The following is a 576,716-nucleotide window of genomic DNA, read 5'->3' as shown; positions in this document are numbered from 1 at the left end:
CATCATATGAGGTTCAACCATGTGGTTCAACCTTACAAGCAGACCAGAAGTTACTTATTAATCCTCCATATGAAGATGGCTTCTTTCCAATTTTTGACTGTAAACATTCCATCCATGTCTTTTGTTGAACATATGCACACATCTCTGCACTTATATACCTAGCAGTGGAACTGCTGGCGCATAGGGTATACAAATACCCTGTTTAAGTAGATGTTTCCAAGCAATTCTCCAGTGTGTTCCTGCTAATTTACATTCCCACCAGCCATACATGAGAGTTCCAGTTGCTCCACATCTCCATCAATGCTTAGTTTTGTTTTGTTTTTTTTCATCTTTTTTATTTTGGTATTCTGGTTTTGTGAATGCATTCCACATTTTACTTTAATTATGAATTTTTTGATAAATCATAAAGGATTCATATCATGTGTTTATTGAATATTTGAATTTCTTCTTATATAAAATGTGTACTTGTCTATTCTCTAGTTTTCTATTTATGTATCTTCCTTATTAATTTGCAGATATACTTTATATATTTTGAATATAAACCGTTTATTTTACCTCTTCACTTACTTATAGATGTCTTTTGGTACACAAACATTCTTAATTCTAATGTACTCAATTTTTATACTTTTATCATTTATACTTAGCAAAATGTATTTATCAAGAAATTTTTCCTTGCCCAAAGAACATGAAGATACTTTGTTATATTGCCTTCTAGAAGCCTTTATTTTTAACCATTCATATAGACCTGCAGTCCACCTGGAATTTATTTTCATGTAATGTAAGAAGAGAGTTTCTTTATTTTCCATGTGGATATAAAATTGAATCTAGTTTTTTGTTTTTTGTTTTTTAAAAGAAAAACATGTTTTTCTCCACCGTTCTTTAGGCTCACTTCTGTTATAAACAAAAAAAAGCATCTGCAAAACAAAACACACACACACATTCTTATGTGTGTGCATTTTGTCTTTTCTGCTATACTTTCAGGAATGCAACACTGCTGAAACTACTGCAACTGTATGTTGTAAATCTGCATGTTTATGGAGCAAGTCCTCCTGATGTGCTGGCTCTTTTTAATATTCTCTTGACAGCTCTAGGCCTTGTGTATTTCTATTCAAATTATAAAATCATTTTGTCAGTTTATACCCCAAAAAGACCTACTGAGATATTGAATCTGCATATCAACGTGTGGATAACTTCAAAATATTCCAATATTTCAATCTTTTAAAAATCCAATTCACAAATATAGACCATCCCTATTTTGTTTAGTATGCATTAGTTAATAGCAATCACATTTTATAGTTTTCTGTGTAGAGACATTTATATCACCGATTAGATTTTTTTCCTGGGAAAGTGGTATGTTTACGGTGTTATGTAGGTTATCTACATTTTAATTTGTCTTTTTGTAGTTGATTTTCTTATATTGACTTCTATCCAGTGATGTGAAGCAAATATTCCTAAATTCACTTATTAATTCTCATAATTTACCTGAAGATTCCTCTAGATTTTCTATGTCCATAATTGTGTTATCTCAGAATAAGAATTGCTTTGTTTCTTCCTTTTCAATCCATGCACCTATCGTTTCTTTTACTTGCCTTACTACAGTTGTTAGGGGCCCCAGTAAAATGTTGAGAAGTTCAGTGCTAGAAGGCAGTCTTGTCTCCCTCCCAGTACCCAAGGGAAAGTTTTGAACATTTCACCAGTAACTATGATGGTTGCTGTAAAATTTTTGTAAGCTTCTTTTATCAAATAAAGTTTCATTTTTTTCTCTAGTTTCTAAGATTTTTATCATAAACAATTATTGAATTTTATGAAAATTGTTTCTCCATTGATAAAAATGATAATACATAATTCCTCCTTTATTACGTTAATATGGTGAATCACTGATTTTCTAATATAGAATTGTCTTTTATTGTAATGAATCAAATGGGTATGGCATATTAACTACATCCGTAGTTATCAATGTTTTCTTTATGAAAATCTCCTCAAATTACCTAATTTGAATCTACAATCCATTTCCAAGTATTCAACAAGACTGCAGCTTTTTTCATCTTTTTACTTGCAATCTGAGAAGAAAGCAGCATATAGTTAGGTTTCATCTAAGCATAGATAGGCATTTTAAAGATTTAGAGTCTTTATAATTAGTGTGTTTACTGATATGGTTGATTTTACATCTGCCATCTTACTATTTGCTTTATATTACTATTTCCACCCGCTCTGTCTTACTTTCAGTTTCTCTTCTTGCCTTATTTTGAATTGATGAAGTGGTTTTTATCCCATTTTCACCTCTACTATTTTTGTAATTAGATATTCTTTTCTATCTTTTTAGTGGTTACCCTAGAGATTGTAGCAGGTATTCTTGACTTGGTAAAAGTCTCATAGTAATTTGTACCTCACCACTTGCCAGATAGTGCAAGAGACCTTCGCACAATTTAAGGAGATTTATCATCTCCTGACATCCTTTTTTTCCATAGGTTTTTTGGGGAACAGACGGTGTTTGATTACATGAGTAAGTTTTTTAGTGGTGATCTGTGAGATTTTGGTGCTCCCATCACCCAAGCAGTATACACTGTACCCAATTTGTAGCCTTTTATCCCTCACCACACCCCCCAGTCACCCCTTCCCTCAAGTCCCCAAAGTCCACTATATCATTTCTATGCCTTTTCATCCTCATATCTTAGCTCCCATTTATGTGTGACCATGGAATACTATTCAGCCATAAAAATGAACACATTCACAGCAACCTCTCCTGACTTCTATGTCATTGTTGAAGAGAAATTTACTTCCTGTCTGTAACTTTTTAACTTTAAAAATAATTTCAAACATACATACTAAAAAGTTGCATACTAGTACAGAGAAATATTGTATTCCTTTTACTTTAAACATTTTTGCCACATTAGTTTTGTCATTCGTTTCATTGTCTTTGTAGATATTTTTTCATGAGCAATTTAAAAGTACTTGCATTCATTATGCCCCTCAACTCAATACCTCAGTATATATTTTTAATGAGGATGTTTTCTTACACAGCTAAAATAAAGTTTACAAATTCAGGAAATTTATCACAGATATGCAATTTTAAATAATCTACATTTAATATTTTAATATTGTCAATTATCCTTTATAGCATATTTTCCCCCACCACAGGATTCAGTCTGCAATGCCATACCCCATTTATCTTTTGTCTTTGGCCTTCTTTAATCTAGAATAGTTTCTTGTCATAAGATTGACAATTTGAACAATACAGATAAGATATATCATATCTTCTCAGGATATCCTGATCCAAAGATGCATGATATCCATCTGCCCTTGGCCAATTTTGAGCAATTTATAGTGAGAACTCTGACTCCCAAAAATATTAACACTTGTAATCGTTTGCTCTAATCTACGTTAAAATAGTTTCAGAATTGCTATAAACACGTCATGCAAAACATAAACCTACTACTGAGAGTGCAAGATTTGATTAAAGGTTTTATTCTGAAGAATACAGTCTTGTAATCAAACTACCATCTTCAAGTTATTTGCAATTGATGTTTCCCCTTTACTGAGATTATGAAGTAGAGTTGCATTCATTTATTTCTATTTGCATTCATTTTTATTTTTTCTTAAAATTGTCAATTTAATGTACTTTTGGAATATATAGAATATTAACATATTTCCCAAACTTAAAACTCTATGACATACCTAGAAAATTAAGTCTACTCTGGCCCTGCAACACCATTGATCCCACATCTTTTAATGATCAATTTTCTTGTTTTCCGGTTTATCCTTCCAGTGTTTTGTTAAAATTGGAAGATATCATATATTTTATAATTTCCGTCTCTTTCTTTACAAAGGTAGCATACTATATATACTCTTTGACACTTTGCCTATTTTAATTAACAGTATCTCTCAGAAAACACTATGAAGTCATTCATAGAGATTATTCTTATTCTCTTATCCAGCCACGTATTTTTCTTTTTGTGTAAGTGCCATTTTTTAGCTACTCTTCTATATTTGGACATTTAGGTAATTTCCAGTATTTTGCAATACAAGCCATGCTTTTAATAATCTGTGCATACGTACTTTTGTATTGTTAAAGGTATGTTTTTAGGGTGTATTTCTAGAAATCGGATTGCTGGATCAAAGGATAAATACGTATTTTTTCTTTTTTAGATATTGCCAAATCCCCCTCCATAAGCATTGTTCACTTAGCTTTTCCACCAGTAAAGTATAAGAGTACCCACTTCACTAGAGACTTGCTAACAATTTATTGTCAAGCTTTTGAAATCTTGCCTATCTGTGCAGTTGTGCATTGGTATTGTTATAATGTACATTTCTCTTAATATGCATGAAGTTTGAGCATCTTTTCATGTTTTAAAAAATCTAATTTTACATCAACTGTATGTATATATATTTATATATATATACACACACACATACAAGACTATATATATATAACTGTATATAAATAAATAAATATATATATATATATACACACACACACATACAAGACTATCCAGGCCCGATGTTTTTATGCAAAATATTCCTTGATAATTTTCTCCAGTTTACTGTGGAGATAGGCCTGTTTAAACATTCCATTATTGTTGGAATTGATTTTGGTAAACTCTGTTTTCCAAAAAATGATCAATTTCACCAAAATTTCCAATTGTACTTGCATAGATGCAAGCAAAGTAGTCTCTTGTGATGTGATATATATATATATATATCTTGCCCATTTTATAGGACTTTCAGATTTTTTTCACAATTTTAAAATGTCCTTTATACATCAGGGATATTAGTTTCCTTATCTGTGATATATATTATAAAGATTGATTCAAGAGTATTCTTGATATCATTTGCCATGAACACATTTTTCTTTGTAAGAAGTCAAATTAATTAAACCCTCACTGTTTTGTTGCCTGTGGGTTAAGTTATTGCTAGAAAGTCTTTCCTTATACTGAGGTTTTGAAGTTTTTCACACATTATTTTCTTTTATTGTATCTTTTCACTCATATTATTATCTCTGAACCTTTTGGAGTTTATCTCATATGTATAGAATGAAGAATGGATATAATTTTATCTGTTTCCTAATGACTGTCCTACTGGCCCAGCACCATTAATTAAGTGGTTCAATTTTGTCCAGTAATTTGACATGCCACCATTTTCACATTCTGAATGTCCATGTGTAATTGGACCAGTGGCTACAGTTTTCAGTCTTACCCACCAGTCTGCCACTCTGCGTGCACCAGTGTCACGACATTTTCATTCTGTGGCTTTGTAGTAATGTTTGATGAAGTAATAATCCCTTATAATTCTTCTCTTTCAGTACTTGCCTAGTTATTCAAGTGTATTTATTTTTCAATACAGATGTTAGTATCAACTTGCCTAAGTCCAGGGACAAAAGCTTATTGGTATTTTTGTTGGGATTACATTAAACTTATGAAGAAACAGGGACTGTCATTTTTATGATATTTCCACATCACAAAAAAATACAAGGATGTCTGTTTTTCAAATCTGTTTTCTATTTATCAAGAGCGTTTCCCATTTTTCTTCATAGGGATTTTGAGCATTTCTGGTTTCTACAAGTTTGGTTGCGTTCCCCTGAAAGACTATCCAGGCCTGATGTTTTTAGGCAAAATATTCCTTGATAATTTTCTCTGGCTTACTGTGGAGATGGGCCTGTTTAAACATTCCATTACTGTTGGAACTGATTTTGGTAAACTCTGTTTTCCAAAAAATGATCAATTTCACCAAAATTTCCAATCGTACTTGCATAGATGCAAGCAAAGGAGTCTCTTGTGATTCTTACATTTATTCTAGGCATTCTTTCTCTCCCACTCTCCCTCTGGCACTTCCCCTCTCCTATTTATCTTTCCTGTCTCTCTCTCCCTTCATTGTGTGAGTCCCATTACAAGTATGTTAGAACTTTTTCACATAACCAGTATGTCTCCCATGTTCTTTACTCTACTTTTTAATCCTTTTTTGCTTGAACTGTATCTAACTTATTGCTAAGCTCATCCTTTGAGTTAGTTTTTCTTCTGGATTTGTTAAATAACAGAATGTCCCCTTGGGACTTTCTTCAAATATTCTGTACTCAGTTTTGTTTTTTATTTTGTTGAGCATATTAGCATAATCATTTTTAGTCAAAATATTATGATAACATTCCATAAGTTCCCTGTATGAATTTTGCTCTTTTCTGTGATGTCTTTTTTTCTTTTAAATCTCATAGTTTTCTGCCTGCATATACCTGGTTTTTTATGATTGAGTGACTATCATTGTATATGAAAGACTGTACAATAATCTCCTTTCTCAGATATTATTTTCCTCCACTTCTGGCAGGCGGCCAGCACGCTAGCAACCTGCATACACCTTTATTTCAATCACGGATTGAGATGATTCAAAGATGAGTTTCAGTCCCAGGGATAACTGGCCCATTCTGAGTTTGCCCTCACCCCTAAGGCCCAGACTTTCAGAGCTCACTCCAAGCTTGGGGTTGGAGGAGTGCCCAGCCATGGTCAGGCTCTTCACCACCTCCACCCTCCAGCCCTTCTAGAATTGACAGAAACTGAAGAGGAAAAACATCCCTAACTCCAGCTCACCTTCCTTGTCTACTTCTTCCCTGGGTGCTGGTTTCTATTCTCCACTGATTTATTAGTCCTCCCCTTTCATAAAGTGTTTTTTTGTTTGGTTGGTTGGTTTGGTTGGTTTGTTTTGTTTTTTTTTGTTGTTTTTTGTTTTTTGTTTTTTTGAGATGGAGTCTTGCCCTGTCACCCAGGCTGGAGTGCAATGGCATGATCTCGGCTCACTGCAACCTCCACCTCCCGGGTTCAAATGATTCTCCTGCTTCAGCCTCTGAGTAGCTGGGATTACAGGTGCCTGCCAACACGCCCAGCTAATTTTTGTACTTATAGTAGAGACGGGGTTTCACCATGTTGGCCAGGCTGGTCTCAAACTCATGATCTCATGATCCGCCTGCCTTGGCTTCCCAAAGTTCTGGGATTACAGGCATGAGCCACCAAGCCCGGCCAAGTGTTTCTTGTATTTTGCCCAGGAGGACCCATCTGAATTACTTAGTTTCCCAATATTGCAAATAGAAATAAATTTACATTTTGAATCAAACTTGCATATGCTTTGCAGTAACATGGGATTTTAAAAATTCAAAACACTGAGCTTCAGAGCAACATAATGCTTGAGGCCCAGACCTTAAGGGTAAAAACCCAAAATGGCACATTGTGTCTGCTCACCTCTCAGTGGGGATACTACTGTAGAAAAGTGTCAGAACCACTGATGTCTCCAGAGGCTGAGGATCACCAGCTGACTCTAGGACTTTTGTCTGAAGTGAGAAGTAGGAGCTTCTGTTGCAGAGACGGCAAAAGCATCATCTTGATCCGTCTATGAGGAATGATCTAGGGCTGGCAAGACCAGGGCACCTGTCTAGGAGTCTAGAGGAGACAACTGGCTGGCCCCTGGACATAGGGTTTCTGGGAGATAATTCTGGAAGCTCAGGTGAACACCGTCTCCAAAAGAGTTCAGTTTAGGAAATGTTGAGTCTGCACACATAGGAAGTGCATGGTTGAGAGATCAACTCCTATGACAACAAAACTGTGAGAATGAGTTTGGAGAAGGAAACAAGGCTTCCCTGCCTTGGGACTCCCTGTAAGCTCCCTTCAGGTAAAGCTATGGACCTGACACATTCTAACTTGTGTTACTTTATTTAGGCCAACTGCAAATGTGAGCTGTAGCCCTGGAGAAAGGACACAGACATGAAGAATCAGGGCATGGCAGGTGTGGGCTGGCTCACCCCACACACCTGCCACGGGGCTGCATCACCCTGTTCAGCTCCCCAGCATCATCCTGTCCTGATTCAACACACTTTTCCACTTCTCAGCTCATTAACTAACCATACTATGAGCTCAAGAGAATGGAGCTCATCGCAATGCCAAGCAGTGGCACAGTTTTATAGGGTGCGCATGAAAAACACCTCATCAGATCTCAGTATCTTCTGCTGCAAACTGGGGATACCTAGAACCCTCCCTCACTTGTCTCACAGAGCTGGTGGGGACTAGGGTGATGGAGCAGAGAAGTGATTGATACTTGGGTCAGGACTAAAGAAGTTACCTAATATTACCGATGACATGAAACCATTCATGATTGAGCTACTGCTCATAAATATTATAAGTAACCTCTTGGTCCACCTAATTTTGTAACAATAAATGCCTTATTACAGCCATTCTTTTCTGGAAATTATCTATTTGAGGTTCAGAAAATATGTATTCAATTTAAAGGAGCCAAATTTTATTATATTCCCAAGTCTGCTCTCTAAGTTTCTATTAAATGATTTTTAAGAATGATAAAGAGAGAACAATTGTCATATGATTGGCTCATACACAACTTTGGCCTTGGAAAATCCCTAAAAGTCCCTAAAATAAGCAAACTGCAGTTTTTAACCCAAAAACCAAAGGAACAAAACAATTGTAGTGTTTATACACATTGTGACCCCACTAGCCAATTAAACTCCTGATCGCCAGCAAATCTATTTATTTTTCTTTTTGTATTTGAGTAGAATGTAAACTGTGAAATGGCTTTGCTTTTTCATCTGCATGAAAAAAATGATATGTCCCTTGAAGCACATGGCATGTGGTGGTTCACCCTCAATCCATCCTGGCCACCTACGTCAATCTAAATCACCCACCCCACGTTAAGTGAGGGATTGGGATCACCTCCCCAGCTCCTGCCCACATTCTAGGGGAATTCAGTATCAGTGCAGGTGACACAGCCAAGATCCCCAGGACATGTCCCTGGATTGTCCCACCTACAATGATCTTCATTCCCCTCCATTAAGACTTTAGAAACTCCCATGCCTCAGGGCAGAAATTACAATTTGAAGTATCCACAGCCCAAACAGACTGATTAGTCCCTCCCATTGGGTGAGGAGCGCACTGCAGTTTGAACATAGCCCAGGAGGCAGAAATTGTGCTCTCCGGGGAGGGGAGAGTTGTGAGCAAGGACCCTTCTGCCAACTGTTGCCCCACGTGAAGGAGCCCACCAGGACTGATCTTCTGGCTTACTAAAAAAGAGATATCCAGACTTTTTTGTACACAAAATCTGTTTATTCAAGGTTGGTTCCATTAAAAGGCAAAACAACCTAGACAGTAGCAAAAGTGTGCTGTGGTCCCAACTAAATAAATAGGCCCTGATTCTCAACTTCCAATCTCTGCTTTCAGCCTCTTCTCATGTCAGGGCTGCCCCATTCATGAAATTCAGAACTCTGCCATCCTTCTTGGGTGGCCACTGCCTGTCCTTCTTGCCCAGTTGCTCTGTTCATTCTTGAGCCTCAACCAGACAGAGGCTTTGGCTCTGCCTCCTTCCCAGTCTCTCTGCCACCTGTCTCCACCTGGGCCACCCAGGCCTTACACCTGGAGGCATCACTTCAGTATCGCCTGTCTCCCAGATCTGTCCTAACCTGTGTACCTGTCCACTGACAACTGCCTTCCAGGAATCTTACCCTGCTGTGCTCCTTGGATGGAGCTCTCTCAAGGACAGATATGTATGCCTCAGTGTCTGCCAGGCCCAGGCTCAGGACTTGTAGAAGGAATGTACTGTGTTCTGGATGTCTGTGTCCCCCCAGAATTCATATATTAACATCCTTACTCCCCAGGTGATGGCATTAGAAGGTGGGGCCTCTGGGGGTGATTAAGTCGTGAGGATAGAGCCTCATGAATGGGTCAACATCCTTAAAAAAGAGACCCCAGAGAGCTTCCTCACCCCTTCCACCATGTGACAACACAGCGAGAAGGCACTGTCTATGAACCAGGAGTCCTTGCCAGATGCTAAATCTGCTAGTGTCTTGATCTTGAACTTCCCAGTCTTCAGAACTGTAAGAAATACACATTTCTGTTGTTTATAAACCACCCCATTTATAGTAATTTGTTTTAGCAGCCCAAATGGACTAAAAGCACGAAGGAAGATATTTTCCAATTATTCTAAAAAATAAGATTTAAGATCAGACCAACCACCCACTAACCTGTTAACCAATGACAAGTTACTTAATCTCTAAACCTCAGTTTTCTCATCTATAAATGGAAGCAATATGAGATAGCCCAGAGTTGCTATGAAGAGCAAATTATCTATGGCAGGCCCTAGGCACAGCACATAAAGCATAGAAGCATCCAGCCACTTTTTACTATTATTACTATTGTTGTTATGTTAAATTTAATCAGTGAGGGACATCTTCCTTTCCCACCCTGTGATTTCACATTGGCAACCTTTGGTCTGCTATAATCTCTTCTCTCAGTAATGGGCTGTGGATGTGCAATACCAGCAGGAAGCAGCTTCCCTAGGGCTCTACTACAAGGTGGGCACCAGGGGCACAGCTGGGTTGTAGCACTCTTCCTCCCTCAGGTTTTCAGGCTAGTGGGGACCAGCTATCTCACACACAGCCTGTCAGAAAGATACACAAAGTGGCCTGCTGGCCCATTCTCTTGCTTGTCCTGCAAACAAGAGGCTGGGGAACCACTGAAAGAAGACTGGGATTGATTCTCTTGGCCCACATCCTAAAATGAGAAGTCATCACTGCATGGACATCAAAGCACACAGGGGCCAGTTGCTTCTCAACTACATGATTCTCTATGTCCCTCCATGTTTGAAAGAGGTGCAGGAGTGAATCCAAGGATGGATGTCCAGGGTCTTTATGAGAGAGGGGAGGGGGTGTGAATGCAAAGATGGGTAAGGCCTGAACCCACCTTGGGCTCTGGGAGCACAGAGTCCCAGGAGCAGGCAGGATGGAAAGAAAGCATCGCGCCTCTAGAGCCAGACTGCCTGGGTTTGTTTTATTTTTCCCAGTCCAACTGAGATGCAATTGACAGAAGGAAACAGTATATATTGAAGGCATATATGTGATGATTTGATATACATACACACTGTGAATTGATCACTACAGTCAAGCTACTTAACATATCCATAACCTCACACAGTTGCCTTTTGTGTGTGGGGGGGGGGTGGTTGGTGGGAACACTTAAGATCTACTCTCTTAGCAAATTTCAAGCATACAATACATTATTATTAACCATAGTCACCATGCTGTACATTAGATCCCCAGCACTTATTCATCTTATAACTGCAACTTAATACCGTTTGACCAACATCTCCCCAGCCCCAGCCCCAACCCCAGCCCCTGGCAACTACCATTCTACTCTCTGTGTCTGTGAGTTCCATTTACTTCCATTTCAAATATAAGTGAGATCATTGACTGCTTGGGTTTAAATTCTGGCTCTGACCCTTCCATATATGTGACCCTTGGCAAGTGCATACCTAGCTGTCAATTACTCCTCTGTCAAGTGGTGATAATGTGGATAGCACTGCCTGAAAATATTGTTGCAAGAATTAGGTAAAATGATACGAACAACATGCTTAGCACTGCGCCTGGTACATAGCAAGTTCTGGATCAATGTTCTCTATTTTTATTAGTAAAGATATACATGAATGCAGAATTAGAGCACAAATGATAATGACCACGGGGCTGCACCAAACATTGTATTAATAGAATAAAAGGGGAACATCACACTATGGGGACTGTTGTGGGGTGGGGGGAGGGGGGAGGGATAGCATTGGGAGATATACCTAGTGCTGGATGACGAGTTGGTGGGTGCAGCGCACCAGCATGGCACATGTATACATATGTAACTTACCTGCACATTGCGCACATGTACCATAAAACCTAAAGTATAATAATAATAATAATAATAAAAGAAAGAAAAAAAAAAAAAGAATAAAAACGGAGCAAGTGCAATGAGGATGAGATGATTCAGTTGGAGATGCAGATGGTGGTGCATAAGAATGAGAATTTGCCAAGTGGCAAATAACAGAGACTGTTCCAGGGGGAGCAGGGAGCACGCACAAAGTACAGAAATATGAACGGTTGTTCTTCTCCACCTCACTCTGAGTTTTAACAAAGGAAACAATCCCCTGACAGCTCGGCAGATGGAAAGCAGCAACTATCAGCCAAGATTAGCCAGGAGTTGGTTACAAGGCCTCTATAAGACTTTAAGAGAGGGATCCAAGCCTTGGCATTTGTGCAGTTGAGCTGTTTAAAAAATAGCTACTTTCATAATACGGCATGTGGTGAGGTCACTTCCATTTTTCACTAGCTGAGTTAATGTTCTTTGCTGGATGTTAGGCCTGATTTTCCCCCAAGCCCTGCAGAAAGGAAGGCTGAGTACACACTCAACCGACACTCAAGGGGCCACTGTCTGGCTATGAAAGCAGTCTGAGGCATAGCAGTCTCTCCTAGAATCATTGTGTGTTGGCTCTGTCCTGGTGTGCCCCCGACTGATCAGGGTACCTTCAGCTTCCTTGAAAACACCAGGACACAGACCAAAGCTTTAAGAAAACATATGACTTTTTAATTATCTTGCTTTTATTCTTACCTGCATTTAAACTCCAGGTGCCCTAATCTTATTTTTGTCTTTTTTCTTTCCCCATTATTATGATTCCATAACCCATACTTATTAAACCAACTTATCCATCTCACATCAGACTAGATGTTTTTCCTTTCCCAGAAGTTTTGCAGTGAGTTACTGGAAAGCACACCTTTGTCAGGTGACATGGAAGGTATGGGTGGGTGTAACCACAGACTCACACACGAGTGCCTGCCATGGGGGACGTCAGGCCCAGATGCTCTTCTCCCTGGGAGTCCTGGGCCCACAGGAGTTGAGAAATTCTTCTCTCCAGGGGTGAGACTGCAACATATCAAGGTTCAGTCCATTCCCAGGCAAGGGATGAGGAGCAGCAAATTTAGGGGTCTTTGGCAATGTCCTCTGTTTTCCTAATTCCGAGGATAGAGCCATTTCAGCCAACCAGTCAGGCCAGATGGGCAGAAGTTCCCAGCGGCTGCATCGTAACTGCTGAACCCAAAGCTGCTCCCTTGTGACGAGCCTGCTCCCCTGTTCAGGCCACCTGCAGGTGTCTCTGACCTCTGTTGGGACTCAGGCAGGGTGGGGCAGCCCTAAGCAAAAGGTTTGAATTCAGAGTCCGCTAATTCTTGGCTGTGATCCCTAGAGAAAGTTCATCACTGTGCTGTCAGTTTCTTCACTTGAAAGTGGAAATTTTCTGCATCACAGGATTTCTGTAAAATGCATGTGAAAATACACACCGAGTAGGTAGCACATTTTTATGATTTACAAATTTTACCCAACTACCATATTCAATTAAACTGTGATTCCAGTGGGTGTCTTAGTCAGCTCAGGTTGCTATAACAAAACACCACAGACTGGGTAACTTCAATGACAGAAATTTATTCCTTACAGTTTGGGAGGCTGGAAGTTCAAGATCAAGGTATTGGATAACTCGGTTCCCAGTGAGGGCTCCCTGCCCAGTTTACAGAAGGCCGCCTTTTCACTGAACGCTCACACCGTGGAGAGAGAGACCATGTCTCTTGTGTCTCTTTTTATAAGGGCACTAATCTCATTCATGAGGACTCCACCTTCAGGAAATAATTACTTCCTAAAAGCCTCACCTCCTGATATCATCATATTGGTGGGTACGGCTTCAAAATGTGAATTTTGGAAGGACACAAACATTTGGTCCATAGCAGTGGCCAGAAAGTAGAAGGGGGTGGGAAAGAACGAGCCTCAGAAAGAATACCGACTCCTGTGAATCTATTCTTGACATTACTTCCTTCTCTCTCAGCAGTATTATTCAACCCTATGACTTCTAAATTGTTTGCCAGCCCAGATTTCCCTCCCAGTGATGAGAATCACATGCAAAGGGACTCTCAAGCCTCTGGTGAGTGAAACCAGAAACACAGACCATCCTTGGCACTGTTTCCATATGGCCAGCATGGCTATGACCGGAGCCCCCATCCCCAAGCAGTGAAACAAGCCAGGGCAGACAAAGGACACAGCAAGGCATGGGCAGGTCTCATTTCATATGAGCACCTCAGGGTCAAGGTTAGGGCTTGCTTCCCATGCACACTGCACTTGGAATCTGGGATATATTTGGTGCTCAGTAAACTTGGATTTTCTATGTGAACGATTTAAATGAGTCCCTGCTGCAAAAGCACAGTGTTTCCACGCTTGCTGTTCTTTTGAACAACCACTGTTCACTTTCACATCTCCCTCTGCTGTCATTGCCTTAGGAGGCCTGCACTGGTCCCTGACATAGAGATACCCTCACTGTTAGGGTCCTGGAGCACTGGAACCCTCCTCTCATAGGACCCATCACACTCTAGTGAAATGGCGTAGGACCTCTGGTTCCATTGGGACAGGAACTCCATGGCAGGATTCCCTTGCAGGATGATGGATCACTGTGGGCTAATGGAATATTATACAAGGGAAGAAGCCACTGAATCTGTTTGAGCTGATCAGGGGATGTTTGTGGAGACACCTTTGAGCGGCTTATCAAATCAGAACGAGTTTTCCAAACAGACCAGAAAGATAGGAAAGTCCTGTGGAAGAAAACACACGTGTAAAGAGCCAGCAGTTTGCTATGGCCCCTGCATTTGGAGACCAGTGGAAGTTTAATGTGGCTGGAGTAGCGGGCAAATGTGCCAAAGCAGATTTGCACAGGAGGCGGTACAGGACTAGTCACGTTCATCATGCCTAACGTGATTCTGACCCAGGGCCAATCCCAGCAGACACGTGGCAATGACCAGAGACATTCTTGGTCATCACAACTGGGGAAGTGCTACTGGCATCCAGGGGGAGTTTCTCAGGGATGCTGTTAACAGCCTACAATGCATAGGGCAGCCTCCCACAGCAAAGTTATCCTGCCCCAAACGTCCGTGGTGCTGAGGTTGAGAAACCCTCCACTCCTGCAAGGCAGGATTGACACAGGACTCCGTTCCCATTCAGAAGCAAGGATGCTGAGGAGTTGGCCACACCAGTGGCTGGTTGAAGGTCACCCATGGTAAGGGATGAAGCCAGAGGCCCAAACACCAACACCAATTCAAAGGTGGTCTTTGAATCACTTGGGGCCACTCATGATGCCCTGTAACAGCTTGAGCAAACTCATTCTTCATTTGGTTGGTAGAAAAAGATTCTGAACTGTAGCAAGATAGAGAATCGTTCTCACACTTGATTAAAATACAATTGCTAGCTGAAATCTGCAGTAGAGTTTTTGAACTCTTATATGGACATGGGAAGAGAAAGAAAGGCCAACAGAATAGTAAAAAGACTCTGGGATGCATGAAAACAAATTGTAAACATATTTAGTTTTTATTTAATTTGATAAGCAATCCTCTAATTCTTGGAACTTCAGAAAGTCACTCCTGGGAGCAATCGTGTTTGCAGAATAGGTAGTAACTCTCCTTTAGTTGTTATTTCTTCTGATAACAAATCACATTTTTGAGTCACAAACCAATATGTGTCTCTAACTCATTAGTGTGTGTTATTTTGTCTCTAAAAGACCCAGAGATCTTCCCTGTGTACCCAGTTGGAGTGTCTGCTTATTGATGAGAACATTGATAATGACTTGGAGGAGTTCATTTTACCTTTGAAGGACTGGACAATAGAAGCAATTTAAATGTGAGTTGTTCTCACTCCATTTAGTTAATACTTGTTTCATAGGACTAAGATTACAAAGCTGACATTTACTTTATATCAAATAACCACAGAAACCTGTGCACTAATAGCTGCCTTCATGCTGCTACAGTTGAATGATGGTGAAGAATGCCAGCAAAAAAATCTCTCTTGGAGATTATGTGGGGATGTAATGAATGCAAGACTAAGCCCCTGAAAAATAGAATAATTAAGTTGTGTCTTTTTATTGTGCTTTCATTCTGATTGCGGCCTGGATCAATGTCAAAAAATTATGAATGAGCATAATGCCTGGCACATGAAAGGTGTTTAATAAATACCTATGAATAAATAAATAACATAAAGCCATGAGGTATTGAAAGCCTTGGATTTGGATGTCCTGAATTTTTACACTAGCTAGCACTGGGACTGGCTGACTAAGTCAATTTAGGGGACCTACTTCACTGTTCTGAGTCTCACTTGTGCAGTTGTGTACCAAGAACTTTAGACTCAGTTAAACCACCATCAAGTATATTGAAAGCCTCCTACGTGTATGAGCCTAATGGTATCCACTTTAAATCTATCTAATGGTATCCACTTATTTAAATATAAATATAAGTATCCAAATATTTAAATGGTATCCACTTTAAATATATATAAATACATCCACTTTAAATATATATATTATCTTCACCTTTTCTAATTGTTTGCTACAAAAATAAAAATGTCTTCCTTCTTCTAATAGAGTTACGATTCTCAATGAAAGTAGAAATCAAGATGCAGCTACTAGCTGTGCCCAATGGAAAAATGTATTCAAACATAAAATTCAGCCATAAGGGTTTGGCTTGCAGAAACCTCACCTGCGGATACAAAAATACAAAACTAGAAACAGAAGCTTTTTAGCTGAGAAGTGAATGAACTGAAAGAATCAAGGAATTGCTCCCACCCTTGTACTCAGACACACACATACACACACACACACATACCCCTTCGGGGAAGTATAGTTGTCTCCACTCTCTTCCCACTGCTTTATGCCCTAGCCACTTTGCCATGGTAGTCTTTCTAAAATTGTTTTTAAAAACTGTAAAATTACTCCCTAACCACCCCCTAGCATGAGGCTCCTCTTTGCCTCTGCATTTTGGGGAGGGAGTTTTTTTCCTCTTCTTGCCGCCTATCAAAACTCCATCAGAAACTTTTTCTCCCTCTATGACTCCCTCTCTCATACTCCCATACACACAGTTTCTGCTGTTCTTTATGAGAAAGCTGTCGTTGCTTTGTAGGAGAGATTCAAGGAGGTCTCAGTGGGAAGGCCGCCACTATTCAGCTTTGTATTCCTTGAACCCAGCAAGAAGCTGGGCTCATGGCAAGTGTTCATGAAATGCATACATTAAGTGGAGTGTGTGGCAAGTCCACACTGGTATTTCCCATGCCTGGTAATAGTTGTGGGGTGATTGAAAGGTCTTGGGATTGCCTGTGTGCCCAGTGAGAGTCCGACCCATTTCACAGAGCAAAGAAAATATCCATTATCTGTCCCCGCAACTTCCTCTCTGCAAGATTTTGGAGGGAGGACAGAGGTATAAAGAATATAGATGTTTTAAAACCATGACTTTGAACAGGACAGAGAGAAGAGAGTCTTTTTAAGTCAGAAGCTTGTTAAATTATAGCCGCTGGTTCTCAGTACTGAGCTTTGGATTTCATTCATTCATTCAGCAAGATTTATTAAGCACAGTCTGGGACAGGGTTTATATTAGTTGTTAGGGCGAAGGGATGACTAAAATATGGTTCGCCAAAAACATATCTACCAGAAGGTGAAAAATGAGAATGAGGCAAATGTGCTGAGATTGAGCACGATCAGAGCTTGAGAGGGAATAGTCAGCACTGTAAGCGGAGCAACACAACGGACACATGAGCAACAAAGATCTATCTTACTTGTGTTATTTTTAAACTGTACGAATAGATTATTCTAACATTATCAGGTTTACACAGCATTATTATCTAATATTAAGCAAATTAATTGGCTAAAGAAAAAAAGAAATCTTGGCCTCATTGAAAGGAAAAGCTCCTTTGTCCCCCTGGCAAGGCGTGCGACAGCGGGTGTGGCTAGCTTTTTCAGTGCCCCCGCTGCTCTAACCTCTAGAGGGGAGCATGCAGACCGGCAGGCTGTGGAGCTCCCACCCCAGGGCAGTGTCTAGGGGTGGATGTTTACAGCTCCTGAAGCCCCAGTGGGCGTGTGTTATAGGGTGCTCTTTTAGTTTTGCCGTGGGTAGGCGGCTGGTGTTAGCTCAGACACTCTGGCTTATCACAAGGACACAGAGCTTTCTGTATCCCAGGGTTCTTGCCTTGGTGTACCAGAAGAATTAGATCACACATGGGCTTGGGGTATGAATGCAAGGTTTTATTCAGTGAAAGTAGCCCTCAGCCCATGGGGGAGCCAGAAGGGAGATGGAGTGGGAAGGAGGTTTTCCCCTCAAGTCGGGCCACTCAGTGGCCGGGCTCTCCTCTGACCACCCTGGCCAAACTTAGTGTCGTTCTGCCAGTCGATGGCCTGCCAGTCTGCTGGGGCTGTCGATGTGCTCTTAGGCCAGTACGTTCCTCTCGACATCCAGCCGCTTGTGTCTTCTTCCGCTGGTGTGTTCCTGTCAGTGTCCAGCTGCTTGTGTCTGTGCGCACTAAGGTCTCGGGGTTTTTACAGGCACAGGATGGGGCATGGCGGGCCAGGGTGGTCTTGGGAAATGCAACATTTGGACGCTAAGGCAGGAGTGCCTGTCCTTACCTATGCCCCTGGGCCCAGGCCCAGGGCTGGAGCCCTCACCAGGGACCCACCCTTCTCCTCCCAGCACTTCCCTGCCCTCCTCCCGTATCATCACGACACCATCAGATGGTGTTGAACCACACTCAGCACGTCCAGTAGCAGCCAGCTCCAGCCACCACTTGCAACCAAGAAGTCTGACACCTCCTCAGCTTCTCCTTTGACAACACTGGATCATACGTGGTCATCTGGTGTGCTGGTTTCATATGCTGAAGGGCCTAGAGCAGGAAAGAACAGAAGGCCCAGACAGAATTTCTAATAACTATGCTGCCAAACCCAAACCACACCAGAGAAAGGATTTGTTTTTCACATGGAGCTCTAAAGCATTTTTCTCAATGCTTATGACTACCCTTTCATCTAAAAGCCTCATTTGGCCACATCAGATGGTGATTCCCGAGTAGTTGAGACTATTGACCCTGGATTGTACTGGGCCATCTCCCCGGAAGGTCTTCTGTCCTGGGAGCTTCCTGACTCACCTTCTCAAAACAAGCTCCCATGACTATACCCTCATCTATTTTGGTGCACTGTCTTATGGTGACTATATTCAATGGAGAAACTGCCTGAGGAGTTGGAGGATGTCTCAAGATATCCTTGACACATATCAGTAAGGGAGATGGGTTATTACTGCAGGTGGAAAAAGACAGACAGTTCCCTCTCCACCTCCCCAGCAGGTGACATGGCCATTTTCTCTATGGAGAAACTAAAAGTAATCAAAAAATTTCTTGCCCTTCCTTGTCCTCATCATTTTATTATTCCTTATGAATATATCTTCTATATAAATTTTAGAATCATCTTATCAATTTAAATAAAAAACACTGAGAATACTGATACACGAATCTGGGAGAGATCAATATATTGGTAAATATCCTGCATATTTTTGCTAGACGTTTTCCTGGTATTTGATATGATACTAGACTATTATCAATGATGACTTATCTTCACCTTTTCTAATTGTTTGCTACAAATATAAAAATGCAAATAATTGGCTCTCTCTCCTTCTTTCTCTCCTCTTTGCCTCCTTCGCATCTTCAACCCTCACTAGAAAGGGGCCAACTAGTCTCCACCTCTTCTATAACCCATTGACATTTCTCTCTCCCGAATCATTCTTCAGAAACAGCTGTCTGTCTCTACAAGCCCTAATGATATCTCCATCATCAAGTTCAGTGACCTCATGTCAGCTCATGTCCATGCCTTCCTCACTTTCTCTGACTTACCTGATACTGTTGACTGGTCTCTTCTTTTGTCTTCTGGTAATCCATTCTCAATTTTGCCCTTTATATCTCTGATTGCCTTTCACCAGTCTTTACTCTCTTTCTTAAACATAGTTCAACCCAGGAGCTCATCCTCTCTCCTGTTCTGGTGCTCAAGTCTTGAGTGTTAATTGTTCTAAATGATTTGGATGAGACTGCAATGGTTTTAACTGGTATTTGTGCCATAACAATGTTTTTACATTCAACCAAGCATATATTATAGAGTGTAAAAGCTGAATTTCAAAATAAGGTCTTCAAGGAGATTTTGCACTTGGAGTGAACATCTGCACTTCATGTTACCAATTCACACTCCAGTTCTATTTAGATATATTTTGGTGGGAAGTTTTCAGAAGCATCCTAGACAATCAAATTTTCATTTTTCAAGTTGTAATAGGAAATCCAGACTCAACACTCCCCCTCCCCAATTCCATTCCTTCTATATTCATGCTACTTTTAATCAAACTGAACTTGGGCATATCCAACATGAGCCTGACTGGAGTCATGAATATTGAGAAAGAACCGTAACAGTCTAAACTGGGTGGCCTGAAACATGTCATTCATGTGTATGAATACATAGATTTGATTCCCTTTTAGCCAATTTTTGAAACGAAATGAAATGTCAAAGAGCAAGGTCTTGCTATGGACTCCCATGGGGGTGAAATAAGCATGAGAGAATCAAGCTAGGATAGAATTGGAGAGACACATTCAGTTAATTTTTAAATGGTTTCATTTGCCTATTATACTTGTAAATAACATTTAAACTCAGAATGCTTATGAGGAAAACTTGCCTTCTAATTAATAACTCACATTGGGATAATATTCATGCTTGGAATTTAAAACTTTCTCTCTTGGACTATTACCAAACATAAGAAATTTTATTCCAAGAGATAATTTTTGCATAATGATCTATTTCCAAAGAAATACAATAATACTCATTACATCTCTTCCAGATGCAATATCCCAGCACCAGCACCATCATTTCAGAGTGATACTGTCACATACCCATTCAAACAAAATAAAATTTCCATCTGGGCAGATAATGTGGTTAAAATAAGAACTTTACTGATGAGTGCTTGCTTTATGTCTGCAAACTCTTTCCAGAAATCTACAAAGGGGAATGTTACATTTTAGTGCTTATAAATAGAGAGAGCCATCTTCTTTGATTTGTTGCTTGTTTGCAATGTTGTTATGTTTACTTGCTAGAAATGACAGGACTTACTGGACATCCTGGATAGTGTCCATGCCAGCAATTTCACATCCATTAGTCAGGGCTAAAGAAAGTATGAGATACGTGAGAATGTCTTAATTGAACTCCAACACAATCATTCTATTTCTGTTGTCATTTTAACTTTTTCTTCACTCAAAAATATATGAGTGTTATCATTTTATTACAACCAGATTTTTTTTCCATTTTATCTGTGATGAGGTCACTAAGGTTGGCTAGCTCTAACCTCATTTTCAACTATGAATTCAATAATATTTTAGAAATTCTAAATTTTTTAATTATTGAACTATAACTAAGCCTTCAAAATATTTTCAACTTTTTAAATTTTAATCAATTTTCAGAAAATCAAAAGTCAAAAAAATGTTCCAGTGTGAGTTCCCAAAGCTGGAATTCCATCCAGACTGGCATAAACTAAAGTAACTAATGAACTTGAATTAGAACAGAACTGAAAAATGCACTGGTTCAACTCCACGACACAGCTCCTGTATTTTGTTTCGGGCTCTCTGTTATAAAATAAAATAAAATGCTGAATTTGACTTCAGAGTCTATTTTTATTTAGCATTTCGCAGACTTACACACACACACTCTATTGGGCTAGAAATAAAATCCTGCTTTGGTTTGATTTCATGTTGACAAATCCTCACCCATTTATACCCTAGTCTTTCCCCTATCAATCTGAAAGAGATATTTTCTCTGTCTCTGTCTCTGTCTCTCTCTCTGTCTCTTTCCCCACCTACTTCCATCAGAATAACCATCACTCCAACCCCCATGTTAATCAATTTTTGTCATTTTTATATTATTTTAATTTTATTTATATATTTCATATTATTTATGTAGTATACATTCCTAATTTATCATAGTTTTTAAATATTATCAAAAGAGAATTTATATTTAATATTTTAGCTTTTTTAACTTTCTATGATTCATCCATATTGTATATAGTTTAGTTTATTTATCTTTCTCCTTTTTAAGATTCGTTTGTGTGACTATACTAGTTTATTCATTCATTCTTCCAGAAGAACATTTGAGTTATGCCCAACATTTCCCTATGAATTTTCTTATACACTGTATTGTGTACAAGACTTTCTCTTGGGTAGATATGGAATTCCTATGTGGATGTTCAGCCTTAGAAAGTGACATTAACCTGTTTTCTAGAAAGTCTCTGTGATGTACAAACCTAACAGCAGTGAGTAATAGGTCTTCCCCATCCTTGATAAGGAGACACTTTCCAGCTTTACCAGTCAAATGAATGTGAAATAGGGTCACATTGTGAGTTTGAGTTGCATTTTCTTCATCAACAATTATGTTGATTTTTTTCAGACATCTATTAGAAATTGATACTTTCTCTTCTGTGTGTTGAATACTAATGGCTCTTTTGTGTGTGATTTGTACTTTCTCTAGTGATGCTCAGAATTTTTAAAATTTATTTTCAATACTGACTTTTCATTAGTTATGTGTTTGTTGAGAATATCTTCTCCCAGCTTTTAGAGTGTCTTTTCATGTTTTTTAATTTTAAAAAATCTTATTCTGAGACAGGGTCTCACTATGTTGCCCAGGCTGGCCTTGAACTCCTGGGCTCAAGCGTTCCTCCCGCCTCAGTCCCCATTGTAGCTGGGATTACAGGCAGGTAATGCCACACCCAGCAGTCTTCATGTTTTGGGAGTGGTTCATGAAAGTTTTCATTTTCAGTACAGTCAATTATTAAGTATTATATAGCCTATATTTAAGTATTTTGTTTAAAATGACTTTAGCTACGTAAGGACTAAAATATCCATATTTTCTTGTGAAACTTTTACAGCTTTACTTCTTCTCTTAACTTTTGATTTTGAAATGACTATAAATTCACAGGAAATTGCAAACTTTATAGATAAGTTGTCTCACCCAGTACGTCTCATCCAATTTCTCCCAATGTTTACTTCTTCCAAAGCTCTAGTACAATATCAAAACCAGGAAATCGGAATTAGTATAGCATAAATATGCTGTTCTGTGTCATTTTATGATGTGTAAGTTCACATAACCCCACAGCATTCAAGGTGCAGGCTGGCTCACCACCAGCAAGATCTCTGTGCCACCTCTTTATGGCCATACCCGTCACGTCTCACCCATCTCTTTCACCACCTAAGCATCCCTAATTTCTGGCAAATGCTAATTTATTCTTCATGTTTCTCATCCTGTCACTTTAAAAATGTTATATAAATGCAGTCATACAGTGTATGACATTTTAAGATCAACCTTTTTTACTCTCAGCATAGTGCACTTTAGTTCCATCCTAATTGTATGTATCAATAATTTGTTGCTTTTTATTTCAAAATAGTATGCTATGCTACTAATGTACACAGTTTCTTTAACTATTCATCTATCGTAGGATGTATTGGTTGTTTTCAGGTTTGAGCTATCACAAATACAGCCGCAATGAACATTCATGGACAGGTTTTTGTATGGACATAAGATTTCATTTCTCTAGGATAAATGCACCAGAATGTGAATTCTAGGTTGAATGGTAAGGGCATATACATGTTAGTCTTTTTCGGTTTTTTTTTGAGACTGAATCTTGCTCTGTCACCAGGCTGGAGTGCAGTGGCGCAATCTTGGCTCACTGCAACCTCCAATTCCCTGGTTCAAGTGATTCTCCTGCCTCAGCCTCCCAAGTAATTGGGATTACAGGCACGCGCCAGTACACCCAGCTAATTTTTATATTTTTAGTAGAGATGGGGTTTCACCATGTTGGCCAGGATGGTCTTGATCTCCTGAAATCGTGATCCACCCGCCTCAGCCTCCCAAAGTGCTGGGATTACAGGCGTGAGCCACCGCGCCTGGCCTATACATGTTTTAAAGAAACTGTCAAATGATTTTCCAGAATGGCTGTAGGATTTTAAACTTGCACCAACAATATACTATAGGACCCAGTTTCTAACACATCCTCACCAGTGCTTGGTAACTAGTCTGCTGGTATCAACATTTTAGCACTTGTAGTGAAGTTTGGAACACTTACCGTTATGATCCTTTACCCTGCCCCAATCATAATTAACTGAAATATTTCCTCTACATGCATTGAGGACCACATCAAACTCTGGTGAGATGTTTGCTTTAGCTGTCATAAACAATTCTGAAAACTCAAAGGGAGAGAAAGTCCATTATACTGACCCTCTTGCTCTTTCTTATATGCTTTCATCCGCTCTAATGTCCCAAGAGTCCTTTTATTAAATCATTTTCTTTCTGTTTAGAGAACTTCATTTAGCCATTGCTTTAGGGCAGGTCTGTTGGCAATAAAGTCTCTTAGATTTCCTCATCAGAGTATGTCTTGGTTTCCTCTTTATACCTAAAGTGTATTTTCACTGGGTATAAATTGACAATTCTCTTCCTTCAGCAACTGAAAAATACTGTGTCGCTTTTTTCCTGACTTCCTTGATTTATGATTTTAAAAAATCTGCTTGCATTTGAGTTGTGTTTCATCTGTAGGTAATGTGTCATTTCTCGCTGATTTTCAAAATTTTTTCTTTGTCTTTAATTTTCAGAAATTTAGTTATGTTGGGTCTTGGAGAGGATTTCCTTAGGGTTATCCTGTTTGAGGTTTACTCGGATTATTGAATCTGTAAGTATATGTCCCTTTGCCAAATTTCAGAAATGTTTCACTGTTACTTTTTCAGTACTTTTTCTAACTATCCTCTTTGTTCTCTCTTTCCAGGGCTCTGATGATACAAATGCCATGTCTTTTGTTAGAGTGAGTCACCAGTCCCTGAGGCTTGGCTCAATGTCTTTTCAGTGTCTTTTCTCTCTGTTGTTCAGATTGAATAATTTATTTATTATTCAATCCACTTTCTTATCCACTGAACTGCTTTTTTAAATAATTGTATGCCCATTTTGGTTTATCTTTATATCTCTATTTCTTTAATACTTTTTTGTTTGGGGAGAGCCTTTTTAAATTTGTTTCAAGACTGTTCATGATAGCACATTGAAGAATATTTATCACAGCTACTTCAAAATCTTGGTCAGATCACTGTAACATCCTTGTCACCTCATTTTTGTCATATTCATTGTATTTTATTCTCCAGGTTGAGATCTTCCTGGTTTTTTAAATGACCAGTGATTTTTTTGTTGAAACCTAAACATTTTCTTGTTACGGCGTGAGAGTCTGGATCTTACTGAAATCTTTTTTTGGCAGGCTTTCTCCAACACAGCTGCAGCAGAAGTAGAGGGAATTGCTACCTCATTACTGCCAGGTGGAGCTCCATTGACACCTGAAACAAGCAGGGGGCTCCTTCTTATTGCTGGACAGGGTTGGAAGTTCCTGCTCCCCATATGGTCTTCATTGAAATACAGTAGGAATGGTCTAGTTACCACTGGGCAAAAGTTTAAGTCCTGAACCTCTATTCAGCCTCATCAGATACCACCCTGTGAGTAGAGAAGGGTCCCTCAATCCCGATGGGTTGATGGGGAAGCCCAGGCCCCATGTAGCCTCCACCAACGCCAAGGAGGAGTGTGGCTACTGGCCGGGAGGGTGAAATACTGGCTCCTTATATAGCCTTTTCAGATACCATCCTTTCAGGTGTTGAAAGGCCCCAGCACAGCCTCTTGAGGTAGAAAGTCTAGGATCCTCCCAGCCTTTGTCGGTGGAGGAGGGGACAGTGCCATAGTTTTTCCTGTGATGTTCGGCTGCAGTCAAGCAGTTATTGCCTTTCCTGATCCTTTGACTAAAGGGATCAGCGTTTTCTTAAGGCTTTTTGTCTGTGATGGTTGGCATTCTGGGTTCCTGGCTTCTTCAACACCCAGTCTGGGTCATACGAGGGGCAAAAAGAGAACCCAGGGAACTCACCAGCAGGCTGTTCTTTGGGGCTCGTGGTCCCCAGCCAGTCTGTCTCTTCTCTCCATCTTTCAGAGTCTTCTTATGTTTGTTTTATATATAATGTCTAGAATTGTTAAGTCCTGATAGAATAATGGTGTCTACTCCATTTTCCGAGAAGTACAGTCTATAACTTTAGATTCAACAATTGAATCCTTATTTTACTAGAGTTAACTTTTGTATTAATATATAAAGTGAGGTAGAGCTCCAATTTTAATTTTTTTATGAATAACATATTTTCCAAGTTTATTTATTGAGCTCTTACTCTTTTCTCCACTAATATTTGCAATATCTATCATATTTTGGGACTCTTTTTCCGTCATTGGTTTGTCTATACCTACACCTTTACCAAACCATCTAAATTGCTACAAAATACATGATAAGTTCTGGTTTCTGGAAGTTCAAGTCCTCATGTAGTGTTTTCCTGCACAACTGGCCACTGTAATCTTGGTCCTTTATTCTTCTGTACAAAATTTAGAATCTTATCAATTTGATAGAAGAATACTAACTCTGATAGCTTTCTAATCTATACATAAATTTAGAAATAGTTTAAATATATCATTAGCTATCTTACACATATTGTTAGTTTTTTCCTGAATATTTGATATTTTATGAACCTATTGTAAATGATGACTTCTCTTCATTGTTTTTAATTGTTCACTACAAATATAAAAATCTGTCTTTTATAGTTGTTTTATACACAGCGAATTTGCTCAATACAACTATTATGTTTGATAATGTTTTGTAATTAGATAATTTAGAGGTTTCTATATAAATGTATATCATATGCAAATAACATTCCTTGTTCCTCCTTTCCAATCTCTAAAGCATTTTACTTATATGGTTGCACTGACTAGAAGTTCCAACACAATGTTGAATAAAATTTGTGGTATTAGGCATCCTTAACTCATTCTCAAATTCAAAGGAAAACTTTCTAAAATTTCCCCATTTAGAAATATGTGTGCTTTTTTTTTAACATCCTCTACCTGGTTAAGAAAGTTTCCTTATCTTTCTAAATTACTAAGATTTAATTTTGATGAAAATCCTGTATTTGATTATAAATTCATGGAGAGTCATATAAAAAAACTTCTTTCCATATATTGAAATCATCATATTGTTTATCTTCTTAAATCTATAAATGGAATGAATTACATTTATGGATGAATTTTGCAATGAATATTAGACAAAATACAATTTGATCATAGTATTACCTTTTTACAAAAATTGGTGGAAATATCCATATAGATTTATATAAGTATATGCACACACAAAATTATAAAATTTAAGAGAAAAATGATTCTGTGTGACCATTTCTCATAATATTTTTGTCTGGCTTTGATATTAGGATTCATTGGCCTCAAAGGATTAGGTAAGTTTTCCATCTTTTCCAGTTGTCTATAAAAATCTGTATAAAATTGATCTCTACCTTGAAAGCTTCGCAGGCCATATGGTCTGATTTATGGAAAGGCTATTGCTTCATATTCTTAGTTATATAAATATTCAAGTCTTTGATACTTCTCAAATAAATTTTGCTAAGTTATATTATTTTAGAACTTCTTCCATTGCCTCTAAGTTTTTGACACTGGTGGGATATATTTATTGTTAAAATTTTTCTTATATGACCTTTGAAATCACTTAAGGTTCTATAGTTCTGTGCTCCTGTTCCTTCCTCTTTCCTTTTCTTCTCTTGGTCTATCTTGTCATAGGTGTTCTGTTTTACAAGTCTTTTCAAATAATCAACTTGTAGCTTTCTTCTTTATTATAATCTTGGTTTCTATTTTAATGATTTCATTGTTTTATTATTATCTTCTTCCTTCAAATTTTTAGTTTTTTTGTTCTTTTCTTAAGTTCATCAATTGCTTATTTATTTTTACAATTTCTATTTTTATATATAAATATTTATGAATATAAATCACCTCAAAATGCCACTTTTGCTTTCCCTAAAATATTTGATATGTAGTAACTATATTATTCAGTTATAGATATTTTTAAATTTCTGATATGATTTATTGTTTAATCCAAGGGGTTTTAGAAGGATGCATGGTTTTTATTTAAATGTTTAAATATAACTGCATTTTTCACTAATACTTAGAGTTAAATTCTTATTTAATTATGATTTGATGAGAGAATGCAGGAAGTATAATCCTTTTTATATTTAAACTGAGACTTCTCTGTAATTATATCTGATGAACTTTCTAAATTACCTATATACCCTAAAGAAAAATTAGACATTTTATAATTTTTGAATTTTTTACTTTAACTATAAAGCTATACTAGTTCTTACATTTTTATACATGCCATTAAATTTTTTCAAATTAATGAACTTATCATCTATGAATAAAGAGTGCTTTCCTTTCTTCCTTTCCAGCATAAATACCTTTTATTTCTTTTTCTTGCCTATTGCACTGGCTAGATCTTTCAATACCATGTTGAAGTGGTAAGAGATATTTATCTTGTTGTTGATCTTTTGATTATTGACCTATAGTCTATAATGTTAGTGGTAGGTTGTTTATAAATGCCCTTTATCAGGTTGAGAAAGATTCCCTTTATACTTACATTGATGAGAACTATTGTAAAGAACAGATGCTGCGTTTCATAAAAGGCCTTTATAGTGACTGTTAAGATAATTATGATTTCCTTTTTCAGTATGCTAGTATGCTAAATTATATTGATTTCCCAATGTCAATCCAACCTTCCAGTCCCTAGATAAATCCCACTTAGTTTACACACTATATATCATTGTATTCAATTTCCTAACATTTTTATTAAATTTTTTGCATCTATATTCATGAGAGATACTGATTTGCAGGTTTTTCCTGCAGTGTCTTTGTTGGTTATCAGATTAATGATGGACACATAAAATGAGTTGTGACATCATCCTTTCTTTTTAATATTCTGGAAGAGTTTACATAAAATTGTTATTTTTTCTTCCTTGAAATTTTGTTACAGTTCACCAGTAAAGCCATATGGACGTGGAGTTGTATTTGTGAGAAGGTTTTTAATTATAAATTTAATGTATTTAATAGACACGGCTTTTTAGAGTATCTGTTTCTTCTTCAGTAAACTCAATAGTTTGTGTCTTTCAAGGGATTTGTTCATTTCATCAAAGCTGTTGAGTATATCTGCATAAAGTTATTGATAGTATTCCTTTGTTATACTTGTAATAGCTTTAGACTTCGTGTGATGCTGCCACTCTCATTCCTCATATTTTTATTTTATGTCTTCTTTATTACTTTCTTCATCAGGCTGGCTGCATATTTATAAATGTATTGATCTTCTCATAGAACAATATCTTTTGCATTGATTGTCTCTATTGTTTTCCTGTTTTCTATTTTATTGATATCTATCCTTATTCTTACTTTTTCTTTTCTTCTATTTATTTTAATGCCATTTGTTCTTCTTTTTCCAGTTTTATAAAATGAAAATTAAGAGCAACGATTTGAGATACATTCTTTTTGCTTATAAACATGCTTAGTGTTACAAATTTTCTATTAAGTACTGCTTTAGCAGCACTCTCCAAATTTTGATATATTGATTTTTCATTTTTATTTAATTGAAAATACACTCTGCTTTCCTTTTCAGTTTCAGCTTTCACCTGTGAATTATTTAGCGATGTGTTTTTAATTCCAAATACTTAAAGGTTTTCTGGAGATCTTTTCTTTATAGATTTGCAAATTTATTCTATTTTAGTCAGAAAAATATACTTTAAGTGATGAATTATTTCAAAGTTATGAAGACTTATGTCACATCCCAGAATATGGCCTATCTTTGAAAACATGTTATGTGTTTTGGAAAAATGTGTATTACATTGTTTTATGGTAAAATGTTCTATAAATGTCAAGTAGGTCAAGTTGATTGATGGTTAATTGTTAAATTCTCTCTATCCTCACTTATTTTCTGTCTATTTGCTTCATCAGGTATTGAAAGGGTATATTGAAATATTCAAGTATGATTGTGGATATGTCTATTTCATCTTTAATAAGTTTTGCCTTTTGAAGCATTTTTTGTCAATTTAAACGTGCTGTATTCTCTTGACAAATCCACTCTTTCATCATTAAAAATGTCCTTCTTTGTTCCTGGCAATGTTCTTTGCTCTGAAATCTATTTAGCCATCTCAGTTTTCTCTTAATTAGTGTTACTTTAACTTGTTTGTATCTTTATATTTCAAGCATGTTTTCTCTATGCAACATAAGGATAAGTTTTGCTTTTCACATATAACACAAAAATCTCCATGTTTTAATTGAGGCTTGCACAACTTACATTCAGTGTAGTATTACCAATGGTTAGGCTTAAGTCTACTGTCTCACTGTCGTCATTTATTATCCCCTTTCTTGTTTTGTGATCTTTGGAGTTAATTGAATGCTTTTATGATTTTATTTTATCTTCTTTACTGGATTATTGGCTAAAGATCTTTGTTTTATATTTTAGTGGTTTCTTTAAGGTTTGTGGTATACATCTTTAACTTACTACAGTCTACCATCATATATTATACCACTTCGTGTATAGTATATAACCTTCCAGCAATATACTATTCTCCACTCCGAACCTGTGTGCTTTTAATGTCAAACATTTTATTTTAAAATGTTAGGAATCCCTCACTAAATTGCTACTATTTCTGTTTAGGCAATTATATTTTTAACTATTTCTTTTTAATTGACAAATAATAATTATGTATATTTATGGAGTACAGTGTGATATTTTGATCTATGTATACACTGTAGAAAGATTCAATCACGCCAATTGACATATTCATCACCTCATCAACATCATTTTTTGGGGTGAGAGTGTTAAAAATTAATTCTTTTAGCTACTTTGAAATGCAAAATATATTATTGTTAATTGGGGTCACCATGTAACACAATAGATCACTAAAACTTATTCTTCCAGTCTAACTGAGCTTGTACTCTTTGATTAACATCTTCCCTTTCCTCATCCCTCCTCTGTTTTGTTTCTATCAGATAAACTTTTTTAGATTCTACATGTAAGTGAGATCATATTTGTCTTTTTGTGCCTGTCTTATTTGACTTAGCATAATGTTCTTCACTTTCATCAGTGTTGCTGCAAATGACAGAAATCTCTTCCTTTTTTAATACTATAGAGCATTCCATTCATTAACAAACACTTAGGTTGCTTTTATATCTTGGCTATTGTGAGTAATGCTGAAATGAACATGGGCATGCAGATATCTCTTGGACACACGAATTTCAATTCCTTTGGTTATATCTTTATACACTGAACAAACTTTATCTGAAAAAAATTAAGATACCTATCTCACTTACAATAGCATCAAAGAATAAATAAACTATTTAGGAGTAAACTTAAGAAGATGCTTTTACTGTACAAAAAAATTATAAAACATTTATGAAAGAATTGAAGAAGACACAAATACATGAAAACATATTCCATGTTCATGGGTTGAAAACATTAATATTGTTAAAATATACATACTGTCCACAGCAAGCTACATATTCAACACAATTCCTATCAAAATTTCAATGTTATTTTTACAGAAATAAAAAATATTCTAAAACTGATATGGAACTCAAATAGCCAAAGCAATCTTGAGCAAAAACAATAAAACTGGAGGCATCACACTCCCTGATTTCAAAATATAAATCTATTGTAATCAAAACAGCATAGTACTGCATAAAAACAGACACATCAACCAATAGAGTAGAATAGAAAGACCAGAAGTACCTACAATCAATTGATTTTTTACAAGGGTACGAAGAGCACACAATGGAGAAAGAACAGTGTTTTAACAAATTATGTTGGGAAAACTGAGTATTCACATGTAGAAGAACAAAACTGGACTCATCTCACACCATCTACAAAAATCAACTCAAAATGGATAAAAGACTTAAACACAACACCGGAAACTCTAAAACTACCAGAAGAAAACAGAGGGGGAAATCTCCACAACAATGGTATTGGCAATAATTTCTTGGAAAGGATTGCAAAAGCACAGAAAACAAAGGCCAAAATAGAGAAATCAGATTGCATAAAACTAAAAAGGTTTTTCACAGCAAAAGAAACAACAGATTGAAGAGACAACCCATGGACTGGGAGAAAATATTTGTAAATCATACATCTAACAAGGGACTAATATCCAAATTATATGAGAAACTCAAACAACTTGATAGCAAGAAAATAAAACACCTTTTTAAAAAACAAAGGATCTAAACAGATTCTTCTCAAAAGAAAAGATGCAAATGGCCAAAAGATTTATGAAAGAAGCTCAACATCTCTAATCACCAGGGAAATGCAAATTAAAACCACTGTGAAAAATCACCCCATAGAATGGCTTATATAAAAAAGATGAAAGATAACAAGCGGTGGTGAGGATGTAGAGAAAAGGGAAACTTGCACAGTATTCGTGGAAATATAAACTAGTACAGCCATTTTGGAAAATAGTATGGAGGTACCTCAAAAAAATAGAATTCTATAAATAGAATCACTATATAATTCAGCAACTTTACTTCTGGAAAACTGTCAATCATATTTCAAAGAGACTTAAGTAATAAGTGGAAAATTCCATGTATTTATTAATGTAATTCCAATTTCAATAGTTTTTTATTAATTTCATAGATCCGTATTTCCATCTGGTAGAATATTCCTCCTGCCTGAAGGATTTTCTTTAACATTTCTTATGTGTCTGCTGGTAATAGATACTTTCTGCTTTTGTATGTCTGAAAAAGTCTTTAGTTAGCTTCATTTTTGACATATTTTCACCAAGTACAGGATTCTCTCTTGGCATGTTAGACTTTTGTTGTTGTTGTACTCTAAAAATGTTACCATGCTGTCTTCTTACTTACATGGTTTCCAATAAGAAATCTGCTGTCATCCTTATCACTGCTGGTCTGAACATAATGCACCTTTTTTCCAAGCTGTTTTTCCTAGCTTTTACTAGCAGCTAGTGAAAAAGGTGCATCGTGTGTATTATTTTTCCTTTATCACTGGTTTTGAGCAAACTGGTTATGATATACCTTAGTTTTGTTTTCTTCATTTTTCTTATACTTAAAGTTATTTAGCTTCTTAAATGTGTGGATTTATAGTTTCCATCAAACTTGGAAAATTTTTGACTATTCAATATTTTTAAGATCCTCCCCTCTGTCCTCTCCTTCAGGCACTTCAATCACACATATATTTGGCTACTTGCAGTTGTCCCACAGTTCTCTGAGGCTCTGTTTATTTCCTCGCTACAGGTCATATTTTCTTGCTTATTTGCATGCCTTGTAATTTTTATTGAATTTCATATACTGTGAATTTTGCTTTGTTGGGAACTGGATATTTCTGTATTCCTATACATATTCTTGAGCTTTGATCAGTTAAATCATGTGGAAACAGTTTGAAACTCTGGGGTTTAATATTCATTAGTTGTGACCAGAATTGTGCTCAATTTAGGGCTAAATATTTCCCTTATTGAGGCAAAGCCTTCTTGTGTACTCTACCTAATTCTTAATGAATCTCATGCCTTTCCAGGCTGTCTGATGGAATAGACATTCTTTGCAGCCAAGTGTGAGTATTGGGTACTTTTGCTTTTCATCCTTCCAGATGCTTTTCTCCTTGGCCTTGGGTAGTTTTCTGCAATCAGGGATTTATGTGAACACATCGTATACCATCTGCAAGTTGCCAGAGTTCTTTCTGTGTGCCCTTTCTTCTCTCAAGCACCAAGTTGAGCAAATTCTAGCCACTTTGTTATGACTCTCAGCTTCATCTCTTCAACTCAGAACTCCACCAGGCTGTCTGGGTTCCCTCTTCCTGCCCCTGATTCTGGAAACCCTCTCAAGGCAGTAAGCTAGAGAAATTATAGGGCTCACCTTGTTCTATTCCTGTCTCTCAGAGATGATGGTCCTTTACTGCCGATATTCAGTGTCTTAATTAAAACATACTGTTTTATATGTTTTGCTAATTTGTTTTGTTTCAGGCAAGAGGCAAACATACACTCCATTACTTTGCCCTGCGCCAAAACAAAATTCAATACATCCTCACTACATTTTTGATCTTGGATTTTTAATAAGATTTAAAAAATATATTTAACGCATTTTGTTTTCCTTTGCAAGAAAGCTATTTCCCAAAAATGTGATTGATTTTATCCACTATGTCAAATAATTGCTTTAAGTTCTATGTATAAAAGGTTACAGAATCTCACTGGATTCAAACAAATCCCATGGCAGAATATATTTTATTAGATATATATTCTACTTGATACTATTTCAAATATATACATAAAATATACATTACTAAATATAAGATAAAGATATATGTATGAAACAAAATGACATGGAAAACATAAAATATAACAAAGATACAGAAAAAGAAAATCAAGGAGATAATAAGCAGTGATCATGATGAGACAGGCAGAAATTTAAGGAAAGATTGCTTAATAGCGTGAAGAAAAATATCTTGTTTTGATAAAAATATGACACAGATATACCAGTCATGAACCAGGTGCTTGGAATGAGAAGAACCAAAAAATCTTGTTGAGCATCAAGAAAGCTCTAAAATTAAGAATCTGACAAAGAGGAATGAGGCTGTCATTTGTAGTCATAATGAGTCCAAATCAATCATGATGCATTGCCTGGGGGCTGGGCATGTTCCTGTCTCTCACAGAATCAAGGTTCTTTAGCAAAGAGTAATGAGAAAATTAGAAAGGCAACCAACAGTGCCACAGGAGCAAAGCCCTCAGCGTCCAAACTGCATGGTGGATAGTGATAAGGGAGATTCCTCCCACCCTCTGAAACACTGTCTGGTGAGTGTTGTCACAAAAATACTCTTTTTGCCTCAAATGCACTACACATTTTTTAAGTTCAAGTGTTCTTGTTATAGGTTTTTCTCATGTTGCTCCACCCCGCACTCCACAGCACTCAGAGTCGTCGAGTGTCATACGGCTGGTCTGGCAGATAGTCCTGCACTCATAATCATCTTCTCTCCAAAGATCAGCACTACTTTCTGCAGGGCTGTGCTTGTTTCAAAGCTTCTTTTTCCTTCCAGAAGCTTCTAAGCCCCTCACACAGTTACTTCTAATCTACTAAGTGGATGTCAGCCTTAATGGAGTTTAAAGGACATCAATCTTACATTTAGCAAACTGGGTTTGAACTTTGCTTGCATCATCTCCCAGCTGGTGAACTCGCACAAACAACCTGTCAGACCATTAGTTTCCTCACATAAAACTAAGATAATAAGATCTATCCTTTAGACATGCCTGATACATAGGGGGAAAAATGGATAAGTGTTGGCCATGACTGTTAGAAAAATATCCACCTGACTCCAGTGCCTGGGTTCTATCCACAACGTGCATTGTGCATCTTAGCTTTTATGATTTGTTTCAGAACATATTCAAATTAGATGTTCTTTTAAGTATATGTATTTTACCACACAATGAGAGTGGAGAAGGCAAATAAAATTTGGAATAGCATGAACAGAAAAATTTGTCAATAAGTATTTCAAAAAATTGAATCGTAATGTCTTTATGAAAATTTCAGTCAAAATAGCCAGTAGTAAGAATTAGAGTTGAAAGCACCTACCTATTACACACAGGGGTAGAATGCTCACTTAAGGAGACAATGCAAAGCCAAATGAAATAAATAAATGTGCAAGTTTTCACAGTCCCTAGGGTTATAAAAAATCCTTCTTTTTTTCCAAATTAAATCTTGTTTATGTCCTTGGGAATGAGTCAAACACACAATGCTGAGACAACTAAAAAGAATTCAGTGTTTTTTTTCCCACTGGTATGTGTTGAGTCATTACCTGTGGTAAATAACTCTTTTGCATGAATTATCCATTAAAGATAGAGGAAAATTAAGTACTGACAAGGTTTCAATTACCAATCATTAAATCAAGAAAAATTTTTCTATTATTCCATTTCTTCTTAATTAACTCTATCATATCTGACTTAATGGTTCCCAACTTTGTGCCTCCAAGATAACAAATAAGGGGTTACTCTGTGCTCCTATGAAGTTAAATGTTATTCTGTATATCCTAATATTTTGTTCCTACTGATTTCTGAGATGTTAGATTTAGAATTCATAAATGTCTGGCGTTAGAATTATTACTCCCATATTACCGATAATAAACTGAAGGTCTCCAATCTCAGCAGCATCACGGGACACACAGCTAATACTTACAGGGCTGGCATTTGTATCCAGGTGCACTTAATTACTCCACCTCACTATTCACAAGGTAGTGGTTCCCTTTATTATGAACAAAACATGAGTCTATTTTTTCTTACACTAGATGCTATGGGTTAAATTGTGCTCCTCACCAAAAAATGCATACATTAAATTTATAACCACCAGTACCTCAGAATAGGATCTTATTTGGATATAGGGTCTTCGAAGAGGTAATCAAGTTAAATGAGACCATTAGGCTTTGCCTTAATCCAATATGACTAGTATGTTTATTAAAATAAGAGACTTAGACACATATGCATAGAGAGAAAATGTGAAAAGAACTAGAAGATGGCCATCAACAAACCAAGAACAGAGGCTTTACAAGGCACCAACCCTGCCAGCACCTTGATCTTGCAGCTTTCAGCCTCCAAAACTGAAAGAGAATAAATTTCTGTTGCGGCAGTCACCCAGGCCATGGTACTTTGTTAAGTACCTAGCAAGCTAATATATTTCCATCATATTTACTACAAGCTTATACACTTCCATTGTATTTACTACAGCATCTTGATATGCATGTATTGAAGTCATTGATTTAAAAAAACACTGCATGCCACAGGGATCAGGAGAGCCCCAAATTTCACCTCTAGAGACTCGGTCACTAGACTGATGTGGGTGTACAAAGAGATGTCCTCTGAGAATGGCTCATTTCTCATCCTTGCTCTGCCATCTCAGCTGGCTCCTTTCTGGGTTTGTGTGTGCCTGGTATATCACCCACCACAATCTACCCTCTATGAGGGAATATAATATGTATGTGCCATTCTCCCTTGCTACAGGGTGGTTACTTGAAGGTAAAAGACCCAAGATTCATTTGTCTCTAAATCTCAGGCAGATATTAGTCCTGAGTGCATCAGTTACTAGAGACACACTGCATTGAATTAAGTTAATACTCATGGTATGTTAAAGCTGAAATAATACTTAAAGATCTTCTAGTTTTTGGAGAGCAAAACTGGGTCCAAGTGGGCTGAAATGGTATATTTCTTTAGCAATTGGCCAAAAGAAATCTGACCCTCAGAATATCTGCTTCCATTTTCCTCTTACTCTCTATATGCATCTCTCTCAAATTTAGCATACTATTTTGCATTTAGGTTTAGTTGACTTGTTCTTACAAATTTGTTGGTTTTTACATTTGTTTACAGAGGATAAACTTCTCCCTTTTCCCCTTTGTCTGTTTCTATGAGTTATTTTTAAACCTGGATTGCAGTAAGGGAAATTCCTTAGAAAATAACTCTTAGGAAAACTGGCTCTGATTATTTTCTATTTAGAATTCTATTGACAACAGCAATCCCCATGGCTGTGCTCAAAGATGCATTGTATAACAAAAGATATTCCATTTCACATGGTCACATTAAGGAACATTGGTTTTGTCATTCTCTATCATTTTCCCTCCGTTTTCATGTTACTCAGTGGTGTTCCTTGCTTTCCCCCACAGGAACAGCTAACAAATATCATGAGATAGTTTTACTTAAGAAAGTAGTTTGCAATTCCAGGAATTGTCAAATGTCTGAATCAGCATATTAAATACACTCAGACTGCATTCCCTCAGTACCAGTATTTCTTTGGTCCCCAGTTGACTGCCTTAGGTCAAGAAGGGTTGAATTGGATTGGAAGAAGTAGGAAAAGGAGGAAAAAGGAAATGGCATTTTTGGTACAGGGAAGAACATGAGCAATGGGATGGGGTGACAAAGTTGCACACAAGTGAAGGAGCAACACAGGAGGGGTGGGGAGTGGGATGGGGCACCAGCAGGAAGAGCTCTGAAGGAGGGCCCAGCTAGAGTTTATGCTATATATTACAGGTAACAGGGAACCAGAAAAGTGTGTGGGAAGAGTGACATGATTGGGCCTTGTGCGGCAAATATATTGGAGCAATTGCACTTCTCATTTGAGGAGGGAGTACAGCGTAGGCAGAAAGATGAAACCAAAGGCTTTAATAGTAATCCAGATGAAAACAGATAATGGTTAGAAATAGGGCTTGGTAATGAGCAAAGAAGCAAATAAAACCAAGACCATATCAGAAGTAAAATGAACCAGAGTTAGTTAAAAGATGGGGTTGTAAGAGAGACGGCTGTGGGATGTTTTCAGCAGGAGGGATGCCTTAGGGTGGGGGTGCCATTGGCTGAGATAGTGACTGTGAGCAAAGCAATACATTTCTAGGGAGGGTGACAGATCTATTCTGAGCTGTGGTGGAATGTCCTGGTAGAAATGTCATGCAGGCAAATGAAAGTTTTCACCTGGTGTCACAAGAAAGCTTGGGTGACAGGTGTATACTTGTCACTTACGAGATGAAGATGGAAGTTGAAGTGAAGAGAGAGGCTGAGCTAACCTGGAGAGATATACAATATGGAAAGGGAAGAAGCTAGAGTCAGAAATCTAAGGACAGTACCATTTAAAGGGTATGTTGAAAGGAAGGACGGGGAAAAGGGAAGAGGAGAAGAACTGAAAAACAAAACAGAGTTTTATACACCAAAGTAAAGAGAGTTTCATGAAGAAAAGTATGATCATAATTGTAAGTCGATATGGGAAAGTTGCATATGAGAAAGAATGAAAAGAAGCGGAATAATCAGAAAGTCATTAGTTACCTTTGAGGAAGCATTTTCAGTCCCGTGGTTATGTGATAGGGTAGAGAGATCGGCCTCAGTTTCGTTGAGAATTCAGGAGGAAATCAGCAGAGGCAGCACATGCAGGGAGTTCTTTCAGAAGTTGCGTATAAATAGAGATAAAAGCAAATTGCAACAAAATGTGTTCAATGTAGGGAGACCAAAGCAAATATAGATACACCATATAAAGGAGTGAATGGTAGCACCACATGATATACCTGAGTCAAACTTGGGAGAACTTTCTTTCTCTTGTTCTGTATGTGTTCTTTCAAAAAATCTTCAAAGATTATTACACCATTAAAGTTTTGCTACAATCTTCAGGAGTTCTTCAGCTAATCAATAGCATTCTCCTTTGCAAGTCACGTGTCAGAAAATTTATGCTTTGTTAACACAAGTAATATTCTTCACTGGGGGATAACTTAATCCAGCTTCTCTCACTTGCCCCTTTGCCATCCTCAGAAATATCTGGTCATGAATCACTTTTTGCTCACGCAGTACTCCTAATAGGTTCAAGAGATTTTTCTACATAAAGTGGCTCTATGTATTGAGAGACTGTGGCCAAATCTACCTTTTCCTTACCCATGACCAACTCTAAATAGGAGCACCTAGTGTCTGTTGCAGGGCCCTGGGGTGGGGGTGGTGGTGGCAGCAAGTGAGGACAAAGCTGCCAAGAGCTAGCAGTAACCAGTCAACGGGTCCTACCATCTGAGTTCCTATGACAAGTTCCCCACTTATATGATGAGGTGTTTTAGAGCTGTGGTCAAACGTTTTATATAAACAAGAGCTGAGACCACAAACTATTAAGTGCAACATGTCAGTTAATAATTATTTAGTGTCCAGTGCCAAGAAAGTACTTCTCACACAGAGTGTCCTTGAAAAGGGAACCATGATATTTACAAGGCCAAGAGGACTTTCGTGAAGCAAGGCTATGTGTGAAGCAAGTATACATGTGCAAACTGGGCTAGGCCAAGTTTGGCTCCATTGGGAATAAAAGCTTTCTTTTTCTCTAATTCTACTACCTGCAACAACTATTTTATTTGGTTGCTTTATTAGCAAGTAAGTGGAGCTGCAGAAAAGATTAATACAAATAAGTAAATTTTATTTAGCAAGTAAGTGGAGCTCCAGAAAAGATAAATGACATTTGTATGACTTTTCTTGATTGCAGTTATTAAGAACAACTCTTTCCTTATCTTTAGTGGTATTTGTATTTTTATGTTACTTTTTTTAAATTTTAAAACTACAGAAAATATTATCTGTAGTGTAATAAATACATTAAGATTACTTAAAATCCTATCATGGGAGAAAAGCACTTTTAACATTATGTTCCAGTATTGATACATAGGGAAAAGATATAAAAATATAAACCAAAGAGATTTCCATAGAAATTATTTAGTGGCTACACAGCATTTCATTGTTTGGATGTGTCATATTTTATTTTTAAAATCCTCAGTTGATGGATATTTATGCTGAATTCAACTTATTACTATTTTTAACAATACTGAGAAAAATCTTACACATATATATTCATATATGGCACAAAATTTCCTCGACATACCATTGATAAAAGAGATTGTTCAAATGGATTAGCAATATTTCAAATCAGATAATAAATGGTGTTTGTAAAGCACTTACTGATAAGATACAATTCCTAAAGTGTATTTTCAAACTCAAAGTAGAGATATATTTAACTACCCTCCATCTATGAAACAAAACAGAAAACGGAGTGGAAAATCATGATAAGATTAAACGTATTTCTTATTTATTGCCTGACCTAATTTGGTCAGTCACCTCTAGTTACCTTTAACAGTTTGAAGTCTGTGAGATAGGCCTTTGAATTATGCTTCTTTCTTTAATGGAATCATTTTTTTCCCTTTTTAAATAGTAAGCCTTGCGTGATGATAGAGCAAAGGTTTTTCTAGAGGAAGACATTTGCTCACCAATGTCACTGATCCTGGTTCTATTTTCTAGCATGAGGGGCAGTCATTAAAAAGAATTCACCACAAAGAGTCTATTTTTCTTATTAATCCACTTCCACGCGGTGGGGAAATAAAGATAAACTAAGGATGAATCTATAAATTATTTACATTTTTCTTCTTTATTAGGACAGAATCCATGACCAAATCATCTTGGAATCCTGCAGAGTTCCTGATGCTTAACACTAACTCCATTTGGACCTTAATCACTTCATTTCATCATTGCAATAACCATGTAATATCGGAAAAGGCAGATGTCATTTTTCCCATTTTGCCAATGAAAATGAAAGACTGACAGGGCAGAAATGCAATGAGGCTAGCCAGGCTAAGAAGGGGGGGCACATTTTTTTATAAGAAAGGAACAGAGAATTCTCTCTGGCTGGGAAAGAAGAGTGTATAAATAAGAGCCAGGAAACTGTTGCTTATCAGATCCGTGAAGCCCAGAGGGTTCAATTCAGGCCAGTGCTACTATTTCAGGTCAGATTACAAGGAATAGTGTTAAGAGGGAAAAGATGTTGAGGTCTTTGCCCTAGCTATTTGTGTAATGTCCACACGAAGATGTGATTAAGCACTATACGTGTGGCACCAGCTGTTACTGTACAATCAAAACTTCAATCAGAGTTATCATGAAGCACCTGTCTTGATGGTATGACTTTTAAGTCTAGGTGTAATGAGGCTGGAATGATCTATGGCAGGGGTTCCCAACCCCCAGGCCACAGCATTGGTCCATGGCCTGTTAGGAACTGGTCCACAGAACAGGAGGTGAGCAGAGGTGAGTGAGCATTACAGCCAGAGCTCCGCCTCCTGTCAGATCAGCACCGGCATCAGATTCTCATAGGAGCGCAAACCCTATTGTGGACTACACATGCAAGGGATCTAGGCTGAACCCTCCTTATGAGAATCTAACTAATGCCTGATGATCTGAGGTGGAACAGTTTCATCCCGAAACCAGCCCCCATCCCTGGTGTCAGGAAGGTTAAGGACCGCTGCTCTACAGTGTCAGCTGTCATACACCTGGTGTGGTGGGCAATGTGGTGGCGTTAGGGGAACAGAAACCAAATCTGAGAAGTTCATGTTTATTTCAGTTAATGTTTATTTCAAATTACACATCTTATACGTAACTTCGTCTTCTTTCTTTTTCTCTGCCTTTTTTATTTTTGTCTCTCTCATCTTTCTCACTCTTATTCAGAGAGAACTTAAAGGGGCAATAACTTCAAACACATGGACTGTGACCAGTTGACAAATATGGATGCTATGGGAGCTGCACTCAAGTTTATCTTATTTCCTCCATGTCTTCCCATCCATTCTGTCACTAAAATAGACTTCCATGGACACACGGGGCTCACATGAGCACCCACACAGCCTTCCCTGAGAGCGCCATAGGACCCTTCTCCTGGGCCTCTCTTCCACTGCTGTCTGCAGTCCAGGGGCTGGCACCACCAGTCAAGAGGCTGATAACTTACCTAAAACCACACAAGTAATGGCTAATTATTGTGCAACAGAGATGTGTAACAAACAACTAAATTACCCTAGCAGCATACAACAACAAGCACTTCATTTTACTAGCCACCTGTGGGCCAACTGGGCAGTTACGGCCTCATTTGAGCAGTTCTACTGGTCTGAGCTGGGATCACGGGGTTCATTTAGGTGTTGTGAGATTTTTTAAATAATAAAATGGAATTCCAAATACAATTGCATTTATGGAAAATATTGTATTTACTCCAAACAAATTGATGCACACATGTTTTGGCGATAAGGAAAGACTTTACATTTGTTGTTTGTGATAAAATTGAGAATATTATTTATTTTTAGAGGTGCATAAACCCATCACTCTTCTGCAATTATTTCCATGTTTGTCTATTCTCTTGTACACAAGAAAATTTTTGTAAAAAACAAAGGGTTATTATAATATATATCTCATTTTATATTCTGCTTTTTCATGTTTTCAAATCTCCCTACTATCAGTTGTGAGTTGACTAGAGATTGGTTGTGTGGCTTTACTGATCTGGGCTGGGCTCTCACACATGTCTGGGCCCAGCAAAGACAGCTGGTAAAAGCAGAGAAGCAAGGGATACCACAAACAAGTGCACAGCCTCTTAATGCCTAGTGCTCCAGGGTTGCACAGCATCACTTCCTCACATTCTATTTTCAGACTTTGAAAACGGAGAAATTCGTTCAATCTCTTGATTGAAGGGACTCCACAGTCACATTGCAAACAATTTGGATGCAGGAAAGGCTGGAGAAAAGAACCCATATTTGCAATCAATCCCCCACTCCATGAAACATACCTGGTCTAGGTTGCTGGAGGAAGAGCCAGTTGTCTACAATGGGGCCATATTAAATAAGCCAATACCCAGCCAGCCACCAGGCATACATGAGAGATCCACAAGAGCAGAAGAACCTCCCTGACAAGCCCAGCCCAGATTGTCACAGTAGGCTTGTGAGGAATGTGTCAATCACTAATACACACAGCAAGTGATTTGATTCAGGGCAAAATTCTACGTCTTTTGCCTACCAATTAAATGTTCCTACCCTGAGCTATGTTATCCTTTGTAATATTTGTTGAATGAGTTAAGAAATGAAAGAACACATGAATCAACATGAATAATCTAAGGTTAAGGTTCTAAAATAGTCTAGATTTAGTTGTCTAGTGTGCCATCATTTTTATTAAGATGTAAGCTCTATATGGTCAGGGATTTTATTATTTTCTGCCTTCAGCTCCTAGAACAGTGAAAGCCACACAGTAAATGTTTGTGTTCATACTATAGGTTTCCAGCTGTCATGAATGAACTTCTTTCAAAACACATTTGCTTTAATTATTTTATTCAAAATAGATTGACATTAAATTGCTCTCTCATATAGATCATAGTGGAAGAGCACAGTGAAGTGTGTAGGGAACACACCCCAAGGCCCTCCTGAATTCCCAGACTTGCCAGCACCAGGCTTCTCACAGGATCACCCCAAAAGGGAACATGAGGTGTGGAGATCAGGCCAGGCAGAACTGACAAAGTGGGTGACTGATTCCTAAAAACCCCCTTCAGAGAGAAAACCATGAATTTAGGGGCTTAACCACAACTGCTAACAGTGATTATGAAACATACAGCAGCTACTACCTGTATATAATAAATGACAAACTTATTTATTACAACTTTTATTTACTAAGAAATTTTCCTTGAACCCATATATTAAAAAGAAAAAAATTCAGAAAGATATTTCAGATATTCAGTATTATGCCTCTATACTTAGTATTTATTTAAAGCTTATAAACATTTGGTCAAAACATTTGACAAAATCTGAGTAAGGATTTCTAAATTTGTAAGGAGAAAATTCTTTCCGTTCCTGTTGTAGATTTCACTGACCATTAGTCTTTTAACTGCCGTATTTCCTCCTGTTTACGATGACAATCTGTTATGGCATATGGACCATTTTAAAAATTAGCATCACATTACCCTTACTAACCCTGAGAGAGTAGAAACTCTTCATCAGTCTTACTTATCGGTCGTGTAGGGAAAAAAAGAGATCCATTTTTAGATGCCAAGAGTTTTACTAGATTCTGGTTTTAAGTATAGCAATAAAAATTGTTTTTGACCCACACCACAAAAATGTCCAAATTTCTTTCATTGCCAAACACACACGCACACGCACGCATGTATGTGTTCACACATACCCTTGAGTGTGCATGAGTTAAAACATGGAGTTAAAATGTGTGAAATTATAGGAACTCAAGTATTTAAAATTATGCGAACTACTAAAAGGAATAGTGTCATTCCTGTGTAAGAGACTCACGTGGTTGATCTAGAGTTTAAAATGAACAGGAGTTTACAGAAATATAAACACATATTTAATATTAAATAATAATAAACAATAAGTAATAATAATAATAAATAATATACAATAGTATTATAATTAAATTCCATATCTCAAAAAATTCCATAATAAGAAATTCCATATCTGAGAAAAAGAAATGGAATATCCCTAGAAGAATTATATACTTTTACAATTTTAGCATCTAAAGGGTGCTCAACCCCTGCCCACTCTACTCTGCCACTTTATTAATGAACTTTGAGGACAGTCAAGTATATACCTCACCCAAAGCTACCCAGCCCAGAGATAAGAGGCCTGGTTTTCAAACCCAGGAGTCAAGTGTTTTCTACTTTCTCCCAGTGTATTTCTTTATAGAAAATTTTAAGTCTTAAAACTAGGAGCTTGATTATAGGTTGTCTAGTTAAACTTCTTCATTTTTTAACTGGAAAGAGAATTAAAATATCCAAAATGAAGATCGCATGGCTGGGCATTGACAGATCTTGAATCCAGGAACCCCAATGTTAAACCATTATTTTTCCCACTTTACTAAACTCTCTCTTTTTTAATTTTATTAGATTCTGGGTATAATTTTGCCTCATATGCTATGATGTGTTTCCATTTTTGAAAAGCTTCATAATGTTCTGAGAATAAAAAGAAGGGAACACATCTTTAAGCTTAGTAGCAAAGTTATGAAAACATAAATTTGTTAATGATAGTATGATATTGACTTCAGCATCCCCAGATCTCATTCTTTATATGCGAACATCTATGAGCAAATGCACTTAGTATTTGGACACAGGAACCATATAACAGCTATTAACAGCAAGTGAAAAATATTTCAAACACTACGTACCCCAACTCACATTTGAGTAGCAGTTAAGTTCTTGGAACTCTGCCATTTTGATCTGTTACGTAACAGCTCATTGTAAACAGGATGAAATAGGGCAGTTAAAAGACTAATGGTCAGTGAAATCTACAACAGGAATGGAAAGAATTTTCCCCTTAAAAATTTGGAAATCCTTATTCAGATTTTGTCAAATTATTAATTAAAAATAGAACTCACAAAGTCAAAGTATAAAAATAACAGCCAACCAATTTGCTCTCCTCTGGAGAACATATATCACAGGATGCTTTACTCAGCCCCATACTGTCTAAACATAATTTTACAGTCTCTCCTGCTCGAAAACCCACATATGCTCTTTGCAGATATGTTAAAACCACACATACAGGTAAACACGCGCCACATGGGAGGTAGCTCTGTTCCTGCGCATGGGTCCCACATACAGGGTAACCCATCTGCATCACCATGACAACAGCCAGGAATGCAGCTCACAGGCCACTACTGCAGGCCTTGGAGCCAGGCAGACCTGGGGCTAAAGCCAGCTGCACCAGCTACCTGTGCTGTTTGGTTATTTAACCTCTCTCAGGCTGTGAAAATAAATTAATTAACCCATGTGAAGCATTCAGCCAATGGCTGGCACACAGGAAAGTAGTAGCGCATGTTATTTTTGTAATCATTATATGAAGAGCCAGCTCGAGCCACCTGAGCCTCTGCAGGTACACAGAAATGGAATCCACTATTATTTTAACCATTTTCCTGATAGTTGCTAGTCCACATTACTTACAATTCAGAGCAAGTGATTTTCCCTTGGTCTAAACTTTCCCCTTCATTTTTATGGCTGCTTCACCATTTCTCAGAATTTCTGTTGCCCTCCACTTACAACAACTTTTCACACACACTCACCCCATCTCAGGAATAAAAATAGTGACCCATTAAAAAAATTCAAAAACATCATTTCAATCTAAGTCACATTCTTCATGCATGGCTTATTTGAACCTTCTGTGTCCTTCGTTCTCATGATTGTATGTCACACTGGGCATTTTAATGTTCTAATTATCCACAGGTCGAAACAGCAGCCACTATTTTAGAGCTGTAGCAATCCACTTGAAAAATCTGGAGGAAAAATGTTTTTCATATTAACCAAAGCACATATCCTTCCTGATATTTCCTTATTACCCCCTTTTGACATTCAAGTGAAGGTGCTTGCCAAGAAAAGATTTTGATGGTAGAACACTGAACATAAAAGAGCCAGTTCTTGGTTTCTAAATCTCAAAAGTCAACAAGTATGTGATAACTTTCCCCATCCTTCAGAATAGAAAAAAAAAATCCCCCAGATCATGGGAGGAACAGAGAATTGCGGAAGGACAGGAAGCTTGATTATTCAGCAGCATCTCTGACTTGAGGTCTGAGCTCCAGGTCCACTCCAAGGCAGGTCTAGTGTGAGAAGAGAACATTCTAGACAGGCCTGGGGAACCTGAGGGCATAGTAGGCCTTCACATGTCCCTCTTGTTGAAGCCCCAGGAAGCAGCGCAGCCTCAAGCCCGGCAAGGGAGCAGCAGGCTAGAACGGTCTGGGACAACCTCCATCCAACAATTCCCTATAGCCCAGATTGCTGCAAAAATGTCAGTTTCCCGTCTCCCCCAAATAGCATGAAACTATAAAGAAGATTAGTCAGATGCAGAGGTAATTAAAACTGAGGATGAGATCACTGAAGAACATAGTTGTGAAAATGCATGCCAACAACTAAATAACAGGCAGAATTAAGGATGGTTCAGTGGCTACCAGCCCAGAGAAGCACTGCAAAAATCACAAGCTTTTAGACCTCAGGCACCCTCTGAGAAATAAAGGAGAGAGTGAGGTCATCTAGAGTTGTCAAGCATTAGGTTTCAGAAATTAAGGAACTCAACATAGAAATTGTGATCAGGTACCAAAAAATAAAGTTACATTTCTTGCACACCTAAATTTATAAATATGTCAATTCATATATACAACATAAACAGACACTTTTAAAAAAATATCAGGATATCAGAGAAGCAGTTCTCTCAACTCACAATTATTTTGCTATTTGAGTTCATGAGCATGAGCTTTAGAAAAATCAAAGGGCAGAGCACAGCATTAGGACCGGAGGTGCTGGGCAGATTTTGGCTCCCAGTCCCCCATACAGACACTTGCCTGGTGCTTCTTCATTTGTCCATTCGACATCACCATGCAGAGCTGGTCTTCTCTTTTTTATCTTCAGTTTCTAGGGTTTTACCAAATTTAAAATGCCAGGGGCACATCTTAACACCACACCAGAAGGGCTCTAGCAACATAACGGTGAGATTCATCCTGTTGACCTCACTTCTGATTTACCTTCTAACAACAACAAAAATGACAAAGCATGATAAAGGCAAGAAAAAACACTTCTTACGAGACAAAGCAAACATTAGAACTAGACTTAAGTAATACAGAGTGTAATCGTCAGAGTTCTCTAGAGGAACAAAACTGATAGAATAGATGTGTATATGAAGGGGAGTTTATTAAGGAGTATTGACTCACATGATCACAAGGTGAAGTCCCGCAATAGGCCATCCGCAAGCTGAGGAGCAAGGAAGACAGTCCAAGTCCCAAAACCTCAAAAGCAAGGAAACCGACAGTGCAGCCTTCAGTCTGTGGGTGAAGGCCCAGGAGCCCCTGGCAAACCACAGTGTAAGTCCAAGAGTCCAAAAGCCGAAGAACTTGGAGTCAGATGTTCAGGGGCAGGAAGAATCCAGCACAGGAAAGAGATGAAGGCTGGAAGACTCAGCAAGTTCACTCCTTCCACCTTCTTCTGCCTGCTTTAGCCACGCTGGTGTCTGATTAGACTGGGTCTACCTCTCCCAGTCCACTGACTCAAATGTTAATCTGCTTTGGCAACACCCTCATAGACACACCCAGGAACAATACTTTGCATCCTTCAATCCAATGAAGTTGATACTTTATATTAGTCATCACACAGATTTAAAAACTATCAGACAGCATATTTAAAATAACTATAATTAATATGTTAAGAACTGTCATAGAAAAAGGAGGCAATATGTAACAGATAACTAATGGAAGCAGAGATGAAAACTTGAAGAAAGAACTAGAAAGAAATGCTTCTAGCCACCAAAAGAGGACTAGTGTATGATTTCATTTATATGAGGTATCTAAAGTACTCAGATTCATAAAAGCACAAAGTAGAATGGTGGCCACCAGGGACTGGAGGAAAGGATGAAAGGCATGTTGTTGTTTAGTGGGTACAGCATTTCAGTTTGGAATGATGAAAAGGTTCTGGATATCTGTTACACAACAATGTAAATATCATTAACAACACTTAATTGTACACTTAAAAATGGTCTAGATGGAAATTTTACATTATGTGGTAGTTTTTTTTCTAATCACAAGTTTTTAAAATGTTGAGGCTGCAGAAAATCAAGACCTGTCTTGATATCCTACAGGGTGGGGTGGAAATTGGCATCCCATGCTGGAATGAACTTAATAGTGTCTAGTCTAATTGAAATTTGTATGGGCATAACTCAACAAATCTACTTCTATGTATATGCCCTAGAAAAACGCCTTTGTTTGCACAAGAGACTCAAAGCTGTTCATTAAATCACTATTTTTATTGCAGAAATTTTTTAAAAGAAAAATATTTCTTGTGTTGGTAATGGATATGTAAAATGTTATAAGTTAATATGGCAGAATACTATATATAGCAATTAAAAATATGATTAAAGTATTTAGCAGCTAGTCATTGAGCAGTTACTATATGTCAGATAGTGTCTGTCAATAAACCTTTTCTTATTTAATTAAAAGAAAAGAATCAGTGATTTTAAAGACAGCCAAATAGAAACTTCCTAAGCTGAAATGCAAAGAGAAAAAAAGTAAAAAAAAAACAAAAACAGAATATTCAAGAATTGTAGGACAATTTCTACAGATATAAGATATGCATAATTGAAATACCAGAAGGAAAGATAAAAGAAAATGGATCAGAAGAAAATTTAAAGTAACAATAGCTGAGAATTTCCCAAAATTAATGACAGGGACCAAACCACTGATCTAGGAAACTCAGAGAACAATGAGCAAGCTAAATATCATCCCATATTCAAACTTTAGAAAATCAAAGACAAAGAGGAAAATCTTGAAATAAACTTCGGGGTGGCACAGAACACTCTACTTATAGAGGAATACAAGTAAGAATTTCAGAAGACTTTTTAGAAGCTATGAAAGAAAAAAGACAAAGTGAAACATTTAAAACGTTGAAAAGGGCTAGGCACAGTGGCTCACGTCTGTAATCCCAGCACTTTGACAGGCCGAGGCATGAAGATCACCTGAGGTCAGGAGTTCAAGACCAGCCTGGCCAATGTGGTGAAATCCTGTCTCTACTAAAAATACAAAAATCAGCCAGTCATGGTGGTGCACTCCTGTGGTACCAGTTACTTACGAGGCTGAGGCAGGAGAATCACTTAAACCCGGGAGGTAGAGGTTGCAGTGAGCTGAGATCACACCATTGCACTCTAGCCTGGGTGACAAGAGTGAAACTCCATCTCAAAATAAAATAAAATAAAAAGTTGAAAAGAAAAAAAAATACCAACCTATAGGATTTTAGGTTGGCGAAATTATCCTTCAAAAAGGACGGATAAATTAAGACTTTCTCAGACAAACCAGAACTGAGATAATTCACGGCCAGCAGACCTGCCCTGCAAGAAGTGTTCAAAGAGGTTCTTTAGGCAGTGAGATAATGGTACAGGCCAGAAACTAGAATCTGCCTAAGAAAGAAAGTTCATCATAGAAGGAATAAATGAGGGTAAAACAAAATACTTCATTTTTCTCATTCTTAATTGATCTAAAAAATAACTGTTTGTTACCGCATGTTCTCATTCATAAGTGGGAGTTGAACAATGAGAATACATGGACACAGGGAGGGGAACATCACACACCGGGGCCTGTTTGGGGGTGGGGGACAAGGGGAGGCAGAGCATTAGAACGAATACCTAACGCATGCGGGGCTAAAAACCTAGATGACAGGTTGATAGGTGCAGCAAACCACCATGGCACACATATACCTATGTAACAAACCTGCACATTCTGCACATGTATCCCAGAACTCAAAGTAAAATAAAATAAATAAATAAATAATAACTGTTTGTTTAAAGTAATCAAATAACAATGTACTGGATTCTTATAGTATACGGAAAAAATGAAATGCATGACAACAATGTTATAAGGAACAGGAGGGAGGAATTGGAAGAATTCTGTTACAAGACACCTGTGCCTGAATCAGTATGGTGTTATTTGGAGGGGGACTTAGGTTAGTTAAAAATGTGTATTATACACTTTTGGGCAACAACAACAAAAAATTTCAGTGTAATTGATATGCTGGTAGAGGAGATAAAATAAAGTCATAGAAAATGTGCAATTAAAACCAGAGAAGGCAGAAAAAGAGGAGAGGTTTTAAAAACCACAATAAATAGAAAACAGTAACAAACATGGCAGATATTAATCCAACTATACTGTATCAATAATCACTTGACTGAGAATGATTTTAATACATCAATTAAAAGACTGAGATTGTCAGAGTGGATTGAAAACAAACATAACTCTGTATTGCTTACAAAAAAAAACCCACACATTAAATATAATCAGAAATGTGAAAAGCAAAAGGCAAGAGGAAAAATAAATGATGCTTACTTTAAGCAAAATGAATTAGAAGTGGCTATATTAGTTTCAGACAAATCAAACTTCAGACAAGGAAATTTTTCATGGGTAAAGAACGGTGTAACATGATGATAGAGGTCAGTTCTCCAAGAAGACATAAAAATCCTAAACATCTATCCACTGAAAAACAAGGCATCAAAATCCATAAGTTATAACTGATGGAAATGAAAGGAGAAATGGACAACTCTACCTATACAGTTGTGGACTTTAACACCCCTCATTCAGTAATTAGTAGGTCAGGCAGGCAGAATGTCGGTAAAGACACAATTTACTGGCAAAGAACTATCCATCAACTTGATCTAACTGACATTCTAGACTACTCCATCCAACAACAGAAAACACATTCTTTTTAAGTTGTTATGGAATATTTACCATGATTAACCACACAATGGATCATAAAACACAATTTAGATAATTGAAAAGAACAGAAATCATACAAAGGATATTTCCAGGTGACAACGAATTAAGCTAGAAAGATAGCTGCAAAACACTCAGATATTTGGATATAAAACAGCATACTTTTAAATAACACAAGGGTCAAAAGAACTCAAGAGAAATTAAAAATATTTTGAACTAGTTGCAGATGAAAATATAATTTATCAAAATGTTTGGGAAACAGCAAAGTAATGCTTAGAGGGAAATTTATGGCACTAAATGTGTATGTTAGAAAATAAGAAAACAGGGAGGCGGTTCCAAGATGGCTCCAGGAGGAACAGCTCCAGTCTACAGCTCCCAGAGTGAGCGACGCAGAAGACGGGTGATTTCTGCATTTCCAGCTGAGGTGCTGGGTTCATCTCACTGGGGCTCGTCAGACAATGAGGGCAGGACAGTGGGTGCAGCCCACCAAGTGTGAACCAAAGCAGGGCGAGGCATCGCCTCACCCAGGAAGCCCAAAGGGTCAGGGAATTCCCTTTCCTAGCCAAGGGAAGGGGTGACAGACGGCACCTAGAAAATCGGGTCACTCCCACCCTAATACTGCACTTTTCCAACAGTCTTAGCAAATGGCACACCAGGAGATTATATCCCACACCTGGCTCGGAGGGTCCCACACTCACAGAGCCTCGCTCATCGCTAGCACGGCAGTCTGAAATCAAACTGCAAGGTGGCAGCGAGGCTGGGGGAGGGGGGCCCGCCATTGCTGAGGCTTGAGTAAGTAAACAAAGCGGCCAGGAAACTCGAACTGAGTGGAGCCCACCGCAGCTCAAGGAGGCCTGCCTGCATCTGTAGACTCCACCTCTGGGGGCAGGGCATAGCCGAACAAAAGGCAGCAGAAACCTCTGCAGACTTAAATGTCCCCGTCTGACAGCTTTGAAGAGAGTAGTGGTTCTCCCTGCATGGAGTTTGAGATCTGAGAACAGACAGATTGCTTCCTCAAGTGGGTCCCTGACCCCCAAGTAGCCTAACTGGGAGGCACCCCCCAGTAGGGGCAGACTGACACCTCACACAGCAGGGTTCCCCTCTGAGACAAGGGAACGATCAGGCAGTAACATTTGCTGTTCAGCAATATTCACTGTTCTGCAGCCTCTGCTGCTGATACCCAGGCAAACAGGGTTTGGAGTGGACCTCCAGCAAACTCCAACAGACCTGCAGCTGAGGGTCCTGACGGTTAGAAGTAAAACTAACAAACAGAAAGGACATCCACACCAAAACCCCATCTGTACGTCACCATCATCAAAGACCAAAGGTAGATAAAAACCACAAAGATAGGGAAAAAACAGAGCAGAAAAGCTGAAAATTCTAAAAATCAGAGCACCTCTCCCACTCCAAAGGAACACATCTCCTTGACAACAACAGAACAAAGCTGGATGGAGAATGACTTTGATGAGTTGAGAGAAGCAGGCCTCAGACGATCAAACTTCTCCAAGCTAAAGGAGGAAGTTCAAATCCAACGCAAAGAAGCTTAACACCTTGAAAAAAGATTAGACGAATGGCTAACTAGAATAACCAGTGTAGAGAAGTCCTTAAATGACCTGATGGAGCTGAAAACTATGGCATGAGAACTATGTGATGAATGCACAAGCTTCTGTAGCTGATTCGATCAACTGGAAGAAAGGGTATCAGTGACGGAAGATCAAATGAATGAAATGAAGCAAGAAGAGAAGTTTAGAGAAAAAAGAGTAAAAAGAAATGAACAAAGCCTCCAAGAAATATGGGACTATGTGAAAAGACCAAATCTACATCTGATTGGTGTACCTGAAAGTGATGGGGAGAATGGAACCAAGTTGGAAAACACTCTTCAGGATATTACACAAGAGGACTTCCCCAATCCAGCAAGGCAGGCCAACATTCAAATTCAGGAAATACAGAGAATGCCACAAAGATACTCCTCGAGAAGAGCAACTCCAAGACACATAATTGTCAGATTCACCAAAGTTGAAATGAAGGAAAAAATGTTAAGGGCAGCCAGAGAGAAAGGTCAGGTTACCCACAAAGGGAAACCCATCAGACTAACAGCGGATCTCTTGGCAGAAACTCTACAAGCCAGAAGAGAGTGGGGTCCAGTATTCAACATTCTTAAAGAAAAGAATTTTCAACCCAGAATTTCATATCCAGCCAAACTAAGCTTCATACGTGAAGGAGAAATAAAATACTTTACAGACAAGCAAATGCTGAGAGATTTTGTCACCACCAGGCCTGCCCTACAAGAGTTCCTGAAGGAAGCACTAAACATGGAAAGGAACAACTGGTAACAGCCACTGCAAAAACATGCTAAATTGTAAAGACCATTGATGCTAGGAAGAAACTGCATCAACTAACGAGCAAAATAACCAGCTAACATCATAATGACAGGATCAAATTCACACATAACAATATTAACCTTAAATGTAAATGGGCTAAATGCTACAATTAAAAGACACAGACTGGCAAATTGGATAAAGAGTCTAGACCCATCAGTGTGCTGTATTCAGGAAACCCATCTCACATGCAGAGACACACGTAGGCTCAAAATAAAGGGATGGAGGAAAATCTACCAAGCAAATGGAAAAAAAAAGGCAGGGGTTGCAATCCTAGTCTCTGATAAAACAGACTTTAAACCAACAAAGATCAAAAGAGACAAAGAAGGCCATTACATAATGGTAAAGGGATCAATTCAACAAGAAGAGCTAACTATCCTAAATATACATGCACCCAATACAGGAGCACCCAGATACAAAAAGCAAGTCCTTAGAGATCTACAAAGAGACTTAGACTCCCATACAATAATAATGGGAGACTTTAACATCCCACTGTCAACATTAGACAGATCAACGAGACAGAAAGTTAACAAGGATATCCAGGAATTGAATTCAGCTCTGCACCAAATGGACCTAATAGACATCTACAGAACTCTCCACCCCAAATCAACAGAATATGCATTCTTCTCAGCATCACATCGCACTTATTCCAAAATTGACCACATAGTTGGAAGTAAAGCACTCCTCAGCAAGTGTAAAAGAACATAAATTATAACAAACTGTCTCTCAGACCAAAGTGCAATGAAACTAGAACATGGGATTAAGAAACTCACTCAAAACCACTCAACTATGTGGAAACAGAACAACCTGCTGCTGAATGACTACTGGGTACATAATGAAATGAAGGCAGAAATACAGATGTTCTTTGAAACCAATGAGAACAAAGAAGCAACATACCAGAATCTCTGGGATGCATTTAAAGCAGTGTGTAGAGGGAAATTTATAGCACTAAATGCCCATAAGAGAAAGTAAAAAACATCTAAAATTGACACCCTAACATCACAATTAAAAGAACTAGAGAAGCAAGAGCAAACACATTCAAAAGCTAGCGGAAGGCGAGAAATAACTAAGATTAGAGAAGAACTGAAGGAGATAGAGACACAAAAAACCCTTCAAAAACTCAATGAATCCAGGAGCTGGTTTTTTGAAAAGATCAACAAAGTTGATAGACCACTAGCAAGACTAATAAAGACGAAAAGAGAGAAGAATCAAATAGACACAATAAAAAATGATAAAGGGGATATTACCACCAATCCCACAGAAATACATACTACCATCAGAGAATACTATAAACACCTCTACGCAAATAAACTAGAAAATCTAGAAGAAATGGATAAATTCCTGGACACATACACCTGCCCAAGACTAAACCAGGTAGAAATTGAATCCCTAAATAGACCAATAACAGGCTCTGAAATTGAGGCAATAATCAATAGCCTACCAACCAAAAAAAAGTCCAAGACCAGACTGATTCACAGACGAATTCTACCAGAGGTACAAGGAGGAACGGGTACCATTCCTTCTGAAATTATTCCAATCAATAGAAAAAGAGGGAATCCTCCCTAACTCATTTTATGAGGCCAGCATCATCCTGATACCAAAGCCTGGCAGAGACACAAGAAAAAAAGAGAATTTTAGACCAATATCCCTGATGAACATCGATGCAAAAATCCTCAATAAAATACTGGCAAGCCGAATCCAGCAGCACATCAAAAAGCTTATCCACCATGATCAAGTGGGCTTCATCCCTGGGATGCAAGGCTGGTTCAACATATGCAAATCAATAAACGTAATCCAGCATATAAACAGAATCAAAGACAAAAACCACATGATTATCTCAATAGAAGCAGAAAAGACCTTTGACAAAATTCAACAGCCCTTCATGCTAAAAACTCTCAATAAATTAGGTATTGATGGGACATATCTCAAAATAATAAGAGCTATTTATGACAAACCCACAGCCAATATCATACGGAATGGGCAAAAACTGGAAGTATTTCCTTGGAAAACTGGCACAAGACAGGGATGCCCTCTCTCACCACTCCTATTCAACATGGTGTTGGAAGTTCTGGCCAGAGCAATCAGGCAGGAGAAAGAAATAAAGGGTATTCAGTTAGGAAAAGAGGAAGTCAAATTGTCCCTGTTTGCAGATGACATGATTGTATATTTAGAAAACCCCATCGTCTCAGCCCAAAATCTCCTTAAGCTGATAAGCAACTTCAGCAAAGTCTCAGGATATAAAATCAATGTGCAAAAATCACAAGCATTCTTATACACCAATAACAGACAAACAGAGAGCCAAATCATGAGTGAACTCCCATTCACAATTGCTTCAAAGAGAATAAAATACCTAGGAATCCAACTTACAAGGGATGTGAAGGACCTCTTCAAGGCGAACTACAAACCACTGCTCAACGAAATAAAAGAGGATACAAACAAATGGAAGAACATTCCATGCTCATGGATAGGAAGAATCAATATCATGAAAACAGCCATACTGCCCAGGGTAATTTATAGATTCAATGCCATCTCCATCAAGCTACCAATGACTTTCTTCACAGAATTGGAAAAAACTACCTTAAAGTTCATATGGAACCAAAAAAGAGCCTGCATTGCCAAGACAATCCTAAGCCAAAAGAACAAAGCTGGAGGCATTAAGCTACCTGACTTCAAACTATACTACAAGGCTGCAGTAACCAAAACAGCATGGTACTGGTACCAAAACAGAGATATAGATCAATGGAACAGAACAGAGCCCTCAGAAATAATACCACACATCTACAACCATCTGATCTTTGACAAACCTGACAAAACCAAGAAATGGGGAAAGAATTCTCTATCTAATAAATGGTGCTAGGGAAACTGGCTAGCCATATGTAGAAAGCTGAAACTGGATCCCTTCCTTACACCTTATACAAAAATTAATTCAAGATGGATTAAAGACTTAAATGTTAGACCTAAAACCATAAAAACCCTAGAAGAAAACCTAGGCAATACCAGTCAGGACATAGGCATGGGCAAGGACTTCATGTCTAAAACACCAAAAGCAATGGCAACAAAAGCCAAAATTGACAAATGGGATCTAATTAAACTCAAGAGCTTCTGCACAGCAAAAGAAACTACCATCAGAGTGAACAGGCAACCTACAGAATGGGAGAAAATTTTTGCAATCTGCTTGTCTGACAAAGGGCTAATATCCAGAATCTACAATGAACTCAAACAAGTTTACAAGAAAAAAAACAAACAACCCCATCAAAAAGTGGGCAAAGGATATGAACAGACACTTCTCAAAAGAAGACATTTATGCAGCCAACAGACACATGCAAAAATGCTCATCATCACTGGCCATCAGAGAAATGCAAATCAAAACCACAATGAGATACAATCTCACACCACTTAGAATGTCGATCATTAAAATGTCAGGAAACAACAGGTGCTGGAGAAGATGTGGAGAAATAGGAACACTTTTACACTGTTGGTGGGACTGTAAACTAGTTCAACCATTGTGGAAGACAGTGTGGCGATTCCTCAAGGATCTAGAACTAGAAATACCATTTGACCCAGCCATCCCATTATTAGGTGTATACCCAAAGGATTATAAATCATGCTGCTATAAAGGCACATGCACACGTATGTTTATATCAGCACTATTCACAATAGCAAAGACTTGGAACCAACCCAAATGTCCATCAATGATAGACTGGATTAAGAAAATGTGGCACATATACATCATGGAATACCATGCAGCCATAAAAAAAGATGAGTTCATGTCCTTTGTAGGGACATGGATGAAGCTGGAAACCATCATTCTCAGCAAACTATCGCAAGAACAAAAAACCAAACACCACATGTTCTCACTCACAGGTGGGAATTGACAATGAGAACACTTGGACACAGGAAGGGGAACATCACACTCTGGGGCCTGTTGTGGGGTTGGGGGAGGGGGAAGGAAAAGCATTAGGAGATATACCTAATGTAAATGATGAGTTAATGGGTGCAGCACACCCACACGGCACATGTATACATATGTAACAAACCTGCACGTTGTGCACATGTACCCTAGACCTTAAAGTATAATGAATAAATAAATAAATAAAAAAGAAAAGAAAAAAAAAAGAAAATAAGAAAATCCAGCCAGGTGCGGTGGCTCACGCCTGCAATCCCAGCACTGTGGGAGGCCAAGGCAGGCAGATCACCTGAGATCGTGAGTTCGAGACCAGCCTGACCAACATGGAGAAACCCTGTCTCTATTAAAAATACAAATTTGCCAGGCATGATGGCACATGCCTGTAATCCCAGCTACTTGGGAAGCTGAGGCAGGAGAATCGCTTGAACCCCGGAGGCAGAGGTTGCTGTGAGCCGAGATAGCGCCATTGCACTCCAGCCTGGGCAACAAGAGTGAGACTCCATCTCAAAAAAAAAAAAAGAAAAAAGAAAAAAGAAAATAAGAAAACCCTATAGTAAGTAACTTTCACATTGAGAAACTAAAGAAAGAACAATGTAAATCTAAAGTAAGTAGAAGAAAACAATAACATTTAGAGCAGATGTAATTCAAATTAAAAACAGAAAAACAATTGAGAAAATAAATGAAACCCAAAGCTGGTTCTTTGAAAAGATCATTAAAATTTATAAAATCCCAGCCAGCCTAACCAAAAGAGAGGAAGAGGAAGAACACAAATTATCAATATCAGAAATCCCTGAGAGGTCATCATTATTGATCTCACGAGTATTAAAAGAATAATAAAGGAATATTATAAATAACCCCATTTGTTACTTGATAACATAGATGAAATGGGCCAATTCCTTGAAAGATACCAACTACCAAAATTTGACAATATTCATTTAAATAGGCTGATATCTATTTAAGAAATTGACTTAATAATTAATAACCTTCCAAAAGAAAGCAAAGCAAAGCAGGTCCAGATAATTTCAGGAGTAAATATTACCAAATATTTAGAGAAAATAATCCTACCAATTCTCTACAATCACACCTAGAAAGTGGAAGTAGAAAAATTACTTCCTGACTTATTACCTGATGCTAGCATTACCCTAATGCCAAAACCAGGTTAAGACATCTTAAGGAAGGGAATCTATAGACCCATATGTTTCATGTACATAGATGCAAATATATTTTAAACTATTACTTTCAAAATATTAGTGAATTGAATCTAATAATGTACAAAAACAATTACATCCCACAACCAAGTGCGATTTTTTTTTAGGTGTGGAATGCTATTTAATATTTGAAAATCAGTCAGCGTGATCCACCACATTATCAGGTCATAGATAAAAAATGATATGATCCTATCAATTGATACAGAAAAAGCACTGGACAAAATCAACTCCCAGTCATGATAAAAACTCTCATCAAAGAATAGAAGGGAACTTTCTCAACTTGATTTAAAAATATTTTTTAAAAAAACACTCTAAAGCTAATATTATACGTAACAGTGAGAAACTAGACAATTTCCCCCTGGAATCAGGAGCAAGGCAAGGATGTCCACTGTTCCCACTTCTATTCAACATCTTACTTACTAAGTCCTAGTTAACACAAATTAGAATGGAAAAGGAAATAAAAGTTCATAAATAAATAAAAAGTTATCAAAAACAAAAACGTCTAAGAACTGTCACAGCCTATGGAAACATGATAACTAAATGTAATGTGGTATTCTGGATAATATCCTGGAATAGAACAACTATGGAAATCTGAATAAAGTATGGGCTCTAGTTAATAATGCAACAATATTGGTTTATTAGTTGTAAGAGATGGGCCATACTAAGGTGTTCATAACAAGGAAGACCAAGTGTGGGATACATGTGAGCTCTCTGTACTATCTTCACATCTTTTCTGTAAAACTGTTCTAAAACATAAAGTTTATTTTCAAAATGCTAGAAGCAAAGGTCAGAAAGTTTTGAATACAAGGCGTCCATTCCCCACTGGCTCACACAACATTTCCCTGATGGGGAAGCCGAGGTTCAGCACTGGGAAGGAAGACCTAGAATACAGGTCTCCTAAATCCCAATCTAGTTCTTTTCCCAGATGCTCGCCTATCCCTTTTGACTTTGTTTTACTCTTCTCCTATTCGCACTCCTGTTTCTTACTACTTTGTTTGTATTTACATGTATTTGTCAGAAGACTTCTCCAACTCACTCAGAAGAAGTTGTTTGCACCATGTCCAGACCAGGTCTCAAAATGTCTTTGCCCACTAACAGCAGCCAGGCCCCCTGAGAGGAATAACCAAGTCTGGGTCTGAATGCGTTTTCCCTCTAGGTAGCAGGAGCACTATCACAGCTACCGGGGCTATGGCAGAAGAAGTCAACTGGCCAAGGATGGGACAATTTGAGAATCTGATAAGTAATAACTGCAAAAATAGAGCAAATATACAAAAACCCATGCATTCATAATCTAACACACATACTTGCACACTCCACTGTTACCCCACAGAGCTGGAGAAAGTAAAGAAACACAAGCTCATGATCTCGAAAACTGGTTGAAAAAGAACAGTAATCACACTTTAATCTTGCTTTCTTAAGAACTGTACCTCAATTGAAAAATTCAAACCAAGATGTACAAAAAGAAGAATATAATTATAAATATAACGGCCTTGCAATTCCTACTGATGTAGATAGGACAATAGTTGCTAGCGGCTGTTAAATCTTTTAGGCAAACAGCTGATGGGGAATTTTATAATAAGCAGATCAGATTGACCTCATCTGTACCACTGATCCAACTTAACATTAGCAAACAATTCCATTCCTCCCCATGTGGTACAAAAGGGAGAGCATAATGACACCTATTCCCAAGAATTCTTACCAACTGAGCATGCTAACCTGACCAGGCCTCTCGGTAAAACTGACAGGTTACAGGAAACAGACAGGAGACAGGAGCATATCAAACTTCACCACGGAAATAAAATTAGCAAGATTCTGTATTCAGGAAAGACTGTAGGACAAATAATCTGGTTTTTTCAATGAATAGGTAACAAGGGGGAGGAAAAAGGAAGGACAAAATTAGAAAGATGTAAGAAATATACCCATCAGCTGCAAGGGATAGGCCTGACAAGCCAACAAGAACATTGATGAGATATCGAGAAATATTTCAACACTGAATGAACATTTATTAACTTAGGTAATTGTCAGTTAGCCTAGGCGTAATAAAGCATTTCTTATTGCACTTTAAGAAGAGCCTGTATTGGTTAGAGATACTATTGAGAATGGATAAAATGATCTGCAGGCTGGGGTTTGCTTCACAATAATTCTGTGAGTGCGTGGGGGTGGGGTAGACACTAGGCAAGATTGGTCATGTGGATTATCGCTTCATTAGGTGAGAGCTACAAGAGGGGCTTGGCATACTCTTTCTTCTACTTTTATGTATGTTTGTAATTTTCCATCATAAAACATTCAAATCCTATCAGTCGCCCCCTCCTCTGTGCCCCACGTCTGCCATAGCACATTGTTCCTCCCTCAACTGTAATGATTGCTTACTGCTTACCAAATCTAGTTTTCAGGGAGTGCCTATGGGCATGATTTTCTGTGCCTGCCCAGGTCTAAGCACAATGACCAGCACACCATAGGCATTTATGCAGCAAATGAACATACGGTTACTATACACCAGATTCCCGCCTATCCACCTCTCAATTTCAGACCACGTAAATTAGAATTAGATCTTATTTTTCCATATCTGCAGTATCTTAAAATTGTGTAGCTAATTCCATCCACATCCTGAAGGAGGTGAGGGCATTTTAAATGAATCTTGAATATACAGATAAAACACAATTGTAAAAAGAATAGCTATATCCATTTGAAACTAAACAAATAGTAAATATAATCTGGTTTCACAATCCAATTTCTTGCACAGTATAAAATAAAGCAATATATTTATTACGGATTTAGGGCTGTCACAAGAGAGTCATAGGGCAGACAATATATGCTTACAGGGAGACTGCAGTTCCAGGGTAAGCTACAGCTGGAGGAAAGAGCCTTTGGATGTCTAACTGTGGAAAAAAACAAGGACATTAGAATTTCTAGCCATCACAGGGAAAAGAACAGTAAGAAGAGGGAAGGATATTGACAGAGAAAATTTGTCACAGTCTCTTTCTCCATAAAAATTTCATCCATGGTTGTGGATGAGAGCCTGCCTGATGAAGTAGGAAAATGGTCCATGAGAACTTCACCATCAGGAAGTGGCACCTGAGGCCAGGGTTTTGTTGTTGTTGTTTGCTTGTCTGTTAACTTCCTTCCTGTGGATTCAAAGAATGGGACCCATATACCAGTGCCTCTACCCATGAAGGGAACCAAATCTGGTTAATTTGTTGGAATTCTACAACACTTTCAAAGCTTGAGAAGTACCTGTACTGACTATTTAAACACACTTTTAAAACGTTTTACTTAACAATTAGTATAAGCACATGATAAAATGCAAAAACGTAGATGGATATACAGTCAACAACCAATCTCCTTCCCCTAGAGATGACCTACTATGAGCAGTCACTTGTGTATTCTTCCAGAAATATTTAATGCATACATGTGTTTAATGCATTAATACATATATATGTATTCATATATATATATATCCCTATTTTTACACATGTTTTTACATTATCCACCGTTCTGTGCCTTGTGTTATTTTTAACTTATTTGGAGACCATTCCATATCAGCACATACATATCTTTCTATTCCTTTCAATGGTTCATAGTCTTTGGATGGTCTTTAAATTATTACACTTTATGCTAGCTATGCAGTTCTAGGCTTTCTCCAGTGTTTTGTGGCATGGTGGTGCAATGTGGTTATCATTCTTGTAATGATGTCTTTGCAAATACATATATGTGTATAGCTGTAGGAAAATTTTCTAAAAGTGAAACTGTTTTTGTAAAAACTATAGGCATGTTTAACCTGGATCAACATTGTCTAATTGCTACCCAATGATTCTGTAATAATTTATTATCAACACAGGCTTCAGATTGTTACCTGTGAGCAAAGTGAATGTTGAGGTGGTCAAAAAACAGCAGCACACCCTACAGGCTGACTCAATGCACGACATATGTGTTGAAGAGTACCTTCTATTAATTAAACTACTTAAATTGATTTTGCTGTGAGAGTGCTTATCTAATGTTTCAGCTATTCTCATGAATGCTAGCAAAGAGATTACTATGTTATTCAGAGATCAACATCTCATAAAATATTCAAAAATAAAATGAAGATTAAGACAGAAATAAGACAAATAGGCCAGGCGCGGTGGCTCATGCCTGTAATCCCAGCACTTTGGGAGGCCGAGGCGGGTGGATCACGAGGTCAGGAGATCGAGACCATCCTGGCTAACACAATGAAACCCTATCTCTACTAAAAATACAAAAAATTAGCCGGGCGTGGTGGCAGGCGCCTATAGTCCCAGCTACTTGGGAGGCTGAGGCAGGAGAATGGCGTGAACCCGGGAGGCGGAGCTTGCAGCAGTGAGCCAAGATCGTGCCACTGCACTCCAGCCTGGGCAACAGAGCGAGACTCCCTCTCAAAAAAAAAAAAAAAGAAAAGAAAAGAAAAATAAATAAGACAAATAATCTCATTTTAAAATGGGCAAAAAATCTAGGCTGGGCACACTGGCTCACACCTGTAATCCCGGCACTTTGGGAGGCCAAAACAGGTGAGTCACTTGGTGTCAGGAGTTTGAGACCAGCCTAGGCAATGTGGCAAAACCCCATCTCTACAAAACATAAAAAATTAGCCGAGCATGGTGTAGTCCTAGCTACTCAGGAAGCTGAGGTGAAAGGATCACTTGGAGCCCAGGAGGTGGAGGTTGCAGGGAGCCAAGATGGCACCACTGCACTCCAGCCTGGGTGACAGATTGAGACCTCATCTCAAAAAAATAAGATAAAAAGTAACATCAAAAATACAAAAATAAAAATGGGCAAAAAATCAGAATCGAATTTCTCCAAAGAAAATATGCGTATAAAACCAATAAGCATATAAAACGGTGTTCAACATTATTAGCTATCAGGGAAATAAAAATAAAAACCAAATGAGCTACCACTTCATATCTTTTAGGATGGCTGTAATCAAAATGACCAGCAAGTGTTGACAAGTAAGTGGAGAAAGTAGAAACCTTATACACTACTGGTGAGAATATCAAATGGTGCAGCCACTTTAGAAAACAGTCTGGCTGTTCCTCAAAAGGCTGGACATAGAGTTGTCATGTGACTCAGTAATTCCACTCCTAGGTATAGATCCAAGAGAAATGAAACATATGTGCATGCAAAACTTGTACATAAATGTTGATAGCATCAGATAATAGCCAAAAAGCAGAAATAACCAAATGTCCATCAAAGATGAAGACACAAAATGTAATATATTCATACAATAGAATATTACTTGACAATGAAAAGGAAGGAAATTCTGACACAGGGTACAATGTGGATAAACCTTGAAAACACTATGCCAAGTAAAAGAAGTCATCACAAAGAACTCTGTATGATTCCATTTACATGAAATGTGCAGAACAGGCAAATCTATAAAGACAGAAAGTACACTGGTGGTTGCTAAGGGCTAGGGGGTGAGTGAGTCGAGGAGAATGAGTGAAAAGCAGAGGAACTGCTAAGAGGTACAGGATTTCTTTATAGGATGACAAAAATGTGGTAAAATTGATTATGGTAATGGCCGCACAACCCAGGAAATATGCTAAAAAACACTGAGGGCACCAATACATTGACATATAAAAGAAGATTAGCATGTGGCAAGTAGATTTCCTTCTATTTCGTGAGGATAATTTGGCAAAATGTTTTCCCTAACTTTAATCCTTATGACAAATAAGAAATGGAAAGCTATTTTATAGAGGAAACTATGTAAGTATCCATCCTATAAGTATCCATCCTATGCCAAGTAATCAGGGCATAATCTGAAATGCAAGTGTTTTTCTCTTTGACTATCAGAGACTATAAATGCCTGCTGTGCAAAAGTTGAACATAGTGTCTGTGCCAAAAGTGTCTACTCCGAGTCTTTGGAGTAGTCTGGGCATGTCAACTGTGGCATTGTGAGAATGACGCAAACAGCAGTCGACATTTCTCTCTCAGCTGTATCACTTTGCAGCTCCAGTGAGCATGGTACAGGTGTGGAGTTGTAACTGGATGTGAGAGAGCAACAATGGTGCTGTTTCAATAAATAATTAACTGATTTTTAGCCACTGATGCAGGACCCCCAAGTCAAGCACAGCAACTGTCAGTGGCCTCTTGTGTCTATATGAATAGCCTCCACTCCAGGGGGTAGGTAATAATTAACCAATTTTTAGCCATTGACACAGAACCCCCAAGTCAAGTACAGCAACTGTCAGTGGCCTCTGTGTCTATATGAATGGCCTCCACTCCAGGGGGTAGGTCTAGTCTGGGGCCTGTGTCCAGCTTCTGAGACTGAAGACCTCATGCCAGAGATTGGGCTAACAAGGACATTCTTCCCCTTATGATTAGGTGGGTCTCCATTAGAATCCAGGGGACTGAGAAAATGTGCTTTGCTCTTGCCTTGCTTAAAACTTCTAGTCTGTCACAGCTAAAAATCCAAAGGATTTTGCTTCACTCCAGAAGTGATAACAGTGTTCAGCGCCAATGCTGGACAGGTAAGCTATCTGCCTGCACGAGGAATCCTCCTGCCCATCTGCCTCCTCTGTTGGCACATGAAGGGCATGGGCTTATCCTAGACACAAACCCCTGGCAGGTGTGATGGTCAGACCTGGTTTTGGTATCTCTCCTCTGAAGGTGTCCTTGTTCATCTCTTCCCTCTTAAGTGCGATGACCTAAAAGGTATAAAATAATTTTTATTGACTTTTTGGGATCACACTTAAAGCATAAATGCAAATATGCATGGAAACTTAGCTGTAATTATGCCTACATAGCTAAGGTATTTATAATAGAAATAAGTAGGAATACTTAAATGCCCATGAAAAAGGACAGTTTAAAACTGTGAGATAATAAAAATGGATTCATAAAACCATTTAAAGTTATCTTCTAAAGGAATACTTGATAACCTGGGAAACTTTAGCATCCCCTGATGGTGTACAAACCGCATCAACCTCTTCCACGTCCCAGGCATTTAACTATGATGCTAGTGTTTTTCTACTGCTTTTTTCGATGTTCTCCATTACAGCTCCCTCTTGGCAGACTCCAAAATCTCACTCAAGTTTTGGAGCCTTCCTAAATGTTCCTAGAAGATTTAGGCCACACTGTCTCTGTGCACCCAAATCTCCTTTACAGGAAGCATCCTCCCAGCACTGACCACCTTGAGCCATGTTTATGTTCATGCATCTGTATTCCTCACACACTGTGGACTTCTCAAGGATGGAGGCAATCAACTGGAAGCATCTTTGCACCCTATAGGTGATCAGTGTTGGAGACAGAGAGGAAAAGAGACAGAAGACAGAGGATAGAGATGGAAGGCAGCAGCAAGGGAGTGTCCCTAAGGATCAGAAGAAATAAAATGGAACGGTTTTCACAGCCTTTAAGTATTTGAGTGAAACTGAGCTGTAACAAACACATATTATAAAAATATATGACATAATTGCCTCCTTCCTGAACCATATCCTACACACAATGAAATTCATGCCCCCACTAAGACAGAGGATAGGTTAGCTATGAAATCTGGAAACGGAGGCAGCTCCATCATCCCAGCCAGACAGCAGGTCATCTTCCCCACCCTACAGGAAAGCCTTCCCAGGGTAGGCCTTCCCTGAAGCCGGCTTCCCATTCTACACAGAGATGGCCAGTCAGAAATAATACAGTATATTAATTTGCTAGGGCTTCCATAACAAAGGACCACAATTTATTGTCTCACAGTTCTGGAAGCTACAAGTCTGAAATCGAGGCAGGGCCACAGTCCCTCTTAAGATGCTAGCAAAGGATTCATTCCTGGCCTCTCTCCTTGGTCTGCATATGGTTGTATTCTGCCTGTCTCTTCACATCTTCTTCCTCCTTTTAGAAGGATGCAGTCTTATTGGAATAGGGCACATCCAAATAACCTCATCTTAACTTGATCAACTGCAAAGATCCTGTTTACAAATAAAGTCCCATTCCCAGGTACTGTGGGTTAGGTCCTTTTGCAGGGGACACAATTCAACCCATAACATACAGTGAATGCCTGGAAGAAATAACTTTTAAAAAGTCATATGGGCCAAAGAATTGAAAGTAGGCATCATAAAATTAAACATCAAAAAAGGAAACGAAAAGTTTAACCTAAACTGTGCAATTGTCAGAATCACAAGCCCCTGATACATTCTGCAATGTATCCGAAAATCCAGAAACCAATACCTTTGACTCTGTCTCTGAAAGTCCCTTTCTCTTCAACACCTTTCACTCATCCTGCTGGCAGGTGATATGTTCCACTGGTTTGTGCTGCAGAAAGTCTAAGAAGGAAGCTGCATGATGTGTTGGTATGGGAGCATCTCTGTACCAGGCTTAGTCACGCCATTTTAATCCATTCTCAACTTTGCAAAATAAGAGCCATTCTATTCATTTTACCTGGGGTCTGCCAGAGGAAGCAACTTTTCCAGAGCAGCATCCCAGGGAGCCCAGGTAAGAAGCCAAGCTCTGTGTGCCAACTGTGCAAACTTCCAGGTCCTGTAGGGAAGGATCATGGACAGTCAGGTCTAGTCAGCTGGAACTTTGTGAGGACACAGCCTCAGCCTTTGTCTCAATCTGACTCTCTTGTTGTATCAGTTGGGGTTCTCCAGAGAAGCAGAACCAAGGGAATGCATATATATAGAAAAGTTTCATGAGGGACTAGCTCATGCAGTTATGGAGTGATATGGTTTGGCTGTGTCCTCACCCAAATCTCATCTTGAATTCCCATGTGCTGTACGAGGGACCTGGTGGGAGGTAATTGAATCGGGAGGTAGGTCTTTCCCGTGCTGTTCTTGTGATAGTGAGTAAGTCTAACAAGATCTGATGGTTTTAAAAAGGGGAGTTTCCCTGTACAAGCTCTCTTGTCTTGTCTGCTGCCATGTGAGATGTGCCTTTCACCTTCCACCATGTTTGTGAGGCATCCCCAGCCATGCAGAACTTTAAGTTCATTAAACCTCTTTCTTTGTAAGTTGCCAGTCTCAGGTACGTCTTTATCAGCAGCATGAAAACAGATTAATACAGTAAATTGGTACCAGTAGAGTGGGGCACTACTGAAAAGATACTGGGAAATGTGGAAGCAACTTTGGAACTGGGTAACAGGCAGAGGTTGGAACCATGTGGAGGGCTCAGAAGAAAACAGGAAAATGTGGGAAAGTTTGGAACTCCCTAGAGACTTGTTGAATGGCTTTGACCAAAATGCTGATAATGATACAGAAAATGAAAACCAGGATGAGGTGGTCTAAGATGGAGATGAGGACTTGTTGGGAGCTGAAGTCAAGGTGACTCTTGTTATGTTTTAGCAAAGAGACTGGTGGCATTTTGCCCCCACCCTAGAGATTTATGAAACTTTGAACTTGAGATAGATGACTTAGGGTATCTGGTGGAAGAAATTTCTAAGCAGCAAAACACTCAAGTCATGTCTTGAGTGAATGTTAAAGGTATTCACTTTAAAAAGGGAAACAAAGCATAAACATTTGGAAAATTTGCAGCTTGACAATGCAATAAAAAAGAAAATCCCATTTTCTGAGGAGAAATTCAAGCTGGCTGCAGAAATTTGCATAAGTAACAAGGAGCCGAATGTTAATCACCAAGACAATGGGGAAAATGTCTCCAGGTCATGTCACCTTTGCAGCAGCCCCTCCCATCACAGGCCTGGAGGTTTAGGAGGAAAAAATTATTTCATAGGCTGGGCCCAGGGTTCCCTGGCTGTGTGCAGTCTAGGGATTTGGTGCCCTGCATCCCAGCCACTTCAGCTGTGACTAAAAGGCGCCAAGGTACAGATTGGGCTGTTCCTTCAGAGGGTGGAAGCCCCAGGTCTTGGCAGCTTCCATGTGGTGTTGAGCCTGTGGGTGCATAGAAGTCAAGAATTGAGGTTTGGGAACCTCCACCTAGATTTCAGAGGATGTATGGAAACATCTGGATGCCTAGGCAGAACTTTGCTGCAAGGGTGGGGCTCTCATGGAGAACTTCTGCTAGGACAGTGTAAAAGGGAAATGTGGGGTCACAGCCCCCACACAGAGTCCCTACTGGGGCACTGCCTAATGGAGCTGTGAGAAGAGGGCCACAATTCTCCAGACCCCAGAATGGTATATTCACTGAGAGCTTGCACCGTGCACCTAGAAAAGCCACAGACACTCAACACCAGCCCATGAAAGCAGCTGGAAGGGAGGCTGTACCCTGCAAAGCCACAGGGACAGAGCTGCCCAAGGCCGTGAGAGCCCATCTCTTGCATCAGCATGACCTGAATATGAGACATGGAGACAAAGGAGCTCATTTTGGAGCTTTAAGATTCAACTGCTCCACTGGATTTCAGACTTGCATTGGGCCTGTAGCCCCTTTGTTTTGGCCAATTTCTCCTATTTGGAATAGCTATATTTACCCAGTGTCTGTACCCGCATTGTATCTAGGAAGTAACTAACTTGCTTTTGATTTTACTGGCTCATAGGAGGAAGGGATTTGCCTCATCTCAGGTGAGACTTTGGATTATGGACTTTTGAGTTAATGCTGAAATGAGTTAAGACTTTGGGGGACTGTTGGGAAGGCATGATTGGTTTTGAAATGTGAGGACATGAGATTTGGGAGGGGCCAGGAGCAGAATGATATGGTTTGGTTGTATCCCTACCCAAATCTCATCTTCAATTCCCATGTGTTGTCGGAGGGACCCGGTGGGAAGTAATTGAATCATGGGGGCAGGTCTTTCCTGTGCTGTTCTTGTGATAGTGAATAAGTCTCGCAAGATCTGATGGTTTTAAAAAGGGGAGTTTCCCTGCACAAGCTCTCTTCTCTTGTCTGCTGCCATGTGAAACATGCCTTTCCCTTCCATCATGATTGTGAGGCCTCTCCAGCCATGTGGAACTCTAAGTCCATTAAATCTCTTTCTTTCATAAATTGCCCAGTCTCAGGTATGTCTTTATCAGCAGCATGAAAACTGACTAATATATGAAGGCTGAGAAGTCCCATATCTGCCGTCTGCAAGCTGGAGACCCAGAAAACCCAATGGAATCACTCAGTCTGAGTACCAAGGCCTGAGAACCAGGTGAGCTGATGATGCAAATCCCAGTTCAAGCACAGGAGCAGATGAGATGTCCCAGCTCAGCAATGAGGCAGAAAAAATGAAGGGAGAATTCCTCTTTCTTCCACCTTTTGTTCTCCTCAGGCCCTCAATGGATTAGATGATACCCAGCAATATTGAGGAGGGCAATTTACTCTCCTGAATCCACCAATTCACACGCCAATCTCATTCAGAAACACCCTCACAGACACACTCAGAAACAAAGGGTAACCTGGACACACCATGGGAATGGAATTGACACATACAGTTTACCATTAGACTTGTCTGGGGCTCACCCCAAGCTGCAGAATGAGAGGACCCTAATGAATTCAGGGAGTGGGAAAGTCAGAGCTCACATGACCCTGATAAAGTGAAAAAAAAAAGGACTCTCTTGTCATTTCCTTGTTCTAATTAAACCTTTCTCTGCAGGGATTTGTTTTGGAGGAGAAAAGCCTATGTGTTTTGTCAGTTTAGACTTACAGACTAGTGACAGAGAAGAAACATGAGAAAGGACTCTGACTGGAAGGACAGCCCCATGGTCTTCCCTCTGCAGGACAGCCTGGTGTGGTGAAAGCAAAGGTTGAACCAAAGCACAGGTCCTGAGTCCTGCCATTCCCTGCTGGGGGCTGGCTGTCTCCAGCATCAGGCCTCTCTGCTCTGAGATTACAGTTTATAGTTATTCCTGCAGTAAGGAAGACTAATCTTGGTAGGAAAGTCATTTAAACAGCACATAACAAAGCACGAGCATGTGAGAGACAGGGAAGACAAAGGATGTGAAGCATGACGATGGTGGCTGGAAGGGCAGGAAGCCCCAAGGCTCACCTAAGGGAAAGAAGGTAATGGGCAGGGCCAGTGCAGTAACTCAGTGGCTGCATTCTTGGAGGAGAAGCAAAAGGCAAGGAAGAAAATATCTGCATGTCTTGAAGGTGGCCTAGAGATGCTTGGGCTTGTTGGTTGAAGACCACCCCGAAACGTGTTTCCCACGTGCTGTATAAGAAACACACAAAAAAGAGAATGGATGAGTGAGTGAGGAGTAAATGCTGGCAAGTTAGTGCATTGCTTGAATTTAGACCATTTTAGTAAACGGAGTAGAATTGGCACGAATGGCTAGGGCCATGAGGTGTCTTACTGTCTGCAAAGGATATTTGCTATTTCTTGAGTGTATGTTGGGGGTGGAAGCCTGCAGAGCTCCTGCATCTCTTTCTGGGGTTTGAGGAATCCCTATTACACACACACACACACACACACACACAAACACACACACCAGGAGCCCATCTCTCAGTGAGAAGCTGGACAAGCCCCTTGCAGCTTGGGATGTAAGCAGAAGGCTACATTTCCTTCTGCTGGGCATGTGCCACAGCCGCCCTGCAAGCCACTGTCTGAAGGGTGTCCCTCACTCTGCATAGACCGCAGAGCATGTCAACTCCAACTGTGGGGGAAACAGATGATGTAACTGAGCCTTCTATGCCTCAAAATCCTATTTCCCTGTTGATATTAGTTATAAACTCTGCCAGGACAAGGAATCCACTTGACTGGCTACCCCTGCATCCAGATAGAAAAAGTGAAAGATAGAATATGCATGTGTGAGTGCAGAAGGAGAAAGAAGGGGAGGAGGGTGAGGAGAGGAGGGGGCCAGGCCCTGCTACCTGCAGATGAGCCCAGTTCCTCTCAGCTTCCCCCTCTGCATGAGCCAGCAGAATGCCTCTACACCCCCACCCCAGTCCCAGATTTTCCATAGCAGCTGAAGGAAGATTCATCAGCATGTCAGCACCAGATGTTTTCTGTTTTTTCTGTGGAAAGTAACCCGACCCCTTTCCCACCTGACGATCCCAATCACAGCTGTCACAGTAACCAAGGGCACAGTGCCTTTTTTTGTTGTTTGTTTTTCTAAGAAAATACCAAGATGAAAATCAGGAAGAACAAGGGAAAGCCATCTCCTAGCTGTCGTGGATCTCTTAGAGCATAGGTGTGCCCTGTAACCTGGCAATGCACCCCAAAAACAAAGCATGCGACCTTAAGGGTTATCACCTGCATTTTGCAGAAACCTAAGAGAAATCCACATCAGTTGCTTGAGAGAAAGTGTTTCCTCTTCATTACACAAGCTCTTCATAGAAAATAATATATAATATTTCTTTATTTGGGTTTTCTTGGACAAATCCTCTATAGGGCAGCAGTTTCCCATGGCAGCTAGGCCAAGAGATTCCTGATCACAGACTGCCATCTGCTGGATGAAGGGGATGGCCAGAGGCTTCTGTGCTTCGTTTTGTTTTGTTCTGAATTCTAAGGAACAAATTGCAGAGCAGGTGGGGTCTGATTAATGCAGAAGGGAGTGGTCTTGGTCTTGGCACTGATTGACAAGGAAATTGGCTTTTCTGATGCAACCATAATGGATCAGCCATGGTTACGGCTTTCCCCTGTGTTAGCCCTCAGTAAGGTTATGTCTACCTGATTTGGCAGAAAGTTAAGGCTCAGCGAGGCTAAACAACAAATACAGAGTTGCCCAGGTAATAAGCAGTAGAACTGGGACTGGGACCTTGGATCCCAAAGATGCTTGATCTATTAGATCCCAAAGATGCTTGATCATCCCAGAATGAGTCAGAGGCAGTTAGCGGATGAGATTCTTAGGCAAGGAAGGAAATGAGATGCTAGAAGGGTTGCGGGGAAGAAAAAGAGAGAAGGAAAGGGAGGGAGGTTGGTGGTGGGACCTAAGCTCCGAACACTCTCTGTCCTCACCAGGATGGCTCAGGATTAACCCAGAGCTCTCACATAGATGGACAGACTCACAATGGCCAGGAAGGAAAAAAAGGATGAAGACCACAAGTAGGTATAACCATGCACTTGCAGAGAAGAGGGGGCATACTGGGCTGTGAGATTGTATAACCAGTGCATCAAGGGACACGGGATCAGTGGCACTATTTTCTGAGTCTGCAATATAAAGGTTAGCTGGCTGCCCAGGGAGAAACACAGCAAGTCAAAGAGAGGTCAGAGGTATCTCCCTGAGGTCTTTATACAGAGATCATGATGTAACGTAGTCAAGGACAGCCTCACCGATGTCCTCATGGCGAGTAAAGTCATGCATTTTACAGGGCTCTGTCTTAGAATGCCCCTGTAATGTACATTACATTTTAGGAGCATTCAGGAAAAGTACTGCAAGAAAAGAAAGCCATGTGGTCCCCAGAGCACTCTGATGATGTGGCTTAAGGCTGGGACCAAATGAACAGTATTGAACACTAGCAAATGCCTAGGTGCTTGTCTCCGTGAGTTTTCTTTGTGACGCATTTTGACAAGCGTGGGACAGCTCTGAGTTTGACATTTTATCTTCTGAGAAGAAGCTGGAGAGGAGCCAGTCCAGGCATCCCGTTCTGCAGTGGCTTTTAGGGGAGCTAAGGATGGCAGTCTTCCTGTGTCCAGGCCCCCCAACAAACCTCCTCCACGGATGGGCAGAAGAATCTCAGTGAACTGCATTAAAATTGGCCTTTACCCCATGAAAGATTGGCAGTGGTGCAGGAAAAAGAACAAGGGCCAAGCCTCAGTCTCCCCATCATAAAATTAGAAGGGTTACCTAGATTCATGATTTCAAACTTCCCTCAATCCAGGTCCCTGCTCAGCCCTGTCCCAGCCCGGCCCCAGAGCCCTTCCCTGAGTGCTGCAGCTGCAGCGGGACCGAGAATTCCCATCCTGAATGCTACAGCTGCTTCCCAAGTGTGGTATGCAGCTGAACATATGAATTTTCTCACCAACTTGCTAACATGTCCAACCTGACAGTACACCTGTGCCTCAGCTCCTCCTGTCTGCAGTCCGCCTAGGGCCCTCCCCACTACACTAAAGAGAGGCATTACCTGTCCTAGGAATAGCACACTGTTCCCTGCTCTCCCCCCACCATGCCCCAGCAGCTTCCCAAGCTTGGCATTCCTACCAATTCATGTAAGCCAATCCCAAAGGACTCTATTTATAGCTTTCAAATATTGGCACATGAGCTGCTTCCAGCCTGCCAGGTACTTTCTGAGAAAGAACACAGTACAGCTCTCTCTTGCTCGCTCTGCCTCTCTCCCTCCTACCTCTCTCCTTCTGTGTGTGTCTCTCTCTCTCCCCAAATGCTGCTTTTAAGCCTATCAGCTCCTTCACCAGGGACTGCGAACACAAAGACCAATGCAAAAAAAATCTTCAACTGAAGCCATTCCAAATTGGAAGCAAGCCACCATCCATGGAGAGTTTGGGATGGTTTGGAAAAAAGTATTTTGCTATTGCCAAAGTTCTAATTCAGCATCCTTTGAAATCTTACATTCAAGAAGTAGTCCTTATATAACACAAATTTGGTGAGAACATTCCAATGCTCATTATTCAGGTGTCAGGAAATGATCCAAATAATAAAAAACTTAAATGAGTCCTTATTTTTTTTCCACTGGGGCAAATATGGCATTCACGTGTAAGAAACACTCGGAAATGTGTGTCCAGTGTTACCACGACTCACTGGAACCCCGGCCCAAGGGTGGGGACCACAGACGCTAAGTGCTGGTACAGGAAGAGGCAAGGGGTAGGCCTCCTCCTCTGGGCAATGGTTTACTTCTGTGACAACAGGGTCTCCATAGCACAGCATGGTGCCCAGCATGATGATGGGCACCGTGCCTGCATCCTGGGGTCCCCAGAGCTCTTTGGGGTCCCACTGATGGGATGCAAGTAGAGACACTGGACAAGAGCTGGAGTGAGCTGAGGCTGCTAACGTTGCCCCATGGCAGGCATCAAAAGTTTCTTCCTGCCCAGGCTGGGTTGGAGCAAGGAAGCCCCTAAGCCTCCCCAGCATCTACCGTATTGTTAGATCTGGGAGTGGGAGCCCTCAGAGAGTATAACTTTGAACCCTATCACAGAACGCTGATATAAGACACAAACAGAGAGCATTCCCCTCTCTTTGCCTTGGCCCACACCTGGGATTGGTGGAGCCTCACATCTCTGTGACCTTTAACCTTCACCGTCACTGCAGCTGCTTGACTTCTCTTGTTGCCAGAACACACACAGCTTATACCCAGGGAGCATTTGCAGGTATTTCTGCCTCTGTCTGGAATGCTCTGTCTCCTCTCCTTTTCACTCTGCCACCTGGCTCTCCCTGTTGGAAGGGCCACTGTCTGAAATTGCCTTATGTCTTCATATGTTTCGTGTGTGCAGCTGTCTCCCCTGGTAGAATGTAAGCTTCAGGGAACAAGGCACTCTTTTATTTATCACCATACCTCCTGCATTTAGCGTGTTAATTAGTCATAGTATTTGTTCAGTTAGACATGGCTAATGGATACTAGCTACTCTTTATTGAGTACCTATAATGTTGTCAGCTCACATGCCTTCTGGGAAGTTCCCAGAACAATTCCATGAGACACGAACCTCACACCCAGCTTCAGTCAAGCTGGAATACTATCATTAATATATGCAAATTCATTAAAGGTAGCTTTATACGAAAGTAAGGTACCATTCCCTGGGCCTTCTAATGGGCCATCTGACAACGGGAGCAGTGGGAGTAGACAGAAATGGGTGAGTCCCAGGGTCAGATGTGGAGGGTGAAGCAGGTTCACATGTCTGTGCTCCTAGGAATGTACCCCTGAATCTGGGGTGATGCCTCAGCCTCACCCACAGTGACCTACATACCTGTCATGCATCATTTACTGGACTGGGTTGTTAGGAGAACGTTTTGCACATTTACAGGGTTTAACCTTCATCCTGGAGAAAAATCACAGCCCTCAAGCTTCAAAGATTCTCATAGAAAATTTCTGGAAAATAGAGATCGCTAGAATTACAAGTCAGAATTGATGTGATTCTTCTGAGACTGAACTTGGAACCAATACCAATGAGAAAAAAGCAGAAAGAGCGTGCACCAGACCCACGTCTGCCCCACCCTCTGCCACTGCAGCCTTCTACTCCTCCACACCCCATCCTACAGCATCCAGTTCTGACCACCGCTGTCACTCAGCATCTCTCCAGTTATCCCCAAGGGGCTTGTCAGTACCAGAGAAATGTAAACCAGAACCACAATCCAGTGCCCCTTTGAACCATCAAACTGGCAAAATATAAAAAATCTGAAGAAACAAAGCAAGCGTTGGTGAGGATGTGGAGCAGTGGAAACCCCCCTGCACTTCCAACTGGAAGGTAACGTGGCCCAAACACCTGGAAAATCAATTTGACAAAATTTAACAGAACAGAGCATATACAGACTCTACAACACAGTCATTCCACCCAAAAGAGACAAGTGCCCATGTGCTTGGGAGACGGCCAACTGTGCAGAACGGCTCTCTGCCCACTGGAAACCAAGGAGAGAAGGCAACAGCCAGCACTCCCTCGGGAGTACAATTAATAAACAGGTTGTGGTATGTTCTTCGCACATGAAATATCATAGAGCAATACCAGTAGATGAACTCACCACATCTGCAGGCTTAAGAAAAATCATAAGACCAAACCAGAAAAATTAATAAACTACAGTTACACCAACAAGTTACAATGTTTCAAACACATACTATTGCCTGAATAAAAAGTCAGTTTCAGAACGGTGGACACATTGTAATTCCATGTACATAAATTTCACAGTAGGCTACACTAAGGAACTAAGCAATGCATTGTTTTGAAGATTGGATATCTGAGATTAGGCTATAAAGCAAAGGAATGTGATTAACATGAAATCCCAAGCAGGGGTCCTCTGGGGTGGGAAAGGAGGAGGCATCTAGAATAGCTGGGGAAAGGTGTGCAGAGATATTTAAGGGTATTGTGTGGGGAATTCTATAGGAATTATTTGTGTTAATTATTATTATTAATATTCTTTAAAATTTACAAAATATTTATATAGTCTTTACTGTTTAGAAGACATTTCACAATTTAGGGAATTAAAAATACAAAAGTAATGAGTCCTTCATGTTATGACATTCCTGACATAAGCATAACACACTATAAATAGATCTGTAAGACTCAATGAGTAATTTTCCCCTTCTAAAAGAAGGAAATTAAGAATAAAGACTAAAGGACAGGGATGGAATTATACCTGCATACAGATCTCTAATCCCAATCTTGCTCTGTTACACAGAGATTCTTTTACCTTTTAGCCCCATTTGCCATTTTTACTTAGTACTTGTGTTGCTCTATTCAAATTCATATTCTTGGCACTCAGAATGTTTTCTGGCATGAAAGTTGGAGAAACTTGGGTAACCTTTCAGAGAGTCTCCTGAGCTCGACATATCAAACTTAACTGCCAGGATATTTTAAAATTATCTGCTGTGATTCGTGGAAGTCAGCTCCTATGGTCTGCCACTGAGCATTTTGTTGACAATGATTTGCTCCTCTGGGCCAGGCTCTGGGAGGACACTTGTTTCAGGAAAGGAAGGAAGCCCAAGACACAAAGCCTACAGATTAAAAGCCAGTGGCCTGGGCCTGGCTAAGAGGAGCTCTGGGGTCTGGGGGATCCAAGAGGCAAGGCCACAGGCTCCTGGGGGAGGGGAACGGCTCCCGGAGTGGACTCCACTGAAAGTGGGCTTTCGAAGGTCCTGGGCTCTTACTGGTGGAAGGACATTCCAGTCTAAGAGAATCCCATCAAGACACACTTACCTCAACTTTTAAACAATGCACATTTTATTCCTCTTCTGTTGCATTATAAGGCACACATAAAATTCCTCTTTTTTATGGACAGAACTGCCCATCTCAGGGCCTACAGGATGACATTCAGAAGCCAGTGCTCTGCTGGAACCCACTGTTCCTTGCTCTCTGTCACCATCAGCTCCTCACTCCGAGTCTGATTCTCCTCTTGACTCTGGGTTTCAGGAGGCCACGGATCGACTTCTGCCATCAGCCCCTTCCCTTCTCAGGGCCTTGCCTGACAGCTTCCTTGTCAGCCTGTGTGCACTGGGCATCTACTGTATGGTTCATTTCTGGAAGGTGCCCCTGAAGCACAGACATCACTTGTAGAACGACTAAGCTCTCTGAGAGCTTGTCATGGACACAGAACTCTCAAAGAATCCTGAGGGGGAGATGAGTAAGGTATTTTGTCAGAGGCAATGTCTGGACATGGAGGTGACAATGTGCAGAATCCCATTTACCTTCCTCCTTTTCTGCAACGTCCTCAGCCTGCTGCATCCCACAGGAGTCATCTAGCTGCATCCCACAGGAGTCATCTACAGAGATGCGCTACTCAGACCCATGAAGAGAAGGACGTGTGGCCCAGCTAGCCGCAGGACCGTGGCCGCCTGACAGCCTCCTCTGCTGATCTTCTCAACTTCCCCTCTGTATTCAAGCACACTCTTCCTGAGCAGCCACTGGCCCAGGACTGAGATAGTCAGGGGCCCATGGCCTGACCCTCCCCACCCTCAGAGGCAGCTGAGATGGGCTAGCAGACAGGCTGGCAGTGAGGTCCGAAGAGCTGCCTGGTGGCTCTTTTTGCCCAGTTTCACTTCCTCCTCTCCTCCGGGCACTGAGGTTCCGCCCCAGTATGCCTTCTGTACACCTAGCTTTGTGTCCGTGTCTACTTTCAGGAGGACACCACTCAGGATACTTCATCTCCACTTAACCCCTAAACCCATCAAATATTGCTTCAAAATAGGATCCCATTGATTCATTATTCCAGAGATGTAAATGTGTGCATACCACATTCTTGATGTATTTTAACACACGAAACAGCTTCAAGCCAAAAGAATAAAAATCCAACTGTGAACCTTCAAGCATCACAATATCTATGTGCATTTCCTGCCTTATTGCTGTCAAGCCCACTGACCTTCCATTGCTCCAGCCCCAGGGAATCTTCCTGTCTCCAAAAACCATCTCGAGAAATGTCTGAACTTTTAGCCAGGCTCTCTCTTCTCTTTCACAGCTTTCCTATCCAGCAAACCTCACGACCTCTTGTAAAAATCACCTCCAAATCACTGAAAGTGTGAGTTGCCTCTTCTCTATAAACCTTAGGATTTCTTCCACATCTACCATAGGCTGTCTCTCTCTTTCTCTGTTCTCCTTGGCCAATTACATCTCTACTTGTTCCATTAGAGCCAGAGCCCATCTTAAGGATTGACATTATACCCCATTCGCCTTTGCATCCCCAGTATCTAGCACATAGAGGGTGCTAACAGTGAGGTTTTGTTGAGTGAATGAATGAATAAATGAACAAGTGAATAAACAAATGATACAGCCGGGCACAGTAATCCCAGCACTTTGGGAGGCTGAGGCTGGTGGACCACCTGAGGTCGGAGGTTCGAGTCCAGCCTGACCAAAATGGAGAAACCCCACCTCTACTAAAAATACAAAATTAGCCAGGCGTTGTGGCGCATGCCTGTAATCCCAGCTATGTGGGAGGCTGAGGCAGGAGAATCACTTGAACTTGGGAGGAGGCAGAGGTTGTGGTGAGCTGAGTTCACACCATTGCACTCCAGCCCAGGCAACAAGAGCAAAACTCTGTCTCAAAAACAAAACAAAACAAAAAAAAAAAGGCTGGGCACAGTGGATCTCGCCTGTAATCCCAGCACCTTAGGAGGCCAAGGCAGGCAGATCACGAGGTCAGGAGATCGAGAACATCCTGGCTAACATGGTGAAACCCTGTCTCTACTAAAAAATAGAAAAAATTAGCCAGGCGTAGTGGTGGGCACCTGTAGTCCCAGCTACTCAGGAGGCTGAGGCAGGAGAATGGCGTGAACCCGGGAGGTGGAGCTTGCAGCGAGCCGAGATAGTGCCACTGCACTCCAGCCTGGGCGACAGAACAAGACTCCGTCTCAAAAAAAAAAAAAGTGATTCGGCATGGTAACTCTCCCAACATCCCTTAAGCTATAAAAACCATTAGCTACTCTTCCCACATACTATGTCCACCCTGGGTTTGAAAAACAAACGAGATAATGTGGGAGAAGAACTCCTAGATGAGAAATCAGAAGACACAATTTATGGTTCAACCACCTATACAAAGTGTTTGACTTTGAGTGAATGAGTTTCCCTCTCTGGCCTTAGCGCCCCCGTTTTCTTATCAAATTATGTGTCTACCACATGCCAAGGGCCCTTCCTGCAATGTCTCCTGTGACTCTGCAAAGTCTTTCTGCCATTTCGGTTGCATTTGCTTTCTTTTTCAATCTGCATCCCACATCCGTGCCCCAGCAGGCAGAGTGTCAGCAGGTACAGCATTCCAGGTGGGTGGGTTTAGCTCTTGGGAAAGCATCTGCCACTTGTTTATTATTTGCTTCTCTACTGACTCCAGAAAAGAAATAATAAAAAGCTCATAAAGGAATTGGCAGAACTAGCAGAAAATTTAAGCCAAAACATCTGTGAGTGTATTGTAAAGTCCAATACTTTAAAATCCCTAAACGCTTCTTTTCCAGAAGCAAGAAGAGTTGCCTAGTCTAAGACTGGGGTATAATCTATAAGAGCCACATGGTCCAATAAAAATCTCTATAGCTTAGAGTTAGAGATAGGGATGGAGCTAGAAGAAAAGGCAGCAACAGAGATACAGATAATAGAAGCAGAAGGAGAGAGAAAGACAGATAAGAGTTGGGCAAGAAGCACAGGAGGTCGGCAAGGCAAAGGGATCATGTTATAAAATGAAAATCTGAACAAATTCTTCTGTTCACTCAATCAAATTTCACTCCTTATTTGAAGCAGAAATGCACATCAAAAAGGTGAGATCCTCCACAGAGACAGAGGTTGCCACTCGGGGGAACTGTACAGCTCTCCACTCTCCCTCCCCCTCCTCCCAGGAACTGGCCAGAAGAGACCAGATGGTCCCACCAGATGTGGTTTTGTGCCTGTGCACTCAACATCATGAATTCCACCCTAGCCCAGTGATTGGGTTTGAATGGTTGACTAGGATCTAAGCTCATTTTTAAACCCCAGGACTTCTGTTCTCCCCTCCCTCCCTGTGTGTATTCCAGTGCCTCCGCCCCATCTCTGAATCCCTTAGGGGGACTTGCCTTGCGATGTGCACACCCCATGATCTGGGCCACTGGCCCCTGGGCTGCTGGCTGGCAGAATTGTGCAGCCATCACTCACAGGGAGGACTCACCACTTTCTATTGGGCACTGTTCCAAGTTTTGCTCTCAGCAGTAGGGTTGTTTCCTAAATTTTAACATTGTGGGTCTAAATTATATCTTCTGTGTTACATCCTGCACCCAGAAGCAGCATAAGGGTCTTTCACAACATGTATCTTAATCTTCAGTTCAGAGAGTATCATATGCACCATAGACGTGAGGAAGCAGAAATTTATTTATTTATTTATTTATTTATTTATTATTTTTCAGACAGAGTTTCACTCTTATTGCCCAGGCTAGAGTGCAGTATGTTCTCAGCTCATTGCTACATCTTCCTCCTGGCCTCAAGCAATTCTCCTGCCTCAGTCTCCCAAGTAGCTGAGATTATAGGTACCTGCCACCACGCCCGGCTAATTTTCTGTATTTTTTAGTACAGACAGGGTTTCACCATGTTGGCCAGGCTGGTCTTGAACTCCTGACCTCAGGCGATCCACCCTCCTTGGTCCCCCCAAGTGCTGGGATTACAGGTGTGACCCATCGCACCCAGCCTAGGAAGCAGAAATATAGTACTACTAAATTAAACTTGGTCTTTAAATAATCATTACTTTAATACTACTGCTATTAGATTTGGCAAACAGGTTTCATATCAACCTCACACAAAATCTTTTCTGGAATTTGGTGCATTGTGTACTGCTCGAGTCTGGGCTCGACAGCCAACAGATAAATCCTAGCCTCATGTGCTGTGAAACCTTGACCAAAAAAAACCTCACTAGGGTTGTTAATGGTGTTTATGTTATCATATGACTATCATCTTACCATTATTTTACAAAGTTAAACTAGACTGTGACATCTTTGCATAGAATTCATCAGCAGGCTTCCAGAAGATTCTCCTACTTATAGATTTGTGTTTCCTCAATTTTTGCAGGGGTCCTTGAAGCAAATTTAGTGACTAACCAAGTTTGAAACAGACACTCACCCATTGTCTCCAACCCTCTCCAGCCTCTGGGCTTGGCTTCTCAGTGTGGTAGGCACTGGCAGCTGCCTCAGGGGGTTTTGGCTTGGAGCACAACCTCAACCCAGGGGACCACATATGTGACTGGGCCCTGGGTCACTCACACTCTCCCCAGAATAACTGGAAATGTAGCATTACATTAGCCACAAAAGCCATGGGCTGAAGAGATTAGCTATTACCCTAACAGGTGCAAGCCACCAGCCCCAGTACAGCAGAGCCTCCCCAAATGTCTTCCCACCTACAAGTGGGGCGGGGGGAGTGGAAAGAAAAAGAAAACACCCAGGGTTTTTGTGGACAGAGACAACTGGCCCACCCCCTAGCATGACACTCCAAGTGCTCTCTCAGCTCTGCTGGGCAGGTGTGCTCAAATGTTCCTTTATCATACACTGGGTCCCACTAATCCCATTATGGAGCCCCCCTTTCCCCACCCCCATGCTGCTCTCAGGGCTGCCAGGTTCCAGGTGGGGTTGGCTTTCTATTGTCAGACACTTAAGACCCTCTCCTTTCCTCCCTGCCTCCTCTACTTATCTCATGTGACCCTGATCACACTGTTCCTCTATGCAGCCAACTCCCCTACCACTCCCGAAGCCATCTGCCATCCGCATCAGCAGCTTTGTCTGTTGCCAGAGTGGAGACCTGGCTGTGTGAGCTGTCACTGTTAGGTGGCACAGCAAATGTGAGCTGCATGCTGGTTGAGGGGACATTTCACAGGGGGAAGCAACCCATTAAAAGCCTCCTGGGGATTGGATGGAGATAGTGTCTCTGCCCCAAAGCAGTGGCCAGCTATGACCCAGTGGCCTCTATTCTGCAGCTTATCATAGCCAACAGAGGGGTGGACAGAGAGCCCAGTGCCCCAAGGTCTGTAACAGGCACCATGGCACTGAGCAAAGCCCTTGCCCTTGTCCTTTTCCACATAAAGAGAGGCTGGCCTAGAAGGTCAGTGTGGAGATCAGTTCTCTATCTTGGGCTGACTCAGATAGTTGGATGTTTGCTCCCTTGAGTGCTCTACTGCTAAGAATTCTGAGACCAGGTGAGTGCATTAAATCCCACAGGTGCTCAGCCCTCGGAGGCACTGCCTGGACTCCGTCCTCAAGCCAGGGAGGTTGGTGCAGCAGAAGGTCAGAGACAAGAAGTTACTTGGTCCTTTTCTCCTCAACCAGCATGCTGCCCTCTCTCACGTGGGAAAACTGCAGAGAATTTGATTTCTTACTCCAAAAAGCAACATAGTAGAGCAGAAAAAAAATTATTTAACCAAACCTTCAGGGTCGGTGGATTGGGTTTAAGTTTATACTCTAAGACTTTGCAGCCATGTATTTTTGGAAAAGGCTATGACCTAATTTCCGCATCAGTGAAAGAAGGGTGACGGGATGGTGACTCCTGTTTTAGAGTTGGTGACAGGACTAAATGACACAACAGATGTCAAATCCATAACAAGTGGCCAGGGACCTGAATCAACTATTTTAAGTTACTGATATGATTAAAAGCTCACACCGTGAGTGCATGCAATGCCGCTGAATTTGTTTTTGTTAAAATATCCGACTGTTTGTAATGTGATTTCAACTCCATATATTTTTTAAATATAAAAGAGCCCCAAATCTAGACAATGCTGTTATTTTTTCTTCTTCCACACATGGAGCACTGGGTGCACAGGGAACGTTAGCCAGCAGGGCTGGTGGGGAGGAAGAGATATCAAAGGAGAGAGAGTACAGGGTCTAGGAGAACAAACAGGCCAGAGGTCAACCCCACCTCCAGGAGCCTCCAGCCAGCCTCACATAAACCCACTGATGTACAGCACTTAGGTTGGACTGAACTCTAAGCACCTGCTGTGTGCCTCACCCCCACAGTCATCAATATCAGGACTTTACAACTACCAGGTGAGGCAGCATGCCAGGCAACCAGGAAGAAGTCACCATGATGGTGTCCCATGGCCGGCACCTCCAATGGCCATTCCAGAGATGTCCTCAGCCAGTAGATCCTCTGACAGCTCGGAGTGGCCCATTAGCCACAAGGCTCCTTCCACATGGTGGCCAAACCAGGCATGCTTCCTCCCCAGAAGGGTGGTGGGAGAACAGAGGAACTGAAATGCAGGCAGTCCCCTTTGCCACCATGTCCCTCTGCCTGGTGAGGGTGGGGCAGGGCTGCAAGTCTGAGAAGCTGGCTGAGCCTCTGGTCACCTGCTGGGGCATTGCTGGGCCTTCTGCAAGTGTTGTGTGATTATTCCAGCTTGCCCTGAGCTGTTCTGTGGGAAATGAAGGGAAGGGCCATGTTTCCATGTCCAGCTGAGAGCCTTAAAGTAGTTGCAAACATGCAGATATCTGTAATGGCTCCCAGTGGGCTCCTGAGAGAGGCTGAAGGCGGGAGCCCAGGGTCCACAGATCCAGGCCCACTCTCTCCCATGGAAAGTCTCCCATCCTGCCTCACTGTACCTTGGGAGGAAGAGCACAGAGGCACTTCCTTCTGATGGCTGTCAGGATAGAGGTCGTTAGAAGGATCTCCTGCTGGTGGTCCTCTTACCCACCCCTTGCTGACCAGTCCTGGATCTCCAATCTTGATCTCTTCATTTATTTTCTATTTACTACAATATCTGACCCCTCAGACCCCAGACCTGGTACACAGTGCTGTCCCAATAGTAGCCGTAATGAGGCTGCTTCCAGCAGTGTGAAGAAACTCCTGGTTTGACCCACCCAGGACAGGTGAGTAGGCTCCAGTCTCCCTAACCCTAGGTCCAGGCTCTTCATAATGGGACCTAGGAAAGGGCCCCAGTGGGGAAGGCCGTGCTTATCAAAGAGCCTAGGCCAGTTACAGGAACCTCTAGGGCATATCGCTAGAGGACCGGACACCAAGCCCTGTGCCTGGATTGTGTGAGGCTGCCCCAGGTAAGCATAGAGGGGAGGGAAGGGTACATAGAAGATAAGTAGTAGGGATCCTGAGGATAGATCAGAAGGAAAAGAAGCAGGATGACTTGTGATCACAGATATTGACTGCTGCTGCTCACCTTGCTTCCCCCCAGCACTTCTCCTGGGTTTAAACTCTGGGAGGAGGAGCTCGTATGCTGGGGTCTGACACTGTGTTGGATGTCTCAGCCCCACTCCCCACTCCAGACCACGCCCTGCATGCCACCTGTCAACGAAGAATGCACAGAAGCCATGTGACAGGCAGAGAGTACCAGCACTCCACAGCCTTTCCCAGGTTAACAGGTAAGGCAGACAACCTAAAATTTGCAGAGAAAATAGGACAGATGCAACATTTCTGATACACAGTCAGTTTTTCAATTATAACTCTAAAGCTGTGCTTTGAGTGGGTAAGAAAACACCAGGACTTAATTATAATGGCCTTAAAGCAGGAAATGGACATTCTAGTACCAAAGAACCTAAGATACAGCAGACACATGTGGAAAAGAAGCCTCTGGTATGCAATACTGCTCTCTCCAGCCCAGTGGTCACAGGCCGTTTTCAGGTCCTCGGTGATGGCTTGATCCTGGGACCTGTGACCACATTCTTGCCTTCGGTGTAGTTTGAATTAAGACTTCCCAATACATCTCATTATAAATAAAGACAGTTTTTTTTTCTTAGAATTGTACTTTAGAGAATGCTACTTGAGCCAGATTCCATCTTTCTGGGTCTGCTCCATGTTACAAGAGCACTTATTACTCTGTATTGCAATCACTTGTTATCAAGAGTCTTTTCCTCACTTATAAAGGTAAGCACCACTCTATAATTCATCACTGAGTTCCTAGTGGTCAAAAAGTGCTCAACTTTAAACAAGCCAGATGGGCACTACCTAGCATGCACCCCACCACACCCTTCCCTGCCCTGCTCCTTGGCACCTAAAGAGACACCATCCATCCCTCACAGAACTCCCAACCACTGAGTCTGTTTGGGACTTAAGTCCTTCTCTGTACAGGGATCCAGACAATAACTCCCATGAGATTAGACAAATGTGTCACCCCCATGTCAGGCTCCCATCCTCACCCAAATGGTTCTGTTGAAAAAAATACATTAAACAAAGTCTATCCTAATGGAGCTAAACTTGTTTTTGAGTTACCAAGATGAAGAGATAGAAGCTATTTTAACTGGAATGGAAGTTTTCTTAATGGAAAAGTGAATGGCCACAAACACGGGTGTGATAAGGTAGTAACTGGAGCCATAAGAAAGGATAGGAGTTAAAACACAAAAAATACCAAAATAGGGGGAAATGGTTAGAAAATGAAAGACCAAAGGAGATTCAGAAGGTGTTATGGGTTTAATCATGTCTCCTCAAAAGATATTGAAGTCCTAACCCCCCATTACCTCAGGATGGGGCCTTATTTGGAAATAGAGATTTTGCAGATGATCAAGTTAAAATGAGGTCATTAGGGTGAGGCCCTAACCGGATAGGCCTGGTGTCCTTATAAAAAGGGAACATTTACACACAGAGCCACACACAGAGGAAGATAATGTGAAGCATGGCGGTAAGGTGGTTCTCTGCAAGCCAAGAAGCACCCAGGGCTACCAGAAGCTGGAAGAGCAAGGATGGACCCTTCCCCTGCAGATTTCAAAGGGAACTTGGCTCTGTCGAGAACTTCATCTCAGACTTCAGTCTCCAGAACTGTGAGACAATAAATTTTTGTTGCCCCAAACCAATTGGTTTGGCAGCACTTTGTTCCTGCAGTCTTGGGAAACGAATACAGATGGTGGAGCACAAGCCAGAGGCTGCAGACTCAGAGGGCAGCAGCTGAGAGGTACTTGGCCAAGACCCTCATTCTCAGCACTGGGGTGACAGAGGAGGGACGGACGGTCACTATAGGGCCATGCAGGGGCTGAACGGGCAGTCACAGCTTAGGCAGCGTCAGCCAACAGCTGCTATTTGGGAAGGAGCCTAACAATGTGTATTTCTATATGATATATGATTTTTGTTAAAATGTGGTAATACATTCAAAAATTGTAAATCACAGAACAACATGGTTCAAGCCAAAAAGGAACTTATCTGTGGGTTTGGAGCAGTTTATGGGTTGGACTTTATCTTATGGGTGAAAATACTTTCCATTTGGTTAGACCACTGCATTCAGGTTTCTTTTATATGCAGCCAAACCTAATCCTAACTGATGCTATCTGTTGGTCTCAATGTGGCTTAAAAAGAGAATTAGACACCATTATCCTATTGGCTGGCTCTGATGTGAGAAAAAGCTCATGGTTTTGAATCAGAAAGACGTGCCCTTCGTCATCTGACACATGGAAAAAATTACATTTCCATGAAGGTGGACAAAATAAGAAAGAAATCTAAAACTCATTGGCACAGTATGTAGGGTGTGTATGAGGGTTTCTCAGGACATATCTGTATCTCTCAGGATATATCAGTATCCTTCCCCACACGTGCATTTCTTAAATCAAAATGATACTTTTCTTTCCATGTATTTAAAACATTATAGCTAGGGTGGTAAAGTGCTGTGCGGACCAGAGGTGAACTCATGGACTTTATAAAGTCACAAAATTGACTCTCAAGGCACATTACATTCAGAGTGACTGAGCAGCCCAGAAGACTTTGCAGGTTCCGGCTAAACCAGAGGGGCTATATCCCATTCCTATAAGCGTTACTGTCCACAAAAGCTAACATTCAATTTGTAGTTTCTTTTTACTTATGTGTGTAGAAAAGTGGGAGCTGTGTTGGCAGGTAGTGTCTCAACTGTTGGATGAACAGACGCAGCATGTTCCTGTAATCTTCATTTTGACCACTAGGGAAGCCTGGAAGCTTCCTGGGAAGGATGGGTGCAAGCAGATGCTCCATTATGTCTGAAGGATTTCAGGCACTGGGCTAAGCAGCCACAACGGCAGTGGCCATGCCTTCCAAAGGCCTCAGACCGGTTCTGGGTTGGCACAGGCCCAAGGATTCCCAGACCCCAGGCCCCATGCTCTCAGTGATGTCCAGGGGTCCTGACAGAAGAGCCCACTGAATGTCAACTGTAGGAATTCGCATTCTCCTTGCAATAGGAAGGGTTTGCACTGAACTGAAAGCAGAGATTTAGATCTAACCAAAACCCTGCCATGGACAGCAACAAAACCAGAAACAAGCTATTTAAAATGGCACCGGAGGTTCCCCTCAACTTAGCACTGAAGGAAACCTCCTCAAGCAAAACTCTGGTGGTGGACAGGAATGAGATCTCAGAAAAAGGGTTGTATGTTGTACACTCACTGGGGAACAACTCAACTTAGCCACTGCTATCTAAATTGGCCATCCCTCTTGCAAACAAGTGAGATGTATGGACACTTGGAAATGTGCTGTTATAGATGCCCAGACACTACCAAATTTATTTTTCATTTTTCCAGTCATAAGCCTTCTACAATAAGCATGCCCCCATGTTCTAGGTTGAACTTTTCCTGATATCTGAGAGGTTTATGACTATTCCATGGTTGAACACCTGCCACCTGTCAAGCCTTGGGTTAGAGATTTTACATGTGTTACTTCTCATATTCACAACAGCTTTGAGAGAGGGTGTTTAATATTATTGTTTTAGAGATGAGAAATAAGAGGCTCAAAGGTTAAATAACATCCTTGATCAGGGGTGTCTTGGAAATTGAACTGGAGGTAGGACACGAAGAAGGAGCATCTTTGATCATAGAGAACCAAGAACACCACACCTTGGTTTCTGATTACCATAGAGATGGGAAAGAAAGAAAAAATGCTTTCACTCATTCATCGATTTATCCACTCATTCATTCATTTATTATACAGATAGTTGTCGTTTCCAGGGATGGAAAGACAAGTGAGACATGGTACCTGCCCCTGAAGAGCTCAGAGTCAAGAGGGGTGAGGAATCACAGGTAAGCACCACTCCATAATTCAGCTCCAGGATGGAGACCACTTTAGAGAGAACTTTATATAATTAATTCCATAGACACGATTCAATTATCATCAATCATCTGTTTATTGTGTTTCTTCATTTGTTAATCTTTTTAAGTCCTGATTTTAAAAAAAAAAACTGGTATTGTTAATAAGAAGAAACTCAAAAAACGGGTCCCAGTTTGTTTATACTTATTGATCTACACTGTCCATGGGCACACCAACCATAGAGAAACTCCAGAATAGGTGAATTCCTGTTAATATTTCAATATGCCTCATAGGAATTTTATCACAGGAATGGACCTCAGGAAATGTAGTCCCATTTTTGCCAAGGTCAAGGTGCCAGAGAATACTTGATTTCAAATCTCAGTCTTAGTAAGGTACTCATGCTTCAAGACACAGTTGAAATGTACCCTTCCATGGCAGTCTGCCATGCTTACCAACTTGTGTTCAAAGCACTCAATCCCCCATGCCCGGAATCTGTGATCACTGGGTGTGCTGGGCACCTTAAAATAAGCTTTCACGATCTTCAGTAATTTCACTAGCAGATGACAGCCAAAAGCCTATGAGAGTTCAATGAAGCCCCTGAAATAAGTCTAATTCAAAATCAAAAGCTTTCCTGGAAGTTCTGTAAGCTGCATCACTTCAGTTTCTACCCAGGCACAAACAGACAAACAGGAGGGAGAGGCAGCCTGCAAAGCTTTCTTTGTTTATTAGACCACATGTCACTCATGGTAGACTTTGAACAACTATTTATAATAGATCTTAAAACACACCTGTATTACAGGGCCAGTTACACCACACTGTAATTTGTTTTGCATGTCTAAGCCCCCTTTCAAAGAATCAGTGAAACTGTAACGGGAAGAAACTATGTCTGAGGCACATGTTCCTCCCCAAGCTTCAATCACAGAACTTGGCATAAAATAGACCTTCCCAGCATAAATGATCTACTGCAATGGACGGCTAAAAATAGAGCTGGGGAGGGAATACAAGCATAATTTTTAGGCAATTAATTTTCAAAGTCACTGGAGTAGAGGAAGTCATTTACAATGTGTCACTCCACGTGAAAGCCCCTCGCATCACCTTCTCACTGTTCTCATTCTTTGTCCCGGCTCTCATTCATGTCTTCTCTTCCCTCCTGTCTTGGGGAGCTCAGGATCCTCATGTTCTAGGCTAGTCCCACTCACCTCTGCAGTTGATATTATTTCCTCCTACATCCCTCGGACAGTTATTTGACAAATCGCTTGGTGAGACCATCTACAAAAATTGAGTGAGCTGGGTGGTATAATGGACTAAATTGTGTTCCCCTAAAATTCCTATGGTGAAGCCCTAACCCCTAATATGACTATATTTGGAGATAGGGTCTTTATGGAGGTAAATAAGGTTAAATGAGGTCCTAAGAGTGGGTCCCTAACCTGCTAGGACTGGTGGCCTTATAAGAATAGGAAGAGAGAAAAAGATTAGGGTACTCTCCCCATCACCCCTGTATGCACAGAGAAGAGGCCATGTCAGGACACAGCAAGAAGGCAGCCGTCTGCAAGCCAGGAAGTGAGCCCTCACCAGAAACCAACCATGGCACCTTTATCTTGTCATCTGAACTCCAGAACTGTGAAAAGATAAATTTCTGTTGCTTAAGCCACCCAGCCTATGATACTTTGTTATGGCAGCCCGAGCCAACTAGGGCAGATGGGGAGTGTGGGAAGTAAGTAAAGTGTTTGGAATACCTCCAGTGGGGGTCAAGAAAGAAATTCTATATACACGGGAGAGAAGGATTTCTTTGCAGTTCTTGAGAGCCCTGTTGGCTAGGATCACACACATCCTTCTGATTTCTCCCAAATCCGTGACCACTTCCTTCTAGTGTCCTTAGCTAGCAACTTTCCTTCTGCTGTAAAATGTTAGGCTTCCCCTGTGGCCTTCCTGTCTCCCTTTACATAGGCTACACATGCTCCCTTAGTTGCCTTGTCACCTCCCTAGTGTCAGCCACCACCACGTGTTAATGACCAACCTCCTGTGTCTTCCGTACAGCCTTCATTCCCCAACTCCCAAATAGCATTTCCAACTCCTTACTAAGAGTCCCCCAGGTATTGAAAATTCAACATATCTAAAACAAAACGCATCATCTCTATCCCCTTAGACTGATCATCCACTCAGCCCTCAGTACTTCCATGCTGCTGCTTGACCAGGCAAAAAGCACTAGATCAATCCCTGGGCATCCCCGCCTTTGTTTATCATGTTTCTTTAACATCTTTGGTCCAGCCCAATTTACTCTTCTGATGACCGGATGATTGTGATACAGTCATCCTTTCTAGTCATATTCTTGGCTTCAATTCATCCCCCACATGACAGCTGCAATGCTCTTCTGATTACACTGCCCCACTGCTTAGTGCAGTTTAAGATCCCAGATTAAAGTCCAAACTGCCTGCCAGGTCCTTCAGATCTTTCCCTGATTCATCTGCAGCCTCATCCCTCACCATTTCCCAGTGCTCACCTCCCAGTGTGTAGCATAAACTCACTTTGCTCATGGCTTCTCACATTCTATGCTTCTGCCTAACTGGCCCCCACCTTGACCCACTTTCTATCTTTCTATTGAACCAACCCATGTTGTCTTTCAAGAATCTCCTCCTAGGAAGTTTCATCTAATTCCCTAGTTGCTTAAGTGATTTTAGCTGTCTAAGACCAGCTCACTATCAGTAGGATAGAGATACTGTTCCACCCTATAGAGAGAGTAGTGTGCTGGTATGGTGTGGCTTATGTAGATAAACCCACAACTAAGTGTTCCTCCTAATGCCTGGTACCCACGTGCTCAATAAACGCTCATTGCTGATGTTTTTATTTTCATTTTTATTGTTACAATCATCTACCTTGTTCAACTTGGGCTGCAATGACAGAATACCATAGACTAAGCATCTAAAATAACAGACATTTATTTTCTCACAGTTCTGGAGGCTGAAAGTCTTGATCAGAATGTCTGCAGCATGGTTGGGTTCTGGTGAAGGTCTTCTTCCTGACTTGCAAATGGTCATCTTCTCTCTGTGTCCTCACATGGCAGGGGGAAGGCGGAGAGGGAGAGAAAGAGAAAGAGAGATGAAGACAAAAAGTGAGTGAACTCTGGTCTCTCTTGCCTCTTCTTATAAAGACACTTAATCCCATCATGGGCCCACCCATCACCTCATCTAAATTCAATCTCCCCCAAAGACTCCACTTCCTAATTTCACCCCATTGGGGGTTAGAGCTTCAACATATGATTTCGAGGGGGAACATTTAGTCCATAACATCGTCATTATGTGCTGCCATTTAGAGTTTGTCATAGTGACTGTCTTAGTCTACCTGTGCTGCTGTAACAAAATACCTGAAACTGGGTAATTTATAAAGAACAGAAATGTATTTCTCACAGTTCTAGAGAAAGGGAAATCCAAAATCAACATGCCAGCAGGTTCAGGCTTCTGGCAAGGGTCGAGTCTCTACTTCCAAGAGGGCGCATTGAATGCTGCATCCTCCAGAGTGGAGGGACGCTGTGTCCTCACATGGCAGAGACCTCAGAAGGGCAAAAAGGGATGAACGACTTCCATCAAGTTTTTTCATAAGAGCATCTAATCCTATCATGAGAACAGAGCCTTCATGACCCAGTCACCTCCCAAAGACCTCATTTCCCAATATGGTTGCAGTGGGGATTAAGTTTCAGCATAAATTTTGGAGGGACATGAACATTCAAACAATAGCATTTTGCTCCTGGCCCCCAAAGTTCACTTCCTTCTCACATAAAAAGAAAATGCAATCACTCCATTTCAATAGCCCCAGTAGCCCCCAAGTCTTAATTTATCTCAGCATTAATTTTAAATTTTAAATCCAAAGTGTCATGTAAACATCATGTGGGTGAGACTCAAGGAACTATTCATCTTAAGGCTAATTTCCTCCCAGCTGTGAACCTGTAAAATCAAATTAGATATGTATTTCCAAAATACAATAGTGGGACAGGCATCCATATTGTTACATAGATAAAAAGTGTTTACCACAAGTATACCCGCAATTTACTTATTCATTCTCCTAGTGATAGACATTTGGGCTGTTTCCAGATTGGGGCTATTATAAATAATGCATCTATAAACATTTTCATACAAAACTTTTACAAGAAATACTTATATTAGAACATTTTCATTCCAAAAGAGAGAAATAAGAAGAAAGAAATAACAAGTCCAAAACACAACAGAGCAAACATTAAATCTTAAGGCTAGAGAATAATTTTCTTTGAGTCCATGTATCACCTTCCAGACATACTGGGGCAGAGATTTGCCCTCAAGATTCCTGGCGGCCCCCACCCTCACGGCTCTGCTAGAGATTTTTGTTTTTGCTCACACCACAGTTCTCTCAGGTGGGAGTCCAGGTGCCTACAGCCCTCCCAGGCTGGCGCTGCACACTGGTGTTTCTATAGCCATGAGGTCTCTGGGGGTGGTCCTGTCCCCACAACTTCACTAAGCATTCCCATAGTGTGGGTTCTCTGTAGCAGCCCCACCGCTGTGGCAGATCTGCCTTGGCCTCAAGGCATTCTTGAAAATCTAGGTGGAGGTAGCTATGCTTCCACAGCTCTTGCATTCTGCTTGCCTGAAAAATTAGCACCACATAAACAACATTAAATCTCACTCCCTGTGTCTTCTGTAGCAGTAGCCCCAGCTGCATGTAGGTCCCCTCTAAGCCACAGCAGGGGTAGCCAAGGAGCATTACACCAGAATGTGGAGAACAGAGACGTGGGACAGCCTTGGGCCACAAACCCTGAGGTCCTGTGGGTATCCTGGTTTCTCCCCAGAAACTGTTCTGCCCTCAAGGCCCTAGAACTCTGGGCCTGCCATGAGTATGGGAACCTCAAACATATCCAAAATGGCTTTGGGGTCATGGTCCATTGTCTTGATGAATAGCACCTGGTCCCTTCTATCCATGTTAATTTCCTTATCAAATGTTCATTCGGCCATACCCTTGGTTTTCTCTTCTAAGCCTACGTATTTATTCTTTAAATAGACAAGCTTAGAATTTTCAAAATCTTTAGGTTCTGTTTTGCTTTTAATTACAAATTCCATCTTTAAATCATTTCTCTCTTCTTTCGTTTTACTATAAGCAGTTAAGAGAAGCCATACAGTATCCTGAACACTTTACTGGAAGAAATTTCTTCCACCAAATATCCTAGTATATCACTCTTAAGTTCTGCATTCCACAAAGTCCCAGGACAAGGACAGAAGTCAGTCAAGTTCTTTGTAACAAGAATGGCCTTTCCTCCAGTTTCTCATACCTGTCTCTCACTTCCACCTGAGACCTCAGCAGAATAGTCTTCAATGTCCATGTTTCTATCAGCATTCTGGCCAAGCACTTAAGTAATCTCTAAGAAGAATGAGGTTTTCCTACAGCTCTCCTTTTCTTCCGAGCCTTCACCACAATAACTGTGAATGCACCACTCTTGGCAATCTGGGCTTTTTCCTGCATTCCCTTCAAAACTGTTCCAGTGCCAGCCATCATCCAGTCCCAAAGCCATCATCAATCCCAAAGCCACAGTTTTGAGTTTTTGTTGTAGCAACACCCCAATTCCCTCGTACCAACTTTTGTTTTAGTCAGTTAGTGCTGCTATAACAGAATACCTGAGAGTGGGGAATTTATAAAGAACAAAAATTTATTTCTCACAGTTCTAGAAGCTGGAGAGTCCAAGATCAAGGTGCCAGCGGGTTTCTTATCTGCTGAAGATCCAGTCACTGCTTCCAACAATTTTGGAGAGGACAAAAACATTTAAACCATAACAATGACCTATCGAATAATACTATGTAGCTAGCTAGCTACTTATCTACCTGAGGAGACTCTCTCCAGATGGTGAGGCAAGGTCAAAGGGAAGGCTAGAGTGTTAATTACTAGGCAGTGGTGACTTGATGCAAACAAGATTGGACTGAAGCTTTGAGTTCCTATGGCATACTCACAATCACAATCTCCCCCTATTCACAGAACATCTTTTAAAATTCATCTGTTTGGATCATTCCCCTCTCTCTTCTCAACCGTTTGGTTGGTTTGTTAGAAGCTGCACACACATCCTTTGCTAAGGAAGATGGCATACTTTCTTTGATGCACTGGACTATGAAGAGCAGGACTAGTTATTTCCACACTTTTGGGAGGCATGATTTTTCTCTTTGCTGTCTTGAGTTTGCCTTTTTCTCAAAGTCATAGCGTTAATATCTAGAGTCCTAATGTTGCACGGGGCAGAGTGGATGCTCAGAAGGGCTGGTTTCGGCCATGGAGGCTGCAGACTTCACTGTTGCCTGACCTCGGGGGTGCCTACAGCTCCAGTGGTCCACAGAATTAAAACCAGATGACTGTACAAGGATTTGGGGCCAAAGCCTATTGAGTAATGCCAGAGAATATGCATGCCTGAGCTTGTCCCCATGGCGAGCATCAGCTTTGGAAAGCTGAGTGGCAGTAGGTGGGAATTAAAAACACAAAGCCATCTAGAGCTTATGTTATGCCATGACATAAAAATTTGGATGACTTTGGCTTCGAGTGTTGTAAATCAGCAAGATCATCAGCTTGTCATCTGGCAGGGCTCGGGATGAGATTCCAGTGGTGGCTGCCACATACCTGGAGCTGGCTGTGACACAGACAGCACACTCACAGGCCAGCAGCCTGCTGCTGCCACATCGTCCAGCCCTGTCCATGTGCTTCAGCAAGGGCTCTCGGAGTCCTCCAAGCTCTGCTGCTCAGTGCCTTTGAGTTTTTCCATTTCCCTGCTTTTCACTCAGCCTATTTGGCTTCTGTTCCCATGGAACTGCTCTCTCTTTTCATCATATTCAATGAGCTCTTTTTGTTTTGGTGAGGGGACATATATTTCACATTTCATTCAGCCAAATAAAAAGTGACTGAGGGTGTGCTGCACCCATCAACTCGTCATTTAACATTAGGTATAGCACCTACATGGCACATGTATACATACGTAACTAACCTGCACGTTGTGCACATGTACCCTAAAACTTAAAGTATAATAAAAAAATAAATAAATAGAAAATAAAAAAACACTGACAATGACCTGGATGTGCAGGGGTGAGGAGAGTTCAGGTTCTAAATGGTGGTTTAACAATTACATAGTACATTAGCATCTGAGAATAGGCATACAAGAAAAAAAAATCACTGGGAACAAAGATCAGAGAAAAATGTTTAAACTAAAACATACCTTCTTCAATATAAGAAGTACCCCTTTTAGTTTGTTTTGGCTCACTTGAACTTAGCAGGACATTTTGTCGAAAATTCTACAAAAATAGAATATTGAATTAAAACATATTTCCGTATTTAAAATTCATAATATGTACATGAACTTTTAAAAAACTTTTAATTGCTGTATATATAATTAGCTATAATTGTTCATGTAACTTGTATATTACATTTTTTAGAGCTGAATTCAAGAATTGTTATAATAAGGATTTCTATGGTAATGGAAAAAAAAGTGACTGAGGGAAAGCAAAACTGAAATATTACACTTACCTTGAAAACATTATTGAATTATTTTCCCTGTGTAGTAAAATGATTTGTCTTGTGACTGACACTTTCTTAACTGTGCAGCAAGCAGCTCATCTGTGTGAGACCCCTGGCAAGCCCATAGCATTCGGGCCAGTGTCTGGGGACTGATGAGGACACAGGATTGCCTACCTGGAAGTGCACCTTTTCGTGCCCAGGCTGGCTCCAGGTCTGAATAGGTTACATCACGTAACAGAAGGGATGTCAATATATGGAGAAATGGAAAACAAGAGTTCTGAGATCATTACTTCCTGGGTACCTGTGAAAATGCAGAATAAACACTTTATGGAGCACAGTGTAAAGAGAGGAACATCTCTATCCTACTCGGTGTTTCCATACACTAATTTATCAAGTCCTCATTTTGTCTGGCATTTGCTACAGGAATGAGATAATTTGTCTAGTTTCTTTCATTTAGTATTATTTTTAATATGGAACAAATATAACTTTATACATAATGATGAAAAGGAAAAAAATCATTATTCTTTTACTCTCATTTTTCTCTTCCTATTCTCTCTCCCTCCCTTCCTCGTTCCCCTTCCCTCTCACTTTCTCCCTCTCTACTTCTTTCCCTCATTTTACTTTTAATGGAGATTTAGCACAATGTACATAAAGCAAACTAATTTTAGTACAACTCAGTAAATTTCTACGTATGTATATGATTGTGTATATATCCACAAGATGAAAATTTAGAATGGCACCCTAAAAAATTTCCACATACCTCTTCCTAGTCAATAACCAATCCCTTCCTTTCTAAGGGTAAGCGTTATTGTGAAATGTATCATCATCAATTAGTTTTGTCTTTTGTGAATTTCATATCAATAGAATCACACAATCTGAACATTTTTCTGTTATTTTCTTTTTGCCACATGAAGACTATAAGAGTCATCCATGTTGTTACATAGATAAAAAGTGTTTACCACAAGTATACCACAATTTATGTATTCCTTCTCCTAGTGATAGACATTTGGACTGTTTCCAGATTGGGGCTATTACAAATAATGCATCTATAACCATTTTCATACAAAACTTTTATAAGAAATACTAATTTTTCTTGGTTATATACATAGACATGAAATGTACAATCTTGTCTATGACAAAAAATTGAAAATGATACCAGCAGAAGCCATTTCACCTCTCTGGAGATACTGCAGAGATTAATGTCACTATAAAATACTTCAAAGAAACAAGGGCAGGGATACCTATCACACTGCCATTTAACTCACCAGTTAGACCTGTGCAGAAGGCTTATGGAATGACTATTGATTGTTATAAACTTAATCAGGTGGTGCTCCAATTGCAGCTACCCAGATGTATTGTAGCTCTCTGCTGTAATATGGTCTGCAGAGATCTTGATCATCTTGGCTTTCCGCAAAACAACACACAGCTCAACCTCCAAGAAGAAATGCAAGTCACTGCCCTATATCCTCTACCACAAAAAGAGGCACTTGCTTAGGAGGCCATTTTGGATTTGGAGTGGCCAGACAAGTCGTGTTTGAATATGATTCTTTGATTTTTCTACACACTTGTCCAAAAGACTGTTAGCTTTGAACAGGACTCAAAATGAGAAGCATGTGTCACATGCTCAGCCTGCAGTACAAACTGTTCTTGTAAGCCTTGTGACTGAGCAGATCCAAAGATAATTTATGTATTTGTGGCTAAAAGGAACCAAAAGAATTATCAACCAGCTTCAGTTCAGTGCCATTTACAGTGGATTCCATATAACAATAGCAGAACATCTTTCCCAAATGTACATGGAACATTTACCAATATAGGCTACAGCCTGGGCCACAAAACAGGTCTCAGCACTTTTAAAAGGATTGAAATTATATAAAATATATTCTTTGTCATGGAATTGAACTAGAAATGAATAAAAGAAAGAAATCTAGCGTATTGGAAAATATTTGGTAATTCAGCAACAAACTTCTAAATAAGCAAGAAGCAATACAGTAAACGTAAAGACATTTGCAACTCAAAGATATTGGAAAGAAAAATATCAAAACGTGGGATGTAGAACTAAAGAAGTGCTTAGAGAGAAATTTATAACATTAAATTACTGTATTCAAAAAGAAAAATGGTTTCAAATTAAGTAACTCAATAAAGAACAGCAAATTCAATCCAAAACAAGCAGAAGGAAGGAAATAATAAAGAAAATGTCAGTAGCTAATGAAATGAAAAGTGGACATGCAATAGTGATAATCAGTAAAACCAAAATTTGTTCTTTGAAAAAAATTCATAAAATTGATAAACCTCTTGCAAGACTTATTAGGAAAAAATAAAAACAGAAGACTCAAATTACCAGTATAAGGAATTAAAAAGTGAACATCACTACAGATTCTACAGACATCAGAAAGATGATAAGGGAATATTATGAACGACTTTAGAACAATATATTTGACAAGTTAGATGAAATGGAAAATACCTTGAAAGACACAAACTACCAATGATCAACCTAGAAAAATAGATAAACTTAATAGTTCTACATCTTTAAAAGATATTAAAATATTAGTTTAAAGCCTTCCTACATAGAAAACTCCAGATCTACATCGCTTCATTTGGTGAATTCTGCCAAATATTGAAGGAAGAAATAATACCAAATTAACCCAAATTCTTCCAGACAAGAGAAGAGTTGTAAACATTTTACTATTCATTTTTGAGGCCAGAATTATCCTGATAACAACACAGAGTATCTAATATCCTAATACCAGACCAAAGGCATTAGAAGATTTTTAAAAATGGGATCAAAATCCTTATAAGCCAAACCCAGGAATATATAAAAAGGATGAAACATCAAAACCAAATTGGGGTTGTCCCAGGAATATTATCTTGGTTTAAAATTTGAAAATCAATCACTGTAAACTGTACCTACAGACTTAAAAAAAGAACTATCATTATTTCAGTAAATGCAGTGAAAGCATTTGACAAAATTTAACACCCACACATGATAGAAACTCCAAGTAAGCTAAAAATAAAAGGAAATTTCCTTAAATTTAGAAAATAGATGTACAAAAAAACTAGAGTTAACACCATACTAATAGACAACTGACTACTTCCCCTTAAGATAGGGAAGAAGCCACAGATTTCTACTTTTACCTTGTATTCAACATTGCACAGAAGAACCTAGCCAGAACAACAATGGGGAAAGTTACTAAGATCAGTCAAATAATACAAGGTCAATACACAAAAAATCATTGTATTTCTATATGCTAACAAAAACACTGGAAATGAAATTTATAAAACAATATCATTTACAATAACATCAGAGAAATATTTACTCTTTAAAGATAAATGGAATAAAATATGTGCAGGATCAGTACACTGAAAGCTATAAAATATTGATGAAATTAAAGAAGTCCTGAATAAAGCAAGAGGCTGGACGTGGTGGCTCATGCCTGTAATCCCAGCACTTTGGGAGGCTGAGGCAGAAGGACCACTTAAGCCCAAGAGTTCAAGACCAACCTGTGCAAAATCTGTCTGTACAAAAAATACAAAAAATTAGCCAGGTGTGGTGGCACACACCTGTAGTACCTGCTACTGGGAGGCTGAGGTGGTAGGATCACCTGAGCCCAGGGAGCTCAAGGCTGCAGTGAGCCATGATCGTGCCACTGTACTCCAGCCTGGAAGACAAAGTGAGACCCTGTCTCAAGAAAATAAGATAAAATAAATCAAGAGATTGGAAGACTATGTGTTGTTAATGTGAATTCTTCCAAATTGATCTATAATGTAATCCCAAGAAATGTCACAGTGTTTTAGAAATTACCAAGCTAATTCTACAACATATATGGATATACAAAAAACCTGACATAGACAAAACAAATGTATTAAAAGAAGGACAAAGTTGGAAGACTCACACTCTCTGATTTTAAGACAGTATAAAAGTAGAAGAATCAAAAAAGTGTGACACCAATCTAAAGCTGGGTATAAAGATCAATGGAGCTATGGCCACAAGGAAACACCTCAGCTTCCCCTGAGTTACAGGCTGGTGGTGGAGCAGTGTTCACCTGAAAGAAATTGTGGTGCTGCTAATAAGGACAAAACATATACGCTTGCTGGACAGGCAAACAGCCACGTTCAGGCCACATGGGATAGCAGGAAATGACGACTTTTTTTTTTTTTTTTTTTTTTTGAGACAGAGTCTCGCTCTGTCGCCCAGGCTGGAGTGCAGTGGTATAATCTCGGCTCATGGCAAGCTCCACCTCCCCGGTTCACGCCATTATTCTGCCTCAGCATCCCAAGTAGCTGGGACTACAGGCGCCCGCCACCACGTCTGGCTAATTTTTTGTATTTTCAGTAGAGACAGGGTTTCACCGTGTTAGCCAGAATGATCTCGATGTCCTGACCTCGTGATCCGCCGGCCTCAGCCTCCCAAAGTGCTGGGATTACAGGCGTGAGCCACCACCGCACCCAGCCTCTGAAATGACGACTTTTTTATGAAAAAAGATATTGTGGGAAGGAAGCAGCAAATGGTGGCTACAAGACAAAGCATAAGGCAGAGAGGGTGTGTTAGGCAGGGTTCTCCAGAGGAAGACAGCCAACAGGATGTGTGTGTGTGCATGTGTGTGACAGAAAAAGGGAGTATGTGGGCGTGTGTGTGTGTGTGCACAGAGAGAGAGGAACTGGCTTCCACAATATGGATCTGGCAAGTCAAGTTTATAGAGCAGGCCAGCAGGCTGGAAATTCACAAGAGTTGATGTTGCAGTCTTGAGTCTAAATTCTGCAGAGCAACAGGCTGGAAACTCAGGTAAGATTTTTATGTTGCAGTCTGGAGACAACATTCCTCCTCCTGGGGTACCACAGCCTTTTCTCTTACGACCTTCGACTGATTGGATGAGGCCCACCACATTATGGAGGGTCATCAGCTTTACTCAAAGTCTACTGATTCAAATGTTAATCTCCTCTAAAAAATACCTTCACAGCAACATCTAGACAGGTGTTAAAACAACTGGAGAGCATAGCCTAGACAAGGTGGCACATAAAATCAACCATCACAGATGACAGATGGAGTTGGAAATCCTGATGATGGTAAATTTTATTGTTCTTTCTGAGCTTGGGAACACTAACGGGGAGTGGAAGAGCAATGGCACAAGTTGAGTTTGTAATCGACTATAACACAATGTGGCACCTTAATTAGCCTTTAATCATGAATAAGGAATGCCTTCAGGATAAGAAAAACGTTGGATGAAATGCTCCATCCCATGTTGTCCACCTTGAGGGAGAAGAGAGAAGCAGCTTCATGTCAGCCACTGGCTGCATGTGGGACCACCCACACGGTCCTCAGGAGAAGATGGTAGCATAATCAGATAACCATGAGGCTTCCAGCCTCTCCAACACTCCAGGCATGCATGAGGCATGTTCTAAATTATTTGGTTGGATTTTTATGTCTACCATGCAAAATAGGTGGCATTATCCTCACATTACAATTAAGGAAACTAGAATGAAGAGAGTTTAAGATCACAGGGCTAGTAAATGACTGAGTAAGGCTATTAATAAGTCCCAGGTAAGACTAAAATCCATGTGGAATGCAGCAGCCCTCTCTGGCTCCCCTGCAAGAGCTTTTCCATGGCTCCAGGTAGGATGTACTCTTAAGAGTAAAGCTGCCGACTGCAGGGTGATAGCTGCTCCCGGCTGGCAAACCTCCCATCTCATTACATGAGGAAGTGATCTGAGAGGGAGAATCAGTCTCCTTACTGATGTTAGCGTTAGACTGATGTCTAACCATGTTCTGGAAGGCTGGAAGAAACGAAAAGGCCCTTCTTCTCTCTCAACCATTTCCACCCAGTGCATGCAGAGACACATCACCCAGATGGGGAGCCTGTTGTTGGAAAGGAAGAACAGTCATTGCCCCTGCTCAGTGCTGTACAGTCAGCCTGGAGGACAGAGCCAGAGGAGAGAGCTCTGACTTCTTAACTCAATACATTGTTCCAGGAACAAACCGGCAGTCCAGAATTTCAGTGGCACTAAGAGGAATACTTAATTCATCATCCCAGTTGCTGACATCATGGGTTAGGGGCCTGTCACTCCGAGAGGTCTGCACCTGCTCTGACCCAGCAGGGTTCCTTCACCCTCAGCATTTGAGGTCCCTTCTTCATACCTCTGGACTAGGTTCACACCAGACAGGCTCTCACTAGCTGGAGAGAAACCTGAACTAGGACTTCTCAGGGCTGAAAAATCAGTAAGCCCTATTTAATATCATGGTCAAATATATTAATCGTAACAACCATTTAATAAATGTATGTGCCAGGTACCAGATTGGCACACTTAACCTTTGCAATAATACACTGAGGTTGCTATTGTTTTCCTTATTTTGTGGATTAACATACTGAAATTCATAGGAACTAACTTGCTCACAGTTGTTCAACTAAACCTTGTAATTAACTCAGCCTTAACTCCCAGATCTGACTTGCAATCTTTGAAGGTAGAAAGGAGGTCTAAAACTAATGATAACAACCATGACTATCATTTTTCTACAGCTTACCAAAAATTAAAAATTTAAGAAAAGAAAACCTTTAAACCTAATCCTCATTAAATGCCTCATGGGTAAGGTACAGGCTACACTTATTGACATCCCTATTTTTTTGCAATGAACACTGTAGATTGAAAAAGAGAAATCGATTACTAACCAACTATCATGGAGTAGGCTCAGTCCCAGGATGGACTTGTAACTCAACAGCTTGGAGAGCACTGAGAGTTGAGGAACCGATCCTGAGAGTGGTGGAGATCTTCAAAGAAGAACAGATATTTATACTTGGCCTTGAAGGTGAAGTATTTTTTCTGTAAACAAAGTAGAGAATGTAGCATTTACAGACACCATTCTAAGAACCAGGCATGGAGTAAAGGCATGGAGGGAAGAAAAAAAACAGAGATGGTATCCAAAGAATGACAAGTAGAATGCATATGTAGAGAGGAGGTGCATGGCAGAGCCGATTAGGGAAAGTTAGCATTGGGAGTGACAAAAGATAAGTAGGTTGGGAACAAAGTGCAAAGTTCCCCAAATGTCTTGCTAAGGAGTCTATTTAATAAAGAAGAGGCAGTACATAAGGAGTACAAACAGAATGACTTTCAATTAAGTAGTTAATGGTGGTGATGACACACACCCCTGACATTTCATCAAACTGCATTAGTCAGGGTACACTAGTTTGTGCTTGATAACAAAGAAGCCCCAATATCCCTTTGGCTTTGTACAACAGAAATTCACTTATCCACTTCCAATTAAAGTAGAGGAGTGTCCTGATGGCACAGCGATGCCACTGTTCAAGCAGTGCCTGGAAGACCCAGGCAACTTCCAAAGTATACATTTATCGTTCCAACTCTGTAAAATAAAGAGGCTTATTCTGAGCCAAATAGGAGTGACTATGGCCTGAGGCACAGTCTCAAGAGGTTTTGAGAGCATGCCCAATGTGGCTGGGTTACAGCTTGGTTTTACATGTTTTAGGGAGACATAAGACATCAATTAATATATGTAAGGTATACATTGGTTCTGTCTGGAAAAGCAGGAAAGTTCAAAGCGGAGGCTTACAGGTCACAGGTGGATTCAAAGATTTTTCTGACTGGCAATTGGTTGAAAGAGTTAAGTTATTATCTAAAGATCTGGAACCAATAGAATGGAGCTCCTAAGTTAAGATAAAGCCTGTGGAGACCAAGATTCTTATTATGCAGATGAAGCCTCATAGGTGGCTGCCCTCAGAGGAAATAGATGGCAAATGTTTTTTATTCAGACCCTTAAAGATACTAGACTCTCAGCTAATTTCTTCAGGATTATAAAATGTAAATTTCCCCCACAAGAGACAGCTTTGCAGGGCCACTTTAAAATATGTTAAAGAAACATATTTTGGGGTAAAATATTTGATTTCTTTCAGGTCCTGCTATCTGTCCTGTTGGTATCTTCTTGCTACAAAGAGTCTCCTTTGTCAGTCTTAAGATCTCTGTTTCAGTGTTAACATTGGTTAGTTGTGCCTGAATTCCAAAAAGAGGAGAGTATAATGAGGCATGCCTGACCACCCTTCCCGTCATGGCCTGAACTAGTTTTTCAGGTTTCTTCAAAATCTCCTTGCCTGGGAGAAGGGGTCCATTCTGTTGGCTGGGGGACTTAGAATTCACTTTTGGTTTCAATCCCAACATGCGGCCCCATGGCTGCCACAGCAGATAAGAGTCAGAAGTGACACTTGAGAACTCTGCTCACAGCCTGGTGGCTGGAGGCAGTCACATGACAGTGTCTGCCTGCATGAGGTCTGGGGAGGAGACTCTTCCATGTGTCAGCAAGGAGTGGAGAAGAGAACAAGTGAGTTTGAGGGAGCTCTACCGCAAACATGGGTGATTTACATTTTTATTTGGCTCAGTCACTGCTGACATGAGCATGCTGAGTGTCAAACATTTCTCTAACACTTCTTTTCTTGTCATTTTAATTTGTGATTTTGGTTTCAGGACAAATACTGCTTTTCACATACTTGGCAACTTAATTATTTGGATTACAGAGTGGCCTTCACTTAGTATACACTTGCAAGAAAAGGAATATTTTTAAATAGTCATTCTACTGATTTAGTAGCAGCACTGTAACATAAAAGAATAAAGTTCTGAAAAAGATCTTGCCACGTGGTTAGGGATTGCAGATTCCAGCCTCCTAAATTCCAGTTGACATGGCACAGAGAACTTCAACACAGAGAATCCAATTTTTGCATCTCCAGCCTCCACCTTTAACTCTGCCTGACACACTCCTGACCACATTCTCACCTGTCCACAAGGGTGACCTGTAATCTCCCCTGTGCTTCCTTCCTCCTCCAGGTGTCTTCATAGTTCTCTGGTGCCCAGCCCTTCTGGTGCCAGAGGGTGTTTAGCTTGCTGCTGTAGAGTCCAGTCCAGTGTCTACGGCTGCCTCTCCAGGCATCTGACTTGAGTTTACCTTCCCTATTCTCCCACATTTTGTAAGGACTTGACAGTCACCCAAGATTCTACTCCCAACCTGGTCCCCTGATCTTCAATATGATAAGTGCATTTAGAAGCCACTTCTACCCACATCCATTGACAAGCATGAGGTCAGTGTGGGAGTTTATACTGACAATCACTACTACTGAGAAACTGGGGTAGGAGAACTTAAAGTCCAAGTTCAGTATCCAGGGCCAGGAGATGTCCACTCAGGGATGCCTCATCTCTGTTATTTGAAAAGAATCCAGTTCTGAGCTCCTCTTTTTCAAGGTTAGCAAGAGCACCCGTCACTCATGAGGTCTCTCTTATGATTTCCAGGAGTGGCACTAGAACCCCAGGGCTTACATGATTCTAGATGAGTGTGGGGCTCTTTCTTGTGACCACAGCATCTCTAGAGGCCAAGTGTCCTTGTTCAAGTGTCCTCCTCCATCCTAGGTCAAACACTGCTGCCCCAGGTAGACTGTGGGAAGACCCACTGATCTCTTTCCAAATTGGATGCATTCCTTCTACTCCCAGAGTCCCTCTGCTTGTGATAGACACTACAGGCATTCTCTGGGATCTATCCAGGAGTGTGAGGTCATCTTCCAGAACATGTGGCACCCAGCACCCCATTTCCTATCCCATCCGCGGGAACCCAACACCTGTGAATTGTCTGGCTACACCACATCTTATTTGAAAACCACCAAAGTTTCCCCTAAGTCAATTTTTCTTGATTCCACAAAGGGTCCTATAGCCCTGAAAAATGGAGAGCTCCCTCCCCACTGGGATTACTCCTGAGGGCAAGAAATGCAATAGTAATCTCTTATGTCACCAAGAATGGCCAATGGGCTTCTTCTCAAAGAACACAAATTAATATACACCTTGAGTTGGCATGCCCTGCTACTTGAACTTTCTGTGATTTCATCTCATTACGCTGTGCTGGGAAAAGAACCCACAACTACAAGACACAGCACTTTCCACTGAGTGCCTTTTAAGCATCCAGCACCTGTATCAGGCATAGTCTTGATAATCCTGACAAATTCCCTCGAAGCCAGGAATGTTTGCTTCCCCATTTTATAGATAAGAAAAGGGCAGCTCAGACAAGGAGGATTCGTAAGCTCATAGGTCCTGAATCAGGATGTATACTCAGGCCTCCATACTGGTCAGGAATTGCTGGCCAACACAGGGTCTCACTGCCTGGGACCACAGACTCACCACCCAGCTGCACCCACCAGGAGTGATGGGGCCTTGATACCTCCTAAAGCTCTATGGCCACATTTCCAGATATGAAGACAGAGAGAGAGAGAGAGAGAGAGAGATTGATTTACTTTAAGGAATTGGCTCACACAGTTTTGGCAGCTGGCAAGTCTGAAATCCTTAGGGCAGGCCAGCAGGCTAAAAATTCAGGTAAAAGCCTTGAGTCTGAAATCTGCAGAGGAGACCCAGCAGGCAGGGGTTTTATCTTGTAATCTTGAAGCAGAATTGCTTCTTCTTCGGAAAACCTCCGTTTTTGTTCTCAAGGTCTTCATCTGATTGGATGAGGCCCACCCACATTACAAAGGGTCATCTTCTTTACTCAAAGTCTACTGATTGAAATTGAATCACCTCTAAAGAAAATCTGCATAGCAATATCTAGACTAGTATTTGAGCAAACAACTGGGCACCATGGCCTGGCCAAGTTGGTTCAAAATTAACCATCATAGTCCCTATGCTAAGAGGACAGAGAAAAATGAGGTTGCAAGTGTTTTTCTACTTAAGGTGGCTCCCTCTGACAGTTGCAAGCATGACTGGGAAGCCATCTAGTCTTCAGGTACCAGGTGGAGCTTGGAGTCCAGGCTGGCTCAGACTCTGCACTGGCTCCGACCGGCTGTCCTGGCTCGAGGATCCAGCTGAGGACACCCTCTAGTTGCGGGCTTTCAACTTGGGAACTTTTTCTTTCAATTCGTTTGCTTTTGTTTCCAGATATTTGAGGATGTATTTATTCTGCTTTAAATACACTCAAACCATTGCAACCATGCTTTCATATATTCTGGGGTTCTGACTTATGCTGTCTTTAATCACTTTCCCTCTTTCCATCCATCTTGCTAATCTCCAAGTTTACTGCTTTCATTTTTTCCATTTTTTAACTATCTATTCATGACAAGCAGTGTCTTCATAGTTATAAGCCTTTGTTTATAACCCTTATATTCATTTAGCTCTTTCTCAGCTCCATGGGTATTTTTCTCTGTCCTCTGTCCTAGAATTCCATTTCTTTTATGATTTGTTTCTAGGCCAATTTTCTGTCTCACTAGCTTGAGTCATCTTTCCCTACTTTTGTGGAGACGTTTATTTAGTGCATTTGTTTTTAAATTTTGTATTTTAACTGTTCCTCCTTTTCATCATTTATTTTAGTCTATTTTTTTCTACTCAATTCTGATAGCACTTTTGCTTTAATGATTACTTCCTTTATTATTTCTGTTCATGATTATTTCTCTTATTTTATCAAAATTTATTTTTATTATTTATTTTTGTATGTCTGTTTGTCTCTTTCATGTGAAAGCTAAGGCTTGAATGTGGCTGTAGCCCAGGCAGGACAAGAATTTTGGCACATGTGCTAACATAAACTGCATTCTTATTATCTTCTGTATTTTTTCATTTAAATTCAGTGTCTATTTTATACATGGTACTCTCCTTAAATCACAGAGATGTATCCTCATGGAACAAGGCAAAGAGTGGTTATGAAGCCCCTGCCTGGAGAAGAAATTGTGCAAAAATGGACTGGCTGAGGTGGTGCTTCTCACGGGAGTCCCCTAGGGAGGCTGCTAGTCAGTGTTATTCCTGCTCCCGCCCAGCCTCCTGCCCCGGATCTTGAAATGTCCCCAGATGGCTCATGATCACAGAAGGTCTGAAGCCCCCAGTTATAAGTGTCTCTTGCCTCCCACTGGCTTCCCATCCCCCCACTTTGTGTATCCCCACAAGAGACCCCCACCCCACTGGGCACTGAGACCCCCAGAGCTCCTCGAGGTGGGCTTCTTTCCCATGACATTCCAGTTCTTTGCCAAGTGGAGGGGGCTGGTGCTAGGCCGCTGAAACCATGTTGTTACGACCAAGATATCATGGGTCTGATCTCTGTGCTCCCTGGAAGGGACAGAGTACCCAAACACCCATCCACCCTTGCTTGCAGTCTGGGTTGCAGTCTGACCAGGAGCAGGGCAGATGGCTGCAGTCTCAGGCCAGGAGCCTGAGAGAGATTCTTAGTCCCCAGTTACTCTCCAGGAGCAGCACCGTGGTACCAAGCCCAGAAAGGGCAAGGTGGGAGAGTGAAGATGTGCAGTCAAGAAAGCCCCAGAACTCCCTGAGACCGTGGACAGCCAAGGCCTGAGGAGTTTCTAGAACCTCAGCAGCTGCAGAGGCATCTGGGCTGATTCCACAGCCTGTCCCTGGAGCTTCCAAGCCAATGCTGGAACTAGGTCTAGACTGGGAGCCTTGTAAGAAACTGAACGATGTAAAACGTGCCAAGAGTGTACTACTTGATTAAAGGACAGAGGAGGTAAGAAAATATCCAGGAAGCAGATTCTGTTACCCAGCTTCTCATCTCAATAAAAAACATGAGATGAGGATTAATCTTTTATAACCTGGTTACCATTCCCCAGGCCCAAAGTTGATCGCTCTCAAGGATAATGAATGAATTTATATCACTGTCTTAGTCAGCCAGGGCTGCCATACAAAGCACCACAGACTGGGGGCTTAAACCACAGACATTTATTCTCTCCCTGTTCTGGAGGCCGGAAGTCCAAGATCAAGGGGTGGCCGGGGCGTTTTCTGCCGAGACCTCGCTCCTGGCTTTGTAGATGCCATCTCCCTGTGTCCTCATGTGGTCTTCCCTCACGTGTGTCTGTGTCCTCATCTCTTTTTACAAGGGCACAGCCCTATGGGGTTAGGGCCTGCCATGTGACCTCATTTTTACCTAATCACACATTTAAAGACCCCATCTACAAACACACAGTCACATTCTGAGGTCCTGGGGGGTTGGGACTCCAACATATGAATTTGGCTTGGCAGGGAGACATAATTCAGCCCCTCACAAGTGCAAAATATAAAGTCATAGAATTTATTCTCTGCCAACTCAATCTGATCCCAATTCCTCAAGCTCATTGAACACATCTGCTGAGCGTCACCATACTCAGTCTGTTCTGCGGGGTGAAACCCAGTCCTGTCTCCTCCTCCCGTGAGTGCTTCCTGGTTCTTTGCCTCCTCCTGTGTCTCTGCCTTAGCCAGTTCCAAACTGCCACCTTCCCCGTGGTACTGGCCTCATCCCTGCTTCTTATCTCCTTCAGAATTATCTTTTAGAAGTGTTTGTTTTCTGTTTTCATGTTTCCTTTAGTCTTCTATTATGAAACTCCAAGCTAAGAAAATATGATTCCAAACCATGAACTCTAGCCAGAAGGCACCCATTGAATGGTCACCAGACGATAAAGTAACAATTACATCAAAGATAGTCTGTCAAGTAAAGCTTCTTAATTTGAGTTTCTCACCAGTTGAACAAGAAGAGAAATAAAACAAAAATTACAAATTCCTTTTTCCCAAGTAAGCATATTAATTTTGCCCCTGGAAAAGTCCTCGGGGGAGACTTTGAACACATGTTGACTGAAATTCACAGCAGTCTTGAAGACCAACACCAGGCAACAGAAGTTGTAGCCAGAAGTGTCCCATTCAGCCCATTATCCTAAGACATTTTTGCATACAGTATTTGGACATTTGTTTCCTCCAGCCTTTTCCTAAGAAACCAAGAATAGTGTTGCCATTTTAAAAATTCAGTATCAGAGGTCCTTTACAGAAGTTTTTCACTTCTGGACAGAGAGGTCAATGTCTTCCACTCTTGTCCCTCTGTGACCTCATCCCACTATGGCCCTGAAGAAGCCCCTGTGATTTCACAAAACTTCCATGCTTGTCCTAACCCATGAGCAAGTGTAGACATAGGGTACCCCAATGGGCCCAATAGTCAGTGAGAGAGGGGAGGGCTTGGCCCTAGCAAGAGGATTGAGAGTGCACCTTCCCACAGGTTTTAGAGCTAGGCAGCACTGCCTGGTTGACTCCTTCAGATTTGATTAGTGTCATCAAAAATAGCAAGAGCAGCAACGAGGGTGCCTCCCACTTAGAGAATGTAGCAGGATGAGCTGCAGACAAAACCCCACAGACACCGAGGTAGTGAAGGAAGTGGCTTTAATCAGCTGGACACATTGGCAGACTAACGTCTCAAAATTCGAGCTTGTTGAGTGCACAATTTCTGTCCTTTTTAAGGGCTCACAATGCTAAAGGTTTCGCATAAGAGGGTCGTGATTGATTGAGCAACCTAGCGGGGTATGTGACAGGGGCTACATGCACCAGTAATCAGAGTGAAACAGAACAGAATGGAAAGTTTCACAATGTCCTTCAATACAATGTCTGGAATCTATGGATAACATCAGTTGCTAGGTCACGGGTTGAATTTTAACTATCAGGCTAAGTTCAGGCAGGCCCAGGCCTGGTTTGGGGTCTGGTTTTGGGTCTGGTGCCTGGTGCCGCACTACCTGCCTTTGGTTTCACTTCCTTGTTTCTTCTTAAAACAGGTACTGAGTATAAAACAATATAGAACAATATGGGGGGGGGGTCTCCTTCTCTCTTCTCTCAAGAATCCTACTTAGGGGTCACTCATGATGCAAACCCTTTTGGCTAGTCATTTCATCCTGACAATAAGCCTGCAAGGCATTTAGATGTCTGTGGCAAAGAGAAGTGTTACCTGCTAAGATCAAACAGTATAAGTAAGCATGAATAGGGAGGAGGCAGAGGAGCATCTGGGATTGGAGCAGAGGTACACCTGTTGAGGAGCCCACTGGGGGAGGCCCCAGGTCTGAATAAGGTGGCTTTCCAGCTCTGGTGACAGGCACCCAGCAGGAGCACCCATCACTTCCCTCCTTCCTGTTGGCCTAGGTAGCTAACTTCTCTGGGCCTCAGTTTCCTCAACCATGATCTGTACATCATGACCCAAGCTTCATGGGTGGAGGGAGAGGGGTAAGGGGCATGGGCAGTGTCCCGCTCAGGATCTTGCACACTGCAGTTGCTCCAAAATCCCCTTGTCCCACCCCTAATTTCAAAAGAGAGACTGTTGTGTGTCTCCAAGCTCTGGGCTTGCTTCACCCAGGGCTCACTCTCCAAAGAGGTGAGCCTCTTTCCTCCTTCCAGTTCCACTCCTTCCTCCTTGGGTGATGTCAGTGTCCCAGCAGACTTAACGCCATGCCTGCCCTGATTAGGGAATGCAAGCTGCCAGGGGGAGGGCAAAGGGAACTTAACCCCCACTGTTTGCCGAGCCTTCCTTCACTCCCACAGCTTACCTGGAGGGAGCAGCCAGGCTTGGTCCCAGCCCTTCATCCCCTTTTGTGACAGTGTGAAGCTACGATGCACTGCTCCTCTGAGCCCCTCAACCCCATCCCTGCCTCTCCACCCTAACATCCATGAGGCAACTGGGCCACAGGCAGCTGGAACCCATTATAGTTATTTGGAGCAAGAAGGAAGCTTGCCCCAAACCACTGATTTCTAGGAACCTCAATCTTGATTCCAGGAATGCTGTTTGTGGTAGAAGCATGACAGTGCCATATCGCCGAAGGCTGAATGTCCTTGCATAGGCTCCCAGCTCAGAGTGCAGCCCCCAGGCCTCTGCATGCTGCCCCTAATTTGACTCAGCCCCTTCTCACATTCAGTAGCTTATTTTTAGGGTAAGCGTCAAAGCTAGATGTCTCTGGAGATACTCCTTCTCTAATTTTGGCTCTCCCTCCAGCGTAAGCCTGGAGCTGGGGACAAGAGCTGAGCTGAAAACCTCTGGCCTCACCCTTCTTCTACAAACTACCTTAAGAAAAATGGATTGTCCAGGGATAGGAAAGTGAGACTGCATCTGCCAGTGCTGTGGTCATTTGCACAGGACTGGAAGAAAGGAGTGGCTGTCACACAGGTCTCATACACGGGAGTTTCTTAGAATCACAGGGCAAGTTCCATTGTTTCAGCTTTCCTTGCGAAAAGGATTTAAAAGTAAACAAGAGGCCAGGCATGGTGGTTCACACCTGCAATCCCAGCACTTTGGGAGGTCAAGGCGGGCGGATCACCTGAGGTCAGGAGTTCGAGACTAGCCTGGCCGACAATGGTGAAACCCCATCTCTACTAAAAATACAAACATTAGCCGAGCGTGGTTGTGCACGCCTGTACTATCAGCTACTCGAGAGGTGGAGGCAGGAGAATCACTTGAACCCAGAAGGAGGAGGTTGCAGTGAGCTGAGATTACGCCATTGCACTCCAGCCTGGGCGACAAGAGTGAAACTCCATTTCAAAAAAAAAAAAAAATACAGTAAACAAAAGAGAAGCCTCAGATCCTTCCTTCATTCTAGCAGATTTTGAAAGAACAGGGTAATGGGCACAGAGAAGACATATATATATAAATTAACATATACTATAATATTATTGCATGTATTATGATATATTCTATATGATGAAGGATTTGTTAAAAAAAAAATGGGGCCTAGGACAACTTATGTTAAGAAAATGACTTGTAAGTTGTAACAGAAAAACAAATAGATTCATATATTATTTTCCAAGATAAATTTCCAATAGGTTCAATAATTCAATCTAGCATTTGCTATAGAAGTGACCATTTTCTGGTGGGTGAAGGGCATGCTAAACATAAAATAATAAAATTAAACAAAATTGGAACAAAATGATAGATTGGATGTCATGAGAATTTTAAACATCTTTTAATTGCAAATAAAATACCAAAAATTTTTCAAAAAACCATTCGCTACTCAGGTCACAAAAAAGCCTAATTATGTAGAGAAATCTCAAACAAAATTTATTACACCTTAATATCTAAAAGAAACACACCCACACATGTGCACACACACAGATTAAACATAAACAGACAGTCATCAGAGGAGAAATTAGAAAAGGTAATAAAAATATGCAGAAATCTGTACCATGACTATCCCCTCCTCATGGGACATTATTCTCTCCTTTCTCCATTTAACCTACTTTCAACTGCAATAACTTTATGAAAGTTATCTTCTGTGTGAGATACCTCACTTTTCCATCTGGGCCTCCACAGCTTCATACAAACTATTAGTACTTTGTTATATTCATTTTTTAGTAAAGATTTATTGAGAATGTACTCACTGATGCTTTTTTAGGCACAGAGATTCAACAGAAAATCAGAGATATGTCATTACCAGCTTCATGGGGCATGCTTTTTATTACAATGAATGCATGTGTGTCTGTCTAGCCTGTGAATCCTTTGAGGACCTGAATCACATCTCATTCATCTTTGTCTTCATATCCATAATGCCTAATATGCTACCTGAGACAGAACTAATAGTCAGTTTCTGATGAATCCATTCACAGCTAGATCACTGCCCTATAAGTATGTTTCTAAGCAGAAATATAAAGCGAGATTTACACAGATTTTGTTGCAACTTATTAACAGTAGAATAATGGTATCAAACTAAATTTACATGGTAGTTAGTTTCTAAAGACAGTTTACCAATGAACCATGCCTCACTGTATTTACAGCCTTGGACAATCATCTCCCAAGTGAATTTTGACCAGTCCTGTGTAACCAACAGAGTGAGGATGAAGTGGTCGTTGTGACGTCCAAGATTAAGTCACAAGGAAAACTGGAGTATCCACCTCAGTTCATGTCTTAGAATGTGGATTCTCATAGAATCCAGCTGCCATATGCAACATCTGACTATCCTGAAAATCCCATGAAGTGAGGAAGCCCAAGCAGTCACATGAAATGCTGAATGGAGAGGGAGTGATGCCTAGCTGGCCCTCAGCTATTCAAGCCATTCCCACTGAGGCGTCAGACATGAGAGTGAACATCCAGCCCAGTTCAACCTTCTGATGATGCCACCATCTGAGCAACTGCATGAGAGATCTCAGGTAAGAACCCACCCAGCTGAATGCAGTCACCCACAAAATTAACAGATATATATTTTTCATTTGAAGCTACATTTTATTATGCACATTTTATTAAGTAATAAATAATCAGAAAATATTCATCCACCAGATAGCATAGCCTGCAGCCTCTTAAATAATAGTTATAGTAAGTTTTTAAATGTCTAGAAGATCCTTATGGTATCTATTAAGCGAAGTAAGCAGAACATGAATTGCATATTCAATGTAATCTCAACTATGTAAAGAAAAAAAAAGAATACAAAAAACTGGAAGGAAATTTAGCATCGTGTTAAAAGTAATTGTCTCAGGGTAGTGATATGATGATTTTTGTTCTACTTCCTTTTACATTTTAGCATGAATTTCATTAACAAGCATAGAATTTAAAAAGCAAAGAACAGCTTTGTACCCAATACAGAATCAATGACCCAAAGAAATAGCCCTGGCTTTACGTGTTTCTGTCCTGAATGACAAAGAAACACATGCTGTCTTTCGAAAAGTAGTCACGGAAGAGATGGTTACAGCCTTCCCTTTACACATTTTATGGGCAGCACATTGTGCTGATACAGATGTTCAATTTTTTAAGGACATGTTCAATTTATTCTTTTTCATTTGAAAATTAGTCAAATCTGATGTCTAGATTAATCAGAAAGGAATTTGGCTCAAGTTTAACTTCTGAGTCTTTCCTTGAAACATTTCCATCTTCCTTTCCTAGGAACTTTTTTTATTTAACTGAGATATAATTATTCACATACCATGAAATTCATGCTTTAAAGTTTGTGATCTAGTGAATTTAGGATATTCACAAAGTTGTAGAACCAGCACCACTATCTAACTCCAGAACATTTAGATCACTCTGACAAGAAACTCCTGCCCACCAACAGTCAGTCCCATTATCTCCCTCCTGGCCCTGGAAACCACTACTCTAACTTCTTTATATATAGGCTTGCCTATTCTGATGGTTTCATATAAATGGAATTATTATACAGACGCAACTTTTGTGCCTGGTTTCTTTCACTTAGCATAGTGTTTTCAAGGTTCATCCATGTGGGAGCATGTATAAGTACTTCATTCCATTTAATGGCTGAATCATACCCCATCTTGTGCCACTTTTTAAATACACTTATCAACAGATAAGACATTCAAGTTGTTTTTCCATTTTGGCTGTGAACATTCACATATTGTGAACATAATGCAGCTGTGAACATTCATGTATAAGATTTTGGGTGTTTTCAGTTGTCTTATGTACATACCTAGAGTGGAATTGCCGGGTGATTTGGTAGCTGTATACTTCACTTTTTAAGGAATTGCCAGAATGTTCTCAAAGTTGCAGCATTTCATATTTCTACCAGCAATGAATGAGGGCTCTAATTTTCCACATCCTCATCAATACTAGTTACTGTTTGTCTTTTGTATTCTAGCCATCCCAAGGAGTGTGAGGGGATATCTCATTGTGGTTTAGATTTGCATTTCCTTAATGACGAATGATGTTGAGCAGCTTTTCATGTCCCTATTGGCCATGAATTTTTTCTTTAGAAAAATGTGTATTCAAATCCTTAGCCCATTTAAAAATCTGGTTATTTGTCTTTTTATTATTGAGTTGTAAGAATTTTTTATATATTCTGTATACTTGACCCTTATCAGATGTATGATTTGCAAATATTTTCTCTCATTTTTGTTGCAGGAAGTCAGGGGCCCCGAATGGAGGGACCGGCTGAAGCCATGGCAGAAGAACATAAATTCTGAAGATTTCATGGACATTTATTAGTTCCCCAAATTAATGCTTTTACAATTTCTTACACCTATCTTTACTGTAATCTCTGAACATAAATTGTGAAGATTTCGTGGACACTTATCACTTCCCCAATCAATACCCTTGTGATTTCCTATGCCTGTCTTTAATCTCTTAATTCCATCATCTTCATAAGTTGAGGATGAATGTCGCCTCAGGACCCCATGATGATTGCGTTAACTGCAAAAATTGTTTAAACAATATGAAATCTGGGCACCTTGAAAAAAGAACAGGATAACAGCAATGTTCAGGGAACAAGGGAGATAACCTTAAAGTCTGGCTGCCTGTGGGCCAGGTGGAACAGAGTCATATTTCTCTTCTTTCAAAAGCAAATAGGAGAAATATCACTGAATTCTTTTTCTCAGCAAGGAACATCCCTGAGAAAGAGAATGCACCCCTAAGGGGAGGACTCTGAAATGGCCATTTTGGGGACATCTGTCTTTTATGGTTGTAGATAAGGGATAAAATAAGTCCTGGTCTCCCGTAGCACTCCCAGGCTTATTAGGACGAGGAAATTCCCGCCTAATACATTTTGGTCAGACCAGTTGTCTGCTCTCAAACCCTGTCTCCTGATAAGATGTTATCAAAGACAATGCATGCCCAAAACTTCATTAGCAATTTTAATTTCGCCAGTCCTGTGGTCTCGCCCTGCCTCCATTTGCCTTGTGATATTTTATTAGCTTGTGAAGCATGTGATCTCTGTGACCCACACCCTATTCATACACTCCCTCCCCTTTTGAAAACCACTAATAAAAACTTGCTGGTTTTGCGACTTGGGGGACATCACGGAACCTGCTGACATGAGATGTCTCCCCTGGACACCCAGCTTTAAAATTTCTCTCTTTTGAACTCTTTCCCTTTATTTCTCAGACCAGCTGACACTTAGGGAACATAGAAAAGAACCTACATAAATATCGGGAGTGAATTTCCCCCGATATATTTTGTGAGTTTTCTTTTTACCTTCTTGACAGTATCTTTTGAAGCACAAAGTTTTTAAATTTTGATTAAGTCCAATATATCTACTTTTTTATTGTTGCTTGTACCTTTGGGGTCATATCTAAGAAAGCATTGCCTAATCTGAGGTCACTAAGATTCACACATTTATGTTTTCTCCTAAAAGTTTTGTAGTTTTATCTCCTATATTTAGGTCTTCAGTTAATTTTTGTATGAAGTAGAAGCCCAATGTAATTATCTTGTATGTTATATCCAGTTATTGTAGCACCATCTGTTGAAAAGACAGTTTTTGTCTCTGTCCAATTACACTGTCGTCTTTGTTGAAAAATCAATTGCATGGATTCATTTCTGGAATCTCAAGTTTATTCCATTGATCTATATGTCTATCCTCATGCCAATACCAAACAGTCTTGATTACTTTGTAGTATGTTTTTAAACTGGGAGGTGTGAGATTTCTAACTTTGTTCTTTCTTTTTAAAATTGTTTTTGCTGGGATCACACCTGTAATCCCAGGACTTTGGAAGGCTGAAGCGGGTGGATCACCTTAAGTCAGGAGTTTGAGACCAGCCTAGCCAACATGGTGAAACCCCATCTCTACTAAAAATACAAAAATTAGCCAGGCATGGTGGTGCACACCTGTAGTTCCAGCTACTCAGGAGGCTGAGGCAGGAGAATCGCTTGAACCCAGGAGGCAGCGGTTGTAGTCAGCCAAGATCGCACCACTGTACTCTAGCCTGGGCAACACAATGATACTCCTTCTCAAAATAAAACAAACAACAACAAAAAAATGTTTTGGCAACTCTGGGTTCCTTGCATTTCCACGTGAAGCTTAGGATCAGCTTGCCAATTTCTAGAGAAAATGAGGCACCTATGATTTTGATAGGTATTGTGTTAAATCTGCAAATCAATTTGTGGAGTTTTGCCATCTTAACAATATTAAGCCTTCCAGTCCACAAACACAAGGTGTCCTTCCATCATTTAGGTCTTCTTCAATGTCTTTCAATGATGTTTTGCAGTGTTCAGGGCACAAATCTTGCACTTTTTTGTTAAGATTTACTCATAAGTGTATGATTCCTTTTTATGTTACTGTACATTAAATTGTTTTCTTAATTCCAATTTTAGATTGTTCACGCATAATGCATAGAAGTATAATTGACTTTTGTGTGTTGGTTTAGTATCCTACATCTTTGCTGAACTCACTTATTGGCTCTAATAGCCTTTGTGTGTGTGTGTGTGTGTGTGTGTGTGTGTGTGTGTGTGTTAACATTTTCTCCATAAAAGATCATGTCATCTGAAAATAGAATTTTGCTTCTTTCTTCCCAATCTGGGTGTCTTTTGTTACTTTATTTCTTATGAGCAGAGTTTCATCTTGGTGCTTTCGTCATTCCTGAATGATGCAAGAAGAACAACATGCAACTTATAGGGCTTTGGGTAAAAGCTGTATTTCCCTCCATGGAAGCTGGGACAAGTCACAACCTCAGATGCTCACCCATCCCTGATGAAGATGTATAAATCTTGAGTCACTGCAGCTCCAGTCTTCTCCAGCTGAGCCCACTGGTAGACTTCGTCTTCTAAGCTGATCCCTGGCCCTGCAGCTTGACTTTCCTCTCTCATTTAAGACTTAAAATTCATCCTCTGTCTTATAACTTAGCAGATGATTATCTCAGCCCCTGGTGGGCGTAGCTGTGGAGGGGCAGCCTTGTTCCTGTATCTGCTGGGTGGTTTTTTGCTGCATTCAGACTTTCCAGGGCCAAAGACACCACAGGCCATAGCAGAACTTGGACTCTAACCCAGTCATTCTCATGTCAAGAACCAAGCCCCCTCACTATGCCACTTCCTCTCCCACTAGGACATGTCCTCAGGACAGGAAGTCCAGCCTTCCTGGAGCCACCTGAGAACTAGATAGAGTAAATCTCATGAGGAAAGGGGAAATTAAAAGGGAAATTCCAAAGTTTAGAAAATATTTCAAGGAGGGTAGTATAGAGAAAAGGAGGAAGGATCCAAACATTGTTGAATATTTCTTTAGGGCAAGGTGATTTGATTTTTCATAACTTTTCTCATTTAATTAATAGCAGGGAGGCACAATTATATCCCTTTTATAGGCAAAGAAACTGAGATCGCTAAGTTATTTTTGTTTGTTTGTTTTTGTTTTTTAAGAGATGGGGTCTTGCTCTGTCATCCAAGCTGGAGAGCAGTGGCACAATCATAGTTCACTGCAGCCTGGAACTCCTGGGCTCAAACCATCCTCCCGCTTCAGTCTCCCAAGTAGCTGGCACTACAGGTGCATGCCATTATGTCTGGCTTGAGATTGATAGTTTTTAAATAATGCTCAAAATTACAGATCTGGATTTAAAACTAAATCGTAATCCTATATTCACTTGACTCCAGGACCCTGGCTTCCCCCCACTGCAGCCCAAGAAGTAACCTGCCTGAAGTAAGTAATAGCAACAAATGCATTTAAAAATGTTACTTAGCAAATGGCATAAAACAATAAAACAGAGCTGAGTAAGGTGTTTGTGTTTAGTATATCCAGGCGTCCCCTATTAAGGCTCATCCCTAACCTCTAGCCAAGAAATCAAATTGTGATATTCACTTAACTGAGAATTAGGCCACTCCTTTCAGGAACCTGCCAATACACCTAATAAACACAAACGGGCTCTGCTGAGTAGAACAACGTGAACTCAAGAGTGAACAGCTGTGAAGGCAAGCCTTGGCTCTGCCTCTGATCAGCCATGCACATCTGGGCAAGTCACTTCCCCTAGATTCCATTTCCCCATCTGCAAAGTGGGCACTGCAAGACCTACGTCACTGGTTTGCTGGGAGAATAGCATAAGTTTCCCAGACCTCCATCCTGGGGATATTAAACAGGGCTATACCAGCAGCATTACCTGTATGTCCCTAACTCTTCCTGGAGAAACCACAGAATAGCCAGCACCTCCTCCAGGCACACCCACACCACAGTACACACAGAAACACAGTAGGATGTTTCAGCATTCTTCCTTACAAATTCGCCAGCCACCAAGCACCACCTCCATTCTCTGCTTCTCTTGTGCTAGGACTTTAGGATGAAATTCACTGTAGGTCCCCCACACCCTGTAATAGAATCCATAAATGAGCCCTCCTGATATGTCCAGAGCTGCTGCTGGGCTGCCTCCTGCCACTGCTGCCCTGTCCTGCGGGGCCTTCCCACCTCCTAGGGCATCTCCATGGGACACAGGGATCCACTGAAGCTGATGCTTGTGCCAAGATGGTGCTGCAGGACCCCACCCCATGCCCTGATCCCTGCAGAAGGGAGAGGAAACGCCCTCCTTCTCCACACCAGGTTACACATGGGTGCACGGTCCCCTGTGTCTTGCAAAGTGTTTGTGAACACAGCATTCTCAGTTTCTCCTCATGACCCTCCCATTCCCAGGATCCTGCCAGATGTCCTCAGGACCTGAACTGGGGGATCGATTCTAGAGAGGACACTATACTGTGATCAGAATTGCCCTGGCTCCACACCAGTCCAGTCCTCCAGTTTCCTCTTTCCTCACAGGGGAGGGTCCTCCACTGTTGTTGCTCCTACGGGGAGATGGAGGGAGCTGGAAAAGAGATGAACAGATGAACTCTGCCCTCATCATCCTGAGACGCCCTTCCCTGCTGCCCCACTGCAACTCTGAGTCCCATATCAACAAGGGCAGAAAGTTGGCAAGGCCCCGGAGCCCCTGGCCTTCGCTAGTCAGGGGATGTCTCCTGGAGAATACACAGCCGCTGCTCAACTGTCATGGCAATAAATAACCCAACCACAACTGTCCCCTGGCCTGCCTCCTGGTGAGAAACACTCATTCCTGGCAGGGACACAGGCTCTGAGAGAGGCTCTGTCTCCCAGGAGACTGCTGAGGAGGGTGTTTCCAGGGTCCTGTGGGCTAAGTGACTCATCACCCACACAGCCCCAGAGGCCAGCTGTTTGCAGCTGGAACTGGGTCTCCTGAGATCCAGAGCAATGGAGGGCAGCCCCTTCGGCCCTGTGTCAGGTCACAAAGGAGTCCTGGAGTTGGGTGGTGGTGATGGCTGCACAACAGTCGGAATGTCCTTAATACCACTGAACCACACACTTAAAACAGGTTACCATGGTAAACATTATGTATATGTTATCACAATTATTTAAAATATTTGAATTCGGAGAGAAAAATACATAATATATAAGACATATTATATATATAATGTATACACACCAATATTCATAAATAATCTCTGACTAGTAATTTACAAGGGATCTTTTTACTTTTCTGTATTTTCTGAGTTTTTCTTTTAGTTTGTTTGTAGTACCTTTGTAATAAGAGCAATAACAAGAATTGTTCATTAGAATTAACAGTTATAACAATAAGCCTTTTCAAAGAAGCACTTTCAAAAATCCTTCCTGTGTATTTGTCCTGTCAATCACTTGTTCAGTGGCTGGAACACGGACATGTCTGAGGGGCTCACTGCCCTCTCTCACCAACCATGGCTACCAGAGTGACCAATAAAGGGGCCTGGGCAACGGTTCCCTCAGACCATCCTTCCCTGCTCTGAACCCTTCACCGCCCTGCCCAGCTCCAAGATGTCTCCACCTGAAGCCTCGCCTCCCTCCTCCTCCAGCCTCACCTCCCTCCTCCTGCAACCTCCCTTCCCTCCACCTACAACCCCGCCTCCCTCCAACCTTGCTTCCCTCCACCTCCAACCCCATCTCCCTCCAAACCTGCCTCCCTCCTCCTCCAGTCCTGCCTTCCTCCTCCTCCGATCAGCCTCCCTCCTCCTGAACTCCTTAACTCATGATGGGTCATAAGCCTAAATGGAAAACGTAAAGTGTAAAACCTTTAGAATCAAACACAAAAAAATATTGTGTGAACTTAGATTAGGCCAAGAGTTATCAGATATGACTCCAAAAGCAAGACCCACAAAAGAAAAATTAATAAATTGGATTTTATCAAAATTTTACCTTTTATGATTCAAAAGACACTGTTAAGAACATAAAAGTGATAAGCCAGAGAATGAAAGAAAATACTTGCAAGTCATATATCTGACGAAGGACTTATATCTAGAATATAAAAAGAATATTCAAAGCTCTACAATAAGAAAACAGCCCAAATTTCTTTAAAAAAAAAAAAAGGGCAAAGGATTTAAACAGATATTTCACCAAAGACAAGACATCAAATGGCAAATAAGCACATAAAAAGATTGTAAACATTAAGAAAATCAAAACTAAAACCACAATGATATATAACTGCACATCTGTTAGCATGGGGAAAAAAAGGCTGACAACACTGCATGCTAGAGAGAATATAGCAAAACAGGAGCTTGGCTGGGTACAGTGGCTCGCACCTGTAATCCCAGCACTTTAGGAGGTCGAGGAGGGCAGATCACCTGAGGTCAGGAGTTAGAGACCAGCCTGACCAACATGGTGAAACTCCGTCCCTACTAAAAATACAAAAATTAGCCGGGCATGGTGGTGGGAGCCTGTAATCCCAGCTACTCGGGAGGCTGAGGCAAGAGAATCACTTGAACCCAGGAGGCAGAGGTTGAAGTGAGCTGAGATTGCACCACTGCACTCCATCCAGCCTGGGCAACAGAATGAGACTCCATTGCAAAAAAAAAAAAAAAGAAAGAAAGAAAAACAGGATCTCTAATTCACAGCTGAAGGGAAAGCAAAATGGTGCAGCCACTTTGGCAAACAGTTTCACACTTTATTACATTTTCCATGCCCTTAGATGAAACCACACAGGTCAGTGAATGGCCAGATCAGGTGAGGTTTGAGGGGAGAGCTTCGCAATCTTCACCATGTGACTTCCATCCCTAGGTTTGCATATTCCTACTTCCCAGCCAATAGGAAGAAGGGAAAACAGAAAGTGAAGTGAAAACAGCTTCCTTATAAAAACAAAAAGGTAAAAAGAAAAAGTCAAAAATGTCAATATTTGAAGATGATATGATCATGTACATAGAAAACACAAGAGGATCAATAAACTATTGAAAATAGCAAGAGAACTTAGCAAGGTTTATGGAAATAGGAGCAATATACAAAATTAATAGCATTTCTCCACACTTTAATTTTTTTTTAACTGAGAAAGTAGAATAAAAAATAAACTACACATTTAAAATGCCAACCACAGCCAGGTATGGTGGCTCACACCTGTAATCCCAGCACTTTGGGAGGCCAAGGCAGTAGGGTCACTTGAGCCCAGGAGTTTGAGACCACCCTGGGCAACACAGCGAGACCCCGATCTCTATTTTTTTAAAAACAGGAAAAAGAAAAAAAATTAAAAATTAAAAGACTAAAATACCAACCAAAACTATAGAAATACCAACCAAAACTATAGAGAACCTCAGAATCCACCTAAAAATACACAAGGTAGTTACTGATGTATTCGACTACATCAAAGTTGAAAACATCTTTTCAAAAACAAAATTAAAAATCAAATGGTCTCCTGGGAGATGGGTATTTTTAAAGCCTATAGCAAACAGTATCTAGGTTCTGGATGTACACAGTATCTAAAATGCACAGATAATTCCTACAAATCAAAAAAGAGAGAGAAGAAATATATTAGAAAAGTGAACAAAAGATAAAAATTGACAATTGAGAGAAGCAGCAACCTGAATAACTAACAAGTATATGAAGAGGACCCTGATTCATTAGTAATAACAAAAGCACACATTTAAATAACGACAACATACTACTTTGTGTAAAGTATGGAGAAGACGTGAGTAGACAGGTCCCTGTGCTCTGCCGGTGTGAGTGTGGAGTGGCATGCCGCTCTGCACCACAGTGGGGCTATACTTGGTGAGTTTACAGATGCATCTGCCCCACAACCAGCCATCCCACTCCTGATTATAGTCACACAGAAGCCCTCACACACACCCATGACAGCATGCATTGCAGCCCTCAGCTGTGACAAGGAACTGAAGGCCACTTAGGCTGCCAGTACAGCCAAGGAGGAGGGAGAAGGCAGGAGCCATCAGTATGTCCAGAGATTGCTATGTGGCCCTGGAAACACCAAGTCTGGGGATGACGGGGCGGGGGATAAATCAGGGGAGGGTGATGAGTGGAGCTCATGCTCCCACACTCCCTTCAGATCACACTGATTTGGGAGCACCATGGAATGAGAACAATGTCAAATGATGTGTGAGGAAAGAGATTCACATAAGGAGAATATTTGCAGTCTTATGGCCACAGCAGTTTAAAAGCTAGAGACAGTTAACCTGGAGAACAGATTTTAAAGGACAGACATTACCATAAAAAAAGATAAAGTCACTTGATTACTTCTGTCTCTACATACAGTAACAGTGAGGTGTGGAGATGTACATTTTAGCTCAGTAACAGAATGTATTGTCTAGAATCAGCAACATCAAATGGACAAAAGAAAACCCAGCAGCTCTCAGCAGGTTGCCAGAAATAGGCCATGCCATGAGGCCTGGGCAGATTTCTGAGACATGAAGACATTGCAGTCATGTCCATGGCAGCAGCAACAGCAGCATCTCTTGCATTGGTGAATGTCTGCTTGGACTCAAAATGGTGCTAGTTGCTTTACACGTAATAATCTCACTCTACAAGCTGCTACACCTGCAAAACCCATTTTGCAGATGAGTAAACTGAGAGTTAGAAAATGCACTTGCAGAACTGAGATTTGAAGTCACTCCTCTGACTGCAGTCTACCATCTTCCTGTTTGGAAGACCTATCTAGGTAGGCTTAGCTTCAGCATCTCAAAAGCATAGAGAAAACAGCCCTCCAGGATCTCAAGCAAGAAACATGGGTTAAGGGGCATAGTTCCAAGAGTACCAGCCAGGATCTGTATGACCCTGGCTGGATGGTGACAGACTTGAACATCAGCAGAGACAGGAGTGGCATAATCCTCACGCCTCCTCACTCCTGGAACTGGCATGGCAGGCATAAGCTGAATGGAGGGCCAGGGAGTGGTCAGTTCTCTGAAAATCACAGACCTACCCTCCCTCAGCCTTGGCTAGAAGGAAGCAGGGAGGCACATGGGGCCTGCAGACCTACTGTTCACCCAGGTAGACAACGTGATGAGCTCCAAATCACCCCAGGACTTGGAGAAGGGCCTGGACCACCCCCAAATGCCAGAGAACACACAGAAAACTAATAGGAAGGGCTGGGGAGGAGCCAAAGGGTGAGGATGGGCTTCATCCTCCTAAAGCAGTGCTTCCGGAGTAATTGATTCCAGGGCAATTCCTTATTTCATAATAATGAATGGATGAACAGGACAAAGGAAGGGTGGTGTTTAGGAGCAAGGAGAGGAGGCCATGGAGCCACCTGTATTAGGAACTGACACCATCCCTCACCTCAGGCAAAGAGGTAAATGAATGCTCAGAACAGACACCTAAAGGGCCCATGAATAAATGGCTGCAAGAAACTATTGAAACGTAGTTGCTTAGTATGATTTTTAGATTATACACAATAATAAGCATTAGGGTTTGAATTGTGTCCTTCCCATGGATATTGTAGTCCTAACCCTAGTACCTGTAGATGTGACCTTATTTGGAAATGGGGTCTTTGCAGATGATCAAGTTCAAATGAGGACCTTAGGGTGATCCTTAGCCCACCCTAAGGGGCCCTAATCCAACATGACCGAGTCCTTATAAAAAGGAGAAATTTGGAAACAGAGATAGAGACAAGAAAAATGCCTTGTGAAGGTCAGAGTTATGCCACCACAAGCCAAGGAATGCCAAAGATTGCCAGCAAACCACAGAAGCTAGGGCAGAGGCCCAGAACTGATTCTCCCTCACAGTCTCAGAAGGAATCAACAACGCTGCCGTCTTGATTTCAGACTTCTATCAGCCAGAATCCTGAGAGAATACATTTCTGTTGCTTTGTTAAGGCAGTCCCAGCAAACTAACACAAGTATGTGTTGAAATTCTGAAATGCAATATATGGTATAATCTAAATTTAGAGCTTAATTAATAAGTGTGGTGCCCACACCAGTGTCTCATGTTCATATACTCTCTTCCCTTCATGGGACACTAGTGACATCTCCTAGTGCATGTCATCCCACTGAAAATGGTTTGAAAAACATCCATGGCTCTTCCCATAGTAAACGCGGAAACGTGTCCATACAATACCCAGAGAAGGCCTCCTTGTATTCTAGTGTACAGACTTGAGGTTTGAAACCAGAAAAACCTGGTTTGAATTTTGCCTTTGCCACATACTGTTTAGATAACTTTGGGCTGGGTCATATCCTAGGCCTGTCTGCTCATCTGTAAAATGGGGCTAATAACAACCACTCAACAGAACTCTTCCAAGAAACAATTAAACGATCTAAAGTATGTACAGACTCTACACAGTAATGGAGGCATTTAGAAAACAGCTGCCACTGTTATGTGGCCTTCAGATTCTCTTGCTTTTTCTCAAATGTTTCTAGTTAGAACAGGGTTCAGCAAACCTTTTTTGTAAAGGATGAGAGCTTTGTGGACCATACAGTCTCTATGGAAACTATTTAATTCTGCCACTGAGGTGCAAAAGCAGCCACAGACGAGATGTAAGTGAATGGGCACAACTGTGCCCCAGAAAACTTTATTTAACAAAATAGTGAATTGGATTGGGCCTGTTGCTGATCCCTGAGTTAGAAGACGTACTAAACATGTTTGGCTATGAGGACTTTAAATTCAACTAGAAATATAGATTATGCATGTTTTACTGAGACTTAGCAAGACCTACGTTGATACTCTTGCGTGCTCATTTTCAAGTACTTTCAATGTGGAACAGGAAGCTGAGTAGATTTAAAACACCAATTGCAGAAATCAAAGAAATATTCAAAATACAACAAAGAATGCATCTTGATTTGAAAAGTAAAATAGGCTTACATGAGAAGTGAACAATTTAAAACATTCAAGTTTCCATGAACACAAATAATATTAGACCAGAAAATTCCCACCTTTCCATCTATCTACCCTTGTAAGTAAGCTTCAAATGGCTTCTGATCAGGTGAAGTTGTGTTCAGCAAACTGAACCAGCCTTGCAAGTGAAAAGTATATAAAGGAATCACAGCATGAACTCGTTTTGTGCCAAAGTAAGCCACAATTTAGACGGTGTTTGCTTTTTAACAGTCAATTTTTCTTTCCAGTTTTCTTTCTGTATTGGGTGCATTGATGTTTAGAATTCTTTGTTACTTGGAGTTTCTGACAATCGAAGTGTTGACTATTTTCAGTAGTTTAAACATTTCATATATTTCTAATAAAGTAAAAAAGACTAATAAGGAAACATATTAGGAGGAAAGATTGTTGGGAATATTTTTGGACATTTGTACCCTGACAAATATAATGAGAATTATGTGATGGAATTGGAGGGTAAAAAGGAGAAGAAATGATGGATGTAGCTGCTATAGTCAACTGAAATGCAATCTTTTTTCCTCTAAGAACCACAGTGTGCAAAGGCAATGGGCTTTGAACTGTGCTACTTCTTAGTGCGTGGCTTGGTCCTCAGTTTCCTCCCCAACAGGTTGAAGAGAAGAAGACGATCTATCTCAAAAATACTCCAACTGCGTTCATCTAATTGCCTCTTATCTAAGTAATAGTGAAAGCTGTTCAAGTTTCTATTGGCTTCTCGACTCTCCTGGCCCATTCTCACAGCCCTCCTCACTAGACTGTAAGTCCATGTGTTCGTTAGCTTGGGCTACTATAACAAAATAACACAGACTGAGCAGCTTGAGCAACAGAAATTTATTTTTCATACAGTTCTGGAGGCTGCAAGTCCAAGATTTGGGGGCCAGTGCAGTCAGGTTCTAATGAGAGCTCTCTTTCTAAATGGCTGCCCTCATTCTGTGTCCTCACACTGCATTTCCTCTGTGCTAATGAGGAGGAAGAGAGATGGAAAGCTCTCTGGCATCTCTTTTTATAATGATATGAATCCTATCAGATCAGGGCCCCACCCTTAGGACCTCATTTAACCTGGATTACTTCCTTGGAAACCCCATATCCAAATACAGTTGATCTTGAGCAAAACGGGTTTGAACAGTATGAGTCCACTTACACATGGGTTTTCTTTCATCTCTTCTGCCCCTAAGACAGCAAGGCCAACCCCTCCTCTTCCTCTTCTTCCTCCTCCTCAGCCTACTCAATATGAAGATGACAGGGATGATGACTTTATAATGATCCAGTTCCATTTAATGAGTACTAAATATATTTTCTCTTCCTTATGCTTTTCATACAAGATTTTCTTTCCTCTAGCTAACTTTACTGTAAGAATAGAGTATGTAATGCATTTAACCATACAAAAAGTGTCTTACTCAACCATGTTATCAGTAAGGCTTCTGGTCAACAGTAAGCTTTTAGTAGTCATGTTTTTGGGAGAGTTAAAAGTTACGTGCAAATTTTCAACTGTGCAGTGGTTAGTATGCCTAACTCCCATGCTGTTTGAAGGTCAACTGTGCAGCCATGCTAGGGGTTAGGGCTTCAAGATATGAATTAGGGGTGTGCAGGGAGGGACACAAACATTCAGTTCCTAAGAGTCTATGAGGGTATAAATAGTGTCTTGTCTTCTTTTGCTCACCATTTTGTCCCTAGTGCCTAGCAGAAAATACAGCACTAGATAATTAGTAAGCGCATTGACTAAATAAATGAAATAGGCAATAATTTTTTAGATGACCTGTAGATTACATAATTTTGACATTTGTCTGATCTGTTAAAACTGACACGGGAAAAAACCTAAGAAATATCTTCTATGTTCAAAACTACTCTGAATTTAAAGCACAGTCTCACTGGCAGACTTACAACTTCCTGTAATACCTCTATGTCCTGTTATGAGCTAAGACATTGTACAGTCTTCAGTGGGAGAAGGGATTTTTCTCTTATAAAAGGCTTAGTCAAATACATCCTTTTGAGCTATGCTTAAGATACACATAGTTTGCTCCAACTGTGCCAGTATATATTATTCTACAAATAAAGTTTCCCAAATTCTTTTCATGAGGCAGAGAAATCTCACACTTACCTATATTATTACAATTACTACTGCAATGACTACTGATTACTAGAAGGCTGGGGGGTGGGCAGGCAGAATGCTCCAATGGCAGTAACCTTAAGGTAAAAAATATCTAAAAATTTGAACCACATTCATGAACAACAAACTGGGTAACTTTGTGTAAGACACTTCACCTCTCCACTTAGCTCCAATATTTTATAAATGTGTTATTTTGTTTATAATATTTATATTGATGCATGAAATCATTGCATTTATTCTTCTGAGAAAGCTCCAAATAGTGACACGATGACATTGCAGAGAGCAAGGCCATCAAGATAATGAGAAATTACTAAAAATCATGCCCTAAGATGGATGATGATTGAATTGCAGTAATGAAACTCTATCTCCTAACTCTGCTCAATCTATCCAATGAAATCAGAGGTCAGCTGTACCAGAGGAAACACTGAGAAGTCAAGACAAGATCAGTATGGTCATCTGACCTTTGTTCTCTGCTTGAGGGATAAGCTCATCTGGGAGCCCAAAGAACAAAGCAAGAGGTATCAAGGGAGTTGAAGAAGTTTATTTTTCCACAAACCAAGTAATTACTGTACCCTGAAGTGTTGAAATTTCATAATAGGCTATATTTGCAGTATTTCCCTCCAGAATAACAAGAGCCAGAACTCCAGAAAGAGAGAAGAAATCTGAACTGATTCCCAGGCTATTTCAATATAGTCAAAGTTTGAATTATCTTCAGTAAATGACAACAATTCTAGGTACAATATTCTTTTGTGGTCAATCTGATACTGATGCAATTTCTATCATAACATGTGGACAGAAATTTTCCTGGAAGGCTTTCGATCATATCTCCAGATGGATTTATATCCAGGAGGCAATGACCTAAAAACAAGAACTGCATGTACTCATTACAGCAGTGGATCTGCTCACTAGAAACAAACGAGGCTGTCAAATGCCTTGAATAAAATGACATTACATGCATTTTTTTAGCCCATACGACGTACCAAGCAACTGCTAGCTGCATCCACCATGTTATCTAATTCAATACTGATGATAGCCCAATGAGGTAAAGTCATTATTTTCATTTGATATAGGAAAAAGCACAGGATCAGAGGACATTCCATTGGCTTAGATGTCACTTCCAATGTTTACCCCACTGCACATGTGTGCCTTTGGCCTCCAAGAGACTTTGATGAGATCAACTCAATCACATTATTTGGGCCTTCTATGGAAGTTCTGCTGTCTACATTCCTAACAGTATTTAAGGTGTTGAAAGATGACTCTGTAAAGTAAATAATAGAAGGTGGATTTTAGAGGGAAGTCAAAACTTGAAGAATGATGAATACAGTGATGGTTTTCCTCCTAAATATTTTCCCTTTTGCGCCTCCCACACTGAACTCGATGATAGATTCAGCAGGAAACTACAGTAATGTGTGCGGTTCATTAAAATTTCAAAAGAAGATCATTTTTCTTGCTAGAGGACCAAGTCAAAAAGTTCCTAAATTCATGCAATCTGGGGAGTAAGGGGGAGAGTCCTTATTTCGCTCTCTTTCCCTCTCTTTCCCTTTCTTTCTGCTGTGCCCCAAGACCAGCAAATTGTGTATCTGCACTCTCAGTGGCAGCAACATCAAAATCATGTAAAGCTCTGATAGAAAAGCTCATTTCTCTGAATAGAGAAACAGAGAAAAGAGGACCACTGGTATGTAAAGAGTTGTGGGGTATCTCCATTTTTTCTCCTTTAATCTCTCCATTCAAGTGTGAGCCTAGTTGGGCAGAACTGAAAACAAAGTAGAAACTAAAATTAAAAGAAACCCATCTTTCTGGAGTTCCTTCAGAGGAATGGGACAAGGGGCCCCCTGGGAACCAGAGAGTGTAAGGGAAACACCTAAGAAGACAGAGCTGGAAAACAGGAATCCTAATTCTGTGTATGAACCAACACAAACACCAGGTTCATTCTCACATGTGTAAAACATACCCAAAGAAGCAGAGCAAAGGCTTTGGGAGCTGAACTGTGGTATAAACCACCACCCAAGTTCCAGACCAACCACTGAGTGATGCATGAGACTGACAGTTCCAAACAACACAGAAGAGACTGAAATATGAACTGCCATTGGAACCACCACTTACAGAAGCTGAGACAGAAGTGGCTGTCTGGACCTTACTAAGTTGATTTCCTGCTCAAACCAGAAACCTCTACATTCTGCAGAGGAATATAACAGGACAAAAGTCGAATAGCAATTCAACTTGTTAAGGGTACAATCCAAAATCACTTGATGTGCCAAATCTATGAAAATCTGGCCAACTCCCAGAGGAAAGAAAAATCACTAGATCTAACTCCTAGATGACCCAGATATTGGAATTATCAATCACTATATTCACACCATGAGATTAAAGGTAAACACTCTTGAGACAACCAAATAAATACAAACTTGCAGCAGAGAATGTAAACTATATAAAAAGAACCAAGTGAAAATTTTAGAAATGAAAAACACAGTATCTAAAATAAAATCTTCACTGAATGGATTCAATCGCAGAATGAAGATAGCAGAAAAAAGAGCCAATAAAAGAATCTAGAGCAATAAAAAGTAATCCATGTTAAGAACATAGAGAAATAAGATTAAAAAAAAAACATGTCTTTGAGTGCCCACAAGAAAATATCAAGACTTATAGCATTCATCTCATTAGAGTCACTGAAGGAGAGAACAGAGATTAGGGCAGAAAAGTTTGCGAAAGAAATAAAGACTGAAACCTTCACAAACTTGATGAAAGACATAAATGTACAGATTCAATATGTTCAGAAAGCTCCAAGGAGGATAAACTCCAAGAAAACCATGCCTAGCCTAGACATACAATCAAACTGACAGAAATCAAAGATAAAGAGCATTTCCCAAAAGTAATCAGAGGAAAAAATAGGCACATTACATGTAGGGTGACAACAATTTAGATGACTACAGATTTCTCATCAGAAACCACAGGGGCTGGAAGGCAATGGAAAAACATCTGAAAAGTACTGAAAGGAAAAGAAATGCTAACTCAGAATTCCTCATCCAGTAAAAATGTCCTTCAGGAATGAAAGGGAAATAGACATTCTCTGATACGGAAGAGCTAAGAGAATTTGTTACCAGAGATCTGTTCAAAAGAAATGCTAAAGAAAGCTCTTCATACTAAATGCAGATGATACTGGAGGGAAACATAATTTCAGGATTTAAGGAAAAAAACACAAATCAAAATATCCGTGTAAATATAATAGACTATAACTTCTTAGACTCTTTAAAATGTATATAATCATTGACAGAAGGAATTATAACATTTTATGTGACAACTATAACATTAAGTGGGGAGGATAAAGGGACCTATATGGTTGTGAGACTTCTGAATTTTACCTCAAATGGTATTAATTCTAAGTAGACAGTGAGACATTAGGTATGTGTTATATCTTTGAAGTAATCACTTTTTAAAAAAAGGAAAAAGAGATAGCCCAAAAGCCAATAGATAAATCTAAATAGCATACCAAAAATATTCAAATAGCCTAAAAGAAGTCATGAAAGGAGAAATCAAGGAAAAGCAACAAAAACAAAAAACAGAGGAAACAAGCAGAAAAATAAAATAATAAATCTAAATCTCCACGATTTCTTAACTGTAATTATAGAAACATACCAATTACAGGACAGAGATTATAAGATTCAATTCTATGCTGTCTGCAAGAAACTCTTTTTACAAAAGGTAACTGTGAGGTGATAGATACATTAACTAGTTTGATTTCACAATGTATATGTAAATCAAAACGTTTTACATCTTAAATTATACAATTTTTCTTTATCAATTATATCTCAATAAAGCTGGTGGAACTCATTTTAAATGTAATGCTATAAATGACACTACTTATAAGAAAACTGGAATCCATACCCCCAGATTAATCATGAGAAAAACATTACATAAATTCAAATTGGTGGACATTCTACAAAATACTTGACCAGTATACCTCAAACTGTCAATATCTGAAAAACGAAAAAAGACTGAAAAGCTGTCTCAGACCAGAGTTCCTCCAGGCATCACACCCTCCTTACAGGTAGAGATGGGGCAGACGGGCAAAAGGCCACTGGGGGAGGTAGACAAGGTAGCCTCAGAAGAAAGTGCTCCTGGGTCCCCTTTGTGGGCTTTTTCTTGCATCTTATGGACAAGAACTGAGTCCCATGTCATCCTAGTAGCAAGGAGAGCTAAAGAGCCTCTAACCTCTGAAGCAAAAGGCTAGGCAGGAGGGGCTGCGAACAGCAGGGCATGTCGGGGTAAGTTGGGGGGTTAATACTTTTTTGTATTTGTATTTGTGCTTTTGTCATCGTGAGAATTATTCTACTCATGTTAATTGGAGGCGGGTGGGAGTTCTGGTCTCTAGCCACCCACCCCCAGCTACAGGTATATACAGACTGACCAAGAACCCCATTATGGTTGTTCAAATACGAATGTGTTTGTGCAGTTTTTCATTTGAGGAAGATGTGTTTTAGCTTCTTAATGGTGCTATGATTCCATCAAGTAGGCTGAATTACAGCTCCTCATTTCCCACGAGAAGATAATATTCTCAACTAGAACATGCACAGAGAAAGCAAGGAGAACAACTTTAGAAAATATGTGCCACCCTGCATGCCTGTAACCTTATTGAGACATTCCCCATCACAACAGACGGCCTCCGCTGTAGTCCCCCGTCAGCCATCTCCAAGGGTCAGGCAGAGGTCAGCAGAGTGTGGCAGATGTCAACACACAGGAGTCAACCCTGGACCTGAGCAGGGAATGGGCAGCACCCAAGCCAAAGCTCCCCCTTTCCCCATGTCACCAGGAGGCCTGGAACTCTCCCATTGCCGCCACCATGCATAGTGCCTGCTTCCCTCCCTGGAAGAATGAGGCTGTCCAGGGTAGAACTGGCTGCAAGGAGGAGCACATGCTTTGCAGCCCAGAAAGACAGATTCTAAAGTGAGCTCCAGACCCAACCACCCTGGGATTTGGGGAGAATTCCTCAGCTTGTTTATCAGCAAGACCAGGATGCAGAATCTGCCTGGGCAGTGGCAGCATCATGAGATGCCGGGAATAATAGATAGCAGCAAATACTCCTCTCTCTGTAAAATACTAGGTTAATGTTGTAATTTGGCATAAGTATACAGGGAAAATTGTGTGATTGTATTTTTATGCTTATTCATCCTTCACTTTTTTAAAAAAAATGACACTTCTACAGATTATTGTGTCCTCTTATCCATCATCTCCAGATGTTTTTGTTTGGTTTCTAATGGTTATTCTGAAATTGTTACTACGATTGACCTCTTTTTGTTGATTTTCAGAGGATCCTTATTTAAAAAAATAAAAATAAAAATAGTAAAAAAACAGAAAATCTAGGAAAGTTGCATGTATCCAAAACTAAGATGCTCTGTTATTTCCAAATTTTTATTTGTAAATGTGTTTTTCCCTCCCTAAGCTTTTCTCAAGGGGCTACATTTTTCCAGATCTTTCCAGCATTTGGAATAAAGTTGAGTTGCACACTTAACATTCTTCTTTAATTATGAAGTTGAAATAAACATTAGTACATGCCAGGCCCAATTGTTGATGGGGACAAAAGTGCATTAGCCAATGGAGAAAGGAGTGAGTCTTTCTGTGATCACTCACCACATGAAATAAAAATGATGGATACTCCACATTATCATCCTTTGAAAAAAAGGATAAGGGAGACAGTTTCCACTTTGGCAATTTCTTTGTTTACAGAAAAGGAAAGGTGGGAGAGGCCTGTGTTCCCAAAAGCATACTCAGTGTTTTGCAACTTCTTTGAAAAGCTGCTAGGGAACCAAGGCCTTTGCTCTCAACTGAGGGTTTCCAAGGATCATGGTCCTGGTGCTGCAAAAAGGGTCAGAGCTGAGGTGATTGTTCTGTTTTGTTTTGTTTTTTTGCCAAGCTTGAAGCTAGCTCTGGGCTTATTGTGGGCTTGCACTCAGGCACTGCCTGGCAGCAGTACATGCACGGCCCAGAGAAAACTCAGATGCGTCCATGCAGCCATCAGACTGATTATTTCCATTCATCTCTGGTTACTACACTCTGGGGCATCCCCATGCTCCACGGGTAGCATTCCAGGCCCTCCCAATTCTCCATTTTCACCCCATCTCAACCACTCCCCTGCAGCCCAGGCTCCTTCATTTGACTTTAGCACCCATGGTTCCCCTGCTGAAATGGTTGCCCCTTCCTTTCCACTGGGAAGACAATGATCTTCCATAGGTCACCTTCCCCTAGGCTCAGGGAAGCCCTGCACTCCCGCCAACACAGCAGCCATCACATTGCTTGATAACTGTTAGGGACAGAACTGTGTGCTCCCGAAAATTCACAGGCAGAAGCCCTAACCCCCAGTGTGACTGTATCTGCAGATAGAATGTTTAAAGAGGTAATTATGGTTAAATGAGATCATAAGGGTAGGGCCCAATCCAATAGGACTAGTGGCCTTATAAGAAGAGAGAAAGACACCACGAATGTGTGCACAGGAAAAAGACTACATGAGGACACAGGGAGAAGGTGGCATCTACAATCCAAGGATAGAGGCCTCAGGAGGAGCCAACTCTGCTGATGGACTTCCAGCCTCAAGGATGTGAGAAATGTCTGTTGTTTGAGCTTCCCAGTCTACGGTACTTTATCAAGCAGCCCCAGCCGACTAATATAGTAACTGCCTGCCCCTCTCCTCCACAGTGGCCTCCCCTTACAACCTGAAGAGACCATTTCAAGTCGCTTTTCTAGCATGGGATCCTCAGTAAGTGCATCACCAATAGTAGCTGTGTTGACAAAGTTGCAGCTGCAGCAGCTGTACTTGTTATCTTTCTTGTTATTGCCTTCAAGCAGAAAAATAAAATCTTCCTTATCTCTGTTAAGAAGTGTGCTTCCTGAGACTCCCTTCCCACGCTCCAGGCAATTGCCTGGAAGTCTCCACTCAATGTATCATGAGAAAGAAAGCAGCTTCAGAGGCACAGATGGGTCACAAGGAGCAAGGTTGTTATGAAGGCTAAAAAGCTATAATGATGTGTGCATCAGCCCTCCGATGCCTGCCATGGGCCAGGGATCACACAGCGCAGTGGACGAAGATGAACAGGTGAACTGGCCTCTCTCAGAGCAATGGACTGGAGAGACAGGAAACCCCTGTTTTGTTTTGTTTCATTTTGTTTTGTTTTCTGAGACAGAGTTTCGTTCTTGTTGTCCAGGCTGGAGTGCAATGGTGCAATCTCAGCTCACTGCAACCTCTGCCTCCCAGGTTCAAGCGATTCTCCTGCCTCAGCCTTCCAAGTAGCTGGAATTACAGGCATGCACCACCAACCCTGGCTAATTTTTAGTAGAGATGGGGTTTCACCGCATTGGTCAGGCTGGTCTCAAATTCCTGACCTCAAGTGATCCACCTGCCTTGGCCTCCAACGTGCAGGAATTACAGGCATGAGTCACTGTGCCTGGCCAGGAAATTCCTGTTCATCTGTCTTCCTTTCCAGAAATTCTGGACATGCCCACAAACAGAGCTCTAAGATTCATCTTGGTACTCACAAACTTTCGTTAAACTGACCATATTTTTGCATTTGATTTTTAAAAATTTTTCCTTTCCCCTTTCTTCCTCCACAATTAAATATTTTATTTTGTTTATTATTTATTTATTTATCATTTTATTTATTTATTTTTTTTTTTTGAGACTGAGTCTCACTCTATCACCCAGCCTGGAGTGCAGTGGCACGATTTCAGCTCGCTGCAATCTCCATCTCCCAGGTTCAAGAGATTCTCCTGCCTCAGCCTCTCAAATAGCTGGAATTGCAGGCGCCCACCACGCCTGGCTAATTTTTGTATTTTTATTAGAGACAAGGTTTCACCATGTTGGCCAGGATGGTCTCGAACTCCTGACCACAAATGATCCGCCCACCTCAGCCTCCCAAAGTGCTCGGATTACAGGTGTGAGCCACCTCGCCCAGCCCACAATTAAATATTTTAAATCAAGTGTCTTCATACCTCTGTTCTCCTCTGAAGATATTCATAATGGAATATTCTGGAGAAGCAGAGATATGGAAGAAACATCAATTTCCCCATGAGTTTTCAAAAGCAGAGAAATTAGATGTCCAACAAAAAATTCTATATATCCTACCAGACATTTCTATCTCTCCCCTAATTTTAGTGTTCAGAACTAACTCAAGAAAATGTATCTTATTATGATCAAATGAAAAAAGTAAGCATTTCAAAGGTGTTATTACTTTATTTAATTTCCAAGGCCACATCAACCTTTTGAAGCTTCACCCAGACCTAACACTTCACTGACACACTGGGTGAACATTAGGTGGCACACAAAAAGTCATCATATGCAGTCCTTTTGACCTTTTTAAAAATTTCAGGCTGAGCGCAGTGGCTCATGCCTGTAATCCCAGCACTTTGGGAGGCCCAGGCGGGCGGATCACAAGGTCAGGAGTTTGACACCAGCCTGGCTAACATAGTGAAACCCAGTCTCTACTAAAAATACCAAAAATTAGCTGGGCATGGTGGCACACGACTGTAATCCCAGCTACTTGGGAGGCTGAGGCAGGAGAATCTCTTGAAGATGGTAGGCAGAGGTTGCAGTGAGCTGAGATCACGCCACTGCACTCCAGCCCGGGCGACAGTGCAAGACCCCATCTCAAAAAAAAAAAATTTTTTTTTAAATAAATATGCATAAAGTGGTTATCAGAGACAGGAGCTCCTTGAGTGAGGCACAGTGATAGTTCCTAATATAGATGGCTCCATGGCCTCCTCTCCTTGCTCCTAAACACCACTCCTCCTTTGTCTTATTGGGGCCACATGACTTAACCCTGCCCATTCCTCTCATCTAGAGACGGGCTTCATGACAAGGCCGTTTCCCCATACTCCACCTGCCCCACTGTGGCTAAAAATAAACCCTTGGAGCCAGCTGGCTCTATCGCTCATCCTTTCTTTCCCCCTCCCTCCCTTCCACTACCCTCCTCTCTCTTTCTCCTTCTCTCTCAAGGCATTTTATGTCCAATCACTAAACTGAAATACAGGCCGGGCATGGTGGCTCACACCTGTAATCCCAGCACTTTGGAAAGCTGAGGTGGGTGGATCACCTGAGGTCAGGAGTTCAAGACCAGCCTGGCCAAGATGGAGAAACCCCATATCTACTAAAAATGCAAAAGCTAATCGGGCGTGGTGGTGGACACCTGTAATCCCAGCTACTCAGGAGGCTGAGTCAGAAGGATCACTTGAATCTGGGAGGTGGAGGTTGCAGTGAGACAAGATTGTACCGCTGCACTCCAGCCTGGGTGACAGAGTGAGACCCTATCTCCAAAAAAAAAATAAATAAAAATTAAAAATAAAATAAAATGAAATAAAAATAAAGTGAAATACATGTAAGGAAATTGGATATCGCCTCAAATCTCCACGTTTTTCATGATAATTTTTTCCTGGTTTTCTTTCTGAGCACTGCATGAAGTAGGCTACATACTTGCTTCCAAACAGAAAATGTCCTCAAAAGATGCACACTAATCTGATAATAATGGTAACCACCGGGAAAACAAATGGAAATGGGTAGTGGTCAAGTGGCATTTGAGATCTAAGTGGATTGCATGGATGTTTTATGATAAGAATATATTCAACATAAAATTGGAAGAAAATTGTTGGCTATGAGCTTCCTAGTATCCAGTGCAACTATATATAGAATGAGGTATAAAATCCCTCAAGAGTGACCTGCCTGGTCTCAAAAGGGTTGTGTGACTTCAGGGACTATGAAGCCTAGTTGTGGGTTTCCATCTTGGCACCCAGGATGCTCTCCCTTCTTCCATGTTCCTCTTGGAGACCACCCCCTACTCTCAATTCTGGTTTGCAGTGGTGGTGATGGGCCTGGTTGATCCAATCATTCCTCTGACAAGGTAAGAAGCAGCAAGACACAAAGAGACCTTGGGCTCCTGGGGAAGCCATTCTCATTCTGGAGAAGCTGAGAGGATGCCGGGCCTGCAGGGCTGTAGCTGGCATTGTCGCAGTAAAGATCTGTGGAGGCAGGCCTGTGCAAATAGTGTTGAACCAGTGATGGGAATGAGCTCCTGGTCAAACCACACAAAAAGGAGGATGACCTTTGAGGTGGGTACACCACTATTTTCTCTTCTTTTCTTTCCTTTTGCATTCTTTCCTCTTTTTTAAAGCCAGTTTAGTTTGGCTTTTCTGCCTATAGCGCCTGAAAGAGCACAGGGAAGCTTATCTTACTGCAACTGTAACTCACACCTCCAGAAGTGCAACCCAGTGTGAGCAGATCCCGACCCTTCACCCATGACCTCTTGGACAGCGTGTACAGAGGATGCTTCCTAGCCCTGAACAAAGCTCTCACCCTGTGACCTGCCATGACCAATTCAGGCAGGTGCTACCAGAGGCATTTGCTGGGATGTCCCACTGCTTTCTTTCCTTTCTGCTGTAAGCACAGGATGTTCCAGATTAGAGAGAGCCCCTTGCCACCAGCTTCAGAATGCAGCAGTGCAGAGCAAGACACAAGGAACAGAGCTGCCCTCATGAGCCACTGACAGTCCCTACTAGCTAAGAAACATGCCTCTGGTGAGCAGTGGCATTGGCTGGCTTCTGTTGCATCAACTAATGACAGCTGATGAAAACACAACCCAACCAGACACCAGAAGAACAGGCCCTTGCCCCTCCCAGGATGGGTCCACTTGACTATCTCCTTGAAGCCACTTAGAAAGTAAGGTGGCCTAAGCTTTTCTCAGATGCCTCCTCTGTCTCGGCAGAACAACTTTCAAAATTGACTTCACTGGCTGCATTAGCAAGCAACACTTTGCAGAAACTGATCATGAAAAGTAAACAGTGAGACATTTTCCCTCACTATTTCCAACTCATTGTTTTTATCACATGACAGAAAATTCTGGCATCTTAAAATGTATACTTAAGAGAATACCACACACTGGTGGCTTTCGAGAACTAGCTCTTTTCTGAAGACAAGAAGAGTCCAAGAAATGAGAAATGACTGTCACCAAAGCTTTAGAAAAAGAAAAAGTAAAAGAGTCTGTTTATGGTTCCTGGGCTAATGACTTTGGAGAGCTGTCAATGTCAACAGAGCCAAGCACCACATGGGACAGAATTTGGTTCATTAGCAAATTATGGCTTGTGAGTACAAAAAAAGAAATAATTTGCCCTGAAATGGAATTCCATACCCCAAGGAGCTCTGGGAAGATTGATGGGTGCTCTGCTCAAAGGGCTCTTCCAACCTCATGGGGCCTCCTGTGGAGTGTCCCGCGTCACCCATGGCCCTGGTGTGGCCACACTCATCTCCGCACAAAGCAGAATGTGTGGGGGCACCCTTCACAGGGTAACTGGCCCAACCTTCATCTTCTACAGACGAGGAAAGAGGGCATGAGGCTGTCTAAACTCACAATCGAGTCACAGCCAAACCAGAGGTGAAATCCCAGCATCACAACACGGCCATTCATTGTTCTCCCATAAGCGCATCGGTAAACATGGTTTCCTCCAGGACTTCTTGTTGGAGCTATAGGAGGTTGAGTCTTACATGCAGCCAGCTGAGAGGGTGTGCCATGGTGGGGAATAGCTGAAAGATATGGAAATGCCCCTTCCTCATAACTGCCTGAAGCCCCCAGGACACTCCAAATAATGATTAAAATTTCTTCCATGTAAATTCAGCTTCTAGACTACCCTCTTGGTGCCTTCTTACACAAAATCCCGGAGCTGTCCTGGGGATGCTTGTGGTCTAGAGAGCTTCCTGGAAGGCAATGGGTTAAGGCGCTCCCAGTTTTCCTATCAAGGAGAGGAGGGATGGTGGTGTGAGAGATGGGGTGCTCAACAAGCATCTGTTGCCAGCAGAGCCCACCCTGCAGAGTAATAATTCCAAAGTACAGGGAAGAGGAGGAAGGGACCAGGCCTTGGACCTGCTCTGGTAGGAGCCATACTCTCTCCCTGCCCCTCTCTCCAGGTCTCAGCTGCAAGGGACACTGACTCAGGCCCTTTTCTCCCTACACATACCCCTGCTCTGTATAACCCAGGGTTCCCAGAACTTGTCTAACTCAATGGTTTGGGATCCCAGTTCTCCAAAGCTCCACGATTATTCCCAGAGTCCCCCAGCATGCCCTGAATATTTTCACCAGCAAGCCAGGCCACATGGACCTGGCAGTCCGCTTCTTGCCACAAGCCCATGGCCACTTATGCTGGGTCTGCCGCTCCTGCCTCGCCTCACAGCAACCTCTGTTAGGTGTCTCCAGGTATCCCGGGAACTGTCCTTCCAAGTGACTGAGACCCCTGTCACCATTGCTCTGAGCCCAAGAAATGCTCCTGGATGGATGGCCAGTCTCAGAGATGGCTGATGCCTTCTTCCCTGTGTGTGACACTTGCTCATCTGGGCCGGTGCTCCCTGCCACAGAGATTTGAGTGCAATTGTTGTTATTCATGGTCCTGCCTGCACCCCAGGAAACACTCACACATTTATGCATGAGCCAGGAGATAAACCCAAGAGACAAAAAAAAAAAAAAAAATTGCCGGGTGCGGTGGAAGGCACCTGTAATCCCAGCTACTCGGGAGGCTGAGGCAGGAGAATCACTTGAAGTCAGAGGGCGCAGGTTGCAGTGAGCCAAGATCGCTCCACTGCACTCCAGCCTGGGTGACAAAGTGAGATTCCATCTCAAAAAAACAAAACAAAAAAAACTTACACAGCATGTTACTGTACTATTCACTGTAGGAAATTATAACCAATGGCAAGTACTTATGTATCTAAACATATCTAAACACTGAAAAGATACAGTAAAAATACAGTATTATAATCTTATGAGACCACCACATGCATTGTTCAGAGAAACACTGTTATGCAGTGCATGACTGTATATAATCACATATCCAGAAATGAATTGGCGAAGGAGCTCGGGGAATGCATTCTCTGCAGTGCCCTGTGGTCCCGAGCCAGCTAGGAGAAGGTACAAATGGATCGGATCCAAGAGCAATGAGCAGTCAAAATAGGAAGCAGCTGTGTCATGCAAAAGTGGCTCAAAGATCCTGTTAAATTCTTTGCTTTTCGCCATTTCACTTGGAAGGTCGCTGTGGAGCCCAAATCTGTATGGAAGACTTAGGGGTTCAGGGAAAGACTGTAAGTCTAATTTAGGCCACATGGCTCTGAAGTTAGAACTGCTTACAAGCCATGGAAGAGGCCCCTGACTTAGGATGAAACAGCTGACCTGCTGCGGGAGGGTATGCAGCGGGTGCTCTGATCCCTGAACATCCAGGGCCACGCCAGTGCAGTCCTCTTCCTGAGTGACCCCTTCGATCTTGTCACTCCTCGGCTGCCTGCCTCCCACGGCTCCCCTTCCCTGCTGACTTCAGACTTCCAGGTTCCAAGGAAGACTGTGCACATTCCCAAATCCCCTCCTTCAAAATGAACCCCACTGTAAATTCATAAAAATGTGGGAGTAAAAATCTTTTTGATATTAAAAGTACTACCTTAGTTCAGAAACAAGAAAGGGCAAACTCTATGAGATAAACAAGAGAAAACTCCAACAGCTGCTGTAGCCAGTGCCTCCCAGCCCTTGGGGAATGGGACAAGCCAGGATTTATGACGCACGGATGAATGCCCCAGCATAGGTATTGATGCACCCATCCTACAGACATCCTCCCCGAGACTGAACTCGTAGCCTGCTGGTACCTGGTGCAGGGCCCAAATTCTCACCTTTGCTATGGTGCATGAATACCAGAAACACTAGGTAAAAACTGATTTGGAGCCAACAAGCATCACACCACCGGAATTGAGGGGCCCATGAAACTGCCCCACAGGGAGACCACCAAGGCCAGGTGCACCTGGTAGGGAAGCCCACAAGGAGATGGACTTGCACAGAAGTATGAGACAGCACATTAGGAAGGCTAAGGTCCTGGCACCTGGGCGAAACCATACCTGTAGAAGTAGGTGACAGAACAATGTGAAGGGAGCATGAAATAAGTGTATCCAATGCTGGATTTATTTTAAAAAAAAATTTGTTCACCATCCCAGAAGCCATTATCACTTTTACATGGATGTTCCTTTCCTTTCTTCTTTATTACTGAAGAAGATCAGGCCAGGGACTGACATAGGCTTACATAATAACGCTAGCACTTTGTGGGCAGTGTCTTGTTTATCACAACAATCTTAGACTTAACACAACTAAGGCTCAGAGAAATTAAGCAACCTGTCCAAAGTAACACAGCTAGAGATGGAGGTGATGAAGCGAGGCAGGGCTGGACCAGATCCAAGGTGGCCACCAAGTCCTGTAATCACTGAGAACTCCCAACTCCTGTCTTGCTGTTTTTATTCTACCATATGTATTGTGAAGCACGTCCACAATGCATTGGTTTCCAACTTGTCTGAGTCCAATGATACAGAACACCCATCCATGCACAAGTTACATCAAATGGATTTATCACTTACAGCTAAGCAGTAAGGACAACGGGAGCCTAGGATTCATTGCAACTCATTCCTCAGAACTCAGGAAAGGTGCCTGGGGCAGATGGAGTCTCTTTTGCTTGTGCCCTACTTGTGCTACAGCTGCCGGACTCTGGAAAGCAGCCTACACAGGGTTTTACACTCCAGGGGCTACATGGTGTGCCGGGCTAAAGCACTGAAGGACATCTTGTTTCTAGGAAGGGACTGGACAGAGCCCAGGCTATTCCAGCCAGTCCCCGGCATCTCAGAATGTTGCACTCTAAGCACAAGCTACAGTTGCTCTTGAAATCCACAAGCAAACAGGTGGGAAGTACTGGGTCAGTCCCAAAGAACTGTCCTGCATTTTTGTCCCTTTTTTCTTTCTTCTCCAAGCCAAATGACTACTCTTGGCCTCTTGAAATGTGCCAAGTGTCTGTGCTGACATTGCAGTTATATCATCTCATTTAATCCTTGAAGTAACACCAATTGACCATGCGTTCAAGATACAGAATCCAGTTCCAAGCAAGGTCATAGAGTGAGAAAATAGAAGATCCAATCTTATCACATCTGAAATCCATGGTGTTTTCACTGAACTGCACTACCTCTCAAAAGACTATTAAAAGCCCACCCATTTATGGATTTGTTTTATCATAGTAAAATACACACAACACAAAACTAAGTTTTCACCATTTTTAAGTGTTTTAATTCAGTGGCATTTAGTACATTCAGAATGTTGCTCAATCATCATCTCTCTCTCTAGTTTCAGAACTATTTCACTCAGATGCATCAAACAGTCATTCCCTATTTCCCCTCCCTCCAGCCTTTGGAAGCCACTAGTCTCCTTTCTATCTCTGTGGATTTATGTATTTTGCATGTTTTATATAAGTGAAATTATACAATATGTAATCTTTGGTGTCTGGCTTCATTTACTAACATAATATTTTTGAGGATCATCCACATTGTACCATGTATCAGTACTTTATTCCTTTTTATGGCTAAATAATGTTCCACTATATGGATATAACACATTTTCTGTTCATTCATCAGCTGATGAAACTTTGGGTTGTTTCCACCTTTTGGTGATTATGAATAGTGCTACTATGGACATTTATGTACACATTTTTATTTGAACATTTGTTTTCAATTATTTGGGGGTATGTATTTGTAAGTGAAATTTATGATCATTTAGTCATTCTGTTTAACTTCTTGAGGAGCCACCAAAATGTTTTCCATGGGGGCTGCACCATTTTACACTCCCACCAGTGGTGTACAAGAGTTCTAATTTCTTCACATCCTTGCCAACACTTGTTATTCTCTATTTTTCCTTTTTTTAGGAATCGCTATCCTAATGGGTTTGAAGCAGTTTCTAATTGTGATTTTGATTTACATTTCTCTAATGACTAAATGGCACTGAACCACTTTTCACGTAGTTATTGTCCATTTGTATACATTTTTTGCAGAAAAGTCTGTTCAAGTTCATTGCCTATTTTGTTGTTGAGCTGTAGTAATTCTTTATTTTATTATTTTGGATACTAGTCCCTTATCGGATACGTGATGTGCAAATATTGTCTTCCATTTTGTGGTTGCCTTCTTTCTTAATAATGTCTCTTGATGAACAAGAGCTTTTAATTTAAATGAATTCTAATTTGTCTGTTTTTTATTTTGTTGCTTGTGCTTTCATGTCATTTCTAAGCATATATTTGTCAATTGATTTTTGACAAAAATGCCAAGACAATCCAATAGGGAAATAATAGTATTTTCAACTAATATTGAATTTCCACATTTAAAAAATAATTTAACCCTTCTTTCTTATCACACACAAAAATTAACTAAAAATGGGTCATAGACCCAAATGTAAAATGAACTATAAAACTTCTTGGGCCAGGCGTGGTGGCTCACGCCTGTAATCCTAGCACTTTGGGAGGCTGAGGCAGATGGATCATGAGGTCAGGAGTTCAAGACCAGCATGACCAACATGGTGAAACCCCACCTCTACTAAAAAATACAAAAATTAGCCGAGCATGGTGTAATCCCAGCTACTCAAGAGGCTAAGGCAGGAGAATTGCTTGAACCCGGGAGGTGGAGGTTGCAGTGAGCCAAGATCGCACCACTGCACTCCAGCCTGGGCAACAGAGGGAAACACTGTCTCAAAAAAAAAACAAACAAACAAACAAAAAAACTTAAAATCCTGTGATCTTGGGTTTGGCAAAGATTTCATAGACATGGCACCAAAAGCACAATCCCTAGAGAAAAAAATGAATAAGTTGGACTTTATCAAAGTTAACAAAAATTTGTTCTGCAAAATATATCATTATTTCTTATTGGATGAAAGGACAAGCTGCAGAATTGAAGAAAATATTTGCAAATCTTAGGTCTGATAAAGCAGTTGTGTCCAGAATATATGAATAACTCTTACAGTTTAATAATAATAAGATAAGCAACACACCGAAAAATTGGCATAAAAGTTAAAAAAAAAGGAAAAACTGGCAAAAGTTTTAAATAGACACCAAAGATATATAAATAAATAATGACAAACATGCTATAATAAATAATGAGATAAAAAATGCCATTAGCAGTTAAGGAAATGCAAATTAAAAACATAACAAGATATTACCAGAAACCTATTGGAATAGCCAACACCAACACCCACTGTCAAGGATATGGAGAAACCAGAACCCATATACATCACTTGTAGGAAAAAAACGCCACAGCCACTTTGGCAAAAAGTTGGGCAGCTTCTTAAAAATATCCACTCAGCATATCCTGAACAATTTCACTTCTAGGTATATATCCCAGAAAAATGAAAACATATATCCACACAAAGACTTATATGTGAATGTTTCACAAAAGCATTATTCATAATATCCAAAAAGTGAAAACAATCTAAATGTTCACCAACTTATGAATGCATAAACAATATATGGTATATTCATCCAATGGAACGCGCTTAGAAATAAGAATGAAGGCAATGCTGATACAGGAAACCACACAGATGAACTTCAAAAACATTATACGAAGTGAAAGAAGCCAGACACAAAAGACCACATATAGTATGATTCTATTTATACGAAATTTCTAGGAATTTCTGTCTATAGAGATAGAAAGCAGGTCAGTAGTTGCCTGGAGTCAAAAATGATAGCTGGGATTGATTGCAAATGGGCAGGAGGAAATTTTGGGAGTGGTGATAATGTTCTAAAACTGAATTGTGATGGTTTACTAAAAGTCATTGAATGTACATTTCAAATTGGATGAATTTTATGGTATGTATACCTCAATAAAGATGCTTGAAGACATACATAGTTTTAAGAAATATCATTTTAATTGCTATATAATATTCCATCAAATGGATATGCCATATTTTATTAAGCAACTACTGAATAACTATTGAATAATGAGATTATTTCCAAACTTTCATTCTTTTAAATGCTTCAACCAATATGTTTGTTTGATTTTGTGCAAATCTGGTTTTTAATGGTCTCTTTAGGTTGATTCCCAGAAATGGAACATAGGAGAAGGGGATGCCCATTGACAGGGCTCTTGTTACCTAGCTGCCCTCTGTTTTCTTTAACATTATATAAGGTTAAACAGCTCAGCAATGAATGGAAACATACATGTTAAAAATTGAGGGCCAGGCACGGTGGCTCACTCCTGTAATCTCAACACTTTGGGAGGCTGAGGCAGGTGGATTGCATGAGGTCAGGAGTTCAAGACCAGCCTGGCCGACATGATGAAACCCCATGTCTACAAAAAATACAAAAATTATCCAGGTGTGGTGGCGCATGCCTGTAATCCCAGCTACTCAGGAGGCTGAGGCAGGAGAATCACTTGAGCCTGGGAAGTGGAAGTTGCAGAGAGCTGAGATGGCATGATAGGGTTTGGCTGTGTCTCCACCCAAATCTCATCTTGAATTGTAACTCCCACAATTCCATGTGTCATGGGAGGAACCCAGTGGGTCCCTGTGAATCACAGGGGCAGGTCTTTCTCGCGCTGGTCTCATGATAGTGAATAAGTCTCACATGAGATCTGACGGTTTTATAAAGAGGAGTTGCCCTACACAAGTTCTCTCTCTTTTCCTGCCGCCATCCATGTAAGACCTGACTTGCTCTTCCTTGCCCTCTGCCACAATTGTAAGGCCTCCCCAGCCATGTGGAACTACAAGTCCACTAAACCTCTTCTTCTTCCCATTCTGGGGTATGCCTTTATCAGCAGCATGAAAACGGACTAATACAAGGTGCCACTGCACTCCAACCTGGGAGACAGAGCAAGACTCTGTCTCAAAATGAATAAATAAATAAATAAATAAAATAAAAATTGAGGGGTTTGGAAAGGCACTTCTCAACAAACAAACCTTACTTGGGCACATTTGGATTATAAACAATAAACCCCTTCTAAAAACTATAAAAAATAAAAGGGGCAGAATCAATAATTTATCCTGATTTTTCTGCAAAAACTGTATTTCAGGAACACAAAATCAGATAATTACAACAAGTAAATGCCTGAAGTAAATAAATAGAGTAATTCTAGCTAGTACACAAAAAGGAAAAAAATAGAATGTTGCCATGGTGTGACTCCCTTAAGTTACAATACTAAGAGGTCTTTACTCGTCATAACAGGAATAGTCTGGTGTTCTGGGGAAGGTATTAATACCAGAAATAGAGGAGCAGGGGAAACACCCCAAGTTTGCTGGGTAGGATCTTGCAGAGGAGGCTCAGGAGCTGAACTGGATAATTCAAACAAGTCATCTGGCTTCGCAAAAGTCCTCATGGGGAAGTGTCAGATCACGCAGGTGTCCACAGTGGACTGGGACCTGGGCAGCACTGAGTTCCCCTTACTGACTGCACCATCCATGAACTGAGCCTGCCTTCTGGGGAAGGAGGGGCATCTCCAGGAAGGGCAACCGTGCCAGGTCAGAAGGCCTCCTGTGTCTCCGGGGCAGTGGGGTCTTCGTTCAGGAGAGAGTGAGTCATCACTGAAGAACAGAGAGAAGGCTGCACAGTCCAGCAGTACTGGGCCCAAGCTCTCAGCCCCTTTCTGGCCCTGCCACGCTAAGATAGGATCATCTCCCTCATGCATGCAGCTGATGTGTGCGTGAGCACACGCGTGCCAGGCAACTGGCCAGCACCGGCTGTCTCTGCAACGCGGAATTTACAAATGCCCTTCCCGTGAGGAAGGAAGAGAACCCGATTGATTCTCCGCTACCAAGCCAGCCCTCTACCACTTTACAGTGCACTAACTACTTACAATGATTCCCCTTCTCGGGAATCGCTTTTCTAGCTCTTCCTCTACAGTCCGGGAGCTGAGCCCCCAGAAGCCAGCAGTCGCACTAGTAGGGCAGAGCCTGCTTGACCCCTTCCTCGGGAGGGGGGCCCACCGCCGGGGCGCGTTTCCTCTTCGCGCTGCCCTGTCCTGGCCCGCCACTGGAGCCGGTAGCCCGCGGGGCAGCGGGGGCGGAGGCGACCCTGTGGGTGGCCTGTGGGCCCCCCTGCGAGATCTCGACGGTTCCTATCTATTCTATTCTACCTCCCCGTCTCCCTGAGCCCCGCCCCTGGGTCCCTTGCCGGAGCCGCTCACCCCCTCCCCCGCAGGCGTTGTGCTGGGCCCGGGGCAACTTCCCCAGAACGTCCGGCCACCCTGCGCAGAAGCACGCCTGGCAGAGCGGCTGAGCCAGGCTCAGGTCGCGGAGTAGGGGCGCTCCAGACTCGCGGAACACCGCGTCCTCGGCTCAGCTTCGGAAGCTCCCCCGCCCCGCCCGGCAAGCCCGGGAATGGCGCGCGCGCCCCCTGCCGGCCACGCCCGGACCAGCGGCACCCACAGAGGGCGCGCGGGCAGGGCGCGAGGCGGCAGGCCCCTCTCTTCCTCCCGACCCTCGCAGGCTGAGAACATCAAAAGGCAGGCTTCCTTATGGGTGCTTTCGTTGAAATTCAGCATTGTGGCCAGTCTTGAAAGTACAAAAAAAAAAAAAAAGAGGGTAAATGTGCTGCACCACTTTAACACAGCTTCAGTGACCCTGCTGTCTTCTCTCAGATCTTCCTTCTGCTGCTGCTGCATTTCCTCATAACGCCAACAATAATGAGAGCGTGGCCCGGGAACCCGCAAACTTTTTTTCTGGAAAAGGCCAGATAGTAAATGTTTCTGGCTTTGTGGGCAAGATGGAAAATCGCCCATAGACAATATGCTGAGCCGACTGAGCCTGTGCCAGTCCCTGGGAGCCGACGCGAACTGGAAACAGCCAGGCCAGTTGTGCAAACTGCCCACTTGTTCATTGAATCGAAGCAGGTGTGACTTCAAGGCTACCACCCTCTGGTCCTTGTCAGGTGCAGGCTCTGTTAGCTGTTCCTGCCACATCCCTGCCTGGGCCACAGGGCCGTCCCTGGATCCCCAGGTGTCTCTCCAACCATAACCCTGCCTGGGTCCTGCTGTGTCATTCAAGAGCCAGGAGGCCCCTGAAGATCAGTGGCCCCTGCTGCCCTGGGCCCACAACCTGTCACTAGCCTGTTGGGGTTTAAGGGTGAAAAGAAAGACCTCAGACACACATATGTGCACACGCATGCATGCACACACAAGAACATGCACCAACATGCAGACCCACTAACCCGGAACCACTGGGTTTCTGTGGCAGTGAGAGTAGGAGAAAGGCCTAGGATGCAGCTTGTAGTGAATTCTTATAATTCCAAGTTACCATTCCCAACAGAGGTTTAACTTTTTCCTACCAGAGGCAGGGCTTAGTCACCCTAAACACAGTTTCCAGCTCTCCACCTCCTTCCAGTTCCTCAGTGTGATCAATCCAGACATCTGCCTTATACAACCACCTCCTGATGACCACTGCCCTATGAGACAGCTGGATACAACCTACTTGACTCACCCCACTGACCCCCACATGGACCTCACAGGTGTGCTGCAATGACCACCTCTCAGTCATGGCGTGATTACATGGAACCGGTGCCTGCTAGCTCTAAACCCATCAATTAGAACTCCCCATGGGAAACCTGCCTGGGGTAGACCCCTGGACCCCACTTAAGGCCTCAGCTCACAGGTCCTCCTCTCTCTCTTGATCCCCACCCAGTGGTTGTGTGTGTGTGTGCCCCAGGCAGCTCCCTCCATTCCGCTAGCCATGTGAAGTATTCTGCCTTCTTCTCTCTGGGATCTGTGAGCAATATGCTGCTTCTGTGACTCTATGTGCTTTGTCGAGTTGCCTCCTCTGTCTCCCCAGACGGACGCACCAGAACCTAGCTCCTCTCCTGGTCAGGGCTCGCCTAAAGAGTGGCTATCTTATTGGGAATAGCTGGAAACAGGTCAGATGGGAGCCACAAGGAGTCTGCCAGTATGAACAAGATTCCTGTGAGAGCAACACCAGGCCATGGGTCTGACCCTCAGGCATGAGGCCACCTGCCAGGATAAAGAAGAATCTTGTGAAAGGCGTGCTGTACACATCCACCACCAAATCCCCGAGGCCCATTAGGTGGGGCAGAGTTTACAGGAACTCTTCAGGAAGAGACCACAAGACCAAATCAGAGAGAATCACAACAGCCTCAGCCACATGGTTCCCTCCACGAGCAGAGGCACCCACAGCACCGAGGAGAGGGGAGGGGAGCTGAAGAAAGGGGAGGGGAGGGGAGGAGAGGATGTCTTCAAGCCACCGTTTTCAGCCCCACAGGCCCTGTGATATGAGAAGCACAGAGGGTTTCTCGAAGTACAGCGAACAAAACAGGAATAATCCTCTAGTTCTCCTTCCACACCCTCACCCTAGGGCATTTTTATTTATGCAGAGTACACACTCCCTGTCTTGTACCTCACTTTCCTCACTTTCCTAGGTGAGGGTGCCCCCTACCATGCTGGCTTGGTGGGTGTTTTCCTGGGTCATCCCCAGCAGGCACCTGAGCCTGGGCTATGCAACCTGCTGCCTCCTCCTTGTAGGAGCCACCTCTCCCAGCCGTAGGTCTCTTCCTCTCAAAGCACTCAGCATCAGCCTCATGCAAGAAATATCCTTGGGAAACAGTGGCCTGACAAGAAGGATGAGGGTGAAGGAAAGGCTAAGAATTGGGCAGCCAGGAAATGGCTGGAATTGGCTAAGAATTGGAAAAATTGGAAAAGGCTAAGAATTGGGATGGAGATGGTGAGGGAGGAGGCAAATGAACAGTGGACCCACTTCGCTGATAAAGGAGCTTAGGTCAGAACAGCCTCCAGACACAGAGAGGAATGGCCTCCAGGTATGAGGGCAGCAGAGGGACTGGAAATGGGAAAGAGTACAGGGTGTGGAGGAAGAAGGGGCAGCCACTTCACTGTGCAGGAGACTCTGGACAAAGGAACATTTTCCTCCGAGCACCCAAGGTGCCTTGGTATGACACCATCTGGTTGTAAATTGATTTAAGGATAGGAACAGAAATTTGATCAAAAGTCAGAAACATTTTCATACCTTTGACCAAATCGTCCTCCTTACTCACTGGAATTTACATCAAAGAAGTGACATGAGTGGAGAAGGCTTTTCTGGGAAGGATGGGAGGGGCCAGGATAGGGAGGTGCTGGCAGGAAGGGGAGGATTCAGGAGGGAAAGAAAAGGAGAGGGGAGGGCAGGCTACAGCCCCGGGGAACCTTGCACAGGCCCTGCAGCCTCACCCACTTGGGGTTGAGTTGGACTCTGCTGACTGTAGCCTCTCTGAGCCTCCAGTTCTCTCTGGAGCTCTACCTCATACCCCAGTGGCTAGTTTTGAGGACTTCACAAGATAACACCTGGCACAAAGTTAATGCTCAATAAAGGTTAATACTAATATTACTCAGATAACTTATTAGGTCTCTGTTCAGAAACCAACCCTCACATTTTATAGTTATTTTTAAAATTTACATACGATGCAATTCCTTTCTGTCTCTCTCTCTCGTCTACAATTCTATGAGTTTTGACAAATGCACAGGATCATGTAACAAGCAACACAATCAAGACAGAAAAGTTCCACCCACCTCAAAAGTCTTTCTCACCACCCTTTGAAATCCAGCTCTCTCCCATCTCTAACCCAGGACATCTCCATCCCTAAGGCTTTCCCTTTTCCAGAAGGTCATATAAATGGAATTGTATAGTTTGTAGCCTTTTGAGTTGGACTTCTTTCATTCAGCATAATTATTTTGAGATTCTTGCATTCTGTTCAGAGTATCAATAATTTGGGGTTTCTTCGCTGAATAATATTCCATTGGATGGATGTACCCCAGTTGGTTGGTACATCCATCAGCTGAAGGACATTAGGTTTTCATTCTTGTCAATTATAAATAAAGTTGCTCTAAGTATTCATGTAATAAGTTTTTGTGTGACCCATAACCTTTCATTTCCACTGGGTAAACACCTAAGAGTGAGATTGCTGCAACATACATGGTAAATGTAAGTTTTACTTTCCAGGGAAATTTTCAAACTGTTTTCTTTTTTTTTTTTTTGAGACGGAGTCTTGCTCTGTAGCCAAGGCTGGAGTGCAGTGGTGCGATCTTACTTAGCTCATTGCAACCTCTGCCTTCCGAGTTCAAGCGATTCTTCTGCCTCAGCCTCCCGAGTAGCTGGGACTACAGGCAGGTGCCACCAGGCCCAGCTAATTTTGTATTTTCAGTAGAGACGGGATTTCACCATGTTGGCCAGGCTGGTCTCAAACTCCTGACCTCGTGATCCAACTGCCTCAGCCTCCCAAAGTGCTGGGATTACAGGCGTGAGCCACCGCACCTGGCCCCTTCAAACTGTTTTCTAAGCAGTTGCCCCATTCTGTATCTCCACCAGCAAGCGTAAGAGTTCCAGTTTCTCTGCCTCTACCAGAACTTGATAATGTCCATTTTTGGTTTTGTTTAGCTTTGCCTTGTTTTTGAACTAAGGGAGGTGGAATGAGAGCTCACTGTGCTTTTAACCGGCATATCCCTAGTGTCTCATGCTGTTACATTCATGTGCTGCGTTACCATCTGTGTATCTTCTTCCAGAAAGTATCTGTTCAAATCTTTTCCTTTTTTAATTCAACCCTCACTTTTACTTGTAACTGTGTGAACTTGCCACATGTCTTTCCCTGCTTTGCTTTGGGTAAACTAGAGGGAAATAAACCCACTGAAGACACTAAGCATGTATGAGACACACACAGTCATGTTTGGCCTATATGCCAGAAGGACTAGTAACTTTGCCATCTTACCCAGGGTGGCAAGTAGACATCCTTCAGCTTCACCCACACCTCAGGCAGCTGTCAGTATTTCATTCCAGGAGTCTTCTTCTTTGCTTTCAACTGGGCCATAATAGAGGGACCAAGCTCTCCCAACATCCCCCGCCCACTCCAAATCTTGGGAGAGGGGTTGGAGACAGACTTTGGTTTCCCTAAGAAGACCCCAGGTTCCTGTTGCCCTGGAAGCTCTTCCTCATGACCAGCCTCGCCCACAGTGAATCTCAGGCTGTATGGGCTTAGGAGAGTCGCTCCAAGATTTAGGAAACCCCCACCTCAGGGCTCTGACTTCCCAGGCATGTCTCTCACTATTGGAGCTACATAGAGGATACTCAGTAGAGAAAATCAATGGTTTTGGTGTAAAATAGTTATACCCTAGAAGTTAGCATTATAAAGCTTAGAGAAAAGTCACTCCTATAAATACACTTGTGAGGAAGCTCCTCCAAGACATTCCCACAGCACTGGGCAGCCAGGAATGACTCTGGCCAGACTGGAGTCCCCACCTAAGATGCTACTTCTGGTAGCCAGGATGCAAAAGGGGGTTACTTAGAGAAAACTGTGGATGAACATCACTGTGAATTGCCAAAGAAAGGAGAGAAATTGAAACTTCTGTGTAAGACTGCAAAGAGGAGAGAGGAAGCAAGGAGGTGTTTGCTTCTTACTCCCTTGGGAAGCTTGTCTAGTTCCGAGGTAGATGTTTCCTATTTTGAGTTCCTATCATACTTTTCTCTCCCCTTCCTTCCTTCCTTCTTCCTTTTTCTTTTTGCTTTCTCTCTCTCTCTCTTTTCTTTCTTATTTCTTTCTCTTTCGCCCCCTCTCTCCCTCTCACCTTCTCTTTCTCTCTCTTTTTCTCTCTCCCTCCCTCTCTCTTTCTTTCTCTGTCTCTCTCTTTCTTAGAGATGGAGTTTCACTCTGTTACCCAGGCTGGACTCCTGAATAGCTGAGAGAACAGGCATGCACCACTGTGCTGAGCTTATAATACTTTTCAATAGCTCTTCAGAAGCCAAAAAAAAAAAAAATGAGAGAGAGGGAGAGAGAGAGAATAACACATGGCAATGGCACATACACAGACACAAACATGTAAATATAGTTTTTACATAAACTAACACCCACCAGAGTGGCTTCCCCCAACTCATACTCCTTCCCTGGCTTTAGGTTGTCAAAGATGATCATATCTGATGACTGATAACAAAAAAATGTTGATAAAGATGGTAGTGATAATGGTGATGATAGTGATGGTGATGTTGAGGATGGTGGTGATAATGATGGTGATGACGGTGATGATGATGATGGTGGTGGTAATGATGATGACAGCGATGATGATGATGGTAATGAAGAGATGATAAAGTGATGATTTTTTCAATAATGGTGATGATGATGATGATGATGATGGTGATGATGTGATGACCATGATGATGATGATGGTAATGGTGATGATGACAGTGATGAGGATATGGTAATGGTGATAATGATGATGGTGGAGATGGTGATAATGGTGATAATGGTGATGATGATGATGATGGTAATGGGGATAATGATGATGGTGATGTTGATTGTGATGATGGTGATGATGATGGTGATGATGAAGATATAGCACAATCTATGGAAAGTTCACTATGTCCTTGGCTTTGTACTAGTTCTTCTTACACATAATTTCATTCCATGTACACAGCAACCCTTTGCAAAAATGAAGTCCCAGGAGCATGATCACACAGCGTGGACTGACCAGCCTGACTCTCGCCCACATGCAAAGAAGGAGGATCATCAGTGCACAGCTCTAAAACACATTGTCATGAAGAGCTCTGTCAATCAGAGAGGTTATTTCTTTTAAAACTGACATTTAAACACTGTCCTTATGCCATATGCAAAAATCAACTGAAGATGGATTAAATACTTAAATGTAAAACCTAAAACTGTAAAAACTCTGGAAGATAATCTAGGAAATTCCATTCTGGACATATAGACCCTGGCCAAGAGGGCCAAACAATTGTAACAAAAACAAAAATTTACAAATGGGACCTGCATAGTAGCTCCTGCATAGTAACAACAGAGCTCCTGCATAGTAAAAGAAACTATCAACAGAGCAAACAGACAATCCACAGAATGGGAGAAAATATTTGCTAACTATGCATCTGACAAAGGTCTAATATCCAGAATCTATAAAGACCTTAAACAAGTTAACAAGCAAAAAACAAACAACCCCATTAAAAAGTGGGAAAAGGAGATGAACAAACACATTTCAAAAAAGATATACATGTGGCCAACAAGCATATGAAAAAAATGCTCAACATCAGTAATCATTAGAGAAATGCAAATCAAAATGACAATGAGATACCATCTCACATCAGTCAGAATGGCTATTATTAAAAAGTCAAGGATGGGTGCAGCAGCTCATGCCTGTAATCCCAGCACTTTGGGAGGCCGAGGCAGGTGGATCATGAGGTCAGGAGATTGAGACCATCCTGGCTAACACAGTGAAACCCCGTCTCTAGTAAAAAATACAAAAAATTAGCCAGGCGTGGTGGTGGGTGCCTGTAGTCCCAGCTACTCGGGAGGCTGAGGCAAGAGAATGGCATGAACCCGGGAGGTGGAGCTTGCAGTGAGCCAAGATCGTGCCACTGCACTCCAGCCTGGGTGACAGAGTAAGACTCTGTCTCAAAAAAAAGTCAAAAAATAACAGATGCTGGCCAGGTTGGGGAGAAAAGGGAACACTTACACACTGCTGGTAGGAATGTAAATTAGTTCAGCCATTGTGGAAACCAGTGTGGCAATTTCTCAAAAAACTTAAAACAGAAGTACCATTCGACCCAGCAATCCATTATTGGGTATATACCCAAAGGAATATAAATTGTTCTATCATGAAGACACATGCACATGTATGTTCATCACAGCACTATTCACACAACAGCAAAGTCATGGAATCAACCTAAATGCCTGTCAATGGTAGACTGAATAAAGAAAATGTGACGCATACATACCATGGAATACTATGCAGCCGTACAAAAGAATGAGATCAGGTCCTTTGCAGCAACATGGATGGAGCTGAAGGTCATTATCCTAAACAAACTAATGTAAGAATAGAAAACCAAATACCACATGTTCTTACTTATAAGTTTGAGCTACATGTTGAATACACATGGACACAAACAGTAGAACAACAGACGCTGGGGCCTACTGAAGGGTGGAGGGTAGGAGGAGGGAGAGAATCAAAAAACCACATATCGGGGCAGGGCAGGGTGACTCATGCCTGTAATCCCAGCACTTTGGGAGGCAGAGGCAGGTGTATCACCCGAGGTCAGGGGTTCGAGACCAGCCTGACCAACATGATGAAACTCCATCTCTACTGAATACAAAAATTAGCCCAGCATGGTGGCGCACGCCTGTAATCCCAGCTAATAGGGAGGCTGAGGCAGAAGAATCCCTTGAACCTGGGAGGCGGAGGTTGCAGTGAACCAAGATCACACCACTGCAATCCAGCCTGGGCGATAGAGCAAAACAAAACAAAACAAAAAAAACTACCTATTGGGTACTATGCTTATTACTGGGTGGTGAAATAATCTGTACACCAAACCCCAAACCCCCATGACACACAATTTACCTGTATAACAAACCTGCACATGTACTGTTGAACCTGAAATAAAAGTTAAAAAAAATAATAATTCTGTAAGTGGGTTTTAGAGTAATAAACCCATTTACAGTAAATAAGAAAAAGAGGTACCTGCATGTACATCCTTTGATTTTTTCTTTCTTTCTTTTTTTTTTAAAGACACTGCCAAAGTACCTGTCTTTCTTTGCTTGGCTTTTTCTTTGTTCTTAAATTCACGTGGAAAGAGCAATTGTGACTTCACAGCTATTATTTGGTTGGCTTCACTCCACAGCCCAGAGAGCTGACTTTCTTTGAATTTCTGTCCTATAGAGGGAGAAAATCATCCCACTCCAACACCCTCACACAGAGTGCCAGGACCTGGCCCCCCATGTGCTGTGCACCTGCTAGCAAAGACAGGTTTTCCCGCCCATCACCTGCCTGCCCAGGCCAGGGTGTGTGAGTGAATGTGAAGCACGCAAGACTCATGGGAACATTGCAAAGGCAGCCTTACCTTTGTCTCTCTTGCACCTTTTTGCCTCTTCTGGGGGAATATTTGCTGGGGGAAACCTCAGGCAGGCCAAATGACTTCCCTGGAAATTTTAAATACTGCAGTGTTCCCCAGTGACTCTTAATTGTGGAAAACAATCCATTTCAGGTTTGAAGACGTGCAGGTGCCTGTAAGAATTCTAGGGTCCAGGCCAGAAGCGGCGGCTCATGCCTGTAAACCCCAACACTTTGGGAAGCCGAGGCGGTGGGTTCACAAGGTCAGGAGTTCAAGACCAGTCTGGTCAACATAGTGAAACCCTGTCTCTACTAAAAATACGAAAAAAAAAAAAAAGAAACAAAAAAAAAATTAGCCAGATAATGGTGGTGTGTGCCTGTAATCCCAGTTACTCAGAAGGCCGAGGCAGGAGAATCACGTGAACCAGGAGGCAGAGGTTGCAGTGAGCCGAGATGGCCCCACTGCACTCTAGCCCGGGCGACAGTGCGAGACTCCGTCTAAAAAAATAATAATAATAATAAATAAGAATTCTAGGGTCCAACATGACTCAGGGCCATGCACCTCCCCTCTTAAGCTAGCTGCAATCTTGGGTCTTTCAAAGAAACCTTGTAAAGGGAAAGGAAGAAGAGTAGAAAGGTGCTCAGAGCTATAAGCTCACCTGGCCCATGGCAAAGAGGAACTTTCTCTGGGTGCTTCCATTAGGTCTTCAGAGCCTGTACCCCATTACTTTGCATCTCCTTGGATCAAGGAGAAGGTTTTCTCTTTTGGAAATCACTGTCCATCTCCTTAGCCCCTAAACATCCTGGCTACCTATAGCTTCTCCTTGCTGAGACTTGTTTATCCTGTATTAGCCGAGTGGCCATACAGAATAGGATCCAAGATTTAAGACATCCCCTTCTGGCTCTCCCTGTTTGAGGTACACGGCTATAAATCTTCTCCTCCAAACCACAACCATAGCACAGGGCCACATGGAGTTGATACTATTTCTTTACACATTTGTCTTCCCCATAAGACTTTTGAGTGTGGGAAACAAATCATGTTTGTTTTTGTAACTCTCTCAGCATTTTGCATGATGCCTGGCACTTAGTAAAGTCTAGGTGGCTGGTTGAGAAAGTGATTAACAAATGAGTAAATGTGCATGGCAACAAAAGTTTAAATCACAGACCAGCCCCGTAAGAAACTCAATCATTGTGGGATAAACCAGCCATTGGGCCCACAGAGCCACGGGAATTCTTCCTTGCCCATGTCCTGGTGTCTCCACTAGGCTCTCCAGCTCTCTATCAAGGCTGCAGTGCAGGCCTGAGCCCCACCTAATCATTTGGCAAGCTCCAAGTCTCTGCCACATTCTCACCAGTCCCCTCTTCTATGATCAAGGTCTATTGCTCCCCAGTTCCCAGACGATGACTGAATGATGACCAAAAATACTCTGGTCTTCTCCCTGACTGGCTTGGAGCAGCAATGCCCATCTACGAGTCCACTGTGCATTCCTATCTGCTGGGTTACATTTCTTATCTAAGGTAAAGTTGGAAAGCTAAACCCAGATCTTTTGGAGAACCGGCCACTTCACTCAGAGGCCCCCATTATGCCTGGGAGGTTTGTCTGTCCCCAAATTCTCCTCCTGTCTCTCAGTTCTCCTACCCCTACCACTCAGTTCTTTTTTTGCATACTTTGCTGCTAAGGCTGCCAAGTGATACCATGTCACAGATGAAGGGATTGAGGTGGTACCATCATATAGGCTCACCCACTACAGGGTGCTTATAGTTCTTGAAATTAGCACCAGCCAGAAGAGTGATGGATGAAGTTTATTTTCTTTTTGCTTTTATTATTATTGTTGTTATTATTTTGAGATAGAGTCTTGCTTTGCTCCCCAGGCTTAAGTCCAGTGGTGCGACCTTGGCTCACTGCAACCTCCATCTCCTGGGTTCAAGCGATTCTCCTGCCTCAGCATCCCGAGTAGCTGGGATTACAGGCACTTGCCACCACTCCGGCTGATTTTTTTTTTTTTTTTTTTGTACTTTTAATAGAGATGAGGTTTCACCATGTTGGCCAAGCTGGTCTCGAACTGCAGACCTCAGGTGATACCCCCACCTCGGCCTCCCAAAGTGCTGGGATTACAATCGTGAGCTACCGCGCCCAGCCGATAAAGTTTATTTTCACATTGATTCCCAAGTCTAGGTCTCGAAAATGGCATGTCTCAAGACCATAGCCACTTTGGCACTGTAAGGCCATTGTTCCCCCAGCAATCTGTGTGCAGAGATCTAAGGATGACGGCCCATACACTGAGGCCTCTTGAGTTTGTCTTTAGTATCCTTTTAGATTCTTTTATAATAGCTTTATTGAGACATAATGCACATACCGTACAATTCACATATTTGAAGTGTACGATTCAATGGTTTTTAGTATATCCACCATCACTACAATCGATTTTAGAAGATTTTCATCACCTCATAAAGGAAATTTATTTTGTTTTATCTCCTGGTATTTCTTTATAGTTATAGACAGATGGTAAGGATGGCTGAAATGTGGGTGGGGAGCAGAAAGGGGGGTGAGGAAGTTGCATAGTAGAAAAGGGAGAAGGGTCTGCACTGTCCTGCCTGAAGGAACTTACCATATGACGATGTGAGCTGTTGTGTGTGCTGAGACAGGGAGACCCCCAGACCAATGCATCAGTCACGTGAAGATGGGGGCAGCCTCAGCCCCAGCAGTATGAGGAGTTCACCTTGACCCTTTGAAAAGCTTACCAACCCCAGTCCTGTGTGATCACTATTACAGAGGATAAACTAGTCATATGGGAAATGGGTCTCAATGTTTCACAGTTTGAGATGCTGAACATCCACAAATCCTGTCAAATGACTTCATGGGGATTACAGAAAATCCTATTCAATTATTTTTAAAGGTAACTCTATCTAGGTATTATTAAGTGAAGATTCCTTGCCAGGCAACATTTCAATCTCACTTAATGTGTATTAACTCATCTGATTCTCACCACAATCTTGGCATGTAAGCCTGATTGCTTTTCCCACTTGACAAATGGGAGAAGCTAAATAACTTGTCATTGTACTACAGTGTATACAAGGCAGAGCCAAGATTTGAAGCCAGGCAACGTGGCTCCAGCATCCACATTTCTAACCACTAAATTTTCCATTTCACTAGCTTTCCATTTTGAACCTAGCCACTAATATATGCAGCCCTGATCTTTGCAAATAACGTTTTAAAATACAGCCTTCTGTAATAAGTGATGCTGCCCACCAGGGGGCAGGACCGCCCCACAATGCACTCAGTCACTCCATTTACTACAGTCCCTGGCCCATTCAGGTTGTAAATTGAGCTCAAACCTTCCTGTGAAAATGGAGGGCAAAGGGCAGAAAGAGGGAACCACTCAGGAGAAATGGCTCACTGGGGACGTGTGTGCACAGAAGGCCTCTCCGTGCCATAGCAGAGGACACAGGCTCCGGAATCCCGTGGGCCAAGTTTTCGCAACATTCTGTGCTAGTTGGGTGGATGCCTCTATACAAAGAAATCAAAGCAAAGAGAAAAGCAGGGGGTAAAGGGGACCACAGAAGAAAAAAATCTTCATATTTTTCTCTGCCTGTCTCCCGACCATAGCCAAATCACTAAACTTTTCTGACCCTGACCTTCATGATCTGTAAAATGGGGATGGGCCAGCTGCTATGTGAGCCCTGGTGAAGAAATGTCCCATCAGCAGGGCCCCTCCTGTCAGGGAGAACCTCAGCCGCCTTCAACAGTTCATTTCCAGGCAGCTAAGGTCACCTCGCTCTTCTTGAGCCCTTCAGTGTGGAGCTGCCATTGCAGCTCTAACAAGTTAATCATAAGCCACCCACCATGGCGCCAGGGTGAGGTTGTTTATAGACTTATCAACTCATGACACACAGGGTGGTTCATGTGACTTAAGCTTTGAGCCCCATATCTTGGCCCAGATGGCAGGAAGGATGCTTTGACCCATGACCACTCTGGTTTGTTCCTGGGTTGGACATTCCTTGGCTTTCTTCAGTAGAGGGAAGCTTGAATACATAAACCATAGCTAACATGGGAAGTGCAGACATTGCGCTCTGCAAACAGTAGGCACTCAACCAATGTCTGCTGTGCTGTCCTAATCAGCTGAATGTGGCGCAGGAATCCAGGAGAGTTGATACGTGCTGGGAAACCATGCAGAATCTCCCCAAGGAGGAGGCAGTTCCCCATATTCATTCTACTCCGACCCAAGCACGTGGCAGGGCTTGCCATGTTCTTTGCAAAAGAGACAGTTTGATTGACATTTTCCTCACCTCCATCTTTCCTGCTCTAAACCACAAGCCAGTCAGACAGAAAGACAGCTCCATTACTTCAGTGCTGAGCCAGTCTCTGCAAGGAGACAGCCTTAGGTTGACCAGGCAGTGGGCTGGCAGGTGAGTGAGGAGTGACAGGTGTCAAGTGTGAACCCACCTAGGTGCTCCTGAAGCCTGAACCTGGCCTTCTTACACATCCGCCTGGAGGACTTTCTCAGTGAAAACTGAATGCCTGCAACTTCATCAGCCTTTAGGGGAAAAAAATGAAGCCACGTTAACTTATAAAATAATAATGAACTTGGAAGTTAGACATACAGGAAAGTACACAAATAATAAGGAAAAAGCTCCATTAATTTTCACAGTGAACACACCCAAATGAAAAAAAAAAAAACAGAATAGCATCAGTGCCTCAAAAGCCCCTTTAATATTCCCTCCCAAACAGCATTGTCTGTTTCCTCCCCAAGAACTGCCATCCTGCCCTCTACTGCCACAGGTTAGTTTTGTCTGATTGTGATATCCATATAAATGAAATTTGATAATAAGTACTCTATGATACGTCTGGCTTTTTTGGCCTGTGGTTATGTCTAAGTTTCATCCGTGTTGTTGAGTGTAGCCACTGATAGCACCTAGACCACCAGGTCTCAACTCAGTCCTTTTAAAGTGGGCCCCAGGTATCTCAGGGCCTCCTCAAGAGGTGCCTTACATGTACTTAAGAATAGGTCTGCCTGAGGCACCATGCAACACCAAAAGATCACAGTGCTTCTAGTACTCTGGGCTGAGTCAACTGGGCTGCAGAAGGCAGGGAAAGATGCTGAAACTCACTGCTCCAACCCAACCCAAGCCACATCTGTTACTGATTTGAGACCTTTCCTCGTTTCTAGTGTAAGCATTTAGTGCTATAAATTTCCCTCTCAGCACTACATTAGCTGCATCCCATGGATTGTGATATGTTTTATTTTCTACAGAATTCATTCCGTTCTGTTTTAAAACAATTATTTTTGAGAATTCTTTGGACGATGGGTTATTTAGAAGAGTGTTGTTTAATTTCTAAGTAATGAGAAATTGTTAATGTTGTTATTATTATTAAATTTAACTTTTATTCCATTATGATCAGAGAACATGCTCTGGATGATATCCATTTTTTAAAATTTGTTGAGATTTTTTTCATGGCTGAGAACATGATCTATCTTGGTGAGTATTCCATGAGTGCTTAAAAAATGCATAATTCTGCTATTCTGTGGAGCATTCTACATACCAATTAGATTCTGTTGGTTGCTTGTGTTGTTCAGTTCTTCTGCATTCTTTCTGACTTGCTGTCTAGTCATTTGTCTTAGTCTGTTTGGGCTGCTATAACAAGAATATTATAGAATTATAAAATGCAAACATTTTTTCTCACAGTTGTGGAGGGTGAGAAACCCAAAATCAAGGTGCCAGCAGATTTAGTGTCTGGTGAGGGCCCATTCCCCATAGATGGCTCCTTCTAGCTGTGTCTTCACATAGTGGAAGAGGCAAACAAGTTCCCTTGGGCCTCTTTTATAAGGCCACTAATCCCAGTCATAAACTCTCTGCCCTCATGACCCAATTACCTCCCAAAGGCCCTATCTTTCAATGCCATCACATTGAATATTAGGTTTCAACACATAAATTTTAAAGAGACACAAACATTCAAACCATGGCATTCCAACTCTGGCTCTCCCAAATTAATATCCTTCTCACATGCAAAATACATTCATTTCATTTCGATTTCTCCAAAAGTTTTAACTTGTTCCAGCATCAACTACAAAGTCTAAAGTCTAGAGTCTCATCTATAAATATTACCTAAATCAGATAAGGGTGAGACTCCAAGATGTACTTTACCCTGAGGCACATTGCTGTCCACCTGTGAACTGTGAAACGAACAAGTTATGTGCTTCCAAAATGCAATGATGGAACAGGCATAGGATAGACCTTCCCATTCCGAAGGGGAGAGATAGGAAAGAAAGGAATAACAGGTCCTAAGTAAGTTCAAGACCCAACAGGGCAAACAGCACTTAATCTTAAGGCTTGAAAATAATCTTGTTTGACTTGATGTCCACTTCTGGACACACTGGGCCAGGCGTTGGACTGCCAAGACCTCAAGCAGTCTTGCCCACATGGCTTTGCTGCACACAGCTTACATGACAGCTCTTATGGGTTGCAGCCACATGCCTGAGGCTCTCCCAGGCTGGAGTTGCAGCCGGTGGCTGCACCTGTCTGGCATCACTAGAGCCCCTGCTCCTATGGCTCCAATAGGCATTGCCCTAGCCAAGGCTCTCTGCAGTGGCTCTACCTCTGTGGCAGTTATCTGCCTGGGCCCCTAGATTCTCTGGTCATCTTTTGAAATCTAGGTGGAGGCAGCTGCGCATCCATAGCTCATGTACTCTGTGCACCTGTGGAAATGGTGTCATGCTGATGCCACCAAGGTTAGCTACCTATATGCCATCTGGGGGGTAGCCTGGTTTCTACTGACCCATACTAATCTCCTTATCAAATGGTCATTTGGTCACACCCTTGATGTTCACTACTGAACATGCTATCTCATTTTGTATTAATGCCATACTGCCAGACTAAGAATGTTCCAAATCTTTAAGCTCTGCTTCTCTTTTCATTATAAATTTTGCCTTTAAATCATTTTCTCTTCTCACAGTTTACTATAAGTAGTCAAGAGAAGCCACGCTACTCCTTCAACATCTTGCTTAGATATTTCCTCAGCTAAATATCCCAGCTTCATCACTCACATCACTCACAAGTTCTACCTTCCTCAAAACATTAGGGCATGGACACAATTCAGCCAAGTTCTTTGCCACTTGTTTCCTTCAGTTTCCAATAAGCGTTCCTCATTTCCATCTGAAACCTCATCACAATGGCCCTTACTGTCCATATTTCTACTAACATCATGCTCATGACCACTTAGGTATTATCTAAGAAGAGTGAGCCTTTCTCTATGGCTCTCCTTTCCTTCTGTGCCCCCAGCTGAATCCTGTTTACCATTAACAGCAATGTAGGCTTTTTCTAGCATGTACCTCAAAACCCCTCCAGCCTCTACACATTATCCAATTTCAAAGTCACTTCCACACTTTTAGATATTTATTATACAATATCCCTACTCCTTGGTACAAATTTCTGTCTTAGTGCATTTGGGCTGCTGTAACAAAAATATCATAAACTGGGTGGCTTATAAAAACAAACTTCAGTTCTGGAGGTTGGGGAGTCCAAGATTAAGATGCTAGCATATTTGGTGTCTGGTGAGGGTCCATTCCTCACACTTGGCACCTTCTAGCTGTGTCCTCACACTGTGGAGGAGGCAAACAAGCTCCCTTTGGCCTCTATAATAAGGGCACTAATCCCATTCATGATGCTCCACCCCTATGACTTAGTCACCTACCAAAGGCCTCACCTTTTAGTACCTTCACGTTAGGATTAGGTTTCAACATACAGATTCCATGGAAGAACACAAATACTAAAACCATGGCATAGTTGTACCAGTTAGTGAGTGGAGGATGTTAAATTCTCCAACTATAATTGTGGATTTGTCTATTTCTGCTTTCGACTCTTATCAGCTTTTACTTTACGTACAGTTAAGTCCTCACTTAATGCTGTCCATAAGTTCTTGGAACTGTGGCTTAACACAAAATGGCATATAAGGCAAGACTTCTTTTCTCATCAACACTAAAATGGAACTATGAAGAAAGAAACATCATTTCCAGAATCTGCTGTAGGCCATTTCACTGAAAGTCAATTTCCAAGAGCCTATTAATTATTTTAAGTGAGGATTTTCTGTATTAAGGCTCTGTTGTTTCATGAGTACACATTTGAGACCCTTATGCATTTCTGGTGGATTGATCCTTTTATCATCGTATAATGTCACTCATTGGCTCTAGTAATTTTATTTGCTCTACAGCTGACTTTCTTAACTGTAGAGCAAATAAACTGACTTTATTACATTAATACAATGATTCCTCCTTTTAAAAATGTTTATGTACTATGTTTTTATATCCTCTTATTTTCAATCTACCTATATCATTGAATTTGAAGTTTCTTGTTAGCAGCATGTAATTGGGTCATTTTCTCCCCACTTTGCCAATCTCTGTCTTTTGATTGATATAGTTGCTCCACCATTTACATTTAAGGTAATCAGTACATTAAGGCTAAAGTCTACCATGTTCTTGTTTTGTTTTGCTTCATCTTTGTTTTTCTGTTTCTATCTTCTTGTCTTCCTGTGGGCTAGGACCCATCTTTTAAGATTTCATCTTGATTTTTTAATTGCTATTGCATGTATCTTTGTGCATAGTTTTTGTAGTGGTTGCTCTGGTTATTACAAAAATATTCATAACTTACCACTGTCTATTTTTTATCAACCTTTTACTACTTGTGTTGAAGTCTCACCTCCATATATGTTCTTTCATACTTCTCACTTTTTCCTATCATTGTCTTGAGTACCAGACAGTGGTGTAATCTCTTTTCCAATCATCAGATGTGAATGATGACCTGTGATGAGAAGGAGGGTTTGTTGTATGACTCATGCTCTGCTCTTTTCATTCTTCTTTCTTCCCTCTCGATGCTCCAAGGTGCTTTCTTTTACCATTTCCTTTGTGTTTGAACAACTTCTTTTGTCAGTCTTTAAATGCAGGCTTGCAAGCAACTAATTCTTTTAGTTTCCTTCATCTGACAATATCTTTATTTCTTCTTCATTTCTAAACGAGAGTTTCACTGAATATAGAATGCATGGTTGATTTTTATTTTCTTTCTGTCCTTGGAAAATGTTGCATAGCTCCCTTCTGGCCTTTATGGTTTCATAGGAAAAACCCACTGTCATTCCAGTTGGTGTGCTCCTATTCCTATTCAGAATCCATCATTTCTCTGTGGCTGCCTACAGGTTGTCTTTAGTTTTCAGAAGTTTAATTACAATATTTCTTGGCATGGATTTTGGTTATGGTTGTTGATCCTGTTTGAAGTTCACTTGGCTTCTTGATCTATACATGTCTTTTTGCCATAAGTGGGGAATTTTTATCTATTAATCTTCAAATATTCTTTAGCCTCTCTCTTCTCCTTTGGGCACACCAGTGATACAAATGTTGGATCTTTTGTTACTGTCCTACAGGTTCTTGTGGGTGTTTTTTTTGTTTGTTTTGTTTTGTTTTTAGTTTATTTTCTCTGTGTTGTTCAGATTGAGTGAATTACATTGTCATCACAGTCACTGATTCTATCCTGCCATTTCCACTAGTCTACTATTGAACCCATCTAGTAAGATTCCTTCACTTCTGTTATTTTATCTTTTAGCCCTATAATTTCCATTTGGTTCTTCTTCATCACTTCTATTTCTTTACTGTGGCTTTCTATTTTTTCATTTCTTCGACAGATTTGCCTCTTGAAGCATTTTTATGATGGCTGTTTTAAAATCCTTGCCAGATAACTCCAGCAGTTGGTTCATCTTGACGATGGCATTCATTGTCTCATTCATGCTGCACGTTGCTTGGTACTCGGTATGAAAGGAATTTTCTATTGTATCCCATTTTACCTATTAGGAAATTCTGGGTCTTACTTAAATGTTTAATTTTAGCAGGTAATTGCCCTGATTCTGTTTAGGGAGCAGGGCCTAGCCTGATTTGTGGCCTGTGGTCCCACTGACAGTTTAATCGTCAGAGCCTTTCAGCGTTATTTTAGTCTGCTTGGTTTATCAGGTGCCTCTGGGGTCCCTGCTGATGTTACCTGAGGGGCAGAAGGGGTGTCTCTCAGTGGGAGAGGGAAGCTGCCAGCACACAGCTATGAAGCCTTCCTGGCCTGGTGTGTCTTCTGGTGGGTCCCCTGCCTGTGGGATATGGAGTGTGTTTCCCAGGTGGGGCTGAGGGGGATCCTGCTCTGTTTTCTCCAGCCCCCCAACCCTAGACTCTTTGAGATGGGACAGAGAGGCTCCCTCGGCCAGATCAATCATTGCAGTGGAGTCCCTTTTATGCTGCTTCCTCTTCCTGGTCATCTGGATTGGTGACAGGCTCTTGGTGACCCCACCTCTACTTGTTCTGTTGCCTCAGGCCAGGCTTCACACTGTGAACTGATTTTTCAGGAATTTAAGGGCCACTTGTGGTTTTTCCACTTATCTTGTTTGCCAGTTCAACAGCCCTTCTGTCCAAATGTGTCCAGATCTCACCAATCCCTGCATCACAAAATGTCCCTTCCCAGTCCAGGCCCCAAGTCTACCTGGAAAACTCCAATTCATCCTCTGAGACCAGCCCAAATGCCCCTGGTCTGTGAAGTGTGATCCCCAAAGCCATCAGGCAGGCAACCTACCTCCCTGGAGACAGGATGAGACACAGAAGCACAACTCAGCTACGGACCTACTGTCCCCCAGTGGGCAGATCCAAAGTGTTCACTACACAATAGATCAATGACCCCCCAGGTGGACGGACCAAGGTACCACCACATTAATAGGACGACCCCAGTAGGTAAGGCCCAGGTAGTCGTTAGGTAACAGATTGCTGAGAGATGAATGGGAGACCCATAACATCCTCCTGCAGCAAGTGACAGGGGCCTGTCCAGCTGAGGTCTCATGGCCACTGGGTCTCTCCAACAGTCCCCAGGGCTGGCTCTGGTGGGAGACCTAGGCACATGTGCACACCGTACGGAGCCCAGTAATTGTGACAAGTATGGCGTTCTTGGGAAGCGCACTCCCTAAGCCACAGTGAAATCAATGCCCTGTCCACTTTTCCACCTTGTGACATTGGTCAAAGGTCTGGGCAATGACTGGCTTCAAAGACTCACTGGGAGCTTCCTGTTGGACAAGATTTAATCTGCCACCACGTGCCCTCTCTTCTGCTCCAAAGCAGTAACATCGGGACCATTTCAAGCTCGCTCTCCCAACAAAGCCGGGGTGAAATATCTCTGTGTCTCCTCAGAGTGGAAAGCTACAGTCTCTGGGGGCTGACCACGCAGGCAGAAAACTGTGCACAGGGTGGCAGCTAACTGCAATCTTTATCTGTCCATAACCAAATGAGCCCAAAGCATTGCTTCTTTTCTGGTTTGGATCTGAGGCAATGAGGTTAGATGGGGTCCTGTGTCCCGTCACCTGACTCAGGACGGAGGGGACAGGCCCAAGAGGGCAGAGTCAGTAGAAAAGGGCAAACTCCCTTAAGGTGGGGAGGGAGGAACCTTGGCTGGGGGAACAGAAGAGGCGGGTGACACTGGCTGTCTCCAGCATCTGTTGATGTGTAAGTGAATCCACCAGAGTCTCAATATTCACTTTTAGTGCCCACTTCAATAGACACTGGGAGGTCCTTCAGGAGCTGGCCCACTTCAGGGGTGTGTGTCTGCAGCCAGTGTGTGTGTAGGGGTATTCATAGCAACATCGAAAACATGTCAGGACCCATTATCAACACTGCCATGTGGTTAATCTTCAAAGATCTTTGAATATAACATTTCAAAGGTCTCTGGGCAGAAATCTTAATATATTCCTGACGGCAAAACATTTGTGATTTTATAACTGAATCCACTGATTTGTAAACACACAGACACATTCATGAACGAGCACACACGCAGATGCACAGACACATGTGGACAAAGATACATCTGTGCAAGCATATGCACACGTGTGCAGAGACACATACACAAAAGTGCACACATGCACACGCATACACACATGTGCAAACACACACAAACATACTTCATGGTACACAAATACCGTCTCACGGAGGCTTACCAAGTTCATAATTTTATTATACTCTGAATAGAGATGATATTTAAAGAGCAGAGAAAATGACTATACAAAGGATTTATAGAACATTCATTTACATACTGGATATATTCTTTACAGTATCAGAAAAGTAAAAATATGCACTAACAAGTAAGGCAGAGAAGACGTTACAAGGTATTTGATGCTGAGAATAAATGCACAGTGACTTTTAACATGGCTATAGCTTAACACTGGAGGAATACAACAATACGTTCTTTTACTGAGTAGTTAGTAGGACCCTGGCTATAACATGCGGTGGGGGCACAGTTCGTGAACTCTCCGCATTTACTCCCCAGGGCAGTATGCGCCTGTCCAGCGGGGAGCCCTGGAGACAAAATGCCTGGAAACGTTCCTTTTCCTGTGGCCCTAGAGCCGGTGTCCACGGTGGGGGCTCTCTCACGGTTTCTGAGCCCACAGTACAATCTGTGATGACACACAGCTTGTACTGTTTAATGCACATGTAACACAAAAGGAAGAAAGAAACTTCCTATACCAGCTCTTCAGAAATCGTGGAAACTTGCTTCCTTTGGTTCCTCAGAGGGAGCTATCTGCTTGGAGCAAATTCCCTGATGCCCTTGACCACGTTTACCTTGTGTAAAAATCACACCTGGACAATGAGTTCAAAAAGCACGTTTGCACGGCTTCCTGAATGCCATCAAGGCATGGCTTCATGAGGGCCATCACGAGCACTCCGAAGTCTCTGTGATTCCCTGGCAGGCTGCGTTTCTCAATACTGAGATCCTAGTTTGCTCTGACTCCTAAATGAGCTCTCTCATCCTTCATCAGAAGGATAAGGGACCTGGCCTGCACTCTTTGGGATAAACATGGATAGAGACCATCTCAGGATGAGGACCTCTTGGGTAAAGTACAAACCTCTGTTCCCTGTGGCCACATTGCTGCAGTGGATGAAAAACCGAGATGCTAGAGGCCTCTGCCAAAGACATCAGGGTCAACACATGAGGATCTGCTGAAAATGCCAGCACCTCCTGACAGTCACGCCACCGCATGTTAGAGAAGGAGGTCTACAATGACCAAGGCAAACATTTGGCACAGAAATGAGGCACTTGGTTTGGTGCATCAATAGGAGCTAAAAAGTGGAATGGTCCACCTGCTTTCACACACGCATACACGCACACATGCACGCACGCACACACAACACCCACTGTGATTTGGCTGCTTCCAACTCTGCCTGTTGCTAAGTTTTCCTCGGCCCCTCACTTTAAAGCAGAGTTCACAAAGCACATTCCCAAACCCCAGCTCCCTGACAGGAGCTTGTGACACCAGTGTGGCCTAAGACTGGGGGATTCGACTTTTGAAAGCAGAGGAGGGAATTTCGGGCTGGATCGCAATCAGGACAGTCAGCGCGCCTGCAGAGCACCTAGGCTGTGAGAGGATGGGGCCAAGGCCTTATTCTGATGTGGCCCAGCCCCATCTTTCACTCTGGGGATGTTCCAGGGTCACAAATTCCCCCAAACCTTTGACCACGGACAGATTCAAGCAAGAAAACCAGGGCATTGGAATGTTGAAATAAGCCTGAAATACACTTGATTCAGTGGCTTAGATGATGGCAAACAGTGGCACTCAAAAACAGCTTGTCAGTACCGGGGTTTCTTCTCTTTTTCCTCATTCTCCCTTCTGCTCACACATGCCACAACCACACACGGTCCCCAGCAGGAACCCCAGGGTGGCAAGGAGCAGCACGAAGAGGGCTGATAAATGCAGGGGAACTTCAGGTCGTGCAGCTTCAGGCCTGAAGATGATCGAAAAGCCCGTGTGGGGGATGCTGAGTTTAAATCCAGGCGTTTTCCATCCCTCCTGGACTCTCTCCATCACAAAGGAAGTCATCCACAATCGGGGAAAAACATTCCAATGAGTAAAACGTCAGGGTAGGCTGCTTGAGGCAAAGTCACCTTTGGGCGGCACCGCACATGGGAGACCCACAGTCCACTGCACACTCTTTCAGTGGCCAGGGGCCTGCGGTGCATCCTACATAAGGACAAGCCTCACAAAATCACAGCTTGGCAGGCTGCAGCATTTGACACTGGTACAGTATAGCAATGGCAAATTATCATAAATAATTTGGCATAAGTAAAATATAAATTACACAGAAATGATATTTTTGTTCCTTCTTCTCATTTCTCCTCTCAGGGTCCTCACAGGCTCTCCCCAGCCCAGCTCGCCCAGCTCGCCCAGCTCACCACGGGTGAGCAGGAGGCACAGAGCACTCACCATGGTGGGGTGGGGTGGGGTCTCTAATGTGGCCAATTCTTCCCACCACCCCCATCCTCACAGCCCATCACAAAGGCCCCTCGTTGTAAGCCCTGCTGTGTTCCAGAAGGGCCTGACTTGCACAAACCTTCGTCAAACATACGCCCCCTTCTCAGTTTCATTAGCATCTCCATCTTGGGAAGACCAAGGTGAGGGAAACCCCCGGCCTTGGGTGCAGCTGGACAGAAGCGCCCATGCGGACGGGCGAAGCATGGCAGTCACTCGGCACCTCCGCCTCAAGGGTTGAGGATTCCTTATCCCCCGGAATGCTGGTGTGCCAGGGACGTGGGGACCACCTCGTGTTCTGTGCTGTTTCCTTGCATGTCCCTTTCCCATGGGGACCCTACGGGGTGGGGTGCACCCATGCCCAGCTTCTTCTACCCAAAAAGCATGTGGCTACAGAGATGTGTCAGATAAGTCACTTTCAGGAAAGGCCAATTCACGGTGATGTTGTTTGTTCTTGTTTTTGCAGAGCTGGAAGATCCTCTTTCCCCTCATGGGCCTAGAATGTCAGGGTTACTAGTTTGGTAAAAAGTGGGGGCCCCACCCTCACCCAACGGCTGTCTCCAAGGCTTCGAGAGGCATCGGTGGGTCCAGGGAGGGACGGGGGCTCTCAGACCTTCTTTGGGGAGCCAATCATGACCTTTGATACGAAGTTGACAATGGCACTGGCAGGCTGCTCAGGGTCATGCTCTGCAAACAGGTGGCACACATTATCCGTGGCACTGCCCTGCTTCCGGGCCACGAATCCAAAGACTCTGCCAAAGGAAAGTCCAGTCAGAGTGGTCAGTGTCCCACAAAGTACCAAGCTTCTACTTCCTCCTGCTGCCAGTGGCACTGTCAGGAGGAATTTTAAGTGGCACCTATCAAAAATCAACCATGTGCCCAGCACCCTGCTGGCCACCTGTTCATGCACTTTACCTCCAGCCTTCACAGACCTACAGATGGGATGTCTGACTCTAGCTCTGCAGTGAGGACCCTGAGGCTGAGAGATGAGTGCCCTGCCCACAGCCCCAGGTTAGGACCTGAATCAAAGCTGAGGCTCAACTTCCTCTACAGATGCTTCCCCACGCCAGGGCCAGAATCTCCTGGGCACCTGTCCCTGCAGATTCCTGAGCCCCAGTCCTGACATACTGGACCACAGTCTGCAAGGCGAGCAGCAAGCGACTCAGGGGCTCCTGAGATGATGCCAGAACGCGAGTCCTGTCTGGACTTCGACACTCCCACCCACTGGGACCGAAGGGGAAATACACCAGGCGCTCCTCTCGAGCCTTGGAAGCCTGCATTACAAACTACATAGAGTTCAGGGAGTGTTTAAAAAGAACAGCCCATCGAATTATTTTTCTTAGAAGAATTAGAGCCATTATCTTAATAGGCTTTTATGAGCCCTGCACTTCACACAATAATGACCATATCCCTATCCAAGTCCTGGGCAAAGGACTTTCTTCTCTTTCTTAGAAAAATGAAGGATTTTTTTTGTTTAAATTTAGCAGTTTCCACATCATGAAGGGACCAGTCAATGACACTCAAGTAACCCCAATACAGTCACAAATTCCAAGCACATGAAAGCCCGTATTTCCGCTACCAGCCAGAGTAGGAGTGTGCCCAGAACACAGTCCCCACCGGGGAAGCCCAGCTCATCAGTACTAGGGTCTCTTCTCCTTCTCTCCACTTCTGCTAACACATGCACTGAGCAACTTCCTGGACAGACGAGCCATTTGAAAACAGGATTCCAGGGAAGGATGCCTGTGATCAGGCACTGTGGCCATTAAATCCGGGTTATGCCGAGGAAACCAGGCTGGGGGGATGCAGCCCATTGTGCCTCCAAGTGGGAGGTTAGGACGAGGTCCCTCAGCTGGCCCTGACGGGAACACTGGGCCAGGAATGAGCCCAGGCCAAGCAAGGCCACGGTACCCAGAAAGCCAGGGAAAGGTATGCTTATAAAGAGGGAACTCTAAGCCAGGCACGGTGGCTCACACCTTTAATCCCGGCACTTTGGGAGGATGAGGCAGGTGGATCACCTGAGGTCAGGAGTTCGAGACCAGCCTGACCAACATGGTGAAACCCCGTCTCTACTAAATACAAAAAATTAGCTGGGCCTGGTGGCAGATGCCTGTAATCCCAGCTATTTGGGAGGCTGAGGCAGGAGAATCGCTTGAACCCGGGAGGCAGAGGTTGCAGTGAGCCAAGATCACACCACTGCACTCCAGCCTGGGCAAAAAGAGGAAAACTCTGTCTCAAAAAAAAAAAAGAAAAGAAAAGAAAAAAGAAAAAAGAGGGACCTCTAACAGCTGCCTGGACTGGCTGTGGAGCAACGGTGTGATGAAGGCCCTCCTCCCTTGCATTCAGTAAATTTGGAACACCCGCTTCATCCACACACCTGCACACAGGCAGCAATTCCTTCTAGCTGTGCAGACCTCAGCACTGCTGAGCCCATGCATTCCCAAATGGCCAAAAAGGCTGTGCCATCCATCTCCCTGTATCTATGCCACAGTGTTATATGACACATGTAAATATTGCACATCCAGCCAACAGCCGGCAGAAAAGTTAACAGCATCCAGATCCTTGTCCATAATGAGAACACTTTTACTTTTTTCTTTTTTAAAAGAAATTGGCATGGTGTAGTCATTTTCTTATAAGGCACCCCCTATGGAAATCTGGAAGAGAATTCAACTTTGGAGTATAACTGTAGACAAAGAGAGGATGTAAAGAAATCTCAGCAACTTACTTTGAGGAAGGGCCATCTTTGATCCACCTTGCAAATTAAAGAGAAAAAGAGAGGTTAATTTTTTAAATTAAAGGCTAGAATTAAGTATACTCCTTGCTCAATAAAAATGCAAATTTCTTACTTCCTGTCTTGTGGGTCCAAGGCACAGAAAATCACACTGTTCACGGGGTAATGCCTCCGGAAGAAGAGCCTGTTGGGACATGGGGGAGAGAGGATGGCTCCTGTTACTAGGGCTTTTGGGTGACGGGGGATGCACTGGGCGGGCTCTCCCATACATGAAGATTCTTCCAGCAGAAAACATTTTATACTTTTACTCATCACTTGGAGAGAAGAAAGTGTGTGCTCATTCAAAGTCAACAGACGTCATGAAGCTGGGCAGAACAGTTGTTACCAGTAGACGGAAGCACCACACAGGCTGAAACCGTCAGCCGTGTGGAAGGCGGGAATCGGGTCAAGAAGCCCTAACAAGCCGGGCGCAGTGGCTCACGCCTGTAATCCCAGCACTTTGGGAGGCTGAGGCAGGTGGATCACCTGAGGTCAGGAGTTCAAGACCAGCCTGGCCAACATGTGAAACCCTGTCTCTACTAAAAATACAAAAATTAGTTGGGCGTGGTGACATGTGCCTGTAATTCCAGCTACTTGGGAGGCGGAAACAGGAGAATTGCTTGAACCTGGGAGGCAGAGGTTGCAGTGGGCTGAGATTGCTCCACTGCACTCCAGCTTGGGCGACAGAATGAGATTCCATCTCAAAAAAAAAAAAAAAAGAAAAAAAAAGCCCTAACAAACTGGAAAAGCTGGTGGGGTGTGGACACAAGGAAGCACCTCTGGCCCTGCCAGACACTGCTGGCTGCAGGATCGTGGGGAAACCACTAACAGCCTCCAGGCTCCAAGCCTGGGTTTCCTCACCTGTGAAAAGTGGATCATGTTACCAGCCCACCCCTTCCACAGGACAGATGCCCAAGTCAGATGCAGTCACAGGTCTGAGAGCACTGAGTGAACAATAAAGTGCTGTGCAAGGAATATTCCTTAGGGAAGGACTCCACATGGTCACTGATATGACCCCCATAGAGACCTCCTTCCAGGCTCACCTGACAGCCCTTAGTCACTGACATGACCACCTGGGGCATCCTCCTCTGGCTCACCTGCCCAGCCCTTCCTTCCAAGAGTGCTGTCCACCCAGTCCACATGGTCCCCAGAGGATGCCCAAGTCAACACGCTGCTGTGTCCAGGCTGGGCCAGTCTAGCTGGCTTTGGGGTCACCCCTCTCCTTCTGGGAATGACTCTGCACTGGCACAGGGTAAAGCTCATCTGGAGATGAAGAGAGAGGCCAGGAGATAGGCAAGGGCAGAGGCAGAGCCTGGGTGTGCTTCAATTCAAGGTGACCCTGCAGCCACCTGCAACCCCTCTCAAACAGGTGCCTTTTAAAAAGGCTGATTGCTGGTGAGAAGATCCCCCTTTTGTCTAGAATTAGCCAGTCTGAACTCAAACTCTATCTCTTACAGTATAAAAGATCTGAAGTGATGTGGACATGATCCATCTCCAGGGAATATAAAGAATACAGGGAAACTAAAGAGACACAGAAAAAAGACACCTCTGACAAGGGCACATAGAACAGATCCTGTGAAGAAATAACATATCTTCCAAGGGCAGCGGGGAGGAGGGAACAGTCAACATTGTGAGGATCCTTAAGGAGCCCAACCCTGACCCTGAGTCTACCATGTCACCAAGCTATGCCTCCAGACCCTGAGTCCACCATGCAGGCTAGCCATGCCCCTGACCCTGACCTTCAGTCCACTAGGCAGTCTAGTCATACTCCTGACTGTAAGCCTGAGTCCACTAAGCAGCCTGGCCATGCCCTGAGCCTGACCCTGAGCCCACCAGGTAGCTGATCCACATCCCAGACCCTAAGTCCACCATGTAGCTCCGCTATGCCCCTGACACTGACTCTGAGTCCACCGTGCAGCTGAGCCACACCCAACGGGAACCCTGAGTGAGCCATGTAGCCGAGCCATGACCCTGACCCTGAGTGAGCCATGTAGCCGAGCCATGACCCTGACCCTGAGTCCACCATGTAACTGAGCTATGTCTGACACTGACCCTGAGTCCACCATGCAGCTGAGCCATACCCAACGGGGACCCTGGGTGAGCCATGCAGCTGAGCCATGCCCCGACCCTGAGTCTACCATAAAGCCAAGGCACAACCCTGACTCTGACCCCGAGTCCACCAAACAGCAAAGTTATGCCCCCTGAACCTGACCATGAGTCCACCATACAGCTGAGCCATGTCCCTGACCCTGAGTCCACCGTGAAACTGAGCCTTGCCTGTGACCCTGACCCTGAGAACACGGTGGGGCTGAGCCACACCCCTGGCCCTGTCCCTGCGTGTGCCACACAGGGCACTTGCTGAGTGCCCTTTCATTTGAGACACTAAACCTTGAAATAGGTATTTTGGTGCAGGATTGAAATACGAGAGCATCAAGCACTGGGACCTTGCCCAGGATCACCCACTGGTCAGTGTCAGGGGAACTGAACGGGTCCTGACCAGCAAAACCCACGTTCTGCTTTGTGCTCATTTTTTTCAGCAGGTGAAGGGTGATGAGCAAAACCTGCCTAAACTCACTTATTCCTGAAGCTACGGAGGGGAAGATCCTGACTTCAACCTCCCAGGTGGTTTGGGCAGATGAAGAAAATGTCTTGTTTCTAGGGACATGGGCACCACAGAGACGCATGGGGGCCCTGCTCGGGGAGCATCCTGGGAAAGCAGCCAGGCTGGTCTGAGTGTCCGCTGCCGGCCTGTCTGCTGTGATGGCTCCTGCCATCATGCTGCTGCCACGGTTGATGCCAACGAGCCTCCTCAATCACACAATACAAAATAATTGCATCTGGAATGCTCTGTTCCTAGGCCACAGGCTGCACTCAGGGATGGCATTCTGGAGGGAGGGAGAGAGGAACAGCCCTGTGGCTGCTCTTCCATGCTTGTGCTGGGCATTCAGTAAAGATCCACATCGAGAACATCTGCTCCAGCATAACTGGCTCAGTAACAGCTCAGGCGTAAGTCATTTGAAATTGGCCAACGGAAATAGTACATATCAAGGTCATACTCTCACCTGAAAGGAAATGACCCTCTGTTAAAAGAATAGGTTCCAAGATCAACGGACTCTGATCACAGTATCAGAGTGTTTTTAAAGAACTGAGTTAAAAGATTTTTTGCATTTGCAATTATGTGTGTATGTGTGTAATTTTAAAACTCCAAATGTCTTTTTTTATTTTATTTTACTGATTTCTAAGAAAAATAGCCTTCCGAACAAATGCAAAGAGTTCCTATGTGGTTTTCAGGACGTATTTAATGAGAGAAAAATGCCTAGACAGACCCTGGGTGACTCATGACCTCAAGGATGGCTAATGATTTACCTGGATGACTACTCACACTAGGGAAGAGCAAGAGGAGGGTGACAGCCCCGCCCCTGCTGGACGGCTCCTGCCTCCCTCTAGGCACTCACTTCCTCTGATTGTCCGTCAGGGTGATGCCCTGGGCTGACACCTTGAAGTGCACAACTGTGGACACAGGTGGTGGCTCCTGGACCAGGGTGATGCTCAGGGCCTTCTGGATCGCCTGGTGGCCGGTGAGGGACTCCATCTCCACAGAGTTCAAGTACCACACGTTGCAGGCTGGAAGACACCAAGGGAGACACATGTTAGCTGCAAACGTTGGGACAGGTGTGTCCTGTTAACACACAGGCAGTTGCTGATGGGCAGACTGTGGGTTTATGAACGACTTGCGCATGTGGCCTGTGGTGGGTGCATGCAGGGAAGATGGCCTTTGCCCCTAATTCCGAAAACATGAACAGTGAGTGCTCCAAGGATGCACTTGCTCTCATGTCAAGGCAGAGAATAAGCAAGTTACTAGAGCAAAGCAGATCCGCCTGGTGTGGCTTTGCCTTCCCACCAGCCAGAGGGAGCTTTCTATTCGCCCTGCAGCAGTATTAAAACCCTTGTGTCCCAGGTGGAGTCCAAGGCACCTTCTCTGGTCTCAGGGTGGGTCCGGACAACAGTCACATTAACACGAAACCCAACTACTGTTATAGGTAAGGAGCCCAGAAGCCCCTGAGAAACAACCGTGAGGGAAGCATGTGTCCTCGAATCCTGGTTGCCAAGAGAAGGAATGGCTTGCAGTGAGCTCAGAGAACAGGCTGGAAAAAGCCAAAAGTGGCCCGGCCTCACCTGTGTCCTGGCTCCCCATGCTGCCAAGGGAGAGCTGTGGGTCTTGTCCCTGACCATCTCCTCTTGAGAGAAGAAAAACAACGGGGCTCCATAACAACCCTTCTCTCCCTTCTAGCCTGTGACCCTGCAGTGCAAGCACAAGTGCACGTGTGACTTTGGGGCGTGGGTGAAATTGAGGTGTTCCCAGACATCCAGGCTTAGCCTGAAGCTCATTCACTGAAGGAAACCAGGGCCTCTCCTGCCCAAAGGCTGAGTAGGCTTCCTCCTGAGGAACAGAACTGCCCTCACTCACTTGCCCCCTGTATACTGTATACAAGTCCCTCTATGTGAGCATGTGGATGTCTTAATTCCATGGTTAAAGGCCTCTAAAGTTTCACTTAACAGAAAAAGAGTGCTTCCCCATAGTCTACAGCAACACATCTCAGCACTAGGATGCACAGTACGCGCTAGGTAGTGTTGTCTCCCTCGGCCATGTCCTCCTGGGGTAGGCAGCCCTGGGAAGCAGCTCCATTTTCTCTTTGCCTTTAAGTCTGACTTTTCAGAACCAGCAAGGGCCATGCCTATTGGCAGGTGTGTTGGCAGGTGCACAGACAGATGTGTTGGCAGGTGGTTTGGCAGGTATGTTGGTAGATGTTCTGGCAGATGTGTTGGCAGGTGCACTGGAAGGTGCGCTGGCAGGTGGCTTGACAAGTGTGCCACAGGGTGCGTTGACACACAAGCCCACAGATGGGCTAGGACGTCCCTGGGTGTCACAGTGCAGGGCGACTTGTGAGTTGCTGGACCATCCTTTCTCTCCATAGCAAAGGCCATAGTGTTTATAGCTGAAGGCACTCTGAGGAATTGAGCCCACTATTTTTGATGATCACTTGGTGATATGGTTTGGCTGTGTCCCCACCCAAATCTCATCTTGAATTGTAGCTCCCATAATCCCCACGTGTGGTGGGAGCGACCTGGTGGGAGGTAATTGAATCATGGGGTTGGGTTTTTCCCATGCTGTTCTTGTGATAGTGAGTAAGTCTCACGAGATCTGATGATTTTATAAGGGGCAGTTCCCCTGCAAATACTCTCTTGCCTGCCACCATGTAAGATGTGCCTTTGCTCTTCCTTTGCCTTCTACCACGATCATGAGGCCTCCCCAGCCATGTGAAACTGTGAGTCCATTAAACCTCTTTTTCTTTATAAATTACCCAGTCTCAGATACGTCTGTATTAGCATCATGAGAGCAGACTAGTATACTTGGCGATATTTATCAGGTGGATCTGAAATGCCTAGAAGTAACCTAGTGGTCCCGCTTCTGAGGAGATTGAGAAAGGAAGTATTCTGTAACCACATGGGATAGCTAACCTTCAGGGAAAGACATTTGTGCCACATATTCATTATAGTGGGAAAAACCAGAAACACATTAGAAATGAAAAAGGGGTAAAATTAGCCCCCTCAGTGCAATACCAAGCAACCAGCAAGCGGTAACCAGGAAAATCACATGGCAGCATGGAAAGACGTCATCAGCAATCAGCGGGGAAAGCAGAATAAAAACCACGTTTGCTATGATTAGAACGGGAAAATGAAAAGCATGTGTGCATCAGACAGGAGCTGTGAGGGAGCCTGGAGAATTCAAAACAGACTTCACGAGAGGGACAGTCTGCCTTTGATTTTATTAGCATTACTGTCATGCTGATCATGCAATTACAAAAGAGAGAAAAAAGGGGAAATTTTGACCTAACTACTAGGAAAATTCCACAAAATTGGCACAATCTCAATCAGTTCACACAGAACCACAGCTGCCACAACCCAGACCCATGCTCTCTTGAAGGAGTCACAGATAGCTTTCTGATGAGGAGCAGTCTTGCTGGCTAGAGTTTGGTAGCAATCTGCTGTTTGGGGAATCTCTCTCCCCAAATGCAGGAGCTATGTCATTATTCCTCAAAGCAGAAAAGAAAATGCTGCCACTAGGGAGGCTGTTCTACGGAGTACCCATCAACCAACTGACACCAAGTGCCACAAAGCCTCTCTCCAACAGAGAACAGGCATGCCTGCACCTGCCTATGATTGTCCAACTGCACCTGACCCAAGACCGTCCAATGCCACTTGACAAGTGCTCTTGGCCAGAGGTGAAGATTCAGTGCCCAGTGAGAGTTACCAGGAAGGCACCCACCAGACCCATGGCATGGAGCTCTGTCAATTGCTAGGCTACTCTGGGAAAGGGACTTGATAACACAGAACAAAAGTCTGAGGCCCACATGTGGGAATTTGTCCTAAGGCAACAATCCAGAATTCAGAAAAAATAAATAATGCAGAAAGATGGTCCTCTAAGCATTGCCTGTGGTATTAAAAATTAGAAACATGGTAAATGAACATCCATAAGGAGATGAATTATGTGATGGACTATTGTGTAGCCATGAAAAAAATGAGACCTGCATTATGTTTGTAAAAACCATGGGTAAACTTATTATGCTAAGAGAAGAGAAAAGAATCGTACAGGCAGCATGACCTCAAGTACAAGGAAAAAGGCAGCATAGGACTGGATCTGGTTGACATCAGGAGTGGTCTTTGGGCAGGAGAACACTTTACCTGCTGTCCACCCTTCCTCCCAATATTCAGGGGCTGCATAGGGGCAACAGATCTATGAGTAATTCATTTTTCCTTTTCTTTTATTTTCCATTTATAAAACTTAAAGAACATATATGACTCTATAAAAAAAAAAAGTATACCCACCATGCTAAAAAATGCAACTGCAACATTTCTGGGAAATCTATTAGAAGGCTACTGAAAAGAAGTAAGTCTTTCTTTTCAGGATTATATTATATTCCTCTGCTTCAACAAGAAACAATTAAGAACCGAGGCTTAAAACACAAATAGAAATTGTTTTAGAGATTGGAACAAAGGCATAATAGCCTTAATATTTAAAAAAGGGATTAAATTGGAGAGCATTACAAGTTTATTCCCATCTTTGTGAGTTGTCTGACTGCTAATATTTCTGAGTTTCAGCTTCCTGAATCTTTACAATGGGGAAATTGGACATGATCATCTCAAAGAACATTGCACATCCAGGAGTCTAGGACTCTAAGTGAATTAGGACAGCAGATGAAGTTCAGTTTAGGAAAGAAAACTCACTAAATTGCTGGAGGCCATCAGAGATTGCAATAGTTCCACGTCTTGCTACAATGGTTGTTCTGCACTGATTCTAAACACCTGCAGCCAATCCTCCAGGTGAAGACGACACTAGCTGAGGGGTGGTCACTGTGACAGCCTCACTCCTCTGGTGACAGATCTGCTGTCCTGGTTCCGTGGCTTGGAATCGCGGTTAATGTAATGGACAGCAGACATTCGCAGCTCTCAATGTGTTTTAGAAATGAGATTTTTAAAGGAAAGAAGTTCAAGGCAGTCATAATTTAAGCTTCATATATAAATGCCCAACTCAGATGATCAGATACAAACTCAAAGTTCTGAATGAAGTCTTGACTCTAAGAAGACCCACCCTTAAAAAAACATTTGGAGTTATTGATACATTTCATATGTAATTTTAAAAGATGGAAGTGCACCTAAAAATGATGTCAGGATAGAAGAGAAAGTTTTAATATCTAAAAACAAGTGCTATTAGAATGCACTGTTATGATCAACTAAATTCATTCAATTCATTTATTAATTTCACACTTACTGGGTGAATGCAGGATAACTAAGAAGCTTAAAGAGAAAAGTTAAATTGCGTGTGCCCTGGTGCTACCATATAGGGCTGAATGGGCAGGGCTGTGTCCCTGAAACGATATGGGCACGGCTGGACATGGGAGCTGAAAGCCAGACCTAGATCTGCCATTCAGGAGCCAGAGCTGCCACCTCGGGTCCTCTGTCTGTGACAGGGGATGACAGGACACTACAACACATGACCTGCGGGTGAAGGGGAGGAGCCAATAAGCTGGGCAGGACAAGTGCTCTGTGCCTGTTGCTATCACCGTTCTTCTGCGCTTTCTTGAACACTGCCAATGCATAAGTTGTGATTTTAAAACCACTAATTAAAGGTTTTCAAAATTTCAAATACATTTTTAAAAGGTGCAACTGAAACAAATAAATTCCTCAGAGTGGAGCTGGTTTTGCAGCCCTGTCTCCTTAGTTGAGAGTGAGTGAGCTGCTCATCAGAGAGGTCTACAGTAAATTCCTGCATCCTTCTGGGCACTTCACTGGGACCCACAGACTGGGTCCACTGTTACTTTAAGAGAAGAAAGCTAAGAACCATGATGGGCTCCAGGGACTCCCTAAAACAGATTTAGGGGCTGCAGCCCAGGACCAGCCCAGGCCCCTCACAAGGGAAAGGGTGAGGCCGGCTTCCCAGGAAAGGCCATTCCTCTTGGGCCAGAAAAATGCTCCCAAGGCATTTTCAATGTCCTATTCATTTAATCTTTTCAACTGCTATGTGTGGAAATATTATTATCCCCACTGACCAGATACAAACCTCAGGTCTGCATGGCTAAGTGATTTGCCAAAGATCAAAATCCTGTGTGGCAGAACATGGCCGGATCCATGACCACAGCTACACTTTTCATTTTGGAGCTTCGAGTTTTAGCACACTTGCAATTTGGGGCAAGTTATTTTCACCTTTGTTTTAGCCATAGATAAGTTATCCTATAAGGAGAGTCTAAAATGACTTAAACACTATAAAATTCCATTCAAAACAGAGTAATTTTACTTCAGCTTGGTAACAGACACAGTGATGTATAATTTTACAGAGAAAAGCTACATAGAAATTGTAAAGGAAATAAGAAAATGCCTATACATTTCATACACCTTCATTGTGGTGTTACACCTGTAAACTACTCTGCAGATATGAGGTACAGAATGGAGGTATTTCTAGTCCAATCTTCTACCAGACTCAGAAATTCCCTCCCCAACATTTCTGACAATAAACATCTACCTTGCATGAAAAACTTAAAACAGTTTTGAAAGTCAAGGTTTGAAAGTCAGCAGGCCCCACTGTCCTCTCTAGCTGTGTCCCTCCCTCACGGCCACAGAATCACAAAAGCCCTATGGTGTGTGGTCTGTTTACAACCTTCTTAAAATGGGGCCACTGCAACTGCATCTAATGCTGCAAAAGTAACCTGGCCTGGAACTAATAAGCGATTACAGAAAGATTGCTGGATACAAGGTTAATGTGCAAATGGTCAATTGCTTTCCTACAGACCAGCAATAAACAAGTAAAATTTGAAATTAAATACACAATACCATTTACAGTAGCACCTCCCAAAAACTACTTACATATAAATCTAACAAACTATAGACAAGATCTATATGAGGAACACTATTAAACTTTGATGAAAGATACAAAAAACTAAATAAATGGAGAGATAGTCCATATTCATGGACAGCAGGACTCAACTTCTGCCAAGATGTCAGTTCTTCCTAACTTCATCTATAGATTCAATGCAATCTCAATAAAAATCCGAGCAAGTTATTTTGTGGATATTGACAAAGTGATTCTACAGTTAATACAGAAAGGCAAAAGACCAAAAATAGCAAACACAATATTGAAAGAGAAGAGCAAAGTTGGAGGACTGACATTATTTGACTTTCAGGATTACTATAAAGCTAAAGCAATCAAGAAAATGTGATATTGGTGAAAGAACAAATAAGTCAATTAAAGAATTCGAAAGTAGACCCACATGAATACAGTTAACTGATCTTAGACAAAAGAGCAAAGGCAATACAACTGCAAAAAGACAGATTTTTCAACTGGTGGTACAGAAGCAACTGGATATCTGCAGGCAAAAAAATAACAAATGAATCAAGACACAGACCTTACCTCCTTCACAAAAATTAACTTAAAACGGATCATAGACTTAAAGGTAAAATTTGAAACTATAAAATCTAGCTGGCCTTGGGTTTGATGGTGACTTTTAAGATACAATACCAAAGTCACAATCCATAAAACAAGAAATCAATAAGCTGGATTTTATTAAAATTAAAAATTTCTGCTCTGTAGAAGAATGAAAAGGCAAGCCATGAAATGGAAGAAAATATTTTCAAAAGGCCTATCAGGTAAAGGACTAGTGTCTAAAATACACAAAGAACTCCTAAAATTTAACAATAAGAAAACAAAAACCCAATTAAACAAACAAGCCAAAGGCCTCTATGGACACCTCACCAAAGAAGATATACAGATGGTAAATAAGCATATGAAAAGGTGCTACACATCGTAAGTCATCAGAAACAATGAGATACCACTACGCTACTGTTAGAAAGGCCACAATCCAGAACACTGGCAACACCAAATTCTGGCGAGGATGTGGAGCAACAAGAACTCGCATTCATTGCTAGTGGGAATGCAAAATGGGACAGCCACATTGGAAGACAGTTTGCCTGTACCTTATAAAACTAAACACACTCTTACCATACAAACCAAGAATGCACTCCTTGGTATCTACACACAGGAGTTGAAAACTTATATCTACTCAAAAACCTGCACATGGGTGTTTAGAGCAGCGTTATTCATTACTGCCAAAACCTGAAAGCACCCACGATGTCCTTTAGTAGGTGAATGGGTTACTAAACTGGTACACCCAGACATGGAAATATTTGCTGCCAAAAAAAAATGAGCTATCAAGCCATAAAAACACATGGAGGAAACTTAAATGCATATTACTAAGTGAAAGGAGCCAACCTTAAAAGGCTATGAACTGTATGGTTTCAACTATATGACAATACTGGAAAAGTTGAAAATATGGAGACAATAAAAAGATGAGTGGTTGCTTGGGGTTGGTGGAGGAGGGAGAACGAACAGAAAGGGCACAGAGGATTTTTAGGGCAGTAAAACTATTCACTATGATACTGTAACGGTGATTACCTGTCATTATGCATTTGTCCAAACCCATAGAATGCATGACATCAAGGTGAACCTAAACATCAAGTCCCTAAACTAGGGACTCAGGTGACGAGGCTGTGTTAATGCGGGTTCATCAGCCATAACATGTGCACCACTTTGCTGGGGGATGTTGACAGCACGGAGGCTATGCATGTATATGGTGTATCTCTGTACCTTCTTCTCCATTTTGCTGTGAATCTGTCACTGCTCTAAAAAAGAAACTCTATGAATACATTTTTTAAGTGACCTGCTCTGTCTGGTGAGCTGGGTCTTGGGTGTTGTATGTCTCACTGGGGTTGCTGGCAGTGTGGGTCAAATTGTTGATTCATGTCAAGTGACTTGTTGAGTCATGTCTCTGGAACATTTTTACATTTACAGTTGCCTAGACAGATCACCCACATCCTGTCTTACTATATTTTCCCCCAAACTAAATCCAGGGCTTGACATTTATTTCACTGAATTTAGCCTTGCTCGAGTTAGACCGGCCCATGAAGCCCTTGTTGATGTCCCAACAACTGCACCCCACCTAGCTCTGTGCAAGCTTCTATAAAAGGAAACCTCCTTCACGGCTCACAGAAAAGAAAGGAAACCTGAATACTGAAAGTGCAAAAGGAAGTTGTGTCAGTGAGTCCTTTTTCTCCCCAGTCGCCAGATGTAGAAATGGAGCTGCATTTACTGACCTGCCCCCTGCTTCAACAGCTCAGCTGCTGAATTGGCTGCCGTTTGGGGAGAACTTTCTGCTATTTCCTCCAATGGATCTGTAGGAAGGGGCAAGAAAATACAGAAATGAGTCCTGCTCCTGAACAAGAATCCTCATGACAAAGTTAGACAATTTGATGACAGAATTCCCAGATGGTGACATGCAATGGTTTTGCAGAGTCAACAGTTTCTCTTTGGGACAATAATCCGGCCCATAGAAACCATGATCACATTCTGAACAAAAGTAGAGATGACAAGGCCTAACAAAATATTTTTCTAATCACCGAATTAGTCATATGAACAATGACACTTTGAAAAGGAAATCACATTTACCTATATATTAAGTTAGACCATTTTTATGTGAAGTTGTGACTGCTTAGGAAAGTGGGACATACGGTCACATTGCCCTGACATGCTGTGGGTGTTATTTAATTTCGTTATGGATATTGTTTAACAAACATAAAAGTAAAAAGAACAGTGCATCCATCATTTAAGTTCAACAACATCAACATTTTGCCCATTTTGTAGAAACGTAAAAATTAAATGTCAATGACCCTGAAGCCTTCTTTGTCTGAGGGTTTTACATTTTTAAACTACAGAATCTTTGCTCTATAGAAATCTTTCATCAAAATCCATGATGTAAAGCTACCTGGGAGCTGTCAGTGAAGCAGAATCTCCTCTTCTCTCCTTGATTTGGATGAACTCATTGGCCTTTTCTTGGGTTCAACCAAGAGAATACGAAAAAACTTCCAGTCTTATTATTTTTCTCAGTGAATCTTTATGGATCTCTAAAACCGGTGGCCTTGACTGCAGACAACCTACACAGAGCCTGACTAGCATTGAGGACCTCTTACCTCTCTCTGGGATAAGCAGCTTGCACGGCAAGGCCAAGGGCGTGATGGAATGCTGGCACACCAAGGCCGTCAGGCTCCCTGCAAAGTGGACAGACAGCAAACAAGAGTCAACAACTGCTGTAGGTGTTGTGTGCTTAGTCAGTTTATCAGCTGGAATGAAACGGATGCAAAGGCTGAACCCTTATGTTTTTAGCAACTGGTATGTTAGAGTAGTGTGCAGCTTTGTGTAAAACTTCAAAGAAGTATAAAGTTCCACAAGACAGTTGAGAGGTAAGTAAATGGAACTGTTGATCATTCTTATCATAGACACATCATTACCAAATTATAAAGACTAAAGCATACAGTTTGTTGGATCTTGAATCAGGAGGGTTGACATCAAGCCAACTCCAACTTTAACCATATATATTACCCCTGCACAATGCTTCTTAACAAAGCTCTAATAACAATGATGCCTAAGGCTATACTGTGCTTCGTGTGGATTGCTCAAGTCATCTTTCCAACAAGCTCGTGAGGTAGGGAAGGCTCCCAATTTGCAGAGAAGGGAGGGTGCTCTGTTGGGAGCTCTGTGCTGTTCCTTGTGCTGTGGGATAGGGTCACGCTGGAGCTCCAACCTTCTCAGGACTTATCTGCCTGCCAACTAGGACAGAATCTTATTGACGTCTGTAATTCCTACTTCTGATATGGTGCTTTTCATTTGTTTGGTTTTGACAAAGCTTTTAAGAACAACTTCAAATCTAGTTTATCTTAAAGATAATAATTCAGATCAGCGGGATTTCAGAACTGGGGACTGAAATATGAGTAAACCACCACAAGAGTGATGGTCCCAAATCTCAGGCCGGTGAGCAGAGGGAATCCAGGCCTCAGGAGTTCAGAACATTGACAGCAACCTCTCAAGCAACTCACCAAAATACGGTTCATTCGAGCACCCTTTCAACCGCACTCCCTTCGGGGTACACTCGATCAAAAAGTGCCGGACGAGTTCATTGGCCAAATCTCCAGCTGTGGCAAGAAATTTAAAGAAAGAAGAATTTTTTGAAAATGGGAGCATGGGAGAATTCAATAGAACATAAAAGCCAGGAGCTACAGTTGAAAAGGCTCTTCTCTGAATACGAGTCCAGCCACTGCAAAAGAGGCTGCCAAGAACCATCTTCGTCCTAGGAATGGTAGCGGGCTGCAAGATAGCTGGATGAGCACAGGCTAGGCCAGATACAGGGCAGGAACCCTTGCAATGACAGTGTGGGGGCTGGAGAGGTCCCTTGGGGGGGGCCCTCAAACATTCTGCAAGAATCCCCAATGAAGGGAATGAGCTTGCAGCTAAGAAAGAGGATCATGAATCTCCAGCTGAATCCCCTCCCAAAGATGACAGGTGAGAAAGGCTCAGACACAAAATGATACCTATAATGAATCACTGAAAAGAGCTGGAAGGAGGTCAGTCTTCTGGGTGGGATTTAACCAGGAGCCTGGATCTGTAAAACCTTCCAGAAAGCAAACACTCAGCTGCACGGGAGCAGCACTCTACCACATTGCTATTAATAGTAAACAGTACATCTGCTTTAGGCCAGCCCATGAGTCCAAAGAGAAAACACATCATAAAAAGCCACTGAATGGCAAAACTGTCTGAGAGTGGAAAAGTACAAACACCATAACCAAAAGAACAAGAAGTCACTGCCCTATGCTAATGAGTCCAACAGACCTTCACAGTGTGCTGTATTTCTGTGATCCAGTGCTTCCTTCATCACCCTCCAGTGGGGCATGTCCACCTAAACTTCTAATATTTCTGGTGTTGGAAACCTCCTGGCAGCAAGACCCACTGGAGTTGGGCTTGGTCCCCAGTGCCTTGCCCACAGTAGGCTTCCAAAAGATGTTTATAAGCATGACAAATATCACTGTGTCAGCATTTCACAAGGGCAGTAAAGCTTGCAGAAAAGGAAATATCAGATTCCATAAAAGGTTGTGTTGAATTAAAGCGGGATAAGAACATATTGCCATTCAGTTGTGGGAGGAAAATGATGCCTGGCTTCCAAACTGAAGGGAACACCAAGCGTGGGTCTGGATTTCACTTGTGAGAAATGGTTCAGTGGGAAGTCCTTCTGGCCAGGGCTCTCTGGAGAACAGCATCCAGAATGTCCCTAGCTGTCCCATCTCCTGTTTACTGGAGGTGGTATGGTGAATGGCTGTGGCTCTTTATGACCTGGTAAACTCTGCTCAAATCTGTCCTTGGATTGTGAAATCCGAATGTCAAATCCAGGGGCAGGATGAAGACACAGCAGCCAGATAAGATTTCACCCAGAGGGCACCAACAATGCTGGGTTTCCTCAAGTCTGCTATTCTAATATCCCCTATTTTGTTCCTTTCATCTTAAGTTTGAGTCCAAAGTCTGTCAGAGAGGCAGGATGCACGCACAGAGGTAAAAACAGTCATATACTGTCATCTAGATTCCAAAAAGATAATGCATGCGGAAATGTTATTTGTCCTTGCTTTAAAACTTTACACGGAAACCAAGGAGCCAACCAAAACCATCCATCATTCCTGCTCTCCCAATCATCTCTCATCTCTGCAGACTCGCCAGATGCTCTTGGTCCTGCGACCCTCTTTCCTGCCATCATCATTATTCAGTTTCAGTCCTCAACAATCAGGTCTAATTCAGCTCTCCAGCTACAAAAGCCCTTATCTCCACTCAGAAATAGCATCTTGTTGGGCTTCTTATGCTGGAATTCTGGATGCTAGAATATCCTACTTTTCAAGAATTATCTGTTCTTTCTCCCCTACACAACGCCTTTTCTCTACTTCGCTTCAGGACAGTCAGTATCCACAGGCTTCGGGGCTGAGCTTTGACTGAGCCCCGGGTCTTTCCCAGCCTCACTCCCCACCCCTTCCACTCTCACACCATTACCTGTGACAAAATGAACCCATCTATGTTTCCTGGAAACGCTACAGCCCTGCCTGAGGCTGGACCTCCTGGTAGCCAAATTATACATTCCACAGGGTGTAACTCCAAGGCGATTTTCTCCAGGAAGCATGAAGCAGAGGTTTCATCCAAGGATTTGGAAAAATCCTCTCAGGTATTAGGCACAGAGCATGAGTGAACCAGGTGGGGGTCTCACTTTTCCGTAAACACAGGGAGTTTAAAATCCGAGCTGCTTCTGATTTCCCCACTCCTAGTGAGTCAAGTTGTCCTTACTGGGAACCAACGACCTGCAATGTCCCCTCAGCCCACAATTTCCATTTGGGGAGACAGAGTGAAAGAATAGCTTCCCTTTCCTTAGTCTAGTCTGCGGCATGGTAGCACACAAAGATGAGTATAATGGGGCAAAAAGGGCAGGGGGGGAAAAAAAAAAAAGAATAAACTGAAAATCAAGTGTCCACCAACAATAGAATGGATCAATTGGCTGTAGGATTTTCATAAGATGGAAAGTCAGAACTTCCAAAGAGAACAACAGCTACAAGCAATCTTAGAAATATGATCAGTGGATGCTGGTGAGGTTGTAGAGAAAAATGAATGCTTTTGCACTGTGGGTGAGAGTGTAAAATAGTTCAACCATTGTGGAAGACAGTGTGGTGATTCCTCAAAGACCTAGAGGCAGTAATACTATAGGACCCAGCAATCCCATTACTGGGTATTATACCCAAAGGAATAGAAATCCTTCTATTACAGGTTGGTGCAAAAGTCATTATGGTTTTTGCCATGACTTTTAATGCAAAAAGGATTCAGGCAGGCATAGTCCTTTACCTGCATTAGAGATCATCTCATGAGTCTAGGCTTATTCTAGTATCACTTTTAATCCATCTAAAAATACCCTACTGGGTATAGATACAAGAATAGTGCCCATAGTATGCTAGTTTTCATATAAAAGTGTGTATTTGCCTGCATTTGGACAGGTAACCAGTGAAAAGACACACACGAATCTACTCCAGATGGTTGCCCAAGGGAGGTGACAGGGTGGTGAGGTGGGTGGAGCCGAAATGGAAGCAAAACGGGCTTAGTGGATGCCTTATCCTATGGTTCTAATTTTTGAACAATGAAACGGATTACCTATTCAAAACAAAAGAAAATAAAATTAACAAATTAATGTTCTTTCTTAAATAAGGTGAAAACTTTGTAAAATATACCTGAAAAAATAAATATTAAGAATAAAATTTGTGAATATTGTTAAAGTCATCTTTTATTTTATTAGCCTAAAAATAAACCAACAGAGTTTCTCTGTGGATGAGCTGAACAGATCAATAGGGAGTGGTAACCTTACCTTTCTTGTTCAGCTGCAGGACTGAAGGTGGGGGCGTAGCCACCTTCATGGCCAGGCCATAGGCCCCTCGGAAGGAATGGCTGTCTCGAACTATGAATGAGCCTGGCTCCTTGTCCTTCAACATGGCGATTGCTGGAGAAAGGGAGGAGAAAGACAAGAACGTCTGCCGGGTGGACAAAGGTCTATGCCCACTCACAACCTTGGGTAGGTCCTCTTCCCCTTACTCTTTTTGCAAACTGGATCAGTGGGGACCTGGCTGGGATCCCCCTGCTTGGCTGGAAGAACTACGTGTCCATGCAGTTGAGGGACCTTCAGGGAGGTCTCTGTGGTGTCCTGTATGTTTCATGGGTGGGCCTGCCTGTTGAGGAGGCAGAAAGGACAGGAACATCCCTCTCTTTAGCTAGACTGAGGTGCCGGGCACTGCCCTGTGGGCTGCCCATGGAAAAACACAGGATTTCTGTTAATCCCACAACACCTGTGATGTCCAAATGATGGTCCCCACCTGACAGCCCAGGAAACCGAGGCTCACGCTGAGTAAGAAACAAGACCAGATCCAAATATACACAAAGGGGAGAAACAGGCAGTGGGAGGGAGGCTGTCACAGCACACCCTGCCGCTGCTTGGACGTTGCCCCCTGTGGCATTTTTCTTAAAGATTTTAGAACATGAGAACATAAACTCTTTCAACAGCATAAAAGGAAAGAAATTGTTTTTTGGTTGGTTTTTTTTTTGTTTTTTTTTTTTGAGATGGAGTCTCGCTCTGTTGCCCAGGCTAGAATGCAGTGGCATGGTCTCGGCTCACTGCAACCTCCACCTCCTGGGTTCAAGCGATTCTCCTGCCTCAGTCTCCCAAGTAGCTGGGACTACAGGCGCGTGCCACCACATCTGGCTAATTTTTTGTATTTTTAGTAGAGATGGGGTTTCACCATGTTAGCCAGAATGGTCCTGACCTCCTGACCTCGTGATCCACCCGCCTCAGCCTCCCAAAGTGCTGGGATTACAGGTGTGAGCCACTGCGCCTGGCCAGGAAAGAAGTTTCTAATTACACTTTCTGATGATAGAAAGGGCATACCCAAAATGTTACTGAAAATTTAATACGAATTCCAAGATTCACCAAGGAAGTAACAGAAACCTGGCCTGCAGGTGGCCCCCTATCCCGTGGCTCCATGGCTGATGTGGCCAAATGAGCCCAGCCTGGATAGGGCTGCGGACACGTTCTCCATGTGCCCCCCAACCCAGGGCCTCGCACAGTGGGTCACCCAGCTTCCCTGGTGAGGCTGGTAGGCATTCAGCTAATCATAATCATTGCTTCAAAAAATCTCTCCCCTTCATGGCCAAAATCTGGCATTTCCAAGAAGAAGAGGGAGTTGGTTAGGGTAATAGTAACCTCAACTTGATACTGCCCAGACAAGCCAGAGTGTTCCCTGATAACTAGACTACATCTCAGAATTTCTTTTCTAGACATTTACTCTTTATTTTAAAAAAGGGGGAAAACTGGGGATTTAGAGTATAAAGTTATACATAATTACAGCCATGGAAATGCTGCCTTTCTGGAATGCCAAAGGCTCTGTCTGGAAGCGATCAGGGCACAGAACATGAACCAATAAGTGGTGGGATACCCCCGGCATGCCTCAGTAAATACCTCCATGGCGCAAGCCCACAGAGGCCCCTTATGTGCCCCCAGGCCTGCCTGGACCCACAGCCAGGGCATCTGTCTGGCCACAAGATGAAACGAATGGTTTCTTTTACACATTTTTCAATGCCCTGCACCGTGGCCCTGTGTACAGGATGAGGGCACCGGGAGGAGCTCAACAAGCCCCTGGGGATGAAGCAGGAGCTTCTAAACTGCAGTGGGAAGGATAGGCAGGAAAACACAGGCAGGCTCACCGTGCATGCCCGAGACTGCTGGTAGCTCCAGCCAGGCCTGCAGCCGCCCACGCAAGGGACCCAGGGCTGGGAGGGGGGCCCCTCCTGGGGCAGGGCACAGGCCCTGGGAATAAACCCTGAATTCCGGTGCATGTTTTCTCACAGCATAGTCTATAAACTTAGGGGCTGAACATGCATGACATTTTTTCAGTTTTTAATTTTTATTTTTTTGAGACAGGCTCTCTCGCTCTGTTGCCCAGACTGAAGTACAGTGACACAATCATAGCCCACCACAGCCTCAACCTCCTGGGCCCAAGCGATCCTCCCACCTCAGCTTCCTGAGTAGCTGGGACTACAAGTGTACACCACCACACCCAGCTAATTTTTTAAAATTTTTGGTAGACACTGGGTCTCACTATGTTGCCCAGGCTGGCCTTAAACTTCTGGGCTCAAGTGATCCTCCCACCTCAGCTGCCCTAAGTGCTGGGATTATAGGAGTGAGTCACTGCGCCGGGACTACTTTTTTGTTTTTTCTAAGTAGGACAAAAGATCACTTACATTTTGTTTCAACTGTGATATACCTCAGAGCTTTTCTTTTTGTAAGTCATGGTTCTACTCTCCTGTGGTAAATAAAGTGTAGAAGCCTCACGGGACTGAGACTTTGGGCACATGTGGATGGCAGTGGAGGGAACACGGGCTTTGCTCCGACCAGTTCTCCCCAGGCCAGGAGGGAAGCCCCAGCTGCCAGGCTGCAGGGGTGCAACGGGGCTGTGCTCTCCTGCACAGGCAATGGGAGTAAGAGGAGAATTTTAGACCCGCTGTTTTTCCATACAGAAGTAAGCTGAGGAGCCTGGTGTGCTGAAGTTGGAAAAACTAGCGTCCACACACTGCACACAGCAGCTGCGTGCTCCACCCTGGCACTGGCATCGCATTCCTCACCTGGAGACGGGGATGGGGAGAGGGGAGGCAAGTGAGTCTCCTCTCACCTTCTCACACTGTCTCGCCCTGCATCTGGAGAAGCATCTGGAGAAGCAACACCCCAGAAGTACAACTGGGACAGTAGTACTTAATTTTGATTTTACTTTAAGGTCCTCTTTTCCTCTTGAGGTATTTTTATGTTAGCTTTAGGAAACCTCAAGGAATTAAGTATGTGACAAATTGCACTCCCAAAGAGGCTATCTGGGTGTTTTTCTTCCTCCTGCATCACCCTGAAATGTCATTGTAGCTTTTCTAGAAAAAGGCACATCTGACAGTTAAAATCCAAATAAATGACACCCAAGGGCAGCCTTCCACTATTTGGAGACTCTGCCACAGGCAGTAGAAGGATCGTCTGCACAGGTCTCTTCTATATAAAATATGTAGAAAATGAAGGTTATCCTTTTAGAGCTCAGCTGGAAAAACCAACACTCGATGCACATGTTGGCCATCCTGAGATGGGGTCCTCCCAGCAAACCTTCTACAATGTGTGCTGAAGACCAAGCACATGCCAACTACACGTACTGCACATCCACATCCACTTATCCTGCATCTACCAGGCGCCAGCAAGGGCAGGTACCTTCCACATGGCACCGCTCTCAGCAACCCCCGACGGCAGGCTCGAACCTTGCTACCCTGCCGAGGAAGCCAGTAGTGCACTCCAACCCCAATCTGTCTGTTTCAGATCCCCCCTGCTACAATGACATTGCACAATGAGAGAAGGTGGCATCCAGCCCCACACATCGCCCTGCTCTAGAAGACGGCGCCAATAGAGTGGAAGGGTCTGTGCAGAATCTCTTAGGTGCTGGATAGGCACCTCTCAGTCTGGCCAGCTGGAGGAGGTGCCGAGGCACTGGGGATCACAGTCATCGGGATTCTTGAGACACAAGCAGGGCCTGGGTGGTGACAACAGGCACACAGCATCCGGCCGCAGAGGGGCCCTCGGCCATGGTGAGCAGTGTTTCACAAAGGCCAATTCAGGGAAATGAAGGTCTTTCCAGGCCACGAGTTTTTTTTCTCTCTCTTCCACTTAAAATGACAATCGCTTCTTTGAGATCATAAGAGATGCACATTCTTACCATTTCTATCATCTACATAACTGAATAGCAGAATTTCAGTGGAGAGCTGGACAGAGCTATTTTTCTGCCACTCAACTATTCATTTCTATGCATTCCTGAGGCATCTTCATAAGGAGAGAGCTTGATTTTCTTCTGAAGTTGAGATAAAGAGGCACAGAGGAGCCAAGTGGGTCTCTTGCTGACTGCGAGCAGCTTGTCATTCCTCACCACTTTAAACTAACCCATTCCCTCTTTCACTCCAGCCTCCACCAGGTGGCCACCGGGATTCACTTTGGTTCCTAGGAATCCTGACTCCGTCTTCCAGGCACTGGAGGCATGGCCCTGCCCTGCCTTGCCAGTCACACACCATCTCTTCCGAGGTATATCCCAGAAGCAACAAACTATATGCACTGCCAAAATGAGGTATCCAGAGGAAGGTACGCTCAGCTGAGACACAGCATCCAGGGAGGAAGGCCATCCCACAACCGAGGGAAGCACCTTATGAATTCTGCTCATTGCCCAGGGGCTGTCTCCAAGCAGGGCTGCCCAGAAGAGCTTGCTAGCCTTCCTCTCCGACATCTCTTCTATTCATGCTCTGGTAAAAAGTGATGCTCAAAATATTCAAATATTCATTGCTCAAAAATTAGTATTAATGATTTCAAATTTAAAAAAAAAGCCTGACATTGTACCAAGCAGAGAGATGCTCTGCCTGGTTTGTGTGTGAGGCATGTGGTTAAGTCCACAACCGGGTCTCATTATTAAGTGCTTATGTAGGTGTTCACGAACACACAGTGTCCCTGACTTCTCAGAGCAGGGCGTCTCTCCTGCTTCCTCACCCTGTCCTCTCTGGTTTCATGGAGATGCAGAAGAGTGTGTCTCCTCCTCACAGTCAGCAGTTGTGGGCTGGTATCACTGGCAAGCCACCGGCTGGTGCAAGCAGCCAGAAATTACACCCTATACACTGGAATGCTCATGGCTGGGGCCCATTCCTCACCAACTCCCTCATTAGTAGTGAGTTTTCCCCTATAAAAACTTAAAGGTTGTAGCATGTCCCCAGGAGGCATGGAATAATGTGTGGGCCCTGCTCAAACTCAATCCATACGAAGGCCACGGCTGCCCGATGTTCCCACCGCAGGGCCCATCTTCACGCAAGGCAGTGAAGCGGGCACTAGGGCAGATGCCCAAGGAGGCCCTCATCCTCCCCACATACCTTGTTCTCTTGAAATATCCGCCTTGTACCAGAACTTGGAAGTGTCTTGAACAAATTTCACGATCACAAGTTTATCACCTGGACTATCTGTAAAGCAAAATTTAAAAACAGTGACCATGATGGGCACTTTTCTTCTTGCAACCTCTCATCTGCTGTGATCCCAGAAGTCCAAATCCCATGCCAAGGGCAAGCAAGCGAGGGATGTTCTAAGGAAAGGGAACCCTGCCTTTGAAATGACTTGAGTTGGAGGAGGCAGTGACTGTTTTATAACACAAAACAAAACAACAGGATGCTTGGATTGGGTCTTTGCAATACATTTTAAGAATGCATAGGAAGGTAGCGAGGCAAGAGAGGGTAAGGTTGGTGTTGTTTAACCCATAGACCACACTGTTTCTTATGCACTTGAAATATTTCATAATGACGTTTCGGATGAATTAATTTAATTTGACAAGGAATTTGTTATTTACAAAAAGCCATGTTCCCAAGTGAAACGGAAAGTAGAACCACTGCAAATATCTGCACTTTCTACAACTGGAAGGAATCCAAGGTGGCCAAACACAGAAGCCAAGAAGAGTCAATGAAAAGCCTGGGCCAGTGCTTGATTTTGGACAAGGAAAATGGAAAAGTACCCCAACGGCTCTGGATTTTCTCTCCAGGTGCCCGGCCCAGCACTAGAGATGTGCCAGCTCAGCTGCAGGTCTGAACCCTTCCCTTCCCGAGTGAATGGAGAGAGGGGCCCTTCCACCCTCTGGAAACACACCTACCTGGCAGAGGTGAGGCCGCTTCTGAAGCCTTGGAAAACTCGGGAAGGACATTTGGGAAGGGGATACTGATGGTGCTCCCGCTGTGCGGGCTGGAGAAGCCACTGGAGGAGGCGGAGACTGAGCCCAAAGAACGATCCCCCTCCGAGGCCCGCTTCTTCTCAGGGAGGGGCGGCTGCCCAGGCAGGGTCACGCCCTGGCCCTGCAGACCTGGGCTGTGGTGGCTGCTGTGTGCAGGTGCCACCGTGAGAAAGTTGTGGGACAGGAAGCCATTGTCGGCAGCCCCTGTCGCTGTCAGCGGGATGCTGGGGGTCGGTGACGCTCCACGAGAATTGGCCAGCAAGGCCCCCAGGTCCTCCTCGGGCGGAAGGCCACTTCCCACTGGGGTGGTGCCGAAGCCCAGGAAGGCCTGGCTGCTGGGAGGCGCCAGGGAGTCCGGTGGCTCTGCTAGGGACAGCTCATGGCTGTGGAAAGGAGCCTGGAGCTCTGACGGCGGGAAGCAGGACAGCACTGGGGAGTCCTTCCTGGTACCGGAGAACTCAGCGCTGAGGGGACTTCCGGTGGGCCGGCCGCTCCCCAGCAGGGAGACCGTGGGCTTGGGGCTGCTCTCCACCCACTGGCGTTCTGCAGAAGAGGAGCTGTTCAAAAGACAAGCCGACCAAGACAGCATGTAAGGTACAAAGAGACACCTGAAGACCAGCAAGCATCACCCACACGGGAAGACAGGGATGGGCAAGTGGGTGCTGAGGCCCTCCAGGCAGCACAGGAGGTATTTTCCAAAACATGTACACTAAGGCCCTCTCTGAGCTCACGCTGCCTGCCTTTCAAGCCCCCACTTCATGCCTGGATGCTGCAGCCCGCATGAGGGCACCCAGGGGAGCCGCCACATGCGCAGATGCTGCTTCCTCGGCCCCTGCGCCTTCCCTCCGGCATCTTCACCGGGTCAAGGCCCTTTCTTCCTTTAAGACGCAGCTCAGCTGTGCACCCACTGGGAAGCCTTTTCCCAGCCCTTGGCCAGCACCTGTGGCCACATACACGTGTGCCCTCGGGAATAGAAATGCCCTCCCGTCTTGTCCCACAGCACTAGGCAGGGATGCCACCCACATTCATCCCCGGCAGCGGGGCCGTTGGTTCACTGTGGGTGCCCTCCTCCTCGCAGCATGATCCCTCTGCCCCATCTCCTTTATCTGCCAGACACACCACCAGTCCTCAATCCACGCTTGCTAGATGAACCAGCTGATTAACGGATACCACAGAGACTACTGGAAATTACCAACCACTTACGAGTACAGAAAGACAGCTAAAACCACACCACGTGACGCACGTATTTCACTAGCAATGGAACACTCATGGTTACAGAGTCTATGTGTAATGTCCTTAGATGAGGGCTCCTCTTTTATTTTAAGGAGAACAGAGGTAGAATTTAAAAAGTTAAATAGGGAGCTACGTGTTCATACAACAAAGCATAAAGAAACTTATTCCTACTCTGAGCAAGAGGAATGGTCTCATATGAATTTCCTCAGGGGTAGTATCTTTGTGAAGCAGAAATAGGCCATTTTTCCCTGTTAATACCCACCCCCTCCCACCCCCAGATCTTTCTGTAAACCAGAAGCCCTCTAAGACTGATTTTGCCTCTATTTCCTGTATGTCCCTATATTTTCTCATATGTCACCACATACACCTGTCCCCGGCGGTAGCAGTGTCGTGCACACAGCCCTGGTCCCCTGCCCCGCCCCATCTTCAGGCCAATCCCTGCCTGGTCTAGCTTCAACTTCTCTGAAGAGCAAGCCCCCGCTGGTCCCACACGCCTCTCAGCATTCTGGGTCTTTAAGGGGAACTTGTGCCAAGTTTAAAGATCCATCTTCTTACCTCTCTCTCCTCTGCCCGGGGCCATTGCTGGAAATGGTGCAGGAAGAAGCAAAAGCCTGCTGAAAGGAGGGCGTTGAGGACGCGTCAGCCCGGAGCATCGTGGATTTGGGTCCGATGGGGCTCTCTGACATCCCCACAGCGTGAGTGAGCGTCTCAGGGCAGCCTCGTGGTTCTGTAGCGGGAACACAGAAAGCACAGAGACCTCGGTTGTAGGACTGGAGAAGTCATAATCTCTGCTGCTTTTGCATGTTCCACAAGAAACAGTGTTGACTTTGAGGCTTTCTGTCATCCATGGCCATACTGAATATGACATCACTACCCGTAATAGGCTGGAGGAGGCGGCCAGCCCTACACCCACAAGCATGGGTTTATTCTCACCCATCACTGTTCCCAAAAATAAAGCAACCTAATTCAGTCCCCCACAGTGTCCAGCCCATTACCACGAGCTGGTCAGCTCTGGCATCCCTGCGGTCATGTGAGGAGATGCACATTGGGCCCCCTGGGCTGGTCCTCCCAACCCCATCCCCCACAAAGGCTGATGTCCTGTAACGTACTCTCCACCCCATGATCTAGGCTGCACCTCACTTTAGAATCGGCATGGCCTTTCCTCTGCAAACCAGCAGGCGACTTCTCCCCATAAAGACCATAAGTGCAGGCCCTGCGGCAGCCGGGCAGCCTAGGTGTCCTCCACCTTCCTTTGGTCCCTGCCCTCCCCAGCTGGTAACTGGGACATCAACATTGAGCACTATGAGGGTGCAAACCCATGCTGGTGCTTTCCAGGTCAACCCCGCTGCTTCAAAGGCCACACCGTGGGGTGCCCAAGTCACCCTCGCAGGTGGGCCAGAACGCAAACCTGCTTGTGTCCCATGCCTGAGCCCAGGCACATTCCTCTGACGGAATTTCTGTTTCGCTTCTTGCCCAGCAGCTGCATTATTTCTGGATATTTAAAACATCTTACCTTTTTTTTTTCTTTTTTTAAACCAGGCTTCAAGAAATGGACAAATCTACCATGGTCAATAAAATAATATTATTAGAAATACTGGTCATTTTGTTTTCTGTTTCAAAACTAGTGAGGATTGATAAGAGAATATTAATGTAGGAAAAAAGCCCATGTTATTCATTTCCTGGAGAGGGTATTGAAATTTAGAGATTTCCAAATGATGCTGTTTTCCCTACAACTCACAGGACTATCACCTCACATGCTTGAAATACGTGTTATTTTAATTATACTGAAAAAAAGGCTACCTTCTTTACCCTTCAAATGAAAACCAATAATAAAACTGAATACCAGAATCACACTTTATAAAAATGACATTTACTAAGAATACTCTGAAAGGAATTATCAGCAACTTATGTGATTTCTGAAGATGAAATATCTAGGGGGTTTTCATTAATCCAGGTGCCAATGAGCACTGGTCTGTGGATTATTCAGACCAGTGAGGAATTATATCCAAAAAAGCAAGGGAAAGCCCTGACCAGTCAACTAAATTACCTCCACATACAGGATGTAATATCCTGGTTTTTAAAAAAAATTCACCTCTACAGAATTTGCACTATCAACTCACAAATGGAATGCACTTCACTCCAATGAGGTAATGTCTCTACCAAGACAGAATGAACATTCTAAAAATTATATGGTATCCCCACATATGTGAAGTGAAGCACTTTTTCGATCACACATGTCATTTCAATATGAATTAAAAATTACTATTTTTATTTAGCACCAATTATTTTCCTAAGGAAACCTCATAGATTTTTGTTTTTTTTTTTTTTTGGAGACGGAGTCTGGCTCTGTCGCCTAGACTGGAGTACAGTGGCGCGACCTCGGCTCACTGCAAGCTCCGCCTCCCCCGTTCACGCCATTCTCCTGCCTCGGCCTCCCGCGTAGCTGGGACTACAGGTGCCTGCCACCACACCCGGCTAATTTCTTTTTGTATTTTTAGTAGAGACAGGGTTTTACCATGTTAGCAAGGATGGCTACGATCTCCTGACCTCGTGATCCGCCCGCCTCGGCCTCCCAAAGTGCTGGGATTACAGGCGTGAGCCACCGTACGCGGCCTAGATTTTTAAAATATATTAATCAGCACACAAAATGTCTGGAGTTATGCCTAAATTAACAACTATCCTAAGTTATCTAATAGATGTTGGGAGACAAAAAGTGAACTTTAAATGTTTAATTTTTCATGAAACTTTAAAAACCACACCTTTATATATTGAGGTATAACTAATATAAAAAAAACTGGATATGCTTAAATAATTCGGTCAGTTTGTCATATGTAAACGTCCATGAAACCATCATCATGATCGAGATAATTAACAGTTACATCATCATTCCAAGAGTTTCCTCCAGCCCCTTCTCTTGCTCATCTGGTTTATGTCACTTCACTTTAGTGTGCATTTCCTAAAATTCTACGTGAATAAAATCATTCATATAAACTTTTTTCCTCTGACTACTTTCACTTAAGAAATTATTTTGAGATTCCGCCACATTGTAGAATGTATACATAGCTCATTGCTTTTCAAAGGTGAGTACTTTTCCGTTGAATGGACATATCACATTTTCTCTGTCCATTTACCTGTTGATGGACACTTGGGTTGCTGCCATTATGGGGCTGCTACATATAAAGCTGCAATGAATATTCTTAGACACTTTTTTTTTGTACTGACATATACTTTCACCTCTTTTGGGTGAATACCTAGGAATGGAATGGCTGGACCATATGGTAAGTGTCTATGTAACTTTTTAAGAAAATGCAAAGCTGCTTCCCAGAATACTTGCAGCATTTCACATCCCCACCATCAATCCTGCCCCTACTTGGTATGGTTGGCATTTTGAATTTTAGCCATTCTAGTGCTGGTGTAGTGGTATAACACTGTGTTTTTAATTTGCAACTTTATTAATTACTAATGATGTTGAACATCTTTTTGTATGCTTATTAATAGGCATTTTTATGTGTTCTCTGGTAAAATGTTTGTTCAAATCCTTTTCCTTTTTTTCACTAGGTTGTTTGCTTTCTTAATACTCAGTTGTAAGAGTTCTTTATATATTTTAGATGCAAGTCCCTTATCATATATATGATTTGTAAATATTTCTTCTGAGTCTGTTGTCTGTGCACATATTCACTTAAGAATCTTTTGAGAACAAAATCTTGTAATTTAAGTCCAGTTTATCAATTTGTTCTTTTAGGAATAGTGTGTTTGGTGTTGTATCTAAAATAGTATCTGCCTAATCCAGTCACAAAACATGTTTTTCTGTTTTCTTCCAAAAGCGTTATAGTTTTGGAAGAAACTATAAACATAAGCGCTGATCCATTTTCAGTTAATTTTTACACATGGTGTGAGGCATATATATCAATAAAGTTTAGTTTTTTAAATATGGATATCCAATGGTACCACTACCATTTGTTGAGACTATCTATTCTTCATAGAATTGCTTTTGTAATTTTATCCAAAATCAGCAAAATATTAAATCCATCTAGGTTATTTTTCATTTCAGACATTGGAGTTTCTCTCTCCAGTGAAGTTTGGTTTGGGTCTTTTTATATGTTCCACGACTCTACTTAACTTTTTGAACACATTAAACATAGTTAAAATAAATGCCTTAATGTCCTTGTCTTAATGTTCATAATCTTAACATTAGTTTTGTGTCCTCATTAGTTTTGTTTTGGTTTCTCTCTTAACTATATTGCTATTTTCAGGCTTCTTTGATTGCCTGGTAATTTTTTATTGAATGCCAGACACTGTGATTTTATGTTTTTGAGTGCTGGGTATTTTTGTATTCTTATAAATGTTCTTGAACTTTATTCTGGGATGCAGTTAAGTTGCTTAGAAACAATTTTACCTTTTTGGGTCTTGCTCTTCACATTTGTTAGGAAGGCCTGGAGTCATGCTCCATCCAGTGTGAGTTATCCCCCACTACTGGGCAAAACCCTTCCGTATATTACTCAATGCCCAGTGAATCTTGATACTTTCCTCTCTTGCTTGTGAGAACAGGCACTCTTCCCAGCTTTGAGTTAGCACTGGGTTAGCCTCTCTTTCCAATCTTTTCATTTGGTTCTTTCCCTGGCCTTCAATGTCCCTAATGTCCTCCTACCCAATGCTCAGCTGAATACGTATGGCAGATCCTCTGCAGATCTCCAACAGCTCTCTCTCTGTTCAGCCTTCTCTCCATCCTGCAAGTCACTGTGGTCCCCTGGAGTTTCAACTCCAAATGCCCAACTCAGAGTCTCCCAGATTCTGCGTGAGTTTCCTCTCCCTGACTTACACCTGGAAACTTTCTCTAGGTAGTAAACTGGGACAACTATACCATCACTATGTTTGTTTCTTACTTTTCAGGGATCGTTGTCTTTCACTGCCTGATGCCCATTGGCTTGTAAGCCATTATTTCATATAGTTCGTCCATTTTTTGTTTGTTCAGTCAGGATAATAAATCAAGTCTCTGTTACTCCATCCTGACCTGAAGCATACATCTCTAATCTTTCATATTTAAAGATGAACAATTCACTGAAATTAAAGTTAACATCAATTATTCAATAATTATAAATTATTGAAAACTCTGTAAGTTAATATCCCCAACACTTAGAGTATTTGAAATGAAAAAGAGCAAAAAAACATATGCTATGAGAGTATGTTTAAAACATAACTGTGGAATAATAAAAATAGCTCAAGATTTGGAGCCGGAGGTTTGTGTTTGAATTTAAAGTAATTTGTTTTACCTTTCTCAGTTTACCACCTCACCTATAAATAGGATTAATACTGCTACCCACCACAGAGGGTTCATTAGTAGGCTAAAAGGGAGGATGAATAATTTACACAAACGTTTGATGTTATGGCTAAATAGAAAGAGGTTAAACATATGTTTATCCAGTGAGGTAGAAGAAGCCAGAATGTTAGACTGTTCACTGCAGGTCCTCAAGAAAGGTGGAAAAGCATGCTTATCAACAATCTTGGAGACATTACAATCTGTAAACCCTTATCTATCAAAGATTGCCACATCAGCTGCATCAGCTCAAAGCCAGCACTAGAAAGAGAGAGCATGTTAATTTTCAGTTACAGTGCAGGAGTTAAACTTCCACTAAGGACAATTATGAAAGCTACACAAAACACTAACAACAATAGTTTGAACCCATTCAGATCTCCCAAGGCAGCCAGGGCTTACTGGGCCAAAACCTCCAGGGAAGGGAGCAGGAGATTCATGGCCATTTTTCCTTCTCAGACATGGACCCGTTTGGAAGCATGTGGTATAGGGGCCATACACAAACTAGCAGTGGTAATCACACTGTTCTGGGGAGACAAAAGTTTGGATTCAGAGCTACCAAGGCACCAGTTCTGGAAATGCCAAGGTCTCAGAGAAATGAGGACTGCCGAGACAGAGTCAACACTCTGAGCACATTTCCCCTCAAGGCATTTCTGAGTCCCAAGTGGTAGAGGTACAGGGCCCATGCCCAGTAACCAAGACAAAGCCAGCTGCTATGAAGCTAAAAAAGATCAGCAGGGATTGTGGCAGTCTCTTAGTGGATGCTAAGTAACCAAGAACAGCAGTTCAAGATGTACCTAGGAAGAGGGGCCTTTGCAAACACCACAAGCTTTCAAGGTGAGATCCTTGAAGGGCTACAAACTAGAAAGAAGAGGACCATGACAGGATCTGACTAGGCAGCCTGGAAGAAAAATTATATCCTCTCTAAAGAACATGCCTCCCCCACCCAGAGCCTGACTTTGTCTATATTCTAAAAATACAGTATCAAACATTTAATTGTAAAAAATTGATCATCAATGCCAGGAAACATGACAAATGAAAACCAAGACTGCCACCACCCCACACACAGAAAAAACACCCACAGCTAGTTCAAAAATTGATGTTAAAAGCCACAGATATTAAAATAACTGAACAGAATGTTTAAGAAAGCAGAAGCAAAGAGAATTTCATCAAAGAACTGAAGTCCATTAATAATAATCAAATGATGTTCCCTGCCCTGTGTCCAAGTGTTCTGACTGTTCAATTCCCACCTGTGAGTGAGAACATGCAGTGTTTGGTTTTCTGTCCTTGCGATAGTTTGCTCAAAATGATGGTTTCCAGCTTCATCCATGTCCCTACAAAGGACATGAACTCATTCTTTTTTATGGCTGCATAGTATTCCATGGTGTATATGTGCCACATTTTCTTAATCCAGTCTATCATTGATGGAAATTTGGGTTGGTTCCAAGTCTTTGCTGTTGTGAATAGTGCTGCAATAAGCATATGTGTGCACGTGTCTTTATAGTAGCATGATTTATAGTCCTTTGGGTATATACCCAGTAATGGGATCACTGGGTCAATAGTATTTCTAGTTCTAGATCCTTGAGGAATCGCCACACTGTCTTCCACAATGGTTGAACTAGTTTACAGTCCCACCAACAGTATAAAAGTGTTCCTATTTCTCCACATCCTCTCCAGCACCTGTTGTTTCCTGACTTTTTAACGATCGCCATTCTGGGGGCAGGGGGAGGGATAGCATTAAGAGAAATACCTAATGTAAATTACGAGTTAATGGGTGCAGCACATCAACATGGCACATGTATACATATGTAACAAACCTGCACATTGTGCACATGTACCCTAGAACTTAAAGAGTGTGTGTGTGTGTGTGTGTGTGTGTGTGTGTGTAGCGAGAGAGAGAGAGAGAGAGAGAATAATCAAATGGAAACTCTAGAACTCAAAACAAAATAAATGAAATTAAGTATTCAGTTCATGATTTTATCAGCAGACTAAACACAGCAAAAGAAATTGTGAGTGAACTGGGAGAAAAATAGGAAGAAAATATGCAGTCTGAAGCACAAAGAGGAACAAGACTGAGAAATACACAAAAGACAATAAGACACGAGAAATGATTCTTAAAAATTCTAACATACACATAATTGGAGTCCAAGAAGTGGTGGAGAAATTGAACGAGGCAGAGGCAATATTGGAAAATATACATCCTGATAATTTCCCAAAAGACTCAAGAAATCAAGCCACAAGTTAAAAAACAAAACAAACAAACAAAAAACCTAAGGAAGATAAATAAAAAGAAAATTATACACAAGCACTTAATAGTAAAACTTCTGAAAAATCAAATACAAAGTCTGAAACACAGTGCCTTGTCCATTTTGGGGGAAAGGATGGGACACCAATTTCTGCACTAATGTTTTCAACATTTAATCACATTTCCATTATAGAAAAGCCCAGTACTAATGTTCTGTTTGTATGAACATACTGTAAAACCCTTGGGAATGGTGTGTCTACTGCACCCAACTGTAAATACCATGACCATCTCAAGGCCAGGCCTGGCAAATGCTCAGTTTGTGTCATGAATACATGTGCACGTCTCCTGCTATGACTGACCTGTAAATCCCCAGAGCAGATGCAGTTGTGTGACTGACTGCCCCTCCTCCCAGTATGGCCCACAGGAAATGTTCTAAAGTAAGTGTTTGGTGAATTTATTATTTCTTTCTATTAAAGCTGGGATAGAAAAACAAAGATGCATGGAGTTTAAAATCATCCCTCTGCACCCTCACTTCTATTCCCAGTACTAAGATGACTTATCTCCATTTATGTTTGTCTGTATTTCTTTTCCATTAAAAATGTCTTTGCTGGGGCTGGGTGTGGTGGGTCATGCCTGTAATCCCAGCACTTTCGGAGGTGAGGCAGGCGGATCACCTGAGGTCAGAAGTTCAAGACCATCCTGGCCAACATGGTGAAACCCTGTCTTTTCTAAAAATACAAAAATGAGCTGGGTGTGGTGGTGCATGCCTGTAATCCCAGCTACTCGGGAGGCTAAGGAAGGAGAATCACTTGAACCTGGGAGGCAGAGGTTGCAGTGAGCTGAGATCGTGCCACTGCACTCCAGCCTGGGCGACAGAGCAAAACTCCGTCTCAAAAAATAAAAATTAAAAAAAAAATGTCTTTGCTGGGCACCAGTTTTCCAGTAACATGGCCTAGACCAGCAGGAGAACGGAAGAGAGAAACAAAAGCGAAACAGGGAGTGCTTGCATGTCCTGCTTGTGTCAGCCAGATGAGACCATGTGCAAATTACTACTGCATGGAGGAGCATATGAGGTGCAGCTTTTGAGCTGCAGGAGGACCCACAGGGAGACTTGCTTCATCTGGAGGGAGCTTCATCTGAAGGCTTCCTGGAGCAAGTGGCATTTGATGGATGCCATCCTGGAAGGATGGGTGGCATGCATTCTGACAAAACCACTTCATGGGTTCTTTGCTTATTGGGCAGGGGCCACTCCTGCCATTCACTGCTGTGTCCCCAGCACTGGGTTGGCACCTGTAGGAGCTCCAGGTCATTCACGTTATGAACTAATGAATGAACTAGCAAAGGCTTAGAGGTTAGAGGAAGAAGTTCAGAGCATGACGTGGAAATACTGCTCGGGTGTCTTGTTCAGAGGAGTAGGTGGACGGTTGGTTGATCAGTTCCTAGGGTCTCATGCCAAGAAGCAGCACAGAACTTTGGAATAAAAAAAAGTTTACTAATCAAGTTTAATATGTCCACCTTATGGTTGGTTGGTTGAGCTTTCAAAGAGTCATATAAGAGAGGAGCACATACCCAGCACAGCATGCAGTACCTGTTTCTATGACTGACATTGCTCTTAGTGGTTCCCACAAAGCCACGGGGGCAATCCCTGGTGCTTCACGTCCCTGTTTACAGAGTCCCCATGCCTCAGGGCTCTAGAAGACCCCACGCCATGACTCAGAAGTCCTCAATGCACTCCCATGGCGCCTGGGAATTTCACCAAATGAGAAGAGGCTGAAGGAAAATAAAATCCACTTTGTTCCTGTTATCACAGTGCTTGTCCCAGAAAACAGCAAGCCCAGCACTTCCCATGAAAGTGGCTTTGTTTATCATTCAATTAGCACCAACTCTGGGGCACTCTGGCTGTGTAGTTCCCTCTGTCAGACCAGTTCCTGACCGGGTGACAGGACTTAACCCTTTATTTGGAGAAGGGGCTGCTCAAAGCATCAGATTCCATGTTTATCCCAAGGACTTCAGCACAGGGAGACTTGGGCTTCCTGGACCATTTCTCCTGAAGGTCCTTGGTCTTTGCCTGTGCTCAGAGATGCAAGTCGGCTAACAGAGTGCCACACAGCTCAATGCCACAGCAATTAATCCACTTATTAGATGGGCCTTGGCATTCCCAGATAAGTTGGGTGAGTGTCACATCTTCAGGTCAGTGGAGTCACTTCCAGTGACTGGGACTGCAGACAGCAAGGAGGATGCTGACAGCAGCTACACTTTACCCAGAACCTACACCCTGCAGGCGCTGTGCTCGGCACCTACCATCTCCACGTCCCTTAGGTCTGCAAAGCTCCTTGAGATATGCCCATGCTTAACGGAAGAGAAGAGTGAGGCAGCGGGAGCCTGGGTCCCTTTCTAAGTGCTCCTCTGCACTGTCCCTGCTGGGCAACTAGCAAGCACAGAACAGGAGCCGGCAGGGTTGGGGGAAGTGCACCGAAAATCTTATAGTCAAATGCACCAGTCAAGTGAGGATGATCTACCTACTGCAAACCCTTTTGCATGAGTTCACTTCATTTCTAGAAATGTGCTCACCATAAAAACAGGCAGAATTGTTGTTATTGCTTAATTTGTACATTTGATGTTCACGGTTAAACTACCATGAACATTTTTAGCAATGTTAAAAATGAGGACAGGACGTGATCTGAGCTCCTTGTTGTGGGGAGATCAGGTGCCTGTATCCTCAGCTCTGCACCTAGAAGAGCCCAGGAGATGGCCGGGGGTGGGGATGACGGGGGTGAGGAGCAGATGGGATTTGCACCGTCTTGGACAGGGGCATCTGTGGAGGCATTAATCCCGCTGCTCCCTCCAGAGTGGGAATGTGGTGGGGAGGTCTTCCATAGCCCTGCGCCTGTGGCAGCCTGTCTCTCTGCTTCAGAGGTGGAGACATAAGGACACAACAGTGAGCATAATGGTCCCTCAAAGCAACTACATGGAGGGTTTTCTGGTGCAGGCCAACTTCTACTAAGGCAAAAGCTGCCTTCCTGAGGCCATGCACCCCTCCCCTATGAAGATGTGTTTCCACAACGTGGGGGGCTCCAGAGGCCACACAGGGATGCTGTTTAGACCGTGTGCACGCCAGCACAGCCCTGCCAGCCAGAGCCGATCTTGGGCCCTGAACAGACGCTCCTTTTAGTTCCAGCATCCTGCTGGCTCAGCCTCCTTCTGCCCGTCATTCCCACAATATTCTCACATTTTCCCTTTGCTGCTCAGACCCAGAGCAGGAGGCATAATACCGTTAGTGTGTGGAAACAACACTCATCTCACTTTCTGGTATTCTGCCTAAGCAGCTGGTGTCCCTGGTGCCCTGCGGGGGTGAGGTGGCTGGGAAGGCCACTGCTGCGGGGCAGCTCCTCGGGACCGGGCTAGAACTTGGGAGGCGCGTGCCCGTCCTTCTGGGACTTCAGGAATGTCTATGCTCCTCTCCTCTCGGCTTCCACTTCCTTCATTTCCTTTACCCAGAACAAGGGTGACAGAGGGTCATGGGCCCTTTTCCAAACGATCTATTTTTATGCTCTCATCCAGGCTTCTGTGGGAAGCTGGATACCACTCATTCTCCAATGGCCACTATTTACATGACATATAAGTTAACAGGAAGAGGAGAAACCCACGGGGCTCAGGCAGGGCCACTGGCTCGCTCTTCCAAAGCCTTAGAGCCTGGCCAAAACCTGCAACCTAAATGTGTAAGGAGCTGTCAGACATATTAAACATTCATGAGGGATCCAAACATCAAAGTTCATCCTTAGGGTGTGACTCTTATCATAGATGCAAGAACCATAACTTACTTAGCAAAAAATCAGGATATGTGACATTAAAAACAAAATCAGCATTTTCCTGTGTTCCCAATTTCCCATGTTCCTGATAAGGCATAAAAATTATTCACTCATACATCAATTAGTAACTACAAATCGCCTTTGAATGTTTTATATCACCTTTAATGAAAAATAAAATAAATTTAGCTGAAGTCAATATTATAGTCTCCTATCCAAGTGAAGAAACTTGAGTTTTGTTAACTACCTAAAAATGCAGTCTCAATCTTTGGCCCATAAATACACAGTCATATTCACAATAAACTTTCAGAAGTAAGTGAGAATATCTATCTATCTATCTATCTATCTATCTCTCTCTCTCTCTCTCCATTCTTTCCTCCCTCCTAGTCACATCCCAGGATTATTATGCAGTTAAATAGGAAGTATCTTTTTCCATTATTTGAGACAGTTCTAACAAAATGGAACATCAAATCTCGCGTATCCTTCTTCTATTACATTTCTAGGCGGGGAATTGGGGCTGCTGCAGAGGGACAGCTCAGATCTCCAAGTTATAGCCTAAGCTCTTCTGCCATAAACCATGTGGTGTTGGGCACATTGTCAACCCCTGGGGCCTTCAGGATCTTCATTTACAGACTCACTTCAATTGGGATCAGATTAGATTATTTCTAGGGTTTATTTAGCTAGGAATTTTTAAATTCTAATTTAGAAAAGCAAGACTTTGTATTGGAGTTTCCTCAGTAGTGATTAGTTCTGTTTTTTTTTTTGTTTTGGTTTTTGTTTTTTAAAAGTCCCTATCTTCACTTTGGGAGGCCGAGGCAGGCGGATCACTTGAGATGAGGAGTTTGAGACCAGCCTGGCCAACACTGTGAAACACCGTCTGTATTCAAAATACAAAAGTTAGCCAGAAATCACTTAACCCGGGAGGTGGAGGTTGCAGTGAGCTGAGATCGTGCCACTGCACTCCAGCCTGGGCAACAGAGCGAGACTCCATCTCAAAAAAAAAAAAGGTCATTATCCTATAATTCTTTTGTTATTTGTCTGTGAACAATCAGGCCATTTAACCAACCTTCTTGAAAGCAAAGAGAAGATGGCAGGTAGCCAGATATAATGAGAATTAATTAGTGACAACCCCAACACACTGGAAAAGCATTTTCATGGTTTCTGATGAGAATCAAAGTCCTGATGAGAAACAAACAAACAAAAATGATGAAAAAAAACCCACAAATGGATAAATAAATACTTTCTTGGTGTTGAACCTTTTCTTTTTAAAATCCTGATGTTAACATAATACAAATAATATGAAATTTGTTCTACAGCTTAAGGTCAACTGATTTCAGCAAATATGAGAAATGCTCTCAAAAGGATAAATTGTTTCTGTCTTTTTAAAGGAAGCAAGGTTCTTATTCCCCCAGTGAAGGCAGAATTGCTCCAGCCAGGGCTGAAATCGGAATCCTGTCCACCAAAAGCTGAGTGACCCTTTTATGACATTCTCATCGCAATTGGAATTATCCCCTTCAAAAGAGAACATGCCACAGTCTTCCTTTTAAGCAATAACACAAAAGGAAGTAGAAAATGTAGATGCAATAGTTCATTACAGTTGGAGCCCTATTTTCTCTTATTCTTTGAAGATGTCCCATTTATATTCAAGGTTTTGATCAGACTGGAAAGAAAACACATTTACCAATTTAGTTGGTGTTGTGTAGAGAATTCTAATGTTGAAACAGTGAAAACAGCGTTTTTCTTCATAGTGAGTGTTTCCAAAGCAGTTTTTACACTTGGGATGCACTAACTGGAGGCCAGTTCCTCCAGTTCCTCACACAGTCCCTTAGCAACCTACAAGGGATGAGAGTTGTAAAAAATGTGCTTTGGTTTGAGTTCTCAAGAAAACAAATGTCTTCCTTCCTTCTAGACTTTAAAGAAAGATGACACTGAGGTGGAGCTACTAAGGCTGCCTAGAGACCACATCAAGCCTGCAGACAGAGCCAACACACAGCTGAGAAAATCAGGGTCTAGGGAGTCACTGGAAAGAAATGTGTGAGAGAGACAGAGAGAGAGACCCACCTGCTGAGTGGCCAAGGAGTCCTCATGAAGCCAAATCTGAGGCCACAGCCACCCACAGCTGCTCAGTGAGTTTCGTTATTTTTCTCAAATTGTGGTAAGACATACATAACAAAATTTACCATCTTAGCCATTTTTAAGTGTACAGTGCTGTAGCATCAAGTACATTCACTTTTTCGTACACCAACTATCTCCAGAACTTTATAATCTTACAAAACTAAAACTCTGTCCCCATTGAAATAATTTCCTATCCTCCACCCTAGTCCCCACCATCCCACTTTCTGTATGTATGAATTCAACGACTCTAGGGACCTCATGTAAGTGGAATCATACAGGATTTGTCTTCTTGTGACTGACTTACTTCACTGAACACAATGTCCCTGAAGTTCTTCCATGTTGTAGCGCGTGTCAGAACACCCTTCCTTTTTAAGGCTGAGTAATATTCCACTGTATGCATAGATCACATTTTGTTTATCCATTCAGCTGTCCCTGGACACTTGATAGCTTTCACCCTCTGACTTTGCGAACAGTTACATTTTCTCCTCTCTTGTTCCTTTAGCCAGTTTGAGTTGGGACTGGTTACTTCCAACAGGAAACGGACTCAGTGACACAATGTCCTTGCCTCAAAGCTGCTTCCAGTCCAGTGGGAGTGGAGACAGACAGGAATGCACCAGCACAGGGCAGTCAGGCCAGGGTGAGGGTATGCAAAGCAGCACCAGAAAAGAAAAGAGCCATCTGACCCTCCTCAGGGAAGCCTTCCTTATGCTGAGCCAAAACAAAAGCAAAAATCCACAAACAGAGGAAGTATTGCCCTTCACAAGCAGAGAGAGAACCTGCATAAGTGGCTTTGAGAGCCCTGGGCTGATTATCATGATGGAGAGTGGAGGTTACCATAATGCATACACCACGCCCACACAGGAGTGGACAGCGGTCAGAGAAAGGTTCAGGCTGCTCAAGATGATACCAGCAAGGGTCTATGCCGATGAAGAGGCTGTAACTAAGACGCTTGGTTCCAAGTCTTTAGTCCGCAGAATAATTCCAGTCTCATAACTGGACTGGTCCACAGGACAGGAAGTTTTGATGTTTTCTGTTTTCAGGCAGAATTCCTAGAGAATCTGGCTTTCCTTTAGAAATGGCACATGGGACACAGATGACACGTGCTGAGCTTTGCCAGAGCCCTTCTAAGGAAAGGTCACTTTAGCTTTGCCACAGCCCTTCTAAGGAAAGGTCACTTTAGCCTGGTGGCTTGACAGATGAAGCCTCGAGGAGTCCTGGTCCAGGATCATCATTTTGTCCTATAATCACTGTCTGAGTCCATGTTCACCACTATATAGGAACAACCGAGGCTGGGCAATTTATTTTAAAAAGAGGTTTATTTGGCTCACGGTTCTGAAGGCTGTAGAAAAAGTATCTGCACCTGGTGAGGGCCTCAAGAAGCTTCCACTGATGTGCACTCTGCACACCCTCACCCTGGCCTAACCACGCCATGCCGGTGCATTCCTGTCTACCTCCACTCCCACTGGACTTGTGAAAGGAAGCTGGCATCACATGGTGAGAGGAAGGCGAGAGACAGAGAGAGTGATAGAGAGAGAGACAGAGAGAGAGAGAGAGGAGGGGAGGTGCCAGGCTCTTTTTGACAATCAGTTCTCATGTGAACTAACAGTCAGAACTCACTTGTTACCATGAGGACAGCACCAAGCCCTTCATGAAGTATCTGCCCCCATGGAGGGGACAAATATCCAAACTATATCAATGACTGCACCATGGAAGTCTAAATCACATAAGGCCCAGGGGGAAAAACCTCCCCTGTAATCTCAGAAGTCTCTTACCATGACTTGAAAACCTTATTCAATGTGGCAGATTTCAATGGACCTGAATAGAACCAAAGACACCCTTAAAGGACCTGCCTCTCTAAGAACCCCTGTGGCACTCGGGGCATCTGCATCCCTTATGCCCCCCAGCCCATGTGCCAGGGACCACAGGCAGCTAATGGGGGTTTCTCATGTAGTTTCAGAAACTGGAAGACTGCTGCTTTTGAGAGAATATCACTGGTCAGACTCTAACCAGGTCCCTAACTAGGCAGTGCTGTCTTCGCCCAGTATTTCTAAAGCGTCCTGTGAGCAATGAGGAATGCAACATTGGGAATCCTGTGTTAGGTAAGAATTCAAAACCTCAGCTTCAGTAAAACCCTTCACTCAGTTAACAAAAAGATGTATTCTCATTGCAGTAAATATAACAGAGACTCAGAATGCATTTTATCTTTGTTCAGAAAACATAAGTTATCTTCACAAACAATCACTATTTTACTAATAGTGACTGTCTGCGCGGTGCTCAGTGGGCTTACTTGACCCTCAGAACAACTCCTAAAGGTGTGCACTCTCGTCCATCTACACCTGTGAGGAGGCCGAGGCTTCAGCACTTCCCCTCACCTGCACCTGGAGGGAAACACACGCATCACCCAGCTGGAGCAGGACTCAAACACGATTCTTGGGTTTCCCACCTCTAGCTCATTAGCACGAACCTCATTCCTTTTCACTCTGTCCACAGCTCTGTGAGTTAAGAGGAATCCTGGTGTTCCACGAACTGGGAGTATTAGTCAGCTTGGGCTGCTATAAAAAATACCACACAGTGGCTGAACCAACAGAAATGTATCCCCTCCCAGTCTAGCAGCTGGAAGTCCAAGATCAAGGCATCGGCAGGGCTGGTTTTTCCCGAGGCTTCTCTCCGCAGTGCACAGATAGCCATCTTCTCCCTGTGTCCTCACATGGTCTTCCCTCTGTGTGTCTGTGTCCTGATTGCCCCCTTCTACAGGGACACAAGTATGTTGGATGAGGGCTCACCCTAAGGGACCCACTTTCACCAGTCACCACTGTAAAGGCCCTTTCTCCAAACACAGTCACATCCTGGGGTTCGGGTTAAGGCATCACTCAACATAGGAATGTGCAGGGAGTGGAGGGAGTCACAATTCAGCCTAACACGAGGTGTGTGGTTTGGGGAGATGCAGCCTTTCTATAAATGGCAGGAGAGTGACATAGGCCCTACTTCAGAGTTCTCAGGGAATCTGCCAAGTTAAGGCATGAAAGGTGCTCACGGCAGGGCCTGGCCCCTGGCAAGCACTCGAAAGATCCATCACGACGAGGAAGAAATGAAAACTGACATGAGGCATGTGGCTTTTGAGGAGACCACACAGACTTTCTAATGTGTCCCTTCCGACTCTTGGAGCATGGGAATTCTGACCAGGCTGAGGCAGGACTCCAGGAGGAGCCAATTGTGCCAGAAAATCTGCATCTCATGGGGCCCTGAGCCAGCCAGAGGAGGGAGATGATGTGGCTTCACCCGCCTTCCTTCTTGGTCCCGATTCTCCTCTCTTTGTGTTTTTGTTTCACTAAGGTTTCCGATTCGTACCATGCCTAATGGGTAGGCTACTCACTTTGCTGATGCAAGGGTCTCATTCTCAACCCACTGGTTTTCGGTGGTGCCATTCCCCTTCAGGCCGGCTCTGTGTTCTTCATGGGCAGTGTCTCCACGTTCATGCACCATGCCACTGGCTTCTGGACCCCGAAGGTGCTATGGAGCCCAGCTCCATTCCACCGAGTCCAAAACTCACGAACACAGAGGCCACCAGCACTGTTGAAATGCCAGCAGGGTGTGTCGGCATTTGGAGGGCCTTCCAGCAAAGCTTTGAACATGCTAAAATTGCTCCAATATAACAAGTGATGTTCCAATTAATAAGATAATTTACAGCAATCCACAGTCTCTGCCACAGGTGGTTCTCTCTCCAAGAGGGTTGTCCTGGGACAGAACTGGACAATGCTTGAAGCTCTCATCTGTCCCTCTGCCTACAATTACTCCTGTCTCATAGGAAATAAATTTAAGAAATGGCCATTTTGCTCTGAGGGGAAGGAGGGAACAAACACTTGGGAGTTCAGAAAGACCTTCACTCAAATAGACCAAATTGTCCTGATTTTACTCTACATTGTTTTCTTCCCCCAAAGACCAGCCACTTAGAATGCACAACACAATATAAAAGACCTCCTTGTCTACAGCACTCAAGCCTCTCTCTAACCAGCAGTTCGGGGAGGGGGACCCACTGCTGAAGCTTCCCTTCTGCCCATCATCCACCAAGGTTTTCCTGATGATGAACATTCACTGAGGACTTCCTGACCCTCCCAGCTGTCCTGGAAGGAGGAGTCTCATTGGCATTCTACAAAAAGGTTAAAGGCTAAAGAACTGTAAAAGCACCAAGCATCCCTCAGAACTGGTCCCTCAGCCCCAGGACCAGGGTCTGGGTACATTACATAGCCTTGACCTATAGAAGGAAGCTGACACAACAGCAAAACCACAAACCAATGGGAAAGCACATGAGAATGAAATAGAACGGGCAAAAAAAAAAAAAAAAAAAAGTGAAGGCCAAGTGCGGTGGCTCACGCCTGTAATCCCAGCACTTTGGGAGACTGAAGCAGGCGGATCACGAGGTCAGGAATTCAAGACCAGCCTGACCAACATAGTGAAACCCCGTCTCTACTAAAAGTACAAAAATTAGCTGGGCGTGGTGGTTCACACCTGTAATCCCAGCTACTCAGGAGGATGAAGCAGGAGAATCGCTTGAACCCGGGAGGCAGAGGTTGCAGTGAGCCAAGATCGCGCCACTGCACTCCAGCCTGGGTGACAGAGACTCCATCAAACAAGCAAACAAACACACACACACACACAAAATCAAAAAAACAACCCAGTGAAATGAAAATTAACAAACATACCCTAGGAATGGAATGTTATGATTAGAAAAAGAAAAAAGAAAATGGTTTGTGAAAGCCTGTATATGACAAACATAAAACTGAGGGGAGTGCCTAAATATTCTAAGTTGCTGATAATACTTACCATGAGTCGAGTGCAGTGCTCAAGCTGGAAGGACTGGAGAGCCCACAGAATCACAGAAGCCCTACCCGGGGCATGAAGCCCTCTAAAGCCCTCAAGAGCAGCCTGCCTCCGCTCCCTGATTCCCTCATACGGAGGCCCTCGGTGGCCATGGACCCTGCTCTACCTAGCACATGGCCAGTAGCACACTCTGCTGGAACCGTGTCAGAGGTGAGGCTGTGTCTCATTCACTGTCACATCACCAGGGCTTCCTACATAGGAGGCCAGCAGGGAGGGGTCCCCTGCTGAGGATTCATTGCGTGGTAGGCACCCCGTCTCCAGCCCACCTGCAGCTCTGCACACCCTGGGCCGACCATGCAGCCAGTCTAGGGCTGGAGGTACCGCTCCTCGAGGCCTCATGTGCCCAGTCCCCAGTTGCTTTTTCTCACGGAGCCACATTTCTGAAATCTATGCATACGTTTTCACCCACAGTGCATCCTGTTTTACCTGGCACTGTTTTCCCTGTCTTAGTGTCATATAAAATGACAGCTTTTCTGAGAATCCACCTATCTTCAAATCTTCAAAAGAAACCCAAACCAAAGAGGCCAGAAAGAAGTGGCACATGCTTCTGGTACTGAAAGAAAAGAACTGTCAACTGTGAATTCTATAACCTGCAGAAATACCCTTCAGGAACGAAGGAAAAATAAAGAAATCCAGAGATGAAGGAAAATGAAGAGATTTTGTTGTTTGCAAATGTCCCAGTAGGGAATGGCCAAAGGAAATTTTCTAAACGGAATGAAAATCATAAGATTTGGAACTTCCAAAAGGAAAGAAGAATGTTCAAATGAGTCAAAGTAAGGGTAAATATTACAGTCCATTCTTCTTATGAGTTTCTTAAGTCACTTTTGATAGTCGGAGCAACAAGCAGACATCATCACATGTGGTACTCACCATAAACGGATAAGATACTTACAACAATTGTACTTTAAAAATAGGGAGGGTGAAGAAACTTAAATTGAAGTAAGATTTCTATGCTACACTCCAAGTGATAAAATAATACAAGTAGCCATAAATAATGACAAGTTATGTATATACCAAGAGCAAGGACTAAAAAAACTACAGGAAGAGATATACTCAAAAATACTATCAATAAATAAAGACAGAGTTTCCCCTAAATGATAAATAAATCCACAGTAAGGCAGGAAAAGAGAAACAGAAGAGCAGAAGACAGGAAGGAAAAAATCCGGAAAAACGTATGCACCCAGATTTTCTACTAAGAATTTATTTGACATTGACATCCTTGGTCCATCTGGAACTGATGTTGGCATGTGTTATAAAAGGGATCCATTAACCTTTTCTACCTGGCAAACCTCAGCTCTATTTATGAGGCAGCTCCTCTTTCCCCTACTGACCTGGCTGCCTCTTTTGTCTGGCACCAAAGTTCCAAGCATGTGCTGGTCTGTTCTGCACTTTCATCTATTTGTTGGTCAATTTATCTGTCCTTGTACCAGCTCATGTTTACGAATTTTCTATCTTTGTCGTAAGTCCTCATTTCTAGTAGTTGTATACTGGCTACTGAGAATTTTTACTTTATTATATAAATTTTGAATGAGCTTATCAAGTTCCACAAAATAATCTGCTGGCATTTTGACTGGAACTAAATTAAGCACACAGATGAAATTGGGAGGGTCCAACATGTTTGTGACATTGTCTTCCTATCCACAAACATGGCTTTCTCTCCATTTATTTTTATCTTTTTAAATGTCTCTTAACAGGGCTAGGCACGGTGGCTCACGCCTGTAATCCCAGCACTTTGGGAGGCCGAGGCAGGCAGACCGCTTGAGGTCAGGAGTTTGAGACCAGCCTGGCCAACATGGTGAAACCCCATCTCTACTAAAAATACAAAAATTAGCCGTGTGTGGTGGTGCACATCTGTAGTCCCAGCTACTCAGGAGGCTGAGGCCAGAGAATCACTTGAACCTGGGAGGCGAAGTGAGCCAAGATCATGCTACTGCACTCCGGCTTGGGCGACAAAGTGAGACTCCATCTAAATAAATAAATAAATATTTTTTAAAAGTCTCTTAACAAACTTTGAAAATTTTTGAAAAACTTTGAAAAATTTCCCTGTTAAGAAAAAAATAGTGTCTTTTTAAATAGTCTGTGCATAGCTGTATAATTCCTGTAACCCTTCAATTGTCACCATGATATCCTTGACTTGATTTCCTCCAGTCAAGTGCAGCATGAACTACAAAGGTAACTGGGACTTTTCTCGTGATGATAAGTCTAGCAGGCAGCAGAAGTGATGGGACCACTGGGAAAACCATCAAGGGAAACCAGACTTGGAGGAGTCAGCTTGGAAGCACGATGGACCGTGTGGTTTTGTGTATCAATTACTCCCATCAACAGATGCACAAAGAGGGGCTCCCAAGACCCACATCTTCCAGAAGCAAGCCTTGTCTTTGGTCCCATTTCCTTCTTACCTCCTCAGAGCAGTAAATGAGTTCCATAGCATTCTAGAAGCTTTTCTATCTGTACTTGGTCACTCAAGAAAGCTAGGCATCCCACTGGTGACTCTGGTCCTCCTGAGAGCTGAGCCCTCATTCCTCTCTCTTCCACTCCATATTTGTAAAATCCTGTTTAACTTTACCTGGGTGACCCAGTACCCACCTGCCTTCTCCACCCAGCTATCCATTCTACCTGAGGCTAATTAAGAATCAAATGTCCACAGAGAACACTGCTCAAGGAAGGCCACAGGCCACCCTGCTATCTCGTGGTGGAACTAGAAGTTGACATTCCAGTGATTTCTTAGTCCTGTGTTCTTAGGTTATCTCCTGGCAAAATCACAGTGAGCAATGGGACGGAGCAAGAAGGCAGAGTGTGCTGTGTGACGGGGACCTCCTGGTCCCTTGACTCTTACTGTAAACTCATTCTGTTTACAGTCCCTCCTGATAGGAGGGAGAGGCCACCTGTCTCAGCTGAGCCTAACGTAAAGAAAATGGGCACGGTATTCTCATCAGATCACAGGACTTCGAGCCACCCCAGACCTGTGTCTGACAGCAGTAAGACCACCTTCCATGCATCACACCCACCAGCCTTCCTGTCCTGATCCTACATCAACTGGGCAGCTTGATTGCCTTGGATGTTATTTTTTTTAAAGACAGGGAAGTGGAAACAGAAGGGTAGAGGAGAGAAGGTCAAAGTGGGCAGCAGTTAGAACTATGTCGATGCATAGTCCTGGCTGCAAACTGCTTTTTTAGAACCGTATGGATCATCAGATCCCAGCTCCAACCACGGGAGCCCTGTCACTGAGGTTCCCCCTTAGAGCGCAGGAAGCCCCAGCAGAAGACAGCACCAGGCTCCCCACGGGCCACCAGGGCTACAGGCTGGCCAAGGGAGAAAATCATCCCTCTCTCAAAATAGGTGGGCCAAAATTCTTTCCACAAGACATCCCTGCCTCCCACCAGCAGGGTCTGAGTCAGAACGCAGAATGTAATACAATTACTCCGTCCCTACAGGAGGACAAGGAACCTTTTGCACAGGTTTGCCCTGGGGATTAGGAAGGCACAGGTACTCTGGGAGCAACTTAGAGCCCTGTCACTGAGGTTCCCCCTTAGAGCGCGGGAAGCCCCAGCAGAAGACAGCACCAGGCTCTCCACAGGTCACCATGGCTACAGGCTGGCCAAGGGAGAAAATCACCCCTCTCTCGAAATAGGTGGGCCAAAATTCTTTTAATCTCACCTCCAAAGTCAGAAAACTATGTCCATCCTAACCAGACAATATCTAATACACTGACATGCATATGGAATTCATGAAAAATTACTAATGTATATAAAATACATTAAAAGGACAGGAAACTTTTGAAAAGTTAGCATCCTCCATCAGCTGGAGAGCAATCCATCAATCCTGGAAGGGATACTGGGCAGGATTTTCAGCCTGGGAAGGAGAAGCTGGACCTTGAGCCACTTGGGCTTATCTCAGAGCGGCTGCAGTGCTCGTTTCACAATAAAGAGCTCTGGGTTTTCCCCTCTCTCCCTCTTAATCTTCCCCATCCTTCCAGCTGGAATACACACACACACGCTGTGTCGGCTGCAGGGCCAGCAGAATCGCAGGCCAGCCACGCGGAGGAGGGAGCAGATGCCCAGGAGGCCCACCCTGGGCCCAGGCGCCAGCCCTGCCTGTGCCACCCCCAGTGCCTGGCTGACTCTCCCAGGGTCCCACAGAGCCCCAGCCCCAGTTCAGACATTTGGGAGGGAAGGGACAGTGAAGAAACAACTCCCCTAGGTCCAGAAGCTCTGTTAACATAATCTGAGCAGGTTCTTTCAGTGAATGCATGGGTTTTTGTTTTTGTTTTTGCTTTTTTCAATGACATGAACTCGTTTAGAAATACTCTCTTTGCTTGCTTCAACCGCAGAAGAGACAACAGTAAATCTCATTTTAGAACCCAGCGCCTGATCCTAACGCTTGCTTTCGGCATTTAGTAGAAACAACTGTGCTGGGTGCTCAGAAGTGCAGCCTTCTGGGCCTCTGAAGATCCCACTGCCCGCTGCCCGGGATCCCTCAAGGGCCCTGGAACTGGGGTGGGGGCGGTGACAGCCCTGGAATGGGGCAGGCTCGTTTTATCAGTTTCAGTAAAGGAATGTGCTGTGCTAGGAAGCAGTCCTGTTCCAGAAAAGCTGCACATCTGTAAACCAGGCTTTTGTTAGCCCTGAGTGAATCTCAGCAAAGACAAAGCATGACTTTCTTCTGGAAGGACTAGCCCTCCAGGCTCAAGGGCTGGGGCGTTTTGTCCTAAAGCCTTGGTGACTTGAGAACTGTCATCAAGTGACAAGGGGACTCTTGGAACAATCAGCCCTCCTCCCAAGTCCTACCCAGGATTCCTGGCCCAGTGACCTCTGCATCCCACCTCATACCCCTCCCCACCCACCTCCCCTGGAGCCCAGGAGATCAAGTTTCAGCAAGGGCAACTGGATCCGGGCCAGAGGCGCCAGGAGCACAGAAGACACCAGGGGCGCAAGGACTGAGCAGGAAGAAGCGACGAGTCCCAATGTACAGCTTACCTGGCACCCAGGACCCTGGTCAGTCCATGGAAGGGCCTGGGAGGATGTGGGCCAGACAAAGGGAACTCCTTGGGCTGTGTCCCCAGCAGCCCTATGTGGTGAGCAGAGTCCTGAGTCCCTGTCCCAGCGGTGGCGTCCCCCACCCACCCAGGCAGGGCTCTGTGTTCCGGCCTGTCCCGAGGGAGTCGTGCAGGGGGCGGGGCGGCCACCTCCAAAGAGGCCCATTCAGAGGGCGGCCGGGAGAGCTCAGGCCCGGGAAAGAATCCCGGGATTGTTAAGCTGCTGCTGGCTGTCGCGGGCGGCCTGCCCAGTCAGTGCCTCCAGACGGCCCTGGCCCCGCCTTGCTCACTGCTGCGGTTTGCTTCCTTTTCATTTCTTTTCGCTTTTTCCTCCCCCAACTTTAATCTCTTGCAACCTCCCTGCTGAAACCCAACCAGGCTTATTTTCAGCCTCAGGCCAGCCATCACCCAAGGCACAAGCGGCAGGACCCACCCACCATGCCCCCAAACCTGCCCCTCCAAAATCAAACCCCCATTCCCTTGGGACCCCACACTCACAGCAGAGAGAAGCTTCCAGCAACCAGCCAGAGAGGAAGTGGAAGCCTGAAGAGTCTCCAACAACAAGGATGTCCCTAGTCAGTCCTCTGCCCCCCACCCCGGCAGGAGCCTACACCCATGTCCCTTTCCTCTGGATGGGGCCATTTGCCTCTCATCTGGCCTGGCCACCAGCCTGGAGGCCTTGCACTCCTCAAGGCAGCCCGGGGGACCTTCCAATGCAAATTCCACCCTGTCACTGCACCGCTTAAACCCTGCAGGTTTTCTTCCGGGCCTCAATGGGCTATAACACCCTGCCCAAACCCTGTCCTAGAGCCTGATTCTGGATCCCTCAGCCTGTTCTGCCTGGCTGGCACCTACTGTAGGCTGTTGGCAGCCTCTACGCACTGTGTCCCCTTTCTTCCATGTTCTTTGCTCATATGCTTCTCTCATCTAAAAGGCCAAACTCCTAAGCCAACTGCTGAAAAACTCCTATACATTCTACAAAGCCCTTTTCTAGTGACCCCACATTTTTTTCAGCATTTGGAACACTATCTCTCTCAGTCAAGTCAAAGTGCTCTGTTCCCGTGACCTGAAATCTGACTATAACCCAGTTCACATGCAGAACATAGGGGCCTGTCATGTGTCTGGGCCTTAGAGACACGGTACATTACTCAGGGTTTTCACAAGGGGAAGCACAGAACAGACACTCACCCCTGGCTTCTCGTCTCATGTGTCTGGCATAATCCCCCTCCCTCTTCAAATGCTAGCGTGTCACCCCTTCCCCTAGAAAGCTCTCCCTGGAAGAGAAGGTCCCCGTTCCTCCTGGGCTGCCTCCTTTCTTATAGCCCCTGTGCACGCCTGTGCTTCCAGCACAGCTTGCTGCCCAGCCTGAGCCGAGTCATTGGCTGGCCCAGCCCCTGCGCGACCCTGGCACACTCATCAACCTGGTGAAGAGTGGGCAGGTCGATGCCCTACCCCAAGAGGGACACAGCTTGCCTGGGACCCATGGGGCCACCTCTCCGCACACGGGCCAGGAAGATCCCTGGGACCCTCCTCCCAAAGGTCTGAGTAGGCATTTCCTCCCTGGTTGTTTATGTGTTGTAGAGCAGCAGCTCCTGCAAACGATGCTGTCGGAAATGCCTGACCACGGACAGAGCAGGCTCAGCGGAAGCGGATGGACTGGCCTTTCCCGTGCCTGTCACTCCCCGAGCAGAGAGGAAGGCGGCACGGGGCGGCACCAGCATGGGGCAGCCAGGCCCAGGAAGGGTGACTGTGACCAGGATGGCACTCCCAAGGGTGGGTCCCGTTCCCACCGTGGAACTATGGGCTCAGTGACTCGGAGCAAACCCACAGGGATGGGCAGCAGGGAGGAGGAGGCAGGGCATGCTGTTTCTGTGCCTGTGTCACAGCCATGACTGGGACAATCCTGAGTGTGAATCTACAGACTTAAGCATCTTCTGGAGATCTGTTTATCTTTCCTCTCTTGCTTCTTTCTCCTCAGCTGCAGTGCCAGGAACTAAAGTGATTTCAAAGGTGGGCTCCAAGTGGCAGCAAGTCCGCTGAGGAAAAAACATTTAAAAATCCTTCCCGGGCGAGGAGCGCCTCTGCCCGGGCGGCCCCGTCGGGGAAGTGAGGAGCGCCTCTGCCCGGCCGCCCCGTCTGGGAGGAGAGGAGCGCCTCTGCCCGGCCGCCCCGTCTGGGAGGAGAGGAGCGCCTCTGCCCGGGCGGCCCGCTCTGGGAAGCGAGGAGCGCCTCTGCCCGGCCGCCCTGTCTGGGAAGTGAGGAGCGCCTCTGCCCGGCCACCCTGTCTGGGAGGTGTACCCAACAGCTCCGAAGAGACAGCGACCATCGGGAGCGGGCCATGAGGACGATGGCGGTTTTGTTGAAGAGAAGGGGGGGAAGTGTGGGGAAAGGAAGGAGAGATCAGATTGTTGCTGTGTCTGTGTAGAAAGGGGTGGGCATAGGAGACTCCATTTTGTTCTGACTAGGAGAAATTCTTCTGCCTTGGGATGCTGTTGATCTATGGCCTTTCCCCCAGCCCCCTGCTCTCTGAAACATATGCTGTGTCAACTCAGGGTTAAATGGATTAAGGGCGGTGCAAGATTGCTTTGTTAAACAGATGCTTGAAGGCAGCATGCTCTTTAAGAGTCATCACCACTCCCTAATCTCAAGCACCCAGGGGCACAAACACTGCAGAAGGCCGCAGGGTCCTCTGCCTAGGAAAACCAGAGACCTTTGTTCATGTGTTTATCTGCTGACCTTCTCTCCACTATTATCCTATGACCCTGCCATATCCCCCTCTCCGAGAAACACCCAAGAATCATCAATAAATACTTCATAAATTCAAAAAAAAAAAAAAAAAAAATCCTTCCCGGACACTCTGCTCCCCCTACCCAAAGACCCAGAGATCCCCGGGGAGGACAGGACCCGGATTGTCCACACGTTGACTCTGCTACAGCCGGGACCACCCACTGCACCTTAGCAAAATCAAGCAGGGGTGCATATCAGACACCTGGAAGAGGACAGCCCACCCCACCAGCCGGCAATGCCAGGTCTCCTCTCAGAAACACAGGTGCTGGTCTCACGTGGCTCCCACTCTTCGGGCTCAGACCCTTTGCAGGCATGATGCACTCAGCTCCCTGGAGCTGAGAGACTGTCTCTCTCCTTCCACTTATCCATCAGAAAACAAAACAAACTTTTATCCAGATCCTTCTCTGTATTAGATGCCAGGAGTGTGATGAAGACTCTGTTCTGGAAATGTCCTAAGGCTGAGGGAGGGAGGGTGACACCAAATCCCAACCCAGGTCCCACTGGGAAGTCACATCCTTCAAATGCAGGTGAGAGCGAGGCAGCAGAAACAAAAGGATGGAGGGAAGGTGAAGCAGAGAGGGAGAAGAGGAACAGAGGGAGAGAAGGGGCAACAGGAGTTTCCCTTTCGGAGGAAGACACAAGCAGACTTGGTTGCCAGAGGGAGGTGAGAAAAGGGGCCGTAAACCAAGGAGAAGGGAGGAGCTGGGGTGCCCAGAGAGGACACACGGGAAGGGATGAGCAAGTTTAAAGGTCTCGCAGCCTCCATAGGGGGCATGCCCTTCCTGAGACACGACCTGATCAGCTGGATGGAATTCTCCCTTAACATCCTCCCACCAGCCCGCACTGCCTGTCCACCAGCCTCATGGGTCCTACAGGGGCTGCATCCCATCACCTCCCACATCTCTGTCCCACCAGACTCAGGCGAACCATATGTGTGCACACAATAAGAAGAACCCTGGACCAGCCCTAATCCCAGCGATCGGGTGATCTGCAGGTACCTTTGAGAACTGGGCACATGACCTAGCAAAGGAACTTCAGATGCTTTATGTGAAAGCTGCTTCGAAGACGGTGCCACTCCTGCAAACTGTGGGTCTCTCTACTACATGCAAGGCAGTTCTGGAAGGCCTGGGAAGGATAGTCAGGGTGACCCACAGGTTCTGTTTTCAGCAACAGGCTCTACCCCAATAAAACAAAACTAAGAGGGATATTAGAATGCCTCCGAGGGACCAGGCACTGCAGACTGAGATCCTCAGCTTTATTCGAATGTACTTGTTTGTTCCTGAGAATTACGTGCTGGCCAGCACCCTAGGGCGGGCTCTACTCTGGGGTTCTTGAGACTCAAGTAGAGTGCTCACTTGGGCGTTGCAGAGAAGGAATTAAAAACAAACACAAAACACAAACCCTCCACAACCTCAGCAACACTGTGACTTCATAGTAACCCAATCTCATGCTCCTCTGGAAAAATCAAATTCCAACGAGCTGCTCACACTGTTCCTCTGCCAGGTGACACATGGAGACCTGACCTCTGACGCCTGTCGCACACTTGGTTGGCCCTGAAGCATCAGAAAAGTTTACTTTCATTCCAAACGATGGAATTCTCACTTGCCTGGCTTTCAGGATTTTTTGTAAACTTGTTCGTTTGCTCTTTCTCTACATGTGTACATATGTAAGTGCATGGCCTGTAAGAAGTGCTCAGAAAGTGGCAAATGCCTCAATCTAGGCAGAGCTATAAATACCTGCACACATGACACACATATGTACCACATAACGTGTCTACATACGTGTGTCACTAAAATGTGATAGAATTTAAACAGACGACAAGGTGGTTCCTGGCCTAAGTGGGATGGCCTGACCAATGCCTCTCTGTCGAGGAGGTACACTAATCTGGGGGGCACCTTGGTAATGCCCTCAAAGGCTCTGATGGGGCAGGCCCGGGCCAGTAACAAATGTCGAGAGGCAGACTGCATATTCCGTCTTCAGCCCTCTCAGTGACTCAAGACATCTGACCCTTCTGCAAGTCTCACAATCTCAGACCCTCCCAAGTGTGTTAAAAAGAATGGGTGCATTTTGGCCAGGAATCACAGCCTGAGGGGACAGTGGTAACAGGTACTTCAGAGAAAACGCCCAGGCATTTTACCTCTTGACGCTCAATGCTCTCGAGACACCACCGTGAGGCAGGCTGCTGTCTAGAGGGGATGGAACTGCGGGGAGGTGGATTACAAGGTGAGGGCCTTCGGAGGAAAGTAAAAATGCAAGGGGTACCAGGTAAACGCTTCCAGCAGGGAAATATCCTTGCACATTTTATATGCTGGGGCTTCATAAGCATTTTCTTCCAAGCCATTCCCAGTTCTAAGAGGCATCCTGCTGGGCTGAACTGCCTTTTCCTGTTCCGAGCAGCGAGGAGGAGACAAGCCCAGGCTCAGGCCCGAGCTGTGGATTCCGGATTCCACACCAGCCACAGGCTGCTTCAGAAGGGACCCCAGCCCGAGAGCTGCCCCAGGGCCAGGACCGCCTCCCTTCCTCAATCCCGGGATGGAGCACAATTCTCATAGACAATGGGGCTCAGAAAATGCTTGAATAAAGAAGTGCATTTTGAATTTAAAAAATGAAATTTTAAGACAAATTTTTGTTACACTACTGTATTCACAGGCTGAAATTTTCATTTTTAAGAGACTTCCCCCGACACCATGCATGGCACACACATTCTTATTTTACTTAGATTTAAAAGATGCTTTCAGAGGTTATGCAAACTGTTCAAGATCACAGAGGTACAGAGGGGCAGGACCACAGCCACATCTGTCACCAAGCCCCAGGGCCAGCATCAAATCCTGTTGGCAGCACTTCAGAATAACTTCTACATGCTGAGGGTCAAGAACAGTCCACCAGGAGAGGAGGGGGTAATGGAATGAGCTGATAAATAAATTTAGAAAAGCAGATTCCTCTAAACCCAAAGTGAGCAAACAAGAAAACATTCAGCATGGTAGAGAAGTCTGCAGACTGACATGGGGACACTTCCAAGCTGGCCTGCTCTGTGGATGAGGTGTCAGCACAGAAAGCCAACACCTTTTTTTTTTTAGCTTCATCACCCTCAAATGAATTCATGTTCTCATCTCAAAAGACCCCTAAAGGCACATTCACAGGCCAGCACTTTAGGCTGACCTCCACGAACCCAGCACTAATGTTTACTTTTAAATATAATTTAGAAGCAGTCAACTTTTCTTTTTCATGTTGTTCGTCTGGGGCAGGGGTCGGAGGAGGCTGCGATGTTTGCTAATCCACGCCAGTTATTTGGGGTCACCATGCATCAGTGTGCATTCTTCGGCACAAATTGGAATGCAAAGTACATCACAGGCATGTATCCAGGCATGTCTATTCCTATGCACACTTACATATGCCTACGTACCTGAATATAAACCCATGGAGAAATCCATATAGGAATGCATGTGCTTTTGAGGCTCTAGAAAATCCAAAGTAAACAAGGGCCTCTATAAATGTCACACATATTCACATTCAGTACATGCCTTTGTCCCTATTATAAACATTCTCATTAAGAGCTCATAAAAATTCAACAGAAAAGGGAGTCGAGTACAGGAAAGAAAGAAGAAGATTGGTAGAAGCATTGTATCATTTGTCAAGTTTTGAAGGATGACAGCTTTTTCAATAAAAATAAAGCATTGCGTCAAAATAATCTCTCTGTCTCTGTCTTCCTCTTGCCCTCTTCTCACGCTGTGTCTCTCTATCAATCCCTGGGCCTCTGAAACTATTTCAATAAGAAAGTGCATTTTGAATTAAAAAACTAAATTTTAAGACAAATTTTTGTTACACTAGCATATTCATAGGCTGAAATCTTCATTTTTAAGAGACTGCCTCCAATACCATGCATGGCACACACATTCTTATTTTGCTTAGATTTAAATGATGCTTCCAGAGGTTATGCAAACTGTTCAAGATCACAGAGCTACAGAGGGGAAGGCTCAGTGCCACTGGTACTGCCCTTTTCTTCCTCCCTGTGGCAAACATCATGACCCTTTGAAACCTACCAAATCCAGGAAGTCCGCACAGCACCAACCAAACCCCGGTGTCCCCTCTTGTGAGCCAATGGGGACCACTTCACATGCTCCCACTCCTGATCAGTCTCATGCACTGGCACTTGGATGGAGGCAATCCTCCCAGCCCTTCACAAAACCTGCAATCGACAGCAGAGAAGAGGCTGCATGCTTGGAAGCCAGGCCCCTAAAATGCCTACACCCTACTCTCCAGAAGAACTGAACACAAAATAGAAGTTGCAAAATATATAAAGGCATCCTCTTGAAGTAAACTAACATTAACTGCTAATCTTTTTCATTGAAGCCGCCAGTCCCGAAACCCCGTCTGAATACCACTTGTAAAGCTGTTATAGGATGAGGATGCTCTGGAACTACCTAGGGGCGATGGTCTCATGACTCCGTGAATCTACTGAATGCCGGTGCAATGTTCACCTTCAAATGGCTGCTTTTATGTTACGTGTTTATATTTAAAAAATTATGAAATAGTTTGGAAGCTGGGATGTATCAGAACCACGACCTTTTTTTTTTTTTTTTTTTTGACAGAGTCTCACTCTGTTGTCAGGCTGGAGTACAGTGGTGTGATCTCGGCTCACTGCAACCTCCACCTCCTGGGTTCAAACGATTCTCCTGCCTCAGCCTCCCGAGTAGTTGGAATTACAAGCATGCGCCACCATGCCCAGCTAATTTTTGTATTTTTAGTAGAGACAGGGTTTCACCATGTTGGCCAGGGTGGTCTCTATCTCTTGACCTCATGATCCGCCTGCCTTGGCCTCCCAAAGTGCTGGGATTACAGGCATGAGCCACTGCGCCTGGCGAGAACCACGACTTTTTAAAGGAAACCTTTTCTCATGTCTTTTTTATTCATTTGTTTTGAAAATATCATCAAGGTTAAGGATCAGCTAAGAAACAGAATAATTTACATCTTACATTTCATAATTTTATCCATTTTTGCTTATAGGGGAGACTTGAGATTAAACGACTCCTATTGTTACATTTTCACAAATATGTTTGTTTTCAAGAAAAGCATGTCCATTTGAGGCTCCCATGTGGAATTTCTGAGAAGCCTAAGGATACCGTCCTCCAACACGTGGTTCCTGGGGCATAATGTGGCCATGTGGGCAATACATTCAACAGACGGACCATGGCAAGGGCTGCCACTGACGCTCCCGCTTGAGGGCCCCAAGTGGGTGAAGCCTGGTTGGGCCTGTCCTCATGAAGCTGGAGGCATTACATCAGTGCCTACAGCTGCCCTGCCGTCTCCTGCCCCTGTCCCCAGTCCTTCATGCTATCACAACCTCTTTTAAATGACAACACATTCCTAGGAGAATTAAACAGTATTTCAATTCATATTTAAATATGCATAATGTGAGCAGATATTGAAATACCCATCATTTTCCTGGAGTAGGTGCTGGCATTTAAAACATGAGCACACTGGGCACAAGCACATCTCTGGGAAAAGCAGGGTTCCCGGGGCTCAGCCACCCAGGGCCAAGTGCCCAGGGGCCTTCTCTGTCCCAACTCATGCTCTGAACCCAGACTTACAGTTGTCACTGGTCTCCCCAGCTCAGGGAACTGCCCTTCATATGGATGCTCTGTTCTCCTAACAGCATCAGTGTCCACTATTTGCTGAGTGTTAATCAGGTCTGGGCCAGGTGCCAGAGCTACATGTTCTGGTCCAATCTTCTCAAGAACCATGTGCAGTAGGAATGACTACTGTTGTATAGGACATGAAACTAGGGCTCAGAGAGGTCCCTAGAACTGCCTGAGCTCACCCAGATAGGAAGTCTCAGAGCCACAATACGTGTGCATCCAGCATTTGACCAGAGAGAGAAGAAATGTCAGGAGAGGACCCACCAGACACCACTCTGCCGTGTCCTTTTAGGCCTCCTTGTCTGCTGAGAGGTGCTTCGCACAGCAGTTTCCAACAGCTGAGTGTTGTTATCACAGAGCTTACTTGAGCCTGGCAATGGGACTAGAATCCAAATGCTGAATGCAGAAAATCTTTCAAAATATTTGAATGTCAAAATGCAGAAAGATCTCTTTGGTCACTTCAGGCTCTATTCTTCATGACTAGTTAGCTAACACCAAGCAGAGTGAAAAAAAAAACAAAAAACAAAAGGCAGTGAATTTCTACTGTTTGGTGTGTCAGGGAAGCTTGGGGCCGATGGAGGGGTTGATTCATAACGTTTGCTAAATCCTGTGGTATAAACAATCCCGCCCTGGCAGATCCCAAGCTGCCAATGTGCTGTCAGCTGGCTCACAAAATTCCTCACACTTCAGCAATCAGCTCTCGGTACCAGCAGGTTCTGGCAAGCCCCAGCTTTGGGCATCTATCCCCCTTGGCTCCTGTTAGTCACATTATTTGGAAAAGACTCCTTTAATTCACCCATCTATTAATAAATCTAGAGATGTTTTGGTTTGCTTTTTGTGTATTCTGTTTATTGTTTATTGAAGAATCGCTTGTTCGTGGGAAGGGTGGGTGAAGGATGCCTGTGGCAGAGGCTGACCCCAGCCAGCTCCCAGGCCACTTGGCACGGAAGCCTTATGGCTAAACTAAGTGCCCATAATACCCTGTTTTCCATGATGTGATAATTACGCATTGCATGCCTGTATCAAAACATCTCATGTACTCCATACACACCTATACTATGTACCCATAAAAATAAAAACTAAAAAATTATAAACTAAGTGCCCAAAGGACCTGGAGAGAAACACAAGAGAAGCGTGCGGGCTGCATTTGGTCACCCTATCGGGTTAGCCTGGATACAGACGGGTCTATCTTGTGACAGACTCTACTTGACCAAACCTTAGCCAGGCTCCTCCAAGCCCTCTTCTCCACAGGCCTCAACGTTGCCCTTCCACGTCCAACCGTGGCAAGCTCAGTTCCAGCAAGAATCCTGCTTTTCATCCCCCACACTTGATATCTAATCACCCTTGATATGTCATCAAGCTCCTCATCCCTCGCCTTTTGTATCTAAGTACCTAGCCTGCCTGTAGCAGAAACCCTGTTAGGCCAGTTTAGCAAGAACCCCCCTACCCGTGATGTCCCTTCTTAGTGACTTTCCATCCACCAGATCCTTTTGCTCTATTCCTTGGCCATAAATCTCCAGCTGTCTTTGCTGCATTTGGGGCTGAGCCCAGCACTTTCTCCTGTTGCAATAGTCCTGAATAAAATCTGTCCTTACAGCCTTTAACTAACTGGGCTATTTCTCTTGGACACCTGTCCTGGTGGTTGTCTGGAAAGAACTTAACACATGGGGGCTTATGCTGACTAAGGAGGTATCAAGTTATGTTTTAGTAATGTGATGTACAGAGGAATTTTGTGGAGATAGTGTTATACTAACTGCATACTAACTAACAAGAAGCCAGAACCTAATTTAAACAATAATGACAAAAGCAATACAATTAGAAAGAGCAGTCAGGCTCCAATTCCACTTTGTTAAGGTCAGCTGATCGCACCACCTGAATCCTACACAAATGTTCTGATTTCCTCCTATGTCTTCTGAAACCATTTGGTCTGTTCCAGCCCACTGTCCATCCCACTGTGTTCTTCATGCAGCAGCCACAGTGGTGTGTGAAAATGCAAATCTGAGCAGTCACCCCCCCATCTTGAGGTTCAGTAATGACCTCACATTGCATGTGGATGCCACACCACCACCTTCTGGGAACTACAGACAACGGCTCCTGGCCTGGCTCCCCCTTCCCAACCTCTTACTCCACCACTCTTCTGCCAATCTCCTGTGGTCTTTTTGGCTACTCCATTCCCCTTCTACTCTTGCCCCTCCCAACCCTTGGCAGACATGAATCTGTTCTCTGTATCTACAATTTTGCCATGTAAAAAGTGTGACATATATGGAATCATACACTATATAGACTTCAGGTTTTGACTTTTCTCACTCAACTTAATGTTCTAGAGACCCATCCGGGTTGTTGTGTGTATGAATAATTCACTTATTTTTATTGCTGAGAAGTGTTCCATGGTATTGAGGTACTACGATTTGTTTAACCACTGGCCTGTTGAAGGACATCTACATTGTTTCCAGTTTGGGGCTATTAAAATAAAGTTTCTGTACAGGTTTTATGTGAACAAAAGTCTATTTCTCTGGGATAAATGCCCAGGAATGCAATCACTGAGTCATATGGCAGATGTAGGTTTTTTGTTTTTAAGAAACTGCCAAAATTGTTTTCCACAGCAGCTGTACCATTTTAACAATCCCTCCAGCGGCCGGGCACGGTGGCTCATGCCTGTAATCCTGGTACTTTGGGAGGCCGAGGCGGGCGGATCACAAGGTCAGGAGATCGAGACCATCCTGGCTAACACAGTGAAACCCTGTCTCTACTAAAACTACAAAGAATTAGCTGGGTGTGTTGGCAGGCACCTGTAGTCCCAGCTGCTCGGGAGGCTGAGGCAGGACAATGGCGTGAACCCGCGAGGCGGAACCTGCAGTGAGCTGAGATCACGCCACTGCACTCCAGCCTGGGCGACAGAGCAAGACTCTGTCTCAAAAAAAAAAAAAAAAAAAAATCCTTCCAGCAATGTATAAGGGGTCTAGTTTTTCCACATGCTCACCAGTATTGGATGTTGTCACTATTTTTTATTTTAGCCATTCTGATAGGTGTGATTTAAATTTATATTTTGCTAATGGCTAATGATGTTGAGCATCTTTTCATGTGCTCATAAGCCACCTCTATGTCCTCTTCAGTGACATGTCTCTTCCTTTCTTTGGACCATTTTCTAATTTTTTTTTCCTACTGAATAAAAATCAATTTATTTAATTTAGTCAGTGGCTATTTTTTTTTAATTTCAACTTTTATTTTAAATTCAGGGGATACTGAATTTGCTTAGGACAATGGCCTACAGCTGCATCCATGTTGTTGCAAAGGACATGATTTGGTTCTTTTTTATGGCTGTGGAGTATTTCGATGGTATATATGTCCCACATTTTCTTCATCCAATCCACTGTTGATGGACACCTATGTTGAGTCCATGTCTTTGCTATTGTTAATTGTGCTGTGATAAACATACAAGTACACGCATCTTTTTGGTAGAATGATTTTTTTCTTTTGGGTGTATACCCAGTAATGGGACTGCTAGGTCAAATGGCAGTTCTGTTCTCAGTTCTTTGAGAAATCTTTAAACTACTTTCCACAGTGGCTTAACTAATTCACATTCCCTCCAACAGTGTATACATGTTCTTTTTCTCTGCAGCCTTGCCAGCATCTGTTGTTTTTTGACTTTTTAATAATAGTTTGGCTCATTTTCCAAGTGAATTGTTTGTTCTTTACTGCTGAGAGATTATATACATTCTAGATGATATTCCTTTTTTTGGACATGTGGTTTGCAAACCTTTTCTCCTACTCTGCAGTTTGTCTTTTTTATCCTCTTCACAGGTTCTTTCTATAGCAAAAATGTTTAATTTTTATAAAGTCTAATTTATCAACTTTTCCTTTCATGGTTCATGCTTTTGTTCTAACCTCGTAACTCTTTGCCTAGTGATCCCAAAGATTTTCTCCCATTTAAAAAAAAATTATGTTTTTACATTTTACGTTTAAGTCCATCATCCATTTTAAGTTAATTTTTGTATAAAGTGTGAGCCTTTGGTAGCTGTTCATTGTTTTGCTTGTGGGTGCCCAGGTGCTCCTGCATCATTTGTTGAAAGGCTGACCTTCCCCGACTCACTTCTGTACCTTTGTCAAAAAACTCAGCTGGGCATATCTGTGTAGGCCTGTTTCTGGGTTCTCTAATCTGTTTCATGAACCTAAGTGTCTGTTCCTCCATCCACACCACAGTCTTGATGACTGTAGCTACATAATAAGTCTTGAAATCAGGTAACCTCATTCCTTCCACTTAATTCTTTCTCAAAGATGTTTTGGCTATTCTGGTTCCTTAGCCTTTCCACATAAATTTTAGAATTATGTTGTCTATATCTACAAAAAATCTTGCTGAGATTTTGATACGAATTGTGGTAAAACTGTCAATCTGGAAAGAAGTGACAGCTGTACTATGTTGAGTTTTCCATCCATGAAAACAGTATGTCTCCCCACTTACTGAGATATCCTGTGGTTTCCTTCATCAGCATTGTGCAGTTTTCAGCACAGAAGTCTTGTGCATGGTTTGTTAGGTTTACATCTAACCATTTAATTTTTTTGAGCTATTATAAGTGGCATATATATGTATATATATAGACACACACACACGTATACATGTGCGCTCATATGCCACCTCTATGTCCTCTTCATAAATATATGTATATATATGTGTATATGTGTATATATATACACATGTGTATATGTGTATATATATACACATGTGTATATGTGTATATATATACACATGTGTATATGTGTATATATATACACATATGTATATATGTGTGTGTGCATATATATATATATTTTTGAGATGGAGTCTAGCTCGTCGCCAGGCTGGAATGCAGTGGTGCAATTACGGCTTACTGCAACTTCCACCTCCTGGGTTCAAGTGATTCTCCTGCCTCAGCCTCCCGAATAGCTGGGATTACAGGCACGCACCGCCACGCCCCAGCTAATTTTTGTATTTTGAGTACAGACAGAGTTTCACCATGTTGGCCAGGATGGTCTCCATCTCTTGACCTCGTGATCTGCCCACCCCTGCCTCCCAAAGTGCTGGGATTACAGGTGTGAGCTACTCCACCAGGCCGTGATTTATATTTTTAATTTCAGCTTCTACAGGTGCATTTATAGCGTACTGAAATAGAACTAGTTTTTGTGTGTTGAACTAGAATACTGCAAACTGGCTGAATTTGTTCTAGCAGTTTCACTTTTTGTTGTTGTTTTGTTGTTCCCTGGGATCTTCTTTTTTTTTTTTTTTTTGAGACAGAGTCTCGCACTGTCGCCCAGGCTGGAGCGCAGTGGTGCAATCTCAGCTCACTGCAAGCTCCGCCTCTTCCCTGGGATTTTTCTATTTGGACAATCTTGTCAGCAGCAGACTCAAGATTCCCTGGGGCTTTCTACGTAGATGATCATGTCACCAGCAAAAAGGGACAGTTTTCTTTCCTCTCATCTGTTGTCTTAATTTCCTTTTCTTGTATTATGTCTCTGTAGAACTTCCAGAACTATGTTGAAAAAGAGTGCTGTCAGCTGTGGGGCTTTTTAGATGCTTTTTGTAAGGTTGAAGGAGTTCCTGTCTTCTATTTTGCTAGAAGTTTTGAGTCATGAATGATGTGAATTTTGCCAAACTCTTTTTATTCTTTTTTTGGATTGATTGATACAGTCGTGAGCTTTTTCTTTAGCCTGTTAGTATAGTGTATTACATGAACGAATTTTCAGATACTAAACCAGCCTTGCATCTCAGAATACATCTCATTTGGCTATGGTGTGTCATTCTTTTTATATATTGCTGTGTTCTATTTGTTCATGTTTTGTTAAGGAGTTTTGTATCCGAATCTGTGAGGGATATTGGTCTGTAGTTTTCTTTTTCTGTTCTTTTTGCCTGGTTTTGGTATCAGGGTAACACTAGCTTCACAAAATGAATTAGGACATGTTCTCCCCTCTGCTGTTTTCTGGAAGGTATTGTGTAGAATTAGCGTTAATTCTTCTTTACATGTTTGGTAGAATTATCCAGTGAAACCTGAAGATTTCTTTTTTGGGAGATTATAAACTACTAGTTCAATTTCCTTATAGTCACAGGGAATTCAAGTAGTCTATTTCATATTGGGTGAGTTGTGACAGTTCATGCTCATTAAGGAACTGGTCTATTCAACCTAAGTTTTAAAAACTATGCGTGTAGAGTAGTTTGTGTATTCCTTCATTATTCTTCTGGTGTCTGCAGGGTCTTTAGTGATGGTGCCTGTTTCCTTCCTAACAATAGTAATCTATGTCCTCCATTTTTTTGTTAGTCTTGCTAGAGGTTTGTCAATTGTATTGATCTTTTCAAAGAACCACCTCTTTCATTTATTTTCTCTATTACTTCTGTGTATCTTTTTAAATTTCTGCTTAGATTTTTAATATCTCCTTCCTTCTGCTTGCCTTGGGTTTAGTTTGTTCTCCTTTTTCTAGGTTATGGAGGTAAGAGCATAAACTATTCATTTCAGAATTTTCTTCTTTCCCAAAATTTCCTCAGTGCTGCTGTATTAAAGCAGTGGATAAAGCCATGTCTCACAATTTTTGATATTTTATCCTCATTTTCATTCAGTTCAGTATGTTTTTGGATTTCCCTCAAGACCTCCTCTTTGACCCATAGATTATTTATAAGCGTGCTGTTTAGTTTCCAAGTGTTGAAGTTGTTCCTGTTGCCCTTCTGTTACTGATTTCTAGTGAGTCCATTGTGGTTGGAGAACATGTTCTGCATGGTTCAGTTACTTTTAGTCCTCCGAAGATTGTTTCCTGGCCCATAGATACTATAAATAAGGCCTGCCAGGTCCCTTGGCCCTGAGGTCCATGGCTAGCTGGCCTATTTCTCCTCATCTTTCAGAGCTTTCTTATATTTGTCTTATACTTACTGTCCAAGGTTTTAAGTTGTACTTAGCAGGAGAAATAGAGAAAAGTATGTCTAATTCACCCTCCGAGAAGTGAAGCCCCTCCCTAATGGTATTTTAAAGCAAATACTGTCATTTATATGCACATCAGTATCTAGGCCTAAATGATACACAGTTAAGCATTACTGCAGATGCCTAAAGCCTACTACTTCAAAACTGCACAGTGGCTGTGAATGGCAGGTACTATAGTCTGCATTTTTAGATAAGGAGGTAGAGGTTCATTGGGGTTACCTAAATGTATGAATTACATGGTTATTCCATGACTCTGAGACTTTCCATGTGCTTTTTAGTTGTGACGTTAGGTCACTTCTAGGTTAGACAAGACGAAGTAAAACATCAGCCCTATAAAATCTGCCCATGGCTGTGGAGTCAGCTGATGGAGCTGAAACTCTGACTTTGCCACTTACTAGCTACTCAACTTCTTCGTGTCAATTTCCTTGCCTGTAAAATGGGGGTAACAGTAAAAGTGACCCATAGAATGTGACTGTGAAATGGAAGGAAATCATAAAGATCAGAGCTACCTCTGTATGGGCGAGCTACCTCTGTTATTACTGTGCCCTTGGAGGAGTCTCACAACTCCACTTGACTTTGCAGAGTGGGTGGGGCCTCCTGGCAAGGGCACTGGCTCACCACTCTGTCTGATGAAAGCATCCACTAAGTCAGCACTGTGTTATCTCTGTGCTCCTTGTGGGCTAATGTGAAGTTGACCCTCCCTGGGGACTGCTGAAATAAAAATCTAGAAGGCTCACATTAACATTGTTATCATGTCACCTTTTTATATTTAAAGGCAAAGCCCCGACTTCTTCCATGTGAATATGTACATGCAGATAGTACTCAGGACAAGTTGGAGCCACTGGAATCTAACACATGCTGGTATGCAGAGCCATCCTCATCCACATAAAGTGCAGCGCTCATCCACGCACAGGACACGGAGCTCATCTCCAGGCTGGGACAATCGGGCCAGCATTAAGACAGCCAGGCCACTGGGTACCCCGCGCTGAGCACCCAGGCTTCCTGCAGCCTCCTAGACCCTTCTGGAGTTTAGACGGGGCGCAACATTCTCTTATGCTCAATACAGTGATCTTAGAGGCCTCCCTCAGGAGCTGTTAATGAGTTTGCAGGCTGTTTCTAGTATTTTATTTCCTCAGGCTTATTACCCACCTTCCACTGTTTGTCATCTACCTATTTCAAACAAACCCGGTTTTGGTGTTGCAGGAGAAGACAGGATTCCAGGCCAGAGGGCTAGATGCCAGCCCAAACCCACTGAACACTTCCAAGCTAGGAGCCAAGTACAGTCACCTCCGTGAGGAGGAGGGGCTACGTGGGATGGAAGGGACATCCCTCTTTCTGCATCTATTGAAATGATAAAAAATATAGAACAGATGCATGGCTACCTATGTGTGAGTCCATCACGCTAATGCATATTGGAACATATACACTTCTCATGTAATGCTCACATAATGTAGACATTAAAATGCAGCTTATTTTAAATTTCAGTAGCAGTTACTGAGAAATACGGGCAGTTTAACTGCTATATGCTGCGTATGAAGAGAGCAATTTATGGTCCTGAAACCATAAAGGGAATTTTAGGAGAAGGATGTCTTTCTATTACATAGTCCACAGGCTTGGTTTACTATGGCGAAAGAGGGAGAATGGAGCTAGCTGTCATGATCACAACACTCCTGGGTAAGGGGCAGGTGAAAATACAAGTTAATGAAAGTCTCTCACTCTCAGGTAACGTGCCTAATAACCATTAACAGCATCCTTCACCAGGGCAGAAAAGAGCAGCGTAATGAACGAAACTCCCAGAGAAGAGTGATTTTGAAATGTGCACGAGCTTTAGGTTCACATTCTCTCTCCACCTGCCCAAGCTCAGCCTTGTCCTGGACTCTCAGGCAAGTCCTCAAGTCCACCCAGAAGAAGTGCACAGTAACTCGCCCTAAACACCGCCCACTAACATTCTCTCACCTAAGCCAGCTATGCAGACAGATGGACGCAATCAGGCTATGGACAGAGCCCCTGAGTTCCTGCAGAGATCCAGGGACAGTGATTAGGCACCCACTAATAACAGACAGGAGGGGCCACAAGGCACGCGTGACAAAGCAGCTGGGGCGGCAGAGCTAGGGGCGCCAGTGAGGCACAATCCCCACAGAGAATGTAAAGTGTGGGGTGGGCATTCTAGTTTCTTCAAAAGCACCAATGCTAAGCTGCCCGACAGGCACCACTGACGGTCCCATCAACGGCATATGAAGGGGCTGAACAGGAGGGTTCCCCACAGGATGCCAGGCAGCGATGCAAGGCCAGGTTGCCACCACACAGTGGATTTCACGGCCACATCCCTACATCTTCCCCAGCAAGATCCGTCCTCATCCAAGGCTTCTGAGATATGACACAAATGGAAACATTTCTGCCTAAGAGTTCTTCTCTGTAAAAATGGCGACCCTGCGATGCAGCGCCTGAGCTGCCGCGTGCCTGTGACTCACAGGTGGATTTCTTACCACGTCCTCCTTTGTGCTGACTGGCTGGGCTGCTCAGCGGGGGCTCAGGTGGACTGAATGGAGGATGGCGCGGGGCTGTTTTCACTGGAAAAGAAAGCAGAGCAAGGGGCTGTTGTCACCCTCCTTGGGCATGGAGCAGCATGCAGCTAGTGTTACTTCGTTCTTACCATAAGGTGTCTCTGGAGACACAGGAAATGCTGGAGTTGAACACATGGACTCCTTGCTACTTAAAATTCTGCCATCGATAATATCGAGGTCCGGGGGATAGCCAGGGGTCATCGTCTGAAATTGGCACAGGGAGTAGAATGTGAGAACAGGGAGTCAAGTGAAGGCCCCTCCAAACAGCTGTGGCTGTGGCTTCCCCAGGCTGGCCCACTGAGCAAACCCCTCCTCTGACAGTAGGACAAGGAGGCTGAGGTCTGGATCCACCACACAAAACCAGCCCGCCTCTCCTAGTCACGGAAAACTGGAAAACACTTTCACGTTCAACAGTAAAGGAAATGGAAGGTATCTTATGGCCCATCCTTCTAATACAATATACAGCTAATAAGTGAAGTAGACAGAGTTTGTAATAGTACAGGTGAATGAGTATCTCAATATTAAGCAAAAAAGCTGGATAAAACAGTCCTTACCCATGGTATTAATATATTCACAGATGCATAAAAACACGTAGTATTTTAAATACATAGCATAGAAAAAAGGCCGGGCAGAAATATTCTAAATATTAACAGTGGTTTCGCTTGTGAGTCAAGACTATGAATAGCTTTTTTTTCTTGTGAATTCTGTAGCTTCCAACTTTGCCAACTTGAAAAGAAATCCTACCCATGTCTAAAATATTAATCGTTTTGGATACACTGACCTGCTTTACATCCATTCTGACTAGAAGCCTTACCTAGGCCTCTTGAAAGAGCAAGAAGCTCTCGTCTGTGGCCCTCACCTGTGGGTCACCTCCTAGGAAGGTCTCAGAGGGAGGACTGAGGACCCTGTGTGATTGTGATGACCCTGAAGGAAGGCTGTGTGTGCCACTGGCTGCTGCTGTCGGGCTATGGAGAATGGCTAAGGCCAGGCCTATAAGAGCCCTACCTTGAATCCACACAACCCACCCACATGCTGTGCTCCTTGTGCCCATTCTACAGATTAGAACATAGAGGCTCGGGTGCCCTGAGTGAGGTGGCCTCACCAGCATAGCTATCTCTGGAGTGCATTACCCAGGCCAACTGACTGCACACTGTGCTCTCCCAGCCACACCGCTTGCCAGGTACAGGGGAGCCACGACCACATTTGTGGAACCAGGACAGAAGGTGGGTGCGGAGGGTAATATGAGCTGTATTCAGGGACAAAGCCTGGTCATTCCCATTCACTCGGGGCTCCAGGACAAGGAAGGGAGTGGAATGGGCCCAGAAACTGGGACCTGGCTGTGGCACATACCTCTTTGATGTCCGCTGGTGAGGGGAATGGCGGCATGTTCGGGGCATAGTCCACAACAGCCTTTCCCCATGCACATTTGGAGAAGGGCAGCTGTCCCCCAGCGTCGTTGTCGTACTGCCCCAGGCTCAGCTTCCTGAGTCTCCCGCCCAGGGGCTGTTCAGCAGAGGAGCCTGTTAAAAGGGAGACAAGCGGGCTGCAGGGCGCTTCCTCAAGGCGGAGTGAAGCGCCCCTTCCTTAAATCTTGCCTGCTGCTTCTCAAAGGTGCTGTATGCTGCATCCTGGTCACCACTGCTCTGGGAAGATGCTGTGGTTGCTGAAGGCAGCTGATGGGAAACCCAGGGCATTCTCAGACTCTCAGGGATGAACAAGACCACAGCCTTGGAAATGTGCAGCTTCCCCAGGCCAGCATGCTCCTTCCAGAACAGGCCACTTGGAGATAGGACCAAGCACCCGGACTCACTCGCAGTGCTGGGAAAGGACAGTGCCTGGATGGAATGCTGGGTGGGACTGACGATGACCCAGCTGGGAAGGAGGCCCCGGCATGCCACCCCTGGTGTCCTGTCAGGACCAGAGTGCCCTGAGGACCACACACCTGCAGTGACCTCGGGCAGAGCGTGGCCCGACTATGATAATTTGAATCTTAGCAATGAGAAATTCTGGACAGGGAAAAAACCTATTATTTCAAGCATCAACAATAAACATTCACCTTCCCACTCTTTCCTTGCCAGAAACACCACAGGTGGTTATTCCTGACACAGATCCCCGGGGTCCCCACTCTTGACCAAATTCTGTTCTCTTTGTGTTGGGAAAATGGGGGTCAGGCTGGGATCTAATTTTCTAAAACCTCTTCCCAGGGATTCTTATCATTTGGCAGTTAGGAAAAACCTGCTGCCGGCTATTAAAAGAAGAATGTTTCTATTGATGACATAGTCTGAATATTCAAACCCAACAACACTGTCCCCTACAGTTCAGATTTAAACTATAAATACATACTCCCTGTAAGTGTAGAGTGCAGAGTAGCACTTCACTGAAAAATGGAGTTTGATTCATAAACATGAGTGGCCCACATAAGGCTCCTCTTAGAATGACTTTGTTCCAAATTGGTTGATGGCCGCTCTCCAAAGTGAAATACATCATGATAGTGACATACAGTCGTGCTGAGCCCATGATATGCCACTGACACCTCCTACATCCAGAGACTTCAGAAGCTCACAGGAATGCAAAGGTTGGCATGATAAAGAGAAGGTCCCACAGAGAGCGACAAGACGTCGACCCACCATGCCTGCCTGAGAGGAGCAGCAGGACTGCTGTAAGGGTTCTTGTTTCTGTCTGCAGCATGGGGGGCTCCACTGCCCGACCCTACCAGCTACTAGGTGCCACTCAGGTGGGGCTTAAGGAGGCTCCTGGGCTGAGCCAGGCTGGACACCACCCTCCCTGTCCCATGGGACGTCTGCTCAGCACCACACAACAGCGACCAAGCAAGGGAGATCCAAACCCAGGTCCTTCCAAGCAACCTTCCACCTCTTCCTTCCATCCTCTCTTCGGTTCCCATCAGCTCCCTCCACAGATCCAGGGAAAGAAGGAGGAAGAAGTGTGTGTTAGGACCTGGGATTTGGGGTCTCACGTGTATCCCTCACCAGCTGCAGGACATCCTCAGCCTCCATTTCTTTATGGGTAAAATGAGCATAATGTTTGCTCTCTTTTCCCTCCCACAAGGGGGAGGATTAAATGAAATGAAATGGCATATCTGAGAGTCCTACTCACACAGCAGCCCCTCACTACAGCACCCTCATCCCCATGGTGCAGTGGTCCTCGTCCTTGCATTCACCACCCTCCAGAGGACGCAAGTGCTGCAGGCCAGGGAGGGGACCACCCTCACTCCAGTGCTCTTCAACACACACACGCATTTGCAGCCATTCCAAGAATGAGTTTAAAGAGGGCTAGCGGAGGTGTGAGGTCACAAAGTTGAGCTGGCCCCACGCACCACCTGGTACTCAGCTCAGACGTGGAGTTTGTTCCTGAAGCAGTCAACGTAGCAGGCGATAGCCCTGGGTGTTAGTGACGGAAAGGAAGAGTCATGGCCACAGGCAAGTGACTGAGAGCCTGATCCCCTCCCTGGAAAAAGGAGCCATGCCTCTGGCCTCAAGGGAAATCATTCCACCAGGGAGGACCTATCTGTGGAGAGCACCGGGAGCTCCACTGCCCTGTACTGACATTACAGTCCACTCACAGCCTAGAACTTCAGAGGTCACTTCCAGAGAGGTAATTTTCAAAGGGGAGGGAATAGTACTTCTGTTCAACATGCAAGATAATATGTGGTGTTTTATCAAAGATGACAGGCAATATCATTCCAACATGTAGTGTTGCATGAAGCACACAGAAAAAATGGCTATGTAAATCACCCTGATTTGAGCATTGTACATTGTATACATTTATCAAAATATCACACTGTGCCCCATAAATATGTACAATTATTATGTCTCACCTAAAAATAGTAATAATAATAAAGAAAACTGTGGACAGTGTCGTCAAGTGTTCTCTTTGATCTAGAGAAGGCGGCTGGGAAGTGCATGTTAACGCACTCTGACCTCAGGCCTGAGGTTGGAAACTCACTGGCTTCAGAAACTGAGGTCCCATTAGGGTTAGCTGACAACAGCCAGCACAGCCTTGCAGCTGCACTCGAAGGCACATCCAGGTCATAACAGGGTCCGAAAAGGAATTTCCAGGACTAAAACATAAGTCTCAATGCAGGACGCTTAGACTTCTTCTAACCTTTCAACTTGGAGGTTTCCTTCAACATGTCTCCTTCAGAGCAGCTAAGGAATACAATCTGTGCATGAGCTGACATGGAGCCAACAGTGGGCTCCGTCCTGGGCCTCCCACACCAGACGAGGCTCTGAAACACAGGCATTCTGTGAGCTGGCCCCAGAAATGTCCCTGTTGAACACATGGATTTGAAACTGTTTCTCAATTCTCTCTCTCCCCAAAGAATTACAATGAAAAACAGAATGTTCTTCATTCAAAAAAAGTCTCAAAAAAAAAATCAATCTTCATTTAAAAAAAGTCTCAAAAAAATATATTCTTACTATCCCACCTCCGGTGCTTGTGCTAAAATCTGTGTGGCACCATGTCTGGTTAAGCAGAACTACATGCTTCTCCCTCTGGATGGATCAATACTTCTCAGTATCCTGCCACTGGGACCACCAGGAGTAAGATGGTTTCCACAACTGAGGGAACTCGGCGACGGAGAGCGGCTGTGAGTCTGAGGCCACAAAGAGGCTCTGCAAGCGCAGGAAGAATGGGGGAGTCAAGGCGCCTGCAAAAGCAGGGCCACCGGGCCCTGGATTCCAGGATGTGGCCTATACAGAAAGTGTGGCATCAGCCCTGCAGGGTCCTGCTTTCCATTCCCAAAAGGGAAAAGACACAGGCACACAAGGTCAGCAAGGCTCAGGCCTCTGTGGGGTGTGGAGATCCCTTCCTCTCGGACTGCAAACCTTGGAAATGAGAAGTTTGAAATGCCAGGAAAAAACAGGACAAAAAGAGACAGGGTTTAAGATATTGCAACACTACTACATGCTAGGATGCACCCACATCTGCCCAGGAGGTAGTCACAAAAGAAAGAAAAACAGGAGACCAACATTTATCCAGCAACAGTGACAGTCTAAGCCTGGGCAGGTGCTCTCATAGAGAAAAGCCCATTATCACTCCATGAAGGCAGCCTGCTATGTCTTTTTTGCAGACAAGGAGAATGGAGGCTCAGGTCTGAGTACTCATCCTACACCACACAGCAAGTCAGCAGAGAGCAATGATTTGTCACCACATGTATCTGACTTTAAAATCCACACCTACCAACTCTATTCCTCTGTGGTCACTCTTCCTTACCCACTGGTGCCTTTCCTTCCCTTCCATCCCTTCCCACCTCAAAAAGCCTACACAGGGCAGACAGGGGCCCCACGAGCCCTGGGAGGCACTGCCCACTTCCACTGCCTGTGGTGACAGAGGGGCCCCTGGGATCAAGATGGCTACCCTCATCCTGCTGAGGAAGGGGCACTCTTCCTCCTGGACATGTCCTGATGGGGCAGCCAGCAAAGGCTTCACAAATTCTTCTGTCTCTCGTGTGAATTTCAGATTTAACAATGGTTTATTCTTTCCAGTCTTAGAAAATCTGCCAAGTGTCTAAGTAAATACATGGGGTCCAGCAGGGAACCTGGTGGGGGTGCATTTCCAAAGGGTCTGAGTGCACAGCAGTCTAGAGAAAAGGAAGGAGGGACAGTTTTCAAGTTCTTCCCATCTGAGCGTCCTTGGCTACGGGGAAGGTCAAAGAAGAGAGAGGGCAGCTTGCTCAAGGCATTGCTACCGGACTGGCGGGAGCTGCCATCGAACCCATGTCCTGTCACCAGCAGTAGATGCTCACTCAGAAGCCAGCCTGGGGCCACTTGGCAGGGGTGGACTCTGCCTCTCTGCTCACAGGGGACGGGTCTGCAAAGCCATCTCCAGAATGAAATGAGAACGACACAAAGCTGGCTTAGCGGATCCTACAGATAATGCAGCAAAAGCTAGGGCTTGGCACACAGTTGCAGGCAGTAAGTGTTATAATGGGCCACACTCAAAATGGACTGTTTACATTGTCATTAAAAGTCAAGTTTTATGGAACTTGAAGTGGACAAACACGCTACAACATTAAGTGACAAAAGACAGTGGGCAAAGATGCATGTGTAGTGTGGTTTCATTTTTATTTTAAAAACTAAGAAAATGTCCTCAAATGCTCATAAGAGCTTCTCTCTGGGTTGTGTAATTCTAAGCACTATTCATATTTTTTCATAAATCTTCCTATCTTTCAGTGTTTTCGCTAGTAATATGTATTACTTTTTAAAATTAGGGAAACAACACAGAGATTACCTTCGAGAGGAACAAAGCTTCTTTTATTTTGTAGTACTCTGTGCTGCTGTACTGGATTTCCCCAAATCCCGTTCTAATTTTGCATTAGTATTAGTTCCTGTATTCTCAAAAACTCACGTGTTTGATCATTACACTTTTCCTTCTCTCTGATAAATCTCCCGTGTCTGATAGCCATATGAAAATTAATGTGGGAGGTAGTTTTCTGGACCAATATGCTCAGAGGAGATGTGGAAGTGACATTCTCATTTATAGCAAGCAGGGCTTATGCTTCCCAGAGGTTACAATGCAAGGCGCCCTGCAGCAGGGGTCTCTCTCTCCCTTTTTTAATTATTTGACAAAGGGGATCTCTGTGCTTCTTTAATTGTTCAACAGAGACCCAAGGCAGGCCCACTAGCTGTCTTCTTCAGGCAAGACAACTTGAACGTGAGACTCCACGCTGGGTCCAAGGTAGATGCCCAGGAAGCCCAGTAGTGGGACAGAATCCAGTCAAGGCCCCGGTGCCACGTCCAGGCCCAGGACGTTCCACCAGGCGCTGCCTCCCTTTAACCCGTGCACAACGTCTAGGGCAGAGATGGTGATGGAAGCCAGGCCAGGGCACCTATGTCTGCTGTGTACAAGAAAGAACCAAGGAAGGCCCTAGGGCACGGGGGCGACAGTGAGCAGGAACTAAGCTCAGAGTGGGATTCCAAAACAGGCCCCTGTCCATGAAAAATGGACCACACTAGGAGTGCGCCCTGGAGGCTGGGGCTGCCCCTCCCACACACCCCACATCTCTCTCACAGGCACACACCCACACACTCACATGCACACAGTCAAACTCTCATGTGCTTCCACTCTCTGGCACTTTTTCACACCCACACACTTGTAGACACATGTATGAACACTCACTCTCACATGGTCTCTTACACACACTTTCTCATAACACTCATGCAGACTCAGCCACTCATGCATTTGCACACACACTCTTACACCCACGTCACTCACACACCTGCACACTTCACACTCTTACAGTCTCTCACACACTCTTACACTCACACACCCTCGCACTAACACTCTCACCCACACTCACACAACAGTCACAAGCAGACACACACACTCATGCTCTCACACTTTCTCATATACTTACACTATACTCACTGGCACTCACGTACAGTCTTCACAGTGTTTCTCATGTTACACACATTGTCACACTCACACTCAGTCTCAGTCGTGTACACTCACAGACAGCCTCACACAGTCTCACACTCATTCTCACACTCCCACTCACGCACAGTCTCACACCCTCACTCACACCCACCCTGTGCTCCAACACGGCCCCACAGCTGCATGTGCTGCTCAGAGACGGGTGGTCCGTGATGGTGGAGGGTCAGGTTCTGCATTCTGAATACTGGCCCCACCTCATCACCCTGTATCTGCAAACCTCACACCTGTGTCAAACAAGCCCTTCTCCCCACCTGGGAGCTGCCTGTCAGGAAGCCAGGGCGCTGGCTGTTCCTGGAGGTCTGTCCTTTCCATCCTGGCCCCTTCTCCAGGACGAGGCCACCCATCAGCATCTCCACTGTAGAAGGGTTGCTTCCTGGCTCCCTTCCAGGGGTAGGTGCAGCCAAAGGCACCCTCTTCTCACTGAGAGCTGCCCCTCCACTCAAGTTCCCCAGATCCTCATCCCATCCACTGCTCTGACTAGCCCAGCCCCGGGGTCCACAGGTGACTCCATGGCAGTGGTGACTTGGGCTGGGTCTCGAGTGTGCACACAGAGCCCATGGCCCATGTGCTACATCAAAGTTACACCAGGGACTTCCAGAACCACTCTTTTCAGGTGGCTGCAGGTAGGGCAGAGGTGGGAAAAGCAAAGCACTTTTGCTTCACACTCTGATGTCTGGGTGACCTATGAGAGGCCACAGCTTGGGGACATTTCCTCAGGCGGTTCATTTGCTAGCTCTGGTACGCTGCCTACCAGGATCAATGCTCACCTCTCCAGAGAAGGTCTGCATAAACAGCAAGCTCCGTACCTCTGCACTGCCAGCTCAGAGAGCTCTTGGATTGCTTTCTGAGGACAGAGGCGGTAGCAGCCAGCTGTCCCAGGTGGGGACAAGGATCAGGTCTTATTCAGCTCCAAAGTCTGTCCAAGCTGAGACACCCTGAGGGTTCAGTACTTCTTTGCTAAGTCAGTGAGCTCTGAAGGGGTGAAGAGGTGAGGGGTGAACAGGTGAGCCCTGGCCCTGAGAGGTAAGGAGGTGAGGGGTGAACAGGTGAGCCCAGGCTACAGGTTAGGAGCCCCGGCGCTGAGGCACTGACTTCTGAATTAAACCCAAAGGAGGCCCTAGCACTTGGTAAAACACTCTCTCTCTACCCCAAATCTCTCTTCCAAAGTGACTGATTTATAGTTTTCTTTAGTATGATGTTCTATCATTGCAGAAGATTAGAAAAACACATAGAAACATATGTACTCCCTGGAACCTGTGAAGAGCCACATATCTCAATGGAGACACACATGACTTTTACATTTCTTTTTCCTCACTGAGGCTTAATTCCTGAGCACTCCCCGAGGGAATCATTTAATTGTTTGAGTCCACAATTACTTCTTACACACTTCGCATCAACGTGAAATGTCCAGCACCTGAGGCAGTCTCTTCCTGTCCCCTGGCCTCCCTTCTACCACAGCCCAGCACCCCTCCTCCTCCACTCCTCCACCCTCCTCAGCTGCCCTGGTCTTGCTTGGGACCACAAGGGGCCTCGCTCTACAACCATCCTATCCTTGAGCTTCTGGTAAAACTGCAGGGGCCAGCAGTGTAGCCTCAGGTCTCACTCCGCAACCTGCAGCCCTCCCACTCACACCTGCAGAAAGGGGAGGTACGGCCTTCACCAAGAATATTACATTATACGCATCAAAAGAAACAAACAAACACAGAGGACAAAACACACAAACACAGAGGACAAAACACACACACACACACACACAAATTCCAAGGTACAACAAAGAACTGGCTGTAATGCAATGAGATTAGGCAGTTTGAACAATGAAATCGTGAATTGAATAATGATATTGTTAAGGCCTATTCTCTGAACACTACTACAAAACTGTCCATGCCTACATATTTTTCTGTTCAGTTAAGAAGTCAAATCCAGGAAAAGAGAAGAAAAAGGAGACCTCACGGGAGCAGGAGAGAGCTGCCACCACGCAGATGGCTGTCACCTCTGGGAGGGGCTGATAAGGGGACAAGAGGGACATTGCCAGCACTGGAGAGCACCTGCAGGGCTCTGGGCGATCCGCCCTCCCATCCCCAGCTCCCCCAAGGTACCCCTTCTCAGAAAAACCAAGGAGAAAGGGAACAAAACCCAAGCTCCCACACAGGGATGTTCACGGGCAAAGGGCAGCTCCCAAAGCCCTGGGCGGGGTGGGGGGGCACCTGCATCTGCCTGCACCCATGGCACCCACATTCTGATCTCTCACACCTGTGCTCACCCTGCTCCCAGCCTGAGGCCCAGGTGCTGGGGAAGAGCTGCCCTTACTTCCCTGCCAGTTCTCAGCCAGAAAAAAAAAAAAAAAAAAAAAAAAATCCTGCATCCTCTTCTTACAAAGGCCATGAATACTGAGTGCAGACATCTCAGGCCCCTTGAAACCCCCAGTGAATACAGACCCCGGTGATCTGCAGATGATGTGCAGCTTCACCCACTCCATGCAGCTGGGGTCTCTGTGGAGGGAGGGACAGGCAGTGGCTTTTTCTTTACACAGCCTTGTACCCCTCTTGTCGCAGTGACACACTCATTGTCCACCAAAACATGACAGGGTAACATGTACTCCAAAGGTCACATGACTGGACGCTGCCCATCTCCTTGGCCAGTCCCCACACCAGACATTTAGCTGTCTTCACCCAAGCCTCCTTCCCTCCAGACACTGAGTGCTACCCACTCAGAGCCTCGGGAACCACGTGACCTTGAGTATAAAATGGGACACATGCCCCAAAGTCCCCTACACTGCCACTCCCAAAGACCAGCATGTTTTCTCATTTAGCAGTCTCACTGTTATTCATGGGTGGAGCCGGCGTCAAGGACAGATAAGGAAACGTGCTGAGGGCTGCCCAGCCAGCAGGTTGCGCAGGGTCACCTGAGACTCCGCCACGCCCAGCAGGATCTGGGATTCACCACAGGGTGCAAAAGGACACCGAGCCTGGGAGGCAGGAGGACGCTCAGTCATTCCAGCCCCACAGGAGGAGCTGGGGATGGTGGGGCCTCAGCCCCAGGTGCATCCTACGACATGCCTTATCCAAAGCCACCATGACAGGGTGGGTGACGGTCCTGACAGAGAATCCTCACGTGCTCTGAGGAAAGAGCAGGAAAGCCAGTCCTTGACTGGGGGCACCCAGGGGCCTCGTGAGAAGGGGATGCATCACTGTCAGAGCCCTGGAGAATCAGGGATTCAGGCCAAGACACTGGGTGCTGCACTAAACACATGTGAGACTGAACTCAGCCCAGGCTGGGGGTCAGCACTGTTGCCATCAAATCTCTGCTGAGCAGTCTGAAGTGCAGGAGGGGGCTTCTCAGATCACTTAGCCAGAAAATGTTTTTTAAATTTTGTTTAAAACACCCACAAAGCTCTTGGGCAACTTTCCACCTTGTCCAAATATACTGAACTCCCAATTATGTAAACTAATTGAGAGTGTGAAATAACACATCCTGATTGGTAAGTCAGTACCTTATGTTGACCCTGAACTGTGATTCTGTTATTCAGACTGTTCTTGGAGACTGATCTTTGCCAGCGCACGGCCTGGCAGATCCCGGGCCCTGAGCCTCTGCCGGGAAGTGGGAGGAGGGAGGGGAAGGAAGATGGGTCAAGTGTCCAGGAGCAGACACCCACCATGCTGCCCACTCACCACACACTTCATGTCACCGCATTCTCTCCACTGTGGGGTCACATAGCCCACTCTGCCCTGGTGAAATAAAGCCAGCACCCAGGTAGAAGGCAGCCCATGGGGTCACCTGCCTCTGCCTCTGCCTCTAATAACCGATACGTGACTGTTGGCTGTCCTCTAAATTCCACAGCAGGGTCACAAATCCTAGAACCACCCTGTGGCACGTTCCAGCCTCAATGAGCCAAGAGCCAGCTCTCCTGGAGGCTGGGACACGCACCTAAGTTGAGAACTGCAAATATACAACAGTGGTTCTCAAAGGCCGTTGTCCACCTTTTATCACTAAAATCCTGAAGCTCAGGCCTCACCTGTGAAGTCAGAACTTCCAGCGGTGAGACCTAGGTGTCAGTATTTTTAAAAACTCCCTAGTGTTTCCAACACACAACCAAGCTCAAGAATCACGGCAGGTCTCAACCCTGAATTCGCACTGCGTTATTTGGGGAGCATTTTTAAAGCAAGTCTGATATCCAGGCCCCACCAGGGCCAACTCAATCTGCTACCCTCCGGAGGTAGAAGCAGGTACCCACATTTTTAGCATCTGCATTTTTAAAGCTCCCCAGGTGACTCCAACATGGAAGCCAAAGTGTCCAACCCCTGTTCTAAAAGAGATGGAATCCGCTCCCTGAGCAAATCTTCAGGATGCAATACTGACTAAGAGTATAGACCTTAGGTGCTCTTATACAAAAGTAACTAGGTAAAGTGGTGGATATGTCCATTTGTTTGACTGTAGTGATCCTCTCCCTATGTATAGGTATAACAAACAAAATATCATGTTAAACACCTTAGGTATATACGATGATGAATAAGTTAATTAAAACATAGAAAAAACAGGGGCCGGGCACAGTGGCTCACGCCTGTAATCCCACCACTTTGAGAGGCTGAGGAGGGTGGATCATTTGAGCCCATGAGTTCCAGAGCAGCCTGGGCAACATGATGAAACCCGGTCTCTACAGAAAAATACAAAAAAAAAAAAAAAAAATGATCCAGGCATGGTGGCACATGCCTGTCGTCCTAACTACTCTGGAGGCTGAGGCGAGAGGATCAATTGAGCCCAGGAGGTCAAGGATGCAGTGAGCTGTGATCACATCAACTGCACTGCAGCCTGGGTGGGTGACAGAGTGAGATCCTATCTCAAATGATAAATTAATTAATTAATTTAAAAAATAAAAAGAACAGATGAAAACTCAAGACATGCTAGAACATTACCTATTTTAAAACATGCCTTCTTTCATTTTCTATCTGGGTACTAGAAGGTAAAGTCCCCGTAAGCTACTGATTTATCTTGATGTGATCCTCTAGGAATGAAGCGCGACATCACACAGGTGTGCCTGATAGACTCTGGAAGCTCCCTTGCATTCCTAGGAGTGAAAACAAATAACAGGCAAAGACTGCTTCACGGTGAGCTTGAGGCCTCCAGACTTCAGCTCATTCACACACACACACAAATCTTTTCAAGACAGTGTGTAAAAGGAGGCAGGTGGCATGACAAGGATGCCCCAACACTCCTCCCAGCTGAAATGCTCCCAGAAATGGTTTTAGGAGTCTTCTCCCAAAATTGAAACAGGACTGATTGACCAGCCCCTTCCACGTGGAGGGCATAGCCTTAAACTGCCGCACAACTTGCAGTTTTTTACAACGTAATGTGTCAGGAAATCATTAGCCAGGGTTCTGACGGACATATCAAGACCAACCCAGGGAAGAGCCTTCCCATCCCAGGCCCACCCTCCCTCAGTCGCGCTGTCTCCGTGTCTAACCCTGATTCTAAGAGAACGGGTAGGCGCCGGCAAAACTGCAACAGAAGGCGGAAGGGGGGAATCCCCTTTTTTAGATTGCAAAATTGAAAATTCTTTCCACTGGGAAACACTAAAGTCCATGGCTAGGTGGTGGCATTTCTTCTAAAAAGGCATATTTAAAAGGGAAATGATACATCCACACAACAAAGCTCTCCAACATGAGAAATGCCAGCAATATCCCGTGTTTTGTAAGTCAACTGTAACCTTACGCGCAGATGTGAAAAGCTGCAAACCACAGAAGGGGGACCCCTGCCTGCCTCACACACTGCCCCGCCCCAAATACCCCATCAATGGGGCTTCTGTACAGGCTTCAATGCCTGCCTGTTCATATGCATTGGTTTTCTTTTTGGATCACCCCCCATCACGTGACCTTACTGGCCTCTTCCACTAACATTTCATCTTTTTTTTTTTTTTTTTTTTTTGACGGAGTCTCACTCTGTCGCCTAGGCTGGAGTGAAATGGTACGATCTCAGCTCACTGAAACCTCTGCCTCCCGAGTTACAGTGATTCTCCTGCCTCAGCCTCCCGAGTAGCTGGGACTACAGGCACGTGCCACCATGCCCGGCTAATTTTTGTATTTTTTAGTAGAGATGAGGTTTCACCATATTGGCCAGGCTAGTCTTGAACTCCTGACCTTGTGATCCACCCACCTTGGCCTCCCAAAGTGTTGGGATTACAGGCATGAGCCACCGCGCCCGGCCAACATTTCCTCTTTTAATCACTGAGGCGTTTATTATCCCATGCCTCAGTACGGATACAAGGGCTGTCCACCTTCAGGGCTACATGGGCTGCACTGAACATAAGTGTGGCCACAGGTCCACCAGGCTGATGAACTGTGGGGAGCGATGCAGCGGGTGACTTTTGGCAGAAGCCGTGGGAGCCAGCAGTGCTCTCAGGAGTGTGAGCAGCCTTGGGTGCACAGAGAGGGCTCGTCCCTCATCCCAGGTCCTGGCATGAGGCCCATGTCAAGCCACAATGCAGTGGACATGTGGCATGATTGGAAAAAGACCATGTTGCTTTATGTCCCTGAGACTGTGGATTTGTCGTAACTGCTCCACCCTGACAGAGGGAGAGAATTCTACCACCACCTACCTAGGATTCCATAAATTAGCAGTTCCCCTGAGCCAGCACTCAGGCCGTTAGGGTCACACAGACCAGCCCACTTCCAGTGCAGCTTAGACAGAGCTTCTGGGGACAAATGAAATACGCCAGAGACCTGGTGATACCAAATGACTTTCAAGCATCAGTGGGGAAATTCCCCAACAAGTTACAGAGCTGCCACAGGACCTAGCAACCCCTCTCCTGGGTAACGCCCCAAACAACTGAAAGCAGGTGTTCAGACAAACAAGGGCACACCCATGATCACAGCATCACCATTCACCAAGGCCAAAGGTGGGAACAACCCAAGTCTCCATCGAGAGAGGAATGAATAAACAAACTGTGCTCTATCCCAGCTGTGGAATGTTACTCTGCCAGGAACAGTACTGAAGTTCCCACATGGGCTATAACACATCTGGCTCGAAAACATCACACACCACGTCACAGGAGCCAGCCACAAAAGGCACATATTTTGTGATGTCATTTATGTAAAATGTCCATAGTAGGCACATCCCCAGGGACAGGAGGGGATGAGTGAGTGCCAGGGGCTTGGTGGGGAGGTGTGGACGGGAAGTGACTTCAGGGGGTATAAGGTTTCCCTTTGGGATGATGACAAATTTCTGAAACTACATAGTAAAGATGGTTGCACAGCAATGCAAATGTCCTACTACCACTGAACAGTACACTTAAAAATGATTAAAATGCTAAATTTTATGTTATATGTATTTCACCACAATAAAAAATTAATCAGTATTTTTTAAACCTGAGGGATGATTTCTGTTTTCTAGCGTGGGCCAGACCAAAGATTTTCACCTCAAAATGCATATGACTTTATTGCGAATTACTTTCTTTTCATTTTTCCTTTGACATGAGTGTTAGGGTGTCAAATTTAGTTTTTAGTATGTGCTTAAGGAGGTTATATTCGCTATGACTTTCATCTCAGAAGAGTAAAGACGGCGTTAGAAGGTATCTGTTATAGAAACGATACTTCATTTTGGGCCTGAACCAGTGAAGGTCCCTTGATGTGGCTATCACGGGCAGTGTAGACTGAGCAGAAGGTGGCCTGGAATCCACACCTCAAAGTCCCAGAAGGCCCAGATAGCACCTTCTCCTCTGTGGCCCTAGCCTCTCAGCAGTGTCTTCAGAGCCCACGTCAAGGTGGCAGGGTTGGAAACCAAGGACCCCTGCTTTGCAGAGTGAGAGTATCTGGGGCAAATAGAAAGCCTCATCAACTCTAAAATTTCAAAGTTGGTTTTATGCAATAAAAGAAAGTAATTGCAATGGCAGTTTCCCCAAGCAGACTTGAGTTTCTCATTCTAAAATGTTTTCCGAATTGGACACCCATAGAGCTCCCTGTAGTGCAGTGGGCTGACTCGGTTATTAAATGTGCACTCACATACACACGGCCTGTTCATACCCACGGCCCTAAAGCATCAGGGTCTGAAGGTGGAGAGGAGCTGTGTCTAGTCCTGACCCCTGGGCAGGAGTCTCTTTTTAGAGTTCTCAAGACACATAAATATCCCATCTCTCTCAGCCACCTCCAGAGACTGAAGCTCACAGATGGAGAAAAAGCCTTGTTTTGCCTGTGGTAGCAAACAAAGAGCAAGAGTCCCTCACAGACACATGTCCAGCACCTGGGACCCTGGCTCCTTGGCTCCAGGACCTCCTTTATCCTGGTTCTCTGATGCGAGTACCAGGAAGTCTCTCTTATAAGACCTGGGTCCTAGGACCTCACCCAGCTGCCTGGAGGCGGTGGTGGCCAAGGGAAGCCTCTCAGAGAAAAGGTGACCCTGGGCTGACTGTGACCATCCAGAGACAGCCCCCGAAAGGCAGAGGTGCTGCCATGAGCCCTGGTCTCTTGCTGATGCCTGAGTCCTTGGAGGGCTCCAGGAGTGTCTATGCCTGGTGCTGCGGTCACTCCTCCATCCTCCACCTCAGATGTGCACGCTGGTGTCTTCCCCCATGCTCCGAGGGCCCGGCACTGGCGGGATGACGCCTGTAACTGGGGACTGCTCAGTTATAACACACAGTATGGAAATAACGACACCTGGACCTTTAGAAAGTACCATGGATCCCCTGTGTCCCTAGCACGGCTCTGAAACCCCCATACCCAGATCACTAATAGCCAAATCCAAGGCCCCTTCATTCTTCCAATGTCCAGCTGCTATGGGCGCAGGCACTGGGGCCCACTTGCTTACTTCCCTCCCTCCCTCCTGAGATTCTTCCTCTGCAGAGTTGGAGGCCAGAGCCACCCCATGGCACCCCCATCCTGCCTAAATGCTATCCTCCATTGTCTCTGGGCCCCTAATGGAGCTCCCAGGCTCAGTGCACCTTCTCAGTGCCTTCTCCCCTGGTAAGACAGTAACCATGCCAAAAAAAAAAAAAAAAAAAAAAAAAAGCAAGCAAGGGCCCAGCCCAAGACCCTGAGGCTCGCCTCTGCCCTCAGGGAAGAGCCACGCTCCTTGGCCCCCATCCTGGCCCTCCATGGTGGGGCCTATCTGCATCTCCAGCCTCACTCCCCGGCACTGAACTTCCCTGGCACACTATGCTTTCTCCCGGTCCGCCTCTCCTCCAGACCATCTGCCTGGTAAGGATCCCTCTGCCTCACAAGGCCTGGCTGAGAGGCTCTGGCTGAGCACCCCTGGCACGTTCCCCAACTCTGGAGTTGAAATGAGGTGGGACTGTCTGCCTGTCTCCACTTTGTGAGGCTGTGAGCCTTCTGCCATGGAATCAGAGTTTGCAGATGAGCTGCTTTCTGAATCCTAAAGCGCTCTTCCAGCTTTCACATTTGGTTCCTTTGGTTGGGGTTTAGCACCAATTTAAATCAACAGGCTCTCCATGGTCAATTATTAAAAGCTGACAGTTTCCATTGCTCTGAACTTTCTTTAGGATGCACAGGTTATCAGCCATGGGTTAGCACTAACAGAGCAGATGCCGAGTCTGGGAGGGACATTAAATGCCTGGTGGGAATGCCACAGCACTGTCTGCAAGCAGAACAGGGCCTGCCAGGTTCCTGTCATCACAGGGTGGAGGCTGGTGTAACATGAATAAAATATTTTGACAACATGAAGCAAAGAGCCCTCAAGGTATGAAAAAAAAAACCACAGAACTGGCTTTTTGCCACCCACGGAATCATAAATTTCACAGGTTGAGTCATTTCTTTTGTTACTGGGATATCATCAGTTGAAATATTCCCCCACTTAAAAGGGTATGATGCAAAAAACCCACCATGTGCAGGCTGAAACCAGGCTGAGACCCAGAGTGGGGCGGGGACAGTGAGCCTGGAAGCAGCACCCAGGGGCTCTTCCACAAAACACCAGTAGCAGCAGAAGTCAGACCAGAGTGAGGGAGCAGGGCGTCATGGCTGGCAGGCACTTGTGGGGAGTAAAATGTCCCCAAACCAACTCCCCAAATCTCATCCATTCTACAAGAAGGATACAAAACTGTGCTCACTGGCACAGAGAGCACCCAGGTCTCAGCCACCAGAGCTTTGTGATACCCCACCTCTGAAGGGTCTCTCTCTGATCTTGTGGGTGGGCAGGGCTACTCTACACTGTCCAGCGATAAATCTCCCCTCAATGCCCATTCAGCAGAGCAATTCAGGTCTCAAAAGGATCATTTGCAGTTCCGCCTGTCCCAAACCCCTGTATTTGCAAACATATGTCGAACTCTTCCTGCATGCCGGGAAAAAAAAATAATGAGCACTTCCCTCAAGAGGTTTACTGGCTGGTGTAAGAGTGTGAGTTTAGTGGAATTAGGACATAGCCATGGGGTGCAGAGTCAGAGAGATGAGAGCTCTGTTACGTGTCCCGGTGAAAATGAAGGTACCTAAAACAGTGTAGGCACTCAGAGTAACAGTTCTTACTATTACCAACATCATAAACATCACCATCACTAACACCACCATAAACATCATCACTATCATCACAGTCATCACCGTCATCATCACTATCACCAAAGCATCATCACCACCATCAGCATCATCACCATCATCACAGTCATAACCATCATAACTGTCATCATCACCATCACCATTACCACCATCAACATCATCACAGTCATCATCATCATCACCATCACCATCATCACCATCACCACCATCAACATCACCATTACCACCATTAACATCATCACCACCATCAACATCACCACCATCATCAGAGTCATTTACCATCACCATCACCAACATCATCACAGTCATCACCATCATCAGGGTCATCATCATCACCATTACCACTATCAAGATCATCACCAACATCAACATCATCACCATCATCACAGTCATCACCATCATCACTATCATCATCACTATCACCATCACCACCGTCAACAACATCACAGTTATCACCATCATCAGGGTCATCACCATCATCACCATCATCACCATGACCATCACCACCATCAACATCATCACCACCCTCAACATCATCACCATCATCACAGTCATCACCATCATCATTGTCATCATCACCATCACCAAACAATCATCACCATCAATATCATCACCATCATCACCATCATCTCTGTCATCATCACCATCACCATCATCACCATCACCACCATCAGCATCATGACCATCAACATCATCCCCATTACCAGTGTCATCATCACCATCATGACCATCAACATTATCACAGTCATTATTACCAACATCAGGGTCATCACCATCATCACTGTCAACATCAGCACCACCATCACCATCATCACCGTCATCCCTGTCATCACCATCATCACTGTCATCATCACCATCACCATCATCACTATCACCACCATCAACATCATCACCACCATCACCGTCATCATCCACCATCAATATCACAGTCATCACCATCACCATCATCGTCATCATCATCATCATCACTGTCATCATCACCATCATCATCATCACCACCATCATAAGGGTCATCACCATCAGCATCAACATCATCACCACCATCAACATCACCATCATTACAGTCACCACCATCACCATATCCATCACCACCATCAATATCATCACAGTCATTACCATCATCACCGTCACCATCATCATCACCATGATCATCACCACCGTCAGCAGCAGCACCACTATTATTATTATTGTGCTGGTATGAAAGACTTTCTCAGGAAATACTTAGCCTTCACATATAATTTTCATCTCATAAATGATGGAGGATGCACAGAAGTCCCCTGGAGGAGCACTGGGCAATGCTATTCCCAACTCTCTATCACAAGTGGTGGTCTTTCTCATAATGAGGACATAATCTGCAAATAGTGAAAGATTCTGGTAACTTCAGGATGCTGAGGTCTCTGTGACAAACCTTCATCTACAGTCAGAATTAAGAAAGTTGTGTAGCAGTTTGTGTCCAGGGATGAGATGGAAGGCAGGCCAGCAAGAAGGGGCTCATGTAGACATAGCGCTCTCAGAGCTTCCAGTCTATGGTTTCCCCTTGTGAGCGAGACTCAAGGTAGTCGCCAATCAGTCAGGCAATGCCACACCATCTATGGGGTTAAGCCTCATGCACACAGATGTGGAAATGATGCCCCTTGCAGGGTTAGGTGATGGTACCATTCTGGGCATGTCATGAGCCTTTTGGACATGCGAGAATCCTTCCTATTCACACATGGATATAAGCTGAAAGAGGAGGGCTCCAGCTTAGCAGCCCTGGTCTCCTTTGGCTGGCTGAGGAGATGGATATGGGTTGGGGGATCTAGGACACCTTCAAAGTGCAGGCACTCCAGCAGCATCCCCAACCTTCTGACAATGTCCCAGGAACTAGCTGCTTTGCTACCACACTTGTACATGTGTCCCTGCTAGGAGCTAGTGATTTTTGTTTTCTGCCGCTTGCCAAAGTACCCATTTCCTATTGAGAAATGTCAATACTGAAATTTAAATTTTAAAATCAAGAGTTCCAGTGTTTTCTATACCTGCCAGGGAGGGAAGAAACTATTCCTTCCTTGCTTAGCTGCAGTGCCTGAGAGCTACAGAAGTAAGCAATAATTTTTTTTTTTTTTTTTGAGCCAGAGTGCTTGCTCTGTCATCCAGGCTGGAGTGCAGTGGCGCGGTCTCAGTTCACTGCAATCTCTGCCTCCTGGGTTCAAGTGATTCTCCTGCCTCAGCCTCCCAAGAAGCTGGAATTACAGGCATGCACCACCACACCTGGCTAATTTTTGTAACTTTAGTAGAGACAGAGTTTTGCCATGTTGGCCAGGCTGGTCTTGAACTCCTGACCTCAGGTGATCTGCCTGCCTTGGCCCAGTAAGCATTTTGTAATGGGATTTTTATCAGGTCAGAAAGTCCTGGACTGAGATCCAAAAGCCTGCCATGCAGGCTGTTCAGAGACCACCTCTACACTGTGCAGGCTTTTGACACTAAATGAAGTGCAAGTCTCAAGGCTTGCTCCATCTCCCAGCTTGGTGCTTACCTAGCACAAGAGGCACGTCCTGGAAGAGGAAGCGGAGCTCCCAGGAAGGGCATGGCTCACTCTGCCCTGTTTCCAATGCTGCAGCTAACCCTTCAGTGTCCATTCATCACTGCTCATGGACAGTTGCTCATGTGTGGCAGGGTTCCTACAAGGTCACTTCCCAATTGTAAAAAGCTCTGGGGAGACTGGTATCCAGTTTTGCTTATACCTAATCTTCTGACATCTTTTTAGTTCTTAAGCTGTGAAAAAAATGGACAAATGGCCCCAGATGCCTATCAAATATGAATAGATTAATAAATACTTTAAATTTGTATTGTCAATACCCAAATATGCACTGAATTTTACTGGTCTATTGTTGAGATATGAAACTCCTTAGACTTCAAAATGATAATTAAATAACTTTTATAATAAAACGAATTGAAGAGGATCTAAAGTCAAAATCAAAATGGGTTATTGGGCTGGGCGCGGTGGCTCACGCCTGTAATCCCAGCACTTTGGGAGGCCGAGGTGGGCAGATCATGAGGTCGGGAGTTCAAGACCACTTTGGCCAATATGGTGAAACCCCATCTCTACTAAAAATACAAAAATTAACCAGGCATGGAGCTGCACGCCTGTAGTCCCAGCTACTTGGGAGGCTGAGGCAAGAGAATCATTTGAACCCAGGAGGTGGAGGTTGCAGTGAGCTAAGATTGTGTCACTGCACTCCAGCCTGGGTGACAGAGCAAGACTCCATCTCAAAAAAAAAAAGTGTTCCTAAAGTAACGAGTTTGGCTGGGAGCAGTGGCTCACGCCTGTAATCCCAGCACTTTGGGAAGCCGAGCGGGGCGGATCACAAGGTCAGGAGATCGAGACCTTCCTGGCTAACACGGTGAAACCCCATCTCTACTAAAAATACAAAAAATTATCCGGGCGTGGTGGCGGGTGCCTGTAGTCCCAGCTACTGGGTTGAGGAAGGAGAATGGCTGGCGTGAACCCGGGAGACGGAGCTTGCAGTAAGCTGAGATCACGCCATTGCACTTCAACTTGGGCGACAGAGCAAGACTCTGTCTCAAAAAAATAAATAAATATTAAAAAATAAAGTAATGAGTTTACCAAGTAGAGGGTGGACAATATGATGTGGCTTTCTAAAATTCCAGGCCTTACAACTGTTTCTTTGCAGCAAGAACAGGGAATCACTAAGGATTGAATTCAATCAATTGGAAGACATATTAACCTCAAGAGACTACTATATGTTAACCTAAGCCATGGAGTCCTCTTCTCCACATACACTCAGATGCCTCCAGCCTCCTCCAAACCTACACGAGATTGTTATCCAGGAGAAAAGACTTCTGATTTTAATGTTTCCAAGTAACTTCTTTCAAGAAGGTTTGGTGAAGTAAGTCAGGTGTGATACTACAGATAGTTTTTTTCCCATTAGAGCCTTTTTTGTAAACTCAGAATTTCCCAAATATATTTGTTTAATGCATCGACCTGGACCTATTGTTCAGGAACTGCTACCCTGCTATGGTGTTGTGGTTGCTATATGGCTGTATTGTAAAGTCCAATAATCTACTCATGGGGGACTCTCCAGGCTCCTTCAAACTCCCAGCTCATGACATGCAAAGATGGAGTTACTCAGGCAAGCTGGAATGACAACTGTTTGCTCAGTCACACCCCTAGTACCTGAAAGGTGGATGTCGACGAGTGTTTCTTCACACCTTCCCTGGGCCAGGCACTGGGATAGGGTTTCCTTCTCACAGATGGAGTGAAGAGAAATTCACAGAGACGCTGCCCTTTACCCACTTGCGTCACTCAGGCAACCCATGGCACACTCAGACCTGAAGCCAGGACCAACATCTGCAGAGTGTGTGCTCCTTCCCCCAGGCCACCCCAGACCTAAGTTGGGGTGACTCCAAAGAGTCACCTGTGTGACTCCAAAGAGTATGGAGACACTGAGTCCACACCTCAGGGCATTGATTTTTGCTCTAATATGCAGGTCCCATGTGAACCTGGGCAGGCCATGTAACCTATTGACACCTCCGTCAACACGACTGTAAGGCAAAGACTGGTGCTTAGGATGATGACATGGGCCAGCACACCTAAACCAAGAACCACGCCGGCATAAATGGTAGCATCTCTCATCAGTGTTACCAGCACATGGTGGGAATCACATGCATGGCGTCACACAGCCATGTTCTCCCTCGTCCTTTACCTCTCTGGTCTTCACTTTTAGAAGCAAGTCCCTCTAAGAAGCCAGTGGCCCCCAGATGGCAACACACCCGAACGTGCCAATGTGGGAGGCCCTGGCACCACACGGATGCCACACTCTCTGGCCCAGGGTTATCCTTTGGGTCCTGGTCCCTGCATGGCACTGCCAGAGCTCCCAGAACACAGCTCTGTCTCTCCACCTTCTGTAGCCTCCCAGTGGCCCCCAGGCATAGCCACTAGAGCCTGGCCGTCCTCTCCTGGCGTGCATCTCTGTGCAGGAGCTTCCAGACCACACGACCTCACCCACACAGTCCCCTACCTGAGACAACCCTGCTCCATCCCAATGTCCCTCTCTGCCTGCTGAGTGTTTCCCTAGCCGACCCAACCACTTCCAGCTCTCTGGTCCCCTCGGCCTTCATGCCTTCCCAACAGAAAGAACACTGTATAGTAACCTGGTCCCAACATGCAACTTGCCCCATTACATCGATGCAGCTTGAAGATAGTGCTGCTGTAACCCAGGCAGACGTCACTGCCTGTCCACCACTCCCAACCCTGGTTCTTCCCAGGCCTCGAGGCTGTGCAGAAAGGCCCTGTGCTGGTTTCCAAACCACCAGCCTTAGGGGAAAAGGACACGTGCAGTCCTGGCCTCCCTGCAGTTAGCATGACCTCGGCCTGGTTTTGGGGCATCCCCAGGAGGACCCCGCACAGGGTCCCATGGCTCTGGGTCCCACCACAGTTCTCAGTCCCCTCACCCCTGAGCCTGCTCCCCCAAGCCCCTCCCATCACTGAGCTGCTCTCCATGGTAGAACCCCTTGTGGACCCCAGGCCTCCGCCCAGCCGCTGCCTTCCATAACCAGTCTCCCCACACCACCATGGCCAACTCTGACCGTGTATTTGTAATCAGAACATTTTATACCACGAATGCTTCATCAATTCCTTGTGCCAAAGCTGTCTGAGGGCTCAGTAGTCCTCTTCATCCCCAACCTTCAGCCCCACTGAAGTACCTGGCATTCTTCCACAAAGCCCTGACCTATACCACAGGGACAGAAGTAAGTATGCTTCCTTTGTAAATCCACCAACATTCACGAAGGAAGAATGGTTTCACTGTTAAGCCTATTCTGTAATGAAGGCATGACCGGCCCTTTCCAGCAGAGTGCATGCTGTCCCTGCCCCTGCACTGACATTAACAGCAGGTCTTCTGCCTGGTTCTTCCCACCCTCCAATCTCCTACCAAGGGACCACACCAGCATAACAGCATTTGGATCCTAGGCCAAAAATCACAAGAGTTGAAACTGCAAGGGAAATGTCCCTCCCTTATGAGTTTCGCCAAAAGCTAACCTACTAGGCTGATTTCTCACAACACATTAGCCTCCCGTGGAACACCTCCCATGGAGACCCAGCTCACCTTGCCGCCCGGTGGCCCTGCTGGGGCCCTCTCCTGTGTCAGGCAGCCTGCTGCTTCCCCGGAGCCCGCCTCCCACGCTGTCTGGAGACACAGAGCCATTGGCCTGGCTACCAAGGGCGTTCATGTGGGTAGGGATGGGCTCGAAGGTGGGGTCCAGCTCCAGGATCAGCCTGTTGAGCTGCTCGATGGACTGGTCGATGTCCAGGGTGGGTGAGCCTGGGGAGGGGCCTGTGCTCAGCTCTGGGCCGGCTCCATTCACAACCTGGTCTCCTGGAAACCTGGGTTTGAACGCTTTGCTGGGAGAGGGCTGCTGTGTGTCAGGGGGATGTGGCCCACTGCCTACACCCCTCTGAACAGCCACCCTACTGCTGGTCCCTCGGGTGGGGGTGAGTGGGACTCTGGGCTGGGCCTGGACGAGGCCAGGATTGTCTGCAGGGCAGCGGCTCACCAGCCGGGCCTCGCCATCAGGGGCGAAGCTATACTGGTGAGCTACAACCATCTGCTGCTGGCGCACCCAGGTCTGTGTGGAGTAGCTGCTCTGCCCATAGGCCTGCATCTGGGCGGACACTGAGGGCTTTCTCAGCAGGGGCTGCTTGGGCTCTCGACTCCCGAAAGTCCGCTCCCGCTCATAGGGGCCGTCCATGCCAAGGCCCAGGTCCGGAACGAGGGTGCCCTGCGGATCTTCACCAACGTTGCTGCCAAAACCATCAGACAGGAGTGAGTTCTGGCTGCTCTTGTGGCAGGTGAAGGGACCCAGGTGGGCCGACTGTGGCCCTTCCGAGGAGGACAGGGTCCCAAGGCTGTCCACACTGTGCAGGTCGTGGTGGGGCATCTCGTCATCCAGAATGTCTGTCTCCCGATCCTTCAGAGCAGCGTCTCCATTCACGTGAACCTGGGCTGGCACCACGTGGCGGGTCCCACTGTACTTGCTTCGAGTATCAGTCATTTCCTTGAGGGAGCTTCCAGGATCTTCCAGGCCAAAGCCACTGAGCAGCTGGTCCAACTCAGCCTTCTCCTGGGCGCTCAGGCCCCTCCTGGTTCCTGGAGCCAGGCGCTCTTCCGTCTTATCAGTCCTGGCAGAGGCTGTAGAGTGGCCGGAGTCACTGCTGACAGACAAGGTGTGGTCACTGTGGTCTGGGCTGTTGGTGGCCGGGATTGCCTGGGGGCCACCTGGGATGCCAGGATCCGAGGAGCTTTTCTTCCTCACCTTCGCGTAAAGGCTGCCATCGACAGGGCCCTGCGTGTGTAGCACTGCGGGCGAGAAAACCAGAGAGAGGCTTTCAGTCAGGGATGAAAGCGAGCCTCACACCCTCGGAATGAGCGTGTGCATTTGTCTAAACAAATAAATGGATTCAAAATATGACTTATAATAAACAGATACAAAGATTCCTCTAACATCACAAAGTTCTATATATACTCTGGAGGATGCCAACGAAAAGGCATTCAAATAAACATCTTCAGGTGCTAGAATCATTTCTACCTTTCCATGCAGAACAAATTGTCATTTTGAACTCTGGGATTCTTCACCTTTTGAATCATCTTGCCTTTAGGGCTCATGGTTAATTTCATCATGATTGTGAACACTGAGCCCAGCTTGGCTAATAAATCCCCAAGAATGGACTGTTCATCTTAGACAAAGAAGAGCTTCCGTTCATAGACCTGTCTAACATTTGTTGAGCATCAGCTAGGTGCCGGGTAGCAAATTCCTATTAAATTGAATGTCTTGGTGAAACCCGTCTCTACTAAAAATACAAAAATTAGCCGGGTGTGGTGGCACATGCCTGTAATACCAGCTACTCGGGAGGCTGAGTCAGGAGAATCACTTGAACCTGGGAGGCAGAGGTTGCAGTGAGCTGAGATCGTGCCACTGCACTCACTCCAGCCTGGGCAAGAGAGCAAGAACCCGTCTCAAAAAAAAAAAAAGAAAAGAAAAAAACTGAATGTCTGCTCAAATGTCAATATGAAATTCAATGAAAAGAGAAAGTGCAGGAATTGATTTGGGTCTTCCTGTTTGGCACAGCAACTTTGGGCCACGTAGGTGCCGGGTAAATGTCTCAGGATCACAGACACTTGAGGCTGACTTGCATGCGCTGATTTCCTTACATGGAATGTCAGGAAAATAAAACTTTGAACTAAAGTGTGGGCAGGAAGGGCTGAAGCATCAGCTGCTACTATTAATCATGGCCATGGCTCTGGCATTCGGGGACTCCCGAGCCTCAATCTGCTGACTGGCCAGTTGCCGCGACCACACATAGCGGGTCCTTGCCAAGAGCCTCCTAAAATAAGCTGGAGTTTGTAGTCAGCACATGCCTCACCCCATGGACCTCCCCCACTTTCTTCTACTTCCTCAACTGTGAAATTGCAAGCATTCCACAGCCAGGGAGCTGCTGGTGGTGGGAAGCCCACGCTGTGTGGGCACCTGGAATTTGAGAGACGTGAGCCACTACCTAACAGCAGTCACTAAGCCTGGCCCAGGAGCCCTCTGGAGGGACCTGCCCTGAGCATGTGCCTCACAGCCCCGGGCTCCAGGCTGATGCACCACCACAGTCAGCAGCTGCTGACTTTTTTGAAAACACTGGGACAACGTGTTGGGACAGAGTCCCGAGAGGTCCTGGGTTGTGGTGCTGAAAACACGCCCACGCCAGGCTTTCTTCTTGTTTCAACGGTGCCCAAGGGAAAGCACACAGAGAAGTGGGGAATGGGCAGGGTGGACACAGGGGTATGGGCCCGTCTGCGGTGGCCCTGACTCCCATCCTAAAGTCAAGCCTAGGGGAGGAAGGGTCTGGGAGTAGAAATGCTACACAAAATGCTGAAAATAAACCAAGTCTTCAAGGCAGGGAAAGTGATGACAGGACATATGCCATGGGATTAATTCAAGGTAACAGTCTCAGTGACAGCTGCTGTTTTCTGAGTACCTTTTATTGACAGTGCAGGAGCATCGTGCATTTTCTCTAATTTTCACAGTATGACCTATGTTGTTATTCCTTGTTTATCTATAAGGAACTGAGGATCAAAGAGAATAAATAACTTGCCCAAGGTCAGGCAGCTGCTAGGAGGTGAAGGTGGGCCTAGAACCCAGGTGCACTGGCCCTGAAACCTGCGTGCTCCTGCTGGCCCACTGCCCACCTGCCCAGAGAGCACCAGGAGGGCACACACCTGGAGGCTCTGTCAGTGGCCCTGCCCACAAAGAGGTAGCATTGAACTCACATTGCTCTGACCAGGGATCAGTGACTGACCAGGCTTCAGACTAGGCAGAGACTAAAACACCCATTTAGCCCAGCTCTGTGCAAATTAAACAAAGGGGACACCTGGAAATACTGGACTAAATTATAAGGCATGTGCAAATATCACCTCTACAATTTCAAAAATGGAAAATGCAATCCATTTGTTAATGCCATCACTAGGTGACTGTGAAGTAGAGTGGTCCCTTGAAGAAGCTCTGGCATCAGATGAACACTGGTTCAAATCCCAGCTCCATCCTGAGTCCACCCTTAGGGTTCTACCAACTGGTGCATTCACCTTGACCTTCAGCTTCCCCACTATAAAATGAGGGTGTGGGTAGATGGTTCTATGTAAAGGTTGACCTGAGAATTAAATGGCATAGCACACGGGTGAGTGTCTTTATAGGCCCTGAGTAAACATCAATTTAATTTGGTTTCTGTTTAGATTTCCTGTTACCAGGAAAATTTAACAAATGAAAGAACCTGGTAAATCCTTCCTGTTGTTTTCAGAGTGTGAGAAGGAGGTGCTGATAAACGGCTTCTGCTCCATGAGAATGACAAGAGACTACGCCTCCTCCCCACGATGGAAGGTGCTGTATGGCCGTCAGCCCAGTCCCTCCCACGCCTGGCGGGCAGCCAGGACACACACTGCAGGGCCACTCAGCCCAGGGCATGAGCCTACCCATTACGGTCACAGATTTCACGCTACTAAGTCTATATGACTTCCCGCACTCTTCTCCCTAAATCTGAGTTAAAATAAATTGGCACAATAACTTAAAAAAAAAAGCCCAAGAATGAGTTGTAAAACAATTCTTCTAATCTAAATTAAAATGATGTCAAAAAGTGCTTATTAATCAGTCTGAGGTGGAATCCTTCAGCTAGCTCCCTGCCCCGTCTGCTAAGAACAGTACGTGATTAGAAGGCCCTGTACCATATGGTAAGGCACACGAGACTCCCTCTCCTGGGGGAGGGTATGAATAATCCTATTTTATTAGTAGTAGAAATCTTAAAATAATAATAGATGCATTAAAAACAACAACTTTTCCATTACCATTGACTAAACACTCCATCTACGTCAGGCCCATTCTGAGCACTCCGAGCGGGGTCTCATCGAATCCTGACAGCCCAGGTGGAGTTCAACCACCTTCCTATTAATACATGAGAGCACAGCCATGGGACAGAGAGGGTCCAATCCAGCCCTGTCCAGTGCCAAAGACCAGGCTGGACTCTTGCTAAACTTCCTGCTACATACATAGGTAGTTTTCTACATCAGAAAATGCCCAATAAATGTTAAAGGTACAGGAAAAGAATATGAAACATATCAAGTGAATTCCAAGATAGGACTGGTCAAGCTTCTGAATCACTCTGTAGGAGCACAGATCTTTCTAAAGGTGCAGAGCTCTGGGTAGGCCATCCCAGGAGCTCCACAGACAATCCCCTGCACCTACACCTCCGTGGTCTTCAGTAGGGGCAGGAGAGTCAGCCTTAGGGGGAGGGAAGGAGAAGGGGCCTCTGGAACACACAGTTCCTATCCTATTTTCTCGTAAAGGGCTATCACTTTGCAAAAGGAAGAACTTGAACTTCAGTTGGACAAAGGCGATGGCTATTTCCCTTTATCCTTGAAGATGAGATCCCCATTCCACCATTTACTCTGTGTGTATTCCTGGTCATGACATTCAGGCTGTTCAGTTTCCTGGTTTTACGTTTATAAAATGGAATGCTTCCTATCTTTCAAGGGAATGAAAGATACAAAGATGCTTTCCATTTTTCTCTTAAAGTTATGAGAACTAGAGAATATGGACATAAAGTACCCAGCTCATAGGCTCCAAGTAAGAGTACTCATAATTACTATTACAGGCTCTTCCCATAGTGGACGGGGCCTTGCATCCGCTCCCTGGGCTCATCTCTTTACCGCCTGCCCTGTTCCTAGCAGTCCACTGCAAGCATGCATCTGCCCTGGGGCCTTGGCTTCTGTCTTTCTCTGCATCTCAGCTCCCTTGCCTCCTCAACAGGTGCTGCCCTACCACTCTTTCCTCACTGGGTTTTTATCCACAGCACATACTTGCATTCAGAAGAACTGCACCTTTACCCACTGGAACTCAGGCTCACTGAGGGCAGGGAGTTTGCTTTATTTTGCTCTCCCTTGCATTTCTAGCATTAGTGAACAGCCTCTGACACCCGGTGAATATTGAGTGAGAGGCCAAAAGTTTGCGCTTTTTCACACATGACAAAATCTGGGGAGCTATTTTGGAAAGCTCAGCTGCCTTAGCAGGCAAAACAAACAAGCAAACAAAGAACCACCACCAACCAAAACCAAACACACACACAGCCCACAAGGATCTGAAGGTAGAAGAGCCGTGCAGCCCTTGGCCACCTGCAACCCAGGTGTCCCCGCTCTCTGGGCCTCTTCCCAGGCAGCACAGCCAGGTGCAGCCATCCGTGACAGGCGGAAACAGGGCAGCCATCACTACTGACCTGGCTGGTCTCCAACTGATAATGAACACAACTGGAAAAATAACTGAAGTCACCCAATCTAAGGGTTCTAAATTCCAAAGAAAACAAAAGTCATGACCCTAAATGTTAGCCCATTTGCCCATGAAGCAGGAAGCATGGGCCAGAGATCCACGGACATTTGAACATTATCTGGCCACAGTTTGCTTGCAACCAGGGGCACAAAGATTAATGAGACAGAGCCCTGGCAAATAGCAGGTGCAAGCAAATGGCACCATGCTTTCTGCCATTTCCAGTCTCCTTTATCCTCCTGCCACCTGTGAGGCTGGCGTTTCGTTGCTCAAACCCACACAGCTCCAAGTGGCAGGGCTGGGTAAACATCTGTCTTCTGACCTCTGTATCGTCTATCTTCTCACCTATGAAACTGCTGCCTCTACACTGGACACATAGGAAAGACCCTCATCTAAACACTTTCTGCCACTGTTATGCTTTCTAAGACTCAATGCAAAAGCTGCACGGTAAGAGCAATAAAAAGAGAATCCTGACTAGAAATGAAACCTAACAGGGGTGTGGAAGCAGGGTCACTGCATGGCTGACTGCCAGTCTCGCCAATGAGAAACCAAACAGGAGCCCGCACCCTGTTGTTTGCAGCCCCCAAAGGTGCTGATCCATCATTAAAGGATACCCTCCTTAACTGATGGCAGAATGCTACTGATAATATGGTTCTGGTTTGGAAAAGTGATGTAGAAAGTAATTTTCTGCAACCAGATCAGAGAAATGACATAGCCAACTAAACTCCCATTTGTGGTTCCTGGACACGGGTTGTGGGTGGGGTTCCTGGTGCCCTGATGAGCTCCTAGGGGCAGGGAGGGTGAGGAGCCCCCACCAGGTGAGGGAAGCTGCAGGACTTCAAGTCTCCGTTCTGTCTCTGGCACCTGATGTGCTATTAGGGCTGACACTGCTGTGAGGAGGTGGTGGGGTTAAGGACAGAGTTCTAAAAGGTGGGGTCCTGCCACTCGTCTGCTCCTTCCAACTTTTTATATCATTAAATAACATATTTTAACATTTTGCTTCCATCTCAAAGGGAGCATGGGGAAGTCCGAATCAACCCTCATTCTGCAAATTCAGAACCTGATCTTAGAGTGGGAGGAAGTAACTTGCAGGGATCCCATAGCTCTTCAGCTGCGGATGCAGGAGGAGAACCTTTCCACATCTCAGTCCAGGGTAAATCATCCCATTCGGTGTCCCCTTTCCCTTGCGTTGCCACCAGACCCAGCTAACCAGCACCAAGGACCTCACCCTCCCAAGGGAGCCTGTCCACTGTCTGGCAACGATTTCCTGGTGGCCGGATCTTAGTTAAAAATCCAACAAATATAAATACAGCCCTGAATGTCTTCTGCTGCATGACATACCAGTGAGGTTTATCGCCTGGAAAAGGACTAGAAGGAAGAAAATACAGAGCATACATTCTTGTCTCCTTGGAGGACCTGCAGCAACAGACTTCCTCACCCACCTTCCCTGCAGGGGATCCTTCTCTTTCCAACCCAACCCTGCTACTGAAACGTGGCTTTCCCATGAGGAGGCAAGAGGGTTAAGAGACACTCAGAAAGTATTTCAAAAGTCACCCAAAAAATGGAGAAGACAAAAAAAAAATATGAAAACATCCCTTCTATCCCGGTTGAAAACAGATTAGGCAATGCCCAACTGTGCTCCCCGGCATGCTAACAATCAGCTAGCCAAAGGGACAGCTGATCTCACACTTCAGCACCCTCCATCGTCAATCACTCAGCAACCAAAAATATTCATCACTGATGTGTAATCCACTGAACTATCCACTGGCCCTGCTTCCAACAGAAGTTGGTTTGAAGGAAAGGAAGGACAAATCTGATAGATTTATGAAGCGACATGGAACCTTTCCTTTTACTAGGTACTGATGCTAAGAATCCCATGTTCTATTTTTGTGACAGGTGTGCTTAAAAAGTAACTTTTTCATTTCAAAAGAACAGTATCCTCCCTGCAATTTTTTAGTTTCAAAGGAGAAACTAGAAAATTCTTCTCCATGAAAGTTGGTAAGAATTGACTAAGCACTTGCTATGATTGCTAGTCATAAACAGGGACTTAAAAGCAATATTCAGCCCAGTCCTGATGATGTGCTGAAGAATGGACCAGCCCCCTTGGGGAACAGAGAGAGAAACAAGAGATGGAAAGGGTGGTGGACACATTTCACGGCATCCGAATAGACAGACCAACAGAGGCAAGGGAAAGACGGAGCGGTGTGTGAGAAGAAAGGCATCCACTGACGCTGAAGCAGCCACCCTCAGGTGAGCCAGGTGAGGCTGCAGGAATTGGCATCTTCATCATCTGACGAACAAAGAGAATTCTGGAAATACCCCTCTCTTACAACTCAGCTGACCTCCTAAAGACAAGGCCACTGTGCAAGCTCCTCCCATGCACCCAGCACACTGTTAGGCCTCAGGGATCCCACTCAATTCCCAAAGCAATCCTGTGAAGCAGGAAACGGGAAGTCCATTTTACAGATGAGATATCAGAGGCTGAGAAAGCCTGCACTAACATTAACGATTTTTTTACAAGCCTACTGAATAGAACATCTGAAATTTAAACCAACCTCCCTCCAACTCCAAAAAAATGATAAAATTCTAATCCTAGTCAATCACTTTTTATATTTCACAGATCAACTATCTAGATCAAGACACACATACACACACACACGCACACACACAAACTCATATACACCTCACTCACTCCTCAGAGACTATTAAGTGCTTTGTGCTTTCCTCCCTAACTCCTAAAATTATTCATTATCGGGAACAGACCCTTGTGCTGTCACAGCCGCTGCAGTGATGGTCACAGTTTTATGTTCCGTTTCTTGAAGCAAGTGCATTTCTATCCTCACAGTTAGTGGATCAGGTGCTGTTCCTAGCATGGACTCGTCAGTTCCCCCACACACCCATGTACCAGCAGCCCCATCGGGGTCAGGAGCCATGGATATGCCAGAGATCCTGCCCGTGCCTGGACCACCACAGGGTACAGAGGCACCTTCTCCAGACACAGTCAGGAACCATCCTGTCCCTAGGTCACCCTCAAATGACTCACTTGGGGCCGCCCAGCTGAATCAATTCACCATATCCAAACAGTCCCAATAAGCGGAGGCTTATTGGAATGATGTCTGCACCTGCAAGTGCCCATGGTGAGGCTCTGACAACCACAGCCCAGGGAAAATGCTGAAGACAGAAAGGCTTCAGTTTCAAAAGCAAGTGCTCATCTGCAGGCAGCCTGGAGGGGTTTAAGGTTAAGGACTATGCCAAGTGAACACCGCCAGACTCAAAGGGCTCGACTGTACAACTCCACATAGGTGACATTCTGGGGTGGAGACACTGTGTCTGGACACAAATGGGTGTGGTCGGGGCCAGGAGAAGAGTGGGGCTGCAAAGGGTGTGAGGGACGGTTTGGGCGATAGAAACATTTGCGTCTTGATAGCGGTGGGAGTGTCATGGCATAATGTTTGTCAAACTCAGGCTACTGTATACTAAACAGAGAAAAGTTTACTGCATGTAAATTGCATCTCAATTAAAACAACCGTTGAGAGATCAAGACAGAAATGAGACTCACAGCAGACTAGACCCCAACCTGAGGTGGCTCCTCTTGATCTCCTCCCTTCCTTCCCTCTTCCTCTTTTTCCCCCTCCTCCTTTTCCTCCTCCTTCCCCTCCTCCCTTTCCTTTTCTTCTCCCTCCTCCCCTCCCTCCTTCTCCCTCTCCCCCATGCCCTCCTCCCCCTCTTCAAAGGCCTTCCCTCCTCTTCCTAAATTCCACGAGACAATGGAAACCCTCTCTCCTTGGGATAACGATCGTAGTCCCTTTGCGCCTCATTGTCACATAAGGTGTCTTTTGACATTTCCATTGGAGTGATTCATGTGCACACCTTCCCTCCCCTTCTAGAGGTTCTGGCATAATCCAGGTTTGAGTCTTGGCTTGATCATAGCTGTGTGACTTCAGATGAATCACTCCGCCTTTCTGTGCCTCACTTTCCTTGTCTGTAGAGAAGCAACCTAGAGAAGGGGGTGTTTGCTGACATCAGCTCCCAGGACCACTGGGATTCAACACGAAAGGCATGGCACACAGCAGGCATTAGGCAAACCCTCCTTTCTGTGCTTTCCCCCTCCCTGGTCAAGTGAAGAATTCCCAGAACTCACATGTGATTCATGTGTGGACCCTCTGGGTGCAGAACTGAGGGACAGAGGAGTGCTCCATGAACATCTAATCAGTGAGTACACAGAACGCAGGTCCACTGACCTCCCATCTCGAGAATTACACTGAGGAATTGTTCTCTAATATAAAGCTATAGAAAAAGATGGGTTTTAAAAAAAAGTATTCAAAAGTTCTACAAGTCATTTTTTGATATGACTGAAATTTTCCCAGGCACCAACTTTGCTAACCACCCACCCAGTGCGACTTTATGGCCAAGCTGCCCAGCTCAGGATCTTACCAGCTGTAAAACGGTTTTCCCATCCCATACTTTGTTTGTTTCCTCGGTGACTGACAGCAATGATGGCAAAAGCAGCAGTAATAAGCTAACTGGGCAACCACTGTCTTCCAAGCACTTTGTACCTATAGCTTCATTTGAGGCTCAAACCAAACCCAGAAGGGGTTTGGATTCTCCTGTTTAACCCACGAGGTTAGGGGGCTGCAAGGGACCGGAGCATGTCCAAATTTCATGGGGGGAGGGGTAAGGGTTTTCTGGCAGATTGTGTCATGCACACCCAGGGTTCCCATCACTGCATCACATGACCTCCCCTCAGCAGTGAGAGAACATTTCTCCTGGATTTGCTAGGTCAACTGACACATGAGCCATGGCACCAGCACTGGACTTGTGAGTTTTCCAGCAGACCATTCAGTTGATGGGTCTGGTGCTGCACAATGTGGAACAGCCAGCGGGGGTTTCAGTGCTGGTGAGGACAGGTGCTAAGGGACTGCCTGGATTTCAGGCTCCGGAGCATGGAAGAGTCCATCACCAAGCCAGGAGGGCTGAAAACTAAGATGTGGCCCAGAGCACGAGGCAGGGTTGAATGGGGTTAACAATGAGGCAAGGAGCATTCTCGCATTTGCGGCCAGGAGGGGAGGTACGGGTAGCCCTGGCAGTGTCCCAAGGGTACCTGCTCCCTGGAGCCCTGGTAGGGGCTGCAGACACCGAAAGACCTTCCCAGTCAGGAAGCGATATCTGAGCCAAGAGGTTCCTTCTCAAGGGGCGTTGTGTTATCTTACCCACAGCATATGCAAAAATCACTCTCGTTTTTTCCATGTAGACATTTATAATTAGAGCATGTATAACCTTTCACTCAAACAAGGTCTGCTTTAATTTCATTACAATAGAATTCTGACTCTTTGCTAATTAATGATTTTTGGAGTTTGTATTAAATCATTTTCTATTCCAGAGAAAAATCAAGAGCTAAGAAATGAGGACTACACTTGGGTCTTTGAGAACACTACTTTTAATCTACTAAATCAGAGACTCTATGACTTTGATATATTTCAAGACACAATGAAATGTGCCCTTTTCCTCTAACTCTCTTTCTTTTTCTTTTTTTTTTTTTTTTTTTTTTTTTTTAACAAAAAATAAAAGACAGTAATAAACTCTACTCTGTAGGGACAACTCTTTCTCTCCTTAGGCAGAATAACTCTATTCTAAGGCATTGTTCCCTCGGTGCATCAGTCTCACCTTGAGAGTCAACTCCTTCCCAAACCCCCAAACCCAAATCACCCTCTGAGCTGCCAGGAGGGGAGGTGCCCAGCAGGAGAGAGGCTGCAGCGGCAGCACCAAGACACCTTGCTGAGACTGCCGGAGGGTACTGGAAAATCCCTCCCTCTGAAGTAAAGCTGAGCTCCTTGCTCACGCTTTCTAAAATTGAGGCAGACTGTAAATTCTTAGAGAAATACAGAGCAGAAAAAAAATTAACAAAAGCAAGAACCAGAGCAGAACCTTCCATACAGAAACGCCTGCCCAGCCACAAAGTGCCTCTCTGGGAAGGGAAGGCATCCCGCTGCAGAACAGGAGCGACTCAGGAGCTGGGCCAGATTCCAAGCGCTCCCGTGGTCTCCTGGGTGAGGCTCTGGAATGTGGCGATAAAGGAGCGCTGTGCTCCGAGTGGGACTGTGGCAGGCATGTCCCAGACGCCGCCAAGGTGCCCCCACAGCCACACTGACAGCAGGGCAGGCCAGGGCGGCTCCCCGGGCAGACCTCTCACACTAGCACACCGGTGCAGGCTCAGCATTCAGCAGGCGCCTATCTCAGGCCTCTGACTGGGCAGCTCAGTTCCCTTTTGGGCACTCCTAACTGAAAACACGGGGACCCAAGCCCAGAGGAAAAGAGGAGGTCCTGTTGGCCTTATCCGAGGCCACCCAAGCCGGATGGCCACAGAGGCGGCCAGAGAGCTTGCAAACAACATGTCAGACCATCACTGAACTCTTCCCCAAAAAGAAGTCGGTAAGTTAAGACTCCTCCAGCTTGCAAACCAATAAAGACATTCCTGGACAAGTCCTGAGCGACATTCCTTCTTGCCGGGTTAAAGCATCCATTCTGCTGATTACTCCACTCCATAACGCCCTCTCCTCCTGGCTAGTACCAGCTCTTTCCCTCTGGAAGTCTTGGCGAGTTGGTAAATCTCAGCAGGCACACAGCTCAGTTTCAGGTCTTTGTAGCATTACAGAAGCCATACACATGCACACATGCACACACACACTCACCACACAGGCACAGACACATGCACACATACGCACGCACACACACACGCACACACAAAACCTCTCTGCTTACCTTCCTTCAAAACAGCCCAGCGGCTCTCTCAGTCTACACCTCTGAGCCCAGTTTTCCTTGACACAGGCTTTCACAGCAGGACAGTGGCATGCCAGGGGAGGGCGGGGGCATGCCACCTCCCTCCCAGGCACCTGGCCTCCCACTAGCGTAGAAGGTAAAAGATCTCCTTGGCTATGTAGGGACTTTGATTCCACCAAAAAGGCCAGGGCAATGTAAACACGAGGGTGGGGTTTGGTGCACTCCGGTTGAGTGAAATTTGAACTCCGGAGGCTGAGGAGGTGGAGAAAGGAGCTCCTCCTGGGATTCCCTCACCAGGTTTCTGCGTTCATTCCTGAGCGTTCTGAACTGACGTCCAGGAGCCAGCACCAACCCACGCAGCTTACAAAGCACAGTTTCAGCCTCCTTTTGCTTTCTTCAAAGTAACCAGGCGGAAAATCTTTGCCACACATGCTCCATCTCCCGGGAGCTGTCTCTCTGTCTTTTGTGCGGGATGTGGCTAAGAGTACAGAGTGAATGTTCACTGCACACAGCATATTTTGTGTGGTTAGCCCAGACCTCCACGTTCTGTGTTCAGTGTAGCAGATCCTTTTCATCTCAGCCTCATTACATTCAGTGTAGGTGGGCTTCAGCCAGTGGCTTACTCTTTGCTTTGGCTCAACATGGGCCACAACACCAACCACACACTTTTACTCTTTAAATAAACAGAATATGACACAGCAAACAAGCAAAAGCCCATTCTGATGCCTTCAGGTTCCCACAGCACAATGGAAACCCTTTTAAAAATCACCAATCAGCCATCCAGGGGAGACAGGACATACCTGGGCTGTAAGCGCACGCAGAGGGTAACAAGTCTTTTAAATCACCTGAGATGGCCACATTGGCATATGTCGCTTACAGGAGGTTAAGGTAAAACTCAGCGCACCCTTGGGAGAAACAATCTCTTTTATGATGAGACATAATGCACTTATTGTGCAAAAAGTTCTATTAAATTTGGTATTCTTTAAAGGGTATTGGCTAACCCACCTTCCTATCAAGAGAACCGAAATTATTGTTACCATTCTGCGAATGACGTGATCGCTGCAATAAAGGCAGTGACTAATTTATCACAAAATAGTTTGCTTTAAAGAATACACATCAAAAGAAAAGAGATTAGAAGTAGTGAATACAACGCAATGAATGTCCGAGTCTCTCCTGAGCACCGGGGTCTTGCCAAACTGTAGCTAACTATATGTCTAGATATGGCTAGGGGGTTCCAGCCTCCTACAGGATACAAATCTTAAAATCAGACCATTGCATCACAAAATTGTGCAAGAAAAGCAACGGCCAAGGTACCTTTATCCATTTCTAATGGAAAGAGGCGGCAGGATTAGTTGTATGTTCAAAAGGAGTGTCTCCTTTCATGTTGTTCTGGGTTGGGCTTGATTTGGGTGGGGCTGGGGTTTTTGTTGTTTTGTTTTTCGGTGGCTGAGGGCAAATTTTCTTCATGTGGATGACAGCTTTGTAAACGGGCTGCCATAAGCCTTTGTGAATATATGGCAACAGGCACCCACTGGTCTTCAGATCTTGTTTATGTAGCTGGCGGCCACTGAGCAGGCAGGCTCAGAACGCTCTCATTTTCTACACGTTCCCTGCTAATGGGTCTTGATTACATGGAGCCTGTTCAGGCTGTTAGTATTAACTTTTCTTGAAACAACGCGGTCTTTTGAAGCTTTGCTGATGTTTGGCCAGAAGGCAGTTCTGTGGCTCAGAGTGTTTTGAAAGGCCCCAAGCCTTTTCACCCTGAAGGGTTGTAATTTTGTGCAGGAGGCTGGCCAGTCAACCCTTAGTATATGCGGGGGATTGGTTCCAAGACACCAGCACCCCCCAGTCCCCCACCACCCCCCGTGAGTATACCAAATCTGTACATACTCAAATCCTGCAGTCGACCTCGAGGAACCTGAGTATAGGAAAAGTAGGCTCTCCATATACACAGAATTCTCATCCTAAATACACCGTATTTTCCATCTGTGTGTTGGCTGAAAAAAATCTGCATATAAGTGGACTCGCACAGTTCAATTATCGTTCAAGGGACCACTGTGTAGCTAATGAAGAAAAGACTTGTTGAGTTTCCCGAATATCTCTGAAAATAGCAAGTGGGACAGAAGGTTGGCAGTATGTTTAGTGCCACTCCTATTTGGGACTCCCTAAAGGCAGAAGAAAATTCCAGAATGGGAAACCAATTAGAAGGATGAGAAAACACATGGAAATTTCAAAAAGTAGTGGGAAAGATTAGAGGTATAAGAATATCCTAGGGCCAAAACACAGACAAGAATGTTCACAGGCAGCGTTATTCATACTAGACAAAAAGTGTTAAGAGCCCAAATGCACACCAGCAGACAAATGAATAGGCAGAGCATGGTGTGTCCACACAGTGGCACACCACAGCCATGAAAGGATGGAGCATAACAAGGATGAAGCTGGAACACAGGCTGAGTGAAAGAAGCAAATCACAGAAGGCCACTCATTGCACGACTCCATTGAGTGAGACGTCTGGAATGGGAAACAGAGAGAAGGAAAGTAGCTTCGCGGTTGCCAGGGGCTGAGGAAAGGAGGAACTGGGAGTGACTGCTAATGAGTACAGGGCTTCTTTTGGGGTGATGAAGATGTTCTGGAATTAGATAATGGCGACAGTTCCACAACCTTGTGAACGTACTAAAAATCAATGCATCATATACTTTAAAATGATTAGAATGGTAAATTTATGTGCTATGAATCTGATCTCAATAAATAAAAAGTAAGAACATTCTCAGGCTAGAAACCACATGGTAACAAGAGCATATTTAGAAAGCAACGGCAACCAGCCCGAGGCTTGCACATGCACTCAGGTTTTATACAAAGCGTCTGGGGACAGAGGCAGGCTCTGAACCCAGGTAGACAGGGGATTTCTGCAACAGAGCCTGGAGCACACAACATTCAAGGAGACAGAAGACACTCTTCTGTGCGCTGGTCACTGGAATGAAACCGATGCTGTGATCACACGCTGCACCCTCTAGTGCAGGGTTCCAGGCCGAAAGAAAGCTGTCCACCTAGACAGATCAGGGTGTGGCTTCTGAGGAGGCCATTACCTGGACTGCAGGTCAGAAAGTGACACGCAGGGCCTCCCGTGAAGTTCCTCCTCATGAGGAGAGACACATGAAAGTGACATCTAAATTCACATAGCTTCTGGTAGAAAGTTCTGATTTGAAAACATGACACCACCAACTTTCAACAAATGCAGGTCCCTCCAGCCCTTGACCACCCATTCTCCCCTCACTGTCTCTACCGTTTGCTCCTCTCCCAACTTTCTTTCCAAGGACTCGTCCTCCCGAGCTGACATCCCTACCTGTCCACCACACTGAGCCTGTGTGATCCCTGCTCCAATGTCAGGCCCCTCCCCACCCACCTAGGCAGACAGGCCTGTCCCAGGGGATCTCTGGAGGGGCAGCTGTGTGCCCAGAGGCCGGGAAGGGGCAGCCTGTGCCTCCTGCACTCCACTTCAAAACGCTTTCACCCAAAACTCCTTTCTCTCTGGAAACTGGTACCCCTGGCTACAGCGTTCTCCAGCCCTGTGGGCTGCCACTGCCTCTCACTTCCCAGACCATCCCCCAAACGTCCATGCCTCCCTTGGTCCAGGTTCAAACACTCTCATCACAGGCATTTCTGTGGCTTCTCCTGGGAAACCATCAACATTTTATTGGGGCCCTGGCCTTGACTCTTTGGACTTTAGATAACTTTCTTTGGTTTGACTTTAGAATTTCTCATGACATACCCTCAACTTCCACCAAACTTTGAAAGCCTTGAGCTCTTCAGGAGTGGTGGCCAGGCGTCTCCTTTCTCTAGCAGCTGCTACAGCTCCCTGGCTCCTGCTCTTCTCTGCATGTATCCAGCCCTTCCCTCAGCACAGTGGAGTCAGAGCCAATGTATGTTTAACTCCAGCACCAAATTTAAGACATCAAGGGCAACACAGATCCATGGTGCTTCCTCTCCTAGCCCATCTAGACCCACAAGGCCTGCTGTCTCCCTCGCCTGTGGCCCATGTCCATGCCCCTGCTGATGTGCATGCCTCTGAAATCACAGAGGCCGTACCAGTGTGGCGTCCACACATCACTGAGCACACCACACTGCTCACCCAACAACCACCTGTTGCCAGGGGAAGCTCCTCCAAGCTGTCCCAGCTCTCAACACCTCCACTCCCCAGACTGTTGTCCATTCCCAGCAGACAACCTCGCCTGCCTTGCACAGGTCAAGTGACACCACAGCCAGTGAACTCATTCCCAGTCTTCTCTCTACCCTTCTCTGCATCCTAGCTTCTGCACCAGGCACCCTGCCTTGGACACACTCATGGTGCTCTCAGCCTCCTGCCTCTATCAATCCAGTCCCTGACTGAACCTAGCTCGGCACATCAGCAGAAGGAGATTCACAGCCGGCGACCAAGCCCCCACTCCTGGCTTCACCAACTAGCCCTCTGACCCCTCAGTGTGGTAAAGATTTGACATGTTAATGCAAGCTGTATGCTCGGAAGGTTGTGCAGCTCGTAAGCTGGGTCAGCAAGGGTGAGCTCTGACAACAACAACCATTAGCCATTCCAGCCCTGTCCTGGCTTCTGCACGGAACTGTGCCATCCAATTCAGCTCTGTATCTGCAGTATCCAGCACTGCCGATGCTCAGAGAGGCAGGGAGGAGATGGAGACTGCATCCTGGATCCTACAGAGCCTCCCTGACAAGCACACATGGCCTCTGGTTTTCTTTCATGAGCTTCCCAGAAGGTGACACTCCGCCTTCACTTCCCAGGTGACCTATTGGAATCCTCCGACTTATGATTAACAAGAGAGCAGTATCTTACATGTACAGGAATAAAGAATGAACTCCCAATACTACGAGAAAGATGGTTTCCTTGCAGCCTCTGCCCACCCTCGGGAAAGCACCCATAGTGCCCATCACTCAGTGGCTTCCCCGCCGCTTTTCCTTCTGCCTCATCCTAGTCAGGGGCCCAGCAGCATCCCAGACTCACTGCTACGAGTTCAGGGGCAATGCACGGCTACTGCTGCCACCAAAGGACAGCTGTTGAGACCTTGGCAGAATTCGCTCAATCAATCAACACCAAATCTTGCTATTGCTCTAACCATTTGGCCTAATTTCAGTGAGAATATATCCCAGGTCACAAATTAGCTCACATTCACACTGACAAAAACAAATACTATTGAATTTTCATAGTATAATTTTCCATAGACTGTCACCATCATGAATCGTAAATTAATTCAACTTTCCATGGTGAAGTCTGAAAGAACACAGTGTCAAAGGGTATATTTTCCTTGTTAAGAAATCATCACTATGCACTTATAAAGAAACACTAAACACATCTCTGGCTCTTGCTATGTGGAAGAAAACTTCCTGGGGACAGTTGTACCCTCCGCCTAGGCCCTATCAACTGGAGGGGGTCCCCCCACATCCACAACAGGCAGGTGCAGGCAGAGCACACACAGGACATTTGCTGGGGACGCCCTCCTCCTGTCCACAGAAACCTGTTTTCCCAGCTCCTGGGGTCAATGGCTTTCCCTGCACTTTGCGTCAGTCTCTCGGGCCCTAGGGATTTAAATCTGGGCTCCCAGTTCCAGCCAGAGCAACTGTCACTTGGTGTCCACCCTTGACAGGCCTTGACCTTGGCTCCCTCTCTGTGACATGTTCTAATCACACTCCTGGCTCACATAGCAAAGTGGTTACCCTGTCTCTTACCCTGGTCCGTGGACCTCCATGCCAGGTCTCCCCGACAGACAGCCAGGCTCTAGGTATATGGCTGTGCTGAGGCAACAAGCCGAGGCGGTCTCAGCTTTGCTCGGCCTGGCATGCGTCCCCATCCAGCACAGTGTCTGCAGGGGGAAAGGAGTGCTGTGGAAACCAGCTTTCATCCCCAAAGTAGGTCAGAATTGCTCCTATCAGCAAGATAAACTGAGCAAGTCTGAAGATCCATTAAAGCTCACTTTTCTTACATAACAGCACAAGCTGCCATTATATCAACCCTGTTTTTCAAGAAATAGCTGGATGTTTTACATAAAATATCCTCTGCAATCTGTGCTATGTTAAAAAATTTAAGTAAGGAACACACCCACTAGTCTCTGACACCTATGCCTTCTACCTCACATGCCCTGCCCTCCATGGCATCTTAGATAATAGTAACGGAATACAACTGCATCCCCTCTGTCCTTGGACTTACAGAGAGATTAAGTGACAATTTATATGCAACTGAATGTGTGTTTAACATCAAGTAGCTTGTCTGTCAACATTTAAACACAACTTTAACTATCTAAAGTCCCAGAATCAACTGTACAGGGCCAGAGTGCCCAACTTTCAATAGCAGAACTTGATCTTCAAACAAATCTTTATGCAGAAACCCAATACAAAAACAGAAAAAGATCAAGGTGGGGCTGGGGCTGCGGAGGGTTCTGACAGGAGTGGATGGAGAGAGGCTGGGGCTGCTCCTTAATAACCAACTTGGAATCCTGGAGCCACAGGTATAGAGTTTGAAAGCTGTTGACCCCAAGAATGCTGTTACTCCTAAGGTCAATGCCAGCACCAAGAACATCACCGTAAAAGGCAGGAGAATCATTTGCTTAAAGGGAGCGTGAATGTGGATGGTGGTCTCCCAGCCCAGATGGCCGAATGGGGTCAGAGACACAGGCCGTGAGGGTGCACCTCCATGTAAGGGTCCCTGTCCCCACAAGGACAAAGGACCCAAGTCAAAGAGATTGTCCCAGCTGCCCCTTTTGTATGAACACCTCCCTTTTCCCCTAAGTCATCCGCAACATTTCCCTCCCCTAGGAAGCACTGGCAGCTCCGTCTTGCAGCACTTTCCAAAGAAACGAGTAGATGAGACAGTCTTGCACGCATAATCTAAAAGGCCTCCCCAGACATTCCTTTAAGCCTGAAAGAGAAGAGCCAGAGCACGCACAAGTTCTACTCTTCCAGCCAAGGGCTGAGGAAGATGGTGAGGATGACCCTGTGGGCCAGGCACACAGAAGCGTGTGCATGTGAGGAAGAGACTCTGCTTTTCTTCAGTCCCAGCCTCATTCTCTCTCACATTTTGGTTCTGTTTATCAAATACTTAAAGTCAGCAGGTGCTCTCTTTCCCCGACTTGGCACAAGTGCAATTGCAGGCTCTTACAGAGAGGCAAAATGAAGTTGCAGCCCTGACTCTTCCAGGCAATGGAGAGAAAGGTTCTACCCAAGAAGACACAGATGGAAACTCAGCAGGTTTGATCGAGTGCCATTCTGGCCCCCTACTCCTACCAGGAGATGGGCAGAAGAGCACATCTGGGAAGAGGGGCTTGACTGAGATGTGACTTGGAAAGGGGTGGCAGCAAGGGCCTTGTAAGAAGAATAAGGACCAAACCCTCATTACACCAAGGTCTACACACACACACACACACACACACACACACACACACACACACACTGCTGCTCATGCTGGGTGTGGGAAGCTTCGTGGCTCAGGGTCCCAGGGAGACTGTGGGGATGGAGCCCCCTTCCAGGTTCACGTCTCAGGGAATCCACCAACAGAAGAACAGTCAAGGTTGTAGTCCCCACAGGTGGGAATTAGAGTCCCAAGATCTGCAGCTTTGGGGAAGGAATGCAGGACAGGGGCATGAATCATTGCATGCATGTTGGTTAAGTGGGCAGGGTCACCAAAGAGCAGTGGAGATACTGACCACAAATAGCAGAGGAAAGTGAAAAGAGATTAAGAAGCACAGCTCCTCTGGACTCTAAGAAGACATAGTAGGCCAGACGCGGTAGCTCACACCTGTAATCCCAGCACTTTGGGAGGGCCAGGTGGGCAGGTCACCTGAGGTGAGGAGATCAAGACTAGCCTGGCCAACATAGTGAAAACCCCATCTCTACTGAGAATACAAAAATTAGCTGGGCATGGTGGCAGGCACCTGTAGTCCCAGCTACTTGGGAGGCTGAGGCAGAGACGACTGCTTGAACCCAGGAGGTGGAGGTTGCAGTGAGCCAAGATTGGGCCGCTGCACTCCAGCCTGGGTGACAGAGTGAGATTCCCTCTCAAAGAAAGAAAAAAAAAGAAAAAGAAGAAGAAGGGGAGAGAGAGAGGGAGGAGAAGAGAAGAAGAAGGAGAAGCAGAAGCAGAAGCAGAAGAAGCAGAGGTAGAAGAAGCAGAAGCAGAAGAAGCAGAAGCAGAGGAAGCAGAAGCAGAAGCAGCAGAAGCAGAAGCAGCAGCAGCAGCAGAAGCAGCAGCAGAAGCAGCAACAGCAGCAGCAGCAGCAGCAGCAGAAGCAGAAGCAGCAGCAGCAGAAGCAGCAGCAGCAGCAGAGGAAGAAGAGGAAGAAGAAGAGGAGGAAGAGGAGGAGGAGGAAAGAAGAAAGAAGAAAGAAAGAAGGAGAAGGAGGAGGAGAAGGAGGAGGAGAAGGAGGAGGAGAAGGAGGAGGAGAAGGAGGAGGAGGAGGAGGAGGAGAAGGAGAAGGAGGAGAAGAAGGAGAAGGAGAAGGAGGAGAAGAAGAAGAAGGAGAAGACACAGTAACTGCAGAAATACAAACAAGCCATCCACCCTGTAGACCCCTGTCTGCATGCACAGGACACCCCATCCAGTGGGATATTGGGGGTACCCTTCCTCCCAGGAAGCAGAGGAGGCCCAAGGTTTGTGTGCCGACTGGGGGTTGGGGGGCCCCTGAGGACCCAGGACAAATCCAGCCAACTCTCAGCACCTCTTTCACTGTCCCAGGGGGTGATGCTACTTAACTATTAAGGCCACTCTTGTGGACTGATTTCTGCAAACTTGTACAGGACAACATAGAACTTGAGCCAATTCCTCTGATTACTGTCGGATTCGAAAAGTAACGAACACTTAATGAGATGGCGGCTCAGGGACTGGAACAACTCTTTTGACTGCCCCCAATGCCACCCTCACTCTTCTGATGGAGTGTATCAATTTTTTGAAAGTAACACCCACAGGACTTGATCCTGGTTTTAACAGAGGGTAGGCCTCTCACACTTGAGACAGGAGGAAGCCGGCGCCCCCAGGCCACTCTCTCAGGTGACATTCAGGAAGATTTGCTGTTTGGTCTGCGATCACGCCTGCAAGGGGGTCCCCTTTGGTGTTTGTGGGTTGGAGGCTTGCAGCCTCAATTCACAATCAAGAGATGCAGAGGGAGGAAATCTCAGGCTCAGAACAGGACTACACGCCCATCTGGCCCGTTTCTGTCTCATACAACTTTAGTTGCCTGATGACAGCTGCTTTTCACTAGAGCTATCTAAGCAAGCAATGCCTAGAAAAGCCTGGTTTGGGGGCAAGACCTAAAGAAATATTCTTCTGCCTGGTGCAGAGTCAATTGTCACAGGGTGGCTGAACACCATGCAAAGTGCCCTGGAGCAGCTCTGGATGCTGGGGGGCAGCACCCCATCTTGCCAACAAGGACCAGGCTGCAGACACAAGGCACTGTGTATACCCAAGCACTCAGCAAAGAGCAGAGCCAGGACTGAAGGATCTGTCAGGTGCCATCGGTCCCCTCCTCCACTAAAGTTGTCAAAGTTTACTTCAATTTCCAAATCTTAAAACCCAACAACGTCTGGGGAGGAAAGTTTTCAAATCCATTTTCAAAGTGGCAACACTTGAATGGTCTCAGCTTGATCCGGCACTTCCCGGCCAGCTCTGCACACTGCAGCCAGCGCTTCCTGACCCAACATGTCCTCATCGTAGCCCATTCCTGGAGCTCGGAACAGTATTCTGAGAACACGGTATGGCCACTTCAGGACTGTGTCTTATTGCGAAGGCTGCAGACAAATGTGAATCTCCTCTGTCTGCCTGCTTTAGCAGCCCCATGGGAGCCCCAAAGCCTGGACTCTGGGAATGTTCATCAAGGTATCCACTTAAAGTGGCAGAGCCCAGGCCTGGCAATGCCACGGCCCTCGTCCTGCACACTCTTGGATTGGTAAGAGTTTGAGCTGCACTCAAAAAGTCCTAGGTCAAGGCAAGAAACCAAGGACAAGAGTGACAGAGCAGGCCTTCATCTCCAACCCTCGGCCATTCTTGAAGCTTCCCTGCTGCTCAACCCTTCCTCTAAATCTGTCATAGAGTCTCACTCATCTACCTCCTAAATATCTAAAGGCCCCTACTCTCCATCACCAGAGCCACACCCAAGTCCAGGCCTCCGTCAGTTCTTAGCTGGGGAGTCCAGAAGCCCATTCTCTACTCTCCTTCCTCTCCAGACTCTGCCTCCCCCAGGGAGTCCTCCAGCCCCTTTGTTATCTTTCTGTATCCTCCAGTCATGTGGCTCCTGGGATCCTCACTGTCACCCGGCAAAGGAGCCAGGCTCAGGAAAGGAAGCTGACGTTCCCCGATCTCACGATCCATCACACACAGCACCTCTTACTTCCTCCTGCACACACCAGCCAGGCGGAACACACTTCCACCCCATGAATATGTGCTGCTCACCTATGCCCCATGCCCAGGGCTAGGCATTCCCTGTTTGCATTCCCTACCTGCAAGGGCCGTCCTCTTCGTGAATCTCCTTGGATTGTACAGGCAAAGTGGTTGTTTCCCTTCAATTCTTTCCTAATTCCTGGTATACCCCAATTATGGTACACGGTGCACCCTGTGGCAACAAGTGATGTATACCTGTGTCTTCCCAATTAGAGGGTCTGCTGTGTTTCTTCCTGCGCCCACCCCAGCATCAGAGCCATGGCAATTCCCAAGAAAATACGAGATGCGTGAATATGACAAATGGTGTGTATGATAACAAAAATCTCAGAGTTGGAGGGAGGTATCTTTAGAGTCATCCAATTACAACAGGCCACTTCACAGACTGGGAAAGTCAAAGAGAATATGGCTTATGAGAGCAAGTAGAAAGCATCCCGATGGGGAGTGTGGCCACTGACACGGATGCTCCAGAGACGTCCAGCGAGGAGAATGAGATGTTCTCCATGGGGCTCAGCAACATGGGGTCCAGGGCTTTGCAGAGCCTCCCTGAAGAGTACTGTGGGGAGAATCCTGTCTGGAGGGGCTGAGGTCCAATGGTGGGGAGAAAAAGGAAGTGAGGCCATCGTTCATCACTCTCAGCCATGGAGAGGAGGGAGTACACGCTGCGTTCTTGGTGGTGACATTACAAATCCAGGGACACATATGTTGCTGTGGGCATTCCCTTAGACCATCACAGCAAGTCTGAAACTGAAAAAGCAGGTACATCCTACTAGGGTAAGAAATCCCCCCACCCACAGCCCTCTTGTGTGACAAGGAGGTGGGGCACCCAGTGAGACTCAGCCCAGTCTCACTGAGTCTCAAAGTCTCAAAGAGGAAAGTCAAGGGTATGAGCCCTGTCCTGCACGGTCTCCAGCACAAGACACACTCTGAGTCACAGCTGCCATCGCCGACAGTGTACAACGCCAGAAGGCTACCAGGGTCCCTGGCCTAGCTTTTGATTTCTCTTTGGATCTGCTCTCTTTATCTCTAAAATGGGCTCACAAGCTCTCTCGAGGATTAAAATACCATAGTGAGGCTTCCGGCAGGCTGCCACACTGTGTGCCGCGAGACATTCTTCCTTCTCCTCGGGGATAGCAACCACCCCAGGGAACACTGACACGACTGCCATCCCCCGCAGCCACCACCTGCCAGGACCACAGACCCATGGGGAGACCAGGGCCATGTGCTCCTCTCTGTGCTGAAGACGGGGCGTTTGTAATCACTTGCCCACACTGGAACGGATTCAAGGCCGGCTCTTTTCTGAGTATAGAAGCAGAATGTTGCGCTCACACATCAAAGCAGGCACTCCCCTAACACAGGCCCAGATTGAAGGCAGCTGCAGAGGGCTCCATTCCAGGACGGCAACCACTGCTAGAGATAAATGCGGCTTAAGTCAACATTTTGGGGTTTTTTTAACCAGGCAGGGGTGGGGATAGAAAAGGCAGGGGCAGGGGTGGAAAAGACAGTGCCGCAATACATCCTTTTCCCAGCTAAAAGAGAATGTTTCAGAGGCTGCTAAACCTTCCTTCACTCCTCAAAGCATTGGACAGCTCTGAAGGCTAAAGCCCTGGTGGGAATGCGGCTGGGACTCCGCCTTTCACCCGCCAGGCGGCGTCCAGTCCAGGGACCCGAGCCAGGCACTGCTGACCACAGGCAAGAGCGAAGGCTGCCTGGAGTAACAGCTGACCAATGCAGCATACCGGCCTCCACGCCAAAGAGGGGCTGAGGAGGGCTGCAGAGTGGAAGAGAGGAGGGAAATTCAGCAAGGATGAGTTTTCTATCCACAGGTGACTACTCTTTCTGGGGAACACCTTCTCAAAAGGACCCAAGCCTGGGGATTCTGCAGAGCTTTGATGGCAGAGGTGGTGATGGCAGCCTCGTGTCTCACAGGGAGAACTTGGAAACCCTGCAGGAGTGCAGCAATAAGATCAAACGCACTTTGGAAGCCCCTCTAAGGGAATCCAGTGTGCTCAGTGAGAAGGACATGGGAAGAAAAGTTTAAAGATGTGCACAGATGCTCAAGGAGGTGGGTTAAGTGAAAAACTCAGGCTATAAAACAATGCACAGGCTGATCCTATTATGACAAATCACATGATATTTAGAAATCATGCCGAAAATACACCAGTGACGAGTGCTTCATCTCTAGACAGTAAGATGGGGGTAATTATTCCTTCTTTTTGATAATTTACATCTTCAAAAAGTATTGATACAATCTTAAATGTATGTAAAAGAAAGAAAGAAAAGCATAAAACTCACTCCATTGAATCAGGTACCCCAGACACGCCAGACAGCACGTGGGGATGGAGGGGATTCAGGAGGAGGGGATGCAGATTTGAGGAAAGGCTCCGTGCTTGTCTGTAACTCAGGAGCTGGAATTCTCAAGAAGGCTCAGGCAGTGGTTCAAGGGAAGGTTGCTGAGATCCAGTTTTGGGAGACGACTCAGATTCCGTGTGGTGGGTTCTGGGCTAAGCATCCGGATACCAGTCCTGAGCTCGCTCTGAGTCCTCCCCTGTCCCTCCACCTCCCTGGGGGTACTCATGGGCTTCAGATATCATCGAGGCTGCAAGGGATGAACCAGGCGCTGGGAGGAGGCTGCACTCTCACCCACTATATCCCTGAGGAGTCTGGGCATGACTCTGCCCATAAAGGGGGTCTCTGCTGCTTTATGAAGCCTGGAAGCAGTGATGACAAAGCTGTGAATCTGGCTGCAAAGTGTACCTGGCTGCCTTGGCGCCCTATCCGACTCCTCACCCTCCTGTCTGGGAACCACTCTCTCCAGGGTGTCCTTCCCACTCTGCCCTGTCCTTCTCAGTTTCTTTCCAGAACTCTTATGCACCCACTCCCGACTGGCTCCATCCTTTGCATGGCAATGCCAGACCTTCTCTACTCGCCCCTAGACCCAACTCTTGGTGACACAGAGTCCCAAGTGGATGCCCAGACCATCACCTGCATGGCTCCACCACCTCCAACCACACAGTCCACAGCAGTCACCCACCTGCTCACACCACTGGCTCAGAAGATGCTGCATGAAAAATACACCAATGAGAATTGTGATTTGTAACGTCAGGGCCTTAGATATTTAAAGTTCAAATTGCTTCTCTAATCATTCATTCAAGAAACACGCATTGAGTATCTGCTGTGGACTGAATATCTGTGTCCCCTAAGATTCATACATCAAAACCTAATCCCCAGTGTGATGGTATTAGGAGGCAGGACCTTTGGCAGTGCTCAGAGCATAAGGGTGGAGCCCCTATAAGTGGGATTGATGCCCTCAGAAAGGAGGCCCCAAGGAGCTTCCTCTCCTCACCACCACGTGGAGACACAAGAAGGCAGGAATTGGCAACCAGATGACAGCTCTCACCAGAATCCGCCAGGCTGGCTGCCTGATCTTGGACTTCCCAGCCTCTCAAAGTAGGAGAAATACACGTTTGTTGTTTAAGACACCCAGGTTATGGTCATCTGTTAAGGCAGCATGAATGGGCTGAGAGGGCCTCTAAGTAAAGAATTATCTCCCTCTGCATCTTCAGGAGACACTGAGGTGGCTGAGTCTTTAAGACTGAATTCTGTCTATTTCACCCAGTGATAACGGCAAGTCCTCTACAACGTATGGATCTATACACACACGCTCACACACGTAATTCCACAGATTCTCTGTAAAGTTTCATGTAACCCCTAAAGGATGGTGAACACTCAACTGATTTTCTGTCTATATGTTTTCTACATAAAATCAACGTAGGTCCTTCACCACCTGTGAGTGACGTGCTGCAGGCGCCCAGCTTTCAGTTCCCTGGTTGTGACATGGGAAGGATAAAGTCTGCCCCGCAGGCAGGTCACAGGCTCAGCTGGGAGCCAGCTTGGGGACAACAGTGGGGCACCCACAGCGGGACTAAGCACAGAGCCGCCCTCCAGAGCATGCTCCTCACAGGAGCTGGGGCTCCTCCACACTGTCCACCAGACTTCACTGCTCCCCTCTTATGGCATTGGCACAGAGAACACCCCACCTGTGTTTTAGAAACCCTGCCTCCCTCATGGCCAATAACCCTCCAGGCTCGCCCCTCCCTTGGCAAGCAAGGAACCTCCCAGCATCACGAGAATGACCTTTCCACAACTCGCTTCCCTGTTCTCCAGGAGACTCGGCACAGCCACTGATTCGTCACCTCAGGACAGAGCGCTGCTCACTGGCTCCCATGCAGCAAGGGACCTCTCTGGTAAAATCCACTCGCCTCGGCCTGGAATTTAGGATGCTAAGTCAACTGTCCTCAGAGTCCCCATCCAGCTCTCCAAATTAGCCCCTTTCCCCATCTTGCCTTGCGCTGATTATTTACACACTTCACCAGCCACCGCTTCACCCTTCTCTCCTCCAGTGGAAAACATCACCGTGTGATAGACAGAGTATAGCTATGCAGACGCAAACAGACGTTACTGGAAAAAGAGCTCTGTGATCAAAAAGTTTGATAACTGTTGTTTGATAAATCTTATGAAATTATTCTCACAGCTTTAATATTCCAGTGTGCACTGTGATCTTTTGAGAGACAATGTATCATTTTCCAAGAGTTTTCAGCCACATTTCTTTTAACGTGCTGGTTATCTGGAAGGACTGCTGTGCTGAATAATTCACACCAGCAAACAATACTCTGTTTACTTTACAGGCCAGAGCAAGGCTCTCCCCATCCACAACAACTTGCCCACTAGCCCCAAATTTCATCTGTGTTTTAATGTCCTTACCATCAGCATTCCGTCTGTGGGTCTCCACCTCTGGTCCAGTTGTATTTGCGTTGCAACAATTCCTTGAGTTGAAATTCCATCCCATAAGGCCTATGAAGGAGCAAGCTTTTTCCCAGGGCAACAGAGAGGAGCCGTGTGCTGCCCTGGGACACGCAATTGGTGTCCTTTCTCACTAACCACAGACACCACCTTCCTGGAGTCATGGGAAGCTCAGCGAGCCACAAAGATGGGGCGCTACTGCAGTTCTTTCCACAACACTTGCTTTTAGCTATTTTACATCTGGATGTAACTAATCTGACAAAAAGTGTTTTAATTTCTTTCCCAAAGCAAGTCTGATTCTCAGTCGGTGGTTGAAAAAGACAAGAGATCAGCATGACACGCCAGGAAAAGCCTCAATTCCCCTCCTTTGAAATCAGCCTCTAGTTGTGTCTTGTGGAGATTCCAGCACACAGCTGCCCCTTCCTTCCTTTCCTCCTTCACGCTCCTAGCTATGACCCAATGTGCATATTCCACAGGTGAACAGAGGACATGTTTGGGTGAGATGGTTTCATGAAAACAGAGATTTAAATGATACAGCCATAAATCAGGAACACTAGACTAACAAGCAAACAGAAATTAAAACAAGATGTCTGTTGCATGTGGGGCCGTACAATAGTAGCTAGGCTGGCTGTGGCCAGCGCTTGGCATCCCCATATGCAAAGAGGAAGGGAGGGAAGAAGGGGGAATGGTCCCTGGCATTATACATACACACAAGTTCAGGCCAAGGAGCTCCTGGATATAACTTCACTGACAGCTCATCCACCCGTGACAGCTTCACAAAAAGCCCTGACCCAAACTCACCATGCCTTATTCTCATGAAGACCCTCAAAACTCACAACAGTGTCACACAAAGGTGTGATTCTGGACCTCTGAGAAAACAGGGATTTTTTTCTTCTTAGCAGACTGCAAAATACTTCAGATCTTTGAGTGGGCTGTCTTCCCTGCGCCCTTCACCTCCATAACTGCACACAAGATGACCACACGCACCTTCTCCATCTGCACTGAGGTTCTCGTACGAGTCCCAGCGTATCAGTGGGTCTGTTGTGTTGTAGTCCACAATCACACCGTGGTCGTTGTACAAGTGTTCGGACCCTGCATAGGGCACAGGCAGCAACATTAGTCCCAGTGAAACCCATCACCTCCATCCACCTGACTCCACCATAAGGACAGGTGAGCAGCCTGACTTGAGCAGGAGAGAGAAGCCACTCCATCCTCCACCCTCCTGCCAGGAGCCACGACACTAATCAGAGACTGTGGAGGATTTTCCACAAATAGAACCATAGTTAAAACCACGAGGGGAAAGGGATAAGTAAGCACTGATTTTTCGTCCACTGTGTTCCAGGCTTGGACACTTCTGCAAAACAGCAGTCTTCAGACCACCTCACTGATGAGGACACAGAGGCCCGATAAGCTGTCTCTGAGCCTCAGAGCCCACAGATTTGAATCCAGGCTCCAGGCTCTCAGATCCACACTCCTCCCTTCAAGTCTTTTTAGGAACACCAAGGGGATTTTTAACACACAAGCCATGTATTTAAAGGTTTTTGCCTAAATCTATGACAATGAACATAGAAAAAGCATGATTATTTACATAGCTATTAAAAAGGGAAACAAAACTCCCATGCATGTGGATCTTGATGATGGATGTGGACAATTCACCTTGATGATAAAGGGACTGGTTTCTTTTGAAATATACTTTTTAGGGAAAAAATTTGTTTTGCACATAATACTTGCAGCCTACTATACTTCTAATTCTCTTTTTAAAATGCTGGTTACTTAATGAAGAAATCATGATGGAAACTTAAAAATTCCTTGAAATGAATGATAATAGTGACACAAGTTATCAAAACCTCTGGGATACAGCAAAGCCAGTGCTAAGAGAAAAGTTTATAGCACTAAATGCCTACATCAAAAAGTCTGAAAGATCACATATTGACAACCTAACGTCAAACCTCAAGGAACTAGAGAAGTAAGAATAAACTAAACACAAAGCTAGTAGAAGAAAATAAAAAACAAAAATCAGTGCAGAACTAAATGAAATTGAAACAAAATACAGAAGATCAATGAAACAAAAAGCTGGTGTTTTGAAAAGATAAACAAAATTGATAGACCATTAGCTAGATTAACCAAGAAGAGAGAAGATTCAAATAAATTCAATTAGAAATGAAACTTGAAACATTACAACCAGCACGAAAGATCATTCAAGACTACTATGAACACCTTTATGTATATGAACTAGAAAACTGAGAGAAAATTGGTCAATTCCTGGACACAGACAACCCTCCTCGATTAAATCAGGAAGAAACAGAAACCCTGAACAGACTAGTAACAAGCAGTGAAAATGAATCAATAATTTTTTTTAATGCCAATAAAAAAGAGCCCAGGGCCAGATGGGTTCACAGCTGAATTCTACCATCCATTCAAAGAAGAATTGGTGCCAACCCTACTGAACAATTCCAAAGACCGAGAAAGAGGAATTGTCCCTAACTAACTCATTCTATGAAGCCAGTATCAGCCTGATACCAAAACTGGGAAAGAATATAACACACACACACACACAAAAAAGAAATCACAGACATATATCCCTGATGAACATAGACGCAAAAATCTTCAACAAAATACTAGCTAACTGAATCTAACAGCACATTAAAAAGATAATACACCATGATCAAGTGGATTTCATCCCAGGAAAGCAGGGATGATTTAACATATAGAAGTCAATAAATGTGATACAGCATACAAACAGAATTAAAAACAAAAACCATATGTCATTTCAGTAGATGCGAAAAAGGCATTCGATAAAATCTAGCATCCCTTTATGATAAAAACACTCAACAAACTAGGCATAGAAGGGACTTACCTCAAAATAATAAAAGCCATGTATGACAAACCCACAGCCAATGTCATGCTGAATGGGGAAAGGTTGAAAGCATTCCCCCTGAGAAGTGGAACAAGACAAGGATGCCTACTTTCACCACTTCTATTCAACATAGTACTGGAATAGTACTGCCAGAGCAATCAGCTAAGAGAAAGAAATAAAGGGCACCTAAATTGGAAAAGAGGAATTAAAACTGTTGCTATTTGCCAATGATATGATCATATACCTAGAAAACACTAAAGACTCCTCCAAAAGACTTCTAGATTTGATAAACGAATTCAGTAAAGTATCAGGTTTCAAAATCAATGTACACATATCAGTAGCACTGCTATACACCAACAATGACCAAACTGACAATCAAATTAAGAACTCAATTCTTTTTAAGACAGCTAAAAAAAAAAAAAAAACTGGAAATATACTTAATCAAAAGGTGAAAGATCCATACAAGGAGAACTACAAAACACTGCTGAAGGAAATCAGAAATGACACAAACAAGTGGAAACACATCCCATGCTCATGGATTGGAAGGATCAATATACTGAAAATGACCATACTGTCCAAAGCAATCTACAGATTCAATGCAATTCCTATCAAAATACTAACATCATTTTTCACAAAACTAGAAAAAAAAATCCTAAAATTCATATGGAACCAAAAAGGGGCCCAAATGGCCAAAGCAATCCTAAAAACAAAACAAAACAAAAATCTGGAGGCATCATATTATTGGACTTCAAACTATACTGAAAGGCTATAGTTACCAAAACATCATGGTATAAAAGTAGACACACAGATCAATGGAACAGAATAGAGAATCCAGAAATACAACTGACTACAACTGATTGATCTTCAACAAAGCATACAAAAACATAAACTGGAGAAATAATACCCTATTTAACAAACGGTGTTGGGAAAACTGGCTAGCCACATGTAGAAGAATAAGACTGGATCCCCATTTCTCACCTTATATTATAAAAATCAACTCAAGATGGATCCAAGATTTAAATCTAAGACCTGAAACCATAAAAAGTCTAGAAGACAACCTAGGAAAAACTCTTCTGGACATTTGCTTAGGCAAATAATCCATGACTAAGACCCCAAAAGCAAATGCAACAGAACAAAAATAAGTAAATGGGGCCTAATTAAACTAAAAATCTTCTGTACCACAAAAGAAATAATCATCAGAGTAAACAGAACCCACGGAGTGAGAGAGAATATTTGCAAACTATGCATCTGACAAAGAGCTAATATCCAAAATCTGCAAGGAACTCGAACAAATCCTCAAAAAAAATAAATAATCTCATCAAAAAGTGGGCAAATGATATGAACAGACATTTTTCAAAAGATATACAAATAACCAACAAAACACACGAAAAAATGCTAAACATCACTAACCACCAGGGAAATGCAAATTAAAACCACAATGCAATACCACCTTACTCCTACAAGAATGGCCAGTCATGCCCAAGGCTCTCCTGGCTGAGTGGCTGTGAGCAAGTCACGCCACTTCTGGGGCTTACTGACACAAGTGGGCCTTCTTGTTCCACCATCCAATATCCTGCATTTAAATAAAATTAATCACAGAAATCTCCAAATATGCACAAAGGCAGGAGACTAGTACTACAGCCCCAGTGTAGCCATCATGCACCTTTCACCAGTGTCAACAAGGACCTCCCAGTATTCCACCAAGCTACCCACCTTGAATCTTCTCAGGCGTGGCAGAGAAGACTAATTCAACCTTCCCATAGTCAGGAAAACGGTCATCTGAAAAAAACAATGTGTTTTAACACATTTGTGGAGATGATTAACCGGAAAAGTATGGATTGACTTTGTCTTTTATTCCAACCAGTACAGCACCACTCGCAAATCTGCAATAAAGACGCCCCATGATACAGAAAGTATAGGCAGTTTCATTGGTTATCCATAATTTTTTTCCCCCAGAGATCAATGATCACTTTCTCCTGATTTGGGAACAATTTTGTCAGTAGGCTGAATTTTGGAAAGAGGGTAGAGAGAATAGTGAAAGAATCAACCAAGGAGATTCAACCGCAGCTGCCCACAAGCACAGGGCCGCCAACTCCGCGCCTCACCTTTGCTGGCATTGTCCAGATCCTCCTTCCCAAACACCAGCCCGTAGCCCTGCACAGCCCCAGTGTGAAACTGCAGGCGGAAAATGACATCACGGGTGGCCGAGCGGTATTTCTTGTGGTAGCATTTCACCTGGGTTAGAGAGACAAAACAAAACAAAACAAAGCAGCTGCAGCGGGGACACACGCTCCCGGCAAGGAACACACTCTGCGGAGGCCGGCACAGCAGGGCCTCCCCTCTGGACTCTGGCTGGGAGTTCACGCTTTGGAGTGGAACTTCAGCCCTGGGGGACAGGCGCCTGCAGACAGCTGGGGTGCAGGCAGAGGCACCACACTGCTGCTGCTGGGTGCGGGGCTCCACTGGAGGCTTCAATGTGTTCCCTGTGCTGCTCCTGTGGAACCACAGCTCTGAACACCACTATCGCTAGTCCTCAGAGAGGCCACACCTAAACCCTTTCAGGCCACGTGAATGTGCCCTGTTTTGGAACACATCTAAAAAATGGAATTCCATGGTCTCTTTTTTCTAGACTTTAACAACTGATTGTGATAGCTTTTCTTTGATCTCAACACTCCATGCTGCAACTTAAAGCTTTTTGTTTTCCAAAAAGAAGCAGCTGGTCATTACTGTGTGTACTATCCTAAATGATTATGTGCATGCTGTAATTTAGAAACAGAGACACAAAGAAGGAGGAAGGGAGAGAGGGAGACAGAGAGGGTGTTGGCATTTAGCTTCCCATGCCTGACTGTCCAGAGGTCCTGTCAGGGGTCGTGTGAGACAAGTGTTCAGAATCACCCTGATGTGATTTGAACTCAAGCTAGGGTTCATGAGGTCCCCAGGGTGCAGCTCAAGTACCCTAAATGATTGTGCCAATGAGCCAAAGGGTAGAGCCCCTCCTTGCAGATGCCTGGCATGTGGGGAACGGTGGGCAGAGCAGGCGCCTGAGTGTCCCGACCTGCCTTTATAACTGGGGCCCCCCTGCTTCTTGTGACCGTGCGCAGCACTGGCATCATTTGGAGGGTTTTCAGGCCACAGCTGGGGGAGCTGCAGGGACAGGGACACCCCTCACTCAGAGATCAGGGGCAGGACCACCAGGTAGTGGCACTTTCCCAAATCCCCAGAAGGTCGAAGGCCCTGGACAGGCTAGATTCTGCTCTCAGACCAAACCGTGCACAGGCGGGCACCTCCCCCACCCCGAGGCTGTGGGGTAGTGACTAGCAGAGACAGCCACGTTCCCGTAAAAGAGACTTTTCTTGGAGAGAGATGGCTTTAAAATATCACATGCCTCACAACAGTAAATGAGAAGCCACCGCAGCAGGTATGATCCAGACCAGCATGCAGGAGAACGCGGCAGGGAGGGCTCTGTCTTCCCTAACCAGATGAACGTCCACCAGAGGAACAAAAGACCCAGAAGCCCAGCCCAGGAGGCAGGGAGCTGTGACTCCAGGCAGACCCAGAAGATGTTTACCCTTGTGCTATCTACAAGGAAAGGGATGGGTAAACAAACCAAAAAATATAATTAAGACTGTGGAAGGATGTCCCCTGTTGACAAACACGACTGGGTCTCCCTTGTACGGCCTGGCGCTGGCCAGGGGTGCCGTAAACATGGGGCTCAGACTCAGGCCTGGCCTCCAAGGGCCCAGGAACCAGGGTGTTTGCAAGTAGAGAGAACTGGCATTGTGAAGAAATGTTGCCTCAATTTGCTTTCCAACAGCCAATGGCACATTGGCCACAAATCTACCACCTCTGTCTGAGACTGTCTGACTTCTCAGCAAGACTCAATCAAAGGCTGCCCTTGCAGGGATCCTTTCAGGATGTTCTGAGAGTATCTGGGCCCTTCCTTTGAGCTCCCCATGCTCCGCACTCAGTACACTGACCACCCCTCAAATGCTTCAACCTGGGGCATATTGTAGAGATCCCCAGAGGGAGGTCCTTCTGGCCAAGGGTAAATCCACACATGCGTCCCCACTGCTAGAGATGATAGCACCCACCTCTCCCTGTCTGCCTTCTTCCCACTGGTGCCTTGCAAACGAGGAGTGAAAAGTGGTTAGGGAAGGGAAAAGGAAAAGAGAGGCCCCAATTCAAGCCAGTCTTGCTCTCAAATTTTATAAATATTTAAGGGAACCAGAGATTTAAAAAAATAAAAACAACAACACGATGTCAACTGATAGCTCACGCAGCCTGTGCTGCCATGGGCGCCAACATCTGCCCACAGGAGTCAGGAAATTCCTCAGGAGGCAGCTGTGGGCTCGGTCCTGGCAGGCAGGGAGTGTCCTGGGTGAAAACAGAGGGAGCTGTGGGCTCCAGTACGGGCCGCATAAGGGGCCCAGTGGAATATCCCCAACGGCAACTCACTGTGCCCCTCCCGTCAGTACCGCCCCGCCCAGCGCAGGGCCTCCTTCCAGGCCAGGTCCTGCCCTCCCTCTTCAGGAATCCAGGATGCTCCCCCAGGTCCCCCCACTGCTCCTCATAGCAGCTACACACAAACACACTGCACCTCCCGCAGCAATCCCAGCTCCCTCCACATACCAGAAGGGAGGAGAAGGCAGGCCACGGTGCCCAGGAGATACAGAGCGGCAGGAGATGGGAATCGGCCTGTCCCAAACAGGTTCCTCTCCAGGCCCCATATGATTCTCCTGTAAGATTCCTATTTTTCACAGCACAAATTTTCAAATACTCCTAAGGCTCCACAGTGAAAGAAACAGCGGTCTATCCCACTGGCAGAGAGCAACTGCTGCCTGAAATCACGTGGCCCTCCCTTCAGGGGTTTCTCTGTGTATTTTAATGCTAACTTTATTTGCTGGCTTGAGATCCTAACGGCCTCATCACACACACTCCCTGTTTCATATTAAACCTCTTTCCTCTTGATTAAGGGAGGTAAACACCACCCTCTCCAGTCCCCCTGAACAAATCATGAACTGACTCCGGCTTCTTCTGAAATACATGGAAAATCACAGGATTTTCCCTAACTCGGGGCTCCCAGCAACCACCATCAACACAGCAGGTCAGATCTTGAGACAAAATCCACTCACCAACCAGGAGCCCTCCATAGTATGCAATAATTATGCATTATCTACATCAACAATTCTTTTTAGGACCAATGGCAAGAGCTCAGAATTATGCTTGTAATACTTAACAGAAAGAACAATCAACATGGTACTTGGTACGAGGGCCCCCAAATGCCTCCCTTTAAGCTATAATAGTAATGCAAACATTTCTTAAAGATTAGAGTGATTCAAGTCTATAATTTTCTCTTCATCCCCCCGGCTTTAACTTTATTTACCTGGGTCTCCCCAGAGTGTTTCTAGAATATGTTGATCCTTTGCCTTCAGATTTTAGAATATCTGCATTTAAAATAACAACTCAAAGATGTGCAGTCACAATTTTGTAGCACAGAAAAATGAAATAAGAAATAGCAAGCACTGCAACAAAGGCTGCGCATGGCCTGTAACCATGCTATCATACAGCCAACCACAAAAGTATGTGGGTGTGATGCCGACATCACAAATCACTGGGAGCACTCAGATCTTCAGAAAGTTGTAGCCTCTTTAGACTTTAAATTCTCTGACTGTAAAATGAGTATTATGATATTGACCTGGCTATGTTGTTATAAAGATTAAATTAGCACTACATATTAATATAATTCATAAATCCAGTAATGATATGCTACATTTATATGAATATATTATTTAAAGGGCATAAGCTTCTAGAGAGAGGGCACTTGGTACTCAAAAACATATAGGGTGGATGATGATCTCAGTGGGAAGGCCTGTAAGCACTCTTGCTTTCTTTTAGTCTGATGAGGCAATTCAGAAACCATCGCAAAAATTTATTTTCTAATAGTGGTGTAAAAATATGCCTGTGCCGGGCCGGGCACGGTGGCTCACGCCTGTAATCCCAGCACTTTGGGAGGCCGAGGCGGGCAGATCACAAGGTCAGGAGATCGACACCATCCTGGCTAACATGGTGAAACCCCGTCTTTACTAAAAAAATACAAAAAGTTAGCCGGGCACGGTGGCCGGCGCCTGTAGTCCCAGCTACTCAGGAGGCTGAGGCAGAAGAATGGCATGAACCCAGGAGGTGGAGCTTGCAGTGAGCCAAGATTGCACCACTGTACTCCAGCCTGGGCGACAGAGCAAGACTCCGTCTCAAAAAATAAAAATAAAAATAAAAATATGCCTGTGCCCTTGACTGGACTGGACAAGTTGCTGGTGACCAGGAACAGAGCCCTGCCTTGACCTCAGTACACCAAGTCGAAGGCAGACACGTGGAATTCTCAAAGAAGTTATCCATCAATCCAGTGTTTAAAGACGCTGATGACTTGCTTAACTTTAGGCCACATAAGTGTATTTTTATTTCAAACTCTCCATCAACAAGAGAAAAAGCACCTTGTACCAAGAGGGTCAAGGCTTAAGGTATCAGCCCCAGGAATGCCAGTCCCCAATTCAGAAGTCAGCCCTCAGGTTCCTATCCTCCCCCAATGCCAGCCGTTGCTGGGCAGCTCCTATTCAGATCTGCTTCCCCTAAATTTACTAAGCAAAAGAGCAGAACCCTCAAAGCATCCCTAACAGAAAAGAGTAGCAATCTCACTCAACGCTCCACTGGTGGCCCAGGCAACTGTCTACGTAGGCCTCAAGGAATCTGTGAACTCAGAGAATGAGTTACAACCACATATTTGGAGGGTAGAAAGTTAGATAGCTAAGCCCCATAGGTCAAAGACTTAGGCAGGGCCAACACTAAACCATGATTTCTTCACTTGGAGCCGAAAATGATTTCAGATGTTCGCAATATTGTAATTCATGACCTAAAGCAATTGAAAGGTGGGTAAAAACTGGCCGCAAGTGAAAACACAACCAAGTCCACTATGCTGAGATGACAGCATGGATTAAGACGCAGCCCAGTCTAAAAGCGAGAGGAAAAGACAATCACAAAATAATGCTGTGATGCGTCCAACAGAGATCTGTAGAAACCTCTCCTGGGGCAGAGTCTCAGGAGAACACTTTCATTTTCCCTGGCCTTATGTAAGTGCCCTCGGTAAGAAACAACCAGCAACAGCACTGTTGGTTTGTGAAAACTTCTTGAGCAGGCAACACCTTTGTTTACAAGTCGGGTCACTGGAGCGAGGTTCTAGAGCCAGCAACCATGAACACAAAATTCAAGTGGCCGTGGATTTGCCCAAGCAGGGGCAGCAAGACGAAGCATGTGTTTACAAACTCTGGAGCTGAGAGCCGAGATCAGGGAGGGAGCAAGCTGGATCAGACCCCTGGAGCCCTGCCAGACTCCTGATGGGCCCGCATGAATTCCTGAACAGGGTTACATAACGCCTCGGCTGCCCTCTCCATGGCACTGCCCAACAATGCCATATTTACTAAACCTCTTGAGGTTCTGCCCTTTTGAAAGGAGCAGGCTTAAGAATCTGACCTTTGGCGAAAAGCACGTTGCAAAGATGGGACGGGTCAGGTGTGCAACTGGGAGGGGCCGAGCAGGGATGCGCTGGCTGTGTCGAGGCGAAGGCAGACGGCGAGTCACGGTCAGCTTTGCTGTTGCCTGCAGCAGCTCCACCTGCTAGTAACTGAGTCCAGGGAGTGGCAAGTGGGGCTCTGTTTTCCCAAGTCACTTTCTGCAGTTAGACTTGACTCTGGCCCTTCCTTCTCTGTGAACTTCATGACTGTGATCTTTGCCAGTAAGTCCCAGTGCAGAGGCCCTCATGAGGAAAGCCAGGCAGATGTCCCCGCAGGCAAGGCAGACACCAGAACCACGGAGGGGAAAACTCAAAGAGGACAAGAGGCCTTTCGAAGGAGGAGGATGAAAGATGGCTAGCCCGCCTGGGAAGCCACTTGCCGCCTTCAAAAGTACACAGACAGCCTCAGAAAACACCCAGACTGAGAGCACCAAGACATCTGCAGTCTTCAGGGTGTAAATCTACGCACATGCTTTCTGCTCCTTAGGATCCTCTCCAAGCCATGACTGTTGCCAAAAGAAATAAAACCACCTGCGTATCTGAACTTTACACAGAAAAGGCCCTGTAACTTCTTCCCCCCACTGCAGCCTTCTCAACTTAAGGTTTGCTCAGTGAACCTGCAGCAGGGCACATCAAGCAGTCACAGGGAAAAATTGAATGAAGGGCAAAGTGAAGGCGGCGTGGGCATCCTGTGCTGAGCATGGCAGAGTGGGTCACTGGAAGGTGGGAAGAGGCTGGAGAGGATGAATCCGGCGCTACTCCTGCACTGCACACCCTCAGAACACCCAGAAGAAGCGTGAACAGGAGGAGGGGATGGCTCCCGCTCCTCTCTAGGGATGCTTTGCCAATAATGAGAAACGTGCAACCACATTTTTTTCTTCCTGTGTTGTTCCCTTAGATCGTTTTCAGAGGGAGTCAACAGCACTGAGATTTCTGGGCTTTGGCAAAAGATGCACTCCCGACTCTGATGGGAGCGCTGGCAGTGACACCCTGGGCTTCTACTCTCCAGGTCGACCACAGATGTGAGCTCTGCTGTGAAGCCACGCCTTCTCTGACACGCTGGAAATCGTCTCTCCCACCTAACCTTCAGTTCTTGCCACCGCACACCTTCTGCCACGCTCAGTTCCACCTGCCCTAGCTATCTGCATGCTCATCTCCCTGGAGGACCCAGACTCCCGGGAGCAGGAGCCCTGCACTGCCCACTCGCATGTCCACCACATCCTCTCATGCAGGCCGCACGCTGAACGTGCTCAGGATAAAGGCTGGTGACAAACCACAGCCACATGGACCGGGCCGTCAGTGGCACCTGACTGCACTAGTAATCTTACTAAACTTTCTAAGAGAGGTTTATTTAATAAACAGAGTTGTTACAGGCTGAATGGTGTCCCTCCAAAATCCATAGGTTGAAGGTCTCAGCACTTCAGCATAGGGCTGTGTTTGGAGATGGGGTCTTCACAAAGGTAAATTAAAATGAGGTCGTTAGGCTGGGCCTGAATGAATGATAACTGGTGTCCTTGTAAGAAGAAGAGATGAGGACATAGACACACAGAGGGAAGCCCAGGTGAGGACGCAGGGAGAAGACAGCCACCTCCAGGTCAAGGAGAGAGGCCTCAGGAGAAACCACCCTGCCCACACCTGGATCTCAGGCTCCCAGCCTCCAGGACTGTGGGAGAATCACCTCTGCTGTTTAAGCTGAGACCAAACGGTGAAGCCTGAGTTGAGCGATCAGGGCCAGGGTGGGTGGACAGTGCTGGATCAGCAGGGCTTGGGGACAGAATGGCGGGATCAGCTGGGGCAGCATGAGGGAGCTGGCGGGTTCTAGTGGCCTGAGGGACACACAGTCTGAATGCCAAGCAGGTTAGAGCCAGCAACAGGTAGAGGACCAGGAGGAGATGGCAGGCTGGAGAACGCCAGCCCAGGGTGGCCCAGAGGCCATTGGGAAGACTCCCAAGGGCTGCAGATGGGACGCTGAGGAAAGGAGACCAATGCCTCCTTCACCCACTCACGGCCCCTCTCCACCCCTCCCCACCCTGTTCCTGGGCCTGCCTCAGTTATCAAGTGCCAAACCCACACCTCCACCACACACCTTCCAAGTCCCACCCATGCCACCCACTCAAAGCCTCATTCCAACTGCTACAACAGAGATGCATGTAATGTCTACTCAGACCACATGCTTGGGCTGCGGTGCCCACTACAGGGTGGGACAGGATAGGACGCAGCACCATGGGGAGAGGGCCTGTGGGGTGGGTGGGGTGCTGGGGGTTCTTCCAGAGGGAAGAGGCAGTGGCTGCCCCAAAGACTAAGCCACAGTCTGGTCTGATAGAGGAAAGTGACCTGGTGATGCTGCAGGGTCACATCGATGCCGTTTCATCCTCCGCCAGGCGCTGTCCTGGGAGACTTATGCGACTGAGTACATTTAATCCCCACAAACCCTAAGTATGGTCTTCACTGGGCAGAGGTCTAACATTTCCCAAAACAAAATATGCAAATACGTAAGCCCTACACAATCTGGTTTGAACCTTCCAAGACAACGACTTTCCTTGCAAGACAGACATCCTAACAACAGCATCAGCCTCTGTGGGTGCCTCAAGCCTGGGATGCCGCATCTCTGTTTGTATAATAACACCCCTTCCAACCCGGAGCCAACTCACAGGACACTTCCATCTGAGTCCTCCTGTGACCTCTCCCACCCCGTCTCATCAAGGTCTCTGTGGGCTACACAGTAGCAGCAGGTTCCCTCCTGCCAGAAAGCCCATGTCCCCAACAGGATCCTCTAGGGGAAAAACTTCACTCATGGGCCTAGAGCCAAGCACAGGGACTCAAAAAGCACAAAACATTCAAAAAAAAAGACTACTGGATGAATGACAGTGGGAAGAAGGGGCCACAGAAAATAGTGAGGAGGAAGGAGGGAGAGAGCAGGGAGGAGGAAAAGGAAGAAGGGCAAGAGGAGGAGGGAGAAATTTGTAAAGGTGGGGTGGGAGAGAAGAAAGGAGAGAAAGGAGGAGGAGGAAGCAGGTGGAGGAGGATGTAGCTGGAAGAGAGGAGAGGAGCCAGGCACTTCCCAGGAGACTGCCCCACCCGCCTGGTCTCAGGAAGACCCTGCAGCTACCAGCCCATAAACAGCCCAGGGGAGAGGGCTGTCCCATGCTCTTGGTGGGGGGTAGGGGGGAAGCCACATCTTAGCCTGAGGGTCACCCTCCATGACTGAGTTGTTCAGCTGCCTCCCATGAGTCATCTTAAAGGGACTGGGTCATGGGGCCATAACTACTCATCACTGAAGATCTGCTTCAGGGAGCACCCGCCCTTGCGATGCTGCCTCCCAGGGCAGGTAGAACACTACGCAAACAAGATGAGGGCGGGGGCAAATCCTACCAGCATCGCCCCCAGCCTCTCTTGACCTACTATTTTTTTTTTTTTCTGAGATGGAGTCTTGCTCTGTCGCCCAGGCTGCAGTGCAGTGGCGCAATTTTGGCTCACTGCAAGCTCCACCTCCTGGGTTCATGCCAGCCTCCTGAGTAGCTGGGACTACAGGCGCGCGCCACCATGCCCGGCTAATTTTTTGTACTTTTAGTAGAGATGGGGTTTCACCGTGTCAGCCAGGATGGTCTCAATCTCCTGACCTCGTGATCCACCCACCTCAGCCTCCCAAAGTGCTGGGATTACAGGTGTGAGCCACTGCGCCCAGCCTGGCCTCCTCTTTAAAGCTGGAACACTGGACCCAGTTCCAGAGTGGGTGGAGGAGTAAAGTGCTGAACATAGCCAGTGCTCAATAAAGACTCAGGCCCTTTGTCCAACGATCCCAGGAAGTGTCCTGGGAGAAGGAGCCTCCAGGGTGAAGTCTCCTAGGAAACAAGCGCAGGGCTGCCTTCTGGACCACAGGATGTGAGAGAACACCAGAGCGGATGTCTCTCTCCCCTCCTGGTCCTCCCTCTCAATTCCAACCACAGGGATGCTGCACCATCGCTGCAGCACAGCACCGCTGAGGACAGACTTCCAGCCCAGGTCCTCCTCCTTAGGACAGCAGAACAGAGAGCTAAGGAAAAGGGTCTATAAAAACGTATGACGCACCCCAAACCTCAGCTTTCTTGCCTATGAAATGGGAGGCAAGATGTTATAAAGTGCTTACTCAATGCCTTGAAAAGGGCTGGGCCCGGCTGTTGTTCCAGACCTGCCTTCCAGGCCTGAAGAACCCCTCAATTAGGTGGTGAGCATGTGAAACAGGACAGAACTGGAGGCCCCAGAGGGACCTCGCAGGCATGGATGGGTTTAGACGGTCTCCACCTTCAATCCTCTCCACCTTCGATCCTCGCTGATTTGATTTTTGTAAGAATTCAGGACCAGCAAGGTAGGGAGTTCACCACCCACTAAGCTAAGATTTTAAAATCTAGGGGTTACGGGGAAATTAATGAATATCCTCAAAAACGTTGTACAGGGCATTTATAATACAATGAAAAGCTAATTCTCAATTCACCCTACTGCCTTATAGAAGTGGGTCTTCCAAGGCCATGAAATCTTTACATTCTATGATTCTATGCATGCTGAAGGTCATATATGTGCCTTAAAAGCTTACCTTATTTCAGATAAAAAACTTTCCTAAAATTATTTTAAATGTATGAATTGTCTGTATTCCAGACAGATAAAAGGCAAAAATGTAATGGCTAATCTCCTCCAAGAACCAACACACCCAAGAGTCAAAATCATCTGGAGAAATCATTGTTTTGACCATTAATCAAGCTGTAATTGCACCAGCTGTATTTCACACTTCGGCTATTAATGATACATAAATATTCTATTTCTGCACCCACACTCTGGGAGGCCTGTGATCATGTGAAGAATGCAAATTATAGTCAGAATACAGGGGTTCTCCGAAGTGAGTGGCCAAGTTAGGACATTAATTTCCAGGTTATATGTCTCAAGGGGCTCTAGAATGAAAGAGAATCAAGAACGAAGATTTGTTTCGTCCCTTTAATTAAAATAGTTTTATTCAGAAAGTTAACTAAATGCCTTAAGGCAGTGGTCACCAATCTTTTTGGCACCAGGGACTGGTTTCACAGAAGACAATTTTTCCATGGACTGGTGGAGGATGGTTTCAGGATCAAACTGTTCCGCTCACTTCTTGGCGCCTGCTCAAATTATTACAGGGCTATTCCTAACCATGCACTACTCACCAGACGCTTCAACCGCCTTCTCATCAATCGCCCACATCACTCGAGATGTAAACTACGGCTGAATTATCCGCTATCTCCATGCTAACGGCGCCTCAATATTTTTACCCACCTCAGATCATCATTATCCTAAGGAGTGTGCAACCTAGATCGCTCGCACACACAGTTCACAATAGGGTTCGCACTCCTATGAGAATCTCATGGCACCGCTGATCTGACGGGAGGCTCAGGTGGTCCTGCTCGCTCGCTAGGCCCAGTTCCTAACAGGCCATGGACCGATAAGGTCCATGGCCCGGGGGTGGGGGACCCCAGTGTTAAGGTAAAAGCTACTTTTCATTCTTCCTACAGGGTACTTTTTTTTGGGGGTGGGGGTTACTGTTTTAACACAGAATCATGATTTCAAGTCATCACCACTGGGAGAGTGGGGACACAGACACATCTGCGGCCATGGCAGGCACTCACCATGACATCTCCCTTCAGAAGCTGGGCCGGCTCGATGATGATGCAGATCCTGCTGGGGTTTTCTGGGCCAACGTTGCTTTGGGATGAAGAAGAAGGCAGATCATTATGCAACTTCATAATTTCGTGGGAAGAATACATGTAGAGAAAAGCAACCCTACAACCAAAAACTCAGAAATCACACAGAATGCCCAATCAGCCCAGAATCTAATTCCTGAGAATCTAAATGAATCTAAAAAGGTAAAGAAAGCTCCCAGGCCATGGAGGGTCCTCATAGCATCATCACGGTCAGTGACTGACTTGAAGTGACTAAGGTCCAACTCCAGAGGTCCAAGCTTGGAGACAACCATACAGCCTTAGAGGAAGGGGCCCAGGGTGGGCACAGCCAGTTTCAGTTACAAACTGCGGGTGCAATTCCAGAGTGACATCAGTGCACACAGGGCCCACAGCAAACCCAGAAATGTGACAACAGCTCTTTGTGAGTAGCGAGATTTGTTACCTTTACTGACTTTTCATAAAATGCCTGTCCACATCCAAAAAGACAAAGAAAGCTCAGAAATATGTACAAACTTGGGGGATGTGTGGTTACCTTTTGTTTAAAATGCAAAGGAGGCCGGACATGGCTCACGCCTGTAATCCCAGCACTTTGGGAAGCCAAGGCAGGCGGATCACTTGAGGTCAGGAATTTGAGACCAGCCTGGCTAACATAGTGAAACCCCATCTCTACAAAAATACAAAATTTAGCTGGGCATGATGGCAGGTGCCTGTAATCCCAGCTACTCGGGAGGCTGAGGCAGGAGAATCGCTTGAACCTGGGAAGTGGAGGTTGCAGTGAGCGGAGATCGTGCCAGAGCGAGATGCTGTCTCAAAAAAAATAAATAAATAAAAATAAAAAACAAAATGGAAAGGAGCGAGAAAGAAAAACCACAGTAGTGAGAGCCTATCGTAGGACTCTCTCCAATATGCTCACAGTTAACCTTCCCTATTCTTGGGTTCCACATTCATGGACTCAACTGACTGGTGATAGAAAATATTGTGGGAAATAAATAAAAAACAAAAATGCAACCATAAAAAATAATAGAAGTTAAAAAACAATACATTGTAACAACTATTTTCACAGCCTTTACATTGAATTAGGTATTGTTATGTAATCTAGAGATGATTTAGAGTATACAGGAGAATGCTCATAGGTTATATGAAAATACAATGCCAGTTTTTTGTTGTTGTTGTTTTCTTTTTTTTTGAGACCAAATCTCGCTCTGTCGCCAGGCTGGAGTGCCGTGGCACGATCTCAGCTCACTGCAACCTCTGCGTCTCAGGTTCAAGCAATTGTCCTGTCTCAGCCTCCCAAGTAGCTGGGACTACAGGCACATGCCACCACGCCCAGCTAATTTTTGTATTTTTAGTAGAGATGGGATTTCACCATGTTGGCCAGGATACTCTCAATCTCTTGACCTGGTGATCCACCCACCTCGGCCTCCCAAAGTGCTGGGATTATAGGCGTGAGCCACCAAGCCTGGCCTTTTTTTTTTTTTTTTTTTTTTTTGATTCTTGCTCTGTCCCCTAGCCTGGAGTGCAATGGTGTGATCTTGGCTCACTGCAACCTCTGCCTCCCAGGTTCAAGTGATTCTCCTGCCTCCACCTCGAGTAGCTGGGTTTACAGGTGCATGACCCCACAACCGGCTAATTTTTGTATTTTTAGTAGAAACGGGGTTTCACCATGATGGCCAGGGGTTCGGTGGCTCACACCTGTAATCCTGGCACTTTGGGAGGCCAAGACAGGTGGATCACTTGAGGTCAGGAGTTCAAGACAATGCTGTTTTATAAAACACACTTGAACATCCTCGGATTTGGGTAATCAAAGGGGTTCCTGGAATCAATCCCCCTTGAAAACCGAGGGGCCACCATACTCCAAAAAGCAAATGGCCCTCTCTCCCCTCAAAATTCCAGCCCCCATGTCCTTTAATGGAGCCAACTGGTGTGACAGCCCAAAGACACTTGTGCAGGGCAGGAGGGAGGGCCGAGGCGTGATGCTGGAGCACGGGCCATGAGAGGGTTTTCCCCACTGGACTCTTCTTTGGCTTCTTGGCATTCTTTGACCTGAACCCTCCCACCCTCTTCCTACTGGACAGGCAGCTGAGGCTCAGCTGCAATTCCCTGAGCCCTCCAGATCCCACAGCAGCAGCAGCAGCAGCAGCAACACTCACTAGATCCCGGAGGTGTACACAGGCTGCATGGCTTGGTAGAGCTTCAGAAAGGGCCGGCACACTGAAAGAAAGGCACAACTGTCTGTAGAGGCATGACCAGTACAGAACGAACAGGAATTTGGCAATCAGAAAGACAGAAAGGGACGAGGAGACCAGGAGACTGCACCTGCGGCCTTTGAGGTTTGGGAAGGCAGTGCATGGAGCCACAGGGTTGCTGCAGGAAAAGGCCGGACCCGGTCCTAGAAGCCTGCAGAGCAACACAGTTTGACCTTTATCCAAAGGGTGCCAAAGGCTCCTGAATTGAAGCCAGGCTGCTTCAAAACCAACTAGCAGCTTGGCAAGGTCACTCTGGCCATGATGACCTGGGGGACCTGAAGGCACAGATGTACTTCAGAGACAATAGAAACCTCTGAGCAAGCACCTGCATGGGACTGGCGAGGAGGGGCAAGGGTCCTGAATCCCAGCCATGTGCTGTGTGTGCCTCCACGAGATTGGGAAGGAGAGGACAGGGCCCTGACCCTCAGCCATGTGCCATGTGCTCCTGCATGGGACAAGGGAGGAGGGATAGGGCCCTGCTGACCCTCAGCCGTATGCTCTGTGCACCGTTGGGGAACTGGGGATGTGGGGACAGGGCCCTGATCCCCAGTCGTGTGCTGTGATCATCTAAGTGGGACAGGGAGGAGGGCTCAGGGCCCTCACCCTCAGCTACATGCTGTGTGCTTTCCTGTGGGGTCATTTTAAAGGAGAAGGAGGAGACGGGCTCGTGAGATGCGTCAGGGGAGACTGGGTCACATTCATGCCTCTCTTACTGGGCTTCTTCCATAGCTTGTGACCTCAAGGCCAACTGCACAGCTGACCCACCAGGGCTGCAGCCCAGAAAATGCTTGTCTGCCCGAGTCACTGTGCATATACACAGGGGTATTTCTGATCCCCCTTGCTGGCTGCCAGTCCCTCCCCTGATTAAATAACTTGGCCCAACCACATAAACATGGGGCTCTGACCACTGAAGGGGGACACAGTCAATCGCCAGGGAGGCAGAGGAGCAGACCCTGGGCCCTCTCGGAAGGAAAGCAGAGGCTTATCTAAACTGAGGGGCCCAGGACCAGCTCCAAGTCTGGGCCAGCCAATCGCAGGTGCCACATCGTGAAGGACACTCACCTCCACCTGTGTCGAAGTTGGGGGTGCCGTGGAGGATGACAAAATGCAGGAACAGGGGAGAGGCATTCATTTTCACCGATCCGGACAGGAGCCCACTGAGGAACTGAACGTACCTGCAAAACGGACAGCTGGGTTAGACTTCCCAGAAGTATCTTCAGCCCCTGCTGAGAAGGGAACTCAAGGAGAAACACATCCTGGCTAGGTCTGGGGCTCTGGGAGAGAACCGGTACACTGCTCACAGCCTGGGGTTGGTTCTCAGCGTGGTGCTGCGCTCACAGGTCTGAGGGCTTCCCACCAGAGCACCAGGCACCAGGCACCAGAGACACCAAGGCATAACCGGCCTCTCGGCTTGAGCATCCCACACCTGAAAGGCCTCTGTCACTGTCCACTGAACCTATCGCCAGGCAAAGCCAGGCCACAGGCCACAGGCCATCACAATCCCCATTGGCGAGCAGCAGGAAGCAGAGGCCTGGCACACCGGTGGGTGTGTGCTCTGTCACTAGCATTGTACCTATGGCAGGGTCACGTGACCCAGGCCCAGAACCACTCACTGCACCTGCTGCTTTCTGCTCATACTCGAGAGCCCTAAGAAAAGGCTGGAGTCCATACTCCCCTCGTATCTCACAGCCTTCCACACCACATCTGATAAGAGGCTCTCCTTCCTGCTGTCCCTCTCTCTTCAGGGCCCAGCTCCAAAGGCGAAGGCCATGTGGGCCGTCAGCCTTTCTGAATTCTAGGCATCAGCCTCATGCTTCCAACACCGACCGCACACAAATTCCATGAGCATTTGGTGGTCAAGAGGGAAGCTCCTACACTAGGAGCATCTGACTGCTGGGGTCCTCATGAGGCATGACATGGCAGCAGTGACCACAAGACAAGCCAGAGGCTTGCCAAGCTCTCTGACGCTTCCCTGGCCCGTCCTGCCTGTTGGTGCTCTGCCTGGCGTGGCTCCTGCCCTGAGGTCCCTCACCATGGCCATGCACCCACACAACCTCCACTGTAGCCTCAACACCTCGCATGGAATCTGTGTTTCCATATCTGTCTCCACCAAAGTACTGTACTCTTTGCAAGAAAAACCCAAACAATCAAAAACCCCGCAATATTTAACAATCTGTGCATCTCTGTATTGCCACAGCAGACTGAGGCAGGAAGTGGCAGGTGACTGTGTTGCCAGCACCTACAACCATACTACCCCAAGCCAGAAACGGCCATCACGGACCTTGTGTTAAGAAAAAAAAATCTCTCACTTACACTGGCAATTCACACCCAGTCCCTTATTCAAGCAGTTAAATTTGTATACAAACAAACGAAACAAGAGATTTCTGTTAAACATTATCAAAAAAAGGAAAACCCTACCTATAGTCCACCCACCAGGAAAATGTTAGAAAAGCGAGTTTGCTTTTAGTTCAGTTACAATTCATAGTGAGAAACAGGGCATGTCAGTATTTTCATCTTCCTGGCGCAAACTTCTCTTCTGCTCTCTCAGAACAGGGCAAAACCTCACAAGAGTCTCAGAGGACAGAGACGCTCAGCCTGGAGACGTGGGGACCCTGTGAGGCCAATGACCAGACTTCAGTGGACCTCCAGGCAGCTCCCACACGCCTCCCCTGCAGGGTACTTTCTACCCTGGCAACAAGACTTCTCACCCTCAGTTGTATGTAGGCAGAGGAATGCATGAATTGTGTATTTTTAATCATGCAAATTTTACGCATTGTGGATTTCATGGGTCCTTTGGCTCCCTGGTTTTGAGTAAAAGTGAGGAACCACAAATGCCCGGATTGAGAGGCCTGAGTCACCTCCTCTGGGGCAGTTCCGCCCTTCCTCCAGCACGGGGCAGCTCTAGTCACTGGGAAATCAGCTTCCTCAGCTTGTCCGGTTTGTCAGTGGCACACTGAGTCCCACACCGTCTGGCCATGTGCTCGGGCGGTTCTGTAGTGACCACGTGGCTGAGATGGCCCTGTTCCCTGGGGGTGTTCTCAGTGCCCCATGTGCACCCGGACCAGGCATCTAGATGAAGTCGGTGTTTGTTTTATGACTTCATGCAAACATGGAAGGCTCTGGAGCGCTGGGCCTGAGGGGCTCCTGTTCATGGCAGCATAAGGGGTCCAAGTAGCTGAGCCCAGAGTTAGCGCCAAGGTCCTATGAGGGGCAAACAGCCATCCTCCGGGAAACCACGGCCTCTCCCTGACCCAGGTCTTGTACCATACTGTGGTCACAGAGCTTCATTTCTGCTGATGTGGCCTCGCCGGAATTGTTGCCCCTGACACCAGACGAAGCACAAGAAGTATTTCCTTCAGATGAGGAGGGCCAAGCTGACAGCAGAAGAACTTTGTTTTGCCACAGGCTCCCAAAGAAGGCCAAAGTCCAGGGCCACAAGCCCAGTGGTGGTCAGAGGGGAAGGGAAGGAGGCTGTCACTGCCTGGGACCCAGGACTCCAGAGTCCTCTCCCGAAAACCAGTTCTCAACAGTCATCACCTCCCAGGTCAGTCTACAAAGGGCTGCTCAGGTGATAGCTTAACCAATCAAAAAGTAACCCCTTAGAATATAATTCTCATCTGTCCTTTATAGAAAACAACTTTTTATGTATCATATTTTCAGGTAAATTAAAGACATAAAATGCTAAGGTAAATGTAATTTTTTTTCTTCCTTCACATGCTTTCTTAATAATAAGGTAAGATTAACAACAACAACAACAAAAACCCAACATATTGTTCAAAATCCCAAATAAAAGCATGCCTTTAAAAAACATTTTTTAAAAAATAGCAATGCCTTATAAAAACAACGAAGTTCACTGCAAATATAAGCTGTAGTGAATGCTATGAGATTGCAGAAAGATAGCCAAGCACAGGTAATAGCACTGAGTTTGTGAGTGACTTCCTAGAGAACAACCATCAGTATCAAAGAAAAGAACATTCAGGTATGGATGAAAATAAGGGAGGCCAGGCGCGGTGGCTCACGCCTATAATCCCAGCACTCTGGGAGGCTGAGGTGGGCGGATCACCCGAGGTCAGGAGTTTGAGACCAGCCTAGCCAACGTGCTGAAATCCTGTCTCTACAAAAAAAAATTAATTAATTAATTAATTAATTTTAAAAATTAGCTGGGCATGGTGGCATGCGCCTGTAATCCCAGCTACACAGGAAGCTGAGGCATGAGAATCGCTTGAACTCAGGAGGTAGAGGTTGCAGTGAGCCTAGACTGCACCACTGCACTCCAGCCTGAGTGACAGAGCAAGACCCTGTCTCAAAGTAAAAAAAGAAAAGAAGGGGAAACGAACATGACAGGACAGAATTGCACAATTAGTTCATCCAGCTGACTATGGAAAGGATCAATTTTAACTTTGTGTACACGGTATTTATCTGTGGCATTAAAGGTAGATATAAATGAATCAATTGTAGGGTATCAGATGCCCTCTGAAGACCATCCCAACAGCCTTATCCAAAATAAAATGTTCCTACTTAGTCAACACAGTTTTCAGAGCTGGAAAGAGTAGAAACCAGATATTTTATAAAACCAGCTCCATTATTTTCCCATTGCTATCTTTTCTTTCTTTTTAGGAAATAACTCCCTGGAGATGATGTTTTCCATGCTTCTTCTCAAACCAGTGAGTACATTTTAAAAACTAAAGGATTGTTTTTAACTTGTAAGCAAACGAACATAAAAGCAGTTTGAAATTTTCAGTTGTCCCTTGCATTATTCACAGCCACTTCTAACAGCAAAAACTTCCATTTGGAATCTCCATAAATCTCCCTAAACATTTGAGTTGCACTAGACGTAAGCTTCAATCTGTCTGAAAAGGTGGGTGCATAAAAATCAGCATTCAAATGTTACTTTTCCAAGCAACAGGAACCATTGTCACAGGACATCTTTCCCAACAGCTTACTCATTCTACATTCCTAGCACTCACAGAGTCAGCCATGGCTGCAGGGGCAGCACCAACTGGCCAGGAAAGGTGAGCTGGGCCACCTGTTGGTGTCAGCCAAGACTGGGCTGTTTCTTAACATTCTGCTGAGCATTCCCTTCCCTCTCATATAACGGGGAGAATAATGAGACCTACACATTGGAATTGCTGCAAAGATGAGTCAGTTGCATGGACATAAGGGTCAGAGTAGACCACAACACATCTGCCACAGCCTCTGCTCTCCTGAGGTATGCTGCCAGAGTGTAGGTGGCTTTGCCCACAGAGTTGGTGACTGAAAGAGGATGTCCGGGCCCAGGCAAAGTGCGTGGCTCCCTGAGGAATGGTCACCCTTTTTCCGCAGGCTGTGGGCAGCAAGGAGGACGTGCAGGGAGAGGCCACAGGGGCATGAAGTAAAATAGCCTTTGCAAAAATTTTAACAGTGAGAGAATATGACAGTGAAAGAGATCTAATGTAACCAACCCCCATCTTGCCTTTAACCTCCTAGCTGCCCTTGGCTATTCCTGGGCTTGGACCAAACTAACTTTAGGAGAAAGTGAAGTTTATAGTTTAAGTGATAATAGCCCAAAACTAAACCACCTTTGTAAAACTAATGCAAGACTACCACATTGGGAGGATGAACGCAGCTTGAATTCTGCCCAGGTATAGACTTAAAAGATAACTCTGGGGATCACAAGATTTGCAGCTTCCTCAATTACTGCTAGAGAGAACATCACCATTGTAGAACCTAAGATTGGCCTTTTGAGATGTCTATTCAGGCTTTTGCATTTCTGACAACTGACAGCTCTACCTGACCTGCCAACTGTTCTCTGGCCCCACCCAGAAGCGGACTCAGAGGCAAGAGGGCCATTTTCCCCTATGATTGCACCCCCAACCACTCAGCAGCACCCATTCCCTAGCCACCCCCTTCTCCCCAAAATACCTTTGAAAAACCCTTGTCTCCAAATTTTCCAGGGGGCTGATTTGGGTAGTAATAAAACTCTGGTCTCCTGTTCAGCCAGCTCTGCATGAATTAAACTCTTTCTCTACTGCAATTCCCGTCTTGGTAAATCGGCTCTATCTGGGCACTGAATAACGAACCCATTTGCCGGTTACAGAGACTACCTGAGGAGCCTCATCCTTTAGAGAATGTGGAAAACTACTCCCTTTGTATCTTTAAAGTATTCTTTCAGGCACCTGAGGTACTGTGTCAAAAATGACAGAAATATCAAAAATCAAATAATGCCATTTTTACATGTAGTTAGACAGGCATGAGCAGGGCAGCAGTGGGCTCTTTCCGCACCCACTAGGAGAATGTCGGGTAATGGTTCGGCAATTATCACATTGCCTCTCTGAAAGTGATGCACTGGCAGCCGGTGCCAGGAGGAGGCCATTTCCTGACGGTCCACGTCTATTGCACTGTTAATTGAATGCAGGCTCCAGGGAGACACAACTTCTCGGGCACGTGCATTAACAGAAAAAATGGCAGAGTATGACCTTCTCAGGGTACACCACCAGAAAAGGGAAGAAACCCTCAGATAGGCATGCGTACAACTTCCTAAACATACTGCATGTGCTCACTTCCCAAGCAAAAGGAGGGCACTATGCATGCGGGCAGCCCCCTCTAAGGGAAGAATCATGGGAAAAGGGCACAAGACATGGGAAGTGGGCCAGCCTATGAAGTCTAGGACCAAGGGTAAACACCACACTTGACCTTCATGTGCCCACTTGGGTCTCTTCTAAGCGTACTTTCCTTTCTTTCTTGTTCTAAAGCCTTTTAAAATAAACTTCCACTCCAGCTCTGAAACTTGTCTCTGTCTGTTTTTCTGCCTTATGCCCCTCAGTCAAATTCTTTCTTCTGAGCAGGCAAGAATTGAGGTTGCTGCAGACCCTTATGGATTCACTGCTGGTAACTCGGATACCTTCCACCAGTAACACTATATAGGATAATTTCTAGGACATCCTGATTTCTGCATGCCAAGACATTTGTTTGGTCTGTCTTCCCTTTACCTCAAAGGGACACCCAAATGTGCATAGACAACATGACTGATGGTCTTAGGTCTCACTCACATGTGGGGCCTCCCAAGGTCACCTTGGTAGGCAACACTCCGGAGAGATCAGCTCCCCAAAGAAACAACTGGCTACCTGTGATTTTCCCCATTAACTCAGTGATGGGGCCAAGAAACGTGTGCTGCTGTCTCAACTCTCTCAGAAAGAAAGGAAAGGCGGAAAAGAAAAGAGATGTCAGAAACGTTAATAATTTTAATATTTTTCCATGATGCTGATAATAAACCAAAACTATACCCGGATTTTTGGGGGGTAGGAGGAGACAGGGTCTAGTTCTGTCATCCAGGCTGGCATGCAGTGGGGCAATTACAGCTCACTGTAACCTCCAACTCCTGGGCTCAAGGGATCCTCCCACCTCAGCTTCCAGAGTAGCTGGGACTACAGGTGTGTGCCATCACATCCAGCTAATTTTTTTTTTTTTTTTTTTTTTCTGATAAAGATGGGGTCTTCCTGTGTTGCTAAGGCAGGTCTCAAACTCCTAGACTCAAGGGATTGTCCTGTCTCAGCCTCCCAAAGAATCGGGATTACAGGCTAGAGTCACTGTGCCACACCCAGTATTTATTTTTAACTACTTCTCAAAGAGGAAGGCTTCCAAGTTTAGGGAAGAAAGTTCAGGGGTGCCTCAGTAACACAATGGTGGTCATGAGCACCAACAGGAGGCCACACCAGGGTGTCAACAAGCTGCTTCTCATGATTTGCTGAAGACAAGGAAGGTATAAAAACAGAAAACTTACATGGGCACATGTAAGTTTTATGGGTCAGCTCCATGGGCCAACCGCTCCATGGCGTTTTAGTGTAACAAACAAGGTAACAAAGATTGACCACCCATCAGAGTTGTTGTTGAGACTTCTGAGCGTCCCAGTCACAAATTCCTTGCTAATTAATTATTCTCAAGAGTGATTATTACAAGTTTGACTTTAAAATGATTTCTTGAGCTCAATCCTAAAACAGCCTGCAGCACACCCATCCCACTCCCCAGGCCATTCAGGACAACAGAGAAACCTCCCATCACAGAGCCTATTCCCATACAAGCCGTCCTCACACGTTCTTCTGGTCTCAAACTTTCCTCCAGATTTATCTTATGCATTCATTCATTTACATGCTCGATTACCATTTGGTGAGCATCTTTTCATGCAGGCTCTGGTCAAGATAAAAAGAAAAGAGCAAGGAATAAGGGGCATTTCCCTAATCCCAGGAGCAGAGGGATTAACCGTGGAATGTAAAATTGAATCCAGCAAACATTAAACAATGCAAATGCTCTGGCTTCAAATGTGCAACGACGGGAAGGATGCATGAAAACCCTGGGCATGGGAACGTGAGAAGAGCAGGGCACGGTGGCTCACACCTGCAATCCCAGCATTTTGGGAAGCCACAGCAGAAGGATTATTCAAGCGCAGGGGTTCAAGACCAGCCTGGGCAACACAGTGAGACACTGTCTCCACAAAAATTTTAAAATTAGCTGAGCATGATGATGTGTGCCTATAGTCTCAGCTACTCAAGAGGCTGAGGTGGGAGGATTGCTTGAGCCAGGAGGTTGAGGCTGCTGTGAGCCAAGATTGCACCACTGCACTACAGCCTGGGTGACAGAGCAAGACTCTGTTTCAAAAAAAGAAAATGAGGAGATATTTTCCCCCTTTACCCATATTCTTTTAATGTTATAAACAAGTTGCTGGTGCCGTAAGAAATAAGAACAAAAAAAAGGAAAGACGACAGCTGGACTTCCTGTGTGCCAAGCATTCTGCATGAGTTACTCTCTATTTACACCTCATTTTCCATGCAGGAGGTCATATGAATGTCACGATTTTGGAAACTGTTCAACAAAGAAATAACATTTAATGGTTCAAAAAAAAAAACCCCAAGTGACTGTTTAACTAAAATACTTTATAAAATGCTAGGTTTTCTGGAAAAAAAAAAATGCTAGGTTTTCTGCACGCAACTTGCATTGCATGTGGGCCCTGTTGCTGACCACGGTCCCACACCCTAGCCCATGTTCCTCCAACACACCTGGTTTCAAGAGAAACAGAGCCATGCCATTGGAAATAGCAAGACAAAAGGAAAAGGTGCCTCTGGTGATGCTTGAAATCCCTTTCTGCCCTTCTACCCCCATGTCTGCTGGCATAGCCCTCAGTTGCACTGGAGAAAACAGATACAAGGCATCAAAACTTGCATACACAAGGTCGGGTGTGCAATTACCTGTCTCCAAAACGGAACACCATTTGGCAATCACCTTGGCAATTCTCCTACAAATTCCCTGCTGTGGGCTTTGAAATATGCCATGGAGCTACCTGGTTGGCTCTAGGCATCACCATCTGTGGAGGAAGTGCACCTGGATGGGGAGCCAGCTGTGGGTCCTTCTCACTGCCTCTCAGCCAGCCCTGCTCAAGTTCTTGACCTCAGCCTGCTGGGGCCAGTAGCAAAAGGAGAAAGTTCTGCACCCCACCATGGCTATTCCCCATCACTTCCTGAGCACATTCCAGGGGCCATGCCCAGAAGTAGAGAAGGGAGAGATGGGCAGCATGACAGAAAAATACTCCGTGGCCTCAGGGAACTGATGAGCTACAAGAATTGGCCAAGTGCAACTGCTAATGTGTTTGTGTAAGTAAAGTTTTATTGGAATATAGCCACACTCCCTGATTTCCATATTGCCCAGGGCTGCTTTCATGTTAGAGCAGTTGTGATAAAGATCCTGTAGCCTGCAAAGCCTAAAATATCCACTCTCTAATCTGTTGCAGAGAGAGTTCACTGACCCCTGGTCTAGCCAATAGAACCAAGTTCCAACATAATAATGGAAATCAAAACACACTCACTGCAAGAGAGGAAAATGCCAACTGGAGCAAGTCCTCCCTCCACCTGTCAGTGCAAGCCAGCAGCATAGGGGGCTCTCTCTCACCACAAACACACAGGATGGCTAGGTCCTTAACCTCTGGGAGGGACAAGCCTCCCCACCACCTTCACAGTCTTTGGCATGACCCAAGAATACCATTTAGGTATTGGGACAGAAGAGATTCCTCTTCTGTTTTCACATTTTTATATGTAAAATTTCATTCACCTCTTCACTCTGGCTTTGGGGATGTATACATACCGTTTTTGGGAAGGCTGCATTAAAGCTGAAACTTTGTCATCATAAAACTTCTTCATTGCAAACCTGTCAAGGGCCTGGTCGGCGCTGGAGGGGAGAGAGAGAGAGTTAACTCAATGGAGCTCACACAACGTGGGTGCGTGATGGGGGATGTGTCTCATGGCTGTTCAAAGCGACCAGCTCCCACAAGGGGCTTCACCCTTTGCTGCACCTGTGCACACCCAATCCACCTGTCTCCTGTTAGACTTCATTTCCCCTGCAGGAATATACCGTGCTCAAGGTGGGAGCCATAGTACAGGGTCAGAATTGTCATCTGAAATAACAGCTCCTTATCTAAAGATATGATTCTTAAGAGTGCTGAATACCCAGCTTGCAGAAGAACCAACTGAGGCATCTCATCAGGCAGGCGGTAGGGCTGGTGTCCAAAACTGTCCCTTGGCCACCCTACGTCCTAAATAAAGACCATTTTAAGTGGGCTCTGTGCAAGACAAGCAGGCAGACTCAAGTCTCAGGACCACAAGAATGCAGGGATCAACCCAGGGCAGGAGAGTCAACGGACCCCCCCATGAAGTCCCAAGAGGCACCCTCAGGACACAAGTGGGCCAGCCTGTGCCCCGCCAGTATGTCACTCCCAGGACTGGGCTTGAGAACACTGCAGGGCACTGGGGTTGGAAATGTATCTGAGGTCTCGGGGCTGCAGCATTGTTTTTGAAGTGATTGAAAGTAACCCTGCTTTTCAACAATATATTTGACCTTCAATGCCAGGTCCACAGTGCTCACAGTTAGTGTCTGACAGAAACTTCCAGAAATCTCACAGCAGGGCATTCGTGGGATTTCTTGACATGACTTCAGCACAAATCCTGGAATATGAGTGCAGTGTCTTAACAATTCCAACTCATTTGGGCCAAATGCTTCCTTAAAACCCTGATAGGCTGGGTGTGGTGGCTCATGCCTGTAATCCCAGCACTTTGGGAGGCCAAGGCAGGCGGATCACCTGAGGTCAGGAGTTCAAGACCAGCCTGGTCAACAGGGTGAAATCCCGGCTCTACCGAAAATAAAAATTACCAGGGCATGATGGTGGGTGCCTATAATCCCAGCTACTTGGGAGGCTGAGGTGGGAGAATCACTTGAACCTGGGAGGCGGAGGTTGTAGTGAGCAGAGATCGCACCATTGCGCTCCAGCCTGGGTGACAGAGTGAGATTCCATCTCAAAACAACAACAACAACAACACCTGATAAAGTGGGCCCCTTACTTAGAAAAACGTGTCTGTGCACCTCTAGAAAAATGATGTGCATAGGCACTGTGGACTTCATAAAAATACCGGTAGAGAGGCAGGAGGAAAAAGAAACATACTCAAAAGTAAGTTGAGTGTGATTTGACTTTCACAGAATGCTATAAAATGGACAACTTGCTACGTGCATTTACTAGGCAAGGGGCTGTGCTGGTGGCGCAGTTACAAACAGAAGGGCCCACTTTAGCACCGAGTCCATCACATACTGAGCAGGAGAATGCAGCTCCATAGCCTCCCAGTGACTTTTAAGCATTCCTTTTTCTGAAATTTACTTGTTTTATTAAATGCTGAGAATACATTTTGACCAATGTTTATTTTCCATAGTAATAGTAGTAGTAGTAATAATATTAGTACTGGTTTTGTCTTTATAACTCTTATTTTTATGGTGTTGATACAAGAATGTTCTGCTTCTCTGGTGACTTGAAGTTTCTGTTTTCTTCTGTTTGCAGTTTGTGATAAAGATCTCAAACGTGTGCTTGTGCTATCTGGGATTACTCTACTTTTGAAATATAATCTAAGAGGGAACATTGTAGAAATGATCAAAGATGTATGTATAAGAATGTGTTCATCATGGCAAGCTTTGCAGTAGAAAACAACTGGAAGCAACCTAAATTAAAAAAAAAAAAAAAAACCACTTGGGAGGCCAAGGTGGGCAAATCTCAAGGTCAGGAGTTCAAGACCAGCCTGGCCAACATGGTGAAACTATGTCTCTACTGAAAATACAAAAAATTAGCTGGGCATAGTGGCGGGCGCCAGTAATCCCAGCTACTTGAGAGGCTGAGGCAGGAGAATCACTTGAACCTGGGAGGTGGAGGTTACAGCGAGCCAAGATCACGCCACTGCACTCCAGCCCTGGTGACAGAGTGAGACTCCGTCTTAAACACACACACACACACACACACACACATACAAAACTGACAAAACTGGAAGCAACTTGGATAGGCAAAATCAACAAATGCTTAAATACATAACATATCCATTGAATAAAGTGCTATGCTGCCACTGAAATGATGTCGGGAAATGATGCGTATAAAATGATATTAACGTAGAAAAGCAAGTCACAAAGAGCATGTGGTATCAGCCCATTTAATTGAAAGGCACTTAATACTATTACTCCTACTAATCACAGCAGCGTTAATGGTAGCCAATACCTGAGTACTGATGCTGTTCTAAGTGCTTTTTGTGTAACATATGTTGAACTGTCACAACATTCCGGGAAGTAGGACTACCATCATTTTCCAGGTAAGGATGCTGAGGCTTAGAGAGATTCATGTAAATTGCCTGACACATGCAGATGAAATACATATTGGCTACTAAGAGAAAACAGAGTTTGTAGCAAGAGGTCAAAGGTGTGTTTTTAGCCCTAAGACATCTACCCTTCCCAAAAAATCCAGGACTATCCACAGTGCATGGAACTTTGGTTCAGGCAGTACTACTTTGCTGGGGATAGAAATGCTCAGTTGTAGCTGGGCGTGATGGCTCACACCTGTAATCCCAGCACTTTGGCAGCCCGAGGCGAATGATCACCTGAGGTCAGGAGTTCAAGACCAGCCTGGCCAAGATGGTGAAACCCTGTCTCTACTAAAAATACAAAAAATTAGCTGGGCATGGTGGCACACACCTATAATCCCAGCTACTCAGGAGGCTGAGGCAGGAGAATCACTTGAACCCGGGAAGCAGAGGTTGCAGTGAGCCAAGATTGCACCACTGCACTCCAGCCTGGGCAACGGAGCAAGAGTCTGTCAAAAAAAAAAAAAAAAAAAAACAGAAGTGCTCAGGTGGTCTCTGTTCAGAACCAGCCAGGCTATGTTTAGTCACCAGCCAAATGTCTTTGGCATCATTGAGGGACGGATGTGCCCAGGAATCTCGATTTTCCTGGCACACACACACACCGATGATTATTCTCACCAAGAGGGTATCTGATTTTCACTTGGGGGTTGGTTTCCTCCCTGGCAGACACCAACTCCCCAGTTGGTTTCCAGAGAAAACATTCAGAAAGTCAAATTTCACTCCTTGGTGCTAGAAAGGAAAAGGTTTATCGGCTGATATGAATAGGCTTCTATTTCCTCAGAATGGAAAGCTCAGGCTTTACAAAGAGACCATTGAGAAGACAGGGCAGATGCAAATGCAGACCCCATAAATAATGATATTTTCTGCACTGCATTTCAGCGAAAGTGAGGATCTGCACTCTGGGAAGGGTCCGGGTGTACACCACAGCTGCCCAAGGCCAGGAGGATGGGCATAGGGCTGAGGTCCTTGTGGCCCTGCCGTGTTTGTGTCATGTCTGGCTAAGGGGACCCAAGTGGCACCTCCAAAGTCTCCATGATTACAGTTCCATCTTATGGAAACCAGCCCAGACCTGGCTCTCCACTCCTAGGCTGTGGGATCATGAGCAAGCTGCCTGGCTCCTCTGAGCCTCACCTCCCTCATCCATGCAATGGGAATGATACTAACTGCCTCATGGGTAAGTTAGGAGAATTCAGGGAGAAAAGGAAAATATTCAGTATACTTCCCAGAGGCCCAGTGCCTGCAAAAGAGGTGGCTGTCATCATCATTATATACAAGGTATGAGCTAATTTAGTGAGACCACTCTGTTCTTTTCATAATGGTGACTTTTATCTCTGTTATTTTTTATTAGAGAATTCTCTATTAAAGAACAAGGGACAGTGGGGCCACTTATTTTTTTAATGCCTCCATAGAAGTGCTTAGAATCAATCATACATAGTCACCCAACCTGGAAAATGCCACTTTCACAAGTGTAAACGCTTAACTGGAAACTGGGTTTCCAGGCACTGACCACCCCAGCACTGGGGGATGGGAAACACAGGTCAGCCAAGCCCTTGGTATCCAGAACAGCTCCCGCGCAGACAGCCGTCAGCCCCATGCAGGCTCAGCTTTTAGCACCTGAAGACAGCGAGCTGATATCTTCATCCTACCTGGCTGAGACGTTGGTGAAATGCATGTAGGATGATATGACCACTCCTATGCGTCCTTTCCCGCCCTGCAGGAGACAAAAGATCAGCTGATTTTCTCTGAAATCCCACAGCAGAGATGTAATTAGAACAGGAAAAGACTCACTAGTGGACAAAATAATAGAGAGCCTGCTTTGGAGGTAAGGCCAGCATTACCCACAGCCTTCCTGTCTGGGAAAGTCAGTACACAGTGCAACTGGAGTCTCTGCAACAGGGAACCGAACCTGCACGCTGGGTGCAAACAGTAAGAGCGGGTGCTAACTGGAGCAGCCGTAGAAGCCCAGGAGGGCAGACCAACACAGCAGCTGCCTGTCATTTTACCCAATTAGGCTGGAAGAAACTGTGCCAGGAGCTGCAGCAATTAGCATGACTTAATTATCCAGGTCAGACAGAAGTGAACGCCTGCCTGCTAACGGGCTGACAACGATCAGGGCTGCAAACACAGCTCAGCATGATGGGACACAGATTCCAGCTCACTGGCAGCACTGCCAGCACCTGAGCTCCACGTACACCCCTGTAGCCCGCCCTCGTTACACATAGAGGAACCATTGTCCCAGGCAGAAGTTCTGGAAAAGGACTCACTCAAACCATAACCACAGACACCAACAGCCCAGCCCACAGACCAGCAACACCAGCAGGAGAAGCAGAAAGTATTGGACAGGCCACCCTCACCCAGGGCCACAGAGTGCCACCTTCTAGAACATACTCTTACAGCCTACAACAGCAGACTGCAAACCACAGCCCAGGAGCTACTTCTGCCCATTACCTACTTTCCCACAACTTGTGAGCTAAGAGTAGTTTTACATTTTCTAACTATTAAGAAAAAATTTTGAAAAGAGAAGATTCCATGCCATGTGAAAATGTGTTGAAGTTCAGATTTCAGTTGTCCATACACAAAGTTTGACTAGAACATGGCCATTCCCATCTGTTCACCTACATCCAGGGCTGCTTTCACTCTCACTGCAGGAGTAGGTTTGAGTATTTGCAGCAAGACCACGGGGACCGAAAAGCGTAAAATACAATCTGGCTTTTTTTTTTTTTTTTTTTTTTTTTTTGGAGACGAAGTCTCACGCTCTGTCACCCAGGATGGAGTGCAGTGGCACAATCTCGGCTCACTGTAAGCTCCGCCTCCCAGGTTCACGCCATTCTCCTGCCTCAGCCTCCCAGGTAGCTGAGACTACAGGCGCCCGCCACCACGCCCGGCTAATTTTTTGTGTTTTTAGTAGAGATGGGGTTTCACCATGTTAGCCAGGATGGTCTCGATCTCCTGACCTCATGATCCACCCGCCTCAGCCTCCCAAAGTGCTGGGATTACAGGCGTGAGCCACCGCGCCCGGCCTAATCTGGCTGTTTTTAAAAATATTTGCCAACCCCTGATCTGGAATCATATAAAGCCAAAAAGGCAGGGCCTCTAATATGTAGCTCCCTAACTTCTTGAGAAGAAACTACTGATCAAATTCAAGTCACAATTCTGATAAGCCCAGTCACACATGAATGTCACCCAAGAGCATCCTTCTCTCTGTCAGTGAAAGTCAAGAGCATGCCTCATAGGTACTCAATGCGGGCACTTGATACACTCTTTGCAGCTGAATCCTGGCACGTGCAATTATTAACAGTATGGCTACTAGTATGCCTCTTGCATAAAACTGTATTTGACAGCAATTCACCTACAAAGAAACAACACTTCAGCCAAAGCAGGCACACATGGTGGTAACATTCACCCCATTACCAATCGCTTTTGTGGCACTATTTATGGATATAAAGCAAGTATTTTTTTTTCTTTTTTTTTTTTTTTTTTTTTTTTTTGAGACAGAGTTTCGCTTTTGTTGCCCAGGCTGGAGTGCAATGGAACGATCTCGGCTCACGGCAACCTCCGCCTCCCAAGTTCAAGCGATTATCCTGCCTCAGCCTCCCAAGTAGCTGGAATTACAGGCATGCATCACCATGCCCGGCTAATTTTTTGTATTTTTAATAGAGACGGGGTTGCTCCATGTTGATCAGGCTGATCTCAAACTCCCGATGTCAGGTGATCCCCCCGCCTCGGCCTCCCAAAATGCTGGGATTACAGGCATGAGCCACTGCGCCCGGCCTATAAAGCAAATATTAAAAGATCTGAAGAGACAGATAGAAATACCACAACCGTAGGGGACTTCAGTACCACATTTTCAACAATGGACAGATCACCTAAACCAATAAGAAAACAGGGTACTCAACCTGCACTTTAGACCAAACAGACCTTACAGACATATACAGAACACTGCATCAGAATATGCATTCTTCTGAAGTGCACACAGAAGGTTCTCCAGGATAGATGGCACGTTAGGCCACAAAACAAACCTTAACGAATTTAAGGAGACTGAAATCATATCCAGTATCTCTTCTTTTTTTTTTTTAATGGAGTCTCCCTCTGTCGTCCAGGCTAGAGTGCAGTGGCATGATCTCAGCTCACTACAACCTCCACCGCCTGGGTTCAAGCGATTCTCGTGCCTCAGCCTCCCGAGCAGCTGGGAATACAGGTGCATGCCACCACGCCCAGCTAATTTTTTTGTATTTTTAGTAGAGACGGGGTTTTGCCATGTTGGCCAGGCTGGTCTCGAACTCCTGACCTCAGGTGATCTGCCTGCCTTGGCCTCCCAAAGTGCTGGGATTACAGGCATGAGCCACCGCGCCTGGCCTCAAGTATCATTTCTGACCATAGTGGTATGAAACTAGAAATCAATAACAGGAGGAATCTTGGAAAATTCACAAGTTTATGGAAATTAAACAACATACTCCTAAATAACTACTGGGTCAAAGAAAAAAAGTCAGAAGAGAGATTTAGAAATATCTTGGGAGAAACAAAAATTGAAACACAACACACCAAAACTTATGGGATGCAGCAAAAGCAGTTGTAAGAGGAAAGTTTATGGCAATAAATGCCTATGTTAAAAGAAAAAACTCTCAAATAAAAAAACCTAATGTTAGGCCGGGCGCAGTGGCTCACACCTGTAATCCCAGCACTTTGGGAGGCCGAGGTGGGTGGATCACGAGGTCAGGAGATCGAGACCATCCTGGCCAACATGGTGAAACCCCGTCTCTATTAAAAATACAAAAATTAGCTGGTTGTGGTGGCACGTGCCTGTAATCCCAGCTACTAGGGAGGCTGAGGCAGGAGAATCACTTGAACCAGGGAGTTGGAGGTTGCAGTGAGCCGAGATCACGCCACTGCACTCCAGCCTGGTGACAGAGTGAGACTGTCTCAAAAAACAAAACAAAACAAAAAACCTAATGTTGCACCTGAAGGAACAAAGAACAAACTAAACCCCAAATTAGCAAAGGAAGGAAAAAACAAAGGTTGGAGCAGAAACAAATAAAGGAGAGACTAGAAAAACAATAGAAAAGATCAACAAAACTAAGGGTTGGGTTTTCTGAAGACTAACAAAATTGACAAATCTTTACCTAGACTAACATAAAAAGAGAAAACTCAAAATCAGAAATGAAAGAGCAGTCACCATAACTGATGCCATTTAAGACACAAAGAAACACAAAAACTATGAACAATTACATAGCAATAAATTGGATAACCTGGAACAAACTCATAAATTCCTAGACACATACAACCTACTAAGACTGAATCATGAAGAAACAGAAAATCTGAACAAAACAATAACAAGTAAGGAGATTGAATCAGTAATATAAACTCTCCCACTAAGAAAAGCCCAGGACCTGATCACTTAACTGATGAATTCCATCATCGAAAAAAAGAGAAAACTTTGCTATGGTTTAAATATTAGCCCCTTCCAAAACTCATGTTGAAATTTAATCTCCAATGTGGCAGTATTGAGTGGTGAGGACTTTAAGAGATGACTGGGTCATGGGGAACCTTGCCTTCATGAATGGGTTAATACATCTGAGGATTAATTAACTAATGGGTTAACGAGTTATCACAGGAGCGGAACTGGTGGCTTTCTAAGAAGAGGAAGAGAGACCTGAGCTAGCACCCTCAGCCCCCTCGCCATGTGATGCCCCATGCAGCCTCAGGACCTCTGCAGAGTCCCCAAGAGCAAGAAGGCTCTCACCAGACGCAGCCCCTTGAGCTTGGACATCTCAGCTCCTATAAATATTAATATAAGAAATAAATTCCTTTTCTTTACAAATTACCCAGTTTCACATATTCTGTTGTAAGTAACAGAAAACAGACTAATGCAAACTCTGCCAGAAAGCTGAAGAAATGCAAACACTTTCAAACTCGTTTTACAAGGCCAGCAGTACCCTGATATGAGGTCTTTCTTAATGCAATAGTAAGTATTTAAGGTTTTGCAGGCTGCAAGGTCTTGTTTCAACCATTCAAACCTACCCCTGCATTGTGGGTGGAAGCAGCCATGGATGTACGTGAACAGATGGAGGTGGCCATGTTCCACTCAAACTACGTATGGAACTGAAGTAGGACGTCTTCATATAATGTTCATGTAAATAAAGCTCTTAGCTCACAGGATGTAGAAAACACAAGAGGGCACGATAGGCTCATGGACTGTTAGGTTTTAGTGCAAGCTGCATTCTTTTGGACTTGGAACTGTTCTTAACAAAAATCACAGAATCACTAATTGCACAATTTTCCGTGGGTATTCTTCACCATGGACTCAGAAACAAAAGGTACGGTGTGGATGAAATCTCCCAAAAGAACTACAGGCCATTTCTGGTCAGTCAATAACCAGGGTGTGGAGGGGTGAGGAGGAGACTGCACACACCCACACAAACACAAGCCTCTGCATCACCCAGCAGAATGGGAAGCATAGCAGGACCGACCCTCACTCTGTTCCCGCCCAGGCTGAGACAGGTCCAGCTATGCTAGAAATTCCTGGCACGTGTGGAAGGAAACGCACATTCTGCAAAGCAGGCGGATTTCGCCAAAGGTCAGCGATTTCACCCCCGCAGTGATGATGACGAACTTCTGTTAACATCGACATCAGCAATTTCAAATTAAAAGAGGGCTTATCGCTCAGGGCACAATTTCTAAGCGTTTCAAAAATGGTTTACATGGCACCAGAAGAGGGCAAGCGATTAGCAAATCACTTCTGAGAAGTTTCAACATGTTCCCATGAATTCCACTAACAAGAGCTGTCCAGAAAGCCTAAAGTTGCTTAGCAAAATGATGAATTTTAGAAAGCTCTAAGTGGTCCCCACTAGGACCCACATGTTTTAAATAATCTCATCATTTCTTTCAATTTCATTTAAAAAATTGAAGTGAACAACAACTAAAATGGAATAAATGGCCAAGGATGGCACTTTTCAAGTCCAGCAACTCCAAGAGTCTTCTGACAATGCAGCTGGCAGCAGGTCTGGGTGCGCCCTAGAACCTGCACTTTCCACAGGTGCTGCTGCTGGGCCCAGGCTCACAGGTCAGGAATGCTGCTTAGAACAGCTTGCTACGTGATCCTGGGCAATGATGATCCATCAGTATCAGGCTCACTGTGTCAAAATCACCACACCAAGCCTGAAAAGCATAGGTTGTTTTAATTAACAAGAATTACATTGATTTAAAAGTCTGTCTGACTATCTCTCTCTCTCTCTCTCTTTCTCTCTCTCTTAGTTTGCACCAAAACACAATTTGGGTGGAGGATCCATAATTTAACATAATACTTGAAAAGATCAGGTCATCATAGACAATTTGGTGGTCCTAATGGGTGTGCCTGTCCATTTGGGGGGAAAATATGATCAAGTTAGATGTGAGGAAAGAGACAATACCAGAGAGAAGCAAATAACATCTGTGTGTCCCTGATGGAAGTTTTCTGCACATCGAATGGTCATCAAATGCCTCACAGCTGTAAACACCATCCACAAGCCGGCCTACCTAGTGCCTTTGCAGGAAAGATATACTGAGAGTCTAATATAACTCAAAGGGCAGCTTCTTTCAAACTAAATTCCATAATACAATGGATTTCTGTGCAGTTTTTTAGTGTGAAAGAGTCCAGAAGAAAAAAAAAAAAAACACTTCTATCTTGAACCGTCAACACTTCCTAGATACTTTGATGGTCCTAAGAATGCTTTGTCAAACACACAAAACAGGGAGCTGCCCATTAATGAACAGCGACCCCAGCCCACTGGCTACATCCTTTCCCAAAGGATTCCTCCCTGACTCAAGGTGTGACTGGGATAAGAGCTTTTCTCTAATAGTAAGTTTCTGGCAGGAGGGTTAAGCTTCACACCCTTACCCCTCAGTGAGTTTGCTTTCAGTCCAACCCCTTTCAACACCAATCATATTTGAGGAGCAGTGCAAAGCAGCTGAGAAAACTGGGAATTAAGAGGAAAGATCCCAGGAGGTAGGAGGAGGAAGCATGGAAGGAACCCGATGCAGCCAGGAGGAGGAGTGCCCACCAGCTATGCACCTGGGCTGCCGGCATCCACCAAGCCTGCTGGGGCTGACACACAGACAGTCCCGGCCACTCTGTGAAGATGCACAGGCCACATCTGCACTGCAATGGCTCCACATGGAAAGGACGACATGTTTACTGCAATGGCATCATGCCATCATCTAGTCCATCAACTGATTACCATAACTCAAGACGGCATGGAAAGTATGACACAGTCCATCTGAAAAGGGCGTAGCTGTTTTGAAAAGGAGGGCTTTCCATGAAAAATAAAATTTAATAAAAACGAAACGATTTGCTCTCATAACTGTGGTCAATTTGGGGTCAATAGTTTCAAATGTCCAGCTACACATTCAGGGACCACAATCCTGTAAATTCTAAGGCCAAACTTGGGGAGGTGTGATAACTCTTTGTTTCCTTCTGTAAGAGCAAGTAGGAAAACCTAAAGACAAACCCATAAGGAGCGCATCACACCAGCTCAAAGCGGAAATGTGCTCAGATGCAGCATTGGTCTCCATCTCAACTCCAAAGGCTGAAGCCTAGCCAGACCCCCCAGTGTGAGAGGGGGCGCGCTCACCCTGCAGTGAATGACGACCACATGCTGGGGGTTGCTGTTCAGCCAGGACTCCTGCGCCTTGCATATGGTACACATCTTATCCAGGGGCGGTGCGTGGAGCTCCGGCCAGCCCACATCCATGATCTGCAACAAGAGAGGGGAGCTTCCTCAGTTTCCATCTCCTGAAACCTTCTGAGGCCATCTCACAATGACTTCTTTCATCATCAATACATTTCATTTGGGAGTAAAGAACATGCTGGGTGACCCTTTCCTAAAACTCAGTGAGCACGAGGACCAATTTCCTTCACTGGGAAGAAAAAATAAAGCATTACACTGCCCACGTGATGCCTCTTCCTCTAGGGGCTCATCTGCTCTTCTGCAGCTGGGGTGACAATTCTAGAAAGGTCTTTGAGTTGCTGACGGTGCAGGTTGTGTGAAGAGGGCCGCAGTCCAGTGAGATCTCAAACAGCAGTCCTAGGCCCAAGCTGCTGCCAAAATCTCCCCACTCGGGTTAAAATCTCAGTTTGGAGAGTGCAGCCAGACATCTCCCACACACTGTGCAGACAACACCTCAGAGACAATCTCCTGGAAAGGCAGGACTTAAGGAGGAAGCACCTTCAAAACCCTGATTAAGTTTGGTGCTTGGACAAAGAAAATCACCACCATGTGCTAAAGACACAGTGACTCGGTACAGAACTGCAGCTCTGAGCGTCCTGAGGCACACACAAGTCCACAGTGGCCCACAGTGGCCACACGGGGGTGTTGCTTTTCCTTTGATTTCCTTTTGTCAGTAGGGTGAGGACAAGGGGCTCTATCTTACGAAGAAAGTCGTAGAAATAGTGTAAGATTGTTGGAAATTTCAGAAAACTGCCAGGAAGTAGGAAAAGTCACTACCGCTGCCACCACTCAAAGATAACCACCGCAATGTTTTCATGAATCCCTTAGTCTCTTTTCTATATACATTTAGCATCATAGAGATACTATTATACATAAATTCTATACTCTACTATTGATAACTAGTATTAAAATAGGCAACTTATCATGTTTCCGCTTTGTTACTCTAATGGCTGCAAAATATTTCAACATATAGAATATACATACATATATTACCACAACTTATGTTGACTGAGTCTTAAAATTATCCCAAACTTTGCTATTGAAAATGATCATGAAGGGTGAGGGGCAAGGGGAATGAGAGCATTAGGACAAATACCTAATGCGTGAGGAGCTTAAAACCTAGATGACAGGTTGATAGGTGCAGCAAATCACCATGACACACGTATATCTATATAACAAACCTGCACGTTCTGCACCTGTATCCCAGAACTTAAAGTAAAATTTGAAAAAATTTTAAAAATTTTTTTTAAAAATGAAAATTATCATGAAAGGAGTGGATTACTATGACCATAAAGAGATACTAGGAGAAGAGAGCCCCATGCTGATGGAAATGTTTTGTCTCTTGTTTGTGGTGGCTTAACAAATCTATACACATGATGCAGTTTAGATTTGTTCTATACATACATTTGTTATAGATTTGTTCCATGCATATATATATGCAGTATATATGAAAGATCCCAGGAGGCGGGAGGAGGAAGCATCACGTGTATAGATTTGTTCTATACATATATATGTAGTATTTATCATCTATACACACGATGCCGAGAAACACACATGTACGCAAAACCAGGGAAATGTGAGTGAGGTCCATGGACTATACCAATGCCAACTTCCTGACCTAGATATTTTACTATTAGTGTTGTAAGATTCTCCCACTGGAAAGACTGGGTGAGAAGTACAGGAGATCTCTGTATTATTTTCACAACTTCCTATGAATCTCTAACTATTTCAAACTGAAAAAAAAAAGTAATTAAAACAATTGATGTGAACAATTCCTAATACTCCTTATCAAGTCACATTCCACCAAGACTAGTAGCAAATTATTTTTGCACAAAATAAGCATTGTTTACATTTTACAAAAATGCAGACTATAAAGGGACGAACTCCATACCTTTGGGTTAAGCTTCGTAAGGTCATATCTCTTTTCTGAAAGATTCAATACCTATAAAAGAGAGAAAAAAATGTCTTGCGTAAAATAGATTTTAATATTTTAAAAAATTAATACCTTAATTTTTATTTAATTTTAATTAATACTAATTTTTTAAAAAAATATCTAAAATCTTCACACTCACAAATCAGGGGGAAAAAAAGCTTTTAGACAAATCCTTGACATCAGAGATGAAAGGAGAAAACACACTGCATTTTTACATGATGTTTCCCTTCCAGGTACTGAGGATCAGAAAAGATTGAAAAATATAGACGTGTGTGGTCACAGAATAAAAAACAAATAAAATAAATAAGATAAGGATGGCATACAGAACCCTTACACGTAAAGTCTATATTCTACTTCGTTAACTAGTATTAAACCAGGCAATTTACCGTGTTACTATTTTTTTTTTAATTCTCATGGCTACAAAATATCCCAACATACAGGATATATATATATACACATATATACACACACACATATAAAATATATAATATAAAATATATATACATATATATACAAAATAAATTCCATGGTCTTGCTCCTGACAACACAAACTGACCCAATAGAGAGGTGGCACATGGTGGGGAACGCAGTCCCTCCTCTATGGCCTGGTGGTCCCAGGCCTGGAAACGGCTGAGTTCATGCCCAGCCAAGAGCCATGGCCTAAGTTCACTGAAAAAATCACAGCCATTTGTGGAACCTTGCTAAATACTCAAGTAGTTCAAAATGAAAAAAATAATAACAATAATGTTCCAGCAGCAAGGAGCCTTAAAAATTAACTAAACGTCCCTCTCACTTCAGAGTCAGAGATGTGAGGAAAGTGGAGGGTGGGGGCTTGTCCTGGTCACCCAGCAAGCCCTGTTTATGACAAGGGGGGGCGCTGCTTTGAGACCCACAGTTCATTTCTAACCCTGCACAAGAAAAAGATCCCTGCCATAGCCATTTTGCAGGGAGAGCTCTGGCCCTGACAAGGCCCCACAGACAGGTGCTGGCCAGGGCTCCAGGCCCTCTGCATGGTCTCTTTGGGGAAGGTGGACTGGGGAAGAGGGGAAGGATGGCCAGAGAGGAGACTCAGGATGTGCTGACCAGCCTGGGAGTGGCTTCCAAAGGAAGGAGCCGTGGTCCTGCAGAGCACACTGCCTCAGTGATGAAGGAGGAAGCCCTGGGGAGGAGAGGGCCCCTGGTGAGAGGCACCACCATCAGATGGGGCTTGGCCACCACTTCCTGTCCACTGCCAGGTCACAGACAAGATGGGCTTCAAGACGAGAAAGAGGCAGGAGCCTGAGTGAATCAAGGATTGGAGAGGGGTCAGGACACAGGAAGCACCTGGGCCAGGGCTGCTCTGGCATCAGACGGAGGCCACATCCTACTCTGCCACTTGGGTCCACCTCTCCCAGCCACTGGTGCCCCAGTCATTGGAGCAGACCAACAAGGAAGACAATGACCACCTTGTAGGCTTGCGGGGCAGATTAGCTTTACCACAGATAAGGAGGCCTCCTTACTAGAGATAAGAAGGCAGGTACAGAGAGGGTGCCAGGGAGCTGTCATTAAATCCCATTAGTGACTGTTGACAACAGAAGGAAGTCAGCCTCCACCTGGGCTACCAACCACGGGAACAGAAAACAAGGGGCCAATCAGAGAGTGAGAGATGGTGAGAGGCTGTTCTGTATTATTCCTCAAATGTGGCTCCACCATCAACTCGACACATGTGTTTTGAAAATCAAGCTGTCTCCTTGTCTCCAGGGCAGCCCCTGGTTTCTTGGGTGCCCACCTAATTTGTCTTCCTAATTTCTGGCTCAGGAGGAGAGTCACAAGTTTGTCTTTTGATACCAGGGATGCAGCATGGGAGCGCAGGGGTGGCTGGCCGGGGACATGTCCCAAGGCACTGGGGAGCCAGCCTCACTGATGAGTGCGGGACGAGGCAACAGCCATCCCTGCGGTCAGCAGTCGTGTGTCCCTGAAAGCTACCTACAGAGACACATAAGGCTCCTTCCCAGGCGTGGCAGCAGAGAGACAGAGGACGAGGGTGACACGGACAGCTGTATGAGCCCAGGCCCTTGAGCTTCTCCCTCATGTGTAAACCAGTGTTCTGTGAGTGCCCGTCCCTACACAGTGCCTGTTGCAGAGCCTGCCCAAAGGCTCCCGGAGCTGCCCACCGCTCACCAGGTAGTTGTCCCCATGCTTGGACTTGAGCATGCGCGTGACCTCCTGCAGGTTGTGCAGGTAGGATTCCTCGGAGCAGCCGGCGGGGAAGGACACGGCGATGATGCGCTCCGTGATGTAAGTGAGGTCCAGCCCATGGCCCTCCTCCATGGTGGGACTCAGGATGACGGGCCTGCGAGAGAGCAGTGGGCAGATCAGAAACAGGGTAAGGAGACAACAGACATCCCCTAGGAAAAAGGTGAAGACGACGGACACTCATCCCCTGGGTGTTCACACCAGCACCTGGGCGGCCAGCTACGGGAATTTACAGTGTGGGCAGCCTCTGCGCTGTGTTCCCATAACGGCGGGCAGTGTGGGGAAAGGCACAAGATTGAATTTTCCTAGCAGGGCATGACAGGGTACCGCAAGCTGCAGCCAGGGAACGCACAAAGAGAAAGCAACTCAGAGCAGTGACACATGGGCTCAGATGCAAAAGCACGAAGGCGGGAAGGACTTTTTGTGGTTTCACTGGGAGCAGGAACAGGGTTCCAGGTGGGACTCCTGGAGTGGGAGCCTCAACCCCGCTCCGAGGTATCAAGGTCGGCACGAGGGGGCACCGGGAGGGGGCCGGGAGAAAGCGGAGATGGTGTGAGCAGAAGCCAAACATCAGCAAGCAGCTCCTCGTGTCCGTATGTGGCATCCTGGGGCAGGTGTGGCCAAGGATGAGGCTGGTGAGGTGGCCAGCTATGGTCGTGGAGGACCCTGGAGGCCCAAGAAGGAGGCAGGACCTCACGTGGAGAGGGGACCAGCTGGGGCATAATCAAAGCGGCCTTTCATCTACCGAGCAGCAACTCAGCAGACTCCTATCAGAAGGCTAAGAGCTCCATGGGGCCCCGCTGGGACCCCACCCAGCTAACCACAGGCCAGGTGGATGCCTGTGGTTAGCTGGGGCTGGCCACCCAGCCAGGGGCCCAGGTGGCCAGGGCAGGTCCCCAAGTGTGAGATGAAGACTGTGGAGGAGGGAATAGGGAAGAGGGTAGAAATGGTCATGTCATGGCCAGCAGGCTGAGGACGTGGGCAGGAATGGCAGTGTGGGAGCCAGGCACCCAATGTGACTGGAGACAAGGGCCTCCCACAGACCACAGATTCTCCACCAGCCCTGTGGGCCCCAGGGAGGCCTGAGCCCCTCCCAGGAGGGCTCCTAACATTAGGGCTGAGGGTGGTATCCAGGAGGAGGTGGAAAAGGTTCCAGGGAGAGGGGATGGGGTCAAACCCAATCGGTGCCCCCATGAGGTAAAGCCAGAGGCATGGGTCCACAGGACGTGTCCTTAAGTCCCTCCAAAGTGCTGCCACCAGCTTTGGGGTTTTCATTTTTACTACTCCTATGTGTTCCTCTCTTTCTCTTAATTTTAGAAAAATTCAAAACCATATAAAATGGTTTTGCAAACCTCCATGTACCCACATCACCTAACTTCAAAATTACCAACACACAGCTAATCTTTGTCCATCAATACCCCCAGCAATCTCCTCCACCACTTTGATTGCTTTAAAGCAATCCCAAATACTATGTAATTTCATTTATAAATCTTGCAGTATTGATTTCTAAAAGATAAGGGCACTTTTTGATTAAAATGTCTACAATGCCATTATCACACCTCGAAAAGAAATAATAACATCAAACATCCAATACCATACATTTATTTTTATTTTTATTTATTTTTATTTTTTCGAGACAGAGTCTCACTCTGTCACCAGGCTGGAATGCAGTGGCGCAATCTCGGCTTACTGCAATCTCTGCCTCCCGGGTTAAAGAGATTCTCCTGCCTCAGCCTCCCGAATAGGTGGGATTACAGGCATGCGCTACCACACCCAGCTAATTTTGTATTTTTAGTAGAGATGGGTTTTCACTATGTTGGCCAGGATGGTCTCGATCTCCTGACCTTATGGTCTCCCCACCTCAGCCTCCCAAAGTGCTGGGATTACAAGCATGAGCTACTGCACCCGACCCATACATTTATTTTTTAAGGTTGATTTGTTCAAATCAGCATCCAAACAATTCCCAAGGATTTTGTTTTCTCTACCTTATTTATCAGACATGGATTTAATTCCAAGTCAAATTGAACACTGTTAGAACAGAAATGAAGCGCTTCCTACGGTCATGAGGATCCACAGTGAGTGCCTCTCCAGAATATGCTGGCTCAGGGCCCCCATCATCTGCTCTAAAGGGGCTCTTGCCAGCACACCCTGGAGTCTCCCCCGAAAGTGACACTTGCACAATCAGGCCTCAGCAGTGCAATTATTTATTCAAAGACAATCACAGGTGTTTCCACCAGCTGGGCTTCTGACCCTGACACAGCATTTAGAAACGGATAGAACACCTGGCCTGTATCACCTTTGATTGGCAATGTTTACAACCAAAACAGAAATTATGATTTCTACAGAATAAAATGATGCCATGCCCAAGTTTCCTCTGTGGAGAGCTGACCTACAGCCAGAGACACAGGAATGCATGACCCACACAGACACTCACCACAGAGGTTTATCACGGCAGACAGAACTGGACAGCGTGGAACTCCCTGGAGCCTGCAAATAACAAAACAAGGGTCATTCTGAAGTTTCCTTTCCTGCCAGTCTACATGATACAGACACCACTGAGAGGGAACAATGACAGCTGTCCCATAGTTTAATCATAAACTGCAAGTCAATCATAACTGCTAGCCCACCTTATCACCTCAGAAGGGTCTACACCATGTTGGGTGCTTCAGCTCACCAGAGGACGCAATGCCACTAACCAGCATCAGGACGGGCTTCCACAGGAGCCAGTGAGGCCACCCTCCAGTCAGGGCAAGGTAGGCATCGCTTGGCCTGCAAACAGTGCCCTGCCCTCCAACACGGGAGGTGCCAGATGACACCAGCGCTATGACTATCATGGCTGCTATTATTTACTTGAAAGAACCAATTAATGAGTGACTTTCAGGAATTGTCAATCATACCTACTCTTTTTTAAAGAGCCTATTCAACAGAGAGAAAAGACTCGGGTTATAATTACTTTACAGTTATATAACCCTTCCTTGTGTGTAAGGGTTGTTATATACTACGGTGACAGAGATCTACTATTTCAGGAAAAATGCCCAGCAACTGTATGAGTAAGAAGGCTCTCCAATATTTCAGAAGTGAGGAAATTGGGGCTCAAAGAGGAAAGCGATCTTGTCAGATGGCAGAGGTGAATGGGGAAACCCAGGCACCCCCTACAGGGTTCCCTCGAAGTCTCTTTCTGGCCCAAGCCAGGTAATGCTGCACACATGAGCCCAGACACCCCCAAGTTGGGGGGACACAGAGCCTCCAGCACTCCTCCTGCTCCCCGATCAAAGCAGGCCCACAGACACCACCATCAGAGGTAACAACACCCCCGATCACACCTGGGATCCCACTCAGGCAGGTGCAGCTCACCTGGACTCCTTTGGCAAGAAATGAACAGAAAACAAATTCTATGTATATTTCGGAGACCAACAATACAGATGTTTTCCTGAAATCATAGCAATGCAAAGCCTAGCGCCAATTCCAAAACCGCAGAGATCATCATCTCAGCCTCCCAAGACAGGGGCAGGATCTAGGGGTGTGCTCTTGAGTTCTACACCAAGGTGCTGGCGAGCTCAGCCCTGGGTCCACCTCCTCATTGCTTTTCCTGGGCAAGCCCCTTGGCCACTCCACTTCTTTGTCTCCTGCCTTTTGAAGTGAGAATAGTAACAGACAGGGCCAGTCTCAAGGAGCTGTCCAGGGATTCACTGAGGTAATTCTGTCAATGGCTTGGAACCCAGCCTGGCACCGCATGGCCACTGCCCGTGCTGGGCAGACCTGGTCAAGTGAAGTCCCGTGGTCTCCAGACCCCGCCCACCCCGACTTCTGAGCTGCACCCCCTGCTCATCCCCTGTGCCCACAAAGCTGCAGGAGGCTCTAAACATGTTCCTCTGATCTTCTCAAAGCCCTAACCCAAAGCCTTTCACAGCCCAGAGTAGACAGCTACAAAACAGGAGACTACTCTTTTGCCTAGTAGAGCAGAAAAATAAAAATCTTGAAAACATTTTTTAAAGTTTTGGTGAAATATAAACAGATGCAAGATTTCAGAGGACAACTTGTCAGTGTGTATAAAAAGTATTTAGAATACGGCCGGGCACAGTGGCTCACACCTGTAATCCCAGCACTTTGAGAGGCCGAGGTGGGCAGATCACTTGAAGCCAGGAGTTCAAGACCATCCTGGCCAACATGGTGAAACCACGTCTCTACTCAAAATACAAAAATTAGCCTGTGTGGTGGCGCACACCTGTAATCCCAGCTACTCAGGAGGCTGAGGCACAAGAATCACTTGAACCTGGGAGGAGGAGGTTGCAGTGAGCCGAGATCGTGCCACCGCACTCTAGCCTGGGCAACAGAGCAAGACTCTGTCCCAAACAAATAAACAAAAAAAAAGTATTTAGAATACGATCCCAGAAGCAAACTGAATGCACTAAAATGAAGTCTCCAAAAAGGTAAGGAAATGATACATCAAAAGCCCGTTTAGGTTAATTCATACAACCTGTACATGTAAGACTCAAATTCAAGCAGCTCAGATGCAATCCTAATAGAACCAATCCCATCATGGGGAAATTCAGCTTAACCAGGGTCCCATTTACTTCAAAAAGTATTCAATAAGCCAACATCTCAGGGGAGAACAGCAAGGAGTTTGACCGACCATGGTCCTGGGTCTTACATGAACCCACCAGGATCTGACTATATGTGTCCCACATCTTGACCAGACCACACATCCAAAATACAGTGACTCCCATTGCAATGTCATGCTGGAGTACACTGGCCCAGTTCCTACAAGTGGGCTGTCGCTTCAGACCCTATGTCACGCTTATCATTTGACCGTGCAAGACTGGCATGCAACTTAACATATAAACAGCATTATATAACTCATTGGGCAAAGCTATTTAACTCTCACGTGGCACATCATTCCAAGATGACAACCACACAAATACGTGACTGCTCACTGCCGGCACCAACGTGATGGGGTAAGAGTGTCACTGTCCCTCAGGCAGGGCCCTGACGGCAGGAGGGAAGGAGGGAAGGGTCCCAGAAGGCATGAGGACTCTGCTGTCCCTGACGGAACCCAGGGCCCATTTCCTCAGCTGCAGAGTGAGAAGGGCAGGTCAGACAGACCCACGGGATCTTCTCAATCCAATAATCTCTGAATCCAATTCAGCATTATATGCCTTGATACAGTAACTCCAGTGTTCAAACCCGGAAACCATACAAATTGCAACCACTGCCAAAAAAAGAAACAAAAAAAACCTTTTAACTCAATAGTTACATAATTTCTAAGGTCAAAACCAATGGAGGAAACTGTAATCTGTGCTATCACCACAGGGAGGCCCCAGCACCTGAGCTGGTGAAAAGTCAGAAAAAGTGTTGAACTGCACAAACTTGCTTACATGAAGTGTTCAGAAATGCAGGGTTCCTGTAAAGTGTCCCAGCATTGCCCAGAGACACTCCTTCCTTAACCTCTGTATTGGGAAGAGAGGCAGGAAGGAGAAACTCAGCCCGTCCCCCAACATACCCAATTTTCTATGTAAGTCTACATCCACTTAAAATCGAGGCGAGACCCAGCACATCTCAGGGCCACCCTCCAAGAACACAGAGAGTTCAACACCCACTCGAATCCCCAGCCCCAGACCCGCATCTGTCCACCTCATGCCTCCAGATGTGCAAACCCAGGCCTGGCCACCTCCAAGGCATGTGGTGCTCAGCAGCTTCCATAGCACAACTCTGAAGAGCATTGCACGGAGCCCAGCAGAAACCCCAGTAAGCAGACATCACCATCCCTATGTTACATGTTACAGGTTGGTAACATAGGGATGGTGATGAGGAAACGAGGATTTGGTGGGCGGGCGTGTTGGAATCCCACAGTTAAGCTGCAGTAGCACCTTCTGGCGCCAAAACTCTGTTCTCCTTCCATCTCCTGGCTTTCGGGTGGTCCACACCCTCTCCTGCACAGGCTGCCCCTGAATCACATGAACATCAGTGAGGATAAAAGACTCTTGCTTGGGGGAGCTGTTCTAGCCCTGTGCCAAAAAGGGGAGAGAAACTATGGCCCTTCCATCACTTCCAAGTCAGCATCTGAGATCTGATGTGCACTAAAATCCCCCTGAATCATTCAGGGGTTAAATCTGGAACCAAGTAGAGGACATGCCTATGACAGGTCCCCCTGACACACTGGGGTAGAACCCCCTCAGCTGCTTTGACTTGGACTAAAATGAGAACCAAGCCCCATACTGAACTGAAACTACTGCCAAGAGTTTCCAAAATACTGTGCTTGTCAAGAGGAGACTCAGGGATACGACGTCCCTTTGAGTCTTTATTTGAAAGTAAACAATACACCTACACTTGGGTTGCACAAATCTAAACCCTGTGTGTGCACAATAATGCATTTCATGACTGTAGGATGACTGAGAAACTAACTTGCTATAGGTTTATTAAACCTGGCTCCTGAGAAACCCGAAATCCTAACCTCACACGAGGTTTAAAAAACTCTCTCTACTTGTAGGCACCAGTCCTGCAAATCTGTGTTGCAAACTCACTCTCTCTAGGTGTTTTTTTTGTTTGTTTTTATTTATTTATTTTTTTTTTTGAGACAGAGTCTTACTGTCGCCCAGGCTGGAGCGCAGTGGCATGATCTCAGCTCACTGCAAGCTCCACCTCCCAGGTTCCTGCCATTCTCCTGCCTCAGCCTCCCAAGTAGCTGGGACTACAGGTGCCTGCTACCACGCCCAGCTAATTTTTTTGTATTTTTAGTAGAGACAGGGTTCCACTCTCTAGGTGTTTTGATAAGAGAGCTGCCCGCTCATGTCCTCAGAAGCCTTCCCGAGCTGTGGTTTCCTTCTGGACCCTAGCGCCGATGGTGATCAAATCCAAGCCCTTCGTGATCAGAGTTCCCATGAGATAGAAACACAAGTTGCTTCTTTTGTTCTCTTGTTTTCCAGGGTGAAAAAACCCAGACAGCCAAGCCTCCCACCCAGCCTCTGCCCAGCCCATGCCTCCCTCACCTGTGTCCCTGTTGGCATGCTCTTACCACAGCCTTCAACACCCAAATAAGAGAAAGGGAAAAGGGAGGCCCCGGTAGAATCTGTGGTTAAGGTTAAACCTGCAAAAGGTAAGCCTGCAAAGACCGCCCTGTTCCAGGCTGCTTTTTTTTTTTGTCTTTTTTTTTTTTTTTTTTTTTTTGAGTCAAGCTCTCACTGTCGCCCAGGCTGGAGTGCAGTGGCGTGATCACGGCTGACTGCAGCCTCTCAGTGACTTCTAGGGCTCAGGTGATCCTCCCACCTCATCCTCCCAAGTAGCTGGGACTACATGCATGTATCACCAAATACGGCTAATTTTTGTATTTTTTTTGTAGAGATGGGGGTCTGGCCATGTTGTCCAGGCTGCTCTGACGCTCAAGCAATCCACTGGCCTCAGTCTTCCAGAGTGCTGGGATCACAGGCGTGAGCTTCCGTGCCCGGCCAGACTGTTCTTTAGAAGCATTTTGCTTCTACAGGTCCCGGAGCTCATCCTGGCCATGTGACAAACTGGCCCCATGGGCTCAATGAGGTCACTAAACTTCCTTTCTCTTCTGGTAAAATGACAGCTGTGAATCAAACACTTGGAGGTCATCCCAGCCCTGGACTCCCTGAGTCAGTGAGTGAAAAGTGAGGAGAGGCATTCCTCAGATAAAGAATTAGATGCACTGCCTGGAGGGTCATTCTGGTTCCATATATGTTTGTTTGTTTGTTTTGAGATGGAGTCTCGCTCTGTTGCCCAGGACAGAGCACTTCCTAGTGTGTCACACGCAGTGGGTGAGAGCAGACTAAGCGGCAGGAAGGCAAAAACACCTCTTTTGGGAGAAAGAGCCTAGCCTTATGGCAAAGCACACAGGCTCCACATCAGGCAGTCCGGGTCCAAGTTAAGCGTCCACCGCTTGGCACCTGCAGCCTTAGGAAAGGTCCTCCACTCGCCTCGGCCTCATCTCCCTCTTCTTTCCAGGACTGTGTGCTCATGTCCCGACCTCACCTTGGAGTTAACAATCCACGCATGGCACACTAGGGCAAACCTGCTTTTCACAGTGGCCCTATGACACATGGTCCTGCAGTGACCCTACAGTTCTCAGTCCCGCTGTGCCCTCCTGCAGGGCGCCATCCTGCAGTGCGCTATCCTAGCACACCCTAGGCCTCACCCTAAAGACCCCACCCTAAAGCCTCATCTCATCCCACAGCGCCCCACCCCACCACGCGCCATTTGCCAAGACCAGCGGACAACTCTAGAACATGTGGTGATGCTCGCTCTAGTATCTCTATGAGAACCATGCTTTCCACTGTGAACTGCGGCTTCTTGCTCAGGAGGACAGGCCTGATCAGAAGGAAGACCTGAGCTTCAAAGAGTCTTTCTGCACATCTGGGAGCAGACCAAGGGAAGAGCCAAGCAAATCCACCTAACGAAGGCAGAGAAGACAGCAGGAGGCCGGGGGCCCTGGCAGAAGGAGGGGAGGCCGTGGACTGCTGGGACTGAAAGGGCCACTGGAGATTCCCCAAGGCCACTGCCAAAGCACATTTCCAGAGCAGCCATCCCTGGAGCTGCTCCCTTGGCTGTCACATCAACACCATGGCCACCACCCAGGCAGGAGTAAGCACACTCACCAGAAAGCCAGCAGCCTCCTCTGCACTCACCCATGTGGGGCATGCAGAGGGGGAGCACAGGGAGGAGGGAAGAGTGAAAGACACAGGCCCCATTCCCTCTGCAACAAAGCTTCCTTGAAGTCCACGACGTCCCAGGGAGACATGGGATCCTCCCCAGGAGGGGTGGGATTCCAGTTGGTTTGATGTTTGTCTCCACAGGTGAGGATCTGGGAGCCCCCACCTGACAAGAAGGTTAATTTTGAGACAAGCTTGTAATCAATGAGAGCCCAACTCTGGTGGGGATTTGATTTTTTTTTTTTTTTTTGAGACAGAGTCTCACTCTGCCACCCAGGCTGGAATGGAGTGGCACAATCTCAGCTCACTGCAACCTCCGCCTCCTGGGTTCAAGCGATTGTCCTGCTTCAGCCTCCCTAGTAGCTAGGATTATAAGCACCCACCATCACACCTGGCTAATTTTTGTATTTTTAGTAGAGACAGGGTTTCACCATGTTGGCCAGGCTGCTCTCGAACTCCTGACCTCAGGCAATCCACCCACCTCGGCTTCCAATGCTGGGATTACAGGCGTGAGCCACCGTGCCCAGCCAGAATTTGGTTCTTTTTTAACCTATGTCCTTCGACTGCTTGTTTGAACAAATCAAAAGTTTCCAAAACCTCACAGTATAGTAATGAAATCTGGCATCAGACAGACCTGGGTGTGAGTCCCACACCACCTGCCAGCTACAGAATCTTGGGCCAGGGCACTCATGAGCCTCAGTGACCCCATCTGTGGAGTGGGATAATGATGTCTCCCTTGTGAGGCTGTTCATAGAATAAAGACAAAAAAGTCCAATGCCTGCCTGAGACTAACAAGCCAGCCTTGCTCACTGCAGATTGTCCCTGAGCCTTGCACTGTATGTTGCCGATGCATCCAGTTAAACTGTACAGAATCTCCATTGCCCAGGGAAGTCAGTGCTCGCCGTTCAGCACTGTGCGCCTGGCATGGGTGCGTATCCTGCAGGTGGAAGGCAGTCTTAAGAGTAGAGCTCAGCTGCAGCAAACCAAGCCTGTGTCGTGCAATTAATGCTAGTGCGGCATTTCAAATGGAGTATCCTTCACTGACGTCCCATTGCCATGGGGTGAAAGGCAGGTGCTCAGCCTGGTCCTCAGAGCCCTGGGTGAGCCAGCCCCTGCCTCCTCGTGTGCCTCCCTCACTCCCTGTCCCTACCTTACCCGCTCTGCTTCCTCCTGCCCCAGGTTCTTTGCACATACCACACACAGTTTAGAATGCTCCTCATTCATGTATCCCAGTTTTACCTGGTTAACTCCTGTGATTTCTCAAGCACTTGGCTTAGATGGCAACTTCCAGCAAAGCATAATCTGATCTCCCTACCCAACCTGAGTCAGGATGCCATTAATATATTCTTTCTACTTTGGTCTCCTTTTTGTTTTGTTTTTTTGTTTTGTTTTTTGTTGTTGTTGTTTGTTTGTTTCTTTGAGACAGGGTCTCACTCTGTTGCCCAGGCTGGAGTGCAGTGGGGTGATCTTGGCTCACTGCAACCTCCATCTGCCGGGTTCAAGTGATTCTCCTGCCTCAGCTTCCAGTAGTTGGGATTACAGGCGCCCGCCACCACACCCGGCTAATTTTTGTATTTTTAGTAGAGATGAGGTTTCACCATGTTGGCCAGGCTGGTCTTGAACTCCTGACCTCAGGTGATCTGCCCGCCTCGGCCTCCCAAAGTGTTGGGATTACAGGCATGAGCCACCACGCCCAGCCCTGGTCTACTTTATTGTGCCGACCACAACTACAAGAAAACAACTAACTGTGAATTCTCGTCTGAGCTCTACAGCCCCCTCCCATGCGGATCTAGCAGAGGCACTGGCAGTCTAGCTCCCAGAGGTATCTCTAGCCTCTCGGGCAGCACTCTGCACGCAATAGCCACCCAGCACAGCAGTCTGTAGAATGAAGAAAGGAAGAAACGAACCACTAATCCCAAAGTGGCTGTGGAGTCACCTGGCCATCTGAAGAGGCATGAGGATGCTGTTGTTAGATTTCAATAACAGACAGCTAGTTAGCTTTAGTTTTGGGTTAACAAAAATAAATGTACTCACTGACTTTAACAGGCTTATCTAAAAGAAGAGTAGGGTGAAAAGCAGTGACATCTGCTCCTTCCCAAGGTTATAACATGGAATAACTGGGGCCTATTTAGGAAGACAGTGCCCACAGAATAGCAATGTGGTTAAGTATCAGCTTGACAGCTGGGTAAAAGCTAATATTGTGACTTGGATACACATGACTATAAACTATGGATTTTTCTCACCCACTGAGCTGAACTCAGTATCCTGTGCCTACTCAAGTACTGAAAATGGTAATACATATTTTTTAAGTGCTTTCTCATGTAATTCCCCAAGACTACCCTTTAAGAAGCAGTCCCCTTAGCATCTCTGCCTCCCTAAGACCCAAGACCCTGGAGCAGAGGTGACCATCCCTCTTCCCGGGGGGGCTCTGACCACTGGCAGAAAGCAGGTCTCCACTATCTGCCAGGCCTCTAGCTACAGCCCAGGCTGGCCAAAGAAGCAGTGACTAGCACTGGTCTTCGCTCCTGCTTACCCAGGGGCCAATATGGGTGCAGGGCAGTGCCAGGATCCTTGAGCCAGGGTAGGTTAAACATGGCACCCCGTTCCCTGCCTCTCCTTGCCCTCACTGGCTTTTGGTGAGGAGGAAAGAAAAGAAGCCCTTGGCAGGGCATGGTGGCTCACACCTGTAATCCCAGCACTTTGGGAGGCCAAGGCAGGGGATCACAAGGTCAGGAGTTCAAGACCAGCCTGGCCAACGTGGTGAAACCCAGTCTCTACTAAAAATACAAAAATTAGCCAGGTGTGGTGGTAGGCGCCTGTAAACCCAGCTACTTGGGAGACTGAGGCAGGAGGATTGTTTGAACCCGGGAGGCGGAGGTTGCAATGAGCTGAGATCGTGCCATTGCACTCCAGCCTGAGACGCTGTCTGAAAAAAAAGAAAAAGAAGCCCTTTTATGGATGTCATGTTAGGAATCCCAGCAAGGCCTAAGCCTGCAGTGAGAATATGAGCTCCCCGGGTTGTCCCCAGGGCCTGTGCACTGCTCCTCGCAGCCTCACCTGCCCTGAAAACTAGCAGTGTAAACAGCTCTGTAAAAAGAAACAAAAGGCCAGGCACAGTGGCTCACGTCTGTAATCCCAGCACTTTGGGAGGTGGAGGCAAGTGGATCACTTGAGGCCAGGAGTTCAAGACCAACCTGGCCAACATGGCGAAATCCTGTCTCTACTAAAAATACAAAAAATTAGCCGGGCGTGGTGGTATGTGGCTGTAGTCCCAGTTACTCCGGAGGCTAAGGCAGGAAAATCGCTCAAACCCAGGAGGTGGAGATTGCAGTGAGCCGAGATGGTGCCACTGCACTCCAGCCTGGGCAACAGAGCGAGACTCCATCTCCAACAAATAAATAAATCAAAAGAAACAAAAGCCACGGACAAATCCGCAAGGAAGCAGGACTATGAAGGGCCCGGTGACGAGAGACACAGATCACAGCTGCCAGGCTATGTGTGAGGTGGGGACAATTAAACAGGTTGGGCTGAGACACCTCTGCACATTCTGTTTTTGTTTCACCAAGGAAATGGAGAATAAATAAATGTAAAATCTTTTTCAAAGGCAACAACCTGAACAACATTCAGTTGGCAAATTTCAAGGCATTTATTTGTTCATCCTTCATTGATTCCTCCACCACCCAGCATATACGATTTGGGGGTTCAGCGCACACTCTTTGGAATACTAATGCCTGGGTAGGCAGCCAGCTCTACTGCTCGAGTAAGCCGTCTGATCTTGGGAATTTACTTGCCCTCTGTGTGACTCAGTTTCCTCACCTGGAAAAGGGAGACAGAAACAGCATTCTTGGAAGGATTAAATAAGGAAACATAAACATAGGGCTTAGAACAGTGCCTGGCCAGTAATAAGTGCCAAAGAAATATTAGCTACTTATTCCATCATCTTATTTCTGTGTCAGGCCTGTGTGAGGCCCTGGAAATGCACTTTATCTACAAGTTATTGGGATCCCCCTTAGATCACAAAACTAACTGTGACCACAATGCCCATTTAACAGTAGGAGAAACAAGGCTCAGAGAGGTTAAGTGATTTTCCCAAAGCCACAGGGTTAATAAGACATTTTTTCCCTTCCAGAACAAGAATACCAGGAACCAATTAATTATCAGGATTGCCCAACTTGATTTTCTGCTTAATGCTTTTAAACATAAGCAGCAATCATTAAGAACTGCCGGAGAAAGTACACCCCATGGAGGGTGGGAAACTAAAATAAAGTAATCTTGTCATTTTACCTTCACGTTCAACTATGAGAAACAACAGACTAAGATTGTATCTCTATTTATTTGTAACCAAATAGTCACAGGATCCTGCCTCCCTGGCCAGGAGCTCAGGCTGGTTTGGAACCATATGGAAAGAGGCAGCTCAGGAAGACTGGCAGCAGGGAGAGGTAAGCAACGCTCGGGGAGGACACAGAGATGTCAGCATTTCCAAAGAAGTCGGAAGCTCCCCTTTGCTCTTCTCACAGATAGGTTTCCCAAGAAGGGGCAGATGGGGCGGACGGTTCTTAGGACACAAGATCCCACCGAACATCTGCAGCATTGAAGTGAAAGGGGAAAAATGACTTGGAAATGCCCCTTCACTGCAAAGCAGCCAGTACCGGAGACCACAGAGGAGGGTGGCCAGGGACAGACAAAGTGCCCAGTGCCAGCCCAGCCAAGAGGCGGCACGTGGGGAGTTGGGAACTTACTGTGCTGGGCCTGGGCAGGGACCACCGGCCAGGGCTGCTTTTCCCTTCCAGAAACAGCTCCTCCTACGTTTCGCTCCTTCCCCTGCTTTAGTCAAGCACACCCCTCTTCATGTTAATGTCTCGGCAGCTCTGGGCATAAAGGAGGCAGCTGGAATAGCCCACCAGGTGAGAGAGCCTGGTGAGTGTGGGAGTCCCCAGGACCACAGCCAGGAGCAGCTGGCAGGTGTGCCCGGCCCCACGGTGAGCACGCAGGCACGGAGCTCACAGGACAATGTCCGCCCGGGGCTGAGGGCCAGCCTGCCAAGGGCCTGAGGGACAGGAACAAGAACAGCACTCTCCGGGAGAGCCCTCTGACCAGGAAGCTGAGTGGCTGTGCCTTCCCGGGGACTAGCCACTAGGGAGAACCGCCTCTCAAAAGTTCCCCCAGGAAAAACAAAACCTACTTCGAGTTGCTGGGAGGGCGGGTTACTCACCTCTGTATCCCAGGTAACAGATGCCTGATGCCCACTGGCCTTCCTCCCTCCCTCTTTCCTTCCTCTCCCCCAACCCCATTCTCTCCTTTACCACTTCCTTCCTTAGTTCATTTTTGCTCCACTTCATTCCAAATAGAATTTGAGATGACTCATCGAATGAATTGAACATAATTAAATAAAGTTTTTAAAATAAAAACCAAACCAATAAACAAGCACAAAAACAGGGTTAAAGACAGAGTGGCCGGGCCAGAGAGAAAGAAAGGTATGCAGCGAAACCTCAGTTATGGGAATGAGGCACCAGACAGGTTCTGAGTTACAAAACGGGAGATGGAGGCTGGATACACGGCAGATCTTGGTGACATAGAGTCCCGGACCTGCCCGAGGAGGGCTTATTACCTCACTTAGCACTCAGAGCTAAGAGGAAGGGTGGCCAGCCCAGGCCACGTCGTGTCCTCAGCTGTTAGACTCACCCAGGCAGCTGTTTAAACTGATCTCATGACTACATGGTCAGTCACGTCCCTTTAACTGACAGGGAGATTTGTGTGTGCTTTTTTGTAACATCTTACATGCACTTACATTCTTTTATTTTTATCAGTTATTTCATAACGAAAACATTTCTTCACATAGAAAAGTGGACCGAGAGGGGAGGTGGGGAGGGCCTCATTGGGCCCCCAGCATAACCCTATCAGTGGGCAGGGTGTTCTGGGGGCGCCCGTTCCACTGGAAACCACGTGGTGTCTCCTTCCAGGCTGAACACAAATGGGGGGCCCCAGTTTATAACTAGCCAGGGGTGCACTGCTCAGACCAGGCTCAGCTCCACAGGGCAGCCTGCGCTTCCTGCCACCTGCCCACCATTTGGCAGGGGCAGACAGAGCAGTGACGGCAGGGGGTCAAAATAGGACCACCTGTCCCTTTACTGGCCACAGTCATCAGACCCGGAGACACTAAACAGGACTTTAACTCCTCCGAGCATTGGTTTCCACCTCCGTGAAACGAGTTGACAACGCCACCGGCCTCCCAGGATCTCTGTGGGGACTAAGAAGATGCCTCAAGGCACCAAGCCCAAGCCAGCAGCACTCATCATCAGCCCTGGGGGAGAGAGGAGGGTTGCATGTGTTGTTTCCAGTCCAACTCCCGCATTTTACAATGGAGGAAAGGTCATGGGGAGGGGCTGCTCTGGGGGGCAACAGCTGGGCAGGGTGTGGCGCCCTGAGGACAGGCCAGTTTATTCCTTACTTCATGGTGACAGAAAACAGGCCGAGCCCTAGAGAGCCAGCTCTCCCAAAGTACCCCCAATGGGAGTGTCCTCAACCGCAGGCAGCGGCCAGCCAGGCAGAGCCAGGCAGGGGGCTCCCATCCATAGGCGAGAAAGTCAGCAAGGGCGGCCTGGGAGGGAAGTGCCTTCTCTAGAAGGTGACAACATTGTTAATGAGCCCATGTTAATGTCAGTCATCTCGGGAGTCTGAAAGTGCCCTGCAGCAGGTGGGAGGGGTTATGTATGCTGAGTCCACTCTGGAGTGTGCCCTGCAGAGCTGTGTTCTGTCCTGTTAGATGTCCCACCCAAACTCACACAGATCCCCCTGCAGAGAGCCTGGAAACCAGCCCCTCAGGGCACAGCACAGGCATCCCATGGACAGCCCCACCAAACCCCCAGCATACAGACACCTGGTCCTGTCCACATGGGACCTCGGCGGTGCTGAGGGGGGCAAGACCCACAGATGCTGGCCACCATGGGCCACAGAGATAGGTCCCTGGCCCTGCAGCCAACTGGTTCTATACAATAGCTCAATGTTTGCAAGGCTGAGGGAAGGGCCTAATTCACCCACCCCAGCCTGGCCAACCCTGATGGGCAAAGGGGCTGCCCAGAGAATGCTGAGAGGATCACCCCAACTCAGGCCAGGACCATACCTGCCTCCACACCCAGAAGGGCACAGTAGGGCTTTTGCTTTAGAATGAAGAGCTAATGAATTGCACTGACACTGACAGAGCAGCCTTAACCTGGAGTTTATCCTGCAATAATCAGATTCACATGGATAACCCGGGAAAGAACAAGCAGAGAGGGCTCTGAGCAGCCCTGCTTCCCTTTCATATCCACGAATGCAAACAAGTATTTGCAGGAGGGCTAGCCCATTTCAGGCACTTCAGGGAGAATGCAGGTGTGACAGAAGGGAAAGACCAGGATGGACTGAAAACTGAATGGATGAGAATCCTGTCCTGGAGGTGCTGGATAAGTACACATTTAAGACCCCATAAAGGAGAGAGAAGGCAGTGCCAGAGGTGGCGGTGATGGGCACCTGGGAGAAGAAGAGCTCGTCTCCAGCTGTAGAAACCACGGCCACTTTGCAGATCCATCAGGGCAGCTCTTGGGATAGGCCAGGATGGCTAGAAAGCAACTGATACAAAGTGGGCGCCTGTGGCAGAGGTGGGGCAGGAGGAGCAAATTCCTTCAGAGGACAGAGTCTGGGCAGAGAAATGGAGACACACTGCGTGTGGTGGGTGGGGGCAGCCAGGAGTGACACACGCCATGCTCACAGGATGCATGAGAAAGAGGCTCAAGTCCGGGCTCAAGGAGCCCAAATGCCAGGTGATGAATCCATGACAATGAAAGGTGTCAGAAGTTTCTGCATAGGGGAGTGACACAATCCCAATTGTTTTTAACAAGGTTTAGTGGTAGCAGCAGCAAGATTAATATAAGGGGAACACTGGGCAGTGACGAGATAGGTGGAAATGTCAGGCCCAAGAGCAGACAGCTGCTGACCTGGACCTCATCTGTTAGTGGCATCAGGAGTGGCTCCAGCAGGCTCCAGGAGCCCAGGGTGCACTTCCCAGACATCAGGTCGGAGGTTGAAATCAGCAATGGGGGGAGTATTTATACCAAAGAAATCAGCAAACACTGCCAACCGAGCTTTTACCTGGAAAGCCTCTACTAAACATTCACCAGCAACCCCCTGATATTCGTCCTCTAGAAGCCTCAGATTCCCTACCTGGGGAATGGGGGTGGAAATGGCACATAATGCAGAGTTCTAGGAAGATCAAGTAAGGTGAGCATGCAAAGTGCTTAATACTGTGCCTGGAACACCACACATGCTCAACACATGCCAGCTTTTACTAGTATATTACATTATTACTATTGGGGCAATCAATGGAGGCCAGGAGGGCATCCATTCAGGATGTGAGGAGAAGGAAGACAAGGCCAACAGAACCAGGTCCCCTGAAGCTGAGGAGGTAAATGATGCTGAGACAGCAACAGGGAACGCGCAAGGACCAGCAAGTACAGGTGCAGGCCCGGCAAGCACACACACAACACAGCCCATGAGACATTCGCTGCCCCACACCTGCTGCTCACCTCAGCCAACCCCCTCCACATCTGGAGCTCCAAGAGTGAGAACCAACTGGGCAACAACAGGTCCCCATTCCTTAAGGATGCTTTCAGCTCTTCTTCCTCGAGTGTTTCTCAGCCCTTTTGAAGGTTATGAGTATTAGTGAATGACATTAACAAGACTGTCTTCCAAGGACTCCCATTGTGTAGGACAATTCAGTATCATAGTAACTTCCTCCCTACCTTACCCCTTTCTTTTAAGAAAATGATAACCTCTCTTTATAAATGTCTTTTAAAATATTCAATGTGGGCTCAATTCTTCCCATATCATTCTCCCTGGAGGTGTGCTGGTAAAGGGGAGGGGAGGGGAGGGGAGGGGAGGGGAGGGGAGGGGAGGGGAGGGGAGGGGAGGGGAGGGGAGGGGAGGGGAGGGGAGGGGAGAGGCAACCACCTCGATGTATCCTCTGTCCATTCCTGTGGTGTAAACACTCCTGCCATGATTCATTCTAAGCTAGCTGGGTAATTCCACTGAAGACGGAGTGGGGATGTGTGAGTGATCTTACTCAATTCCTCACTAAAACGTTCTCTTTTTACAGGTGTGGAAATGATGTCCTTGATATCTAATTGACCTGTCCAAGGTCATCTGGTTAGTCAGCAGAAGCCACATATGGCCAGGATCAGTGCTCTAGGCCAGGGCCTACAGCTCCTCCCCACTTCCACACACATGTCGTGGATAGGCAACCTATCTCAGAGACAGGCCCTTCTCACTCCAAATGGCTTCAACAGCCTCCAAGAGGCCACTCCTCCTAATCACTCTCCCTTTCATCTTCCCACTTTCTCCACTAAATTAACTTCGTTACCACTTCTGAAACCCAAGCTATCAAAAACCCATCACCACCATGGTTTCCTGCCACTCAAGCACCTAGAATGCTCCCTATTTCTATAGAGCTCCAAATCAGTCCCCTCCAACCACTACAAACTATGATGCCCTCCATCCATCCACCACCACTCATCCTTTCTGCAGAGGCAGAGCGTATTACAGTTGAAGGACCATGGGAAAGGACTTGGAGGCAGGGAGCCCGACTCAAATCCTAGCTCTGCCCTACAGACAGGGTACTCTGGGTAGTCAGTGAGCCCTGTCACCTCAGTGTCCTCATCTGTAAAAAGGGGGACAATGACAGGGACCCAGCACTATCCTGAGGTGCACCCTGCACTTGCTCCTAGCAGCTCACAAGCAGAAGCTTGAGCCTATCAGGAGACTCTGGGAAGAGGACATAGTCTGAGGCACCAAAAAAGGAAGTATATCTGCTCAGGTCAATTCTAAAACCTATTGAGACAATATGTCTCATGCCAAAATAATGTCAATATGCCACATACATGACGTTTACACTACACAGAAACATGGGTCATCTTACTCAATTTCTTACAGGTGAGGAAATAATGTCCCTGGTATCTAACTGACCCATCCAAGGTCATCTGGTTAGTCAGCTGAGGCCACATCTGCCCAGGATCAGTGCTCTAGGCCAGGGCCCACGGCTCCTCCCAACTCCCACACACACGCCATGGGACAGTCACCTGGGGCTCTGCCAAAGGGCAGCTTCACTAGCTGAGCACAGGGCATCCATTTCCCTTTTAAACACGGGGACAGATGTGTCCTCTAACCTCTGAGGCTTCCATCTGGAAGTGCCTCATGAGTCAGTGGCTCACGTTTAGAACGGCTGTGCCTCCTGGATGTCCCAGCCTTTTTTCCCCCTCATTTCTATCTCAGAGAGATTAGATGTCCTGTACAAATTGGATCTGAAAATGATAATATAATAAAATGTAATATAAAACAAGATGAAATAAAATCAGGCTGCGCTGGGATGAGCTGTGAAAAACGGGGCTGCTCCAGCCGCCTCCTGTGAGCAGAAGCCAACCACAGACAAAGCCTTCTGCGTGAGGAACAAGCAGTCCCCCCATCCCTTCCCGCAGATGCAGGCTTGCAGCTCGGGAGTCAGACCCCAGGCATGCAGGCCCCAGGCCATCTGAGGAGCCTGCGTAGACCCCTGTGGCTGAAGAGCAGGGCCTCACTGCCCTTGAGAGGCTAGCTCTGAGAACCAGCTTTTTAAATAACAAGTACCACCTACTTTCATTCTTATGATAAAAGTTACTTTGTTACAGAAAATTCAGAAAGTAGACATATACAAAAAGAAGCAGACAGAATCAGCCTCTCCCTCCCTCCCATACCCCAAGATAACCAACTTTAGCCAAATAGGATGGACCCCTAAATAAGTAAGGGCGACTTTCTTCCGCCCATACTTATTTAAAAGCCAAATGGTGCTTTATGTCCATATCACTATACTTTCTTCTGCATTGCAATTTTTAACAGCGGCATAGTACTCAATTGTCCAGATGAACATAATCCCCCTTTAACAGCATGTTTTTTGGTCTCCAATTTCCCACTCTTATGAATGATGCTATGAGAAACATTCTATAGTTTAAAATGTTAACATCCTTAGTGGCTGCCTTGGGATAAACACCCAGAGATGCCATGGGCCTTGGGGTCCACATCACTAGGACTTCCTCTAGAAAGTGCTGTGACTTCCAGGACCACATGCATCATCCCAGAGAAGAGGAAACATACCAAACATGAAACCCATTCCATCTTTTTCTATTTAAGCATATTTTATCCCCTTTCCAAAAAAGAAGCTATCTTGTCAAAGGTAAAGGGACTTGAAGTGTCTGGATAGTTATGAAACCAGTGTCCCAGAGAACAGAGCAGAGGAGAAAATGGCACCTCCAACCCTCTCTGCAAGTACCTTCATCCCCTCCCAGGTCAGTCTCAGGCCCCAAGTGGACTATGCCACTGGAGTGTCCTAGAATGTAAATTCCCCCACAAGAGAACCACGGCAGGCCTCCACATCCCCACACAGGGCCCAGTGCCTGGTGCATCAGAGGTTCCCCAGGACATAAATATTTATAAACTGATTGATTAATGAAGGAGGGGCAGGGCAGTGGAAGAGAGGACTCATCTGTTCCATAATCAAGACCATAACTTCAAGTTTATGATTTATTACCCACCATATCTGGCAAAGGTAGCACCGTCCTCCTCCCCATTGGAGACTGACAAAATGCCTGGTATCATCTGTTAATGAATGAAATGCATTCCCACAAACATCCATATGTTGAAGTCCTAGTGCCCAGGACCTCAGAGGGTGACAGTTTGGAAACAGGATCTTTAAAGAAATGATTAAGTTAAAATGACACCATTAGGGTGGCCCTAATCCAGTATGAGTGGTGTCTTTCTAAAAAGAAGAGATTATCCTGGCTAACACAGTGAAACCCCGTCTCTACTAAAAATACAAAAAATTAGCCGCGCATGGTGGTGGGCGCCTGTAGTCCCAGCTACTCGGGAGGCTGAGGCAGGAGAATGGCGTGAACCTGGGAGGCGGAGCTTGCAGTGAGCCAAGATCGCACCACTGCACTCCAGCCCGGGCGACAGAACGAGACCCCATCTCAAAAAAAAAAAAAAAAAAGAAGAGGAGATTAGGACACAGACACACATAGAGGGGCAGCCATGTGAGGACACAGGGAGAAAATAGCCGCCTACAAGCCAATGAGAAAGCTCTCAGGAGAATCCAACCCTGCAGACACCCTCATTTCAGACTTCCAGCCTCCAGGACTGAGGGTGATAACCGCCCATTGCTGCAGCCACCCGACACGGTGGTGCTTTGTCTTGGCAGCCTAAGCTGACTAAGACGCCATCTGAAAGCTCTGAGATGCCTGGTGGGTGTTTGGGAAATGCTGCTGCCAGGAGCAACCTTCAGCTCCCAGGATGGGCAGGTGGCCTGGAGATGCTCACCTGCCGCCCTGCGCTCCCCTCACTTCACCCTCTCTCGGCAGGAAGCCAGGCTGACTGTGAACAGCAGCAATAAAGCAAGGAGTGGCATAAGGTGTGGGGCCGGAATGGCCCCTAGCCACACGTGGAAACGTTGCCTCCTCCTCCTGAATGTGTTAAATAAAAGGGAGAGGCAGTGGGGAAAACAATCCAGTAAGTCAAACTGGTTTATGTAACTAGGAAGATTGGACAATTTGATGGACATGCCAAAATATTGAAGGAGGAGGAACAGCAGGAGCATCAAGACACAAGATATCCAACTACTTTCGGCTCTTCCTCCACCTAGTAACTTCCAATAAAGCTGAAGGAGGATGTGCTCTAAACCAGAGAGGTTTTATGTGCATCATATAACTTAATATTACAGATCTATAGATCCCGCCATGAGAAAATAAGTTTATTGAGCAATTAACTTCAAAATTTATTTTCCAGCTGTTAGAATGTGTCCAGCCTCACTGAAAATGCTGGAGTTGAAAAAAAAACGGGAAAGAGAATATTCCCGCCTTTGGGAAGCTTACGGTGAGATGAGGGGACACAGGCAGGTGTAAACATAAGACAGTGAGCCCTGCATTAAGTGCTGTATGTCAAGAAATGAGTACATTGGAAGCTGAACCAGGCTGAGCAAAGCCACATTCACATGTGAGTCTTTTCTGCTTACTGGTTAGAATGAAACTGCATCTTGCCCTCCAAGAACCACATAAATGAGGTCACTCCAAAACCACCTCTACAGGCTTCCCACCAACCATGGATCTGCTGTCTCCCTGTTCGTTCTGTGAGACAATATGGAATGCATGGCCTGAGCCAGCTGGCTGGGCTCCACAATGGAGCACTAGAGAATTGGCTGTCCCCGCTCCCACTGAGGGGCTCAGTCAGCCAAGACTCTAGCAGTGCAGAAGTAGGAACTAGATGAAGACCGAAGGGGCCCAGGGCCTTCCTCATCACCCCTGTCCAGGAACATCATTATTACTACTGAGGAGCCGGGCACTGCATGCCCACTGCATGCCTGGAGCCAGCAGGCTGGGCTCTGCAGTCCCGCACTGTGTTTCTTCTGTCAACTCAAAAGCTGACCAAATGACCACTGCGTCTGCTCCCAACCCTGCAAATGCCAGTTGTACCAGTTATTGTAATTGCAGAGTTTAATAAAATACTGCAGAAATCAATGAAATGTGAGCAAAAAAGGATTTGTTACTGCTGCAAACACTGAGGTTTTTGAGAGCCTGGCGTGAGGCAGTCAGTAAAACTCATCAAGTTTCTGTAAGGCAGCTGGGGCAGAGTCCAGAGGATTTCTATGCTCCGATTATTCCTAAGTATCTTTAAGCTTTCTTACACTCTGAGGAACCCCAAATGGGAAATTTCAATGGCTCATTGTAGATGTACACTATGTAAAAACAGGACAGGGAACCCCAGACCCTGGAGAGAACTCAAAGACAGGGTGGGATGGTACGTCAAAGACAGGTGGCTACTTTTACCGGTTTTCAGACACAATGGAATGCTAAAGTGAAAAGTTCAGGATTCCGCAAGTTAACTGATATTTCAGTTCAATAATCACTTATAAATTCTGATCCCTTTAAATGAGAGGTTCTGCCTGGATGTGAAGCCAAATGCATAGTAAGTGACATGCAAGCAGCAATCACCCTCCTCTTTGCCCCTGTATTAATACCAGTAAAGATCATTGTCACAGCAAGTTATTCCACATCCACTCTATTCCTGACATAATGCAACATGATTTGCTTGTATTCTCTCTCCATCCTTGTAGCAGCCTGCTGAGCAAGGAACCCTTATCATCCCCACTTTCAAACAGGCATAAGCCACTGCTCCTGGCCGAGGTTATGTGTTGATCAGTTGGTGAAAACACTGTGACTAGAGCTCGCAGGACCCTACCCTTTATTTCTCCTAGAGACAGAAGCTCAGTGTTGGCTAAATCAGTGTTTGCAGCAACTTTATCAAACATGACTACCACCAATAATGAGAATCTACTGTAATTGATTAGGTATTGACTAGGGGTCCATAGTAAGACAGCCCCATTGTCAGGTTGTCACTTCATCTAGTTCAAACCCAGGACCAGGCTTGGCCACCTGAGGCCATTTGCAGTGAGGAGAGTGCTAGGACACAGGCCAGGTCTGTCTTAGCTTTCACTCCACCACGAGGGACCACCGACTTTCCTACCTCCCTAGAACTCCACAGCCAAGACTAGTTAGCCCTCTGCCCTGATTCCTCCCCACTGTGCCTCTCTTCTCCCTGCCTCTCCAGTTTGTAAGCGAATTGCCTATCATAGGTTCACAGAAGGCGGCCAGAAAGTGGGCTGGGATCTGTTATCTCAGATAGTAAGCTCAGGGAAAGAACCATTAAGTGAAAACCTGACAATGGGGCTGTCCTACTATGGACCCTAATCAAGGCCTAATCAATTACAGTTGATTTTCGTTATTGCAGGTAGTCGTGTTCTATGAAGTCGTTGCAAACACTGATTTGACCAACACTGAGCTTCTGTCTCTAGGAGAAATACAGGGTTAGGGTCCTTCGAGCTCTAGTCACAGCATTTTCACCAACCGATTCAACGCATAACCTTGGCCGGGTGCAGTGGCTCACACCTGTAATCTCAGCACTTTGAGAGGCCTAGGCGGGTGGATCACCTGAGGTCAGGAGTTCGAGACCAGCCTGGCCAACGTGGTGAAACCCCGTCTCTACTAAAAATGGAAAAATTGTCGGGAGTGGTCGTGCATGCCTGTAATCCCAGTTACTTGGGAAGCTGGGGCATGAGAATCGCTTGAACCTGGGAGGCAGAGATCATGCCACAGCACTCTGGCCTGAGTGACAAAGAGAGACCCTAATTTAATAAATACTGTGGATTCATTAACATGAAACTCTCAGCCATTGGTGCTGTAACTCACACCTGAAGGAAGGACTGTCTAACACATGCGCTTTCTCCACCAGGCACAGGACAGTCTTCTTGTGCTTAGGGACAATGGACATCACATCAGCAATGCACTTGCATTTTAAACAGCATAATCAACAACAGAAGCACAAAAATGGGGGAAATGTGGCACTAAATAGACTGTGGAAAGGATGCCTGTCTGCAGTATGAGTTGAAACAAGGAAGAGTTTTGCTTTTTCAGTGTCAGACGGGAACATGCAGGTGGACAACCCAAATTTTGAGTCTTTTTGCTCATGTCTTCAAATGATCACAAAATTGTCCTTGGTATTGATTTTGGGGTTACAAGTAAATTGTATCCAGGAGGCTAATTTGCAAATATGGAATCCATAAGTAAAGAAAATCAACTATAATTTAATCTTTAAATTTGTGATTTAAAATTGCTAGAAACTTGCCAGTTTCTAATTCTAATGCCCCCACTTAATACACCTGTTACTCTAACATTATTAAAAGGGCCATAATCACAGCCTAGTCCACCCATAATTTTTATCTACCTGACTCTACTTCTTTATTCCTAGGATGCCTCATGCTGCTACAGAAATCAAAGCCTTCGAGGAATCCTTCCTCCTGACAAGGAAGCTCCAGGGTGGCAAGTTCATGCTGTGGATGCCTTCTTCTAAAGACGTGCACTTCTCTTCCAGATTTATGTTCTCTACCTGAGGACCTCTATTGATTTGGCAATGCCTTGCCTTGAGAAGCTTAAAGCATTTTCTAGGCAAACACATTGAGGAATTTGGCATCAGAATATTTTCTGGAGCACGTATGACAGAAGCCAATAGTCATCTGCCCGGGATGGAAAGGAGAAAGGCATCAGAGAATGCAAGTTTCTCAGATGGAAGGAAATCATAAACGTCAGGTCACCCAAACCCCAGAGGCTGCCGAGTTCTCAGCAACCCTATGCCCCGAGCACCCTCAACACCTCCAGGATTGCTCAAGGTGGTCCCGGGTGGCAGCCCCACCCCAGCAAGTCATCTCCTAGAACAGGTTGAACAAACTTCAGCTTGCATCAGAACCAGCAGGAGGGCATATTAGGAGAGAGATTTAGGGACCCTATCCCAGAATTTCTGATTCAACAGGTCTGAGTGGGCACAAAGAGTTTGTATTTCTAAATTCCCAGGTTTATGCTGATGCTGCTGGTCTTAGATGACACTCTGTGATCCACTGACCTAAAATATTTGTACATCAGTGTGGTTTATACTAACGACCTTGTCACCACGTACAATGCAGGCTGCATTACTGCATCCTCTGCCATCATTTACACTCAGTCTCCCAATCACCCTAAGAAGGAACACGGCAACAAAACTTCCAGCCACTTCTTAAATGGCACCAATGATGGGGCGCTCAGGACCTCATACAAGTCCAAGTCCATGTTTAACTCCCCTAATTTTCCAAAGTGCTTCGCTCTCTTGAATCACAATCTGTGCTCACTGGATGCCTGCGCCTTGGCCCTATTTCCTTCCATGCACAAAACCTATCAAGGCTGATCTCCCTGGTGAGTGAGTTGTACGATTTTCCCAGGGGAAAAAAAGTAAAAATGTACCTGGCTAGTGTGAAACAACCCTTTATTCAGAATGATTTCTTTAAAGGCTTTATGAAGCAAGTGTTACTATTTTACAAAGCAGCCTGTGAACTCTGCGCCATGTGTCTACAAACCCAGTGGGTTTTCAGTGAAACATTTCATCAAATAAGACACATTGTAGCACTGCTGAGGGGATATCACCCAGATGTCAACAGCTCAATGCCACACACGAGACTTGTGGGAAAGTCTTAAGCCATTAGGTCATGGAAGTTAACTGCAAGACGGGGAAAGGATGCTGGCTTGGGAAACATTGGTGTGTCATGTGATAAAAATAGTGACCAGCCAGCCTGAGCTCTGTGCCTGAACACATCATCTGCGCCCTGCACAATGCTCCTGTGAAGTAGACATATGGATCAGGAGCCCCAGGTCCCACCACTTTGTTTCCAGTCACCAACTTGTCCCCAGATGAACTGCATCCATACACCGACACCCCCCACCCACCTGTGCCACTTAAAGCTAACCCTAGATATCACATCACTTCATCCATAAATATTTCAGTACATATCTTTAAAAGTCAAGCCGGGCACAATGGCTCACATCTGTAATCCCAGCACTTTGGGAGGCTGAGGTGGGAGGATCACCTGAGGTCAGGAGTTCGAGACAAGCCTGGCCAACATGGAGAAACCCCATCTCTACTAAAAATACAAAATTAGCTGGGCGTGGTGGTGCATGCCTGTAATCCCAGCTACTCAGGAGGCTGAGGCAGGAGAATCGCTTGAACCCAAGAGGCGGAGGTTGCTGTGAGCCGAGATCACACCATTGCACTCCAGCCTGGGCAACAAGAGCGAAACTCCACCTAAAAATAAATAAATAAATAAACAAATAATAATTTTTAAAAAATGAAAGTCAAGAACATTTTAAAACATAGAACAAACTGCCAGAATTGTGAAGAATAATTCCTTAAAATATCTAATTCATGTTCAAATTTCTCTGCCGTAAGTGTTTTGGGGTTGTCTGGATTTATTTTTATAGTCTAAGTTATAGTCTGAATAAAGTCTTACGATGTTTATTTAATATGTCACTTCAGTTCCTTTCTTTTTTTTTTTTTTTTTGATACAGAGTCTCTGTCGCCCAGGCTGGAGTGCAGTGGTACAATCTCAGCTCACTGCAGTCTCTGTCTCCTGGGTTCAAGTCATTCTCCTGCCTCAGCCTCCCAAGTAGCTGGGATCACAGACTCGCACCACCAAGACCAGCTAATTTTTGTATTTTTAGTAGAGACGGGGTTTCACCATGTTGGCCAGGCTGGTCTCCTGACCTCAAATGATCCGCCTGCCTCGGCCTCCCAAAGTGCTGGGATTACAGGCGTGAGCCACAGCACCCGACCCAGTTCCTTTTTCTTTCTCCTCTTTTTGCAATGTATTTGAAAAAGACTGGGGTTGTTTCTACACAGTAGAATTCCCTCTGCCCTGGATTTCGCTGAGCCCTGCAGTGTGGCTTCACAGATGTCCTGGCCCCTGGACTTCCTGTCAGTTGCAGATGGATCTGAGGCTGGGTCTGATTCTGGTTTGATTCTGGTGAGGACTTGGCTAGGGTGAGGACTCAGCTGTGTACTTCCTGCAAGGAGGCTTACAACCCTATGACCCGTGGTCTAACTCCCCTTTTGTGATAGTGCAGGTTACAGAGGACCAGAGCCTAGAGCCAGACAGTCATTTATTAGGAGTTTGGAAAGGGCACTATGTTAACCCTATCACATTTTCAAGGTTTATTAGCTAGAATTCCTCTTTCAATACAACTTTCCCTCTTCCTTTATTTGGAAACTCCAAAGAACAGTTCCCAAAGGTTAAATGCTCTATTGCTTCTCTTTATTTACCAAATCAGAATGAGTTGGTTCCCTAGCATCCCCCAAAGGTAACTAGTGAGTGCTGTGGTGATGACGGTGGTAATGGTGGCGATGATGGTGGTGGTGATGGTGTAAGTAGTACTTTTGAAAGTCTGTTGCATACGTTAGAAAATTACATCTGTGTCCAAAGTACAAAGCTAACAGCTATTACAACCTGGATGCAAGCACAGCCTGCCCCTGTGAAGTCCCTCATCTTCCATGACCCCAGGTTCTCTTCAAATTCCATAATTTCTGGAAAGACAGGCCACGGGGCTACCCCAGGGCCTGAGGGCCAGAGGGCCAGAGAGGACGGGATGGGGAGTGCTAGTGGTCATCATGCTGGGAAACGAAGTGTTAGTTAAGTAGAGAAAAACTTCCCACTAAAGCAGAAAATACTCATCCAATTAAACATGTTTCTCCTTATTCTTTCTTTACAATTGAGCCTCCAAATATGACAAGGTTTCCAGCAGGGACTTTTTTTTAATTTTTTAACAAAAATTGTTTCCTGATACTCTCGGGAAAGTGCACAAAAGAAACTTGTTATAAATGCACCAGGAGAATGAGACAATTATCACAGCAGCTATGAGGACCAGGAGCCCATGAAGTTTCAGATTTTCAAGCCAACAGTTGCCCTGATGCTGGCAGACTGACACCCAGACTTCAGTCCCCAGCAACACACAGTATGAATGAAGTTTCTGCCCAAAAAGCTCAAGATGCCTTCAGTGACCTGAGGAAACCGCCATGGCACCTGCTTCTCTAAAACAGGACTATTGAGCCACAGGAGACCACAGATTCATAGCCAAGCAACTCCCATATTTGAAGATAAGAAAACACGTTAGAAAACAAGGCCATATATAACGGGAGGGGCCTGAGCCTAGACCCTGGCTCCTGGACCAAGTCAGCTCCCTCCCACAGCACGCTGGCTGTCCCGCAAGTGGATGTAGGTTGGAGATGTTGTTGTGTGTGGTTTTCTACATGAGTATCCCTTTTGCAAGTAAAATACACTCAGGTAATATAAATAATGCACCAATCAAATGCCTCCTCTGACCTGGAATCTGTAACGCCTCCTCGTCACATGCCAACTTCTCTCCAACTGCAGACATTTAAAAAAAAAAAAATCAGCACTTTGAGAGGCTGAGGCAGGCAGATCACTTGAGATCAGGAGTTCAAGACCAGCCTGGCCAACACAGTGAAACTCCATCTCTACTAAAAATACAAAAATTAGGCCGGGCATGGTGGCTCACACTTGTAATCCCAGCACTTTAGGAGGCAGGCAGAATTACCTGAGGTCAGGAGTTCGAGACCAGCCTGGCCAACATGATGAAACCCCGTCTCTACTAAAAATACAAAAATCATCCAGGTGTGGTGGCACACGCATATAATCCCAGCTACTCGGGAGGCTGAGGCAGGAGAATCACTTGAACCCGGGAGGCGGAGGTTGCAGTGAACCAAGATTACATCACTGCACTCCAGCCTGAGCGACAGAGCAAGAATCTGTCTCAAAAAATAAATAAATAAATAAAATCAGTATTTAATGTTCCCCTTCAGTAGTTACTGCTATTTCCCAAACCAATCACACATGGCCACTGCGTTTAAGGGCCTCTCCATATTTAAAATGCTGAAAGAAATCAGAGAAAACACAAGCAAATGGAAAAACATCCCATGCTTATGAATTAGAAGAATCAATACCATTAAAATGGCCATACTACCCAAAGCAATTTACAGATTCAGTGCTATTCCTATCAAACTACTGACATCATTCTTTACAGAATTAGAAAAAAAACTATTGTAAAATTCATATGGAACCAAAAAAGAGCCAAAATAGCCAAAGCAATCCTAAGCAAAAAGAACAAAGCCAAAGGCATCACATTATTCAACTTCAAACTATACTACAAGGCTAATGTAACCAAAACAGTACGGTACTGGTACAGAAGCAGACACATATTTCAACTGAACAGAACAGAAAACACAGAAATAAAGCTGCACACTTACAACCATCTAATCTTTGACAAGGTCAACAAAAACAAGCAATGGGGAAAGGACACCTTATTCAATAAATAGTGCTGGGATAACTGGCTAGCCATATGCAGAAGAATGAAACTAGACCCTTACCTTTCACCGTATATAAAAATTAACCCAAGATAGATTACAGATTTAAATGTAAGACCTCAAACTATAAAAATCCTGAAGAAAACCTAAGAAATACCCTTATCGACATCAGCCTTGGCAAAGAATTTATGGCCAAGTAGCCAAAAATAATTGCAACGAAAACAAAAATTGACAAGTGGGAGCTAATTAAACTAAAGAACTTCCGCATAACAAAAGAAACTATCAACAGAGTAAACAGACATCCTACAGAATGGGAGAAAATATTCACAAACTATGCATCCAACAAAGCTTGAATATCTCACACCAGTCAGAATGGCTATTATTAAAAAGTCAAAAACCATCAGACATCGGCTAGGCTGCAGAGAAAAGGAATGCTTGTACACTGCTAGTGGAAAAGTAAATGAGTTCAGCCACTGTGGAAAGCAGTGTGGAGATTTCTCAGAGAACTTAAAACAGAACTACCATTCAACCCAGCAATTCACTTATGGGTACATACCCAAAGAAATATAGATCATTATACCAAAAAGACACATGCACTCATATGTTCATCACCATGCTTTTCACAATAGCAAAGACACAGAATTATCCTAAGTGCCATTAAGGGTGGAATGGATAAAGAAAATGTGGTATAGGCTGGGCGCGGTGGCTCACAGCTGTAATCCCAGCACTTTGAAAGGCCAGGGCGGGTGGATCACCTGAGGTCAGGAGTTCGAGACCAGCCTGACCAACATGGCTGTCCCTGATAAAAATATAAAAATTAGCCAGGCGTAATGGCAGGTGCGTGTAATCCAAGTTACTAAGGAGGCTAAGGCAGGAGAATCGCTTGAACCCAGGAGGCAGAGGTTTCAGTGAGCCAAGATTGTGCCACTGCACTCCAGCCTGGGCAACAGAGTGAAACTCTGTCTCAAAAAAAAAAAAAAAAAAAAAAAATTGTGGTACATAAACACCATGGAATACTACAAACCCATAAACAAGAACGAAATCATGTCCTTTGCAGCAACATAGATGGACGCAGATGCCGTAATCCTAGACAAATTAACACAGGAACAGAAAACAAAACACCACATGTTCTCACATGGGAACATGGGAGGTCAACACTGAGCACACGTGAACATAAACATGGGAACAGTAAACAGTGGGAACTGCCCAAGTGAGGAGAGTGGGAGAGGGACGTGGGTTGAAAAACCACCTATTGGGTACTATGCTCTTTACCTGGGTCCAACACACCTGGGTAACAATCATACACATGTACACTCTATATCTAAAATAAAAGCTGAAGTTTTTAAACAACTTTAAAAATCTTAAATAAGTAAAATATGTGACTGCTCCAGAATCTGTGCCATAAAAGAAAAGAAATCCCACTCAACCTGATTTTTCTTGTCTGCTGCAGACGTCCAGTAATCAGACTTGGCGGCATTCATTCATTCAAAACATTGCTTACAGGTGAGTCCAGGGACCACACGACAATATTTCAGCCGAAGGTGACTTTGGTGCGTCCAGCCCTGACCCGGCCCACCTGTCACTTTAGGAGGAAAGTCCCCAGCGCAGAGAAATGCAGCAACCCTGAACCACAGACGCAGGTAATGGCCAGGGCTGGTGGGAATCCAGTGTCTGTGAGCCACACACCTGCAGCCCAGGCCTCCTAGTCGGAGTGGGTTTTTAATCATTAGCCAAGGCTTTGTGCTCCCGGGTGGATGTAAGCTGACACCGGGGTTAATATGTTCCCTGCTGTTGACCGTTCACAATTCCCTCCACCTGCAGAGGTGGGACAATAGCTTCAGGAACAGTATCCAACCCACCACTTTCAAATTCCAGCTACAAAGGGAGAGCGCCTGCTTGTGTGAGGCTCACATTGACGTGTGTTTTTTTTGTTGTTTTGTTTTGTTTTTTAATATGTTGAAGGTTTTTCCTCTTTCTCAGCAGGTCAGTGAACTGAGACCTGCGGGCTCCTGGCTGTGGATGAGGAGTCTGCCTGAAGGGAAGGCCAAGGCTGCTGGGAAGCCTCCTCACTGGGGCGCAGTTCCCAGAAACCCTTTGGAAATAGCCAAAGGCCTGGATGTTATTTTAGGCGTGGGAGGAGACGGTGAAATCAAAGGAAAAGTGTGGATCAAAGTTTAGCCTGTGGGGAGAAGGGGTGAGGGTGGGGGTGGCCACAACCCACAGGCCTCAGTCCCAGAAGTCTGTGCCCACAGGGTCATGATAGCCTCACTAGGCAATTGTGCAGACGCTGTGGAGAGCAGCTGGAATCAGAGGCCGGGGCCAAGGGGCAGGGACCATCCTGGTAACCATCTCACCATCTCCTCTCTGGGAACTGGGCTGAGCTCTGAAGGGCAGCTGTCCTGGGTCCCACTCACCCATGGAGTCATTCAGGATGGAATGGAAGGGGGTGTTCCTTTCCAACCTTGGCTCCCCAGTGACTTAGGGCCTGACTCCTGCAGGCAGCTCCAGGGCACCCGCGGGCCCTGCCAGCCTTTCCTGGAAGAGTCCTGGGGTGACGGAAACCTCACAATCCTGCCCAATTCGAATGACAGTTCATCACCAGAAGCTCCTCTTTTAAACAAGTTCCACTAACATCTTCTGCTGTTTATCTGCCCATTCTCAAAGTCTGTTCCATCTGAGCAGGATGCGGCAGTTTGGAGAAGGGGCCTCGGCCAGCCTTGCCCAGGAGCCACCTCCCCCTCGGGTGGCCACTGGGTACCAGCTCCTCGCGACCCATGTCTTCACCCAGACGAGGCTGGAGAAGTGTGGGCCAAAAAGGATTTCCAGAAATGCCTGAGGAACAACTAACCAATATGAAAAAGTGAAGGGATGCACCCCATTGTATTAATTTCCTAAGGCTGCTGTAAAGCACTACAAAGTGGGTGGCTTCAAACAAGGCATGTGTTCTCTCGCAGATCCAGGGGCTGGAGGTCTGAAACCAAGGTAGCGCAGCTGCACTCCTTCTGAGAGCCCCAGGGAGGATCTGTCCCTGCCTCTTCCACCTTCTCAGGCTGCTACAATTGGTGAGGTTCCTTGGCTTGCAGACACGTGGCTCCAGCCTCTGCCTCTGTCATCACCTGGCTTTCTCCCTATGTCTGCATCCTCTCCTCTTCTTACAAGAACCCAGTCATGGAAATCAGGCCCAGTCTAATCCAGCATGACCTCATCTCTGTCATCATTCCAAATAACGTCACATTCAGGGGTTTCAGGTGGACATGAATTCCGGGGGAACACAACTCAACCCCCTGTACCTCCCCTACAGATGGTTCTCTGGGATCCGTGAGAAGGAGGGAGTCCCCACTGCATGTTCCAGGTCGAATGTTCTTCTCACAGCAAGTCGTTTCCTTACCTGCAAGGCTAGGTGTCAGTGTCACTGGGAAAGGAGTCCATTGGCTTGCCCTTCCTCACTGGTACTCAACTGTGTGTGCCCATCAAGAGAAAGACACGTGCACAGGGAAATAGGGAGAAACCTTCAAAGGGGTGAAATGCACAGAAATCTGAGAGCAGTCCAGGACTGTGGCCCTAAACTTCCTCCCTGGCAGCTCCCTACACACAGGCCTTATGGTTGATTCGCCTAAGCCACTCTCTAGGGGCTAAAGGCGTCTAGACCAGCAGGCGCAGGTAAGCCATGGGAACAGGAAGTCCCAGCCCACATCTCAGCACATCTTCAGCCTGTCCTACTCCCTCCCACAGAATAAAATCCCGCACACTCCTGCTGGTCTGTACTTGCTCCAAAGCAACAGAGAACCAGCCTGCACTACATCCACACCCTCCCAAGGGCTGAGGCCACGGGGAGTGATGAGGCAGGATCCTGAGCCGTTGTTGTTCAGGATGCAGCAGCTGGGAGATAAGGGTGAGGCTCATCCCCAACAACGAAGCACCCTCCAGAGGGGCGCTGGGTGAGAAACAGATGGACTTACAGTGCGGGCCCCACCCCCTCCTCACCTTCTGCTGAGCGACCTCACGCACATCCAGCCCTCCCAATCTGAGTGTGATCACCCATGCAGCCCTCCTCCTGCCCGGCTGCTCAGCATCTACACCCATCGTCCTCCACCGTGCCCTGCCAATGTCCGAATGCTGTGTGCACAGGCTAACTAAACACCACTCTGTGATGACTGAGTGTCAAGGTAAGATCTGGGGAATGCAGTATCAGTTTGTACTTTTATTTTTGGGTCTCACCTGACTTTTGCCAAAGCCACACATGTTGAGTTTGGCTCTTCTGACCAAATGGAACACCTGGATGCTGATCTAACAGGATCCTTGAAACTCTTCTCTCTGCTTCCTGGAGATCAGAGAGATTAAGGAGCAAGGATATTTGCGTATCTCCATTGACCTAATAGAACTCAATTTCACTGTGACTCTGGTCAAATACGTTTGCATGAAGACTCCTGGTGAGACACACGGAATCTGAAAGGGGCAGCGGTGGATCCAGAAACCATGAGCATGCACACATACACGTGTAGGTGATCTTCTGCCGAGACTCTGCTGTGGTGTATAGACCCGTGTCTGTGTTTCTGAAGTTTACTGAGTGGTGGAAACAATCTATAAGCAGGAAATAACCACTGACCAATCAAATACCTGGACTTATGGGCCGTCAGGACAAGAAATGCATACCCAGAGACTTGTGCGAAGCTTTCTGTGACAACATGCATGCAGAAACCACTGCAGGCTGGGGCCGGCAGAACAGACCCACATAGGTCACCTGGATCCACTGTCCCAGATCACTGGATGCTCAGCTCACTAAGCCCCCCACCCCCCCGCACCCAGTAGTTTACAGGTGGAAAGCGTGGGTGTTTTGTTGGAAATTTGCTTAATTTTTCAGTAAAATAAAATGGAGACCATTAAAGTGATTTCATTTATCTGAAGCTCCTCATCATCCATTTGGTCAGCATTCTTTCTCAAAAAATCCAATAGCTTCATGAGACTCCATCACAGTCACTGGGGCAGAGGCAGGGATGGCAGCACGTGACCTGCACAGACTTCCTGACAGTCACATCTGTCCTGTCCTTGTGTTGGTTGGTCTTGTTGCTCTGGTCACTTCCTCTGTCTGGCTTTCTGAGTTCAAGTAAAACATACTGAGCAAGTCTCAACACATACACACACAACACACATAAAAAAACTTCACACACAACACCTCACACAACACACAAAACAGCACACACAAAACACTTCACACACAACACACACAAAACACCTCACAAACAATACACATCACATAAACACTTCACACACAACACACACACAAAACACCACACACAACACATAAACACACACAGCACACACACCTCGCACAACACACACAACACACACAAAACACCTCACAACACACACAAAACACTTCACACACAACATACACAAAACACGCAACACATACACAAAACACAACACAAACACACACATCTCACACAACACACACTACACATACAACACACACTGCGACACACACAAAACACCTCACACAATACACACAACAGACATGTACACACACAAAACACACCTCAGCACAACACACAACACACACAGCACAACACACACATCTCACAACACACACGAGACACACCTCACACACAAAACACCTCACACACAACACACACACCGCAACACACACAAAAAACACCTCACACACACAAAACACCTCACACATAATACACACAACACACACAGCACAGACATGTACACACACAACACACCTCAGCACAACACACAACACACACGGCACAACACACACACCTCACACACAACACACACGACAGACACACACACAAAACACCTCACAAGCAACACTTCACACACAACACACACACTGCAACACACAAAAAAACACCTCACACACACAGGTAACACCTCACACACAATACAACACATGCATCACACACAACACACACAACACGCAACACGCACAAAACACTACACACACTCAAAGCACCTCACACGCAACACACAACACACACACCTCACACAACAGACAGACAACTCACACACAAAAACACACCTCACATACAACACACACACTGCATCACACAACACACAAACACAACATACACACACAAAACACCTCACACACACCACAGACCACAGACACATGCATCCTGCACACACAGCTGTACAAAGGTGGAGTGTGAGCTCCAGCCTCAGGCTGAAATGTGAGCCCTGCAGTCACCTTGGAGGGAACCAGCCCACTGGCCTCGGGTGAGGTGAACCAAGAGAAGCTCCACCCTGATGACTCAGCCACTATTCTTACCCAACCCCTCTTCCAGGGCCACAGACCACGATGGCCAAGGCCAAGCAAGAACAATCACAGCATGAGTGCAGGCAGCTGGCGCGGGCTCCGGACCTGCCCGGAGCTGGATCAGGCACTGCCCTGAACCCTCCCACACCGGAGGCCGCCACCAGAAGGCGGAGACACCGGCCTCTTTCAAGGACAGTGGCCCCTCTGTAAACAGGCGGCACTTCCCCGGGGCAGGCCAGGCCCTCCCTGGACTCAGGCCGGCTGTGGGCTGCCCAGGAGGCCGGGCGGGGAAGTGGGTCCCATACATGGCCTCGGGGTGTCCTAGTGAAGGCTGCCCTGCACCTGAGGGCACCAAGATTTGCTGGTATGAATCAATCGCTTGCAGAATGTATGAAGGTAAACACAGGGTGGAAAAAAACAAGGACACTCTGCCCTTGAACTTCAATCAAAAGCTGTGGGGCCACCATTCGGACCAGTGTTAGGCTGCAGCATCGTGAAAAGATCCTGCAAACCTGCAACTACCAAGGACAGACTCGCATGCGCCCTTGTTCTGACCGTGGTGCCTCCAAGTCTGCAAATGTGAGATCACAGGAATCATCTACTGTAAGTGTCTGTCATCAGTGCCCTCACCCTCAGGAAGCAGGGGACACGCTCTGGAACTCATCAGACTGGTTCTCTCCATCAGGAGAACCAGATCAACAATGAATGGCACACAGCAAAGGCTGTGGGCACCAGAAGAACCGCACTGCCAACTCACCTTCACAGGACAACCAACCAGGCTCTTCCCCACACATCACGTGTCTTCCCTGTGTCACACTAGCACTGAGGATCTAAGCATGTTATTTCATTCGATCCTGGCAGTGACCCCAAGAAGAGCTGGTGGCGTCCTCATTTTACAGAAGAGGAAAGTGGAGCCCAGAAAAGTGAAAGAACTCCATTCAAGGCCACACAGCTCACCAGTGTCACAGCCTGGATGGGACTCAACCCAACTCTAGTCCATGCTCACACCTACTACTACATTCTGTGCCTGTGTGCGCATGTGAGCACATGCGTGTACACATACATGTAGACTTACAGAGCAGCTGGACCACAGGCTGTGACTCCCCTGTAAGGAGCCCAGCCACCTCTCCCAGCCTTAGGGACAGTAGTTACCTGAACAATGGTGAAGCATTCTCTCTATGACCCAGCAGACCACAGCCCATAGAATGGTAATGTAAGCAGAAAGACATCAATTGTCCCTTAATAGTTCTAAAAGCCAGAGGTCTCAATGAGGCTATGCTGCAACAGCTTGCCTCTGACATCCCTCCAAAATCATCATTCTGCTCGACTCATGGAGAGGTGGCGCATGCCCCTGATGCCTTAGTCTACACCCTCCATAATTTCCCACATCGTACATTTTCTCTGCTGATTCTTGTTTCTTCCCACCTTCCAGAAAGGCAGATGCCAATCATTGTGGTTTCCTTTTCACACTGGTTCCCAGGAAGCTCCAACCCTGTGTCCATGTAACATATGCTAAGTTGACATTCACAAAGGGAGGTTTGCCTCCCAGCTCCTTTCTCAACAACACTATGTGCCGATTTTGAGTCCATGAATTAATCTAACCTCACATCCCACTTTTGTAAGCTACTGCAGTAAACAGAAGATTCTGCTACCAGGAATAGGAAAACGAACATCACAGGTTCAATGCACCACAATCACGGAAAAGGTTCCTTCTCCATTGTGTCTTAAATGCCCCAGGGAGCCACAAAGGCACCCTATGCCTGCAGACAAAGCACCCTCACACAGTATAATGTCATTAAGATGACACACCCTTACAGTCCTGTCCTGGGATGTCGGTAAGTACGGCTGGCAAGGCTCGTCACCGCCTTCTTTCTGCCCCACCAGGGAATTAGGCCCAAGGGTTTCAAAACAATCATGCCCTCAGCCAGCACAACTCCAGGAATTTTGACAGATCCGCCAGCTCATCTCGATAAAACATGCTGGGATGAAGCTATTCTAGAACCTCTCCAAAGGGGTCATGCCCCTCAGGTTAGCTGCAGAGCAAAGGTGTGGGTTGGGGGTAGGTACAAGTGCCAGGTGAACTCCAGGTGTGGGAAGGGCCACTGACACAGGACAGAGCAAAAGGGCAGCCAGGTCTGAGGGCAGGTCACAGAGGGGTCTGCAGGGGCACTGACACCCCAGAGAATAGAAGCCCCTTAATGTCTGGGTAATGTGGGAGTTTCTTCAGTTTTCTGAGCTCCAGCAGGTGAGGGAGGGCAGAGCATCTGAGACAGAATAGGTACTCAATGAATGGTAACAAAGAGAAAAACAAAAACAGCTATCAGGTGACCTGGCCAGGTCCCACAGGGCACAGTGACATCCCAGGTGACATTATCTGAAAGCAATTCCATGCCCATCCAAAATGCCAGGGATCACAGAGCCAGAAGACTCGGCCCAGACAAGATCAGGAAAGAAAAAAAAGATTCTGTGCTTTCTGCCCTGAGAAGCCACACCGTGCAGGCGGAAACCCTCCCGCCCAAGCTCCACTAAATGGGAGGGTCTGCTTCTACAAGACCACCCAGCAGGGAGGCAGAAGAGTGCTCAGACCGGGCTGGGCTGCCACATCCATCCTTCCATTTACTCCTCCACGCCAGGAGGAAGACAGCACTGCCCTGTTTAGGGGAGAAAGCTCCATGCAAAATAAAGATGTGAGGGAACTGGGTGCCTTGGCATCAAAGGCCCTCTCATGACCCCACACCACCACAAGGGGAGAGCAGCCCAGAAAGGCAGGCATTTGCCAAGGCCACCCCTGACTGCACGCCCACGGGCTGATCCCTGCCCCAGTTCCAGCCCACAGCCAGGATTCCCACACTTGAGCTAATCAACCTTGCCAGAGGGTTTGTTAAAGCACCAATCGCAGGGCCCCAGCAATTCAGTAGGTCTGGGCTGGGGCCTGAGAATGTGCATTTCTATAGGTCCCCAGGCAATGCTGAGGCTGTAGGTCCAGGGACCACATCTGGAGGCAAGCTGGTCAAGGCAATTTGAAAAGGCCACAGAGAGCTTAGTACAGAGTGGACTCATGCATGTTCATCTCAGGGAAATACACACACACACACACACACATTCACATACACATAAACTCACATACATAATAAACACACACACCCATACGTTCACACACAGGTAACAATTACATTATCCACCTACATATACCCTCAGATATATAACAACTACATTCAAAACCTACACACATAAAATTACATACAAGATACATATATTCACACGTGTAACATTTATATACATAATATATGCATACAAACATTCATATAAACAATTACATGACACATATATATACACTCATATATAAAGACTACATACCTAATATACATATATATTCACATACATAACACTCGTATGTATGGCACATGTATGTATTCATGTGTTGACACATATATAACATGTACATATTCATTTGTGTGCGTATAACAATTACATGTATAACATGCATGTATGTGTTCATATACCAATGAAATTACATGCATAACATGCATGTCTATCCATATACATGTAACAACTACATGCATAACATACATGTATGTATTTGTACACACATAACAATTACACACATAATACACACACACACAGCAGCAGCAGCAGCAGCAAGGGGAGTGGACAGGAGCCAGGCTGGGCTAGAAGAGCGAGATCTCTTAGCAACCACACCTGTGAAAAGGTTAACAGGGAGGCCGTGTCCTGACGCAGGAGACTGAAGACTCCTCTCTGGGACCCTGGGCTCCAGAGGGAACAATGACAACATCTAAGCAGCCAGGATGGGCCCTTGGGGCTCTGGCCTGTCTGACAGCTCTGCAACCCGCGTCTTTAGAGCCAGCACACAGCTTTAGCCCTCAGGTGCCTCTGATGTCCAGGGCTCACCAACAAATCTGATGGCAAGGGACTGTCTGCGAGGTGGGAGAGCCTCAGGTGCCACCAGGAAAACAGGCTTCAGCCAGGGCCTCGGGACAGGCACACAGCTCTGGGGCCACCTGGGCCTCAGCCCCTGGCTCCCGGGGCCTATGACAAGCCTGAGGAAATCAGTCACAAACCGCAGCCTGTCAAAACCAACTACAAACACATGCCCCCAAGTCCCCCTACGCCCCCTACTCCTCCACCCCCTCGTCGGCGGTGAGTGCCACAGAAGGAACGGAGTGAGAGTGGACCACAGGCCTGGGGACACGGCTGAGGCCAGCAAGGACGGCCGGGCAGGCGCCCGCCCCGGATGGCCTCAGCTCTTGATGCTGCAACATGTTTCTCACAGTTTGTCAATATTTTAGGTTTCTGGGTGAGATTTTTTTTTAAAGTTCCTATGACCTCAAATGCATACTTTGCTCTTCCATAAGCAAAGAGACCACACCACATGACAGCATTAAAAGGAGCATAATAAGGGCACCCCGCCTGTGGCCAGGCTTCTGTGACAGGCCTGACCCCGTAGTCCCTCTTCTCTCATCCGCAGCTAGGTTAGAGAGCACCTCTATGGCCATCGCATAAAGGAGAAAACCGAGGCTCAGCTGGGCAGGGGGCGAGGGCATGGCCCGGCCACTCAAGTGATGAGGTTAGAGAGCCACCCCCACGCCCACTGGGTAAAGGAGGAAACCAAGGCTCAGATGGGCAGGGGGCAAGGGCAAGGCCCAGCCACTGGAGCCAGGATCTGATCTTGACTTCATCAAAGCAGAGAAGCTGCCACAAGGGCGCCGCTGGCCAAGCCTAGGGAAGGATGTCCTACTGCACCACAAGATAGAGCCAGTTAGCCAGTTCCATGTCTGGAGGCCACCAGGCTCACAACCCAGAAAGACTGCCAAATCTCCGGCAGAACACCCCAGATTCTGTGTATGGTGAAGCTAGGGGGAGCCAAGGGCAGAAAGCCCTGCCCTACTTGAGAAGTACAGGGAACAACACACCTGACAGATGCCCAGCAGGAACCACAGGGTGCACCTGTTTCCTTACCCCACCGAGGAGGCCCAGACCTGCACACACTTCCCCAGCAGCAAGAGGCAGCTTCCCATTTGCTTCCCAGGGAGTCGCTTCTGACTTGCAGTGAGAGAAGAGGGTCCTGTGTCCTACTGTCTAGGCACAGTGAGCCTTTCAGTTATCCTGCAAGCTGCTAATAAGCCCTCAGAAACAAAGCTTCACCCACTCAGCTCCAAAGGGTGGAGGCAAAGAAAACACCAGGAGGTACCACGACCTTCCAAGGAGCTGCATTTGAAAAGCAGACAGCAATTTAAATTTGCCTAATCACAAGCCAAAGAGAAGGTGCTATTGTGTTTACCTTCAATCTGATTTGAACACACACACACACCCAGTATTTGTCAGAGCCGGATGTCAGTCTACAAACCACTGCACTACATTGTCCACAGCCACCTGGCGTCACTGTCCAGGTTTTTATCACTAAGACAACAGACTTGTGCTGTCTTCACTTTATAGCCAAGGAAACTCGGCTCAGGGAGATTCGCCCCGAAGGTAACTATTACTGATAGAAAGGCAGCTCCCGCAAAGGCGCAGCGGATCCTCTTCTCTAAAAAACCATGCGAATGGCCAGTGCAGCATGGTCAAAGGTCCTCACAGAGAGCCTTGTGAATGCAAGCTACAGGTCAAAGGGAGGGCATGGATCTTAGAGGAAGCTAAAAGATCCCCAAAGAGGGCGCAGCTTCAAGAAAGGACTTAGTCCCACAGGATGGAACAATGGAGCCAAAGAAATGCAAAGGGCTTACCTGTTCCAGTCGGACTTGCACACCGCAGGGAATCACCACCTTTCAAAGAGAGAAGAAACAGATAAGCAAATGGATTCTCCAGGAAAAAATTAGCATAATAATCAAGCCAGGCTCCCAAAGGCATGAAACTGTCTCTAACCTCACTCTGGCCACAAAGCTGTAGCAGATCAAGACTGACAAGATTTAGGGTTAAGAGAGTCCAGAGTTTCGTTCACTTTTGGAAAGTCCCTGTCCTTTTTGCTAATGTCATGGAAACCATGGGGCCTCCCCTTCCAGAAAAATGCAAATCACTCATAGATACAAAATTTAGCCCCCACTTTCACAAAGAACTGGTAGACCTCAAGGATGGAAACCTCTGAGTCGGTCTGTGCTTGGGGAGCTTGGGAGCAGGGCCCAGAGAAGGAGGTGGAAGGCTCTGCCTGGTGGTCTTCAAGCCCCCACTCCTCCCATCCTCACCCAGGGGCATGCATTCTCTACACAAGGCGCCACCTTTTCTAGAACTATTTCTACAAGTAGAACTGAAGAGTCTGAATGTGGCAATGTCAACGTGGTTATTCCATTCCGCACAAGAGACGGCGAGAGGAGACTTTGACTCCACCATAGTCTCTGAAGACCGAGAGCTCCCTGGGAAAGACAAAGAAAGTAACGAAGGCGAGGCGGTTCAAACACAGTCAGGAGAGGCAGTAACAGGCACAGGGAGCCACCAGTCCTGCAGGGCAAAGACCCCACCTTGGGCAGGATCTCCACCACTTACTAGCCACAAGACCTTGGCCTTTAATCTCTCTGGGCCTCAGTTTCCACATCTGAAAACTGCAGGTAACAACAGTGCCTTCCAGGCAGGGTCATAGTGAGAATTAAGAGATGGCGCGTGAGGAGCTCAGAAGAGTGGCACAGGTCAAGGGCTAAGGGAGCCAGACAGGCATTGCGCTGCTCTGGGGGGCCGCTCAGGAGCCAGGCGCCAGCAAACAGGATTCAGTTCCTGGCGAGTGACCTCACTCCTTAGCTTCCTCCTGGCACTGCCCCCTCCAGATCCCTGGCACCTGCCTTCTCAAAGAGTTGTCTGAAAATGTGCAAAGGAAGGAGAATCGTAGAGAATCTCAGAGATCTGACTAATTGTACTTGTGGTTTGGGGTGGGCGGTGGCATAACCTTGGCCCTTACCAGGACAACTATTTATAGCCTCTTGCTTATCTTATGCAGTCCAGTCCTCAGGGAGTATGTGACACATGGCCGTTCCTGTGTCTGGGACACATCATTACTCCACCATGGCTGGGGCAGGGATCCTCTCTCAGGGCCCCTTTAAAGTTTGATGAATGGATGAGAGAATAAGTAAACAAATAAATGTAAAGCAAAACAAAACAAAAACGGCTTTGGAAACAGAAGGAGTCACAGACAAAACCTTACAGGATGGTGGAAACAGCCGGACAAGGAGACCCCATGGTTAACAGAGCGGTGTGACTTATCTCCGCCCGAGCATGGTATCTACTCAATGCACACATGCATCTTGTTGCCTCACTCCACATGTGACATGCAGGCAAGAAATGTGCGAAGAATCAGGGCCCCTGCCTTTCAAACTCACTACCAGCATTCCTGCAATGGCATGTCAAGCATGATGAAAAAAAAAAAAATGAGCTATGAAGTCAGGAAAACACAAAGAGGAAACTTAAATGCATATTACTAAGTGAAAGAAGCCACTCTGAAAAGGTCACATACTGTATGATTTCAACTCTGTGACATTCTGGAAAAGGCAAAACTATGGGACAGTGAAAAGGTCAGTGAAAGCCAGGGATTAGGAGGGAGAGAGGAACAGGCAGAGCACAGAGACTCTTTAGGGCCATGAAGCTATTCTGCTTGATACTATAAGGATGGACGCACGTCATTCTGCATTTGTCTAAACCCACAGAATGTACAACACCAGGAGAGAATCCTAATGTAAACCAAGGGCTCTGGTTACTAAGACTGTATCAATATTGGCTAATCAAGCGTAACAAATGTACCGCAGGAATGGAAAATGTTTATATATGAAGAGGAAGAAGAGTGTGTCCAATTTTTTTTTTTTTTTTTTTTTGAGACGGAGTCTCACTCTGTCACCCAGGCTAGAGTGTAGTGGCACCATCTTGGCTCACTGCAAGCTCCGCCTCCCGGGTTCATGCCATTCTCCCGCCTCAGCCTCTCGAGTAGCTGGGACTACAGGCGCCCGCCACCATGCCCGGCTAATTTTTTGTATTTTTAGTAGAGATGGGGTTTCACTGTGTGAGCCAGGATGGTCTCGATCTCCTGACCTCATGATCCACCCGCCTCGGCCTCCCAAAGTACTGGGATTACAGGTGTGAGCCACCATGCTGGGCCTGAGTGTGTCCAATTTTTGTATAAATCTAAAACTCTCTTAAAAATAAAGTCTATAATACATTTTTTAAATTCACTGTCTGGAAGCACACATTTGTTGAGACAATGAAAAGAAAAGCCCTGTGCAATGTCAGAAACCTGAGTTTTAAAGACGGCAGCCACTTAAGGATTTGGTCCAGAAGCCAGGTCTGTGTGTTCCCACATCCCTCTGTGACCAGATGGGGTGCAATAACTGCCCACCACCTGGCTTGGCCCCAGGGTGTCCTACAGAAAAGGAGAGGTGAGCTCTGTAAGCCGGGACTGCCCGAATCCCATCTCGCCCCAGACCATCCACGGCTTATATGGCTAACGGGCTCGCCCGATAAATTGGCACGCCCAATCTTGTCGAACTCCATCCATCACTTGTCCCGCACATTTTCACTGACAGCCTTCTCCTGCCAGGACTTCACTTGGAAATGAAGCAGACTGGTCCCCAACCCCACAGAGCTTACGGCTCACGTAATAGAAACTGCATAAAATGAATCGTTTTTAACAAAGTAAGCTGGGGAACAGTGGGGAGTGAGCAGCTCCCAGGTTCTGCAGAGCAAATGGCAGGCAGCCTGGCCCTGAGCCTCCACATTCATATCCTACTGAACTTGCTCCTCTCTTCCAAGAGAACCGGTCACAGGCCCTACTGTCTGAAAATGCAGACAAAAATGTCTCAGGAAAGACCTTTTGTGGGAGTGGATTTGCAAATAAAAATGCACATGGAGCACCAACCAGAGAAAAAGGGACATTCTAGAGGCAAAGAGTCACTTGTTGATAAAGAGAAAACTCACCATTTCTATAAGTACAAACATCTCATTTAGTAAAAACCATGACCAAGTGAACACAGAGGGCACTTGTTCCTTCAATGTGGCTAAAACCAGATTCCAGGACAGGAAGTCCCTGAAAAGAGACTGTATTTCTGTCACACTTTTCCTCCCTTATACTAAGGCAGGTAAGCTGACCACAGACAGAACCACAGCACGAGGCGGCCAGGCTGGGGATGCTCACACCGGCCTGCTCAGCACCAAGGAACCTATGGGGACTGTGCGACGGTGCGATCAGCTGCATTTGCTGGACAGTCAGGTGTCACTTGCAGTTCTTCGGCCTTAGCAGAAGCAGAAGCACAGTGCTTCCGTGCACAGAGCTGCATCCCTGCCGGAGCGCACACAGCTCTCCACTGATCTACAGGCTGCCCTGACTCCCGTGTATCAGGAGGGTATCTCCTGTGGATGGAGCCAGGTAAGGGAGTGAGGCACACCTGCTTGCTCTCCTCACCTCAAACTCCAGCTCTGATCACACATTCCCCGGCACTGTGGGGTTCTTTCACTGTTTTCACTGGACAGAGGGAAGCACCGTGGGTTGGGGCCAACTCCAGGTGGGCTTGGCCTTCCTCGGCACGAAGAAGCTGACACTTCTTTAGCACTTATGTTCTTCACATGCCAGTCTGACTTACTCACAGAGAGAGCAGCCACCCAACGCTGCAGGGCTGGGAGGGTCCTGGTGCACTGCATCCCCTGAGACCGTCCTGCAGACGCCAACCAGAAGCCTCTGAGCTGCGCCTGGCCCCATCAGTGCACAGCCAGCATGGCTGGGATGTGTGCGGTGGCATGGCCAGGAGTCTAGATGGGCACCCACTGGCCTTGCGCTTTGCCTGCTCTGTAACATGATGCTAAGTGAGCTGCAGGGGCGTGAGAGGATGAGACAAAAACCAGGCAGCGTTCCCTGTATCAAGGCACACTCCTGGGGAGGCCCACGGCTCATCCAACGTGTGGACTCGAATCAGCTGGATAAACACGGAACAGTGCCCTGTCTGCAGGTCTTTCTCTGTAGCCCTCACAATAAGGCCAGCAAGCCCCCACTCTGTGTATGAGAAGCTGCGTCTCAGAGAGGGCCAGGCAGCCACGGGAACTCTCACAGAGACGACGCCAGCTGGTGCCCCAGCTCCAGGCTCCTCTCCTGATAGGAGCTGCACCCTCTCTCATAATGAGCAGCTCCCTCAGGGGTTAGGGTGACAAGAGGTGACAACAGTGAGACAAGGAAGGGGGCAGAGCAGCTCCCGTTAGCAGCTACAGAAGGCTGGAGAGAAGGCAGTGGGGTCATGGGCTGTGGGCCAAAAGCCATGGGCTGTGGCATCCCCGGGATCCATCCCTCCCATGGTGGAGGCGAGGGCCCCTCTGAGAAGCCTGTTTGGGAGCCTCTTTATTGCCTTCTTTCAGCTATCCTGGGATCCTAATCTACTGTTCCCAAGGAAACCACAAACAAACACTGCTGTGCCTGCCCCACACCTGGCTACGTGGGTGCCTGGGTACGCTGGCATCAATAACCTTGTCTCCAAGCCAGCAGGTCCACAGGACAGAGGGGCAGAGGGACAAGGGCTTGCCACCAAGTCATGACTGTGTCCTTGGGAATGTGAGTGTGTGGGTGAGCATATGTGTAAATGTGGATGAGTGTGAGTGTGGGTGTGTGGGTGTGGGTGAGTGTGGGTGTGTGAGTGTGGGTGTGTGAGTGTGGGTGAGTGTGGGTGTGTGAGTGTGGGTGTGTGGGTGAGTGTGGGTGACTGTGTGTGAGAGTGACTACATGTGGTGGTGTCTGTGTTTGACTAGGTATATTTTGCTGTGGATATCTGCAAATGTATTATTTTGTGTGAATGTGTTTAAGTTTGAGAGTGTTGTGAGTTTGCATATGAGTGGGTGAGTCAGTTATGTGCATGCGAGTGTAAAAGTGGGGGTGTGAGCGTGTGTGCTTGTGAGAAAAGGGGGAGTGTGAGTGTGTGTGCTTGTGAGAATGTATGAATGTGCATGTTTGAAACTGAGTTTTGTTAAGTGTGTCTGTGTGTGTTTCTATGTATACCCTGCCTCATGTGAGTGTATCAATGTGAGAGCGTGTCTGTGTGTGTCTCCGTGTGTGAGTGTATACCTGTATGTGTCCCTGTGTGTTTGTGTGTGTGCACACACAACAAAGCTTAGCCCTGCAGTTCCATCCCCCAAGGTGAATGAAAGCACTTCAGCTAACAAGCACATTCTGCCTTAGAAAGTGCTTTCACCCAAGGTGTACCGGCCCGGCCACCATTACCCCCAGTGCTGACAGACACAGGGCTTGGGTGCAGATCTTCCTCAGTAAGGAGTGAGATCAACTCTTCAAACCTGAACCAATCCCTCTCTGCTTACTTCTGGGAGATCCAAGTCCTGGGAGAAATAAAGGACAACTCAGTTCTCCTCGTGCTTGACAGACATTGTTTTCCTTTTGATGAACATAATAAAACTCCAAACTCAGCTTTTATTATTGTTTCTTATTAAATTTCACTTTGTAAACAGCCATATGGAAAGTGACATTTTTCCATCAGTTTCTCTAAAATCCTGTGGGTATAACTGATGCACTACATATTCTATAAACATGCATATTCTGTATAAAGAGAATAAACGTAAATTTCAATTCTATCTTTTCCAAATCATCAAAAATTCCAGTCATGGTGGGTCACATGAATCACCTTCCTAGAACCTCACAGAAACGAAGTAAGGACTGAAGAGAGGCCGGGCGCAGTGGCTCAAGCCTGTAATCCCAGCACTTTGTGAAGTCCAGATGGGCAGATCACCTGAGGTCAGGAGCTCGAGACCAGCCTAGTCAAAAAGGCAAAACCCTGTCTCTACTAAAAATACAAAACTTAGCAGGGCATGGTGGCGCGTGCCTGTAATCCCAGCTACTCAGGAGGCTGAGGCAGGAGAATTGCTTGAACCTGGGAGGTTGCAGTGAGCTGGGATCGTGCCACTGCACAGCAGCCTGGGCGACAGAGCAAGACTCCGTCTCAAAAGAAAAAACAAAAAAAAGAACTGAAGCGAGCACCCTCAAGTATCAAGCATGCTTTTACACATCCGGCGGCTACAGGGAAAGCCTGGAGGCTTGGCTCCTCTAATCGTTTCTTCCTGCTTGTTCTCCAGATCATTCTGCCCACAGGTGAAGTCTCTACTCTACTCTGGTATCAAGCAGGCCTGGACAAACCTTGTTGATGTCAGGATTCTGGAGGGGAGAATCAGCCCAACAGTACCAACCCACAGCAATGAAACGCGTTCCACAAATGCACACACACCACACACCACCGAATGCCAATCCTTGGGCCAGCATTCAGGTGCAAAACAAGTGGAAACTGAGTAGAGACAAACGGGCCAGCCACTGACCTTGCCAAACCTTGCAGACAAGGGAGAAAGCAATTCACTGAGTTAAGCCAAGTACAGAGACATCACCTTATGCACAAGTTCTATCATACATAAAATTACTTTAATCATAATAGTTTTAACGCTAAGATAAGTTGCAAAGACTCAGAAATGAAGTTTACTTTTATTTTATCTTTACAAAAACAATTCTTTTTAAAGAAACTTCGCGATGACGCCAAGATGGCAGTACTTTCTTTCCTAAGTCATGAAAACAGTCAGAGGTAACCTACCTCTGAGGCCCTGAACTAGCCAGGGAAAAACAGATATGGACGCCAAATATTTGCTGACCACCAGGACCTTACGATACAATTGGGGGTTGGGACTCTTCTCTAATCTCTACACGGAGTAGCAGCCTGGTTGCAAGGAGGGTGGAGCTTTTACGAAGGGCCACTTCTATTATACCACAGCTTTGACTTCTTACATTGTATGTTACGGATCAATAAAATAGCAAGATCTTTAATTCACCCATTAGTTAAGATTGAAAAAGGATACACTGTTCATGTGTTTGTATTACCATTATTATTATTTATTATAAGGGCAGGGTAAGGAGAATAATCACAGAAGGAAAGTCCCCTCATTCCCAGTGCTGACACTGACCAAAGTATTTATCTGCTTAAATAACCAACAGTCTTAGTTCGAGTGAGGGGCGGCTACCGTAACAACATACCGCAGCTGACACCACAGCCGTTTATCCTCCCATAGTCCTGGAGGCTAGGAGGCTGAGATGAAGATGTGGGCAGGGTGGTTCCTCCTGAGGCCTCTCTCCCAGGCCTGCAGATGGCCACCTTCTCCCCGTGTCCTCACGTGGCCGTTCCTTGTGTGTGTCTGTGTCCCAGTCTTTCTAAGGACACCAGTCATACTGGATTAGGCCCACCCTAATGACCCTATTTTAACCTAATTACCTCTTTAAAGACCTTATCTCCAAATCCTGCCACATTCTGGGGTCCTGGGGATTTGGACTTCAACATTTGAATTTGGGGGAACAAAATGCAACCCCCCAGCACTAACAATCAAAGGTCTGATAGGACGGGTGATGTCAGGTCGACACAGAACGTTCTGGGCACACCAACAGGAGCTGGGTCCCCCAAGTGAGGCTCCTGACATGCCGAAGGTGGCCTTACTCATCATTCAAGGCTGCTCTTCCAATGGTGCCTGGGGACAGGGGGCTACGTAGAGGGTTGAAGAGAGGCCCAGGGTCAGACTTTCAACACAAGCCTGCAAACAACAGCAGATCTATACAAACAATGGCAGTACAAAATGAGGACATTCGAGACTTTATTAACTTTCTTTGCTGCCTTCAAGAGCTCGCCCTAACTTTGCTTCTGTGTCTCCTTTGTCAGGCTTGACCCTGGAATCCCTAATTAGGTTCACATTCCTCAGGAAGCTCTGTTATCCCACTAAGCGTTAAAGCCCAATTTAGTCTGCTCTAATCCCCATGAGAAAACACCCGCCCGGCAGACGCAATTAAACCTTCTCAGCCTGTGGGCTGAGAACGGGACAGGAGCGGAAGAGAAACAGAAGGAAAATTCCCAGCATCAGGTCATTATATTTTTCCTTACAGTTAACAAGCAGCTAGTGAAGATCATGTCTGTGGCATAGTAAAACGAAAAAAGAAAGGCTCAGGCTTTCCCAGTCCTTGATCTTGGCTTGGTCTCGGCTCTCCTCACCTCTGGGGGCCTCAGTTTCCCCTTTCAATCCAACTCTATGGAATCTAATAATTTTTATACAAAAGAGTTGTGCCCCTATCCCAGATGGGCTTAGCTGAACCTATTGGAACCTTCTTTTTCATTCTTTACTTAGGCTGTGTAGCTGTTTGACATTGGCTACCTTTACCCAGTTGAGGCCCATGGCCCACAACGCAGGGCCAGCAGGCCTTCCCTGGCCTCAGGCAAACAAGTTACCACTGGTAGGGAATATAATAGATTTAAAGCAAAAGCATAGTATCTTGTATCCATTATGTCACCATTATTTGTCTCAGATCAGAAATCAAATGTGAACCTCTTGTTGGAACAATGTCCAGAGGATTCTCGAAGCGGCTGAAAAGCACTTTCAGGATCCCTTGCATGCTGTATACACGAGTCCCAGCAAAGGGCACAGGACACGATCGCTCGGCGGCCCAAACGCCTTCCTGCAGTGAGTCTGTCTTACAAGACCAGGGCTGAGCAGGGAGGCCAAGCATCTCATGGTGCAGCTGAGGTCCGCAGAGGCAGAATCAGGGTCCACAGACCCCTGAAGGCCAACACTTACCACAGTCCTACGCCTTATCTTTTTAAAAAGAGAAAGAGGACATCTGGTGATTGATAAAATGCTAATGGCTTGCAAAAAAAACAAGAAGAAAAACTCATAAATCATAAATCCAACCTAATTGCAGAAAGATTAAAAGGCAGTATTGAGTTGTTTAACGGTCTTTTTACTAGAGCATTATAATGCCAAGGACCAAGATTTAACTGCATCAACATTACTGGATCCATTTCCACAAGGAAAATCCAGGTCCCAACTCATGCACTCCTCACCAGCTACATCTGATCAGCCTATAATTCTCACTGGCCACCTGTAATTAATAATAAAGTAATAAAGTACTGACACTGACATTTGTGAGTAATTTACATTTTAATTCATCAGAAGAGATTGATGATTACCTCTACAATAACATCCCTGCATGCTATTGCCTGAGTAAGTTTAGTAGGTTGTGTTTTCAAAGACGGTGGCATCACACAGGGTCTTCTGTAAAGGAACTCTGCCATTCCCCCATCAAGAGGTAGAGTCTGTCCCTGTTCCTCTTGAGTCTAGGCTCATCCTGGGTTTGCCCTGTGGCCTGCTGTGAGTGGTGGAATATGGCAGAACTCCGAAGCCTGGCCTTCGACAGCTGCAGTTGCCACCTTCGCCCAGAGCATCCCATTCTTGGGCCCAGCCCCCATAATGAAGGGAAGCCTGAAGAGCCGCACGGAGACACCTACAAGGGGGCACCGAGGTGCCCAGTGCCAATCGTTGGAAATGGGCATGAGGGCGTTTGTGACCTTCTGGCCACCCCTGTCCCCCTGTCAGCACCACATGAAGCAAGCACTGCCCAGCCAGCTCACGAATCCATCACAGCTTGTTGGTTTCAGCCACTGAGTGTACAGGGGATTTGTTAGGCAACAACAGGGAACAGAAATAGTGTGCCCAGCAATGCGCACATCCCCAGCATGCCCAGATGAGTGTGTCAGGCACCAGAATGCCATCCTTCAGTGCTGTGTGTCGGGAAGTGGAGGAAAGGGGCTCAAAATCAGCACTTGAAAAAGCCAACAGCAGCAATGAGGCCATGAGCTGTCACAGATGAGATTTCAGCCACCGATGGTGGGAGCAAGAGGCTGACAGAGTGCGGCTGTGGCTTCACCACGAGGCGGGCAGACATGACCCAGGACACCAGCCAGTGGGCGGAGAGGCAGAGGGGCAGCCTCTCGTCCATCTACACTGCGATTCACCAAAAAACGCATCAGGCTGAACATGCACGGTATGTGGTGTTCTTGAATGTAAGCTTCGGTTTTAAACAAACATGTATTTTAAACCGTATATATACTGTTTCAAGCCCCAGAGTGACTGGACAGAGCCGAAAAAGCTCTGTCTTTGCATCCAGAGACTGAAATTAGGGCACGACCTCCGCTTCTCCCAGCTGGCTCTGATGAATTTACGGAGACTGTCCTCTGTGAACTCAATTTTCCTCCTCCTCTGTGAAATAGGGATAATACGACGTCGTGGGGTGGATGTGAACCTCAAGCTCATAGCAAAGTCTTGACAGTGGGACTATATCAAATATACACTGTCAGATTGGAGTGAGGGTGAAAGGGACCCCACGGCCTTTCAAAGACAGCAGCATAGTGACTGAAGGCCATCTCAGACCACACATAGTGACCGAAGGCCATCTCGGCCATACAGACTTTGCCTCTCTCCTGACACACAAACTCCATATTGTTCAGACTAGGCATTTCCTGGACAATTTTCTGATGATGAAGCTGCAGCAATGATACTGATTCATGATAATACTTAACCAGGGGCAAAACAGACATGTCCCTCGCCCCGCCCTGTTCACCTGAAGGAAGGCAGGAAGGAACCAGCGCCCAAGACCACAGGCCTGACTGGGACGGTGAAACCCGAGAGTCATGTCCTACAGAGATGGCCCCGGGTTCATGTTGATGTGTGCATGGCCCCATCAATCACAGCCAGTTCTGAGAGCGATCCTACAGGCTCCTGGAAGGACGGGTCCGGATGCCATGCCTGACACCATGAACATTCTAAAACACTCAACTGGTAGTCTAAGCAAATGAAGGAACGCTTTTTGATTTTGCTTTGATTTATTCATGTTTAACATACAAGTTAAAATACCTGACTCTGAAGAAGCTGTATGGGCCTACTGAATGGGGACCTTAATTATTGGCGCCAGAAATGGCTCCCTTTCCAACTGTGTGCCAGTGACTCCTAATCCCACTCACGAATGACAGGGAGTCATCATCTCATGTCCACCCTACGCTGGCTTTCTGTCGTAGCTCTGGCCACCCCATAGTGGGGGCAGCCCCTCACCACAGCTCTCTGTTTGGCCAGCAGCAGGAAAGCTGGGTTTGGGGCCCATGTGCCTGGTGCACAGGCCTTCATGGAGGACACAGCCGCACGTTGGCAGGCCGCCCCGCCTGCCGCATGGTAGATTCCAGGGCCTGGCACTGTCAGCTCCCCACACCTGATCTCTTCTTCTCCTCTGTCCTCACCTGCAGACAACATAGTCCAGGCTCAACTCCCTTGCCTAACCCCACCTCCCATCTGTGAGCCTCAGCCCAGGCTGCTCCCTCTGCCTGGAAAACCACCTGCCCACCTCCTCCTGGGCAGGTGCCTGTGCCTCAAGGCCCAGTGGCAAGGCCCCTTCTTCAGGAGACACACAGGTAAGATGTGCTTTTATTTCCGCTTCAAGAGACGAGCACAGAAATGTTATGACCCTCTCCTCCTGTGATTTTGTAATACCCTCTTCTTATTTCAAAGGAAAAGCTCCAAGGAGGCAGTAACACTAAAACAAAGCACAGTTTTCAGAGGCTTTTAAAATGAGGGGTGGGCCCCACATCCACCAGGGAGCAGGCAAGCAGCTGTTTGTATTTTCAACCACGCCAGCCTCATGCTGAGAAAGGCGGGGTTCCGGTCACGGAGCTCTGGAGCAGGAGGAGCTCCCACTGCCTGTGAGAGCCGAGGCCCATTCATCAGAACGGCACTGAGCTCACAGGGAGCAGAGCCTCGGGCGATGATATCAGCTAATGCCACCCCCAGCTCCTACTTCTTGGGGGTCTGCAGCATCTGAGGTTTCCATATGAAATCAATAGCAGGCTCTTCACATCAAGCCCTGGCTTCCACTGACCTGTTGCTAATGACAAGGCAGAGGAAGTGGTCACCCCTAGGGAGGCGATCGCAGGATCTCGAATAAAACCGCCCTCCAGAGTGAAGCGCAGAGCTCTGACAGTCAATGTTCAGTGGTCATCCGTAAAGAAAAGGAATAGCACAAATAAATGAGCTGGTCACTTCTCCAAACTTTGGGTCAGTTGTCTCAACCTCTTATTCATTCATTCATTGCAGAATGGCATATCAAATATCACACTTCAGGGCACTCGGAGATGAGAAAGAATTAGTAGTTGTCTTCGAAATTCAGTTTAAAATGAAAGAAAAGTTACAAACATACAACAGTTATTCAGGGAAGAAAATGGTAAATTCCACAAAGGTAGGCACCAGAGAAATTTTCCCTAAAATACATTTTGGCAAGAGTGTTTAAGAATCACATGATGAATAGTTTGGGTTTTACCAACTGTCCTTTGATCTAAAGAAGGCTGACAAGAGGCCGGGCGCGGTGGCTCACACCTGTAATCCCAGCACTTTGGGACGCCAAGGCGGGTGGATCACGAGGTCAGGAGATCGAGACCATCCTGGCTAACACGCTGAAACCCTGTCTCTACTAAAAATACAAAAAAAAAAAAAAATAGCCGGGCGTGGTGGCGGGCGCCTGTAGTCCCAGCTAATTGGGAGCCTGAGGCAGGAGAATGGCGTGAACCCAGGAGGCAGAGCTTGCAGTGAGCCAAGATCGCGCCACTGCACTCCAGCCTGGGCAACAGAGCAAGACTCCATCTCAAAACAAAACAAAAAAAAAAAAAGAAAGCTGACAAGAAAAGAAAACGTGAGAAACCCTAAGAGTTCACAACTTATTGAATCTTTTAAAATTAAGCACTGGGCTGCAAATGGCCAACTGGCCAACTCTAATGTCCACATAAACATACTCCATGAAACCCAAACTAGTTCCTGCTGGTCTGAAGCTAAACTGCCACCCCTGTTCACAAAATCTTGATAATGGCATTCCACTTAACTCTAATGTCCACATAAACATATTCCATGAAAACTAAACAGGTTCCTGCAGGTCTAAAGCTAAACTTCCACACCTGTTCACAAAATCCTGCCAATGGCATTCCTCTCTGCCCAGTGTCTCAAATTCAAAACCTAAGGATTACTCACGAGCCATGCCTCTGACCCACCGGGTGGGTACGCCAATCCTAACAGGTCTACCTTTAAAACGCCCACAAGTCTGCTTCCTACTGACCCCACCCATTGTTCAAGGTTGGGCCACCCCAGCTCTTGCTGGGCAGCACTAAGCTTTCTAACCAACCTCCTAAGGTTCAATCAACTCCCCTCCAAATGCTTTTTAGAAGTAAAGAAACCTCTGAAAAAACGAAAGGTTTTAGATAAAGATTCTGAAAGCAGAATTTCTCACATCACAGTATTGCAACCATTCAGCCATTCTATCCACTCCACCTCCCCTGAAAGATGCAGTTGTGAGTTTATTATTCTAAAGACCTTCTGAACAGGGGGCAGTTTCCAGTGATAAAAGAGGGTTAACAGCTCAGATCCTTGCACACCGCTTTATTAAGAACAGAAGGGAAGCCTGCGGGCTTCGGAAAGTTCCAGGGTAATTTGGAGTTGAGGGTGCACGGACACACACACAGTGCGCAGAAAGGCAGGAGTTGAAATGCCTAGAAACACACAAAAATGAACTCCGCCAGCTGCTCCCGGGAAGCGGAGAGAGGGCGCCCCGCAAGCTATTTCTGTGCTTGGCAGAAAATGGGAGCAGGCACTTCCTGAATCCCTGCCTAAAATTAACTGCTTTACAAAAGGGGGGAAGGGGAAACCCATGGTGAAACAAGTTTTATTTCACAATTCAAAATCTGGAGGTGGGGATTTGAATGCTTCGTTATGGGTTTTGGCCCCGCTGATAAAAATGTGGCTGAAAAAGAGAAGAAATGGGGGCTTTACTAGGAAACCTATCCTTCAGAAGTAGCCCCACAAAAATAAAGCCAGAGGTTTGATTAGAAACGTTCTCCTCCCCATGGAACATGAAGCCATGTCTCAACGAGAGGCGTGAAGGCACATGCACAGCAACACTGGTGCGGTCGCCAGAGAGCACAGGCTTCAGTGCCGCACATCAACTAAGTGCCTGTCCTGTGGTTTAGGGGGCTGAGACTCACGGACACACATGCTGACAACATGAGAGGGCAGTGTCTGGGGCAGGGGCTGCACAAGACAGAGTGGGGTGTCTGGAAGTATGGTGGGCACAGGGCCACAGCCCCCGCCCTGAGGACGAGGCCTGCAGAGGTGTCTCCTAGCCTGACAGGAATGGTTATGTCCCAACAGGGGAGGGCTTCCAGCACCTCTCCCAGCCTGAACTCAGGCTCTGGAAAACCTGAGTCTGAACGGGCCATAGAGAGGCCTCAGGAACAAGATCCCACTGGGAACCTACACTCAGAGCCAGAACCTACACTCAGAGCCAGAATGCAGTCTCCCAGCCAGAGCCAGGGCCCAGGACTGCCAGAAAGTCCCGGAGATAAGCTTCTGCAGAGATGACATTGCTAGATGCCAGGGTGGGTGGCATCCATGTGGAAGAATGACCGTAGTAGAAATTTTAAAAAGATGCACTGCATATGGTGTCTAAACATTAAAAGAGAACAGGCTGTTCTGCAGCTCCCCAACTGCAGCACACCTTCCTCCTCCATCTCAGCAGAGGGAAGGGTAAGGACAGACCACTCAGGAGAGCAGTGGACGAAACCACACACATTATGAGAAGTGGATTTCTAACCTGGACAGAGCCAGAGTCAGGGTCAGAGAGGAAGAGCTGTGATTCAAAAGGAGCACACGGTGCCGCAGGGCTGGGGAGAGGCCCCGATGCTGCCCAGCCCAGAAGCCCAGAGGTGAAGAGGCCCTGGATTGAGGAGCGGAGAGGACCCCAGTGAGCCTGGAGGCGGGGTGACAGGATAATGGGAGGAAGCATACATTATAGACTCTGAGCCGTTCACAAACTGAATGGTGGTCTGAAAAAAGGGGTAGTAAGAAAAGCACGTCAGAAAAAGGACATCACTGAACAGGATGTGAGCTCACACAGGGGAATACAGAGTTTGGGGTCTTCTAGAAAGGGGCCAAGGGCTCCTGCAGATGGCAGCCAGAGTCATCAGCAGAAAGAGCGCCTGGGGCCACATGTGTGGAAGGAGGGACGTTTCGCCTGTGACCAGAGCTGATGGGCAGGAGGTGCTGGAGCCGAACAGGGCATTTGCAGGAGTGTTTCAAGCTGATTAATGTCAGGCTGGTAGCTTGGAAGCAGGCGGGGGGAGGGGAGGTATTTCCACCAGGGGAATCAGCAGAGGCTGCCAATCAGCCCGCTGCACCCCCAGCAGGGTATAAACCCTCATCTGCACACCACCGGCCAGAACCTGTTTCAAGAGAAGCGGGAGTAAAAGCGATGGTGGCCAACGCAAACAGAGGCTGAGTGGGAGAGTCCACGCACACGCAGTACAGAACGCCAGACACAGGTGAGAGAGGTGGAGGGCTGGGGATGTATCTGTACCTGCTCGTCAGGGGCTTGTGGGAAATCACATTAGAAGCCCAAGACCAAGCAGGCAGGGACACCTGCAGCACCCAGCTCTGCCCTAGGCCCAGACACCGTGGCTGCAGCGATGTGGGCCAGGACTACGGAAGTCCTCCGTGGGGTGAGCCAAGGCAGGGTGAGCCAAGGCAGGGTGAGCCTGTGCAAATGCAGGAGGTTGGGGGGAGTAGAAAGAAGGGCAGCCAGTTAGGGGAAAGTTCACAGAGCTGGCCAGAACCAAGGCAGCATTGAGCAAGAGGCACTTGGATTCCAGTGTCAGAAAATATGAAGCCCACGGCTCTGCCATTAGCCATATGGAACCACTTTCAGGTGGGCCCAGGCTAAGTCTGAGGCACTAATTAAGCCTACTAAATGGAATTTGTTTGCTTAAAAAAGCAGATCCCATTCTCAGAAGAAAATTTAGGAAATATATATACTTTCTTGTCCTTTAACAGTTAATAAATAAAATGCATAGTGATTTATGCTAGCGGTAGGCAACATTTCATGAAATAAATCTACTAGCGTCAGTACCACAACTGCAGAAAGAGTAGTTTCCAGCAACTGACACTGTAGACATCTACAGTGACTCCTAATACAATGATGCAGATTAAGGTATTAAAAAGGGAAAAGAGCACTCCTGCAGAAGCCACCAGGCCCTGTGCTTGGGGGGCCGTTGAATTCAATTCTCAGCAGTCCTCTTAGTAGGGGTTAATTCCTGTTTTATGGAGGAAGAAACTGAAGCCCAAGGTCACATGGGTAAGACAAAGCAGAGTCAGGATCCAGACCCAGGTCTGTTATTCATTCTTCTCTTTTATGAGTCCTCACAGTTTCAGAAGCTGCTTCTGAGAGCTACACATGCAAATTTCCATTTTGTACTTCTGCTCTCCCAAAGAGGCCAGGCAAGAGAAAATAAGTAATCACCTAGTACAGAGTTTCACGTATGGAGCACACACACACACACACGGAGCAGGAAATGTTCACCGCGTGCTCTTTTCTTTTGTTTTTGTTTACACTGGAGCGACGTGTGCCCATGGATGCCTGGCGTTGCTGCTCTGTCCCCTGCCCCTCGAGCTATATGGGGCTCCCTCCAGGACCGGGTTCCCCACCGTGGTCTGTCTGACCCAGTCAGGGCAGTCACTCAAACATTCATTATTGTCACCATGAAAGTGGCATCTGTTTTGAATTCAGGGGCCTCATCTTCTCTGGGTGTCCCACTCTGTCATCAGAGCCTGGCTGCATGAGGTCAGCTGGCCCCTTCTCTCCTCCATGACACCCCTGGTAAACAGACACCCAACAACATCCCGCAGGGTGGAGGTGGGGAGTGAACCTTAACCAACAGCACGCTTGCCCAAATTATTTCTCAAGTAATGGAGGGTCTGCAGGGAGCGCTTCTTTCTCAGGTTAGAACTGGTCAAAAGACACAGAGGTGGGGTTCAGAAGAAGATTTCCAGGGCACCTCAAAAGCCCTAGTTTAATCAATAAAACACACTTGCAGCCACGGGGTGCCCTTGCCAACAGCCTCCTACACTCTCATGTAACCACAGTGCCATGGAAAGTTACCCTCATTTCACAGATGCCGAGAGTCAAGACAGACAGGCCTGGCCTGAGCCACGTGCAGGACGCAGGGACCCACATTCTCCCTCCGGCTGCACCTTCTAGCCTCCTGCCCAGGAGACAGACACAGATGCTGGCTGCAGGGCTGCTAATTAGGTTACTGGCCGTGTAGTTAAAATGATGTGGCAAATAGGTGCAGATTCATTCCAGGTGTGTGTTGTTTCATCTGTTACAACACAATATGGAATGAAAACTGATGATTCAAAGAAAACACAGGATACATTTTAAAATTATATTATTTATTTAAAACAAATATCTTGTTTCAAAAGATTATAATTCTCTTTTGGCCTCTTTTTGAGGCAGGGCTAGGACTTCCTACACAAATATAGCTTACACTTATGCCACACTAAAAAACAAACCTGCCATCACAGGGCGAGAACTACACTCATAACCAGACAGTCAACATGGTCCCGTCAGCCCGGCCAAAGGTCACCACCAGTTTCAAAGACCTGTTTCCTCTGGTGTAAAATGGTGAACCCAGTGACTTCCCAGCCTGTGGAATGCCAGCAGGGTCACCATAAAGCCCCGCAGATGCCGAGACAGTGCAAGGAGCAGAGCCCCACAGGGCAAGGCCCCGAGCTGCTGGCAGCTGGTGTCGCCCGGCTGACGCACTTCCTTAGTTGACAGTGGCTTGGTCCTGCTGGCCACCTTCGAGTCCAAGAAAGGCCTAGAAGTCCACAATCAATGCCTCTGATTGAGGCTTAGATTATTAGGGATTTAGAAACCTTAATTCTTTTGTACAAAGTATAACTGTGCTGACATGAAAAGCCAAACGTGGCTTGCTGACTTTGAGAGTGAGCCTAGAGCCCACACCGTGGCTTTGGCTGGCGGGATTCACACAGTGGGGCCACTCCCCAGACTCTGGGAGTCAGGAATAATAGTTCCCAGTAGAAAAAGAGACACAGGTATAAACATGCCTCTAGTAAGGTGTTAATGTGTAAAGTGACTATCTAATTAAAATGAGTCAACAAAGACTGGTGAGGACAGCCTACCAGAAAAGGGATCTTACAGGAAAAGGAATAAAAGTGTCCTCAAAAAGAGCAGAATTTAAGGATGCTTCATGGTTCTTCAGACAGTAGTGACAACTAGCAAAAAAGAAAGATATGGAAGCCACCGATCAGTACCCACCTTCAGTAGGTGAACAGAGGGTAAACTGTGGCACATCCAGACGACAGAGTGTTATTCAGCTGAAAAGAAATGAGCTATCAAGCCAAGAAATGACAGGGAAGAAATTTAAATGCATATTATCAAGTGAAGGAAGCCCATCTGAAAAGGCTACACATGTATGATTCCAACCCTATGGCATTCTGGAAAAGGCAACACTATGAAGACAGTGAAAAGGTCAGCAGCTGCCGGGGTGCAGGAGAGAGAAGCGCAGCACAGAGGATTTCTAGGGCAGCGAAACTACTCCATACGGTACTGTCATGGTGGATGTGACTTATGATGCACCTGTCCAAACCCATGGAATGTACAACACCCAGAGTGAGCCCTAACTTAGACTGTGGACTCATCAATACTGGTTCATCAATTCTAACAAACGTGCTGTTCTGGTGCGGCGATGCTGACGGCAGGAGAGTGTGTGTCTCTGTGCGTGAATATGCATGCGTGTGAACATGTAAGCACGTGTGTGTGAGCCCTCGGTTCTTTCCCCTCAATTTTGCGGCAAATCTGAAACTGCTCTAAAAATCACATCTTCTAATTTTAAAAACCATTTTAAAAGCTGTCAAACATTAAAACACACACACACACAAACACTTGGCAAACATATGTGGAGACCTGCAATCATCTGGCAGAATCGGACTCTCACTTCGCCCTGTGGGGCTGCAGACAGAAGCTCCCTGTGGACAGCATGCTGCATCTGGGTCCAGCTCTGTGCACTGCTGAGAGCTACACTCAGGAAATGTCTGCTGAGCTGGCTGGCTTAAAAATTAACTGCCTCCACCCTTAGAGCAAGAAGTGGGGAGGGAGGACAAGGGACGCCCGTGTAAACATTTACTGAGACGGCAGAGAGAGGCAGAGCCCGTGCTGGCCGCGTGAGTTGGGGCAGGACCATCGCAGGCTTTAGCAAGAGGTGCAACTGCTTGGTCCCAGCCCTGTCACCTGTAAGAGGGAGCAGAACAAGCCTCCTCAGAGAGAAGTGTGAGGAGTAAATGACAGAGCATATCTAAAGCACTCAGCAGGGTCCTGCAGATCCCTCAGCAACGCTGACTGAATGGCATTCCTTCTGCACAGGCTGGACATGGAGAGATGTATCTCATGACATCCCTAAAAATCCTATGCTCAAATGAAGAAGCTGAGTTCAGAGGGAGTAACCATCTTCCTGAAGCTATTGTAAAGAGTAGAAATAGGCGCAGGAAAGAGATGAACTCACAAACAACAAAAGAGCTTTTACACGCAGGGCCAGGGATTTTCCTTTTGGTTATGAAAAACGTATTGGTCCTGGCTGGGCTCAATGGCTCACACTAGAATCCCAGCACTCTGGGAGGCCAAGGTGGGTGGATCACTTGAGGTTAGGAGTTTGAGACCAGCCTGGCTAATATGGTGAAACCCCGTCTCTACTAAAAATAAAAACTGAAAAAAATAGCCAGGCGTGGTGGCACACGCCTATAACCCCAGCTACTTGGGAGGCTGAGGCAGAAGAATCCCTTGAACCCAAGAGGTGGACGTTGCTGTGAAAGATCGCACCACTGCATTTCAGCCTGGGTGATGGAGGGAAGAAACAAAGACAGAAAGAGAGAAAGGGAGAAAGAAAGAAGAGGAGAAAGGGAGGAAGAGAGGAAGGGAGGAAGGGAGGAAGGAAAGAAAGGGAGGAAGAAAGAAGAGGAGAAAGGGAGGAAGAGAGGAAGGGAGGAAGCGAGGAAGGAAAGAAAGGGAGGAAGAGAGGGAAGGAAGGAAGGAAGGAAAGGAGAAAGGAAGAGAGAAAGAATTTATTAAGCCTTGTTACTAACAAATTCAGATCATTCATTCCTAGTGAAGACCATATGAAAAAAGGCCACTACTTACACCTTTTGGGGAGGTCAAAGCTGACACTCCAACCTTAAAAGCTGTGGCAATGAGCTTCAACCAGATTCCGTCCTCCACCAAGAGCCCAGGGAGCACCAACCCTGCTGAAGGTGGGGACGAGAGTCTGCAGCCTCCGTGCCCTGTGTCCTGGCAGGAAAGACAGGCCCCTGCCCTAAGCAGAGCAGAGCTGGCTGGTGGGATGCTGGAGAGTGGAGGCTCTGGGGCCATAGACAGGGTAAGGTCTGGACATGGAAGGTGAGACAGGCTCAGAGAATGCAGTAACCAAGAGCTCAGGGTCAGCAAAACAGCAGCTCCCACAGCCTCCCTCCTTGTGCACGGGTGAGAAGGTCCAAAACAGAAACACACAGCTGCGACAGCCGAGGCCCCTGCAGGGTTGCAAAGAGCTATGGGAATTGGGGAGAGATACTGCCCCTGCTCACTGTCTCGTGGGAGGACTGGGAGTCTCGGACAAGATGCCACGGATGTATGAGCAGAGCCTTCACGGGGAAGAAGAGCCCTGGGCCATGCGGGAGTCAGAGAATTCTCAGGCATCATTTCATGAGAGAGAAATAGAAATGCAGCCCAGGAGGAGTGAGCCCCAAGCCAAGCGGGAGAGACGCTCATCTTGTGTTTTAGAGAAGTTGGCCCTGGAGCTGGAGTTCACAAGAGGCATAGTAGGTTCTGTAGGCATACGAGCAAGGTGGGCTAAAGTCACCCACACAAACCTCAGCTCCATTTCTGATACATGAAGATGGCAAAGCACCAAAAAGAACACATGGAACAGCAAAAATCAGAGCTTTGAAATGCAACACCCATGAATTCTGGGCCTCAGAAGCTAGGTGACAATAGGTAAGTTGTTTTACCTCCCTGGGGTCTTGAGGTTTTTCATCAGACAATGGGGAGAGGGGGCTGGACAGGTCAATCCCTGGGACTCAGCAGGCCCGTATCCTACTGCACGGCAGCTGCGGCTCTTAGCATGCAGAGAAAAGGAGTGATCTGAAGATGAAAGTTAACTGCCAGACAGAAGTTAATGGTTGAAACTTATCAGTTAGGCCACCTGAGCGTCTGTTGACGCCCAGGATGAATGTCTAGGGACAGTTTCTGAAGAAGCCATAAACTCTAGGTCCCGTGTTTTCCATGGCAGAGGACCAAGTCTTTGCCCTGGGCCTGTCTGGTGGAAGTGACAAAGCTCCTGTATCAGCCGCAGCCAGGACATGGGGATCCCTGATAGGAGAGCCCAGCAAAGGCCCCTAGGGCAGCAGGCAATGAGGGCAGCAGGAGGTTCCGCTGACTTCCCCAGGACCTCCTGTAGCCTCAGCTTAAAAAGAGCAGCAAGCCTATCACAAAGTTCTCTCCCTCAAGCAGCCAGCTGGAGAGCGGGGAAAGGCTCCTGGCTTGGCAACTGCCCAGACGGAGCACAGGGACAGCGGAAGAAGACGCTGAGGCCACCTGCAGGAGCCAAGAGGCTGGACAGAGCCTGGGACCTCTCTCCTCTTGCTGCATTCTCCTTCTACAGACTCAGCAAGGAGGCAACACCAGCACTCCTGTATTTTATATCGAAGAAGGGTGCAAACCGAGGCATGTGCAGAGAGAGAAACAGCAAGCTGGACCTTCGCAGCCAGGCTGCAAAGGCTGAGGATGAGCCAGGGGGTCTGAGAGCATTGGAGCCCAGGTGGCAGGAGGTTCTGTGTTTTTCCTGGATTAAAGGGGGAGCTGCGCATCGGGACCCTCTGCAGGGCGTCTCCCCAACATTACTCCTGCACATGTTCCCCTCACTAACTCCTGCATGTGGTCCCTACATGGGGTCTTAAGTTTACAAAAAAATTATCTGCAGGTCTATTTCTCCTCTGATGATTCAAGATGATACTCAATACCCTACACATTCTCCTCTGATGATTCAAGATGATACTCAATACCCTACACAAAGTGCAACTCTAAGGAGCAAATGTGTCTGCAAGTGGGCAGAGGCGGAAGAGGCATCTCACCATGATGCCAGGCTGCAGGTTTCAAGGATAGGATTCCCGTGCCTCCATCTGCTTGCCTAAGCTCCACAGAACCTCCCTTTCATTTCCTTTAGTGGGGCACCACCTGCCACCCTTTCCTCCCTCTTCTCCCCTCCCCAACATCTGCTTTCCTACAACTGCTTCATTTCTCGTACTTCTTTTTTCACTCTTGCCGGTAAGTCAAGTGACAGCCAGGAAAAAAGCAAGTCATGATGCCCACACAGCTCATGTGGCTCACATGAATAAGCACTGCATTCCAGGAAGCAAAATAGTTGAAATCCCAAACTTTCAAGTGATTGTACATACATTATTTGACTTCCCTGAAACTTAAGTAAGTATTATCATAACCAACAGCTAAGAGAAAGTTACTTTTCTGTTTATTATAGAAAACTATTATTCACTTTTTTTATGCAGGAAGAAAGTGAGGCTCAGGGCCTATCTAAGTCCACGTGGGCTGCTATAACAAAATACTGGGAGGCTTATAAACAACAGAAATATACTTCCCAAGGTTCTAGGGTTGGGAAGTACAAGATCAAGGCACCAGCAGATTCAGTGTCTGATGTGGGCCCTTTTCAGGGTTCATAGAGGACGCCTTCTTGCCATGTATGCACATAGCAGAAGAGGTAAGGGATCTCTCTGGGGTCCCTTTTATAAAGGCACTAATCCCATTCATAGACACTCCACCCTCACGACCTAATCATCTCCCCAAAGGCCTCCATTTCCAGCTACCATCACCTTGGGGATCAGGTTTCAACACAGGAATCTGGGGGAGACACAAACATCAAGACCATAGCAAGGGGAACTAGAAAGGCTTTGGGAGACAAAAAGCCCCACTGGGATCCAAGTCCAGGTCTCTGCCTCCACCTACCCACTGAGCTGCATGGCCTGGCCTGAGAGGACATACTGTCCAATGGCTCAAGAAGAGAGTGACAGCAGTCTTTTGGGGCTTCTCAAAATGTCCCAACGATGGCTCTGCCTCCCTGCCTGAGCCCCCAGCTGCTGTCTCGGTCCCCATTTCTGCAGGATGGTTTCTCCACATCGTCAGTGCCACAGAAGGGGCTCTGAGGGCCTGGACAGGAGGAGCCTGTGACAATGTCACTGACAGCAGCAGACCAACAGCTGTGGCCTTTAGCACCACCACACACCAGCCACATGCTCCAGGGCATGTGTGGAGCCTGTAGACACAGGCACAAGTGCTCCCACACAGAGGGGAACACCATCGAGGGGGTTTAACACAGCACACGCTACCACCCAGTCTCGGGTCTGATGCCAGACAAAGCCTATGAGCTGAACCAAGGCTTCATACTTGCCTGAGCAATCTGAGTGCAGCGTCTAAGGAGCCCACTGGGCGATATATGTAAACACAGTAATCAAGGACTCAAAAGCCGAGTGCAATAATGTGGGAGAAGCCACAGCCGTATTCAGTTCCTGGAAGACCGAGCCGCTCCCTTAGCCGCGTACCCTGCAGAAGCAGCTGGGGAGTTATGGCCCTCATATCCCCAACAACGACGGCATTATATTTTTGGAATGAGAAGGTGCTTTGTTATTGCCAGTGGCTTTCTCCCCTGCAGTTAAAAGCTATTATAAAAAAAAAATGAACACGGATATAGTTCCCCACACTGTGATCTGATAGGAATAGGAGCTTATCCATCCCTCAGCAAACTGCCGATGGTTGCCGTTAGAAATTCCATATTCAGTGATAGTTAAGGATTTTGGAATACACTTTGAACCAAAGAATTCAATCCCTTAAGCAGCCGGCGACAGGCTTCATTTAAGAAATGGAAGGAACAACAGCAGACTCATCTCTGCGGCTGCAGCTCAGAGGTGGCTGGGCCCACAACAGTGTCAGGACAAGCAGCCCACCCCCTCCTCCTACTCCTCAGCTGACCCGAGATGCAAGCAATGCGGACAAAGGCACCACACAACAGGGTTAAGGGACAACACATCCCAGTCCTCCTAGAGGAGGGGGAAGCTCTCCAAGTCTGAAATGCTCCCCCAAAGGTACAATCTTCCCACTCACCACTGCATTCAGAAGCACTGCTCCCACACCACTGAAGGTGCCCAGCACCCCAGGAAAGGAGCCTATCTGTGGACAAAAAACTTCAAATAAACCATGGTCAGAAATCAGCTACGCCTAGGAGTGTGTGAACAAGAAACGCCTACTCCTCTGGAAAAGGGGAAGCCCTCTCCAGAGCAGGGTGGAAAGCAAGAGGAGAAGCACTCCACACAGCCCCCAGGAGGCCCGAGAAGTGCACCCTACGTGACATCTGGAGGAGGCAGCCAGCAAGGAGGTGTTGCCAGGTCACAGGGGCTGCTGGTCTGGGGTTCAGGAAGGGGGCAGCAAGGCCCTGTGCCATCCTCTCTGCTCCTGCACGTGCTCAGCATTCTCCATAATGAAAACTTTAAAAAGTCTCTTGGGAGAAAAGAAATAGAGCTATACTAGTCTAGTTCTTCCAACTTTGTGTGTGTGTGTGTATTTGTGTGCACACATATCCATGTGTGCGTGTGAGCACAAATGTGTTTGTGTGCGTGTGTATTTATGTGCATGCACATGTGCGTATTTATGCATGTGTGTGTTTGTGTATGCCTGAGATCGGGAGTGTCGGGGAAACCAACCCCCCTAGTCCTCACATGGAAAGCAGACCCACACGCAGTGAGTTCATGGTAACATGAAGTCAGCTTCCAGCACAGCCTTCCACTCGGAGCCCAAGGCAGGGCTGGAAATGATCAAAACAGCTGATGCATGAGGTCTGTAAGAGTAGCAAAATCCCAAGACTCTAAAACTCCTCTTCCCTGGACCTACAGCCATGGGGACAACCTGTCAGGACACCTACGGAGCCCCCATAGGCAGGGCCAAACAGTAGATAGGGCAAAACACTGCTGACACCCCGACTGCAAACCCAAATCATACCTGGGGATTCCGTAAGTACAGCCACCATCCCCAGGAGATCTGAAGGTGCGAGCACCAAGACAAGGTAGAAAACCATGTGCTTCTTCCTTGGGGTGTCTGTCACTTCCCACACGGCACTTCCAGGCCACCTCACTTCCCCACTCACCAAAACCCTAAGTCCAACAGGACATAGCCAGGCCTCCTTTGGTCATACAGGCCTTCGGGCAATTTAACCTCTCCAGAGACTCACAAACCTCAGTGAACATCACTAAACCTTACTCCAGGGTTCCCAGGTTTCCATGGCAGCTGAAAACCCCAATCCATCTATGCACAACTATCTCCAAAATGAGGCAGAAAAGTCCCCAGGCCAGGGGAATGCCCTGGACATCCCTGCTCCTGCCCTCTCTCCGCTGAGAGGCAGTATGACAAGGCAGTGAGAAACCAGGGACAGTGTGCCACTGAGAAGGAGCTGTTGATGTGGCCAGGGGACAACGATTGAATTCTTATCTGAAATCACATTCTTAAGAATTATTTTCCATAATTAAAACCGTAGATTTCAAAGCTCTTTGGTTCATCCTTGAGATGAAAAGTATACACCGTATCCCAGCCCTGGCTTTCCTAAAGAGTTTTCTTTCCGTGGCTGCAGTCCAAAGAAGCCCCCCCACACATATCATTCAATGAAGGCCAAGTCAGCTATAAAAAGTCCCACGGGAAAGCAACGGAATGCTTACCTTGGCTTCACATTTCTTGTGGCAGGAATACTTGCAGGCTGGAAAAAAAAAGAGAGAAAGAATGTGTGTCGAGCAGTCTCTCTAGCAAGAATTCTTACATCTTCAAACCCTCTCAATCCTTCAAAGTCTCTGGCTTGAAGATCCCATAGGTGGCCTCTCTCTGGCACGAGGGAGATTTTTACATGTGACACACGGCAGTGTGGACAGAAGGCAGTGAGGACGTGGTGTGCAAGAGCAGAGTTACAACTGTTGTCTGTTAGCAACAGCTCAGGTGGCTCAGGTAGGAATGTCTTGGGAGCAGGGTCACGAGCAGATTGGTTTTTCAAGGGGTATGTACGTCCAGCCAAACTGGATCCCTAAAGAAGAATAGTGAATTTCAGCAGCAGAAAGCATTCATGTGTGCCCAGAAATTATAGCTGATCCCTGAAAAAAGAAGAGAAACTGGAAAATGCCCCTTAAGAATCAGAATTTAAAGTGTCCATGAAAGACTGGATTGGAGCCTTTAAATTTGTGAGAAAGTCGTGCATCTGGATTTCGGAAGTGCTTCCACTTCCCGCCTGAGAACTGACTGTCAGACTGAATTCATGTCTAAATTCCTATAGGAGAATCCTTCCAGAGGGGCCATTGTGTGAACGGAGCGAGTCCTGTGTCCCTTCGAGTCCTGTGTCCCTTCGAGTCCTGTGTCCCTTCGGAGGCCCTAACAATGCAATGCAGAGGTGGAACCAATGCGGATTTCACAGGCCCTTCTGCCCAGAGGCTGCAGCTGTGATGATGAGGCATAAACCTCCCCACGAGCACCACGAGCATGCTGCAGGCAGGCCTTGCAGGACAGGGAAAGAGAAATGAAGCAACAACACCTAATAATCCCAACACAGCCTCCTGTGCCAGCTCCAAGGGAGCGTCGGGTACATGCCCTCCCTTCCCCCACGTTTGCCAGCCCACAGGGACAGCTGTGGGAGGAGGGAAAGAGACTTGGTTGGGGAACAGTGACCAAAGCCTCCTATCCAGGCTCTGCCCCTCTAGCTGGGTCTCTGTTTCCTCCCACGGAGCTATCATGGGTCAAATGGAATCCTTCAAGGGACCCTGTTTTGAAACTAGAAAGCAATGTCCACATGCAGAAGTGTGTGGGACCTGAAGACCAAGACATCGGAAGTCAGGGAGAGGGGCCCCATATCCCAGCTCTGCGTGTCGACACCCTGTGAATTTAATCAATGTCTCACTCCCCCTCCTGCACTCTGTTTTCAATGACGTATCAAAGTCAAAAAGGTTTGTGTAGGGTTGAATGAGGATGAAACAGATAAGGTCACTTGCCCATGCCTGGCAATTATTAGAACTCCAGTAGTTACAGCTAGGTTGTTATCTTTGTATGATCTATGTTTTTGAATTGCTGAATTGTCGTTCTATACCTTGAGGTTTGTAAGACTATTCACAAAGACATGTATTTATCCTACACCTTCTAATGGGCAAAACACACAAAGGTGATCAGTGATTTTCAAATCAAGAGAGACTTGCCATTGGGAAACAAGGGGCTTCCACACAAGATTAAAAGTCCAGACAGAAACCATCCCTGGCAGAGGCCAGCACAAAGGACTGAGATAAGGAAAAGGGCGGCGGGCAGGCCTCTGGCCTCTGGCTGAGTGAGAGTCAGGCAAAGAATTCTGCCCACACACGTTTAGCAGCATGTCACAAGACCACGACATCATGCAGCGGTTAGCCTTCCAGATGGCCTGGGTGACCTCATCTCTTGGCCCCCATGCCGGTGTATAGCCCCCTCCCACAGTGAATCAGCTGGCCTGTGTGACAGTGCAACCTGGCAGAGGGGACGGTGTGTGACTTTTGTGGCTAAAAGGCATCATGGCTTCTGTCCTGGTCTCCAGGATCACTCATTCTGAGGACAGCCAGACGCCATGTTGTGAGGACACTCAAGCAGCCCTATGGAGAGGCCCCCATGGAGAGGAGCTGAGGCTTCCCACCAACAGCTGGCCCCAGCTTCCTAGCCACAGAAGTGCGCCACCTCGGAAGCTGGTCTCCAACCCCAACCAAGCCTTCAGATGGTGCAGCCTCTCCAGAGACCCTGAGCCAGAACTGCTCAGTCACCTATGTCCCAAATTTCTGATCATTGACACAGTGGGAGATAACAGATGCTTACTGTTATGCTAAGGTACTAACTTTGGGAATCATTTGTCATGCAACATTCCAACTCAACACAAAAAAATGGCCCTGGTCAGTGCAAGGGTGGCATTGGTATGATACATCCATGGTGGGTGGCCTACTCGGCCACCAGACAGCCATCGGCACTGTAGGGCAAAATCATTAAATTCAATTATCATAGTGAAATCATATAAACTGCCGATAAGCCAAGACTACAATCCTGAGAGGCAGGGCCATTGTTTCTGGTATGTAGACAAGTGACCCTCAAAGTTTTACATATGTTTGGACTAGGACTTCACACTCAATTGCCAGCAGTATGGGTAATCCTCAGAGTAGCAAGTCCACCGTCAATCTATCTGTGGCCCAGCTCTGGTCAGCACCACACCAGGCAGTATACAAGATACTTTCCCGTATGTTACTGCACTTGCTCCTCGTAAGCACCTCTCGGGGAGAAACTGTAAGGGTGACTCAGCCAAGAGGGCAGCCGTGGTCCATGAAGGTAGGACTCCAGCCCGTCTGCACATCAAATTCAGTGTTTTCATCCACCCATACTCTCCCTGCCTTTCTGACATATTACAAAATATGAATCGAACAGTGCCCAGGCCCAGCTTCCTATCCTGCCACCCACAGGAGACAGCCCCCTGCCTGCCCTACCCCTGCCTGCCCTAACCCTGCCCATACCAACCTCAGCTCCTCATTCACACCATCCTGCACCCACCTCCTGGGCCCGGCTCAGCTGCCTCCATTCCTGAATTCACACCCTTCTGTGCCACTGACCCATCATGGCAGGTCATCATGGCTTGTCATATCATGATGATCTCCCTGTGTCCATCTCTCCCGATGGGCTGCAAGCTCATCAAGCGACAGCGTCTCTGTGGTGCATGACCAGGGTCTCACAATAGCAGCACTAACAGGAGTGACAGGCAGCTGATACACTCAGCACCTAAAAGCTTGAACTGCATGGGTATTACCAAATTTCCACCACACCCTGGAAAGAAGCTACCTATCTTCGCCTGTTTTACTAATGTGAGACTGGGGTTTGTGGATGAGATGGAGGATTCATGTGCTGGACAACTGTGTCCCAATCCTGACCTGTTCCAGGTCTGCCTTCAGAAGCCCATAGCCAGCAGGCCCACACGCTGTGGAGACCTCATTACCTGATCACCACTTAGGGATTTGGGGCTGTGAAGGTGTTGGCCACAAGGGAGGCTCCAAAACAGCAGAAGAACTTCACACCAAAATCCATCTCTGAAGCCCACAGGCCCAGAAGAGGCCACAGGTCACTTTGACCCTCAGCCACGCAGACCTGCCTCTTTTTTGGAATAGCACTTGTGTGAGCTGGCAGCTAAACTAGCCACCTTCTCAGGGAATGTCATTTTTATTTGAAAGAACTCCTAGCAGACAAAATGCGGTTATTCAGACTCGAGTGCTTGTCATTTTCTCAAAAATGAAGTGAGTCTGTCATCATAAACCAATGTCAAAATTTGAGATTTCAAGTGAAAATTAGAATTTTAGAAGACTAGTACCCAGGCCAGATGCGGTGGCTCACACGTGTAATCTCAACACTTTGGGAGGCTGAGGCGGGCAGATCACTTGAGGTCAGGAGTTTGAGACTAACCTGGCCAACATAGTGAAACACCATCTCTACTAAAAATACAAAAAATTAGCTGGGCATGATGATGCATGTCTGTAATCCCAGCTACTTGGGAGGCTGAGGCACATGAATCTCCTGAACCCAGGAGGCAGAGGTTGCAATGAGCTAAGATCATGCCCTGGGTGACAGAGTAAGACTCTGTCTTAAAAAAAAAAAAAGACTTGTACCCATCACCAGGGCCTAACAACTCCTAGGACATTTCTGTTAAAATCAACAATAATATTAACAAATGTGGGGATTTTCCTGAGACTGTATAACAAATATGTCAACATTTAGAAGTTCTGCAAAACTGTCAGTGAACCAATAATTTCCAAATGTCCAGTGCGTGGTGTTCCACACCGGGTAAAAGATGCACTTGGTGTGCAAGACAGGCCAGTGGATTTTAATAAAACAGAGTAGGAAAAACTCTACTGATACAATTTCAGATTCCACAGTGAAATTGAACTTCAAGCAACTGTCACTTGAGTTCTGGTGTAGAATCAAAATGGATTATCTACAATGGCCTGAAAAGCCTATTAAAATGCTTCCTTTTCCAAGTAGATATGTTTATGGTGCTAGATTGTCTTCAACGCTTCAAACCAAACATTGCAGAAGACTGCATGCAGGGGGAACCAGCCTCTTGATTAAGGCTGCGTAACAGAATCACAAAAAAAATGCCCCTCCTCTCATTTTGTTGTTTTGAAACATACAGTTATTTTTTATTAAGCATATGTTCATTTTAACATATAATTGGTTCATTACCATTGCTTTTAACTGACTTAAATATTTTAAATACTCATCAGTTTCCCATTTCTAATAGGGTAAATCGTGATGAATACAAACCACACTGACAGGAGCCCTTTAGGGTCTTCTAGGACCCTAGCAGTGGGTGCCCGAGACCCTCAGCGCGAGGGCAACCCCGTTCATTCTCCTTGCCTGAGGCTCTCAGAATGGGGTAAGGACCCAATTTTGACCAACAGAAAGGTAAGTGAATTCTCCCAGGGGCTTCTGGCGCAGACCTTCCCACTCCTGTGAACGAAGCAAGAGAAGGAAAATGCCTCAGCCTCTGGAACCTCCCCCTCTGAGCACAGAGCTGGACCCACAGGAAGAACCTGGAGAACTCAGGCTGCAGAACCGGGGCCCAGGCACACTGCCCGGAGCCCGCCGGCCGCCGCACCTCCCCCTGCAGAAGACACATGCCCTGCTGGCTGGGAGAGGCTCCATCCATGCAGCCCCGTTATTGGCTGCTACGGTGCCTTCCACTAAGCTCCATGTACTTTAGACGCCTTGTTCCACCTGTTCCCATGGGGACCAGGGAGAAAGGCACATTCTCACTCCATTGTACGAATAGCAAACTGCAGCACAGAGCGGAAGCTGCCTGCCCTGGGCGACAGAGCAGGTTAAGCAGTGACACCAGCTGCCAGCCCAGCTCTACGTGGGCAGAGCCCACCTCCCAGAGCTGGACTGGAACACCCAGTGAGCTGGTGTGCAAAGGCTCTTCTGTGCCTGGTGCAAAAACTGGGGCTCCACATGCGTGAGCCCACTAAAGCAAATATCTACCATAAGCTACACACCATGACCAGGAGCAGGTGTCCAGGGACCTCAGGAGTCTGAACTCACATGCTCACTCCAGCCCCTCTCCAAAGATCCGTGCCAGTCATGTCCCCTCTGGCACCCATTTCCCCTTCTGTAATTAGGAGTAGAACAGGGTGATAGCCAAGATTCCTCTCTGCCATGAAAAGAAAAGTTTACCTAAGCAATAAAAAGATAAAATAACATATATATACAAACAAAATATTAGGTAGCTGTTGAAAAATTATGATCTTAAACTATTTCACATGTGAGAGTTCTTATAAAAGGCAAGGCTAACAGATATACAGCGCTCTGTGTTGTATGAAATAAACTTTGTGACAGACAGACATATGCAGTGGCCTCATCCATAGGAGAGAAAATGACACTGGAGAGACACATCACAACTCAGAAAGAAAGGAGGAGCCAGACAATAAAAGTGGGAACACTGGTTACTCCATGAAAAACAACATAATAATAATAACAGAAATACTGTGAATTTTAGATGCATCAATCATGGAACTGATTCGGAATTGGAAAAGCTGAAATGAATATTAGAATAAATATCAGAGAACATCTTTGTGACCTTGGAGAAGGGCAGGCATTCTAAAACAAGGAACAAGAGTATGAACTAAATGAAAAGATGAGTAGATCTGAACAAACCAAACATTACAACTTTTGTGTGACAAACAGGCCACAAACAAACTTAGACAAGCAACTGACTGGAATGTTTGCAATGTACAAAGTGGAAAGATAAGAAACTGACCTTTTCGGAGGACAAATGTCATCAGAAATTGGCAAAAGTTCTGCCTAATATCACAGATAAGATTTAGTATTCATAATATAGTGAAGTCTTAGAAATTTAAAAAAATGATTTTTAAATTTATTAATTTTCAAAATGTTATTTTTTTTTTTTTCTTTTTAAAGATGAGGTCTCACTCTGTCACCCAGGCTGGAGTGCAGTGGCATGATCACAGCTCACTGCAGCCTCAAATTTCCAGGCGCAAGCAATCCTCCAGCCTCAGCCTCTGGAGTAGCTGGGACCACTGGCGCGTGCCACTGTGCAGGCCAATTTTTAAATTTTTTGTAGAAATGGGGTCTTGTTTTGTTGCCTAGGCTGGTCTCGAACTCCCGGTTTCAGTCGATTCTCCTGCCTCGGCGTCCCAAAATGCTGGGATTACAAGCATAAGCCACCTCACCACGCCCTAAAATAATCTAATTTGTAAATAAGCAATGAGCAAAGGATTTGAAAGGCTACTTTGCTAAGTAAACAGAAATGCTGCAGGCAGCTTTTCTGTATCTTTTTAGATGTTCAACCTCATGTAATCACCAGATGAATGAAAAACATAATGAAAAGGAGACATCACTTTTCATCCATCAACTTGCAAAACTGAAAAGCTGAAAAATCTCAAGTGAGAGTCAATGACATTCCATGCAAGTAGGCTCCACCAAAAGCGTTTTCCTGTAAGGAGCCTGTCCCTTCTCCAGCCCAGCTTACCCTCCAGCGTCTGAGCTGGTGTGTGGCAGGCCCCTTCTCAGGGCTTTGCCTGAACACTCAGCTCCACAGCTGACAGTTTGCAAACCACACATCAGTTCCCTTGTCAGACGAGGTTTCCAGACTCATGTTTAAGAATCCTGGCTCCCGCTGCAGCAGTTACAGCACAGAGCTGTCTGGCTTGCAAACGCCCAACATTTTTATATGTTGTCTTGGAACTGCTATTCTTCACAACGTCTCCACGAGCCTTGGGAATCCAGGCCACTGTCTTACAGGGTTGTCAGAATCTTTTATACAACACTCGACACATATTGACCAAGTTATAAACAAGCCTGTGAGTCACCCTCTGCTTCTCCTAGCATCAACTGTCAAGTTTGCCAGCCTCTCTGTGTCCCAGTAACAGGCTCCACAAGGCAGGAGGGGAGTGACTGACCCACAGCGGGGGACCGCCAGACAAGGCCTGCCCAATGCCCACATTCACTGCTCGACCCCATGACCCCATTGTTGCCTTGTTAGTTTTAAATAACTACCATGTTCTCCTGGAGTCCTAATACTGCACCTGGCCCAAAGCAAAAAACACACACCTACCGACCTGCCCGTCTATCTCCAAACTTTTATCTGTAATCACTTAGTGTATTGCTGACTCTGTCAGACTCAAAGACAGGACACAAAACTCTCATCTTTCTCTCCTAGCAGGTGCTTAATAATGTTGGGTTAACCGTGTGGAATAACCCATTACCAACTCTTTCTTACAAAACTCCCTTCATTCCATTTTCCCTCTGGTCTCCTTTCTCAGCTTTCTCCTTGCTTCTTTTCTCCTTTCTCAGCTTTCTCCTTGCTTCTTTTCTCCTTTCTCCTTGCTTCCTTTCTCAACTCTCATCTCCTTTAGGCCTTCCCTACAGCCGTCTCTCTTGTTGCAGTGCTTCTTTATTCTGTGCCATCCTGTCTCATTCCATGATAGTCTCGCTGATTCCACTATTAGATCCCAGAAAACTATCTCTCAAATGGGGAGCATTTATGCGTGGTCTGACCCTGGATCCTCCCTGGATCTACCTTCTTCCAGGGACCAAGTCCCACAAAACTTGTAACTTTTGGGGCCGAATCTACTTAATTCCAGAATGCCAAGACTCACCCATAACAGCGCCTTCCTCTGTCCTCTGTGAAATACAACCAGTTTGGGATATCAGTGGCAACTGGACCATGTTAGGCCACCCAAGGGAACTCAGTGACATGTAGTGAGAACGGGTTGCCTCAGAGTCCTAACTGATGGTATGAGCACACCAGCAAGGTTTTGAGCAGTGTAAGAAAAACCACAACAGGACACTTAACCCCATTGCTCAATGTCATTTCTATCTTTTCTTTCCCTTACTTAAAGTTCCAAGAGTAGAGATAACAGGGCCCTTACATGTTAACATAACAGTTTTTAAAACATGAAATGTTTTCTTTCAACTTAACCACACATGAAATTTGCATTTAACTAGGAGGTTAAAATGTGAAAGTCAGGGACCTGAAAGTCCAAGGATGAGCCAGAAAAGGAATGGTAGAAATACTGGCCTGCATCACAGAATATGCCCCTAACCCTTCTCCATCTATCATCACCATCAATATCATTACGATCAGCATCATCATCACAATCGTTACCATTGCCATTGTTACTGTCACCATCAACTACACTATCACTATCACCATCACCAGTCACAGCACTATCATTACTGTCATCACCATCATCATCACCATCATTGTCACCATTCATCAACATCGTCACCATCACCATCATCATGTCAACATAATCACCAGTGCCGCTGTCACCATCAGCCACACCATCACCATCATCATCTCCATCAATTACACCATAACCACTCACCATCACCATCATGATCATCTTCACCATCACCATCTTCACCAACATCATACTATCATCATCACCATCCTCATCAACACCATCATCACTAATATACCATCATCATCAATTACGCCACCATCCACCATCACCATCATCGTTACCATCATCACCATCAATTACAATATCATTATCAGCATACCATTGTCACCCTCATCACCATCACTAACAACATCATCATCATCATCGTCATTACTGACACCATTGAACACTTTCTGGAGCTCCTCAGTGTTTGTGTTTCATGTGTATTTACCCTGCTATTCCCCACAATGACTCTAAGCAGAAAGAGGCAGAGTAGGAATGCTGGCAGGCTGTCTCCACCATCCACCTCAGCTCCACCATGCTCTACTGCTTCCCCAGAAATAAGCCAAAGAAAGAACACCTCTACCAAAACGTCACATCACTGTGATGCATGATTACTTAAATAATCTATGTAAAGGGAATACCTTGTTGTCTCCAGGTAGCATGTACACAAAGGGATCAAAATGCAAAAGTGTATGACATATGTGAATTATTAGTAGAGAACACTATGAAATTGTCTATTTGTGGAGTGGTCTCTATATAGTCTATTAAGAAAGAGAAAATCCTAGAGATTAACTACTCTAATGTACAAATTGTAAAGATCACGGCACTGAGGAACAGAAATAGGGTGCAACTGTCCAGGGCCACAGCTTCCTGTGGAGCAGCCCATCCCTGACTCTGCCAGGCTCCCATCTACACTTGCAGTGACTGCCAGGACCCCATCTCAACTCAGTGAGCAGAGTCCTCATATCCTGCCTCTGTCCCGTCTAAACTTGCAGTGACTGCCAGGACCCCATCTCAACTCAGTGAGCAGCATCCTCCCATCCTGCCTCTGCCTTGTCTACACCTGCAGTGACTATCATGACCCCATGTCAACTCAATGAGCTGCAGCATCCCCACATCCTGCCTCTACCCCATCTACACCCACAGTGACTGTGCCCGGCTCCCGGCTCCAACTCAATAAGCAGCGTCCCTACCCTGCTAATGCCCCATCTACACATGCGGCAGCACCTAAGGAGATGCGCCAGGTCCATCCTCCTCCTCCTACACTGACAAGAGCAATGGCTAAAATGATTTCCTGTGAAGATACACAAACACACAAATAAAAATCTAGCTCATGTGGGTCAGGTGCAGTGGCTCACGGCTATAATCCCAGCACTTTAGGAGGCCGAGGTGGGTGGATCATCTGAGGTCAGGAGTTCAAGACCAGCCTGGCCAACACGGTGAAACCCCACCTCTACTAAAACTACAAAAATTAGCCGGGCGTGGTGGTGGGCGCCTGTAATCCCAGCTACTCGGGAAGCTGAGGCAGGAGAATCACTTGAACCTGGGAGGCGGAGGTTGCAGTGAGCCGAGACCACAGCATTGCACTCCAGCCTGGGCAACAAGAGCAAAACTCCATCTCAAAAACAAACAAACAAACAAAAATCTAGCTCATGTGTTGTATCCCAGTTCAGCCTGGTGTACTTACACAGGCTCTTTTTCCTTCACAGTGTCATGGGGCGTGCCAATTCTATGGTCCTACTGGGGCCTGGCCAATGTTGACTGAAGACAAGAACGCCCAACCTTGCAATAGAAACCCTGCTGTGCTGTTTTCCTGGATGGTCTCCACAAGCCCCGTTTCAAATCACACTCATCTTACCAGGGCTACCAGCCACAGCATCCTGCAGCCCCACGCTTGACAAAAGAAACCTAGAGGAAAGGTGTCATTACCAATCTTTACCCGCAAAAGCCACCCACAGGGCAAGCCTCAGATAAGTCTCATCGCGAAAGGGAAGGGGAAGAGCTCACCCGCAGGGACCTTCACCACCTCCAACAAACCAGATGTTTGTAAAGATGCAAAGTTAACCACAAGTTAATACTCACCAAACTAAATACTTCTGCCTTTTATTCCCTCATTAGTTCCACCGGTATTCATTAATACCCACAGCTGAAACATTTTGTAAGCCTATAAATATGTCCTGGACACCTACAACAGGGCAGAAACTGATCTGGGCCTGGATACAATTGGGAACACAGAAAACATTCATGAATGTACACTGCAGTGCAAGAGGAAAGGAAAATCAACACGAACCGTAGATTCAATCAGGATGACCTGAGGTACAGGAAAGTAACTCCAGGAAGGTGCAGAGGGAGCCTAAAGGCAGAGGGAGGGTTCCACACTCATTTCTGTATCAGGGGTCAAGAAAAGTCTGAAGAGACAAGAAGGAAAATAGCAGCAAATGGGTGAGAAGGTGACAGGGAGCTGGGTCACACAGCCTCAGGGAGGCCAGCACCCAAAAGGCGCTATAAAATTAATTGTTGAGGGCATCAACCAATCAATAATCAATCAAGAATCAGTCAACAATCAATAATCAATCAATCAAGAATCAGTCAACCAAGATAGTCACTCTCACAAACTCCAGTATTTGCACAGGCCTTTGTGGCAGGTCGACTGGGGCTGCGGAGACCCCAAGGCTCTTGGCTGCACCCAGACTGCCTCCCACAGCACCATTTCCTCAGCCAGGTGCCTCCTAAAAGGGAAGTTAAACCTTCCAGACCACCCTCTGTTGAACACGAACTCAGGAATGGGGATAAGGCTCAAGATGCTCCCATTCGAGCCAGAGCAGCCCTCTCTGTGCGCCCGTGTGGCACAGGTAGGATTCGATGTCGCCGCATGGTCCCTCCGCTGATGTCAGAGAGCGGCCATCTCCATGCTCTTATCTATTTGCTGTTCTCACTCTCTTCACAGATCCTCACCTCCCCACGCCAGATCTGCCCAAGAACACTGAACCACACTTCAAGACAACAGCCCCTAAAAACTCTTGAAGTTTTCATCCCCAGATATTCAGTTTTACTCTTTCTCTCTCATTCTTTCCACGTAATGATTTTCTTTTCTCGAAAAATTATCGTTGGGGCCAGGCACAGCGGCCGACGCCTGAATTCCCAGCACTTTGGGAGGCGAAGTTGGCAGGCTTATTTGAGGTTATGAGTTGGAAAACAGCCTGGGCAACAGTAAGACCCCCATCTCTACAAGAAAGAATATAAATAAATAAGTAAGTAAATAAATAAATAAATAAATAAATCATTATCTCCCTCAAGGGATTCTTATCGTATGGGCATGATTCACGTGCTCAGACATGAATCTGATCCTCACACAACCCCTTGATGAGTTTCAGTTATTGTCCTCATGTGGCAGACCAGGAAACTGAAGCACAGAGAGGCAGTGGAGCTGAGGTCTGAACTCACATCAGCCTGGCTCTGGAGATCACAGGTTTAACCTTTGAGCCTCTCAGAAATCAATCAAGGTGGACTTAATCTTCACAAATAGGACACTGAATCAGCTGCGGCACTGACTAATGTTGATGAAGCACTCAGGAGCTGACAGAGTCCTTTTACGTCCCTTGACTCACATGTTCCTCCGAACAGCCTGTGAGTAGGGCCAGCCAGGCCTTACTGCCCACTTCACAGTCCAGAGAATCAAGCCCAGAGTCAGTGAGACCCGCTGGGGCCCCACCCGCTGCTTCGTCTCGGGGCGCCAGCTCCCATCCCTAACATTACTTACATAATCTATGTATAGGACGTACCTTGTTGTCTCTTTACCTTGTTGTCAACCTGCCCCCCATTTAAGATATCCCCCCCAACACACGGCACAGGTGCAAAGGAGAATGTCTCTGCATCTCCATCAGATATTCAAAGGGATCATAATATAGAATATTGCAAAATGAAAGGAAAGAAAGAAGATGGTACCAATCCCTCAAAAACATCTTAAGTCTAACTCAGGAAACCCTCTTAGTAATTGTCTACTTCAAATACACGTTTGGAAGGAAACAAGTCCCCCACCTCACTCTGTGTGTGAGCAGACCCCAGCAGTGGGGCCACTCATCACCATGTAAACCAAGAGCACCCTCCCAAGAACCCCAGTCCCCCACACACATGGGTGTGACTGTCCAGGACTTCTTTGTCCCTCGCTAGCCCAGCAGCCTGGTGGCAGATGTCCACCTGTGTGTGGGTGGCCAGCACCTGACACAGTAGGCACCTCCTAGACCCATGCTAGCCACAGTGAGCTGGTTGGAGGGGTGAGAGTGATAGGGGAGCCTGCCTATCCATGCTCACCCTAGGTTAGGGGCCATCTGGCTGAGTCACGCAGAGGCCAGGCTTCGACCCCATCCTCTGGAAAAGAGCTCCTCACATTTCTTTTTTTTTTTTTTGAGACGGAGTCTCGCTCTGTTGCCCAGGCTGGAGTGCAGTGGCGCAATCTCGGCTCACTGCAAGCTCTGTCTCCCGGGTTCATGCCATTCTCCTGCCTCAGCCTCCCGAGTAGCTGGGACTACAGGCGCCCGCCACCACGTCCGCTAATTTTTTGTATTTTTTTTAGTAGAGATGGGGTTTCACCATGTTATCCAGGATGGTCTCGATCTCCCGACCTAGTGATCTGCCCACCTCAGCCTCCGAAAGTGCTGGGATTACAGGCGTGAGCCACCGAGCCCGGCCGCTCCTCACATTTCTTAACACTTCAGGCCTGCCAGTGTCCCAGGGTTGCCGATACCCACGTGCACTCCGTGAAGCACAGCACTGCCTCTTCCCTGGCTTCGAGGATGTGGAATCAGAAGTTGCCACTTGGCCTTGTCCCCCTGACACACCTAGGCAGACCTTGCGCACCCAGAGAGCAGCATTATATCCATCTGAATAAACCAACAAAAAACAACCCCACAACTTAACGTAAAATTCCAGATCACAGTTACTGCAAAACAAATACTTGGATTTATGAGCTTGGCTACATTACTCAGTGAGTTTTAAGAATCAAAATCCACCAGCACAATCAACTAACACAACCCAGACGTCCCTGGCATGCAGAAACCCCAAATCCTGACAACCCAGACCGTTGAGAAACATCTGGGAGGGGTCCAGGCCTTCTTCCCAGCCACAGAGTTAGAAAACAGGAAGGATTTCAGTCAAAACCCACGAGTAAGGTCCGTGTGGAGGCGGCTGAGAAAGGCTTCGTATTGCAACAGAGGAGCAGAATTTAGAGGCAGGGAAGTGCTGCTTCCCATCGGATAACCACCACCGACCAGAAATTACTCAGATGAAATTTGACCTGGGCGCCTCCTTCCCCTTTGGGAGCTTCTGGAAGATTCTGTCGTGTTGCCACCTCTCTGGATGGGGTAAGTCTGATGGGAGGGCTGAGCTCAGTTCCCCGGTGGGAGTCAACCCCAGGGTGGGGCTGGGCTTGGCCTCAGGGTGGGAGACTCACCACCTCCAATTGTTCTGGAAAGAACTTTGGAAATAATATCTGGAGCCATTTCACATGGATCTGCCAGAGAAGAGCAGATCAATGAGCCAGGTGTTTATCTGCACAAATTCATCTGGATTGTCATGCAACTTACATTCCCTGTGCACCTACTGGGCTCTAGGCCCTTTGCTGAGACTCAGGATACCCAAGTAACAGCAGTGCATCGCATCATAGTGGGGGCAGTCGGCCCAGGGGAGCAGATACATTCACAAACAAATGATCAGAATACAGCAGTTCCTCCACCGTCCTGACAATGCCCACACTCCCTGCCCACCCACCTCCCCAGAATTGCCTGTCCCTCCTCTGTGCTCCCAAGGCGGCTGCAAATACCTCTGATAAAGCACTCCTCACACGGGATCCTGTTCGTGCTCACTGCTCCAGCCCACTAGACTCCGAGCCCTTCGAAGCCTTGGTCACCGTGGGCATTGCAATGCACCAGACGCCGCACCTGCTCCGTAAAAGTGTGCTGGTGAGGGTTCACCCTGCAAGACAAGACAGCACTCCACTTTGGGACGGAGGTGTCTGCCCTGTGCACAGGCACCTGGTGAACAACACAGAGCCAGCCCTTCATGCCTCCTGGGCTCCAGCTGAGGGCAGAGAATCACTGCCCCAGTGAACATCCGGATGGCTGGCTAGTCACTGGCCATGGATAGTTCTGGAGGGAAAAGGGCAGATGCTAGGGGACACAGTGGCAGGGCAGGGAGGCACCTTCCTGAGGACCTGGTGCTGAGCTGAAACCTAAAGGATGAGGGTCAGCAGGCAGAGCAGCACAGTCCAGCAAAAGGTCAAAAATGAGCCCTGTGCAGCCGGCCTCTCAAAGCACCTGGGGGAGTCAGGAGAGACCAAACAAGGCAGGCACAGCCTCAAAGGGCCACCATGAGGATGCAGGCACAGGTTCTTCCCGCTGGATGGTTTACAGTTTTCCAGAGTCATTCTCTGAGTACAAACAGGAGAGGAGCGGAGAGGCAAACAGGAGAGTGAATCTCAAGGGCATCCCAGCCTGGGCAGACAAAGGGCCAGATCCAGGGAAGCTGGGTTAGGAAGGAGGAATGGGAGGTCTGCAGGGCGATGGAGACCGGGGCCCAGCCTCCAGGAAGAAGGCCAGCAAGGGTGGAGCAGCAGGCAGGGCTGGGGGCCAGAGCCTGGCCGGGGCTCTCCCGTTCAGTGGATCTGGGTCCCAGGTATCAGCAGGGATGGGATGCCTGCCCCCCAAAAGTGGGGACACCATATGCCCCTGCCTCCTCAGAGGCAAGCAGGATCATAGATTTATTGCTTGCGTTAAGTTAGAAAACTAAAGCCTCTGTGCAGCAGCAGCTTTTGCAGGCCAAGGGCTCTCAACGGGTGACATTCCCTGGTGTGTCTCCCTAAGGCATTTCAGATCTGCCCACCTCTAAGCCCCAAGCCTCTGCACTGGAAGGCAGTCCCACCCACACCCCCAGGCCAGCCTCATGGCCTCCGCGTAACTTCCCATCCCCCAGTACTCCTGCTCTGATGATGGGGGCGTATCTCAGCCGCCTCAGCCTACACCATGACACCTCCTGTCCACAGGGCGCCTTGGCCTCAACAGACCATGGCACCTCAGGCTTGGGAGCACCCCCGGCACCTCAGGCTTGGGAGCATCCCCGAACACCTCCTGGTCTCTAGCACACACATTAACTTAACATAACTGAAAAAGCTAATGAAAACAATCATGTCTAAAAGACTTCTGAAACATGGAATCCTGTATGTTTTTTAAAAAGAGTTTCTAGGCCGGGCGCAGTGGCTCACGCCTGTAATCCCAGCACTTTGAGAGGCCGAAGCAGGCGGATCACAAGGTCAGGAGATTGAGACCACCCTGGCTAACAGAGTGAAACCCCGTCTCTACTAAAAGCACAAAAAAATTAGCCGGGTGTGGTGGCAGGAGCCTGTAGTCCCAGCTACTCGGGAGGCTGAGGCAGGAGAATGGCGTGAACCCGGGAGGTGGAGCTTGCAGTGAGCTGAGATCCCGCCACTGCACTCCAGCCTGGGTGACAGAGTGAGACTCCATCTCAAAAAAAAAAAAAAAAAAAAAAGAGTTTCTATTGTTTATTAACATAATTCCTAGAGCTATGTGCATAAAAACATAATGTCTCCTCCAGTTTGGGCTACTATTTAAAAATTACCCTAAACTAGGTGGCTTATAAACAGTTGCTTATTTCTCACAGCTCTGGAGGCTGCAAGTCCAAGATCAAGGCACCACAGATGCGGTGTCTGGGGAGGACCCACTTCCTGGTTCATAGATGGCGCCTCCTTACTGCATCCTCACCTAGCCAAAGGGGTGAGGGAGCTTTCTAGGGTCCCCTTCATAAGAGCCCTAATCCCACCCGTGAGGCTCCACTCACAAAACATAATCACCTCCCCAAGGCCCCACCTCATAATGCCACCATCCCATGGAGGGTTAGAATGTCAGCATAGGAATTTTGGGGAGACACAAACATTCTGACCATAACACAGGGCACACGTGAGGCAGTTCCAAAAAACTATCCCACAGAAAGAAGACAGACACTTCTCTAACGGAAGTCCTCAAGATCTCAGTGCACACATGCCCAAGGGCACAACACTCACCACGTGCTTAAGTCAACAGCGCCAGAAACCAGAGGTGGGCCCGTCCCTTGAGTCAGAATGCCTCTGCCTCCAACAGTGCCCATGGCTGCTGTTTCCTCCCAATGCCTCCACCAAGCGCCTTGAGTGGGGGTTCCTCCTTGGGGATGGAGCCTGCAAGTTCTTCCTGAAGGGCAGTGGCCCTCCTTTCTCCAGAAGGCAAAGGTTTTCCTTCATCTGGGCCAGTTCCTGGTTCCTTCTCCTGATAATGGGCCTCCTGCCACGAACTCAACAGGACATGCAGCTTCCCGAGCCTACCACATCCTCAGCTTCTGCCAGTTCTCTCTGCAAAAAGCAGCTGTGTGCTTGCCACCACCCACCACAAAGAAAGGACCCAGGGACCATGGGGACAGACCCTACTGAAGCCCACCAGCCCAGAGGGCTCAAGGCAGAAGAGCTTCACCATATGGGACCGCTAAGAGGAGAGCAAGGAGTGAGGGAGGAATTCAGACACACACACACACACAAGAACACACATGCATGCACTGCAGGCACCCAGGCTGGAAAGGTGTGCACAACTCACCACACCACCCCCAGGATTCACAGCCACCAAGCTCACGGCAACTCTTTGGGGAGAGGCTGAACCAGCGCCCTCTGAAAGGCAGCACATCCAGGGTGCAGTGCAGCACTGCCTGCCAGCACGAAGCAGCCGTCCCCTGGGAAGGCGGTGGTCCTGCCCTGCACCTCACTGGCCTGGCAGACCAGGCCTTTTCACGTACACCCCTCCCTGAGTCCCAGCTCTGCACCACTGGATCTGCATTTTCATGCCCATTTTAGGGTTGAGAAAATGGGCTTCATAAAAGCCTACTGTCCAAAACTGCCCAGAGTGTGAGTGGCACAGCCAGAACTTGACCCCACATCCTGATCTCTTTCTACTGCCTCTAGACAAGACATCCTATCCTAGCTGAGGGGCCCAGAGCCACAGACAGGGACACAGCGGGAGCAGGTGCCTGTGTGCCCATAATGCCCGCATCCTGGCTGCCCCTGGAAAGGAACCAGCCTAAAAAGGCAATGGGAGCAGCAATGTGTCCCTGCGGTGGAAAGTAAGCTGTGGGGGAGGAGGAGGTAAAGAAGAAAGGGATAAACCAGGAATGAGAAGAGGGGTGAAGTCACCTAACATCATACCTGTCCATGAGTGATTTTCTTCAAGGGATAAAAAAATGTATATGGCTTTTTTTTCCCTTGTTACCTCCACTGACCAAGAATCTATTTCACCAGTGAGAAAAACCAGTGCTATACTGGGTTCCCTGGAGTAGAGGAGCATTAGCCAAACAGGACAGAAGATAATGCTGCACTAGGACAGAGCTGGCAGCCCCATTGCTTGTCCATGTTGGGTACGTGTGGGGTCCTCCAGGCCAAAGTGGGCCTTGAATCCTCGGAGGTGATGCTCTAGGTGTCTCGCTGCCTCACACCGAAGCAGAACTCCAGAGAGTTCCAAGAGGAGGTGGGAAAGCATCAATACCAACAGAAACCAGTAGATGGGCCATGGGGCCACCACACTGGGCCTTGTTCTCATGAGTGCCTGGATGTTGCCAGAAGCGTGTGAAATTTAAACCATTATCTGGAGATAGCATGCCTTACTGCATCTTCCTTAACAACCAGATGACACACAGCAAGATAAGCCTGTTGAACATCTTGTCCAGATAGGGCACTATTTATTCCCTCTCTTCTCTTTCAAGAACAAAAGCTGCCCCTGTGCGCATGCACATTTTCTGTTTCTATCTCCCTCAAGATAAGATAATGGACGTCGTAGAGCAGCTGAACTCTACAAAGTGGTCTGAACAGAAGGGATGCTCTCACATGTTCCCTCACAATGTGGAATATCTGTGTGCTCAAGCAAATGCATTCACTCAGACGCATGCACGCATGCACACACATGCAATCACAGGTGTGTGCACTGCTTGTCCTCATATGCATGAACTCAATCATGCACGCATGCACCGCACACATAGCCATGCATATGTGCACCCACACACTCAGGCACATACACACCACTCTGGCAGGCCTCCTCACCCCTCCCTAATATTTCACACACCACATATTTAAAATGCCACAAAACAGAGTTCATTTGGAACCAGAGGATCAATCTGGGGTCCTTCCCTGGCCCTTTTGAGTGTGTGCAACTGCAGGACAGAGGAAGAGACACAAGTCCCAACCCAGGGAAGGCACTAAGACGATGATCCTCCAGATAAAGAAAGAAGACAGGCTCCCCGTCGTCCAAGACGTGCTTGCGTGTTTCACAGCTGGAGGCCGTGCTTTCTTCAAGCTCTTCTCTTTCATTGGTTACATTTACTTTGAAAATAGTCAATGCTACTTAAATGGCAGGAACAGAATACTGAAGTACTAAAAAGGATGTCTGAGATAACTCTTCAGTAAACTCAGTTCTCATTTATACAAAGAAGGAAAAATTACTCCTCAAGCAGTATAACCAACCTAGTGCAGCCCAAGCCACTGTGGTAAGTTGTGCAAAAGGCCTCTGTGTCTAAGGAGCTCCCCCACTGGATTACAGCTCAAGGATGTGTGGTGCAGAGGCTAACCAAACACACATGCGGCATCAGCCATGTGGAGCTACCCACAGTGGGTTCCCTTCAGAGCAATCCTAACACCAATAACAAAACTAAGTGCCACAACGCTGGCTGTGCACTTTAAGCCTGACTTCTGCCCTTGGAACAGCCCTTACCCTAAGTCCTAGACCCAGAGTGAGGAGACTTTGCCCATGTCAGGGGCAGGGCCAGGACCCAGCTCTGTCTGACCTCCACCTTTGCTCCCAAATCAGACCTGTCCCCACATAGCACCTGACAGGCAGAAGTCAGTTCATGGGGAACCTTTGGCTGTGCAGCTTTGCCTGAGATGTCATCACAGGGTGAGGAAGCCGAGAACAAGCCCAGGGTGTCCCTGCTGGTGCCATGCTGCTCATGACAGCTCTCCCAGTATCGCCCAGTGGCTCCGCTGGCACAGGACCAGGGCTCTAGGATCAACACCAGGCCCTGACAGCTCTGATTCCCAGGCTCTCTGGGCTGCTGGTTTCATGGTTCCAATTCAACCACGACTTTCCTTTTCCTTCTTTTCACACTTGGGAGTCAAGGTTAGAGACCAAAATTTTAAAATATGAGCATTTCTGGCCGGGCGCCGTGGCTCATGCCTGTAATCCCAGCACTTTGGGAAGCCGAGGCAGGCGGATCACAAGTTCAGGAGATGGAGACCATCCTGGTTAACATGGTGAAACCCCATCTTTACTAAAAATACAAAAAAAAAAAAAATTAGCCTGGCATGGTGGCAGGCACCTGTAGTCCCAGCTGCTGGGGAGGCTGAGGCAGGAGAATGGCATGAACCTGGGAGGCAGGGCTTGCAGTGAGCCGAGATCGCACCACTGCACTGCAGCCTGGGTGACAGAGCAAGATTCCATCTCAAAAATAAATACATAAATAAATAAATAAATAAATAAATAAATAAATAAAATATGAGCATTTCTATGAGAATGACATTCAAAGATGGGGAGACTCCTTGGGCTCCTATTTTTGCCATGTTCCTGGAAAGGCACAAAGCCCCTACTGGACCCTGTAGGGTATGTGGGACACAGAGGGGCTGCTATATTTGCCCACAGACATTTTAGAGCAAGCTTGATGGAGGACGCCTGTCCAAGAGCATCAGTGCAATTTCTCATCACTTTACACCTGCAGGCCCCAAACACAAAAGGCCACCACATTTGGCTGACATGGCCCTCCTGAACTGGACAAGCTATGCAGGAGAATGGCCAGTGACAGGCCACAGCATTCACAGATGACCAAGATATCACCCAGTGCAGTGCCGTTTGCAAATATGGGCTTATAACAATGGCTCACACCTGTAATCCCAGCACTTTGGGAGGCTAAGGCAGGAGAATCACTTGGGGCCAAGAGTTCCAGACCAGCCTGGACAACAGAATGAGACTCTGTCTCTAAAAAAGTAAGAAAATTAGCTGGGCCTGTGGCCCATGCCTATAGTCCAGCTACTGGAGAGGCTGAGGTGGGAGGATGGCTTGGGCCCAGGAGGTCAAGGCTGCAGTGAGCCCTGGTCATCCCACTGCACTCCTACCTGGATGACAGGGCGAGACCCTGTCTCAAAAAAAAAAAAGTTTTGAATCACAGGATGTCCTCCTATCAGTTGGCTCAGAGTACACTATAGCCCGTGTTCTCTGCCTTGGATGCAGATCTAGATGAATTACACAAATGGCTACCTGGTCTCTGGCTTCTACTTAGCGACCCGGGTGGCCGGTACCCACCACTCATCCAACACATTCTTTAGCACTGACTTCTCCAAGGGGCCGAATCAGAGGAGGGGCACCCCAGTCTTCTCACCCACACTCAGGCCTTTGAACTGTAAAAGAATCCCAAGAGCCCCTTAGAGGCCCCTGGTCACATCCTCAACCCATTAAGGTTTGACTGCATGCATCTTTCCATCACAGGCACCCTACTCTAAAGTGGCCATCAGGGACCACCTGCTGGGGGTCTGCAGGGAAGGAGGCACTGAGGGGGAGGTCCTAACACCACAGAAGCCCACAGGCTGAGACTCTGCACATTTTCTAGAGGAAATCCCCAACCCCGCAGATGAAATGATGCCAAAGAGCAGCCCCCGCACTCTCCAAGGGCCTGGTCCTCCTAGTGACTCCCTCTGTGTGGTTACCCCACTGGTCCGCCCAGCAGTCCCTGCCCCCCGACCATTCCCACATTCATTACAGTCACCCGTCTCTTACAAAAGAATTGGCAAGTTCCATTCATTACTTGACGTCTAAATATCTAGTACCCAAGCTGGTGGCTTAGTTTAGTGACAGGATCTGAAAGGGGCCATACCAAAATGAACCTGAATTCTAAAGATAGAAACATTTCATTCGCAAACTTGAGTAAGAGATCTGAAAGTCAAACTAAATAACCTGAGTTACTGACACTTCAGAGCAGACCCGAGAATAAATTATTAATTTACAAATTGCTGCCTCCTCTCCCATCGGGGAACTCTGCTCTTTCTGTAAAAATGTCCTCATGAGCACTTATCTGTGTAAATACGGTTGGCCCCTGCTAAGTAAGGGGGTGGGGGGTTGGGGGACATATAAACTAAGAAGGGGAATTCCATGATTTAACTTTCGGAAACTCCCGAAAAAAAGTTTTCGTTTTGTTTTTTGTTTGTTTTGCTTTGGATTAATCAGCGAGAGAATCATAAACACAGACTTACCTCGGCATAAAATACCTTGACCGTCAATAATTTGTTTGCAAACTCCACACACTTTGGATTTTTTAAAGGCCTTGTTCTTAAAAGTGTGCAGACTCGAGGTTAATTCTTCTGGCTGAAAAAGTAAAGGAAGAAATTGTCAACGTTTCATCTCATAGTTTGTTTCTTTTTCCTTTTCGGGAGATAATAAATCTAGTGGAATTTGTAAAGAGCAAAAACAGGAATATTACCAAGCAAACAGAGAACAAGAAACCATCTTGGTGATGCTAAAATTCCCAAGACGACCCACGGATACCCTGTTAGCATTCCCAATTCCACAGTCCTAGACGGACGTTCACTTTCACCCAACTCATCAATCACCACATGGGGTGCCTAGAAACATTACATCAACCAACATCATTATGTGAAAATGCACTCCCTTCCAGACTTGAGCCGTAGAGCCACCTACTTCTGTGACAAAGTAATCCACATACACTTCTAGACTCTCAACCCTTTTTCTTCTGGAAAAAGTAATTAGCTAAACAGCACAATTATGTTATGAGGAAGTCAACTGGCTTTCCTGGTTCAAAGGTGTTCCAGAATCACCACTAAGCTCTTGAGCCTCTCTGAGCTCTCCTGCAGAAGAAGAGACAGTCCAGCCTGTGACATACATGTGGTTCTTCCTCAAACACAATTACAAGCATTAGCACTTGGAAAAACTAACCACTCAGCTACCTATTCATGTTTGTAGAGCCAAGGCTCCCAGCTATATGACAACCTTGTAAGAATTCAATTTGCTTTTAGAGTCAAGCACTAATCATATCTATTTGCTGATATGTGACCGTGTATTCCATCAGTACTTAATATCTATATGGATTCACTGAGGCCATTACTCACCCACTGGAATAATTAAATTTATTTGAAAAGATGAAATGGTATTTAGAATGTGGAATAAATGGTACAACTTCTTTAGAAAATGGTTTGACAATTTCTTATAAACTTAAACATACACCTGTCCTATGACTCAGCAATTCCATTCTTATTTACACTAAAGAGAAATAAAAACCTATGTCCACAAGAGAAAGAATGGTCATAACAGCTTTATATAACCCAAATGTCCATCATAATAACTATTCTAATATGCTGGAAGGTTAAGTAGAGACCTGAAAAACATAAAAAGATCCAAATCAAACATTCATTGAGGAAAATGTAAGAATATGAGATGCAAGATACACTGGATGAGATTACGGGCAGGTTAGATCCTGCCAGAAGCACGGGTGAATGAACTTGAAGACATCACAGTACAAACCTCCCAACACAAAGCACACAGAGATGAGACAACCTAAATAAATAAATAAACAAGCATCAGTAAGCTGCGGGAGAACTTTAAACAACATAACATATGTGTAATGGAGACTGACGGAGAAGGGCAGGGAAGGGGGGATATTTGAAAAAATAATGGCTGAAACTTTTTCAAACCAGGAGGAAAACTATAAACCCACAGATCCAAGAAACTCAAGAAATTTCTTGGCCAGGCACGGTGGCTCAAACCTGTAATCCGAGCACTTTGGGAGGCAGAGGTGGGTGGATCACCTGAGGTCAGGAGTTCCAGACCAGCCTGGACAACACGGTGAAACCCCGTGTCAACTAAAACTACAAAAAATTAGCTGGGCATGGTGGTGGTGCCTGTAATCCCAGCTACTCGGGAGGCTAAGGCAGGAAATCGCTTGAAGCCAGGAGGTGGAGGTTGCAGTGAGCCGAGATCGCGCCATTGCACTCCAGCCTGGGCAACAGGAGTGAAACTCCATCAAAAAAATATATATATATATATACAGATAGATAGATTTCTAGCACAAGAAATGTGACAGGAACTACCCTAAGGCATACAATAATCAAATTGCTTAAACCCAGTAACAAACAGAAAGACTTTAAAAACAACCACAGGGCCAAAAGACACATTACATGCAGGGAACCAACCATTAGGATAACAGGTTTCTCATTGTTTTAAAAAATATAAGTGAGAAGACAGCAGTATAATAGAAAATACTGAAAGATGGACACAAAGAAGGGAACAGACACCAGGGCCTACTTGAGGGTGGAGGGTGGAAGGAGGGTGAAGATTGAAAAACTACCTATCGAGTACTATGCTTATTACCTGGGGGAGGAAATAATCTGTACACCAAACCCCCATGACACAAAATTTACCTATATAATAAACCCGCACATGTACCCTGAACCTAAAAGTTAAAAAAATAAACAAAATAAAATGAAACAAAAAACTGAAAGAAAATGTGTCAATCTAGAATCCTGTACCCAATAAAAATAGCTCTTAAAAATAAAAGTGAACCAAAAACTTCTTAAAATATGCAAAAAAAGATATACAATTAAAGCCCAAAAAAAATCATCACCAGCTGACACATATGACATATTAAAGACAGTGCTTGGGCAAAAAGGACATGGCAGATGGAATTATGGCTTTACACCAACAAATGAAGAGCACTAGAAATGCTAATTACACAGGTAAATTTATGAGTTTTTCTTATTCTTTAAAGCTCACCAAAAGATAATTAACTGTTTAAACAATAGTGTAATGTGACATATGACATATGTAAAAGTAAATTTCCTGATAAAATAGCACAAAGTTCAGGAAAGAAGAAAAGGAAATATACTATTGATGACAGTGGTTGTTACATCACGCTGGCTGCAGCAGGGAGGTGCGGCTGGGGCTGCACTCTCCATGGAGCCGGTGGGTGCTCCGCCTCTTCTGAGTTGGGGTGGGAACTCCCTGGGTGCCACTGCAGCTGCCCAAACTGCAGCTGTAGATCCAAGCCTCCCTGTGTTCTTGAGTGGGGCCAGGAGCAGGCAGGATCTGTCCCCCAGGGTGCAGCTGCAACCACCATCCACGGCTGCAGACCTGGGCCTCCTACTCCACCAAGCAGGCGGGAGCTGGGGAAAAGGAGGAGCTCCCTGAGTGCAGGCAGCTGCAGCCACCCTCCCAGGCACAGGACCCAGGCATCTCTGCGGCCTGCACCCTCGGGGGCATGGAAGCCCCCCCCACCCCACCATCCCTGCTGGCTCAGGAGTGTCCGTTCTGGCTGCCTGGCCTGTCTCCTCTCCCGGCCCCCCACCTCTGATCTCAGAGCGGGATTGGGGACAAGTTCCAGGGCCTTGAATGGCAGCAGTAGGCAAAGTCCTGGGCAGAACGGGGTGGGTCCTCAGTAAGGCCCCACCTTCAGGCCAGGGAGGGCCTGTAGGCTGGGGACGGGCTGCCAGTCCCACAGACTGGAGTGGGGACTCATGGTGCCTCTTCCAGCCCGCCCATGGCCGCCCATGGACCAATCAGCAGGCACTTCCCCCCCTCCAAGGGCTTTTCCATGTTCAGCCAGAGCAAGAGAGAGGACAGAGAGAATGGAGAGCCCACAAGAGACCAGCTGCACAGAGGACCTACCCTCTCTGCCGAGAGCTTCAGAGACCTGCAGAGATGTTGGGACTTCCAGCTGCAGAGCGGAACCACCCTCTCCAGGGCCTCCTCTCTGCTGAGAGCAGCAGAGTTCGGGATGACCTGCCTACAGAGAGGACACTGTGGGTCTCCTCTGAGTTGTTTAACACTTAATAAAGCTTATCTTCATCTTCTTCACCCTTCCCCTGTCTGTGTATCTCATTCTTCCTGGACACAGGACAAGAACTCAGGCAAAGGTGCCACTGGCCACAGAGGTTTCCAGTCAGAAATTGGACACCCCAAAGATTCCATAAGACTATTATAAGGCTCTCACAGTATTCATGAAGTGGATATAATATCACTTGAAGGTAGCCTGTGATGTTACAGAGGTATAGTATAAACCCTACAGCAACCACTAAAATCATGAATTATAGGTAATAAACAAACAAGAGAGATAAAATGAAATAATAAAAATTATTCAATTAATCTAAATGGCAAAAGGAAATAAAAGAAAAGCAGAACAAATAATAGGTAGGAGAAATAGAAAACAAGTAGCAGGATGACAGAGTCAAACCTTGCCATATTAATAATCATATTTATGTAAATAGTCTAAATATCTCAATTATAAGTCAACAAAAGTCATCAGATTATATAAGTATATATTTTTTTGAGACGGAGTCTCACCCTGTCACCCACACTGGAGTGCAGTGGCGCAATCTTGGCTCACTGCAACCTCTGCCTCCCGAGTTCAAGCAATTCTCTGCCTCAGCCTCCCAAGTAGCTAGGATTACAGGCACCCACCACCACGCCTCGCTAATTTTTGTATTTTTAGTAGAGACAGGGTTTCACCATATTGGTCAGGCTGGTCTCAAACTCCTGACCTCGTGATCCATCCGCTTTGGCCTCCCAAAGCGCTGGGATTACAGGTGTGAGCCACCACACCTGGTCTTTTTTTTTTTTTAAAGACAAAGGCTAAAAAAAGGTACCTTGATGATGTTAATCAAAGGGAAGTTGGAGTGGCTATATCAGACAAAGTAGGCTACAGATCAAAGAACATTAACAAGGATATAGAAAGTCCTCTCATAACAATAAAAGGACTGATTCATCAAGAACACAAAACGATCCTAAACATTTAATCACTGATATGGTTTGACTGTGTCCCCACCCAAATCTCATCTTGAATTCCCACCTGTTGTGAGAGTGATCCAGTGGGAGGTAACCGAATCATGGGGGCAGGTCTTTCCTGTGCTGTTCTCGTGATAATGAATAATTATCATGAGATCTGATGGTTTTATAAGAGGGAGTTCCTCTGCACAAGCTCTCTCTCTTTGCCTGCTGCCATGTGAGATGTGCCTTTCACCTTCCAAAATGATTGTGAGGCCTCCCCAGCACTTAGAACTGTGAGTCCATTAAGCCCTTTTTCCTGTATAAATTGCCCAGTTTCAGGGATGTCTTCATCAGCAGCATGAAAATATACTAATACCATCACCTAATAAAAAACTTCATGGCCAGGCACGGTGGCTCATGCCTGTAATCCCAGCACTTTAGGAGGCCAAGGCGGGCGGATCACTTGAGCTCAGGAGTTCAAGAGCAGCCTGGCCAACATGGTGAAACCCCATCTGTACTAAAAATACAAAAATTAGCTGGGTGTGGTGGCGGGCACCTGTAATCCTAGCTACTCGGGAGGCTGAGGCAGGAGAATCACTTGAACCCAGGAGTCGGAGGCTGCAGTAGGCTGAGATCGTGGCACTGCACTCCAGCCTGAGTTGACAGAGTGAGACTCCATCTCAAAAAAAAGGAAAAATAAATAAACTAAGGGAAAGGGTCCTGAACCAAGCAGAAGCCTTCACGTAAGTTCTGATACCTACACTACAAGCTCTGTGGCCCAGGACGAGTCACAACCTCTCTTAAATAGAAAAGATATCCTCCCCCTCTTGTCTCTTAACAGCTATTGTAAATGACCAAACGCTATACCATCTATCAGTTCATAAGAATCACTGGGGCAGCTTTTAAAACAGCTGACCCAGGCTCCACCCCAGACCAATTAAATCAGATTACCTGGAGGTTGAATCAGAACACTGGAATGTTGTCAAACCCCCCACCCCAACTCCATCCCGTGATTCCAATTTGCGGCCAAGACAGAACCACCACTGTATATAACAGACTATACTATAAGTATCTATATACATTTAAGGCACTGTTATTATGTAGTTGTTCCTATGTCGGTTATCTGGTTTTTTCAAAGAGATTGCATCCTTTCTGATAACAGAGATTGTGTGTTCAATGCTCTGCAAAAGAAGGATAATGATGCTGCTAATTATGCAGTTGGTAACACTAGCCAAGTGCTTCTGTGTCATTACCGTAATCACCACTAGTCTACAAACCGTGATGGTGAGATGCAAAACCGAGATGCAGCACCACACAGCCAATGGATGAGGCACATGGGACTCAGGCCCCATATGCCTCAAGCCCCAGTCTCACGCTCAGACAAGAGTAGCATTCAAACACCTAACAAACACATCTCTCTATTGCAATGCAGCAGCTGGTACTTACTTTTCACTCGTATTGCACTTATTTGTTTATATGCCTTCTCTCCTGTGGTAGATTGCAATTTCCTAGATGCAGGACACCAGGCTCTTTCCTCTTTGTCCTCTTAGGGCCCTGCCCAGCGCCTGGCAGACAGTGGACCATGGACCCTCAATTAATATGTGTTGACCCAATGAATTAGCCAGTCTGTGGGCCAAGGAAAGATACTGTGACCTTTTATTCCTTACAAATACCTTTATTCCAACCAGGGAGAAAGAGGCACTGTTTTCCTGCAGCTTTCTTGCCCACTGGTCCACAGCTAGAAAACTTAAAGAGGGAAACAGCATAAGCACTGTTGCGAGGGCTCAGCCATTTGAATTGCTGGATCCCTGAGGAGTTCATTTAAGATAGTGTAATAACATCTGCTTACGCTTCATCTGTACATAACATCTCTATTGTGAAATGAGACCAGACGGGATTAGACTGCCCTTGTTTTCACCTGATACTGTGCTTTCATTTCTCCCAAAGGGGGAGAGGAGGCAGCAATGCTGAAGCATTTAGCAGGCTCAGTTCAGGAATCTAAATTGCACTTAATTGTTAGGAACAAAATATTGGAAGGGTAGAGAGCAGGCTGCTGGTTCCACAAGGACTCCCTGAGGGGGGACACAGTAATTAGTGCTGGTCTTGATTGTGAGGTCTCTTTTGAGAAAGAAAAATCTCTGCAAAATTGAACAGGGAGGTGCTCCACATGAATGCTTCACTCTGCCGAAATGCAAAACCGCAGGGACCTCTCGGATAGGTTCTCCCGGCTAAAGGTCGCCCTGGCAAAATGGTTACACACGCAAAAGTGCAAAGCTGCATCAGCACAATCCCAGCTATGTTTTCCTTTCAGGAAATATTCAGCTCCACCATAGTAAGAGGATTTAGGTGGGCATTCAGGCACCTGGGAAACCTTCAGAGGCATTCTGGAGAGGCAGACACTGATCAAAAACACATTCCCAGCCCAACTTTACTCTGATGTTAAACAGCCAGGAACACTTCCAGGCCTCGGGGATATTTCCCAGCCCAGAGGGGGCCGGTATCTGGGGCAAGAGGGACACCCTCCACATCCAGCACAAATTGTTCCCACACTTCCAGGCAGCAGCGTTTGACCACTAAACTTTAAAAGAGAACGCAGTACACCTCAAGTAACCAGCTGAAATTCTGACAGTTTTTCACTCCACAGAACCTTATAAAAGTTTCAGAAAAACAAATGCAATGACTTGGGGAAAGGGAGGCTGAACCTAGCGGGGAGCCAACCAGCACCGCTCTGTTTAATTCAAACACCGTGAAGGGCCGTCTTGTGGACCACAGAGCACCGCTGGAACCCATGCGGTCCCCAGGGAACCTGTAAGGATTCCTACATCCCAGCGCAAACCCCACGTCATTGCAGAGCTCAAATGCCCTTTACCTTTGCAAGAAACACGCTAGGGATAGCATGTCTGCGCAATGGCCAGTATCCCAATTCCATTGCAGGGAAAGGAACCCAAGAAGCCTTTTCAAGAGGCAGTTGGGTTAGAAAGAGCTAAGCCCGAACCCTCTTCCACGCTTACCAGAAGACGCCCCCACTAGGCAAAGCTCCACTGGCCCTCTCGCTCCTTGTCCTGCGTGCGCACACACAAGGGTACACACGCACCCACCAGGACTCAGTCACGGACCAGCGCACACATGCCTGCACACACAGACGCGCGCTCACAAGCACACACGCGTGGACGTGCAGACGGGGTGCACACACACCGACATACGCGCACTGACAAGGGCACACGCATACACATGAGCACAAGCGGGTACACACCGGCACAGCGTCCACGGGCACCAGTGCACACCCGGCGCAGCCCACGTGCATGCAGCCCTGAAGACGCCCGTGCCTCGCGCCCCTGGCCCTGCACACCAGCTCCGGGCCGCACTCACCTGGCGCCGGCGCTGGCGCGACCGGGTTCCGCGCGCGAACCCTCCCGGTGGCCTGGGGGTCAGGGCGCGCAGCCGCATGGCCGCCCCTGCCGCCCGCGGGGAGCCGGGCCCGGCCAGGCAAGGACGGCCGCTGACCCCTCCCCAGCGGCTATCGCGGGGGGGAGGATGCCTCTCGAGTCCCCTGCGGACACAAGTCCCAGGAAATGGCCAACACGGGAGGGGCCAAGGGCTCTCCGTGGCCGCCGGCCCAGGTCCCAGCCGCGCGCCGCCGCCTCCACAGCCACTCCTGCCCGTCAGAAGTCAGACGCCGGGAACAAAAGCCAGGCGCGAGCGCACGGTCCCGCACGGCGTCCCTCCATCTGACACGAATTAGCCCTCCCTCCCCCGCCCGCCCCAACCGCAGCTCCGAGCCAGCGCGGAGGCACAGGCTGAGCCGCCAAACACTGGGAAAGTGGGTGAAGAAACGCCTTCCAGGAGGGGGGAGCAGGGTCTTGCAGCCGCCATCTGACTGGAATTACCGACGCGCCGCGCTTGGCGCAGGGTTCAGCTTTACTAGGATTTCAAACCTCTCCGAGAACGCTGGCGAGGTGCTTAAAAGAATCAAAACCGGGCAAGCTCTTTGGCTTTCGGAATTTCTAAATCTTGACTATTTTCCAGTCAACTCTTGCATCTGTAATGAACAGTAATCTACACTACCCTGATAATCTAACTGCAAACAGGGCATTTGGAGTGGAAAGCAGGGAAACACCGAGGCAGAAAGGCTTTTTTTCTAATTTGCCTCTTCAACTAAGAAAAACTAGGAGCCTGGCCTTGCAGAGAGGGACACGCCTAACCAGGTGAGGATTTCAAGCAAAGGTCAAAGCACAGGACCGCCCGGGGCCTTGCACACCTGGGGGCTGGGCTGCACCTCCCTGCCCCCCTCCCTATCTCCCAGCCTATCCCTCCCTCACCCCCCCGACCCCCACCCCCCGCCATCCTGCTCCTGGCAAATCAGGACAATTCACAGCACATCTGAAGTGCCTTCTTCCTTTATGGGTCTGCGATTTTAGAAGGAAATTAGAAACCCGAAGTTCAGGAGGTGAAGATGACAGGGTGATGGGAAAAGATGGACAAGCCAGGATCCTGAAGGAAGGGTCACTTAGAAACGCCAGGAGGAGAGGCGGGCAAGATCCACAGGCAGATCCCGCCTTTCAATGCCTGTCGGACTTCACCAGCCTTCCCGGGGCGGTGGATCTTGGCTGTCTACAAGAAGCTTTGTGGCAAGTCTAAAACTAAAAGAACATGTTCAAGATGAAGCCACTGCCTGTGGTCTACGGGGGGCAGCGGAAGAGACCCCTGCCTCAGAGCAGGATAGGGGGCCTTCTAGTCTCAGGCCAGCTAACCCTGTACTCCTACCACTGGCCTTCACTCCAGGCCCAGCCTAGGGGCAGTGTCCCAGAGCTCAGCCTTTGTGGCTCCAACACTCTAACTTCAGATCTACAGCTCCACTCGCAACTCCACATGCCTTGGATGTGGGGAGCAGTCTGGGTGGGCTAAGTCGTGGCCTTTATGGCTGACATATGTGCAAATTCCAGCCATCAATTCAACTGGCCGACGTTAACCTCTCAAGTTCTGGCACTAAATATCCATCTTTCTGTTTCTGCAGTAGAAGAGCAAAGCTGCTCTTCAACTTTCAACTACAAAGCAAAAAACCTCCTCCTAGAACACACCATTCTGGGTTCCAATTCCTCACTAAATCATCACCTGGCAGACAAGCAGGCATTCTTATTTCCTCCTGTCCTTCAAATGACACCATTATTCACCTTTTTCTATATTCATTCCTTCATTCATTTTTCTGTATTCATTCATCATTTTTTTCCTATAGCATATCCAAACTCTAGTCTTTTCAAACATCCTTCCCTGAGAACACATCTGTATCGTATTCATTCCAGATTCCTTCACATCTGACACAATACCAGGTACATAGCAGTGCCTACAAACAGCTAAGAACAGGATGTGCTGCTGTCATGGTTTACCCAGGGCAAACACGCCCAGAGGTCAGCTGGATCTACCACCACCCTTACCACGGTGCCCACAGGAACCGGCCAAAGAAATCTGAATTCAGCAATGAACAGATAGCCCCCAGCAGAATAAAAATCCTCCAACCTGAGTACCAGGATTCACACTCTCTGGGGTCCACCCAGGAACGATGGCCAGGAGCACAGGCCAGCCCACTGCCTATGCAAGCCAGAGTGGAAGGCAAATGGTTGAAGGTGGCTTTTTATTACAGGGATACCCTGAATCTGCTCTTACTTATTTAAAAGTGTAGCCATTCAGAAAACTCCCACACTTCATTACTAGTAACAAATAACATGCATGTGATAAACCTCCCCGGTGAGGACAACAAACTGATTTTTCACTGGCAAGAAACAGTGCTCAATCCTAAGGCGAATCCGCATTCATCAGCAGGCCGCCTCTCCAGCCCCTCTCCCTGCCCCCCTACTCTGACCTCCTCCTGCCAGGCTTGCAATCTAGGCTCTTACACTCCAGGGTCCTTCTGCTCTGCGCCCTTGGGCTCACTTGGGGTTTCTCCCAAGGCAGTTTCCCATTCTCCTTTCTGGCTGAAAACCGCTGTCCTAGGCTCAGTTGAAGATCTGCCTCCCATCTGACCTCCCAGACTGGTTAATCATCCTCCATGGCTGAGCCACCCAAGGATGGTTGGGGCCCTGACCCTCTAGTGTGGTCATAAGTCTTGTGCCTCCAATAGGAAGTCCTAACCTTGTCTGGGATTTTCCACGCACAGCACCAAGCAGGAGCAATAAACACTGGTGCAGGAATGAAAACATTCTGCTTTGCTGTATTTCCACCGCATCAACACTGGTGTTCACTGCCTGTCTCAGACCACACCCTTCTGAGTCCTCCCAGAAGTAAGCTGTAGCTGAGGGTCTGGGGATGCGAAGAGACTCAGAAGCCAGGGCACAGACTCCTCCAGGCACAGACCCTCACCTCAAAACTTGGGTGGCAGACTGGCCTCACTCCATCTTAAGGCCACAGTGAGCTCTGTGCTGCTGCCCAGCTTCCAATTTTCTTCGTGCTTTGCCACAATCCTTTGTGCTTTTTACTCGCCGGGTTGTCTCACCCTAGCTTCTGACTGCACTTGGTTCCCAGGAACAAAATAAGGTTCTTCCCAGGAACAAAATGAGGTTCTTCCCAGGGAGGATGAATTCCAGACGGCTAAGGCAGACATCAGCAAACCAGCCATCAGGAAGAGAGGCTACATCTCAACCTGGGTTGGAAACCCCACTGGAACTAGGGACATGAGCCCCTCCATGAGTCAGACTTTAACACCAAGTACAAGGTTCCCTCGTGCCCCTGTTTTGTCACTGGAAACTGGAGGCTGCTTCTATGCGTCCATTCCCTCACACGATCATGCATTCACCCACAGATATGTGAGCAATGTGTGTGCTCGATGTCAGAGGAAATACAGCAGCTGGCTCACTCCGCCCCTCCCAGAGGGACGATCTACACACAGCGTTAGGAGGGGGCACGGAGTCCACAGATCATGGGAAGAACTCCATGAATGGGCTGTGACTTGAAGCAGAAGCAGACACTTTCCAGACAGGAAAAGAGGTGAAGAGAGGCAAGGGTGGTAAAGCGCCATATTTTTGGTGAACTGGCCAAAGGCTGGGTGGCTAATGCACAGCTGTGTTGGGACACTGCAGGTAGACAGGGCTCAAGAAGCAAGGACAGGGTGGTGAGCAGGATTGCACAAAGCAGTGACAAGGAAGGAGGCCCCAGTACCGAGCTGGGCTGGACTGCAACGTCACAGGGAGCTCTAACTGGCAAAAAGGAAAAAGCATCACAGGTGTATGTTCTTCCTGGAGGACCCCTGGCAGTCCTGGGAGGACACTCGGGAGAAAGCAGGAGTGGACATGGAAACTCTAGGTAAGAGAACCTCAGCCTTGGGCAACAGCCCTAGAAACACAGATAAATGTACAGGGGAGAGGACGGCCGTAGCAGTGGAGAGGTGACGGGAGATTGGTCATGCACAGGAAGATTGAGCATAAGGATCTGTGAGAAGAAAAATGGGAGCCACCTTCCTTTCCATTGGGGAGGAGCTTGCTAGTCTAGAAAGGGGAACATTATAGTAAGCCCTGTGTTGGGAGACAGGAATCAGATATTTGTGTGACTCAGAGTTTCCAATCTAGAGACGTAGATACATCTAGAAATCAAAGTAGATGTGAATGTGTGTATACGCACCAGTGCACATGCACACACACACAAAGATACTCCCAGATCTGTCCTTGGAGGGTGGGGAGGCTCCAATAGCAACAGTCACCCCCAATGAGCCTGAAATCTCTTCTTTTTGGCCAGAAAGTAAGACAGCGCTCACAGAACAATGGGTTTTTTAACAAAAAGACACAGGGGCCAGCCTGATGAGGCTCCCACCAGGCAAACTGTAAACGACTTGGACATCAAAATAGTGATGATATTGGATTACGACCCATTGAATACAATATGAATCTAAGACTCTTTGAGTCCCTACTGATAGAAGCAAATGACCAAGGCCGGGCGCAGTGACTCACGCCTGTAATCCCAGCACTTTGTGAGGCTGAGGCGGGCGGATCACGAGGTCGGGAGATGGAGACCATCCTGGCTAACACAGTGAAACCCCCTCTCTACTAAAAATAGAAAAAACTTAGCTGGGCGTGGTGGCGGGCGCCTGTAGTCCCAGCTACTCAGGAGGCTGAGGCAGGAGAATGGCATGAACCCAGGAGGCGGAGCTTGCAGTGAGCTGAAATTGTGCCACTGCACTCCAGTCTGGGTGACAGAGCGAGACTCCATCTCAAAAAAAAAAAAAAAAAAAAAGCAAATGACCACAGAGACAGTCTCCGAGAGGCAATGGGAGGCCTGGGAGCAGGTTATTAGGAAGGGTAAAGGTCTCAGCTTCCATGCGTCGTGGGATGGGAGACTCGGGAGTTATGTGCAGTGGACAGACAGAATCTAATGGGCTGTCACTGGTTGATCTTTAGAGAGAATACATAGTCTCTAAATATTTTCCTTTATTTACTATAAAAGGGAAAAGAGTAAGTCAACAACAGAGAAGGCTTCAGTCTCCACCTAATCAAGGGGTCAAGGTGACCATGACCTTGGATGGGACAAGCCATGATTGGCACCATCTGTGATTCAGAGAGGAGAACATGCATTACCACTGGGTGTTTCTGCAGAGAGGCATCATCTAAACCAAATCCTCACCACACCTTGGCCAGACAACCCAAGTGAGGGGTGGAGAGTCCAAATCCTTAGTCCCTCTGATGTGTGCTCACAGAGCCACTGCCCTGGCAGGATCCAGCCCTGATTCCCGATTCCTAGCCTCAGTGCTCTGCAGTTGGGGCCACCAGGTACTCTGGGCAGAGGACTCCCAGCTCTCCTCTACCCACTACATGCCCGTCGACACGAAATCTGACACGGCCAGTCCCACTGCTCCATGGCTTGAGGGTGTTCGAGTGTGAGGGAGTTCCTATGTGCCACCTAAAGCACATTTAAAAGCACTTTACAGCCGAGCACGGTGGCTCACACCTGTAATCCGAACACTTTGGGAGGCTGAAGAGGGCAGATCACGAGGTCAGGAGTTCCAGACGAGTCTGGTCAACATAGTGAAACCCCGCCTTTACTAAAGATACAAAAAATTAGCCAGGTGTGGTGGTGGGCACCTGTAATCCCACCTACTTCGGAGGCTGAGGCAGGAGAATCACGTGAACCCAGGAGGCAGAGATTGCAGTGAGCCGAGATCACGCCATTGCACTCCAACCACAGGGAACAGTGTAAGACTGTCAAAAAAAAAAAAAGCACTTTGCCTCTGATATTGAAAAAGACTGCCTTCAGTTTAAGGAATTTCTGACATCAGCAAGTTGTTGCCAGCTCTCATCTGCAGAAATTGAGCCTGGCCCTCTCTCCTTGTCCAAAGGCGGGAACACTGGTCCCTGGGCAGCAGGAAGCCCAGACACTGTCTCTAGGGGCAGGTCTCGTACCTGGGCCCTGTCCAAACACAGACTTTGGGAAAATCCTCCCTCTTGTCTCTTTCTCTGTGCAGCCAGCTTGTGCTCCATCCAAAATCCAGAAGGGACAGTTGTAACAGTGTGCCTCCCAGGGCACTCACCCTCTGGGACATTCAGGAAGTGTTCAGGCACACTTGCATCTCACCTATCCAGCAAACATCTTCCCACCTGTTCCCCAGGACCATGCTGGAGGGGGAAGACCAGCAGAGGACTTTCAGGTACATGAGGACCCAGGGATTCAGGATATGTGCATGGGGCACCTGAAAGACTGGAGAGCTGGGGAGCTGGCTTCCAGTCCCCGCGGTGAGGGGGCTTTCGCCCAGGCTCTTACTGACCCAGCAACATCCTAGGGGACGAGGAGTCCAACTCCCAGAGTGGTATTAATGATCAAAGATGCCGTTTGTGAAGTGCCTGACCCTCAAGATGGTCCAAAGCCAGAGTTATCCACTCGGGTGGAAGCAGCACTTGAAAGCAGTACTGCTTTGTCCTTTACACAACACTGTTTCTCATGAAAATCACACAGACACTCAGTAGATACGTGATGAATGAGAGTCCACTGGCCACAGAGGAGAGTGTATGTATTCCACCAGTTTAACCAAAACGTCTCCATTGGCTACAAAGTTCCCGGGCACGCAGCCTGTCCCCACCCATGGGAGTCTCCTGGGATGTGCAGGCTCAGGCTGTCAATGAAATGTCATTCTGCGAGTGCCACACTTCGGGGCTTCTTCTGACAAACAGATGGTGACTTCTGACATCCTTTGCATGGTGTTTTTGCCTGCCCTGGGGAAACTAGCATTTGTTCTCCGTTTCCCTCTGCTCTGACTCGTCACAGAGTTCCTTCCCCCGACTTTCAGAAGTAAATAAAAAAATGTTTTCCTTACAAAATTCACCTCCAGTGGGTGCTTCTTCCCTCTTCTCTGCTCAAAACAGAGCTGTTTCATTACAGACTGTGCAGAGGAGAGCAAAAAAAAAGTGTTAAATTAAAGTGGCTCCCCAGCCCCCTCCAGCTAAGTCCCTGGTAGGATCTTGCCCCCTTCCCTCCCTTCAGAGGAGCAGGAAGAGTCAGGGGCTGGTGCCAAGAGGAGCATCTTCCTTCCTTCACCTACCCATGGGTCGGGGGTGGGGGTGCCCAGCCCGAGAGATAAACAAGGGCCCATCTGTCTCCACCCCTCACAAGCACAGAGCACACCTTTCTCATGGTAAAACGGACCCCCACAGCTAATGGGCTGTCTGTGTGCCTCCAAAATCCATATACTGAAATCCTCACCCACGAGGTGATGATATTAGGAGGTAAGGCCTTTGGGAGGTGCTTAGGTCATGAGGGGAGACTCTGCATGAATGGGGTTAATGCCTTTAAAAAAGGGACCCCACAAGACCCTTCACCCATTCTGCCATGGGAGGACACAGATAGAAGGTGCCTTGGATGAACCAGGAGCCAGCCCTCACCAGACAATCTGCCAGAGCCTTGATCTTGGACTTCCAGCCTCCAACTGTGATAGCTTCCAGAACTGCCTGAGGTCGCAGAGCTAAATAACCACAAGCCCAAGTCCCCAGGTCCAGCTTACAGACCTACTGCTACCAATGGGTGTCCCAGGACCCAGGCACGGATCAGTAGAGCATCCCCGCACTTCCGACAAGCCAGTTTCCTCCTGTCAAATGAGCTGCCCCACCTATTCTAACCGAAAATGAGAACACAGGAAACTGTCTAGTTAAGAGGTGCCCTGTGCTGAGGACATCATGATTTACTTTTTACTTTTCCACTCCTTGCCAAGCATTTCTTCACCATCAAGTTGACTCCAAGCAGAACCCTGCTGAGTTAGTTTGTACGAAAAGCCTGGAGATCCACGATGTTAGGACTTACTCTGCCACTTTGAGCACCTCGAACACTAAAAACAGAGAGAGGTATGTTCACGTCCTCCAGGGGGGTGGAGAAAAAGGACACAGTTGTTGGTGTTGTGCCTGGCCTTTTAAACTCTTCCGTGATAATACATTGAGATGTGTAAGAGGGCATTTTCTTTTTTTTTTTTTTTTTTTTTTGAGATGGAGTCTCGCTCTGTCACCTGGAGTGCAGTGTGGCGCAATCTCGGCTCACTGCAACCTCCACCTCCCAGGTTCAAGCGATTCTCCTGCCTCAGCCTCCCGAGTAGCTGGGACTACAGGCATGTACCACCACGCCCAGCTAATTTTTGTATTTTTAGTAGAGACAGGGTTTCACCATATTGGCCAGACTTGTCTCTTCTAGAACACTGAGGAAGAGCTAGATGGTAGTGCATGCCACTGGTCACAAAAGGGGAGGGCTTTCTACACTCCCCTCCCATAGAAATCTCTGTTACTCCGTTTGATGTGGACAGCTTCAAAACCTGCGCCAGATCCTTAAACAGGGTGCTGACGGCAAGAGGACCCATCCTGGTCTCCCCTCCCTTGGGGGGCTCCCATGGGAAGGCTGGGGCAGTGGGAGGCGGGTCACCCACAGATAGCCATCTCAGTTACCAGTGTCCTTTCGGAAACCTCTCTAATCGACCCCCGTCCTTCCACACCTCCTCGGTTTCTTCCTGACTGAAAATGCCCCAACATTCCCTGACTTAGATCAGAAAATGACCACTGGACCACATCTGGAACTGTGGGTAATGAAGCCCTAGGGGATCCCACCTGGGGGCAGCCTGAGCAGTTCTCAGCCAACACTGCTCCTCAAATCCCCTGCAGGAGCTGGTTAAAAACATACCGACATCACACAAACTCCACCCCTACCACTTACACCACTGTCAGGGGACACCACAGACTTGGGGGAACCCTAGGCAGTGATATTTCTTCACAGTCTTCCCAGGGGCTCTGATTTGTAGTTGGGTTAAGAAGCACAGAGCCATGAGATTTGGGGATAGAGGCAGTTCCCTGCTCTCCTGTAGCCTGGAGCCTCCCCCAGGAGGCCTGGACCGAGGTGGGCCAGAGAGCTGCGGCGGACCCTGACCCCACTCCTCTACTCACTGCCTGCGGGTTTATTATTAATTATTCTGGGCCACAGTTTCTTCATCTGCTAAAGTGGATGATCAAATTGCAACCGACCTCAAAAGCTTCTAATGAGGGGCTGAGGCTCAGACCTTAAGCATCTTACCTGAGCCACTTGTCTCACATGGCGTCCACGTCGGGCACCCCCTGGCCTCGCATACAGTCACCGCACAGCAGCACTGCTGTTCCGGAGCTGGACTGAGCTCCCAGGACCTACCGTCACTGCAGGAGAGCTCCTTCCTTACAGTCTTCCTGCGTCCCAGCCCTGTGCACATCTACTGCATAAGAGCCTGAGGAAACCCCCTCCCCCACCACCAGGTGGCCCAGGACAGTGAGGTGTTGAGGCTGGGAGCCTGTGGCAATTTCTACACATCTGTTTTCAGCTTCCTAAAAGGTTCGATGTATTGCTCTTATAATTTTTTTTAAATATCACTAAAGTATACTTACAGCATAGTACTCACAATCCTCTTATCCTCCTTATTTAAAAAAAAATGTTTTTAAATGTTATTCAAGCAAAGAAAAAGGCAGTTCAAGTCCCACCTCACCACTGAAGCTTCTCATCCTGTGCCTGCAGTGACAGCCATCACTGTCCACCCAGGCTAGCAGGGAACAGACATGGCCTTGCGGCATACCCCACTCATACTATAAACTACGCGTGTGCCAAGACCATGGTCTCTCAGTGTGTGCGCTCAGCACCCGCCTGGTAAGACACGGCTGTACTCAAAAGGCGCTGCGGATGGAATGACTAAACCAACAAAGTCAGACGCCACGTTTTAAGTTCACCCCCTTGACTACCACACCCCTCAGTCACGCCCTGGGCTGGGCCTTTGGAACACCCTGAGCTGTGGCCTCCTATCTGCTGCCCTTTGAGTTTCTGATTAGATGGTTTACAATTATACTGGCAGGGTTCATCTGTCCATTCATTCATTCCTGAGTTTATAGCCTAGAAAGCAGCAGAGAGAAGATAAAGCCAAGGAGGCAGTGGACCCTCCAGGGTGAGGAGGGAGGGAGGCAGTGTGTGTCGGGCTCCAGTGTAGACTGGGCCTTGCCCAAAACAGGTAAGCAGAGGCTCAGGAGCAAAGGGTGGAGTGGGGCGGAGGGCAAAGCGAAGAACTGTGTTGACTTCAACTGGACTAAGAATTTAAGAGAGATAAGGGACCTGCGTCGGGGAGTGGAGGGCAAGCGTGGGTGGGACCTGAAGGAGTAACCAGCACTCAGTGGAGCCCTGGGGACATTAGGTTTGCAGGCATGCTTCTGCTGAAATTGCTGAAATTGCAGGGGGCAGCGGCACACACTGGACACGAAGACACTTGTATCAATGGAGTTCCGGGAGCTGCTCCTCCCAGCCCTCTAGGTGTCCACTGTTAGTCACCAGCACAAGGTACTGGGGACAATCCTACAGTTCCATCAGCTGGCCAGGTCCACATTGTGCATCTTCCCTGCATGAGGTCGGGAAGATGAAGGTCAGAGGGACAGCAAGCCAAGGTCACCGTCTTCCAGGAGCCCTCAGCATGGCCTTGAGTCTACGCCGCCATCCTCCCCCCACAGTCCTTACTCATCAGTGCATAGCTGCTCTGTGCAGCAAGACACACAAGCTAAAGCCTCCCAACGAACCTCAGCCCAGAAGAAAGTGGAGACCACTGCAGTTCACCAGCTCATGTGCATTGCTGCCAGGTGCCAAACCCAGCTGCACATGCACAGTGGGCTCCAGCATTGTCCCCAGCCACCCTGGCTCTCATTCTCCAACTCCTGATGGAGTCTCACTCTGTCACCCTGGCTGGAGTGCAGTGGCGCGATCTCAGTTCACTGCAACCTCTGCCTCCCAGGTTCAGGCGTTTCTCCTGTGTCAGTCTCCCAAGTAGCTGGGACTACTGGCATGCACCACCACACCCGGCTAATTTTGTATTTTTAGTAGAGTTGAGGTTTCACCATGTTGGTCAGGCTGGCCTCGAACTCCTGACCTAAGGTGATCCACCCGCCTTGGCCTCCCAAAGTGCTGGGATTATAGGGGTGAGTCACCACCCACCCCGCCCCCCCAGCTCCTAACCTTCACGTTTTTCTTGCCTGTGCCAACTTTCCCAGTGGCATACAGCCTGCTGCAACACATCCCATCTTTGAAAACACAACCCTCCTTGGATGCCCACCCAGCCTTCCCATACCTGGCCTGTTTCTCTGCTGTTCCCCTTACAGGAAGCCTTCCTCAAAGGCTGACTATAGTCACTGCCCCTTACCCAAAGGCTCATGGGCTCCAGAATCCATGTTCAACCCATCTCACTGCAACCTTCCATAAGTCACCACCTAGCCATAGCCTGTCAGACCCAGTAAGGGACACCTGTCCCTCACTTTATTCCAGTCCCAGCCGCATTTGAACACACCATCTCCTGACGCATTTTCTTCCCTGGTTGCTGTGACCCCATGCCCTACCTCACTGGTCCTGCCTTTGTCTCATTTGGAGGGTCTTATCCCCTTGGGTACTTCTAAGTTTCAGGGTGCCTGGGCTCTGACCTGAAGGTCCTCTATGTGCATGCACCCCTAGGCCAGCTGTCACCCTTCCCACCACCTGTCTGCCGGCTGACCGTCCTGACCGCTCCAAGCTTCTTCTCCCCTGACCTGCTGAGTCCTGAGCACCACCTGCTCCCACCTTCTCTGGGCTATCCCTGAAGCACTGCTCACTTCACCCCTCCAAATAAGAACTCCCAGTTTTCTCCCCAACATGTCCTCCCTGCTGCTCTGTCTGCACAAACAGCACCCACTTCCCTACACAGTCAAGTCTCAACCTTCGGGCTCCTTCTTTCTCTTACAGCACACAGCCAATCTGTCAGCAAGCCCTGCAAAATAAAGCCCCAAAAAGGCCCAGTTCCCCGGTCTCCACTCTCACCATCCTGGTCCATCCACCACTGAACTGATCATCTCTCCGCATCCACAGGCCAACCAAATGGAGCTTCTTAAGACAGGAATCAGGACATGACAACGTAGCACAAAACCCTCTCCCAGCTTTTAGAATCTATACCCTTAAAAAATAAATAAATAAAAGTTCTTTTGGCCAGGCGCGGTGGTTCACACCTGTAATCCTAGCACTTTGGGAGGCCAAGGTGAGCAGGTCATGAGGTCAGGAGATTGAGACCATCCTGGCCAACATGGTGAAACCCCGTCTCTACTAAAAATACCAAAAAAACTTAGCCAGGTGTGGTGGTGGGTGCCTGTAATCCCAGCTACTCAGGAGGCTGAGGCAGGAGAATCACTCAAACCCAGGAGGCGGAGGTTGCAGTGAGCTGAGATCACGCCATTGCACTCCAGCCTGGCGACAGAGGGAAACTCCGTCTCAAAAAAAAAGTTCTTTTCATGAGCCCGCAGACCAACGTCATCTAGCCCCTGCCTATCTCTGGCCTGCTCTCCAACTTCCTCAGCCAGGTGCTGCCTCAGGACATTAGCACTTGCTGTTCCTTGCACAAGGGACTCACTTCCCCCAGATCCCTGCTCAGTTTATGCCTCTCCTGCATGAGGCCCTAGGGAAAAGTCCATCCACCTTGGTCTTATAGTCATCGGGTATGAAAAACACACCTCTAAGAGGGCATAAACTCTAGTCCATCTGTCCACCCAGTTCACAGAGATCCCCCTGCCTAGAACACAGCTAAGGATTTGCTGAATGAATGAGTGATACTCCTGATGGGTCCTGGCACACAGACCGCCTACTGGCCCATTCCAGGTTTTTCATGCTCTGACCAGAACACTGCCATATCAACTCTACCCACGTCCCTGCCCTCCCACCCCCATCCCCACAACCTAGTTACTTTGTCTGGCTCTTGACAGGGGTGCCAGACCCATGCCTTGGTCTCCTCTTCCCTCTTCCATCCCTCCCACCCATCCCCACTCAGCTGAGCATTGGTCCCCAAATGCAACACTGAGGTCTCCCTTGCAAGGCCTTCTCAGGGAAGATCAGGCAAGGTCTTCTGGCCCCAGGCCTCAGGGCCCCACAAAAGTTCTTACATCACAGAGAAACCCTGCACCCTCACCCTGCCCTTCATCTATCCAAGGCCCAGACGTGAGAAGGGGCCCATGCCTGTTTGCTGAATTAATGAAGGAAGGAAGAAGGGAAATAGGAATAGAAACACAACCCCATGGTTCCATGGCCAGCAATGTCCACAGTAAGCCTTGATGTATGGAGAGGGCTTGGTGAACTGCACAGCCCTTTGCAAAAGATAAACTTGTAGAACAAATGGGTGAGCAACCAGACCATAGGATCTGTCCTGGAAGGCGGTAACCTTGACTTGCTGCCCCTCTGACCTTCACCTTCCCAACTATGCTGTCCCTAGTTGTCCCACAGCAAGACAGCTAGGACCAGGAGACAGAAGCACAAAGACACATTTGCAGCAGGGTCTCAATGGGCAAGGCACATGCAAACAAAATCTCTATGATCTCATTTAAAACACTTATCACAATGGTCAATTCTCCTTCAAGGAATGTGTTCTAAGGCAATGACCATGCCTGGAAAGATCTACGTGGAAGGGCAGGCTACAGAATTATGCACAACAAAAAAAGCTGGAAGCAGTTTTAATAGCCAGCAACTGGGCTCTGGTCATTTTATGGTACTAACATAGAATGGGATTCGAATACTATGAAGTCACTAAAAATAATAATCACATCCATATTCACTTATATGGAAAACACCCATGGGATATTAACAAAGTTACAAAACAAAACAAACCTAAGTTTTGGTCATTCCTAAACAGTCTTACCCCACTCCTGAGGAGTCACGCCACCCCAAAGAGACAGAATTTTGCTGTGGAGTGACTGAGCACATCTCCCAAGTCTGCACCCAGCCAAGGAACATGAGCTCACTCAGAAAAGAGGTGAGGAGGGGCTGAGCCTATTGGGAGCCTGGGTGAATGCCATTCACCAGACCTGCGGGAAGCGCCAGGAAGATCTTCCTAAAACACCCGGTTCCTTCAGGAAGCATCTCCTCGGAGTGCCCCTGCTTCTTTCTCAAATGGGCAAGCTGGGCTCCCTGCCGCACAGAGGGCAGACAAGCTATAGCACCTGAGCTCCCGGGCAGAAGGTTGGCCTGGTGTCCACTTCCTGCCGCTGGACTCGGGAACCGAGCAAGAGCAGGTGGCTAGACCCTGGGCACGTCCTGAAGGTGGAGGCCCAGTGGGGCCCAGCCATGGACTGGATGGTTCTGTCTCGCTCCAGGTGTTTCCTTAAGCAAATGGGGAGATCATGGAGGAGGTGGGTGAGGGCACAAAACGCCATGTGGCTGGAGCCCTGGGTGTGGCCACCTCAGGCCAAAGGGAAGGAACTAGAGTTCCAGCATAGCCACCAAGAGCAGGGGAGCCTTTGGCTGGGCCAGGGTTCAAAACTACAGGCAAGGAGACCCCCAGTGGAATAATTCATGCCTTGAGGAGCACTTTGAAAAGTCATTGGACAGTCTACAATGAGAACTACGAAAACATTCGCACTGCAGACCTCGCTCTTTCCACACCTGTGAATCTAAACTCAATAAGTGTCCACAGACAGGAGAGAAACAACATCCCACACAGGCAAAGTTAAGTCAACAGACCAAGGTTCACACTGTGCACATGTGTGTTAGATGAGTGGAGAGTAAGAAGTGTGCAAATTCGTGGAATGGAAGTATGGCTGTTATCACCCTAAATTCTTGCACTTGCAGAGACTGAAATAACAGGGAATGACGTCTGCTAAGGCATAGCTGGAGCGGGGCAGGGGTGGGGTGGGGAGGGAGGCTGCAAAACCGTGTGTCCACGGTGGGGTGGGGTGGGTCCAAGGTGGGTCCAAGGTGGGGGTCCAAGGTGGGGTGGGGTGGGGAGCGATCCTTGGCCTCTCTGCAAATGCACTTCTTGTTTTAGAGTGCTTTTACAAGGAAAATGGAAACATTTAAACAGACATTGAAAAGAAGCGACATTCTTACCCACCATATTTATCTGCATAAACCTCCCCACGCCCATCACATTCTTCTGGCACACCTAATTCATTTCTTTTTTTCATTATTTTTCTCCTGAGGCTATTTTGGCTGCAAGACAGATTCTAACAGAATAACAGGGATTTGACAAATAAAAGGAATGCTTAGGGATGCGTTAACAGTAATCTCGCCAAGCCAGGAAGCCGTCTAGAGTTTGGCACATGAGTGAAGGCAAGAAACAATTTGCCTGGAGAAAGAAGAAGAAAAATAACAACAAAAAATCACTCTCTGCCTCCGTTGCAGAAATCAACAAGACACACACAGGCAGACATACCTCGTTTTATTGTGCTTTGCTTTATTGAACTTTGCAGATACTGAGTTTTTTTAAACAAACTGAAGGTTTGTGGCAACCCCACGTCAGTGCCATTTTCCCAAAAGCATGAGCTCACTTCTGGTCTCTGTGTCACATTTTGGAAGCTCTCACCATATTTCAAACTTTTTCATTATTATTATATCTTTCATGGTTATTTGTGATCTGTGCTCTTTGATGTTACTATTGTAATTGTTTTTGGGTGCCATGAACCAAATCCATATAAGACAGCGAACTTAATGGATAAATGTGTGTTCTGATGCTCTGGACTGCTCGTTCCCCTCCTCGGACCTCCCTATTCCCTGAGACACAACAACACTGAAATCAGGCCAATTCATAACCAGTAAGTGTTGAAGTGAAAGGAAGAGTCACATCTCTTAAAAGCTAGAAATGAGTCAGCTTAGTGGGGAAGGCATGTGCTCAGACAGGCTAAAAGCCAGGCCTCTCGTGCCAAACAGTTAGCCAAGGTGCAAATGCAAATGAAAAGTTCTTGAAGGAAATTAAAAGTGCTACTCCAGTAAACACACGAATGATAAGAAAGCAAAACCCTTTTTGCTGTTACAAAGAAAGTTTGAATGGTCTGGATTAGAAGATCAAACCAGCCACCACATTCCCTTAAGCCAAAGCCTAATCCAGAGCAAGGCCCTAAACTCTCTTCAATTCTGTGAAGACTCACCAAGGTGAGGAAGCGGCAGGAGAAAAGTTTGAAGCTAGCAGAGGTTGGCTCAAGAGGTTTAGGTAAAAAAGCCATCTCCATAACATAGCAAAGTAAGGTGAAGCAGCAAGTACTAATGTAGAAGTTGCCGCAACTTATTCAGAAGATCTAGCTAAGACCATTGAAGGTGGCTACACTAAACAACAGATTTCAATGCAGACAAAATCAGCCTTCTATAAGGAGAAGACGCCACCTAGGACTTTCATAGCCAGAGAGGAGAAGTCAATGCCGAGCTTCAAAGCTTCGAAGCACAGGCTGTCTTGTGAGGGGCTAAGGCAACTAATGACTGGAAATTGAAGCAAAGGCTCATTTACCATTCCGAAAATTCCAGAGCCCTTAAGAATTATGCAAAATCTATCCTCCCTGTGCTCTATAAATAGAACAGTAAAGCCTGGATGACAGAACTTCTGCATACAGCATGGTTTATTGACTATTTTAAGCTCACTGTTGAGACCTACTACTCAGAAAAAAAGAGATTCCTTTCAAAATATTACTACCTGTTGACAATGCAGGTGGTCATGCAGCAACTCTGACAGAGATGTACAAAGAAATGAATGTTGTTTTCATGCCTACTAACACAACATCCATTCTACGGCCCATGGATCAAGGAGTAATTTTGACTTTCAACTCTTACTTTTTTTTTTTTTTGAGACGAAGTCTGGCTCTTGTTGCCCAGGCTGGAGTGCAATGGTGCGATCTCAGCTAACTGCAGCCTCCAGCTCACTGCAACCTCCACCTCGAGTTTCAAGCGATTCTCCTGCCTCAGCCTCCCGAGTAGCTGGGATTACAGGAGGCTGCCACCAAGCCTGTCTAATTTTTGTATTTTTAGTAGAGACGGGGTTTCACCATGTTGGCCAGGCTGGTCTCGAACGCCTGACCTCAGGCAATCCGCCCACCTCGGCCTCCCAAAGTGCTGGGATTACAAGCGTGAGCCACTGTGCCTGGCCCTCAAGTCTTACTTTTTAAGAAATATATTTTGGGCCGGGCACAGTGGCTCACACCTGTAATCCCAGCACTTTGGGAGGCCAAGATGGGTAGATCACCTGAGGTCAGGAGTTCAAGACCTACCTGCCCAACATGGTGAAACCCCGTCTCTACTAAAAATACAAAAATTAGCCAGGCATAGTGGCGGGTGCCTGTAATCCCAGCTACTCGGGAGGCCGAGACAGCAGAATTACTTGAATCCAGGAGGCGGAGGTTGCAGTGAGCTGAGATTGCGCCACTGCACTCCAGTCTGGGTGACAGAGGAAGACTCCATCACAAAAAAAAAAAAAAAAAAAAAAATCTGGAAAAGATTCAACAGTCCAGATGCCTTTAAGAACATTTGTGATTCATGAGAGGAAGTCAAATTGTCAACATTAACAGGAGTTTGGAAGAAGTTGATTTCAACCCTTATGAATGATCTTGAGGGTTTAAGACTTCAGTGAAGAAATGAGCTGCAGATGTGCTGGGAACAGCAAGAGCACTAGAACTAGAAGTGGAGCCTGCAGATGTGACTGAATTGCTGCAATCGCATGATCAGTCTTTAGTGGATGAGAAGTTTCTTCTTATGCGTAAGCAAAGAAAGTGGTTTCTTAAGATGGAATTGGGCCAGGCATGGTGGTTCACGCCTATAATCCCAGCACTTTGGGAGGCCAAGGCAGGTGGATCACAAGGTCAAGAGATGGAGACCATCCTGGCCAACATGGTGAAACCCCGTCCTACTAAAAATACAAAAATTAGCTGGGCGTGGTAGTGTGCGCCTGTAATCCCAGCTACTCGGGAGGCGGAGGCAGGAGGATCGCTTAAACCCGGGAGGCAGAGGTTGCAGTGAGCCGAGATTGCGCCACTGCACTCCAGCCTGGCAACAGAGCGAGATTCCGCCTCAAGAAAAAAAAAAAGAATGGAATCTACCCTCGATAAAGAAGATGCTGTACGTATTATTTAAATAACAACAAAGTATTTAGAAAATTACACAAATGTGGCCGGGCGTGTGGCTCAAGCCTGTAATCCCAGCACTTTGGGAGGCTGAGGCGGGTGAATCACCTGAGGTCAGGAGTTCCAGACCAGCCTGACCAACCGGTGAAACCCCGTCTCCACTAAAAATACCAAAACTAGCCGGGTGTGGTGGCAGGCGCCTGTAATCCCAGCTACTCGAGAGGCTGAGGCAGGAGAATCGCTTCAACCCGGGAGGCGGAGGTTGCAGTGAGCCAAAATCATGCCAACACACTCCAGCCTGAGGGACAAGAGCAAGACTTTGTCTCAAAAAAAAAAAAAGGAAGTTACACAAATGTAATTGTGTAAATGTAATAAAGCAGCAACAGGGTTTGAAAGGACTAATTCCAATTTTGAAAAAAGTCCTACTGTGGATAAAATGCTATTAAACACCATCACATGCTACAGAGAAGTCTTTCATGAAGGAGTCAACTGACGTGGCAAACTTTATCATCGTCTTATTTTAAGGAATTGCCACAGCCACCCCAACCTTCAGTAGCTACTGATCCATCTAAAGCCATAAACCTGTAGGCAAGACTTTCCATCAGCAAAAAGATTTTAACTTGCTGAAGGCTCAGATGATTGTTAGCATTCTTTAGCAATAAGGCATTTTTAAATTAAGACATGTACATTGTTTTTCTAGACATACTGCCATTTTCACACTTAATATAACTACAGCTTAGTATAAACAACTTTTATATGCACTGGGAAACTAAAAGATGTGTGCAACTTACTTTATTTCAATATTCATTTTATTGCAGTGGTCCAGTTGGCACCAAACTGCAATATCTCCAAAGTAAGCCTGCACACACATAATACACACATGCACATTATATGCACATAGACACATACATGTAGGTATGCATGCATGCATGCACAGTATACATGCGTGTGTTCATGTGGACACACATACACTTGTGTACATATACATTTAGGAACGTGCACTTACATACACACATACGCATATAAACACACACAAAGGCGGAGGCAACCAGTTGGAGTTCAGTGTGTGAATCCCATGTTCAGATTCTCCTTGAACCCATATGCCCTCTTTTGTAGAATAACCCTGTTGACAATTGGGCAGTAAGAGGTTCTAGTAAAAATGATACCAACTGCAGAAGATCCTGGAGACACTTTAAAATCAAAACGTGATTTTTAAAAAATTACCTTTAATAAAACAAAAGTCGGCTACTCCAACGAGGTTCCCAGATAGATTTTAGAGTCCCCATCCTGAGACACACTAAGGGCCAAGACCCCCTGAGCAGCGGTCTCTCCAGGCCGTCTGGGGACAACTGTGCACCCCCATGAATGTGGGTGTTCTGCCTGTCCTGGGGCCCTAGGACCCTCCGGCCTGAGTCTGGGCATCTGAAGCTCTGAGGTAGGGAACTGAGGACGACAGAGGGCCCCACATCCCTTAGGCCCAATCCACAGGCGAGCATGATTATTATTTTGTTGGTTGTTTGACTTTTCTTTCTCTAAGCCCATAATTGTGACTTCCTCCCAACAAGTTCCTCCGGTCAGTGGGTACATCTGAGTCACACTCTGGGGGCAGGGGAGAGTGAAGCTTCCCAAGCTGAGGGAAGCAAAGCAGAGGCATGACAGCTGAGATCTTCAGGGGCTGCAAAGTGCGCGCCCCAGGCCAGACCCTGCCCACTCTCGCTGGCTGGCCTGGGGGGAATGCAACCTCCCATAAACCCAAATGGCAAAACTCCACAAGTCTTTGGTACAGTGAGCACGGCATGCAAGAAAGGAATGGCACCTGGCAATTCTCAGTGCAAGGGTGCTGAGCAGAAGTGCAGGTTGCAGCCAAGAGGCCCTACTCCCAGCCCTCTGTCCTCCAGTCCCTGCCACCAAGCCATGCCCCCCACAGACGATAACCAGAAGCAGCAGGGGTGGGGAGCAACAGAACCTGACCTGTGCAGGGTGTGCAGGGTGCCTAGTCCCCATCTTCCACCAGTTGGTGATGCACCCGAATCCCGATCTCTGCCTGGAGCACATGAGGAGGCTCAGATCCACCTTGGACAAGTCCTGCAAATATCCAGGGTCAGAACAATCCTTAAGGCCAACAGTGTGTCTGGGAAAGTTCATAAGCGTCCTGCGTAATGGAGAGGCTGACTTTTCTTCTTTCCTCAGGGTGCAGTCATGGGTGATATGCACAGCCTGTGAGAGGCTTTGAAAACCAGCAGCCGCCAAGGCTGCTTCCACCAGGACCATCAAACCTGCCTGCAGCGAGCTCACAAATGGACCTTTCTGTCCCAACACTACTATTTAACCCAACCCTCACCCATCTAGGAGGTGCTATCTTTTAATCTTTCAAATACAGGAAAGGAAGAGTCACAATGTGGAACGAAAAAAATGGCCCTGTCCGTTTCTGCAATGCCTTTCCTTGCAACACACACAGAAATCTATCTTAAGTAACAACCAGGTAAAGCACCCATATGGGTAAATAACTGAAGGTTTTATGGGAATATGACGTGGGAACCTGCAGAATACTCTCTGGGATTTTTCATCCTAGTTGTTTTAAGTGCCGACTGACTTCTCTGCCTACTAATAATTGGAGGCGCTGGGGACATTTGGAAATGTGAGGACATTTTAACCATCACCACCAGTGGGGTGGCTGCTAGCATGTAGTGGGAGGAGGCAGGAAGGCCACGCCATTCCTACAGCAAACTGTCCAACAAGGAATTATTCCACCCCACATGCCATGAACCACGCCTTACTGGATTACATCCACAGTTCAAGAACGTGTGTCATGGAATTCTCCAGAGGAAGTCTCCAAACTGGAAGGACAGCCTCTTTTCCAGAGGGCTGGGTAGAAGGCAGGCGGTGAGCAGGCCTTGGGACATCTCTGCTGTCTGCCCATCGTCCCTCTGGCGAATGACAAATGACGAGAACTTCTGCACCACTCCCACCCCCACCAAGGAGGCCTGAGCACAGGAGGCAGGCCCAGGCTGGCCCTCCACTGTCCACCCCCATGTGGGTGCTGATGCCTGTATACAGGACACTGCTTCCTGCAGGCAAGAATGAGGGAGCCCACTTCTAGCGTCAGAGCCTCTTGTAGGTTCCCAACTTAAAAGGAAACAGGGAATCTGCCGTCCTGATAAGAGCAAGCTACAGCAAGCCGGTGCCGAGGAGGATCAAAGAGGCTGCGCCACCTCTTAGGAATGCTTCCTCGGCCTGCATTGTTTTCTTCTTTTATTCTTACCCCAGGGCAAAAAGCAAAGCTCCCAGTCTGTGCCTCATTTCAGGCTAACTTGACACTTGGCAGAGGGTCCCACACCCTCCTCCATGCAAGAGTGGGTGCCTCCACCAACCCCAACCCTTTTGTGTCCATCAGCCCGACTTCAAAGAGGCCGACCCCAGCACCTCCCCACCCTGCAGTGGAGCACACCTGCAGGGACCAAGAAAGGCCCAGGTTTTCATTCTAAGGGCTTGGGGTTCAGGCCCACCTCTCCCATCACCTACTTGCAAATTTCCACTGACTCCTGTTTCCTCGATGGAAAAACTGGGACAAAATAACCACAGCCTCCCTGGGCAGGTTTCCCACGCATGAGGAGAGGACAGGGTCCACTGCCTCCCCCCTCAGCAGAGGATCCCAGCTCTGCCTCCCCAGAGCCCACTCTCCCACACAGCCACCCTATGGGACATTCCTCTGTGTACACCTGCAGGAAAACCCCGCTCAGGGTCCAAGTCCAAGCCCTCCTTGGTTATGTCCAAGGCCGTGAGCAGGAGAGAGCTTTGCATGACCCCCTTGAGCCCTTCCACTCACCTGGGAATGGCAAAACCAGCCGCAAATCTCCCAGAGCCGAAATCTCCCCAGAGGGAGCCCGAGGGAAAGCACTGGAAGGCAGAAGCAAATCTCGCAATGCCCATGTATATAGACCTCCCATGTCACTCTTCCAATCCCCTGTTTAATGCATATTTAAATATACAGACAGGCAGGGTGTGGTGGCTCACACCTGTAATCCCATCACTTTGGGAGGCCAAGGTGGGCGGATCACGAGATCAGGAATTTGAGACTAGTCTGGCCAATATGGTGAAACTCTCTCTCTCCCAAAAATACAGAAATTAGCCAGGCATGGTGATGCACGCCTGTAGTCTCAGCTACTCGGGAGGCTGAGGCAGGAGAATTGCTTGAACCCGAGAGGTGGAGGTTGCAGTGAGCCAAGATCACGCCACTGCACTCACACCTGGGCAACAAAGCAAAACTCCATCTCACAAAAAATAAATAAATAAATAAACAGACATCAAGACACATGTTCAGATTTTTAATAATGGGAGCAGGAGAATTCTCCAAGGGACAGCAGAGGCGGCTTCACAACATTGCATCTTAGGAATGTGATCTTGGCAAGTTCCAAGAACTTTCTGGTGCAGGGCGGTGCCTCAGCCTCGTCACATCATCTTTACGCACCCCAGGACTGTGCAGAGAATGGAGAACAAGAGGCAGGGATGGGGGCTGGAAGGGGCTAAAACAAGAGCCACAGGAGCCAATCTTATGAGAGGCCAGCCCTCCTGCTCTACATCTCTGAGGCCTCCATCAAAGTTCACAGCATCCTATGGCCCCAGTCTCCCTGGGGCCCTTATCCATCTCTGCACTCACCTCCTTCCACTACCTCTCATTCCAGGCCCAAGCTCCACCATGCATCTTCATCAGGGCAATGGGGCAGCCTGGGGACCAGGACAAGCGGAGAGAGCTGCTGTAGCATAGGACAAGGGCTCTTTTACGCAAACCCTGGCCTTCACATTCAGGGGGTCGAGCAGCCCTGATGATCTGATGAAGCTACAAACCCTGAGAACAATCCACACACACTACACCTAGCTTGAAGGGATTCACGATGCTGCTGAGGGCCACTGGGGCCCCAAGGCAGGAAGCTGGGTCTACACCACCTGCTCCACCCCCGCAGGACTGCAAGAGCCAGCCGGGGGTCTCCCTTTGCTGCCCACCCCAAACTGGGCTTTTATGCATCATTGCCATGGTCAGAATGTCTGTGACCCGCTCCCCACCCCCAATTCCTATGTTGAAGACCTAAACCCCAAGGTGATGGTATGAGGAGCTGGGCCTCAGGAAGGTGGTTAGGTCATGATGCTGGGAGCCTCAGGATGGGCTTAGGGCCTCATAATAATGACCCCAGGGAGCTCCCTCACCCCTCTACCATGTGAGGGCACATAGAAGGCACCATCTATGAACCAGGAAACAGGCCCTCATCAGACACCGAGGGCCTCGATCTTCGACTTCCAGCCTCCAGAACTGTGAGAAATAAATTCCTGTCGTCTATCAATTGCCCAATCTAAGGTATCCAGTTGTAGCAGCACAAATCAATTAAGATATCACTCTGTCCAAAACCTGGTGTTTTCATGTCTTCCATAAATCTGCCCAACCAAAGCCCTAAACCTAACTTCTCACCCGGTGGCCTTCTCTCCAGACTCCCTTGTCCACCTCTCTGCTGCTGTCAGGGGCAACCAGTCCTTGGCCGACTCTGCCTGTGGTCCCGCTGGCTGCTCCTGCGACCCTCAAACTGGGATCCCAGCACAGACATCAGCCTACACATGACCCCCTTCGAGGGGCAATGGCAGCCTCACCTCTCAGCACCCCTAACTTGCTCTTCTCAAATCCACCCAGAACAGTGTCCTTTCTGAGGTCCTGGCTGGGGGACTTGGGAATGTCCTGGAGCCTGGAGCCTCCAAGTCCTCAATGAGGAACCCATGCACCACCAGATCCATCTAGAAACAGGCTGTAATCCCCAAGGAACCCTGTGTGACCTTGTGTGACCCCCACATCAGGCAGGCCACGGGTGTCCCCATACACAACTGCCAGACCCCTGGCCTCTGATGTCAGGTCACAGTGACTCACCCCAGGGATTTTCAGGTGTGACTTCATGAAAGTATCACCATAACACCAGAAGTACACTGAGGCACAGCGTGGTCACCTCCTTGTCTAGGGTAATAGGGTTAGGACGTGATGTGACGCTGGTTGGGCAAACTTAAGAGGGTAAGCTAGGACAGATGCTCATGCCTCTGTAGCCCCACACACCTAGGTTTATTCTTCTGTAGCTCGAGTGCAATATTCTAGTGCTTTGTCCTTGTGTCTCAGAGTTGGACACATGGAGCACAGGATGCTCAAATCCCTGGCACCTTATTCTTAGGGGCCTGAATCTTATCTCGCTGCCTTTGGCCACCACCGAGAGTGTTAGAGACTGTTGTGTTCCACTTCTCCACTGTGGTGGGTGCAGGGTATGCTGAGGACTATGCAGGGACCCTATGGGACCACCCACCTCAGGATTCAGCCTCAGAAACTTCTCTACTTTCCAGAATAACTTGTTTCTGTTCATTGTCTGTTTTTCTTAACTTTTTTTTTAATCGCTTAGATACCAAAAAACAATTCAAAACCATTATTTCCCTCATCACAATGGCTGCTAGGAAGCTCATAGCCAAATCATGCAGTCACCTCAGAAATGTGAGGCTGTGTGATTCCTTAGGTGGGCTGCAGGTATCAGCAAGGGGCCAATTTTCAAAATAAAATTTGCTGAATAAGTAAATGGAAGAGTCAAGCAACATTTTAGAATGAAAAACATGGCCACAATATTTCTCTCCCAAGACTCATCAAAAGGTGGAATCTATTTCCTAACCCTGGCATCCGAGCTGGTCTTGCTTTGGCCAGTGAAATAGAACCTGAGGTTTTGCCTGCAGCTTCTGCCTTTGCCCTTGGGTGACCTGAGATAAACCTGCTCAGAAGCAGGACTACGCAGACAGAAAGGCCAGGCCGTGAAGACCTGCTGAGCACAGCTCCCACGCAGCTAGCCCACTAGACCTCAAGAAAGAATTTGTTTTCCTTTAAACCACTAAGTTATGGGGTGGTCTGCTTCACAGTAGATAGCTGGTTCAGCCACTTAGTCTACTGGTAACCTGAATAGGTCAATCTTTACTAACGGCCCAGGGTGGCAAGGAATTAAAGCACAGCTGCAATACAGTTTGATAGGTAAACATTTCTCCATTGCAGTAATGACGGCAAAAATTCCCTGTGCACCCTGACCATCCAGGGGAGGAGTGGCCTCCCCTCCCTGGACTGACCCAGTGTATATCTCTGACCGGGAGATCATTCTGGAAATGGAAAAGCCAGCTCATTTTTCCTCAACAGAGTTCTGCAAAAAAATATCTTTATCATTGATAGTTATCTTAAGTAGACTCAAAGAGATGGAATTAGGTTTATTTGGTCAAAGGTGGATAAACACTTGAAAGGTCACACCCTTCAGTCTCGTCTGCTGCTTTTTTCCCCCCCCGCAATATGGAGTTTCACTCTTTTTGCCCAGTCTGGAGTGCAATGGCGCTATCTCGGCTCACTGCAACCTCCGCCTCCCGGGTTCAAGCGATTCTCCTGTCGCAGCCTCCCAAGTAGCTGGGATTACAGGTGCCCACCACCACACTCGGCGAATTTTTGTATTTTAGTAGAGATGGGGTTTCATCATATGGGTCAGGCTGGTCTCAAACTCCTGACCTCAGGTGATCTGCCGCCTTGGTCTCCCAAAGTGCTGGGATTACAGGCGTGAGCCACCGTGCCAGGCCTAGTCTGCTGCCTTCTACTGGAGTGCAACATTTCACAAAACTCTGCAACCAAGTTTATGGGACATCCTTGGAGATGCCGGTATGGCAGTGGAATTCTTTTTGGTGGAATTCTTAACTACATACAAAACAAGTAAAGTCAGTCTCTTGGCTGTGCATGGGAAAAAGACTTTTCTCTCTGAAGATGACATGGGTAAGAACAGCATGGATAAATCAAGGCACACGGAAGATGGGTTTCAGGACAACTCCATGAGTGCCTGGGGATAATTCAACAACAACAACGGTTGGGAGCCAAGACATGGCCCCACCTCCAGCTCCGGGCCCAGCCTTCTCTGGCCATACCCTTCTTTAGCTATGCCCGTTCTTGTTCATGTCCCTAACAGCGAAGCTAGGCAAAACTCCCTGGGCATCCCCGGGCCAGGCCCTCTGCCTCACCCAGAGCGAGTGAGGCAGATGAGTGGTCACAGCCAAGAGCTGCAGCATGGGGACCCGCCAGAAACACAGAACCCCTCCTGCCTGGAGCCCCCCTTCAAGGACTCTCAAACCTAGGCCAAGGACAAAGATCTAAAGTCCACAGCCCTACCATCTGGACGGTGAGATAAATAATAAGAACAGCTCCTAAGCTGAGGGGAGCTCACACTTTCACGAACGTCTCCTGGGTGCTCACTCTGAAAGGTGCCCTTGAAGAAGGCCTTTTCACCAGCTTCGGTAGAAAAGCTTCAGGACCCAGTGATGACCTCCTGGGTCCTGGGCCAGTCAACCATGGGGCAGGACTCACTAGCAAGATTGAGTGCCCAACCTCTGATGCCAAGATGCTTATTCCCTCCGGAGGACACCAACCCTATCCTGGGGAAATCCAATCTCACCCCCAGGGTGTCATCAAAATCGACTTACAGAAGCCCTGCCCCGCTTCTCCAGAAAGTGGCTCACCTTTGTGTCCCACAAGCCTAGTGATGGACAGTGTATTATCTCATGACAGCCCTGGGTTGAGGCCACTGAGCAAGGCGGACACCGTTGGTGGCTTTTCCCACACCCACTTGCCAACCAGCATAAATCATCCCACTCCCCCAGACCACAGTCACAGTCACAGTCCCGATTCCTTGCAGTGGTCATTAATTTTATGCATCCTCTTGGCTAGGCCATGGTATCCAATTGTTTAGTCAAACATCAGTCTAGATGTTGCATGAAGGTATTTTTTACATACGATTAACATTTAAGGCCAGGCGCGGTGGCTCACACCTGTAATCCCAGCACTTTGGGAGGCCAAGATGGGCAGATCACGAGGTCAGGAGATCGAGACCATCCTGGCTATCACGGTGAAACCCCGTCTCTACTAAAAATACAAAAAAATTAGCTGGCGTGGTGGCAGGCTCCTGTAGTCCCAGCCGCTCAGGAGGCTGAGGCAGGAGAATGGCGTGAGCCCGGGAGGTGGAGCTTGCAGTGAGCCGAGATCACGCCACTGCACTCCAGCCTAGGTGACAGAACAAGACTCTGTCTCAAAAAAAAAAAAAAAAAAAATTTAAATCAGTGGACTTTGAATAAAGCAAATGACTCTCCATAATGTCAGTGGGGCTAATCCAATCAGTTGAAGCCCTTAAGAGAAAAGACTGAGATTCTGAATTCTGCTCCAAGCTGCCTTCAGACTCAAGACTGCAACCTTGCTGGGTGTGGTGACTCACGCCTGTAATCCCAGCACTTTGGGAGGCGGAGGCGGGCAGATCAGGAGGTCAGGAGTTCAAGGCCAGCCTGACCAACATGGTGAAATCCCATCTGTACTAAAAATACAAAAATTAGCTGGGCCTCGTGGCACACACCTGTAATCCCAGCTACTCAGGAGGCTGAGGCAGGAGAATTGCTTGAACCCAGGATGCAGAGGTTGCAGTGAGCTGAGATTGTGCCATCGCACTCCAGCCTGTGCAACAGAACAAGACTCCGTCTCAAAAAAAAACAAAAAAGACTGCAACCTCAAGAACGGCTAAAATTTATTCATATATATATACACATATATATGAACATGCCCTGTTGGTTCTGCTTCCCTGGACAACCTGACTGATTAATACCACTAAGCTCTTGGCTGCCTCCCCCACCCTATCCTCATTCACCTGTCAGTTTCCACAGCACCTTCTTTTCCTCTGCAGACATGTCCCCTTCTCACAGCTTGGTCCAGATGCACACATGGCTACCTACTTGCTCCTGAGTTCATAGGAACTCCTCGTTGTAAGAAAAGCAGACTGTCTTGCACACAAAAGAAGCTCAGTCTGCATCTCTTTGGTGAAGAATCAAAATCCTCAACCAGTAGAGCAGGCTATAAAGACACTGGCCTCCAGAAACGTTGATTTTTTTTTATTTCTTTTTTTTTTTTTTTTTGAGACAGAGTCTCACTCTGTCACCCAGGCTGGAGTGCAGTGGTGCGATCTCAGCTCACTGCAAGCTCTGCCTCCCAGGTTCACGCCATTCTCCTGCCTCAGCCTCCTGAGTAGCTGGGACTACAGGCGCCCACCACCATGCCCAGCTAATTTTTTGTATTTTTAGTAGAGACGGGGTTTCACTGTGTTAGCCAGGATGGTCTCGATCTCCTGACCTCGTGATCCACCTGCCTCAGCCTCCCAAAGTGCTGGGATTACAGGCATGAGCCACCGCGCCCAGCCTTTTTTTTGGAGACAGAGGCTCGCTCTTTCACCCAGGCTGGAGTGCAGTGGTGCAATTTCAGCTAACTGCAACCTCCACCTCCCAGGTTCAAGCGATTCTCCTGCCTCAGCTTCCCGAGTAGCTGGGACTACAGGTGCACACCATATGCCCAGCTGATTTTTTGTATTTTTAGTAGAGATGGGGTTTCACTATGCTGGCCAGGCTGGTCTCAAACTCCTGACCTCGGGCGATCAGCCCGCCTCAGCCTCCCAAATTACTGGGATTACAGGCACGAGTCACTACGCCTGGACAATTTTTTATTTCTTAAGGTAATACGCCAGTAGGTGGGGGACAAAGTTAAATATAAACAAATGCTGAAAATACGCACAAATTTACACTAGTTAACACCAACCTCACTTTCCAATTTCACACTCTGCTGGATTTCTTAATCTTACGCAAAAATTCACATTGGGGGTTCAGGGAGCTAAAAGGAGTTCTCCTAAGCATGAGAACTGTAAATGCAGCTTATTCCTCACACAGACTCTGAGAGGCTTTGGAAGAGTAACCAGCCATAGTCTGATAGCGTGATATGCGTGGATTACTGCAAAGCCACATGGAACTTTAAAGACATCTCAATTAACAGCTTCACTGGGGTTTCAGATTAGTACTACATATTGGAAAAAAGATTAATCCAGATGAGTGGTTCTAAACCCTGTCGAGCCCCAACCCAAAGTGTCTGATGCAGGAGGTCTGTCTGGAGTGGAACCCAGAACTGGCATTCCTAAGAGTTTCCAGGGGATGCTAATGCTGATATCAGGACCTCACTGTGAGAACTGCTGACTTAAGACAGCACTCGTCCAAAAACATGGACTCCTCATCAGAGCCACCCAAGCAGCTGCCTCACTGGTAGGTGAGCCTGGGCAGGCATCTATCATTTGGCAGCGACGGCACCCAAATTCACGTTTCCACTGCAGTTACATAGCGTGCTGCCCAAAGGCACTCACGGTGCTCGTACAGAGTCAGGGTTTGAGAAAAGGCACACATCTTTGTTTTGTCAGATTTGCAAACCACCTATGGAATCAACACAATAAATACAATTATCTCCCGCTCTCCTCTCCCTTTTACTCTGAAGAGCTTGCTCCCCAAGCAAAAGGGATTGCTCAGTAACAGTCTGATTATGTGCAAGACAGTAAGTGTTTCTAAAGTGCTTAAAAACAGTTCAGAACTACCACTGCATAACTCCTAAGGGAATAACTGATTCAGGCAAAGGCCATCCTTGGATGTTAAAATGGCTGAAAGTTGTTAGGAGGCAGTATCAAAGGTAAGAAGGGAATTGGGGTCTCAACCGAGTGATCTGACTTAGCGGGCCAACAGCAGGACAAAAAGACATTCCATCTCATGGCCCGGCGTGGTAACTCATGCCTGTAATCCCAGCACTTAGGGACACCCAGGCAGGTATATCACTTGAGGTCAGGAGTTCGAGACCAGCCTGGCCAACATGGTGAAACCCCGTCTCTACTAAAAATACAAAAAATCAGCTGGGCGTGGTGGTGTGTGCCTGTAGCCCCAGCTACTCAGGAAGCTGAGGCAGGAGAATCACTTGAAACAGGGAGGGAGGTTGCAGTGAGCCGAGATGGCACCACTGCACTCCAGCCTGGGTTACAGAGCGGGACTCCATCTCAAAAAAAAAAAAAAAAGACATTCCATCTCTTAATGTGAGGCAAGTAGAGGCACCTCACACATATGTAATCATTTTTTAAAAATTGCTTATCCTGAATCTAATGAGGAGAGAGGAACTGTACAAATTCATACTATGCAACAATCTACAAGGAAACTGGCCTGAGCCCTTTAAAAAGGCAAAGTCCAGGAAGAAACAACATCGTCCCTGTTTTCAGATGTCATGATTATCTACATGGGAAATCCCCAGGAATACACAAAACAAAACTTTGCAAGGTCACAGGATACAAGGTAAACATACAAAAGTCAATTGCATTTCTATGTACTAGTAATGAATACACAGACACAAAATTAAAAATACAAGGCCATTCACAATCACTTTAAGAAGTGAGACTGGACACAGTGGCTCACACCTGTAATCCCAGCATTTTGGAAGGCCAAGGCAGGTGGGTCACGAGGTCAGGAAATCGAGACCATCCTGGCTAACACGGTGAAATCCCATCTCTACTAAAAATACAAAAAATTAGTCAGGCATGGCAGGGGGTGCCTGTAGTCTCAGCTACTTGGGAAGCTGAGGCAGAAGAATTGAGTGAACCTGGGAGACGGAGCTTGCAGTGTGCAGAGATCATGCCACTGCACTCCAGCCTGGGCAACAGAGCGAGACTCGGTCTCAAAAAAAAAAAAAGAAGTGAGACACTTGGGTGTAAATCTGAAGACACATACGGGACCTGTATGCCAAAACTACACAGATGTCAATGAAAGAAATGAAAGATAATTTAAATAACTGAAAAGATACATCATGTTCATGAACTGGAAGTCCTGCAACAGGTGAGTGCTTAAGAAAACTGTGGTACATCCCTTGCAGGTAACATCGCTCAGTAATAAGGAACAAGCTGGGCCTAACATGACTTATTCTGCCAGTCGCCCCCTAAAACAAGAGGCTCAGGCATCCGGCTGATTCTCCAGCCCAATGTGACATGCTGATTTCTAAGCTGCCTCCACCTTGCTGTCTGTACCCACAGGCACCCCGGCAAAACTCCACTCTGGGGGCTCTCCCAAGACCCTCTGAGAGGCTGCCCTGCCATCAAGCCCTTGAAAAGTTGGCACAGGGAGCCCCATCTCTCTCAAAGGAAAGGCCAGTGATTCAAAACACTTGGACTCCAGAGGGCCCCGGGGCCTGCAGGAGAGGGTAGGGAGAGGCGAGCCAGGCCACAGCAGCAGGCACATAGCCCTGAGCAGGCCACGGGATCGTCTTCCTTCACCTTCGAGCCGCGGCTGGCAGAACTGGGGGCTTGGGAGCAGGCAGAATGGAGACAAGCAGACTCTGGGTCTGAGGGGCGTGATCAGAAGCCCCTTGCCCTGCCATGTCCAAGCTGAGATGGTGGGCAAGCTACCTCGCCCGCATTCACCTTCTGAGTCTCAGTTTCTACAGAGTTAGTGAGGATTAAATGTATCTGAGACACAGCAGGCACTCACTGAACATTAGCTGCATGAAAGGAATGAGTGAGTGAATGAATAAATGAATAAAGGAAGGAACAAGTGAATCTCCCCGCACAGGGCCTCACACACAGTCAATAATTCATGCCAGCTACTTCCCTGCCTGCAGCCTCCACTCTGCGGTGTGCACCTTCTATGCATGGCAACAAGCCTGAGGTCTATGAGCGGCTGCTGTGCCATATCGCATCTGTGCAGCTGCAAACACAACAGTGCGTTATGGAAACCCCGGCAGATGTGGGGGAGTCGTGAGTGGCATCCACGTGATACCCTGCCATGTGTTTTACCCAGGGCCAAGGCCAAATGCCAACTGTTTGACACAGTGGCCCTGAAGTGGGCCGCAGCCTCTTTGAGGAAGGACAGATGGATCTGCTGATAGAGCGATAACTTGTACCGGGACACACTATCTCCTCCTCACTGTGGCTGTGAACAAAGCCCACAGTATTCACAGCATGGCTGCCATCACCACACCCACTCCTCCTCCAGGCAGGGATCTGAGCAGTTGCTCATCTGAGAACTGATGTGCTTCAGGCACGAAGCCTATGTATTATATGAACCCAAACATCTCTCCAAAATTTGGCTAGTGTCTTACGTGCACTCCGTCCCCGAAGCAGTATTTGTGAACACGATCTGGGGGTCTCAGCACAAAGCAAAAAGCGGGAGAGGAGACATCTTCCCAGGACAAGTCTGCTGGATGCCCGACATCTTTATAAGAACAAAAGCTGCATTTAAATTACACAAGGGTCCAGGCGCAGTGGCTCATGTCTGTAATCCAAGCACTTTGGGAGGCCGAGGAGGGTGGATCACCTGGGGTCAGGAGTTCCAGACCAGCCTGGCCAACATGATGAAATCCCGTCTCTACTAAAAATTAAAAAAATTAGCCAGGTGTGGTGATGGGCGCCTGTAATCCCAGCTACTCGAGAGGCTGAGGCAGGAGAATTGCTTGAACCAGGGAGGTGGAGGTTCCAGTGAGCCAAGATGGTGCCACTGCACTCCAGCCTGGGCAACAGAGTGAGATTCCATCACAAACATACATACATACATATTACACAGGGACGGGGTGTGGTGGCTCACGTCTGTAATCCTAAAACTTTGGGAGGCCAAGGTGGGTGGATCACCTGAGGTCATGAGTTCGAGACCAGCTTGGCCAACATGGGGAAACCTCGTCTCTACTAAAAATACAAAAATTAGCTGGGCGTGGTGATGGTCATCTGTAATCCCAGCTACTTGGGGGAGGCTGAGGCAGGAGAATCACTTGAACACGGTAGGTGGAGGCTGCAGTGAGCCAAGATCGTGCCACTGCACTCCAGCCTGGGTGACAGAGCAAGACTGTGTCTCAATAAAAAGAATAGGCCGGGCGCGGTGGCTCACACCTGTAATCCCAGCACTTTGGTAGGCCAAGGCAGGCGGATCACCTGAGGTCAAGAGTTCCAGACCAGCCTGGCCAACATGGTGAAACCCCCCCTCTACTAAAAATACAAAAATTAGCCGGGCGTGGTGGCAGGTGCCTATAATCCCAACTACTTGGGAGGCTGAGGCAGGAGAATCACTTGAACCTGGGAGTCGGAGGTTGCAGTGAGCCAAGATCACTCCATTGCACTCCAGCCTGGGTGACAAGAGCAAGACTCCATCTCAACAAAAAGGAAAAAATAAATAAATAAATATTACACAAGGGATTACACAGTGCTCGTGGTTCTGCATCAAGACTGGAATCCATTTTGCGAGGAAGAAAAAGGAAATGATTCTTGCTATTTGGCAGTACAGATTTGAAGGAAGCAAACCCCACAACAAACTCTGTCCAGAAAGAATATTCTTTTGTGCTGAAGTCACAGCTCCGTAGGTGCAACTCTTCTCAGGAAACCTGCATGAACTCCTGGGGACATTTGTCATCAACTTTCAATAACACAACAACTTGCAATGTGGCTATTTTCCAAGGAAATATCAGTAGGCTAGATTCTCAAGTCTGCAAGATGAGTTATAAATGGTTCTCTTCTGCAAGTTAAAGGAATAATTTACAAAGCAAAACTCCAAGAACGAAAGTTGTGGCCCTAATAAAAACATGAACAAAACCCTGGGAAAATGTGCCAGCATTTCCCTCTCTCCTGGTAAGCAATCACTTCTAGAATGTTTTCATCTAGATGTGCAACTGTCCCCTCCCAGAGTGAAGCGTGCCCAGCGGGCACCGGATTGGGAGGCCAGCCCCTGGCTGTCCAGAGGATGGAATGGAGGCTCTGAGTGATGTTACACCTTGGCAAGTACACATAGCTAACTCTAAGCTCCTTCTAAAGCTCTTATCAGTTTTTTTCTTTCTTTTTTTTTTTTTTAAGCAGCAGCAGCCTTCTTGTCCTTGGAGGAATTCAGATTTAATGAGGACAGAGAGATACAACAAAAATTACACAACCCAATCCCACAGAATGTGAGCAGATGAAGGCCACAGCTAACTGGGCCTCAGAACAGGGGGCCGGGCCTCTGGTGGTCAGAGTCCCACCCAGACCAATCTGGAGGGGACATGGCCTGGGAAGGGCTCAGGAGGCCCACAGCTCCACTCCCTTCTCAGTCAGTCTGTCTTGGGGGGCCCAACATGGAGGAACTTGGGCCAATCTGAAAAACACTTCTTTTGGGGTTAGAGCTCTCAAAAGGGTGACCAACCACAGATGAAAGAAAAGGAATTGAAGGCTAACCTGGTTTCCACTGGAGAGAACCTCGGGTACACTGTCGACAGCTATTCCTAACAGCTCAGTGAGGTCCGTACTATCAACACAGTTTTCAGCACCACTTCAGAGAAGTTTGGGGACCATTCCAGGGCCACAAAGAGAACAAGTGGCAGGGACGAGAAGGGGTGCCACCTGGGTTCCTGCAAAGCCTGCTCCCTTTCCGCTTCACCCCCAGGGTAAACAGGCAGGACAACGCAGCCACAGGCTGCACCCACGCTGGGGCCTTCCTCTTGTTTGCTCAAAGCCATCTGGCAGTATGGGAAACAGAAAAGCTGGTGTCCCCAGAGCTCACAGAGCTGACAAGAGGCGGAACCGTGCAGAAAAACGGTGTGTACAAATGAAAGGAGAGGCAGTACCTCCAGGGGGTCAAGGCGACTCCGGACAATAGCAATCACAGTCGGCCAAAAGTCTCTGTCAGCTCCCGCTCATTCGCCCAGCTCATCTTGGCATTGAAAACGGAAGCCAGGTCTGTCTGGAAATCAGCTGGAACATTTTTGGCTACAAAGCTGAACTCAGCACCAACAGCCCCCAGCTGGCCGCTCACCAAGAGTCCTGGTCACAGACTCACAGGCCAAGGTCGGCATTAAGCGGCCCAGTGCGTGTCTAGCCCTGTCAGCATGCCGCTGGCCACACAGCTGTGCTTGCCCCGTGCGTGGTGTCCCAGGGAACTATGCTTCGGAAGAACTAACCCAGTCCGTGAAGAGCTATCCTGGCAGGAGCCACAGCACCTCCCACCCCTCTCGCTGGGGCCCACAGTTCCTGGCAGCCAGCCATCAGGGAGAGGAATGCAACTCCGCAGGGCATGACCACGCAGAGGGGCCACCTCACTGCTAGGTGTGAGGCTGCACAGACCTCCCCATGGGCTCCGCACAGACAACCAGACACCCGACAAGCTGTAGCTGATGTGGAGTGGGCATGTGCTAAAAGAAGCAGCACTGACAAACATCTTTTACTCACAAATAGCCCGGCAGCCGAGGGACCATTTGGAGTAAGGCCATCCCTCCAGGGCGTTCTGAGAAGTCACTACACTCATAAATGGGAGGGTGACACCCAGAGACTGGCAATGCCTAGGTCGGGATCCAGGTTTGGGAGAACCATTGGCATGGTAGTCACACACACACTATGCTTCTCACGCCCACTGCTGCAAACACCTTCGTGGGAAGAGGAAAATGAATGATCGTGTGTTCTGTTATCCTGTGAGAAGAGTGAGCCTTTAAAAAGTGAATGAACACCATTCCAGTTGTCGCATTATCTCTACTAATAACAAGCAAAATGCCTTAAAAGCACAGTATGCTCTCCATGACCTATGTTTTGGATTATTCCTATTTAATGGAGGTGGGGGTGGGGAGTTAAAGAGCAACACATGACCGGGCGCAGTGGCTCATGCCTATAATCCCAGCACTTTGGGAGGCCGAGGCAGGCAGATCGCCTGAGGTCAGGAGTTCGAGACTAGCCTGGTCCACATGGTGAAACACTGTCTCTACTAAAAATACAAAAATTAGCGGGGTGTGGTGGCACACGTCTGTAGTCCCAGCTATGGAGGCTGAGGCAGAACAATCATTTGAACCCGGGAGGGGGAGGTTGCAGTGAGCCGAGATCGTGCCACTGCACTCCAGCCTGGGTGACAGAACGAGACTCCGTCTCAAAAAAAAAAAAAGAGCAACACATAGCAGCTCTGTGTGCTGCGGGTTACCCATCTCACTCAAATTTTTCATCAGAATAATCTGGTTACACCTGAATCCTTGCCAGTGAAAAATAAGCAAGGCCTCACAGGGATATGTGGGGAGTTGCCACCAGGGCTACCCCAGAAATCAAGAGGCATGTGTGGCCCAGGCTTGGGAAAACATTTCTCAAACCGTGTGGTCCCAATGCAGGCTGGATCTCCAGAGGTGGGGCCCACCCACCAGTCCTTCCCTTGGAAAGAGACCACGGCCCCAAGGACTGGAGCCCAACCAAGTGACTTAACTATTCATTATGCTAATATGCCCTTTGTTGAGGGCCCAGGAGCCAACGCCCTGATACAAACCAGCAGGGCAATGCCTTCACCCACCTCACCAGCAAGCCTATTCTTCCCTTATGGGCTGTGCTCTTGGAAATTTCTGTGCAGACTGTCTCCACCTCCCACCCTGGGGACACCCTATCACCCTCCACGCTGCCTCCCACTAGCCCGCTAGGTCGGTGGGGCATTGGTCTCAAATCTACAAGCACCACGGAAAGTTGTCCAGGGCTTTGCCACAGTTCTCCTAAAGGGTGGAACACCCTACCTTGTGTCTTTGTATTCTTCTTTGCCTTCTGCAAATCCCCTTTGCTACTCCAGAACACAGCAGGTGGCCCTGCCCAGGGCCTCTGCCCACGCTGCCCCTCCATCGCGACGGGTCCTTCCTCAAAGTCGCCCAGGATTTAGTCCCTCACCTCCCCCAGCCCAGCATCCTCTTGGAAAGAAACACCAGTTGACCCCAGATAGAGCAACCCACCACCCCGTCTCTGGGCCTGCAGGCCTGCCCGGCCAGGGACCCCGAGTAATCCAGAGGAGAAACATTAGGATGAGTCGGCCTCCTCCTTCACCCCTCAAATCCCACCAATTCTGCAAATGCCCACGTTGGAAAAGATGCTAGTAATTCTGGTCCAATGTGTTCCAAGGAGGGGGAAACGACAGCCTGCTGTTGACATTCCTGACTTGGAATTGTGAACACATTCTTAGAGGGTAAAAATTAACCACCATCAGTTGGGGAAGGCATTATGGGGAGGGCATTATGGCTGCACTTCAAGGACTGATCACAAAAACCGCCTCACTCCAACTGCCCAGGGCCTGCATCAACGTTTAACAGAGCCAAACCAGAGCGAGCCCCGTTCTGGACTGTTCCCTCAGAAAAGCAGCCGAGGAAACCCTGAGTAATTGCACTCATAGATCATAGGCTCTGGCATGCGGTTCCCAGACTGAACCATTTATCCAAATTAAAACCATTCTCCAGAAACAAAATCAGACACTTTTAATTGAAAATAAAACCAAGCAACCCCGAAGGCTCTTTTTTTTTTTTTTAAATGAAAGACATTCTTCCTGCTTTCTCATCCCATTAATCACAGAGTTTACACAATCTGTCAAAATAGCTCGGTAAGAAGTCTCCCTCTTCCTTTTCCTGCAGGCCTGGTTTTTACCCTGGGGGTGATAACCTAGCCATGTTTAAGGACAGCGGGTGGACACCGTGAGAATCCAGCCAGCACCCTATGTCTCAACTGCAATTTGACCATATATACTAAGGAGCTCCAAAAAGCTTGTGTTCACCAAAAAAAATGGAAAGCAAGGACTTATACACCCATGTCCATAGCAGCATTACCCACGACAGCCGAAGGGTAGAAGTAACTGAAGTGTATCAACAGATGAATGGATAAACAAAATGTGCTATTCATACAGACACACACACACACACACACACACACACACATACACACACACGGTATTATTCAGCCTTAAAAAGAGAGAAATTGTGACACATGCTACAACATGGATGAAACCTTGAGGACAGTATGCTAAGTGAAATAAACAAATCACAAAAAATACAAATACTGTGTGATTCCACTTGTATGAGGCACCCAATGTAGTCCATTTCATAAGGACAGAAAGTAGAATGGTGGTTGCCAGGGACTGGGGGGAGGGAAACGCGGGGAGTTAGTGCTTAAGGGACACCGAGTTTCAGTTCTGCAAAATGGAAAGAGTTCTGGAGCTGGAGGGTGGTGATGGCTGCACAACAGTGTGAAGGTACTTAATGTCGCATAACTGCGCAGTTAAACATGATTAAAACGGCAAAGTTCATGTTATGCATGTTTTACCAAAGTTTAAAAAAAAAAGATGTTTGTATACTTTGACGCCAAAGAGTCTGCTAGAAATCCTTTCAAGAGCACGACTAGCTACGATCTGCCCAAAGACCTATGTGCAAGCATAACACAGGATGTAAATGATCAATGAACAAATAATGAAGTCCAAATATCATGGTACATCCACATACTGGAGTACTATACTGTCATCAGCAGTCATATTTATGCAGAGCTATTTCTGGATTGGGAAATGCTTATACTGCCACATTGATTTTAAAATGCAGGATACAAAATAATACATATGATATGATCTCAGCTTGGTAAATTAAAAAAGCACAGAAAACATATGGCACACAAGAAGGCTAAAATAGGAACCACTGTGGAGGTGATATTAGAAGGAATTTTTTCCTTTTTCCTTAGTATTTCCTCTATCTTTTCCAAGTCTATAATGAGCACATATTACAAGAAAACTATTTTGTAGAAAAATAGTCAAAAAACAAATTAAGAAGCAAAGATACAGCCGGGCGCAGTGGCTCACACCTGTAATCCCAACACTTTGGGAGGCCGAGGAGGGCGGATCACGAGGTCAGGAGATCGAGACCATTCTGGCTAACATGGTGAAACCCCGTCTCTACTAAAAATACAAAAAATTAGCCGGGCACCCAGGCATAGTGGCGGGCGCCTGTAGTCCCAGCTACTTGGGAGGCTGACGCAGGAGAATGGCGTGAACCCGGGAGGCGGATCTTGCAGTGAGCTGAGATTGTACCACTGCACTCCAGCCTGGTCGACAGAGTGAGACTCCGCCTCAAAAAAAAAAAAAAAGCAGCAAAAATATGCTCATTACTTGAGAGTCTTCTGCTACTCTCCGAGTAATACAGATAAAAAATGTGCCTCCCTCCTGCGTGCAGGACAAGAGAGAAATGCATTCTTCACCCACGTAGAGCCCTCCTGTCTCCCTTAGCACCTACCCAAGACATGGACACAGGCCCCCTTTCCTCCAGCCCTGTCCACCCGGCTCTGCAGGTCTTTCCAGAGGAGACAAACTGGAAACACCTGTCCTTGATCTTTGGAGAAAAACTCATCTCTATCACGCTGGCCTCCCCTGCGTCAACCACTTAGCACACAGCTCCCTCCCAGGTGATCAGATTAGCACCTCCAAGAATGAGGAAGTGGTTCTCCAGAAGGACTACAAGGTGCTTTTCAGGCCCCTGGGGCAATGGAAATTCGGCAGGACCAAAGTACACTGGGCCTGGAGCCCAAAAGGAGGAAACAAAACCCCACGTGGCTCCCACCCAAGCCACCCCTGAGCTCCGGAACCTGTGGAGGAGCGAACCTGTGGAGGAACGACAACCCCAGGCTGCAGGTGACAAATGACAAACACAGTCACAATAACCCCAGGACCTCCCAGGACAAAGGGCAGTTCTGCCCCAGGTTTGTGGGATGCCAGAGCCTGGCCTATGTCACTGCCTCCTGTGCGTACCTTTGATCTACCTCCCAAATGGCCAGTGATGAAAGGGGTAGGCGCCCAGGGGTAGGCGCTCTAAGAAAGGTGATGGATTACAAGGTGGAGAAGAATGCCAGGACCAGGCCCCTTTGTTTGCAGAGCCAGCCCGGTGCTCCAGGGAGGAATGTGCACGGGCCAGGACACAGATTCCCCTGCTAATGGCCCAGTGTGCCCCAGGGCCCACTCTCCTGCCCGCCTGCCCGCCTGCCCTGCACAGCCAGATGTGGGCCTGTGCCTTTTATTGTGTGGCTCCAAGTGAGTGAAATGCTACACACTGCAGCTGTGTTCCAGGGTGATGGGGAGAGCGCAGATTCCTGAATCCTCCAGCGAGAAATAATCCCAGGGCCTGGAGCAGAGCCCGGGCTCTCCTGTAAAAAGAAAAGCAACTGCAGACGGCACTGAACGGCCTTGGCCAGACACTTCCCGAGGACTTTCTTTCTTTCAGTATCGCCACGAGTGTATTCCAGTGTATTCAAAGCATCAACGAATTGGTCTCTACTTCTCAGGAGCAGTTTCATAAACTCTACACACAGGAGGTGCCACATCACACTGTGGCTGCCAAGACACAATGAAAGGAGGTGACACACTTTAGTCCACCTGGAGGTGTCCCCGGTGTCCCCAGGGGCATGGCCTGGCTAGGAGTGGCACTTGTAATCATTAGCAGGGCACCCGTGTTCATCCTTCCTGGGTGCCAACAGGTTGCCGCTCGCTTGGGCAGCTGGAAGACAGATTCCTAAAGATTCTTCTGATATCTTAGAAACAAAGCCAGGCCTGCAAAGGGCGTATTAAGTGCTATTATCTTTCCCCAAAAGAGAAGAGGAAGAGGAAGGGCAGACAATCTAACATGAACCATAATTAGAGCTGAGTGAGGAAGGAAGAGTAAAGAAAGGCCCAGCCTTGGGGTCCGAGGAAGCAGCTGGGGCTGGCGCACTGGCTGAGGTAGACGGCAGGCACACCGCAGCTCCTGAGCCTTGGCCTGGCCACTCCAGGGGCTGAGCTGTGGGTGGGAACTGCACAAACCCCTCATCTTGGCAAGAACTCCAAGCATTGCTGACCGACCGGGATTCGGATCCAAGGCTCAGTATCCTCACAACACACACAAGTTACTTGAGCTCGCTAAGTCTCAACGCTCTCTTCCAGAAAAGGGAGAACATCAGGATGGCATACGTGCACGGTTCAGCAACTATCAGACTAGGGACAGAAAGTGCCCAAGCCAGCTTGGGTACTTGAGTAGTAAAAGGAAGGGGGTCTTGTTAGCAGCATTATTAGGCTGAGAGCTGGCGGGCTGTTTGCAGAGGGCTCCCAGGGCTTCCTACCCAGCGCTGGGGTGGAGACAGGGACAGAGAGGTCTCTCCCCTGAGGGGTGGCTCTGAGGAGCACTTCCCTAGCTCTGGGAGCACCTCCCTCTGCCAGAGGGAATTTTCTAGATCACAGACATAGAATCCTTCAGCATAATCTTTCATTCGTTTTGCCCAGGAGACAAAAGAGTAGTAGATTACTGTCTTTCAAAAAAAAAAAAAAAAATCGGCCGGGCACAGTGGCTCACGCCTGTAATCTCACACTTTGGGAGGCCGAGGCAGTTGGATCACCTGAGGTCGGAAGTTGGAGACCAGCCTGACCAACAAGGCGAAACCCCGTCTCTACTAAAAATAGAAAAATTAGCTGGGCATGGTGGTATGCGCCTGTAATCTCAGCTACTTGAGAGGCTGAGGCAGAATTGCTTGAACCTAGGAGGTAGAGATTGCAGTGAGCTGAGATGGCCCGAATGGACTCCAGCCTGGACTCCAGCAAGACTCCATCTCAAAAAAAAAAAAAAAGAAAAAAAAGAAGCATGTAAGAATCCTCCCCTTCCCTGACACAGTGAGGCATTCTGAGGGACCCTAAATTGTGTGCAGTGCTTCATCCCCAAGTTGATGGCCCCCATCCTCAGTCTCCCTCATTTTCACTGGCCTCCTCCCTCCTGTTTGGCAGAGGCAATTCCCAGCGAGGGTAGGAGGCAACTGGTGAGGGATACCAGGTAGAGCTGCGCCAGGTGCGTGGGGCAGGGGGTTGGGGGGGCGGTGGTTAGAGGTGTATCTAGAGGGCCACGGTGCTTCTAGAGTACACTGAGCAGGACAGGAGATGCCGCCATGCAGACAATGGAGACACCCGAGGGACCCCGAGCTCAGCTCTACGTCCCACATTGCAGTGATGGATGTGCACCAAACACATTCCTGAGTCACAGAGTACAAACAAAAAGCTCACGAAACTTGGAGAGTCTAGTTTTCTGCTTTTACGAGAAACGGATAGACATCAAGGAAACCACTGTTCCTGCCCGAGCTGCACTCGAAAAGCCCCACAGCAGGACACGGGCCTGCATCAGGATTCAACACTCTAAGATTCAAAACGCCCTCCATCTAGGAGAATTTAGCCCTGCTCAGCAGCATTTTGGTGGCAGCGATTTTTCTTGTCTCAGCATTTTAGAAGCAGTGAGGCAGCGTGGAAACGACACAACTGTGAGCCACGATCCCTGTGAAGATGAAGCCACGCAACACGCCCTTCATTGTGGGGGCAGAAAGAAAGAACTGTGTTCCGCGTTGTGATGATTTTTAATACTCTTGCTGTGAGGAAGAGAGTAACTAAGTTAACCAACCACCTACTTAATTAACCAACTAACCAGCATCCCTTATTCTAGATCAACAAGGATAGCAGCAGAGGATTCCAAGTAGACAGGACTGGCTCTAGGTCATTCCAGGCACGGCTTGCAGGCGTTAGCTGATTCCCCAATGATTTCTGGGGTCCTACAGGAAGGATCCAGGGGTCCCAGGGTCAACTCATCTCCTGGAGAGCTTCAGACGCCCAGACCCACCCTTCCCATGATAGCTCCTGCTGCATGGAGCAAACCCACCAGACCCACCCGCAAGACAGGAGGCCCCTCCCTGGGAAATCTATGGGGGCCGCTGTGAGGAAGCCTCGAAGCCTCAATTCTAAGCATGCTGCTGAGGCACTCAGCAAATGTCTCTGGCTTCCTAGTAAGTGGCAGGGATCTAAACAATGCTTTCTGCCCTCAGGAAGGTGGAAAGTTCCTCCCCCTCTCAAGTTCATACACAGGGACACACGGAGGGAACAAGAGGCTTCCCCTGAACAGGGGTGGTTTACAACAGGCTGATCTTAGGAAAGGAATGGGGCACATAGAATCAGAGGACTGGGCTCATTCAGATCCCTAACTGTTCCCAGACTTCAGGAATTTACTTGGTATTTGACTCATCTGTAAAATGGGTCCTTGTGTAGAGTCCTAAGCAGATATAAGCTGTGACTGCCAAATGGTAGGTCAGCCCTTCCACTCACTGTTCTTGCCATACTGCCTCCTCCTCAGGTCTCTGCTATCCCCTTCAGCAACACCTCCTGCAGTGGAGGAACATACTTTGACACCCCCTCTCCTGCCCTTTATTTCCAGAGTCACATTTGCAAACAGCTCGCTTTCAAAACATTAGGTGCCAAAGAGATACTTTGTTAAAAAAAAAAAAAAAAAAAAAAACAATCAATTTGCATTCAGGAATAAGTAGTGCCCTGGGGTTACTAGTTTTTCTATCTTGGTAGTTTTTTAAAGAAATAATTCAGCTGAGCTGCTGATAGGTAGGGCAGCCTCAGCTGACGAATCGCTGTCTGGACACGCATTAGAATTCAGTCGACAGTCAGACGCGCAGCAGCAGCCAGGAGCAGGGCTCTGGGACCCCACAGTCCTGTCCCAGAATCCCAGGCTGCACTACCACCATGTTTCATTTCATCTCCGCCAAGTTACTTAGCCTTCTTTTGCCTCAGTTTGCTCGTCTGTAAAATGGGGTAATCATAATCCCAACTCCCTCCAAGGATTGTAATTTGGGTGAAATGAAATGAATGCATGCAAAGCATTTAGCACAGGCAAACACTCAATCGGCATGCCTGTTACTTTGTCTTCGGGGTCACCATTACTATTCCTAAGGTCAGGAGTCTGGCTTGCTGCCAGTTCCTCCTGTCAACTCCCTGTGTACACACCCCCACCCCCTGTGCTGCTACACCCCCACCAGGACCCAGTGCACCTCCATCTCTGGGTAATGGCCTTGCCCCTCCACCCTCCAGCTGAAGCGACTCCCCACCCCCTCCCTGGCCCTCAAGGCCTCAGCACAGAAAAGCCTTTCTTAATACTTGTTGATTGATTTGCAAATATAACCTCACAGGCCCCAAAGAGAGAAGAACCAGAATCACCAGAAGAAGTAAACCTCATTCAAAAGGGAAAGCATGAAAGCACTTTAAAAAATTAATATGCACAGACCAAAGCCTCAAGAAAATCTAAAATGTCAAAGGGTTGGTTAGTTCAGAAGGGATATGCAATATTAATACAATGAGTTCTGCATTCATACTTTTCAGTATATTTTCAGAGTCCTCCATGATCATGCATTCAAATAGTGAAAAAAATGGGGGGAAAGCCATCCCGGAAGATCAAAGTGTGTGAATGCGCCCCAAGGAAGCCTGGGGGCTTCCCAGGGGGTTGTGACCACCCTCAATAGTGCTCTCTGCTGGCCCCACACCCTGATGGCGCTTTGAGTTTTTCAACCACGCTGGAGTTCGGGTCACCTGCTGACACTGTCTGGAGAATGCCTGAGGAACGCCTGAGTCTCTTCCCGCCACAGACACTCAAATCACTCCATGCAAAGGACCCGGGACTCACATGTCAGGCCGCTGCACAGCACCGACACGGAGACCTCTGGGACGTCCGGGGACCCTCCCTCCTCCTGCTTGTCAGCGACAGCTCCCGCGTGCCAAGAGGCACATGCCACACAGCTGGCCCCCAGCCTGGGACAGCACCCCCCACCCCAGAATATCCCCCCACCCCGAGGTCCCGTCCTTCAGGGAAAAAAAGGAAGCGCGTAAAGACCTCCTGCCTCCCACCCACCAAAGGGAAAGGGAAAGAGACGCACTGGAGAGCTTGCCTAGAAAAAGTAGAAGGGTCTTGAGCCTGCCCATTGAAGCCCCTAGCTGCGCTCTCCACCTCGAGTCTCGAGACGGAGTCCTAGAGAGCAAAGTCCGCTCAGTCCCGACAGCGACTGCGACATAGCTGCTCCGGTCTCTGCCCGCAGTCCAGGGCGCCCGGGCGCCACGGGTCCCACTCGAGTGGTCCTGCGCCCCAGCCCTGTCCCCAAACCCAGCCAGTCAGCGCCCCCGTCCCCGGACTCCGGCGGAGCTGGCCCGCGCCCCAGCCCCTGTCCTGGGACTCCTGCCGAGCCCCGGCCCCCCACGCGCCCCAAACCCCGTACCCGCGCGCACCAAACCCCTTGCCCGTGCGCCCCCAACCGGGTCCCCGCGCTCCCTAACCTGGGTTCTCCCGTGACCCCATCCCCGCGCCCTGAGCTCCCGTACCCCGCGCTCCCCGAACTCTGTCCCCGCGCTCCCCGAACTCCGTCCCCGAGCTCCCCGAATTCCGTCCCCGCGCCCCAGGTCCAGATCTCTGTGCTCCCCAAGCCTCGTTCCTGCGCCCGGAGCGCGAAAGCCCGCTCCGGGCCCGAAACAAAGAGGACGGCGGCGCGTGGCCGCGTTTCCTCCTTCCCCGGCCCCAGTACCTGGGGTAGCCTGCGGCGCGGTCCGGCAGGGCGATGGCCGCAGCGAGGCTGGGCTCCGAGTAGCGCGCGGGCGGGCCCGTCCTCCTGGCTGGCGGCCGGCGCCCGCGGCAGGGCCCCCTCGAGGCGGCGCGGGCAATCGCCACGGCCGGCCCCCGCGCCCGCGCTCCGAGCCTGGCGGGTCACCTGGCCTCATCGCCCTAACAATGCAGCGCGCCTCCAGGCGCCCTTCACCCGGGCCCTCCGCCCTGCCGAGGTGCGCCCTGGGACCTCCCTTCGCTGGCCGCAGAGAGGACCTGGAATTATCAGACCCATTGAGCAGCCCAGGCTCCAAGTGGTCTGGAGGCTTGCAGGTTCCGCCGGGCCGGTGTTAGAGTACCTGGGGAGGCGGGTTCGGATCCCGGTTCCTGCACAACCAGTTCATTCTTTCATTCAGCGCCTGTAATTTAAGGTGCTCTCCGGGAGCAAGACCTACCCTCCCTCCTGTAGCTCACAGCCTAGTGGGGGTCGCGCATACATAAAGGAGCACAGCTGCTCCGGAAAGCCTAGGGTGCCGTAGAAGCCCCTGAAAGACCCAGCTAATGAAGGGAGGAGGTCAGGGAAGTCTTTAGAAGTCACATGACTTCTTAAAATGCGCCGGGACAAATGAGCAGAATTTAGGCAAGCCGGGGGAAACCAGAAAAACGATCCCGAGCAGAGAGATTCTCAGAGGAGGAAAGGCCTATAGGTTGTCCATTCTGACTGTCCATCCCTGAGATTCAGATGGCCCTGAACTCAGTCGCTTAGCCTCAGTTTCCCCATTTATGAGATCGGGGGAATGGAAAAATTTTGCAGAAATCAGAAGTGCTCTTCCTCCAGGGAGGTCACAAGAGGAGGAGGTCCTGTGGTCCTTTCCAGGAAAACATCCTCCCCGCCAGCCTCCCACAGAAGAGAGACTAGATTTAATCTGCCACGTGGAGCAAGGGTCTCAGAATCCCACCCGGAGCAGGGTCCAGGGCAAGTCTTGGAGGACAGTCACCAAGAACTGCTTTGGATTCAGGAACAGAGCTGCCTAACCCATCCGCAGCCCTGGGGTCCTGCCCTGTTCCTCTGGCCCCTTCAGGGCAGCGGGGGAAGCAGGGAAAACAGTGTATCAGAGATGGCAGAGAAACTGAGCAAGAATAATTATCCTGGAAAAGACTTTCAGAAGTAACCAACAGAAACTTCGAGTCTCCAGATCCAAAGAGCTGAGAATGTGGGGCCTGAGCCACGCTCTGACTCCACTCCCACCACACGAGGAGAAACAAGAGCTGCTTTTCTGGAAGACTTGAACAACCCCTGCTATGCTCTGGAAGGTAGTGTCATTTCTCATCCCCAGACTGGTCTGGGTATTTATTCCCAGGCAAAGGCTTCATGAGCACCAAGCCCCAGCCCTCAGAGATGAGGCAGGCATTTTTCCTGCCCTCTAGGAGACACTAGGCCAAGAGTCAATGAGATGAGTCAGGGGGTGCCAGGGAAGATGCCATAGGGGAAGGTGGGGAGGAGGTCACAGCCAGCTGAGTTAGGAATGGGGGTGAGGCTGGTACTGTTACGATCCCCTTTGTCCTGATAAGGAAACAGGATCTGACATTCTAGGCAACTTGTTCAAGGTCACCCACGTGGTCAGGCGAAGAAAGTGGGAGGGATCAGGACTATCTGGCCTTGAGGCTACACTTCTTTCCAGCTGCCTGCCCACACCATCCACTCTGTGCAACTGGACTAAATCATCACTTTGTTCAACCCTCTCTTCCGTTAGACTGTGGTGACCTTCACACCCGGAGCCAATTACATGCTATTCTGTGCATCACAGAAACCGTCAGAATGCCAAAAACCATGTTGGCTGAATGAGGACATGAATTTGAGCTTCTTGCGGTGTTAGGGCACCCATTTACAGGAGGTGACCCTGTTGTTTTCCTGAGAGCTCACAGTCAGGAAAACTCAGTGCAGTGCTGGGGTTCTCTGGCCCTTTTTCAGGCAGCCTCTCCTAAAATCTCTCCAAACTGCTACCTACACCGAAGCCAGATGGCCCCACCAGCCACACTGCCCTTGTTGGGGCAGCAGTGGAATGGGATGCCCCAACCACACCTTTGTTTCTAGAAAAACTGATTTGGGTGCTCATTCATGCAATGTCTGTGGTTATATTCCCTGGCAGTGTCCCAAGAAAGGAGAAGAAAAACCGGGCTCCAGTATCCCCATGCACTCTGCGTTGGCTGGGGCGGCTGCTCCCCGGGTTCCTCACACCTCGTCTAGAGGCACATGAAGGGAAGCCTCTCTGGATCCCCAGTCGGGACCTGGGCCCCTTCCAGAGCTTTGCTTCCCCAGCCCGGGGCCTCCCCACTTCCCAGGCTGCAACTTGGAGTTTCCAAGAAATTAAACAAAAACAGGGCATGAATGAGTATCTGAAAAAGGGAATGTGCATTTTTTCCATCCTTAGCCATCCAAAAAAAATCTCAACTTTGAAAACAAAAGTCTCCAACATTTAGCTGAAAAAAAAAAAAAGCAGCAATATGCCAAGAGTGGCCTCTCCCTCCTAGTATGCCAAGCAGAGGGCAGGGGAGTCTCGGCAAGAAACTCCCGCCAATCTCCTTCCTCCCTGAGCCCTTCTTTGCAGACTCATTCTTGCTCCTCCCCTGTAGGAGTTTTAGAAGATGTGTTGGAAGCTTGTCATTGCAATGAAGATTGTCTTTGCCACCGCAAAAATCTGATAATTTGTATCCCTAGATCAAGGGAGGTATATGAGCAAGGACTTGGATATTTTTCCTTATTTCTTACTTTCTGTCACTGAAAATATTTCCCAAAGACCAACTGAAAGAGACAGCAGGAAACATTACACAGGATGGAGTTACAAAGCTCTACAGTGCATTCAGGGAACTGCGGAGTTGGAACATGAACAAATGCCTGTGTTTTGCCTTAAGATACTGAGTCTCGGCAGGGCGCAGTGGCTCACACCTATAATCCCAGCACTTTGGGAGGACGAGGAGGGCAGATCACCAGGTCAAGAGATAGAGACCATCCTGGCCAATATGGTGAAACCCCGTCTCTACTAAAAATACAAAAATTAGCTGGGAGTGGTGGCACGCACCTGTAGTTCCAGCTACTCAGGAGGCTGAGACAGGAGAATCGCTTGAACCCAGGAGGCAGAGGTTGCAGTGAGCAGAGATCACACCACTGCACTCCAGTTTGGGTGACAGAGCAAGACTCTGTCTCAAAAAAAAAAAGATACTAAGTCTCTTGAGACTCTTACTAGAACACCTGGCCCTTTCCTTTCCTCTCTTACTTTTTCTCTTCCCAAACACACGAATCCTCACCTACAACTCAACAAAGTGGGCTTTACACTTGCCAGGCCTGGCTAGAGGCACCTGAGCTTTTCCGTGTCTCAGAACCTTTTCAGAATTTACATAACCTTGGTATTTGTGATGGTTCATGTCAGATGTCAACTTGACTGGGCTGAGGGTTGCCCAGATAGCTGGTAAAATGTGATTTCTGGGTGTGTGGGTGGCGTGTTTCTGGAAGAGCTTAGCGTTTGAATGGGTAGACTGAATAAAGCAAATCCATCCTCACCAGTGTGGGTGGGCACCATCCAGTCCTTCAAGGGCCCAAGTAGAACAAAAAGGCAGAAAAAGGGTAAATTCTTCATCTTCCTTCTTGAGCTGGAACATTCATTTTCCCTTGCCCTCAAATATCAGTGCTCCTGGTTTTCAGGCCTTTGGACTCAGACTGGCAATTACACCACCAACTTTCCTGGGTCTCCAGTTTGCAGACATAGTTGTGTGAGCCATAATTGTGTGAGTCAATTCTTATAATAAATTTTTTCTAGGCCAGGCACGGTGGCTCACGCCTATAATCCCAGCAATTTGGGAGGCCAAGGCGGGCAGATCATGAGGTCAGGAGATCGAGACCTTCCTGGCTAACACGGTAAAACACTGTTTCTACTAAAAAATACAAAAAAAAAAAAAAATTAACCAGGCATGGTGGCAGGTGCCTGTAGTCCCAGCTACTCGGGAGGCTGAGGCAAGAAAATGGCGTGAACCCGGGAGGTGGAGCTTGCAGTGAGCCGAGAATGTGCCACTGCACTCCAGCCTGGGCGACAGAGCGAGACTCTGTCTCAAAAATAAATTAATTAATTAATAAAATAAATTTTTTCCATAGATCTGCATATGCCCTATTGGTTCTGTTTCTCTGGAGAACCCTAATACAGCACCTTGTTTCCAAAAACTGCACCTGCACACCAACTTCTACAAACATGGGCCCTGGGAGCCCACTTCATGGATGCCCACTGCATGGATGCAGATTCAGTTTCTTTTTCTTCTTCTTCTTTTTTTTTTTTTTTTTTTGTAGACAGAGTTTTGCTCTTGTTGCGCAGGCTGGAGTGCAATGGAGCAATCTCGGCTCACCACAATCTCCGCCTCCCAGGTTCAAGCAATTCTCCTGCCTCAGCCTCCTGAGTAGCTAGGATTACAGGCATGCGCCACTATGCCAGGCTCATTTTTGTATTTTCAGTAGAGACGGTGTTTCTCCATGTTGGTCAGACTGGTCTTGAATTCCCAACCTCAGGTGATCTGCCCACCTCGGCCTCCCAAAGTGCTGGGATTACAGGCGTGAGCCACCGTGCCCAACCCAGGCTCTTCTTCTTAACATACCTATAGGGACTTCTTGCCCTGTGCCAGCTCCATGGCCCTCTGCTTCTAGGATCACTGCAGTAAAAAATCAGAGCCTGAATGAAGTAAACATTGGTTACTCTGGTTGGATCTGAGATTCCAGATTTTTCCGACTGCAAGAACCTTCAGTCAGTGGCCCCTTCACTACCCCTAACACCTGCTTGACTGACTCCAATGATGGAGATCACCCAGCTTGGTAGAAATCAGCCTATTCTTTGCCCAGTAGGAGGGCCCTTCTTGGAGAGCAGTGATACTCTGATGACATCATGACAGATATCTCCCAGTGTCTATAAGGGAACAGGAGAGGGATCCTGGGGAGGGCTCTCTGCAGGGGCTGCCTGAGAACCAGGAGTCTGCCAGGCAGACCTTCCTGGAGCTTTGTGGGTTGAGGAGAGGCAGGCTGCAGGTGCAAAGCGGGAAGCCCTGTAAGAGCTTGGTGTCGGTGCGAGGGGGCAGTGCTTGAGCCTGTGCCAGGCAATGCGAGGAGATGGCCAGAGGGGACAAAGACAGGCGGTGAGAAAGAGCCCACAGGAGGCTACCGAGAGCCTAGGCTGGAGAAACATGCAGGAGGGGGCCAGATGGTGGAATGGCTAAACTCAGATCCTTTAAATTTATGAGACTTTATGAGAACTGGGCGAGATTGCCCTCCTGAAGCTCTTAGCACAGTGCCTGAGGCACAAGGAGAACTTGGCAAACCACGGCTGTTTGGGAGGTGCCGTCGGCCTGGGCGGGCCTTGGAGATTGGCTGGAGAGGGGAATGAGTGCAACCAGCCTTGAAAAGCGCCCTAGCCTGAGAGTGACTGCTGGCTCCACAGGGTCCGGTGCCTTAGGGGTACTCACAGAAATATAGACCAAAGCAGCTAGATCATTGGCTTGGGGCCCCGTGGTTTTGCTTTGTGGGCCGGGCGTGGTGCCTCATGCCTGTAGTCCCAGCACTTTGGGAGGCTGAGGCAGGAGGATCACTTGAGGTCAGGAGTTCGAGACCAGTCTGGCCAACATGGTGAAACCCTGTCTCTACTAAAAACACAAAAATTAACTGGGCATGGTGGTGAACGCCTGTAATCCCAGCTACTCAGGAGGCTGAGGCATGAGAATTGCTTGAACCCAGGGGGCAGAAGTTGTATTGAGCTGAAATCTCACCACGGCACTCCAGCCTGGGCAAACAGAGTGAGATTCCACCTCAAATAAAATAATAATAATAAATAAATAAAAACAATTATGAATTAGAGAAGGGAATGTCTATTCAAATGTTTTATGTCCACTTGGCAGTGGTCCACTGGAAACCCTAAAGCCCTTTGCAGCTACCTGACTGACAGCTAGGAGCCCCACATAAGGGAAAAGCCGGTTCTGCTGGCTCCCTCTGTTGCGTTGCCTGGAAGGGCCTCTTTCCACTTATTCTAGAAAATTTCCAACTTGGCCAGGCATGGTGGCTTATGACTGTAATCCCAGCACTTTGGGAGGCCAAGGCAGGTGGATCACCTGAGGTCAGGAATTCAAGATCAGCCTGGCCTACATGGTGAGACCCCATCTCTACTAAAAATACAAAAAATTATCTGGGCATGGTGGCAGGCGCCTGTAATCCCAGCTACTCGGGAGGCTGAGACAGGAAAATCGCTTAAACCCAGGAGGCGGAGGTTGCAGTGAGCCGAGATCGTGCCATTGCACTCCAGCCTGGGCAACATGAGTGAAACTCCATCCAAAAAAGAAAAGAAAACCTCCAGCTCATCCACCAGGTTTCTGCTAGGAGCCTGCCTGGCTGCCCCCCATCACCTCAATGGAGTGTAATCTTCTGGTCTAGACTGGCTCTGACTCAGAGCCGCACAAATTTTGGGAATGGTTTTCATCTCCACAACACCCCTTCCTACCTTTCATGCTGTATGTCCTTTGCACAACATAGCAGTTTCTAAAAATTAGACTACAGTTGTCTAGTTTTCTGAAAAACAGTATCATTTTCTACAAGGAAATGAACCCTAGGAGGGGAAAGTCCAGCGACTGCCCACTCGCCCCCGTGCATAAGTCTCCACAGTGCCTGGCCCCATATGTTCAGGTCCTCTTCTGATACCACTGCAGGTACCACAGTCATTAACTAAACTTCCCTCAGTGCTACCGTTGTGTCAGTTTTCCTCATACGCACCAGGAACTAAAAAACACTCCTTGAATCAAACATTATCACTTAGATACACCCAGATTTTATTCCCAAAGTGCCATCAAAAGAAACTAGCGGCTGGGTGTGGTGGCTCACTCCTGTAATCCCAGCACTTTGGGAGGCTGAAGCAGGTGGGTCTCCTGAGGTCAGGAGTTCGAGACCAGCCTGGCCAATATGGTGAAACCCTGTCTGTACTAAAAATACACAAATTAGCTGGGAGTGGTGGCACGCACCTGTAGTTCCAGCTACTCAGGAGACAGGAGAATTGCTTGAACCTGGGAGGCGGAGGTTGCAGTGAGCCAAGATTGTGCCACTGCACTCCAGCCGAGGCGACAGAGTGAGACTCTGTCTCAAAAAAAAAAAAAAAAAAAAAAGGAAAAAAAAGAAACTACCAAGACCCAGGCCGGGCACAGTGGCTCACACCTGTAATCCCAGCACTTTGGGAGGCCGAGGCAGGTGGATCATCTGAGGTCAGGTGTTTGAGACCAGCCTGACCAATATGGTGAAGCCCTGTCTCTACTAAAAATACAAAAATTAGCTAGACATGGTGGCTCATGCCTGTAATCCCAGCTACTTGGGAGGCTGAGGGAGAAGAATTGCTTCAACCTGGAAGGCGGAGGTTGCAGTGACCAGAGATCGGGACACTGCACTCCAGCCTGGGTGACAGAGTGAGACTCCATCTCAAAAAAAAAAAAAATAGCGAGAGTCTGCTTCTGGTTTCCTGGGTAGGATTCCAGGACGTTCTCTGCTGTGTCTAGACTTGGAGAAGAAAGCTCTGTGGCGATGTTCTTAGGTCAGCATCCTGCTCACTCCCATACTTGGGCCTGGGACGTTGCTGGCGCAGCCTGTGGGGGAGCAATGAGCAGCTAAGAACCTGACAGTAGGAAGACAGCCAGAGTGGAAGTGGCATGAGACACCTGTGTGAGCAGGCACTCCCTCTCCCTCCCTCCCTCCTTCCTCCCCTCTCTCTCTCCTCTTCTCTACCCTTCTTTCTCTCCCCCACCTTGCCTTTTCTTCCTCTCTCCCTCTCCTTCTCTTTTTCTCCTTTTCTTTCCTCTTCTCTCTCTCTCATAGTCTCTCTCTCTTCTTTCTTTCCTCCATCTTCCCTTCTTCTCCCCCCTTCCCTCTCTCATCTCTCTCTCTTCCTCTCTCTTCAGATTACAGTGGCATAATTTTCTCTCTCCCCTTTCTCTTTCTTCCTGTCTCTCCTTTCTCCCTCTCTCCCCCTGCCCCTCACTGTCTCTTCCCCTTTCTCAATCCCTCTCTCCCTATCCCTTTCCCGCCTTCCCTCTTCTTCTTTCTCTTAGGACACATATCCAAAGAACAACAGGACTCAGATGAAAACTGGATGACAATTAGAAGAACTATTTCTCAGGGCTGGGCACAGTGGCTCACACCTGTAATCCTAGCACTTTGGGAGGCCGAAGCAGGTGGATCATGAGGTCAGGAGATCAAGACCAGCCTGACCAACATGGTGAAACCCTGTCTCTACTAAAAACACAAAAATTAGCCGGGCATGGTGGCGCATGCCTGTAACCCCAGCTACTCAGGAGGCTGAGGCAGGAGAATCACTTGAACCTGGGAGGCAGAGGTTGCATTGAGCGGAGATCACGCCACTGCACTCCAGCCTGGGCAACAGAGCGAGATTCCATCTAAAAAAAAACAGAATTATTTCTCGGGGCCTGGTGTAGTGGCTCACACCTGTAATCCTAGCACTTTGGGAGGCCTAGGCGGGCGGATCACCTGAGGTCAGGAATTTGAGATCAGCCTGGCCAACATGGCGAAACCCGTCTCTATTAAAAATACAAAAAAATTAGCCGGGCATGGTGGTGTGCACCTGTTGTCCCAGCTACTTAGGAGGCTGAGGCAGGAGAATCGCTTGAACCCGGGAGGCAGAGGTTGCAGTGAGCCAAGGTCACGCCACTGCACTCCAGCATGTGGGATGAAGTAAGACTCTGTCTCAAAAAAAAAAAAAAAAAGAATTACTTCTCAGAGGACACAGTAAGCCATCATGTTTGAGGTCTTAAAGGATGTCACCCTTGCCTGGTCTCTCTCACCACCTAGCCCTTGGTGGAGAGATTCACATTTGAGCCCCAGCTTGTCACTGGCAGTTAGATGGAGACCCCCTTCCCCTCTGAGCCAATGGCCTCAATCACAATATTAAGAAAATAATCCCAGCCGGTCACGGTGGCTCACACCTGTAATCCCAGCACTTTGGGAGGCGGAGCCAGGTAGATCACCTGAGGTCGGAAGTTCGAGACCGGCCTGATCAACATGGAGAAACCCTGTCTCTACTAAAAATTCAAAATTAGCAGGGCGTGGTGGCACATGCCTGTAATCCCAGCTACTCGAGCGTCTGAGGCTGGAGAATCACTTGAACCTGAGAGGCAGAGGTTGCAGTGAGCTGAAATCACTCCATTTCACTGCAGCCTGGGCAACAAGAGCAAAACTCTGTCTCAAAAAACAAAAAAGAAAAAGAGAAAAGAAAATAATGCTGGCCAGAGGTAGTGGCTCACGCCTGTAATCCCAGCACTTTGGGAGGCCGAGCCAGGCGGATCACCTGAGGTCAGGAGTTTGAGACCAGCCTGACCAACATGGAGAAAGCTCGTCTCTACTAAAAATACAAAATTAGCCTGGTGTGGTGACGCATGCCTGTAATCCCAGCTACTCGGAAGCCAGAGGCAGGAGAATCGCTTGAACCCGGGAGGCGGAGGTTGTGGTGAGCTGAAATTGCCCCATTGCAATCCAGCCTGGGCAACAAGAGCAAAACTCCGTCTCAAAACAAAACAAAACAAAACAAAAAACAAGAAAATAATCCCCATCTCCCTCACTGTAAAGGGTTGCAATGAACAAGAAGATAATTTGGACAAAGCAATCTATGAAACAAAGAGAAACAAGTTATGATGACATTGATATTTGACTTGGGTATTGCACATGAACAATAATTAGTATGTGAGTAGGCAAAATAGCTAGGCATGGTGGTGCTCACCTGTGGTCCCAGCTACTCAGGAGGCTGAGGCGGGAGGACAGCTTCAGACCAGGCGTTCGAGCCTGCAGCAAGCCATGACCACGCCATTACTCTCCAGCCTGGGCAGCACAGTGAAACCCTATCTCTAAAGTAAATAAATAAAAATAACATAAAATGCCAGAGCGCGTGTTTACTGTGTGGCTTTGGCAAGTTCATTAATTTCTCTGTGCCTGTTTCTTCTTCTGTGAAAAATGGAGATGATACCAGAACCAATCCTAGCAGGCTGCTGTGAACACTAAGTACATGTTCTATGATCCATTTAGAACTGTGTCCAGCACTTCGTGCAAATGTAGCCACTATGACTATCTCACCATCGGTGCTACCCCAGGGGCAGCTTATCCCCTAAACATAATGACCACTGAATTAGGGGCTGTCAAGAGAAGACAGCAGCAAAACAAGCTACCGAAGTTGGCTTCATCTCCTCCCTAGCTCCTCCCGAAGCCAAAAAATCTGCCCGAGGTGTTTATTCCAAACCTGGCTGATCATGAAAATCACATTGGAGGAGGGGGTGGTTAAACATTCAGATTCCTGAGCCCAGATCCTCTAAATTCCAGGGCTGGGTCCAGGAATGTGCTTAAAAAAAAAAAAAAAAAGCCTCCACGTTTTGTAGTTACTGCATGAGAAAGGAAAATGTACATATTTAAGAGGAGTGCCTTGCTATCTTGGAGCATTATTAACCTGAGCCTCTTTTGTAGTTAAAGACTGTCTTTCATTGGGAAACAAAAATCTGCGGATTTTTAAACTAGTTCAAGAATTTAGCTGGGCATATTCCCAAGGGTTTGAAGGAAAGCGTTCTGATCTGCGGAATTCCTCAGCTGCACTGCGTGCTCTGAGATCACAGCTCTGGCTGCCCTAACCAGCATGACTCACCCACATGGACCTCAGGAGGGGTTTGGGAGCAAACCTGTGGCAATCAAATAGATTCTTACAATTGGAGAGGCGACCAGAAGCATTGAACTCAAGACAATATGGTTTTCAGAGAAGGTATTTTGAAGTATCTCCACTGAAAATCCACTTTCCATGCAAAGGGCAGAAGACTTTCTCCAACGGGTGGCGCAGATTATAAAGCCGCAAGGAAGGAGCGCTGCCCTTGCCGGACCACACTCACAAGTGTGTTATCCACATTACTCCCTCGTACCTGCCTCAGTAGCTCTCAGGGCCTGCTGGCCAGAATGACCAAAGTCATCTTGCTCAGAGGCTGCCAAATAGCACCGGGAGAAAACCCAGGCTCCCCCCAGGGCTGACTCAGATTATTTGGTGAATTTACATATTTTTTTTTTTTTTTTTTGAGACAGAGTCTCACTCTCTGACCCAGGCTGGAGTGCAGTGGAGTGATCTCGGCTCACTGCAACCTCTGCTTCCCGGGTTCAAGCAGTTCTCCTGTCTCGGCTTCCTGAATAGCTGAGACTAAGGCACGCACCACCATGCCTGGCTAATTTTTGTATTTTTAATAGAGACAGGGTTTCGCCATGTTGGACAGGCTGGTCTCAAACTCCTGACCTCTGGTGATCCACCCACCTCAGCCTCCCAAAGTGCTGGGATTACAGGCATGAGCCACCGCACCCGGCCGTGAATTTACATCTTTACATGATAATAAAACAGAGCATCATACCACACTCCAACGTGGCTACTGCCAACTTTTACACTCTGCAGATCCCAAATGAAAGTCCTGGCCAGGCGTAGTGGCTCACGCCTGTAATCCCAGAACTTTGGGAGGCTGAGGGCGGTGGATCACAAGGTCGGTCAGGAGATCGAGACCATCCTGGCTAACACAATGAAACCCCGTCTCTATTAAAAATACAAAAAATTAGCCAGGCGTGGTGGTGGGCGCCTGTAGTCCCAGCTACTTGGGAGGCTGAGGCAGGAGAATGGCATGAACCCAGGAGGCAGAGCTTGCAGTGAGCCGAGATCGCACCACTGCACTCCAGCCTGGGCAACAGAGTGAGACTCCGTCACAAAAACAAACAAAAAACAAAAGTCAAATTTTTTGATAAGAGATCAAACCACTTGGGGATGCTGAGACAGGAGGATTGCTTGAGGCCGGGAGTTCAAGACCAGCCTGGGCAACATAGTGAAACCTCATCTTTACAAAAATGAATAGATAAATAACTAGCAGCATGGTGACACACACCTGTGGTCCTAGCTACTTGGGAGGCTGAGGCAGGAGGATGGCTTGAGCTCAGGAGTTCAAGGCTGCAGTGAGCCATGATTGCACCACTGCACTCCTGTGTGACAGAGCAAAACCCTGTGGCTACAAAATAATGAAATGAAATGAAATTCAAGCCATTAGATAGTCCCAGCAATTACTATAAAACCTTCTTCCTAGCCTTGCAGGCTTCAGGATTCGTTTTAGGCAGAGAATCCTCATTCTGCAAAGGAAAGCCACAGAAAGAGATAATAATGAATCACAAACTTACAGGTTGCCTGAGTCAAGGCTTTCTTCATTTTATCTACCAGGAACAAAACGAGGGGTACATTAGCCACAGCAGCTGCCTGCAGCTCTTTGCCTCCCCAGGCCACCAGAGTGTCTGTCTGACCCAGCACCCTCACCCTTCTTCATGGGCTTGGTGTAAGAAGAAACGCTTTGAATTGAACATACAAGTTTATATACAGGAAGGAGATTTGTCTTTCTAATATTGGGGTTCCTATATGTTTTAGTTTTGTTAATTTTTTTTTTTTTTTTTTTTTGAGACACAGTTTGACTCTCAGTTGCCCAGGCTGGAGTGCAGGGGCATGATCTCGGCTTACTGCAAATTCCACCTCCTGGGATCAAGCGATTCTCCTGCCTCAGCCTCCCAAGTAGCTGGGATTACAGGCATCCACCACCTTGCCGGGCTAATTTTTTTATTTTTAGTAGAGACAAGGTTTCACCATGTTGGCCAGGCTGGTCTCAAACTCCTTACCTCAGGTGATCCACCCACCTCGGCCTCCCAAAGTGCTGGGATTACAGGTGTGAGCCACCGTGCCTGGCCAGTTTGGTTGATTAAAAGGTTCTTTTTTTTTATTTTGAGACAGACTCTTGCTCTGTCACCCAGGCTAGAGTGCAGTGGCGCAATCTTGGCTCACTGCAATCTCAGCTCACTGCAATCTCCACCTCCAAGTTCAAGTGATTCTCCTGCCTTAGCCTCCTGAGTAGGCTGGACTACAGGTGCCCGCTGCCATGCCCAGCTAATTTTTTGTGTTTTTAGGAGGGATGAAGTTTTGCCATTTTTGCCCAGGCTGGTCTTGAACCCCAGGGCTCAAGCGATCCACCTGTCTTGGCCTCCCAAAGTGCTGGAATTATAGACATGAGCCACTGCATATGGCCTAAAAGTTTCTACTTATTTAAAAGCCTCATCCAGGTGCAGTGGCTCATGCCTGTGATCTTAAGGTGGGAGGAATTGATTGAGGCTAGGAGTTTGAGAATAGCCCTGGCAACATAGCAAGACCCTGTCTCTACAAAAAAATTTAAAAAAAAAAAAAATGAGTTTGGCGTGATGGCACACACCTATAGTCCTGGCTACTGGGGTGGCTGAGGCAGGAGGATCATTTGAGCTCAGGAGTTTGAGGTTGCAGTGAGCCTTGATTGTGTCACTGTGATACAGGAGTGCTGGGAAGGGAAGAGTGTGGTCCCTTTAAATGATATGGAAGCGGGGAAGAGAAGTGCTGGGAAGAATCTGAACACAGCAGGTCATGGCCTCTGCTAAGCCTCAGCTTTCTGTGGACCATTTGGCTACTGCTATGGGACTCTTAAAAGTCAACTTTTTTTTTTAATAAGAGATCCAGCCACTTGAGGATGCTGAGGCTGAAGGGTTGCTTGAGGCCAAGAGTTCAAGACCAGCCTGGGCAACATAGTAAGACCTCATCTTTACAAAAAATAAAATTAATTAATTAATTAAAAACTATCAGAGCATGGTGGCAAGCATCTGTGGTATTAGCTGCTTGAGAGGGCATGGTCCCTGGCTAGGGCTCCACCCCCACAGACCTAGGTGAAGACAGGCACTTCTGCCTTCATGCCCAAATGTTGCATTTTCCAAGACCACCGTGGCCCACTATGCTCCCATCTTGAGTCTATAAAAACCCAAGACTGGCCGGGCACGGTGGCTCATGCCTGTAATCCCAGCACTTTGGGAAGCCGAGGCGGGCAGCTCACGAGGTTAGGAGATCGAGACCATCTTGGCTAACATGGTAAAACCCCGTCTCTACTAAAAATACAAAAATTAGCCTGGCGTGGTGGCAAGCACCTGTAGTCCCAGCTACTTGGGAGGCTGAGGCAGGAGAATGGCATGAACCTGGGAGGCAGAGCTTGCAGTGAGCCAAGATCACGCCACTGCACTCCAGCCTGGGTGACAGGGCAAGACTCCGTCTCAAAAAACAAAACAAAATAAAAATAAAACCCAAGACCCTAGCAAGCCAGAGACACACAAGCAGCTGGGCATTGTGAGGAATACATTGGTGGAAGAAGACATAAGTGGCAGGTTGTCAAGAGCACGTCGAAGGAAGAGCACACTGACAGGCACCAGCAGGCCAGCACACCAGTAGGCCAACAACTGGCAGAACAACATGGAGTTTGGCTGAGGCAGCTGGAAGAGAGCCTGGGCTGCTGAGCGGCCCGACTCCAGGGGAAAACAATCTCCCCCTGGCTGCCTCGTCTGCTGAGAGCTACTTGCAGTCAATAAAACCTTGCACCCATTCTCCAAGCCCACATGTGATCTGATTATCCCAGTACACCAAGGCAAGAAACCTTGGGGTACAGAAAGCCCTCTGCCCTTGTGACAAGGTAGAGGGTCTAATTGAGCTGACTAACACAAGCCACCTATAGATGGCAGACTAAAAGAGCACCCTGTAACACACGCCCACTGGGGCTTCAGGGGCCATAAACATTCATCCCTAGACATTGGCATGGGGTCAGAGCCCCACAGCCTGCCCATCTGTATGCTCCCCTAGAGGTTTGAGCAGCTGGGCACTGAAGAAGTGAGTCACACCCCCATCACACTCCCTGCAAGGGGAGCAAGGGAACCTTTTCCATTTCAACTGGGGGCTCGCCCAGGATCCTGGAAAGTGAGTGTAAACAAATGTGAAACTGTCTGGTCTGCCTCTCTTCCAAAAGCTTGCCATCTTTCTCTTTCCTGCAAGTAAGAGGTTGATTCCCTTCAGAAACTCTGCCCTAACTGGCCAGTCAAAACCCCCAGACTTTGTATTTTTTTTTTCTCTCATGCAGCTCAAAATAGCTCTTATCTCTTCCTTTATAATGTTAAGAGTTTTGCTACATGCTGCAGCAATGTTACTAAGTAAAATGACCATTAGGCTCAGACGCCAAAGGTGAAAATCAGACCAATTGTTTCTGGAGGTGCCATGTATACCTCCACCTCGACAGGCACAGGCACGCAGCGCTAAGGGCACCTCTCCTTATCCTTTTCCTTCCCAGCTCAGGCACCTAGGTGTGCCCACAGCAGGCCATGAGTGGGTGTGGGAGAAAGCTGTGACAGTAGCTGTGAACCCACAGTAGCTGCAATCCCACAGGGCCAACAGATGGGCGCTTTCTTTCTTTCCCTGGCCAAAGAATCAGACATGGTCTGAACTGGGGGAAAAATGTAAGGATTAGAAAGGCCCAGTTGCACTAAGCAAGGGGTTCCTCCCCCAGAATCTTCCCCTTTTCCTGCTTAAATTGTATTTCTCTTTTTTCTTTTTCTAAGTGAGAGTCCCCCCACAACCCCCACTCTTTCTGATAGGGAAGTTAACAGAGGAACAACCCCTGCTGGCTGAGAACTGCAAATTTGGCAGGGCACATTTGAGACACTCTAAACACATACAAATAGCCTCTAAAATATCTTTTCAGTCCCAAACTGGATTCCAAGCTTCAGGCAGAGGCCCTAGAAAGAAATCCAGGTCCGAGTGATCCAAAACGAGGCAACAGGCACAATGTAAATGGGCAGGACCAATTCCTGCTGACTAAACCCCCACACGCCATGGAAGAAGGCCATGCTTCATGGCATAAACAAGCCCAGGGAACTCAGTTTACCGACAGCAGGGAGAAAGGGAGGCGTAGGTGAGGGCGGTTAATTCCTATTCTCCAGGTTTTCTCTGCTTCATGGGTTACATACCACATCGGTACCCATGGCTGGCACCTGCCAAGTTTGCCGGGGCTCAGGGATAAGGGGTGGAGAGTGAAGGGAGGATGCTCGCTTTCTCTATTCATCATACCCTGAGTTTTCGCTGAGAGAAGGAAGGGAATGAGGGACACCTGTGTTCCCTGTCTTTCAGAATGGGCAACCAGTTCTCTTCACCACCCCCAGCTTATACTCCTCTGGAGCGTATCCTGAACCACTGGAACTGCTTTGACCCTCAGAGTCTGGAAGAAGAGTGCCTCATATCCCTCTGCACAAAGGTTTGGCCAAATTACGATTCACAGGAAAGACTGGCTTGGCCTCAGGGAGGAACCATTCATTTCAATACAATCTGGCAATTGGAACTCTTCTGTAGATGTGAGGGCAGGTAGTCTGAGGCTCCATATGTGCAGGCTTTCTGTACCTTGCAAGGACCTTGGCCGACAGTGTAGGATTGATCTAGCCTTCCTGTTTGCCATCTCAAGGAAGGCTGCAAGGGGCAAGCCCAAGGAAGTAAAGACATGAGTGCCAGAGGCACCCCCATCAGAGGAGCCAGCTACCTCAAACCCTGCTCCTCCAAGTTCACCCCTACCTCCTTCTACAGCTTCAGCCTCTCACTTGCCCACTCCTAAAAATCCTCCCCCTAAACAAGCCTCAGTCTCACTTTTGCCCCTCCAACAAATGCCCAGTGAATTTGGGCCCAGTAAGGTCCAAGTCCCCTTCTCCCTATGGGACTTAAAGTAAATTAAGGGAGATCTTTGCAAGTTTTCAGATGACCCTGATAGATAAATAGAGGCTTTCCAGAATTTCACCCAAATATTTGAACTTTCCTGGAGAGATGTTATGTTACTTTTGAATCAGACCCTGATGGACACTGAGAAACAGGTCACTCTTCAAGCAACAGAGATTTGGGGATGAGCTTTGTATCACATATAGCATCAGGGAAGGGGGTGAACATTATCCAACCTGAAGAGAAGCAGTACCAGTGAATGATCCTAAATGGGATCCCAGTGACAAGGTGGAAGATGGGAAGAGGAAACACTTTCAGGTGTGCATAATGGAGGGCTTACGTAGGACTCTCAATTATACTAAGTTGTCCATGATCGACCAGGGATTTGATGAAAATCCCACCGCCTTCCTGGAAAAGCTAAGAGAGGCCTTGGTAAAGCACACCTCTCTATCTCCTGATTCAGTCAAGGGACAGCTAATCCTAAAGGATAAATTTATTACTCAGGCTGCCCCTGACATTAGTAGGAAGTTGCAAAAATGGGCCCTGGGACCAGATAGTATATTAGAGGACCTCCTGAAAGTGGCTACCTCAGTCTTTTATAATAGAGAAAGGGAGGCCTAGGAAAGAGAGACGAGATACAGGTATTCCCAGGGTGCACCTGTAAATTGCTAAGGATATGACAAGAACAGCTCTCTCTCTTCTAAAGTTTATCCGCTCCCATACAAGGTTTAATTTCTTTCACCAGGGAGAAACAGCTTGCGGTACAATGTTGTTGTTAGTATATTTTACTTCTTGTCTCTGTAATCTCTGGCACTCAATTCTTTCCTTGTATAATACACATGTTTAACCCATGCATTCTTAACCTTATAAAACTTGTTTTTTTCTCTCATGCCTAGAAACCCTCAAACTCCAAACCGTCAGGCAACCGGAGCCTCAAACGATGGCTCCCCTTTGCTAGGAACCCTTAGATAGACTTCTGGGAGGAATTTGACTGCCGTTTTCCCCAAAACAACACCCCTGTCAACAGGAAACAGCTAAAACCGGTCATCGTCCATATTCTAGTGGCAGTCAGATGTACCTCTTCAGAGGGGGGAAATGATAAGGGAGTGCTGGGAAGGAAGAGTGTGGTCCCTTTAAATGATACAGAAGAGGGGAAGGAAAGTGCTGGGTAGAAGAAGGCGGGTTCCTGGCTAGGGCTTCACCCCCATGGACCTAGGTGAGGGCAGGCACTTCTGCCTTCACATCCAAATGTTGCAATTTCCAAGACCACCCTGGCCCGCCACAACCTGGCCCCATCCTGGGCCTATAAAAACCCGAGACCCTAACAAGGCGGAGACACACAAGTGACTGAACGTTGTGAGGAACACATAGGTGGAAGAAGACACAAGCAGCTGATCGTCAAGAGCACGCAGGCAGAGGAGCACATTGACAGGCACCGGCATGCCCGCAGGCCATCAACCGGTATAATGACATGGAGTTTGGCTGAGGCAGTCTGAGGAGAGCCTGGGCTGCCGAGTGGCCCATCTCCAGGGGAAAACAATCTCCCTCTGGCTCCCCTGTCTGCTGAGAGCTACTTCCACTCAATAAAACCTTGCACTCATTCTCCAAGTCCATGTGTGATCTGATTTTTCTAGTACACCAAGGCAAGAAACCCAGGGATACAGAAAGCCCTCTGTCCTTGAGACAAGGTAGAGGGTCTAATTGAGCTGACTAACACAAGCTGCCTATGGATGGCAAACTAAAAGACCACCCTGTAACACACGCCCACTGGGGCTTCAGAAGCTGTAAACATTAACCCCTAGACACTGCCATGGGGTCGGAGCCCCACAGCCTGCCTGTCTGTATGCTCCCCTAGAGGTTTCAGCAGGAGGGCACCAAATAAGTGAGCCACATCCCCATCACATGCCCTGCGAAGAGGACAAAGGAACCTTTGCTGTTTCAACTGCATTACAGCAACATAATGAGATACTGTCTCTTTAAAAAAGTCTGAAAACCACTAATCTACGGTTCTATTGGCGTGATTCACAGCTGAGAAAACTGGAGCTGCAGGACAGGGTGCTGAGCCAAGACGGGCACTGAGTTCTTTCTCCGGGTCAGAGCAAGCTCCTTCCTCCTCCACCAGTGTCTTTTCTCCTGCCTTGTTTTCTGACCATTCACCCCGGGCTCAGCTTGGAGCAGGGCCTGTGTATTTACTGCTGAGGCCACATTAACTCTTAGCAATGATTAAACATTGACATCTCAAAACCACACTTCCGAATGTCCCCTTCCGAGGGATGCAATGATAACTCCTGCAGACCTTCAGCAAAGGGCTATTACTTTTGTGCCCCCTTGGTCGCAGCGTAAAAGTGTTGACTGAAATTAAAAGGGGGAAGTGGTTGTAATTCACCAGGGCCTTTCCTCTTAAATGGGTCTTGACTTTAACTTCCACCCTCAAGGTGAAGGGCAGAAGGTTTCTCTGCAATTTCACATTAGTTTAACAAATGGTTTAATGAGCACTAAAATCAGTGCTACCCTATGTTGCCCAACCCCAGGAAGAGTGATTGACGTAGAATAGAATGTGGATGCTGCCTGTCCCTGGGATGGTGGGGTTCACAGCTTTGCCTAAGAAATCTGTTAAGTGTGTACATTAACACAATGCACAGGGGGAAGGTGATTCACACCAATTGCATGGGGGAAGGTGATTCACACCAATGCATCGGGGAAGACATCAACCAGGGCAGGAGACGGCCACATAAGGAAAGAAGCATATTGTGATATGGAAGGTAAGGAAAACAGAGGTGCAGGGTGGCCTGGAGGAGGTAATGACTGACACTGAGAGGGGTTTAGGGATGTCCCCATGGAGATGGTGACATCTGAGCTGCATTTTGAGACCTCTGCCGAAATCAGTCGTGTCACACTGTGTGATTCAGAACCACCTGTGTGATTCAGAAGCAGCTGGTGGAAAACACCGTGAAGCTTCCCACCATGGAGAGACCCTCTGACGACAAACTCAAGCCTAACTGATGGCAGATTCTGCCCAGCACACATTTGACAAAGCAAAATTCACCTTGTTAGAAGTTGACAGCCCCCACCTGCTCCTGTGCGGAGGTCCTGCATTCTTACACCCTGCCCAGAAGAGGTGTCAGAGCAGGGCATGGACTCTGTAAGCTGCAAAAGAGGCTGCCTGGGAGGAGTCAGGCTGGAGGTCAGTTTCTACTTTGAATTCTCTATGGGACACTGATAAAACTGCAGCCAGGATTCAATTCCAAGAAGGTTATCAGAGAGACAATCTGAGGTTTAGGTGCAAAGATGTTCATGGCAGCATTGTTTATAATTATGAGAAATATAACAATCGGAAAACACTATGGTCAGGAAGCAGTTTCTGTGTTTTAAAGGAATAGCCTGCTGTGGTTTTGAATAGTTGTGTCCCCTCTAAAACTCATGTTGAAACGTAATCCCCAATGCAACAGTGTTAAGAGGTGTGGCCTAATTAGGAGGCGATTGAGTCATGAAGGCTCTGACAACCTGATGGGATTAGATGCCCTTAGGAAAAGCTCTGGTGGAGGGAGTAAGTTCCCTGTTTGGCCCCTTTGGTTCCTCCCACCTTGTAAGGACACCATGTTCCTCCCCTTGGTCGTATGCAGCAATAAGACACCATTTTGGAAAAGCAGACCAGGCTCTCACCAGGCACTGAACCTGCTGGCACCTTAATCTTGGACTTTTCAGCCTCTAGAACTGTGATAAAATACATTTCTGCTCTTTATAAATTATTCAGTCTCTGGTTTCTTGTCATAGCAGCACAAACACTCAAAGACATAGCCTATTGAGACAGGAACTATAATTGTTCCCATTTCCCAGGCAGCAAAACAGGAACTCTCTAAAGAGAGAGCAGGTTTGAACTCAACCTGCATGGGATTGGCAAGGTGTAAATGATGGCTTCAGGCTGGGCGCAGTGGCTCACGTCTGTAATCACAACACTTTGGGAGGCCTAGGTGGGCGGATCACCTGAGGTTAGGAATTCGAGACTAGCCTGGCCAACGTGGTGAAACCCCATCACTACTAAAAAAAAAAAAAAAAAAAAAAAAACAAAGATTAGCCGGGCATGGTAGTGCATGCCTGTAGTCCCAGCTACTCAGGAGGCTGAGGCGGGAGAATCACTTGAACCCTGGAGGGGGAGGTTGCAGTGAGCAGAGATCATGCCACTGCACTCCAGCTTGGGCAACAGAGCGATACTCTGTCTCAGGAAAAAATAAATAAATAAAATAAAATGATGGCTTCAAAAAATTTTCTTGGCAGAAGATTTTGCTCAAATAACCTAAGTTATGCAGAAAAGACATGCTTACATAGATAAAAACATGCTTAGAAGGAAACTTGGGTGGTGGGCATGGTGGCTCACACCTGTAATCCTAGCATTTTGGGAGGCCGAGGCAGGCAGATCACAAGGTCAGGAGATCGAGACCATCCTGGCCAACATGGTGAAACCCCATCTCTACTAAAAATACAAAAATTAGCCAGGCGTGGTGGTGTGCCCCTGTGGTCCCAGCTACTTGGGAGGCTGAGGCAGGAGAATCACTTGAACCCGGGAGGCAGAGGTTGCAGTGAGCCAGTGACAGGTGAAGCCAGCTGGATTTCCTGGGTTGAGTGGGGACTTGGAGAACTTTTCTGTCTAGCCAAAGTATTGTAAATGCACCAATCAGCCCTCTGTGTCTAGCTAAAGGATTGTAAATGCACCAATCGGCACTCTGTAAAAATGCACCAATCAGCGCTCTGTGTCTAGCTAAAGGATTGTAAATGCACCAATCAGCGCTCTGTAAAATGGACCAACCAGTGCTCTGTAAAATGGACCAATCAGTGCTCTGTAAAATGGACCAATCAGCAGGACGTGGGTGGGGCCAAATAAGGGAATAAAAGCTAGCCACCAGAGCCAGCGGCAGCAACCTGCTCAGGTCCCCTTCCAAGCTGTAGAAGCTTTGTTCTTTTGCTCTTCACAATAAATCTTGCTGCCGCTCACTCTTTGGGTCCACACTACCTTTATGAGCTGTAACACTCACCATGAGAGTCTGTGGCTTCATTCCTGAAGTCAGTAAGACCACAAACCCACCAAGAGGAACAAACAACTCCGGACACGCCAACTTTAAGAGTTGTAACACTCACTGCGAAGGTCCACAGCTTCACTTCTGAAGTCAGCGAGACCACGAACCCACCAGAAGGAAGAAACTCTGGACACATCTGAACATCTGAAGGAACAAACTTCGGACACACCATCTTTAAGAGCTGTAACACTCACTGCAAGGGTCTACAGCTTCATTCTTGAAGTCATAGAGACCAAGAACCCACCAGAAGGAATAAATTCTGGACACACGGGGATCCTGCCATTACACTCCAGCCTGGAGACAGAGGGAGACTCTGTCTCAAAAAAAAAAAAAAGGAGCCTTGGAAGAAGTAAACATGTTAATGGTGACAACCAGGATTGTCTCTTGGGGGTAGGATTACTAGCAATTGTTAAGGCACCTTAGACTTTTCCTTCACTTTCTAGTTTCCCACTATGGGGTTACATTACTTTCATGATGTGAAAAACCCATGCTACTTGCCAATGACTTAAATTAGATATTCAGCTGGGCACAGTGGCTCATACCTCTAATCCCAACACTTTGAGAGGCTGTGGTGGGCAGATAGCTTGAGCCCAGGAGTTCAAGACCAACCTGGGCAATGTAGTGAGACCCCCGTCTCTACAAAAAATGTAGAAACATCCTCCACAAAATATGTAGAGACATCCTCATGCTGGTAGCCCAAGCTACTCAGGAAGCTGAGACAGGAGGATCACTTGAGCCTGGGAGGCAGAGGTTACTGTGAGCCAAGATCGCACCACTGCTCTCCAGCCTGAGTGATAGAACAAGACGCTGTCTCAAATAAATGAGTGAATGATATGTTCTTGCAGTATTGGACCTGTTGGCATCTAAATATCTCACCTCGAAGATTATAGAAGTGCTGTTCGGGATGTTGCTATCCCTGTGAAACCTTCTCCAACTCCCACCCTCCCTCCTTGACTTAATTGTGGATACTGTTTCCAAGTAAAGCAAATTTCATTTCTCCAAATTAAAGTGACATGAAGCAGGTTTTTCACCCTGGTCAGCCCTTGCCACATAGTTGAGATGCCAGAATTCTTTCAAATAGCATGGAAAGTCCCAAAGACCAAACTAGAGTTCAACCTCTAAGTAAATAACTTCTGTTGCCAACATTCCTTTCTGGGGTGAGCCTTCCAATTTTTTCATGCGAGTCAGTCTGTAAACTCTGCACAGCCAGCCTGGTGAGGCCCTACAGTAAACAGCACACCTCCACTCCATATATGTGATTAAGGAGCTGGGGTCCAGCCCTCAAAGTGTCCTCAACATGCGTTCAAGAAGAGCCATTTGTTACCTATGATAGACTGATGAAGCTGATGGTGATTTACTTAGAAAGTAATGAAACAGGACAGGTGCGGTGGCTCATGCCTGTAATCCCAGCACTTTGGGAGGCCAAGGCAGGTGGATCTCCTGAGTTCAGGAGTTCAAGGCCAACCTGACCAACATGGTGAAACCCCGTCTTTACTAAAAATACAAAAATTAGCCAGGCATGGTGGCGGGCGCCTGTAATCCCAGCTGCTCCGGAGGGTGAGACATGAGAATAGCTTGAACCTGGGAGGTGGAGGTTGATTGTGCCATTGCACTCCAGCCTGGGCAACACAGCGAGACTCTGTCTCAAAAAATAAAATAAAATAAAATAAAAACAAAAGTAATGAAACAGGCCAGGCACAGTGGCTAAGGCCTATAAACCCAGCACTTTGGGAGACCGACCATCCTGGCCAACATGACTTTTTTTCGAGACAAGGAAAGAAAGAGAGAGAGAGAGAGGGAGGGAGGGAGAAAGAAAGAAATGAAAGAAAGGAAAGAGAAAGAAAGAGAAAGTAATGAAACAGCAGAGGCAAAGCGATGTCTCCAGCAATGGGGTTCTCATTCCCTTTCCTATTGATGCCTGTACTCTGGTAAAAAAGAGTAAACTCACTCACAACCCTGGGCCCTCCATCCTGTGTGCTGCAATGGAGTGAAAGTTTGGGAATTCCAACTAAGAAATTAAACATTGAGCAAAGAGTCTGCTTTCTCCAGTATTGGGCATAAAGTCAAATGGCATTAGGGCTGAGGGCCTGGTATGGCATCTTTGCCTGGGTGGACTGGCTGGTGCAGTGAGTTCAGAGTACGGAAGGCACTGAAGAGCCGGTGCAATCTGGGGTCTGGGGGCAGTAGGACAGGGCTTGTCAAAAGTACGAAAATTAAGAGGGCTCTGTGGCAGGGGTGGGGTAAGGGAAGACCCTGAAGGCTGGAGCAGAAGCATTGGCAGCAGCGCTGTGACTGGGCCAGTCAGCTTTATTCTCTGCTGGCTGTTGGTCCTCTGGCTGAATATGGACAAGCCTGGGCCACTGGCGCTGACTGGTCACAGTTGCGATGGTCAGACAGTCAATACCTGCGGGTAAAGCCTGTCTCTGATTAAGACGGAGACTGCTAGGCTAGGATTCCTCCCCAGGCTCTTGTCTGTCATCTGCTTATGAACTTTCTAAATTTGGCCCGGCACAGTGGCTCACGCCTGTAATCCCAGCACTTTGGGAGGCCAAGGCGGGTGGATCATGAAGTCAGGAGTTCGAGACCAGCCTGGCCAACATGGCGAAACCTTGTCACTGCTAAAAATACAAAAAGTAGCCAGCTGTGGTGGCAGGCACCCGTAATCCTGGCCACTCCAGAGGCTGAGGCAGGAGAACTGTTTGAGCCTGGGAGGTGGAGATTGCAGTGAGCCGAGATTGCGCCACTGCACTCCAGCCTTGGTAACAGACCAAACTCCATCTCAAAAACAAACAAAAAAAAAAACTTTCTAAATTTATAAATGGTGTTTTAAAAAGAAAAAGAAACCTGGAACATTGCTATGGGCTGAGTTGTGCCTCCTAAAATCCCGAGGTTGATGTCCCAACCACAGTGCCTTAGCGTGTGACTGCATGTGAGATAGGATCTTTAAAGAGGTAATTAAGGCCAGGCTTGGTGGCTCACGCCTGTAATCTCAGCATTTTGGGAGGCTGAGGCAGGCAGATCATGAGGTCAGGAGATCGAGACCAGCCTGACCAACATGGTGAAACCCCGTCTCTACTAAAATACAAAAAATTAGCTGGGTGTGGTGGGGTGCGCCTGTAGTCCCAGCTACTCTGGAGGCTGAGGCAGGGGAATTGCTTGAACCCGGGAAGTGGAGGTTGCAGTGAGCCGAGATTGCTCCACTGCACTCCAGCCTGGCAACACAGTGAGACTCTGTCTCAAAAAAAATAAATAAATAAAAATAAGGAGGTAATTAAAGTTGAATGAGGTCATTAGGGTGGGCCCTAATCTAATCTGACTGGTGTCTTTAAAACAAGAGGACATTAGGACACAGATACACACAGAGGGACAACAACTGGGGAAGATGGCATCTACAAGCCCAGGAGACAGGCCCCAGAAGAAACCAACTCGGCCCATACCTGGATCTCAGACTTTCAGCTTCCAAAACTGAGAATAAACTTATACTGTTCAAGCTTTCCTGTCTGCAGTATTTCCTTTTTTTTTTTTTTTTTTTTTTTGAGACAGAGTCTCACTGTGTCGCCCAGGCTGGAGTGCAGTAGCACAGTCTTGGCTCACTGCAACCTCCACCTCCCGGGTTCAAGCAATTCTCCTGTCTCAGCCTCCTGAGTGGCTGGGACTATAGGTGCTCACCACCACACCTGGCTAATTTTTGTATTTTTAGTAGAGATAGGGTTTCATCATGCTGGTCAGGCTGGTCTCAAACTCCCGACCTCAGGTGATCCACCCACCTCGCCTCTCAAAGTGCTGGGATTACAGGCCTGAGCCGCCACATCCTGCCTGTAGTATTTTCTTACTGCAACTTAGCAAGCTACAAATATGAAGCAAAAATACAGACATGAAGCATGAAGTATACATTTGCTTTAATTATCTATGTATGTTCTATGCCACATCTGCCATGTACTACTTTAAAGCCATGTACAGGCCTGTACAGGGACACTCAGCACAGTGTCACGTATGTAGATCTAAGCACCTGAGTCATTTTCAAGGACACTTGCTTTTGGGGTCCCAGAGCCTAGGAGAGTCATTTGAATCTGCTGTACACACGTTCTCAAAAACACCCACCCCAAGTGGTGTGTTTCCTGATCATGCCATCTCAGAGTGAATGTCACCGCCAACCTAACCAGAGACACACAGCGAGTGCCCTCCAGGAAGGTCCTTAACCTTTCCAGCATCCTTAGATGATCTGTCCTTGCTCAATCAAACAAGTGAGCGGAGGAATGTGGCCCTCAGAACAATTGCATCCAGGGAGCGAAGACTGAATCTGGTCTCAGGCAGGGCAAAGATTTGTCTCCGCCTCACTCTCCCTGAGTGGTCAGAAAGCGGCCCCTGTGATGGTGAGCAGTCTAAAGGTGGAGGTGCGTGCGTGCAAGTGCCCGGTGTGAGCAGGTCAGCCCCGCGCTGGTCAGCTCCTCACTGACTCCCTCCACTGCAGATCTGGAAGTGTGGGTGCTGTACTCAGACAGGAATGTCATCAAGCTGAAGAGCACCTTCTACTGGAGATCAGGTAAGGTTTTTGCTCCAGACATTTTTCATCTGTAGAATGTTAAGATCTAGACATTAAACATTCATATAGTCATAAGAGTTTTCCAGGCCCCCTATATATGCAAATGGTAAATAACTTAATTATAGTCAGAAAATTGATAGGTGAAAGTAAAAAGGTCCATTTATAATGTTACTGAGATTTCTAACATTCAGAAATTGAAAATCTGCATTTAGATTTTTTTCCAACAAATTTTATCTATGAAGTAAAATAGGTTCCTCAGCGCCCTTCTCTTGAAGGCAGAGTAAATGAATATTTATAAGTCACTTGTCACATCCATGCAGGGCACTTCACAACCCTTGTTTTATTAGGGACAAAGCACTCTGTAGTGAGAAATAATCGGTGTTGTGGTGTTGGCCATCCTTATGTGCCCATTACCTTTTTCTTTTTTTTTTTTTTTTTTTTTTGAGACAGAGTCTCACTGTAACACCCAGGCTGGAGTGCAGTGGCACGATCTCAGCTCTTGTCAGTCCACTGGTTAAAGCGATTCTCCTGCCTCAGCCTCCCGAGTAGCTGAGATTGCAGGTGCCTGCCACCACGCCTGGCTAACTTTTGTGTTTTTTGTTTTTTAGTAGAGACAGGGTTTCACCGTGTTGGCCAGGCTGGTCTCGAACTCCTGACCTCAAATGACCCACCTCTGCCTCCCAAAGTGCTGGGATTCCAGGCGTGAGCCACCGCGCCAGAACCCCTTATGTGCCCGTTATCTACGAGGCTCAGTATAGGATTTATCTCACCAAAATCTGACCCTAACCCTACATGGTTCCCAGAGAAGTGATTACTAATTATTATTAACACATGGAACAATTATAATAGTTATTATTATTTTGAACACAGTCTTGCTCTGTCACCCAGACTGGAGTGCAGTGGTGCAATCTTGGCTCACTGCAACCTCCATCTCCCGGGTTCAAGTGATTCTCTTGCCTCATCCTCCTCAGTAGCTGGGATTACAAGCACGTACCACCATGCCTGGCTAATTTTTGTATTTTTAGTAGAGATGGGGTCTCGCCATGTTGGCCAGGCTGGTCTCAAACTCCTGGCCTCAAATGATCCACCCACCTCAGCCTCCCAAAGTGTTAGGATTATAGGTGTGAGCTACGGTGCTCAGCCACATTGAACAATTATAGCATGGCAGGTGCTTATGTGAATCAGCTGCTCCAGTCTTCATAACCAACCCGTGGAGAAGGAAGGGCGTCTCACTGTGACCCCACGTTGTCAATGGAGAAACAGAAACCCTGAGACCAAGAACCTCACCGGGCGTGGTGGCAGGCGTCTGTAGTCCCAACTACTCAGGAGGCTGAGGCAGGGGAATCGCTTGAACCCAGGAGGCGTAGGTTGCAGCTAGCTGAGATTGAGCCAGTGCACTCCAGCCTCGCAACAGAGCGAGACTCTGTCTCAAAAAAAAAAGGCCCTGGAGTGGACAGTGGCAGAACTGGGGTATAATGCTGGAGATTGACCCTGAACGACAAGCTACCACATCCCCCACCTACCTTCCCTCCACACATTTCCTAACTTGCCCCACGTCAAAGAGTTATCAGTAACTATACCACAGTTGTTTTGATGATTGCAAAGAGCAAGAATGGGAATAAATCCCTTCTTGATGTCTCAGCCCTCATGTGGATTTGGTGGAGGCCAAGAGCTGGCTTCATCAGCTTCTGTTTATGAGCAGAGCTTCCACAGCCTGTCTGTGCAGAGAGAGCTTGAATACATCCCAGGAAACACCACAAGTGAGGCGCTCATTCAGCAGAAGGGTTTTACAGAATGACTTGGAATATGTGAAGGCCCATGGAGCTGGGGCGGAGGGAGCCAGGCATCAGTTGCCCTGTCTGAACCTTCAAGAAGGCTGAGGGCTCTGCCTTCCTTGTTCATCTGACTCTGCAAGTTTTGGGGACAGGGAAAAAGCATTACTATTTCCACAACTGATCCAGTTCTTACAAAGCCTCGAGCTTGGAAAGAGAGAAAGAGAGGGAGAAAACCTTCAGCCCTATCACTGATTTCAGAGCGCAGAGCAGGCTGCCAGGGGCTCTCCAGTCAAAGGCAGCGGCAGTGGCCTCCCTACCGCCCTGCTGGGAGCAGGGTCATCCCTCACCATTCCTCCTCTTCTCATTTCTACCCCCAGGAGCTCAGTTAGTTGCTGCTGGCTCGTTTCTATTTACACAACTGGAAAAGTAATGTGTGGTCTCTCCCAAACAGTTGGGCGATCTGTGTAATTATGCAACAGTAGAAAACAGCAGCTCTGTTTGGAAAGCAGGGTTATGATCTCCTAGCTGGGGATTGTTTATGGAGATGAATCTCATGGCAGGCTCAATTTTCTTAAGCAGCTCCTCTCCCTGCCAGGTCAGTTCCTTCCCTGGTCACAGCCTGCACTGTTTTCTGGAGTCTTGGCTGTCCTGGACATAAGCCATTTCTAGTGAGTGGTATGTACCACCTTCCATTCTGCAGTTCTAAGGAGGAATCTGTAAGCATTCACAGCTCATCATCTCTACGGGTGCCCCCATTACCGTGCCCCTCTGCCCCGGGAACACACAGCTATTGCCACCTGCCTCACACCAGCCCTCTTCCAGTTCCAAAACATTCAAAGTGATTGCTCAGCAAGAGAAAGGTTGCCAGTCCTGCACTAGGCGCTGTGTTTCTCCAGCTCTATAATATACTGGTGGTTTACAATGGCACCATCAGGAACAATTCCCGGCAGAGGGTAATTGGCCAAAAGGACAAGTCAAATCAACACAGGCAAACAGCCGAGCCCAGGTGGCACGGTCGGTCTGCAGAGGAGGCTGAGCATTTATATGGAGGCCTGAAGGTTTGTCCTTGAAAAGGCAGATTGTCTAGATATCAGGTTAGCATCTGGTGGGTGTGTTGAAGAATTACAAGCTGGTAGTTAAAGGGCAATTGCTTTTCCTTGAGACAAAAATGGCCTAAGTGGTTAGATGGAAAGCAAGGCAGAGATTGGAATGTTGAGCTCATGAAAGACACAGATTTGGGGCCTGGAGAGGGGCCCCACTCCTGTGAACCAGGGCACTGGCCCGGGGGATCCCAAACCAGCAAGTCAGCCACCTACAGCACTGTCTGCTCCTCAGCCCATCCTCAGGGTTCCATAGAAGCCTCTCTGTCATCGTGTCTCAGAGATTTTTTTTTTTTTTTTTTTTTTGAGATGGAGTCTCACTCTGTTGCCCAGGCTGGAGTGCAGTGGCACGATCTCGGCTCACTGCAACCTCCGCCTCCTGGGTTCAAGCAATGCTCCAGCCTCAGCCTCCTGAGTAGCGGGGATTACAGGCCTGCGCCACCATGCCTGGCTAATTTTTGTATTTTTAGTAAAGATAGGGTTTCACCATGTTGGCCAGGCTGGTCTCAAACTCCTGACCTCGTGATCCGCCCGCCTCGGCCTCCCAAAGTGCTGGGATTACAGGCATGAGCCACCGTGTTCGGCCACAGAGATTGTTTTTTGTTTGTTTTTTAAGTTTTTTACTTTTTTTGAGATGGAGACTTGCTCTGTCGCCCAGGCTGGAGTGCGGTGGCACAATCTCGGCACACTACAACCTCCACTTCCCGGGTTCAAGCAATTCTCCTGCCTCAGCCTCCCGAGTAGCTAAGAGTACAGGCATGCACCACCAGGCCCAGGTAATTTTTGTATTTTAATAGAGACGGGGTTTCGCCATGTTGGCCAGGCTGGTCTCGAGCTCCTGACCTCAAGTGATCCACCCACCTCAGCCTCCCAAAGTGCTGGGATTACAGGCGTAAGCCACCGCACCTGGCAAGGATTGTTTTTAATAATAATGGAGCCCAGGCGAGGTGGCTCACACCTGTAACCCCAGCACTTTGGGAGGAAAAGGCGGGTGGATCACCAGGTCAGGAGATCAAGACCATCCTGGCCAACATGGCGAAACCCCATCTCTACTAAAAATACAAAAATTACCCGGGCGTGGTGGTGGGCACCTGTAAGTCCCAGCTACTTGGAAGGCTGAGGCAGGAGAATCACTTGAACCCGGGAGGCAGATGGTGCAGTGAGCCGAGATTGTGCCACTGCACTCCAGCCTGGCAAAGAGCGAGACTCCATCTCAAAATAATAATAATAATAATGAGGAGGAGGAGGAGGAGGAGGAGGAAGAGGAGGAGGAGAAAAAGAATGGGAAATGGGGCAAATGCAGAAATTACAGCAACTGCTCATATTCTTAGCACACAGAGATTAAAGAACAGGGAATATCTAGGTTTACTTCCTGCGACATTGGGTTTAACGTATATTTGATGTTTGAATCTTTCCCCTTTTTTTTTTGATACGGAGTCTCTCTCTGTCGCCCAGGCTGGAGTGCAGTGGCACCATCCTGGCTCACTGCAAGCTCCGCCTCCCGGGTTCACGTCATTCTCCTGCCTCAGCCTCCCGAGTAGCTGGGACTACAGGCGACCGCCACCACGTCCGGCTAATTTTTTTGTATTTTTAAAAGAGACAGAGTTTCACTGTGTTAGCCAGGATGGTCTCGATCTCCTGACCTCGTGATCTGCCCACCTCAGCCTCCAAAAGTGCTGGGATTACAGGCGTGAGGCACTGCGCCTGGCCGCATTGCAGATTTTTTATTTCTAATTATTGTGGATAATACTGTGGTGAATATCTTGCTATCAAATGCATTTCTCACACACTCCCATTTTTTGGATTGTGTTTTAATATACTTTTTTCTCACATGGGAGAGTACTAAGACAAACATTATGAAAAATCTGGAAAAACACTTTAAAGAGGTGGAGTTTTGTTTTTTATTTTCCTTAGGACAACAAAGGTCAGACCTTTCCTCTTCCCCACACCGACACCAGCTCCATGTGCATTTATTGTTGGGTTTTAACACCCGTGTCCTCCCTCCCTCTCCCCAGTGTTCTTCCACAGCTTTGCCCACTGGCAAAGATGGATATCTTGTTGTATAAAGTGGAAAAAAGTAGAAATTGTGAAGATTAGACCTTCCTTCCTTCCTTTCTTCCTTCCTTCCTTCCTTTCTTCCTTCCTTCCTTTCCTTCCTCCCTTCCTTCCTTTCCTTCCTCCCTTTCTCCCTCTTCCTCCTTCCCTCTTTCTTTCTTGTTTGCAAAGATTAGGATTCTCTCTGGGTTTTCTAGAAAGCAAGTGTCACCGAGCAATGGGCTCACACTAGTTACACATGGAAGCCAATATTATAGCACCAGTTTTTGTGAAAAGAAAAAGCTTTATTGCAAGGTTGACTGGCAAGGAGACAGGAGGCAGCGCTGAAATCTATCTCCCTAGGCTGGGATCTCGGGGCAGGTTTTATAGGGAGAGAGCAACTATGAGGGAGACAGGAAACTGCAACAGGTGTTGACTGGACTGGGTCATGCAAAGAGGTAGTGCTAGGTTCTTGGCTTTTAAGTTTGTACTGCAACAAAACAGGGCATCCTCGCTTCTTAACTTGGACCCCGTTCTTCGACGGACTGCATGTGGTTCTGCACGTGATTGTCTTTTTCATTCTGGTTGGCTCTGGCATCACCAATCAGGCATGCTTGGTTTATCTGGGCATGCTCAAGTTATGTGACTTGCAACCCATGTGTCCACTGCAAATGAAAAACAGCCCATCTTTTTGTTTCGTTTTGTTACTGACAAAATGGAACCAGATTGAATTGGTTCTGCAGTGAAGGACACATGCTCCACTCAGTCCCTGGCAGTGCTAGGCAAGGAGATAGAGGCAGCAGAGGGAGTGAGTACTGGCACTTTAACCTTCCACAGAAGAACAGATTTTTTTTTTTTTTTTTTTTTTTTTTGAGATGGAGTCTCGCTGTGTCTGTCGCCAGGCTGGAGTGCAGTGGCAAAATCTCAGCTCACTGCATCCTCTGCCTCCTGGGTTCAAACGATTCTCCTGCCTCAGCCTCCCGAGTAGCTGGGATTACAGGTGCACACTATCACTCCCAGCTAATTTTTGTATTTTTAGTAGAGATGGGGTTTCACCATGTTGGCAGGATGGTCTTGATCTCTTGACCTCATGATCCACCTGCCTTGGCCTCCCAAAGTGCTGGGATTATAGGCGTGAGCCACCGCACCTGGCCAGGACAGAATTTTAACTGGTAGCTTTTCTGAAGATCTGGCTCAGTAAAGACTAGCAGGAGTAACTGCTACTAGTAGTGACTAGTTGGGGAAAATCTTGGTGGATATCTGCTTGTGTGCAACCCCTAACACAAAAATGTACCCGAGCCTGGTGTTAGCTGTTGCAGATGTTTGGGACAGTGGGAAAACAGAGCAATTTGGAGCCATCTGTAAAATGTCCATCTTCAGGAGTACACGCGGTTGCACCAAAGAGCTGGGCCCTGAGCTTGTGGAACTGAAGTGCCTAGGAAAGAGCCCTGGCCTTTTCAGCAGACAAAGCAGAGGACAGAGGATACGCTGAGTAATCGAATGGTTGGCCCCAAGCAGCAGCCGTACTCTCCAGGCAGGTGGGCTGGCCGTTGTGGGCAGGACAGAGCCGTCACACCTGGATGGCTCGTGCAGCAGGATGCCTGTCGTTCCTGGCACAGGCAGGTGGAGAACCTCTCCTTCCACAATGCCATGCTGTATGCCACCGCTCAGCATAAAACCAGCTTTCTTCTGTGCTGCCAAACCCCTGCCAGTCCTCCTCTGGCCAAGATCTCTGCCTTTGAGAAGCTCCGGGTCCTCGGCGGAGCTGAAGGCCCTCTTTGTGCTGCCCCAGACTTGGCCCGTGGCTCTATGACTGCACTCAAGGACCCTAGATGTCCATGCTGACCCCACCAGCCCAACCTCACCCCTAGGCCATGGGCAACCAGAAGGCAGGCTGGCCCATTATCTCTATTCCCATCTTGCCAACACTGGTCTGATTATCAAACGAGGGAACACAGGAGAAAGGACACTTCGGCTGGCCAGTGCAGTGCCCACGCAGTAGAAAGGCACACTTCCTGATAGCACTAGCCTGGCCGGAGAGAAATCGAGTCTCCCCACTTCCCATTCAGGAACTCATGAATTCACCCTCTTACCTTAAATGACTTATAGGTGACTGAAATCAATTTAATGTTTAAAATAGCTTCAATAGGCCAGGCGCAGTGGCTCACGCCTGTAATCCCAGCACTTTGGGAGGCCGAGGTGGGCGGATCACGAGGTCAGGAGATCAAGACCATCCTGGCTAACATGGTGAAACCTCGTCTCTACTAAAAATACAAAAAATTGGCCGGGCGTGATGGCAGGCACCTGTAGTCCCAGCTACTCAGGAGGCTGAGGCAGGAGAACGGCATGTACCCGGGAGGCAGAGCTTGCAGTGAGCTGAGATCATGCCACTGCACTCCAGCCTGGGCAACAGAGCAAGACTCTGTCTAAAAATATATATATATATATAAAATAAAATAAAATAAACATAGCTTCACTTAATATCTGAATGTGTTATGCTGTCTTAAATGGTAAGCCTAGTAACAACAGGCAGTCAAGACACTGGTGACGACAAACTCTGTGGGAGCCCAGCTCCTGCCACTCTCTGCTTAGGGAAGAGTTCGTGCTCACTCTCTGTTTCCTTGTCTGTGAGCTCAGGATTGTTCTAGTTAACTATTGTTGAACAACAAAACCAACGCAAAACTTCATGGCTGTAAACAATAATCGTTTATTACTTTTTATTTACTGTTTTTTTTTAAATAGGGTCTCCCTTTGTCACCCAGGCTGGAGTGCAGTGGTGTGATCTCGCCTCCTGCAATCTCAAACTCCTGGGCTCAAGTGATCTTTTCACCTCAGCCTTCCTAGTAGCTGGGACTAAAGCACATGGTATCATGCCTGACTAATTTTGAAAAAATTGTTTGTGGAGATGGGGTCTCATGTTGCCCAGGATGGTCTAGAACTCCTGGGCTCAAGTGATCTACCAGCCTCAGCCTCCCAAAGTGCTGGGATTACAGGCATGGGCCACTGTGCCCGGCTCACTTATTACTATTATGTCTCCTAGTCTTAGGGGCTAATGGGCTCAGGTCAGCAGCACTCACTCAGGTCGCTGGTCCCCATGGGTGTGCTCAGACAGGTTGGAGCTGGGTTGTGCTGAAGGCTCTTCCCTCCCTGTCTGGTACCTGTGTTGCAGGACTCAAACAGCTGGGGATCTTTAGGCCTCTCTCTCTCCCTTCTCTCCATGTGGCCCCTCCAGCATGGTGGCTTCAGGGTGACTGGGCTTGAGGGTAGCATGACAGGCCCAGATCTACAGGCACAACCCTGAGAGGAACTAAGCTGAGTGGAAGCCATATTCTAGGCCTTGGAAGGAGCGCACCTGAGCCAGATAGTAGCAGCCTCCAGGAACTGATCATTAAATGTTCAAAAATATTGTTGGGGGTTGTTAAACACAGGCACCATGAAGATTTAACAAAAACTTATAGTTAAACAAATTGTATTAAAGTCAAAGGCAATATATTCTTTGTCACTTCCAAACAATTTTTTACTATATATTACTGTTATTTATGCTTTTGGGGTTATTTACATCAATCTTATCTATAGGGTGGAAATACCATTAATGGTGTGTTAATGCACATGTCTTTCCAACTTCATGTTCAGTGACATCATCTTAGTAGCCTGAAACTCACCATGGGCATATTTACACCCCAGCAAGTGGCAGTTGTACAAATCAAAGTCTTAATATTTTTTTCCAGTTGTAAAATTTTGTTTAAAAAAATCTTGGCCCGGAGCAGTGGCTCACGCCTGGAATTCCAGCATCTTGGGAAGCCGAGGAGGGTGGATCACGAGGTCAGGAGATCGAGACCATCCTGGCTAACATGGTGAAACCCCATCTCTACTAAAAATGCAGAAAATTAGCCGGGCGTGGTGGCAGACGCCTGTAGTCCCAGCTACTTGGGAGGCTGAGGCAGGAGAATCGCTAGAACCCTTGAGGCAGAGGTTGCAGTGAGCCGAGATCGCACCACTGCACTCCAGCCTGGACGGCAGAATGAGACTCCATCTCAAAAAAAAAAAAAGAAAAAAAGAATATTTAGCCAAATTAACTTTAAAAGAGTTTAATTGAGCAAAGAATCATTCGCAAATCAGGCAGCCTCCAGAGTCAGAGTAGACTCAGAGACTCCAGTGTAGCTACATGGTAGAAGATTTATGTAAAGATAAAGGAAAGTGAGGTACAGAAAACAGAAGTGAGGTACAGAAACAGCTGGATTGGTGACAGCTCGGCATTTGCCTTATTTGAACACGGTTTGCATAGTTGGCAACCTTTTTTTTAGAAATGGAGTCTCACTCTGTCACCCAGCCTAGAGTGCAATGGAGCAATCTTGGCTCACTGCAACCTCTGCCTCTCAGCTTCAAGCAATTCTCCTGCCTCGGCCTCCCCAGTAGCTAGGATTACAGGAGCCCACCACCCACCTAGCTAATTTTTTGTATTTTCAGTAGAGATGGGTTTTTGCCATGTTGGTCAGGCTGGTCTTGAACTCCGGACCTCAAGTGATGCATCTGCTTCGGCCTCCCAAAGTGCTGGGATTACAGGTGTGAGCCACTGTGCTCGGCCAGTTGGCAACCTTCAACTGGCCAAAACTCAGTGACAGCACAAGAGTAGGCTACAGTGTGTATATAACTCCATTTAGGCTCTAGTTCACATAATGTACAGAGAAACCTTTAGGCCAAACTTAAAATATGTAGGTAGCAGCTTTAGGCTAAACTTGATGGAACAATATCTACTGGTGCCTTTTGGCCATTTCCTACTAGTCAGAGTGGTCATGACTGCTTTCTAGATGCAAGGGAGGTCCTCTGTGGGAGGCCAGCACTGTGTGAGAGCACGTGAATGGGATACATACATCACGGCAGCCCTCTTTGGGAGTCACAGCCTGCTACAGGGATAGTGGAAGAATTGATGTAACTTATGGAAAGTGTTTCACCTAGTACAGAGGATATGAATTCTTCAATGAATGGCAGCTAGTATTATTACATATCTGCTGGGCCTAATATTTGTCCCCTCCCCAGTTCCTATGCTGAAACCTACTTGTAAAGTCATAGTAAAAGGAAGTGGGGCCTTTGGAAGGCATAAGGTTAGAAGGGCTCTGTTCAGCCAGGCACAGTGGCTCACACCTGTAACCCCAGCACTTTGGGAGGCTGAGGTGGGAGGATCACGAGGTCAGGAGATCGAGACCATCCTGGCTAACACGGTGAAACCCCGTCACTACTAAAAATACAAAAAAATTAGCTGGGCATGGTGGCGGGCACCTGTAGTCCCAGCTACTCATCGGGAGGCTGAGGCAGGAGAATGGTGTGAACCCGGGAGGCGGAGCTTGCAGTGAGCCGAGTCCGCACCACTGCACTCCAGCCTGGGTGACAGAGCAAGACTCCGTTTCAAAAAAAAAAAAAAAAAAAAAAAAAAAAGAGGGGCTCTTAGTGCCCTTAAATAAGAGGCTCCAGAGAGCCACCTGCCCGTTCCGTCATGCAAGGTCACAACAAGAAAGCTCCATCTTTGAAGCAAAGAATGGGCCCTCATCAGATGCCAAATCTGCTGGTGTCTTGATCTTGGACTTTCCAGCCTCCAGAATTATAAGAAATAACATTTCTGTTGTTCATAAATTACCCAGTCTAAGGTATTTTGTTACAGCAGCCTGAACAAACTAAAAAATGCCTATGTATCTTTATTTGTATGGCAGGAAAACTCTGGGATGGGGGGGTTCCATGAGCCTGCTGGCACCACAAAATGGTACTTGCTATTGAGATCGAAGTGGGGAAGGGAAGGGCATGGTCCCTTTAAACGATACGGAAGGGAAGTGCTGGGTAGAGGAGGGCATGGTTCCTGGCTAGGGCTCTACTCCCAGGCCTGTGCCCATGGACCTAGGTGAGGACAGACATTTTTTGTTTTCCTGCCCAAATGTCACATTTCCTAAGACCACCCCTGCCTGCCGTGCCCCCATCCTGTGCCTGTAAAAATCCAGAGACCTTAGCAGGCAGACACACAAGCAGCTGGACGTCAAGAGGAACACATCAGCAGAGGAACACATAGGCGGCTGGACTTCCAGAGGAACTCACTGACAGGCACTGCCATACTGGCAGGCCACCAATCGGCAGAACAACATGGAGTTTGGCTGGGGTGGTCAGAGGAGAGCCCAGCCTGCCGTGTGGCCCGGCTCCAGGGGAAAACCAATCCACCTTCTGGCTCCCCCATCTGCTGAAAGCTATTTTCACTCAAGAAAACCTTGCATTCATTCTCCAAGCCCACGTGACACGATTCTTCCAGTATACCAAAGCAAGAACCCAGGATACAGAGAGCTCTTTGTCGTTGCAATAAGGCAAGGGTCTAATTGAGCTAACACAAGTCGCCTATGGATGGCTAAACTACAAGAGCACTCTGTGACATACGCCCACTGAGGCTTCAGCTGTAAACATTCACCCCTAAGCTCTGCTGTGGGATTGGAGCCCCACAGCCTGCCCATCTGTATGCTCCCATAGAGGTCTGAGCAGTGGGGCACTGAAGAAGCAAGCCACTCCTCCATCACGTGCCCTGTGAGGGGGACAAGGGAACTGTTTCCATTTCACAATCATCTGAATGTTTGTGCCTTCCCAGCCCCCAAATTCATGTTGAAACCCTAACTCCTAAAGTAGTGATATTAAGAGGTGGGGCCTCTGGGAGGTGATTAGGTCTTGAGGATGGAGCCTCATGAATGGGATTAGTGCCCTTAGAAAAGAGACCCCAAAGAGCTCCCTTGGCCCTTCCACCACTGAGGATGGAGCAAGCAAGTACCATCTATGAACCAGAAAGCAGGCCCTCACCAGATACCAAATCTGCTGGTACCTTGATCTTGGACTTCCAGCCTCCAGAACTGTGAGCAATACATTTCTGTTGTCTATAAGCCACCCAGGCTATGGTATTTTGTTACAACAGCCTGAAGGGACAAAGACAGTAAACCACTGGAAGAAAAAGTCTGAGTCGTAGTTATTCATTTGCATCCCCAAAGCCTAGCATACGAGCTATGTACAATAAATTTTTGTTGAATGAGAAATTTTCTGAACATCTCAAAGTTCATCTGAAGCAGCTGATAAAGGTCTCAGGTTGTTTAAAAAGCTGGAGATACTGGGGCACAGCAAGCTACAATAATTCCAGCTGCAGATGTCTCCAGGATTATCTTGTGGGTATTCCATCCATCCGTGTGAAGGCATCATCTCAGCCAGATCGGCAGGTGGATAATGCTTTTCCTGAGCACGTGTCTGTCTTTATAAACAAAAGCAAATAATAAAGCCTAAAGTAAACATCTTTTAAAGACTTAAATATGCCTGCTTTTGGATAATTGACCAACTTTTCTGGTCTCCCATGGCCAAGTTGGGGGATAAGGATGCTAAGAACCCTCCTCATGGACCCCATCTACTTCCAGGCCCTCCTCTCTCCATGCTCCCACCCTTGGCTTCAGCCCTGACAACACTGCACAGTCCTGTCTCTCCCCCATATCTTTACCTGCTGGCATGGCCTTCCTCAGCTTGGGATGTGTTTCCTCCCACTCCACTGTGTTGAGCTAACTTCTAGTCTCCCATTAACATTTTTTTTTTTTGAGACAGAGTCTCGCTCTGTTGCCGCCCAGGCTGGAGTGCAGTGGCACGATCTCTTGTTCACTGCAACCTCTGCCTCCTGGGTTCAAGCAATTCTTCTGCCTCAGCTTCTCAAGTAGCTGGGACTACAGGCATACACCACCACACCCAGCCAGTTTTTGTATTTTTAGTAGAGACAGTTTCACCATGTTGACCAGGCTGGTCTGGAACTCCTAACCTCAAAAGATCCACCCACCTTGGCCTCCCAAAGTGCTGGGATTACAGATGTGAGCCACCGCGCCCGGCCCCTCCTGTTGACATTTGACTGCAGCTTCCCTTCTCCTGCCCCAGGCTGATGTCCATATCCACCTACCGGGCTCCCACTGACTTGCACTGAGCCACCGATTCACCCGCATGGTGGTCTACAGACGCGCTTGCACGCAGGAGGACATCAGGCACCTTGCTTGCTGCATGGGGAGAATCACACAGGAGCCCAGGAGGGCAGCAGCTCCAGGGCCTGGTGTCCTTCCTGTGGTTCTTGTTGAACATCTTGGGCTGGCCTCTCATGGTGATGGAGAAGCCTGTAGCAGCTCTGGCCTTCCCACCTTCACAACAATGGCCAGGGGCCATAGAAGATGTGTCCTGTCCCTGATCACACAGTCAAGGTGAGGAAAATATCCCCAGAGGCCACTACAGCAGACTTACCTCTGTCTATTTGTTCAATCTAGCACACGAGGGGCTGAGTGGGCCCCACACCCGAGCCACAGAACCACAAGTTCCTGAACAAAACTGGGTTATCTTAGCAAGGAAGGAAGTGATGGCTGTGGGACAGGCCACCGGTGGCCGCTCCACAGAGCCTTGGGGACAGTGGAGCCAGCCAGGGTGTGGGGCCAGATAGTGATGGTAGGAGAGCTTGTCTCAGGCCTCGGTGGAGCCCAGCCAGTTACCCAACAAGGCCCAGGGCTGGCAAGAAGCAGGACTTGAAAGAGGGTCATACAGCGTGGGGCCAGAGCTCCTTAAATCCCCCTAGGGAAGGACAGATTGATTTCCTACTGGTGCAGCACATTGGGGGATCAAGAAGATTCAAGGAAAGGTTCCCTGTCGCCCTCGCAGGGTGTGTGATGGGGGTGTGGCTCAATGCTTCAGTGTCCCACTGCTCAAACCTCTAGGGGAGTGTACATATGGGCAGGTTGCGGGGCTCTGACCCCACAGCAGCCTCTAGGGATGAATGTTTACAGCTCCTGAAGCCCCAGTGGGCATGTGTTACAGGGAGCCCTTTTAGTTCAGCCGTCCATAGGCGGCTTGTGTTAATCAGCTCAGTTAGACTCCCTTCCTTATCACAAGGACAGAGGGCTTTCTGTATCCTGGGGTTTCTTGCCTTGGTGTACTGGAAGAATTGGATCACGGGTGGGCTTGGAGAATGAGTGCAAGGTTCTATTGAGTAAAAGTAGCCCTCAGCAGATGGGGGAGCCAGAAGAGAGATGGTTTTTGCCTGCAGTCAGGCCATTTGGCCGCCCCAGCTCTCCTCCAACTGCTCCAGCCAAACTCCGCCTCATTCCGCCAGTCGATGGCCAGCATGTTGGCATCTGTTGGTGTGCTCTTCCACTGGCATGCTCCCTCAACGTTCTCTCGATGTCCGGCCGCCTATGTCTTCTTCTGCTGATCTGCTCCTCTCCACGTCCAGCGGCTTGTGCGTCTGCCTGCTAGGGTCTTGGGGTTTTTTATAGGCACAGGATGGGGGCGTGGTGGGCCAGGGTGGTCTCAGGAAATGCAACATGTGCGTGCAAAGGCAGGAGTGGTTGTCCTCACCTAGGTCTGTGGGGGTGGAGCCCTAACCAGGGATCATGCCCTCCTATACCCAGCACTTACCTTTCCCCTTCTGTGTCATTTAAAGGGACCACACTCTTCCCTTCCCAGCACTTCCGTATCAATTGGGGCAGAGGGCTCCATAGGCAAGGCTTTGCCTCAAACAGTGCTGATGTCTGAAGAGTTCATCTTGAGTTGAACTGGAGAGATGCTGTCTTCTTCTATTTGTTCTGTTGTCCCTCTCTAACTTCCTTCCTTCCTCTCTCCATGTTTCTCCTTTCGTCTCTCCCCATCCCACTTCCTCTCTTCCACTTCTTCTCTCTCTCCCTCCCTTCCTCTCTCCATTCCCTCCCACCTCCCTCCCTCTCTCCCTTCTTCTGTCTCTCCAGCGTTCTCTCTTTCCATTTTTCTCTTTCTCCCTCCTTCCCCTACCTCTACCACCCCTTCTTTCCCTCCCTTCCCCCCCAACCTTCCTCTCTCTCTTCTTCTCTCCCTCTCTCTCTATCTCCTACTTTATCTTCCAGTCCAAACACTGTGCAAGCTGCCAAACATTAACATGGAAGGAATGGTATGCTAACTCTTTTCAGCGTTGGGAATTCATTAGACTCAGACCCTCTTAGATCTTTCTCTCAAACTTTGAGTTTTTAAAAACATCTTTTTTTTCCCCCCACAGATGAGGTCAGGAAGTGGCTAAGAAGAGATCCATGCGGATTAACATTCAGTGCTCAATTTCTGAAGGAAACAGGGAGTGAAGGGCCATGGGAGAAAACAGGGCTGCCACAAACATGCTCTTGGCTGTTTGAAAAGATCCAGCGCAGCTTGAACTTCAAAAATAACTCCATTCACTATGGTTCCAGTTGGGCTTGGGGAATTTCCCACAATCAAAAGCAGCTGCTTCATCTCATTTAGCCATTAGGCTGAGCTCCACAGGCTCGCTGCAGGATCTTAGAGCCTGCAAGGCCCTGCTTCAGAGCGGCCGCGTTTTCCAGCATGGAGTAGATCAGCGAGTGTTTACATTTGTGTTTGGAATGCTCATGAGTCCTTTGGGGCAAAGACTGATTCATTAATCAGAGCTTTCTATGAACGTATCGCTGCCCAAGCCTCTGTGAATGTGAGTACGGCCTTGTCCCCTGAGTGACGCTGAAAGAGAGTGAAGCACACGTGCTCCATAGGACTGGCATGGCCACCCCTCTCATTCACTTTTCCATTCAGCGCTGAGACTAAGTTTAACTCATTTTCCTTTTGTTGTGAAAAGAGAATGCACACAAAAATTCAAATGTTACCGAATGGATATCAGGTAAGAGAATTTCCCCTCTCTCGTACTCATATTCCCAGTCCATCCTCTCTGAGGTTACACCCTCTGATTGTGCCAGGCATCATTCTAGAATGTCTGAGCATACGCAAATGAGTGTGCATGATGTACATGATGTATGTATGTGTGTGTGTATATATATATATTTTAGAGACAGAGTCTTGCTCTGTCGCCCAAGCTGGAGTGCAGTGGCATGATCTCGGCTCACTGCAAGCTCCGCCTCCCAGGTTCACCCGCCATTCTCCTGCCTCAGCCTCCCGAGTAGCTGGGACTACAGGCGCCCGCCACCACGCCCGGCTAATTTTTGTATTTTTAGTAGAGACAGGGTTTCACTGTGTTAGCCAGGATGGTCTCGATCTCCTGACCTCATGATCCTCCCGCCTCAGCCTCCCAAAGTGCTGGGATTACAGGCATGAGCCACCGCACCTGGCCATGATGTATATATTTAATATATGTGTGTGCATGTATGTAAATGTGAGTGTGTACATATGTACATCCATACATACAGATATGCATTCAGAAATATACATACTTATTATATATATATGGTACAGCTTTGAGCAAGCTGAGCCCTGAGGCTCTTCTGAGGGGGAAGCCTTGGCACTGTTTCTGACACTCTATGTTCCTCAGCATTTAGACTAATTGGAGCCTCCTCCGATATCTGGAGAAGACATAATGCTCCTCTGAAGCACAGGAGGAAAAGAGTGACCCCAAAGTCAGGTCTGTGACATGGGCTGGCCCCTGGCTGATGGTCTCATGCCTCCCCCACTGAGTGCCTCCAGACTTTGGAGGCATGGTGATTTGACCCTAGAGTGAGACTCTGTGAGGCCAAATGGTCAATGGAGTTGGGGAAGCCTAAAGCTAGGACTATCCCAATAGCTTAGTCCTTGGCCACTGTCAGTTGGTTCCTTCTAGGGATGCAGACACAATTGTCCAAAATTCTCTAGGAAATGAACTTCTCTCTACCTTTTGAATTTGCAGTTGCTGCACCCAGAAGCCAGTCAGGTGCATGAGGTGGTGCAGAGTGAGAAAGTGGGGCTGGGGCTGGAGGGGAGGAAAGGCAGCATACCTCCCAGCACTCACCAATTTCCAGGCACTGAGCTAGAGTTCCCAAATAAGGAAGTGACGCTTTTCTCTGGAACCCACATTGTGGTGATAAAATGAAACTCCCTATAAATGCTTCAGGGGGCTTTTTCTTGCACTCATTTTCAATAAGTTGCTGTTTTTTCCCAATTTAAAAATAAACATGCTTATGATAGACCATTTGGGATACCCAAAGAGAAGGAAGAAAGAAAAGAGTTCTCCCTTGTCTCACCACCCAGAGCCAAGTATGTAGATTTGGGGAAATTTTCTTTGTTCAGGTTTTAGATCATGGCCCTTACTTTTTTTTTTTTTTTTTTTTGAGATAGAGTTTTGCTCATGTTGCCCAGGCTGGAGTGCAGTGGCGCAATCTCGACTCACTGCAACCTCTTCCTCCTGGGTTCAAGTGATTCTCCTGCCTCAGCCTCCTGAGTAGCTGGGACTACAGGTGCGCACCACCACGCCCAGCTAATTTTTGTATTTTTTTTTTTTTTTTAGTGGAGATGTGATTTCACCAGGATGGGTCTCAATCTCTTGACCTCATGATCTGCCCGCCTTGGCCTCCCAAAGTGTTGGGATTATAGGCATGAGCCACCACACCCGGTCCCTGGCCCTTACGTATTTTTAAGGTCCACTTGAATATGCACTTACAGGAATTCATGCAAGATGATACAAGTCTCACTGTTCACCTTCACTGGTATTTGCAATCATCATCTTAAAGTTCAAACAGGAAAGTTTGTGCTAAGTCTTACTAGCTTGAGGGGTTTCATTGACAATTATACATAGATCTTCACAGACTACATTTGAAAGGGGTCCACAAATTGCAAATACTAAATTGTGGCATTTAATTTCCCATGACCCCTGCAGCCTGGCAGCCTTTGTCTCCAGGCTGAGCTGGATACCCCGGTCAGGAGAAAGAGGCTTGGTGCAGAAAGAGGGCTTCCTGACTCCTTTCAGCTGGAGGTAGTGGTCCTTTCTCCTTTTCCAAATCTCTCAGGGTTTCTGCTGTGGTCAGAGAAGGATCTGACCCAAAGGAAGGAGGGGAGGCCACCCCTTCTGGGCCTCGGGGGAGAAGAATGAGAGAGGACCAGGGGTGGGAGTGGGAGGCATGGGCTGAAAGACACTTGCCCCCTCCCATCTCGGTTCACCGAGTCCCTGCTGACCAAGGGCGCTGCACGAGGCAACAGGATCGGGCCAGGAGGATGCAGAGACACATAGCACTGGGACTCCTGCTGCGCACAGAGAATCAACTGCCAGGCATATTGCCCAGAGATGCAGTGAGAGCAGAGAGAGAAAGGATTTCCACACACCCAGGTATTTGAAGAAGTGACGTTTGCCCTCTTCCATCCTTCTTGGAAGAGCTGGATCTAGAACATAGGTGGGGAGGAGGGGTTTCAGAAGCGCAGCCTGCCCCTGTGCCCCCAAGTCCAAGGTCCCTAGGCAAGCATGGAGCCGCAGTCCTTGCCCTTTACCCTGACCCCTCACCATTCTTCAAGCCACCAGTCATCTGCATGGAGACAAAGGAAAGATTTCACTGAGTTTGAGATCAACATTTGAATAGCTGAAAGTGGCTAGAAAGCTAATGGAATACGCCTAAACATTGCCAGAGGTGCAAAAGGGAGGGTGGAAAAGCAAGACAGGAAGCAGTGATTGAAAGGAAGCCTTCAGAATACAATTCCTCTTTGCACTCCACTGAGTCATGACAGCACGGTGTTAAGACTGAGGGCCCCATGGGTTTGAATCCTTGCTCTATTCTGCCCCAGGCAAGGGACATGGGCAAGTTACCCACTCTCTTCAGCAAACACCCAGGGCCCCACATTCAATATGGCCATATTAATATCCACATTTTACGAGTGCTGTAATAATTAAATGCAATAATGCAGGGCACGAGGCCCACATACAATACTGCATTTCACTGAAACTAGGCTGTGCTATTGGAAAAATGCCTCCTAATTTTAGAGGTATTCAAATGTGAAAAAATAGTGTGTCTTTGTGTCTTTGAAATCCATGAAATATAGCAAGAGCTTGGTAAGTTTAAGGCATGAGGTCATTATTTCACTCCACACAGTCTCTTTTTCTAAAAAACTAGTTGTGGTGGACTTAAATGTAGGTCCATGACTTTTTTTTTTTTTTTTCGGACGGAGTCTCGCTGTGTCACCCAGGCTGGAGTACAGTGGCTCGATCTCGGCTCACTGCAAGCTCCGCCTTCCGAGTTCACGCCATTCTCCTGCCTCAGCGTCCTGAGTGGCTGGGACTACAGGCGCCTGCCACCACACCTGGCTAATTTTTTTGTATTTTTAGTAGGGGCGGGGTTTCACCTTGTTAAACAGGATGGTCTCGATCTCCTGACCTCGTGATCCTCCCACCTCAGCCTCCCAAAGTGCTGGGATTACAGGCGTGAGCCACCGTGCCCGGCCAGGCCCATGACTTCTTTGATATTCCCTTATTAAAGGTTGGAAGCTGATTCCCCTTGCCTGAGTCCGGGCTGTGTTTGGCGACACTTGTAAAGAATGGAGTCTGGCTGAGGCAGAGGTGTTTGACTTTGAGGACTAGGTCCAAAGAAGGTATTGTGGTTTCCATCTTGACTGTTCTTTCTCCTGGATAGCTGACTCTTAGGGAAGCCACACGCCACACCATGAGCAGCTCTGCGGAGAGACCCATGCAGCAAGGAACTGAGGCTTCCAGTCAAGAGCTGCGTGACTGAATGAACTTGTTACCAAAACACCAGAGGTTTGGTCCGGGTCCTTCTGCTCACCGCATGGAAAGCTCATCACTGAAATGACAAGTATTGCCAAGGAAGGATTTAATCAGGTGCTGCAGCAAAGGACATGGGAGCTCAGTCTCAAATCCATCTTGCTGACCTACTAAAACCAGGGATTTGTATGGCAGGAAAGAAATGAAACAATGTGTAAGAAAACAGGAACTAGGGAGGGGCACGGAAGCAATCATGATGAATGAGGGGGCAGCATCTCATTGTCTGAATGTGGTGATCTGGTGAGTTTCAGTTCTTTGGTACTTTTCTTGAGAGGCCTCAAGTTAGTTTCCTGAGGAAGGAACTCAAGTAAAACAAATGTAAATTTCAAGCCAGAAGGGTCAATTTCTATGTTTATCCCAAAAACTGTCTATGGGACTATTGGGTCAGTTTCAAACTTGGAAGCAATTCTCCAGCCCCAGTTGAGGCTTTAGAGAAGTCAGTGCCAGCCCACAGCTTGACTGCAACCCCTGGAGAGAATCTGAGCTGGAACCACCCGGCTAAGCCTGGTCTGAGTTTCTGCCCCACTGAAACCAAATAATACATTTGGTTGCTTTCAGCTCCTAAGTGACAGGGACGCTTAACCGTCATGAGGCAATCTATAACTGATATCCTAGTCTACATGAAAAAATCCCATAAATACAGTCACGCGCTGCATAATGACTCTTCAGTCAATTATGGACTGCATCAATAATGGTGGTCCCATAATATAATGGAGCTGAAAAATTCCTATCACCCAGTGAAGAGTAGTTACTGTAACATTGTAGCACACTGCATTACTCAGGTGTTTGTGGGGATGCTGATGTGAACAAATCTGCATGGCCAGTTGCGTAAAAGTATAGCACACACGATTATGTACAGCACATAATAGGTGATAGTGATAATAAATGACTATGTTACTGGTTTATGTATTTATTATATTATATTTTTTTTTGTTTTTTTTTTTTGACACAAGGTTTGGCTCTGTCGCCCTGGCTGGAGTGCAGTGGTGTGATCTCAGCTCACTGCAACCTCTGCCTCCCAGGCTTAAGCCATCCTCCCACCTCAGCCTCCTGAGTAGCTGGAATTACAGGCACGTGCCATGGCTAACTTTTGTATTTTTTGTGGAGATGGGGTTTTGCCATGTTGCACAGGCTGGTCTTGAACTCATGAGCTTAAGTGATCCACCTGCCTTAGCCTCCCAAAGTGCCGGGATTATAGATGTGAGCCACTGCGGCCGGCCTATATATGTGTATGTATATATGTATATACATATATATGTGTGTGTATACGTATATATGTGTATATATGTATGTATGTGTATATATATACATATATGTGTGTATATATATGTATACGTGTGTGTGTGTGTGTATATATATATATATTTTTTTTTTTTTTTTGAGATGGAGTTTTGCTCTTGTTGCCCAGGATGGAGTGCAATGGCATGATCTCGGCTCACTGCAACCTCCCCTTCCTGGGTTCAAGTGATTCTCCTGCCTCAACCTCTCTAGTTGCTGAGATCACAGGCATGTGCCACCACACTCGACTAATTTTTTATTTTTAGTGGAGATGGGGTTCATCCATGTTGGTCAGGCTGGTCTCGAACTCCCCACCTCAGGAGATCCACCCCCTCGGCCTCCCAAAGTGCTGGGATTACAGGAGTGAGCCACCAGGCCCCGCCCTATTATACTTTTTATTGTTATTTTAGAGTTTACTTTTGCTTATAAAAAAGAAGTTAACTGTAAAACAGCCCCAGGCAGGCCCTTCAGGAAGCATCCAGAAGAAGGCATTGTTATCACAGGTGAGAGCTCCATGCATGTTATTGGCCCTAAAGACCTCTTGATGGGATGAGATGTGGAGGTGGAAGACAGTGATATTGATGATTCTCACCTTGTGTATGCCTAGGCTAGTGTGTCTGTGTGTTAATTTTTAACAAAAAATGTGAAAAATTAAAAATAAGATTTTAAAAATAGAAAAAAGCTTATTTAATAAGGATATTAAAAAGAGAAAATATTTTTGTACAGCTATAAATAGTGTTTGCATTTTAAGCCAGATGTTATTTTAAAAAGTCAAAAAGCTAAAAAAGTAGAAGTTTATAAAGTAAAAAAGTTAGAGGAAGCTAAGTTTAATTTATAATTGAAGAAAGAAAATTTAAAAATAAATTTAGGCCAGGTACATTGGCTCACGCCTGTAATCCCAGCACTTTGGGAGGCTGAAGCGTGTGGATCATCAGAGGTCAGGAGTTCAAGACCAGCCTGGCCAATATGGCAAAAACCCATCCCTACTAAAAATACAAAAAGTAACCCGGTGTGGTGGCACACACCTGTAATCCCAGCTACTTGGGAGACTGAGGTGGAATTGCTTGAGCCAGGGAGGTGGAGGTTGCAGTGAGCCAAGATTGCGCCACTGCACTCCAGCCTGGGTAACAGAGCGAGACTCCATCTCAAAATAAATAAGTAAATAAAATTAAATGTATTGTAGACTAAATGCAGTGTTTATAGAATCTACAAAGGTGTACAGTAATGTCTTAGACCTTCACATTCACTCACCACTCACTCACTGCCTCACCCAGAGCAGCCTTCAGTCCTACAAGCTTCATTCCTGACAATGCCCTATCCAGGTGGACCATTTTTTTTTTTATCTTTTGTATACTGTATCTTTACTGTACTTTTTCTATGCTTAGATAGGTTCAGATACACAAATACTTACACTGTGTTACAATTGCCTATAGTAGACAGTACCAGAACACGCTGGACAGGCTTGTAGCCTAGGAGCAATCTGCTGTCCGGTGTAGCCTAGGTGAGTAGGAGGCTCCACCACCTAGGTTTGTGTAAGTGCACTCCATGACTGCACAATGACAAAATCTCAGAACGTATCCCCGCCATGAAGTGGTACATCACTGCACACACAGGCCACATATGCACCTGGGCTGGACTTTTAGTAAGCACCTGCCCCCTTGTGCTAGTGCCTGAGGAAACTCAGCATGCTGAAATGTCCCGCAGTGAAGGGGAAACGTGGAGTGAGGGACAAAGGCATGTGCAACGGACAGGAATCAGCTTGGAGCCTGGTTCAGCCACCAGGCACTGGCTCGGGGCAGCTGAGCAGACCCTTAACTAGCTTGCCTTCCTGCAGGCATCTTTTGCACACCTGCTGTGTGCCGCATGCTGGTTGAAGATGCAATTTCTGACCTTTAGGGATTGCAAGCTTGACCTCGGTGGGGACACAGATGATAGATAAATAATACAGTGTGATAACCATCTGGTAAGGGATGGAACCTGATGAGGAAGAAGTGACTGGAATCCTCCTGGGCTGGGAGGTGGGGGAGCTTTTATGTCTGCAGTCTCTTTGGGTAGGGAAGAAAATGAAGCAGGGGAGGACTTCCTGTAAGGGGAGTCAGTCCGGGGTGTCAGGGGGCGGGTGGGAGAGGAACCTGGGGAGGCTGCAGGGCTGCACACTGTGCGTGGGGCAGTGGAGGCTCAGAATTTGGCACCCTGGGTGATGTCCAGCCATCAGAGTGTTTGAGGTGGGGGCAGTGCTTCAATCAGATGAATATTTTAGGAAGAACAGGGTGAAGGCAGCCATGCGGGGCTTGGGGAGGATGGGGGCCCGGGAGGGAACATGAGGTTGGGGCTGAGAGGCCCTCTGACAGGAGCTGGGAAGGGAAGGAAACAGGGAAGGGAAGGAAACAGAGAAGGAAGTGATGATGAAATGACGTTCTATAGGAACTTTGGGTTCATATAGAAATCCCCACTCTTGTGCCTGTAGTCCCAGCTACTTGGGAGGCTGAGGCAGGAGGATGGCATGAACCCGGGAGGAAGAGCTTGCAGTGAGCCGAGATTGTGCCACTGCACTCCAGCCTGGGCAACAGAGTGAGACTCCGTCTCAAAAACAAAAAAAGAAAAAAAAAGAAATCACCACTCTTGTCTACGTCAAAACACTCTCCTAAACATACATGTTTCCCCACATCCTCTGACCTTCCCCATCAAACTGTAAAAGGCATCAACACAATCTTAGTAGATAGAGAAGGAGAGAAGTAAGCAGGCATCTTTTGAAGTCTTCTTATGTGCTAGACACTGTGGTGGCGGATTCCAGCCTTCCTTTAATTCAACTTTACAACAAACCTGTGCAGTGTGGCCTGTATGCCCACTCCACGGATGAGGACACAAGGTTAGGTTAAGAGAGGTGCAAGGGCAGAGTGGGAGAGGGGACATTTAAGCCAGTTCTGCCACGCTCGAACACTGGGGACTCCAGGCTCAGCAGTCACTGCATGAGGAAGAGGGGACAGTGGACGTGCGCGGCAGGAGCCCCCGGCCTCTGAGCAACAGCAGAGTATCCTGCGCTGACAATATCTGAATGTCACATATTCTTTTTTTTTTTTTTTTTTTTTTGAGATGGAGTCTTGCTCTGTCGCCCAGGCTGGAGTGCAGTGGCGCTATCGCGGCTCACTGCAAGCTCCGCCTCCCAGGTTCAAGCCATTCTCCTGCTTCAGCCTCCCGATGTCACATACTCTTACATGACAAAGCTCACAGTGAGGGGGGCAGGAGGGACTTCCACTGCTGGGGTCTGCTTTCCCTGCTTAGCGCCCTCACCTCCTCTTGGGGTCTGCTTTCCCTGCTTAGCGCCCTCACCTCCTCTTGAGCTTCCAACCTTCCGTCCCAGGCTTGATCTCTCCAAGATGGTAAAACAGCTTTCTGTTTGTTTGTTTGTTTTTGAGACAGAGTCTCACTTTGTCACCCAGGCTGGAGTGCGGTGGCACGATCTTGGCTCACTGCAACCTCCACGTCCCAGATTCAAGCGATTTTCCTGCCTCAGCCTCCCAAGTAGCTGGGATTATAAATGTGCACCTCCATGCCCAGCTAATTTTGTATTTTCAGTAGAGACAGGGTTTCACCATGTTGGCCAAGCTGGTCTCGAACTCCTGACCTCAAGTGATCCACCCGCCTTGGCCTACCAAAGTGCTGGGATTACAGGCATGAGCCAACACGCCCGGCCTGTCTGCTTGTTTTTAACAGACATGTTTGCCTCCTCTTTTTTAAAAAAAGCAACACCATCCCCAACCCCAAATAAATCTCAAGAAAGAAAAAGACCTTGATCAATGACTCTTTCTCCTTTAATTTTAATGGAATGCATAAGGTTTAAAGTCAGAGAGAGGAGGGCTGGAAGCTTGGTCCATCTGGTACTTGCAGTGTAAACTTGGACAAGGAATTTCATCTTTGGTTTCCTCTTCTGTGAAATCGAGATAATCCTACCTTCTTCACAAGGTAACAACAGAGATTAAACAAGATGATGAATGTAAAATGCTTGGTCCCAGCCCTGGCTCATCGTACACAGCTGCTCCATATAAAGTACTGAAGTTACTATCATTACTATTAACTCTGACTCTCTCTGGTCCTACCAGTGCTCCTTAAGGAGGCTCCTTTAGCATGACAGGGACTGTGTCCAAGGCCGAAGTTCTGCCTGTCCAAGGCTGGGCTAAGCCACCAGTCTGGTCAGTTCAGTGGGTGGTTACAGGGTGAGGGGCTTTGCTGGGATGAGTAGTCAGTTTACCTAAGTGTGCAATCAGTTCATCTTGTCAGGTCAGACATGCCAGCTACTGCTGAAAGTATGTGTATTTAAAGATTGTCTGAGTCTGCTCCGGCTGCCATAACAAAATACCACAGATGGCTTCAACGACTGAAATTTAGTTCTCACAGTTCTGGAGGCCAGAAGTCCAGGACCAGGGTGCCAGCATGGTTGGGTCCTGGTGAGGACTCTCTTCCTGGCTTACAGACGTCCGCCTTCTTACTGTGTCCTCACATGGCTTTTCTTCTGCTCTGGTTGGGAGAGGGGGAGAAAGAGAGAGGGCAGATCTCTTTCCTCTTTTTCTCCTTGTAATCCTCTCATGGGTGGTCCCACGCTCTTGACCTCATCTAACCCCAATCACCCCCAAAGGCTCCATCTCCAGACACCATCTCATTCAGGGTTAGGGCTTCAGCGTGTGAGCTGCGAGGGGACTACAAACATTCAACATTGGGTATCCTATTTCCCAAGAACGAATAGTCTTCAGGGGGATGAGTGTTGAGATAGAATGACTTTTGCTTGGATGCTCTCTGCCCCTCTTAGGGGGCTGCATGGATTCTCCATGGGCGCTGTTGCCCATGCATCTTCTCTGCGCAGCTTCCTGTGCCTGACTGTTTAGACCGCACCGCACTCCCGCGTGTTGGTGCTGTTATGACCCCCCTTCTGCCAGGAGGAGAGCAGCTCAGGGAGAACTGGCGTGCCCAGACGACACAGCTGGGACGGGGCAGGGCTTAATGGAGCCCAGAGCTCTGCGTGCAAGTCCAGGCTCATCCCTACCTGCTCCTCCACTCCCAGAGAGCCCCAGCCTCACGTGGTGCGCTGGACGAACCTGTGCTGCTGCAGCTGGTGGCGGGTGTACTTCTGGGCGTGAACTTCACGCTCACTGGGAGCAGCCCATGCACCAGCCCCTCCGGTGCGCTCAGGTCTCAGGTGCCTCCGGGAAAGAGAAGGCAGCTGTCTCTGCGCTGTCCCTGAGCCTGATGTCTGTCTGGAATCCTACTGATGAACTGTGAGGACCAGGCTGGCAGCAGCCAGCTCATTAGGTCTTGTCGTCTGAGAAACGCCTGGCAGAGGGCGGGGCAGCCGGCCAGGAGCAGCGCTGGGAGGAGGGTGTTTGTTTTTGACACAGAAGAGCTGGAGAACACTGCCATTCATGAGCTGACCTGGAAATGCTGGCGGCCCCTTGACAAGGGAGCTGACAAGGGCAGCCCCCTCTGTGGAAGGTGGTCGAGGGATGGTGCTGGGTTGTCTGAGAAGACATGGGCTGGGCCTAGGCGAGACTGAGCAGAGCGTGGAAGCCCAGGGAAAGGTTCAGGGCCAGGACAGGGAAGGAGGGAGGGGAAGAGGGAGGGAAGACAGGAGAGAGAGGAGAGGGAAGCAGCGGGGAAAGGAGAGATGGGGGAGAAGAGAGGGGAGGAGGAAAGGAGAAGAGGAGGGAGGAAGGAAAGGAGAAGAGGAGTGAAGGAGGGAGAAAGGACAGGAGGAGAGGAGGAAGTGAGGGAAGGAGAGAAGGGAGTGGGGAGAAGGGGAGAAGGGAGGAAAGGGAAGACGGAGGGGAAAAGAGGAAGGGAGGAAGCAGGAGCACCCCAGAAAGGGCCAGACATTCTCCAAAGTTACAGCATCCTCACAGCATGCCCCCCGAGAAGGCAGCATTCATGCCATTTTGTTTAAGTGAAAAAACAAGAATGAGTGTCAGAAATGGGACCTGGGCCAAGTTGGTCACAGCCAAACAGAGAGCAACTGGGTGGCCCATGGGTGCATCCAGCCTGTACCCGTGGTTTGGCCTGTGGTGTTTTTGCATTTGTTTTCAGTTGAGTTCGTTGCCAGCCTTTAAACATCAGGAGACTTTACACAAAACCAGGGACTGTTGGCTTCTTTTTCCACACAGGCCCTTCTGGACCCACAGAGTCCACGTTCCCCAAAGTGAAAGCTGCCTGGCCTCTGGGGGTGCACTGGGTCCAGCACCCACAGGTGAAAGTGAAGTCAGCCAGTGCCCCGTCCTGGAAGCCGCTGGATTAACTGCGCAGAGTGGTCAAGGTCTCGGGGACTTTCCCCATTGCTGGGGGGTGGGGGGAGGGGATCCCCTTCCAAACACCTCCAGGCCAGGCACTTGGCTCTAAGGCAGGAACGCTTTTCTGTGTCTTGGCTCCCAGGCTGGGGACAGACAGGGAGCCCGTGAGTTTGTTGGCTGGAGTCGCCCTTGACTGTCATCCTCGGGCTGCATCTGAAGGGAAATGGGGCTTTTAATAAAGTCAGTCATCCAAGAAAAACAACGCCAGATAATTTTAAAGCTAAAAAGCAGCCCTCTGCTCCCATCCCTGCCTGATTCTCTCTAGGGCAGGACGTTTGCTTTATTTTTTTCATGGCGATGTCAAGCAGAAACATTTTCCAGGTCCTGGCAGCCCAGTGGCATGGAAGGCGTCTTCCTTCCCGCCCTGGCATTAGCTATGGCTGTCACTTACAGCAAAATGAGACACTCTGCATCTGTCTGACTGCCTCCAGGCGCCGGCTGCATTTGTGCAGGATTTGGGGCCTGGGCAGGCTCAGCCGACTCAGAAGAGCCTGTTTAAAAATGAACTCTTTTATGTTCAAAATTTCAAAAGTAGAAGGAGCCAAGTTTAGAGATGGAGATGCCATTTAAATGTCTATGGTTAGGATTGCTGTGGGTGGTGGCCTCCCAGCCTCCCTGGGCCGTGCCTGCTCCCCATGGGCCACAATACCACCTCCCCTCCTCCAGCCGCTGCATTTTCTTCTATTCCCAACTGTGCGCCAAAGAACTTTTACAGTTATTCACAAAGGAAACCTCATAGTAACAAACACATTTCAGAAACCTAAACCTGATGCAGGAAAGCAAACGGCCAACATTTATTTAATTTTATATCTTAACATGCATGATATACTATATTCAATCATTTCCCCTCTATCTTCTAAATGATGAGAACCTCTCAACACATAGAAAATGTATAAGGCCGGGCATGGTGGCTCACGCCTGTAATCCCAGTACTTTGGGGGGCGAAGGCGGGTGGATCACGAGGTCAGGAGTTCGAGACCAGCCTGACCAATATCGTGAAATCCCGTCCCTACTAAAAATACAAAAATTAGCTAGGCATGGTGGCACGTGCCTGTAGTCCCAGCTGCGCGGGAGGCTGAAGCAGGAGAATTGCTTCAACTCAGGAGGCAGAGGTTGGAGTGAGTGGAGATTGTGCCACTGCACTCCAGCCTGGACGACAGAGCAAGACTCCGTCTCAAAAAACAAAACAAAACAAACAAACAAAAAAAAGAAAATATTTAATAGCACAACATGCACCATTATATGTCCTACCTAGATTCTGTAATCAGTAACATTTTACCGTTCTTTTTTGCTATTTTCTTTTTTCTTTTTTTTCTCCTGAACTGCTTGAAATTAACTACTGAGTTATGATGCTACAGACCTGAGTATTTCAACACACCTCTCCTGAAAATAAAGACATTCTTTTTTTTTTTTTTTTTTAAGACAGGGTCTTTCTCTGTTGCTCTCTGTTGCTTGGTTCATCGCAGCCTCTACCTCTGGGGCTCAAGCAATCCTCTCACCTCAGTCTCCTGAGTAGCTGGGACTACACGTGTGCACCACCACGCCTAGCTAATTTTTGTATATTTTTTGTAAAGATAAGGTCTTACTATGTTCCCCAGGCTGGTCTTGAACTCCTGGGCTCAAGGCATCCTCTTGCCTCAGCCTCCCAAGTTGCTGGGATTCCAGGCGTGAGCCACTGCACCAGAACAAGACATTCTTTCACACAGCCAAAACAACATCATCCTACGCAAATGATCAGCCATACTTCCCTAGTATTATCTACTATCCTGCCATATGCAGATGTCCTCAGTGGCCCCCAAAATGTCCACTAGGGCTGGTTTTTGGCCCTGAAGCAGCATCTAACAAAGCCTGCATTGGTTGTTTTGCCTTTTCAGTCTTCAAATGTGACACCCTTCCCCTTGTTCCTTTCTATTGTCCTATTTTTCAGTGACACCAGTTATTGTTGGCATTTGCTTACCCCAGGAAGAGGTCTGAGGCACAGTCCTCTGTGCTCCCAAGCACACAAGGTGTCCCTGATCTCTGCTTTCGAGCCCTCTGCCCACCACAGGCCCCAGCAGCTCCATCTATGGCCCCTCACCCACCCCTGCCACCTCACCCTGCTGTGTCCACAACGCCCCCAGAATGATTTCCCTTTAACAGCAGTCTGAGAGTTTGGCCTTGAAACCTGGAAAAGGCTGCAGGGTAAGGCCTGACCTCCTCAGGCTGGGATCCAAGCTGTCACCCCTCTCCCGCCATGCCTCTCTGTCTTGTCTCATCCCCTAAATGCCCCCTTCGTTTCCAGGTAACTCAGCCACACAGAACGTCCCTGACACAAGCTCTTTCATGCCTCTGTATGTTGACACACGCAGCTCCCTTTTCTGGGACACTGTTCCTGTCCCTTTCTTCTCACCAGAGCTGGATCTGCGCTTTGTAACCCAGTTATCAATCGGGCTTCTTTCCCCCATACAATGCGGCCTATCTCCCTATTATAGGACATTGCATTACACCGAGTTTGTTCTTTACAAGTGCATCTCCCTGTGGATGGAGCTCCATGAACGGTTGTTCAGATGTTCTTATAGGCAGTGCTGCAGTCAACATTCTTCGACAGTCTCCCTGGACTGGCTCCCAGGACTCCAGTGTTGGAGTCTGACTACACAAAGGAGTGGAGGAACTGGAAACCTGCCAACCCCCTTCATGTTCCAACGTGATCCCGGGGTACCTGGCTCTGGGATCTCCTGTGCATCTCACCGCTGTCTGAGGGTGCCCATTTCTCCATGAGGAGTCAGCATTTAGTACTGCCCACTTTAAAAATTTGCCAAGCTCGTGGATGTAAAGGGAATCACACTGTGATTTCCATGCACATTTTCCTGAATTAAAGGGTGGCTGAGCATCTTCTCATATTTTCTTGGCAATTCAGACTTCCCATTTTAAAAATCCCGTTCTTTTCTGTCTCTGGCAGTTTCTCTCCTTCAAAAGGAGGCCAAAGTGGGGTTTACGTTAGAATCCTGGTTCCTCACCAGGGATGCAATACGGCAGCAGCTCAAGAAACAGTGGCTCAGTTGAGTGTACAATAGAGGAGGGCAGGGAGTGTGTGATAATAGAAATTCAAGGGGCATATAATGAGTGTCTTGATGGAGGTCAGGGAGACAGTGAAGGCAGAGGTCGGTGAGTGTGCGATGGTGCAGGTCAGGGAGAGAGTGATGGCGGAGGTCCGGGAGTGTGTGATGGTGGAGGTCGGAGTGTGTGTTGGTGGAGGTCAGGGAGGTTGTGATGGTGGAGGTCAGGGAGTGTGTGATGGTGGAGGTCAGGAAGTGAGTGATGGTGGAGGTCAGGGAGTGTGTGATGGTGGAGGTCAGGGAGTGAGTGATGGTGGAGGTCAGGGAGTGTGTGATGGTGGAGGTCAGGGAGTGAGTGATGGTGGAGGTCAGGGAGAGTGTGATGGTGGAGGTCAGGGAGTGAGTGATGGTGGAGGTCAGGGAGTGAGTGATGGTGGAGGTCAGGGAGGGTGTGATGGTGGAGGTCAGGGAGTGAGTGATGGTGGAGGTCAGGGAGTGTGTGATGGTGGAGGTCAGATAGTGTGTGATGGAGGTCAGGGAGTGTGTGATGGTGCAGGTCTGAGAGTGTGTGATGGTGGCGGTCAGGGAGTGTGTGATGGTGGAGGTCAGGGAGTGTGTGATGGTGGAGGTCAGGGAGTGTGTGAAGGTGGAGGTCTGAGAGTGAGTGACGGTGGAGGTCAGGGAGTGAGTGACGGTGGAGGTCGGGGTGTGTGACGGCGGAGGTCAGGGAGTGTGTGACGGCAGAGGTCAGGGAGTGAGTGACGGTGGAGGTCGGGCTGTGTGATGGTGCAGGTCAGGGAGTGAGTGATGGTGCAGGTCAGGGAGTGTGTGATGGTGCAGGTCAGGGAGTGAGTGATGGTGGAGGTCAGGGAGTGAGTGATGGTGGAGGTCAGGGAGTGTGTGATGGTGGAGGTCAGGGAGTGAGTGATGGTGGAGGTCAGGGAGTGAGTGATGGTGGAGGTCAGGGAGTGAGTGATGGTGGAGGTCAGGGAGTGTGTGATGGTGGAGGTCAGGGAGTGAGTGATGGTGGAGGTCAGGGAGTGTGTGATGGTGGAGGTCAGGGAGTGAGTGATGGTGGAGGTCAGGGATGGTGTGATGGTGGAGGTCAGGGATGGTGTGATGGTCGAGGTCAGGGATGGTGTGATGGTCGAGGTCAGGGAGGGTGTGTTGGTGGAGGTCAGGGAGTGTGTGTTGGTGGAGGTCAGGGAGTGTGTGTTGGTGGAGGTCAGGGAGTGTGTGATGGTGGAGGTCAGGGAGTGAGTGATGGTGGAGGTCAGGGAGTGAGGGATGGTGGAGGTCTGAGAGTGAGGGATGTTGGAGGTCAGGAAGTGAGTGATGATGCAGGTCAGGGAGTGTGTAATGGTGGAGGTCAGGGAGTGTGTGATGGTGGAGGTCAGGGAGTGTGTGATGGTACAGGTCTGAGAGTGTGTGATGGTGGCGGTCAGGCATTGTGTGGTGGTGGTGAGAGTGAGTGACGGTGGAGGTCAGGGAGTGAGTGACGGTGGAGGTCGGGGTGTGTGACGGTGGAGGTCAGGGTGTGTGTGACGGTGGAGGTCCGGGAGTGAGTGACGGTGGAGGCCCGGGAGTGTGTGACGGTGGAGGCCCGGGAGTGTGTGACGGTGGAGGTCCGGGAGTGTGTGACGGTGGAGGTCCGGGAGTGTGTGACGGTGGAGGTCGGAGTGTGTGACGGTGGAGGTCAGGCAGGGTGTGACGGTGGAGGTCAGGGAGTGAGTGACGGTGGAGGTCAGGGAGTGAGTGACGGTGGAGGTCAGGGAGTGAGTGACGGTGGAGGTCAGGGAGGGTGTGACGGTGGAGGTCAGGGAGGGTGTGACGGTGGAGGTCAGGGAGGGTGTGACGGTGGAGGTCAGGCAGGGTGTGACGGTGGAGGTCAGGCAGGGTGTGACGGTGGAGGTCAGGCAGGGTGTGACGGTGGAGGTCAGGGAGTGTGTGATGGTGGGGGTCTGAGAGTGAGTGATGGTGGAGGTCAGGGAGTGAGTGATGGTGGATGTCGGGGTGTGTGATGGTGGAGGTCAGGGAGTGTGTGATGGTGGAGGTCAGGGAGTGAGTGATGGTGGAGGTCAGGGAGTGAGTGATGGTGGAGGTCAGGGAGTGAGTGATGATGCAGGTCAGGGAGTGTGTGTTGGTGGAGGTCAGGGAGTGTGTGATGGTGGAGGTCTGAGAGTGAGTGATGATGCAGGTCAGGGAGTGTGTGATGGTGGAGGTCAGGGAGTGTGTGATGGTGGAGGTCAGGGAGTGTGTGATGGTGGAGGTCAGGGAGTGAGTGATGGTGGAGGTCAGGGAGTGTGTGATGGTGGAGGTCAGGGACTGAGTGATGGTGGAGGTCAGGGAGTGTGTGATGGTGGAGGTCAGGGAGTGAGGGATGGTGGAGGTCAGGGACTGTGTGATGGTGGAGGTCAGGGAGTGTGTGATGGTGGAGGTCAGGGAGTGAGTGATGGTGGAGGTCTGGGAGTGTGTGATGGTGGAGGTCAGGGAGTGTGTCATGGTGGAGGACAGGGAGTGTGTGATGGTGGAGGTCAGGGAGTGAGGGATGGTGGAGGTCTGAGAGTGAGTGATGGTGGAGGTCAGGAAGTGAGTGATGGTGGAGGTCAGGGAGTGTGTGATGGTGGAGGTCAGGGAGTGTGTGATGGTACAGGTCTGAGAGTGTGTGATGGTGGCGGTCAGGCATTGTGTGGTGGTGGAGGTCAGGGAGTGTGTGAAGGTGGAGGTCTGAGAGTGAGTGATGGTGGAGGTCAGGGAGTGAGTGATGGTGGAGGTCGGGATGTGTGATGGTGGAGGTCAGGGAGTGTGTGAGGGTGGAGGCCCGGGAGTGTGTGACGGTGGAGGTCCGGGAGTGTGTGACGGTGGAGGTCCGTGAGTGAGTGACGGTGGAGGTCAGATTGTATGACGGTGGAGGTCACGGAGGGTGTGACGGTGGAGGTCAGGGAGTGAGTGACGGTGGAGGTCAGGGAGTGAGTGACGGTGGAGGTCGGGGTGTGTGATGGTGGAGATCAGGGAGTGTGTGATGATGGAGGTCTGAGAGTGAGTGATGGTGGAGGTCAGGGAGTGTGTGATGGTGGAGGTCAGGGAGTGTGTGATGGTGGAGGTCAGGGAGTGAGTGATGGTGGAGGTCAGGGAGTGTGTGTTGGTGGAGGTCAGGGGGTGTGTGATGGTGGAGGTCATGGAATGAGTGATGGTGGAGTTCGGAGTGTGTGATGGCAGAGGTCAGGGAGTGTGTGATGGCGGAGGTCAGGGAGTGTGTGATGGCGGAGGTCAGGGAGTGAGTGATGGCGGAGGTCAGGGAGTGAGTGATGGCGGAGGTCAGGGAGTGAGTGATGGCGGAGGTCAGGGAGTGTGTGATGGTGGAGGTCTGAGAGTGAGTGATGGTGGAGGTCAGGGAGTGTGTGATGGTGGAGGTCAGGGAGTGTGTGATGGTGGAGGTCTGAGAGTGTGTGCTGGTGGAGGTCAGGGAGTGAGTGATGGTGAAGGTCAGGGAGTGAGTGATGGTGGAGGTCAGGGAGTGTGTGATGGTGGAGGTCAGGGAGTGTGTGATGGTGGTCTGAGAGTGAGTGATGGTGGAGGTCAGGGAGTGAGTGATGGTGGAGGTCAGGGAGTGTGTGATGGTGGAGGTCGGGGAGTGAGTGATGGTGGAGGTCGGGGAGTCTGTGATGGTGAAAGTCGGGTAGTGAGTGATGGTGCAGTTCGGGGAGTGTGTGATGGTGGAGGTCGGGGAGTGTGAGATGGTGGAGGTCGGGGAGTGAGTGATGGTGGAGGTCGGGGAGTGAGTGATGGGGGAGGTCGGGGAGTGAGTGATGGAGGTCTGAGAGTGTGTGACGGTGGAGGTCAGGGAGTGAGTGACGGTGGAGGTCGGGGAGTGAGTGACGGTGGAGGTCGGGGAGTGAGTGACGGTGGAGGTCGGGGAGGGTGTGACGGTGGAGGTCGGGGAGGGTGTGACGGTGGAGGTCGGGGAGTGAGTGACGGTGGAGGTCGGGGAGTGTGTGATGGTGGAGGTCGGGGAGTGTGTGATCGTGGAGGTCGGGGAGTGAGTGATGGTGGAGGTCGGGGAGGGTGTGATGGTGGAGGTCGGGGAGTGTGTGATGGTGGAGGTCGGGGAGTGTGTGAAGGTGGAGGTCTGAGAGTTTGTGAAGGTGGAGGTCGGGGAGTGAGTGATGGTGGAGGTCGGGGAGTGAGTGATGGTGGAGGTCGGGGTGTGTGATGGTGGAGGTCCGGGAGTGAGGGATGGTGGAGACCCGGGAGTGTGTGATGGTGGAGGCCCGGGAGTGTGTGATGGTAGAGGTCCGGGAGTGTGTGATGGTGGAGGTCGGAGTGTGTGTTGGTGTAGGTCAGGGAGGGTGTGATGGTGGAGGTCAGGGAGTCTGTGACGGTGGAGGTCAGGGAGGGTGTGACGGTGGAGGTCAGGGAGTGAGTGACGGTGGAGGTCAGCGAGTGTGTGATGGTGGAGGTCAGGGAGAGTGTGTTGGTGGAGGTCTGGGAGTGTGTGATGGTGGAGGTCTGAGAATGAGTGATGATGCAGGTCAGGGCGTGTGTGATGGTGAAGGTCAGGGAGTGTGTGATGGTGGAGGTCAGGGAGTGTGTGATGGTGGAGGTCTGAGAGTGAGTGATGGTGGAGGTCAGGGAGTGAGTGATGGTGGAGGTCCGGGACAGTGTGATGGTGGAGGTCGGAGTGTCTGTTGGTGGAGGTCAGGGAGGGTGTGATGGTGGAGGTCAGGGAGTGAGTGATGGTGGAGGTCAGGGAGTGTGTGATGGTGGAGGTCAGGGAGGGTGTGATGGTGGAGGTCAGGGAGTGAGTGATGGTGGAGGTCAGGGAGTGTGTGTTGGTGGAGGTCAGGGAGTGTGTGATGGTGGAGGTCTGAGAGTGAGTGATGGTGGAGGTCAGGAAGTGAGTGATGATGCAGGTCAGGGAGTGTGTGATGGTGGAGGTCAGGGAGTGTGTGATGGTGGAGGTCTGAGAGTGTGTGATGGCGGCGGTCACGCAGTGTGTGGTGGTGGACGTCAGGTAGTGTGTGATGGTGGAGGTCTGACAGTGAGTGATGGTGGAGGTCAGGGAGTATGTGATGATGCAGGTCAGGGAGTGTGTGATGGTGGAGGTCAGGGAGTGTGTGATGGTGGAGGTCAGGGAGTGTGTGATGGTGGAGGTCAGGCAGTGTGTGACGGTGGAGGTAAGGGAGTGAGTGATGGTGGAGGTCTGAGAGTGAGTGATGGTGGAGGTCAGGGAGTGAGTGATGGTGGAGATCGGGGTGTGTGATGGTGGAGGTCAGGGAGTGAGTCATGGTGGAGGTCAGGAGTGTGTGATGGAGGTCAGGGAGTGTGTGATGGTGGAGGTCAGGGAGTTTGTGATGGTGGATGTCAGGGAGTGAGTGATGGTGGAGGTCAGGGAGTGTGTGATGGTGGAGGTCAGGGAGTGAGTGATGGTGGAGGTGAGGGAGTGTGTGATGGTGGAGGTCAGGGAGTGTGTGTTGGTGGAGGTCAGGGCGTGTGTGTTGGTGGAGGTCAGGGAGTGTGTGATGGTGGAGGTCTGAGAGTGAGTGATGGTGGAGGTCAGGAAGTGAGGGACAATGCAGGTCAGGGAATGTGTGATGGTGGAGGTCAGGGAGTGTGTGATGGTGGAGGTCAGGGAGTGTGTGATGGTGGAGGTCAGGGAGTGTGTGATGGTGCAGGTCTGAGAGTGTGTCATGTTGGCCGTCAGGCAGTGTGTGATGGTGGAGGTCAGGCAGTGTGTGATGGTGGAGGTCTGAGAATGAGTGACGGTGGAGGTCAGGGAGTGAGTGACGGTGGAGGTCGGGGTGTGTGATGGCGGAGGTCAGGGAGTGTGTGATGATGGAGGTCTGAGAGTGATTCATGGTGGAGGTCAGGGAGTGTGTGGTGGTGGAGGTCAGGGAGTGTGTGATGGTGGAGGTCAGGGATTGAGTGATGGTGAAGGTCAGGGAGTGTGTGTTGGTGGAGGTCAGGGGGTGTGTGATGGTGGAGATCACGGAATGAGTGATGGTGGAGGTCGGAGTGTGTGATGGTGGCGGTCAGGGAGTGAGTGATGGCGGAGGTCAGGGAGTGTGTGATGGCGGAGGTCGGAGTGTGTGATGGCGGAGGTCAGGGAGTGAGTGTTGGCGGAGGTCAGGGAGTGTGTGATGGCGGAGGTCAGGGAGTGAGTGAGGGCGGAGGTCAGGGAGTGAGTGACGGTGGAGGTCAGGGTGTGTGTGACGGTGGAGGTCAGGGTGTGTGTGACGGTGGAGGTCCGGGAGTGAGTGACGGTGGAGGCCCGGGAGTGTGTGACGGTGGAGGCCCGGGAGTGTGTGACGGTGGAGGTCCGGGAGTGTGTGACGGTGGAGGTCCGGGAGTGTGTGACGGTGGAGGTCGGAGTGTGTGACGGTGGAGGTCAGGCAGGGTGTGACGGTGGAGGTCAGGGAGTCAGTGACGGTGGAGGTCTGAGAGTGAGTGACGGTGGAGGTCAGGGAGTGAGTGACGGTGGAGGTCAGAGAGTGGGTGATGGTGGAGGTCTGAGAGTGGGTGATGGTGGAGGTCAGGGAGTGGGTGATGATGCAGGTCAGAGTGTGTGTGATGGTGGAGGTCTGAGAGTGAGTGATGGTGGAGGTCAGGGAGTTTGTGATGGTGGAGGTCAGGGAGTGTGTGATGGTGGAGGTCCTGGAGTGTGTGATGGTGGAGGTCGGAGTGTGTGTTGGTGGAGGTCAGGGAGGGTGTGATGGTGGAGGTCAGGGAGTGAATGATGGTGGAGGTCAGGGAGTGTGTGATGGTGGAGGTCGGGTTGCGTGATGGTGGAGGTCAGGGAGTGTGTGATGGTGGAGGTCTGAGAGTGAGTGACGGTGGAGGTCAGGGAGTGTGTGATGGTGGAGGTCAGGGAGTGTGTGATGGTGGAGGTCTGAGAGTGTGTGATGTTCAAGTCCGGGAATGTGTGTTGGTGGAGGTCGGGGTGTGTGTTGGTGGAGGTCAGGGAGGGTGTGATGGTGGAGGTCAGGGAGTGAGTGATGGTGGAGGTCAGGGAGTGTGTGACGGCGGAGGTCAGGGAGTGTGTGACGGCGGAGGTCAGGGAGTGAGTGACGGTGGAGGTCGGGCTGTGTGATGGTGCAGGTCAGGGAGTGAGTGATGGTGCAGGTCAGGGAGTGTGTGACGGTGCAGGTCAGGGAGTGAGTGACGGTGGAGGTCAGGGAGTGAGTGACGGTGGAGGTCAGGGAGTGTGTGATGGTGGAGGTCAGGGAGTGAGTGATGGTGGAGGTCAGGGAGTGAGTGATGGTGGAGGTCAGGGAGTGAGTGATGGTGGAGGTCAGGGAGTGAGTGATGGTGGAGGTCAGGGAGTGAGTGATGGTGGAGGTCAGGGAGTGTGTGATGGTGGAGGTCAGGGAGTGAGTGATGGTGGAGGTCAGGGATGGTGTGATGGTGGAGGTCAGGGATGGTGTGATGGTCGAGGTCAGGGATGGTGTGATGGTCGAGGTCAGGGAGGGTGTGTTGGTGGAGGTCAGGGAGTGTGTGTTGGTGGAGGTCAGGGAGTGTGTGTTGGTGGAGGTCAGGGAGTGTGTGATGGTGGAGGTCAGGGAGTGAGTGATGGTGGAGGTCAGGGAGTGAGGGATGGTGGAGGTCAGGGAGTGAGGGATGTTGGAGGTCTGAGAGTGAGGGATGTTGGAGGTCAGGAAGTGTGTAATGGTGGAGGTCAGGGAGTGTGTGATGGTGGAGGTCAGGGAGTGTGTGATGGTACAGGTCTGAGAGTGTGTGATGGTGGCGGTCAGGCATTGTGTGGTGGTGGTGAGAGTGAGTGACGGTGGAGGTCACGGAGTGAGTGACGGTGGAGGTCGGGGTGTGTGACGGTGGAGGTCAGGGTGTGTGTGACGGTGGAGGTCCGGGAGTGAGTGACGGTGGAGGCCCGGGAGTGTGTGACGGTGGAGGCCCGGGAGTGTGTGACGGTGGAGGTCCGGGAGTGTGTGACGGTGGAGGTCCGGGAGTGTGTGACGGTGGAGGTCGGAGTGTGTGACGGTGGAGGTCAGGCAGGGTGTGACGGTGGAGGTCAGGGAGTCAGTGACGGTGGAGGTCAGGGAGTGAGTGACGGTGGAGGTCAGGGAGTGAGTGACGGTGGAGGTCAGGGAGGGTGTGACGGTGGAGGTCAGGGAGGGTGTGACGGTGGAGGTCAGGGAGGGTGTGACGGTGGAGGTCAGGCAGGGTGTGACGGTGGAGGTCAGGCAGGGTGTGACGGTGGAGGTCAGGCAGGGTGTGACGGTGGAGGTCAGGGAGTGTGTGATGGTGGGGGTCTGAGAGTGAGTGATGGTGGAGGTCAGGGAGTGAGTGATGGTGGATGTCGGGGTGTGTGATGGTGGAGGTCAGGGAGTGTGTGATGGTGGAGGTCAGGGAGTGAGTGATGGTGGAGGTCAGGGAGTGAGTGATGGTGGAGGTCAGGGAGTGAGTGATGATGCAGGTCAGGGAGTGTGTGTTGGTGGAGGTCAGGGAGTGTGTGATGGTGGAGGTCTGAGAGTGAGTGATGATGCAGGTCAGGGAGTGTGTGATGGTGGAGGTCAGGGAGTGTGTGATGGTGGAGGTCAGGGAGTGTGTGATGGTGGAGGTCTGAGAGTGAGTGATGATGCAGGTCAGGGAGTGTGTGATGGTGGAGGTCAGGGAGTGTGTGATGGTGGAGGTCAGGGAGTGTGTGATGGTGGAGGTCAGGGACTGAGTGATGGTGGAGGTCAGCGAGTGTGTGATGGTGGAGGTCAGGGAGTGAGGGATGGTGGAGGTCAGGGACTGTGTGATGGTGGAGGTCAGGGAGTGTGTGATGGTGGAGGTCAGGGAGTGAGTGATGGTGGAGGTCTGGGAGTGTGTGATGGTGGAGGTCAGGGAGTGTGTCATGGTGGAGGTCAGGGAGTGTGTGATGATGCAGGTCAGGGAGTGTGTGATGGTGGAGGTCAGGGAGTGTGTGATGGTGGAGGTCAGGGAGTGAGTGATGGTGGAGGTCTGAGAGTGAGTGATGGTGGAGGTCAGGAAGTGAGTGATGGTGGAGGTCAGGGAGTGTGTGATGGTGGAGGTCAGGGAGTGTGTGATGGTACAGGTCTGAGAGTGTGTGATGGTGGCGGTCAGGCATTGTGTGGTGGTGGAGGTCAGGGAGTGTGTGAAGGTGGAGGTCTGAGAGTGAGTGATGGTGGAGGTCAGGGAGTGAGTGATGGTGGAGGTCGGGATGTGTGATGGTGGAGGTCAGGGAGTGTGTGAGGGTGGAGGCCCGGGAGTGTGTGACGGTGGAGGTCCGGGAGTGTGTGACGGTGGAGGTCCGTGAGTGAGTGACGGTGGAGGTCAGATTGTATGACAGTGGAGGTCACGGAGGGTGTGACGGTGGAGGTCAGGGAGTGAGTGACGGTGGAGGTCAGGGAGTGAGTGACGGTGGAGGTCGGGGTGTGTGATGGTGGAGGTCAGGGAGTGTGTGATGATGGAGGTCTGAGAGTGAGTGATGGTGGAGGTCAGGGAGTGTGTGATGGTGGAGGTCAGGGAGTGTGTGATGGTGGAGGTCAGGGAGTGAGTGATGGTGGAGGTCAGGGAGTGTGTGTTGGTGGAGGTCAGGGGGTGTGTGATGGTGGAGGTCATGGAATGAGTGATGGTGGAGTTCGGAGTGTGTGATGGCGGAGGTCAGGGAGTGTGTGATGGCGGAGGTCAGGGAGTGTGTGATGGCGGAGGTCAGGGAGTGAGTGATGGCGGAGGTCAGGGAGTGAGTGATGGCGGAGGTCAGGGAGTGAGTGATGGCGGAGGTCAGGGAGTGTGTGATGGCGGAGGTCTGAGAGTGAGTGATGGTGGAGGTCAGGGAGTGTGTGATGGTGGAGGTCAGGGAGTGTGTGATGGTGGAGGTCTGAGAGTGTGTGATGGTGGAGGTCAGGGAGGGTGTGCTGGTGGAGGTCAGGGAGTGAGTGATGGTGAAGGTCAGGGAGTGAGTGATGGTGGAGGTCAGGGAGTGTGTGATGGTGGAGGTCAGGGAGTGTGTGGTGGTGGTCTGAGAGTGAGTGATGGTGGAGGTCAGGGAGTGAGTGATGGTGGAGGTCAGGGAGTGTGTGATGGTGGAGGTCGGGGAGTGAGTGATGGTGGAGGTCGGGGAGTGAGTGATGGTGGAGTTCGGGGAGTGTGTGATGGTGGAGGTCGGGGAGTGTGAGATGGTGGAGGTCGGGGAGTGAGTGATGGTGGAGGTTGGGGAGTGAGTGATGGTGGAGGTCGGGGAGTGAGTGATGGAGGTCTGAGAGTGTGTGACGGTGGAGGTCAGGGAGTGAGTGACGGTGGAGGTCGGGGAGTGAGTGACGGTGGAGGTCGGGGAGTGAGTGACGGTGGAGGTCAGGGAGGGTGTGACGGTGGAGGTCGGGGAGGGTATGACGGTGGAGGTCGGGGAGTGAGTGACGGTGGAGTTCGGGGAGTGTGTGATGGTGGAGGTCGGGGAGTGTGTGATCGTGGAGGTCGGGGAGTGAGTGATGGTGGAGGTCGGGGAGGGTGTGATGGTGGAGGTCGGGGAGTGTGTGATGGTGGAGGTCGGGGAGTGTGTGAAGGTGGAGGTCTGAGAGTTTGTGAAGGTGGAGGTAGGGGAGTGAGTGATGGTGGAGGTCGGGGAGTGAGTGATGGTGGAGGTCGGGGTGTGTGATGGTGGAGGTCCGGGAGTGAGGGATGGTGGAGGCCCGGGAGTGTGTGATGGTGGAGGCCCGGGAGTGTGTGATGGTAGAGGTCCGGGAGTGTGTGATGGTGGAGGTCGGAGTGTGTGTTGGTGTAGGTCAGGGAGGGTGTGATGGTGGAGGTCAGGGAGTCTGTGATGGTGGAGGTCAGGGAGGGTGTGACGGTGGAGGTCAGGGAGTGAGTGACGGTGGAGGTCAGCGAGTGTGTGATGGTGGAGGTCAGGGAGAGTGTGTTGGTGGAGGTCTGGGAGTGTGTGATGGTGGAGGTCTGAGAATGAGTGATGATGCAGGTCAGGGCGTGTGTGATGGTGGAGGTCAGGGAGTGTGTGATGGTGGAGGTCAGGGAGTGTGTGATGGTGGAGGTCTGAGAGTGAGTGATGGTGGAGGTCAGGGAGTGAGTGATGGTGGAGGTCCGGGACAGTGTGATGGTGGAGGTCGGAGTGTCTGTTGGTGGAGGTCAGGGAGGGTGTGATGGTGGAGGTCAGGGAGTGAGTGATGGTGGAGGTCAGGGAGTGTGTGTTGGTGGAGGTCAGGGAGTGTGTGATGGTGGAGGTCTGAGAGTGAGTGATGGTGGAGGTCAGGAAGTGAGTGATGATGCAGGTCAGGGAGTGTGTGATGGTGGAGGTCAGGGAGTGTGTGATGGTGGAGGTCTGAGAGTGTGTGATGGCGGCGGTCACGCAGTGTGTGGTGGTGGACGTCAGGTAGTGTGTGATGGTGGAGGTCTGACAGTGAGTGATGGTGGAGATCAGGGAGTATGTGATGATGCAGGTCAGGGAGTGTGTGATGGTGGAGGTCAGGGAGTGTGTGATGGTGGAGGTCAGGGAGTGTGTGATGGTGGAGGTCAGGCAGTGTGTGACGGTGGAGGTAAGGGAGTGAGTGATGGTGGAGGTCTGAGAGTGAGTGATGGTGGAGGTCAGGGAGTGAGTGATGGTGGAGGTCGGGGTGTGTGATGGTGGAGGTCAGGGAGTGAGTCATGGTGGAGGTCAGGGAGTGTGTGATGGAGGTCAGGGAGTGTGTGATGGTGGAGGTCAGGGAGTTTGTGATGGTGGATGTCAGGGAGTGAGTGATGGTGGAGGTCAGGGAGTGTGTGATGGTGGAGGTCAGGGAGTGAGTGATGGTGGAGGTGAGGGAGTGTGTGATGGTGGAGGTCAGGGAGTGTGTGTTGGTGGAGGTCAGGGCGTGTGTGTTGGTGGAGGTCAGGGAGTGTGTGATGGTGGAGGTCTGAGAGTGAGTGATGGTGGAGGTCAGGAAGTGAGGGACAATGCAGGTCAGGGAATGTGTGATGGTGGAGGTCAGGGAGTGTGTGATGGTGGAGGTCAGGGAGTGTGTGATGGTGGAGGTCAGGGAGTGTGTGATGGTGGAGGTCAGGGAGTGAGTGATGGTGGAGGTCAGGGAGTGAGTGATGATGCAGGTCAGGGAGTGTGTGTTGGTGGAGGTCAGGGAGTGTGTGATGGTGGAGGTCTGAGAGTGAGTGATGATGCAGGTCAGGGAGTGTGTGATGGTGGAGGTCAGGGAGTGTGTGATGGTGGAGGTCAGGGAGTGTGTGATGGTGGAGGTCTGAGAGTGAGTGATGATGCAGGTCAGGGAGTGTGTGATGGTGGAGGTCAGGGAGTGTGTGATGGTGGAGGTCAGGGAGTGTGTGATGGTGGAGGTCAGGGACTGAGTGATGGTGGAGGTCAGGGAGTGTGTGATGGTGGAGGTCAGGGAGTGAGGGATGGTGGAGGTCAGGGACTGTGTGATGGTGGAGGTCAGGGAGTGTGTGATGGTGGAGGTCAGGGAGTGAGTGATGGTGGAGGTCTGGGAGTGTGTGATGGTGGAGGTCAGGGAGTGTGTCATGGTGGAGGTCAGGGAGTGTGTGATGATGCAGGTCAGGGAGTGTGTGATGGTGGAGGTCAGGGAGTGTGTGATGGTGGAGGTCAGGGAGTGAGTGATGGTGGAGGTCTGAGAGTGAGTGATGGTGGAGGTCAGGAAGTGAGTGATGGTGGAGGTCAGGGAGTGTGTGATGGTGGAGGTCAGGGAGTGTGTGATGGTACAGGTCTGAGAGTGTGTGATGGTGGCGGTCAGGCATTGTGTGGTGGTGGAGGTCAGGGAGTGTGTGAAGGTGGAGGTCTGAGAGTGAGTGATGGTGGAGGTCAGGGAGTGAGTGATGGTGGAGGTCGGGATGTGTGATGGTGGAGGTCAGGGAGTGTGTGAGGGTGGAGGCCCGGGAGTGTGTGACGGTGGAGGTCCGGGAGTGTGTGACGGTGGAGGTCCGTGAGTGAGTGACGGTGGAGGTCAGATTGTATGACAGTGGAGGTCACGGAGGGTGTGACGGTGGAGGTCAGGGAGTGAGTGACGGTGGAGGTCAGGGAGTGAGTGACGGTGGAGGTCGGGGTGTGTGATGGTGGAGGTCAGGGAGTGTGTGATGATGGAGGTCTGAGAGTGAGTGATGGTGGAGGTCAGGGAGTGTGTGATGGTGGAGGTCAGGGAGTGTGTGATGGTGGAGGTCAGGGAGTGAGTGATGGTGGAGGTCAGGGAGTGTGTGTTGGTGGAGGTCAGGGGGTGTGTGATGGTGGAGGTCATGGAATGAGTGATGGTGGAGTTCGGAGTGTGTGATGGCGGAGGTCAGGGAGTGTGTGATGGCGGAGGTCAGGGAGTGTGTGATGGCGGAGGTCAGGGAGTGAGTGATGGCGGAGGTCAGGGAGTGAGTGATGGCGGAGGTCAGGGAGTGAGTGATGGCGGAGGTCAGGGAGTGTGTGATGGTGGAGGTCTGAGAGTGAGTGATGGTGGAGGTCAGGGAGTGTGTGATGGTGGAGGTCAGGGAGTGTGTGATGGTGGAGGTCTGAGAGTGTGTGATGGTGGAGGTCAGGGAGGGTGTGCTGGTGGAGGTCAGGGAGTGAGTGATGGTGAAGGTCAGGGAGTGAGTGATGGTGGAGGTCAGGGAGTGTGTGATGGTGGAGGTCAGGGAGTGTGTGGTGGTGGTCTGAGAGTGAGTGATGGTGGAGGTCAGGGAGTGAGTGATGGTGGAGGTCAGGGAGTGTGTGATGGTGGAGGTCGGGGAGTGAGTGATGGTGGAGGTCGGGGAGTGAGTGATGGTGGAGGTCGGGGAGTGTGTGATGGTGGAGGTCGGGGAGTGTGAGATGGTGGAGGTCGGGGAGTGAGTGATGGTGGAGGTTGGGGAGTGAGTGATGGTGGAGGTCGGGGAGTGAGTGATGGAGGTCTGAGAGTGTGTGACGGTGGAGGTCAGGGAGTGAGTGACGGTGGAGGTCGGGGAGTGAGTGACGGTGGAGGTCGGGGAGTGAGTGACGGTGGAGGTCAGGGAGGGTGTGACGGTGGAGGTCGGGGAGGGTATGACGGTGGAGGTCGGGGAGTGAGTGACGGTGGAGTTCGGGGAGTGTGTGATGGTGGAGGTCGGGGAGTGTGTGATCGTGGAGGTCGGGGAGTGAGTGATGGTGGAGGTCGGGGAGGGTGTGATGGTGGAGGTCGGGGAGTGTGTGATGGTGGAGGTCGGGGAGTGTGTGAAGGTGGAGGTCTGAGAGTTTGTGAAGGTGGAGGTCGGGGAGTGAGTGATGGTGGAGGTCGGGGAGTGAGTGATGGTGGAGGTCGGGGTGTGTGATGGTGGAGGTCCGGGAGTGAGGGATGGTGGAGGCCCGGGAGTGTGTGATGGTGGAGGCCCGGGAGTGTGTGATGGTAGAGGTCCGGGAGTGTGTGATGGTGGAGGTCGGAGTGTGTGTTGGTGTAGGTCAGGGAGGGTGTGATGGTGGAGGTCAGGGAGTCTGTGATGGTGGAGGTCAGGGAGGGTGTGACGGTGGAGGTCAGGGAGTGAGTGACGGTGGAGGTCAGCGAGTGTGTGATGGTGGAGGTCAGGGAGAGTGTGTTGGTGGAGGTCTGGGAGTGTGTGATGGTGGAGGTCTGAGAATGAGTGATGATGCAGGTCAGGGCGTGTGTGATGGTGGAGGTCAGGGAGTGTGTGATGGTGGAGGTCAGGGAGTGTGTGATGGTGGAGGTCTGAGAGTGAGTGATGGTGGAGGTCAGGGAGTGAGTGATGGTGGAGGTCCGGGACAGTGTGATGGTGGAGGTCGGAGTGTCTGTTGGTGGAGGTCAGGGAGGGTGTGATGGTGGAGGTCAGGGAGTGAGTGATGGTGGAGGTCAGGGAGTGTGTGTTGGTGGAGGTCAGGGAGTGTGTGATGGTGGAGGTCTGAGAGTGAGTGATGGTGGAGGTCAGGAAGTGAGTGATGATGCAGGTCAGGGAGTGTGTGATGGTGGAGGTCAGGGAGTGTGTGATGGTGGAGGTCTGAGAGTGTGTGATGGCGGCGGTCACGCAGTGTGTGGTGGTGGACGTCAGGTAGTGTGTGATGGTGGAGGTCTGACAGTGAGTGATGGTGGAGATCAGGGAGTATGTGATGATGCAGGTCAGGGAGTGTGTGATGGTGGAGGTCAGGGAGTGTGTGATGGTGGAGGTCAGGGAGTGTGTGATGGTGGAGGTCAGGCAGTGTGTGACGGTGGAGGTAAGGGAGTGAGTGATGGTGGAGGTCTGAGAGTGAGTGATGGTGGAGGTCAGGGAGTGAGTGATGGTGGAGGTCGGGGTGTGTGATGGTGGAGGTCAGGGAGTGAGTCATGGTGGAGGTCAGGGAGTGTGTGATGGAGGTCAGGGAGTGTGTGATGGTGGAGGTCAGGGAGTTTGTGATGGTGGATGTCAGGGAGTGAGTGATGGTGGAGGTCAGGGAGTGTGTGATGGTGGAGGTCAGGGAGTGAGTGATGGTGGAGGTGAGGGAGTGTGTGATGGTGGAGGTCAGGGAGTGTGTGTTGGTGGAGGTCAGGGCGTGTGTGTTGGTGGAGGTCAGGGAGTGTGTGATGGTGGAGGTCTGAGAGTGAGTGATGGTGGAGGTCAGGAAGTGAGGGACAATGCAGGTCAGGGAATGTGTGATGGTGGAGGTCAGGGAGTGTGTGATGGTGGAGGTCAGGGAGTGTGTGATGGTGGAGGTCAGGGAGTGTGTGATGGTGGAGGTCAGGGAGTGAGTGATGGTGGAGGTCAGGGAGTGAGTGATGATGCAGGTCAGGGAGTGTGTGTTGGTGGAGGTCAGGGAGTGTGTGATGGTGGAGGTCTGAGAGTGAGTGATGATGCAGGTCAGGGAGTGTGTGATGGTGGAGGTCAGGGAGTGTGTGATGGTGGAGGTCAGGGAGTGTGTGATGGTGGAGGTCTGAGAGTGAGTGATGATGCAGGTCAGGGAGTGTGTGATGGTGGAGGTCAGGGAGTGTGTGATGGTGGAGGTCAGGGAGTGTGTGATGGTGGAGGTCAGGGACTGAGTGATGGTGGAGGTCAGGGAGTGTGTGATGGTGGAGGTCAGGGAGTGAGGGATGGTGGAGGTCAGGGACTGTGTGATGGTGGAGGTCAGGGAGTGTGTGATGGTGGAGGTCAGGGAGTGAGTGATGGTGGAGGTCTGGGAGTGTGTGATGGTGGAGGTCAGGGAGTGTGTCATGGTGGAGGTCAGGGAGTGTGTGATGATGCAGGTCAGGGAGTGTGTGATGGTGGAGGTCAGGGAGTGTGTGATGGTGGAGGTCAGGGAGTGAGTGATGGTGGAGGTCTGAGAGTGAGTGATGGTGGAGGTCAGGAAGTGAGTGATGGTGGAGGTCAGGGAGTGTGTGATGGTGGAGGTCAGGGAGTGTGTGATGGTACAGGTCTGAGAGTGTGTGATGGTGGCGGTCAGGCATTGTGTGGTGGTGGAGGTCAGGGAGTGTGTGAAGGTGGAGGTCTGAGAGTGAGTGATGGTGGAGGTCAGGGAGTGAGTGATGGTGGAGGTCGGGATGTGTGATGGTGGAGGTCAGGGAGTGTGTGAGGGTGGAGGCCCGGGAGTGTGTGACGGTGGAGGTCCGGGAGTGTGTGACGGTGGAGGTCCGTGAGTGAGTGACGGTGGAGGTCAGATTGTATGACAGTGGAGGTCACGGAGGGTGTGACGGTGGAGGTCAGGGAGTGAGTGACGGTGGAGGTCAGGGAGTGAGTGACGGTGGAGGTCGTGGTGTGTGATGGTGGAGGTCAGGGAGTGTGTGATGATGGAGGTCTGAGAGTGAGTGATGGTGGAGGTCAGGGAGTGTGTGATGGTGGAGGTCAGGGAGTGTGTGATGGTGGAGGTCAGGGAGTGAGTGATGGTGGAGGTCAGGGAGTGTGTGTTGGTGGAGGTCAGGGGGTGTGTGATGGTGGAGGTCATGGAATGAGTGATGGTGGAGTTCGGAGTGTGTGATGGCGGAGGTCAGGGAGTGTGTGATGGCGGAGGTCAGGGAGTGTGTGATGGCGGAGGTCAGGGAGTGAGTGATGGCGGAGGTCAGGGAGTGAGTGATGGCGGAGGTCAGGGAGTGAGTGATGGCGGAGGTCAGGGAGTGTGTGATGGCGGAGGTCTGAGAGTGAGTGATGGTGGAGGTCAGGGAGTGTGTGATGGTGGAGGTCAGGGAGTGTGTGATGGTGGAGGTCTGAGAGTGTGTGATGGTGGAGGTCAGGGAGGGTGTGCTGGTGGAGGTCAGGGAGTGAGTGATGGTGAAGGTCAGGGAGTGAGTGATGGTGGAGGTCAGGGAGTGTGTGATGGTGGAGGTCAGGGAGTGTGTGATGGTGGTCTGAGAGTGAGTGATGGTGGAGGTCAGGGAGTGAGTGATGGTGGAGGTCAGGGAGTGTGTGATGGTGGAGGTCGGGGAGTGAGTGATGGTGGAGGTCGGGGAGTGAGTGATGGTGGAGTTCGGGGAGTGTGTGATGGTGGAGGTCGGGGAGTGTGAGATGGTGGAGGTCGGGGAGTGAGTGATGGTGGAGGTTGGGGAGTGAGTGATGGTGGAGGTCGGGGAGTGAGTGATATAGGTCTGAGAGTGTGTGACGGTGGAGGTCAGGGAGTGAGTGACGGTGGAGGTCGGGGAGTGAGTGACGGTGGAGGTCGGGGAGTGAGTGACGGTGGAGGTCAGGGAGGGTGTGACGGTGGAGGTCGGGGAGGGTATGACGGTGGAGGTCGGGGAGTGAGTGACGGTGGAGGTCGGGGAGTGTGTGACGGTGGAGGTCGGGGAGTGTGTGATCGTGGAGGTCGGGGAGTGAGTGATGGTGGAGGTCGGGGAGGGTGTGATGGTGGAGGTCGGGGAGTGTGTGATGGTGGAGGTCGGGGAGTGTGTGAAGGTGGAGGTCTGAGAGTTTGTGAAGGTGGAGGTCGGGGAGTGAGTGATGGTGGAGGTCGGGGAGTGAGTGATGGTGGAGGTCGGGGTGTGTGATGGTGGAGGTCCGGGAGTGAGGGATGGTGGAGGCCCGGGAGTGTGTGATGGTGGAGGCCCGGGAGTGTGTGATGGTAGAGGTCCGGGAGTGTGTGATGGTGGAGGTCGGAGTGTGTGTTGGTGTAGGTCAGGGAGGGTGTGATGGTGGAGGTCAGGGAGTCTGTGATGGTGGAGGTCAGGGAGGGTGTGACGGTGGAGGTCAGGGAGTGAGTGACGGTGGAGGTCAGCGAGTGTGTGATGGTGGAGGTCAGGGAGAGTGTGTTGGTGGAGGTCTGGGAGTGTGTGATGGTGGAGGTCTGAGAATGAGTGATGATGCAGGTCAGGGCGTGTGTGATGGTGGAGGTCAGGGAGTGTGTGATGGTGGAGGTCAGGGAGTGTGTGATGGTGGAGGTCTGAGAGTGAGTGATGGTGGAGGTCAGGGAGTGAGTGATGGTGGAGGTCCGGGACAGTGTGATGGTGGAGGTCGGAGTGTCTGTTGGTGGAGGTCAGGGAGGGTGTGATGGTGGAGGTCAGGGAGTGAGTGATGGTGGAGGTCAGGGAGTGTGTGTTGGTGGAGGTCAGGGAGTGTGTGATGGTGGAGGTCTGAGAGTGAGTGATGGTGGAGGTCAGGAAGTGAGTGATGATGCAGGTCAGGGAGTGTGTGATGGTGGAGGTCAGGGAGTGTGTGATGGTGGAGGTCTGAGAGTGTGTGATGGCGGCGGTCACGCAGTGTGTGGTGGTGGACGTCAGGTAGTGTGTGATGGTGGAGGTCTGACAGTGAGTGATGGTGGAGGTCAGGGAGTATGTGATGATGCAGGTCAGGGAGTGTGTGATGGTGGAGGTCAGGGAGTGTGTGATGGTGGAGGTCAGGGAGTGTGTGATGGTGGAGGTCAGGCAGTGTGTGACGGTGGAGGTAAGGGAGTGAGTGATGGTGGAGGTCTGAGAGTGAGTGATGGTGGAGGTCAGGGAGTGAGTGATGGTGGAGGTCGGGGTGTGTGATGGTGGAGGTCAGGGAGTGAGTCATGGTGGAGGTCAGGGAGTGTGTGATGGAGGTCAGGGAGTGTGTGATGGTGGAGGTCAGGGAGTTTGTGATGGTGGATGTCAGGGAGTGAGTGATGGTGGAGGTCAGGGAGTGTGTGATGGTGGAGGTCAGGGAGTGAGTGATGGTGGAGGTGAGGGAGTGTGTGATGGTGGAGGTCAGGGAGTGTGTGTTGGTGGAGGTCAGGGCGTGTGTGTTGGTGGAGGTCAGGGAGTGTGTGATGGTGGAGGTCTGAGAGTGAGTGATGGTGGAGGTCAGGAAGTGAGGGACAATGCAGGTCAGGGAATGTGTGATGGTGGAGGTCAGGGAGTGTGTGATGGTGGAGGTCAGGGAGTGTGTGATGGTGGAGGTCAGGGAGTGTGTGATGGTGCAGGTCTGAGAGTGTGTCATGTTGGCCGTCAGGCAGTGTGTGATGGTGGAGGTCAGGCAGTGTGTGATGGTGGAGGTCTGAGAATGAGTGACGGTGGAGGTCAGGGAGTGAGTGACGGTGGAGGTCGGGGTGTGTGATGGCGGAGGTCAGGGAGTGTGTGATGATGGAGGTCTGAGAGTGATTGATGGTGGAGGTCAGGGAGTGTGTGGTGGTGGAGGTCAGGGAGTGTGTGATGGTGGAGGTCAGGGATTGAGTGATGGTGAAGGTCAGGGAGTGTGTGTTGGTGGAGGTCAGGGGGTGTGTGATGGTGGAGATCACGGAATGAGTGATGGTGGAGGTCGGAGTGTGTGATGGTGGCGGTCAGGGAGTGAGTGATGGCGGAGGTCAGGGAGTGTGTGATGGCGGAGGTCGGAGTGTGTGATGGCGGAGGTCAGGGAGTGAGTGTTGGCGGAGGTCAGGGAGTGTGTGATGGGGGAGGTCAGGGAGTGAGTGATGGCGGAGGTCAGGGAGTGAGTGATGGCGGAGGTCAGGTAGTGAGTGATGGCGGAGGTCAGGGAGTGAGTGATGCTGGAGGTCTGAGAGTGAGTGATGGTGGAGGTCTGAGAGTGAGTGATGGTGGAGGTCAGGGAGTGTGTGATGGTGGAGGTCAGAGAGTGGGTGATGGTGGAGGTCTGAGAGTGGGTGATGGTGGAGGTCAGGGAGTGAGTGATGATGCAGGTCAGAGTGTGTGTGATGGTGGAGGTCTGAGAGTGAGTGATGGTGGAGGTCAGGGAGTTTGTGATGGTGGAGGTCAGGGAGTGTGTGATGGTGGAGGTCCTGGAGTGTGTGATGGTGGAGGTCGGAGTGTGTGTTGGTGGAGGTCAGGGAGGGTGTGATGGTGGAGGTCAGGGAGTGAATGATGGTGGAGGTCAGGGAGTGTGTGATGGTGGAGGTCGGGTTGCGTGATGGTGGAGGTCAGGGAGTGTGTGATGGTGGAGGTCTGAGAGTGAGTGACGGTGGAGGTCAGGGAGTGTGTGATGGTGGAGGTCAGGGAGTGTGTGATGGTGGAGGTCTGAGAGTGTGTGATGTTGAAGTCCGGGAATGTGTGTTGGTGGAGGTCGGGGTGTGTGTTGGTGGAGGTCAGGGAGGGTGTGATGGTGGAGGTCAGGGAGTGAGTGATGGTGGAGGTCAGGGAGTGTGTGATGGTGGAGGTCTGACAGTGAGTGATGGTGGAGGTCAGGGTGTGTGTGATGATGCAGGTCAGGGAGTGTGTGTTGGTGGAGGTCAGGGAGTGTGTGATGGTGGAGGTCTGAGAGTGAGTGATGGTGGAGGTCAGGGAGTGTGTGATGGTGGAGGTCAGGGAGTGAGTGATGGTGAAGTTCAGGGAGTGAGTGATGGTGGAGGTCTGAGAGTGTGTGATGGTGGAGGTCAGGGAGTGTGTGATGGTGGAGGTCAGGGAGTGTGTGATGATGGAGGTCAGGGAGTGTGTGATGGTGGAGGTCAGGGAGTGAGTGATGGTGGAGGTCAGGGAGTGTGTGATGGTGGAGGTCTGAGAGTGTGTCATGGTGGAGGTCTGAGAGTGTGTGATGGTGGAGGTCAGGGAGGGTGTGTTGGTGGAGGTCAGGGAGTGAGTGATGGTGGAGGTCAGGGAGTGAGTGATGGTGGAGGTCAGGGAGTGTGTGATGGTGGAGGTCAGGGAGTGAGTGATGGTGGAGGTCAGGGAGTGAGTGATGGTGGAGGTCAGGGAGTGTGTGATGGTGGAGGTCTGAGAGTGAGTGATGGTGGATGTCAGGCAGTGTGTGTTGGTGGAGGTCAGGGAGTGAGTGATGGTGGAGGTCAGGGAGTGTGTGATGGCGGAGGTCAGGGAGTGTGTGACGGTGGAGGTCGGGGAGTGTGTGATGGTGAAGGTCAGAGAGTGTGTGATGGTGGAAGTCAGGGAGTGAGTGATGGTGGAGGTCTGAGAGTGAGTGTTGGTGGAGGTCTGAGAGTGTGTGATGGTGGAGGTCAGGAAGTGTGTGATGGTGGAGGTCAGGGAGTGAGTGATGGTGGAGGTCAGGGAGTGCGTGATGGTGGAGGTCAGGGAGTGCGTGATGGTGGAGGTCAGGGAGTGCGTGATGGTGGAGGTCAGGGAGTGCATGATGGTGGAGGTCTGAGAGTGACTGATGGTGGAGGTCTGAGAGTGAGTGATGATGAAGGTTTGAGATTGAGTGATGGTGGAGGTCAGGGAGTGAGTGATGGTGGAGGTCTGAGAGTGAATGATAATGGAAATCAGGAAGTGAATGAGGGAGGTGATGGCAGAGGTTAGACTGTGTGATGGTGGAGGTCAGGGAGTATGGAATGGTGGATGAAGGTCTACCATAAAGGTCTAGGAGTTCAAAGCTATCCAGGAAGTGGATGGTTGTGGTTTAATTTTTTAAATATAATTTGGACCTTTTCCATGTACGGATCTGGGTTCACTTTTTCTGAATCAGTTCAGGTGAGTAGTAGTGTTTTTGGAGAGGGAGAGGCCCTTTCTCATCGCGGGCACTAGTGCTGCTAACCCGTGTGGCAGGATAACTCGGAATGAATTGAAAGAGGTATAGATAGATACTGAATGAAGGGTCTCCTTTTCTCTCTGCCTCTCTGTGTCCTTCTGCCGCAGCACTTCGTGCAGATGAAAGAAGCTAGAGTCATGGTGAGGCTGAAAATTGCTTGGGTAACAAGTAATATTTCTGTTCAACTGTACCTGAAGGGCAGGTTGGGAGGTCAGCGGGAACCCACAGCCCACAACGGCAGCTGAGGTGGGGCTGTAGAGGGCTTGAACACTCAGCCAGAGGGAAACCCAGCCTTCCCAGCCGTATGCCCATGTGTGGCAGCTTGCCCCCACTGGGGCAAGTTTCTGAGTAGAGATGATTGTTCTATATAAGCTGCATAAACATTAGTTCTCTAATGAGCTGGAACCAACAACAACCCAATGAACTTCAAGTAAAGGATCTACTCCATGAAAACGGGCAGCTTACCTCTGCACAACTGGGAGAACGTCAGTGTTTTTGCAAAACATTCACTTTATGAAGCACAGGACCTCAGAGTTGTTGATGAAGCAAGAGAGCTAGGCGAGAGCTGGATCAAACCCCAGAGCTGTCATTTACCGTTTTGGGACTTGGAGCCTGAGCCTCTACTTCTTCAACTGCAAAATAGGCATGAATAACATATCTAGAAGGACTGCTAGAAAAATGAAATGAAAACATTTGCAAAACACGCAGTGGAGCTGGCACAGAGGAAGAGCCTAATAAACCTGCTAAATCCCCCTTTTCCCTGATGTGTGTGTGAGAGAGTGTGTGTGTGAGAGTGTGCATTCCCTGTTCGTTTCAAGTCCTGCTGTCCCTGGCTCATGGCCTGGTTTTGCGGTTCCTCTTCCACAGCTCAGGCTTCCAGACCAGTGGGCTCATTGGCTGGATTTGGCCCAGGATCAAGCCCCTGCCTCCAGCTGTAACCTGAGCATTGTCTGGAATGCAGGACAATACATCAGGGCCAGGTGAATAGAACTAATCCTCTTTATGTTGGCAGCATCTCATCAGAAAAAAGTAGTGGGAGTGGGTGGGGAAAATCAGGAGACCCCACCCCCTGCTGTCTCTCAGCAGCTTTATGAAGCCATCAGAACCTTGGGCTGCTCTAAGGGAAAGAGATTTTCCTCTTGGATTCTTTTTTTTTTTTTGGAGATGGAGTCTCACTGTGTCGCCCAGGCTGGAGTGCAGTGGGGCTATCGCAGCTCACTGCAACCTCCGCCTCCTGGGTTCAAGTGATTCTCCTGCCTTAGCCTCCCAAGTAGCTGGGACTACAGGCGCCCACCGCCGCGGCTGGCTAATTTCTTTTGTATTTTTAGTAGAGATGGGGTTTCACCGTGTTGCCTAGGCTAGTCTCGAATGCCTGAGCCCAGGCAGTCTGCCCGCCTCTGCCTCCCAAAGTGTTAGGATTACAGGTGTGAGCCACCATGCCCAGCCTGTTGGATTCTTTAGGACAGAAAGTAACAGGGCCTTCCAACAAATTATGTTTGAAAACTCCCTGGCACATGAAGCCAGGCGTGCAGGCTCAGGGAACGATCATTTTGTTGATCAGCCAACTGTTTACCAAGCCTGTATTATGTGTCATGTCCCTTGTCAGCTCAAGGGGTATAGGAGTAAAATTCATGACTGTGGAGAGGCCGGACCCCCACAGTGGACATCACAACTGTCATAAAAGAGGCTACCAGGGGAGCTGCCGTGGACCCCAAACACCTCAGCCGTTTACTGTATGATTCAGTGTGAAAACAGTTCATTTGCATTCAGCTTCTTTAGAAATTCATCTACACAGACTGAGAGTTAAGTCTTAGACATATATAACACGACAGCAAACAGAATCATTTCATTTCATACCCACTGGACCTGGGTTGAACCCTCTGTCAGTCACGCCCCTTCTGGAGAAGTATCAACAGCTCCCCATGTCTGTACTCCTAAAGGAAAAGGTTGATCATGAGTCATGCTGGATATAAGTCTTTTTTTCTGAGGTGGAGTCTTGCTCTGTTGCCCAGGCTGGAGTGCAGTGGCTCGATCTCAGCTCACTGCAACCTCCGCCTCCCAGGTTCAAGCAATTCTCCTGCCTCAGCCTCCCGAGTAGCTGGAATTACAGGCGCCCACCATGACGCCCAGCTACTTTTTGTATTTTTAGTAGAGATGGGGTTTCACTGTGTTGGCCAGGCTGGTCTTGAACTCCTGCCCTTGTGATCTGCCCACCTCGGCCTCCCAAAGTGTTGGGATTACAAGCGTGACCCACTGCGACTGGTCAGTTATTGTATTTTTAGTAGAGACAAGGTTTCACCATGTTGGCCAGGCTGGTCTTGAACTCCTGGCCTCAAGTGATCCACCCGCCTGGGCTTCCCTAAGTGCTGGGATTACAGGCATGAGCCACCGTGCCCGACTGGATGTGAGTCTTATACCCACACTGTACTTGCTCCTTTCTTCCTGTGTATTTGCTCCCTCATTATTTGTATGCATGTCCATCTTCCTTCACTACAAGATGGTGAGGCCAAAGGCAGCTTTTGATGCACTCTTGTAACACCCAGAGTAAATAGCAAAGGTGCTACACATCTCACACTAAATTTCTGACTGATTAAAAAGATACGGGCAGCCAGATGCAGTGGCTCATGCCTGTAATCCCAGCACTTTGGGAGGCCGAGGCGGGTGGATCACGAGGTCAGGAGTTCAAGACCAACCTGGCCAAGATGGTGAAACCCCGTCTCTACTAAAAATAAAAAACAATTAGCCAGGCGTGGTGGCGGGTACCTGTAATCTCAGCTACTCAAGAGGCTGAGGCAGATAAGTGCTTGAACTCGGGAGGTGGAGGTTGCAGTGAGCTGAGATCGCACCATTGCACTCCAGCCTGGACAACAGAGTAAGACTCCGTCTCAAAAAAAAGATATGGGCAGGGCGTAGTGGCTCACGCCTGTAATCCCAGCACTTTGGGAGGCTGAGGCGGGCGGATCACTGGAGGTCAGTAGTTTGAGACCAGCCTAGCCAACATATGAAACCCCGTCTCTACTAAAAATACAAAAATTAGCTAAGCATGGTGGCAGGTGTCTGTAATCCCAGCTACTTGGGAGGCTGAGGCAGGAGAATCGCTTGAACCTGGGAGGCAGAGCTTGCAGTGAGCCGAGATTGTGCCACTGCACTCCAGCTTGGGCAACAGAGTGAGACTCTGTCTCAAAAAAAAAAAAAAAAAGATATGTAGGCCAGGCACAGTGGCTCACGCCTGTAATCCTAGCACTTTGGGAGTCAGAGGCAGGTGGATCTCCTGAAGTCAGGTGTTCAAGACCAGCCTGGCCAACATGGCGAAACCCCGTCTCTACTAAAAATACAAAAATTAGTCAGGTGTGGTGGCATATGCCTGTAATCCCTGCTACTCGGGAGGCTGAGGCATGAGAATCACTTAAACCCGGGAGGCAGAGGTTGCAGTGAGCTGAGATCGCACCACTGCACTTCAGCCTGGGGGACAGAGCGAGACTCCCATCTCAAAAAACAAAATTAAATTTAAAAATAAATAAATAAAAAGTTATATAAACCAAGTGCTAAAAAGTAAAAATACATCCCTTTGAGGTAGAAACAAAGATGAAACAAGAACGCCAGGCCTGTAAAAGAAAGCTGACCCAGTGGCAGCCCCAGGAATGGGTGATGGGAGTGAGAAGGCTCATGTGAGAAGAGTGGACATCACCAGCCCTGAACAGACCAGAAGAGCAATAACCACCTCACATGAAGCCTGGAGACTTAAGGTGTCCCGTCCTCACAGACAACAAAGAGATGGAGAAGAAACTGGCGGTCTTTCTGTGGATTTTAGTCAGAAAACAATTACCCATGAGAAGCTACCACTTTGTAATATGTATTCTGTACATCTTGTAGATTTCTTGTCCCTCATTTTCTCCATTACTGCCTTCCTTCATGTTTGGTTTTTTTTTTGTAGTGATGTATTTTAATAATTTTCTAATTTTCTTTTGTATCTATTTCTCTCTATATTTTTTATAGTAATCCCATGGGGATCAAATATAATGTGCTAAAGTTATAACAATTGATTTTAAATTGATGTCAATTTAACTTGAATTATATACAAAACCTTTACTCCTTACAGCTTTGCGCTCCCCCATTTTATCTTACTGATTACACATATTACATCTTTATGTATTGTGTATCCGTTAACATAGATTTTAAGTTATTTTTATGCTTTTGTTTCTTAAATCCTATAAAAGAATAAAAAGTAGAGTTATGAACTAAAAGTACAATCATATAAGCTTTCATAATTGTTCATATATTTACCTTTCCCAAAGAACTTTACCTTTTCCGTGGTTTTGAGTTCCTGTCATTTCATTTCAACTTGAAGGACTTCCTCTCACATTTTTTGTAGGACAGGTTTAGTGATAATAAACTCCCTCAGTTTTTGTTTATGTGAAAATTTCTTAATTTCTGTGTCATTTTTGAAAGCGAGTTTGTTTGGATATACAACTTTCAGTTCACAGTTTTGTTTTGGTTTTGTATTTTTCTTTTAGCATTTTAAATGTATCTTACACTGTCTTCTGGCTTATAAGGTTTTTGCTGAGAAATCCCTTGGCAATCTTTTTTATTTTTTAATTTTAAGACGGAGTCTCGCTCTGTCGCCCAGGCTAGAGTGCAGTGGCGCTATCTCGGCTCACTGCAAGCTCCGCCTCCCGGGTTCACGCCATTCTCCTGCCTCAGCCTCCCGAGTAGCTGGGACTACAGGCACCTACCACTATGCCTGGCTAATTTTTTGTATTTTTAGTAGAGACAGGGTTTCACCCCGATCACTCCTGACCTCGTGATCCGCCCACCTCAGCCTCCCAAAGTGCTGGGATTACAAGAGTGAGCCACCGCGCCTGGCCATCCCTTGGCAATCTTTTTAAGGATCCCTGGTATATGATGAGTCACTTTTCTCTTGCTTTCAAGATTCTCTTGTATTTGCCTTACAGTTTAATTACAATGTGTCTCAGTGTGAGTTTCTTTGGGTGTATCCTACTTCAAGTTCTCTGAATTTTTTTGTTTTTGTTTTTGTATTTGTATATCTACATACTTTTTCAAATGTAAGACATTTTTGGCCAATATTTCTTCAAATAATTTATCTTACTCTTTCTTGTTGTCTTTCTTTCTGGGACTCCAGTAGCATGTGTATTGATTTGCTTGATGTGTCATAGGTTCTTTAGGCTCTGTTTACTTTTCTTCATTCTTTTTTCTTTTTTCTCCTCAGACTTAATAATTTCAAATGACCTGTTTTCAAATTTATGGATTCTTTCTTCTGCCTGTTAGAGTCTGCAGTTGAACACCTCTAGTAAATTTCTTTATTTAAGTGTTATATTTTTCAGCTCCAGAATTTTTATTTGGTTTCTTTTTATAATTTCTATCTCTTTGCTGATATTCTCATTTTGTTCCTACATTGTTTGCCTGATTTATTTAGCTAATTTTTCTGTTTTCTATTAGCTCTTTCAGCATATTTAAGACAATTGTTTTAAGTCTTTTTACCTAGAAAATATAATGTTAGGCCAGGCGTGGTGACTCACGCCTATAATCCCACTTTGGGAGGCTGAGGTGGGTGGATTGAGGTGGGTCAGGAGTTCGAGGCCAGTCTGGCCAACATGGTGAAATCCCATCTCTACTAAAAATACAAAAAAATTAGCTGGGTGTGGTGGCGTGTGCCTATAATCCCAGCTACTTGTGGGGCTGAGGCAGGGAAATTGCTTGAATCAGGGAGGTGGAGGTTGCAGTGAGCAGAGATCACACTACTGCACTCTAGCCTGGGTGACAGAGCAAGATTCCATTAGAAAGAAAGAGGAAAGAAAGAAAGAGAGAAAGAAAGAAACAAAGGAGGGAAAGGAGGGAAAGAAAGGAAAGAAAGAAGAAAATATAGACCAGGCGCGGTGGTTCACACCTGTAATCCCAGCACTTTGGGAGGCTGAGGTGGGCGGATCACAAGGTCAGGAGATGGAGACCATCCTGGCTAACACAGTGAAACCCTGTATCTACTAAAAATACAAAAAAATTAGCCAGGCGTGGTGGCGGGCGCCTGTAGTCCCAGCTACTCAGGAGGCTGAGGCAGGAGAATGGTGTGAACCCAGGAGGCAGAACTTGCAGTGAAGTGAGATGGTGCCACTGCACTCCAGCCTGGGTGACAGATCAAGACTCTGTCTCAAAACAAACAAACAAACAAAAAAAATGAAAAGAAAATATAATGCTAGTGTTTCTTCAGGGATGATTTTTTGGACACTTTATTTTCTTCCATTGAACAGATGTTTTCCTGTTTCTTTGTAGGTCTTTTGATTTTTTAAATTGGGCATTCTTAAAAAGTGCCATTTCTCCCAGAATTTGCAGACTTAGAAAACCTTCACTAACCAACAAGGCAAGTTCTAAACTTTGGAACCCTCTCAGGGTGAAGGCATAAGGTCCTCTCAGGCCTTTTATGGGCATGTATCTACCCTGGGCCTGTGTGTGCTTTTCTCCCCCAATTCCCCCCATTTACTGGTTGCTTTTGAATGTCTTAATTTCCCAAAGAGTCTCACCCCAGCTTCTTTCCAGGGCCTTAGATATCCTATTGTTTTCCTCTACCTGTAACTTCCCCATTCCCATGCATCTACCAGTGTGTAGTCCCATTCCAGCTTTCATGAGCGGTGCCTGCCGCTTCCTGTGGCTCTTCCCAGCCTGGTATCTAAGTGATTCCACTTTTCTCTGTCTGAGCTCTGAGTTAGGTGAAACACAGACCAGTCCTTCAGGCAACATCCAGATATGTTAGATCATTGCAAATAACATTTTCTCTGCTTCCTCCAGGTTGAAAGATAAAACTGGGAGCTGGTCTGTGGTTCTCTTCACCAATGCCATGCAGGGGAGGGTATAGAGTAAGGGGGAGCATGTAAAAATGCCACAAAACTTCCTACTCTTTTGAATGTGGCTTTTTCTTGACTGGACATTTGCTTGGTTGCTGAAGACCTTTGGATGTTTCCCAGAGCTCCTATAAAGTCATTTTATTTAATTAATTAATTTATTTATTTATTTTTGAGACTGAGTTTCATTCTTGTTGCCCAGGCTGGAGTGGAATGGCACGATCTTGGCTCACCGCAATCTCTGCCTCCTGGGTTCAAGAGATTTTCCTGCCTGAGCCTCCCGAGTAGCTGGGATTACAGGCATGCGCCACCATGCCCGGCTAATTTTGTATTTTTAGTAGAGACGGGGTTTCTCCATGTTGGTCAGGCTGGTCTTTAACTCCCGACCTCAGGAAATCTGCCCGCCTTGGCCTCCCAAAGTGCTGGGATTACAGGCTTGAGCCACTGCACGCGGCCTATAAAGTCATTTTAGTCAGTCTCTAGATGTTCTTTTCATGTTTGAACGTGAGAACAGGGCCTGGAGTTACCTAGTCTGCCATCTTGCTGACCTCACTCTCTGCTTATGCCTGTTCGAAGTTTTGTTTATATTGTTGTAACCTGAAAGAGTCTTGATGAATACTCTCATTATTTAGGTGATAAAACTCAAAGAGGTTATAGTGTTTAATGTACACAGCTTAAAAAGTGGATAACTCAGGGACTCAAGCCCAAGACGTCTAAGTCTTCCTCTGTGTGTCCTCTAAAGCATTCACTTTAAACTTGGCATTCACACAAATGGCCTGGAGATCTCATTAAAATGCAGATTCTGGCCGGGCGCTGTGGCTCATGCCTGTAATCCTAGCACTTTGGGAGGCTGAAGCAGGTGGATCACCTGAGGTCAGGAGTTCAAGACCAGCCTGCCTAACATGGTGAAACCCTGTTTCTACTAAAAAAAAATACAAAAATTAGCCAGGCGTAGTGGCACCTGTAATCCCAGCTACTCAGGAGGCTGAGGCAGGAGAATCCCTGGAAACCAGGAGGTGGAGGTTGTAGTGAGCCGAGATCGCGCCATTCCTTCCACTCCAGCCTGGGCGACAGAGTGAGACTCTGTCTCAAAAATAATAATAAAAAAAATGAAATGCAGATTCTGATTCATAAGGTCTAGGGTGGGACCAGAGGTGCTGAATTTCTCACAAGAACCAAAGCGAAGCTGAGGCTGGTGGTCTGTAGCCCACAACTTGAGTGCTGGAGAAAATGACAGCCTTAAGACAGGGAAGCAACCAGCTCAAAATGATCTCCTGTCAGTGTCTTCTGGATGTGTAGTTGCATACTAGTTTTCCTGTCTTATAGGACTGAGATGTAGAAAAAACTTGATCTAGCTGGAAGATAAAAAGACTCACAGTGGCACAGGATTTCTGGGCTTTCTTTCCCTAGTAATGAAGGTGGCCTTAGTTCAAACGTAAATCCTAGACTTTCCCAAGTCATTCCAAAACCTCAGGCAAAGCTTTGGAATCCCAGAGCACCCCCTCATTAGGAGGGATTTAAGTGGCCTGTACTTTGAAAAGCAAACACTGGAGCCTCTACTCCATACCTGCCTTGCTCAGCAACCTGAAGGCAGCTGAGCTAAAGTGACTATTGAAGAAGGGTCTCTCCCATGCAATAAGCTCACCAGAGAAGGACAAGGCCTCCCAAAGGAATATATATCTGTAGGTCAATCAGAAAGACAAGGCCTCCGAAAGGAATATATATCCATCTGTAGGTCAATCAGTCAAGCGAGACTGAAGAAGTACCATGGGGTGAAAGCCACTATAGTCAGTACTGGGAGCTCTCTGCTCCCCTCTGGGGCCATCACTGTACTTCTCTGTGAGCCCAGGATAGTGCATCTGGGCTGTGTTTGTTACAAGAGTGTGAGAAAACGAGGATGCAGCAAGGGCCAGGTGAGACTGGGGCAGGGCTGCCAGCTGCCTGCTGAGTCCAGTGCTGCTTTTCTTCAGTGTAGCTGCAGGCCTGCTGATGCAGCAGCGTGGCCCTTGTATGCTCACAGAGCAGGAAGTCACCAAACACAGAGCAATGGGTCCCTGGGCTGCAGGGTCTGCCAATGTGGTTTCAATTCACTCAAATGTTAAAACAGTCTTCCTGTTGATCAGCTAAGTTTGTGGACTGTGCAAAAGGAGTTGGTAACGAGGGCAAGGGATACCAGGAAAGCAGTTGTCATTTCTGCCTTTCTTTCCTGGTTTAGGACCAGGGAACAACAGCAAACAGAAGGCCATGGCCCCATATGACAGAACGAGCCCTGCTGCTTCCTACTGAGGGGCCCCGAGAGGATTCTCCACCCTCCTAGCTCTGCTTTTTCTCATCAGACACTGTGCTCATCAGCGGTGCTCTGCCTAAGTAGACACTTCGTTATCTAGAGGACTTTGGAAATAGGGTGTTAAGACATTTTTGTTAAAGACAAACACCATGTGGAGTGTAAGATTCCAGGTCATGTGAGTGTCCATGCCTAACTTGAGTTAACATTAGCTTATGAGAGGGTCTCAGGGCCAGACTCATCTATTGACTTAATAACAGTTGAAGCGAAGGGCCATTGATTCAATTATTAATTACTTCACCCTTGACTTAGCATGTGCTATGTTGTCAGCTCTGTGCAAGACACTCAGAGCCCAGAAAACCCAAGTGAAACAAACAAAATAAAAACCCCATCCCTGCTCTGGAAGAGCTCCTAGCCCGGACTATAAACCTGTCTTCATTTCCAGAGACAGCCTTCCTTTCAGGGCCTATGTTTGATTGATTTTTTTTATTCCTGCCTTCTGTATTTCATGATCAAAAAACCCTGAAGAATTGTCCTTTTTCTCATGATCAAGAGAGAAGCTGCTCCCTGGCAAGTGGTATCATTCCTTCCCCCGACCCCAGGGAACATGTTCTAGGGAGTGAAGGAGAGGGGACGGGAGGAGAAGGGATGTACTGTTCAGGTTAATGTCCATTGACCAGCCTATTTGAGTCTCTAAAATGTTGTTCATTCCACTAAAGTTTCATAAATAGAGAGTCCCAGTAGGCTCTGTGCACATCCTCTAGACAATACCGCACGAAGAAAGAGTAGCTGGTGTACTTCTGGATTATGAAACAGCAAAACACAAAACAAAACAAAAAAAACAAACAAACACTGAAAACAGAAATGACTACAAATCCGTACTTTCCCAGGCAGATCCGTGGAGACCAGAGTTATGGGAAAGCCTCCCAGACATGCTGGGAGGGACTCTCAGTCCCTTCCCTCCCTTTACCCAAGACGGATGTGTGGGTTTAATGTTTCAGTAAGATTTCATCAAACCAAACCACAGGAGATAGATGGGTTTCCATTCCAAGGTTTCTCCTTTATTTTTGTTGAGAAAGTTATACGGAAGTTTAAAAAATATATGTGTCCATATCTGAAGATTGTCACCCAATTCAGAAATACATTTAGGGTGGCTTGAGATGATGAGACATTTGGGTTTGGAAAGAAATTGATAAATTATCCACTTCTTTTACCACCCCAGGAAAATAGAAACAGAAAATTATCCAGGAAGGACAGAGAAAACTTTTTGAAATGCTGACTTGAGGGTCCAGCATAAAATATTCTATGTAGTGATTGTTGTTAATCTCTCGGGGTTTTTGCTCCTCTGAAAAGTCAAAAGAAAGGCCTCCCATACACTCCCTTACCAACAGCCTTCAGTGGTTCCCAAGGGTCTCTCCTGCTGAAAGCCCATAATAGCCCTTGAGAATTGTTGAGGAGTATGTTAAAAAAAGATTCTGGGGCCGGGCACAGTGGCTCAAGCCTGTAATTCCAGCACTTTAGGAGGCTGAGATGGGAGGATCATGTGAGCCCAGGAGTTTGAGACCAGCCTGGGCAACATCTCTAAAAAAAATACAAAAATTAGCCTAGAATGGTGGCACATCTGTAGTCCTAGCTACAGGAAGGCGGGAGGCTGAGGTGAGAGGATCCCTTGAACCTGGGAGGGCCAGGCTGGAGTGAGCCATGATCACACTGCAATGGAGTGGAGTGGAACACCACTCAGTCCAGCCTGGGCCACAGAACAAGACCCTGTCTCAAACAAACAAACCAAAAACCCCCAAAACAGATCTGGGCATTGAACCTGGACCCTCTGGATTGCAGTTGCTGAGAGTGGAGCACAGTATTGTGCATTTTTAAGTGGTTCTCCTAAGGTGACTGTCTCAGTCTAAAAACCTTTAGAACTTTGGCTGTGAGTGGTCTCTAGGTGAGTTTGTCTCCTGTTGGGTTTGGTGAGGTAGCTGGGCTGCAGCCAGACTGTGCTCTCGAGTCACCAAAGCACCACGACACCTTGGAGAACCCCTAATTCCTGGCCTGGGTGGGGCCTGGAACATCTTATCATTAAAGAAGGACGCTCTCTGAGGCTCACGGCGGCAATGCCAAATGATTGAAAACCCAACTCAAACAGGCTTCCAATGGCCACAGAGGGAATACTTTGAGCAGCAACAAAGAAAAAAAGACGGCTCTGGACTGGGGCACATCAATCATTTTAAAATTAATGAGTTCATCATGACGACAGAGAATGAAACTCGTTGACCACCTGGAAGGATGCTGGGGAACCAACCAATGCATAATGACTGTGAATCATGCATGGATCCTGCCTTCTTCTCTGTGACTAAAAGCTGGCCCTTTGTTTCTCCAAGGAAGGTACTGAATCCCACTTGTCTGTGCAGTCCTGACAGCAGCCTCTCTCAGCCTTGCAAGTGCTTAGTGAGTGTTAAATCAGGAGGATGAGGCATTTCTCCACCAGCAAAGACATCCCTCGTGTCTGTAATTACCTCAGCCCATTGAGGGAATTGTCTGCTCCAAATTCTCACTACAGTGGCCCAGCTAGTTTGCCTCCTTACAAACTATTGGGATCGCTGGGGTAACTTTACCCTTACCCTGAGGCTAGAGTCCCTCATTTTTTATCGAGATGACTGCATGTTACCAGTTTTCTAACGTTGTGAGCAGCCCCCACAAGCTGCAATCTTCAGGCTTGCAACTACCCGATCAGTTGAGTTGGCTCTCTCTGGTCTTGCCAAATTGGTCTAGTCTCAAGAGGCCTCCAGTTACACATTGCTCCTTGAAGAAGGGGGCTGCGTCTGAGCCTAGAGTGACCTCGGAATTGTGGCTGGGAACCAGGTTCACCTTCCAAGTGCCAATCTCACTCTGCAGAGGAGTGGGCCGTAGTGTGAGGGGGTAGTAGCCCCTCAGCTTCCTGTTGGTGGAGGCCTCAGGGGAGCAGAGAGGACATCTCCTTTTGGATCCTGGCACCTGAGACACCGGCTCTCCCAAGAGGCAATATGCATTTCCAAGCCGAGCTGTACACAGGGTTGAGACCCACATTGGCCACTGGCCAGCTGGTGACCTTGGGTAAGTAATGGCAGCCCTGAATCTCTGTATTCTCAACTTTAAAAGATGAGAAAGGTGCTTTTCTTGGGAGTGCTGTGTCAATTAGGAAGAGGATGGTGTACAGCAGGCATTTATTTAATTGGCACTGCGTTCCTCCTGTGCAGGGTACTCTGGACCTTTCCTCCTCCCTCTGGGCTCCTTAGAAGTGAGGATCAGCCCCTCTGGGCTTATTATCTCAGGCTGCCCCTTCACCCACCCTGTTTGTTGTCTGCTCCTGGGCAGAGACCTTCATTAAGGGCAACAGCGTCAAGGGGTGGCCCAGGCCCTGGAGCCAACCCTGGAAGCATCACTTCTTGCCTGTTGCCCCTATTTTGAGGCTCAGTGGGAATGCCCATGGCCAGCTCCACAGCAAGACAGATGGCTCTGTCACTGGCCTTGAGTAATGGGAGGCTCCTCTCACCCTACTGGGCCAAAATCAAAGGTTTCTACCATCTTTGTGAGGCAGTTTCACATGTATCAATCTCATTTGGACCCTCTCATAAACTCAAGCAGGGCAGGGGCAGGGTAATTAGCCCTCTTTAACAGGATCAGAAACTGAGATTCAGAAAGCCACTCATCCAGTGTCTTGCAGCTCCCAGGGGCTGGGCCACACATCACGCAGCCTTGGTGCCCCTGCTCCTCCCATTGGCCAATTTTACTGGAACCCCTGGGTACACGAGGCCTTAGGACACCTCTGCTACTCTTACCAGCCCTGCTAAAATATCCCTAAGGACAGCAGGCTCCAGGATGTGATGTCTAAATGTTTGCAGCTTTTCTCGGGGGAACTCCAGTTGTTATCTAATCATTTCAACACAAAACCTCAAAATAAACCCACATGAATTATGGACTAAATGCCCAACTCACAAGAATTTTGTAAAATAAACGATGAATCATCTGAAATATTTCATGTACGTGTTGGACAAATCTGAATTGTGTACCCAGGTCTATCCTCAGAGCCTTGGTAAGTAGAGATTCTCTAGGGAAAAAGTTTGAGAGCAAACTTAGGCTTGGGAGAAGCAACAGGGTTGAGGCTGAGCGTGGGATTGATGCTGGAGTGTCACTCACTTTTCTGGCCTCGAGGAAGCTGTTTAGAATCCTGAGGCTCAATTTGCTCATTTATAAAATGAGGTAATGGCTGGGCGCAGTGGCTTATGCCTGTAACCCCAGCACTTTGGGAAGCCAAGGTGGGCAGATCAACTGAGGTCAAGAGTTCAAGACCAGCCTGGCCAACATGGCAAAAGCCCATTTCTGCAAAAATACAAAAATTAGCCGAGCATGGTGGTGCACTTCTGTAATCCCAGATACCCAGAAGGCTGAGGAGGGAGAATCACTTGAACCCGGGAGACAGTGGTTGCAGTGAGCCGAGATCATACCACTGCACTCCGGCCTGGGTGATAGAGTGAGACTCCATCTCAAAATAAATAAATAAATACATACATAATAAATAAAATGAGGTAACAAGACTTTTCTCAAAGGGTACTTTTGAAGTTTCTAAATTTTTTTTTTTTTTTTTTGAGATGGAGTCTCGCTCTGTCGCCCAGGTTGGAGTGCAGTGGCATGATCTTGGCTCACTGCAAGCTCTGCCTCCCGGGTTCATGCCATTCTCCCAAGTAGCTGGGACTACAGACGCCTGCCACCACGCCCGGCTAATTTTTTGTATTTTAGTAGAGACGGGGTTTCACCGTGTTAGCCAGGATGGCCTCGATCTCCTGACCTCGTGATCCACCCGCCTTGGCCTCCCAAAGTGTTGGGATTACAGGTGTGAGCCCCCGCGCCTGGCCCTAACTTTTTTTTCTAAATACAATACTGATTCTTCTTTTTCCTTCTCTCCTTCCCTCCCTCCATCTCTCCCTCCCTCCCTCCCTTCCTTCTTTTTTGATGGAGTCTCACTCTGTCACACAGGCCAGAGTGCAGTGGTGGGATCTCAGCTCATTGCAACCTGCGCCTCCCAAGCTCAAGTGATTCTCCTGCCTCAGCCTCCCGAGTACCTGGGACCACAGGCATGCACCACCATGCCCGGGTAATTTTTGTACTTTTTTTTTTTTTTTGATGAGACAGAGTCTTGCTGTGTTGCCCAGGCTGGTGCGTAGTGGCGCAATCTCGGCTCACTGCAACCTCCGCCTCCCAGGTTCAAGCAATTCTCTGCCTCAGCCTCCCAAGTAGCCGGGATTACAGGCGCCTGCCACCATGCCCAGCTAATTTTTTTCTATTTTTAGTAGAGACAGTGTTTCACCATTTGGCCAGCCTGGTCTTGAACTCCTGACCTTGTGATCCACCCACCTTGGACTTCCAAAGTGCTGGAATTACAGGCGTGAGCCACAGAGCCTGGTCTAATTTTTGCATTTTTGGTATAGACAGAGTTTCACCATTTTGGCCAGGCTGGGATCAAACTCCTGACCTCAAGTGATTCGCCTGCTTGGTCTCCCAAAGTGTTAGGATTACAGGTGTGAGCCACCTTGTCTGGACTGATTCTTTTTTCTTTTTCTAAAAAAGACAACTGCATACTTTTCTTTCTTGTCCTTTGCCTTGTTACCAAGCTTGGAGATGATGAAATTGAGACTTAAAATAAGACATTACGATCACCTTTTCTTGTATGTGGTTTGCAGTTGAGTCCTAAGAGGCAGAAGGGGGCCACTCTGGAAATTCCAAGTCCTAGGGAGTGGTTTGTGTTTACAGTTTCACACAAAAATGAACCAGTTCCATGAAGACTCAGAAGGGAGACTCAGAAGGGTGGAGGAAAGAGGAGTGGATGATGAGAAATTGTTTAATAAGTATAATGTACATTATTAGGATGTTGGATACACTAAAATACCTCTACGCAATTGATATAGTTCAGCTCTGTGTCCCCACCCAAATCTCATCTGGAACTGTAATCCCCACGTGTTGTGTCAAGGGAGGGACCTGGTGGAGGGTGATTGGATCATGGAGGCAGCTTTTCCCATGCTGTTCTAGTGAGAGTGAGGGAGTTCTGACAAGAACTGATATGTTTATAAGTGTTGGGCAGTCACTCCTTTGCTTGCACTCTCTCCCCTGCTACCTTCTGAAGAAGGTGACTGCTTCCCCTTCTGCCATGATTGTAAGTTTCATGAGATCTCCCCAACCATGCGGAACTGTGAGTCAATTAAGCCTTTCTTTTTTTTAATTACCCAATCTTGTGTGGTATCTTTATAGCAGTGTGAAAACAGACTAATACAATAATATATCTATGTAACAAAGTTACACTTGTACTCCATAAGTTTGTACAAATAAAATGATAAAACTGAACCAGTTCTAAATCAGGTTAAATTGAACAAGAATATCGGCATAGTCCATGGAAAACTACTCATACTTCTCTCTGATTCCATAATTTATTTTTTATTTCCAACTTCACGCCTCTCAGTCACGCCGGCCATCTCTATCATGTGCCTTGGACCCTCTGGCCTTGGGGCCCGAATGATGGCTTCAGCCCCTCTGGCCAGCATGTCTTTCTGCTGCCTCTACTGGACACATGTACTGCCTAAACCTGGAGACTTTCTTATCTGGTCCAAACCCCCAGTTCCTCTAACACACTCATTCCACAAATAGAGCCTCAGGCCCCTCCAGGCCCATGGCTACAGAGCCTTTCCTCTCCTAGAGTTTCTCTGCTTTTAGACTCACAAACTCTCTGCTTACCTGCAAGGTGACGGCCTCACTTGAGGAGGAGGAGCTGAGGCTCACTAGGTGGGAGCTGGCCCAGGTCACTTTAGCTCAGAGGTCGGGGTCTTTGTAAGATGCAGAATGAAAATGAAGTGTTACGACCTCAACCTCCCTCTCCCATCACCCACTGGGCAAATGCCAATGTCACATCCTTTAAACTGACTTCCTGCCTCCTAGGTCTCTGCCCTGCCTGGTTTAGATGGAAGTGATTAACCTTCTCCTGGGAGCTCGGGGAGGGAAGTCTGGATGAGCCCTCTTGCCCTTCAGTTCTGCTGTCCTTCTCTACCCAGGTGGGTATTTGACAAGTTTGTGGATTTCAAGCAAAATGTATCTAAAACACATTGTCTTACAGTATGAACTAGAGGAAACAGTGTTTGAATGTTATCTGTTTTGGAACCAAATCATTGTGTTGGATGATTTATTAAGAAGTGAATCATCCGGGCTGGTGGCTCACGCCTGTAATCCCAGCACTTTGGTAGGCCTAGGTGGGCTGACCACTTGAAGTTAGAGGTTCGAGACCAGCCTGGCCAACACGGTGAAACCCTTTCTCTACTAAAAATACCAAAAACTTAGCTGGGTGTCCTGGCGCACACCTGTAATCCCAGCTACTCAGGAGGCTGAGACACAAGAATTGCTTGAACCTGGGAGGTGGAGGTTGCAGTGAGCCGAGATCACACCACTGTACTCCAGCCTGGGCAACAGAGCGAGACTCCTTTGTCTTGAAAAAAAAAAAAAAATTAAAATGTCCCAATTTGGGGAGAGGAACAGGGTCACTGCTATGAGAAAGCTAGAGATGGCCTAGGGTCCTTTCTAAATTTCCTCTGATATTCCTCTTTCGAATGATTTCTCCTTTCTTCCCACTCCAGCCACAGACTGCTAGGAAGTACAGTATTTTTTCTTTTGGAAGAAAAAGTAAATGGGAAGGCACAGGATTTTTATTAATGCTGTTACTGATTTTAAAATAAGCTAAAAATGTGCCATCAATCCAGTTGGCTGCTCCCTGCCGCCCACAGAGCCGGTAATCACTGCCTTACAACTCACAAGAGCAATGGCAACACAGGCAAACCACATCTGCATGTCCACATTCTGAGCAGCAGGTCCCTGAAATAGAGGCAGGGTACGGGAAATTATAGGACCTGAGTGAAACTGTAGGATTGCTGGGATTCCCACAGGCGCCCAGCCCTGGCTCGGAGAATATTTGAGTGTGGGAACTACCCCAGCATCTCCGCACTTACAGGAGAACCAGGGGATTCGCCTGTCATGAGAGCAGAGCTCCTGTCCCCTGGCATCCTACGCCCCAGGCAGGGCACCTGAGGGATCCTGGGAAAACCCAAAGCTATGTGGCTAAAACTCCTGCTTTGGGGCTCGGGGTTCAGGAGGTACGCTAGACTCCTCTCCCCATTCGAATCTTGCATTTGGCAGACGAGTCACCCGGGCAGTGGGATGAGGACGACACCAACAGAGTCAACAGAAGGAAGACGGCTCTGGCCGGGCCCCAGGGAGGGAGGCAGCAGTCAGGACAGTGGTCATTTGTGGGGCCTGGGAGGTGTGGATGCTGGGAGGGATGTGGGGGTGGTCCTGGATGACTGTTGTTCTTTCTGGACCTGGGAAGTGGTTACATGGGCGTGTCCACTTCATGATAATTTGATTTTTTGTCTTTTTTTAAATGTTTGTTATCCATCAAAATTTGAAAAAGCTCCCAGGGCTTTAGTAACTCCCTGTGGGGCAGAGAGAGTCCCTAGAATGTCAAGGCTGGATTTTCTGCCAGGCTGGAAGGAGGAGGGCTCAGGGTTGTATTTGATTTGTTTAGGAGAGGGAAAGAAACTGGGCATGTCTTACACAAGGGAAAATAGTTGTTTTCCCAACATCTGGGGTCTCAAAGGCGCTCGAGAAGTGATTACTTTGGGGGTTTCTGCTTCTCCTGGCAGGCTGAGCTGTTCTGGCTGGGAGGCCTCACTTGTCTCCCTGTCCACACTGCTGGCCCGTGGGGTCTCGCGATGGCTGATGCTGATGTATGAGAAAACTCCGCCCCAAGAGACTCCATCCTCCCAGTAAGCACTCCATGGAGGAAAGAGAGAGGTGGTAATCAATAAACTTGAGTCATTGTTGATATTAGTTGTATTGAACATTTACCATGTGGCAAGCAGGGGTGCCGGGGAAAAAACGACTAAAACCTGGGAGGAAGTTTTTTTTTTTTTTCTTTTGAGACAGAGTCTCCCTCTGTTGCCCAGGCTGGAGTGCAGTGGCCCGATCTCGGCTCACTGCAACCTCTGCCTCCCGGGTTCACCCCATTCTCCTGCCTCAGCCTCCCGAGTAGCTGGGACTACAGGTGCCCACCACCACGCCCGGCTAATTTTTTGTATTTTTAGTAGAGACGGGGTTTTCATCGTGTTAGCCAGGATGGTCTCGATCTCCTGACCTCATGATCCGCCTGCCTCAGCCTCCCAAAGTGCTGGGATTACAGGCATGAGCCACCGTGTCCAGCCGAAGGAAGGTATTTTTATTGGCCACAATTAACAGATGAGAAAGGCAAAGATCCAGGTGTGTTTGGAGCTCAGCCCAGGTTAGGGGGCTACACAGGCTCAAGAACTGCCCTTCACTTGTTTAGATTTGGTCAAGACCAGAACAAAGAGAAACATGGAGGTTTCTTTCCAGGAGCGGGCCTTCAGGGACTGCATAGCTTCTCAGCACTTGACTTGCGTGCTGGGATAAGTGCCCTTAGAGCTCACTCACCCCTTCTGTCATGTGAAGACACAGGGAGATGGCATCATCAATGAACTAGAAAGTGGGCCCTCCCCAGACAGCGAATGTCCTGACACCTTGATCTTGGACTTTCAGCCACTAGAACTGCAATAAATAAATTTCTGTTGTGTGCGAGCCATCCAGTCCATGGTACTTTGTTATAGCAGCCTGAAGGTACTAGCAAGCCTTAAGAAAAGTATCAGAAAATGGCCAGGCGTGGTGGCTCACGCCTGTAATCCCAGTGCTTTGGGAGGCGAAGGCAGGCGGATCACGAGGTCAGGAGATCAAGACCATCCTGGCTAACACGGTGAAATCCCGTCTCTACTAAAAATATAAAAAATTAGCTGGGCATGGCGGTGGGTGCCTGTAGTCCCAGCTACTCAGGAAGCTGAGGCAGGAGAATGGCGTGAACCCAGGAGGCGGAGGTTGCAGTGAGTGGAGATCGCGCCACTGCACTCTAGCCTGGGCAACAGAGCAAGACTCTGTCCCACAAAAAAAAAAAAAAGAAAGAAAATGGTCAACCTGTCTCAAGAGCCTCAAGATAGTCTCACTAAGGTGTTGTTGATACCCTTGGACATCTCTTTCTGTACACACATGCACTTGAGCACATGCGTCTTTTCACAGTAGCCCACTGTGCATGCTGCTTGCCACACAGCTGACAGTGTCAGTCTTGGTAGGTGGTGTTGGGGGTATGTCAAGGGCTCCCCATGACCTCCAAGATGTAGCCACTTCTGGCCCTCACCCACTGCCCTTCCAGACGCGTCTCCCAGCTAGCCCTGCATCCCCTGCTCTGAGCACCTCATCTTGCAGACACGGACACCTTTCCCTTGTTCTCCTTTGTTCCTTTGGTGCTGCCCCTCTGCTGCCTGGCTGCCTTTTCCCATCTGTGAATAGCATAATTAGATTTTCCTGTAATGAAGTGAGTGGGACGTTGGAGGCCTCCATTCCCATTTTGTCCCTGTCCTGACTTCCTCACATCCCCTCCAGGACTGTCCCTCTATGTGACCTTTGGCCTTCAAGCTTCTTGCCACTGCATCTTCGCTCAACCTGTGCCTTCTCTCTGGAATGCCTCTCCCACTTTCTCTGTGCATCAAGGCCTTATTTACTCCCGAACTCAGCCTGCAAGATTCTACATAGAATTAAACTTCCCTCCTCTGGAGGCCTGTGTACTTGCTGATTGAATTAGTCAAGTGTCTTTGGTACAAGTGATCAAGGGCATGAACTGGGTGCGGGACGGCCTGGGTCTACATCTTACTCTGCCGCTCTGTAGCTGTCAAAATTGGAACATCTCTGTGCCTCACTCTTCTTATCCTTAAAATGGGGTTAATGGCTGGGTGCGTGGCTCATGCCTGTAATCCCAGCACTTTGGGAGGCCGTGGCAGGCAGATCACGAGGTGAGGAGATCGACACCATCCTGGCCAACATGGTGAAACCCCGTCTCTGCTAAAAATACAAAAATTAGCTGGGCGTGGTGGTGTGTGCCTGTAATCCCAGCTACTCGGGAGGCTGAGGCAGGAGAATTGCTTGAACCTGGGAGGCGGAGATTGCAGTGAGCCAAGATCGCGCATTGCACCCCAGCCTGGGTGACAGAGTGAGATTCTGTCTTAAAAAAAAATATGGGGTTAATATCTGAGTTCCTTGTAGGGATGTGTGATCATTCACTGAATGGAAATTTGGGAAGTATTTAACACTTGACACAGGGTAAGCACTAGATGAGTATGGCAGTTGCTGCATTTATCTCCTTGTGTTCTAGTTGGTTTTTACCCTTTTGTATGTACCCCAATCCCAGACCCCCACACTGTCAGCTACCCGAGAGCAGAAGCCATATTCATGTTTACATTCCCAGTGCCTTATCTATGGGTTGGTACGAGGGATGTTCCCCCAAATGTGGCTGGCGAATGGGCGGCTTTGTTCCAAGCCATTGATGCACCCTCCATGGCTGAATGGAAATTAGAATCCCCACCTGAGTTACCTCAGATATTCCCATTTGTAGATTACAGGAAAGGTTCCCGTGCTCTTAGGAAAAGGAAGCTCATGGTCACCAGGAACTATACCTAATACTTTCATGGATGCTATTCCGTTTAACCTTCTCCTAAATGCCTGCTCTTATTGTGCAGGTAAGGAAACAACTTCAGAGAAGTTAAGCAACTTGCCCAGGCCACACAGCTATTCAGCAAAGAGGTAATATTTGAGTTCAGGGCTGGGTGCCCCCATGCCAGCACACCTTCTTACTTGTTACTCATTTGTAAATTCCATGGTGGATTGAGGATATATCCTGGAGAGGGTATTGAGTGGTTCGGGATTTACTAAAACCCCTCTTGCTTCACACATAGCTGATGCTGAGTCTTTCAGAGGAGTGCCTGAAGCATTTAAAAAATGCAGAGAAGTGTTCAGAGCCTGCTGGGGAAGCAGAGAGCTGCTATTTCTGTTCAAGGCAATCGGTGAGGCTGGACCTGCCCAGAATTCATGTGGAATTACCCTAGAGAAGGCTGGTGTCTTGGAAGACACTGGATCTCACTGGCTCAGCTGGGCACGGTGCAAGGTGCTATACATAAATGGTTTCACTGACCCCTGGAAGGATGCTCAGGCCGGGATACTCATTGTGAGTTGCAAAAAAGGAAAGGGGACCCCTGAGAGAGAAGGTAGGAACAAGGGATCATGGTCAGAGGTGTGGAGCTGCATTGAAATCTCTTGAGTGGGATGCCCATGCTTCCCCACCAGATCCCAGAAGCTCAACGTAGCGTCCTGATGTCCTGACTGGCTCTGCAGAAGCCCAGGTGTCACTCTGGGTGAGTGGGCTCAGATCCTCCATGGTCTTCATCCTCCAGGC

At 46.8% G+C, this 576,716-nt stretch overlaps 1 protein-coding gene and 3 long non-coding RNA genes across 20 annotated transcripts; 2 read left to right on the top strand and 2 right to left on the bottom strand.

The window, feature by feature from the left end:
* Window positions 1–155,917: 155,917 nt before the first annotated feature.
* Window positions 155,918–156,981, bottom strand: LOC134761719 (uncharacterized). The gene is made up of 3 exons (XR_010140783.1): window positions 156,742–156,981; window positions 156,622–156,654; window positions 155,918–156,089 (listed from the first exon to the last, which is right to left on the bottom strand). It is a non-coding gene; the product is annotated as an uncharacterized LOC134761719 (long non-coding RNA).
* Window positions 156,982–169,101: 12,120 nt separating this feature from the next.
* TNS3 (tensin 3) lies at window positions 169,102–477,646 on the bottom strand. Of its 17 annotated transcripts, XM_063725989.1 has the most exons (33): window positions 477,109–477,138; window positions 452,060–452,173; window positions 424,241–424,352; window positions 402,376–402,413; window positions 376,647–376,685; window positions 337,625–337,677; window positions 335,116–335,287; window positions 332,914–332,964; window positions 330,927–331,049; window positions 323,967–324,031; window positions 319,742–319,825; window positions 310,697–310,809; window positions 309,539–309,599; window positions 307,335–307,410; window positions 296,252–296,381; window positions 295,860–295,925; window positions 292,277–292,381; window positions 291,251–291,340; window positions 263,541–264,791; window positions 240,848–241,017; window positions 239,587–239,701; window positions 239,420–239,503; window positions 198,738–198,909; window positions 196,872–197,506; window positions 196,108–196,194; window positions 191,000–191,131; window positions 187,659–187,754; window positions 186,756–186,833; window positions 185,883–185,960; window positions 177,635–177,803; window positions 174,256–174,324; window positions 174,135–174,161; window positions 169,102–172,164 (listed from the first exon to the last, which is right to left on the bottom strand). In XM_063725989.1, exons 2-33 carry the CDS (start codon window positions 452,141–452,143, stop codon window positions 172,020–172,022), a joined length of 4,770 nt encoding a protein of 1,589 aa, XP_063582059.1. In that variant the 5' UTR covers window positions 452,144–452,173; window positions 477,109–477,138; the 3' UTR covers window positions 169,102–172,019. The 17 variants fall into 17 exon arrangements, with proteins under 17 accessions (XP_063582059.1, XP_054415191.1, XP_054415194.1 ...); XM_054559216.2 differs by lacking the exons at window positions 452,060–452,173; window positions 477,109–477,138 and adding an exon at window positions 477,485–477,604; XM_054559219.2 differs by lacking the exon at window positions 452,060–452,173 and having other exon boundaries at window positions 477,109–477,243.
* LOC129060314 (uncharacterized) lies at window positions 221,269–230,287 on the top strand. The gene is made up of 3 exons (XR_008526918.2): window positions 221,269–221,611; window positions 223,154–223,345; window positions 223,551–230,287. It is a non-coding gene; the product is annotated as an uncharacterized LOC129060314 (long non-coding RNA).
* A 94,941-nt stretch (window positions 477,647–572,587) lies between the features above and the next one.
* Window positions 572,588–576,581, top strand: LINC02902 (long intergenic non-protein coding RNA 2902). The gene is made up of 3 exons (XR_008527623.1): window positions 572,588–572,657; window positions 576,004–576,090; window positions 576,220–576,581. It is a non-coding gene; the product is annotated as a long intergenic non-protein coding RNA 2902 (long non-coding RNA).
* The last annotated feature ends 135 nt before the right edge of the window (window positions 576,582–576,716 follow it).

The sequence above is a fragment of the Pongo abelii genome, chromosome 6 (assembly GCF_028885655.2).
Source record: "Pongo abelii isolate AG06213 chromosome 6, NHGRI_mPonAbe1-v2.0_pri, whole genome shotgun sequence".
Classification (NCBI taxonomy): domain Eukaryota; kingdom Metazoa; phylum Chordata; class Mammalia; order Primates; family Hominidae; genus Pongo; species Pongo abelii.
This window is presented reverse-complemented; position numbering and strand designations above follow the sequence as displayed.

What these genes read in the sequence shown, in the direction of transcription:
- TNS3 (XM_063725989.1), bottom strand. Translation starts at nt 452,143, where the DNA reads ATGTGCTCCAGGCAGAGATCGGGATTCGGGTGCATCACCAACTGGTGG. An exon ending in TCAGCACAAAGGAGGACGTG is followed by an intron (nt 198,910 to 239,419) that starts GTAAGAAATCCA and finishes TTCCCGCTACAG; the next exon opens with AACCACGAGGCTGCCCTGAG. An exon ending in CTGACGGACAATCAGAGGAA is followed by an intron (nt 174,325 to 177,634) that starts GTGAGTGCCTAG and finishes ATGTCCCAACAG; the next exon opens with GCTCTTCTTCCGGAGGCATT.